The sequence below is a fragment of the Theropithecus gelada genome, chromosome 5 (assembly GCF_003255815.1).
Source record: "Theropithecus gelada isolate Dixy chromosome 5, Tgel_1.0, whole genome shotgun sequence".
Classification (NCBI taxonomy): Eukaryota; Metazoa; Chordata; class Mammalia; order Primates; family Cercopithecidae; genus Theropithecus; species Theropithecus gelada.
The window spans coordinates 155,892,241-156,379,877 of record NC_037672.1 but is presented as its reverse complement, the minus strand read 5'-3'; the positions used below and the strand labels follow the sequence as shown (position 1 = coordinate 156,379,877).

General features: G+C 38.8%; 2 protein-coding genes and 2 pseudogenes across 10 annotated transcripts in view; 1 reads left to right on the top strand and 3 right to left on the bottom strand.

Moving 5' to 3' along the window:
- Positions 1-66,548: 66,548 nt before the first annotated feature.
- Positions 66,549-326,713, bottom strand: RAPGEF2 (Rap guanine nucleotide exchange factor 2). Of its 7 annotated transcripts, XM_025385707.1 has the most exons (31): positions 326,576-326,713; positions 240,861-240,931; positions 233,959-234,015; positions 217,106-217,189; positions 185,975-186,050; positions 183,495-183,662; positions 181,100-181,117; positions 121,592-121,723; positions 111,137-111,314; positions 103,796-103,932; positions 102,665-102,823; positions 96,019-96,171; positions 95,584-95,748; positions 94,554-94,661; positions 94,259-94,462; positions 94,030-94,138; positions 93,356-93,602; positions 88,213-88,370; positions 87,327-87,567; positions 84,887-85,270; positions 83,726-83,937; positions 83,512-83,635; positions 82,857-82,880; positions 81,582-81,805; positions 79,947-80,156; positions 76,710-76,862; positions 75,860-75,934; positions 74,079-74,304; positions 72,961-73,520; positions 70,852-71,157; positions 66,549-68,597 (listed from the first exon to the last, which is right to left on the bottom strand). In XM_025385707.1, exons 1-31 carry the CDS (start codon positions 326,642-326,644, stop codon positions 68,572-68,574), a joined length of 5,058 nt encoding a protein of 1,685 aa, XP_025241492.1. In that variant the 5' UTR covers positions 326,645-326,713; the 3' UTR covers positions 66,549-68,571. The 7 variants fall into 7 exon arrangements, with proteins under 7 accessions (XP_025241492.1, XP_025241494.1, XP_025241493.1 ...); XM_025385709.1 differs by lacking the exons at positions 75,860-75,934; positions 217,106-217,189; positions 233,959-234,015; positions 240,861-240,931; positions 326,576-326,713 and adding an exon at positions 199,537-199,645; XM_025385708.1 differs by lacking the exons at positions 75,860-75,934; positions 217,106-217,189; positions 233,959-234,015; positions 240,861-240,931; positions 326,576-326,713 and adding an exon at positions 197,758-198,807.
- A 67,451-nt stretch (positions 326,714-394,164) lies between these two features.
- Positions 394,165-487,637, top strand: part of C5H4orf45 (chromosome 5 C4orf45 homolog) — a 131,899-nt gene continuing 38,426 nt past the window's right edge. Inside the window, exons 1-3 of the mRNA XM_025385079.1 lie at positions 394,165-394,313; positions 446,825-447,057; positions 459,700-459,758. Of these exons, the coding sequence (XP_025240864.1) occupies positions 394,250-394,313; positions 446,825-447,057; positions 459,700-459,758 (356 nt within the window). The 5' untranslated portion in view covers positions 394,165-394,249. The remainder of the gene's footprint in view (positions 394,314-446,824; positions 447,058-459,699; positions 459,759-487,637) is intronic.
- LOC112624485 lies at positions 399,395-399,641 on the bottom strand (annotated as a pseudogene). The gene has a single exon (XR_003119405.1). The product of XR_003119405.1 is annotated as a translation machinery-associated protein 7 pseudogene (transcript).
- On the bottom strand, positions 421,974-422,771 carry LOC112624483 (annotated as a pseudogene). Its single transcript, XR_003119404.1, has one exon. The product of XR_003119404.1 is annotated as a proteasome activator complex subunit 2 pseudogene (transcript).

Genomic DNA, 487,637 nt, shown 5'->3' with positions numbered 1-487,637 from the left:
AGGGAGGGAGGGAGGGAGGGAGGGAGGGAGGGAGGGACGGAGGGAGGGAGGGAGGTAATCCCCAGCACTTAGGGAGGCCAAAGCGGGTGGATCATCTAAGGTGGACTCCTCACCCTACCTGGAGACCTTCCAAGCTGTCTTCTGATTAAAATATGGTTTCCAAGTAAGAGTTCATCTCCAGGAGGGGAATTGGTTGGTAATTCTGACAGGGGCATTCCTCCATTCCTTTCCTGTGTCTGTTACGTTTTTTCAATGAACAGTCTGAATTTATACATAAGTCTTTGTAAGCCAAGTAAATACTATACTTTTCCTTAGAAAATGTACTTCTGGGCCGGGTGCGGTGGCTCATGCCTGTAATCCCAACACTTTGGGAGGCCAAGGCGGGCAGATCACCTGAGGTCAGGAGTTTGAGACCAGCCTGAACAACATAGAGAAACCCCGTCTCTACTAAAAGTACAAAATTAACCCAGCGAGGCGGTTCACACCTGTAATCCCAGCACTTTGGGAGGCCGAGATGGATTGGATCACCTGAGGTCGGGAGTTCGAGACCAGCCTGACCAACTTGAAGAAACCCCATCTCTACTAAAAATACAAAATTAGCCAGGCTTGGTGGTACATGCCTGTAATCCCAGCTACTCAGGAGGCTGAGCCAGGAGAATCGCTTGAACCCAGGAGGTGGAGATTGTGGTGAACCAAGATCATACCATTGCACTCCAGCCTGCACAACAAGAGCGAAACTTCATCTCAAAAAAGAAAAAAAAAAGAAAATGTACTTTTGAATACTGCATAATTCTGCTTATATGGGGTACCTAAAAGAGTCAAATATATATGCCTGTAGTCCCAGTACTTGGGAGGCTGAGGCAGGAGAATCACTCCGGGAGCGGAGGTTGCAGTGAGCCGAGATCGCGCCATTGCACTCCAGCCTGGTGACAGACTGAGACTCCATCTTAAAAAAAAAAAAAAAAAAAGTCAAATATATAGAAGCAGAAAATAGAGTGGTGGTTGCCAGGGGATAGGGAAAGGGAGAAATGGAGTTCAATGAGTATAAAGTTATTATTATACAAGATGAGTAAGTGCTGAAGATCTGCTGTACAACACGGTGCCAATAGTGCACAATATGGTATTGTATACTTAACGATTTGTCAACAGGGAAGCTCTCATGCTAAGTGTTCTTAGCACACACACAAAAGCAAAAGGACACAAGGAAACTTTCGGAGGAGATGGATATGTCTATTTCCTTGACTGTGGTGATGGTATCGCAGTTGTATTCACATGCCCCAGCTCCACAAGTTGTATACATTAAATATGTGCAGTTTTTGTATATCAACTATACCTCAATAAAGGTGTAAAAACAAAAAGTCCTTCTGTGTGCTCACAAATTAGGATTCTTAGCTCACATGGCTGAGAGGTAAACTCTAGACTGTAGTGGGTTTCCCTTGGTGAACGTGCTGTTTCCTCAAATCTAGACATCACTCAGTACGAGCTTCACAACTTCATTTAAATAATGGTTTTATTTTATGGGGTGACATGGGGTGCTGGAGGGATAAGCAGCGGAAATTATTAAACGCACCTAGCAATTGTAAGATATATCTCAACATCTGAAGTATTGAAATATGAAATAGAAATGTGCATCTTAGAGTCAGGATCATACATTCCCTCCAAGCTTCTTCTGGTTTCTTTGTCTGGTGACCTCTCATTGCTTCGGCTTCCCTTTCACCCGATGCTGCACACTGATCTGTCTAGCAAGGTCTGGAAATGTTTTTAAAACATTAAAAGAGACTACTTCCCTCAGCAGTGACATTTTTCCACTTGAAATGTTTACTCCGGTGCCCACTCCCTTAAAGTCCCTCCACTGCAGCTGAATGCAGCTGTTGGCATCCATTCTACTCGATGCTATTTAGGAACCCTGCATAGCGACTGCACTGCAGCCCTGTCACGAAAGTACAATGTGGGTCGTCTGTAGTTGGAGGGGAAAATAAATCATACAAAGACGAACTAACAAAACCGTAATGTGGATATGCCCACCTGGGAAGCAAGGGAGGCAGGCAGACTGACCTGGGTGGAGTCACAGGAAAATGGAACAGCTATTTTTAGCACAAATGTTTGGCATTTAAAGGAGCTGCAAACAAAATCCTAAGGGGGGAGAAAAGGGACTGTGACTATAACTGTCAGCTATATTAGACAGGTATGCAGTGAGAAATAACTGCTTCCCAAATGTATCTTCCCACGTACAACACAAATGCTTAATTAGCAGCAGAATCCATTATTGCCAGATTAAATCAATTCTTTTTAATCACTGCACTGAGATTGTAATTCAATTGTTTTGTGATTAGGCCGAGGCAGGCAGATCACTTGAGGTCAGCAATTCGAGACCAGCCCGGCCAGCATGGCGATTGAAAATTAGAAAAAAAAAAAAATTTGATTCCATCCTGTCCATTTTTCACCCCTTACTGCTGCTATAGCCAGGTTTAACTGCTTCAACAAAGCATGTTAAGCAAAATCTCAGGGAACTAGATGCTTAGGCTGACTTCGTGAGATTGCAAGACCCTTCTGTCCCCTTTCCCACCCTACCATAAAAATGAAAGAAAACCTATACCAACATGATCATTGGCAATTCCATTTATTCCCATGGTATGTACCATGCTCACCTTGAAGACAGTCAAAAATACTGCCTTTAACCTTTTAAAAGTATAAAACCCGTCCAGGAACAGTGGCTTACACCTGTAATCCCAACACTTTGGGAGGCCAAGGCAAGAGGATCACTGGAGCCTAGGAGTTTGAGACCAGCCTGGGTAACATGGTGAGGTCCCCGTCTCTATTTAATAAATAAATAAATAAATAAATAAATAAATAAAATACCTTTGATCCCCTGCCTAGAAAAAGAGTTCACACAAACGCAAGCAAAATGACAACCTCATTCACAGTTTTAACTTGAATTTAACTTGAATGTACTTCCCACCTACGTACCGTGTTTGTTGTTGTTGTTGCTGTTTTTGTTGTTTGTGGCAATCGGGCCCCAGATGGCTAAGTAAAAAAGAGAACAGAATCGGGTGACATCTGATGGAAATCCAAGAGAAAAAGAACAGCATATAGAAAAGTCTCAAGCCTGTAATCCCAGCACTTTGGGAGGCCGAGACGGGTGGATCACGAGGTCAGGAGATCGAGACCATCCTGGCTAACACGGTGAAACCCCGTCTCTACTAAAAAATACAAAAAACTAGCCGGGCGAGGTGGCGGGCGCCTGTAGTCCCAGCTACTCGGGAGGCTGAGGCAGGAGAATGGCATGAACCCGGGAGGCGGAGCTTGCAGTGAGCCGAGATCTGGCCACTGCACTCCAGCCTGGGTGACAGAGCAAGACTCCGTCTCAAAAAAAAAAAAAAAAGAAAAGTCTCTACAAATGACTAATCCCAAGAGAAGACAGAGACAAACTCCACACAATGTTTTGAACATCTCCCATGGGCAAAGCACTACAGAGGATCTGAAATCAAACATGGCCTCTGATCTTGAGGATTTAAGAGTCTAATGGGGCTGGGTGTGGTGGCTCTTGCCTGTAATCCCAGCACTTTGGGAGGCCGAGGCAGGCAGATCACTTGAGGTCAGCAATTCGAGACCAGCCCGGCCAGCATGGCGAAACCCCGCCTCTGAAATGGGAGAGTTCCCTGACCCCCCTCGCAGGACATGCGACAGGGCTATGGCTTGCCTGTTCAATTGCGCTGCTGCTCAAACCCCTAGCAGGAAGGGGAGCATGCAGATGGGCAGGTGCAGAGGCCAGGGCGAGCACTTTGGGCTCTGGCAGTGTCTAGGGATGCGTGCCTGCAATCCCAGTAACACAAAGCTCTTTCAGCTTTGCCATCCACAGACAGCTTGAGTATTAATCAGCTCAATGCGGCCTTTTCAAAAGGGCAGAAGTCCAGTGTGACAGCCTTCTGTATCCCGCGTTCTTGCCCAGCATCCCAGAAAAATCAGGTCACACAAGGGCTTGAAGGATGAATGTGAGGTGGAGGTCACTTTCAGCGGGATGCATGGGGACCCAGAAGGTGGGGGTAGAGCAGGAAGATGATCTTCCCCTGGGGTCGGGCTGCCCAGCAGCTGGACTCCTCTCCAACCACCCCATCCGAACTCCTCTAGGTGCTCAGATGTTTCTCTTCTTCTCTCTTTCTCTGCCGTGCTGTTCTACTGCTCGTCTGCTGGTCTGCTGGCTTGCTTGTCTGCTTCTGGCACCTGGGGTTCGGGATTTATATGGGTGGAGGATAGAGGGTGTGGTAAGCCACAAGGCAACTTTTTGGGTGTGAAAAACAGGAATGCCTGTCCTTATTTAGAGCTGGGGGTCTTCAGGTGTGATGGTGGGGCCTTTGCCACAGAACCACCCCCTTCCACCTAGTATTTCCCTGTCTCCTATCTGCATCATCTCTACTAAAAAAAAAAAAAAAAAAAAAAAACAGCAAAAATTAGCCAAGCGTGGTAGTGCATGCCTGTAGTCCCAGCTATTTAGGAGGCTGAGCCAGGAGAATTGCTTGAACCTGAGAGTCAGAAGTTGCAGTGAGCCGAGATCCCGCCACTGCACTCCAGCCTGGGAGACAAAGCAAGACTCCGACTCAAAAAAAAAAAAAGAGTCTAATGGGCCTACAGGCATCTATGCAAATGTCTATCAATCAATTAACAATTACATAATTGTGGATCACTGTGTCCAAAAGGAATGACTCAGTAGGTTTGGGGTGTGAGGCTGAAATCTGCCTTTCTTAAATGATTTGCAGGTGACGACACTGCGCTGACAAATTTAGGAACAACTGTTCTAGATATGGTACTTAGCAACTCAAACCAAATGCTTTGGGACCACCAACAAAATCAGGAAATCAGTTAAGATTTCACAGAAGTGATGGTGTTTAAGCTGGTGATTTGAAGGGCTTCTAACCAGGTTGGAGAGAGATAAGGCAATTCTAGAATGAATGGAAAATGTATGTTTATAGTTCTGTCCCTATAACAAAAAATAAAACATTAACAAAATAAAAATCTTTTTAAAAATGAGGTTAAAAGAAGAAAAGCAAATATGTCAGTCTTAAGTGCTCGATATGATTTCTGTGAAGGAGCATGTCAGTGTGACTTTATGATTTCTGCCACCATAGAGACAGTATCATCAACGACAGCCACCCGGAAGGTGAACCAAGTAGTTCAATGTAAGTTTGAAAAACAGACAGGAAGCCAGGTGCAGCGGCAATAGAGCCTCTACCATGCAATAGAGACAAGCTGCCCTCACTGTGCTTTGTCCAAATTCCTGCTTCACAAAGTCTATGAGCGCAATGAAATGATCACGCCGCTAAACTCTGAGATGGTTGGTTAGGCAGCCATAGATAACTGGAATACTTCTCTATGTTTCCCTAGTCTCTTGAATCCTCCTACTGACACTCCTACCCCTCCCCTGCCACCCCACCCCCGCCACCCCACCCCCACAGAACTTTTCTCATTCTCAGGAAATAGCTTTATTTTCTACTTTAGGTAAATATAAAAGAAGCAAATTAGAAGCCTCCCATCTACTTCTACCAAACATATCACATTACCTGCAGCTGTAGCCGTACTTCTGTTATAACAGAAATCTCCTTCCTAAGGTAATCTGAGAGGCCTGTGGGAGGGTGGAGAGGTAGGGATTCAAAGCACTCCCCCCTCAGAAAACTTGCTGTATCGTGAAGTCAACCTTTCCCTCCTGACTGGTTCCTTCCCATTCACATTTAAACATATCCAAAGAAAAAAATGAATAAACAAACCACTATGGACCTCACATCTCCTCCTAGCTTCTGGCCTACCTCTTCTTCCTTCACAGAGCTATATATTCCAACCATTCCCCTTTTATCCTCTCTCACTCACTTTTCAGGTATCTCTTATCTGGTTTCCACCTGTCATTTTATATAAATAACTCTCACTAAAGTCACATAACATGTCTACTTCACTAAATGCTTTCAGTATTTTAAACCCCTTGCTTGATATCTTCAGCGCATCCAACACTGTGGGTCATTCCCACTGTCTCCTACTCCGGGTTTTCCTCCCACTCCTCTGGCTCCTCCTTCTCAGTCATACTTTCTACTAAACAATTAAATTCCTGAGCTCCTCTCTTGGCCTCTCTCCTTCTCACTATATACTCTTTCCCTAGGAAATCTCATTCATGTCCTTGGTTTAATTACCATATAAAATTAGAAATTTACATCTCTGGCTCAGATCTGTACTGTAAGGTATAAGTCAATATGTCCAGCTGCCTGTTTAACACCTCTCTTCCCTCAAATATGGTCGTCTTCCAACAACCCCTGTCTCAGTGAATGGTACCACTATCCACGCAATCATTCAAGTCCAAAAACCCAGCAATTAACCACTGTACCTCCCTTCCTCCTCTCCCTATTAAATTTCTCACCAAATCCTGTCTACTGTACTGACAAAATATCCCTCATAGCCTATTTTCTAATCTGCCACTTATTCTCTCCAAACCCTAATTCATTCCCCAGAGCTAGAGTGATCTTTCCAATGCAAATATGATCAAGTCCGCTTAAAACATTGCTAATGAATGGCTTTCAGTAGTTTTTAGTATAAAGAGCAAAATGTTAACATGGTTTACAAGTCCTACACAGTCTATTCTGTGCCGGCTTCTTAAACATTATGTTCCTTTCCCTTCTGCTAGAGTCACCCTGATCTTTAGTTCCTTGAACTTTGTGCTCCGGGGCCTGTATGCAGGTCATCCCCTCTGCCCAGAACACTCCAGCTCCCACTGCAAACCTACACATCCAGTTAATCTCTACTTCATAGACGATAAGTTCTAATTGACAAGGACCTTATCCATTTTATTTTTCATTGCACTCCTAAGGCCTAGCACAGTGCCTAATATTTAATAGATGCCTATAATGTATACACTTATCAAATGTATAAATATGTGTATTTGATCTGCTGGCAAAACACTTACATGGCATTATATACCAGGTAATTCGAAATACAAGAGAGAGAAGTCCAAGCCAGGGAAGTTGATTCGGGAATCATCTTCATAAAATTGAAATCTGAGGAAGGGGAAATGAACATGACCCACCAGGGAGAGTGGAATAAGTGGAATAAGAATAAAAGAGAGTCAAGAAGTCACCCTGAAAGATTTCCATGGAAAGGGTGGATGGAAAGGCTAGCAAATTGACTATGGCGTTACCAAGGCAAAGTAATACCAGAGGGTAGTGAACATTTTTTGAAAGGAAAGGGTGCTCAGGAGTGTCAAACACCATGAAGAAGCATAGAATATGATTGCTGAGGTAGTGGATATGAAAATTAAGAGCTTATTGTTGATTTTGCTGGTTATAGGAGAAGAGAACTAAATAAAGAATGTCAAGGAGAAGTGCCCCACAGAAGTCCTGGGAAAGGGACATTGGCAAAAAGAAAACAAAACAAAACCCAAAAACTAACATTTTGTTAGGAGCTGTATGTTGTGCTAATTTTTTTTTTTTTCTTTTCCTTTTTTCTTTTTTTTTTTTTGAGATGGAGTCTTACTCTGTCGCCCAGGCTGGAGTGCACTGGTGCAATCTCGGCTCACTGCAACCTCCACCTCCCAGGTTCAAGCAGTTCTCCTGTCTCAGCCTCCTGAGTAGCTGGGATTACAGGCGCCCACCACCACACTCAGCTAATTTTTGTATTTTTAGTAGAGATGGGGTTTCACCATGTTGTTCAGGCTGGTCTCAAACTCCTGACCTCATGATCCACCCACCTCGGCCTCCCAAAGTGCTGGAACTACAGGCGTGAGCCACCACACCTGGCCTGCTAATCCTTTTTGATAAAGTGAAAGCTATCACTCTCCTATTTTCTTCAGCAAAAGACTAATATAATAAATGCGGTTTCCTTGTATGAGTGGCAGATGATGGAAATAAAAACATAGTAAACAGGTGTGACTAGCTCATGGCTGGCCTGTTCAACCACATCTCCAGCCTTCCCTTACAGTTAATAATGCCTGTGTAACTGTTCTAGCCATGGGAATGTGAGTCATTTTTGGTCAGGATCTCCACCAGGACCTGTTTCCCCTTCTCATTTGCGGAATCTACTCTGAAAGTTGATTAAACTTTGATTCTGCAGATAGTGAGAATGGCCTAAGGCATGACAGGGCTGCAAAACTGAAGGAAACCGAGTCCCTGAATGAGTCACCAAACAGAACTGCTCACCTGGAGGCTATTATGTGAGAACACTATAAACTTAGTTGTTCTTTAAATCAATGTATGACACTGGATTCTTTGTAACAACAGCTTAGCTCTCCCCCTGAAAATTACAGCCATTTGTTTTTATTTCCTTCATCAAGGAACCTGTGTTGTTATTGACAGACAACTGGTAATCTCTGCCAGAGCTCACATCCTGGATAGCTACATATCCGTGTGCATCTTACTTCTGTTAAAAGAAAAACTTCAGCCAAATTAAATTTAAAGGTGTTGGCCAGGTGCGGTGGCTCACGCCTATAATCCCAGCACTTCGGGAGGTCAAGGAGGGCGGATCACAAGGTCAGGAGATTGAGACTATCCTGGCTAACACAGTGAAATCCAGTCTCTACTAACAATAGAAAAAACTAGCTGGGCGTGGTGGCGGGCACCTGTAGTCCCAGCTACTCCGGGGGCCGAGGCAGGAGAATGGCATGAATCCGGGAGGCGGAGCTTGCAGTGAGCCGAGATCGCACCACTGCCTGGGCGACAGAGCAATACTGTGTCTCAAAAAAAGAAAAAAAAAAATTAAAGGAGTTTACTTGAGCGATGAATGATTTGTGAATCCGGCAGCGTTCAGAGCCAGAGTATGCTCAGAGACACCAGTGCAGCCATGTGGTGGAAGATTTAGGAATAGTAAAAGGAAAGTGACGTACAAAAAATTAAAGTGAGGTACAGAAACAGTCAGTTTGGTTACAGCTAGGTGTTGCTTTATTTGAAAATGGTTCAAACAGTTGGCTACATTTGATTGGTTAAAACACAGTGATTGGCACAAGTATAGGCTACTGTCTGTTTACACCTCCACTTGTTAGAGATCATGATGTACAGAGAAATATCCTTTAGGCTGAACTTAAAATATGTTAGGAGGCAGCTTAGGCTAAACTGATTTAACACACCTCCCTCAAGTGGAATACAATTTTTCTCCAGAAGAGAAACCCAAATTCCCATCCAGTTGCTGAAACCAGCTCAAAGTCCAGAAACTACAGATAACATATTTTGGAGGGACCGTTGTAGTTTTGGTACCTATAAACTAAAATACTTTTTTCCCTTGAGACAGGGTCTTGCTGTTGTTGCAGTCTTGCCAATGCACCACAATGTTACAGTCTTGTCTGAGACAGTACCTGGAGTTCTTTGTCTCACCACCAAGAAAATTAAGGAGCCTAGACACAAGGGTGAAGTTGAAGTGAAAGTTTAATTAACAAAAGAATGCTCTCTGCAGTGGAGAGGGGGCCCAAAAGAGGGTTGCCATTTTTACAGCTGAATCCAAAAGTTTTTATAAGAAACTCCCCTCATCTCTGTAGCTGTTTGTGTAACTTCCCTTATCTGTGAAGCTGTCTGTGTAATTCCCCCTGTCTGTACAGCTGCAAGCCCATCTTTAGGCAAGCACAAAGTGCAGTTTCTCTTGTTTGTGCAACGGTGGGTATGTTTTCAGTAAGAATCCCTGCTCCCCATGCAAGTTCCCCCAGAGCCCACTGTGTACATGCCTGAAAAGGAGAGGAAACTTTTTCCTAGGAGCCCACTGGTTACACTAAGAATAAAGGCTTCTATGTTAGGCCTTGCTTTCTTATCTGTGCAGCTGCAGCCTGAGATTTCCCCAGGTGGCTCTATGTGTGCCTATAGCTTGATTCTTCAGAGTGTCTTTCTGTTTAAAAGAATTTTACCAAAGACCAGCTTTAGCTGTCTGCCCAACTATTTTCCTTTCCTCCTCCCTCACTGTATCACTCAGGCTGGAGTGCAGTGGTGCGATCTCAGCTCACTGCAACCTCTGACTCCCAGGTTCAAGCAACTCTCCTGCCTCAGCCTCCCAAGTAGCTGGGATTACAGGAATGTGCCATCCTGCCCAGAAAATTTTTTTGTATTTTTAGTAAACATGAGGTTTTGCCATGTTGGCCAGACTAGTCTTAAACTCCTGGCCACAAATGGTCCACCCTCCCCCAGACCTCCCAAAGTGCTGGGATTATAGGCATGAGTCACGTGCCTGACCCTGTTGTATTTTCTATAGTCTGTTCCAAGTGCCAGTGTGCACACCGAACATTCTTTTTCAGCCATATTTACTCAACCTGCTTTATTTCTTGACATCTGAGCTCAACCCTGGCTTCTTTTCTTCATTTGTATGAAGGTTACCTGGAGACCATCTGACACAACAGGTTTGAGTAGGAAAGCCACACCATTACTCTGGTCTTTGCCACTGGCCTGGCAAAGACCTGGCAAAGACACCTCCCTTTGTTTTCAAAAAAAAAAAAAAAATCTCAATAGGTCTTTGAGGAAAAACTTGGGTCCAAAAGGAGTTGGCTTTTCTGACCTTATTAGCCTCCAAATTTCTCAGCTCTTTCCATTCCCTTTCATCTCTGATTACAAACTGGCTAATTTTTGCTTGAACTAGACTCTTTTTTGAATTTCTTGCTAAAATCTTCAAAGAGTACCCCAAACCCACTCATATTTTGTTATTTCCAACCCCTTTCCTTAAAACAGTCTGTGTGTCCTCCAAGTAGAATAAAAGTTTTAGCAAATATTTTGCCTTGATATACACAAATATCACCAGTTTCCAGCCTGCATTATCTGATTTCTCACTAGTTTCACTGTGTTTAATGAGGAGCAGCAGAATATGCCACCACAAAATATGCCACTTTAGCATAAGGACTATTTTGAGCTGAAAACCCAAAATTGAAAAAGAAGCAGATACAAGGATATAAGTTTTCTTCCCTGACCCTTTGTTCCTAAAGGCAAGATGTAAATTTGTAATGGTGTCTCTCTCCCCTCTACCAGGGAAGACAGAAGTTAGTCACCCAGATAATTCCAGATCCTTATCTTCACAGAGATAACACCAGAAAGGTCTATAAAACACACCTTGCAAAATATCCCTTCTCCCCCCCTCTCTCTCTTTCTTTCTTTTTTTTTTTTTTTTTTTTTGGAGACAGAGTTTCAAAGGTGCCACAGACTCAGTTAATTCTCTCCTCAGTCAGGAAAAAGACCTAGAAAGAGAAGGTATTTCCTATAGAATGCAGATTTTCCCCACAAAGTACAACTTTGCAAGGCCATTTCAAAATATGTCGAAGAAATATATTTTGGGATAAAATACTTCGATTTCTTTCAGGGCCTGCTATCTGTCATGTTGGTTTCTTATTGCTACAAAGAGTCTGTTTTGTCACTTATAAGGTCCCTGGCTTTTTGTTTGTTTGTTTTTGTCTGACTCTGCCACCCAGGCTGGAGTGCAGTGACACAATCTTGGCTCACTGCAACCTCCGCCTCCTGGGTTCAAGTGATTCTCCTATCTCAGCCTCCTGAGTAGCTGGGACCGCAGGCACATGCCACCACACCTGGCTAATTTTTGTATTTTTTGTAGAGACACGGTTTCACCATGTTGCCCAGACTGGTCTTGAACTCCTGGACTTAAGTGATACGTGTGTCTCAGCCTCCCAAAGTGCTGAGATGACAGGCGTGAGCCACCTCATCCGGCCAGGTCTCTATTTTAATGTTAATGCTGCTCAGCTGTGCCTGGATTCCAAAGAGAGGAAGGTATAATGAGGCTTGTCTCATTATGCCTCATTTGCATTTCCATCATGCCCTGAACCAGTGCTCAGGTTTACTCTAGAATGTGCTTGGCTGAGAGGAGGGGTCCATTCAGTTGGCTGGGGGGCTTAGGATTTTATTTTTGGTTTACAGCAGGACATCCTCCTCTGCACAGCTATTCATGGGCCCTGATTCCTTTAATCTTGTCGTTCTCTCTAAAGGCTTTGTCTTCTGTTTGATCAAAGCTGAGTCATGACCATAACCTGGTTCCATAATCTGATGGGAAGAGGAATGAGGTAGCCCAATGTCCTGGAGGGGAGGAAAAAATATGATTTCTTTTTTCGACCCTCATAAATTCCTACCTGGAACACCTCTCAAATAAAAGGCAGATTAACAGGAAAAAGGTATACAAATTTGTTAACATGCATATGGACCCAGGAGCAATGCTGTGTAGGGAAAACTCTAACCATGTTCTCCTCTACTCTCATACCACAATAATCTTCAGCCCAGAAGACTTCTGTGACCAAATGTAGGGTGGTTTTTTCTCTACACTCCAAGCAGCGGACACCAGCGAGGTGTCCTCTAATTCAGTCCAGACATCACCGACCTGGAGATAGTGTCAGATCCCACAATTCAAAGGCTCAGTCCCCAGAACTGCTCTCTATGCCACACCAATTGCAAATCCAGGTCTCCAGAACTTCTGACCACAAGTCTTCCAGTTGGGATTCTTTGAGTTTGATTAATTTGCTGGAGCAGCTCACAGAAGTCAGGGAAACACTTATTTGTGTGTATCAATTTATTATAAAGAATGTCACAAAGGATACAGATGAATTGATGGATAGGGTGAGGTATAGAGGAAGGGTATGGAGTTTTCATGCCCTCCCCAGTGTGCTGCCTTCCAGAAACCTCCATATGTTCAGCTCTCCGGAAGCTCACTGAACCCTGTCCTCTCGGGTTTTCATGGAAGCTTCACGTTGTCAGTATTCCTTTCCCACAGGGTATAGGGTGGACCCTCCATGGGAGGGCCTTAAGACCCACAATCGGAAAGGTGGGGAAACCTTAGAGTCCTGCCTTGAGCTAGGTAGGGAGGGCAGTAGAAGGTCGGAGGCCTGTCCCTGAGGCCTAACACACCCAACATAATAACAAAAGACTGTAAGAAGGGCTATGGGAGTTACAAGAAAGGAACTATGGACAAAAGTCAATAGACGTCATAACACCACAAATATACAAGGTATGAAACTCAAAGTAGGGGTCAGATGACTGAAATTTCTACACTGTCCAGAAAGGAATAGGGGTGTGGAGCCTGCAAGACAGGATGTGGGCGAAAGAAGGAAAAGTGTGGTGAGGAAAGGCTGTCTTCTTATGCAGATGAAGCCTCACAGGGAGCAGCCCTCAGAAAGAATAGACAGTAGCCTGTGGGAAAGCTTTCTCTGTCAGAACTGTAAAAACGCTGGACCTGGCCAGGCTGGAATCCCAGCACTTTGGGAGGCTGAGGCGGGCAGATCATGAGGTCAGGAGTTTGAGATTAGCCTGGCCAAGATGGTGAAACCCCGTCTCTACTAAAAATACAAAAATTAGCCTGGTGTGGTGGCACGTGCCTGTAGTCCCAGCTACTCAGGAGGCTGAGGCAGAAGAATTGCTTGAACCTGGGAGACGGAGGTTGCAACGAACCAAGATCGTGCCGTTGCACTCCAGCCTGGGCGACAAGAGCAAGAATCTGTCTAAAAACAAAAAAACAAACTTTTAGTCCCCTTTTTTTGTGTGTTCATCTTTCCTAGACCCAGGTGAGGGGTCTCAGAGAAAATCTGTTTGCCTCTGCTATTCACTTCATTGTTTACCTCACTAATGTGGGATTTCTCTATAGAATTAAATCCCACCCCCCACAAAAACGCAGCTTTTAAGAGCTATTTCTGCCTGTAGTTTTTTCCAATATCGTCTCAAAGTATGCCAAAGAAGGATATTTTGCAGTGAAATATTCTGTTTTCCTCTAGTCTTAAAACCCATAGCGGCCGGGCGCGGTGGCTCAAGCCTGTAATCCCAGCACTTTGGGAGGCCGAGACGGGCGAATCACGAGGTCAGGAGATCGAGACCATCCTGGCTAACACAGTGAAACCCCGTCTCTACTAAAAATACAAAAAACTAGCCGGGCGAGGTGGCGGCGCCTGTAGTCCCAGCTACTCGGGAGGCTGAGGCTGGAGAATGGCATAAACCCGGGAGGCGGAGCTTGCAGTGAGCTGAGATCCGGCCACTGCACTCCAGCCTGGGTGACAGAGCGAGACTCCGTCTCAAAAAAAAAAAAAAAAAAAAAAAAAAAAAAAAAAAAAGACCCATAGCAACAAGTGTCAAAGGCCACTTCTACTCATATTCCATTGGCAAAACTTTAGTCACATTACAAGGGTTTTCTGTCACATGTGGGTGGGGCAAGAGGTACGAACAAAGGGGAAATGCTCATTTCCTGCATATTGTTTTCCCTAAGTTGCTGACCAAACCTCTTCTACTTGTAAGGTAAGAGTTGTCCAAATTGATTACTGCAGCTGGTCTCTCAGAGCGGGAGCTGGCTTTCTGCAAATCTCCATGGAATCCAGCTATGGCCCTGTGCTGAAAGCAATCAAGTCTCATCAACAAGCTTGGACCCCAGCCCTCCAATGATGCCACCAAATGCAAATCTCCATGGAATCCAGCTATGGCCCTGTGCTGAAAGCAATCAAGTCTCATCAACAAGCTTGGACCCCAGCCCTCCAATGATGCCACCAAAGAGCAGATGTTTCCCTAGCCATAAAAAGATGATGTCGCAAATCCCACTGCTGTCTTGCCACATTATACAGCTGGACAGTCATGCATTATTTAATGACGAATACATTCTGATAAATGCATCATTAGGTGATTTCATCATTATGCAAACATCATAGAGTGTACTCACACAAACCTAGATGCTACAGCCTACCACACACCTAGGTTACAAACTCATACAGCAAGTTACTATACCAAATATTGCAGGCAATTGAGACACAATGGTAATATTTGTGTATCTAACCATGGAAAAGGTATAGTACAAATATGCTATTATAATCTTATGGGACCACTGTCATATATATGGTCTGTAGTTGACAGAAACATCATTATGTGGTGCATTACTATAATCACAAGGCTTGAACACCAGGCCCCTGACCATAGCAAAGAAAAGGTTAATGCTACCCCAGTTGTAAACACTGAACTCTCAGGATAAGGCTGGACTCAAGACTCTGCATCATTGTATTGTTATTATACAATTTCCCTGGCCACAACAGGGAAAAGACTAGTGCTTCCCCAACTATGCAGCTTAATAAGCATGAGTCCGGCAGCTGAGGTCCCTCTCCCATCCCATCTTGCTAGATTTCCTTGCAGTTTCGTAGAATACAACATTTAAGGAAGGACATGCATACCTACTATTGCTCCTGTTTCTCTGAGTCTCCACCAGCTGAAGTGCTCTTGGCTATTTATACCCTCTATAGCTCCAGTGTGGACTTTGTCTGTAAAGGAAGGCTCAAGACCCTTTCATTTAAGCACTAAAGGAAAGCTAATTCACAGAAGCTTGGAGGGCATGAGATACATGGGAGACTTGACATTTGCACTACACAAAATATCAGATACCACTAGATAATTTTTCCCCCAAAAGCCTAGTGGTGAAAGGAAGCCCTTCATAATAACAAAACACTACATGCAGCAGTTAAAGTTGAAATCTCAAGACAATGGTATGTCATTATAATTTCGCTATTTAAAAAAAAAAAAGTACTTTTTTTTTCAAACAAGCAGTATTCCCTTTCAAATAGGCTTTCTGAAGTAGGCTAACTTAAATCAGTTCCCTTTCCCCTGCTGAGTATTACAAGGTTTCTTCTACCTGTGTGCTATGAGGAGGCCCTTTCTCCCCTCCTGGGGACAAGGCAATTCTCAGAAAGGGGCTTAGATTTGACTTGTACCTAAAGGAGAGCCTGCCATTTTGATCCAAGGAGGACCTGGGGTGTGATGTTTCCAAGTTACTGGCTAGTAAGCACTTCTTTCTTTCCTCCCTGCAGTTCTTTGTAAGTGACAAAGTCTTATTTTAGATTCTGAATCTGTTTTCTTAATTTCCTCCAAACTAATGATCACTGATTATGTCCCTCTGCAAATTTTCTGGCCAATGCAGATGTCAGACACCCATAATCTCCTTCACATCAAATTCTATGAGCCACCTGAGCTACTACTTCCAGACCATCTGCACAAATTCAGTTCTGGAAACTGAGTAAATGAAAGAAGACTAACGTTAGCTTAGAAGATGGGAGATGAATATGCAAATGGCACAACAATTACAAAATTTTGTTTGAAAGAATGAGTGAGACAAATCACATTAAAAAATCTAGAAAATCAGCAGACTACAAAGTGGGATAAATGGACCAGAAGGGGCAGATATATTCTTGTTATTCTTCTATATTAAGTTGTACTGCATGTCATTTTTTAAAAGATTTTGAATCAAAAGTGAATTTCCTGCAAAGAAATTAAACATTCTAACTTTCAGTTTAAGGGTAATTAATAAATTATATTAATAGCTATATACTCCATAATAATGGTTCACTAAAATTATGCTTTTTGTTTAAATCAACAGTCATAGACTTCTATCCCATTAGTAATTGCAGGTAATTGATGAATTGGTTAGCAGTTGCTTTCTAATTAACTTTTTATATCCAAGTTCCAACAATCAACTAGATGTTATTAAGATTTAGAAATAAAACTAACTGGCAGCCCATCATTATAATACCTATATTTGTACATACTATGTTTGAAAGACCACACTAGTACAGAAGCAGGAATATCACCTCTGATGTCTTTGATTTGAAAGTAATATCTTGTGGCCGGGCGCGGTGGCTCAAGCCTGTAATCCCAGCACTTTGGGAGGCCGAGACGGGCGGATCACGAGGTCAGGAGATCGAGACCATCCTGGCTAACATGGTGAAATCCCGTCTCTACTAAAAAATACAAAAAACTAGCCGGGCGCAGTGGCGGGCGCTTGTAGTCCCAGCTACTCGGGAAGGCTGAGGCAGGAGAATGGCGTAAACCCGGGAGGCGGAGCTTGCAGTGAGCTGAGATCCGGCCACTGCACTCCAGCCTGGGCTACAGAGCGAGACTCCGTCTCAAAAAAAAAAAAAAAAAAAAAGAAAGTAATATTTTGTAAGATTTATGAAAGCAGGAAACGTGACTGTCCCCCAAGTCTACTGCCATGGCACGAGGAAGACATCCAGTGAGTATTTATGGATTCGATGAATATATAATGTCTTAAAATATCAGCCCTTGTATATTCAGAGCTTTTGCCATCATGTCAGTCAAAGTCCAGATCTTAACATTCTAATCAAGTAGCAGAAAGACCAAGTTCTTCCCTTTGAGGTTTAGAAATACAACATACTCAGTTTTCATCTGTCATGATCACAGGGACCAGATGGCTACCTCCTCTATAACACTCCCATCCCAAGGAGGACAGCGTGACAGAATGTGAAACTGGCAACATTTAATATGAGTTCTTCATAATTCTGCAATGAGGGCCCTCCATTTATTTTATATTTTTTGGAGCATGCACACTCTAAATATGGCCCATGAGATGAACATTTATATAATTGGGGAACCTTCGAGGCAGATAAAACTCACCAAGCTTTCCAGTGGTGTTTTAAGCTGTTTCCAGAGAGCTCTCAGTGCTGACCTATAGTACTCTAGGGCATCTCTATTCCCACCAAGAAAAGAAAGCTTCATAGCCTGCTTTTTTAGTTATAAACTCAAATAACAGAGCTAGATGGTACTTGTCCCCCTTGATAACAAGTATAAATATGGCCAGCTGCAAAGGGAAGTGAGCGAAATGAAGCCGAGGGTTTCCAGTGCATGCATGCCAGGCTCCTCAGTAGCAGCGTATCTTATCTGTTAAAGTGATAAAGTTGTTTTGGAAGAGCCATTTCAAACTCTATTACTGGTCAGTTCCAAATCCCCATTGTCTTGCAAAGGATTTCATTTTTCAGGTGAGTGTCAAGACTGGAAATAAAATGTGATTTCTGTATTCCACCATATCTATCTACAAATGGCTGGAAAGACCCTCATCACCAAGCATCACTTGGTGCATCACCAAGCAGGCCCTGCTTTGCCACTCAGTGTTGTTTGCGTGGAGGTTGTGCAGGACTCTCAGTTCTTCAGATAGTTTGTTTCTCTATCCGATGGCTGTCCACTTTCAGATTCTTAGGGTTTTTTTTTGTGTGTGTGTATGTGTCATGCTGAAAACTTCTCTGACCTGCAGGTAAAATTCAAAAATAGTTTCACCTCTTTGTCATAGTGAGTCACAAAGGACTATGATTTCGTGATTTGGGGTCCCTGCTACTCTGAACTAAACATATATTTAAGGTTCTTTGGAGAAGTGTGTGTGTGTGTTTAATAAAGTTCAAGGGGAAGAGATTGACATTTGACAAAATAACTTGAGTAGATTTTTTGACAAATGGTGGCTCATGCTCTCAATCAGAGTGACAGAAAACAGCAAGCTTACAAAACAACAGCAAAGCAGAAAACAGAGCCATAACATCAACGATGAAGGGGGGAGGAAAATCAGGATGAAGCATGGGACCCTCACTGACAGCAAAAGAAAATCAAATATAGACAATGATGTAATCCATTTCTTCAGCCCTCGTATTAAATTGAAATCCTGACACAAACACATGATGAACACTTGTTCTTTTTGGAATTTTGTTTTTTTGAATTATTATCTTTGTTCAACTATCTGTGGGTTTCAGATAGATTGATAGATGATAGATAGATGAGGTAGATTTAATATGTATATATATATTCTTATAAATCAATGAAATGCGAGATAATAATTGAATAATATGTGTGTGTGTGTGTGTGTGTGTGTGTGTGTGTGTGTGAGATAGCTCATTTTGCCCTTTCTTTGCTACCTAGAGAATTGACAGGTCTACTGCAAATAAATATTTCCCCTCGCCTCCAGTTTAGCTCTGGATGATTTAAAATGGCAGTGGGATTGAACAGATATGAAAGCAGACAAAGAATAACAAGACTTCAGTAAAATAGCCCCTCATCTATCCTTGGTTAATCCCATCTTAAATCAGCACCGCCATCACCCATATGTCATCAAAAGGAACATAACAAACATGACTTCGTTTATTCATCTTTGGAAAATATTTTGAGCTCCTACTATGTCCCACACACATATTAGTTAACAGCAAATATTTCTACCTTGCTCCAAACTTTCTCAAACAATTTTCCCTACAAATGATGCCAGACAGTCATCCAAACATCTTTGTGAGTAGATAGTATTGTTATTCCATTTCTAGAAACGAGGAATTGAATATCAGCGATGTTCAAAACTGGCCAAGGTCATGTGGCATTGAAATTGCAGATGTGGACTCAGGTTCACATCACTAATAGCAGAGCCCATGGGTTATTTTTTTCCAACGCAAAGTGGTTGACACAAATTTTAAAGTAAAAATAAATGAATAAGTTGTCACAAGAAAACACTGGGAAGTATCTTTGAACGCAGTTATCTTCTAGGCTTGGTATCTTTTCACACGCTTCTTTGGCAGCTGACTGGGTATTGTAACGAACTTGCTTGGGAGCAATTGATTAATTCTGTATTAGGGAAATTGTTCAAAAGTTTAACATGGTCAGTTTAATGACTTAAATGGGAGAGCAGCTGGGGGAATGAGAGCCAGGGAATTATATCATCTATAACAGTGTTTAATTGGCTTTTAGAAAATGTATTGCTAGGAGGCAATGATTGTGTTTATACACTTGAACTGGATTGGCTATAAAAGTTATCATTTGATATAAAAAAGTTGTAACCTTCATGACCAACAGATGTCAAGAAATAAGAAGGGAGTAAATATCTCAGAGCCTCCCTGAAAGGGGTCACTTTAGCCAAGGAAAACAAAAGAGATGAAGTCTTTACTCCATGGGAATGACATGCTAGTATAATAAAAAATGAACAAATAAACAAGTATTTCAACAAACATAATATCATGTAAGGAAGTGGTAAGAGCTAAGGAGAAGAAACAACATAGAGGGGATAGAATGATACAGGGTACTATTTGGGATAAGGTGGTTAGGCAATTTCTCTGAGGAAGGGACTCTTTAATTAAGACCACAAGAAGATGAAAAACAAAGCACTAAAAAGATAGGGAGGAAGTGCATTCTAGGTGGAGGAAAGAGCAGATGTCAAGGCCCCGAGATGGGGAAGTCAATGACCTGTTTAAGAAAGAAGGCCTGTGTGGCAGGACAGAGTGAACAAGGAGAAGACGTTAGACATTGGAGAAGCATGTGGAAGCCTGGTCATGACAGCCTTTTAGTCCATGGGTGGAATATTTCATTGTAAGCACATCAGGGTTCTGCAGAGACACAGAATCAACCAGATATGTATGTACACACACCACACACACACACACACACACACACACACATGCATATAGGAATTGGTTCATGTGATTAAGGGGCTGACAAGTTCCAAGACCTGCACTCTGTAAGCTGCAGACGCAGAAGACCCATGGTGTGGTTCCAGTCTGATGGCCATAGCCTCAAGATCCAAGAAGAGCTGGTGTTTCCGTTCAAAGCAGAAAAAATATCAATGTCCTAGCTTGAAGGTAGTCAGGCAGGAGGAATCGCCTCCTACTCACAGGAGGGTCAGCTGCTTTGTTTTATTCAGGACTTCAGCTGTTTGGAGGGACCCATATACATTATGGAGGGCAATCTGCTTTACTCAGTCTATCAGTTTAAATGCTAATCTTGTCCAGAAACACCCTCACAGGCACACACATTTGTTTGACCAAATGCCTACACACCCCATGGCCTAGTCAAGTTGACATTTAAAAATAATCATCACAAATCACCCCTTGTCAATTTGAACCCATATGCGTCTCCTCAAACAATACTTAATCTTCAAGTAAGGGCGATAACAAGGCCATAATTCTTCCTAACATGGTATAACTATCCTACATCCAACCAAAACACATGAACCTCTTCTCCAGAACAGGAGATAAAGTCCTTGTGCGGTGTTTACTATTTTCCTTAATATCCTGTAGCTTAAATACTAGGATTTAGAATCAGCAATACTTAAATATTATGAGATGAAGTCAATACATCCTATGTTACATGGTAAGGCAATAAAACAAGGTATTTGCTTAATACACACACACACACACACACACACACAAATATAAGGCAGAAATACTCATGACAATTACAGTCTCTATTTCTGTAACTGGTTATATGGTCATGGTTTTATAACTACCTTCTTCCACTAACCATTCTATATTCCCTTTACCTTCAGTAAGCACCTTAGCTAGTTGAGGTCCTTTACATGGTGGGGAGACCCAAACCTTCATTTCGGAAGGGTGTGGACTATGAGGCCTGCCTTGCAGGGGTTGTCATGGTTTTCCATTGACCTTAATCATAGGATATGGTAATAGTAAGGGATGCCCTAAGGGACCACCTGTATTTCAGGCATATTCTTCCTTACCTCCATTATGGAGTAGCAGTCAGATTTCCTCTTGGTAATCAGGAATCACCCTAGTCAACATTATAACTCCCTTCTTCGCCTGTCAACTCAGAGGCATGAGAAACCCAAAGTAGCCAGGCAGCTATCTTAACTCCCAGTTCAATGAAATAAATATGTCTCCTGGTGGAAGCATTTCTCCCTTTGAAACTAAGATCTCTAGGCTAGTAGACCGTAAGTTCTCAGGAATAGGAAGTAAAAATCTTGCTAGTCAGTTACTAGGGGTAATAGTGAATGGTACCACTCCCATTTCCACCTCTTGATTTCTGGATCTGCAAATTCTGCCCATGGGAGAAACAGCAACATGTACTGGATGCTGATTCAGAGCACACACAGCCTTCTGGAGGGCGCCTTGCCCAGCCCTGCAAGGTATTGCCACCTAGCAGGTGCTGACACCGTGTCAGCTGAGTCTGCATAAGACCATTTCACTGTTCTATCAAGCCGGCTGCTTCAGATGGTGGGAGACATGGTAAGACCGGTGAATTCCACGAGCATGGGCCCATTGCCACACTTCATCTGCTGTGAAGTGAGTTCCTTGATTGGAAGCAATGCTGTGTGCAATGCTGTTTTCCCAAATAGACATCGCCACCACAATAAACTAGAGATAGGTCACCATGGGATTCTGAGTAGGTCGTGACTTGATCTGATTACATGTCAGCAGATCAACCTAGCAGTTGTGTAGAGAATAGATTAGAGGGGAGTAAGAATAAAACTCAAGAGACTATTGCAGGAAAGAGATGATGACTTGGGATAGGTTCTGGTGGGGAAGGTGAAAATAAAGTTTTTTCTTTTTCTTTTATTTTAGAGATAGGGCCTTACTCTGTCACCTATGTTGGAGTGCAGTGGTGCAATCATAGCTCACTGTAACCTTGAACTCCTGGGCTCAAGCAATTCTTCCACCTCAACCTCCCAAGTAGATAGGACTACAGGCATGTGTCACCGTGCCTGGCTAATTTTTAAATATTTTGTAGAGATAGGGTCTTGCTACATGGCCCATGCTGATTTCCAGCTTGTGCTGGAATTACAGGCATGAGCCACTGTGCCCAGCTAGAAAGGACATATTCTGAAGGTAGAGTCTACAAGAGGTGATGATGGTTTGCATGCAGATCATGAGAGAAAAAAAGATAGTTCATTCCAGGTTGTTGAAATTGTAGAACTAACATGATGAATAGTGATGCCATTTACTAATACATGAGCCACTGTAGGGGGAAGAGATTTGAGCAGTATAATGAAGAGTTTGGCGTTGCATATTTAATAATCAAGAACCCTATTCGAGTTAATTAGATTGATTTAATCATATCACAATGTACATATATATCAAAATATATGTTGTACACTATATATATATGTATATAGCTTTATTTGTCAATTATTTCTTAATAAAGCTGGGGGGTTCCCATTAGAAATCAAGTAGATATATAGAAAGAACAGTTGATTTATGCATTTAGAATTTCAGAATGTCCTAGGTTGGGGAAGTAAATCTGAGAATTTTCAGCATATATATAGATCTTTTCAACCATAAAACTGTGTGAGATCATCTAGGAGAAAATAAGTGTAGAAAAGAAAACAAGAGTCTAAAGCCTGAGTCTGTGGGCATTCCAGCATTTGAAAGTGAGAACGAGGAGGAGGAGTCAGCAAAAGAGGCTGAGAAGGAGCAACCAGGGAGGGAAAAAGAAAACCAGGAAAATGGAGCCCTGGAAGCCAAGGGAACACAGTGTTCCAAAAGGGAATAAGCAGCTGGATCAAATGCTGCTAAAAGTTCAGTGAAGATGACTGAGAAATGAACATTAGAAGAAGCTATGTAGGCCAGGCGCGGTGGTCCAAGCCTGTAAACCCAGCACTTTGGGAGGCTGAGACAGGCGAATCATGAGGTCGGGAGTTCAAGACCAGCCTGACCAGCATGGAGAAACCCCATCTCTACAAAAGATACAAAATTAGCTGGCCATGGTGGTGCATGCCTGTAATCCCAGCTACTTGGGAGGCTGAGGCAGGAGAATCGCTTCAACCTGAGAGGTGGAGGTTGCAGTGAGCTGAGATTGCGCCATTGCACTCAAGCCTGGGCAACAAGGGCAAAACTCCATCTCAAAAAAAAAGAAGAAGAGGGCATGTAGACATTGTTACTGACATTGACAATGGCTCTGGACTGGTGGACTTGAATATCTGCTAGAAAGGGTCCTGGAGAGACTATGCAGTGAAGTGAAGGCAGAGAGGATAGGCAAGTCTTTCCAGGAGTTCTGCTACAGAGGGGAGCAGAAGATCCAAGCAGTAATTAGAAGGCAAAGATTGTATCATATTGCATGCTAATCAGAACAATCCAGTAGACCAAAGGAAATATAATAAATGACAGAGAAAGAATTGTAGGAATTGAGAAAGAATAAAATATGGTGCACAGTAGAGAAATTGGTTGTAGCTAAGAGTAGGGTCAATTCACCCATTATATGTGAAATGAAAATAGAGAATATATATAGTTGCATATAAAGTGGACTGACTCGGTGATGGGAAGGAGTAGATGTTTTCCTCTGATTATTTATACTTTTGCAGTTCAATAGAAAGGAAAGTATCAGTTGTAATGTAATATTGGTGGCCAGTGAAGGTGGAGAAAAATGAGAGTGTAAAGAGGATATCTTGCAAAACTAACAGGCCATGCTAGGGAGCACTCAAGATTTGATGTCACAAATTTAGACTGAGACTAGTTTAGGTGTTGTTATTGTTGTGTTGTTGTTGTTTTCTGGCCATGGTAGCTGCTTGGTTATAGATGTTAGGGGAGAGTTGAATTTAGTCAGGTTCAGAGGTTTGCCAGAAGGTCTAAGGAAAGGGGGAGAGATACAAGGGTCTTAAAGATATATGCAAGGAGTCATTGCAATGATGAACCATAGACTCTAAGATGCATAAGTGAAAACCTGATAGAATCAATTAATTGGAAGTACCAGTGGAATCAATAAATTGTTGAGTTGGGCACGGTGGCACATGCCTGTAATCCTGGCTACTCAGGTAACTGAGGTGGGAGGATTGCTTGAGCCCAGGAGTTCAAGGCTACAGTGAGCTATGATCACACTACTGCACTCCAGCCTAAGCAACATAGCAATACCTCAACAACAACAAAAAAGTGTTGAAATGGGGAGCCTAGATTCCTCTATATATATTCCTCTATATAAGCTATAAATATAAGAGAGAGAATTCAAAGAATGGGATGCTAAAATTAAGATTTTGGAGGTTGTGAAACCATAGGCGATGACAAAGATATGACCATTAAAGCAGATGGCTGAGGTGGGATAGAGGACATGTCACTAAAAGTGAGGAAAACAGTGAACAGAGAGGCCAGGGTGTTGATGGATTATCTAGGGGCATACCAATGACAAAAATGATGCCCAGACTCATGATGGTGAGAACAACAGAGAACTGGAGACTAAGATCATCAATAAGAGGGGAAGGAGTAACCAGGAGAATGGTAGAGAATTGCAATGTGAAGAGGTAAAGGCAGGTCTAGTTTGATGGCATGAGTTTCAGAAGATCAAAACTGTTTTAGGAACTACTATGACCAATGGCTTGGAAAGAGCAACGGGGAGCCAGGAACTACCTGCCCCACCTCTAGGCCTTGTCTGAACAGAGGGCATGAGGAAAGGACCAGCTACCATGTGAGAGGGCTTCTGAAGGAGCTAAGCTTTCAGGGGCAGCCAGACCTCAGTCAGAGCAGCCCTATGTTGTTGTTGTCGTTGTTGTTGAGACAGGGTCTCGCTCTGTTGTCACCCAGGCTGGAACGCAGTGGCACAGTCATAGCTCACTGCAGCCACAATCTCCTGGGCTCAAGCAATCCTCCCATCTCAGCCTCCCAAGTGGCTAGGACTACAGAATGGCATGGGCTATTTTTTTGTAGAGACAGAGTCTCACTATGTTGCTCAAGCTGGTCTCGACTCCTAGCCCCAAGCAATCCTCCTGCCTCAACCTCCCAAAGTGCTGAGATTATAGTCATGAGCCATCACACCTGTCCAAAGCAGCACTATCTATCTTATAGTAATACAATGTGAACCACATATATAATTTTAAATTTTCTACTAGCCACATTTCTTTAAAACAAACAGAAATAGGTAAACAATTTAATAACGCATTTTACTTAATACAATATAGACAACATATTGTCATGAGAAAACATGGAGGCCAAAAGGAAGTGACAGCCAGATTTTTGAAGGGCTACAAGAACTGACAGCATAGAATTATTACTATTATTATTATTTTTTGAGATGGAGTTTCACTCTTGTTGCCCAGGCTGGAGTGCAGTGGTGCAATAGGCCTAGTTAATTACTAATCTCAGCTCACTGGAACCTCCGCCTCCTAGGTTCAAGTGATTTTCCCGCCTCAGCCTACTGAGTAGCTGGGATTACAGGTGCCCGCCACCAAGCCCGGCTATTTTTTGTATTTTTAGTAGAGATGGGGTTTCGCTATGCTGGCCAGGCTGGTCTCGAACTCCTGACCTCAGGTGACCCGCCCGCCTCGGCCTCCCAAAGTGCTGGGATTACAGGCGCGAGCCACCACGCCCGGCCGGCACAGAATCTTATACCCACCTAAGTATCCTTCAAGATATTTTCATTTCCTTTTTTCCTATGAAGTCTTCAAAATCCAGTATGTGTTTTATGCTGATACCGCATCTCAGTCTGGACTAGTCACATTTCAAGTGCTCGACAGCCACATATGGGTAATAGTGGCTGCATGGGAAAGCTCAGAGTTAAACAAGAAGGTGAAGGAAACGTTCCCAGATGAGAACAGTACAGGAAATTGTACTGATGACACACACTGCGTTCCAGAGGCTCAGAGGAACGACTGAGGGTCACAGAGGTGTGGGAGCATGAGTCAGATGAGGGAATGTTCTGAAACCCCTGGGAAAAAGGGTCGGAGTAATGAAGGTTGACCTTGAAGGCTTGGACTTGGACTTCCAGTAGTAACTGAGGTCAACAGGACCATAAGTGCTGGAGGATTTGTCCCAGTGCTCTCCTGCAAGGATGGGATAGTCAACTCTCATTACAGGCTCCTCTAGGGCTCTGGTGCCAGGCAATCTGTAGCTGAGACAAAAGGAGAGTGGAGGGCTGGGGCCTGGCGGATTATCAGGGCTCTTGGGCTGTATGGTGCTCCCTGGGTCCTGTCGAGGGAGGGCCTCAGGCTGGGGGAGAACCCAGAGTGCTCTCCACATGCCTGCCCCAGTCTTGCTGCTGGCTGTGCGGGGTAAAAACACAGGAAGCATGGTGGGGAGTGGGGGGAATGGGCAGGGTTGGTTACTAAACAAAATAGCATTTTATTTGAGAAAAATAACACAGAATAGTGATACCGATGGCTATCCTTAGCTAAAGGATGCTGACAGGATTTTAAAAAGGAAATGAAAGACACAGAGCAGACTCAAGAAGGGGTGGAGAGAAGGCAAGAAAAGAGAAGCAGGTGGGAGAGAAAGAAGAGAGGGTGGAGCAGGTCAGGAAGAGGGACTCAGAGGGGAGGAGTGAGGGACAGGAAGGCTTCAGACATTTTGTCCCCTTTGTTTCCAGGGACCCTAAGAAGATTGGATATCCATGGACTGGCCGCCCCTGTCCTGCAGACGGTGACCGTCAATGCCTAAGATCCAAGCCCTGCTCCCAGGCACACCCATGTAGACCCAAGGACACTTTCTCATTGCTGACGGGCTAGGCTGGCTGTGTCCCGCTTGGGTCTCCCCTGCTTCCCCCAGAAAATCATGTGCATCAATAACTTATCTCATCTGTCCTTGGAATAAACCAAAAATCCCTTCTTGGCATCTGTTTTCCCATCAGAGTCCTTCCAAGGAGAGGGGCTGCTTCCCAGCCCCCAGCCAGCTCGTTCCCTCCAACTTGTCTTGTCAGTGCTGATTGTCCACCTCAGAAATGCACCTCTCGGGATCAGAACAGTAGCTGCAGCACCTCCAAAGGCTTAGCTGCACTCCAAGCTTGTCCTTGGAAGTTTAGAAATGAGGAAACAGCCAGCAGCTGTTCTCCACGAGAAGGTGCAGCCAGTGTCCAGCGGCCGTTCTGCAGGGTGGGAGGTGGAGCGGGGGTGCGTGTGAAACTTCTCCCAGGCAGGTCCCCACAAGGTGGGAGAGGCAGCGAAAGCCTCGGGGGAAGCTTCACTGTGATTAAAATGGGCTGCCTCATCCAGCAGCATCTTCCAGCGAAACATTATCTCAGTCTGTAAAACAGAAAGAAGCCTGTGAGAAGGTTTCACCAGTCGGTCTAATTTTAGAATAGCATTCTCCACAGTTCCAAGCGAAAGAATTGACACTTGCTAGATTAATTCAAATTGGTTTAACTGAAAACAAAATCACATTCCCCCAGGGAGTCAGACAACCCCCATCTCGGGAAGACAGGGATGTTTGAGCCTTTCCTGAGCTCGAGCCCTCAGGGTCCTGTCCCATCTTTACTATCCTCCCTCAGGATTCCCCCCAATCACACTCGAGCCCCAGCCCACTCTGACCTGACACACCCCATTCGACGCACAGAGGGGGCTGCCAGCACCAGGCTCAAAGCAGGGGTGGTCAGCTTGCCCTGCCTCCCTCCGCCCTCCATTTAAGGAAGGAGTGCCTTTAGAAGCAACACCCTCTCAGCAGGAGACTCCCCTCCCTTTGGCTTGGAGGCATCATTATCTATTTTTGAGGGGTGCCTTTGGCAGCATCAAATTTTTCTCCCATTTTTCTCCCGGTGGCTCTAGACAGAGACTGGCTGAGTCCTAGCCTGGTTCCTCTGTTTGCTAGCTGGGTGGTTTTGGACTTCCCAGGCCCCCATTTCCCATCTGTCAGATGGGAATCCTGACAATAGCACTTTCATGATGGTGTGTTGTGTGGGCTTAAGTAGGTGAAGCACATAAAAAAGACCGTCCCTCTTGCAGAGTAAGCACCTGGTAAATATTCGCGGCTTTCAGGGCACATCTTTGTTATCTGCTGTTCTGTGAGGGTCTAACTCTAGCCTCACTCCATTCCTGGTTAATTTCTTGTAGCTACTAGTTTTACATCTACGTTCATCTTTCAGTGTAAAGTGGCCCCCCTTAACCTCCCCAAACAAATGCATTCCTCATTCCTACAGCTCCAACCACCACCACCACCATCACCAACTCTTCCTTCAAAGAATCTAAATTAAAAACAAAATCCTTCAGTGACGCCAAAAAATTAAATGCCTAAAACCATTATACCTTCCCTCTCTACAGTGGGTTGTTTTTGTTTGGTGGTTTGTTTTGTTTTGTTTTGTTTTCAGAGAGGGTGTCACTCTGTGGCCCTGGCTAGAATGCAGTGTCTTCATATGGCTCACTGTAACCTCAGACTAACACCTGGGCTCAAGCGATCCTCTCAACTTCAGCCTCCCAAGCAGCTGAGACCACAGGCACACACACCAACACACCGGCTAATTTTTTTTTTTTTTTTTTTTTTTATAGATAGAGTCTCCCTCTGTCACCCAGGCTGGATTGCAGTGGTGCAGTCATGACTCACTGTAGCCTCAACTTCCTGGGCTCAACTGATGCTCCCACCTCAGCCTCCCAAGCAGCTGGGACTACAGGGGCACACCACTACACTTGGTTACCTTTTTTTTTTGAGACAGAGTCTCGCTCTGTTGCCCAGGCTGGAGTGATGGCATGCTCTCAGTTCACTGCAACCTCCACCTCCTGGTTCAAGCAATTCTCCTGCCTCAGCCTCCCAAGTAGCTGGACTACAGTTGCCAACCACCACACCCGGCTATTTTTTGTATTTTTAGTAGAGACAGGGTTTCACCATGTTGGCCAGGCTGGTCTTGAACTCCTGACCTCATGATTCGCCCACCTTCGCCTCCCAAAGTGCTGGGATTACAGGCATGAGCCACTGTGCCCTGCTATGCCCAGGTAATTTTTTACATTTTAGTATAGATTTGGTTTCACTGTGTTGCCCAGGCTGGTCGCAAACTGCTGCGCTCAGGCAATTTGCCCACCTCAGCCTCCCAAAGTGCTGGGATTATAGGCGTGAGCCACTGCACCCAGCCCACCTGGCTACATTTTTATTTTTTTAATTTTTTTTTTTGTAGAGATGGAGGTCTCACTATGTTGCCTAGGCCAGTCTCGAACTCCTCCTGGCCTCAAGCAATCGCAATCCTCCTGCCTTAGCCTCCCAAACGGCTGGGATTACAGGTGTGAGCCATTAATCACTGGTCCCCTCTAGTGTTTAACTTCTGGAAAATATTGGCTCACTTCAATGTCTCCTCTTAGGGTGAGAGTCTGCCCCCAATCGCCCACAGCTTGGACTTTGGAAGAGAAGATCTCGCCCCAAATTTGTCCAAGAATTTTGTGCTAAGGCCAGTTCTGTCAACCAGTCAGTCACCATCTCTCCAGAAGAGCTTAACGCAAAGAGAAGCCTGCATAAAGACGCTCACAATCCTACAACCTCATGGTGGGCCCCTTCTGTGTCCCCAGCTACATAGATCCAGAATACGTTACTTTAAACAAGATGGCACTCAACTAAGATAGGATATGGCTTCTAAATTAAAGCTGAGCTGAAAGCATATTTTGCCATCTCTGTGGAAAGGTTTCAAGGCAAACTCACAGGCTACGCAAGGTGCAACAGACACGCATACGGGCTGACCTTTGTTGGCATACAAGCGGCCCTTTCTCCATCAGCCTTCTGCTTCTCATTGTTCCCTCTCCGAACTTCTCTGGAGGGCAGCAACGAGCAGTGTTCCTCCCAGCAGAGTCAATTTGGGACATCTTTAATCGTCCTTAGGTCTGTTTTCCCCAGAGTCAGCCGTCTGCTCAAGTCCAAGAACATTTCAAAAAGCCAAAGTAAATAAACAAAGAAACCCTTTTCCATGGCTCACCACTTGGTTTTCCCAAGTTTTTCCCAGCTATAAAAAGATATTTCAACGGACAGGAAATAGTTTTCTTTTTTTTTTTCTTTTTTTTTTTTTTTTTTTTTTGAGACGGAGTCTCGCTCTGCCGCCCAGGCTGGAGTGCAATGGCCGGATCTCAGCTCACTGCAAGCTCCGCCTCCCGGGTTCACGCCATTCTCCTGCCTCAGCCTCCCAAGTAGCTGGGACTACAGGCACCCGCCACTACGCCCGGCTAGTTTTTTTGTATTTTTTAGTAGAGACGGGGTTTCACCGTGTTAGCCAGGATGGTCTCGATCTCCTGACCTTGTGATCCACCCGTCTCGGCCTCCCAAAGTGCTGGGATTACAGGCTTGAGCCACCGCGCCCAGCCAGGAAATAGTTTTCTGACTGACATACTGTCTCTTGGGGGGAAGTTTAGCTTTTTGTCTATCAATATCTCACGTTGGCTGGAGAATCGGCCCACCTTCCTTGAAAGCCTCCTAATACTCTCTCTCTCTGCAGTAACGAGGTGTGAAGTCATGAGCACCATGATACAATCTGAACCTGGTGATCCTTTCAAAGAATCACTGGAAAATCTCCATCTTTACCCTTAATTAGCAATGCTCTTTTAATTCACGTAGGAAATAAAGCCTGGGCATATTTGAAGATGTTTTTCCCTCTTACAGCTGCTAGAAGCTTAAGAGGCAAAATATTTTTCCAAGATTAGGTGGTCCATCTCAAAAATACCCACCTCATTTAACAGGGTGTTTTTATTAGTTTTCTTTGCTGCTGTATTAAATTACCTCAAATATAGTGACTTAAACAACACAGATGTAGTCTTTTATAGTTCTGGGGGGTCAGAAATCTAAAATTTGTTTTGTATTGCCAGGTCTGGTCTCTTCTGGAGTGTCCAGAAGAAGCTGTTTTTTCCAGCTTCTGGAGTTGTCCTGGCATTTCTTGGTTCTAAGTCACATCGCTCTATACTTTTTTTTTTTTTTTGGAGACAGAGTCTTGCTTTGTCACCCAGGATGGAGTGCAGTGGCACAATCTCAGCTCACTGCAACCTCTGCCTCCTAGGTTCAAGCATTCTTGTGCCTCAATCTCCCCAGTAGCTGGGATTACAGGTGCATGCCATCACACCTGGCTAATTTTTGTATTTTTAGTAGAGATGGGGTTTTACCATCTTAGCCAGGTTGGTCTTGAACTCCTGACCTCAAGTGATCCATTCACCTTGGCCACACTCTATACTTTTTCTATCTTCATATCACTTTCTTCCTTTGATCTTCTTGTTTCCCTCTCGTAAGTACCCTTGAAATCATCTGTAGGCTCCACAAAGATAATCCAGTATAATCTCCATATCTTGAGATCCTTAATCTCCCCTGCAAAGTTTTCCCTTTTGCCATACAAAGTCACAATCACAGGTTCTGTGTATTACAAAGTAAATCTCTTTGAGGGAGGGAGCTATTATTTTGGCTAATACATATGGCTTTTAATTCATTTTGAATAATGTGGATCAGCCTGCACTATGTTTTTAAATAATTTTTGGTTTTATACATTACAATATAGGTCATTTGACAAAACTAGGTTTTTGTCTGGCAGTCTGCACTATTTAAATTGCTAATTTAAAATGCTTTCCTTTTCATTTATTTATTTATTTGTTTGTTTATTTATTTATTTATTTATTTTAGATGGAGTCTCACTCTGTCCCCGGGCTAGAGTGCAGTGGCTCAAACTCAGCTCAATGCAACCCCCAGCTCCTGGGTTCAAGCAGTTCTCCTGTCTCAGCCTCCTGAGTAGCTGGGATTATAGGCACACACTACCATGCCTGGTGTATTAGTCAAGGTTCTCTAGAGTGACAGAACTAACAGGAGAGATATATATATATATATATAAAACTCCTATTATATATCATATATATATTCTGTTATATATCATATATGTCCTATTACATATCATATATATATATATAAATAAAGGGAAGTTTATTAAGTATTAACTCACATGATCACAAGGTCCCACAACAGGCTGTCTGCAAGCTGAGGGGCAAGGAGAGCCAGTCCGAGGCCCAAAACTGAAGAACTTGGAGTCTGATGTTCGAGGGCAGGAAGCATCCAGCTTGGGAGAAAGATGTAGGCTGGGAGGCCAGGCCAAGCTAGTCTTTTCACATTTTTGTGCCTGCTTTATATTCCAGCCACGCTGGCAGCTGGTTAGATGGTGCCCACCCAGATTAAGAGTGGGTCTGCCTTTCCCAGCCCACTGACTGAATGTTAATCTCCTTTGGCAACACCCACACAGATACACCTAGGATCAATACTTTGCATCCTTCAATCCAAACAAGTTGACACTCAGTATTAACCATCACAACCAGCTACTTTTTTGTATATTGTTTAGTAGAGATGGGGTTTCACTGTGTTGGCCAGGCTGGTCTCGAACTCCTGGCCTCATGTGATCCACCCACCTCAGCCTCCCAAAATGTTGGATTCCAGGCATGAGTCACCACACCCAGCCCCAACTGTGTCCTCTAATCTAATTTTCCTCAGTCTCTCTCATCCAGGACCACAAGACCTGCTATCAGTATTTCATTCTTTGCCCTGGCCAATTGTTCCAATTTACATAAAGCTAAGTGTATTAATCAGGACACTTTTGGTTGCCAGAGTAGCCTAGCTTAATCTGGCTTAAATCTTTTAAAAATGTGTAGGCTCACAAATTTGAAAAGTGCAGGGGTACAGATAGACTTAGGCACAGAGGGAAGAAATTACTCAATTACATCTTTAGGAATTTTTTACTTATTCCATCTTTGGACTTGCTTTTGTCTGTGTTGCTTTTTGTTTTTGTTTTTGTTTTTCAGACAAAGGCTAATGCTCCTAAGTATTTGCAAAAAATAGCTACCAGAAATAGTCATCTTCTAATCTATCCATGTGGCAACCCCAGCAGGAGACAATGCCTCTTTCACGAAAGTTCCAACAAAAATCCCAAAAACGATTCTTCCCAACCCAGCTGAGATCATAAGTACAATACTCACCCAGTCATTGTAACTAACAAGCTCTGATACTCTGACTGGCCAGGCCTGAGTCATGTGCTTTCCTTAAGACTAGGATGAGGCTGGGTGCAGTGGCTCATGCCTGTAATGCAGCACTTCAGGAGGCTGAGGTGGGAGGACCACTTGAAGCCAGGTGTTCAAGACAAGGCTGCACAACATAGGGAGACACCCACCTCTACAAAAAATACAAAAATTAGCCAGGCTTGGTGGCACTTGCCTGTAGTCCCAGCTTCTCAGTATTCTGCAGTGGGAGGATCAATTGGGCCCAGGAGTTTGAGGCTTCAATGAGCCACGATTGCGCCACTGCATTCCAGCCTAAGCGACAGAGAGAGACCCTGTAAAAAAATTTCCTTTAAGCTTAGCATGAGCATTTGACCTATGCCACATGATAAACAGGGGTGGTCACTCTCCCCAAAATAAAGGTTAAATTCATAGAAGGAGGAGAAATGGATGATGGTCAAACAAAATTAATATGTCCACTGCACCAGCATGAGACCCAAGTGGAACCTTTTTTATTCTCTTTTCACCAAGTGGAGCCTTTTCCATGCAGCATCTAATAGTATATCCAGACAAAGCTTCTGAAGGTAAAATTATCATTGGTTTCTCTTTTTTTGAGATGGAGTTTCACTCTCGTTGCCCAGGCTGGAATGCAATGGTGTGATCTCAGCTCACTGCAACCTCCGCCTCCCAGGTTCAGGTGATTCTCCTGCCTTACCCTCCTGAGTAGCTGGGATTAGAGGCATGCGCCCCCACCCCCAGCTGATTTTATATTCTTTAGTAGAGACAGCGTTTCTCCATGTTGGTCGGGCTGTTCTCGAACTCCCGACCTCAAGTGATCTGCTCGCTTCAGCCTCCCAAAGTGCTGGGATTACAGGCATGAGCCACCACGCCTGGCTCACTGATGTTTTAAAGTTAGAGTCTTACATCTATCCTTGAGCTACATCGTGTTAATCAGCTGTCTGTGGATACTCAGACAACACTGGAGTCAGGTGAAAAATGATCTCTTCTCCTGCCCAGGGCTGAGTTATTGAAAGGACCAAATACTCCAGGTTTACAAAACCACATCACAAAAATCTCAACCCATCGTCAGATCTGTTAACCCTGGGGAAATTTAAAAGAAAGCAAGTAATTCAGTTGTCCAAAAGATTAAATGACAACAATGAAAACACGACGTTTGGCGTACTCTACTCTCTCGTTTCCTGTAAGGCACAGAATGATAGGAGTAACTGATCCAAAGGTTCTTGATTTTCAAAACTTTCCTGACTAAAGCAAGTAAAAATGGACCAATAAGGCTTTCAATTTCATGGCTTTTAAAGCTTATTTTCACAAACCAGTTCTCGGATTCTTGACGTCAAAAATCTATATTTAGGTAGAGTGTTCACTCTTCATCCAAGAGTAGATGTATATTCTTAGTCTGATTTTAATTTTTCTCTTATTTGGAAAAGATGATTTAGAGAATTAAGGAAAAAAATAATCACATGATAAAGGAATCTGCAAAATCACAGAATTTACATTTTTCTCTGTAGATATTGATCATTTGTATTATAAATGTATAATCTTAGTTTCTAAAGTTACTTTAATGATTGTGACATGCAGTAAAATCAGCCAGGTGTATGCTGAATTAAGATCGAGGCTGCCTACCTGATTCTTCTGTTTTGAGTGACATAATTTTATTTCAGTTGTTAGCAGGGATCCACGTTGCCCACCTAACTGTGGAAATAACCAAAGGCGTTGTTTAAGTCAGGACATTATGTGAACAACTAAAAGGTTATCCAAAATAATTAAACTTACAGCACAAAATGAGAATTATGCACATTATTGTAATTAACTTAGTCACATAGGACGAACAATAAGAAATAGACTGAGATTTTGAGATTCCAGCTCCTCCTAGGAATTTTTGACACAATTAACAGTATTTTATTCTTTTCTGATTCTCTTCTTCTTTGTTTTTAAGTTCGCCTGGCTCTTTCTAATTTTAAAAGTCTTCACTTTTCAGCCTACAGTTGAATCAAGTTGGAATTTTAAATATAGGGTCTTTATTCTTTATCATCTAAATTATTTTTTTAAGTTTTTTTTTTTCTTTTTTCCTTTTAAACACTTTTAAATTCCTACAGCTAACTATATGCCTCTGGGAACAGTCCTTCTCTATCAAAGTATGTTGAGGGGCCTCTTGTAGCCAGGTGTCTGCTCAACGTTGCATTCAGGGATGCCCCATCTAGGAAGCAAAGTCATTTTTCAAAGGGATTCCAATTTTCTCGTCCTTCTCAAACGTCTCCCCGTCTCCCTTAATTCCCCATTTCTCTCTCTCCTTGCAACTACTCAAGATCCTCTCGTGCTAAACCTAATTTCACTTGAGACTCACTCAGCCTCTTCTCTTCCTCTCTAGCCATTTCTCTCTCCCCAGCCTCTGTATTGTGGGTAGCGATGTGGACTCCTTGTAAGAATTGTGAGCCTTTTCTCTTCTACTGCTCAGCAATCCAATTCCACTGACAGCAACACTTAAAGACTAGGAAACTCCACCAGGCAAGCTAAAACTATATTTCCAAAAAGAGCATAGAAAAGTAGATTCTCTGCAAAGAAAAAATTTTCCAAAGTCAGAGACAGGTAAATGGGGAAAAGAGATGAGGAATACATAGTACTGAACTCGTTCCTTGTGTTTTTACAACTTTCAGCACCCTCGGGCTGTTACTTCTTGTTCAAACCTTTGTGATTCATGTAAAAGAAGATAGGGTTAAGCTGGGCACAGTGACTCATGCCTATAATCCCCCCTACTTGGGAGACTGAGGCAAGAGGATTGCTTGAGTCCAGGAGTTCGAGACCAGCCTGGGCAACATAGCAAGACCCTCCGTCTCTCAAAAAGTGTTTTGAGCCGGGTGCAGTGGCTCACGCCTATAATCCCAGCACTTTGGGAGGCCGAGGTGGGCGGATCACGAGGTCAGGAGATTGAGACCATCCTGGCTAACACGGTGAAACCCCATCTCTACTAAAAATACAAAAACCTAGCCGGGCGTGGTGGCGGGCGCCTGTGGTCCCAGCTACTCGGGAGGCTGAGGCAGGAGAATGGCGTGAACCCAGGAGGCGGAGCTTGCAGTGAGCTGAGATTGCGCCACCACACTCCAGCCTGGGTGAGAGCGAGACTCCGTCTCAAAAAAAAAAAAAAGTTTTTTGAAAACATAAGACAGCCTTAAAAGAGTCTGTGCTTTTTAAAGAAAAATAACTTCCGGGCCGGTCGCAGTGGCTTACACCTGTGATCCCAGCACTTTGGGAGGCCAAGGTGGTCTGATCACCTGAGATCGGGAGTTTGAAACCAGCCTGACCAACATGGAGAAACCTCGTCTCTCCTAAAAATATAAAATTAGCCAGGCATGGTGGCGGGGGCCTGTAATCCCAGCTACTCGGGAGCCTGAGGCAGGAGAATCGCTTGAACCCGGTAGGCGGAGGTTACAGTGAGCCGAGATTGCACTCCAGCCCGGGCAACAAGAGCAAAACTCCATCTCAAAAGAAAAAGAGAAGAGAGAAAGAGAAAGAGAGAGAGAGAGAGAGAGAGAGAGAGAGAGAAAGAGAGAGAGAAAGAGAAAGAAGAGAAGAGAAAAGAAGAGGAGGAAGGAAGGAAGAAAACTTCCAAACTGAATCTGAATTAAAAAGTTTCCTCTACTGCTCAGAAATCCTGGGTGCCAGGGCAACTTCAAGGAAAACTATTTATGCAACCTTTCTGGACCTAGCAGTTCAAACTTTACTGTTTAGTCATTCACAAAACAGTCATTAGGAGCACCGACTCTGAAGCGAGCCTGGCTGGGTTCGCATTCTGCCTCTGCCACTTCCTAACTGCACCCTTGGCAAATTGCTTATCTTACCCAGTGCCTCTGTTTTCTCATGTGAAAAATGGAGAGAAAAATAGTATCCACCTTACAGGCTGTGAGAAATCAGCCTGTTGCCACATGTAACATGTTAGTGTATTCACGGTGTAGAAATAGGCTATATTTCTATAGTCTGCGATACCCATAATTCTGTGCAATTCTGGGCTCACAAAAACTGTTATTTAGTTAAACTAGAAAACCATAGTAACTCTCAAAGTCTCTCGCAGGGAAAAAACAAAAAACAAAAAACAAAACACACCTCTCAGAAGAGAAAGGCCGATGTCCCTAGATGTATGTGATACATCACACATATATCCCAGTGTGAATGTTTTGATTGAATTTACCATTTGACAGACATACTTGGCCGATGGTCTCTATTACCAAACCCAAAGCTGTTATCGCTCTGGGTTCTGGGCAAATGGGATTTTGTCGTTACGTTCCAGGCTGTCCCGGATCACTGCAGGGATATTGGATCACAAATCAAAGGTTCCGTGGTCATGCTGGCTCAGGTTGTCTCTCAAGATGACTTGACATTACCAGGCTTAGAACCTTATTCAGTTTTTGCAACAACTTTAGATCAATTTGGTTTACTCCAAATTTACTGGTTCTGAGGTAGCTGTATTATTGAACTTTAATGCTCTTATTGCTCTTAGAAGCATCCTTAGTCTCATCCCTTGTTTTCTGACCCACATCTGGATTTAGCACTTCCCCACTGCTCCAAGATTTCTATCCCAGATTGCAGCCTCAAAGTTCTTGTCTCCAACAGAAAGTAACAGATAATGTGGGGATTTAGCATTCTTTCTTTTTTTTTTTTTCCCAGATGGAGTCTCACTGTGTTGTCCAGGCTGGAGTGTGGTGGCACGATATTGGCTCACTGCAACCTCCACCTCTGGGGTTCAAGCAATCCTCCTGCCTCAGCCTCCCAAGTAGATGGGATTACAGGCTCCTGCCACCATGCCCAGCTAATTTTTGTATTTTTAGTAGAGATGGGGTTTTGCCATGTTGGCCAGGCTGGTCTCAAATTGCTGACCTCAGGTGACCCACCAGTCTCAAACTTCCCAAAGTGCTGGGATTACAGGTGTAAGCCACTGCACCTGGCCAGGATTTAGCATTCTTAATTTCAGTGGAAAAATTATAAGAAATGGTTAATGTAGGAGTCTTCCATAGGCGCCAGCTAGTTAAAGATGGGTAACTCAGTCCACAATTTTAAGTCATAATTTTCTCATCCAAGTTTTGATCCAGCTCTGAAAGCATATGTCTCCTGCCCTTTGTCAAGGTGAGGAAGTTCCTATTTCTATTTTTCTGAGAATTGTGGTGTTTTTTTTTTTAAATCATGAATGGGTGTTTAATTTTGTCAAATGTCTTTTCTGCATTACTTGATATGAGCATGTAGTTTTCCTGTGAGTATGGTAGATTGAGGCTTGCTTTATGGCCAAAGCTATGGTCTATCATGGTATATGTTCCATGGGTGCTTGAAAAGAATGCTTATTCTGCTGTTGTTGGGTAGACAGTTCTATAAATGTTGATTACGTCTTGTTGGTTGAGGACATCCCATTCTTTCATATCCTTGCTGATTTTTAGCCTAATTTTTCTATCAACTGTTAAACAGGGGTGTTGAAATCTCCAACTATAATTGTGGTTTTGTCTGTTTTTCCTTTCAGTTCCATCAGTTTTCACTTCATATATTTTGAAGGTCTGTTGTGTGGTGGATACCTGTACAGGATTCCTATATCTTCTTGGTGCATTGACCCCTTTTATCATTACATGATATTCCTCTCCTTATCTGGTAATATAGTCTTTGCTCTGAATATTACTTTATCTGGTGTTAACATAGCTACTTCTGCTTTCTTTCCGGTAATGTTTGCATGATATAACTTGTTTCATCCTTTTTCTTTCAATATGCTTATGTTGTTATATTTGAAGTAAGTTTCTTGTAGGCACCATATAGGTGGGTCATGTGTTTTAATCCACTCAAACTGCCTTTTTTTTTTTTTTTTAGATGCAGTCTTGCTCTGTCACCCAGGCTGGAGTGCAGTGGCACAGTCTCACTGCAATCTCCACCTCCTGAGTTCAAGGGATTCTCCTGCCTCAGCCTCCAAAGTAGCTGCGATTACAGGTGTGGGCTACCACATCTGGCTACTTTTTGTAATTTTTAGTAGAGATGGGGTTTCACCATGTTGCCCAGGCTGGTCTTGAACTCCTGACCTCAGGCAATCTGCCTGCCTCAGCCTTCCAAAGTCCTGGGACTACAGGCATAAGCCACTGTGCCTAGACTTCAAACTGTCTTCTAAATGTTGTATTTAGGTTATTTACATTTAGTGTAATTATTGATATGTTAGGACTTAAGTCTGCTATTTGTTTTCTGTTTGTTCTCTCTGGTTTCCATTTCTGTTTTCTTTTTATCTGCCTTCCTACAGGTTGCTTAAATATAATTTAGTATTCTATTTTATCTATAGTGTTTTTGAGTTTATCCTTTTGTATAGTTTTTATTGATTGCTAAATATTTATTACATAGACATTATATCACATTTTACCAGTTGAGTGAAGTATAGAAATCTTATATTTCTTATGTCTCTTTATCCTTCCTCATTTATAATATAATTAGCTTAAGTATTTTTTCTACATATGTTAAGAACCATATCAGACAGTGTCATACTTTTTGCTTCAACTGCCAAACTAATTTAGGAAACTCAAGAGGAGAAGGAAAATGTTTTGTATTTGTCCATATATTTAGTCTTTCCATGATTGTTTTTTCCCTTACGATGTTGCAAAATTCCTTCTAATTATCTTTTCCGTTCTGAGAACAGTTTCTAGTTATTATTTTAGAATAAGTTTACTGCTGAGAAATCTTTTTAGTTTAACTTTTTCTGATAATGCCTTCATTTCCCCTTCATTCTTAAATGATATTTACCTGGGTATAGAATTTCGTGTTGACACTTCATTTCTTTCAGTACTTCCACAATATAGTGTCACTTCCTCTGGCCTCCATAGTTTCTCCTTATAAATCTGTTGTCATTCAAATTGTTTTTCCAATATAACTAACGTTATCTTTTCTGTTTCACTGCTTTCAAGATTTTTTCTCTTTTAGTTTTCAAAAGTTTCATAAGTTTGACTGTAATGTGTCTTGATGAAAATTTATTTGGATTTATCTTGTTTGTGGGTTGCTCAGTGTCTTCAATCTGTAGGTTTGGGTAGTTTTCAGCCATTATTTCTTCTAATATTTTTTGAGCTCCATCTTCTTACTCTTCTCCTTTTAGAACTCTGATAACAAGAATGTTAAATCTTTACAGTCCCATAATTCCCTGAGGTTTGTTCTTTTTTTTTTCCTGAGACGGAGTCTCGCTCTGTCGCCCAAGCTGGAGGGCAGTGACCAGATCTCAGCTCACTGCAAGCTCTGCCTCCCGGGTTTACGCCATTCTTCTGCCTCAGCCTCCCGAGTAGCTGGGACTACAGGCGCCCACCACCACGCCCAGATAGTTTTTTGTATTTTTTAGTAGAGACGGGGTTTCACCATATTAGCCAGTATGGTCTCAATCTCCTGACTTCGTGATCCGCCTGTTTCGGCCTCCCAAAGTGCTGGGATTACAGGCTTGAGCCACTGCGCCCGGCCCTTTTTTTATTTTTATTTTTTCAATCTTTTTCTCTCTTTTGTTCAGATTCGGTAATTTCTATTATCCTATCTTCAAGTTCATTATTTCTTTCCTCTGTCCCCTCTATTCTGTGTTGAGTACATTCACTGATATAATACTATTTTTTATTTGTTTCAAGCATGTTTGTAATGCTCACTGAAACATATGATGATTTCCTTAAGACCTTTATCAGATCATTCTAACATTGCCGTCATTTCAGTGTTAGGATCTATTTGTTATCTTTTTTTCATTCAGTTTGAGTTCTTTATTCTCGGTAGGAGTGATTTTCTATTAAAACCTAGATATTTGTATGTTATATTGAAATTTGGGATCTTATTTAAATTTCTTGGAAAGTGGGAGTGGGGAGTGAGCTGCCTCATTACTGCCAGAAGCGGTCAAGTTTCAGGTTCCCACCTGGCTCCCATTGAGCCTGAGTTGGGGGAGCTACTCATTACTGTTAGGTGAGAGTGGAAGTCCTGCTTCACATTCAGCCTCTACTCCTGGCTGGGAGGCGTAGAAGAACCTTATTACTGCTTCCCTCTTGGCCTGACATTATGTTGGAGAAGTGGCTGAGATGAAAGGTTTGTCTGCAGTAGGTCTCCTTTGAGGCCACCCCAGAAGGAAGGGGCAGAGGCATCTCATACCCACTGGGTAGGTATGGAAATCCATGTGGTCTCCACTGACACTGCATGAGAGGGATGAAAGTTCCATCTCCACACTCAGTTTTCTCTGACTCTAGTTCAGTGAGAGGGTGGGAGGTGGAGGCTGGTGCTACTGCCATTATAGCCTGGGGACAGTGCAAGTCTATGCTTCCTCTTGAGCTTTCACTGGGAGTGGGGCTAACATTTTTTTCTGTGGTGTTTGGCTGGAGTGGAGCAGTTGTTGTCCAATCCTTGTCATATATATGTATATATTTATATATTTATGTTTGTGTGTATATATATATATTTTTTAATAGAGATGGTGTCTTGCTATGTTGCCCAGCAGGCTGGTCTTGAACTCCTGGGCTTGAGTTATCCACCCACCTTGGCCTCCCAAAGTTCTGGGATTACAACCATGAGCCACTGCACCCAGCCTGTCTAATCATTATCTGTCTCATTAGCTACCCATCTTTTGTTCTTTCAGCTGGAGAGAGCAGGCTTTTGGGAATTTTTGTTTTCTTTTGTTTGGTGTGCATTCATTGGTATTTCTGGGTTACGAGTTTCTTTAGCTACAAGTCTGGGATATGTGAGTGAAAAAGAAAACCCAGAGAACACACTGCCTCTGGTCCCATGGTCTCCAGTCAGTCAGCATTCTCCACCTTTCAGAGTCATCATATTGTTTAATATATAAAGTCTAGGGTTTGTAGTTGCACTTCGTGAAAGGAGTAAGAAATAGTACATTCATTCTATCTTCCAGAAGCTGATTTTTCTTTCAAGAAACTGCAGTAAGCTATTATAAACACAAGAGGTCTCTTCTAACATACACTTTTGTTTTTTACTCAAGAAAGGCTAATTTTTAGCATTCTCAAACATAGTTCTGAAGGATTAATTTATCATTTTATTTTAAATTCTTAAATATCCAAATTTTCTTCCTTCTCATCTTGAAAAAAATCAGCTTTATCTCATCATTTTCTCAGGTTTATGTTATTCAATAGGAGAGACTATGGGCCTGAGAAAACTGTGATATTATTATTATTTATCCACATTAATCAGTGTATTTTTGACACACTGCATTCATTAAAGTCTTTGAAGGAAACATATCACTGCCTTCAAAGATACTACATTCTAAAAATACAAAGTAAAATGTAAAGTAAGATTTCAGAATTTTGAAATTAGGCCGTTTTAGTTAGGAGGAATAAGTTCTAGTGATCTATTGCATATCAAGGTGACTATAGTCAACAATAATGTGTTGTATATTTCAAAACTGCTAAAAGAGTGGTTTATAAATGTTCGCCCAACACAGAAATGATAAGCATGTGAGGTGATGAATATGTTAATTAGCCTGGTCCGCTCATTCCACAATGTACACATACATTAAGACATCATTGTGCCACATAAATATTATGCAATTATTACTGTCAATTTAAAATAAAAATTAAACATTAAAAATATTTTGAAATTAGTTTGATTATTCACACATCTTTCACACACAAAGAAGCATTCACTGAAAACCTAAATTGTTCCCACATTGTGAAGACAAATGCAATTTACAATAAACAATCTTTCCCATTTTAATCAATATTGGTAGCTGGAGTGAGACAAGAGATGTTCTAATTCTTGAATCTCTAAACTTGTGTTTATCAAATGTAAACACAAAAATGAGTTAAATATTGCAACAGGAAATACCGGACATCCTTGGGGCTTTCCTAGTTGATTGTCAGCTCCCACTAGCAGTGTTGCCTGCTCATAACCCCTCACCCTCATTCCTTCATCTCCTCTGAGGATAGAATGATCAATCTTTTCAAGTGTCACCACAGAAATTTAAATTGGAACGCTTAGCGCCTTTGGAAATGTAGATTGCCATTCCAGTTCAAGTGTAGGTGAAGGTCATAAGCTGCTTCTGTAACTCCACTCTCTATAAGTCTTTGGCCATCTAATAATTTAAAACTAATTTCTTTCCATTCAGATGGAGAGGCATTCCCACGACCTCTAACCAGCAAGCAGGATTTTACTACTAAATCACTTCTGCATTTAAAAATAAAAAATTACCATAACAAAACATGGATGCCATTTCAAGCCAAGCGTTGCTAAATTTTGACCTGGGTGCATTTGGGAGTGAAGACAGTAGGGAAAAAAAATAACTTTCTTCCAATAGGAAGCATTTTAGTTGCTTATTATGCAGATTTAGTGGTCATGAGAGCTTAGAAAAAAGGAAAAAGGATCAACAATCTGCATAATGGAAGCTACTCCTGCTGTGAACTCTGAAAGGGATATATATGTAACAAGGGCAAACTTGCTGGCTACGCACTCAGGGGCATGTTCCTATAGACTACAACAGGAATGATGCCTGCTGGGGTTTTCCAGGGCCTTCTCATTCTGCCATTTACTAACCGCTGCCTCTACTCAGTTTACTTATCCATAGAAACAATACCCGCCTTATATGATTCAGGAAGGCTTTTGAGGAATGAATGAGCTAGATGGGAGCAGGACATTGAAAGTCCAAGATAATATTTAAGTCTCCTTTTACTTTATGCACCATGTTTTTTTTAAAAGCCAGAAGAGATGTAACTGAGGCTTGATGGTAAGTCACAGTTTACTGGCAGGATGTGGGGGGGAGGTTTTTGGAGAAAAACAGAACAACATATAGGAAAGCAGAGTAGACTCAAATAGCAGAGCAGGAAGGAAGCACAAGTGGTGTTTGTATAGACAGAGCAAGAGGAGAGATTGAAAAAGTAAACAGGATCTTGATCACTAGCAGCCTCCTTTATTTGTAAGGAAATTTCCTTTATCGTTAAGTGATAAGAGCCTACTAAGTGCTTCTGGAGAGTCAAATGAATAGATTAACAGTTAAGAAAGTTCTTACTAGCGGTTTCTGGAGGACCAACTGAAGGGAGGTGATCTAGAGGTCAAGAGATAAATCAGAAGCCAGAGCGTAGAAAAGAAATGATGAAATCCTAAACTAAGGCAGAGCCTGTCGTAATAGAGATCTGGAAGATATTGAACAGAGAGAACTTAATTAATGGTGGTTGTGCTGGGGAAAGAGAAAAGGTGAATTAAGAATAACTTTCAGATCTTCTGATGTTGAAAATTGGATAGAAGTTTGGTGCTTTGTTTTGTTTGTTTTAATATTGTCTTTTCATAAATCTGTAAGAACATATCTAATTTTTATTTCAGTGGTCCATTCATAGATACAATTTTCCTAAGACGTGTGAAGCCAAAGCACCACTGTGTACTTGTCATTTGTGTGAAGTTGTGAACCATCACAGCCTGATGTTTTATATATATGTCTATACAGTTGACCCTTGAACAACATGAGTTTAAAGTGTGCTAGTCCACTTATACCTGAATTTCCTTCTGCTTCTGCCACCCTCAAGCTAGCAAGACCAACCTGCCTCATCCTCCTCCTCCCCAGCCTTCTCAACATGAGGATGACAAGGATGAAAGCCTTTTTGAGAGACCACTTCCACTTAATGAATAATAAATATATTTTTTCTTTCTATTATTTTCTTTTAAAAATTTTATTTATTTATTTATTTATTTATTTATTTATTTATTTTGAGACAGGGTCTCACTCTGTTCCCTGGCTTGGAGTGCAGGGATGCAATCATAGCTCATTGCAGCTTCAAACTCCTGGGCTCAAGCAATCCTCCCACCTCAGCCTCCTGAATAGCTAGGAAGACTATAAGCACATGCTACTGCACCTGGATAATTTTTAAATTTTTTGTATAGACAGTGATACGGTTTGGCTGTGTACCCATCCAAATCTTATCTTGAATTGTAGTTCCCATAATCCCCACATGTTGTGGGAGGGATCTAGTAAGAGGTAATTAAATCATGGGGGTGGTTACCCCCATGCTTTTGTTCTTTTGGTAGTGGTGAGTTCTCATGAGATCTGATGGTTTTATAAGGGGCTTCTCCCTTTGCTTGGCACTCATTCAATCTTTCTCCTGCCACCCTGTGAAGAGGTACCTTTTGCCATGATTGTAAGTTTCCTGAGGTCTCCCCAGCCATGCAGAAATGTGAGTCAATTAAACCTCTTTCCTTTATAAATTACCTAGTCTCAGGCTGTTCTCTACAGCAGTGTAAGAATGGACTAATACAGATGGAGCATCACTATGTTGACCAGCCTGGTCTCAGATTCCTGGTCTCAAGTGATCCTCCTTCCTCAGCCTCCCAAAGCATTGGGATTATAGGCATGAGCTACCAGACTCAGCCATAGGTTTCTTTTTCTTTCTTTCTTTCTTGCTTGCTTGCTTTTTTTCTTTCTTTCTTTCCTACTTTCTTTTTTATTTAATAGAGATGAGGTTTTCCCATGTTGCACCAGCTGGTCTTGAACTCCTGGGTTCAAACAATCTGCCCAACTCAGCCTCCCAAAGTGCTAAGATTACAGGTATAAGCCATTGTGCACAGCCAGCCATGCTTTTCTTAATAACATTTTATTTTCTCTAGTTTACTTTATTGTAAGAATACAGGAAACTAGACATACTATGTACACATAGCATACAACATGTGTGTTGATTTGTGTAAATTTTGGGGGAGTCAAAAATTATACACAGATTTTTGACTTTGGGATGGGTTGGTGCCCCTAACTCCCACATTGATCAGGAGTCAGCTGTATGTGTGTGCATTTGGCATTTGAAAATAATTTAAAAATAGAAGCATTTTATGCTGGCATGACATGATGTCTTGAATTTTCTTCAGAATAATCCAATGGGTTGGAAGACAGAAACATACATAGTCCCAAAATGAAATAAGATTAGTCATATGTGAATCGTTGTTGAAAATGGGTGCATGGGGTGATAGCAATATACTGTCATCTCTATCTTTGTCTAGATTTTGAAATTTACATAGTAAAAACGTTTATAAATGAATAGAAAAGCAAATTAAATAGGTGCACAAGTTTCTAAAAACCATTTCCAAGGAAATTATGTTCAAAATAAAAAGTAAGAGAATACCATTCTGGGAAAGAGGTGGCAGTGGCAGTGTGATTTTTGACCTTCTGAATGCCCCCATAAAAAAACATCGGAGCAACCAGGAGAGCAAAACCAAAGACAGAGAACTCCTAAATTACTATCGGTTATTCATGGGAAAAAATGGTAGAGTATTCTGAGAATAACTGTAGAAACTTGAAAAGTGTTTTGCAGGTTTTATTGTCCAGATAACTGCACTGGGGTTGCTGGAAGATCTGAGGATGCCGGATCTGCCTGGGTGTTTGTGCCTATGAATTCTTGAAAGTAACAAACCAGACTGATTTTCCATGACAAAGCCCTACATGGAGGAGCAAATGCTGAGAATAGATTCCTAGTTGACTAGGGCAGGGACAATAGAGACAAAGGAAAGAGAATATCCAGATAAAATTAGAGATGAACAGAGAATGAAAACCTCAGGCAGTTCACTGCCACGTTTTCAGTCTCTTTGTGAAAACAACAAAAGGAAGAGTTCTAGAGTCATGAGGTTAGAAATGCTATTCTGACTCCTTCATCCCTCTTAAATATGCAAAAATAGTCATTTGAATTAAAAATTAGCTAAAGAAAAGGATTGTATCAAATCTCAAACAAAGCTGGTATTATTAGAAAAAGAGAAATGGGGCCAGGTGCAGTGGCTCAAGTCTAATCCCAGCACTTTAGGAGGTCGAGGTGGGTGGATCATGGGGTCAGGAGATCGAGACCATCCTGGCTAGCACAGTGAAACCCTATCTCTACTAAAAATACAAAAACTTAGCCAGGTGTGGTGGTGGACACCTGTAGTCCCAGCTACTCGGGAGGCTGAGGCAGGAGAATGACGTGAACCTGGGAGGCAGAGCTTGCAGTGAGCTGAGATGGTGCCACTCCAGCCTGGGTGACAAAGTGAGACTCCATCTCAAAAAAACAAAAACAAACAAACAAACAAACAAAAAACAGAAAAAGAGAAATAGGAGGAGATTAAATCCTTACATACTATGAAATAACACCAGAAATTCAAGCTCACACAACAGATGAAAACTTTAACCGAATATTTCAAAATATGCTAAACAAACATAAAGAAAACTATTATATGTGTTGATAAAACATAAAAATCAGAATTTACAAAAATAAAGTAAATAGAGCAAAGAAAAATTTAAATGAGATACGAAAAAACTCAGAAAAGGTTTAGGGAAAAAAAAATTTGAGAAATAAAGGGGCCAGGTGTGGTGGCTCACACCTGTAATCCTAGCACTTTGGGAAGCTGAGGCAGGCTGTTCATTTGAGGTCAGGAGTTTGAGATTAGCCTGCCCAACCTGGTGAAACCCTGTCTCTACCAAAAAATACATAAATTGACTGGGTGTGGTGGCACCTGCCTGTAGTCCCTGCTACTTGGGAGGCTGAGACAAGAGAATCTTCTGAGCCTGGGAGGCAGAGGTTGCAGTGAACCAAGATCATGCCACTGCACTCCAGCCTGGGCGACAGAGAAAGACTCTGCCTCAAAAAAAAAAAAAAAAAAAAAAAAAAAAAGAGAGAGAGAAATTAAGATAAACCAAACAAGATGTGACAATAAACACAACACAAAATGCTTAAGGGAAGTGAAAGTCGGAAAGGAGGAAACTTTTAAATATCAAAGGAAATGAAAAAAGATAAAAAGGATTTGATAAAAAGTGAAAGCTACAGAAGACAGTAAAAGAAGATCTAGCAGGTTTGATAGGGAGAGGTCTCTGAAGAGGAAAACCAAAATAATTGAAAAGAACAAATACTAAAATTTAAAATGCAATAAAACTTTCCTTAGGGAGAATTTGAAACTACTTGTTGGATGGACCCCTGCTTGTATGAAATAATAGCCCAGAACTTACAATGCCAAGGCTTAGTCTGATAAAACTGTAGCTTTTTTTTTTTTTTTTCCCCGAGATGGAGTCTTGCCCTGTTGACCAGGCTGGAGTGCAGTGGTACGATCTAAGCTCATCGGAACCTCTGCCTCCCGGGTCCAAGCAATTCTCCTGTCTCAGCCTCCCTAATAGCTGGGATTACAGACATGCGCCGCCATGCCTGAGTACTTTTTTTTGTATTTTTTAGTAGAAATGGGGTTTCACCATGTTGCCCAGGCTGGTCTCGAACTCCTGAGCTCAGGCAATCCTTCTGCCTCAGCCTCCCAAAGTGCTAGGATTACAGACGTGAGCCACCATGCCTGGCCAAAACTATAGCTTAAAAAAAAAAAAAAAAAAAAAAAAAGGCCGGGCGCGGTGGCTCAAGCCTGTAATCCCAGCACTTTGGGAGGCCGAGACGGGCGGATCACGAGGTCAGAAGATCGAGACCATCCTGGCTAACACGGTGAAACCCCGTCTCTACGAAAAAATACAAAAAAACTAGCCGGGCGAAGTGGCGGGCGCCTGTGGTCCCAGCTGCTTGGGAGGCTGAGGCAGGAGAATGGCGTGAACCCGGGAGGCGGAGCTTGCAGTGAGCTGAGATCCGGCCACCGCACTCCAGCCTGGGCGACAGAGCCAGACTCAGTCTCAAAAAAAAAAAAAAAAAAAAAAAAGAAAAGAAAAAGTCCTTTAGACTTCATAAAAATACCATACTACGGTTGAGCCTTGAACCATATGGGGTTAGGGGCAAATCTGTGATAACTTTTGTCTCCCTGGAAAATTAACTATAAATAGCTTACTGTTGACTGGAAATTTTAGCTCGCTGCTCTTCCTTTTTTTTCTTTTTTTTTTTTTTTTTAAGACAAGGTCGTACTCTGTGACCCAGGCTGGAGTACAGGGATGCAATCACGGCTCATGGCAGCCTCAACCTCCTGGGCTCAAGTGATCCTCCAACCCCAGCTTCTTGAGTTGCTGGGACAACAGGCATGTGTCATCACACCCAGTTAATGTTTTTGGTTTTGTTGTAGAGACAGAGTTTCACTATGTTGCTCAGGCTGGTCCTGGGCTCAAGTGATCTGCCTGCCTTAGCCTCCCAAAGTGCTGGAACTATAGGCGTGAACCACCATGCCTGACCTGTTTTATGTACTATATATTGTATTGTCACAATAATGTAAGCTAGAGGAAAGAAAATGCTCTTAAGAAAATCATGAGGAAGAGAAAATAGATTCACTATTCATTAAGTGGAAGTGGATCATCACAAAGGCCTTCATCCTTACTGTCTTCATGTTGAGAAGGCTGAGGAGGAGGAGGGTTTGGTCTTGCTGTCTCAGGGGTGGCAGAGGCAGGAAGTGTGGAAGAGGTGAAAGAAGATGTAGGAGAGCAAGCACACCGGATATAAAAAAAAAAAATGCCTGTAGCCTGGGTGTGGTGGCTCACACCTGGGTGGCTCCCAGCACTTTGGGAGGCCGAGGCAGGTGGATCACCTGAGTTCAGGAGTTCAAGACCAGCCTGACCAACATGGTGAAACCCCATCTCTACTAAAAATATAAAAATTAGCTGGGCATGGTTACGGGCACCTGTAATCCCAGCTACTAGGGAGGCTGATGCAGGAGAATCGCTTGAACCTGGGAGGTGGAGGTTGCAGTGAGCCAAGATCACGCCATTGCACTCCAGCCTGGGCAATGAGAGTGAAACCCCGTCTCAAAAAAAAAAAAAAAAAAGCCTGTAAATGAACCAGCGTGTAGTTCAAACCCATGTTGTTCAAGGATCAACTATGCTTCAAAGGAAAAGACATACAAATTGACAATCGATTTTGAGTTATTTTGAGTTAGCACTACTTTATGCAAGAAGACAGTGAAGTGTCATTTTTAGTACACTCAACAAAAGAAAAGGTGAGCTGAGTGTTTGTACATTAAAACTGAATTTCCAGTGCAAGAGCGTTCCCATGAATCTTTCCTCACGAATCTACTAGAGAACTAACTCCAGACAACCAAAACAACCAGAGAAACAGTGATGGAAGGATAGTGAAATATAGCTAAGGTTGTGAGCCTGGCCCCTACATTCCAGGAAATCTCTACAATTTTGCATCAGACCACACACTTCTGTCTTATTTCAAGCAAAGAATTGTCGGCTTTAGTGGATCTGATATTTCTATTTTAGATGCAGACAACTGAGCCAACCCTCAACAGATTTCTACAGAAATACATTCCTGGAAGATTCAGGACATGTTTTGAAGTATGAAAACAATATTTTAGTTACCTGTATTATCTATTGCTATCTAATAAGTTATCCCCAAAACATAGTAACTTAAAATAACAAGTAGTTTCTGTGCTCGGTAATCTGGGAGCAGCTTGTCTGGGTGGTTCTAGCTCAGAGTCTCTCATGGTGCTGAAGACACGCTGTCATCCAGGCCACAAGCTGTCTCAAGGCTTGGCTGGGGCTGAAAGCCCTCTTACGAAGTTCACCCACGTGGTTATCGGCAGCCTCAGTTCTTCCATACCAGCCTCTCCACATACAGCCTGAGTGGCCTGCAGGGCCCCCTGGTGTGGCCGCTGCTTTCCCCCAGAGCTATGATCCAAAAGAAAAGCAAGAGTTCAAGATATAAGTTTTTATTTTAAAAAATTCATATAAATGGACCAATACAGTTCAAACCTGTGTTGTTCGTGAATCAACTGTGCTTAAAACGAAAAGAAACACAGATTGACATTTGATTTTGAGTTAGCACGACTTTACGCATGAAATCTTTTTGTAACCTAATCTTAGAAGTTACATACTATCACTTCTGACATATCCTATCTGTCCAACAGACCACCACCCATCATGAGAGAGGTCAGAAGGGTGTCAAACCAGGCAACAGGCACCACTGAAGGCTAGTTTGGAGGTCAGAGATGTAAATATCTCAAAGTCCTGCAATGGAAACGGTGGACATCTGAGTTCAAACCAAGACCTATCTGACTCCAGAAACTGTTGTCTTTGTAATATATTCAAACCAAGACGGAATGTGGATTATGATCTTTTTAGATCTAGATCATTCTCTTATAATTAAGCTACAAGAAAAATAGAACTAATTTTTCTAAGAGTCGCATATCTATACTTTTAACAGGTGAGTGGGTCTTACCTTTCAAGTGATTCTGGATGTCCACAAACAACTTCAGTGTGCAACCCAGCAGCTTAGCTGCTGGTCACTTTCAAGTAGAGAAACTCACATTTTTCATGCATGTGATTTACACTTACTTGTTTTTAGTAAGAAAGAATCAAATGGTCTGGGTAACAGGAACCCACCCTAAACCTTAAGACAGAAGTTCTCAACCTTTTATGTGGATACATTTCATTATATAATATGAAAAAAACAAACAAACCACATTCCTTAAGATACTCCAGCAATCTCAATAGAAAAGTTTTAACTGTTGGGGAGCTGTCAAGTTTATAGTGGCAAATGCAAGTTTTTCAAAATTCTAATTTTCACTTGAAAGCTTGAATTTTATTATTGACAATAGTCAATCAGTTGTTTTCTCTGAAGTGGTGGACTCACTTTGGTCATTAAAAAAAATAAGTTGGTTGGACACAGTGGCTCACGTCTGTCATCCCAGCACTTTGGGAGTCCAAGGCAGGAGGATCACTGGAGCTCAGGAGTTTGAGACCAGCCTGGGCAACTTAGTGAAACCTTGTATCAACTAAAATAAATAAATAAATAATAATACTCAGAAAACTTAGCTGGGCGTGGTGGTGCACACCTGTAGTCCCAGCTACCCAGGAGGCTGAGGTGGGAGAATTGCTTGACACTAGGAGGACGAGGCCGCAGTGAGGCGAGATCACACCACTGCACTCCAACCTGGGTGACAGACAGACCTTGCCTGTATATTAAAAAAACAAAAAAAAAGGTTTACCAACTATCCAAAACTGAAAAACTAGTCATTCTTCTGGAAAGTATTATGTTTCATGAAAAAAGCAATTAGTTCGGTTTACACTAAAACAAAAAAAGTGCTTTTTCTTGAGACAATTATTCTCCTTTGCTAAGCTGCAGAAGTGCTTTATTTCTATTTTCCACTTCTTCACCTAGAATATTAATTAGACACTACTCGAGGGACAAGATCTTACAAAAATTTAAAAAGTTTTACTGCCTTATCAAGGATTGGTATGTTTCTGCGGGTTTGTTTGACCACAAGTGCATGGAGGGTGATGCACTTGATCAACACAATGACTGCTAGTTCAGTTTGGCGTCACTGCTTTGATTCATGTTATGGTTCCAGCAGTTTTACCCACCATTGCTTTTGTACCATCAATGTATATGTCAATACAAATAATAAGGCAAGTAGGTTAGTATTAGTGTGAAAATAATATTAATAATAATGCTTATGGAAAGTTTTGACCATGCAGACTTTCTTGCAAGTGTCTTGAGAAATACTCCTTTAAATTATTATAATTATTAGTATTAATTATTACTAATTATTACTTATGATGATTTTTTTTTTTTGAGACAGAGTCTTGCTCTGTTGCCCAGGCTGGAGTGTGGTGGTGCAATCTCAGCTCACTGCAACCTCTGCCTCCCAGATTCAAGCGATTCTCCTGCCTCAGCCTCCCGAGTAGCTAGGATTACAGGCACACGCCACGGTGCCTGGCTAACTTTTTGTATTTTTAGTAGAGATGGGGTTTCAGCATGTTGGTCAGGCTGGTCTCGAACTCCTGACCTCGTGAGCCACTGTGCTTGGCCCTTTTGATTATTTTTAAACTTTCACTTGACATTTTGTTTGTTTTTGAGACAGGGTCTCACCCTCTTGCCTAGCCTGGAGTACATAGCTCACTGCAGCCTCAAACTCCTGGGCTCAAGGGATCCTCCCACCTTGGCCTCCAGAATAGCTGGGACTACAGGCACACACCACCATGGCTGGCTAATTTTAAAAATATTTTTATAGAGACAGGGTCTCACTATGTTGCCTAGGCTGCTCTTGAACTGCTGGACCCACCTCAGCCTCCCAAAGTGCCAGGATTTTATTAGCCAGTGTGTCCGTTCAGGTACTTGACTTTTTAAGGACTTCTGAGACATTTTTCTTAAACCTGTGCTCTGATTTCCTGCCCTGGGCTCACATTTTCCACCCGCTTTCCTGATACTTATCCCAACCACATCCTAGGCAGGTGCTAAGCAGACCATGCCAGTTCTCTGCATGGTCAGTCCGTGGGTCAGGGAATGGCGGAAGCGCCTGCTTGAGGTGTGCCCTGCATTGTCAGCATCTCCCATGGCAGAGGAGGTGAAGTCAATCATGGCTTGAACACAGCCACCATGCCACTAGTCCTAGCCCATGAGATGATCTGCTTCCTGAGAAATTGTAACCCATCCTACTTTGCTATCTATTACAGATTTGTGCTGTTACAATATGTTTGTATACTATATGCATCTCGCCATGCATGTTTTAGAAAAATATGCAACAATTTGATTCTTAGGAAAAGTTATTCTATACTAAAAACCAACTATAAAGCAGATTAAATTTAAATTTTTTTTTTATTTCCATAGGTTTTTGGGGAACAGGTGGTATTTGGTTACACGAGTAAGTTCTTTAGTGGTGATCTGTGAGATTTTGATGCACCCACCACCCAAACAGTATACACCGAACCTGACTTGTAGTCTTTTGTCCCTCACCCGCTTCCTGCCTTCCCTCCTGAGTCCCCAAAGTCTACTGCGTCATTCTTATGCCTTTGCATCCTCATAGTTTAGCTCTCCCTTATGCGTGAAAACAAACAATGTTTGGCTTTCCATTCCTGAGTTACTTCACTTAGAATAATAGTCTCCAATCCCATCCAGGTTGCTGCGAATGCCATTAATTCATTCATTTTTATGGATGAGTAGTATTCTGTGTGTGTGTGTGTGTGTGTGTGTGTGTGTGTATACAACACAGTTTCCTTATCCATTCATTGATTGATGGGCATTTGAGCTGGTTCCACATTTTTGCAACTGTGAATTGTGCTGCTATAAACGTGTGTACAAATATCTTTTTCATATAATGACTTCTTTTCCTCTGGGTAGATACCCAGTAGTGGGATTGCTAGATCAAATGGTGGTTCTAATTTTAGTTTAGTCTTTTTGTTTGTTTTTGTTTTTTGATGGAGTCTCACCATGTCGCCCAGACTGGAGTCCAGTGGTGCGATCTCGGCTCACTGCAAGCTCTGCCTCCCGCATTCAGTGCCATTCTCCTGCCTCAGCCTCCCAAGTAGCTGGAACTACAGGTACCCGCCACCATGCCCAGCTAATTTTTTTGTATTTTTAGTAGAGACGGGGTTTCACCGTGTTAGCTAGGATGGTCTTGATCTCCTGACTTCATGATCCGCCCACCTCGGCCTCCCAGAGTGCTGGGATTACAGGTGTGAGCCACTGCACCCGGCCTACTTTTAGTTTAAGGAATCTCCACACTGTTTTCCATAGCGGTTGTACTATGGAAGTGGTTTGCATAGTGGTTTACATTCCCAACAGCAGTGTAGAAGTGTTCCCTGTTTACCGCATCCATGTCAACATCTATTATTTTTTGATTATGGCCATTCTTGTAGGAGTAAGGTGGTATTGCATTGTGGTTTTAATTTGCATTTCCCTGATCAGTGATATTGAGCATTTTTTCACATGTTTGTTGGCCATTTGTATATCTTCTCTTGAGAATTGTCTAATCATGTCCTTAGCCCACTTTTTGATGGGATTGTTTGTTTTTTCTTGCTAATTTGTTTGAGTTCCTTGTAGATTCTGGATATTAGTCCTTTGTCAGATGTATAGATTGTGAAGAATTTCTCCCACGCCTGTTTACTCTGCTGACTGTTCCTTTTGCACAACAAAAGCTTTTTAGTTTAATTAGGTCCCAGCAATTTATCTTTGTTTTTATTGCATTTGTTTTTGGGTTCTTGGTCATAAAATCCTTGCCTAAGCCAATGTGTATGAGGGTTTTTTCTGATTTTATCTTCTATAATTTTTATAGTTTCAGCTCTTAGATTTAAGTCCTTAATCCATCTTGAGTTGATTTTTGTATAAGGTGAGAGATAAGGATCCAGTTTCATTCTCCTACATACAAAGCAGATTTGATTTGAGATTGTGAACTCAGCAGAGCATTTCCTGAGGAGGAAGAAATGCTGAGAGTCTTACAAGACACCTAAAGCACCATAGGTCAGCTTCCAATGATCTCACCCACGACTTGCTAGGGAAACAGCAGGGAGGATTGTTATCTAGAAGAGTTTTTCTTTCTCTCTCATTTTTAGTAATGGAGAATATGTCAATAAATAGGCAGATGATATTAAAACATAGGTAGACATTATGAACCATAAACCATGGACATGCTGAACTTACAAGTCAATCAAGGAAAAGTCTACATTATCCTGGATATGCCGAGAATAAATGCTCAAGAGTTCAACTTTTGGGTTGTGTAGTAATTTTAATTTTATAGTGATACTTGAGTTTATATTAATATAAATATAGTACAGTACATCTATAACTTTATAGTACTGTTGAATTTTATAGGAATTTGCCAAAATGCTTTCCAAAGCAGCTGTACCATTTTACATTCCTACCAGCAATTTGAGTGATTCTATTACCCCACACCCTCTCCCGCATTTCGTATTTTTAATTTTAGCCGTTCCGATAAGTAAATGAAAAACAGTTTTTTGGCTGGACATGGTGGCTCACGCCTGTGATCCCAGCACTTTGGGAGGCTGAGGCGGGTGGATCACGAGGTCAGGAAATCGAGACCATCCTGGCTAACACGGTAAAACCCCGTCTCTACTAAAAATACAAAAAATTAGCCAGGCATGATAGCGGGTGCCTGTAGTCCCAGCTACTCGGGAGGCTGAGGCCTGAGAATGGCAGGAACCCAGGAGGCAGAGCTTGAAGTGAGCCGAGATCGCGCCACTGCACTCCAGCCTGGGCGACAGAGCAAGGCTCTGTCTCAAAAAAAAAAAAAAAAAAAAAAGAGTTTTTCAGGGTATCCCTTGGCGCTGCACCTGGGCACAACTACACTCATGAACTTGAGGTTTTGCTCTTAGCAACCTGGTGGCTCGGTAATGACCTGTTATGAACTGAATTGTAGTCTCCCAAAATCCATGTGTTGAAGCTCTAACTCCCAATGTGATTGCATTTGGAGACAGGGCCTTCAAAGAGGTAACTAAGGTTAAGCGAGGTCACAGGGCAGAGGCTTAAACCAACAGGACCGGTATCCTTATAAGAAGTGGAAGACACCATGGATGCACATTCAGAGGAAAGATGCTGTGAGGACACAGTGAGCCGGAAGCCATCTGCAAGTCAGGGAGAACAAATCTGGGAGGGAGACCTCAGGAAAGAACAAAACTGCCAGCACCTTCATCTTGGACCCCTGCCTCCAGAACTGTGGGAACAACATTTCTATTGTTTCAAACACCCAAGCTGTGGCCACTCTAGCAAACGAATACAAGGAACAGAAAAGAAAGAGAGCAATCCAAAATAAACTCGTGGAGTCTTTGCTTTCTAATCCCTAATGCTGCCTGTCCCCTCCCACTGCTGGCCTCCAGGTCACTAGCGTCCAGCGTGCACACCAGTACACAGGGGCTATGCCCCCTGGGGGTGCCCACTAGACTCCTGGCTCTCTCCCTGCTCCTTCACAGAGCTCTGTAGCCAATGATCACTAACATCCCCCTCATGGCAGATGTCCATGCAGTGTGTTCCCTGTTTTCCCGATGATGCTTTGGGTTGTCAAAATCAATAACGCTTTTACAGAACAAAATAAGGAACTGGAGTTTGCTACATTTGTATTTAAATTCTTCCCCTAGGGCAGCGGTTCCCAGCCTTTTTGGCACCAGGTACTGGTTTCCTGGAAGCCAGTTTTTCCATGTACCAGGCAGGGGGATGGTTTTGGAATAATTCAAGCACATTACATTTATTGTGCACTTTATTTCTGTTATTATTACATTGTAATACATAATGAAATAATCATACAACTCACCGTAATGTAGAATCAGTGGGAGTCCTGAGCATGTTTTCCTGCAAATAGACGGTCCCATCTGGGGGTGATCAGAGGCAGTGACAGATCATCAGACATTAGATTCTCATCAGGAGCACGCAACCTAGATCCCTCCCATGCACAGTTCACAATAGGGTTCGTGCTTCTATGAGAATCTAATGCCGCCGCTGGTCTGACAGGAGAGGGAGCTTGAGCGGTAATGCCAGCGATGGGGATCAGCTGTAAATACAGATGAGCTTCCCTTGCTTACCCGCCCTTCAGCCCCTGCCTGTGGCCCTGTACCAGTCTGTGGCTCAGGGGTTGGGAACCATGCCCTAGGGTTCACACGTTCCAAAGAGGTAATTTGGAGACTCCACTTTAGTAATAGAAGGAAGCCCTCCTGCCATGCCAGCCTGACCAGGACCAGGCTACAGGAATTGTACATCTAGGGAAATTTATTGGGTGCATGGCCACAGCAGGAGATGCCACAGGGCTAAGCTGTGGTGAAAGCGAGTTTGCCTCAGAGCACTTTTCTCACAGTTGAAAATTGACTTTGTCCTCACCAGGAAAAAAAAAAAAGTTCAAACCTCATGCAGACTTTCTGTCACATTTTTTTAAAAAGCATAGAAGCCCGGGGCCCGGCGCGGTGGCTCAAGCCTGTAATCCCAGCACTTTGGGAGGCCGAGACGGGTGGATCACGAGGTCAGGAAATCGAGACCATCCTGGCTAACACGGTGAAACTCCGTCTCTACTGAAAAATACAAAAGAAACTAGCCGGGCGAGGTGGCGGGCGCCTGTAGTCCCAGCTATTCCGGAGGCTGAGGCAGGAGAATGACGTAAACCCGGAAGGCGGAGCTTGCAGTGAGCTGAGATCCGGCCACTGCACTCCAGCCTGGGCGACAGAGCGAGACTCCATCTCAAAAAAAAAAAAAAAAAGCAGAGAAGCCCATCTCCTCTCTTGAGAACTTCTGGACGGGGATTCCTATACCGCTTCATATATACACGTCACAGGAAAAGTAAGCAGGACCAAACAACTGGAATCCTTCACATTCTTGTATCTGAAAGAGTTCTCAGAAGAGACATAATCTCTTCTCAGGAGATGGACAGTTTATTTTCAGAGATAAAAGTTTGTTGCTATGTAGAAATAACCAGGGAAAACGGTTTGCAATATCTTTAAAAGGGTTAGAATATTTTCCAAATGCCTTCTGATTTCTTGACATCAGAAATGTGTAAATTTGTTTTTTTAGTTGTAAAACTGCACTGTGTGCATTTACTGTTCCCTTTTTTTGCTTTGAATCTCTGTCTTCTTACCCTTTCCTCACTGTATTTACATACAAACTTCCTCGCCTGGGACAGAAACACGGGCATCGTCTTCACACTTCTGTGTCACATGGAACAGACGGACTGTTCTTTCTGCACGGCCAAGAACTTCTCAGTAGAAAAACCACAGTCTAATCTCAAAATCATTTAATTTTGTGAGATAGTGACCATTACCTTGAGCAATTGTTTTAAGGTGGGGAGGGGCAAAAGCTTATTTTGTTCTTGGGATGGAAATGAACATTCTCCAAGGCTTTTGTGCAGCAAGTGATAGGATGAGAACTTGAGCAAGAAAAGACACTCATGAGCTTGAGATAAGTTGTAAATGGGGGTTGAAGAAGCACCTAAAGATGTGGCAATAGAGGATTCTGAATAAGCCGGAGGATGGGAATGGATGCATTTTAAAATTTCCACTAGGAGAATCACCCTTCAATGAAGTGTGGAACCTCACAGAAGAATACCAAAAGCGGAACTGTTTTTTAGGGCAGGGTGGGTGGTGATGGTGAGTGCGGTGGGAGAGCAGGGAAAGAAGGAAGGGGGAAGGAGAGAAAAAAACTCTTTTATGGTAGAAATCAGCTTACACATACTGAAGAGAGAATAAAGCACCACAATGGTTAATGTGTTTTATTTATTTATATCCCACGTTGTTTCAAAAACACATCCAAGGTGTGGGGTGAGAATCATCTGAAGCTCACTGAAGCACAAATTCCACACTGTGCCTGTCACAACAGGGTGGAGTCTTCCTGTCTGGGTGGACAGAGCTTGATTTAGACACGGTGAAGCCACGCCAGCATTTCAAGGCTCGAGGGTGGTGTTTGCTCTTCAAAGAATATCCTGCAGGCACGTGACCTCCAGCAGGGAAGGTGTCCTTCATCAATGTGGATTGCAAAGGAGCAACCTCTGGGTGAGCCCCAAGGAAGGAAGGAGACCCTCCCTTCGAGCCATTTATGAAAGATTAGCTCAGAAAGTCAAGGCTTTGAATGCGTAAAGTGGATACATTTGGGTTTCCTTTCTGGGTCTGGAGGAGAAATGAATTTAAAGCATTTATAAGTTAGTTTGTCTCTAATAGTGATATTTATATAAATCCACAGATAAATTGCTTCTTCATGAGCTGACTGGGTAAAATGAAATTTCAAATACGGGTTCATGTTGAGCCATTGCACTGGCTAAGTAGAGATTCTCTGGTTTGGGGGAACTCTGATGATCGCACACTCTATGGGAGGAAAAAGAAACAGCTATTTAAATATCTTAGGTGCAATCATATGTGACTGACCTTAAAGGAAGCTGGAAATCAATGAGGTAAACCACTCTGAGCTCAAAGCAGGTAAACTCAGTGCAGCAATCATGGGCAAGATTATGTAGTTACATCCTCAAGTAATTAAGTAAGAGCATCTGGTACCTCCCCCAATCTGAGAATGAAAGGATACAATCTTTTGCTGTTATCAGAAGCCTCCAATCTATGAGTGACATTAACTGTTATTAATGGGAAATTCACTTCCCAAAGAGTAGAGTTTTCCTGCTTCAGGAGGGGTCTGCTCCAAACCACGGATGTGAACTATTGTTTTTTTTTTTTTTTTTTTGCTTTTGAATATTTGCTTATTATTTCACTATTTAATTGTTCTTTCTCATCCTTTCCCTTCCCTCATTTTCCTTGCTGTTCTACCACCTCCTTTAACACTATTATTTTCATGTTTCTTCCCATATCTATATTTGGTTATTTTTCATTATTTATTTATTTGTTTAGAGACAGAATCTCACTCTGTTGCCCAGGCTGGAGTGCAGAGGTGCGATCTTGGCTCACTACAACCTCCGCCTCCTGGGTTCAAGCAATTCTTGTGCCTCAGCCTCCCAAGTAGCTGGGATTACAGGTGTATGCCACCACGTCTGGCTAATTTTTGTATTTTCCGTAGAGATGGGGTTTCCCTAGGTTGGCCAGGCTGGTCTGGAATTTCTGACCTCAAGTGATCCTCCCGCCTCAGCCTCCCAGAGTGCTGGGATTAGGCATGAACAACCGGGCCCGGCCTTCTTGCTTATATTATGATGGAGCGAGAATCTGTAGTGAACAACTTCTGCTTCTGCCTCACGGGTCAGTGAGGGGCTTGCTGGGGAGGGGCGCAGTGGAACACCAGGCGAGCAGTCTCTCCTCTCCTCAGGAAAGTAAATGGAAGAAAGGACACAAGTACCACAGTTCGCCCATGAGCAGGCTGGTGGTTTTCATTCTACCGGTCCTCCAGCTTTTTGAGGTGAATTTTTGAAATTACTGATTCTACATTGTCAGTGTCCTTCTCTGGGCCTAGTTTTGCATGTGAGCAAATAATTTTAATTTTGCAGGGCTGTGGCTTAACCCCTTTCCCGCTCACATTTCCTATTTGACTCTTCCCATTCTATTTGTTGGCATTTGCTTGGCTATTTTGATTCTTCTACATTTTCCGTCTTTTGAAAAGCTCTAAAATCTAACCAGCTGATCCAACATTATACAAATTCTATTATTTAAGGATATCCTTGAAGGATACAGTGCTAGAAATAGCTTGGTTAGATGTAGTGCCTGCACTCAATGATTCGCAACCTTTACAATGACACAAAACAATGAATCAGATGGCTGGGAGCCGTGGCTCATGCCTGTAATCCCAGCACTTTGGAAGGCTGAGGTGGGCGGATCACAAAGTCAAGAGATCAAGACCATCTTGGTCAACATGGTGAAACCCCGTCTCTACTAAAAATGCAAAAATTAGCTCGGCGTGGTGACACGTGCCTGTAGTCCCAGCTGCTCGGGAGGCTGAGGCAAGAGAATCACTTGAACCCAGGAGGCGGAGGTTGCAGTGAGCCAAGATTGCACCATTGTACTCCAGCCTGGGCGACAGGGCGAGACTCCGTCTCAAAAAAAAAAAGAAAAAAAAATCAGATTTTTTGGAAAATGCAGTGAATAGATTGTGTGGACTCACCAGTACTGTAATTGTACCTGAAGAGGGTAGAATGCCCGCTTCCTCAACCACATCCAGAGCCTTACCTTATGATGTATTAACAGAAGGTACAGTGGAAACAGTGTGGAACTTTGAATCCCATGGATAAGAATTTTTTTGACTGTTTTAAAAATTAACATTTTCTGCAACTTCCTTATCTTTGTCAATGTTACCTTTTTTTTTTTTTTTCCCCTGAGACAAGTTCTTGCTCTCTTACCCAGGCTGAAGTGCAGTGGTATGATCATAGCTCACTGCAGACTGGAAACTGCTGGACTCAGGTGATCCTACTACCTCAGCCTCCCAAGTTGCTGGGACATATTGGCACATGCTACCAAGCTTGAATAATATTTTTTTCTTTTTTTTTTTTTTAAGACAGGGTCTCCCTATGTTGCCCAGGCTGGTCTGGAATTCCTGGGCTCAAGCGATCCTCTCACCTTGGCTTCCCAGTGTTGGCATTACAGGTGTGAGCCATTGTACCCAGCCTATTCTCTTTATCTTAAGCATTCAGAGTAGGATCTTGAACATTTTAAAAATTTTGGCTTAACTTTTAAGTTTCTTATATGCTATTAGACACCAAATTCTATTGATTTTTTTCCTTTGAATGGCCTTTGAAACCATACTTTCCAGGGCTTTGCTAGCTCAGGCCTGGGATGATAGCAGGTTTCCCAGCTAGCTACCTTCCCCCACCTCACCCTCCATCCTGCCTGGTCCTGACTAATCAAGTCATCCTTTCCTACCATTGTCTCATCAAAAGATTCTGCCAATTCTTTCTCCTTTCCTTCCTTCTTTTTACAAGCATTTATTAATCCCCTAACATGAACAATCTCTAAACATTTTTTGTGCTAATCTCACGCTCCCTACTTATCCCAACCAGTTTCTCAGTATATTCCGATCATAATATTCCATCTAATGAGGCACGACTACTGTGTCCCACAGCCATGCCAATAGCCCTGACTCTTGCTTTCCTTCACATCTTCAAATGATACTTGAAGCTATAGCTGAAGTCTCGTCTCTTCTTATGGACACTTCAGTCTTCATTGACCTTTCACTCCACTGAACTTCTGTAGTCACACCAAACTGAACTCTTTAAACAGTCTTTTATCCTTTGCTCCTTTTGATTAATCTGAAACCCTTGCTAGCCTTGTTACAAATCATTTATTTCACTTCTGAATATTCACCAGTCTGAGCAGTTATAGATGCCTCTTCACACATGCATTTTGTCTGATTTTTGAGTCTCCAATTTACCTGTGTAACTGTCTTTTAGGTTGTTTGATATACTCATTTATTAAACACCTTGGCATTATCCCAGGCACTGTTTCTAGATGCTGAGAACAGAGTGGTTATTTAGAGAGGATACACAAAAAATAGCTCTCCATCCTGGCCTCATGAAGAACAAGAACATTTCAGAGCCAAGCTTCAGGGAGTTGTTCTAAGACTGGACATTTTATTCAGGTGCGATGACAGATCATTGGGTTGTTCCATAAGAAGTGTCTAAGTTTTTAACAGGATTCCTGCCTTTGATGAGTTGCTTTCTTGACCTCATGGGCTCCTTCTAGTTTACGATTTCTGCATCCTCATTGCTTCTCTTAGTAGTTTCTGCATACTCACTTCTTTGGTGCATCTTTTGTTTTGTTTTTGCCCTTTCATAGGGATTCCCCAAAGAGAATGTGATAAGGTTGTTAGTTGTTGGCTGGTCACGGCGCTCATTCCAGAACCCTCTTATAGACTAGACTGCTGGTGAGCCTACATTGGCAACTCTTGGATCAGGCACCTCCTTCAATCCAGCTGTGATCAAGAACGGAGGGATCACTCTGCAGGTTTTTCCATGTAGGGCCTGAGACACTTCTCTAAAATAAGAAAGTATAACTTGAAGGTGCCTTGGTTCACTTTAATAAAATCTGTAAATATCTAGCATCTAGAAAAGTGCTTGGACCACAGTAAATTAGCTCACTAAACTGTATCTAGAAGCATTGTACATATACATATTTTCATCTTAATACCAAATGTGACAGTCACCTGATCCTAAAACCAATTTTATAGTCCCATTTGGTGAAAAAAAAGTTTCAATCTATATAAATTAAAGAAAACCTCATGTATTCTGAGATACTATTACTTCATTGGTCCCCATCTGACCACAATGCATTTGGCAAGGTCATACATTATTATTATTAAAATGTTCCTTTTCTGAGACAAGAGTCTTGCCCTGTCACCCAGGCTGGAGTGCAGTGGCATGATCATAGATCACTGCAGCTTTTAACTCCTGGGCTTAAGTCATCCTCCTACTTTAGCCTCCTGAGTAGCTAGGACTACAGGTGCACACCCTTACAACTGGCTATATTTTTGCTTTTTGTAGAGATAGGGTCTTGCTTTGTTGCCTGGGCTGGTTCTTGAATTCCTGGCATCAAGCAATCCTCTTGCCTCAGCCTCCCATAATGCTGAGATTACAGGTATGACCCGCTGTCCCTGGCCAAAAGTTTCTTAAATTCTATTAAACTAGCTTTTATTTTTGAGGTGTTGAACACTCTGAACTAAATTTATTTCACTTTCATTCTTTATAAAACTGGTCATTTGACTCAATTTATTTCAGATATTTTATTCTAGGCTTAGACATTTTTCCCATAAGAATTGTTACAATCTTGATTGCCCATGAAATAAAGCCTTTTCTGGCATTTCTTAACCTTGCATGGAATGTTGTGATTGCCTCTATAAATTTTTCTGGTATATAGCTATGGCATAATAGAAACTAGCTTGCCTTGTACTTGGCTAAAATGTGAATCTTTAAAAAAATGCAACTCAGGCCACGCACGGTGGCTTACGCTTGTAATCCCGCTCTTTGGGAGGCCAAGGCGGGTGGATCACTTGAGGTCAGGAGTTCAAGACCAGCCTGGCCAACATGGTGAAACCCTGTCTCTACCAAAAATACAAAAATTAGCTGGGTGTGGTGGCGCACACCTGTAGTCCCAGCTACTTGGTAGGATGAGGCAGGATAATCGCTTGAACCCAGGAAGTGGAGCTGAGATTGCACCACTGCACTCCAGCCTGGATAACAGAGTGAGACTCTGTCTCAAAAAAAAAAAAAAAAAAAAAGTGCAATTCGTGAATTATTTTTCAGTTCCAGTCAATATTGTTGTCTTACTCTCAAATAGGTAAATTCTCATTCACTTTAAAATCTTTCTTGAAAGTGTCATGTTGGCCTCAGCTGCAGTTTGCCTTATACATTTCCATCTTATTACCCCTTTCAACAACCTCTGCTGATATTACACCCTTAGTGAATCTTCATAAAATCACTTACCTCTGCAATCAACAACTCGACCCCTCAGTTGCTGCATTACCTTTATTCTCTAGGCAAGTTTTTTTTTTTTTTTTTCTTTTTTTTCTTTTTTTTTTTTTTGAGACGGAGTCTCGCTCTGTCGCCCAGGCTGGAGTGCAGTGGCCGGATCTCAGCTCACTGCAAGCTCCGCCTCCCGGGTTCCCGCCATTCTCCTGCCTCAGCCTCCCGAGTAGCTGGGACTACAGGCGCCCACAACCGCGCCCGGCTAATTTTTTGTATTTTTAGTAGAGACGAGGTTTCACCGTGGTCTCGATCTCCTGACCTTGTGATCCGCCCGCCTCGGCCTCCCAAAGTGCTGGGATTACAGGCGTGAGCCACCGCGCCCGGCCTTCTTTTTTTTTTTTTTAAGAATGCTGGTATCATGGGATAAAGCACTCAAGAGTTTCCTATTTTTCTTTGGTATGAAGGTAGTGTACTGGCATTGAGAGGCAAAGACCAAAAGGCGTGTTGATACATGCATCCTCAGAAGCTTGCCTTATTCAAGAATATTTTGGGATATAATCAGTGAACTAAAGGTAAAAGACATTAAATCATAGAGGAGCATAAAATCTACACCTCCCAAAGCAGAGAAATGGATTGAAGCTGAGAAAAACATTCTGAGGACTTCAACCTGTATGTACGAAAACACAGATCCAGGTCTGTGTGGTCTCTTTGATTAGGGTGGACAGCATCAGACCTTCACCAAAACCTTCCACAATATCCCTAAAACTTGGCAAAGTTCTATTATTAACATAACATAGATTAACCTCTGTCCCTGCAAACTGTTACACTTGGCAAATACTTATTTCTTGAAACCCTTAAGTGGAGACCAGTCTTGTGCTACACAGAGGTATCCTAAAACGTAAGTCTAATAAAACCTAAAAGGATAACAAACCATGGCCTATTTGTCACTGTCTCATATTTTTAGCAGAACACAAACAGTGATGATAAAGAAGTTATTTTCCAAAACATCAGATTCTTAGTATTTTTTTTTAAAGCTTAAGAAAATTAAGCTTTCTGAGTGACAGTTTAGGAAAGTCCCTGAGGAATGGGTTTAGAGTGAAAAGACAACATAGGTGAGCATGTAACAACATACACAAACATGCAGGTTCTTCATTTTTTAAAAGGTGTGGTTGAAGCTACTAGAATGGTAAATAAATAAATTGCCCGACTCTTTTGGTGTCCAGGTTTTCAAAATTTACTCAGCGACACAGCTGGCACAAATGCCTTGGAAAGACCTTGAAGCCTGGCCCTGGCCATTTTCCTGTTAAGCTTCTGGAGGGACCTTCTTCCCGCTCCGCTTCAGACTCCCTCGCATTTTCCAGTGTTTGGTGCCTTGGCTTCCGGTTGCTTCTACTCCGACTTCTGAGACTTCTCAGTGGCTGATGGATAATACTTTTAGTTATGCCTGCTTGAGGAAAAGAAATGAGTCACTCATTTAAAAATGTGCTTAAGCAGGCTGCTACTTAACTGGTTTTTACCTTTTAAAATTAAGTGCCCTTCTGATAGACTAAAGTATTATTCAGACACGAGACATCAGCACTCATATCAATATTGTGTACTAATTAGAAGTCCAGAATCACTAGCTAAATTGTACTCTTCACTTAATGATCGTGACCTTGAATGTCAGTTTAAGTTCTCTGAGGTCCTGTCTCTCAGCATGTATACTGGGAACCAAAATATTATGTACCATAAAGATTATTGTTGGAAACAGTTGAGAAGAGACAAATGTTATGCAAATATATTGTGACAGCATCTTCATTTTCAAGAAACACTGAATTCTGAACGTGGTTTGGTTGGTGCTAACATTAATGATATTAATTGCTTTGGATCAACAGAGATCTGCCTAAAATAAATAGGCTATTGGGCAGTTTCCAATAACCCAGAGGCTAAATCTCTTCAGCCGAAGGACTTGCTTCTGCAGGAGACTAAAGGCTTCTATTCCACTTTAATAATAAAAAGCATGCATGATTCATTAAGTATATAGGCAAGGCTTTACGTTATATTTATTTATTTTCCAGCTTGTACAAACTGGATGTAGAAGCATAAACATAGTACATTTCTACCATCTTCAACAAAAATATAACCAATATGTACAATTATTGTATTAAAAATACAAAAGGGATACAGACTCCACCAATGTCTTTCTAAAAGACATACAGGTACAAGTAGTATCAAAAGTATGAGGAAATCACCAGTTAATTGTACATTCTGCACTTGACATCACAGAGCGAACTGAGATTAGCAGTCCTATGTTCTACAATTACTTAATGCTTAGATAACATTTGTGCAACTTGTGGTAGAGCTAGATTTCTGTCTTTCTATATGCACATGAGGTCCATAGCCTATATAATAAAACTGGCAAATAATGCATATTACATGTAAAATTACAAATGCATAATTGACAATGTAATATATAAGTAGACAAATGCCATGATACAGAAGAGAATTATTAAATAAAGCACTGACATTTTTTGATACAGTGAAAAAACACTGCAATTCCACTTTTAAAATTTGAAGCTATTTACGTTTATCTACTGATCAATATGATCAGCTGAATTTAATGGAAAAAAAATCCAAGACCAGCAGTTCCTCACATTTGAGTACTACTCAGATTGGCAGCCTTCACTTTTCCGGAGTCTGTGCAAAAACAACACAAAAATAGAGTGGAGGGGTCATTTCAGTCATTAAAGGGTTAATAGCAGCTGTGAGCAGATGGTTGCTACACTTAGGCCTTCTCTATATGCAGCGTCCATAAAGCCACTGGGAGGTTAGTCTTTGGTGACTAACCTGCCTTGCAAAGGCTGGCATATCTAACCAGGTTTTTGATCTTTTATCACATTTAAAGGCTTGTTTATTCCCTAATGCCAATTCAATAAAGGGAGGCTGTCTTGAAAGAGCAGTATAAACAGCTGGCATTAGCTCCAACATCCCAAGCTGCTTTCACTGCAATGCTATCCAGTTATAAATGTTTCTCTTAAAAAAAAAAAAAAAAAAGAAAAACAAAACCTAAACCTCTAAATTAACAAAAATCAAAGAAATATAACTTAAAAATGGGGTTTGCCATCCATCTCAATGGAGCAGGACACATCCGCCAATGACACCGTCCTGCCTCCATAAGGCTCAGACAAGACACAAGGGTCCTAGTTCCCTCCCCTGGCCATGTGCAAACAGTTTTACAGAAGAACCCCATCCACTGGGGAAGGAGCAGATGAGGTGTCTTGGTATTAATTGGCTAACATTTCATACTTCCAGGATAGGGCACTTCGCGGGTGAGACCAGAAGGACATGGGAAGCCAGGGTCACAAGCCAGGTTTTCCCGTCTTCTTGGTGTGGCCACACCCTGTCCGGCATATTTGGTTTTTCAGAAACCAGGCTGGCAACCCTACTTAAGGTTTAAAATAATACTGTAATCATTAAATGGATATACATTTACTCTCTGAACAAAATCTCTAAACTCATTTTTTTTTTTTAAAGGAGGACATTGTAAACAAGTGGACAAGCACTGTACTCAAAGGATTTCATTGTTTTTCTTTGTCTTCCTTTGTGAGTTAAAGGCCCCAAGTAGTTCAATGGCTAGCTTTTCTCATTATCCCAATGAGATCAAGTGCTAGGACTGGATTGAAATCTAAAAGGAAGATTAAAAAAAATCCTTCCAGGCATTGAGAAGTGCAGCCAGAGTGAATCATCTTGTTGGGATGATCTTGGAATTTGGAATGATACTGTGTGATGTGGCAGGCAGCAACAGTGGGAGCTCGAAGATTGCTGCACTGTGCATTTCAAGCAACAAAGTCTGAAAAGTGCCAGGGCAATTTCTTCACAGTATTTCACATGCAAAGGGGAAAAGAAGAAGGGGAGAAGAAGCCCCATGCTGCTTTTAAGGCAGGGAAGGAGGCAAACTGGTCCACCATCCTCAGAATGTGAGTTCCAAGGCTCCAACGCTCGGGACATCTTCCTGTGCTCTCCCTTCAGGTGGCTCGCTCTGGATCCAGAAAAGCCTGTGCCTCAAACAGCAGAAACTTGTTCATCTTCTGCAAATACAGCAGAGAAGAAAAAGAAATAAATGAGCAAGCAAGTAATTTCTTGTGCTATAGAGAATATATTCACTGATGTGCTAAATAAAAATATCATATTCGGCCGGGCGCGGTGGCTCACGCCTGTAATCCCTGCACTTTGGGAGGCCGAGGCGGGCGGATCACGAGGTCAGGAGATCGAGACCATCTTGGCTAACACGGTGAAACCCTATCTCTACTAAAACACAAAAAATTAGCCGGGCGCGGTGGTGGGCGCCTGTAGTCCCAGCTACTCGGGAGGCTGAGGCAGGAGAATGGCGTAAACCCGGGAGGCAGAACTTGCAGTGAGCCGAGATGGCGCCACTGCACTCCAGCCTGGGCGACAGAGTGAAGACTCCGCCTCAAAAAAAAAAAAAAAAAATCATATTCTTTTTAGTAGAGCTCACTTAGAATCCTTGTCTTTTCTCCTAAGCAATGATGAACAACAATAAAAAGGTTAAAATGTATGCAATACATATCTTTACATATATACACACACACAATATTAAAAAGATATGCATTATATATTTTTGTTCAGAAAGTTAATAAATTCATTTTAAAAAGTTGTAAAACAGCATGTGTCATTTTAAAAAAATAATATAGGATCAGATACACACAAAAAGTCTAGGATATGTAACCACATTTTAATAATGGCTGTCTGCAAGTGGCAGGATTTTAAGTGATTTTCATTTGTAATGTTTTTCTATTTATTTAATTTTTTTGAGACAGGGTGTGGGTTTGCCATCCACAGTGCAGTGTTCTTGGCTCACTGCAACCTCCGCCTCCCGGGCTCAAGTGATTCTCCCGCCTCAGCCTCCCAATCTCCCGGTCATGTGTTGCTTTTATCTATGATTGTGTAATCAAACATGTTAAACTGAAAACTTTAAAGAGGATGGGAGGACATAATCTCCTTCCTCATTCTCAATTCAGCATGGTCAGATAGGTTTGTAGAAAGAATGCACAAAGAGTTACAGACAATGTGGGTTCCTTCGTTCCCTCCCTTTCTCCCTCCCCTTCTCTCTTTCTTTTAGAGACAGGGTCTTGCTCTGCTACCTAGGCTACGGTGCAGTGGCACAATCATGGGTCACTGCAGTCCTGAACTCTGGGGCTCAAGTGATCCTTCCACTTCAGCCTCCATAGTAGCTAGGACTATGGGCACATGCCACCACACCTGGGTCATTTGAAAAATGTTTTTATGGAGACAGGTCTCACTTGTTGCCCAGGCTTGTCTCAAACTCCTGGCCTCAAGCAATCCTCCCACCTCAGCCTCCCAAAGCGCTGGGATTATAGGCATGAGCCACCGGGCTGGCTGATAGTGTATCTTTCTTTATCAGACTTTCATTTCCAAATGAGTCCCAATTCATTAAAAGTGCAAATACAAAGTTTCCACAGAAAACTTTAACCACCCACCTTTGAGAGTCCTAGATGCTTCTAAAATTCTTGACAACAGCACAAACTTGTGAGATTTTTATTTTCTTTTTCTTTTTTTGAGACAGAGTCTCCCTCTGTCGCCCAGGCTGGAGTGCAGTGACATGTTGTTGGCTCGCTGCAACCTCTGCCTCCCGGGCTCAAGTGATTCTCCTGCCTCAGCCTCCCGAGTAGCTGGGATTACAGGTGCCTGCCACCACACCTGGCTAATTTTTGTATTTTCAGTAGAAACAGGGTTTCACTATTTTGGCCAGGCTAGTCTCAAATTCCTGAGCTCAAGTGATCTGCCTGCCTCGGCCTCCCAAAGTGCTGGGATTATAGGTGTAAGCCATCGCACCTGCCTTATTCTTTTTCTCAAAATAGGGTCACGGAAGTACTTCAATTTTAGTGAGAATTAGAAAAGAAATCAAGTCATATAAACACTAAAAATAAGTGACTCCCTCCATAATCTTTGGCATTTTTGAAGCTATTTAGGGAAACACACACACAGACACACAGAAAGCCGTCAAATTTTAGTGAGAATTAGAAAAGAAATCCAGTTATATACACACTGTATTTTAAGTGACTCCCTCCATAATCTTTGGCATTTTTAAAGCCATTTAGGGAAACACACACACACATACACACACACACATAGCAGTCAACAGCCGTAACCCTAAATTTGGAACTCTGAATATAGTGTTCTTTGTGTGGTGTATGGTTAGACATAGCTGACTGCAGTGTTAAGAAAACAGAAATGCCTTGGGAAGCAGCATAAGTGAACACATCTAACTTGGAGGTTTTAGGAATATTTATGTGTATATACCATCCTCCTCGGTGGAAAACCCTTGGGACTGATAGGGGGCGAGGCGCGGGTCGGACTCGTTCGGCTTATGCCACTGAGGTTTGTTCACAGGCCTGCTGCTGGTGGGATGCCCATGTGGCTGCTGTACAGATGAAGGCCCAGCTGTGTCGGAGGATCGCGCGACCATCCGCGATCTCTGAAGGGCCACGTTGTAGTCCGGAGGTTTCCTGGCTGGAAGGGAGTGCCCTTCTGGAAAGTCAGTAATGGGAATTCCAATGTAGCCGGGAGGGGTGGGCGGGGGCTCTCGATACCTGCCCTCCTTTCGTGCTAGAGTAGAAACAATGCACCAGCATTAAAAAGTAGTTCATGCCACAAAAGTTTAATTAAAAATATAAAAATAATTATTAAAACAGCATCCACAGTGTAGCAGCAAATGTGAATTTGTGTGGTATGGGTCAGAGGTGCGGTGTGAGGCAGGCCAGGGAATGCATGTTAATTAAACCAAATTTCACAATGGTTATCACTGTGTGGTGAAATAGTTGGTGAGAAAAGCTGCTAGTCCATCTAAGTACTTTCATCTTTAAATGGGCTGCTTGTCTGTTTAAAATAGTTTGTAACTATAAAATGGTAGCAAGATTAAAACCTAACCCCTGGACTTATTGGAAAGACTGAAGCACAGGAAGAACCTAAGTACACAGCACTATGCCTGGAACCTGTTTGTGCTTGGTACAAGTTTCCTTTTTCCTCTCTGCCTGCCGGATCTGCCCTTTTTCTGGGCATTTATCTTTACCAGGCAGAGAAGCAATTCCACATCACTCTTGGGTCTTAGGACTTCACTTACGGAAACAGTGAATTAAAATAAATTTGGAAAAGTCACACAAAGGATACCAATTTAAAAACTCTAAAACTATTACTATAAGGTGTCAATTTTTCTTAAAATCCCTTTATTCATGCTCATGACCTAGAATATGAAACGTACTGTATAGGCAAGTAAAACTAAAGTTTTATTTTCTTGAACTTTTTAAACTCAACTGTTAGGAACTAAAAATCATTCTTCCTTCCTTTGCAATACAAATTCCGAGTATTAGTTGTAAGCACTTGAAAAAGTCCAACCTAAGAATATTTACTGTTATCTCCTTATTCATTGTAAAAGGATATTAAACTTGAAATCTACCCATGACTATTTACATGGCTAAATAACTACAATTTTCCTACTAATAAAAGTAATGTCTGTAATGATTATACTCCAGAATTTCTCACTCTACAACCAATAATCTGTTTCTACACTTCATCTATATAGATGTTAATTGTGCCATAGACAATACATCTCAACAGGGCTGAGGGAGCATGACAGCCTCTTCTAACAGAAACAGCAGCACCAATAGCTTTCATGCACTTAATGAATCTACTATCTGGGCACTGTTCTAAATACTTTGCATAAATTTCCTTGAATCCTCACACTAACTCTATTAAGTAGAAATTATTAAGCTCGTTTTACAGATGAGGAAACAGGCACTGCTTTGTATTTTCCCCAATGTCACAAAACTAATAAAGTGGCAAAACAGGGATTCAATCCCCAGTCCGCCTGACTCCAAAGCACGTGCTCTTAGTCACTGTACTATTAGCACCTCTCCCTCCTTCTGCAGTGTGCACAAATAATTGCTTATCAAGAATCGATGTGTGTGCAGAATAAAAATCAATGGAAGACTTTTAAATATACAAAGTGTATAGTTCTAAACACAATCAAGGGAACAAAATAGAAGAATAAAAGATATAAAAGAGTTTCAATTAAAGAAAAATTTCTCCTCTATGAATAATAGGAATCCATCCTGATTTTTAGGTTAAGAGAAAAAAATTAGACTAGATCATATCCACAATGACAATCTACTGATCCTAATAGCTAAGATATACTGAATGTTTTGTTATGTAGGAATATATCTGTATGTACCTGACCACAAAACCTGGGCTCTTAACCACTATTGATTTCAAAGACCTTAACACACCACCACTTTGGAAGTACAATGGAGAAAATGAGGAAAAGAACCAACAAACACATAATTTTACTATTGTAGTAAGTTACATTAAAGACATGATCCAGACATGACAAAGTCCCCTAATTTTAAAACTTACCAATGAGCCCCTTTGTAGTACTTGATGCCACAGCTATGTGGGCAGGCATGGGGACTGACTTGGTTTCTTCTGTGGTCACAGATGCTATGCTACTGCTTTCGGCTTCAATGGAAACGTCCTTTCCACCCCTCCGCTTTATTGTGCCTGTGTCACCTTCTGAGTCTTCTCCCCAGTAACCTGTGGAAGACGCCCAGCTTGCTCGGGACTGGGCTTGTTCAAGGCTCTCTCTACTTTGATTTTGCCGGTTATACTTTGTGCTATGATCAGAAAACATGATTTGGTCCATATGGCTGCTTGATGCCCATAAACCTGCAGGATCCCCTGAATAATCAAAGTGAGTGTGCCCAAATGGAAGAGTCTCCCAGCTTCTCTGGTGCTGGATTGTCTGTATATTATCATGGGAGCCACTTGAGCATGACGTCCAGCTCCCACGGCCACTGTCAGCAGCATCAAGTGACGCGCGATCCCCCTGATCCTGGGAAAGTTCCTCTGTGCTTGGAGAAGAAATCACTGTAGCTGTAGCATATAAGCCTCGACCCTCGGACATTGGTGCATAGGACCTAAGTGGTTAAAAGAAATGGAAAAGAAAAAAAAAACAAACCAAGATTGATAACTAATTCAACTATGATAAAACCAAAACACCCTTTTTCCTAGAAAGGTAGCTTGCTTTCATCCCAGAAACAGGATAAAAGTAGCACTGAATTGCCTTATAGTGGCCAGTTCTGCCACGTCTAGCCTTCTGAGTTTGTCATTACTATAAAACAGGCATGGGGGAAAAGAACGCAACGTGACATAAAAAAAAAAAAAAAATTTCCGACAACAATAAGGATGGCTCAATATAATTTGATTATTTCAGGATGGATCTTACAGTCACCCTCTGCCTTTAAAACAGAATAATTGTGTTCCACTGAAGAAAAAACTTAACTGAAAAAGCAGTCTGCTTAACAAAAATAACATGATACTTAGTGTAGAAATTGTGAAAAATCAGAACTGGGATGGGAGAAAAATTCTTAGGCATTATGTAAAATAAATAAAAATAAACATCTGGGAGAAAAGACTCATTACCAAAAGAGAGATGGAAGGATAAATTCAAAAGAACACTAAGAAAAGCCACCTACCCCAAGCTATATTGATCAGGTTCCATCATGGTCCGCCTCTCCATCCTGCCCACCCCTAGGTTTGTTTCCACGATGCTGACAGAATGCCTCTGGCGCCTCTCATCGTGCAGTGAGACTGGCACTGAGTCAAAAGACGAATTGCTGACAATACTGGATCGTGAAGAAATTTCACTGTGACCAGAATCTGAAAAATTATCCACAGTACCACTGGGAGCCAAAGTATAGCCTGCATGAGAAACACGACCATATTAATTAGACTCTCTAGGTTCATAACACCAAAGGGAAGTACACCAAATAGAAGCAAAAATAAAATGCAGGCATAGATATCTCTATAGAAGTGGGGAGAAAAACTCCATTTCACTTGTAGATACCACATGACTAAGAGACAAATGTTTTATTCTAATGAAGCTTAAGTTGTTTAATTAAAGTTTAGAGAGGAAAAAAGAAAGTATCCTACAAGCTAGGAAAACATGCAGAAAAGGCACCACTCGACTATTCTTAGCTCCCTTACCTATATCATTACACTATTAGTCTATAGAAAAGAAATCACGAAGAAAACGGATCAGATTTTAAAGTATGTTTTTTTCAAAATGCAAAGCCACTGATCTTGTTTTCAACAGTTTTCAATTTTTAGAACTTGTATGGCATAGAATAATTCAACTGGAAATATCTGTATCCTACTTACAATTTTAAGTAAACATATAAACAAAAATAAGAAATAAGACCTGAAGATGTCTTTGAATTTTTGCCATTTGGTTTTTCAATATTAATATTAGTTGAATCACATAAAAGCCAATTGTTTTGAAGGAGTTAATGGGCACTTTTCACAAGATCGTTACTACAGAATAGCTAAACAGATGTCTACTTCTTGGCCTGAAAGGACCCGTAACTCTCTTTTGTTACTAAAAATAATTTTGAAAGTCACAACGGAAAGGGCCTATCTTGATTCTTTTTTTTTTTAGACGGAGTCTCCCTCTGTTACCCAGGCTGGAGTGCAGTGGCGGATCTCGGCTCACTGAAAACTCCACCTCCTGGCTTCAAGCGATTCTCCTGCCTCAGCCTCCAGTGTAGCTGGGATTACAGGCGGGTGCCACCATGCCCGGCAAATTTATTTTTTTATTTTTTTATTTTTACTAGAGACAGGGGTTTCACCATGTGGGTCAAGCTAGTCTCGAACTCCTGGCCTCAGGTGATCAGCCTGTCTCGGCCTCCCAAAGTGCTGGGATTACAGGTGTGAGCCACTGTGCCCGGCCCTATCTTGATGTTTTTAATGAAAAAAATCCAAATCTTCTTTCTCAATATTCATTTTTTTTCTTGTCTACATTACTAGGGATCTCATGTTACTTAAGTATTTATTTTATATTATATGCAATGCAAATTTCTTCAATGCCACTTACCTAAGAAAAACTAAAATCTAGAGCATCTACATGTTGCCAGTTTAAGTATGTTCTTTCAGTATATTGGTAATTCCTGATTTATTTTTTAAAGGCTGCACAGGTCTTGATAAGATTTAATGTGTTCATTTATAAAACGTCTTTTTATAAAACCACACTGCAAGATCTGACAGATAAGATTTAAAGCCTTCCCTGAACAGTCTGCTAAAAAAAAAAAATCTTCAGAAAAGTAAATCACTCAGATGGAGCACTTGACATTTGGAGGAATTCTCCCATTTTCATTAACTAATGAGATGATTCCTCTCTTTCCCACCCCGTTTTTGGTTCTATAAACCCCACCTATCCCATAGGTCCGTGGTGCATTGTTATTCTTGTTACTGTTCTCACTTCCAAGAGAAGAGGAGGAACTGGTTAAGTCCAACTGCCCGGAGCCAAAAGATCTCAGCTGATTGCCACTGCCACCTAACAACAGGATGAGAAAAGAATTGAGATGCATCCATGTAACAAGGACAGGAGAGACTGATACCCATACAAAATGCACAGATGTCTGAAATATCCACCAAGTAAAGCAATACCTGTTGTGTCAGTGAAATTTAACAATGTATTAAGCCCTTTTGGCCTTCCTTTAGGGAAAATTCAGTCCTAGCCATTTATTATTGGCTTACACTCATTCAGTTAAAAGGGTAGGAGGAGGAAGAAGCCTTAAGAGTTATGCAGCAGAAAATTACCTACTCTTTTAATATGAGAAGGTATCAACATAAGGAGGTGACTCTGAGTACCTAAAATATAATCTCTTTAAAAATAAAACAAGGTAGCAACCAAAAAGGTAATCAAGACCTGTGTTAATACAATGAAAAAATAAATCAGGAAGATATTAGTTTTTCATGTTTTCAAAGCCCTCTTCTCTGTATTAATATCATAGAACCAAATTTAGTTAGAACAAATTTTAATATAAAAAATTCTTTGTATATTTATCATGAATAAAAAGTAAATGTATTTTTAAAAGGCTTCTTATAGTTATAAATTTAATACTATTTATTGTAAGTATAACATTTTTAAAAACCGCCATTCTTCCAAATTTATGAACTGAGGGAAAAAAAATCCATTGGGCAATTACATATGAGCTCATCTTAAATGACGATAACGTTAAGAATTATGTAATACATAACTCTGGAATTTCCCATAGCCAAAATGTACAGGTTTCAATACAAGAAAACAAAAAGTAATTTAATTCTACCTTTCCTTGGAGAACTCTGTGGAGAAGTAGGAGGAGAAGAAAGCTGCGAAGACGCATTTGATATTGTGTCTTCAGCTTGCTTCTTGTGACGTTCCAAACTTCCTTCTTCAGACAAAGAAAGAATTTTCTTTAAAGCTTGTGGAGAGTTTATGCCTATAATAGAAAAAAAAAAACCCTTACATATGTATTTTCAAGTCTGAAAATAAACACCATTTATGACTGAAAAACTCTTTTGTGCTAAGATTTAATATCATTACATTGAGGTTCAACCTATTTACAATGTAAATGTTCCTTGTATTCTTCATGGTCCACAGAGTAAGTGCCTACAGAAGGCATGACATACCTGTAGTTTGGTTTCAGGCTGATATCTGCCAAGTACCAGAAATAGTTTGCTTTTGATATTTTACATCAGATTCTAAACTTTGAAGTAGTCACCATCTTTATTCAACAATATATTAGTAAACAATGAAGAAAAAATGGACAATTTGGACACACTGAATTTAGGATGGAAGTGGCACAGCTAGATATGTTTATTATTAGAAACCAAATTTGAGTTGGAAGCTGTTTTGTATCCTTGGAAAGGGGTAGCTCAAGGGAAGTGAGAATAAAGGGAGAAGAGTACAGAGGCAAGAGCTAAGAGGAGCTAACCAGGAAAGTGAATGAAGGTGCTCTAAGGAATTCCATGCAGTTAATACTTGATCAAGGAAACAGATGAAAGAGAAGGGCGGAAGACACCATGAAAGTGCTGTGTCACAAAACCTTGGAAGGTGGTTTCAGAAGAAGGAAGTGAGCCAGCACCATGTGTAGGATCCAACAGGATGAGAGTGGAGGAAAAATTATTCTATATGTCAATGTAAGATGATTTCCCTCCTCAAAATTATTTTTCACAAATGAGGAAGTTACAGTAAAATATTTTTAATAGGCACTCTCAATTTTATTTTGAACAACAAAGAGGTATTTGGGAAGGCACTACAGCCTGAAACCACCTCAGATTAGTGTTAGTAAAATTTAACAAAGATTTAATCCTTCATTTCACTTCATGTAAGCAGTCTGATGTTGTTTTAATACAATCTTTTTTTTAAAAAAAACCTTTTAAAGCAATACTTTGATTACATGTAGAAATCATATACACAGGAAATAAAGCTAATTGAATGGGTAGTTTTGATGTGGAAAAAATTTCCAAGGCCAGCATCACACACAGATTCAAAAAGTACTATCTTTCAAACCATGTGGATGGATGTGAAGATGTTATGCCTGAGAAAGCTGTGTTAGATACTTCAAAAGTGGTCCCAGTGATGGACAAAGACACCAATGTTAAAGATGTAGAAAGTATATAGAACAAAACTCTTTCATGAACTGGAGTGGGGGAAACACCTGTAGCATCTCTAAATTAGTATTTTATATACTGTGACTTTATTTATTATTTATTTATTTATTTTTTGAGACGGAGTCTGGCTCTGTTGCCCAGGCTGGAGTGCAGTGGCCGGATCTCAGCTCACTGCAAGCCCCGCCTCCCGGGTTCATGCCATTCTCCTGCCTCAGCCTCCTGAGTAGCTGGGACTACAGGCGCCCGCCACCTCGCCCGGCTAATTTTTTTTGTATTTTAGTAGAGACGGGGTTTCACCGTGTTAGCCAGGATGGTCTCGATCTCCTGAACTCGTGATCCGCCCGTCTCGGCCTCCCAAAGTGCTGGGATTACAGGCTTGAGCCACCGCGCCCGGCCTATACTGTGACTTTAAATGTGTATGTTAAACTAAATAAATATAAGACAACAAATGGTATTTCATCCACATTTCTAAAGTTCGTAAATGGAACTAAAGACATTTTGAGAGCTATGGCTTCAGAAACATGGGAGATAGAGCTTTATACTCAGACACATCTACATTATATTAAATATGGCTAATAAGCTGTTTTTAGCTAAAGTGAAGACTGATATTCTTCCATATGAGTTCTGCATAAAGAGGATACAGAAGTCAGACTGCAGGGGATTCAGGAATGCATGCATATTAAAAACAATATATAAAGAAACACATAATTCAATGTGTTTGTGATGAGGGGATCAACACAAATATTTGAAAGGAGAAACGTATCAAGGAAAGGTGTTCTTTTCTTACTCTCCCCCCCAACATCAATAAAGAGGACATTTGCTGATCAGATGGACGAGGTGAGGACAGAGAACATGTGAGAGGTCTATGAAATAAATGACTGTCACCCCAGCCATACAGATGGGCTGTAACTGTGCAGGGACCCAGCTATCAACACCCAATTTTATCTAAGTAAACTCTTTCCCTTCTATCTATCTATCTATCGATCGATCGATCGATCGACAGAGTCTTGCTCTGTCGCCCAGGTTGGAGTGCAATGATGCAATCTCGGCTCACTATAATTTCCACCCCACAGGTTCAAGTGATTCTTGTGCCTTAGCTTCCCAGGTAGTTAGGACTGCAGGCGTGCACCATCATGCCCAGCTACGTTTTGTATTTTTCGTAAAGACGGGGTTTTGCCATGTTGGGCAAGTTGGTCTCTAACTCCTGGCCTCAAGTGATCCACCTGCCTCAGCCTCCTGAAGTGCTGGGATTACAGGCGTGAGCTACCGCGCCCACCCTACTATCCCTTTATTTTTAATAATTTATTTTTTATCAATTATTTCATTGACATATACGTAGAAAAAAACAAGCTGTGCATTTTATGAAAAATTATTGTGTTGTACCACTTCCACAAAGGGGCTAAACTACTAGATGTTTTTCTTTTCGTAGGAAAGATGAAGTGTAATTTAGCTCCTCCATACTCAGGAGTTAGTTGCTTTATTTTTCCCCCTAAGCTATAGAATCAGTGAGTCAACAAATAAGAATTTACCTTCAGACAATTCATTTAACTTAAAAATATTCTGCTTAAATCCCAGCAGTTCGTTGGTTTTAAGGCAAAACCAGTTTAAATAATGTAAATGAACAAAGCATCTTCTGCACTCAGCAAAAATTAAATGGACACATAACTCTCTATTAACACCCTGTCATAGCAAATTAGCGTGATTAAATCAGATATTACTTATAAAAACAACCCCTTCCATTGGCAAAGTCAGGTTTAACTTGCTCAATGTTCAGGTTTTATTAGGAGCTAATAATTAACAGAGAAACTCAAATATATTAGACAAAGTTATCCAAGACAAATATTTTTTTCCTAATTTGCAAACCATGAGAGTGAATGGCACCAAAAAAAGAAATGAATGTAATCACTTACCAAAAGGTGGGAGATCCTTTACGGGCACTTTCTTCCGTGAAGGATAAAGGGACACGGCGGGAACCTGCAGTCCCTGGTTGATTTTATGTGCTGGTGGTGGCTGCTGCTGGGGCTGTGGCAGGGACTGAGCTTTCTGCTGTGACCCTGCCCTTGGAGCTACCGGAGAGGTCTCGGATTTGACAGGCTTTTTGTCACCAGGATTCTTAGGCACTGATAATTGTTTGGGTTTGAAAATAGAACAAAGAATTTTAGATGCTAGTAGCTATGTAGAAGATAATTTTAGAACTGTGTGAGCATTTTCTGCAGTTAGAATACTAAAAGGCGCACCTTTCGTCCTGCTGCCTTTATGAAGCACAGAAATGGATGGGGGACCCTAGTTACAGAAAATATTAGGTATGTGGCAGGACAAAGGTATCTACTTTATGAAGTCAGCAATCTCAAAAGATGATTATACTATTAAACACCCCATTAAAAATATAGAAAAATGTGGGTAGTTCAATATGTTATACCCATGTATATGAAAGACACAAATACACGATAAAAACTACAACAGACAAGTCATCAGGCACTATTTTTCTAAAATGGTGTTCCAAATTGGTTGACAAGTATATGCACTAAGTTTTTATTTAATAAATGCTGCCAACTGCAATCTATTTACTACCACATTCCTAGGAGGTAGAATTATCTATGCAAGCAAACAGTAGCCAAAAATGCTTGAGTATTATACTGAGTATATATTTTGTGGTAGATAAATGGCAAAGCAATTTAGGACAATTAAATATTGTGCATGTAGTATCTTAATATGCAAAACTCAATGACATATGTATGCTTTCTCCCTTTTACACACCTGGAAGCTAAGGATTAGGGAGGTCAAGTAACTTGCCTAAGGCTGCATTGCTAGTAAGAGGAGGCAAACAGGATTTGAACTCAGACCACTCTGACTCCAGAGGACAAGCTCTTCACCATGACACAGTGCTTCTACAGTGTCCTGGGTAAATCTAATAATCCAGATCTTCTCAAATCACCTATCTAAACTAAATCCTATAGCAGACATCTTCAAACCTGCACATAAAAGACACAGGAGTGTATTGAATGGAAAATGCCTTTGTCAAGATGCAGATTTAGAAAAAAAAAACTGCCCCATTTATAGACTAACCAGATTTTTAATGGCTATTGTAGTTCATTGTGGAGCAGAATTATTGCTCTAACTGGTAGGTAAATTTCTTGTTGGGTGTTGTCTGGGCTAGTGGTTAAAAGGCAGCCAGCACACTCAACTTTATGCCCCGACTCCCCTCAGGGTGCCCATAATTTGGGGGCACCTTTGTGAGAACACAAGACACGTAATTGGGAGTCATATCTACATATGCGCCCCTTGCATGTGTACTGGCTGTGTCCAGGTGAAACTAAAGCAACGGGTTGTCATCCTCCACACACTAACCCAGTTGACCTGAGGGCCTGGCCGCGCACAGTGCTATCCAGTATTCAATATTAGCATTCAAGGGAAGGACTAGTATATCTCATGATTGCCAGCTCCCCCTCTGCACTAAGCCTTATTTTGTCACTGCCCATATCACTGTACAGGAAACAAATCTGCATTCTAGCCAAAGTCGGCAGCCACTTTAAGGAAAAACTCACATGTGTTGGTTGCTGGCTCACACTGCAGAGATAATGTCTGAAGACTCTCCTCGTCCATTTCTAGCTCCAAATTGGAAAGGTACTGCTTCACTTTTCGAGCCATTTGGGCATCTTCATAAAGCTTTTTGGCATTGAGAAAGGAACTACGACGTACCCGCTTTTTATGACCACCTGTCTGAGCAACATCTAGCACTGTTGCGTTTGTACTACCCTGGCTGAGAGACCTGGAAGATGAAAAGGTAGATATGCAGCTCACTCTAGCATGGGAGTACTTTATCTATTTAAAACGTGCCAAGACTGATATTAATATTCTATGTTCAAAAGGTCACATGCTTCATTCCAGTGAGTAAACTGTTACACAGGAATATAGAATAATATAGATTTAAAAAATTTAGTTAAAAGAAAATTATACATAATATACATATAAAAATATATGTTTGGCACCTGTTCAGTTCGAACTAGGAAATTCTACTTTTCACCTCTATAGAGCATTTAAGGCAGTTCTCTCACAGATGCCAGAAAATAATAATTACATATAAAAGCTCATGCAAGAATACACAGCTATAATCATTAAGATTTGCAACATTAAGATTACTTCCCCTAAAGAGGGTATTATACATATATTTAAATAAAATTAACTACAATGTTCACAATTGTCTTCTTATTCCTTGAGTTGAATGTAGTGAGTTTTTAAAGTAATACGGTCAATCTGTTAATAAAACAATCATGCAAATGTAAACATGTATGTATGGAAACTATTGAGCACATGAATTGTTAAGAATTATTTTTAAAAAGGATTGGTTTATACAGAATGAAAATAGTAGTTAGTTGAGCTGTAAAAAATTTGGGTTTAACACCTGGGGGCACCTATTTTATATTAAAAATATTTATTTCTCACATATCTGTGAAATATTTTAATTGTACAATTTTTCCTTCTAATATCCTTCCTCCCCTCCCCCTACTTTGAGCTTTCTACATTTCAAGACACACCAATTATATTAAAATAAAATCTTTCTAAGAGTTCAGAAAAACTGGCCTATAGTTCCCCAGAACAGTCATCAATCATTTCACAGCTCTCATGGATCATGACTTCAAAAGCAAAAGCCCCAACAGATTAAACTTGAAGTCAGTTTGCCGTCTGAAATTCTGCTACAGCAAGAGGGTTAAGGAAAAAAATGCAAAAATGCAAAGCATCAGAAAATACAGCAGGTAAGAAAACAATACAATGAGCAGAATAAAGACTGTGTGTGGGTATGCAAGGTCTCCACCACTTACCCCAAACTCCGCCATTTCTTCTTCCTGTAAGTGAGAGCCATGGAGATTGAAGCATGGGTGTAGAAAGAGAGACAGAAAGATCACAAGCTCAGAAAGAAAGGACTAGACTTCTGGATAAGCAGTTCTAGAAGCCCACAAACATTAAACTGCATAATCACCTCACACACGCAACTTTACTAGAAATATTTTTCTAGCTTAAAAGACAAATGTATTTAAATTTTTTGTTCTAGATTTAAGACCGACTTTTCTCTCTTTCACTGAATTAATCACTTTTTACTACACTGCTAGCTAAATCTGTTGTGTGGATATTAAGACAAGACTATTTCGGGTATTTACATATTTTAGTTCATACTACTAGTTACGAGTTTTAGCTCTACAAGTCAGTGTTCTGAGAAATAAGAAATATATAATTGTGACTATTACACTGAAAATATCTGAAGGACAAACTGTTTTTACTGACAGCCAAAAGAACACTTTATAAGGAATAAGACATTTATTCCAAATTAGAACTCACAGGTGATTCTCAGCACATCCTACTATAATTTCTGCCGTAGGACAAATGTAAATACTCAAACTTTTAAAAAATCATTTATTGGGAAGCTCTAAATTTAACCTTCTCTACTCTCACATGTGGCACTGAAGATGACATACTCACCGAGTCCTGAACATGAGGGCTGGGTCCATGTTCACTGAAGCCATTCGGCCAACGTGACGAATTTCTTTTGCGATCATCCTTAACTTCTCAAAATTGACCAGCCCGTCTACTTTTGAGTCATTTCCTGAAATTGACAGAGAAGAAAAAGGAAATCACATGGCATTTATTCTGTGCTTCTCCAAGCAAAGATGGAAACCCTCTGCCTTATGTTTACCTTCATGAAGGAAGGTGAGATCCTTCTTGATAACTGGAAACAGAGGGATTATGGGTGGTTGTAGGTTTTGACTATTGAGAACATTGCGATATTTCGCCATGTTTCTGGAAGGATCAAACAGGTCTTGGAGATCTTGAAATAATTTTTCGTATTTATTGGGAAGTTTCTCCCAGGTTGTTCGCAGTCTTGCCACTGGTGCCAGGTTTAGGCCACTGAGAGGAGAAAAAGAAATGTGATATAACAACTAAAGTAAAATAGTGTACAGATTATTTATTGACACATAACACCTCCTTGTTTATGCTTTATATGCAAAACAATTTACAGAAGGCTGCATAAGAAACTGTTGATGATAATTCTGGGGAATGAGATGGCACAGGGAACTAGGGTCAGGGTCAAGCCAAGGCGTTTTACTCTTCTCTTCCCTATAGACCCTCCTCATCTGTTTACTATCAGCAAAACCACCTGAATATAAGTATTGATGCTTTGTATCCATACATAGCAGTATGTATACATACCAGTGCTTAGCCCATAGCGGCCTTTTGATAAAACCGACTGAGCAAATATCCTCTAGTAATAAAATAAGCTATGATAGTAATGAGAGTATGACTAAACTCCCAGACAGAGAAAATGACTCATTTAATAATCACCCTCAATAGCAACATAACTAATTGTTGCCATTTTTTTTCCTTCTAACCTCAATCTAAGCTCTTAAAAAAAGGGAAGAAAATTAACATTTCCTGGCCAACTGCTTTGTGCTATTTGATGGAACTCCGCATACATGATATCATTAATCTTGTTGATAACTCTTTGGGGTATTGTTATTTCCACAGAAAAATAAACTGATATTGAGAAAAGTTGAAACAAACTTAAAAAAAAAAAAAAAAGTGGGGGATATAGATTTTTGGAGCTCCAAATCAGAACTTCAGATGCTACCAAAATGTTTCCTGCCTAATGGCTTCTTCGAATCTCTTCAGGTTGGCGCAGCTGGTTTTGTTGGTACGAGAGATTTTAAATTAAGGTTAGGATTCAGAGAAAAAGAATTGTCCCTTATGAGTCAATTAAAATCTACTGCATTTATACTAATTATACTATGTTCCTGGACTGATACATATTTTAAATCTGTGAACTGAACTGAATCTTAAGAAAAATGTGTTCTCTTACCTAATGATTGCAAACATTGAGTTAAAATTCTTGCATTCCCTACAGTGCAGTGCTATCTTGATGAAATGCTTAATGATCTTCATCCTCTTCAGCTGGTTTGTTTCTCTGAGAATTTCAGACGCTACCCAAAATGTTTCCTGGTTAATGACTTCTTCAAATCTCTTCAGGTTGGCACAGCTGGTTTTTGATCTGAGTTTAAATAAATCATCTATATATTCAGTAGGTTCAATGTTGCGAAAGAGTTCAAAATTTCGCATGGAGAGCTGTGTGGCAACTTCCACAGTGCTGAGCTGAAGGAGGGAAATTTGACTCTCTCTCAACAACTCCTGAGCATCTTCATCAGAACAAAGAGTTTCTGTTTCCATGTTGTTTTTCAGATAATACCTGTGAAAAACAGAAACATACCAGAGTCAAAGCCTATGCAGCAATCTCATGATATTCCTTGAAAGAATAATGCTACTTTTTATGGAAAGTTTGAGAGAACACCGATTTGAATGATGGAAGATTTCTTTTCAACCAAGACAGAGAGCGCAGCTGCTGTCTCAGGTACCAGGTCACAGAACTGCCTATCCAGAAGTAGGTGGTAGAAACAAACAAATCACATGGAATTTCACTTTTACTAGCTGGACTTTCTTTCTCTCCTTTCTTTTCCTGCTTTTGGAAGTATTTTACCCTTTTTGCTAAAAATAACAGAAAATAGCCACATTTTTAGTTTAAAAAGGAACTAGATCCTAAGGCAGGAAGCAGGAAAGATCAGACACAAGTAGATCATCATTCTTATTTTCCCAATAATCTGTGATTATTGATGGGCCCAAATTGTAACAATCCAGGTTTACTTATTGATTCAAATACCTAAGAAACCCTAAGCTACTTCCCTCTATTTGATCCTATGAACAGAACAATCCTACAATAGGTTACCTTTAAAAAATCTGGATTTTCATAAAAACTCTGCAGGTAAGTGGATGGCAGATATTATACTTATTTGTCAGAATAGGAAACAGGCTCCTAAAGATTGACTAGTTAATGCCAGTGCAAAAATGAGAACACAGGGCTGGAGCTCCTTCTCCTTTTAGGTAATTTGTTGAAAATAGCATTAAGATGTTTGTCGTGTGTGTGTGTGTCTGTGGTATGGTGGTGGTGGTATTTTTTTGTTTTGTTTTTCTTTTTTAGACATACGCTTTCTCTGTGAAATTCCATAAACGAAAAAACAGAATGAGCAGAGTAGGGGCCCCGCTAAAATGTTTTTTTGTATATTTCACCAAGACAAACACATATGACAGAAAATATATACTTTGCACCCTTGATTTTCACAGATTTAACATTCTCCATTTTGATTACTCATGAAGCCCATGACATACCCATCTATAATTTTCTTCAACAATGAATGTGAATCATGAATTTATAGCTCAGTGGAGCTCTGTAAAACTCTATCGTGGTTCCAGATATATCAATATGCATTGAAATGATAACTGGAAAAAACAGAGCGACTAAAACAAAACTACTTGCTAGTGTTTGAAAACAAAAGTGAAGAGGTATAAGAAAGTTACAGTTGATGGCAAGAAAATCAAAGTTTTGAATGAATTATATACTTGTTTAAACCTATAACATGGAAAAGTCAAATACAGTGAAACACTCCGTAAGTTAAAAATAGAAGGAATATGATTTATGGAACTGCTTAATTTTCAGTGTAGAAACCAGCCATTATGAGAACCAAAGCAACTATTTTCTTTTTCAACTTGCACTTATTGTGACTTGAAGATAAAGCTACATACACCTAACAATGAAAATATCATTGAAGAGAACAGTAAAATCAGATACGACATTTTCTTGCAAGTAACATGTGTGATATAAGCACTTCTGCAGCAAAGGACTAAGCTCTGTAGCAAGTAAAATTTGGTTTCAGAGTTGAGAAGTGTATTTCACAGCACAATGTACAATAACAGGCAGTAGTGGCCAACCACACTGTCATAGATGTCTCTGCCTAAACTAAGGAAGCTCCTAGAAAAGTTGGGTGTGCAGGAGCAAATAACACTAGAATATGATTAGAAAATGTGCCCGTGAATGTACCTATCCGAAGGGAAGACAGCACCCGCGTTTAACTCTGTGACTTTATGTCAAGCATACTCTCGCCTTCCAAACCAGGACCCTAAGGTAAGCATGAGAAGTTACAGCACGCATTGTGGCAGTCAGTAACAATCTTCAGGTCACAGTACCCTTGAACAAGTTCCTAAGAGATCCTTGTTAGGGTCAGTAGTCGACTGTGTGCATTTGCTTTCATACAGTAATTCTTGGTGAAAGGGAAAAAAAACAAAACAACTACTTTTTAATCTGCAGGGGCACTTACTCATTTAAAAAACACTTTGAAAACTGTTCATCTCTTAGACTTTGATGTGGGTTTGAAGAGGGGATAAAGAAATCCAGTAAGGTAGACAATATATACCTTCCACTCAATTGTATTCTGTCAGCAAGTTTGGAAAGCTGATCTGGAAGCCTTCTTTGTTTGATTACTCCCTCAGGTGTGACAGAGACCTCACATAGTGAATATTGATCCGGGGTGGCAGTAACAGCAAACTCCCTGATAGCCTGAATAACCACTTCCTTTGCCGTAGTGTCCTTACTGATCATGATGTAGCGGCTTTGCTGATCAGCCTTAAAAACCCTTAGCACTTGATCTGGCAAGTCTGGGGAAAGAAAAGTCACACGTAAGTAGAAAGAATTTTAATATATGGCAATGCAATTAAGCAAAGTAATCGGAAAAAAGCTCCCTAGAAAAAGCAATGCTGAACTTTTACCTCTCCCTTACTCTAGGTCTTCCTCAAAGAATCAGTCAAACTACCTGCTGTTCTGCTGCAAGAACACACCTTTCCCTAAAGGTAACAGATTGATCTACAGACAGCAGCAAGCACATCAGTAGACAACAGCAGCACACAAGACTGTCATGCTGGCATCAAAGAAATAAAATTTAAATCCAGAGTTAATATTTATTGTATTGAAAAGTCCATTAAATAGACCTAAAATATGCCTCTTACTCTATTTATTTGATATGATTTAGTAATCATGGCATGGGATGTGTTATCTTCATTTTATGAAAGAAGAAACAAGTTCAGAGAGAGAATCTGCCTATGGCCATATAAAAATATTGTGCTTTATTATAAAGAGAACGGGTTCCAACACCTGGTTTCAAGAATCTTGAAGTTTAAGGTTCATCCTTACTCAGCATCTGATATAATCCATGACAAATGAAGAGAGATAGATATAACATGACCATTAGGTTAGAAATAAAAAGATAACTACAAGAAAACAAAAGAAGTGTTGGTGATACTCACCAGGAGTAGTACTGAAGTCTAAAATGCGATGATGTGACTGCAATAAATCAGGATTACTGGATGATAAGGTTCCACTGACAGGCAATGCAGTTGGGATGTGCTTTGTCTGCCTTAATCCTACTATGCTGTCATCTTGAGACTGACCAATCCCAATATCACTGAACAAAGAGGAAAATTAGAAATTTATCAGCAAGTTAAAAAGTTGTAAGTCATCACTATACAATAGACACAGACCAAAAACCGTATTCCATTTTTTTTGCAGCTAATGTAAAAACATCATTAATAAATGTGGTTGAAAATTGCAAAAGCAACTACTGCTTAAGTGTATCTGACTCATTTTGTGTTTTTGTTTTGCTTTGTTTTTTTTTTTTTTTTTAGACACAGCATCTTGCTTTGTTGCTCAGGCTGGTCTTGAAACTCTTGGCCTCAAGTAGTGATCCTCCCACTGCGACCTCCCAAAGTGCTAGGATTACAGGCGTGAGTAACAGCACCCAGCCTCATTTTGCTGTTTCTTGTGTATAGTATGTTTCTCTAAAACCTATGGTTTTTCTAAGTAGATAAGTCATAACGAAAATTAGTAGTTACTCACCATAGAAATACATTAAAAAAAATAAGCTCTAGCTTCTGATGGAAATGTATTAAAGAAAAACTACATTAAAAATAATACATTTCTCTCACTCAACTGATAGTTCTGCATCAGAATGATAAATTATTTTATAATCTGATCTTCAATAGTTGAAGAAATTGAGTAAAATGAAAAGAGGAGGAAAAAAATTCAAAGTGTCCTAATTTTATTTTCCAGTGCTTTAGAGAAAAAATAAGATCATTATGGAGTCCAATGTAAGGAGACTCTGACACAGACATTATTTCTTGATTATACAGAGCATAAAAAAACAGTGGTGCATGGTGACATTTCCTAGCATCAAAGAAAAGGCAACAGAAATCCAATGACTCACTTTTAATTCTCCGATCAAAATTTCTAGCTACCCATTTAAGTACCCAGAGAAATACTGGTTATTATCGACAGCAACAAACTCATTTCCATTTATGAAAAGCCTGTTACTGTGAACTCTTGAAACATGATTTAACAGTATGTAAAAACTATTTCTAGAATGAAGGGTCAACTGTTTCCAAAACAAAACATCACATAAAGCAATAAGCAAACACACACAGAAATAACTGGGGTCACAAGAAAATGGTTATAGCTCAGACTAGTTTCTATAAACACCTTGAAATAAGAGGAAAATTATATTAAGGCTGGAATATAAACTAAGGTGTCATGAATAAAATGAATAAATTTAGCATTTATTAGCCGTTCCCACATTAGGGCTTGATCATAATAACTACTATTTTTAATGGCTATGCTAAAAAACAGCAGCATTTCTCCTCTTTACTTTTTTTTTTTGAAAATGGAAATTATAGAGGTAAATAAGGGCAGAAACATTTTTTAAAGACAAAAATTAAATTAAAATTAGAGACAATTTCACATTATACGAAAAGGACACCTGCACACGTTTTGTTTAGAGCAGCATAATTCACAATTGCAAAACTGTGGAAGCAACCTAAGTGCCCATTAACTAACGAATGGATAAAGAAAACACATTTACAGCTACACCATGGAATATTACTCAGCCATAAAAAGGAACAAAATCATGTCTTTTGCAGCAACTCGGATGCAGCTGTTGGTCATTATTCTAAGTGAAATAATGGTGAAAAACCAAAATCCCTATGTTCTCACTTATAAGCTATGAGTAGGCAAAGGCATACTGAGTGATATAATGGACTCTGGAGACTCAGAAGGGGAAGGGTGAGGTGGGGGCCAGGGATTAAACAAAGCTACACATCAGGTGCAATGTATACTACTTGGGTGATGGGTGCACTAAAATCTCAGAATTCACCACCACTATATAATTCATCCATGTAACAAAAAGTCACGTGTACCCCAAATGCTATTGAAATAAAAATTTAAAAAATTAAAGACAACTTCAGTGTGAATTATTTCAAATTCATAGGTCAGTCTGGGACAAAATTAAATTTCTATTGAAGCATAAAACAGGCATAAAGACTAAAAGTAATAACATTCTGTAAAAGATGAAAACTTTCACGTTAGTGGAATTTTATTTTTCAACCATATAAAGCAGTCTCTGCCAAAAACCTGCTATGTAATACATGACACAAGATCATTATTATGGGCTCAGGACAAAGCATAGCTGACTGGGCCACTCTGGCACAAAAGGCTACAAATATTAGCATCTTGCAGGCACACCCAACATTTAAGAACCGTTTCTCCGTAACACTTTAACACCTTATGTGATGAACTCCCTTTCTACTCTCAGTTTCTTCATTACTCACCTACATCTCTGTCATCCATAGACATGCGGACGCTCTTGGATTGAAACTATTTTATATCCAAGACCTAATTCAGAAATATCCCTTTCTGGGAACATCCTCTTATGATTCTACCTCTCCAACACTTGCCTTGTTACTGAAATTGTCTTTCGATCTTTGCTGGTTTTATAGTGTACTGACTTACTCCTTCTTGTCTCTGGGTTCATTAGTCTTTTTCCACTTACTTGGCAACCATATCTGAATTCTGGGAGCTCAAGCCCCACTTTCTCCTTCCTCTCTATGCACATCGCTCGATTGTGCCTACCTTGCCAATTTGCCATTATCTAGCATCTTAGCTTCTCTAAGGCTGATAATGTTTGAGGAAAAAACTCAACAGTATACTCTATCTAGACTTCTCTAATTACTAGCTTAGTAGCTTTGTCAAAAAAAAAAAAAAAAACCTCATAAACAAATGATAATTTCTAGAAAAGTGTTAATAGCTAGTATAGTATAAATCAAGTCTATTACCAATATAATAGATCCTACAGCTTAGTGAAACTTCCTTTATTTTTTCTTTTCAATTGCATTACACATAGGATTTCAAATAATTTCCATGATAAATCTTTAAATGAGTCATATTATTTTCCTAAATACAAATTATTTAAGATGTTTCCTCAGTGTTTTAAAATCAACACATCTAATTATTCTTGTTCTTTTCCCTTGTCTAGCTTTAGAGTATTTCTAAATACACATAGAACAAAATTATACATAGTATTCTCATATTGTGTTCCTTTCCAACATCCAGTATTTTTGATGGATTACATCCCAGTTCTTACATGTCACATTTCTATTTATACTTGCCAGGGTCATACCAACTTTTTTTAAAAGGTTCTTATTTAACTCATGGTCGACTCTAAGATCTTTCTTTGTTACTGTGCTGTTAATAATTCTGCATTTAGGACTGGGTGTGGTGGCTCATGCCTGTAATCCCAGCACTTTGAGAAGCCCAGGTGGGTGGATCATTTGAGGACAGGAGCTCGAGACCAGCCTGGCCAAATAGCAAAATCTTGTCTCTACTAAAAATAAAAAAAAATTAGCTGAGCATGGTGGTGCACACCTGTAATCCCAGCTACTCAGGAGGCTAAAGAATGAGAACTGCTTGAGCTCAGGAGGTGGAGGTTACAGTGAGCGGATCCCAGCAATTGTACTCCAACTTGGTTGACAGAGCGAGACTCTGTCTCGAAATAATAAATTAATTTTAAAAATCTGCATTTAGGTAATTCATTCTTTTCATCCATTTAAAAAAAAAAGCTTTTCATCAAGGAGGGTTATTTTAAAAATTGATTCTTATTTTCTGTAAATGTCAGGTGCCCTAATCCATTGTCTCTTAGAAACTTACTCAATATAAATATCCTATTGAGTCTATAACTACTACTCACTGCTTATCCTTAGGACTCTGCTATAGAAGACTTCTTCAGCTGATACAAAACCACCAATCATTACTCTACAGTTTAATCGGGACAACTCAATCAATCAATAATATATTTTAAATCATATTTCTCTAATCTGTAGATGAAAATTTTATCTGAAATGGAGTTTTTTAAAAGATCTGAAATGGAATTTTTTTAAAAAAGAAAAAGAAGTGTTTGATATAGTCCTGTATATCTACTGCATGTCTTTAGACCCATTAATTTATCAAAGAAAGAAATTACACGTTTTAAAGTTATTATCTCTTCTAACATTGTAGTTTGGGGACTATATAACTAAATGTGGCACAGTGAGAAATGGCTGACAGTAATCGAGTTTTATAAAACATCCCTAGACTCAAGAAGGAACTAAAATGAAGAAATAAGCAAGCAAACAAGCAAAGCTTAAAAAGCATCAGAAATACCTGCAATTTTGTCTAGCCTGGCTGAGCTCCCGGCATAAATAAATAACCAAGAAGAAATTCAAGAATACACCTGACATTCTGACCACTAAGTTGACTGGGAAGAATGAAAGGAGTTCTGTGCTTGGTTGTTGATGCCCTGACAGTAATTAAATAACTGAAAATAGAAGAGAGAGGGGAATATAGAGAATAATAGGGATGAATAGTGGCAACTGGATAAAGCAATGATTTGATTGGTAACGAGCCGATGTTGTTGGTAACGAAGATACCCAGAAACAAAATACAGTAGAGAAAGCAACTCTAAATCATCACGGAGGAGACAGGAGGCAAACACACTCTTACTTTTAAAAAGTCCAAACCTGCGACCGGGCGCAGTGGCTCACACCTGTAATCCCAGCGCTTTGGGAGGCCAAGGCGGGTGGATTACGAGGTCAGGAGTTCAAGACCAGCCTGGCCAAGATGGTGAAACCCAGTCTCTACTAAAAATACAAAAATTAGCTGGGTGTGGTGGCAGGCGCCTGTAATCCCAGCTACTTGGGAGACTGAAGCAGAAGAATCACTTGAACCCGGGTGGCAGAGGTTGCAGTGAGCCGAGATCGCACCATTGCACTCCAGTCTGGGCAATAAGAGGGATACTCTGTCTCAAAATAAAAAAACAAAAAACAAAAGAAAAAAAACTCCAAACCCCCCAAAAATAGTTCAAATGAGGAAATGCTAAACTATCTTTAAAGAAGATTGGGAGTGGCCAAATAAGTGGCAAAAACGAGATTAAAACAAATTTGATTGTTTAATTACTTCTTCCAAAATAGCTCAGTAATAAAAACCTAGAACATTTTCAGACTCATGCAAACATTAATTACATCACTACCTTTGCATATCATTTTAACAAAACAAAATAATGCACAGAAAATGTAGGCAGATGCTTACTTGTATGGTTTCTGTGGCAAGATACTGATCCGAGTCTTGTCGAGTATCTTTTTCAGCTTGTTCCTTCCTCCAACAGTGTTGGCTTTACTTTTTTTGTTCACTTTTTCAAGTCCTATCACCTGTTCTACATCTACAGCAAGATCTGGAATGGAGTAGCGACTGGCCTTTTTGATGTCACCAATTTTAGGAAGGTGGGGGGCACCATTTCTTTTCTCTTCTGACAGTCTTGTTAGAAGTTCTTTAAATACTAAAATAAATGAAAACAGAAAAACCACATAATGGCAATTAGAAGATATCAGAACAATTCTAAGGCAATTGTGGAACTTGGAAATACATGAGAAGTACAGACTTCAGTTATCAAAACTGCAAACCTGCAGAAAAACAAAACCACACAGTAAATGAATGACGCCAAATCTGCTTGGTATGTTGCTCTATCAAAATAAGTTTAAAAAGAGTAGTACAGTACACTCTTTATGGGTATTTTCGTATTTATCAATAAAATATTTCAGTTATCAATAAAGACATAGATTCAAAATATATATTATGGTCAAGTCAGTAGCTTTTTATTTAGATCGAATCTATGCTTTTACCATACATGCTTTCTTATGATGTCTGAAATACTGAGGGAAAAAAAGGCCAAAAGGAGAAAAACGAAAAGTATGCCAAATACTTACCAAATAAATTGGTTTTCACAGTGATAGATAAATGTGTGTTATTTCTAAGAATTTCCATGGCTTTTGACAGCTGAATGTTTTCAAAGTTTTGGCCATTTACTTCTAATATCTAAAAATAAAATTATAAAATTAATGTATCAAAACTGACTGGGGAAAAAAAAAAAAAAACCAACAACAACAACACAGACACCAAAATTCACCCTTAAATCTGAGTTTAGAAATAGCATACCTGATCCCCCCGTTTCAAGCCTGCTTCAGTTGCTTTGCTACCTGAATCTACACTGTCAACAAAGATTCCAAATCCCTTTTCGGAGCCTCCAAGTAAGATAAAAGGCAAAGGAGCTTCTCGGGATGGTTTTGTTAACGTCATCAATCTTCTTTTTGCTTTAGCAGCACATGCGATATTCAACAGCCTTAGGTGTCCACCCATTTTCTGTAAGAGTTCAGAAACAGTAGTGTCAACTCAAAAACAGGCTGAATAAAATGAACTTTAAGCTGATCTTAAAAAAAACCACAAATATTACCTCTCTTTCCAGATTGTTTTCAAATTCTTCTAAAAATCGAGTCATTGCAGGATCTCCTTCAAAGTCATTGAAGTGATTATTTACCCACAATAATACTACCCGTGTAACCTGAAAAGTCAATTATTTTCCGTAAGTGTCCTTTTTAGTGCCAAAAATGTGATTAAAGTCATTCCAGAAAAGATATCCAACTTTCAAACACTTTACCCAATAATAATAAACAGGAAAATAAATTAACAATAAAGTCTTCAATGAGGATGACCTTCTGAAAATCAATTATTTTTACTTTGACTATAGACTTCATGTTGCTTTGCCAGGAAAGGTTCTGAGTCTGTGAGGGTATTTAACCTAAAACTTGTCTAACTTTCAAAATGCATTTGAAACAGATCAAAATAAAAGCAAAGGTGTAATAAAACAAAAATCAGCTAACACAAAAGACAGAAACTAGAAAGTAAAGGTAGAAGAACAGACTAGACAAAGAGAATCAATGCTATTAAGCCTAGAAAGCTCCGTAAGGGTGCAGAATATAAAAGGAAGGAGATAAGATAACATAGTTTATCATCCAATCTGGCCTTAGTGCTCTCAAGAGCTCTAGATGGTCTCCTTAGAATTATAATCCTGGGGCCTACAGCGAGTGATGACTGCCATAAAATGCTGCTTTGGTGCCAATTTAAAAATTGTAACTTTTATCTGGTGTACACTGACTACCAAACTAGAAAATGCAGATTCCTATGGAGTCCAGATGTTTGATTATGTTTTAACACACTCCCAACAGAACTTAAAAAATGTTTAAACATTTGGTGGCCAATTTATTGGCCCTTGTATTTAAAGAAGACTGAACTAATATTTTGTTCATATTTCTAAGTCTGAACTAATATTTTTATATCACCTTTTTGTTTTGTTTTTTTTTTGCTTAAGAAGTACATTCTCCTATCTCATTACATTAATCTGGACATAATTGCTGTGACAAATATTTACATGTTTACATTTTAACGTTTCATATTTAAGAATCAAAACAGAATATATTTCCAACCTTATCCCTGAGGCTCGGGTCATTAAACCACTCCAATAACTTTTTGCCCACTTCCATTGGGCTAGAAAGAAAAGTCCTATAGGTCAACAGAAAGTCTTCTATGAATGTTGGATCTACTACTGAATGCTCTTCTACCAAATGCATTGTTAACCTTTCTGAGGTACCCTGTAACAAAAAAAAGGTTTAATTACTATATATATATGTAACATTTATATGGTACTGGGATTTCAAACATTCAACATAAAATTAATTGGGTAGTAACACAGTTAACAATAAATGAAACTGCTATTCATCAGGAGATCATACCTAAAGATTTTCCACAACTGATAACCTTTAAGAGATAGGCTTAAAAATGAAAAAAATCCTAAACTGCCACAACCAATACTACCAAAAAAATTCCTTTCCTTGGGAAGTAGGCGTGGTCCTGTGTCCTACCTTGATGACAATGTGTCCCTTTCTTGTTCCAGTTCGATCAAGTTCTCGGTGTTCTTTCACCATAACAATCTCTCCTTCCTCTTCAACTTTTTGCATGTTCTTTTCTACTTGGTTGAGAATACGGCAGTAATCTTGCTGGGCTATGCAGACAAACTGGAATAAAACATAAGTCACATGTTAATGATAAAGTGCTTGTAAAAGAGTTAGCAGTACTAATAATTCAGTGTTTTAATTATTTAAAACTGACATTTTTCCCTGTCTTTCCCATACTTTCTAAATTAATGCTGTAATGAACCTTAATCAGACTTCTCTACTTTTAATGTATTTCTTCCTCAGTCAAGAAAAGTTTCATTTCTAGAGTATTTATATGTATTTTACATTCAAAATCCTAACAATTTTAAAAACCTAAAGATAAAATTAGAAGATAGCTTTTTCATGCTTCTTTCACAGTTAAAAAACATTGCAGTGGGGGGAGCAGAACTGTAGGAGAATAGATGTGAAAACTTAATTATCATTTAGTGAATTAAAAGAATTTGAAAAAGCAACCATTTTTGAATAAGAATGATTTTAATAAAAGATACAGACACTCAAAGATACCTATGGAGTAGACATATTTGCTAATTACATTGACGAAACACCATTTTAGAAAGCTTGTTCAAAGAAGGTCAAAACACAAACCACATATGTGTTATAGCTCAAACCATTATCCTTATAACTGGTATTAAGGGTAATCCTTGCTCTTAAAGAAAAAGTTAAAAATCTGCATATTAAGTCATTACTCTCCCTGACCCCAAATATAAAAAATTTCAGAGCTTAGGGCAAACCACTTAAGAAATTACATTTCTTACAAGTTTTAAAGAAAGTTAAGAATGAATGATAAAAATCACTTATTATAGAAATTAACTAGAGGTTAGTGAAGAGACAAGAGATCATTTGGAAATGGAAAGAAGTATAGTATTTCTTTTTCTCTTTTAATGTGAAGAAGATGAAAAAGGAGGTGGTTAAATTATATTGTAAATAAGATAAAATAAGATGCAATCACCTGAAATCATGATTTCATAGGGCACTTAGAGCTCTGATAATACATTATTCTTTTTATATTGCTCATATGAATTTTTAAAAAAGATACTATACTAAGTATTATGATAATCATAATGACAACATCTTCATCATCACTGCCATCACCATCACACTGTGGCAGCCTTATGGAACTTTTTCAATTCATCCTCCTAATCAAACCATGAGGAAGGTGCTATTATCCTCATTGTACAGATGAGTAAACAGCCCGATGTCTCATAACTACATGCTGGCCACTTTAAAATAAATTACACATGCACATCAAAATCTTGGAGAGAAATAAACTGTTAATATTATTTCTGAGCAATGCAAATTATAAGTGACTTTCATTTTAATATTTTTCTATATTTTTCATGCTTTCTGCATAACCAATAGATTTTAAGTAGAAGCAGCAGTTCATAAGAGGAACAGCATATTGCAGTATGTTTCTCCCAGAGTTGGCTAATCTCACTAGTTTTTCTATTAAGCATTTTGAAGCAAAAAGTTAAAAATCAAAAGATATAGGCTTTTTTTGTACTAGTAATTATGTATACTTTAATTATATTAAAAATACTTTTAGAGCTCTGATACTACATTTTTAAAAATATTGCTCATAGTATCACACTAATTTTATAAATAAACTGTTAACATTATTTCTGAGCAATTTCCTTAACACTGACCACAGGTGTATAATGTTTCAAAGTATATGATCCTTAGTTTCTTACCTAAAAATTATTTTATTTCTTTGTACACAGCAGCAAAATTATTCCCAAATACATAGAAGAGATTTAGAATGGTTTTATTTCCAAATAATTCTAGGTGTTCTTTCTTGTGCTCAGTTTTAGAGAACATAATTAAATACTCATTTTCTCATTTATCTTCTAAAAAAGAAATACATCCCTGAATCCAACTGAATAAGTAGATATAAGGGAAAAATGCTTTTTGAAGAGAAATGTACTAAAATTAATCTTGACTACAGACTTTTTTTTAATTAGAATAAATTTGATTTGAAATTCTTAGTGTCTAGACAGACATTTTGGCATTTATTCTGTAGCAAGCTGAAATACCATCCAGAAAGGAAAAAAAAGAAAAAAAATCCCAAACTGAATTTCTAATATGGTCATATAGAACTGGCACCTAAAAAGAAATACATTTTACATGAAAATATTTATCTTTTTTAAAGAAGCTACTTATTTTTGCTATAACAAATTTATAGATCTAACATGAAATTCACAGGTAACATTTAATTTTAACTAATACGATGAAGTCAGTTGAAAATCTTTGAAAAAAATTTTTTTTTTTTTTTTTTTTTTTTTTTTTTTGAGAGAATCTCACTCTAGTGCCCAGGCTGGAGTGCAGTGGTGTGATCTCAGCTCACTGCAACCTCCAGCTCCTGGGTTCAAGTGCCTCAGCCTCCCAAGTAGCTGGGATTACAGGCATGGACAACCATGCACAGCTAATTTTTTGTATTTTTAGTAGAGATGGGATTTCACCAGGCTGGCCTCAAACTCCTGACCTCACGATCCGGCTGCCTCGGCCTCCCAAAATGCTGGGATTACAGGCATGAGCCACCGCACCTGTTCAGAAAATCTCTGAATTGCTTTACTGAGGTTTTAGGTTTCTGTAAATCTCACGGGTTTCAGATTGCTGTAAGCCCATGAAAGTACTATATGATCTCAGTACCCTGGTATGAAATAAAAATTCAAATAAGAATTCACTTAAAGTCAATGGCAGTTTATATCATAGGATTATTTTCCTTTGGGCATGACATTATAATTTGTATTTAAGTAAAACATTACAGATGATAAATGAAATAAAATTAAACTTCAATCCACATATGGTGTAATCAATTTTCAATTTATCCACAGCAAACTGTTTTCTCATCCAAAACTGCTTCTTACACTCTAAGTGGTATTAGTGCCTATGATTCCAGGAAGAGGTGAATCTAACATAGATTTGCTTTAAGAGGTTAGATCTATTTAAACTGGCACTTTGCAGTCTGTGAGGGAAATTCATACCGAATTGTTCACACAGGTATCCAAGTGTTCATTCCCCACTTGAAGGGTGGAGGGCAGGGCTAAGCAATGCCTGGGTGTCACTGGCAGGCCTAAGACACAGGCAGTGGAGAAGAATAAAGGGACTAAGAGGGTAAAAGAGGAAATGAAGAAAGGGAAACAGAAGAAGTGAAAAAGAAAAGAAAGAGGTATATGTGGGTAATGGAAAACCATTACCAATTGCCTGGTACCATAGGGTGTGTGTATCAAGCTCTGAATTTTGTCCTTTCATACCACACAGGGAGTAAGAATAGACACTGAAGAGGGAGAACTGGAAGAGAATACAAAGAAGGGACCCAGAGCAAAACAAGAGCTTGACCATGTCATGGGATCCAAACAAATAAATCTTAAATTTAATCCATTCATCATTGTGTTCTTAGGCTTAACATGAGCTCAACTATCTTACCACAGAAACCAATATTCATTTTGGAACTCCCTGAAATATAAGATAATGACGACAAAGCCTATACAAAGTTGTTTTTTCTTGGTAAAGATAGCATCATTTTTGTTCATTTCACTCAATAACTTGCTTCCCTACAATATGATCAGTAAAATAACAAACTCACGGAGGCTATTTTATGCATGAATAAAAATATGGTTCTCACCGTTTCCTTTACCTCTCTCAACAAGGAGATGAACTAACATTTGTATTTTCTGACAGATATATGATATTTTAAAATGGTATCCCAAGCAAGCACTTAAAATGCCAAAATTCGTTCTCCATCCCTGTTTAAGGAATCCCTTAGGGATAAAATGCTAGGCCTGAGCAGATGGGTCAATGGAAGTACAGGAACAAAATCCCTGATTTAACATATTCCTTTTACAGTGGTGTGGAGTGGAGCAGAAAGGAAGACCGGGACTTTCTTTAGCAGGTACCTCAACCCTTGACCCTCTTCATAATTAACTTCATACTAGGAGCTATAGGAGTCTATAGATCTTTTTTTTTTTTGAGACGGAGTCTTGCTCTGTCGCTCAGTCTGCAGTGCAGTGGCGCGATCTCGGCTCACTTCAAGCTCTGCCTCCTGGGTTCATGCCATTCTCCCGCCTCAGCTTCCCAAGTAGTTGGGACTACAGGCGCCCGCCGCCACGCCTGGCTAATTTTTTGCATTTTTAGTAGAGACGGGGTTTCACCATGTTAGCCAGGATGATCTCGATCTCCTGACCTCGTGATCCACCCGCCTTGGCCTCCCAAAGTGCTGGGATTACAGGCGTGAGCCACCGCGCCCAGCCAGAAGTCTATATATCTTAATCAGAGTTTTATTTTGAATTGGACTCTTCCCTGCTGACTATGTGGGTTTCCCACTAATCTTTCACTTGGTAAATAAATTAGATTCTTTTCCCTAACATAACCCCTACTTCCTCTTCCTTTTCCAGAACTCCCAGATAAATAATGTTACCTGGTACATTTGACATGACTTAAGCACTCTGTAATATTCAGTCATATAACATTTCAATCAATTATCCTGAAACATTCTATGCCGCATATCATTTCAGTCTCATACTTACAAAACTTCTAACAAAAGAGTTTGGCTAAGGGGTAATAATGTAATGGCTGAATTCTCAAAAAAAACAAAAACAAAAAAAACCTTTTACTTGCCCTTTAAGGACACACACTCTAACTCAAACACTATTGTAATTCCACTATGTAGAAGGGTTCAGGGAAGAACTGAGAAGACAGGAGACAGGAAAAACCTTTAACAATTTGCTAGCTTGTTTTGACTCAGTTTAGATTTAGTCTTTTTTTTTTTTTCAAGAGTACAATTACAGAGCTGAAATAGCATATATAATTCCCTTTAAATGCACATAAAGACTTCAATATTTACCATTTGTTTTCCTCTATTATACCACATAACTGAGAATTAGCCATTTTGTTTTCCTCTCTTACACCATTTTGTTTTCCTCTACTATACAAAATAATTGGGAAGTAAATATATTTAGAATGCGTTTCTGGCATTACATATTCACAACACTGAATTCATAGCCTTATTTTTTTTTCCTCTATGGTGCTCATGGAAGGAATTAGCTGGTGGAATTATTTAGATTCTATAGATAAGATAATTTTATGTATAGTCATGGTCATTTTCATTTTTAGTAAGTAAAATGCTTAAAATGAATATTTAAATGAGTGATACCATTTTACATTGACCGGGCACTATAAAAATTCAATTATGTTATTTTAAAATAAACTATATTCAGATGTTTTTCAAACTGCAGACTAATAAATACAATGACACTTAATTAGTCTAAGTCACATCATTTGGTTGTTCACATTTAATTTTGTTTCAGAGACAAATCCTTTTAGAAGTCATAAATTATAAACACCTAATAATATCAAAAGCATCTTAAACGTACTTCTCTGTAATATGCTGGTTGCCAGTTAAATCAATCTAGTTTCACATTTGGCCTTAGTATTTTCTCTAGTCAATTATTAAATGCTTTTAAATAATAAATATTAATAAAATATCAATACTGATACTATTTGTCTTTTGCTGTCAAGTATTTTCTTTTTATTAGCTATTATTTAACTAGCAAGTCATTCTACTGATTCACACTATGATTAATTTCCATGACTCTTCTAAAATCAATTTCTTACATGTATTTAAATAAAAACACTGCATAACTATACCTAATCACTTTTATTAATGTATTTACTTCATAATGTGCATTTTACTTCCATATTTTGATGAGATTATTAATTACTGATGGCAATCACTTTTTTTTAATTGAACTCACAGTTCTGTGCAGTTCAAGTAACTTTAATGGAGATTAATTTTTACTTTTCTGCGGTGTTATAAGACTAAAAGTAATAGTTCCACATTAAAATTTTATTGGTGCAGGCATGGTGGCTTATGTTTGTAATCCCAGCACATTGGGAGGCTGAGGCGGTGGATCACTTGAGGTCAGGAGTTTGAGACCAGCCTGGCCAACATGGCAAGACCCCATCTCTACCAAAAATACAAAAAGGCCAGATGCAGTGGCTCACGCCTGTACTCCCAGCACTTTGGGAGGCCAAGGCAGGTGGATCATGAGGTCAGGAGTTCGAGACGAGCCTGGCCAATGTGGTGAAACCCCATCTCTACTACAAACACAAAAATTAGGTGGGCATGGTGGCGCGCACCTGTAGTCCCAGCTGCTCGGCAGGTTGAAGCAGGAGAATCGCTTGAACCCGGGTGGCAGAGGTTGCAGTTAGCTGAGATCGCACCACTGCACTCCAGCCTGGAAGACACAGTGAGACTCTGCCTCCAAAAAAAAAAAAAAAAAAACAAAAAAACCCCACAATTAGCTGGGTATGGTGGTGAGTGCCTGCAATCCCAGCTACTCCGGAGGCAAAGCAGGGGAATCACTAGAACCCAGGAAGCGGAGGTTGCAGTGAGCCGAACCTCTGCACTCCAGCCTGGGTAACAGAACAATACTCTGTCTCAAAAACAAAAATTTATTTGTAAGATATTTATATAGGAAGAAAAATCTCATCACAATGGCATATAAGTGCTCTTTATTAAGAATAAAATATATACTTTTAATGATATATTTTATACCTGGCAGTCATCCACCTTTGTTCTCATCACTCCTTTCATGTATTCTTTGTCCATGGTAGGAGAGACACCAAAACTATTTCCCATACATAGTATTTCTGCTTTTCCATCTGGGTAAGTCACTTCCACAGATCCATTGAGAATCACTGACCAGGAGTCCAGCTAATCCAAAAAAATAAAGACAAAGCAGAAAGTAACATCATGATCATACAGCTGAAGGTGCTAGTACGGTCCCTAAAAATGAATGAGCAGATCTTCCATTTTGGAGATAAAACAAGTAACTCTATTTTACTGTTTAACAAGTTCACAGAAAAAGGAATAAAACACAGCCACATATCGACATGTTTCCATATGCCTAGCACAGAATGCGTATCATAATGCCCTTTTAGTTTGACTTTGGATATTCTTCTCTAAAATGACACAAGGAAAAAAATTTCTCTGTCCCCCAAAGCTCATGTAGACAAAATGATCATCATTGCTTCAATATCATTTTGTCTGAAAAAAGGCATTAAATTTACGAACATTTAAGATGCAAAAACTGAAAAGTTAATATATCAAAACTTTCTATTTGCATATGAAATTCTGCAAATAATGGGAAATAGAATGGATTTGGAATATAGTGACTCATATGGTTTGGCTCTGTGTCCCCACCCAAATCTCATTTGAGTTATACTCCCATAATTTCCATGTGTTGTGGGAAGGACCCGGTGGGAGATAATTTGAATCATGAGAGTGGTTTTCCCTATACTGTTTTCGTGCTAGTGAATAAGTCTCACGAGATCTGATGGTTTTATCAAGGGTTTCTGCTTTTGCATCTTCCTCATTTTTCCTCTTGCCGCTGCCATGTCAGAAGTGCCTTTTACCTCCTGCCATGATTCTGAGGCCTCCCCAGTCATGTGGAACTGTAAGTCCAATTAAAACCTCTTTTTCTTCCCAGTCTCAGGTATGTCTTTATCAACAGTGTGAAAATGGACTAATACAGTGACATAACAGGTGTACCATAATTCTTGATTTATTCAAACTTACTGTTGTTGGGTGTTAAAAAGGAAAAAGTAAGAATTGGGGTTTTGTTCAATTGCTGTATTGAGATATCTTTAAGAAGAAACTTTTTAGGTGGTAAGAATAGCTAATCACCTCTTCACCATCATTTAACACTATGGTCCCTGCTCTTTCCACCACTGCGAACACCATCACAGCACAGAGTTCTCGCCTCACCGACATCGTCATATTGGCAAAAGCAGGCAACTGGTGCATAAATTCCAAGAGTTGTTCTGAAAAGCAAAAGACATACTTTATAAACACTACAACTTTTATTAAAAACAAGTGTTCAAAAAGAATGCTTTAGGTTCCTTTCTTTTTAAATGCCCTACAATGTTGCTTATTGAAAAACACATCTCAAGTATCTTTAACACCAGTTGAATTTCTTGCAGGTACACAAAGAATTCTGTCACTGTGGAAATGATGACACTTACTTGTTGAATTAGAGTCAACAGTTTACACTGTAACTCCAGTTCTAACGCCACTAAAGACATTACTAAACTTCAAATGGGAAATTTCAATTGTAAATGAGATACAAGGCTTATTATCACATGAGTGAAAAATGAAAGGTGGCTCTGAGAATTCTCCAAGTCAGTTGGTCCACTTCCGTGCCTTTTGGGCAGGTGGATGCCTACAATAGTCAGCAGAAATAACTATATTTAATTCAAACATTCTAAGGAATATTTTCCATGGATCAAATCTATAAAAAATGATCAATTAAAAAATTAACAACATGATATAAATGAAAATGAAAACTGATATACCATTTTTTAGCCCACAAGTTGGCAAAAAAGGAAATTTGATCGCTCTTCCTTCCTGTGGGGATACTGTGGAGAAACAGCTTACACCTTAGTATGGTTCTAGCTGTTGATGTCACAGTCTCTTCAAGTCCTGGGTTTTCTATTTTTAAAAGTCCTGTATTTTCTTATCATTCAGTAGCTTTACTAATTACACACTAAGTTCTTTCCTTACTCCTCACCATGGCTCTGTGAAGTGCGTTTTCTTTTTCATTTCATAGGGAGGAAACCAAGGCTCAGCATCAGCACCATATAATTAAGAGATGGCAAGACCAGGCGCGGTGGCTCGTGACTATAATCCCAACATTTTGGAAGGCTGAGGCAGGAGGATTGCTTGAGGCCAGGAGTTTAAGATCAGCCTGAGCAATCTGGCAAGATCCTATCTCTACAAAATATTTAATAAATTAGCCACGTGTGGTGGTGCGTGCCTATAGTCCCAGATACTCAGGAGGCTGAGGTGGGAGGGCTGCTTGAGCCAAGAGTTTGAGGTTATAATGAACTGTGATTGTGACAATGCACTCCATCCTGGATGAAAGAGACTCTGTCTCTTAAAAAACAAACAAACAGGCCGGGCGAGGTGGCTCACGCCTGTAATCCCAGCACTTTGGGAGGCCGAGGCGGGCGGATCACGAGGTCAGGAGATCGAGACCATCCTGGCTAACACGGTGAAACCCCATCTCTACTAAAAATGCAAAAAAAAAATTAGCTGGGCGAGGCGGCGGGCGCCTGTAGTCCCAGCTACTCGGGAGGCTGAGGCAGGAGAATGGCGTGAACCCGGGAGGCGGAGCTTGCAGTGAGCCGAGATCGCGCCACTGCACTCCAGCCTGGGCGACTAAGCGAGACTCTGTCTCAAAAAACAAACAAACAAACAAACAAACAAAAAAAACCGTGGCAGTGACATGATTCAAGACCATCTGCTTCCAAGGTCCTGTTGGACTTTAAAGGCAGTGGTAAAGAGCACAGGGTGTACGTCAGACATTTAAATGCTTACTAGTTGTATTACTTTGGGTAAGTTGATCAATTTCCCTAAGGCATACTTTTCTCATTTAAAAAGAAAAATACAGTATCTGCTTTACTGGATAGCTGTGAAAATAAAATGCAGTAAAGACAATAAAAGTCTGTGGCACAGAGTAAATACTCAATAAATGAGAACTGCTATTACTGTCATTATTATAATAGCCATGATATCATTCAAACTTTCGGCTAAATAAAAATTATACTAGATGTTTCTTGTACATAATCAAACATTTCCTATGTAAATTCCTTTTATCTGTTAAGCTTTAGTGACAAATTTTATGTTCTCGGATACAGTTTGTTAATTACTAAAACAAAGCACAACAGAAAAATATATTCTGTGAATATATTTTCCCAGATACAACATTTCTGGAAGGACAGACTTGAGTGGTTTTCTCTGGTCCAGTTGGGCAATGGCATGTTCTGATTGGACTCTATGTCATCCCTCCTATATAAGACTTTTCATTACACAGGGGAGCTCTGGCAACAAGCAAAATGATAATGACAGGTGTACCCAAAGATTCTGTCCAATAGGACAGTGCTGTGCAAACTGACTCAGATTTATGTGTCAGGAAATCACTTTACTTTTGCTACCAGTATTTTTTTAAAAAAGAAGTTAAACTATCAAAGCACATCAGTTATAGAAAGAATACGTTCTGTTTCATGAAACTTTTATTTCTGGAATGAGTAGGAGTGTCTGTGCTGTACCATAAAATGTATTTATTCCTGGAGAAGCAGTAAAGCAATTCTGAATACCATTGCAAGAGATGACCCATATCTATCATATATGGGAGCCAGGAATCATTGTTTTACCAATGCACTGACCTTTTGATTTGAATTATAAAGGCAAATGAACAAGTCATGGTCCTCTGAAGCACATCTCAGTTAACTCTGCAGTTTCCAGCTCTGTTTTCTTTAGCCTTCATCCCTCACCCCTCACCATAAACTATGACACTATTACCTATAGACCATGCATTTTACTTTTTCCCACCCCTTGTATTTGCTAAATTTCTTTGGACAAGCAAAGATTCGTGGGTTTAAGAAAAATGTGGGCCAGAAATTGTCAGAAATGTTTTGAATTTAGTATCTGTTTAGACAATAATAGAAGTCAAATAATTATCACATATATGATCAGAGAATAAAAAGTGGGAAAAAATACAAAGTACCTTCACAAGTATTTGTTGTAATAATTTTAAAGTGCTTTGTGTAGACATATTGTTTGCTTTTTGGCAGACTCTTAACCTATTAGTGGGTCATGAGATTAATTTGTGATATATGAGTAGTGGCTAGCATTAAAAAAAAAAAACCACAGGCTAGAAGAATCTGTGTATCATATATTATAAAAATAAAGGAGACAGAAAGATCAAATAGTAAATGTACATAATTATCCAGGCTCAGCTGAAAAACCAGAAATACATAAATGCTAAACCAGATGGCATCTAAGACTTTTTAAGATTTCAAGGATTCAATAATGGTATCCCTGGTTTTTAGATAATTTCCATGCTATATTATACTAGATGATTGGACCAATTTTTAAAAATAAAGAACTATTTTATAACCAATCATATATATATATATATATATATATATATATATGCGCCATATATATATATATATGGCAGCAGTCTCCAACCTTTTTGGCACCAGGGGCAGGTTTCGTGAAAGACAACTTTTCCACTCTCTGTGGGTGCGGGGGGGATAGTTTTGGGATGAAACTGTTCCGCCTCAGATTATCAAGCACTAAAGTCTCACAAGGAGTGCACAACCTAGAACCCTTGCATACGCAGTTCACAGTAGGGTTTGCACTCTTATGAGACTAATGCCGCCGCTGATCTGACAGGAGGTGGAGCCCAGGTGGTAATGCTCCCTCACCTTTTGCTCACCTCCTGCTGTGCGGCCTAGTTCCTAACAGGCCAGGGACCAGTACCAGTCTGTGGCCCAGAGGTGGAGACTCCTGCTACAGGGGTCTCAAAACTCTGACAATGACACAGGTATCACACAGACTTAAAAGTGCTCAGGGTAGCCAAGGATTCAGAGCCTGGGATGGATAGTAGGAAAATCCTCAGGACACATGAAAAGAAGCCACGGATGGGAGAAACAGGACAATTTTCTTTTGTATTTCTTAGAACAATCTATAGAATTATACACGTACCTATTAGAATGATACACTATTATGACCTATTTAATGTTTATGGAAAAATATAAAGCTTTAAAAACATTTTATTTACAATGTACCATTAAAAAAAAAACAACAAATAATTAACTTACAGACACCAGAAGCCGAAGCCCATTCAGAAAATTAGCTTATCCTGGTTTGCTTGATACAATTTTATATAAAACATTTTATTAATTTTTTAAAAATACCCGGGGTTTGTATAAAGAGATCGAAGTAGTCTTCTACTTTACTGTGTCAAGCTCTCAAAACAAAAAAAATTTTTTTACAACTATTCAATAATGGAGTACCTACAAAGTTATGAGTTCCAGGGCAAAAATTAACATGATACAGTCCCTTCCTTCAAAGTACTGAAACAAAACTATATCCAAGAAATCTATCAGAACCCAAAGGGAATTTTTTTCTTCCTGCAGCTCACAAAAACATGTTCACATATTAGCAACTTCATTTGATTCACCTTAAACACTCACGCATACACTCATGTGCATGCATGTGGACATAATCTCTCCCTTTTTTGCAGGGGAAGAGGAATCTAAAACATCAATCATACAGATGTTTGTATTTTATATAAAGGGTGTCTATTTTAACTAAATCCTGGAGGATGAGTTGCATTTAACAACAGCTAAGCAGTTCTCACACATTTTATTTTCAGGGAAATAGAACACAAAATCTTTCAAGGTCTTATATAGAACAAACAACACCCTTTAGGACTTGTTTAATGTTAGTGTTTTATTGCTTTAAATAAATGTATATTTCATAGCTGCAAGCATGATAATCATCACTGCTTCCAAGTAATAAATGCTGCTCCCTGTAGGAATTATATTGACAAGCACTTTTTTTTTTTTTTTTAAGATGGCTTTTTATTTATTTGTAGGAATCACCATGGCTGCTGCTTTCTAGAGATTCTGGGAGAGAGGGCTTCTCAGCTATCAACTGAAAGTCTTAAATTTCCAGGAATGACAGACATATATTTTAATAATCAGCATTTTCTTCCACAACTATTTTAAAATGAACAGATTCAAAAAAGATAGATTAGTTTATAAAATGGCAACTTCCAAATCAATCTATTCATAAGCAATGTTTCACCTATTTTTTTTTTTAAAAGTACCTATGAACAAAGATTCTGAATTGAAATGGTAAATTGAACACACTTCCAATTTACTTCTTTAAAACTACAGGGGATTAAAAAGAAAGAAATTGGCAAGGGCAAAGAGGGAGAACATGAAACGCACATTTGGACACTGGAAATCAGCTGAACATGTGGTATCGGACCCAAGAAAGTGAACAGGGAATTGGAGAGTGAAACCCCATTTTTAGAAATTGTAAATCAGATTAACATGCAGTATCAGAAACAGGAAAAGTATAAGCCTAAGTCTTCAGGGGGTGAAACAGAACCATTCCACTCAGGCCACTCCCCTGCTTCCATCAGCCCAGCCTCTACTTTACTCTTCTTCACTGCACTCACTGCCTGCAATGGGTTTTACTTGTTCACTTGCTGATCACATGTCTCCCCTAATAGATTGCAACGAACAAGGACTTTTGCCTTTGTTCAGCACTGAGTGAGTTGCCAGGACCTAGAAAACCTACAGCACATAGAAGGGGCTCACCCACCCACATTAGCTGAATGAATAAATAATAATTACCATACATTATTCATCTATAAAGAGTTAACAATTCCCGTAAATTATTTCAATTAAATTTTGAATGTCTAATCTAAGGTTTTGTGTTTTTTTTTTTTTTTTTTTGCCTTTAATTTCCTAGAATATTTCACCATTCCTGAAATGGTGAAAGTTTTTCCTCATACATGTTTGTGTCACTCAAACTCATGCAACAAGCCACTCCACACCATGGAATTATATCTAATTCCAACACATTCAGTTCATTTAACTGCTCTTCAAATATGTATTGGCCCAAGAGTTGGGGGAGCGGTGCAACAGATGAGCGAGGCTCAGGCAAGGGTGGCTATAGACCCTGGAACTCGCACGGAAGGATGACTCTCAATGGAAGTTGCTCTCATTTCCAGTGCTCTAAGAAACAAGCCAGAGTCTGGGAGGCATACTCAAACCCAAAACAATTACTACACAACCAACTCTTGCTATGATGGAAAGGTCGATATAAAGCTACTTAAATTTTTAACCTCTGGGTACACTTAAAGTCACTGCAGCACAATTCACAATAGCAAAGACATGGAATCAACCTAAATTCCCATCATTTATAGACTGGATAAAGAAAATGTGGTACATGTACACCAGGGAATACAACACAGCCACAAAAAGAACAAGACCATGTCTTTTGCAGGGACATGGATGGAATTGGAGGCCATTATCCTTAGCAAACTAACAGAGGAACAGAACCTGTAAGTGGGAGCTAAATGACGAGAACACATGAACACACAGAAGGGAATAACACATACTGGGGCCTTTCAGAAGGTTAGCGGGTGGGAGGAGGAGGAAGTTCAGGAAAAATTATCAGTGGGTACTAGGCTTAAAACCTGGGTGATGAAATAATCTGTACAACAAACCCCCATGACACAGGTTTTCCTATGTAAGAGACCTGCACTTGTACTCCTGAACATAAAATAAAAATTAAAAAAAAAAAGAACAAAAACAGCAAAAGAAAAAAAGTCTCAACCATCACACAGCTTATATGCCACTAACCTGACATTTTGCTCTCTCCTTCCACCCACTTGAGTCTTCATATGAAACCAGAGTAGAAGCAAATTCATTATGACAATTTTACCAACTGCCTTTATGTTTACATACAGAAAACATGAGCTTAATAAAAATAGGGCTCACGAGGAAATTAATAGAAGTAATATTGCTTGAAAGTCTCATTTTATTTTATTTTTATTTTATTTTATTTTTTTTTTGAGACGGAGTCTAGCTCTGTCGCCCAGGCTGGAGTGCAGTGGCCAGATCTCAGCTCACTGCAAGCTCCGCCTCCCGGGTTTACACCATTCTCCTGGCTCAGCCTCCCGAGTAGCTGGGACTACAGGCGCCTGCCACCTCGCCCGGCTAGTTTTTTGTATTTTTTTAGTAGAGACGGGGTTTCACCGTGTTAACCAGGATGGTCTCGATCTCCTGACCTTGTGATCCGCCCGTCTCGGCCTCCCAAAGTGCTGGGATTACAGGCTTGAGCCACCGCGCCCGGCCGAAAGTCTCATTTTAACTTTTTTCTTTTTTTCATCATAAACTAAGCTTAAGAAAGGGTTTATGTGGAAAGAGTTTATTAAGAAGTTTCATTCACGTTATCATTTGTAGATTCCTGAAGGTAAGACTGAGTAAACTTGATTTTTTTCAATTTTTGTCCAACAAATACTATTGTTTATAAAAAGGAAATTAATAAATTAATGATTTTTAAAAGTCTACCAGTCTTGGGCTCTTATTTCATCACGCAGTTTTACCACTGAATATTTTTAATTGCTCTTAGATTCATTTTACTGTTCAAGCTTACCAATGTCATCATCTGTCCGGTCAATTGGGTCCTTCTCCAGGCAGTCTCTCACAATGTCCCTGCTCATCAGAGGATCTGATGCTCTCTCAATGTCTTCTTCATCGTCATCATCCTCAGAATCCACTGCTGTTTCTGGCAACCCACTCAGGTCCATATCACCAGCCTCGCTTTCTGTGGCCTTAAGACACACACACACACGCACACACACAAATTAAAAACTATTTTAAGTAAATAAATCTTTGGGGCCCAAAGAAATAAGAGCAAGTCTCATTCAAAATAATGCTTTTGTTATATTTATTTTTCCATCCAACAACTACGTATGCACCAGAAACTACATATAACAATTACTTTAACAAAATATGAGTGATTCCACCTCCTATTAAATTTTTGGTTAGGAATAATGACTTTATCTCAGTAATTTTGATTTCTTATCTGAGCTGTCATATGGCATGTGAAACACAGTAGAATAAAGAAGAAAAAGGTAGCATTTGTTTTCACTCCATTTTTCAAAGAGAATGGCTTAGGCTAACAGCTTAAGGGTGACAATTCTGAGGAATTCCTTTTGCAGAACAGGTGTGAATTTATTAATGCCAAGAAGCCCGGACCATTTCACCCCTATTAAATAGTCCTTATGGAAAAATGAGCCACAAATCAAAGGTAACTTGATAAATATGCAAATGAAACATTAACAATTAGATTATCCCAATGACTAATGTTAAACAATAAATTGAGAAACACTATAGGAGACCATATGCTTAGAGGCAACATGCTCTTTCTTTCCACTCATCAACAAAGGTGATCACATCACCAAATTTCAAGTTATCAAGATACTTGCAAATTTTCTAAGTCACTGGAGTCACACATTTCAAGATGGTCTCTTTTGTTGGACTAGCTCAATCCTAGAACAATTATCCTTTCTACGTCACTATGTAGCCTTTTGTGACTATCATCTCAGCAATATGTATGTATGTATCATATAGATCTTATTTGACATTATATACCTAGACTTCACTTATCAGTTAAGCACAGTAAAAATGAATTCAATTAAATATTAACTATATCAATCTTGAACGTGTTTTTCCAAATGAAATACTAAAATCTTGAAAACATCTTATTATAGCTAACATTAAATACTTTTTTTTTTTTTTTTGAGACAGAGTCTTGCTCTGTCGCCCAGGCTGGAGTGCAGTGACCAGATCTCAGCTCACTGCAAGCTCCTCCTCTCGGGTTCACGCCATTCTCCTGCCTCAGCCTCCCGAGTAGCTGGGACTACAGGCACCCGCCACTTCACCCGGCTAGTTTTTTGTATTTTTTAGTAGAGACGGGGTTTCACCGTGTTAGCCAGGATGGTCTCGATCTCCTGACCTCGTGATCCGCCCGTCTCGGCCTCCCAAAGTGCTGGGATTACAGGCTTGAGCCACCGCGCCCAGCCACACTAAATACTTAACAATGTATCAGGTAGTGCTCTAATTGCTATGTATTTATTAAGTCATTTAATCCTTGAAACAACCCTATAAAGTAAGGGCCATTATTAACTTTTATTATTCCAACACTTAGGTGAAGAGAAATAATTTCTCCAAGGTCGTGCTGCTGATAAACTGTGGAATCAAGACTAGAACCCAGGAATTCTGGCTTCAGAGTCTTAACCGCAATCTAATCTGCCTCTTTTTAACATTCACTGAATACGAATGTGGCTTATATAAGGATCTATCCTTTTCCTATAATTTAATACTTACAGAATAAATTGTGCTATTTTCTCTTTCTCCCTTCCTCCTCTCCCTCTCCCCCTCTCCCCTCCCTCCCTCCCTCTCTCTCTCTTTCTTTTCTTCTTTGTTTCTTTGAGACAGAGTCTTGCTCTGTTGCCCAAGCTGGAATGCAATGGCATGATCTTGGCTCACTGCAACCTCTGCCTCCAGGGTTCATGAGATTCTCATGCCTCAGCTGGGACTACAGATGTGTACCACTGCACCCAGCTAATTTTTGTAATTTTTGTACTCTTAGGAGAGATGGGATTTTATCACATTGGCCCAGCCAGTCTTGAACTCCTGGCCTCAAGTGATCAGCCCACCTCAGCCTACCAAAGTGCTGGGATTACAGCCATGAGCCACCACGCCCAGCCTGTGCTATTTTCTTATCAACAAAGTTTCAGTTTTGTGAAGTCCTGGTTCATATCACAGAATATAAGATTTAATCCTACATTTTGAAATAACACCAGCATGTGTTAACAATGAGTTTTAATCACATTTTCTGTTCTTTAGGTACAATTTCCTGAACTAAAATGCATATATTACTTTTTTAAAAAACTTAAAGGGAAAATAATTGAAGACAGAAAACCTAATGTTTATGAAAGTTCAATGGCCTGGTCATTAATAAGCAGAGATACTGCAGGCAGGAGAGCAGTAAGCCACAGCAGCCCATACAGACAGAACTGTGACATACTCAGAAACACATCTCGTAATTTAAACTCAAAATTAACTGCATCATTGCTAGATTCAAGAAGGAAACTGAAGTAGAACTTGATGTGATATAGTATGCCAAGGTTCTGGTTAGAGAAAACAGGTCAACATTGTTATCAGCATCTGACCCTGAAGTCTAGAAATATAATTTGCTAATGCTTGCTATGATCACATTTTCACCTCAGTATCATCTTCACATTGAAGACTATTACTCATCACCTTATATTTTCAAAAATATTATCAGTTCTCTATATAAACATTCTTTAATATTAGCACAGAGTGAAGGACACTACCAAAGACAGAAATTTAAAAAATCTTTATTTTCAATAATAATTTATATAACTAAAAGTTTCTTTAATTTTAAAACATCTAATGTATGTGAAAAGATTGAAATATATTTTATACCACCCCAAAGAAATAACTATCATTTAAATTATTTATATTTAAGTCTTAAGCAGAACATAAAGACTTTCAACTGTCAGCTGGATTTCTCTCTCCCAAACGGAACCTTCCACTTTATTTATGTATAAGATCACAGCTGCTTGCTATCTCTATGTGCATTCCACGCTTTAAGAAACAAACTATTCATAACATTTACTAAACCAAAAATTTAGAGATTATTTAGAATAAATATCCATTTTACCTTAAAGTACTACATATTCCCTAAATCATACTTTTTAAAAGAATGTGATAAACAACTTTTCAGGGACCTACTAATTTCATAATACCACCGCCTTGTGGACAAGATGTTTAGAGACTGAGGAACACAAACTGGTCTCCAGAAGGAGTACTAAACTTAAGAAGAGTGCCTAGAATATAGTATTAACTGTGTGAACAAACTCAGTTTCGTGGCTCCGAATCTCACCTCTACTATTCATGATGTGATTTTAGCAAAGTCACTTAACCTCTACAAGCCCATCTTATCACTGATGTAAACTGTAGATACAGCTTGTTACTATTCACAGGACTGCTTTTGGATCATACATGGGAGAAGCCAGTCTCAAGGTAGATCAAAAGTCCCTTCCTCAAGGGGACGCAGTCTTCATCTTAGTACTCGTACACCTTCTACCTCTCCCCATACCATCAATGAACCTTGCACACAATTTATATTTGTGGAATTTGACCAAAAAATCCCAAAAAATTCTGTTAAATGCTGCACTCTCCTTGTAAAACAGTATCTTAGACTAACTGCACCAACACATTCTGGCCAACTGGTTCATACAACAATTATAAAAATAGTGATCCTATATTGAATGACTATCATATGTATCTAGCACTGAAGTTGATGTTTCAAAACAATAATCTTCATATCAATTCAGCAAGTTAGTATTATTAACCCTATTTTACAGAGGAGAAAATGTCAAGGAAATTAAATAAGTTGTTCAATGTAAGCAAAACAAAACCCAGTAACTGGCTAGGATTCAAAATCAGGTGTGACCAATCAAGAAATACTAAGTACGCTGCACTTTGCTCAACATTCTCAATAGTCTTATAAGAAATAGTTGAAACATAATACAGTAATAAAATGTTTTCAACTTTGCTAAGTCATAAAAGATACAAAGTTTAAATACATATTTGCATTTAAACATAACACTTATTGTTTTCTAGCTTCCTCCAAATAACACTACTAAGACTCATGTGTGTCTTTAAGCCCTTTTTTTCTAAATAAAGACACTAAAACAAACGCTTTATATTTAAAAGTTTATCTGGATATATTTGTTACAGGAACAAGGAGAAAGGTTTAGCCGAGTAACTCCTGTCTAATTTCCTATACATGTACAGACTAACATAGATTTTGCTGTCCATTAATATTTAAATAGTGATATTCTTTTAAAAATAATATTCTCAGATCAATGCTGAAAGCTCCACTATTTAAATCAAAAGGGACTAAATCTATTCTGCTATTGTGAACAGTTCTTAAAACCAATTTATTTTACATTATTTTAAAAAATCAAGAAAATTAACAAAAAATTTTTTATGCCATAAAGCTCTACTGAAGTATTCATATAACTAAAATAAAAATCAAATACTGCATGTTTTATCAGTAAGCACTTTAAAATCACTTGCCAAAAAAGTTTTGCTTATTAAATGCATATATATGCCTAAAAGAGAAGAGTGATTTTTAAAGCTCTTAATGCAAATCGTTAGGTTGCTTCCCCAAAATTACAGTCCTACAAGGAGTATATAAAAATGTCTATAAATGTTTATTTTAGGTAAGAAAATCTGTGCTAATTTGATAGGCAGAATAATTTCATATTTAAGTCCTTATATGCTCAATTACTACTATGTTTCAAATACTTAAGGTGTAGACATTTGCATTTTCTTTTCTGTAAGTTACCTACTACTGTCCTTTGAACATTTCAACATTGTGAGCTGACTATTTTTCTAATTTGCATAAATCAGTTATATTCTGACTTTAAATCTTCATATCAATTGATGTTTTGATTACAAAATGTTTTGATCCTTTACTAAAACACTGTTTGCTAACTCTTTAGTTTATCAGGAATTTATTTTAATTACGATACAAAATGAGAATACAAAATGATTCCCCAACTCCAAAGACCATTTATTGAATGATCCATCACTTTATTGATTTATGAAGTTTCCTCTATCACATATTACATCCTTACACGAGTTCAATTTTGCTGGAACTCTCTGTTCTATTGATCTATCTATTTTTGTATAACTATTTCCGGTTAGCCTAAGCCACTTGCTGTGATTCTGATGGCCACACCATTTAACCAGGAACTTATCATGGCTGGAAATGGCGCTGTCTCGTATCACTAACTTAGGCATTAAAGCTTTCAATCACCAACAACCTTCTATTCTTTCGACCTGGCCCCATCTGCTTCTAAGGTAACCTTTTTTCAACTTAAGAAGGATCTTTGCTCAAGACTCTACTACCTTCTATGTCTAGTGTTCACACCTCCTGTCTCAACTTCCTTTCATATCCAGCTTATACTCCCATGTCTATTATTTCAATTACATTAATTCAACACATCTTTACTGAATGCCTAAAATTTCCTGGCACTGTACTAGGCTCTAGCAGAAAAAATGGAGACAAGACAGACAAGTTCCCCGCCTTCTTGAAGGTGTCATTCTACTAGGCAGAGAGACAACATAAAAAGTAATAATTGTTTCACTCAGTGTTCTAGGAAGGAAACAAAAAGATTAGGCAGGAAAGGAATCAAAATGGAGGATTTCCTTTACAGAGGGTTATAAAGAAACAACTCTGAGGAGATGATAGTTGAAAACAAAGGCTGAAAAGGATCAAGCTAGGAGAAAACATTCCAGGCAGAGGCATACAAAAGCTGTGATCTGCAGTTAGAAAACTGCTTGCCTTGTTGCTCCACCTGTCTTTGTATTACAGTCACTTAACAAATTTCAGTCCTGGGTGAAGTCAAATCCTTGCTTTCTTTGTGCTTACTGTGGAGAAAATTACTTAACAGAGCAGAGAAATCACTTTATATTTGAGGGCACTAACTCAATTCAGTCTCCATTTCTCTGGTCAATTTGTTCTACTCTCTGCAACTATTATTTCAAAACTTCTCTCTCCTTAAAACTCTCTACCTGCCAACCCTCTCACTCTCAACAAATGAACTCAACTCTTCCGAGAGAAAACAGAAGTCTAAGACAGGAACTCCCTCAACTCCCAAACTCCCCAGGATGTGTCCCTGTTAAAACAGAGGAGTGTTTCTTCTCTAAAGGTTAGTCATTATGAATGACTAAGAATTCACTCACGAATTCCTCTCTTCCCACCATCTCAGCAACATTATTCTATCCATATCTCCCTGGTGTACAGCATTCAAATTCAATCTGTGTCCATCTCATGAGCGTTTATTCTCACTTCAATGTGACAGGAGACCTCTGAAATCAGAACTGTATGAAGATTAAATGGGCTGCTGTGGGAGAAAGTTGCTCACCCTTGGAATTGTTCAAGAATAAACTGGATGCTTGATTCACAGGAGAGAAGCAGAGGATTCAAATGTAAATTTGGAAGTTGAACCAGGTGCATGTCAGACTTCTCATTTTAAGTTCTGATTCAAAGATAATAGAAGTGGTCTACTGAAAATCTCTACTAAATGTTAAGTTTTGCACAGCCAATAACTAGATCCTTAGATACATCTATGGATTTTTCCTTATGATGGATACATACTTACAGGCTATATGCCTGTCATCAAATTTGAAACAAATAGCTTTGACAATCAACTATAATGATATGCACAGGGATCCTCTTCTTCATCTACACCCTAAGATAAAGCCAGATAGCAGGCTGCAAGCTCCAACTAAGTTAGAGTAATTAGGAACTCTCACCTACACTCTGGTTTCACAGACATTCAGATGATAACCAGGGGCAGAAGAAGTACCATCTGCATTTCCTCATGTACTTATCCAGCCTATTCAAGGTAAAAGCACATATGACTAGAATTCCCCTCAGAATATGCCTCAATCAATTATACAAACAAGTTACTTTTTTGTTTTTTGAGACGGAGTCTCGCTCTGCCCCGCAGGCTGGAGTGCAGTGGGGAGATCTCGGCTCACTGCTGTGACAACTTCTGAGGCTCAAGAGATTCTCGTGCCTCAGCCTCCTGAGTAGCTGAGACTACAGGCATGCATCACTACATCTGGCTAATTTTTGTATTTTCGTAGAGATGGGGTTTCACCATGTTGGCCAGGCTGGTCTTAGATTCCTGGCCTCAAGTGATCTGCCTGTCTTGGCCTCCCAAAGTGCTGGGATTACAGGCATCAGCCACTGCACCTGGCCAAACAAGTTACTTCATTCTCTTAACAGATATACCTTTTAGGAGTTTCATCCAAGTTTGTATTTATCTGATGAGAACAGTGATAACTGTTGTAACCTCAAGCTGTATTCTCACTATAGATTTTCAATATGTATAATAATAATAATTCAAAGTTTAGAGGACAAAGGCTCTGCCATAATATTTCAATTAATATAAGCTAAAGTACAGCTTTTATGTATACTGTTGATTGTTTTACACACGGGAACTCTTCGATAAATGTTTAGAAAAATCAACTTTCAGAATAAATGGTGTGTTTGTGTGTATGTGATGTGGAAGTAAACTGAGAAAAGTATATAACTAGCATACTGTCTCTTTAAAATAAAATTATTTTCCAAGATCTACTAAATTCAGGACCTAAACGAGTATGTCTTGTATTGATGGTATTCTTAATTGTTGACTAACTTTCCATAATTAAAAAAATAAAAACGTCACTGACTAAATACAACAATGATCCTTCATAACTATATTGTCTCTAAAGAAAGTTACTTTTATGGCTTTTTCATGCCACAGTTCCTAATAAGCCAAGAGTTATTCTTTGTAAAGTAAGAATAATGTTATTTTGCTTGAAACCATATACAATCCAATAGTAGTAGAATGTATTTGAAGGCCCAAATAAGGATTTTTTGTGTATATTTCAGTCTCTTTTCCTAACTTTGCATATTCAAAGCTAATAGAATATTTCTTAAGAATTAAAATTATTTTGTTTTAAAAACATTTTTGGAATCCCATAGCTCTGGCTTATTTTCTATCCATCAGTATCATAAAAATTTATTTTAAGCAGATACTAAATCTAAAGGTAATTTTTAAAAAACACAAGGAAGATAATTCAATGATCCACTCTGAATAGGCCCTTCCTTTTGTCACACTCAGTATGGACTTTAACAAGAAAAACTTGTAATATTAGACAAACCTACAGCCAACATCTCACTCAACAGGGAAAAGTTGAAAGCATTCCCTATAAGAACTGTAACAAGGATGCCCACTTTCCCACTCCTATTCAAAATAGTATTCTAAGTCCTAGCCAGAGCAATTAGGCAAGAGAAAGAAATAAAAGGCATCCAAAATGGAAAAGTGGAAGTGAAATTATCCCTGTTCACTGACGGAGTGATCTCATTATATATAGAAACCCCTCAAGACTCCATCAAAAAATTTTTAGATTTGATAAAAGAATTCAGGGAAGTTTCAGAATGTAAAATTAATGTGCACAAATCAGTAGCATTTCTATACACCAATAACAATCTAGCTGAGAACAAAATCAAGAAAGCAATCTCATTTACAAGAGCTACCAAAAAAAAAAAAACAAAACCTAGAATATATTCAACCAAGGAGGTGAAAGCTCTACAAGGAAAACTACAAAATACTGATGAAAGAAATTGTAGATGACGCAATGAGAAAACATCCCATGCTCATGGATTGAAAGAGTTAATATCACTAAAATGACCTTACTGCCTAAAGCAACATACAGATTGAATGTAATTCCTATCAAAATCCCAGCATCATTTTTCACAGAATTAGAAAAAAAAAAAATCCTAAAGTACATATGTAACCACAAAAGAGCCTGAATCGTGAAAGCAATCTTGGGCAAAAAGAACAAATTACACTACAAGGTTATAATAACCAAAACAGCATGATACTGGTATAAAAGTAGGTACATAGATCGATGGAACAAAATAAAGAATCCAGAAATAAAGTCACATATGTACAGCCAACTGATCTTTGACAAAGCCAAGAACATACACTGGGGAAAAGCTACCCTTTTTGATAAATGGTGCTGGGAAAATTGGGTTGCCATATACAGCATAATGAAACTGGACCCCTATCTTTCAGCATATTAAAAAAATCGACTCAAAACGGATTGAAGACTTAAGACCAAAAGCTATAAAAATACTAGAAGACAATCTAGGGAAAATTCTTTTGGACACTGGTCTAGGCAAATAATTCATGACTAAGACCTCAAAAGCACAGGCAACAAAAACAGACAAATGGGACTTAATTAAACTAAAAAGCTTCTGCACAGTAGAAGAAATAATCAACAGAGTGAACAGATAATCTGTAGAATGGGAGAAATATTTGCTAACTATGCATCCTACTGGGGACTTACATCCAGAACCTCAAACAACTGAATAACAACAACAACAACAACAAAATAATCCCATTAAAAAGTGGGGAAAGGACATGAATAGACATTTTTAAAAGAAGACATACAAATAGCCAACAGACATATGAAAAAATGCTTAATACCAGTAATCATCAGAGAAACGCCAATGAAAACCACAATGAGATACTATCTTTCACCAGTCAGAATGGCTGTCATGAAAAAGACAAAAATAGTAACAGATGATGAGGATGTGGAGATAAGAGAACAATAACATGCAGCTGGTGGGAATGTAAACTAGTACAACCTCTGATGAAAAACAGTATGGAGATTTCTCCAAGAACTAAAAACAGAACTACCATTCAATCTACCAATCTCATGACTGAGTATCTACCCAAAGGAAAATAAATCATTATATCAAAAAGGTACCTGTACCTGTATGTGTCTTGCAGCACTATTAACAATAGCAAAGATACAGAATCAACCAAAATGTTCATCAATGGATGACTGAATAAAGTACAGTACATATACGCAACGAAATACTATTCAGCCATAAAAAATGAATCATGACTTTTGCAGCAATATGGATGGAAGTGGAGGCCACTATCTTATTTGAAATAAGTCAGACACAGACAGACAAATACCACATTTTCAGTCACAAGTGGGAGCTAAATAATGTTTACACATGGATGCAGACTGTGGAATAAGCAGTGGAGACTCAGAGCATGAGAGAGTAGGGGGTGGATAATGAGAAATTACTTAATGGGCACCATGTAAGTTATTGGGGTGATGTATAACCTAAAAGCCCTGACTTCACCACTATGCAATCTATCCAAGCAAAAATTTTACACTTTTACCCCATATATTTTATACAAATAAAAAAATAAACACTTTGATAACTTGTAATAGCAGAGGCAGTACAATTAGACAGTTCTACACCCTAAAAATAACATATATTAAATAAACATTAATATTTTTTGTACATACATGCACATGTAATATACACACATGTATTTACTTTATAGATTCTATCAGCTGAGAACCTTAAAATGTCTTGGAATAAATGAAAATGAAGCAAATGACAAGGAAAACAGTCTCTTACCTGGTAGATATCAGAAAGACTGCTGCTTCCAGAATCACTAGTGATACTACATCCTGAATGGCTAGAAGAAACGTGGGTCACCTGTGGGTGGAGACTGTCAGTGAGATGCAGTTTTGTGAAATCTGCAGGAAGCTATGGAAGGAGCAGGAAAAACTAGGATTACAATCTGAATCAAGAACTCCAAGAAGACATTTTAAAATTAAAATATCATATTTTATCCTATCCCATTGAAGTAAAAATGGTATTCATTTTCCACATTCACAAATTACTAAATATTGTCTTATTTACCGAAAATCACATAATAATTTTTAAAGTGTACGAGCACACAGTAAGCCTTAAATAACACTAAATTCAATGCTTTAAATAGGTGGGTCTGGTGATTAAGATAAACTTGGGTATTTAATTTAGTTAGCTAAAATTTTCCAATCACACATCAATGAGCAAATTAGGCTACTACTATTTATTAGCCATCACAAATGTAACTTTGTGGCAAAAAGCAGTTTAAACAAGAAAACACATTTAAGCTTCTTTTATACCCAAATGATGTTTAAAGGTTAAGAAAAAAGAGAGCATCTTAGAATTGATGAAGTATACTGCCATACAAGCAACTGTACTAGGCTCTACAAAGAAGAGAGAAGAATGCCATCAAAGATCTTAGAATTGAAAAAGTTATGGACAACACTTACCTATCTATACTCATATACATAAATATCAACTTTCTACATGTTCATGTTTAAATAAAAACAGTCTCTATTAAAATAAACACATTCACTAAGCATCTTTTATGTGTTCTGCATCCCTTATATACCAGAGAAAATGCATTTAAAAAAACCCACTCATACAATGGCTTATTTGACAAATATTTACTGAGTCTCTTTTCTCTTCTTATGCCCTAGTCATGTGAGAATCTAAGAAAACAGATGTAATGTTCTGAAGAATCTTACACTCTTATCAGTTATTACCAATTCTTTTGAATAAAAAAGGCATTTTATCTATAATATCACATATTATACTACTGAGCTATTAAACAGCATTTCAAAATACATGTTAACTAGCATCATGAAATACTGATAACACTCCCTTTTTCCTGCATATTGATCCTATTTAGCTGGTGAATAGTTATAAATATAAGGACTAACTGTTAAAACTTAAATAAATGTTAACCTTAGTAAGACTCCCATCTACCTTTTGAGGTTCATTCCCTCCCCCCCTCCAAAATGTTAGGGCATAGTTTAGAGTAGGCCTCACAAGGGAGACAGTTCGGATTTGTGACAATGCTCAATGGATTTTGATACTTCAGAGCTCCAAGTAGGCAAAATGTATTTATATCCCATATTAATTCAGACCTACTCTCTGAATGGATTACACCCCCTCTACCTTAAGTGAATTATATTGAACAATATTTACATACAGTCTGTTTAGAAATAATAACTTTATGGGATACGAGGCATACAAAGGGAAGATTTAAACATAAACTTCATAGGGGCATATAATTAGATGCCAAATAAATGGAGAAAAATCTATTTGTTGAGGGAGCTTGGAGAAGTGAAATAATCGCAAACCTATCTTATTAACAGTGTTTATAAAGAAACTGGTAATTGAAGATGTTGTAAAATATGTAATATTTAGGAGAATAACAACTTATCTGTAAGGGATAGGCAAATACCTCTAAATTCAGAATTTGTATGTTTCATTCATAATGTAGAATAGTGAAATATTTGCAGGACTTCTTCAGGAACAATTCCAAGATACAAGTTTACAGATATGTATTAATGACTATAATTTTACATGTAGCTAAATAGATGGTGATCAGATATTAAAATAAATAATAGGCAGGATAGAGACCCTTCATTGTCTTAGCTACTCTTCCATTTAATTCAGTCACTTACTGCAGAAGGCAACTGGGGAAACATTACTCTATGGCTTAGAGATGTTAAAAGGCATCAATCAATACATGTAATTAGAGAACAATAAACTGATTTCTATTGATTATCTTTTGCAGACATGACTCAGGTTGACATGCCACATAGTGTATTTTTTTTTAAAAAATTAATGTGTCAAATGAAGATAAAACAATCTAATGAATTTTTATACTTTATTTATTCAGGTCTCACAGAATTCTCTTCTCTTTAGACTCCATCATCTGGTCATCTTCCCTGACTAAGAATTCACTGTATGGAGAGCACTAGGAGCTGTAAGAGCTCCAAACCTAACAGAAGAGACGTTTATCCAGCTTTTAGATACCACAATCTATTCATTTGTGCCTACTTACAGTCACAAATATCAGAATTACATGGAAATGTTAGGCCCAGAACCATAAGACTGTCAAAAGACAAATATTTTTGCTTTTAAAAATTCAATTACATTTAATAAATACTTATTGAATATCTGCCGTGTCATACACTCTGCTAGGCGCAGAGAATATCAAGATAAGTAAGACATTCCTAACTCTAAACCTCTACTACCTCCAAATTCACTGTGTGACAGGAGTTACAAACAACAGAAAATAAATGTTTTTTATTTTTTATTTTTATTTTAAAGACAGGGAACTTCCTCAACTGTCCAGGCTGGAATGTAGAGACACAATCATAGCTCACTGTAGCCTTAAACTCCTGGGCTGAAGTGATCCTTCCACCTCAGCCTCCTGAGTAGTTGGAACCACAGGCACATGCCACCATGCCCAGCTAATTTTAAAATTTTTTGCAGGTAATAAAAAAGGCTCTCTATGTTGCCCAGGTTGGTCTCAAACTTCTGGCCTTAAGCAATCCTCCCTCCTCAGAGGGCTGGGATTACAGGTGTGAGCCACTGCAAACACTGTTTTTATCTCTTTCTCTCCACTATCTGTGTTCTTTGCAGAATGGCATGAAATAATGATACATTAAAGTAAATGATATATACATTAGCATTAATTAAATACCTTTTAATATGAGATATGTAAGAATAGATGCCATGTTCAAAAAAACCTTAAAATCTTTTCCTACCAATTAGGATAACAATACTATTACTATTATTAATTTTTTTTTTTTTTTTTTTTTGGAGACAGATCTTGCTTTGTCGCCCCGGGTGGGGTGTGATGGCACAATCTCAGCTCACTGCAACTTCCACCTCCTGGATTTAAGCGATTCTCCTTCCTCAGCCTCCCAAAAAGCTGGGATTACAGGTGCCCACCACCTCGGCTATTTATTTATTTATTTATTTATTTTATTTGTTTAAGCAGAGACAGGCTTTCACCATGTTGGCTAAGCTGGTCTCAAACTGCTGGCCTCAAGTGATCTACCTGCCTCAACCTCCTAAAGTGCTGGGATTACAGGCATGAGTCACTACATCTGGTATTATTATTAAATTTTACTGACAATACACATCAGTCAAGTTATGCAATGGGAGATGTTACAAAAGGTGTTCCCATAAGGAAAGAAACTGAAATGCACTGATTTGGCTCTGCCATGACACTCTAATGGAATAGAGGCCTGAGCCCATGCCTAGGAAAAATGGAGTTTCTAGGAGGCAAATAAACCATGTAGGGGTTAAGAGTCAGGAGGCAGACACAGGGGCAGATGCCCATGTTTAAACCCAAGGGCATCAGGGCAACAGAGATCTGAGGAATATATACAAGAAAGGCACAACATGACAGCAAGCATCCCTTACTCTAAACTTTTTCTAAGCTTGACCCAGTGCCAATTTAAATTACTATGTATTAGTATGCTATTTAATTAAATTACAGATTAAATTGAGGTTGTGAATTATCTTGCAACTGCAGCCACCATTTATAACAGAAATTCTGTTCAAAAAATAAAAAAATTTTATAAAACTAGAAATATACAGTAATTACTTGAATAAAATCAATAATTAAGTTAATTAAATGAGAAAGTAACACATTTTATGTATTTTTAATACTAATGTATTTTCCAACAATTCATTAAGAACACAATTCCAAGGAATCTTTTCACCTATATTTTTCATTTTTATCATTATCACTTAAATATTTATTTTAATATTTGATTATATAAATATATTACTGCTTAATTTTTTTTGTTCCTGGAACAAGCAACCTATAGTCCTAAAAAACACCACCTGTGAATCACAATTTTAATAAACTACTCTTGGCAAATGGTTGAATCACAGTTTAACTACAAACACTGCTAAATACATAAGAAACAAGGGTAATATTTAAATCAGGTTCTTAAATCAGACTTAGATTATATTAATTATATATTATATTTAAATCAGATAATATTAATTTTAGGTTTATGCATATATGAAGTAATACTTATAAAGTATATTAGTATTAAAATATATAAAGTAATACTTTATATAAGTATACTTTATATAAGTATTATTTTATACTTTTAATACTTTATGTAAGTATTATAATAAAGGATACTATATTTTCATTCAGCATTCATCCGTCATTTATTGAAAGCCTGTGTTGTGAGGACTGAATAAATAAATGGGTATGAAGGACTTAGAGAAGTGCCCGGCACACAGGAAGTAATACTTTATATAAGCATAAATCTAAAATTAACCACAGTTTCATAAAACCTTGGTATCATTTGTTTAATAATTTTTTTTTGTTTTATTATGTAGGACAAACAGATGCTACCATAATTAGCTTTGAAAAAGTAAATTCTACACATTATTTAAGTCTCTATAATATATAAATAGGAATTTGATAATCACTGATTAATCTAATGGTTGGCATTTATAAAATTACTAGCTAATAAATGAACTCTATCTTGAACATAAAGACAATGAGTATGGATGCCTTGAAGTCTCTGATACCAGTAAGTAAATACTCATAAGTAAGTAAGTAATAATAAGTATTAAAAAAAAGTTAAATTGGTAAAATATCTAAAGTTGATGACAGTGCAGTACAAACAAGGGTGGCTGCCCTTCTTCTTCCTTTCCATCCTGAATTAATTACTGATAATTACTGATATAGCCCAGCATCTGTGGTACTAGATCCCCAAGTTTTGGGGATTAATTTTGTGGAATTTTATTATCAACAGAGGCTTATTCTCCTTTTTTTTTTTTTTTTTTTTTTTTAATATGTAAAAGAGAGTTTCATGCTCCAAGATACCTATCATCATCATCTTAGGACTGCTGAGAAATCCAACAGTTAAAAACAAAAAAATACTGTCTATTGACTGAAATGTATTTAATTGATAATTTTCCAAACTAATCTTGGAACCACTTTAAGTAACAGTTACAACAGAATGCACAACATTCGGGGTGATGACCACCGGAATCTAGTCAATCTTCCCGGGCATCTTACCTTGAATAAAACTACTTAAAGTAAATTAAATATCACACTTAGTGACTAAAAGTAACTTTATATTAAGATGCATCACTCAGAATTTACTCAAAAGAACACTGCTCTCCCCATATCATTGTTAGAGTTTTGAGTCTTTATGTTCATGTTTTTAATCTCTACAAAGTGGAGTCAGTATATTCCTAGACATATTTTCTATTTTTCTCTGACGTATTTGTAAAAAATAAAGCATACTATATTTTCATTCAGCATTCATCCATCATTTATTGAAAGTCTGTATTGTGAGGACTGAATAAATAAATGGGTGTGAAGGACTTAGAGAAGTGCCTGGCACACAGAAATGACTAAAGAAGTGTTAAGTATAGATCGTCACGGACCAGATTCTGCAAGGCGCAGGTCCTTTCCAAATTCACAATTCCTGTAGCTGGAATCTAAGCCTAGATGCCAATGGATTATTGAGCTATTCCCAGAAAGGGCTTTCGTGGCCAAAGTCACCCAGCTATAGACACTATCTTTCACTCCCTCTGGAGCTCAAGTTGTTTTAAAAGCCATTCATATTGTTTCTCTTTCTCTAGGCCGGCATACACATACACACCCACATTGTCTTCTTTTTTTTTTTTTTTCCCTTTCTGCTACTATCTTTTCAGGTACTACTAGTTCTGACACTCTTTGACTTGTTTCTACATGCAGCTTGATGAGGCAGGAAATTTTTTAGTAGCTCATTTTAAAGACCAGTTTATAATCTGATCAACTTTTATTTCTTTAAATCCTATCTCTTTAAGAACACCAGAAAAAGTAAACATTTGGACTTTTAAATATTATTTACCATAGTAATTTTGACTCCTCTCATAATCCCTTTATATACACCCTAGATACAACACCCATCCTTGAAGGCTTCATCTATCAGTATTCCACAAAGCAAAGAGAAAGATTTTTGTAAAATATACAATTTATTTTGCTAATAAATGTATATAATGTCAGGAACCAAAAGTTTTCTAAATCTGTCATGAGTTAATAACTTAATAAACTGATAAGGCCTAATGTTTTTCTGATTAAACTACAGGTAGAGTTTTTAAGGTGTTGATATAACTATGCTTTATAAGAATAGTTCTGCAAAAATGTATTTGCTTTTATCTACTGGAGAAAACTGCCAAAATTAACAATTTGTAAGAACTTAACATTCTTCCAGCTTCCTACCAGGCTCAGAAGACAGAAGCCTCATGTTAGCCATATATGGATTTATCTTCTGTTCAACTACCTCCTAAGTCAAGCAAACCTGGGCAAGTCAGTTAACTTCTGTGTACCTCAGTTTCTTCTATGAAATGACTGTAACATAAGAGAGTGATCAAATGAAATAATCACTGTCGTCCAAATAATCTACCTTACATACGCCTCTCTATTCCTTCTCATTTCTTCTGTCATTTTTCCATTCAACATCCTTCACCACGTTAGGCCAGATATTTTTCAAATTCCGTGGAAACAAAGAAGCCAACCAAATGACTTGTTTTGACAGGGTCATACCTAAAACTACCATTACGGTAGTTCACTTACTACGTATTTCCCCAAAAGTCTACGTATTACCTTTTAAATAAATCATGTATTTATATGGAGAGGAACTCACTGCTTGGAATACCATAATAAATTTTGCAAACTAAATAACCTCATTGTCATGATATGCTTATAGCTCAATTACTCTCTTTTATAAATATTCAAGTTTCTGTAGTTTAGAATTCTCTCAAAGTGATAACAACTTGGGTAGTTTTGTGCTTTTATGTGTATTGCCTTATTATATTTGACTGCAAAAGCCTCGAAAATAGTACGTATTTGGCACAGACACATGCTACAAACTAAGTATGGTAAAACCACAAAACTTTGCTCCTGCCATACGGAGCACACCGCCTCTCAGAGGACAGTCTGAACAGAAACACCACTGTGTTGTGTGTTTTTTTGGGGGTGGGGGAGGGGATGTATTTCAAATGTTCCTTGCTACTTTCCTATATTATGATAATGTTTTAGAGAGAGTTGTAACAGAGAGGGCTTGATAAGATGTGGCTTATACAATGAATATTTCACATGGCTTGCTGTCCAAATATATATCTTTATGTGGTGGAATCAGCTACTGAAATATGGTACTCTAGCCCTCTCCCAAGGCAGAAAGGAATTAATTCTTACATGTATGAAATGGGGACACTTTAAACACACTTGGGACCCCGATGAGGAAAATAAATAATCAGAATTAGTGAACTGGTTGAAAAGAGACTGTCACAAGGTGACTAATGTTTCAAAGCAAATACTTTTAGAAGGGTTTTTCCATTGAATGTTGAAAGAAAGCACTGAGTAGAAAGGAAACCTGTATGAACTTCACTTCAAAATGGGAGAGAGGAATACTTCAGGGTGATGAGAAACTGCATGATCTAAGTATCATGTATTTCAAAATGTGAAGCTTTGCCCCATTTTTCCAAAGATAACAAAATTAGATTACCTGTACACTAGTTACTATGTGCCAGGCCCTACTCTAAGTACTTGCATATATTAGCTCACTTAATTTTTAACAACACTCTTACAAAGTAGGTATTAGTAGGACTATTTTATGTAGGAGGAAACCTCAGATGCAGAAAAGTGACTTGCATCAAGATCACACAGCAAAAAGGTGATGGAAACAGATGGCAGCCCCAGACAAATGGCTAGGGAGCACACACTTAAGCGTTAAACTTAAATATATTTATTAATTTACTAACTGACCTGAAAATTCTCATGGATATCGATGAAACAATCAAATGGCTATTTATGTCAACTAGTGTAATACAAATTTCAAAATCACATGGAAAATAAAATATTAATTGTAAATAATTTCTCGCTCTCACAAAACTTTACATCTGCATCTCCAACATCAATGACTTTGACATTTGCAAAGCTGACTCACTTTTTGAGTCATCCAATTGAGTTTACATTCCTTCTAATTTGTTTAAGGTAGTGATGTGTCTATACATGACATAGTGCTGTACAACATTCGTGAAGCTGATTTTTCGTTTTTCTTGCAAGTTCTTTACAACGACAATCATTTACTTTTTGCTTTATAAATTGATCTTTACAATGTTTATGGTAATATCCAGCAATTGCAATTTTGAGATCATATTTTCAGGACTCATTATTAAATCTACGTAAAACTTCTTTAACTCCCTTATACCAATGCCATCATGTGACTCTTACAAACATTCCAAGCTAAGATCGCTTGAGGTCATTTCTGATTTATTTTCCTTATGGAAAAAATACATTCTTGTTTAAAAACAATAAATTGAGAGAGAACTTCATTATATAGAAGATTAAGGTGACTTATTTTCTGATAGTTGATTTTGGTGGAAACAAAACCTTGTCTTATGTATAATTTCCCCAACATTTGAAGGTCAGAAAAAATACTATGTGTGTGCGCACGCTCTCTTGCGTGCGCTCTCTCATGCTAGCTAGTCAATGAATTCGATCACTTTAAGAAAGATATCTGAGATATATGGCATCAAGAATAATAGCAGAATTATTATTAGAACCATTGAAAGTGTCATTGAAAAGATAACTGTCTTTTTTTCAAAATGGAAATGTTTATTTGAGACCTCAAACAGTACAATCCAACTGTTTATACAAGTTTCCATAGAAACACGAAGGTAGTTGATTAATGTGTATATGGCCAAATGAAATGTCCTGTTGCCTGTTAATAAACAGTTTTAGGATAGATTTCAAGTGACAGCCACACTATTCTCACTTCAAATACACATACGTACACACACACGCACACAAATGCACATACACAGGCATGCACTCTGCATATAATTCCTTTTCCTTTTCAATTCATTTTCAACCATCAACAACGACTCATTTGAAAAGCACGAATCCCTCTGGGAGATTCCAAAAAATTCTCTAGATTACCAGTCCAAGAACTTTCAATGAAAAACACAGCAACTGTTGGCACTGAGCTGGGTGATTTAAAAGTCATGTTCTGGGTAGTATTTCATCTATTTTAAATTCCAAACTCCTCTGTATATTTTCTCTTAATGTTAATAATAATTACTGTGATTGCTTTGGGGCGAGGGGGCATGTATTGTGTAACAGGCAATGCACTGAATGTTTCATACATTGTCTCTTTGTTCTAATACCTATGAAGAACCCAGATGTTGCACTTCATTGCCGAAGAAATGAAAGCTCAGGCCGGGTGCGATGGCTCACGCCTTAATCCCAGCACTTTGGGACGGCGAGGCAGCTGGATCACCTGAGGTCAGGCGTTTCAGACCAGTCTGACGAACATGGTGAAACCCCGCCTCTACTAAAAATACAAAAACTAGCCGGGCATGGTGGCATGCACCTCCCAGCTACTTGGGAGGCTGAGGCATGAGAATAGCTTGAACCCGGGAGGCAGAGTTTGTAGTGGGCCAAGACCATGCCAATGCACTCCAGCCTGGGTGACAGAGTGAGACGAAAGGATGGAAGGACGGACGGACGGAAGGAAGGAAGGAAGGAAGGAGATAAGAAACGGAAGTTCACAGAGCTTAAGTGGCTCGTCCAAAACCCTCAGTAACAGGGTCCAAAATCTACGTTTATGAACTATAAGCAAATCATGCAATCATACCATCTAGACTGTAACACTAATTAATATAGAAATACTGGTAATATTCTACAATTACTAAAACTTGAGTTCTCGGTCTCTTGTTTTCCAGAACCTAGTGGGACTGGTGCTATGGAAGCAGCAATCCCTGGAGAGGGAGGTAGCTGCTGGTACTATCAGAAGATGGTTTCTACAACCAATTAGACAACAACTTTGATGAGCTCCAAAGAGACTGCACTTAGTTATCCCAGCTGAAGAAATGCTCAATGGGGTATGGAGTTTGGGAAATGAGTGTTTAAAATCAAAGAAAAAAGATTCCTATGGGATCCATGGAGGATTCTAAGCTGCCTTATTTGTGAAAAAAAAGGTTGGGTTTGGGAAGGAGGCCTTACACGGAATTAAAAACATTAATCCATAATTAATTTTTAACTCTTCAAAACTTATAAAGCTATCTTACACCTAAATGCAGATGAACTTAGATCTACACACAGTAGCATGGCTGAGACTGGCTAGCTATTCACCAGTGCCCTCTTGCTGAGTACATTGCTAGATTACATTTCCCAACCTCCCTTCCGGTTACATAAGTGCCAATATAAATGAGTTCAAACCACTAGAGTACAAACAATTACAAGTGATTATGCCACTTCTATATCTTACTCATAACAACCTTCCACATGAGACTCTCCGTGATCTTACCCTTTCCATTAAAGAGAGTCTCCACTGGAAGAAAACGCAAGCTTTGCATTGAAGGTTAAAGACAACTGAGCCAAAAAATGGAGAGGGCCTGCACCCCTGAACTACTATCTAGAAGGAATTTGTCCATTGATCAAGAACAACATCAGATTTATGAAAAAGAGACTTTAAAACAAATCTATTGTGTTTGAACCATTATATTTTGTTTTGTTTGGTACAATAGCTATCATCACCCTAAACAAATACTAGGATCATTTTTGCGACCTATGACTGAAAAATCTTCCACAGTGAAAGTCTAAATTCCTTATGAAGAAGTAGGCAGGACTCTGATAACACGTGACTTATTTCACGGGATTGTGTGCAGTTTGGATAAAATAAACACGACAGTTCATTTACTTTTCAATTAACTAGTCAAACAACATTTATTGAAAACCAGTAGGCCAGACACTATTCCGAGTTTGCTAAATATAGCAACGAGTAAAATAAAGCCCATGCTGTCATGCATCTTACAACTAGTGGGTGGGGACAAATAATTAAATAACAAACAAGAAACTGTCAAGTTGTGATAAGTACTGCATCCAGCAAAGACGAAACGAAACCGATGTGATAAACGGTGGCTAGATAGCAAGGGATGACCTAAGATGTTATATTAAGATGAGAAAATTGTTTTCACTTTTTTAATGCTCTCACTTATTTCCCAAAGGAATAATTTTATCATCTTCATGAAATATACAGACATGCATACAAAGTATATAAGCACACAAACTTTGTATATAACATTTTCATATATTAATATATAATACATTGCTAAGTATACTTCATATTTGTCTTTGTGTAAAGTTGAGATAAATCTAGCATATCACTAAGTCAAAGGAATATAATCATTAAATATATTATGAAAAATTCTTGTGCTGTTTATGTTAAACTTAAGAACAAAATCAACAAAGTATTAGATTATCTTTGACTTATGAACCAAAGACAGTATCTTATGAACCAAAGACAGTATGAAATATATGGAATTGTTCAGTGTCCTCTAATTTGGAGAGCACTAATATCTACCCAAATTTCAATATACAAATATTGTATGATGAAACTATAAGGCTTCCGAAAAACTACTTGTTTTTAAAAGTGCTGCTTCATAGGTTATGTGAAAAATTAGGTCTAGAAGCCACCTACTTGACTGTTTGATTTTGATGACTCATAAAATTTACTGAATAGGCTGACCACTTGAGAATAAATACTTCTCTTGAAATTTATGCTGTAGTCTTTCAAAAAAATGGAAGTAAACTTGATTTCATTAGGAATAAGAGTGGATGTACTCAAAACTCTGATTCCATAGACTTTATATCCTAGCATTTCTGTGTCTGTGTTGGGGAGTGAGTAGGAAGTTGGGGGAAGGCTATCAAAAAAATAAGAACATCACATAGTAGTGATTAGAGAATTAATTAAGTAGGATCCAGGATATAGGGGGTGAAAGGTCTCCCTGCTCAGGTAACATCTGAGTACAAGATATGAATGGAATGAAGGCCTGACCCCTGCAGAAGCACATGTGAGTAGCAGGCATTTCAGGAACAAGGACACTAAGATCAAAAGCCCAAGGTAGGCGTGGCGTTAGCATGTTTTAGGAATAGCGAGGTCAGCACAAGCTCTGACAAGGAGAGGGACTGGGGCAGAGAGATATTCAAGAGTGAAATTATGTGGGGAGCTATGGTAAAGAGTTTGGATTTTACCCTGAATGAGGTGGGAAGCCACTGAAGGGTTTTGGGAGCTCACAATGTACAAGTCAATAATTCAACACATTTTAAATATCAGCAACGGTGGTAATGTTGCACAAAAGATTTTCCTCATTTTAACATGAACCAATTCTGCACACATACACAAAATAAAGACTATGGAAGGGCATAAAGAAAATGTTAACAATAGCTATAATTGCATAGTAGGATTATAGACAATTAAAATTTGTTTCTGCTTATCTACATTTTCTAAAGTTTTAAATATAAATATGAATTACTTTTGAGATAAGAAAAAGAAAACATTGGCCAGGCGCGGTGGCTCAAGCCTGTAATCCCAGCACTTTGGGAGGCCAAGACGGGCGGATCATGAGGTCAGGAGATCGAGACCACCCTGGTTAACACGGTGAAACCCTGTCTCTACTAAAAAATACAAAAAACTAGCCAGGTGAGGTGGCGGGCGCCTGTAGTCCCAGCTACTCGGGAGGCTGAGGCAGGAGAATGGCGTAAACCCAGGAGGCGGAGCTTGCAGTGAGCCGAGATCCGGCCACTGCACTCCAGCCTGGGCAACAGAGCGAGACACCGTCTCAAAAAAAAAAAAAAAAGAAAAAGAAAAAGAAAAAATTTACAGTAATTCCACATAACTTTAACATAAAAAGATATTCATTACAACTTATATCAAGAGGACATCAAAAAACAGCACTAAAGCTTGTCTTGATATGTAAACAATGGATAGTGACTCAAAACTGTGAAGTTCCATCTATTCTAAGTTATCATTTATGGATACACTGGTTATATAACTTTGTCAACTGAAAAACTTTATATACTGTGTGGCTTCTCAAATAGTGCCTAAAGTATAGTGAGTAAATGTAATAAGCAAATCAGGCATGGTGGCTCATGCCTGTAATCCCAGCACTTTGGGAGGTTGAGGCGGGAGGACAGCTTGAGTCCAGGGGTTTCAGACCAGCCTGGGCAACATGGCAAAACCCTGTCTCTACAAGAAATACAAAAACTAGCCGGGTGTAATGACACACGTCTGCAGTCCCAGCTACTAAGGAGGCTGAGGTGCGAGGATCGCTCGAGCCTAGGAAGTTGAGTGAACTGTGACTGCACCACAGCACTCAAGCCCTGGGTGGCAGAGTGAGACCTTGTCTCGAAAAATAATAAAAATAATTAATAATCTCCACCCATTCCTCATACACACAGATGTATATATTCACACACACACAGAAAACTACCTTGATTTTAGATGACAATTCAGATCCTACCTCTAAAAATTCGCTTCTAGATTTCATGCAACCACCACCACAGGTGCTAACAAACATACTAGGTATTCACGTTATGTGTCTACTGTATCAATTTTTCCTTTTTAAAGATATCCACGTTAGGATTTATTTCCAAGGACTTCAATGATAAGACATTTAATTTCACATTTATTTTCAAAGGCTTGATGTGTCAACCCTGGCATGCCAGGTAATCTCACTGCTTTGGCTGTCGGGAGGGCACTATGCAAGAACTGACTGAACATTAGTGGTGTATTACTCACTGCCTAGGGCCAGAAGGAATATATACTCATAAACTGCAAGAAGTCTAACAGATTTTTCTCTTTTCCTTCATCTTTCCTTTTTTTGTAAACCTTAGACACATGCCATTAAATGAATAGTCTGAATGACTATGACATTATCAAGCACACATTACCTCATAAAGAGATCCCCTCACTTCTGCCAATGCTCCAGCATTTTTATGACTTTCTCAGTCACCTGCCATGACTGATTTACATCACCAATTGAGTAACTCTCTTAGAAAGTACATTCTTCCCAAATTAATACAAACTTTTAATATTCTATTGCTGTATTAAGTTTTGTTTACTTTCCTCAACTTCAACTACTTTCTCTAAATTTTTCTGTTAAGTGTGTATGCGTATGCATATTGATGTATCGTCCTAGGTTGAAATCAGGGAAACAGAGTAGCATTCATTAAAATCCACTTAGAGAAGCTGATGACTGGTTAAATATAATCTATGGTGTCAGTGCACATGCATGCACATACACAAAAGCATGAATACTCTGAAAACGTCGATGCAAACAGTATAACTTCCATAACCTTGAAGTTACATAGCCTCAATTCACCTTAGGAAAACTCAGAACTTATAAAATTAACCAAGCTCCCACTATGTGTGACAGCACTCTGAGAGGGGATTTACAAATATGAACCCACTTCACTGTGGTGCTACTGTACTACCACTGTCCCATCTTGCTTCTTGTAACCCTCTTCTTTATGTTGCAGCCAGAAGTAAACTTTTAAAACACGATAGGAAAACACACACCTGATCCTGTCACTCACCTGCCTAAAATGTTTTAGTGGCTTCTCTTTCCCTTTGGAAAAAGTTATATTCCTAACCACTGCACCCTACTGTCTTCTCCTTTTGATCTTCTCACACTTACTTCTCTTCCCCTCAGTCTCTGTACTAAATATATAAATCTATTTCTGGTTACTTTAAATACAGAGAGATACTCTGTATCTCCTCCTGGGTCTTCACTGTTCCGTCTTCCAGGAAGAATACTCTCACCCCTGGCCTGGCTAATTCTCTGAACCCTCCTCCTGAAGTTAGAAATTCTTGTGAGATGTTCCTGTGATACCCAGAATGCTGCCTGTCACAGAACTTAAATCCCTTTACAGTAGCTGCTGATTTAATAATTCAGTGCCCTCTCTAGGTGTATCTGTCTTTTTCATCACGCTTTCCTAGCTTCTCACATAGTGCCTAAGGTATAGTAAGTATTAAACAAGCAAATCATTGAATTGTTAACTCCAGTTTAAAGTAGAAGATATTGAGGCTGAGAGAAATTGAACATGGATGGTCTGATCCCAATGTTCTTTTCCTTACCAGCTCTATAGTCAACCCCTTCCATCAGCAATTATAGGCAAGATCACCAGAATAAAACTAAAACACAATGACCAGCAACTGTAGTTATGCAATAAATTTAGTTTAGCTTTCCTGGAAGCCAGCACCAAAAAAATTAAGGACAAAACTTCTGAACTCAACAAATTTTTAACTTCCTATCATAGATCTCAACAAGAAGCCTGCCAGATGAAGAGTATATAAACTTACTCAGAACAATAAGATTCATTCATCTACTTAATTATCCAACAAGTATTTACTGACATCCTGTAACAAGCCAGTCACTGTTACAGGAACTAGTGATTTGGCAATGACTAGGATTAGCAAAATCCCTGCTCCCTGGAATTTACACTCTTAAATCAGAGAGGAAGGGTTTGAGGGGGGGAAGGGGAAAGGAGGAATATGTAACAATAAAAAAATTTTAAAACGATTTCAGCTATCAGTAAGTACTGTACAGACAATACCAAAAGAAGAGCGTGTAATAGATGGTGATGGTTGGGAATGGAGACTCTACTATTTAAGACTGGGTGATCTGAGAAGGCCACTCTGAGAAAATAACACCTGAAATGAGAGGTGAATAAATACAAAGGATCCAGCCAAAGATGTGGAAGGAAAGCTTTACAGATGGCAGGAGTATCCAGGGTAAAGACTTTAGGTGGGATAAACCTAGGAACGGTCGAGAACCAATTTCAAGGTGACTGGAGTAAAGAGTGAGAATGTTGAGGGAGAAAACATGCGCTCAGAATCTGACGGTTCTGAGAAGAGTTCATGCACTGGAAGGTAAGGAGTGAGAAAGGCTGAGTGGTACAAATAGGGTCAGGGCAGTAGGGACTAAGCCTACCAAAAAGTAGGCTCTCTAAGTGCAATGAGAAGTCACTGGGTTTTTTTAAACAGGAAGTTAACAAGACCCAGTTATGTTTTATAACATAATTCTGGCACGGGGTGGGGAAAATGGGTTGTAAGGGATTAGAATGGAAGTAGGAAGTCAAGTTAGAATGGAGTGAGGTATACCATCTGGACAACAAACTTAAAAATGGCCTTTCAAAACCTAACCTGAAGGTACTTTAGAGGAGCCTCTATATTCAGCTATTCAACTTTTTAAAAAAGTAAAAATTTGATATGCTTGAAGCACCATAAAAGTGATTAGGTATATCTCACAAATCGCTACAATACTTTAGTACTGGCTTCCTACAAATTATGTGGGTGGATAACCAAATTTCCAAGGTCAGATTTTGAAAATTCTCAAGTTACTGCAGTGGTAATTTATGAAATATGGATACTTACTTTGACTAAGTACTTAACATCACCAGGAATTAGCATCAGGAGGTCAAAGATTATGATATGAAATTATACAGCAAATACATGGCTAGTTCCAAGATGACTGTGTAACTCAAGAAAATAATTTTAATTCTTAGTTCAGTTTACTCACAAGTGTGGAACAGACATAACAAGGTCTGTACTGCCTACCTAACAAGATAGTTGTGAGAACAAATGGAAAACAGATGTGAAAGAATTCTGGTAATATAAAGCATTATGCAAATACAAGTTTTTGTATAAAGCACAATGATAGACCTGGAAGAGCCTGAGGATTCATTTAGTATAATCTTCTCATTTCACAGCTGTAGGAACTGATATCAAGAGAGGTGAATTAGCTACGTCACTGCTAAAAGCAGAATTTAGATTTTGCTTTTATATCATAGAAAAATATTAATTTAAATAGTTTCCAAATTTTCTACAATGTAAACTGTATCATTAATTTTAAAGACAAGTATTCCACAAACCCCCATAAATCCTAAGAGGGAAAAGTAACTTGGAATTATTTATTAACAATTTATTATGCATGTAAACAAAAATTTACATATTTTTACTTCAATTCCATGATATACATACATTAAATATGATTGTTCTTAGAGAACCATGTAACTTTCATAATGCTTTATAGTCAAGTCCTATCACTTAAGGAAACATCCAAGTAGCTTTACTTGGTTTTTGGCACTGAATTATACCGAAGGCCTTCAAAGTTTGATCTTCAAAATAATCCATATTAATATTCTTCCTAAATAGAATGTCAGTATTTCTAAAATTCCGTATCACCTAAATTCCTAAGAAGCTTATATCAAAATGTTTTTGCTGCTTAAACAATATTTATTTCCATATTTTATTAAAATGTTCAATATTAAAGAATCACATGACATAACAATAGTGATAGTTAACAGTGTTAATCCTAACTTATCATTAAGATTGCTAATGTGGATATTCAGTGATTGATGTTTACTAGCTACTTATTGCCTCCAATCTTTATACCCAAATTCAATTTTATCTAAGTTTAATCTACTCACAAGAGAAAAAAAATCCTCCCAAGATGAAACAATTATCTACTAATTCTAAGCTTACTAACATGTTGCCTATACCTACGTTTTTGTACTTATTAATTTTTCTCTTACACATTCCATAATTATTTATCAAATGGTTTTTTTATGTTAAACACATCCCAGACATTACAGACAGTGATGAACTGAACAGATGAGGTACATACTTTCATGAAGCTTGCATTCCAGTGGGGAAAGACATAATAATCAAGCAGTAATAACATGAACAACAACAAACAAAAACCCAAAATATAATAATCAATGCTTGGCAGAGAATTAGAATAATATGGTGTAACAGAAATGCCCGAGGGGCTACTTTGAACTGGCCTGCCAGGAAAACCTCCTATAGCTGAGATCTGAGAGTCATGGATCCAGCCAGGTAAGCATCACAGGTAAAATTCTGGGCAAAATAAAACATGGAGCCTCAAAAGGCTCCATGGCTTGGTCTGTTAAATGTACAAAGGGAGGATCAAGGCAACAGAAGCAAGAGTGGGTAAGATGGAGAAAAGTCCAATGACAGGAAAGAAGAACAAGTGGGGCTAGTTCATGCATTGTTCTCCAGGGATCGCAGATTCTACTTCAAGTGCAATAGAAAGCTACTGAGGAGTTTTAAAAGCACAGAAATGACATTGTTTGATTTATATTTTATAAATTCTGATTTATATTTTATAAATGTGAAGAATAGCATGCAGAAGAAGGGCAGATGAGAAATAAGGGAAACACTAGGAATAGTACAAGTACTATTAGGTATTTGGAACAGTACAACACCAGGAACCGTGTAAGTGAGACGATGGTAGCTTGGACCAGGGTGGTAATAATGGAGATGGAGGGAAGAACGTCAATTCATGGCGAGGCAGGTAGAAGAAATAAGACTTGCTGAAGGATACAGAGGTTTGAGCAACCTGAGGAACCAAAGATAGGTTTGGGGTTTCAATACGTGCATAGATGGCAACCTCAATGATTTGAGATGAGGAAAACTAGGGACCCTAATAGTTTGTTGACTGCATGGCTGGTTGGTTGGTTGGTTTGGGTTAATATTTGGTGGTGGTGGTGGCGGCTGGGGGGAACAGTTAAGAGTTGTATTTTAGCTATGTCAAATCTGTGACAACATCCACACTAAAATATCCAGTGGGCAAATAAACAGACTCTTAATTTTTAAAATTATAATCAACCAATTGATGTTTCGTTTTGGGGGCAAAACTTTGTAAAACTTCACCTGCTTATTGAGTGCTTACTAGTTAACGCATACAAGTACAATGATGATCAAGATGACAATGATAATGAGGGAGGGGATATTTTGATCCATACTGTGGTGAGACAGTGATTCTTGAAATCCATAAACAGATGGGGTAACTAGATAACAGGCCTCAAGGTTTCTCTTCCTTTTGAGGTAAGCCCTACTTAAAGTAGTTCATACATGAAGCCCACCACAGGAAAGTAAAATAGGAATTCATTTATATTTTAAAGTTTGCTTAAACGTCTACACTTTTGCTTACAAATATCTTAAGGAACTTGAGAAACACCTAGCGCTTCCTCCAAACACAGAAACCTAATAAAAGTTCAAGTGAAATATGAACTTGGCTAGATACTTGCCATTTGAATTAATGTAGCTTTGTAAATAAATTCTGCTCTTTAATGATTTCAATTTTATCAACAGGATTAGCAAACCTCCTGAGATAGAATCCTTCCTTTAGACTGTAATTCACAGAACTCAGATTAAAATCAATAAAAAAAAAATAGTAACCAAGACATCAATAACAAAACACACCAAATAAATCAGATATAAACTTTGGTATTTTTTATGTGTCCTCTTCACTTGAAGGCCAGCATCTGACATCTGTGATTCTCTGGTGCTTATAAACTAGATAGCTTTGTGTAAACTAGATATATACATACCTTCATATATGACTAAATAGGGCTTATTCAAATGTATTCTACCAACTATGGAAAACTGGAACATAAAAAAAGAAAAGTAATAGAGGTAGAAAAAAATCTCCTGTCAACACAAGAAGAGTATGTTTCTTTTCTTTTCTTTTTTTGAGACAGGGTCTCCCTCTGTCACCCAGAATGGAATGCAGTGGTATGAACATGGCTCACTGCAGTCTCAACCTCCTGGGCTCAAGTGATCCTCCTACTTCAGTTTCTCAAGTAGCTGGAACCACAGGCATGGTCCACCACCCCCGGTTAATTTTTCAATTTTTGTTTTTTGTAGAGACAAAGTCTCCCTATGTTGCTCAGGCTGGTCTCCAACTCTTGGGCTCAAGTCATCCTCCCACTGTGGTCTCCCAAAGTGTTGGGATTACAGGCGTGAGCCACTGCACCCAGCCAGAAGAGTAAGTTAAGGAAAGACATCTTTAAACAATTTTCAAGAATTTTATATATTTCATATATTCCAGTTAATGATGGTTCAAATCTATGAGATATTTTAAAGTGAACTGAACCAAAAACGAAGATTTATCACCTTAATTCAGGAAAAAAGGGATAAACTGTCTATTGGAATGAAATCCAAAGGAGTCAGGCACTGCTTATCCCCCACCAGGGCACTGTTTCGTTTACAATTCGTGTGTGTGTGTGTATGTGTGTATGTGTATATGTGTGTGTGTGTGTGTGTGTGTGTGTGTCTCCATGGGGGTGGGAGGTAGGCATTAACTACATTCTTAATATTTCCAACCTGACTTCTCCATGATCCCTTAGGAAAAATTCGTAAGGTGCTCAATTTCACAATTCCTGAAGGACTGCTTGGAGTTATGTGTACAAGAAAAGGCTTATATAATCTTCTCCCTCCAAATCAATGCTGAGGCAAGAAAATACTTGGCTTACACGAGAGTAGGGCTGATCGAGTTAGTACATTACTGTGTTACTACGTTAGGCAAAGGTAGGTGCTTTTCTTCGTTGATTTGGGGAAAACTCTAAAAAAACAACTGTTATTCTGGTGGGATGTGATGGGAAGTTAAGAGGAGCCAATGACGGCAGATTTCAGAGCTTGTATGTTACTTTTCAATAAAGAAACTTCAGCCTGACATTGGTCATTTTTCTTAAATTCAAATACAATTTCACTGTGAAACAGCCTAAAATCAAAAGTTACATTTAGCATATAAGAATTTCAGTGCTAACACCTCTTTTGGCACAGATTCTCAGTTTCTACTGCATGCAAATTTGGGGAGGGGGGTGGAGAATGAACTCATGGCTTAAGAATCTGGCAACTGCTTGAATTTCACTGTAAAGACGCATCATTAAGAAGCTAGGAATCTGACTCACTTAATATCAGGCTTCAGCTAAATACTTAAATGGTTACATAACGCCACTAATTTTTAAGAACAAGAAAGGATTTAAAAAAAAAAAGTCATGGCTTTAGGATTTCCTCTGTTTTTCATACTATAAAAAATGTCTTGTTTGATCCTTCGATATATAAAAAAACTTACTTGCTTTCTTCTTGAAGAATAAAAGATCTCCACATCTTCATACAGATGCCCATTATTAACCTGACACTCTAAGATGTGTCCTTTCTTTGGCATTAGATAATTCATTTCTCTCTGACAATGATTCATGTTTACAATGTAAGATAAAATATGAGAAATTCCATTGTAATAATTAAAATATCTCTAAAATTCCAGTGAATTCACACATTATCAAATAACTAAACTGAAAACCAAAAACCATGCTTTAAACCCTGGATGCTTCACACCATGCAGATGACACATCGGAACCAATAACAAAAGTTTTCACTCAAGCTTTGACATTTCGACATGTAGTAGATATAACTTAAAAATTTTGGAAAAGAAATAAAGAACATACTGGAAAATTATTTTTTAAAAATCTTTTAAACTTCTCTATGAATAGTTTCTCAACTTAGCTGTAGTAAAAAAATTTACTATGTTTAGAAAAAAAATTTCTATGTTTATCATTAATCAAAGGTACTAAGTATATCATTTACCAAAGGTATTATCTCTTTTGAAATAAGTGTCACAAACAACTAACATGAATTTGCTTAAGCCTTAAGAGTTTCTTTTCCCAGTATTTCGAAAGGGGTAAGGAGAATCAGATAAAAGAAGATATTATAACTTCCTATAAACACTGTATTTAGAGCAATAAGAAAGCAAATAACAACGTTCCTCTTACATACTCAGCATTAAATTATCTTTCACAAAGCAAAAGGCATTTTTTTAAACCGATAAAGCAGTATGTACAGTTATAAGAAGTATAGAACTCCCACATCTTGGCCTTTACATTCTTCTTCTTAAAAGAACGCAGCATTTATGAGCCCCATAATGACTATTTTAAATCCCTGAATCACATTGCAATAGAAAAACACTGTATAGCACAATGTATAATGGTATATTTAAATACAGCTCCAAATCCCATGCTTCTATAATCTATATTAAGTTGTGAGCAAATAAAGACATTTCTACCTTGATCATTTCTTAAGCAAAGGTTAACCAGAAAGGCAAGCCTTAGGAAGAAATAGAATACATACCATGATGTAGTCTCTTTCGTTAGAAAAGGCAAGAAAAACAGATTTAAATTAAGACTTGGTGTATAAAAGCCGAAAGCATAGAATTTGTATCCACATAATGAACTGATGTCTCCTCTAAAGACGTCAGATTGCTGTTCAGCTAAACTATCTAAAAATACCTCCTTGCAAACACACACACGAAATGACTACAAAGACAGGTCTTACTAAGCAGCTCGACTTGCACAAAATCACTTAATAAGTGGGAAAAAATTGAAGTACTTAGGGAAAAAATAATACAAATTTTTCATATCAATTATGGCCTTTTATGAGCTATTTTGCAAACCAGTACCAATGTGTAAAGAGTAGTTAATAAAGGATCTTAAAGCAAATCGTAATTAATCTAAGATGTCCAACAGAAAATCATGTTCTACGAAGTTAAAATCAAATAAATAAGTCTCCGAATCACCATCAACATTCTATTTAAAAATCAAGAAAAGGAAAACATCCTAGCTGAAAAAGCAGGAGTCGAATTCATGGATGCCACCGTGTGTCAGGCCATGTGCCAGATATGTAATTCCTGCAAAACCTATGAAGTATGCATCATTAACAGCACTTGACAGATCAGGAAAAATGGTTCTGAACATTGAAGCAATCTGCCTACTGTCACACAGATACAGAGAAGAGTTGGGTTCCAACCCACATAGGAATGACTCTAGAGCATTACAATCTAACAACAATAACTGGCATTCACATAAGCTTTACAGAGTGCAAAAAGATTCGGATGACATGAACTCTAGTTTTCTCATTTAAACCTCAAGTTTTCATCTAAAGAATAAGAAGCAGAATCCCATTTTGCTCCTAATATTGTTAGATGACTAAAGAAAATCACACACACACACACACAGAGTACTTAGTAAAATAATTGTAATTATTACTGTAACTATTAATAATTCTTTTTTCTTTTTTTGAAACAAAGTTTCACTGTTGTTGCCCAGGCTAGAGTGCAATGGCCCAATCTCAGCTCATTGCAACCTCTACCTCCTGGGTGCAAGTGATTCTCCTGCCCCAGCCTCCCGAGTAGCAGGGGTTACAGGTGCACACCACCGTGCCCAGCTAATGTTTGATATTTTAAGTAGAGAAGGGGTTTCACCACGTTGGCCAGGCTGGCCTTGAACTCCTGAATCTTCAGGTGATCCACCCGCCTCAGCCTCCCAAAAGTGCTGGGATTACAAGCGTGAGCCACCATGCCCAGCCAATAATTTTCAAAATAATATTGTGAGGTAGACCAGTATGACAATCATGACCTCCATTTTGAAGGGAGAAATCAGTAACTTTAAGAAGTTAAATGACAGCCAGATGTGGTGGCTCACGCCTGTAATCCCAGCATTTTGGGAGGCCAAGGCGGGTGGATCATGAGGTCAAAAGATTGAGACCATCCTGGCCAACATGGTGAAACTCCGTCTCTACTAAAAATACAAAAATTAGCTGCGTGTGATGGTGCATGCCTGTAGGCCCAGCTACTCAGGAGGCTGAGGAAGGAGAATCGTTTGAACCCGGGAGGCAGAGGTAGAGGTTGCGGTGAGCCGAGATGGCGCCATTGCACTCTAGCCTGGAGACAGAGCGAGACTCCATGTCAAAAAAAAAAAAAAGAAAAAAAAAAGAAGAAGTAGTTAAATTACTTGTCTAAGCATTGTGCAGCTAGCTAACATCAGAACAAGAACTCAAATCAAGGTCTCTGGTAAATAAATTACTTTATTGTTTTACTACACAAAAAAACCTAGTTGGAATAGTTCCTTCCTATTGCTGTGTAGAGGTCCACAGTTGAAAAAATTAAGATTTTTGTTTTAAATATGCTTACTAAAATGCTTGAAGATAATATGCAATGAGTACTATTAATAAGTTTTGCTACACTATGTATGACGCTTCAATATAGATCCAGTTTGTTCTCAGGCTCAGGGTTAACAATCCAAAGTCACTCATTAACTTTATTATAAACAAACTGACGACAATATCTTTTTCCACAGCAGCTCTGGATGACACTTTAAGGAGGGAACAATACAGAGAAAGGAGTAATATATATACACGTGGCTAATAGAGCCAGCACGTGACATGAACGCCTTCAAGGATGTGCTCTTGTCCTACCTACTCTAACACCACAGCCATCATCATCACACATACACTCTTTTCAGAGAGTAGGGACTGAATACAGTGCCATTAGCAGTGCCAAGGAAGAAGAATCCATAATCAGCGGATTTCAGGGCACTCTGTTGTGGCCAGGTGAAAATATATCTTAATACAGTTTTCTAAAAGGTCTAATTATATTTCACAGTCAAAACCGTAATAAAGATAAACCTAATTATTATTTATTTATATGTATTTTAAATGGCTAAGACTATGTTGCTAAGTCAGTCTGGCTGAGAAAACTCTTTCATCTGGCTATATACTAAAATTAGCTCCCTATAGATTACTTATCTAACTAGAAACAAATTAAGAGAGCAATTATATCACCCAAATAGTAAGTCAAAGCAGGATTACTTTCTAAATCCAAGTCTAAAAAAGGATAACATGAAAGACCTCTGGCAAACCATATGGATGGGAAATTTCAGATAAGCATGGTGACCTGCTCCTAAAAGGTTAAATTAACAAGAGAAAATGTGCATATAGGCCAGGTGCAGTGGCTCACACCTGTAATCCCAGCAGTTTGGGAGGCCAAGGCGGGCAGATCACTTGAGCTTAGGAGTTAAGAGAGCAGCCTGGCCAACATGATGAAACCCTGTCTCTACCAAAAATTCCACAAAAATTAGCTGGGTGTGGGTGTGGTGACATACACCTGTAATCCCAGCTACTCGGGAGGCTGAGGTGGAAGAATCACAGGAACCCAGGAGGCGGAGGTTGCAGTGAGCTGAGATCACACCACTGCACTCCAGCCTGTCCAGCCTGGCTGACAGAGTAAGACCCTGTCTTAAAAAAAAAAAAAAAAAAAAAAAAGAGTAGTTCTTCAAAACAAAATTGTATTCTTGCAATTCTGGCTAAGACTGAGGAACAATAAAATACTCTGGTTTTATTTCTATCAGGATCAAGGTAAAGTTACTCTACATTTTATGTCAGGGATGGTAGCAGTTATGACACGGCACTTATGAAATCCCTTTGAAATCTATTTGAAAGAAAATCACCTCTAAATGTTGAGGGAGGAATAAACTGTTCGTGGACTTTCTGATAAGAATTATAATCCACAGGACACACTGAAAACAAAAGGAACTGTCCATCCTTTAACCTATGTACAAAGGACAGGTACTTCACGTAGCTTCCCCAAATAGACCTGTGTGTGCACATGCATCTGCACATACAAGAAAATCCTGCCAATGGCTCCACCAGGCATTAGCCTGTGACTTCGAGAAAGTTACTTTATCTCTATGTCCCGATTTCTTTAGTATGTGGAGGCAGCACTCTCACATTATTGTGAGGATTCAATGAGATAATAAATGAGTTTCAAACATTGCCTAGAACAAAGGGAGCCTTCCATTTTAACTAATGATATCATTACTGTTGCTTTTTCACTCTAATAACAAACTAGTAAAAAGAAGGTTGCTGCTGATATGGAACGGTAGGCGATGGAAAAGGCAAACCAACTTAAGGACAGTCACCTAAAGGAAAGGGAAACATCAAGTGTACTTGTAAAAGACAAGTGTACTGTCTCTGCCTCACGTGTGTAACAGGTTTAATTTTCCTTACCTCCTGGATAGTGTGGATAAAATCTTCCTACAAAAATATAAGACTTGTATTTATGGGTTGTGTATTATTCTAAGCACTTTATAGGTTTTACCTCATTTAATCTTCACACAACCATATTACCTCCATTTTACAAATGAAGATTCCATGTTAAAGGGCCATACAGCCAGGGTCATACAGCGAATGAGTGGGGAAGCCAGATTATATATCCAAGTTACTGATTCTAGAGTTTTCTGACCACAATGCTACAGCTCTTACTAGTCCCTTCTCTTAACATAACTTTGTTCACAAAGGTCACAACTGGCCAGATTACTGTTTCCGTAATCACATGTGCAAACTATTTCCTAACGTGGGCTATTTTTATAGATGGGTTACTAGCAGCAGTTTCACTTCTAAGTCAGATTCCCCCCTTCCATCCACTGCTAAATTTCGAGAGCTCCTGTGGAACCCTGAGTAGTTATTTCAATATATTTAAGTACTCAGGTTCTTTAGGGGTAGGAATGATAACATTATATAAATTACAAGAGTAGAGTATTTAAACCAAAGTGGGAGCAGGTCATCTTCAATCCCACTCTATCCTGGATTTTTTCAAACCCTGTGTTCCAGGACTTCCAGATGACTCTGATGCACAGCTCAAATTTTCCAAAACTCCATCTGCCTGAAATGCCTTTATTCACCATGTTCATACGCATTCACCTGGTGGGCCCCAGCTACCCCCTGCACACTCCTCAGTCAGCCCCCATACATAACAGTGGGTACACAAGTCAGCAGATCCCTCATCTCCTACTATCATTCTGTGAGCAACTCTAAGATAGGGGACGTCTTATTCACAATCAAATAACCAAGACAAGTGAATGGTGACACTGAATTTTCCTTAACAAGTGAATCTGCTGTAAGGAACCTGGGAAGGTTAACAGCATATCCAGTTCTACTATCTGCACATTACTATTAATGTAATACACAGATGTTATTATTGAATATATTAAACATAAACATTAAATATGTTAATGGCTAATACCACATTTCGTGGATTCTAAAAGTTTATTTCATTTCAACATCTTTGAAATTAAGATCCAATTAATAATCAATGAAAACAAAGTACTGGGTCATTTAAAGTAAGGTGAGTCAAGCAGTGACATTTTCATGGAAACACATATACAGTCAAATTTTAAAGGAAAATAACATCAAGGAATTCTTGATCCTTTCATCTGCTGACATCATAAAGTTAGCAGTGAGTAGACTGTGCCCAGATCAACAGAGATAGCTTGATTCTACTAGTCACCCTAAAAGACCATACCCACGAACGTTAACACCACACTGGTACCCTGGCCACACCAAACAATTTCATTTCACTATATTCAATGGCTAATGGTTTTCTAATTATTATATGTATCCACAGATGAGACCAAAATTCCTTGAGTTGACATTCAACGGCTTCTGCAAACTGACCGCTCTCATCAACCCAACTTTCCTCCAACTGCCCTAGCATCTCAGCCAAGTTGATCCACTCACTGCTCCTTGATGGCACATGAACCTTTCTGATTCAAGGTTTTAGCTTGTTCCTTCCGCTTTGCAAACGTTCTTCCCATTTCCTTTTTTCTTCCCATCTTGCTTATGTCCTACCCTTTACTGGTAAAATTTGAGTCTTATTTGCTTCTTTGGGGACAACTCAATTACGGGTGACAGTCTTGCCTGTGCATTCCTATGTATTTTTTGTCCGTTCACCCAGTATTTAAATATATGTTACTCCAACTAGATGGAAAATTTTCAAACCACAGTTTCTAATCTTTTACAGAACTCTGAAGAAAACCCACAAGAAAACATTCAGGATGTTGTTTCCTTATTAATACTCTCTTCTTACAAAGCAAATAAGCATAACATACAATTTCAAAACATAATGGAACTGCTCAGATGACAAAAGAACAACAGTAATGTAAATGTAAATGTTTTGTAATTTTTTTCTCTCCGTTCATTTTCTGCAGAGTGCTTCTGCACTAGTCAGTGGCTGTTCTTATATAAAAATGTACTTATTTTAACCTATGTGTTTTTAATATCAATATAGATTTACTTCTTTTCTAATATCTAGCAAGTACTCGAAATGTTAATTTTTAACGTTTTATTTAGCTGACACTGAAGACACTTTCATTAAGAACTAAAATCTGTATTTTCCTCTTCTTTAGAAAGATAGTCCCTGACTAGTCTTGCTCTAAGAAACAGCTACGACATTTAAAGTTATCCCTATTTCTTTTTCTAGGAAAAAAAAAAATTTCGTAATATCACTTCTAATGATCTTTTGTGAGGTTGTTCAACAGACATGCTTTAATTCTTATTTATATCAGGTTGTTAATTTTTTTCAGAGGGGAAATAGGGATAATGAAGGGTTAAGAAATCTGGGAATATGCCCAACTAAAATGAACACATTAAAAGATTTTAGTGATAAAATGCTCACTATATACAGTGCAAAGGGAGAAGAAATGTCACCTGTGTTTATACTTTCTTTAGCTGCTATTTCAAATTTTATTTGTTATAACAAACAAGACACTGCCTAAATAACTGTAACAAATAAGCTGCTGCCTAAATAACTGTAACAAATAAAAACAATCTGTGAAAATTAGGTTAGCTATTCAAAGTATACCTTCTTCTACATAAAATTGTTTTAAGTTATTTTTACATTTAGGTAAATGTTATCCCTAAAATACTATGATTTTGACATTTGACTATTTCAACAAATGATACTCATTTCAACAGGAAATAGGTAGTCCTATGCATCCATATCTTTAAGTTGCCATTTAAAATGAACAAAAGTATACCTTCAAGAAAACAAGTAAGTGTAAAATTAATTAGTCATAACGAAAAAGCTAATTTCATCCTTCACATTCTTAGTCACTGGGAACCTGGGGCATAAATTTACTCATTGCTCATTTTTGCTAAACTTCCCGCAACCCCCACCAACCCAGCCACTATAGGCCCAGTGACTAAAGAATCATTCTATATCTTTACTAACAAGGAACTCAAGGCAATCTCCTTTTTTTTTTTTTTTTTTGAGACGGAGTCTTGCTCTGTAGCCCAGGCTGGAGTGCAGTGGCCGGATCTCAGCTCACTGCAAGCTCCGCCTCCGGGGTTCACGCCATTCTCCTGCCTCAGCCTCCCGAGTAGCTGGGACTACAGGCGCCCGCCACCTTGCCCGGCTAGTTTTGGTTTTTTTTTTTTTTTGTATTTTTTTAGTAGAGACGGGGTTTCACCATGTTAGCCAGGATGGTCTCCATCTCCTGACCTTGTGATCCGCCTGTCTCGGCCTCCCAAAGTGCCGGGATTACAGGCTTGAGCCACCGCGCCCGGCCGGCAATCTCCTTTTCCACTACTATTAAAGATACTATAATACGAAGTACTTAAGGTTTAAGTATTAAAATTACTGTAGTACTTTTAGTAGTCCTTCTCAGTTCCATAGTACCCATAAAAATTATATGGCAGAATTCTCCCATTTAAGTCCAAATATTTCTTAATTACTGAGAAAAATAAACAAGAGTGCTCCCACTTAATAAAAATACTTCAGAATGCAAAAGTGGGTTACCCATTTTTTTCCCCTAAGAGAGGGAATGAAAAATTACAACTCTTCACTTTTTCACATTTCATGTTTTATTGTCTTCATCATGAAAAGTGTGATGTTCTTTTTTGCCACTTTTATTAAATTTTTGCCCACTGAAAATACCCTATAATAAGATGACTCCATTGTGATCTGTATTTTCAACTCTATTAGAGAAGAGTAAGAAAATAAAACATCTATGACAAGAGATAGAACATATATTCTCAAAATTCAATTTTTACTAATAAAGTAAGCAAATCTTAATTCTAGTTTTTTTCTACACACCAAAATTAAAAATGAGAGTATGGATTAATTATATTTACACATACACATACTTACATATGAAATAAGTACACGTATATAGATATATCAATAAAGAGAAAAGGAGGGTATGTTTCATTTAATCATCAAACCAAGTCAATATTGCAAACCAATAATGTATCTCTCTCGAGTTCATTGAAGAAGAATATAACTTTGATAATTGTAAAGAAATTTTTCAGGCTGTCACTTTATTAATAAACGTAAGGCTAACTCATGCCTAAGATGTCTCCGAAAACAGCCTTCATGATGAATATCCAGTGTAAGTTGTAAAAGAGAATTTGGTCTATTGATGTGGAATGAAGAGATCTGAAGCATATGGGGCATATTTATATAGTGACTTCAGAGTACAAAAGAAATATAGATAGTGGATGATTGATATGATGTATCATAGACTGCAATTATAATAAGATTCTTATATATCATACACACACACACAAGCGAAAGAGAGAAAAACACAACAAAACGACATACAAGGCCTATGTTAGAGGTTCAATTAAGAAGAAGAAATGGCAGAGGGTGACAAGTGATTAACTCTTTATGGCATGGGTGTTTCTGTACCAATAGGAAAGACAGTGAGTGGCAGGGACCATTGGAGAGCTTAAGAGAACTTCTTGTGTGATGCAATATGTTGCATTTTTAAAGTCTGCTCTGTTACATCATGTCTTTAAAGTAGCTTTAAGGTAGCAAATTTATATCTACATTCCCTAATATATCTTTTCTATTGGTTTCTTAATCTATGTTCCAAAAACCAGACACTATTCCATTTAGCCCATTCTGTATAATACCTAAGACAATAATAATAGCATTGGCATCTTAATACTATATGGAAATAATCACAAGCATGTGTCATGTCTATAAAGACCACTTCTTAAGGATGAAGAAAAAGTAGGTCAGAGAGAACAAAGATCTCAGAACAAGGATATCAATAGAGACCTTAAGGACACATTTACAAACTTTCATTTAAACTACAAACACACTTACACACACATACGTGTATATTTTTATACATGCTCACATGGTTATATCTGTATGTAGCTATACTTAGACACTCATTTTATTTTTAAAATATTTTTCAAAAAAGCTTATAAGCAAACTATATTTGAATAAAATATATAATGATAAAAGTTATTTGATCTAAATTGAAAAGGCTTTCAAAAGTTTATAAAGAGCATTACAGACATGATAGTAATAAGTTAGTTTTTCTAAAATGAGGGATATAAAGTAAGCATTAAAAAGTAATTCATTAAGGATTGAAAGTAACTGTAAAATAATTTTACCTTTATTGTTAAACAAAAGAAAATGAAGAAAACTTCAGCATTCATCTGGAGGAATTCTTAACAGATTACCTGAATAAATTAGGAGTTTGGTCAAACCTCTGGAGGCAGATTAAAGAAATGTCAGGGCTGGGTGCAGTGGCTCAGCCTGTAATCCAGCACTTTGGGAGGCCAAGGCAGGCACATCACCTGAGGTCAGGAGTTCAAGACCAGCCTGGCCAACATGGCGAAACTCCGCCTCTACTAAAAATACAAAAATTAGCTGGGCATGGTGGCGGGCGCCTGTAATCCCAGCTACTTGGGAGACTGAGGGGGAGGAATGCTTGAACCCGGGAGACGGAGGTAGCAGTGAGCCAAGACTGCGTCACTGCACTTCAGCCCAGGCGACAGAGCGAGACTCCATCTCAAAAAATGAAGAGGAGAAGAGAAGAGAAGAGAAGAGAAGAGAAGAGAAGAGACGAGACGAGACGAGACGAGACGAGACGAGACGAGACGAGACGAGAAATGTCAGGTTATGTTTAAGGAATACTTATACCTATGAGACCAAACTTACAGAGCATTTACTTTGGTGCATTTTATATAATATTTAAAATGAGAAAGAAAGAAATAAACTGATTACTGATCTTACTAGAGTTAAATGGTTAAAGGAGAATAACTGAATTCCTAATGATACATTTTGAGCATTTACTTTTTCTTAAGTTCATCATTCTTTTTCACTAACCTAAATTGATTTTATTTTCAGATAGATTTTTTAATGAATTATTACTAAAAATATTTAAAAGCAAAGATACGAAGTATACTTATTTTGACTAAAAGTAAAGATCTTACTTTAATATGTCCTCTGTGACATAACTGGATACACAGTGATACCACTGGAAAAAGCATTGTCTTACCCATATAAGCAGAGCATGTAATGTCTTGGCAAGTTTCTAAATACATTTCTTCACTTCTAATGGGGGTAAAAAGATCTATTATTTGTTGCCAGGGTTTCTTGGCCCAAATCCAAGGCAAGACGACCTTGTCCTTGAATGAAACAACAGGATATGCTTCCTCTCAATCCCCTCTGCTAGCAAGCACAGTGGAAAATCATGCCAAGAGATAAGTTTATTTCATCTCAGGAAATATATCTGTTATAATAGACAAAATAAAGATCAGATAATGAAGAGGTGGAGTCTCACCCAGAAGAGTTGTACCCTAGCCTCTATAATTAGTCCTGGTGCTTTTTTCCTACATTGCTAAGGAAAATCCATCAATCAAAATATACTAAAGAAACATTCTACCCAATGTTTACAGACAAGGTCAAACTGTCATGGTAATATAACTCATTTTTTGTTAATTGAGTTCTCTTAAATCTGTTCCAGTTGAAAGACAGGAAGGAGAGGTGAAGAAAGAGGTTACACTCCTTTGCTGCATCTTCAAAATAGTCATTAATTTATCTGGTATTCTAACATCCTCCACTCCATCACCTGTACTGACCTACTTCTCTCTAACACAAAACTCCAACAGTGATGATTTCATTGTTTTTCCTCAGAACCCTCATATTCTTCTACATCTTCCTACCTTGGGCCCTCACATGTTATTGTTCCAGCCTGAAAAATCCTTCTCTATACTGTACTCTTAACAGCTGATAAACAGTTTTAAATTCCCGCCATACCGTTTGAACACATGGAATTCATTCCAGATGTAATCTGTCATCTAACTGTAAAGACCAAACAAATTTATAAGCATCAATTAGAAGAACTAATAAAATTAAGCACTGCATATTAAGTGATCCTGATTCCTTATTAACATAGAGATAAATATGAAGCGATAAGGACCAAGTCAAAGTCAAGCCATGAACACAGCAAGCTGAGAAATGAGAAAAAAAAAATGAACCTGGAGTGTTTCTCATCAGGCCAGCTTGTCCTAAAATAAAAGAGCCCAATCTTATACGTTTATAAGGGAACAAATGTAGATTACAGAGGGTCTTAAGTGACCAATAGGAATTTAGAAAATATGGTTAAGTTATATCCTTCTTGGTTAAGGGGCTTCTGAATGATGAAAATGATACTTATGGCTACAGATGAGTCATGGGCGGTATGGACTTAAGGGAGGTGATCATGAATTGAAGTCAGGCTCCACCGTATGCAGGGTTCACTGGGGCAGAAACAGGCGAGACACAATGGCAAGGTTCAGGACTTCTAGTAGAACACAAGTGGCCACGGTCAGGCACTCAGAGGTTACAAAGGGAATAGGCAGAGGAAGTTGAGACATTGAGCATATGTTTAAAGAGTTAAGCAGCAAAAAGGAAATGTACACGGTAGGGCCAAACACAGAAAAGCAGAAGGAAGAAAGGAACTGGGCTAAATGGCAACTATTCCTGACCATCTCAACTCAAGTCTCAACATGATTTCAAAATGGATAGATGTACGATTGACTCAGCCAAGCAATGAAAGTTTTGTAAAATGATTTTGATCATGATATTCTTTCTGCTTGGAATGTCACATATGCCAGGAAAAAGACAGCTGCAGGAAAAAAAGCACTTTTTCAAGTCGTGTATTCCACTGGTTAATACTAGCTCTCCTAATTATGCAGTCTACACACCGGAAGTAGACTAAATTTGGTCACACAGGGATAAATAGTGTAAGTCTGTGGTTAAGGCAATGGCTATAAAATCAGACAAACCTGGGTACCAAGGATGGCTCCACCACTTACTAGTAATATGCCCCTGAAAAAACTCTTTTTAATCTCAGTTTTTTCATATGTAAAAAGGTAATACTGTTTCTTAAGAATTGAGATAATATGTAATATAGTGTCTGCTATGCAGCATTACTCTATAAATTACAGCTACTGCAATTTATTCCCATATTTAAGTAGGGCACTTTCTTATGTGTACTACCATTTTTATTATTATTTAATCATGACTTGGGCTGTGATTTAAGTATAGCACACTATATAAATCAATTTCTACAAAAATGTAAAATTTAAAAACATGTTATCAGTTTGATAGCATCAAATTAATTTATTTTAAAACTTTTTTTTAATTTACAGAGTTTCTAATCCATCCTATATTGTGGAATTTTCAAAGGCATCTGAGCTGGACAAAATGGGGAGAGAAGAGCTCCACTTTAAAAAACAAAACAGTTGGTAAATTGAGTAAAGATACTTTTAATGCTAACATTTTCCCTAACTTAATGAGCCTATAAAACTTTTCTTCATCTACCATCTATTAATAGTCTATCCAACTAATGGTCCATAGTAGTCTTTAGAAAAATGCAGTCTCATAATACAGTTCTGAAATGTTAGAAATCTCCTCTTATTTTAAAAAGAAATCACAAGATTTTTACATTTTTATATTCACAAAATCATGAGATTCCTCTGAAGACTAACAGAAAAGCACCACATGACTATAAAAATACAGCCCAGTGCTGGGTGCATTTCTGGTGACATGTGGGTATTCATCTTAGTATTATCAATCAACCACATAAAATGGAATTGGGGGGAGGTGTGATAAAATATGTAAAATTTACTAGTTAAAAAGGTTGAGACTTTATTCATCCAAAAGTTTAAAGAGAAATTCAATGGTATTTATCGTACGTCTATTATGTGCCAGCAACTAAGGTATGCATCGAATGAGAGACAACAAATAAAGAATAAAAGCCCATGAGATCTGAAAGGTTCTGATAAAGTAGAATAACTGAGCTTACTACTTGTGCCTTGTCATAGCTAAAAAATGCCTCCACCCCAAATTTAATGGTTTTTGTTTTCTAGTACTGCACTACCTGCTGCAGTCAAAGAAGCCAAGCCATTTAAAAGTCCACAAACTTTTTGAAGAAGCAAAAACAGAAGTATTTGTGAATTTAATAAATTCTATTCATTTGAAATTAGCTCTGACACCATAAAACCTCATAGGATGAAAAAGGGGCCATCTCACTCATTTTTGCCCAACAACTACATTGAGTCATTTATTGAGAGCCTGAGTAATTATTTTCTTATTCAACTCCTCACACACAATTAAAATTTTAAAGGTCTGATTATTACATAGCAAGCTCAATAGAATCAAAGGACTAGTCAACCATGATACAGCAAGATCTTGATATCCTAAGCTGCATGTGGCATCTTGAGATGGCAAATTCTAGTATTTTAAGTTCTAACCAAAGTATCATGGGCAATACCACTCACATATTTTCTATAAATTGCTTGATCCAAAGTTATTTTATCGCTAGTGTTACTTTAGTCTAATATCTCTCTAAATTATAGCAAAATATAGGCACTTGTCAGCAAACAAACAGGTTTACAGAATAAGATCAGGGACTGTAGTTCAGGCACTACTAGGTAGTATCTGTCCCAACTGGCCTTTTCACGAATGTAGTAATATGTTTTCCTCCTCCTGGCAGTAAATGGTTTTAACAACTTTCTTTTCTTTTTTTAAATAGAGATGGATTTCACTATGCTGCCCACAGTAGTCTCAAACTTCTGGCCTCAAGCAATCCTCCCACCTCTGCCTCTCAAAGTGCTCGGATTATAGATGTGAGCCACCACGCCCAGCCAATAATTTTCTTTGTTCATTAAATTTATATTATTATTCATTTAAATACCCCCCCACACAAACACACACACATACTTCAAGAAAAGACATATGAAACAGTTAAGTAAAAAGCCTGGGGTTTAACTTTTATTTCTAAGGTTCCTCAAGTATAGCTTAACTAACACTCTTACTTTTACCTGGAAAATCAGGACTACAGAAGAGTTTAATTTCAAAAGCCCTGTTAAGAAAATCAAACTACAATGGAACTTCTCTACAACACCCTTTCCTACTAGTGAAATTAAGTTTAGGGCTGGTCTTTCTCTGGATCTGATCCAAAGAGAGTTAATTAGTGAAGTACCACGAGGACCTCACAGTAAGGGGCTGGGCTCTCGGCGCAGCGTCATAACATGCTTCCCACACAGCCGCTGCCTTAAGCGCAGCTTGCATGGCTCATTCCTGAGGTGAGACAGTGCGCAAAGAATCACTTCATCTAAGAACACCTCTTGGATTTAGTTGGTAATTTTGTTCATAATGATGAACAAAACCAAATTATACTCATGAACCTAAGCATCTAAATACTCTACATTCATGGCCTCCTATCTATAAACTTACAAAGCCTCAGCGACTTATTTCCACTTTTGAAATTTACCATCTTATCTTCTTTAGAATACATGAAAGACAATTCCTACACTTTAACAACCTGCTAGATGCTAGGAGGTAGAAAAAGGCATTTCAAAAATACTTAGACTACTATACAAGCTGCCTAAATTCACGCATTTTCATTTTGAGGATTGAATATATTTATGTATGTATCAATCAGGTGAATTTGTGTGATGCCAGAAAACTCCCAATATGGTGATATAAAAGTAGCACTGTGAGAACTCACATTCCTGAAACAGGAGGCTCTGACTTGCTGTTAGGCATAGAAAAGTCTTTCTCGGTAGCTGCCCATGGGATTTCAGCTTGATAAACACGTAGCTGACTCATGGGATCAATTATAAAGAAGCAGTAATTTTTTGTGGCACTAAAAAAAATCTGGGTTTTCATAAGTGATGAATACATGTTAAGAAGTCAGATAAATCCCACTGATCGCTTTATTACTAAATCAATAACCAAAGCTCTCCCTCCTACACTCAAACCTACATGTGAATTCCTCACTATAGATTCCTGTTCTCAATAACCTTTCTGATGATTTCTCATTAATTTCAACTACAAAAACATTTTTTTTTGAAAACTATTCAAGTATTAAGTTGAAGCTGAACTGTCACGCTTTAGTTTCTGAATATAAAAATCAGCTGCCCAATATTTCTCAGTATTAGTGATTTTGCTTTAAATAAATTGCTGGTCTTGCTTCAAATTTTTAAAAATTACAACATTGGAGGAACAAGGCAGTTTTAATGTACCCTCCCCTCCTCCAAGCAGACTATTATACCTTCTACAAAAACTGTTTTCCCTCAAGAGAAAGAGCAACATTCCCATTTTAAAGCAGTTCTCTATGACGTGCTATCAAAGCACAAGCGGCATTTGCGATACTTACTGAGTGTTTCTCCTGCTGGCCCATAACTCCATGGTTAGCTGGGATTGCTAGTGGTTTCATAATGAAGAAACATATGCTGAACTGAATTTACACATCATGTACCAATCTCTCACGATGGCAAGTCACCCTCTACAGCATTAAATTAAAAGAAAAAGGAAAAAAAAAAAAAAAAAAAAGAGGGAGGAGGGAAAACCAAGCTGCAGCTTAAAGTGTCACTACTGGTAAGCTTAAAAACCCTTCACACTTGTAGACCAGAAAAGGAATCCGAACAACAGTGTTCGTCTCCATTTTTATAACATTGAAACTCTAACCATCCTAGGCTATGACAAGACCGAGAAAACCTCATACAGCTCTCAGTCTTCCAAGAGAACAAGATCATTTCTGAGATTGAAGAACAAGAGGCAAAAGAAAAGGAGAGGAAAAAAAAAAAAAAGAAAAAAGCTAAAATGGCTGACTGCACACAGACTCCCCTCAAAAAGGCTTAACACAGAATTATATTAGTCAGGGTGGTATAAGAACTAGGCTCTAGCATTCAGCCAAGCATTGTTAATACCCTTGTTTCATCTGCAATCACACATACAGAACCCTCCAACCAAGAGAAAAAAAAAGAAAATGAAAGAAAGAAAAAAATCAGGGCAGAGCGTGTGAATCGGGAACTCCTCCCTAGCTGCTAATGATGCTGACAGAGTGGTGACCAGTGATCTCTGTCCCACTCCACTAACCAAGTTTGCACAATTAATCTTAGCAGCATGACACTGATGGACATTTAATTTAATGATGTCTGTCCCTCACACTCAACACAAGCATGCCTGCTAGCAAGAGAGCCACTAACAGAAACACAGCACATGCACACACACAATCTCAAAAATCATGAGTCTGAATGCAATACACCAATATAATTACATTATTGTGCTTACTTTGGAGGACCATGGCTGCAGGCAGTTGGCATAGCAACGCACAAGGAAAGCCATTTCCTGGATAGAAAGCTTCCTTTTCTAAATAAAAAATTCCTCTTAGGAAACAAACGGCATTGCTGCTTCCTGCAGAAAGCAAGACACTGTAGTCTGTCTCTTAACCTGCAAGGCTCACACTCAATGCAGTTCTAGTGATGTAAGTGGATTTCTCTCTCACCCTCCCTCTCCCTATATACACTGAAATATTCAGCTCAAATGGTACAGACATTCCTTAAGACTCGCCCCCTCCTCTACTTAACCATTTCACTCATTAAGGTAGCAATGGACAATTCAGATAAAGTAACAAGCTCTTGCCTGTATTCTATCAGCAGCTGTAGGTTAAGCAAGTCTCAGAGGGATGGAATCCATTGATTGCTGACTCCAAATAATATCACTGAAGACAGGGTGGGAAAACGGAGCAAGGACTTACTTGAACAGCTTTGAACTAAAATATGATTTTTTTTCACCAAGGTGAAGATAAAGGAATCAATGTGACCTCTATCCCACCCTCAAATATCGCTGTGCTATAGTAAACAAATATCTGTCAAAAATTTATAAAATGCACACTTGACAAGCATTGTATACATTTAGACGATGTGATTTTCACAAACACCCACACACACACACACATACACACACACAGATGCACATATTGCCTTGCAAATAATATAAAAAATTAACCTACCCAGGTTTTTTTAAAAAACCAAACCAAACTTCAGAGGCAGAGAGTTGAAATAAAATGAGGATACATTATTCTATTACAAACTCTTAATTTCACGTAGGTATGTAGGTATTTGAAAGACTGCATTATATTTGACAAAGAATAAGGACATTTTAATTCTGAAACACTGGTCAGCTTTTCACAATCAGGTTTATCTATCAATGATGGCACATGTAAAGAAAATAGATACAGAAAATGTAGCATTTTTAATAATTGACTTTGGAATTGTCAGTGCTTGCTGACTTGTGTTTCTTGACTACTACCTAAGACTCTGCCCACCCTATTCTCTTTCCTTCTTTCTCCTCATATCTAAAGGCAACCATTCCCACCACATCACTCTTTTGGATCCGTCTCCAAACATTACCCATTATTCTTCTTCTGCTATGTATGCTTAACCTCTGCCCCACAACCAGAGTCCTCCCTGCCAGCTTTTAAATGTGCAGGTCTCTCCCATCTCAAAAACAAAACAAAAACAGAAACGTTCTCCAGACCCGGTATTTTCCTCTTCCTCCACTTCCCAGACAAATCTCTCAAGAATCTGTTTTGGTTTACACCATTCCTCATCCCATGGAATACTCACATGATGAACCACAGTGATCCTGTTACGCCATTTCTACATCTAAGAGTTTCCTTAACATCTCTGTCCATGATCAATCCATCACAACATCTGTTTATTACATTCTCTAATTTTTCTCAAATTTAGATTTCTCTTTGTCTTTGCTATTATCATCCCACTCCAATCATTATTTTTTGCCTTGAGAACTGTAAAAGTCTCCTTAATTAACTGTCTAGATTCTAACTCCATCCACCCAACCTATTTACCATACCACCTCCTGAAATCTTATAAAAACTAAAGCCTAATCATTTTGCCCTCATCCACTAAGCCCCCTTTACAAATGAAAACAAAACACTTCCATGGCTTCCCACTGCTCCTGGCATAAAGACCAAAACTCTTATCATGATCTGCAAGATTTATATGTTTTCCAGATTTACACCCTGCTCACGGTCACTCTCTGCACTCCCAAGTTGCATGGGCGGCTCTTGCCTCCCTGATAGACAAAAGGGCCTTTGCACACGTTATTTCCTCTGCCTGAAACTTTCCTTCTTCCTTCCTTTCCTGACTCATGCCACCTCCACCCCCAAAAACATACTGGTGAAATACCCTCAGAAATCTCATGTTAGTGTTTATCCCTTCATGGAAGCACTTATTTACTACCCTTTTAATTTTGCATGGAGTCCCAAGAGTATTTAAGCAGTTAGTGTCTGCTTCCTCCACTACACTCTCATCTCCACAATGGCTGGTGCCACATCTGTGTGTGGGCACTCCTGTGTTCGCCGCCCCAAGCACTGCAGGCACTCTCATTCTTGTTGAGTGAATGAACCTTTCACTGACTGGGAAAGGGCACTGGAAAGACCCTATTTAATCCTCTAGACTAGCTTCTGTCAAAATCCCAAATATTTTTCTATAATATTCATAACTAACAACTTAAAAGTAAACTTCTGCCAAAAGGTAGAAGCAACCCAAGTGTTCGACAGATGAATGTATGAGTAATAGTCATACAAATGTGGTATATGCATTATTCAGCCTTCAAAAGGAATGAATTTCTATTACATGCTACACCACAGATAAAACTTGAAGACATCAAGCTAGAAATAAGCCAGTCACAAAAGGATAAATACTATACAATGCTCTACTCTAGATATCAGAGTAGTCAAATTCACGTAGGTACAAAGTAGAATGGAGGTTGCCAGGTGCTGGGGGAAGGAGGGATTGGGGAGTTATTGTTCGATGGCATAGAGTTTTAGCTTGGGAAGATCAAAACAGTTCTGGAGATGGATGGTGGTAATGGTTGCAAAAACAATGGGAACGTATTTAATCCTATTGGCCTTTTACACTTAATAACACATAAAATTGTAAATTTTATTGTTACTTATATTTTATCACAATTAAAAAAAAGTAAATGGCAACTCAGGGATTAAATAATCAAGTTCTACACCTTCCATCTGGCCCGTGTCCCACAAAACACATATCCATGAGCCAAAAAATTCTTCTCAAGGTTATGTCAAATTACCCCCATGCTGATGGTGTCTGACTTTATATATGGAGGTTTCCAATTGCTTGCCTCTCTCTGGAAAAATGTGTGACTTCTCTCAAGATGGAAACTAACCTAATCGGGGAACCTGATAGATGAAGTAAAATCACACATCCTCAGGCACTGATGCTTTTCTGTGCTGAGACTTGGCGTGATCTCTCAGTCTGGCTCCACGCCTACAACCTACACATCTTAAAACTCATAATTGTAATACAGAAATTTCATTATCCACACTATCTTGTATGTTAAAACACAATTATGACAGGTTATAATATACCAAACACTGCTAAAGAAATAAAACATAAACAAAGGATTTAGGGGAAACCCATATTATAGATTTTATACAAAAAAGAATAAATCACACTTACCTTGACGTTCACTCTAATTTGGGTTATGTTTACCTCATTCCTTAACCATTACCAAGTAGCATTAACTAGATCCGGTTAAGAAAAAGAACCATGTAAGAACTTTCTACCCTGTCAATAACATCCAGTGACTTCTAAATTATCAGTAACAACACTCCAAAAAAATGGAGATTATATAGTTCAGAAAACTACTTAATGCAAAGGCTTTCCATGCTATATTTAATACCATTATATTCTTTTTTTTCCACCTGAAGTATTCACTTTCTAATTACTATGAAATTGAGAAAAATGGTCTGTTCTCAGTAATGATTAATCATACTTAGAACATATACAGTGTTTAACCATAGATCTCAATGTGCTTTACAAACATTTAATTAAACTTCATCAAAACCCAAGGGAAACAAGAGAATAATGTACTTATCTTTCATAGAAAAATAAAGTGTATAAGATCATAGAGTTAGTAGCATAGAAGAATGCAAAATAGAATTCTAGGTTTAATACCACTTACTTCACTTAATAGTTAAATATTCCCTCTCACCGCTACCACAGAGGAAAAACTATAGAAGCTGGGGAAAACTTGTGGGTATAGCAGAAAGAAGTCATTCTTTGATACTAGAAAACAAGAAAGTTTACAAATCGGATTTATAGTCTTTTATCGTTCCCCCCAAAAATGTCATTTTAAAATGCAATTTTCTATATAAGTACATCAAACTAATTACGCACGGAGCCAACACAAAATAAAAGATGGTAGACATGGTCAGAAGTTTTACTTTCTTTTTTCCTAAAGCCAATACATCCCTCATTAATAGTGCAATTTCTTTTAGAAGAAAAGTTGATTATTTGATAAACTTTATATTTTAACTCAATCTTACATTTTCACATCATCTATTTCATCCTTGGGTTTACCTCACACAAGTCCTTGACACACCCCACCCAAAGCAGTCACAGAAGACACCTGGGCTAAAATTTCATTTTTCTACTTTCATAAAGTGAAATGGTACTTCTGGTTCATTATTAAAAATAATTTAATTATGAAATAAAATATGAAAGGAACCAATGCAATGGCTGACTCATAGGAAATGCTAGATGCTAACTAAACATCTAAGTGAATCTAAATACAGTCTTTAGAAACACAAGGAATCTGTTGAGCTCATGTTCAGTATCAGAAAAACCTAAATGAGAGTTCAAGAAAGATCACCAAGATTTACTCCACAGATATGTTCCAAGAAAATGTTTTTTAAAAAAGTTTCTGATAGCAAACTGTTTATGTAGCATCTGATTTGTAATTGAAAAATTATGTGGCAACTATCTATAAGAAGTATAAGAAAATTATGTGGCAACTATCTGTAAGAAACATTCACATGGAGCATGTTAGAAGGGCAAGATTAAAAGATGACATGAGATGGAGACATGCAGAAAAACAAAGAAGCCTGTAAGTCCATGAGAAATTCCCACGTGGGACTTTTAAAAATGCACTTACTTGCAAAATGGGCAGACCTTAACAGCAGATTTAACAAAGCTTACTTCATTTCCTAGAATCTATCTTTTAAAAAGGCCAGACTTCACTTACAAACCTCTGCTCAAGGTTTCGGAGGTGGAGTCCTTCAACAGTGGTTGTGAATTGCTTCCATGCTTTTTCTAGGGGTGAGGCCCTAGAACAAGGCTCCCCACTTTAACATTTCACACAGCAACATGGCAAATGTAAAATATTATCTTTATTACTAATTTGACTGTAATATATTCCCTTGGGATTACTATGTTGCACGAGCACAATGATCTGTTAATTATCCCTCTGTTTTTATTTAAGAAAAACAGGAAATACTGCATCACAAACTGGGATTATAAATTAGATGAGGGCAACCTCACAACACTTATCTGATATTGTCAACGACAGACTGGGCTTTATCCCTAGTACTTGACACACAGTAGTTCGCAGAATGAATCATAAGTGATTCCACTTCAACTTAGAAACTAACCTGTTAAATATTATTCCACACTTTTTAAGATGGGGAACCAGACACAGGATGGGTAAGTAATCATAAAAGATGTCTAATTTCTTTACTCACAAAATCTGGAGTTTTAAATAATTTGATAGGCAAAAAGAGTAGGCTAAAACTAGTAAATTTACATTTAACAGGAATAAATATAAAGACCTACATGAATATTATGAAAATGTCACCTGTACAAGAAAAGGATAGGGGAGGGTCAGGCTTAAGCAACAATTCACAGGTGAGTGGGAGGTAGAAGGTGTTATCTATAAAACAGAGCAAGCCAAAAGCTCTCTCTGAGCCAATGTACAATCCCCAAAACCTTAATATAATCTCAGGTTACATGATCAGACCTATGATGTCCAGAGCAAGGAAGACAGAAAATTCTACTGTTATCTGCACTGCAGGGTATTATAGGACCTATGCAAACAACAGCAAGCAGTAACTGGTTTAGGAAAGCTACAAAAAGCTGGTAATATTTAATACAGAAGAAGAGGATTAAAGGGTGGATCTTTATAAACATCTGAAACACAGTTATATAAAAATGGAATATTAATATTCACTTGTGTTGCTTTAAAAGAGACCTAGAAACATGAACTAAAATTGTGGAGAGACAGATTACAGCTAACCATAATAGTTTCTTAATAATTAGCCCTTTCCTATAATAAACAATAACTGTTAGGATTTACTAAGTTCAAGAGTTTCTTAATAATTAACCTTTTCTGGCCGGGTGCAGTGGCTCATGTCTGTAATCCCAGCACTTGGGGAGGCCGAGGTGGGCGGATCACGAGGTCAGGAGATCGAGACCATCCTGGCTAACACAGTGAAACCCCGTCTCTACTAAAAATACAAAAAAAATTAGCCAGGCATGGTGGTGGCACCTGTAGTCCCAGCTACTGGGGAAGCTGAGGCAGGAGAATAGTGTGAACCCGGGAGGGAGAGCCTGCAGTGAGCCAAGATCACGCCCCTGCACTCCAGCCTGGGCAACAGAGTGACTGGGTCTCAAAAAAAAAAAAAAAAAAAATTAACCTTTTCCTAGCTGCAGGCACAGTGGCTCATGCCTGTAATCCCAGCACAAAAAATTAGCTAGGCGTGGTGGTGCATGCTTGTAATCCCGGCTACTTGAGAGGCTGAGGCAGGAGAATCACTTGAACCTGGGAGGTGGAGGTTGTGGTGAGCTGAGATCACCCCATTACACTCCAGCCTGGGCAACAAGAGTGAAACTCTGTCTCAAAAACTAATAATCATTAACCTTTTCCTATAATAAATGATAACTGTTAGGATTTACTAAGTTCTTACTTTGTACCAGGCACTGGGATACAAGTTTGACACTCATTCTGTAAAGGAATACCTCTCAAATATCTGTGCTAACTGCAATGTAAAAATCTTAAAGATAGAGGCTGAATGTTAGTGGTTATAGAAAAGAACTAAACTGCATTAAGTGGTTCAGCCAGAAAATTCTTACAATCCTTTCACACTCTTAAGGTAGTCTCATCTAACATGGCTATCACCAAACACCAGCTGGTGGGAAAATGGGGTTAGAAGGGTGATATAATATAGAATCACAGAAAAAAACCCACCACATTAATAGACACAGATCTGTTTTGGGATAAGACTTCCTTCATTCCAAGTAGCTCCTTCATTCCAAGATTTTTGTCTTTCTGTTTTGGCAGTGGGAGGGAGAGTATTAAAATGCCCCCTACTTTAAAAAAAAAAAAATTTAGGCTGGGCGCAGGGGCTCACACATGTAATCCCAGCACTCTGGGAGGCTGAAGCGGGCGAATTGCTTGAGCTTAGGAGTTCAAGACTACCGTGGGCAACATGGCAAAACCTCATCTCTACAAAAAATTAGTCATTGTGGTACACACCTGTAGTCCCAGCTACTCGTGAGGAGAATCACTTGAGCCTGGGAGGTCAAGGCTGCAGTGACCCGTGACTGCGCCACCACACTCTAGCCTGGGCGACTGAGTGAGACCCTGTCTCAAAAAATTAAAATAAATAAATAAATAAATAAATGATAATAAAAACAAACTATAGTGATAATTGGACCATAGTTAAGCAGTTTTCTTCTTAATGTCCTTACTTAAAAATTAAAAGTTGCCAAACTTAGAAATAGATTAGAGAAAGATGATTTTAAACAATAATTTGAATTATTCAGATTATATATAACTAGATAGTAAGTTTTACAGAAGTTTTTAAAAAATTATTTGATTTACTTGTATTTTTTCAATATTCTTAAATATTGCCAAAACACTTCCAACATTTTCTGGTACACAAGAAGCAATTTTGAGTGGTATTTTTTTCACCTCTAAAAACTATGAGTAATTTTAGACAACTGTAAGTTATTTCAGTCCATTAAAGAGTCACACCTACAAAAGATCTTTCAGCAAGATTTTGGCTTTCCTTAGTATAACATTAGTGGGCCTAACTTTTAAAATATACTAGTTACATGGTCATCCCTTTGTTATGAAATGGTGCTACTTACTAGTAAAAATGTATCCTATTGGAATGAAGCTAGAAAAGCTAAAAAGAAAAAAAGATAGCTGTGCTTCATTAATGAGAGATACATGGTCAGAAAAGGAAAAACACTTAACTTGTAATAAAAAGACTGATTCATCAACCAAAGTCCGTAACTGCTGTAAATATAGCTCAGTCATCATTTCTGGATATTGGGCATTGGACATTATATGCCCCAGTCTCTTTCTTCAAAAGGCACTTAAATGGTATACTTCTAAAGTCGTTAAATTATTTGATATATATCTCCTTTGGGCCGTATTTTAAGTTTAAATAACATAAAAAGCAACATATGTTAAATTCATTTTTAAAAATGAGTAATTTCATAGATTGGGTGGGAAAGACCTATGTTTGGCTCTACGTCTAACATTTACTACCTGAGTGACCATGAATATTGAACATGTTACTTAACCTCTTTGGCCTGTGCATGCTTATCTACTGACAGGGAAATACAGAACTGTGGGCTAGTTTCATTGACAAAACATATGAGTAAACATCTAGCAGACTGGTGTATCATAAACCTTCAGTAAGTGTCAATTTTATCCTCTCTAAAATATTCTAAAAAGTCAGCTGCATTCAAGCCTCGGCCAACCCATTAATTAATGTTGTACAGTTGTCTGGGACTAAGATCCTTGTGCTGATATCCCTGTATAGACCTGTTAAAGCAGGAAGATCTATAATGCCACTCCTAGAAATACTAAATAACGCTAATTTTGCAAGTTTGATCCAAAGATATCAACATGATGTAACCACGGTATTGCTGAGACCTATATATTATCTGTTGTGTGAAGGACATACACGATCGCATAAAGTTACTATCTGCTTTCAAAGACCTATTGAGTCTTCAGAAATTTAATGTTTAAGAAATACATTTTTATTTTTAAAAAATATAGTGTCTGGAAATATCAAAATATGCAAGTTTTCAAAATGGTTCAACAGTCTTTCTAAAAGAAAGCGACAGTGATTATAAATGGACGCATTAACCAATGGACTTTACTACCAGAAATAGAATTGTGCCTGCCCTTTTGTTGTAATCAAATACATTCCAGACAGGAAAAACTTCCAAATAAACTTGCCTGGAAAATAAATAAATATAGAAGACCATCTCAATATAGAAAATATTTTAAACGACACAAAAATTTCTAAAATATTTTCTTGAAAAAAAAAAAGTCAGCCTACCAATACAGCCATGAGTTTAACATAACAACATTCAATATTCCTTTTTATAAATAAATGGATAAACAAAGCCCAAAACACACACTAATTTCTCCCTCTCCTTAGCAGCTCTAAAAAGGCATGGAGAGCATTTTACTATTCATATTTTAGTTATACTTTGAAATTATCAGTTACTACCATTTTGATACTTAAAAACCAAAGATAATACTAGAATATTTAATGGTAAATATCAGATCATCATTGTTAGAATTGCTAACAGCTGGCCAGATAGTTCATGTTCATGGAAGATTACATTACCTATGTGTGTCATAAAGTAGCATTTCACATTATTAATAAAGGAAGGCATTCACTCATTAATTCTACAACTGACCCCCAAGACTTTAAATGGGATAGGACAAGAAACAAGACATCAGGGATGAAAGAGCCCATATAGCCAAGACAATACTAAGCAAAAAGAACAAAGCTGGAGGCATCATGCTACCCGATTTCCAACTATACTACAAGTCTACAGTAAGCAAAACAGCATGGTACTGTTACAAAACCAGACACATAGACCAACGAAACAGAATAGAGAACTCAGAAATAAGACTGTACACATCTACAACCATCTGATCTTCAACAAACCTGACATAAACAAGCAATGAGGAAAACATTCCCTATTTAATAAATGGTGCTGGGAGAACTAGCTAGCCACATGTAGAAAACTGAAATTGCTCCTTTTTTACACCTTTTACAAAAATTAACTCAAGATAGATGAAAGACTTAAATGTTGATATGATATGGCTCTGCATCCCCAACCAAATCTCATTTTATAGTTCCCATAATTCCCAAGTGGTGTGAGAGGGACTTGGTGGGAGGTGATTAAATCATGGGGCGGGTCTTTCCTGTGCTGTTCTCATGATAGTGAATGGGTCTCATGAGATTTGATGGTTTTAAAAATGGGAGTTTCTCTGCACAAGCCCTCTCTTTGCCTGCTGCCATCCACATAAGATGTGACTTGCTCCTCCCTGCCTTCCACTATGATTGTGACGCTTCCCTAGCCACATGGAACTGTGAGTCCAATTAAATATCTTTCTTTTGTAAATTGCCCAGTGTCAGGTATGTCTTTATCAGCAGTGTGAAACTGACTAACACAAATGTAAAACCCAAAACTATTAACAATCCTAGAAGAAAATCTAGACAATGACATTCAGGACATAGGCACGAGCAAAGATTTCACACACACACACACACTCGTACACACAAACACCAAAAGCATTGCAACAAAAGCAAAAACTGACAAATGGGATCTAATTAAACTAAAAGGCCTCTGCACAGCAAAAGAAACTATCATCAGAGTGAACAGACAACCTACAGAATGGGAGGAAATTTTTACAATCTATCCACCTGACAAAGGTCTAATATCCAGACTCTAGAAGAAACAAAAACCATTTACAAGAAAAAACCAGACAACTCTATTAAAAAGTGGGCAAAGGACACGAACAGACACTTCTCAAAAGACACTCATGCAGCCAACAAAAATGAAAAAAACTCAAACATCACTGATCATTAGAGATATTCAAATCAAAACCACAAGATACCATCTCACACCAATCAGGATGGCTGTTATTAAAAAGTCAAGAAACAACAGATGCTGGCGAAGTTGCAAAGAAAAAGAAACACTTTTACATTGTTGGTGGGAGTATAAATTAGTTCAATAATTGTAGGAGACAGTGTGGTGATTCCTCAAAGACCTAGAGGCAGAAATACCATTTGACCCAGCAATCCCATTACCGGGTATATACCCAAAGGAATAGAAATCATCTTATTATAAAGATACACACACACATGTTCATTGCAGCACTACTCACAACAGCAAAAACATGGAATCAACCCAAATACCCATCAATGATAGACTGGATAAAGAAAATGTGATACATACACACCATGGAATACTCTGCAGCCATAAAAAGGAACAAGATCATGTCCTTTGCAGAGACATGGATGGAGCTGGAAGCCATTATCCTCAGCAAACTAACAAAGGAACAGAAAACCAAATACTGCATTTTCTCACTTTTAAGTGGCAGCACAGGGAGGGGAACAACAGACACTGTGGCCTGGGGGGCCATAGCGGGGGAGAACATCAGTATACATAAAGCTAATACATGGGCTTAATACCTAGGTGATGGGTTGATACGTGGGGCAAACCACCATGTTACACATTTACCTATGTAACAAACCTGTATATCCTGCACATGTATCCTGGAACTTTAAATAAAATTAAACTAAAAAAAGAAATCAGAGATGAACTTCAGAAATCATGTTTGGTCAGTTCAACAGTGTGCTAGACATAAACAAAATATACTGACCATCTATGAAATGCTTACTAAAAGACTGTCTTAGAGCAAATGTAAGAAAAACCTGTTTTCTGGATGGTTTATGTTTTATAGGAAGTAAATATTTTTTCCAAGACAGAAAGCAAACTTAAAATCTGTTCGACCAAAATTTAAAAGTATGTATCACTAAACTCAGTGAACTTTTAAGATTAAAAACAAAACTAACAAGATATTAATAATCCAATCAACTACTACAAAACATGGTATTTACAATAAAAGTAAAAACACAGTATAGAAGAAAATGAGACTATTGAAAAAAATTTTCTCTACCCAGAAACAATGCATGAACCTATGGTGACCCCTTATCACACAGAATATTCATCTGGCCATTTCAGTTTTCACCAAGCGAGACCCACCATTTCAGATTTGAGGAGTTGAGACAACATTTCCAGTGCCTTTCCAAAGGCAGCTCTATTCCCTCAGACAATTATTTTGCTTTATAGTAGCTGATTACTGAAAGAATTCTGAATGTCAGAGCACAGTCATGAGTTTCCAATCACACTTTGTGATAACAAGGGAAACTGGCCACTTACGTGTATATAAGAACAAGGAGATAGAAAAAGAATGAAGGCAGCACAAAGGCACCAGTAAAAACAAACAAACAAACAAACAAAAAAAAACCACTATATATTCAAAATAGAGCAAAAGAGAGAGAAGAATTCTAGAAATAAAGTAAGGGGAGTTTTGAGAAGAAGTTTTAAAAACGGTCACACATCATAACAACAGAATGACGGGGAATACATTCCGAGAAAGGCGTCACTGGGCAATTTTGTCTTTGTACAAACATCATGGGAGTGTACTTACACAAATCTAGATGATGTTGCCTACTACACACCTAGCTAGGCTCTATGGGATAGCCTATTCCTCCTAGGTGACAAACCTGTATAGCACGTCACTGTACTGAATCCTGTATGCAACTGTAATACAACGGTAAGTATTTCCATACGTAAAATACCTAAACACAGAAAAGCTACAGTAAAAATACTGTACTATAATCTTCTAGGACCACTGCTGTGTATGTGGTCCTTCATTGACAAAAACATCATTATGCAGCGTATGACTATTTAAAGAGTCATGCTGGTGGGACATGGTGGCTCATGCCTGTGATCCCAGCACTTTGGGAGGCCAAGGCGGGCAGATCACCTGGGGTCAGGAGTTCGAGACCAGCCTGGCCAACATGGGGAAACCCTGTCTCTACTAAAAATTAAACAGGCATAGTGGCACACGGCTGTAGTTCCAGCTACTTGGGACACAGAGGTGGGAAAATCACTTGAACCCAGAAGGTGGGGGTTGCAGAGAGTGGAGATTGTGCCACCGTACTCCCGCCTGGGTGACAGAGCGAGACTCCATCTCAAAGGGAAAAAAAAAAAAAAAAAAGTCATGCTGTATTAGGTACAGATTTTGGACTTGTCAGCTTCCACAATAGCATATGCCAATTCCTTAACGTCTCCTTCCCTTAACACTCCACTGGTTCTGTTTATTTGCAGAACTCTATTATACTATGCAAATAAAATCTGAAGAACCAGTGAATCAAAGCTATAAGAGACTAGTTCACAAAATATGGTCTCAGGACCCCTGAGGATCCCCAAGGCTCTTAAGGAGTTCATAAAGTCAAACTATGTTTTCATTCTGACACTAAAATGTTGCTTGCTTTTTTCACTGTGCTGATGTGCAAAAGCAAAAATGGGTAAAACCTGACTGATGTCTTAGCATATATCAAGACACTGGTATCACTACTAATGTGTAACTACTGTCATTACCAATATGGTCCTCGTATTCTTTACCACCACTCACAGTGGCAAAAAAAGAAAATGCAGTATTACTTTAAAGTGTCCTTGATAAAGTAGTAATAATTAATTGCATTAAATGTCCACCCATTAGTATACATCTTTTTAATACTCTGTATGATGAAGTGAGAAGTCTGCATAAAGCACTTTTGTTACAATGTACAATGGTTGTCTCAAGGAAAAGATGTGCAATTATTTGAGTCGTGAGTGAACTGGCCCCTTTTTTCACAGAAAAACATTTTCATTTGAAAGAACAAATAATAAAAAAAAACTATAGTTATTCGGACTTGGGTATCTGGCAGGTGTTTTCTAAAAATGAACAAAATGAGCTTGTCATTTGAAGAAAAACAGCTGATAGTACTTTGCTAATGATAAAATTTGAAATTTCAACTAAAAGAATTTTGAAAAACATATTTTTGATAGCTTCTTAATAATTAAGGCACTTTCTTTATGAGATCTGTGGTGATATTAACAAATGTGACTTTTCTTTATATTGTATAATGTGCCAAAATTCAGAAGACTGTTTAACCTAGTGACCAATGCATGATGTTACAAAAGTATGCATAAGTAAAAAGATCCTTTCATGTGCAAGTAAGACCAATGGGTTTTAATAAAAGAGAATAAGGCAAGTTACACTAACATGGTTTTAAATTCTTCATTGCTATTGATCTTTAAGAAACCACTACTGGTCAAATTTTGGTGCAGTCTTTCAAAGAACATCCACAATTATTTTTGAAAGCTGTTAAAATACTCTTCCCTCTTCCAACTACCTATGCATATGAGGTCAGATTTTCTTCATATACTTTACATACTTCAACCAGAGCAGCGTATCACAACAGATTGAATACAGATATGAGAATCCAACTGTCTATTAGACCAATATTAAACGTATTTGCTAAAGTATAAAACACTATCATTCTCCTTAAAAATTTTTGTATTATAAAATATTTACCCTTAGAAACCCTCATGTTAATGTGTAATGGGTTTATTACTATTTTTAAATTAATCAATGGATACATATTCAAAATTCTGTTTCATTTCTGATGTGGTAAATAGTAATAGAGATAAACAAAAACTCACTAGAGCCAAAAAATTTTTTTAGAAGTTTAAAGGAGTCCAGAGGTTAAACTGTTTGAAAACTGCTGCAACAAGAAAACAATCAGCCTCTCTTAGCTGATGTGAAAGAATGCAGAGTTATCAACTGTCCTTAGATTTCCTGTTTACACCCACTTCAGAGCAGAACCCTCTGACTGACAACTTAATCTGCTTGCAGAATAGCTGGCTGCTCTTTTAGTCTAACCAAAGTTAATACTAAAAGACAGGCAAAAGTTTATACTAAAGAGTAATTTTTAAACTGAGCTGTTAAGTGCTCCTCAAAAATGCCCATTGTAAAGGACATCAAGAATATCAATGATGACCAAGTATTCTCTACATCCCAGTTGGTTAGGGATATGCTTATTTCATAAATTAACAAAGGGCAAAATGATCCTTTTCTAAAAACTTTCCTAAGTGTTCCAAAAGTCCTGATGATTCAAACAATTTTTAAAGGTTCAGTTCAAATTTTTGTATAAAGAAATACAGGGCCAGGCACCTATAATCCCAATACTTTGGGAGGCCAAGGCAGGCAGATCTCTTGAGCTCAGGAGCTCAACCCAGCCTGGTCAACATGGCGAAACCCTATCTCTACAAAAAAAAAAAAAAAAAAAAGACATAAATGAGCCGAGTGTGCTGGCTCACGCCTGTAGTATTCTCAGCTATTAGGAAGGCTGAGGTGGGAGGATCTTTTAAGCTTGAAAAGCGGAGGTTGCAGTGAGCCAAGATCACGCCACTGCACTCCAGCTTGGGTGACAGAGCAAGAGACCCTGTCCCCCCCCCCAAAAAAAAAAAAGAAGTGTGCTAATAATCGGTGAAAGGGAAATGTCACGACTTGTTTTGAGGTTTTAACTTTCTTTTCTAACACCCTCAAATGCCTTCTGTACTGTATCGAAACCATAGATGACAGGTTAACATTGCTATTCTCATAGACATCTGAGTAAAAATCAAAACAGCCTGAGTATTTTCTTTTCCATCCTCAAATATTTCCCTTTGTAATTACTCCACTATTTATCTAAATCAGCAATTCATATTACAGGTTTGGTCCACTCTACTGCCATACCATTTCTCTCCTAGGTCAGCTATTCCAAATGTCATGTTACATCCAACTACCACCTGTCTTCCACTTAATTATTATTATTTTTACTTTTCCATAGGTTATTGGGGTACAGGTGGTATCTGGTTACATGAGTAAGTTCTTTAGCGGTGATTTGTGAGACCCTGGTGCACCCATCTCTAGAGCAGTATACACTGCACCATATATGTTGTCTTCTGTCTTCCACTTGAAAGGAAGATTTAAGGGGATTGGGGGAGGATATCTGATCATTTACTGAGTCCAAAAGAAATTGCTATAACACAATTATTTAGTAATGTTTTTAAAATAGATTCTACAATTACTTTTTCCAAAAATATCTTTAAAGGTATTTTTTAGCCTATGTGTAATTTTATTTTACTTTTTTGCCTTGATATTTTCCAATATATGAGTAATTTTAATTTTCACAAAGGATGCTAGGCAGTACATCTGTGAAATGGATATGCTCAGTCAGTCCAAAGTTCACTACTAATATACTTAACCCTACTGAGCTGTATCATAAAAATGTTAAGATGGTAACATTAATGGTATTTGGGTTTCTTTAACCAAAAAAGAAAAACAATTAACTTACGTATTTTAAATAGGTGAATTTTATGGCACGTGAATTATATCTCAAAGAAGCTGTTATTGGACAAAAGAAGCGGAGGTTTGTCCCTGATCAGTTAAAAAAAAAAAGTTTACTATTAAAATAGTATTGATAATACTGACTAAATGACAATTTTTCAGAGAAAATAAGGGGGAAATTTTATATAGATAAATATGTATAGCATTATTATTTTTTAATTATCTTAATACAAATAATTAAAATATTTTGTTTCACAAGTGATTTAAAGCCTAACATCTATATATTCCATAAAACGCGAGTTTTGTCCAGAGGTCAATAATATCTTCCAGCTAACAGAGTGGCATTTCAGGCTAATAATGTTTTAACACTGCATTCAAAACCAAAAGATAGTATTTCCAATCACCTGATATTTCAAACAGTGAAAACAGACAACTTACAACAGATAACTGAAAAAAGATCAATTCAGCACTGGCAGGAAATAGGTCTGAATATCAAAGTAGATTTTTCCAAAAAAAAAAAAAAAAAAAAAAAAACAGAGACTTTTTAAATCAGCATGTAGCTCTGCAAAATCTCATGACAAAAAAAAAAATCACATGGTAAGAAATGAAACAGTCGAAGATGAAAAGCATCTTCACTGTTGCAATTAAAAGCTAAATTTTAGCCAAGTATATTTAAAACATGTACAAGCACAGACAGCCACCAGTATTCACAAGGAGAGGCAAGACAAAGTGACAGTGATCTTTTTGACAAATAAATCGCTTGAAATATTGCATGACTTGCTACACAACACCCTTATTACTTTCAATTTCCAAGTGCAACCAAAAGATGGGTCCAATTATGACATCAATACAAGCTTTCTTTCAAAATGGAATGAAAGAACAGTAAATCCCAGTGGACACCGGAGTTCTGTAGCAGAGATGATGTAATATATAAAAATAGACATCCTTCAACAGAAGCTGAAACTTGGGTAAACAGCACACTGCATACCATTCTCAACTGCCTTGCATGAATTTACAATGCATGCTGTTAATAGCATGAGAAATCATTTTATTTTCTAAACTATTTCCTGATTTACATTTCAATTTCTGTACATACGCTATAGTGCACTTTCCCAATCCATATGAATTAAATCAACATAAATACCTGATTATAACTGCAAGAAAGAGAATTAGTGCCCCCAAAGCAAGGAGGTTGAGACCACTACAGCAGCTTTAACATGCTGCATTTGGCCAGAAATTGCAGCACACAGCACAGTATTGTTACATCAGAGACTTTTCCACAGGGAGCTTTCTGTAGGATGTTAAAATGCAACATAATCTAGGGTACAGAGGAACTAGTAAATCTGCCTGATAATGGGCATGAAAAGCAAAGGATACTTTTGACACCACTCTCCAAAGACTCTTCTGATGAAAACATAAAGCATCAGGCATCCAAACAATAAATTTTAGTAAAATTTGTGGGGGTTTTTATTTGTATGTATATCACTCTCTAACACTCTCTCCACATCCTCTTTTCCATTCTTTATTACCTAATTCAGTTTTCACATTTCTATTTAGCTTTCCTGGATTAAACAGTAATCTGCTTGAAACTAATCTACCTCAAACTCTCACTCATGTATTTATATTCATATACAGTATGGTCATTATTAAACACTATTGGAATAGAAAGTACTGCCCATAAAGCAAATCATCAGAAATTAATGAATTAGAGCTAAAGTTTTATTTTGAAACATAAATTATTTCTACTTTCTTCCCCCCGAATACCACCTAAATCCCTCACCTTCACTGCACTCCAGCCTGGGCGACAGAGCGAGACTCCGTCTCCAAAAAAAAAAAAAAAAAAAAATCCCTCACCTTTCATTCTTACTCCAGTTGCCATGTTCTAGCCACCACTTCCATTTCCATTACTTAACCAGGTCCTGTGGTCCCACCTGACCATCCCTATCCCCAAAATCTATTCCATCTCGGAGCCAGAGTAGTTTATTTAAATGTAAATCTCAGTATGTATGTCACACCTCTGCTTCAGTCTCTTTGTTCTTCCTTACAGTCATGAAAAAGTTCAACTTTCAACATGGCTTTCAAAAACCCTATGACCACTCAGCCTCTAAGTCTTTGAGCAAATAAGATTCTTTCTGTACAAAACATCTTTCTTTGAGCCAAGACATTAAGGTGGTTCATGAAATCATCCCTGACTCCTGTAGGGGCCCTGGGTGTGTACCATTTATTTATCTGTATTCCCCGTGAGACTATAAGGGCAAAGGGAGCGCAGATTCTCCTGTGTTGCAGACTTTCATATTCTAGAGCCTGGGACAGACCTGAAGCATGGTGGGCACTCAATGAATATGTGTTAAATGACCAAAAATATATAAATGAAAATATTGAGCTTTTCTCTCTATGAACAAGAAATAAAATACACAAATTTCCTGAAACTCCATCCCATTATAATTCACAGAGACACTGATACTAATATTGAAGACAAGTCTTCAGGTCCAATTAAGCAAACAAATGCTTGATAAATTTATGTTTTAAAAGGACAAAAAATGTTAAGAGAACTAAGAAATTTCCTCTGTATTTGCATAATTTCATATATACATATGAACATAAACATATGTTACATATATACATACATATATATATATATATACATAAACAGATTTTAAAATATCATCATATAAATTATAGCCAGGTGTGATATCATATAAACTGAAGGTAAAATCTGAAGTCCTTAAATATTCTAGGAAATTTACTAGCTATACAAGTCATTGATACATTACCCAAAACATATCCTCTTATTTTAAGTAGCAAATACTGAGTCACACCTAATAAATAATAAATGACAAGACAAATACAGGACATGAGTAAAAATATTGTCTACTTCTTATTTAAGAACATAACTCAAGTCAAAAAGCCTAAATGTCAAATAAATGTGCACGATCACGGAAACTAAATGCTGTAATGTTTTCATTTGTTTCAATAGCTAAATGATTTTTGAAACGAACCAAAACTACCAAGGAGTCTTTAACTGAAGGAGAAATCAACTTAACTCTATCTCAAAAGAAATAGTGACTTCAGAGATATTTAAGATATATTCTAGGAATGGTTACATCTTATACACCCATTGTAAGAAACAGAATTTGTCTTATATTATTATACATATTATATATTAATATGTGTAATATATATTTAAATACTATATAGTTTTAAATAATATATATTTAAAACTAACAACCTTAGTTTTAAAATGAGACTGATTTTCATAAGCCTCATATATGAATCAATCTTATTACCTTGCTGCCACACTTTAAAAATATTGTATTATCACTGACTACAACAAAAATTATTTCCATAAAGTTTAATATTATATGGCATTCAACTTACATTATATTAATTTAATCTTATGTAGTATTTTCCATTACTTTTGCACATTCTCTCTAAGAACATTAAGCCTCATCTACTGGAAAATTCAGTGTACCTTTATGAAACAGTACTCTGGAGTGTATATTCACATTGCAGAAAAGGACTACTAATAAAATGTGTGGGAGATACCCTTTTACACAACCAATGAGTTTTCATCGTTTTAAAATTTTTGCACTGACTGAAACTTTATAAATATGTTTTATTTACACTGTGTTCAAATTCTCCTGATTCAGATTTGTATAAAGTGGAGCCGTATTTTTGGGTAAGCAGGAGTGGGAGTGTGAGGTCAACCAGAACTTTAAAGCATGGAGAACATTTTAATATTGCCACCAGCCTAGGAAGGATGGAAATTATGCAATGTCAGTTGGGACACATAACCTTTACAGTTGGACAAGTTTTCTTCCATCTTTAGTCTAATATTTCTCTGTACAGTTTTCCTCTTTCCAAACTGGAAAAATGGAAGAGTTGCGTTTTTTCCTTATTAAAATCAGGGGAGGGATGGAAGATGATGGAAGAGGAATGTGCCAGCTTCCCACGTCGCTCCAATAAGGTAAAAGTTAAAATGGTCCTTCCTCTCCTCTCCATTTTTAATATGGAATTCAGATTTTCCTACCCACACAAACTTCTAGAATAAATTACTGATCAATACAGAGTAAGCTTGAAACCATGGGTAAAACAAACAGCTTTTCTTCTCCTGCCCTATTCTGAACCCGGAGACAAGGTAAACTTTACCATCCAAAGTCCCCAGATAGTCTCTTTAGTGATGGACCCCAAATCTTCCAGCCTCTGCCAGGAACCTTATTACCTGCCTCTATAACTACTCACTCTAAGACTGAAAATTCATGCTAAATCTTATTTTTTTGCAATTTTAAATACAGCCTCAATCTCTACTCATCAAAATGTAAGAAAATGCTAAGGAAAGCCATCTCCAATCTTCCTTTCTCACTGCATTTTAAAATGCTATTCTCTCTGCAAACTTCATACACTTGCCTTGAAAAATGTCCTGAAAACACACTACATGGACTATGAGTATTCATGTTTCTGAAGAAAATAATTATAATCCATTTTAAACTATTGCGACACATCTAATTTTAAAAAGTGTACATTAAAGTATACATCATAACTCAGTGCATATTTTAAATTCAATTCCAACTTCTAAGTAGGAATTAGACTGGTAATCTATGCTAAAAAAAAGAGGAAGATCAATTACACATTGATTTACCTTTTAAAATATTATGTTATATGTAAGTGTACTCTTTTCAGAGAGAAGCTCAAAACACTGATGTACATAAAACTGTGTACAATTTAAAAATTATTTTATTTAACTTAAAATTTTTAAATTATATAAAAATGTTTTAGATTTATCACATCATTTAAAAATTAGTAGTGCTTCCAAAAAACAATACAGCAATCATGACACCTGTGGCATTTTAATATGTACTCTCTTGTATAGAACATAAAGGAACTGTCTTACTTTAACTTGAAAACTTATACATAAAATTCATACTTTTAGGCAAAGTTACTCTAATAGCCAAAGATATATAGATGATAGATTTCCCCAAAGTGAATAAATTATTCATGATCTTTTCCCTGTACAATGATAAAACACAAGCATAAAATGCTACTAGTTACTTAACCAATTAGTTTTCAGGAATAAATCAGTTTTTCTTCCTTGACTCAAAATTCCCTGATAACCCCAAATGTAATCTAGATCTTCAAAGAACTCACACTGAAAAACATAGATTTTAGTACTTAGTACAGTACTTAGTCATGTACTGGCATGAAAGAAGTGACCAAGGAGATTATTACAGACCTCAATTAAAATGTAGAATGAAATAAAAGCAAGAAACCTTGTTAAAAATAAAGTGCAAATAAGAAAATACAAAGAGATTTTAAACTTTGTTTCCTTCCTAACTAAGCTTTTAAAAAAAAATCTGACTGAAATTTTACCAGTGGCCTCCCAAAATGTTCTCCCATTGGGATTCCTGAACTTTAAAGTTTTCATCTATAGTATTTAAAATGTAAATTTCTAATGAATTTCCCATAAGCTTTCACATAAAAAGGAAAAAAAATCCTTTATGTCTGCCTGCATTTCTCTCTTCATTTTTTTATTTGCAAAGCAGGTTAGTGAAGAATAGTGTTGCATTCATTTTTTTAAGTGCTCCATTCATTTTTAAAAGTAAGTAGCTTGCACTTGAATTCTTTCTTCAACATGGACAATCTATCCCCAGGTCTGTATAGATCAAGCAGCCTATTCTACCACCCAAACCACTGATAATTTCAAAGTAAATTAGGGCAAAATACAGAAGGACAAGACCAAGCACAACATACCAATATTATAAATTCATTAGTAACAGTGCAAATTCACACATAAACTTAGGTTAGTGTCAGGAGACCACACACAAATTACAATACCTGAGATTTAGTGCATTCCTTTGAGCCAAAATGAAATGAGTGCCATAAAGGAGGAAAGGAAAAGATGAACATTATCAGACATGCTATATTACATCTGCCAAAATTAAGATAATGTTAAAATTAAGTTAAGAATGATCATACAGAATCAGCTATATGTATAATGCTTCCCATGTTCTTTAGCCATGCACTTGAAATGCACTTGCAATCACTTTAAATCACCTGTGAGGTTGATCATGCAATTCTTTTAAATAAACTTTTTACCCTCAGTCCTTCCCTATTAACCAATTTCCTTCAAAGAGAACTATTTCTGTTAAAAATAAGTAAATATGATGTAGGGGTAATAAAGAATAATTTCTATTTAATTCTTTTTACTATGTGGTATCATATATACAAAACAAAACTTTGCAATCTTCCTACTTTAAAATTATGTATTTATGTAAAATAAATAAATATACGTCATTTTTACACCCCAAAAAGGATGCAATCCTTATGACCATGTTGTTGCCAATCTTAACTCATTTAGTAAAACTAATGCCACATGTCACACATTAGTAAACCAGCATAAGATCCATTAGTAATCAAGCCAAATTTTTCATCCTAGTATTGAATTTTCCCTAAAAGTATCTGCTGGCTAGGTAAGACATTCTTAAAAATCCACTAAAAAAAAAAATAAAAAAAAAAAAAAATCTTTTAAAAATAAAAGAAATATATATTTTAAAACAAATAATGAAACGGGAGCAGTGTAAGGAAACTGAATGAAGTTTTCCATAAAAGGGGAATCACAGTGGGGGTGGGGGTGACAGTTACCAAATGGCCCACCCAACTAAAGTGTGACAAATACGACTATAAGAACAAACAAACCAACTTTAGCACTACATTTTAAATAATCCATACTCCCACTGACTATTTTAGTTTGAAAACTAAACTGGAAAAACAATTCCAAAGCAGAAAAAAATTAGCAATATTAATGCTAGGCTAAAATATTATCTGTGTTGTACTATTAATATGTGTAACTATTTTTAATACATATTTCCTTCTTCCATAATGCTACATCAACCCCAAAAACATTACCTTCTTTTACGGACAATGGTAACAAAAAACCTTTCATGGTTTTTTTAATACTAAGTCTCTCCAATAGACAAAGATGTCTTTGTGATGAGCAAAAAGCAGTCCTTTCCAAATGAGCTCAATGCAATGATTCAACTATGAAATTCATGTTAAACTAAAATACTTCATGGGTAGCAAGAGGAGTAGTCAGATTGCTAGTGGTCAAAACCACATTAAATATTTAAATAAAAAGAGCTCTCTGAGAAATAGAATATATGAAGTGTGGGTATAAGATATATCACTTAAACTTATTAAAAGTTGAGTAAATAATTTTAAGTCTATATACATTTTCCCATGCATTTTGCATTTATACTTATTTGCAGAAAAGAAAACCGTAAACAACTGGGGAATGTAAAACAGTTGTTAATTATCTATTTTTATTTTTTACATTTTTATTTTAAAATTAATTATACATAAAATAACCACTCATTTAATGGTATTACATGCATAAACGATCTTTCACATTATTATGACCTATCCAGGAATCTAAGCTACTTTGCTCTTGAAAAAACAAAGGAATAAGAAAAATAAGGTTTTAAAGTGACTTTATTGAGATCTTAAACAAAGCACTCATTATCTGTGTCTTGGTTTCCTCAAACATAAAAAGCAGTTTATTTATCAATATTTACGAAATAAATGACAATCAACTGGGTTATGTCTGCCTGCCTTTAAGAGGATCTTTGAACCTATTAGAAATATTTCAGGGCATCTTCACATTGAGATTTTAAAAAGCATTATTTCAAGTTATTCTTACTTCATTGCATTAAAAAAATAAATCTCAGATATTCTCACAATGGTATAAAAAACTATGGAAAATAATGCAATCTTTACATATCTACTTTTAAATAGATAGCAGCCATTCGGGTTGGGAGTGAAGGGTGGAGTGCACAGGAGGGGGCTAAAATGTTAGATTAAGGTAAAACAACTTAAAATACTCCAATTACAATTATATGGGCTTATCACAAAGCTGATCTTCAGAGAACAACTTAAGAAATAAAGGAGCTAGCAAAGTCTGTGGACATCTTATTTCAATGTCTTTTAAAAACTAATCATATCATGTTTGCTTCCAGAAAAATCTACTATTTCTTTAATAAATATAAGTTTAAATAATATATATTTATTTTATATTTATTAATAGAATAAAAATAAATATTTAAGTATATTTAACGTGTGTGTGTATATATATCATTGAAAAGATTTGTCAAAAATTGAAAATTTAAACATCTTTTCATAAAACCCCAACAAAAAAACTAGAAATAAATAAAATGATTACACTCATATAACTTACCGTGTGATAGCCTCTAGGCAAAGGAGGTTTGCCCATGGGATAAGGATCCACAGTGTCAATAATTGTTTGTCTTTCACCCTTCTGGTTGATTTTTCTAAATCTCCTTCGAGACTGTCTATGGGAAGCTTGACGCTGAAAATATTCTTCATTTTCATCCATATAGTCCACCTGAAATAAAACCCCCCAAAATTTCATTTCTCCAAATGCAACATTTCCTATTAATATTAGATACAGAAAGAAACTTACAGATAACCCATATTCAATCATCTTGCAAAGGACATCTGTAGACAAACTATCTAGACAAACTTCAAGTGTCTCTGAACTTCTCTGGAACTAATTGGTTTTAAGTAACATTTCTTTTATGAGGAGGCATTTTCAGTTCCACTTAGGACAATATGGGTAACTCTTGAATTTCCTGTAGTTTCAAAGGGAAGGATATTTTCAGCAGTCTTTGTACTGATTTATTAGTGAAAGATCTCACAGGATACATTACCACACATTATGAAAGCAACTGCCACACTGTCTTAAGCAATGTGGAAAAAACGAAAACAAAAAAAAAAACTGATGGAAATCTGTAAAAACCTCCAAATGACTCAAACACTGCTAACAGAATGGCTTCGGTAGGTTATGCAAGGGTTTCTCCTTCTACTTTCATTCCGTGACTTCAGTTTCTTTTTTTTATAAATAGTGTTGTTTAAAAGTAATTCCTCATTTAAAAACATTTTAGGCTAGGCACAGTTGCTCATGTCTGTAATCCCAGCACTTTGGGAGGCTGAGACGGGTGGATCATGAGGTCAGGAGTTCAAGACCAGCCTGGCCAATATGGTGAAACCCCATCTCTACTAAAGATACAAAAAATTAGCTGGGTGTGGTGGCACATGCCTGTAATTCCAGCTACTCGGGAGGCTTAGGCAGGAGAATTGCTTGAACTCAGGAGGTGGAAGTTACAGTGAGCTGAGATCACGCCATTGCACTCCAAATTGGGCAACAGGGCGAGACTCTGTCTCAAAAAAAAAAAAAAAAAAAAAAAAAATTCGAAATGCTGATGAATGAACAGGGAATAAAAGTTACATTAGGTTATTCCTCATGTGACTGCTCATAATGGAGGCATGTTTAGGTTATGTAACTGTTCTCACACTAGCAAACCTAGTAGTTCATGTAGTATCACCAAGTATAAAATACTCAATTTTAAAGACTAAAAATCCTTCAGAGAAAACTAAAAGTGGCATTAACAGAGGGCAAAATCTCAAGGAAATATCTTGACTATCTACTGTTGGAAAGTGCTATATAGCTGCCCACATTCTTCTCAACCCTAAATCCTTACTCATAACTATGCTACTTTCTCACTTGAGTACATTTTGTAAAACTTTACCAAATATTTCAGTAAATTTTACAAAAAGTTTGCTAGCTTTGATGAGGAAGTTCTCATTTCTGACGGAATTCCTCTCCTACATCATAGGGAAAAACCCTACATCTTCTCTGAAAACAGACCTACAATTGTTTATCAAATACTTTACTAAACGTGAATAAAGTTTCCATCATCATCTTTATTTGGTTATCATTTACTTTACAAGATCTTCCTTCCCAGCTAGGACGCTGGATGGGGACAGTAAGAATATCTACTGAATGTCTAGACTGGGAAACTCCCCTTCCACCTCATCTCATTTCTGTGACTAATTTTTTTAAAGAGTACATATTATCCTATCTTAAAATCATTCTTATACAGTAAGAAAAAAGTATGACAGGTTTGGTTTTTAAGCTTCAAGGTTGCTAATATCTATTTTACTAATATGTTCCACGTATAATCTCTCTTTATAAATTTTTAAGTCTCAAAATTCCATTAAAAAGAGAGAAAAGATGTCAACAGAGTGTTTAACCAGCGTAATAGTCCCCAAATTTCCTTTTAATTACTTCAAAGAATTCAAGTGATTTTCTTGCGTTTTTAAAAATAGTGTTGTTTAAAAAGTAATTCCTCATTTAAAACATCTTAGAAACTCTGATGAATGAATTAACAGTGAACAAAGTTCCATTTGGTTATTCCTCACAAACACTCACAGTGGAGGCATGTTTAGATTCCAAAATTGTTCTCACACCAGCAAACCTAGTGATTCATTTAAAGTAAGTCACTCAAACCAATCAAAACTTGGAGAGCTAAAATCCTGCAATCAAGAGATTCTCCCCAAATTTCAATTAAATGGCATTATTATAGACTGAATTACAAAGTACAAAAATCAAACACTTAGCTACTTGTACTTTTAAAAAATTTTTTGCATTTAATTGAATCCTGTAAATAATGAAATATTATGATTATGAACTCAAATTCATAATACGAAGTTGTGAAACAAATATATCTAATGTTATAGAAAATATACAATATTTTCTATTCAACAAAAATCTAATATTATAAGCAGTTTGTAAAAATGCCTTTATTTCATGCAATTTTTCAGGAGAAAAATAGTCCTCACAAGTAATACTCTTACCACAATCATCTCAGAAGGCTCTAAAACAATGCATTCACAGCCACGCCTAAAACTTCCTGCAGAACGCTTGCCAAAACTAGAAAGAAAGAAAAAAAAAAAATCAATGAGGACAACCTCAGAGATTTAAGTAATATGAACTGGGAACATAAGCCAAACTTCCAGATAAATAAAAATTAAAAACAATTACAAAAAGTACACCTTGGAGAAAGTGAACTATCTTTAATAATTTCCACAGAATGACAAGAAAGCATGCAAATTCTTAAGTTTCAGTCATAGATTTTTCTGGAAAATTCTAACAATATTTTCAAATTAATGATGTAAGAAAAGGAGAATTATTAGCATGGGTGAGTTTTCTGTTAGGTTATTTTAAATCATCCTCAGGTGAACTTTGAGAATATTCCAGTAGGGATGGGAAATGTCTCAGTGGCAAACTATAGAAATGTCCCAAAGAAGTATAAAATGCATGTACATGTAATTCTCTTCACAACTTGCTTAGGTTAAACTCTTTTTTCACCTAAAAAGTGTATTTATTTTCCTAAATTTTCAAATCAACTTATTTTAAATGTTTTAAGAAAAACATACTCAACTTAAAACTTTATTTTTATGGTAAACTGATTTCAGCTGATGTACTACTGAAAGCTCATTCCTCCTGAGAACTCTGCATGAGTGAACACAGACATAGCACCTTCGCCTTATCTGTGGTGAATTCCCACGTTAACACCGGAGAAGATTTATTGTTTCTGACATAGGGATATGCAAACTAGAATCAAGAACAGAGAATTCCAGTGAAGCTCTCTTTGTTAATGTGACACCTCACTCATTCACAAAAGTATTTCTTTCCTTCCATTTAACATGAACTTTTAAAAAATTATTATTATACTTTAAGTTCTAGGGTACATGTGCACAACGTGCAGGTTTGTTACATATGTATACATGTGCCACGTTGGTGTGTTGCACCCATTAACTTGTCATTTACATTAGGTATATCTCCTAATGCTGTCCCTCCCCCCTACCCCTACCCCACGACAGTCCCTGGTGTGTGATGTTCTCCTTCCTGTGTCAAAGTGGTCTCATTGTTCAATTCCCACCTATGAGCAAGAACATGCGGTGTTTGTTTCTGTTCTTGCGATAGTTTGCTCAGAATGATGGTTTCTAGCTTCATCCATGTACCTACAAAGGACATGAACTCATCCTTTTTTATGGCTGCATAGTATTTCATGGTGTATACATGCCACATTTTCTTAATCCAGTCTATCATTGATGGAAATTTGGATTGGTTCCAAGTCTCTGTTATTGTGAATAGTGCCACAATATACATACATGTGCATGTGTCTTTATAGCAGCATGATTTATAATCCTTTGGGTATATACCCAGTAATGGGATGGCTGGGTCAAATGGCATTTCTAGTTCTAGATCCTTGAGGAATCGCCACACTGTCTTCCACATTGGTTGAACTAGTTTACAGTCCCACCAACAGTGTAAAAGTGTTCCTATTTCTCCACATCCTCTCCAGCACCTGTTGTTTCCTGACTTTTTAATGATCGCCATTCTAACTAGTGTGAGATGGTATCTCATTGTGGTTTTGATTTGCATTTCTCTGATGGCCAGTGATGATGAGTACTTTTTCTTTTTTTTTTTTTTTTGAGACAGAGTCTCGCTGTGTCACCCAGGCTGGAGTGCAGTGGCGCGATCTCGGCTCACTGCAAGCTCCGCCTCCCGGGTTTACGCCATTCTCCTGCCTCAGCCTCCCCGAGTAGCTGGGACTACAGGCATGCGCCACCTCGCCCGGCTAGTTTTTTTTTTTGTATTTTTAGTAGAGACGGGGTTTCACCATGTTAGCCAGGATGGTCTCGATCTCCTGACCTCGTGATCCACCCGCCTCGGCCTCCCAAAGTGCTGGGATTACAGGGTTGAGCCACCGCGCCCGGCCGAGCACTTTTTCATGTGTCTGCTGGCTGCATAAATGCCTTCTTTTGAGAACTGTCTGTTCATATCCTTTGCCCACTTTTTGATGGGGTTGTTTTTTTCTTGTAAATTTGTTTGAGTTCTTTGTAGATTCTGGATATTAGCCCTTTGTCAGGTGAGTAGATTGCAAAAATTTTCTCCCATTCTGTAGGTTTCCTGTTCACTCTGATGGTAGTTTCTTTTGCTGTGCAGAAGCTCTTTAGTTTAATTAGGTCCCATTTGTCAGTTCTGGCTTTTGTTGCCATTGTTTTTGGTGTTTTAGACATGAAGTTCTCGCCCATGCCTATGTCCTGAATGGTATTGCCTAGGTTTTCTTCTTGGGTTTTTATGGTTTTAGGTCTAACAGTTAAGTCTTTAATCCATCTTGAATTAATTTTTGTATGAGGTGTAAGGAAGGGATCCAGTTTCAGCTTTCTATATATGGCTAGCCAGTTTTCCCAGCACCATTTATTAAATAGGGAATCCTTTCCCCATTTCTTATTTTTGTCTACTTTGTCAAAGATCAGATGGTTGTAGATGTGTGGTATTATTTCTGAGGGTTCTGTTCTGTTCCATTGGTCTATATCTCTGTTTTGGTACCAGTACCATGCTGTTTTGGTTACTGTAGACTTGTAGTATAGTTTGAAGTCAGGTAGCGTGATGCCTCCAGCTTTGTTCTTTTGACTTAGGATTGTTTTGGCAATGTGGGCTCTTTTTTGGTTCCATATGAACTTTAAAACAGTTTTTTCCAATGCTGTGAAGAAAGTCATTGGTAGCTTGATGGGGATGGCATTGAATCTATAAATTACCTTGGGCAGTATGGCCAGTTTCACGATATTGATTCTTCCTATTCATGATCATGGAATGTTCTTCCATTTGTTTGTGTCCTCTTTTATTTCGTTGAGCAGTGGTTTGTAGTTCTCCTTGAAGAGGTCCTTCACATCCCTTGTAAGTTGGATTTCTAGGTATTTTATTCTCTTTGAAGCTATTGTGAATGGGAGTTCACTCATGATTTGGCTCTCTATTTGTCTGTTATTGGTGTATAAGAATGCTTGTGATTTTTGCACATTGATTTTGTATCCTGAGACTTTGCTGAAGTTGCTTATTAGCTTAAGGAGATTTGGGGCTGAGATGATGGGGTTTTCTAAATATACAATCATGTCATCTGCAATCAGGGACAATTTGACTTCCTCTTTTCCTAATTGAATACCCTTTCCTTCCCCTGCCTGACTGCCCTGGCCAGAATTTCCAACACTATGTTGAACAGGAGTGGTGAGAGAGGGCATCCCTGTCTTGTGCCAGTTTTCAAAGGGAAGGCTGCCAGTTTTTGCCCATTCAGGACTTAACTTTTTTTTTTTTTTAAAAGAGACAGGGTCTCACTCCATCACCCAAGCCACAGTACAGCGGCACAATCACAGCTCACTGTAGTCTTGAACTCCTGGACTCAAGCAACCCTCCTACCTTACCTCAGACTCCCAAGTACCTGGGACTACAGGTGCATACCACCATACATGCCTTTTTTTTTTTAATTTTTTTTTTTTATTTTTGTAGAGACAAAGTCTAGCTATGTTGCCCAGGTTGGTCTTGAACTTAGGGCCACAATCAATTTTCCCTCCTCGGCCTCCCAAAATTCTGGGATTACAGGTGTGAGCTACCACCACTGGCCTAATATTAAAATTTTTGTCAATCATATTTAATAAACTTATCTTTAAGAAAAAATGCTTTAAAATTCTACCAAAAAACTATTTCACTGAACAATTTTTTCCAAGTTAATTAGGCACTGTGACGGACTCCTATGGAAATTCTTGTTCCATTTATAATCCTCTTTATATCATAGTAATACACATGTTTCAAGTATTAGGAGCCAAGTCATGTAAGAGGAAGAAAACAGAAAAGCCAATATTGTCATTCTATCGTCTGCAATCTCTAGCAAAATATCTTCACCACATCATACGATAAATTTTATTTGTTTACAGGTTTATTAGGTTAGACTAGGCCATCACTTAAGTCATTTTCCTTAACAATAATTATTTGATTGTTAAAGATAATTAAGTCCTTTTCCAAAATCATTTCTGGCCAGACGCGATGGCTCATGCTTATAATCCCAGCATTTTGGAAGCCTGAGGAGGGATGATCACTTGAGCCCAGGAGTTCGAGACTAGCTTGGGCAACATGGTGAAATCCTGTCTCTACTAAAAATACAAAAATTAGCCAGGCATGGTGGTGTGAGCCTGTAGTCCCTGCTACTCAGGAAGTTGAGATGGGAGGATCACTTGAGCATGGGAGGCAGAGGTTGCAGTGAGCCAAGAATGTGCCACTGCACTCTAGCCTGGGCAACAGAGTAAAACCTGCCTTGAGAACAAGAAAACATTGCCATGAAAATCAAAACCAGCATCATGTTTAACATATTTGAAAAAAAATTTTTAATGTTCATATATACAATCACACATATATGCCCACCGAAACATACACATTGGAGTACTTTTAAGTGAAAAAATTTGCCAGAAACAACATAATAAATCTATTTTCATGTTACTTCTCATACAATTTAAAGGATCTGAATTTTTAAACATTTCTTTTAGCTTACAATTAAATACAACTGAAATTCCATAACTCTTCAATATACACAAAAATTTGAGTTTCTGAATCTACCTATTTGCAATTTAATTTTTTAAATGAAGCTTACAATTATGCACTACAAATTAATAAATAATCTCAATGTGTGAGTAAAATATCTGGCAGGTTACAGACTTAGACAAGTTTATAAATATACTGGTCTAATGTTTATCCATTTTTAAGTGTAACATAGTAAAAAATCATAAATGTTTGTAAAGTATATACTGTTCATATAATACTTGATACAAAAATACATGCTAGAATTGTTTACAAATTTTAGCAACAAAAGGTGTTAATGTTCACATAAATAAACTATATAACTGTTAATTATTTTATATATAAATATAGTACCATCTTCCCCACTCCAGGATTTAGGGTGCAAATCCTTTTACCAATTAGTCATTCATTCAACAGAACTTTATGGCTAGGAAGTCACACTTCAAGTTGCACTAGCACACTATTACTTTGGGGATGAAAAGTTTAAATTTCCTAAAACGTGCTCTACAAAAATATTTCCATGAGAGTTTTTCAGAGAGTCAGTTGCACTAGAGCCTGATGAAACATTTTCAACCACAAAAAGACTCGAGTTCTACAAAGCGTCACAAAGATGTGAACACGAGAAACTGCAGACTTTCCATCAGATATATTTATTGAAAAAGCTGAATGGAAAAAGCAATGTGCACAGAACACACATTAGCAAGGGAGAATATATTATTTCATTTATTCAACAATCTATTTTTTCAAACACAGCCAGGAATGCAGAAAGGAAGAGCAGCCTCGAAAGAGCCAAAGAGTAGGTCATGAGTGCACACGCTAGGCCTGATGAGTGACAAAGCCTCTGAGCTCTCTCACAGAGATGATGTGCTCTTAGCTCACAAACCAGAAGCTGTAAGGTTGGAAGAAACACACAAAGCAATGAAAAAAAAAAAAAAAAAGTTAGCTAGAAATTAAGGCCACAAGTTACTTTTGCTTCTGCTCTCTGATTCTTTGAAACAATAAATACATAAACAAAAGTAAATAAATATGATTATTTACAACATTTTCAAAAATATTTGGCCAAGTTCTATACAAATAAACTGAAGAAATTCAGCTCTGGAAAATAAGTACAGACTTAAAAAAGGCAACAGATGAAGATGTGTAGGAGATAAAGTACCTCATTGACAATATAATGAACAATCCTTTTAAATATTTTAGATTACTGAGTGGAAAAAAATGGTGCAAAATCTTCAGGACTGCAAATAACAAATACACTTTGAGAAAGTAAAACACAAAACCAAAACAGTAAGAATAAAGTACAAGACATTTTATAAAGTGTGAGTGCAGGAAAGCCACAGAGGATCCAGTGCGCACAATGAAATGCTCTACACTGAAAAGGTGATCAAATGCACACAGTATTTAATATTATATTAAACAACAGGTTCTCAGTTTTCAGTTAAAAGTTATTAACAAAAACGAAGTCTTTGAATGCATTAGCACAGCAAGATGCTTACACAACAAGTAAAATTATAAACAAAGACAAAACTATGAAATGATGGACACACAAGGAAAGAATCAAAAACAATAATTACAATACATGCCCTTATAGAAAAATCAAATCTATAAAAGGGTATTACCCTGGAAGAGTTTCTAAGGGGAAATACACAGAACTGAAAAATTTCTCACAAAAAATTCAGGGAATCCAAAGGGCTTTCCAAAAGACCAGATGCATAAATTAAGATAACTTTTCATAGGCTGGGCACGGTGGCTCATGCCTGTAATCCCAGCACTTTGGAAAGCCGAGATGGAAAGATCACTTGAGGTTAGGAGTTTGAGACCAGCCTAGCCAACATGGTGAAACCCCATCTCTACTAAAAATACAAAAGTTAGCTAGGCATAATGGCAGGCACCTGTAATCCTAACTACTCAGGAGGCTGAGGTAGGAGAATCACTTGAACTCAGGAGATGGAGGTTGCAGTGAGTTGAGATTGTACCACTGCACTTCAGCCTGGGTAACAGAGCAAGACTCAGTCTCAAAAATAATAATAATAGGCCGGGAATGGTGGCTCATGCCTATAATTCCAGCACTTTCGGAGGCTGAGGCAGGCAGATCACCTGAGGTCGGGAAGTCACACTTCAAGTTGCACTTCACACTTCAAGTCACACTTCAAGTCCAATAAATGGCGTGAACCCAGGAGGCAGAGCTTGCAGTAAGCCGAGATCGCACCACTCATTCCAGCCTGGGCAACAGAGCAAGACTCCGTCTCAAAAAAAAAAAAAAAAAAAAAATTAGCCAGGCATGGTGGCATGCACCTGAAGTCCCAGCTACTCGGGAGGCCGAGGCAGAAGAATCACTTGAACCCGGAAGGCAGAGGTTGCAGTGAGCAAGATCACGCCACTACACTCCAGCCTGCATGATAGAGCAAGATTCCGTCTCAAAATAATAATAATAATAATAATAATAATTCATTAAGTCCTATTACACCAGCTAAAAGCCAGTATCCCTTAAGTTTCTAAAATAATCATTTTTAAAAGACTTAGAAATAATTTAGAAAAAAATACAATTAAAGAAATTGGGTAACTTAAATGTACACCTACGATCCTTGATCAAAAATCAGGAGTTGGTAAGGATTGCTCTAAACCATGTGACTACATTCTGATCCAAATGTGATTACATCCTGTTCCTTGGTGCCACTGTCAGAAATGGACCCTTAACACTGTCAAATACAGCACTGTTTTTGTTTTTTTTTTTAGTAAGTCTTATAATAAACTACATAAGGTGATCTACAGATTCAACATACCCTCTATCAAAATTAGACTAGTCTTTTTTACAGAAATGAAAAAACTGGTCGTAAAATTCATATGGAAATTGGGTGGGCCCTAATTTGCCAAGAAAATCTTGAAAAAGAACAAAGTCAGAGGACTCACACTTCCCAATTTCAAAATTTACTACAAAGCTATAGTAATCAAAACAGTGTGGTACTTAGGCCAAAAGGATAGAAGTAGGAGTCCAGAAATCAACTCATACATCAATGGCCAATTGATTTTTTTGTGTGTGAGTGTTAAATTAACAGGACTTTTTTTTCCTTATGTTTTCTTTTTTTTTTTTTAATTTTTTATTTCCACAGGTTATTGGGGAACAGGTGGCACTTGGTTATATAAGTTCTTTAGTGGTGATTTGTGAGATTTTGGTGGACCCACCACCCAAGCAGTATACGCTGCACCCAATTTGTAGTCTTTTATCCCTCACCCCCTTCTCACACTTCCCCCATGAGTCCCCAAAATCCATTGTGTCATTCTTATGCCTCTGTATCCTCATAGATTAGTTCCCACTTATGAGTGAGAACATATGATGTTTGGTTTTCCATTTCTGAGTTACTTCACTCAAAATAATAGTCTCCAGTCTCATCTAGGTTACTGCAAATGATTGACCAGTTGGTTTTTGACAAGGATGTCGTATCTGTTCAATGGGAGGAGAACAGAGTCTTCAACAAATGGTGGTGGGATTATTGGCTTTCACATGAAAAAGAATGAAATTGGACCCCTACTGCACACCACAGACAAAAATTAACTCGAAATGAATCAACAAGCTAAATATAAGAGCCAAAAGTAAACTCTTAGTAAAAGCATAGGATTAAATCCTCATGACCTTGGAGTTGGCAATAGATTCTTAGCTCTGGAAAATAAAAGCATGAGGAGCAGGAGAATAAACACAGATCAACTGAATTTCATCCTAATTAAAAAATGTGCATCAAAGGGCCTTAACTGAAAAGGCAACCTGCAGAATAAGAAAGTATTTGCAAATCACATATCTGATAAAGATTCAATATTCAAAATACATAAAAAATTCTTAAACAACAAAAAGACAACCCAATGTAAACTTGACAAAGGACTTACATAGGCATTTCTCCAGAGAAGATACACAAAGAGCTGATACACACATGAAAAGGTCCTCAGCATCTTTAGTCATCAGAGAAAAGCAAATCAAAACCACAGTAAGATACCATTTCACACCTGAAGCCACATGCAAATGAGATACCAGGATGGCTACAATTTTTTACTATTTCCCTTTTTTAAGAAAGCAAAAAGAAAGAAAAAAAAGAACGTGGAGGACTTGGAACCCTGTGCATTGCTAGTGGGCATGTAAAATGATACAGCCACTGTGGAAAACAGTTTGGCAATTTCTCAAAAATCTAAACATAGAATTAACATATGACACAGCAATTCTAGCCCTAGATAAATGCCAAAAAGAAATGAGAGCAGGGACTCAAACAGATATTTGTACACCAATGCTCACTGCAACATTATTCGCAGTAGCCAAAATGTGGAAACAACCCCAGTGTCCAACAATGGATGAACGGATAAACAAGCTATGGCATACACACACAATGGAATACTATTCAACCATATAAAGGAATGAAGTTCAGATACCTGCTACAACATGGATGAATCTTGAAAACATACACTGAAGACAACAAGCCAGCCACAAAAGTACAAATATATGATTCCACTTACATGAAATATCTAGAATAGGCAAATTCATAGAGACAGAAAGACGATTCAAGGTTGCCAAGGGTTGGAGAAAGTGGTTTGGAAAGCATAATGGTTTCAGGGTTTCCATCTGGAGTTACAGAAAAGCTTTAGAAAGAGGTAGCGCCACTAGTGACACAACAGTGTGAATGTAATTAACGCCACTGGAACACACACTTAAATGTAACCATATATTTAAAAATGGTTAAAATGACATAGTTTACATATCTTTTTTACCACAATAAAAAAATCTTAGAAAAGAAACTATAGAGAGGATATTTGGGTTTCTTGGCAAAAATCTGGGACTTGAATAAGAAAAAGTAGAATCTCTATTTTAACAAACAGCAAATCTTAGGAACAAATGAAGAGTTATATTTGATGATGGACAAACTGGGAACCTGTCTCTTTTATATGATAATTTAACAATGAAGTGACAGACGTTGGGTGAAAGAACTAGTTAGAGATGGGCAGAAGGTAAACAAATATGACTGAAAGACAGGAGTATGCATTATCCAAAATGCTTAGAATCAGAAGTGCTTTGATTTTGGATTATTTTGGATTTGGGAATATTTGCATGTATAGGTGGAGCATCCCTACTCTGGAAATATGAAATCCAGAATGCTCCAATGAGTATTTCCTTTGAGCACCACGTCAGTGCTCAAAAAATTTCAAGTTTTGGAACATTCTGGATTTGAAATTTTTGGATTAAGAATACAACTTAATCTTTATTTTAAATCAAAGTTTAGAAGAGTCATTTATATGAACATTTTTTCACCTAATATTAATCTCATTTTTTTCTTTATCCATGGTCATATATTTGAGGTTTTTTTTCTCTCTCTACAAAACATATATTATTTCTCACATATATATGATTCATGTGAGAAACTTTTGTTTAAATTTAAGATATAAATAATGTATTTGTGAGAATATATTATATACATAACATACAACACATAAAATAATATGTGTGAGTAATAATATATATTAACATACAGTCATGCATTGCTTAAGGATGGAGATATGTTCTGGGAAATATGTTGTTTGGCGATTTTACTGTTGTGTGACCATCACAGAGTATACTTACACAAACCAAGATGGGATAGCCTACTATCAACCTAGGCTAGATGACACAGCCTATTGCTCCTCCGCTACAAACCCATACAGAATGTTACTCTACTGAATATTGTAGGCAATTGTAACACAATGGTATTTGTGTATCTAAACATCTAAACATTGAAAAGGTACAGTAAAAATACCATATTATCATCTTCTGGGATGACCACTGTATATGTGGTCCATTATTGATCAAAACATTATTACACAGTGCACGACTAGATAATATTATTTCTGACATACATATTATTGTGCTATCTATTCCTCTTCCAAATGTTCACGGGACACGTAACAGAATCGATATTACCAATATAAACTTGGTAATCAATACTGAGAGTTTACAAAAAAACTCACTAAATACAGTCCCTCTTCTTAAGTAGTTTATATGCCATGGATGACAAGTACACAAACAGCTATAACCCAATGACAAGTCGAGAAGTGAGTTTCATTGAGAGGTGAATTCTCAATGGCCAGGCTCGCTCAGTAGCTAGTTGAGTGAAAAACACAAATCAGCATTTGTAATTCAGAAGGCAATTCAAATTCAGCAAATTACAAATGACCATAAAGAGCTTTAGGGTTACCTCGGCAAAGATCTGTTGTTTACCAAGATAAACAAGATATTTTAAAATTTCAGACTCCTTAATTTTTAAAGATACATGGCTTATCTTTTCTACTTAGAATTAAATATCTTTCAAAAGTTATTTCTGGTCTTGTAGAAGTTTCAATCTTTGTGTGTATATGTATATTTGTATATAAGACACGCTATTAACACACATGTATTAACACACATATATGAATAGCTGTCTTTCAAAAACAAGAAAGATGAAGGTTAACAGTTATCAATGAGAGTTAGCCTGAATATTTTAAAAACCTGTTCTTTCTAACTAGACACCAGCATTTGACAAGAGGTGTCTAGTCAGAGGCCATAAAGTAGGAAAGTGGGTGGTGGAAGGGAGAAGTATTATGGTATATGTGTTTTAAGAATGCTGATAGTCTTCTCCTTCCACACAGAATGAAAATGTGATCACTATGGTCTATTTTAAAGCTTTCTAAATTGTTCTGTATAAATACACTGTACACCTTGCCTTTCAACAATTCAATCTCAATGTAATTTCAGCATGTCCTTAAAATCTTACATTAAACAATCACAAGATAACAACTAAAAGTGATGTTCACTTCTGGTAAATCTGTGAGTTCTCTGCCATGTCAAAAAAGAAAAAAAATTAAGCCCACCAGTAAATGATTACTGAAAAGACCACTTGCAGCATATGAAACAGATTATTCCTAAATGCTAGTACTCCCTCAGTATGGCTAAGAACGACTGCTCTAAAAACAGTATAACAATTCAGACTTTCATTCCATTACATTTTTTTGCTGAAGTTTTTATACAAAACAATTTAAAAATTAAAAAGTAAAATTGTTAGCAAAATTGAAACTAAGTTACATACTTCTACAGGTGCAAATGGTATGACTTTGTAATACCAAAAATATGAAGACAAAAAAATTACTAAGTAGTCTTCCATATAATATAAAAAATTGAGAAAACTAAACTTTCCTTCAAGACTCCCACACAGCATGAAAGTTTGAGAATGTAAAGTCTTACCTAGTTTTCGTAAATACCCATAGGCAATGAAACACCAGACAGGGTGCTGCAGGTGTTGTAAGGTCCAATTGTCCGAAGTTTCTGTGACCACATTTTCCTCTCCCAAGTTGGGTCAAGAGCACTTTCTGCCAGTGTGAGCTTTCCACGGAAGGCAGTCACAGAGCACAGAAGCCTCTTCTATCAGTGTCCCTAATCTTGCCCTTTGTATGGGCCTCCACATTCTTCTTGTACGTCAGAACTACCCAGTGGAATGCAATTCTCGGTATCGGAATGTAAACTTATTCAAGTCAGCCTACACCCAACAAGGGAATACACAGGAGTCAAGCAGATATTATACTGGTGGGCAATCCTAATTTACAAAATGATTAAAAACATAATACTCCAATATATCAATTTTTCACACCCCTGTTTCCAGAAAATGATAGGCAGTTACTAAATTTTAGTTTCTTCCTTAAAAAAGTCTAAGTAACTGACTGGACTGATGTTCCTAAATCAAAACCAATTTATTTGTTTAGGACTTACAAAAAAAACAATCACATAACACTGTCTTCAGACAGCAGAGTGGCAATTAAATTAGGGAGGAAAAGCTAACAAGTAACTGCTGATGCCATCAATTCCATTCTCAAAAATTGGTAACTTATATAAGAATAAATTTTAATATAAGTATAAAAGGAAAGTGGGTTGAAAGACTTTCCATAAAATACATGTAATATTTTCTTAATAAGTTAACTCATTAGTTTAGACCCCAAAAAAGTAACAGCTATGTTAAAAATCACACACACACACCAGCTACATATATAAATTACATGTATGTGTGTAAACTGCAAACTGCTTCTAAAGCATGGACTTTAACCGGCTTATATTTCAGAAGTATTGAGAAAACTGAACACACACTATACATCTCTAAATTTCTTTCAAGGCTCACTTAGAAACATTCTAACAATCATCACCCTACACAAATTAACAGAAGTTTGTTCCTCTGCAAAGTGGATCTCAACATTTAATCTCTGCTTATAAAAATAGAGTACACGATAAAAATTATTATACAATATGAAGGCCTTATAGCTGTGCTATTCCCCCTGTTCATTCCTCAGTAGTTTGTTGTCTATTTAACAAACACTAAACATACTTAAGCTACTAATATTTTAATTCCTTTAAAAAAAATTCTAACCTGCACTGTCTTCAGTATCTTTGAAGTACCACTAACAGCAATAGTGCTGTCATCTTCTATAGGAGCTCTTTTCTCTGCAGCACTGAGCACTCCCCATTTCCCTGTGTGTTTTCTCCCAGTGAGTCCATGCGCGCGGCGTAGCTTGTACAGAGGCCAACATTCCATCTGACGGCTAATTTCCTGCTTCGATGACCCACCCACCTCTCCTGGCTGCAGCTATGTGTTTCGCATGTTGTATGGGTACTCTTTTTGCATACCAGCCTCATGACCTCAGCGGCTGCCTGACAGACACTCTTTATCAATTTCTATTAATTCATTATCTACTCTCTTGTAAGTGAAGGGCAAGTAGTGAAATCTGCAATGTCTGCTCTCCTCTGTCTTCAAGGTCAAATGCTTCGTGCTGGCAATACAATTTTGTTATTAAAATTTACCCAAGCTGTGCTACAAACTAGTTGCTCTCCGCCAAAGAGATGCTGAACTGTATACCTGGCCTGGGGGATTATCATGGAAAAGACTAGAATAAATTTAAATCAAACAGCATGGGAAAAGTTAAAAGAGGCAGATTTGCTCTCGTTTTTCCCTTCAAGAGAAAAAAAGGTGGCTCTTACCTCAGCTGTATTGGGGTGAAGAGAGCAAGCAGTTTTTCTCTCTTGCCACAATCTAAACCAGCAAAGATCAGTGGTGTGATGACTACACTTTGGTAGTGTCTATGTCCTCGTGACCAAACTGCTAGAGAACAGCTCAGCTAAATTAATCTGCTGCTATCAGTCTACACAGTGGCACAAACAGGTCTCTGCTGATCACAGTGCTTTGTACACAGACGGCTGCTGATCAGCTTGTATAAAAGTTATGGTCCATAACAGCTTTTCCTTTCAGCATGTAGACACATGCCCGTCCAATATACTTTTGTTAAATGTTCACCATTGCAGTGTGCAAAGCTGGCCGTGTATGAGTTGTATAGACAAGGAAGCTTAGCTCTAGTATCTTATTTTCAAATGGCCTTATTTTTTATAAAATTCATTCAAGAAGTAAAATAAACAATTACATTAAGAAATAACCAAACAGATCTATGTAACATATTAATGAGAAAAATGGCAGATGAATATAATGAATGATTCAGATTGGCCCTAAGCAAGTAAGAACTTGAACTGATCTCAAGAATCACAACTAAACATCTGCTATTCTTTAAAGCTCTATGTTAATGGCATCAAAACCTAGCCACTAACCTGCCCAAAAATTGGCACATACCGTAAGAGAAGTTGAAATGGTAAGTATGTCTTTGTAAGATTGAACCTCAACAAAAATTCAGGTCACTTGAAAAATACTGTATTCATAATTCTTGGAAGTTAAAATAACACATGTCCAAGAAAGGAAAAGCATAAACTCATACACATATATAATCTTTTACAAAGATATCAAGTAATAAAATGGCAACTGATTTAATTCATCTGAATTAAATGTGGACTTTTCTCATGAGCCCATACTTGTTTTGTAAGTGAAAGACTGTTCTAATTCTACCAATAACTAACACTGGCAATATTGCTTAACCTTTGTTTCAGAGCTTCCCCCTTATAGACTGAAGTGGTAAAAACCTATTATTTATAATCAAAATATAAAATACTTAGGAATAAATACAATGAAGAATGTGTATGATCTGTATACTAAAAACTACCAAAGGGAACTTAACCTTGCGAAGGGAAATTCTAGAAAACTTAAATGGAGAGAGTTCGCGGTTTGGAAAGCTCAATATTGATAAGATAGTAATCTTTCCCAAGCTGATCTACAGACTCAGTGCAATTCCAACCAAATCCTAACGAACATTTTTTTGGCACTGATAACCTGGTTTAAAATTTATATAAAAAGGCAAGGACAGAATAAAAACAAGCAAGAACAAAGTCAGGGATTTACGCTACATGACTTCAAAAGTGACTATAAAGTTACACAAATGAAGATAGTGTGGTACTGGTGAAAGAACTGACATGTAAAGCAATGGAACAGAAGAGAGATTCCAGAGATAGATCTAAACAAATATTTCATAGTTAAATAATTTATTTTTACAATTAATTGATTTTAAACAAACATGCCAAGGCAATTCTATAGATTAAAAATATTCTTTTCAATGAAGTCTTCTAGAACAACTGAATATCTGTATGAAGAAATGTAAATCTCAACCCTTACCTCACACCACACACAAAAATTAAATCAAAATAGATCTCAGACCTAAAAGGAAGAAGTAAAACTATTACATTTCTAGAAGAAAAACTGAGGAAACCTTTATGACATGAGGTTAAGAAAAGATTTCTTAACGAGGACACTAAAAGTACAAAGTATAAAAAAACAGGTTGACAACATGGACTTCATTAAGATTAAAAGCCTTAGCTTTCAAAAACACAGAGTTTTTATTTATTTTTGTTTAAGGTGCATGTTAGATTAGGAGGAAATTTTTGCAAAATATAGCCAACAAAATAATTGTATCCAAAACACATAAAGATTGCTTACACAACTCAAAAATAAGACAAACAATCCAATTTTTTAAAACAGCAAAAGAGGTGAACTGACACTTTGCCAAGATATAGAAATGGCCAACAAACACATGAAAAAATTATCAACATTAATCTTCAGAGAAATACAAAATAAAAACCACGGTAAGAATACTGCCACATATCTACTAGAACAGCTAAGATGAAAAAAGACTGACAATACCAAGCGTTGACAAGGATGTGAGGCAAACAGAAATCTCATAAACTGCTAGTGTGCATAAAAAATGTTATAGCCACTGTGGAATACAGTGTGGGAGTTCCTTATACAGTTAAATACACATTTACCATGTTATCCATCAATTTCACCCCAGGTACCTTTCCAAGACATTAAGGAAAGCATATCACCCACACAAACAGACATTTGTGAATGTTCATAGAAGCCAAAATATGAAAGCAACTCAATCATTTTCAAATTAATGTTTTATGAAAGATTAATATTGCCTCATTTACAAAATTCAGTAACTTTATAAATCTGGCATTCACTTTTGTAAGGATTGACAACATATTGCATGGCTTGCTAAAATAGACCACGAGACATCTCTGCACTGGGTTGGGTAGTACAGCAAAATTTTAAAGTTTTCAAATTCTGTTCCTGTTTGTTACTTTCTGACATAGCTGTAAGTACTCTTCTTTTCCTTCGGTACTCTTTCTATTTACCCAACCTTCACCTACCCTACCCTGTATCTACAATCTTTCTCAGGAACCCAGGTTATCTCTTTATATCCCCTGTAGCTCCCATCTATTTGTCAGTGCATTAATTAAACATGCCTAAAATCAAGTATCTTCATTTCAACTCTGATACCCACCTACCTCATTCCCTCCAGATTTGGTTATAGCTGTCAAAGTAATTGCTCTATAGACATCCGAATTCAAAGAACTGAAGCCATTTTTTACTTCTTTTCTTCCCTTGTCTGTAACCTTCAGTCACTAAATTCCACCAATTAGCCCTTTTAAATTATTCTCCATCAACTTCTTTTTCCATGGAAATACTATTCAGGCCCTTAGCTTTGGCACACAGAGACCATTAAGATAAGGTTCCTATCTCTGGTTTCAACTTTACCAGATCTTCCAGGGATTCTCTTCTTCTATTGATCTACCTTTAAAACAATTACACATCGATTTTAAAGTCATTCACCTACAGCCTCTCTGTTTGAATCTGATTAACCACCTGCTGGTATGCTTTTAAAACAAGAGAGTCCAAGGTCCAACCCAGATGTGGCAAACCAAAATCTCCAGGGCGTGGGACTCAGCATTTTGCCCATCCTAAGCCAGGCAAATCTAATAACTGCCTGGTTTGAAAACCTCTACCTTGGGCAATTACTTTGAAAGTCTTGCCCCGTGTCATCTTCAAACCATCATTATTGCCAAACACAAGGACTCTAAAGTCTTTTCTATATAGTGTCCCACAAGCACGTTCTTAGAAAAATTAAAATTCATGTTTCTTGGGCTTGAATGGTAATCAAGCAGCTCTTCTCTACTATATTTGAAAGACTAAAATTACTTTATGTTCTAACATAGATAATCAATGAAAAAAAATGTTTCAGTCACAATGATGCTTTCAAACACAAAATTTCCTATACATAAGAGATTTTAGAAGTTCACTTAAATGGGGCCAGACATGGCAGTTCACACCTGTAATCCCAGCACTTTGGGAGGCCAAGGCAGGCGGACCACTTCAGGCCAGGACTTCAAGACCAGCCTAGCCAACATGGCAAAACCCCATCTTTACAAAAAATACAAAAATTAGCTGGGAGTGGTGGCACATGACTGTAATTCCAGCTACTCAGGAGGCTGAGGCACAAGAATCACTTGAGACCGAGAGGCAGAGGTTGCAGTGAGACAAGATCACACCACTGCACTCCAGCCTGGGTGTCAGAGCGAGACTCTATCTAAAAAAAAAAAATCACTTAAATGGGATAATGGCTATAAAACCTGGAATACCTTATTCAAAGCCAATTCCTTAGTTTGTGTTCCCAAAATTATGTAAGTTAAAATTCAAGATAAGGTGAAAAGAGGTAAACGGAAATGGTCTCATGATTCTGAGTAATAACTAAATTATTATCCTGGACTATATCCATCATGGCAAGAAAAGAGGGAAACATATATGTCTCTGATACATACATGCTAGAATATATACACGTTCATCCTAAAATATATCTGATTTAGCCTAATGAAATGGAATTTCTCAACTTGAGGTTTTTCTATGTGTAAAACTGAATTAAGTCTGCCTAATGACTATTTTCTAAATTCACCCTAATGAACCATAAAATAATAATAATAAAACACAAGAATGTGTTTGACAAATTTTAAATTGCCCTCATTTTTAAAACTATCTGAAAATGTTTAATACCAAAGTTATCTTAAGGAAATTACACTTACATTCTAAGCAATTTCTAGTTATAAAACACGAAAAGGTAAGCCATCAATTAAAGATAATCTGACTCAAAAAAAGTAGATAGAAGTATAACCAAGAAAATAATGATTTAATGTTTGTGTAGCTCTCTAAACACATGAATAGTCAATAGCAGAAATTCTATTTTCTATTTAATAGCAAAAATATGTAACCCCTATAAAGCCATAAGAAACATCTAAGACAATAATTTAAATATTTTGGACTCACAATTCAAAATACTAATTGGTAATAAAAAATAAATGCAGATCCTTTTAAAAACCACATGACATTTAAATTCTTACATTTAAAAAAGCAATAATATAAATATCTAAGCTATAGTCCTTCACTTTATTATTTCAACAAGTACTGTCAAAAAATTTATAATACATGGAAAAAATTAAGTGGGTACATAATACAGAATAAAGTCATCTTCTTTAACATTTCAAAATATGATTTTGTTGTCTTCAAAATATATATATATATACACACACACACACACACATATTCAACTCATAATAAGAAGGTCCCTGAACTATGATTAATTGGACATTTTTATCTTAATAATGACATTCCAATTTCCCAGAGTATAATTTGCATCACATATCAATCTTCTTTTAACCATACTATTACTCTTGTTATTTTCTGTTAGTGACCCCAATACAGAGTACACTTTCTTAAACAAAAACAAATTTAGCTGCTCTATTATTTTAAGATACACCCTGAATTCATACAAGTGAAACAGTAACTCACACATCCCTCTGTCCCTTCTCCAAAAACAACCGGAGCACAGACAAGAGTTAGGAGTTCCTGAGCACTTAGCACTGGGTAACCAACCGAAACATCTTCCAGAGAAAAACAATACTGTGTTTCATTGACACAAACATCAGACTCTAAAATCTTTATGAAATATAGTATTATTTATTTCTTCACGAGAAATAGAAACATCACTGCAAACAGGACTTCTGGGATGAACTCTCACACACTCATTTATAGCAAGGATCACAAACAATGCCCTAACTGAAGACTTTTAAGCATCAGGTGACCTGTGGAACTCCATCAACTATACACACAAAAAATATCACAGTCCTTCTCTTTACAGCTACTTACTGTGTTAAGACACTACCAATCCCAGTACTCCAAAGGCCACAGAAGCCTACATAAATGTACAGCACATCTGCGATGTTGTAGTTATAGCAACCAAATTCCCAACTTGATCCAGCAATTGAACCCTCTCCCTCTAGAGGACAGTTTTGCTCTGTGCATCAGGTATCACATTGGAATATGATGTACAACAGGAAAGAGGGTTCTAAATAATGCTAAAAATCATGTTAGTGTTCCAGGATGAAGATACTTCATACTGAAGCAGAAAGTATGACGAACACCCGAAGGGGGAATTTTTAATATATACCACTGTGACTATTTACATATTTCACTTTACTCCTTTAGAGACCTATCTTATTTTACATTTAAAATAGAATATACTTACATCTAGTGTAACTAAAGTTTCCCTTCAATATCATCAACTCTAGTTGAAGCAAGTTGACATTTGTTTCATCATTTTCTTTGCCTTATTTGGAATTCTCTCCCAGCACTTCCTTAAAACCTTTAATATAAGCCTTTGCCTTATATATGTCATAGGAATACCAGGACTTGAGTAAACTTTCGGTAAGACAAATAGGAACTACAGATAATGTAAAAGCTAAAGGAGCGTGGCTAAGCTGATGTAGAATGTGAGCACAGGCAATTAACGCACTCCAAGGGTGAGGGGGAAAACTGAAGAGCAGGTGTAACAGAGACCGTGGCTTCCCTGCTCCAATATCCATTTTCCTCTTTCTCCTTAGAAGGATATTTTTATATTATTTTTAGCAGGGCGCATCACATTGCAGAATAAAAGACTACGTGTCCCAGGATCCTGGGTGGCCTGAAGCAGCCACATGACTACATTCTGGACAATGAGATATAAATAGAAATGATGTTTCAAGGAATCTGTCTTGGATGGAAAAGGTAACTCTTCTGCTCTATTGCCTTTCCTCCTGCTTCTAGCTTTTAATGCAGACATGATGGCTGGAGTTTGGCAGACATGATGGCTGGGGTTCGGCAGACATCTGTGCTACCAACTGACCCTGAAAATACAAGCCACATGCTAGCACAAGTAGAGAAGAAGGGTGGAAGCCTATAACCTTTCACCTTTGGAGTCACCACCAAACCATCCTGGACCATCCACTCCCAGGGTCCTTTTCTGTGAGAGAAAAATCGGGTCCTACTATATTGTTGCAATTGTTTTTTGCAACCAAAACTAATTACAACTAACACAGTAAGAAAACCAACATCCAGCAAACACCATTTGCCTTTTTTCCTCTTCTACACCCCTGCAAAGGTCGAATAATATCCATTTATCATACGGTTTCCCCAGACTCCTCCTCCATTACCTTGCAACCTCATTCTTTTCCCTGGTTTTCTCATCTATATCAACCTGACATTAAATAAATTGTAGGCTACTGAAAAGTTATTTCTAAAAGGGAATATGTTATCATAATATTGTCAAACTTTATAAGTGATTTTTTTAAAGGGCAAGTTAAAAATATAATCCTGACCCAACAGAATTCAGCAAACATTGATTAAACGCCTGCTGTGTCCTAGGCACTGGGGAAGCAAAGATGAATAACAGAGCCCACACCTTTGAAAGTATCACAGTTTAGTATGATATGCAATGATTGATCCTGACAGGAACACAAGGGTAGACTTCCTAAAGAAATTCACAGGGTAGGGGGAAGGTGCTAACAATGTGGTGGATATCCCAGACAGACACAACAGCTTAGACAAAAGTATGTCCAGACCACAGAGATCAGTAACTGTAGAGCATGTTGGAAGCACCACAAGCTGGAAGCATTTTGAGCTGCCCTGTATGTCTCATCAAGGGAGTGTGGATTTATGTTTGGCAGCAGGAAATCACGGAATTCCCAAATCTACCAACTGACCTACATCTCTTATCCTAAGTTTATAAAAGGGCATGAAGTGCTTTCATGCTCTCAAAAGCTAACACCTCCCCGACCCCATGCCACCCCACTGTGGGAATTTCACCCACTTCTGCAAGTACCTCCCCTCTTTCCTTTATCACCTTTGTACCTCTCTCAACTGGATCATTTCCATCAACACACAAACACATGCTAGCATCTCCTAATTTTGAAGAGACAAACCCCTCTTGACTTTACAACTCCTAGTCACCACCCCATTTTCCCGCTCTACTTCACTATGAAATTTCTTGATATGATGAAATTTTCTGTTTCATCAATTCTTCTCTCCCCATTGTCTCCTCAACCAGCTCCACCACTCCACTAACACGAGTCCTGTTAGGTCACAGGACTCCCATGTTGCTAAATCCAAAGGTTATGTCTCCCATTATTGAATGTCCCTGCAGCACTAGACAAAGTGACCCTTCTCCCTTCTCAAAACACTTTTTAATCTCTTGGCTTTGATAGCACATGAGGAGGATCTCTCCTTTAGTTCAGCACCACATTCTAAGCAAGCATGTAAGAAGCCATAAATATTTGTAGGATGAATAAGATAGAAGTATACGCATATCAAACATTGCAGGTGAGTTTAGGTCAGAAGTCAAGATAAAAGAGCTCATTAGTACTGATTAAGCACAAAGGTAAGGAATCTCTTGAAAAGACATGACTAATAACCTGGAGTAACGTCTGATTTTAGAAATCAGTTCTGTTTTTTTTTTTTTTTTCATTTTTGCTCATAACTTTTGATAATCCTTTTGGTAAACAATTCTTCAAAGATAAAGTTGTTGGGACACTACCCTTGTAGTGATTAGGTTTTGCACATTAATATCTTTAAAAGAACAATACATATACCGCTCATTCTTGATAAACTACCTACTTAATAATTACCTAATAGGTTAATGCTTTGTAAAACTAATACAGGTATGTCAGTTTTTTACACCTGTTGTTGGATTAGGTGCAGGGTAAATAAGTACGGAAGACTTAAGGGAACAGAGTCAAGTCCTAGAGGATGAATTGATACACATACACACAAACAAATATATATTTATGCACATGTGTATATTTTAACTCAACTGTAGATTCAGTTATATATATATGCATAGATCGAATTGAACATTTTTAGGTTAAAATGGATGGCTCCCTGCCTAACCTAGTATTTTATTAACTGACCAACTGCAGGGCCCAATCACCTGCTTCTGCAAAAATAACATGATAATGAGTTGTACAAGACGAATCCTAAGATAAGCAGTTCTTACACACTTAGTAACCCTTACTAATTCTCCCATCATCTAACTTTAGGCCATTCCAAATATGAATGAAATAAAGTCTTATGGTTTTCCTTTTCAAGAAAACAACTTCTTCTTTTTTTTTTTTTTTAGATGGAGTCTCACTCTGTTGCCCAGGCTGGAGTGTGGTGGCGTGATCTCGGCTCACTGCAACCTCTGCCACCCACGTTCAAGCAATTCTCGTGCCTCATCCTACCGAGTATCTGGGACTACAGGCTTGTGCCACCACACCTGACTAATTTTTTTTGTATTTTTAGTAAAGATGGGGTTTTCACCATGTTGGCCAGGCTGTTCTTGAACTCCTGACCTCAGGTCATCTGCCTGCCTCAGCCTCCCAAAGTGCTGGGATTACAGGCATGAGGCACTGCACCCGGCCAACAACTTCTAATAATGTTCTCTATAAAGAAAACATCTAAAAAGCTTATGTATTGCCTCATTTAATCCTATAATAAGTTAGTGATATTTTCCCATGGTAGGAGGAAAGGGTATGTAAGACCAGTATATTACTTGTAAAACTCAGTGAGGACAGTTTTAACATGATTTGTAGTTTTTCCTTTTTCCCCTCCATTCCTTCTCCAATCACCACACTCCTATCATGCTTAATCTGCACTCCAGCTGTGATTTTTGCCAATACCTGAAAGTAAATCTTACGTGAATATATAACTTCCAGAACTCCATCCCTCACTTATCTTTATGCCTTTTGGATATGTTTAATGTCCAATAAAGTTACCCTTCTGTAACATAATTCACTAGTGAGTTATTTTTAAAATGCCATACTCCTTAAGGTATCTTCAATAAGTCATTGTATGACTTAAAACAAATGTGTACTCTTTCAAGAATATGATTTTCTAATCCTATATAGCTCTTTACATGAAATACGAAACACTTAAATTTGTCTTCACATACAGGTGGCAAAAAACATATGAAAAATGCTCAACATCAATAATTACGAGAGAAATACAAATCAAAGCCACACTGAGATACCATCTCACACCAGTCAGAATGGCTATATTAAAATGTCAAAAAACAACAGATGCTGGCCAGGCTGTGGAGAAAAGCAAACGCTTATTATACACTATTGGTGGGAACGTAAATTAGTTCAGACATTATGGAAAACAGGTTGGAGATTTCTCAAAGAAATAAAAATAGAACTGCCATTTGACCCAGCCATCCCATTACTGGGTATATAATCAAAGGAAAAGAAATCGTTCTACCAAAAAGAAACCTGCCCTTGCACATTCATCTCAGCACTATTCACAATAGCAAAGACATGGAATCAACCTAGGTGCCCATCCGTGGTGGACTGGATAAAGACAACGTGGTACACGTACACCATGGAATGCTACACAGCCATAAAAAAGAATGGAATCATGTCCTCTGTAGCAACATGGATGGAGCTGGAGGCTGCAACACAGAAACGGAAAACCAAATATCACATGTTCTCCCTTATAAGTGGGAGCTAAACATTAGCTACTCGTGGACATAAACATGGCAACAACAAACAGTGGGGAGTACAAGAGTGAGGAGGAAGGAAGGGGGCAAGAATTGAAAAGCTACCTATTGTATACTTTGCTCACTATCTGGGTGATGGGTTCAATCAAACCCAAACCTCAGCATCACACAATATACCCTTGTAAAAAACCCTGCACAAGTACTCCCTGAATCTAAAATCAAAGTCAAAATTAAAATAAATAATCCCACTTGAAAACAAATAAATAAATTTGTCTTCAGTCTCTGCCACATATAGAACTAACTCATCCATTGTTTTACCTCCTCCCATTACTAAAAAAAACCTTACAGGGTCTCAGAACAATCACTTAAGTTATCATGTAGCAGCGGCAAGCAGAAAGTAGGCCTGCGATTTTTAAACTCAAGTAGCTCATTGTTCGTCATGTGAATCATAATGAGAATAGTATTTCAGCCTCTCCAAACTGATTAGTTAAATGTTCTGTTTCTCCATTTATTCTCATTATAGCTGCCAGCTCTGATTTAAAATGTGATTATTAAGAGTACCACAGCACAGTTTTAATTTTTAAATTATGGATACAGTTGGTATCAATGAAGGACAAGCACTAATTGTAAATGGACACAGTCAATGTGGTGCAAATACATGATATGCACATTTCTTTCAACCTTCTGCCAATGTTACTTGAGACCTAATTTACCAACAGTCCCGGCTTTCCAACCAAGTTATACAGCTTTGTAAAGTAGAGCTCTCATCAATGCCACTATTACCAATACTTCTGTAATTATTTCACTCCCTAAACTACACTTGCATTCTAGATAAATTGATCTCAATCTTTTGCCCTCACTCAAGCTGTTGGTTATGTTTGAATCGTCCTCACTCAATCCTATCTCTGTGCCATCACTTATGTTCTTTACCATGTCCACATTTTCTTCCTGATCTCAGTTTCCAACAATCTAAATTATAAACCCAACTCAAAAATACCCCCTTAAGAGCCACCCTTGAGGACCTTCCACATACATTAAAATATCCCTCTCTTTGAAATGATTTTGCATTTTGTATGGTCTTTGCCACGTCAATTTACACTGTACTACGTACTTGTTCAATGATACCCAGGGAACTTTTTCTACTTCCCATGCAACCGCCTCATTGCCGCAAGCAGATACTAAGTTACATGACGGCAGGGGTAGATCATCTTGCTTCTTTTGAATACTCTAGGACTCACTGTAGAGACCACACAGTAGGAGAGTGGTCAGGTCAATGCAAGTTTCAATTAATGTTTGAAAAAACACTGAAAAACATAAAATGAGGAGAATAATCCATAGATAAGCATGGAAAGGGCCCATGAAGCAAACCTCAATTTGGATGGCACTTCACTGCACAGCAGTTCCCACTGCCAGTACATTTTCAGTTATAGATAAAATTTCTTAACGCACTTGTAGTATAGATTATTTTGCCTACTAAGTCTGCTGCCCAAATAACCTGGTAAATCAAACCCTAGAGTCCATGCATCAGAAGCCACCACTCTCTGTATAGTCTTTGTCCTAATTTCTCTGGTTTCCAGCCTTAATTACCATCCTCCTATTGGCATCTTCAAAGTTCCTAGACTAATAGCTACCCTGGGATTAATTTCCCTTCAACCTTACAGTCCCTACCTGGCCAACACATAAAAGAAAGTGAAGAGATTCCTCTCCAAATGCTCTATATAAAAGATATAAAAAGTTTTAAACTATCAGAGCAATAAAGATGCTGTTTATGATTAAATATGGGACACATGACTATTTCTATTAAAAGGCCCTTCCTTTGAGACTTCTATAAAATTGATTTTATTAAGAAAATCAGATTAAGCATTTCAACAGCAGTGATTTTTTAAGACTGTGACCAATATAAAAGAGTCTCTCTGTATAACAATAATGATTCATGTCTTAAATATCTAGCATAGACCAGGTGCAGTGGCTCACGCCTGTAATCCCAGAACTTTGGGAGGTCAAGGTGGGAGGATCGCTTGACGTCAGGGTTTGAGACCAGCCTGAGCAACACAGCAAGACCCCATCTTTCCCCTCAAATATTTTTCAAATCAGCAGGGCATACTGGTGTGTGCCTGAGTTCCAGTCACTTGGGAGGCTGAGGAGACAGGATGGGTTAAACCCAGGAGGTTGAGGCCACAGTGAGCTAAGATTGTGCCATTGCACTCAAGACTAGATGACAGGCTGAGAACCTGTCTCTTTAAAACCCAAACAAACAACAACAAAAAACTGGCAGTGGCTCACATCTGTAATCCCAGGATTTTGGGAGGCCAAGGTGGGAGGATCAGTTGAGGTCAGGAGTTCGGGAGCAGTCTGGTCAACAAGGTGAAACCTCGTCTCCACTAAAAATACAAAACTTTGCAGGATGTGGTGGTAGGCACCTGTAATACCAACTACTTGGGGGGCCGAGGCACGATAATTGCTTGAACGTGGAAGGCGGAGGCTGCAGTGAGCTGAGACTGTGCCACTACACTCCAGCCTGGACAACAGAGTAAGACTCCATAACCCCTCCCCACAAAATAAAAATTGTACACTTTTTTTTTCTTACTGCAAATAGGATTTTTAATGACTGATAAATTACTAGAAAAATGCTCTAACTCAATGAGTTAACATAAAACCTAGGTAAACTATCTCCTTCTCTAACAAATAATCTAAAGAGCTAGATATACATTCAGAAATACAGTCTGAACCTATCTTTAATAAATTCCTAGCCTTCCAGAAGTCAGCAGCCAAAAAATAATATATTGGTTCATTATTATATTGTGACTTTATTAGGAAATAGGCTTCATCATTCATAGAATGGGGTAATTTTAGATAAAAATTTAAATTCCACAATTTCTATTTTTTTTATATATATATATATATATATATATATATATATATATATTTGAGACGGAGTCTCGGTCTGTCGCCCAGGCTAGAGTGCAGTGGCCAGATCTCAGCTCACTGCAAGCTTCGCCTCCCGGGTTTATGCCATCCTCCTGCCTCAGCCTCCCGAGTAGCTGGGACTACAGGCGCCCGCCACCTCGCCCGGCTAGTTTTTTTTTTTTTGTATTTTTTAGTAGAGACGGGGTTTCACCATGTTAGCCAGGATGGTCTCGATCTCTTGACCTCATGATCCGCCCGTCTTGGCCTCCCAAAGTGCTGGGATTACAGGCTTGAGCCACCGCGCCTGGCCATAATTTTTTAAATATACTGATTTAGGGTATTTAGGGGCAATGAAAATTGTCAATGTTTTCCTATCCATTACGTACAATAGCATAAAGCAAAGGTACATTAGAAAACCATTTCTAAATCTGCAACCTCATAAGATAATCTTCATCTATTGCTTTCCAGCCCCACAGCTGTTGCAAATGATGCCTTTGAAAATATTATGTAGGAAAAACTCCTTCTTCTTACTACCCTCTGCCTGTCAATTATTTTAATCAATCAACCTGCAATGACTATGGGTGTAATCAGCACTCATAAAGTTATGCAGCACACAACCTTACAACTGAGTGGCCACAACTGCTTCACTCATAGATTTGAAAAAACACATCATAGTTTGCACTGTTTCTATATTCACCTATGGCAAATATTCTCTCTCACCCACACATTCCATTCTTAAATTACCTTTGCTAGCAATCTTCTGTTGATACAAAGACACTGAATTCATTTTAAACAACTTTTAAGAAAACAGTAACTATAAATTGTACCTTGCTTCAATACAAACTATAATTCAAATAAGAGTTTAGCTCTATCTGAAGGCAACAATATATGTAACAACATAAAATACATGGTGTTACAGGCACTTGTATAAATATCAGTGTTTCAAAACTTGACAAATTTCTAGTAGATTAAAAACAAAACTCACAAAAACAACATTCATAATCACTGAAACTGCTTGAAGTGGAGAAGAAGAGTAAGCAAGCTGTCAGTGATAGTCACATAGGAATTCATAAGCCCTACAAACCTTAACAAGGAACAACACTCACGTCTGAACAACCAAAGTAAAAGTACATACCCAAACCACCCTCATCTATCTAGGAAGGTAACTAAAACAAAAGAAAAAAAATTAGAAAAACATAAAATGCTGACTTAAATGTCGACTGAGGGATTTCAATAAGGCTAATTAAATCTGGAAGCCAAATGACAGATTTTTCTGCTATATATATCCTCCTTTTCACTGGATGAAATCATGTGTCAAAACAATTTCATAAGAATTAGTCAAAAATATAAAAATGTTGTTCCAGATCTTTTGGTACTTTCAAGGTGAATTACCCGTCAAAACGAGTTGGCACTTTCAAGAGAATGCTCAGTTGACTTACTATATACTGATAACCAATTTCCAGGCTTACACGATAAAAACATAGGTTGAAGAATCATCTGTAAACTAGTTGTTTTATGAAACTGGACTGTCAGTAATACCTAATCCATATAGAACCTCAGTATTTTCTGGGAAGAGAAATATATATTGAATCACTAATGCCAATCATCAGCATAACACCACTAAACTCTTTCTCATTAAAACAATCTCAGTCCTATTCCTAAGGCAACATCCCCAAAGGAAACAAACAACTTGGACAGTGCAAATGTCAGCAGGTGCAACATGAAGCAATAACCTATAAATAGTACTGGCTTGTCATTCCGTCAGAACCGCCATTCCCTCTTTCACCCTATTAAAGTACTAACTGGCAAGCACTTGACATCCAGCCAGAAAAAGAGTAACTTATGTCATCTTTTAAAATAATTAGATACACAGTCCAATGTGCTCAAGAAATAAGTCTGAACTGCAAGTCCTCTTTTTTCTAGAATAGCAGTCTTTTGAACATTAAGTTCCCTTTCCAGAAGTTAGAACAAGCTGTTACTTGACTAGTTGATAACGGCTGGTAGTCAAGGACGACCACTACTGGCTTCTTCACTGTTCTAGGGCTTCGGTCTTATGCATTTAGTTTGTACAACAGACCTTGTATTAAGATGATGATAAAGTCACAATCAGTGTTCTTTTTAAGACATAAATTTCAAATTGCATTTGCTACAGCATTATTTATAATAAAATGTATCCTTTACAATTATTAACTAAATTGTGGAAAGTTCAAATAACTAAATGTTAAATTGGCATTAAAAGTTATAAAGAGGGCCGGGCGCGGTGGCTCAAGCCTGTAATCCCAGCACTTTGGGAGGCCGAGACGGGTGGATCACGAGGTCAGGAGATCGAGACCATCCTGGCTAACACGGTGAAACCCCGTCTCTACTAAAAAATACAAAAAAAAAAAAAAAACTAGCCGGGCGAGGTGGCGGGCGCCTGTCGTCCCAGCTACTCGGGAGGCTGAGGCCGGAGAATGGTGTGAACCCGGGAGGCGAAGCTTGCAGTGAGCTGAGATCTGGCCACTGCACTCCAGCCTGGGCAACAGACCGAGACTCCGTCTCAAAAAAAAAAAAAAAAAAAAAAGTTATAAAGAGTAAACCTTTTTATGAAGAATTTTTAATATTATAAGGCAACATATATATTCTTTAACTGGAATAAGGAAGACATTAAATTGTATTTAAAGCATGATCTTAAACACAAGCATATAAGTGTAGAGAAAAAATACTATTAAAGAATTATCTTGGATGAAAGGATTTTAGCTGATAATGTTTCTTCTCTTTATTTTTGAAAATGTATATGGTAATTACTACTATTATATTAAATTATATATAATTTTTAAAATATGCCAATGCTTAAATATTGTTTGCTAGCACCTTCTTTTAAGTTCAGAAATAGAGTCAGACAGAACCTCCAGAAAGGGACCAAATAGTAGGTCCTGAGTCTGAAGGAGTGGAAGAGCTTTACGATTCCAGTGGAGATATTCCTGCGGGAAACAGAATTCCTAGAATTATCAAAGCTAGCTCACAGGGTCACTCCAGGCTTTCGAGGCAGATTTCCAGGAGGTACAACCACCCTCCATCCTGTATTACCATAGTTTCCTCATTCATAAAATACAGGTAATAACTGTACCCACTTCAAAGGGGAGTTATGAAAGTATTTAATATACACAAAACATTTAAAATGGTGAATGGAAAATAATGTAAAAGCTTAGCTATTTTGTCATCATTCTTTTATTACTATTATTTTTACTACTACAATTATTACTATCTCTATTACTACCGCCACCACCACATCATTTCCAAGACTATTACTCAGGAACAAGCAGGCAGTAGAGCTTCCCTCCCTCATGTGACCATTTTCCAAAGAGAATATGTTTGTCAATTTGACCTCAAAGAAGTAGAAGGGCAAAGGAATCGCAGCCGAGATTATTTTTAATTAGATGCAATGTGCCTCTGGCACTCCTTCACTAGCACTCTGGCCACCAAAGGCCCATTCTACTCACGTCAGCTACCACACCCAGGCTGATCTTTCTCCACAGTGTAAAATTACCTCTCCTTGTTTCAGACTCTGACCTTTTATAAAAATTTGTTCACATCTTTCAAATAGATTCTTCATAAGAGCCTGACCCATTCAGAATATTTATCAACAAGACATCTGAATATTTTTATAGAAGAGCTAAGTGACAGAAAGGGGCAATCCCCGTACTTTAATAAATTTAGTCAATTCAAATAAAATATTTATTTAGTAATTTAAAATAAAAATACTTAAAAGTTTAAAACCTTTAGTAAAAATTATTTACTTGCGAAAAGTACATAGAAACATAACTAGTGAAACTCAGTAGCTGACACCCTTGGGGAACCTGAACCTAGGCAATCATGTATGCAACAGATGAGCCCTAACCCTTTCTGGCCACAGCTGGTTGGAAGACAGGAATACATCCGCCCCAACCCAGGCCAGTCAGATTGTATTCTGAGGAATTTAAAGACAATACCAGCACTGCAGTCAAACAATGTAAACATTAGGGACATAAGCCCTTAAGCGAGTAACATAACGCCTTAAGTGAGTAGTCAGCACATACAAGTCAAAGACAGGCAGAAAGGAATCAACAGCCTTACAGAGCAGGTAGCCAATCTACAGACAAATGCAAAAATGAAAGGTCCTATGGTCTTGAGAAGCAAAAAATGCCAATGAAAGTCCCTGCCTCTCCATTTCTAGTCCCATGTGGTCTTAAAGAACTTTCTTTGCCTCTCTTTAAACGTTTATGAGACTGCCTGCTATACTCTTTAAGTTAGTCCTCCTTTATCTAAGCTATCTTGAACTGACTGTTATTTCCTAGGAGCAAATGTGCCCTCAACACAGCTGACATAATCATGTAACAAATGCACATGTCATCAGTATGTTTTCTGTTCTTGCCCTTTGTTAAAGAGATTGGAACAGTGCATACAAAACAAAGTTATTTCTTAAAGATTCATGCATCAACACCCCAAAGTACTGTCTTGCTTTGTGTCAGCAGAAGAGGACACCGGAATAGACAAGAATTTTAGAACTCAATTCTGCAAAATAATTTCAAGCTTCATGGATAATCTGTTACAGAATGTCTATACGATACCTGCTTCTTGGAAGAAACATGGATTCCTTGATGAACACGGAACCAGAAAGAAGGATATACCAGCAGGTCCCAATATCATCGGGGCTGAAAAGAAACGGTAACAGAATCAGATTGTTACCTATAACAACAACAACAACAAAATTAAAACATATAGCACAAAGTACAGCACCCATATTACTTTTAAAATAATAAAGAACAATAGCATAAAACACATTCATAAAAATACCATTATTCAACGATTGAAATCATTTTTACAAATTACTTTATATCCCTGAAATACACAAAAGATAGTTATTAGTATATTTAAATGTTTCAAATGTTCCTTAGACCAACAGCACCTATCATTCTAAGTTTTATTTTTTACTTTTTTTGAACACGAAATACTTTCACTTGCTTCATAAAATGAAAAAATACCCAGAGCTATCAGTGAAACTTACTATTCCTAATCATTTTCCCTGTCTAGCAAGTTCTCACATTTCTCCACTATTTCTTTGGTATTCTTTTAGAATTTATGTATATGCACACAATAATGGACATACATTCTTATCCTTCCCACCAACTTTTTTCTTTGTTACAGAAAAGATAGCACACTCTACACAGCTCTTTTCTTTTGCGATAACTCTTAGAGATCTTTTCACCAAAAGATAGCTTTCTTGAGCATTCTTTTTACTGCTGTAGAGCATTCCTTTCCATTGTATGGATGTGCCATATTTGACTCAAGCAACCCCCTACTGACAGTCATTTCCCATTGTTTTCAATATTACACAATTATATAAAAACAAATAAAAACTGCAATAGTAATTTTGTACATACAGTAGTAGCTGGAAGACAAAGTCCCAGAAGGGCAACTGTTGGGTCTAGGAGCACATACACAGTAATCTTGTTAGATACTGTCAAACTGTCCGCCACAGGTAGTTGGCGATGTATATGCCTACCTACTTCCCCACAACCTTACTAATATAGTTTGTCATAATTTAACAAATATTGACAAATTTTATGTGGAAGGCTTTTCTGGATGTTTAGAATATGTCGGGGAAAAACAACAAAAAGCTCCCACCCTCATGGAGATTACATTCAAGTCTCATTGAGAAGACATCTGAGCAAAGGAGGTGAGTTAGCCACGTGGATCCTGAAGGGAGCAGCATTCCAGGCAACAGTCAGGGAGGATGGGGAGTGTGAGTGCAAAGGGCTGCCACTGCCATGCAAGGTCAGGGTGACTGAAGCGCTTCTGGATGTTTTGCCAATCCGCTTGGTGAAAATGGTATCTCAGTTTATTTTTCATTTGTTTTTCTTATAAGACCATCTTTTTTATGTTCATGAGTCATTTCTGTTTCTTTTTTGTAAAATCACTTCCTAACTTTTAACTAAGTCTCTAATTAATTACTCTAAGTCTCTAATTAATTGTGAGGGTTTTTTTTTTTTTTTTTTTTTTTTCCCGGCTGGGTGTGGTGGCTCACGCCCATAATCCCAGCACTTTGGGAGGCTGAGGCAGGTGGATCACCTGAGGTCAGGAGTTCAAGACCAGCCTGGCCAACATGGTGAAACCCCGTCACTACTAAAAATACAAAAAAAATAGCAACGGTGGTGGCTCACACCTGTAATTCCAGCTGCTTGGGAGGCTGAAGCAGGAGAATTGCTTGAACCCAGGAGGTGGAGGTTGCAGTGAACCGAGATTGGGTTACTGCACTCCATCCTGGGTGGACATGGCGAGAGATTCTGCCTTAAAAAAAAAAAAAAAAAAAAAAAAAAAAATTGTGAGATTTTTTTCTAGGCGTACTTTACAAAAACTGGCCTTTTGAAAACATGAGCTGTGAATATCTTTTCTCCCAGTTTGCTGTTTACCCTTGGACTTGGTTTATGGTGCCTTCTGCCATGAATGAGTTATTTTATCGTATATAGTCAATTGCATCAAATTTATTAGTTAGGACACAAACTCAGCTACTATTAAAAAATCTAAACATAGCAATGGCATAACATAACCAAGGAGGAAGTTCATTATTCTCTCATACACAAAATAGTGTGAACATGAGAAGTCCAAGACTGATAAGGTGTTTCCATGATATTGGGAAGCCACACTCCTTCTGTTTTGTGGTTCAGCCGTCCTCAACCCATGGCTTCCATCTCATATTCTAGGGTGGCATCTCATCCACCACATCCACGCTCCAGCCAGGGGGAGGAGTAGAAAGGAGGCACAGAGCATACCCCTTTTCTTTCAAGAGCACAACGTGGACGCTGCATACTACGCTCCTCTCAGATCCCCGTGAACCATATGCACGTTGCAAGGGAGTCTTCAGCAATTTCTGCCAAGTCCCTGCTTTGTCTGGTTTCTATATTATGTCATGAAAAAGTTTTTAGAAGACACTAAATTCTATTTACAACTCTGAATAATTACATCACTTAATAATGTCAATCTCTATCGCCTTATCATTTTCACTGTGCTATCTGCTTCCAAAGTGAATCAGCAGTTGAACATCTTTACCCCCAAGTCCATTCTTCACCAAATTCATGACTACTTAGCTCAATAGCAATGCCTCAAGAAAACATAAAGGAAAAGCATTGTCAAAGAGTTTCATGTGAATGTAGAACCATAAAAATAAAATGATTTCTCAAGTGAAAATGCAAAGTACTTCAAAGAGTAATTCATATTTTTGTCTCCTCAGTTTTTAATCATTAGCTCTTGCAACCAGCAATCATTCGTCTGGTTTGTGAAAAAAACTTATTTGTCTTTATTAAGATGACAGCATTACTCTTAAATTCTGAATTATGCCAAGTAAAAATGTTATTCCAGACTCAAAACTAGTTTAATAATTTTTAAATAACAAATGATGAAACATTAAAACAAAAAGCGGGAAAAAAAATACTCTGTAAACTTTTTAAAATCTGTTTTTACAATGTTCCCTTTATCACAAAAAAGGTTGGCCCAAGGAAATAAAATCTAGAGAAATAGGAAATTAAGGTAGATCGTCACTTCCTAACTATGTGACCTGGGGCAAGTTACTAGAGCTGCTGCAAGGATTAAATGAGCAGTGATCATTAAATGCATATAATTATTCAGTGACAACTAATAGCGTTAACATGTTAGAAAGTACAATAAATGGCACCATGATCTAGATTATCTGTGACAGAGAGAAATAACAAACATTAGCTGGCTTTTCAATTATTTCATGTCTGTCAACTCTGAAGGCAAAAATAATAAGGACAAATTAAGTACAAGCCTTATAAACTCAGCTCTCCTGGCACTGATAATAAAACACACATGAAGTGAAAGACAACTGATGTTCAAAGTCGATCAAATACTGTGGCAGTGAATGCTCTAGCATCCTTAACACCTATCGATTAGCCTGAGTTTAGGGTTGACTCTTTATATCAGGAAATCCATGGTAAAGATCTGAGGATGTGAAGGTAAGTGGTAATCTCTAACACTCATTACAATTTTGTTTATCTGATAGACAGGCTGTTGCTCTACATTCCCCAAAGAATCCAAAGTTAACTTGCAAGAGTTATATTTGCTTTAGTAGGCATCTGCAGTGAATGACCATTCAATCAACATTTATTAAATTCAGTGAGCATTTACCACATGCCAGGCCCCATATGATAAGCAAAATTTTTTGAGTTGTGTCTTCTAAGGATTCAGGTTTTCGAAAAGTAAGTTAATTAAAAGTAAGAACACATAGTTAAGGAATGTAAGAATACAAAAAAAACAGTGAATCTTATTTTACAGATGTTCTGGAAATAGTTGTAAGCTAGAAAAACCCCTCTCCTCTCCTCCTATCCATCCCCTACAGAATTTATGTTTAGTTCCTGTTATGCAAATTCCTTGCTGTGAGGTGTCAGCATCAAAAATCTGTTTTATGTAGTCTTACTTGTCTAGGAAATTCCCCTTACTTTATTAGAAAGCACTGTACTAACCACGCTTACTCTTTTCACTTACAATTATGCCTCAGGCAGACGGTGTTTCTGTGTGGGGTACAACGTGCTTCCTTTCAAGGTCTGCAAACACTTCCTTTCCACAGTGCAGCTGTTACTGGAGGGTTTTTACACGTGTATGTAAAAATGGAAAAGTGATTTTTTTTTAAGAAAAATGAAACTAAAATTATTAAAATAATACTTAGTAGTAGCAGCAGCAAATTGTTCAGTAGTTAAAGGGTATGCAAATTGAGACCTCACTTCCAGGCAATGAAGCTGGTTAAGAGAAGACTGACAATGATAGTACAGACGGTGCCCAACTTCCAATGATCCGACAAGCTTTTCGTCTTTACGACACGCTCAACTTCGAGTACCACAACGATTCTGCTTTTCACTTTCAGTACAATATTCAATAAATTACATGAGGTACTCAACAGTTTGTTATAAAACAGGCTTTGTGTTAAAAGATCCTGCCCAACTGTAGGCTAATGTAAGCGTTCTGAGCATGTTTATGGTAGGCTAAGTGTATGTGTCGTTCTCACACTGCTACAAAGAACTACCTGGGACTGGGTAACTTGAAAAGAGGTTTAATTGGCTGACAGTTCTGCAGGCTGTACAGGAAGCATGACTGGGATACCTCAGGAAACTTACAATCATGGGGAAGGGGAAGGGGAAGCAAGTATGTCCTACCATGGCGGAGCAGGAAAGAGAGCAAAGAGGGAAGTGCTACACACGTTTAAACAACCAGATCTCATGAGCACTCATCCACTATCATGGGAACAGCAAGGGGGAAATCTGCCCCCATGATCCCATCACCTCCCACCAGGTCCCTCTCCCAACACTAGGGACAACAATTTGACATGAGATTTGGGTGTGGACACAGAGCCAAACCGTATCATTAGGCTGAGCAATGATGTTCAGTAGGCTAGGTACATTCACTGCATTTTGACTTAGGATATTTTCAACATATAGGGGGTTTATTGGGATGTAACCACATTGGAGTAGGTGTAGTGGTAGATAACAAACATCTAAGACTAACACTGAGATTCTATTCTATCCAGTAGTTCTCAAGCCTTGATGTGCCAGTGAATCAACTAAGATGTTAATTTAAAATGGATCTATCCCACCCAATTTCTGATCATTAGGTAGGAGATCCATCAAAGTGACTTTTAAGCAAATATCCCAGATGATTCTTACGTATGGGGCTGGCCAACTCTGAAAAACTTTCAGAAAAATGGTCTCGATATGAAGTCCCAAGAGGAACAAATGGCAGGAAAAAAAAGTACAACTCTATCAATATCCATGCAACTAGGTACATGCATTGTATTAATCAGTGCTATTTTAATTTTTCCTCAAATAATTTTTTAAAAAATTATAAGCAAAGCAGCTCCCTCAAGTGTTGCTGAAATGCCAAAGCTTAACCCTGAAAGAACCCTGACTGAGGATTTCCAAATAACCTGACACCACCAGTATTGGGCAAAAAAAAAAAATCTGAAGACTAAAGAGGTTTGTATAGGAAAGCAGTACTTACAAGTCTCTCTAAACAGGAGAATTCACGCTTAGAGAAGACCTAATCCTTCTTAGAATCTCAGAATTTGATCGCAGGATGATGAGCTAGGAACCACAATGGACAACTGATTTGATTTCAATACATCTCATCCTACAATGGACGAAACGGAACTCACAAAAGCCCTGGTATATAATGAGAAACTCTAAAAGGCTCCGATTTCTGTTTTTCATCAACAGGAAGGAAATTAACAAGGCCAAATAAATACAGACCATTATAAAATGATCAGTTCACCTTCCAGACAGACAGAAAGCTGTAAACACACAGAAAGCCTCTGGGGCAATCAGAACTGTATGATCCCCGCTGAGCGTTACCCCAAATCTAAACCAAGAAAAATGGGCATGAGGGAAATACTTGATCTGACTCCCTCTCCTCTCCCACCTTCCTTCCTACTACCCCTCAACATAACCCACTGCTCCTGTCTGGCTGCTTTCCTTCTGTTCCTTCCAACTGTGCCACACTGTTCAGGATGTTTACCTCTCTCCATGTACCCTCTGCATCACACTGTACCTTAAGAGATGGCTCAAAAACTACTACTTTAAGGAAATCTTCTCACTGTTTTCCAAACTCTAGAATACTTAGCCCATCTAATTTCATCGTTTTATGTTTGTCTGTAATGATTTCTTATTCCTGATCATCTTCTTCCAACTACAATGAACTTCCTTTCAGGGCAGGAACGTTCATGCCTAGGAGAAGCTGGGCAACATTTCAGTGATCATCTGCTCAGGTAAATCAGATCAGATGACATCCTTCTGATGAACCCCATGGTCCTTCGCAGGAGAAGGTCCAACCTCCCTGGCAGAGTCCATGAAGGAAGCAGGAAAAGGCTGTGCAAAGAGCGCAGGTTCCAGAGTGCAGGTTCTGGAGCACAGATTCCTTCTTCCACACCAGCCACGTGATCCTGGTAAAGTCAAATTCTGAGACTTTAGTTCCTCAACTGCAAAATGCAAGACATTGATACCTTCTTCACAGAGCTCCTTTTATATAATGAAACAATATATATGCAGTACCTTGTATGATGGGTACAAAAAATACTAGTTCTCTTCATCTCCTTTCCTCTCTTAGCATCGTCTCTGAAAGGACCAACCTACAGTTTTGCTTTCTGCTCGCAACCCCAACATTCCTTATGCTGCAAACTTCATCCTGTTCAGCCAAGCCACACATTTTTTTTTTCCACCTATGCCACAAAGGTTTCGGACAAACCTGCTGTCTAGCTTCTAAATAGTATATTTTCTCTTGTAAATGTATTACTCATCCTTCTAGTTCCAGATTAACTATCACCTCCTCTGAGAAGTGTTTTGGTATATTCCAAGGAAAGTGAGTCATTTTCTTCCAGCTTCCCAGTGCCCTGTGTACATGTTCACGTGAAGCAGGTGCCAGTGTCATAATTACTCACAGTAGGGGTTTCTCCTCGGTAGTTTTTAAACTCCTCTAACTCTTAAGTACCCCCAATATATACACTATATAATACCTGACTGGCACTCAAATATTTTCTTAATAAGTAAATTAATGAACGGAGTAGACAGGAACCCAGGTAAGGTATTAAAGTGCTTGAAAGTCAAAGATGTAAACTTCAGTTTACCAGTAAACGGAAACATGGAGCCACCATCTAAGCGCCTCCTTGGCAATATCCTAGAGATCCACAAGGTGGCACTCTCTCCATGGGAAAGAGCTGTGTGTGCCGCTCCACATTCTCATTTAAGGAAGCCACCGGTAAATGCAAGTGATCAAGTTGAAGTTGACAAGGGAATTGAAAGAACAAAAAACTACTAAGCCTGAAGAAAACTGATTAAATCAGCAAAGACAATTATTAGAGGGCAAGAAAGTAACTGTGAAAATGCTACTTCATTCAGCTGTTAATACAAGAGGAAAACTTAACTGAGGCACAGTCAGTCAAAAAGGCTGCTCACGGCTGCAGGCACAGTGGCTCACGCCTGTAATCCCAGCACTTTAGGAGGCAGAGGTGGGTGGATTACCTGAGGTCAGGAGTTTGATAACTGCCTGGCCAACATGGTGAAACCCTGTCTCTACTAAAAATACAAAAATTAGCCGGGCATGGTGGCAGGCGCCTGTAGTCCCAACTACTGGGTAGGCTGAGGCAAGAGAATCTCTTGAACCCAGAAGGTGGAGGTTGCAGTGAGCCAAGATCATGCCACTGCACTCCAGCCTGGGCAACAACAGCAAAACTCCGTCGTAAAAAAAAAAAAAGAAGAAAGAAAAGCCAAGGGAGACTGACAAGGAGAGAGAAGATTCTGAGTTGAAACAAAACAGAGTGGTAGGCATTGCGGAGGTGGCTGTGGGCAAAGGATGCCAAGCCTAGCAGACCATCGTCTCAAAACAAGACTCCCAACAGTCACAAACATGGCCATCTAAGTTTGGAGGGGGTGGTTTGGGGAGTGGAGAAGCAATAAACAGAAACAGAAAGAGTGGTGCCCATGCAAAATCTAAGCAATCTGGAACCAGAAGTTAGTGCTTTCCCAGATGATCCTGACAAAATATGGAACAAGGAGGGTGTATGGGCTACAAGAAGAGACTCCTCCCACTTTAGCAGATCAAATGCAATATGGCCAAGCCTGAAGCGGCCCAGGGGAGTGAGGAAGCTCCTCTGAATACTTCATATGGGCAGCATTAACAAGGTCATTAAAACAAAGAAGCAAAAAGATGGCAATTGTTTTGTGAATAAGAATAGGTAAGATGAGCACTGGCAAAATGTCCAGAAATAGTGGCTGAGCTTACCACATGACACAGCTATCTCAGACAGGTTCGGCACAACTGAGAACCACATATAGCATCAAATACTAATTTTGGTGCTATTTTAGAAAGGTCACTTTATACTATCCAGGATGTAATACCACACAGTATCACATTCAAAAGACAAGGCTGTTGGCATCTGGAGAAAAGGAGACAGGAATCATCATCTAGGGCTATTGATCCCATGCCTATAAAACAAGAAAAAATGGAATAAAATGAAGACTAAGAAAGGTTCCAATAACTACGTGGGGACCACAAGGAATTCCACAGGGCCAGCCACCCGTGACCAAAAAACAGAAAAAACACCTTTATTTTCCTGTATCTGCTGTCTCACCAACACCATCCAACCAAAAGATAAAGGGACATCTTCCCAAGCTTCTCCCTCTTCACGGCCTGTCATGACATTCTGCGGGTTCCCCCTCCCAAGTCTCTATCGAAGCCCTTTGCTAAAGTTCAGGGTCCCATTTGTGCTCACCTACACTGCTGTTATTACAGACTTCTGGCCAGCTTAGACTCACGCTCTCAAATATACGATTACGCCAAAAAAAAAAAAAAAAAAAAAAAACCACAGTGAAAATTACTTATTTACGACAAATTATCGTCTATCCCTTTATAGGCATCCAGCAGACAGTTGAGATCAGAGGTTTTCAATATCAACAGCCCTTGGGATTTCAAGGCGTCCAAACCTCTTTCAACTATAATAGCTACTGCTGTTGGGCTGAACAGGATTTTCTATGAACAAAGTGTTCCACGGCTTCAAAAAAATACGTTCTAACAATGGCCACCTTCCAATACACAGATGGCTTTCCAGATACACAGTAATTTTAATCTTTTTCACAAATACATTACATCATTTTTCTTACTGGATTTATTACAGTTTAAAAATTATTTGTATATTTTCACTCCTCTCATGGAGCTCTGAGCTATAAGCTGATAGAAAAATGCTTCATTATTTATTTTTGTATAGCCAAATGGCACAAAGCAAGCTCACTAGATAAATTAATGCAACACAGCACAGTAAACAACCCTAACAATGATATCAAGTCAAAAGAAATATAAAGTGCATGTACCAAAATATGAAGTATACGCCAAATTTCAGGAGTCCTAACAAGAGTTAAGGGCTTTGGTATTTCCATTTTCCACTGTTGGAATACTGATACATTATTATAAAATGAGCTATATGTAAATATATCAATTATAAATTCCCACAATAAGAAAACAAATGACATTTTTAAAGTTGAGGGTAATTTTTATTCTATTTCTTAAAAGTTCTAAATTGTGAGGAAATTACTTCATTTATAATTAAAAACTCTGAAGAAAGAAAGCACCATTTTAAGATTTTCAAAAAAAAAATCCTTATTTTCTAATCAACAGCAATTCACTCACAAGGAATTGCAACCAACAAACAGGAAAAGTCAGTAAGATCAATAAGAACTCTGAAAACTGATGAAAATATTAAAGATATTTCATCTTTATACTGAAAATACAGGGGAGACAGCAGACATCCTTTTTTTTTTCAACTAGCAATGTAAACTACCAAAGAACCAATAAAGCCAGATATTCTATAGGCTCGTTAATATCATCATTTTTTTCATTATTTATTATTTTTATTATTGTTTTTGAGACAGGGTCTCACTGTCGCCCAGGCTGGAGTGCAGTGGTACACTCTTGGCTCACTGCAACCTCCACCTCCCAGGCTCAAGCGACCTTCCCACCTCATCCTCCCGAGTAGCACTGGGACCACAGGGGTGCACTGGAGTCCCAGCACTGGCTAAGTTTTGTATTTTTTTAGAGATGGGGTCGTGCCATTTTGCCCAGGCTGGTCTTGAACTCCTGGGCTCAAGTGATCCACCCACCTCAGCATCCCAAGGTGCTGGGATTACAGGCATGAGTCACTGTGCCTGGCACAATCTTAAATTTATGAAATTCATTTTTAAAATGAAAGGAAGGAATGAAACACTGGGAGTTATAAAGCTATTCAATAAACGATAAATGATAGGAAAAACACCAAACAAACTATATATAGATATATACAGAGAAAGATTACAATACATCAAATCGATGAGTCAGCTATACTGAGGGTAAAAAAATAGATCCAAGGGCTCAAGGAACAATTTATCACATTTAAAAGAATCTGAAAATTTGACTCCTTTGGAAACGACTACTGGGTTACGAAATTAATTTGCAAATGTGTCTTTTAGATTCATATGCTGCAATTTCATCTTCACAAGAAAACTGTTCCTCACCTAGCGTCACCTGGGTCTAGAAAAATTAAAGGTAACTTATACACACCCAGAGACAGAGTCAAATTCAAGGCTAAATCTGCCTAACTTCACTATAGGAGTCCCTACAGCAAGAAACCGCAACAACACTGCAAAACACTTGACAGCACCACTAACCCTCACATCAGAAAGGATATAAAAAGCAAGCTGTATTTTTCTCCTATACCTTACCCTAAACAGCTTTTATTCACTGAGCAGTTTCATAGAACATTGACACAAAGAATCCAACACCTGATGATGTGTAACCAGCCATTTTATTAGAAAGTTAGACCATAATGAAGGTCTTTATCTACAGATCAAAGGAGTTCCTTCTTTTGAATAGAGAATTGAAAATAAATAAATAAATAAATAAATAACCATCAGGAACAGACTAAATGCAAATTTCCATTGCAGGCATGAGAAGGCAAACCTGAAACATAAACATAGTCCCTACCCTCGTGAAGATTACAGATTAATTGTATTTTTAACAATGTTTTTATTTAAATACTCTTCTGTTCAACATAAAAATAAAACATTTTCATGTTAAAATAGTAATATAAAAATATCATTGTCAAGAAGCCTTAAAGGATCTCCATATGTATATGATGAAACAGTCTTTCTTAAGTATCTGTGTGGGCACGGGTGTGCGTGTGCCTGAATTCTCATACTTACATACAGGCGAGGTGGTTGAGCACCTGTGTCCTACAATTCCATGCAAAGGCTAAGTCTTTAAAGACGCCATTTTTTTCAAATACATTAAAAGCTTTGGTTTCACTTTTTTTGGGGGACGGCGGGGGGGACAGGGTCTCAGTTGCCCAGGCGTGATTTCAGCTCACTGCAAACTCTGCTGCTGGGGCTCAAGCAATTCTCGTGGCTCAGCCTCCCAAGTAGCTGGGATTACAGGCTCATGCCACCAAGCCAGGCTAATTTTTGTATTTTTAGTAGAGACGAGGTTTCACCATGTTGCCCAGGCTTGTCTCGAACTCCTGGCCTCAAGTGATCCGCCCGCCTCAGCCTCCCAAAGTGCTGGGATTACAGGTGCGAGCCACCACATCCAGCCACCATTTTCTTTATGTACACATATAAGCATAATAAAATTAGGACAGAAAAATACTCAAAATGGTGGTTACATCTTGCTGGGTAAAAACAGAAGAGGCCAGGCGCTGTGGCTCACACCTGTAATCCCAGCACTTTCGGAGGCCAAGGTGGGTGGATCACTTGAGGTCAGGAGTTTGAGATCAGTCTGGCCAATACGGCGAAACCCCAGCTCTACTAAAACTACAAAAATTAGCCAGGCGTGGTGGCACATGCCTGTAATTCCAGCTACTCGGGAGGCAGAGGCATGAGAATGGCTTAAACCAGTGAGGTGGAGGTTGCAGTGAGCCGAGATAGTGCCACTGCACTCCAGCCTGGGGAACAGAGCTAGACTGTCTGAAGAAAAAAATAATAATAATAAAGAAAGAAGATCTGCAGTATTTTGCTACCTGGGGTAGGGGTAGGGGGCTATAAAAATGATCTAAGTAGTAGATTAGTGCTTTTGTAATAATTTTAAAACAATTTACTGTGATGTAAAATAAAATAAAATCTTGGTCACATCAGGAAGGAAAAAAAATAGTGTAATAATTGGATATGAGTAAGAGAGGCAAAGGAGAAGCTTCAGGATGGAAGGCATCATAGCACACTTAGGGTCAGGCTTACGGTCTCAGAAATGGGGCAGGAAGAAGAGGCCGAAGATACAAACGAGAACAGAAATAACTCCATCATACAGGCAAAAAGACATCCCTTCCTCCTGGAGACAGGAGTGGGACAAGAGGTAAATGCAGATACAGATACATTAGGGTACTTGAGACCAGAAAGCAAACTTGAGGCAGAGTTAGCTGGAGGAGGTGTGGGAGAGCAGAAAGGCTACAGAGACAGATGAGCACCCTCCCAGAGCAGTGGGAACAGCTGTTGTGAAAACAGAAAGCCAAGTCAACAACTGCAAAGACTGCTAAAAGCAACAAGAGCTCAGCAGAGGCCTGCAGTTCTAAATTGCACATTTACAGATTTAAATGAAAATGCTTTAAAAGACCCAATAGGTCTCAATGCAGCTCTTTTATGGAGAACAATTTTCTCTCCTGGAATAGAGCGAGATAACCCCCTTACAAAGTGCTATGAAAACTCCTTTGGAAACCAAAGCATTCAGTCAGATGTATGTGGCAAACAGGCAATGAGGTGCACAGTTACACTTATCATGTGGGCGTGTGTGTGTGGACACTTAAACTTTTGCAGTGGTTGAATTTCTGATCCAAAGGTTTTGAGCACGTTAAATGTAATTATATATTAAACGGTATTTCCGTTTCACTTCACTATCTGTGAAGATGGCTGGCCTTAAGTAAAAACTAAAACAGATCAGTTTCCATACTGTACTATAAGACAGCCCTAGATTCGAATAATTTTTCCAGAGAACAAATTCCCAACTTCTTATTGGCGATATGCTGCAACTTTTACTCTCCGGTGTTTTTACACATATGTTTCTCATTTAAGATTAAATTCTTAAATAAAAACAAATACAAGTTAAGGTCCCTCCGGTGAGGAATTATCCACCTCAGTATTATCCACCTCAGTATTCCCGTAAAACAGCACAATACCTAATAGGGTAGATAATAAAGGAAAGGAAGGTAGAAATTACCTGATAGGCTTTTCCATTCTGTAAAGTTGAGCTAATTTTCTCTAACTTTCTAATGCAAACAAATAAAATTTGACTCTAAACGGGCAACTCTAAATTTTAAAAATGTAATCTTACCAGAATCACAATGTTCCCCCCCCCAACTCAATACAATTTAAAATGGTGTTTTTGTCATCTTGGTGGTTCATCTTAAAACAGTAACACCATCAGAGCTAAAGTATCACTACTATAATTCCTTCCTGACAAACATTTAAAGCGATAAAAAACTGGAAGACCAAAATGTAAATTATCAAACACTGATGAGAATGACAATGATGCTGGCACTAACGTGTTTGTGCACTTATTCTGAACACGCTGCTCTAAACAGTCTGTACAGATTACTGCATCTCACCCTCATGCCAATCCTGATGGGTAGGAACTTTTATTATCGGTTCCACATTATAGGTGAGAAAAACGAGGTAAAGGGGTGGATCAAGAGTATTATATTTACCTGGCGAAATTATGCAAACCATAAACTTAGCAGGCACCAGCACATAAACATAATAAGGAAAATGACTACTCTACTCATGTCTTGGTCATAAAACCAAAGCCTGAAAGCCTTTGATATTTCTGACTACACTGTGTTCTTCAAGCTCAAGGAAGAACAAGAACAAACAAGTCATTTCCCCACAACGTAATAACAACAGGTCCAAAAAAGAGGAGTACTATTATTAAGTTTATCGCAGATTTATATATAACACAAATACAATAATTTTTTAATTTTCAAAACCGAACTCACACAAATTGGTAAGAGCTGAAGCATCTCTGTTTAAGGATCATGGAAGAAAACAATTCAATTACATTTCATCACAAGATTGGTCAAACGCTAGAAATCTGATTATGTGAATCTACAATTAGTCTCTGAATTTTGGGTCTTATGAAATCATGATTTGTTGAATATCCAAAGACTTTTCACCACTTACTAACACTGTCACCTACTTCTAACTAGTCAAATGTGGGCAGGTTCCACAATCAACTCTACAAAGTGGAATGCATTCAAATTTAAGGCTACCTAAAATATGGCTTTGCATTATCAGCATAGCTCACATGCACTGTCTAAACCTCTAAACCTACTCAAAAAAAAAAAAAAAAGAAAAAAAAGGTAGGTTTGAAGACACTGTAATCTACCTTTGATTTAAACAAGTAAGCAATAATAATTGTTAGGCAGTCATAATGTAGCTGCTGGTGGGTTTCAGTTACCACTTTAGGAGAACAGGTTGGGGCAGGGAGAGTGTGTGTTTACCCCACCATGTACATAAGCATTATTTTATGGTGACAAGACATGAAACGAGCCAGAAAAGGAGCTATGGCTGCAGAATCACAATGTCTGGGCTCAAATCTTTGTCCCACGTTAGGCAGTGGGAGCTTGCGTAAGTTCTTTATCGTCTCAAAGCCTCAGTTTGTCCATGTGTAAAGCTGGGATAATGATAACAAGTACCTCACAAGATACCCATGAAGAGTAAGTAAATGAATGCATATAAATCACATATCAGGGACACGGGACATAGGAAGTGCTTGTGAAATGTCAGCTATCACCTCATCATCATTGATACTATCCAAACTGTGTTTCAGAGGAAGACAAAATATTAGAAAGCTGATGCTTACTGCCACTAGACTGCTTTGATAAATGCCAATAATAGAATTCAAATATCTCTATCCCTGTTATTTTATACCCATTCCACTGATAACTTTTTATTGCTCCCAAAATAATACTTTATTCACATCTTCATTTCTTCTGGAAGAATTATGTTAAGAGCACTTGCCTCTTGTTAATTTTCTCATTATCAAATATGTCTTGGTTATTTATGACTCTATATTTGGTGTAGGTTCCAGATGAATATTTATTATTATCTGCTGAACAGCTAACAGGTCCTAGGTGTCATAGTTTCATATGTTGCAACCTCAGAATCATCCTAGATTCTATCTACCTGTATCATCTTCTAAAATCCATCATCCCTGACTGCTCCATTCCCTCAGTCTTTGCCTCAGTTCAAATACTTAACCACCTCAGATGGCTATAACTGTCTCCTTACTGACCTCTTTGTCCAGACACTCAATCTATCTAACTCACCCTTCGTATTTTCATACAACCACAGGTATTATCTTTGAGGGAACAGGTAGACAGGTAGGGTTGGGAGACATGTGATCACATCATTTTGCTGCCTGAAAATCAGCCTCCAAGCTACTATTAAAAGAGGCTTAAAGAAAATCAACAATCACAATGAATAAACTTTAGATTTAGATTCAAACAAGCTGTAAAAAAAAATTTGAGACAAAAACTTTGAATATTTTCATGATATTAAAGTGTTATTTTTAAAGACTTGATAATCTTGTGTTTAAGGTTTTTTAAAGTCACTATCTTTTAGAGATACATATCATAATAATTATGGAATTTACTTCAAAATCATCCAGTTGGAGCTGGGAGGGGAGAGTCAGAAATGAAACACAATTGGCCATGGGTTCGCCATGTTGGACAATGAGTATTTGTGGGTCTGTGATACCCCTGTGTCAAATATTGTATCTGTAATTTTCCATAACATGTTATTCAGGAGGGAAAAAAGTATCCTGAAGAATCCAGATTGTTTTCTGAACAACACGTTCTTCACCAAGTATGACTGCAGACTGCGTCTTCTCTTGACTTACCACCCCGACCCACGCCACAGGCCAGTCACACTAAACTTGCCATGATGTTCAAAACATCAGGCCGGGCCCCTTCACCTCTCTGCATCCTGGCACATACTGTTCCTTCTGCCTAAGAAGTCTCTGCAGCCTCCTGGACACACCTTTGAGATCTGGTTCCACAACCGCTTCGCTGAGGCTCTCCTCATTTCCTTCATGCGCTCCCCCTTGCACTTCTTCCACCCTTGGAACATAGCTACATTCTCACAATTACTTTGCTTTGTTGGTTTCTGTTGTTGTTGTTTTCCTTGTATTCTATTTCTACCTCTCTCAACAGATAATGAACTCCTTAAGGGCAGAAGTGTGACTTATTTATTTCAATAAATATTCCCTATAAGTCTAGAAGGTACTAATTTTTAAATAAATGCTTGGAAAAACAGTCATGAGAACAACAGTCATGGCAAACATAATTTAAACAAAATAACGTCTACTAAATCATAATTTATGTTAATATGCGAATATTTATCTACTACATATTCTTTAAGAATAGGCTGTCTTTTCTGAAGGAATATGCTGCACATCTTGAAAGGAATATTAATATTATCTAAAGATGAAATTATACCCAAAGACAGGGGGGCAGCTTATTTCCCTGTTTCTGAAAGAAGGATAAACTAAAATACGGCCTTTATGCTATCTTCACATTTCATCTGGTGTGCCTGTGGGAATATATGTTTTGTTCCGTTAGAAAAACTGTATACTATTTCTTATTTCATAATAAAAATGTCAAAATACTCTACACTATGAAATAGTATCTTTGACCCACATGTGAGAGATACAAATATAGACATAAATGTGAACTTATCAGGAAAGAACTGTAAACTTTTATTTTATGACAGGAAACAGATAAAATGTTTCCCATTTCTCAACTAAGAAAAATAAGTTAGTGCTGACTTAGCCAGCTGTTACTAATACTCCTTTGATTCTTTAAGAAAATTTAGTCACTGGATTAGACACATCGTACAAACAAAAAGGAAACACCTACTAGTATAAAACTTCATTTGCTTCGTGTCTCTCATATCTCACAGTTTCACACATTAACCTGTAAAAGAGATAAAAACACGAGTTCAACATCTGTCACTAAAAAACAGACTGGTATTTTAAATCCTTAAATGAGACATATAGTCTAGAAAGTTGATTATTTTATATGGTTAGTCACAATCATTTATTAGCCTCAAGATGAATATTTTTAATACCTAGGTTAACAAAATTACATTACATTACATCTGGTAAAAATATGCTAGAAAAGAAAATATCTAATACGATGTCAACTTCACTGTGTTTATTTTACGGGGGAGAACACTGTGTGTATTTTATATTTTGTAAATGGCATGTGGACAAATTAATGTTCCCCAAGATAAATAAAAAATGAGAAGGAACCTAAAAGTTAAAAGGAAAACTTATTGATTTTAAAAGTGATAACAACATTCACGGCTCAACAAGAATGTTACTCAACAGTATAGAATTTAAGATAAAAGTAGGCTCTAATTAACTTGATATTTTTATGACCACTAACTGGAGGCTTTAGAACTTTAAAGATTTCTTACTTCAGCTGATTCATCCCAGAGTTTTTGAAAAAATTACTAAACTATAAAAATTATGAAAAACATGAATAATTTTTAAATATTCAAAATTACCCTGAGAATAGCATCTTCAAGAAGCATCCTATTATTTTAAGTGAATTACATTTTTCCCAAAATACAAAAATGCAAATCAGAGAATTACTATTCCATCTTATGAAGGAACTAGAAATAGAAAACGCTGGCTATTAAAAGTGTTTATTTTGGCCGGGCGCGGTGGCTCAAGCCTGTAATCCCAGCACTTTGGGAGGCCGAGACGGGCGGATCACGAGGTCAGGAGATCGAGACCATTCTGGCTAACACAGTCAAACCCCGTCTCTACTAAAAATACAAAAACTTAGCCGGGCGAGGTGGCGGCGCCTGTAGTCCCCGCTACTCGGGAGGCTGAGGCAGGAGAATGGCGTGAACCTGGGAGGCGGAGCTTGCAGTGAGCTGAGATCCGGCCACTGCACTCCAGCCTGGGTGACAGAGCACGACTCCGTCTCAAAAAAAAAAAAAAAAGTGTTTATTTCAATAGCACCTCCATTTTGGTCAGTCGGGCTACTATTCTCCAACCTGTGAAACCCTAGAATCAACCCACATCCATCTTTCTTTCCTCGGTTTGCTAAATCAAAGAAACAGCTCTCTTGGGTACTTTTTCCCCTTGTTCTTCGCATTCCCACCACCGTACTTTAGAGGATTGAATTTTAACTTCAATCCCCTCCTGGAAACAATGCAGCTGATTCTCACTTAACTCCAGGAGGCAGCAGTGAGTCTTGAATACATCTTACTAAGCATACATTCCTCTTCAGTGGGTTGAATAACAATTTTTCATAGGAAAAGATGATAGCCAAAAGCGTTAAGTCTAAAAATATCTGGTCTTAAATTAGACAATAGGCTCTGCCTTGTTTCCTGTTGGAAGAGAAGGATTCTTGCCTGGGCCTCTTTACTTCCGCCCGAAATCTAGTTCCTGCTTCCATGGAAGACCCTGCGCTCCTGTGTAAGACCCTGTGCTCCTGCAAGCTTACCTCCTTCTCCATGTTCCTCTCTACTGAATCACATCCACTAATATGTAAGCATAACTCAATATATCACCTATCTTGTGGGCGGAACTCCTCTCTTGACCTCACATCTCTTTCCAGCTACTATCTATATTTTGCTTTTTTCCCCATCACAGAAAACCTTTTAGAGTTGTCTATATATATATATATATATTTTTTTTTTTTTTGAGATGGAGTCTCACTCCGTCACCAGGCTGGAGTGCTGTGGGGCAATCTTGGCTCACTGCAACCTCTGCCTCCTGGGTTCAAGGGATTCTCCTGCCTCAGCCTCCCAAGTAGCTGGGACTAACGCTGCGTGCCACCAGGCCCAGCTAATTTTTGTATTTTTAGTAGAGACGGGGTTTCCCCATGTTGGTCAGTATGGTCTGGATCTTTTGACCTCGTGATCCGCCCACCTCGGCCTCCCAAGTGCTGGGATTACAGGCGTGAGCCACTGCGCCCGGCCTGAGTTGTCTATATATTCTATCTCCATTTTCTCACCATTTTCCTCACTCCTCCATCATCTGGTCCCCAAAACTCCAAAGAAAAAGCTCTAAAAATTATCAGCAAACACCTTGTTATCGGAATCCTACCTGTCCTGAGCAATTCCACTACTCTGCAATATTTGATTACTCCTTTTTCCTTACAGCATCATCTCCTTTCAGCTCCCTGTCCTTGGTCTTCTGCTTTTCCAGCTTCACTTACTAGTCATTTTCTTTCTGTCTCTTTTGGATGCTACCCAACTTCATCCTCTACCTGACTTCTAAATGTTGTCATCTCCAGGGTCCTGTCCTTAGTCCTCTTCTCTACACCCACGTAATCTCATCCAGTTCATGATTTTAATCTATACACTGATGACTTCCAAAGCAATGCCCCAGACCTAATCCCTCATCACGGCAGCCACTCATCTAAATGCCTACTCAGTGTTGCCACTTGAATATGTAACAGCCACCTCATGCTTACAACGTCCAAGACAGAATATGAATTTCTCCCCCAAAATCTGCTTTCCCAGAGTTAGTACCCTGACATGGTTTGGCCATGGTATCTCCACCCAAATCTCATCTTGAATTGCAGTTCCCATAATCCCCCCATCATGGGAGGGATCAGTGGTGATAACTGAATCACGGGGGCGGTCCCCCCCAATCCTGTTCTGGTGTTAGTGAGTTCTCAAAGATCTGATGGTTTTATAAGGGGCTTCCCCCTTCGCTGGGCACTCATTCTTCTCTCTCCTGCCACCTTGTGAAAAAAGATGTGTTTGCTTCCCCTTCTGCCACGATTGTAAATTTTCTGAGGCCTCCCCAGCCATGCGGAACTGTGAGTCAGTTAAACTTCTTTCCTTTATAAATTACCCAGTCTCGGATATGGCCTTATAGCAGAGAACAGACTAATATAGTAACAACCTTAGAGTCATCATTCCTGACTCCTCTCTTTTCTTCACATACATCTTTCTGCCATCACCTGTTTCCAAAATGCATCCTCCACAACTGACCAAATTCACCATCTCCCCTGTTAAATCCAGCATGAGCTATCATTATCCCACCATTATCCCTTACCAAGACCTTGACAAGTACAGACTTCTACCTCTACCTTTACATACCTATTGTCCATTCCCCACAAACTTTCCAGAGAGATATTTCCAAACACTAAATCAGATGATCTCACAGCTCTACTCTTAATCTCCACAACCTCTCAAAGAAAATCCAAACTCCTATGCTATTTGCTGTACTTCTATACTATGCTATATTTTACTTACTTACTGTACCTTACTATATCGTGGCCCCTGCCTTCCCTTGCACCAAGCCTGTGCCCACGACAGAGCATCTGAGGCACCTCTACAATGAAGAAATCTTCACAGGCTGTCCTGACTCTAATATCACCTCCTTTTGACTCCAAAGCCAGCAGCCCAGCACCCATCCTTATCATGTCCAACATACTAAATAAAGTAACACTGATCCATATCTCCATCTTTTCTGCTCCACTGGGAACCTCAGTTCCGTGATGTCAGGGGTTTGATTTACTTCATTGCAGTATCTCCAGAGCCTACATCAATATCGAGTACATAGTAAGTATACAATCAATCAATAATTGTTTATAAAATAAATAAATTTAAACAGTGCTATCAGAAAGTCATGATAAAATATCTTATATGAACATGTCATAAATGAAGGAATCAAGTACCAAAATGCTTTTTGTCTTTAAACATTGTTAGGCAATGTTTTAGTAAAAGCAAACTGACCTTCCCTGAATTCCTAATGAGTATAATAACCATACTTCAGTTACTACTCAATGATCTAACGGTGCCTATATAGTAACAATTACACTCATCCATGATGCTGCAGAAAATATATATTCTATTTTAGCAGGCTCTTGTTTCCAAAACTAAGTAGCCCCAATTACTCTATTTTTTTAAAACAGATTTTTGGTCTCTGCTCCCAATTACAGCATTCTTTTCCCCACTGGCAAATATGCTGCTTCTTGTCTATATAAACTAAAGGGATAAAACACTAGAAAAACAGTTAAAATGATGTTGAAGAAACACAGTTTTTAGCAAAGCTCTGAAAAACTTTTACATTGCACAAAGTGTGTGATCTTACAGCAACGCAGTCACGTCTATTTTAACTGCTCTGTAACAATGCAGGGAGCCGAAGCTTTCAAATAAATAAAAGCCACTTCCACTCCCCCACGAGAGAACACAAATGTTGCTGCTCTACTGCTCGATACTTAACAGACTGAAAATCTTGATTATGAGCACTTTTTTTCTAAAACTGGAAAACTGTATCATGTGGAAGTCTTAACTGACTGCTCTCTATTAATCCCACAGTATAAAATTAAAGGAAAATAATTTACCTAATGGAGACATGTTCTTCCCAGAAATTGTAGTATTATAAAGCAGTTTATCTAAGTTGTTGGGTTTATCTGTACCTCTATTTTTGTTATTATGTATGTGGTATCCTGACCTCGTTCTAAAAAAGAGCTTAAATTAGTTTAAGCTGATGTTTTCCATTAATGTGACTTCAACACAAGCCTAAGATAAACATCTTACAGGCCCACCCTGTAGGTTCATGCCAACAAACACATCTGTGTAGGCTCCAAAATAGACATTGTAAGGTGTAAATAGACTCAACTATACCCTTGAACTTATTATTTATAACCAAAAATTACTTCTGCAGCTGCAGAAAGTTGACAGGTCTGAAACTGGCTGGAAACTGGGTGTATGGAACTTCATTAGTATTTTTATACTTTTTCTTTTTTCTTTTTTTCTTTTTTTTTTTGAGATGGAGTCTCACTCTGCTGCCCAGGCTGGAGTGCGGTAGTGCGATCTCTGCTCACTGCAAGCTCCACCTCCCAGGTTCAAGCGACTCTCCTGCCTCAGCTTCCAGAGTAGCTGGAATTGTAAGCATTTGCCAACACACCGCGCTAATTTTTGTATTTTTAGTAGAGATGGGGTTTCACCATGTTGGCCAGGCTAGTCTTGAACTCCTGACCTCAAGTGATCCACCCACCTTGGCCACCCAAAGAGCTGGGACTACAGGCATGAGCCACCACGCCCAGCCTATTTATACATTTGTCATCCAGAAAATTTCTCTTAAGTATAAAAAATCCTTTTTCTAATTGCACAGAATTCCTATTATCTAAATCATTTTATAACCACACATACTATAAAATACATTATATAATCAATATATCTAAATATTAGGTGTGTGTGGTTTTATGTGCACAGTGGGAATGTGACATTTGTATTTACATATTAATTAGCTGCATTTGCATTTATGAATTAACGACATGCAATTAAATAAACAATTGTTACTGCAATTTTTTCTTAGCAAAGTTGTCATCACAAAACAGAAACTGTAAGTTGCACACGTTAAAAATTATTCTTGTTCTAATTTGAGCCATCTTCTAAAATCCCAGTGGTTTTGCCCTTCCTAATAAAACTTGACTTAATTTTTAAACACTTAATCTACAATCTACTTTAATTTAAATGATTTTCATTAAAAATTTAATTTTAGAAGTACTCAATCCTCTTGATATTCTTTTCAATTAACAACTAAATATGGGTTGACACGCTCACAAATTAATTAGTGTTGAAAGAGTAAAGGGGAAATACATGGAAAAAGCATTCCTTTCATAATTAAAACCTGCTGGCATCAGAAATAGCTAGACCTGGAAGAAACAAGACTTTCCCATTATGTCCTAGTTGGTGTTTATATATTATCCATCTTCCTAAGGTCCTTTATTTTATATCCCACTTAAGGTAAAATCATTTTTGTTCTTTAATAGGAAGCCCAGATAAACATAAATACAACTGCTGTATTACTGTACAACAGAAGTAATGAGATTTCTATATGGGCAGATCTCATAAAAACAAATATGGTATAAACTGTGCTTCTCTGAAAGGCAGTCTACTTAATGCAATAAAATATTCAAAGATCCAGAACATACTAAAATAATGGACCTAATCATTCTTTAAATGATTAATTTAAAAGGTTCTGGTTTCTAATAAATCTGAATGCTAAGTAGTAGGTTTTTAATTTGCCAAGATGGCAAATGTTGCCCCTATTGATATTTTCACCAAGTGGCATTTACTACATTTGGTGAGAGGTGAAAGAGGAAGGGAGGGAAATGGAGGGGGATGGGGAGAGAGAAAGACAGAAGAGAGGGGGAGGAGGAAGAAGAGAGAAAGAGAGAGACAGAGACAAACACTGGGGTGGAAATGGAAAAATATTACTATGACAGAAATGTCAAAATATTATTCTTTTATTGGATACAATTGAATTCAACTTTGTAAAAGTAAAATTTAAGCTGTATAAGTTTGACTGTACATACTGTTTAAGTATATATTATTAGTGTAAGTTTAAGCTCCTTAGTATAGAAGCTAGATGAAGCAGAGTTTTCACGAATAAGATTTCTTTAAGCCTACTTGTTGACTACAGTAAGTAATCTATAAAATTCTAGCATTCTAGGTAGGAGAAATAAGTCCCAGTGTTTTATAACACTATAGGGTAACTATCATTAACAACAATTTGTGGTGTATTTTCAAATAGCTCAAAGAGTGGATTTCAAATGCTCTAACACAAAGAAATGATAAATGTTTGAAGTGATGGACATGCTAATAATCCTCATTTGATCACAACACATTGTATACATATATGAAAATATCAATGTACCCCATAAATATATACAATTATTGTGTCAAGAATAATAAAAGTAAAAAATTAAAATGTTCAATTGTTACATGCTTCAAATTTTTAGCATTCTATGATTAACTTAATATTAAAATGACATACCTAAGTTGATGCTCCCTCAAGTTTGACAAGGCTTCCATACCATGTAAATAGGAATATACTATTTCCAGATCCTGTGTCAAAGAAAAGGATAGAAATTATTAGACTTGTCAGGAAAGGGGGTTTCTAAAATAAGTCACTATATCTACAAACTGAATTAAACTATGGATAGCTTTTTAAAAAATACATGTTTTCTTAAGACATTAAAAATAAACATTATTAAAAGCTCAATTGTACAAATGTCCATTACAACTGCTTCCGGGATATGCATAAAACCTACTAAAATATAAAATAATATGACAAACTTATAAAAATAAATTCCTCATAAATCGTTCTTTATCACCTGTTTCTGTCTTTTACATCAAAATAGCAAGTACAAAGTTTTAATTTCAAAGTACATTTGTCAATACCATAGTTAAATCAAATTATTTTCTTAGTTAATATAAAATGAATGCTTGTTATTGCCTGGTTACACTTAAAAATTGATATAAATTCAATTTTTTTCAATTCTTACCAAAATTACATCTTATAGAGATATTTAAGTTTAAATATTTTCTTTTAAAAAAGAAAACATGCCTTGTTTTTCCAGATCACACTGCAGTAAACAGGAAAAAAAAATGACTCAAATTTATTTATGAAAGTTCAGAAGAGGTAAAAACTCAAAGTCCTGTTTATATTCATATGTGACAAGCCAGAAAGGATTTAGTATTTTAAGACTCTAATAATATCTAGGAGTCTAGGATTACACACAGTTTCTGCCATCAAGAATATGAGGGATATTTACTCCTTTCCGAAATCTTAGACAAAATCTACAACAAATCTAAGAAATTTGTAAAATAATCCTCTCCTTTTCAAAGTGTTAACAGCTTTATTTACTAATAATAATTCACATACTATAAAACGTATCCTTTTAAAGTGAACAATTCAGTGGTTTCGTTGTACAATCCATCATCACTAATTTTAGAACATTTTCACCATCCCAAAAAAACAACCCCATACTCATTAGCAGTCATTCTCCATCCCCCTTACTCCAAGCTCCTGACAACCACTAAACTACTTTCTGTTTCTATGGGTTTGCCTATTCCAGACATTTCATGTAAATGAAATCCCACAGTGGAATATATGATCTTTGGGGACAGCTTCTTTGACTTAGCACAATGTTTTCAAGGTTCATCCATGTTTTAGCATGTATCAGTACTTTTCTTTTTATTGCCAAATATTCTTTCATTGTACATACATACTACACTTTGTTTGCCCATTTATCAATTGATGGACATTTACGATCTTCCCTCTTTTTGGCTCATAGTTTCACCTATGAGTGAAACTGCTGATTCACATTATAACTCTGTGTTTGACTCTTTAAGGACCCGCCAAGCTGCTTTCCTATGTCACTGTAACCATTTTATAATCCCAGAGGCAATGTATGAGGATTCCAAGCTCTCTACATCCTTACCAACACTTGTTATTGTCTCTCTTTTTATTTTAATCATCTTACTGAGTGTGTAATAGTATTGACTTGCATTTCCCCAATGATTAAGGATGTTGAGCATCTTTTCATGTGCTTTTTTGTCCATTTATATAAATTCTTGGATAAGTGTCTATTCAAATTCTTTGTTCATATTTTAATTGGTTTATCTGCCTTTTTATCATTAAATTGTAAGAGTCCTTTATACACTCTGGATAGAAGGTCCTTATTCAAATGTGTAATTTGTAAATATGTTCTCCCATTCCATGGACCATCTTTTTTACTTTCTTGATGGTGTCCTTTGAAGCACACAATTTTAATTTTGAAGTTCAATTTATTTTCTTTTGTTGCATGAGCTTTTAGAGTAATATTTAAGAAACCATTACCTAATCCAAGATCCCAATGATTTACTCCTGTATTTTCTTCTAAAAGTTGTATGGTTTTAGCTCTTACATTTAGGCCTATGATCCATTTTAATTTTTGTATACACTGTGAAGTAGGGGTCCAACATTATTTTCACATGTGCGTATCAGTTATCCTGGAACCCTCTGTTGAAAAGACTATTCTTTACCACATTGAACTGTAATGGTATGCTTATTGAAAAATCAATAGACCATAAACAAAAGGGTTTAATTTCTGGACTCTCAATTCTACTCCACTGGTTTGTCTATCCTTATGCCTCTACCACGCTGTCTGGAGTAGGCAGCTTTGGTAGTTAAGTTTTGAAATTGCGAATTTTCAGTGTTCCAGCCTTGTTCTACCCTTTCAACAACAGGTTTTACTGGCTCTTTTAGGTGCCTTGCATTTTCAATCCTAATTTTTTTGATTAGCTTGTCAGTATATGCAAATGAGCCAGCTGGGATTTTAGTCGGGTTGCATTGAATCTGCAGACCAATTTGAGTAGTATTGCCATCTTAAAAATTCAAGTCTCCTGATCTATAACATGTGATGTCTATACATTTATTTAGGTTTTCTGTGATTTCTTTTAACATTGTTTTTGTACTTTTCAGTGTACAGACCATACTCTCTTGGTTCAATTTTAATCCTTTTAATTAAGAAAAAAAACTTTTTGTAGGCTGAGAACACTTAGGAACAATTAGAACCGTGTGAGAAACTGAATCTTATAAAAGGACGTAGATGACAATAATTCACAGAACAACTAGATAAGGAATTAGAAACCTTTTAAAGAAAGTACTAAGGCCGGGCATGGTGGCTCACGCCTGTAATCCCAGTATTTTGGGAAGCCGAGGTACACAGACCATTTAACGTTAGGAGTTCGAGACCAGCCTGGCTAACATGGTGAAACCCCATCTCTACTGAAAATACAAAAATTTGCTGGGTGTGGTGGCATATGCCTGTAATCCCAGCTACTTGGGAGGCTAAAGCAGAAGAATCACTTGAACTCAGGAGAAGGAGGTTGCAGTGAGTGAGAATGCACCACTGCACTCCTGCCTTGGCAACAGAGTGAGACCCTGTCTCAAAAAAAAAAAAAAAAAAAAAAAAAAAAAACAAGAAGAAAAGAAAATACTAGGAAGCTTTTTAGTCTAAAATGTTTTAGACTATTTTAGTCCTTAAAACAATGTTATGGTATGTTAAGACATGATTTATAATTTTAAGTCATTCCAATTTAAAATTTATCAATATTAGAAACTTAAAATGTCACCCTCATATAGACAACTTTCAAATAAACTGATGGCCTCTCATTTTATCCATCTATACTCTGATAAATAATTTCCAAGAAGCCTTTTAAAAGTTATTTAAAGACTGAAATGTAAAAATAGGTCCCATAAGTTCAATAACAATAAGAAAACTAAAACAAAATTGTTTCCTCTATCCAGTTCACGAAGTGTACATTCCTAAATCTAATAAACCCCTTCTTTAGAAAAGCAATCAGGCTCCAATCATAATGTTCTATTTGCATTCAAGGAAAGCCAGTAAAAATGTCCTAATGAAACATTTGTAATAAAAGATCCTTCTGGATAATCCTAAAGTTCACCATTCTAGTTTAAATATTATGAATTTGTATGTTACTTTTCTGGATAATCCTAAAGTTCACCATTCTAGTTTAAATATTATGAATTTGTATGTTACTTGAAGTCGTCAAATAGTACAGAATGACTGTCTTCCTGGCCGGGCATGGTGGCTCACACCTGTAATCCCACCACTTTGGGAAGCCAAGGCGGGTGGATGACCTGAGGTCAGGAGTTCAAGACCATTCTGGCCAACACGGTGAAATCCCGTCTCTACTAAAAATACAAAAAATTAGCCAGGCGTGGTGATGCACGCCTGTAGTTCCCAGCTACTCAGGAGGCCAAGGCAGGGGAATCGCTTGAACCCGGGAGGCGGAGACTGCAGTAGGCTGAGATTGTGCCACTGCACTCCAGCCTGGCAACAGAGCGAGACTCCATCTCAAGAAAAAAAAGACTGTCTTCCCATTTCTGAGGAGCTTATATTCTGACTCTTATATTAAAGTCTTACATTGTTTTCACTAAATTACCTGTCAACCTGTTACAATCTGCCAAAGGCCTAAAACTGATTTTATCTAAGCAAAAAGACTATTTGCATTCATTTAACTATCAAGAATAAACAAATTCACACTGACTAAAAACGTGTATTTGGAAAAGTATTAGAAAGAAATAAAATTTTTAAAAGCTATTTCTGGAAAGGACGGCGAAGTCTAAGAAACACAGTAGAAGCAAGAATTTGGAAGCCTCAAGACAGAATCAAAGAACAGCCTTAAGGCCTTAAAATAGAACAAAAGACCTTGAAATAATCAAGTTTCTACTTCAACTAACCCAAGAAAAATCAAAGATAAAAAGCTAGCTCACTGATCAAGTAGCACTTTATTAATCTGTTGCTTTTCAACATTATGGAGTTTCATAGTTGTATAAGGGCCATGCTCTTATGTCATACATATTATGTTAGTGTGATATACATGGATTTAACAATTTTGAGTATGAATGTATACTTTGAATAACCATTATTTCTTTATCTTAATTATAGCATACAAATTAAATAAGATTGTTGATTAGTTAATAAAAATGTAAAGAATGGAATATTATCACCTATAATTCACTGACATAAATGAACAAATCAGGAAGTCGTTCCTGAGCCTGTATCATAAACCTGGGAGACCGACATTACACCTTACTGCATGAACAGTCTTAAAAAACAGTTTCTCTGCCTATATGTACCTGCATAAATAAAACATTCATATCTCATATAATCATGATTTTTTAGGGGGTACTTTCGAATGTGTCACTATTCAAGCAATATACAACCAGAAAACCCTGTGTAGTAACTGCTTCGTTTTGTATTTTATATATCAAACCAGACTATAAACTTCTTAAATGAATTCAATTACATTCAGAGTTCCTTCTATTGCTCTTACAGTACATCATCCCACAAGAAACTTGTTTTAAACTTGTTTTAAATGGTCTGTGCCACAAGGAGCCTATAAACTGGGGGAAAAGACTACATGATTCCACTATTATAGACGCAATAGAGGGCTTTACACATAGACTCTATGTAAACTTGAGACTTCTTAGTTATATTAACAGGAGTGGCAGGCAACCCATAAGTAATGTTTCACTACGTAATATGAATTTGACCAACATGGATTTTGGCATGTAGGAAAAAACAGAGAAATTATGGCAAAGATATCAAGAAATCTCTGCTCTCAGACCCGGAAAAATGAAAGAAAGTTGACTAGAGATAAGCAAAAGACATGCAAACCGAAGGAAGGAGGAATCTGTGTTTAAGCTTTTCTTAAATCAGGAGGTCAGCAGCCAAATATTAGTTACCACAGATCGCATAAACAACAAAAAACAAAAAGGAAAACAAGTTTTCTTGTCCTTTCCTAAAAGCAAGCGGGACTAAGCAATGTCTTGAAATAGGCACACATTGCCTTTCATTTCTAATCTTCCTATCAACTTTTTCTACCTTCTCACCAGGTGTCAAGAGACCTCACATTACCCAAGCCCCATATCGGCTCACTATGCCCTGGTCTAAGAATTAAAGGCAGGCAATCTGAACACAATCAGTAGGAACCCTTAAAACTTGTACAAGAACTGTCTGTCGGCATTTGTACTTCCATAGTCCACCAAACAAATCTCCAAGTGGTATGAGATTTCAGGCAGCACAACCAAGAGAAATGAAATCTACCAGGAGTGTAAGGGAGGAGATTTGGCGCATGAAAGGCCACTGCAAAACAATCCAGCTCTGCCCTGCCCAGGAGCTACCCCCACTCCTTTCCTGCCCGAGTGGTCACTCCTATTTCTCCTCCTTCACTTCTCCCACAGAAGTTTCAACCTTTATTTCCCCTAAGTTGTGGGCTTTTAGTAAAATAATTAGTTGGCATGGAATTACTTCTACCAGCAAAAAACCAAAAAGGCAAGTGAGTAAGAATGGGGTGCTGAGAAGTCCCGCTCCTCAAACCAACCTGAAATGTGCAACCATCAGTGAAAACCAATGGCTGTACATCACAGAGCAAGACTTTTCTCTTATTAAGATGCACAAAGAAATGTATGGCCTTCAGGGAGTTACACTTTTAGAATCTTCTTTTCTCTATGCAAACAAGAAACATTCATAGAAGGACATTTCAACCAACAACTACAGAAAAAAAAAAAATGCTGAAGAGTTAAATTACCTAGAGTGTCTCAATGTCCATTTTGGTCAAAAAACTATGACACATAAACCGAACAATTTCTAACCTTCCCAACTGCACTTCCTAAGACAAATGAAATTCACATGACTACTACTATTTTAAAGGACTCTTAAAAAAAAAAAATGTAAGCTATTTTTTCCCCCAAATTCTCTAGTCATTGAGCACAAACAGGAACATGTTGCTCTAACCAGGAAGCAGCATTTTTTAGAACAATAAGCCTTTCGTTTTACCCTAGGAAGGACATCCTTTTTTCAAAAATAGATGCTACTTGAAAGTAGACTGAAGTTATAAAACCATGGTAGCACAGTGGACAAAGATATTGATAGACCAATTGGAATAAAGCTTTCCCATGAAAAACAGACTCCCTTTTTTTGTCCCAAATGTAAACCAGATTCAAAACCCAAAAGCATCCTTTAAGTACGTTAGGAGAGTGATTGTTCACAACCTATCCAAAGTCAATCCTCTTGCTCAAAGTCTGTTAACATAACACATGCTAGGTCAGGCGTGGTGGCTCACACATGTAATCCCTGCACTTTGAGAAGCAGAGGCGGGTGAATTGCCAGAGGTCAGGAGCCCAAGACCAGCCTGGCTAACATGGAGAAATCCCTGTCTCTACTAAAAATACAAAAACTAGCCAGGCGTGGTAGTGTGCACCTGTAAGCCCAGCTACTTGGGGGGCTGAGGCAGGAGAACTGCTTGAACCTGGGAGGTGGAGGTTGCAGTGAGCCAAAATCACACCGCTGCACCCAAGCCTGGGTGACAGAGCAAGGCTCCGTCTCAAAAAGAAAAAAAAAAGACGTAATACACTAATGGGAAAAAAGTCAGAGGGAGAGTACCCCACATCCTGGGCTCTCTAATTTCTCCTAAGAGACTCATTCAGAATACATAACTGGCTTCATAGCAAACTTACAATTCACTTACAACTAGCTTTTAATTTCATTTGTTTGCAGCATTAAGATCTCACTAACAATCTACAGTATGTCTTAATATGATCTTTGGAGAACTGAGAGCAGATTACTATTTCTCCACCTCCTCTTCCAACTGACTGCCCATACCATATGCTGATGCGATCCCTCGTATCCTGTATAGACTCTTTGCTGCCTGGACACAACAAAAAATAATGGGGTGGGGGGACTATGTTACACCGCACCATGAGAAAAAAGGCGTATCTTTTTCCTTTAAAAGGGGTTTTGTTTCATATATGAAGCTACATATTTAACTGTATTTGGAACTGGATTGATCCCTTTAAAAAGCCTATCTTAATGGTCAAGGAAACCGAGGCCAAGACTGTGTCATAATTAGCAGGCCTGTGGAGGTTGAGGCCTAAGTGGCAAATGTCCATGGACTTAAACGTAAGGAGGAAGAGAAAGGAGCATCTTGCTTAAAGCAACACTAGTCACTGGATAAGCACTGTCCTGACGCCAACATATTCTTCCTTGTGGATCTATCAGAGAGAGGAACTTGGAAAGATAAAATGAAATTTATCCTTTTGGGCAAAAGATCACTAGCAATGAATTAGACAGCTACATCCTGAACATGATTAATAAGGGGGTTAAAAGCTAGATTATCCAATGCTCAAATTCACGTCTCTATCCAAATGGGGGAGGGGCAGAAAAGGGGAAGTTCTGCAAGTTTCATTATGTTTATTGATACTGTATGGTTAAGTGGGTATGGTATGGTTAAGTTGCAGTGTTTTATTTAGGAGATCTCAAATACTTCTACACTAAAACATACAAAAGAGCTATCCTAAGAAGGAGAGAGATGTAATAGAAGGAATACAAGCTTTGGAGTCAGATGGGGCAGAGTTCAAATCCTGATCCCCACCATTCCCTAGGTGTGTGACCCTGGGTTTGTTAGTGAGACCATATTTGCAAAACAAGGTGAATAATATCAATGCAACTAGGCTGTGTGGCTGAAATTACACATAGTTTCAGTACTGATAGTTTCATGGCACAATCAGATCCTGGAAAAAAAGGTGATTGAGTTTACTGCCAATGAGATCTGAATGCAAGCACAAGTAATCCTAAGAATATAAAATTTAAAATATTCCTGAGACACTTACTATGTATATCAGAATTTTTACAAATTAACGTATCCTTTTATGATGTGTCTGTATGCCAAAAAAAAAAAGTCAAATGAATTCTTATAATACTTATAAAGGGCCCCTAAATTGTGTCTTTTATAAATCTAGATTTTTTAGATTAGGTTTAAAGAGAAGTGTACCTGACATATATTTTATCACATCTGTTATAAATATACTTTCCAAATGACATTGGTATGAAATCTCATATCCTTAAGACCGAGAAAGAGGAGAATGGGGAAATTTTCCAATTTGAAAACAGTCACTTAATTTTTCCTCCAAGAAAGATTGGCTAGGAACATATTCAAGACTGGCAGAGCTGGACAACAAAGTATTTTCCTCTCTAACATAGGTTTACCTCCCATAGCTCAAGACTGTTTTACAACACTTAAAATGAAGTTGTTAAAAAAAAATTCTGCATGCATTCCATTAACATTTGGACCTACAGACTTAAAAACATTCCTTACAATATTTACACTTCAATATTTACACTTTACACAAATTATAAGAGGTTTCCCACAAGTTTCAGGTCACACTGGAGTTACTGAAACTGTCTTTGAAGATCTAATTTAATTTAGCACAATGCTTGGATATTTTTTCATCTGTGGATGGTATTAGAAAACAAATTAAAATGTTGTATATATTTTCTTCTAAAATATATCCACACAACTGAAGTATCATTTGAATAAAACCTGTTATATTGAAGTAATTCAACATAATACATCAGTAGCATATTGTCAGGTTAATCCTTTTTAACATTTTTTGGCAGTATTTCCCAAAATGTACCCCAGAGTACCTTGTCCTGTACAACACTGTATAGCATGTATTTCTGCCAGGTTCACAAACTACATTAAAGTTCATGCAGGAGAGGGACTAATAACTTTACCCACAAATTTCCCAAACAAGGTTAATGCTGTCTTCGTTTGAGGTGGGGGCAGAGGGTGCCTGTTACCTCCGGAGCACATATCTGTTAACACTGTTTCAAGCACACCATGTTCAAACCACCTCGTTCCAAGGCTCCCCACACTGGAATGAAACCCAAACACCAACAACCTCTTGCACCCTTTCCACATGACGACCAGCAGTCTTCGGGTCCAGCCTAACACAAAGTCCCTGCAAACACTCTCCTGTCCTCCCTCTGCTCCAAGACCCCATTTAAAACTGGCAGTGAACACTTCCTTTCTGAGCTTCTAAAGTTCTTACTACCTTGACCATTCACATTAGGCCCTTCACACGTGCTCTATGTGGTCACTTTAATAGGTTTGTATTTTATGTCCTCGATGAGAGAAGCACCTTGAACAAAGACTTTACTCATCTTCTCTTACATCTCTTTCTCAGCTCTGCATCTAGCAATGGACGGTGGATGTTGCTAGATGCAAAGAAAGAAAAGGGCAACATTCCTGCAGCGGTGGTGGTATGCATGACCTTAAGCACTCCCTGAGAACAGGGAGAGAAAGAAATGGAGGAAATGTGTTTTCAATCTGGGTGTTACAGCTTCAGAAAACTCATACCTATACAGGCTGAAACAATTCTGTAAATAACCACAAGGTGGCAGACCGGACCAACCGTCCTTCCTGGAACCCAAAAGCAGTCGCTGGTCTCACAAGCGATTCTACACAGAGATAGGGGTTTAAAGCATTCCTGAAGATGATCTCAAAAAATATGATGATTCCTTTCTCTTTGTGTCCCTAAAGACAAGGGGCAGGAAGTGGGGAACAAGTCCATCAGCACTCCTATTAAAACTGTTTAACTTCTATCATCCTTAGCAGGGAAATGTTTATTTTCAAATAGCCTCCCCACATCTTTGTAAAGCACCAGGGCAAATAAAACAAAAATGTCAGATCACCAGCCTGCTGAGGTGCTTTGTGCATCCGAGTCACTCATACCCCAGAGTTACATCATCACATGCTTTTGAACAAAGAAAAAAAAATCCATAGCAGAGTGTATGGTTTTCAAAAAAAAAAAAAAAAATATATATATATATATATATATTTTATTTTAGAGTTACAATAATTACTTTAACCCTAAATCATATGAAGGCAAAATACTGTTTCTGACCCTACTAATTTACACTCGAAAGAAAAACAATCTCCAAGGATTGTGATTTCAATTCAAATTCACGTCAGGCCGGGCGCGGTGGCTCAAGCCTGTAATCCCAGCACTTTGGGAGGCCGAGACGGGCGGATCACGAGGTCAGGAGATCGAGACCATCCTGGCTAACACAGTGAAACCCCGTCTCTACTAAAAATACAAAAAAAACTTAGCCGGGCGAGGTGGCAGGCGCCTGTAGTCCCAGCTACTCGGGAGGCTGAGGCAGGAGAATGGCGTGAACCCGGGAGGCGGAGCTTGCAGTGAGCTGAGATCCGGCCACTGCACTCCAGCCTGGGTGACAGAGCGAGACTCCGTCTCAAAAAAAAAAAAAAACAAAAAAAAAACACAAAAAAAAAACCAAATTCACGTCAAAGCCCAGGAAAACCTGATAATGACATTACTGGTCATTGCTGATAAGGCCCTTGTATATTTCTCCAGCCTCAGATTCTTAAACATTGTAAGACACACATATGGCTTAAACTTTATAAGACACATATATGGCTGAGTGCAGCCATACACGTAATCCCACAAATGGCTTGCTTGAGTCCAAGTTTGAAACCAGCCTGGGAAACACAGTGAGACCCCATCTCTATAGAGAAAAAAGAAAACAAAATTAGCCAGGCGCGGTGATGCGCACCTGTGGTCCCAGCTACTGGAGAAGCTGAGGTAGATGAATCACTTAAGCCCGGGAAGTTAAGGCTACAGTGTGCCATCATTGTGCCAATGCACTCCAGTCTGGGCAACAGAGCAAGACCCCATCTCCAAAAAAAAAAAAAAAAGACACATGTATGAAGAATTCTAGAAGTAAATTATAAAGACTCAAGTTGTTCCGTTTGTCTAAAACTTCCTCAGGTTTCTTTTCTAGAGGAAAAGATAAATCAATCAAACATAAAATTTCCTCAAGTGTTTTCCACTGAAAAAGGCATTTTTTTAAACTGAGTTTTTGAACAATTCCTAAACTTGAGACAAAGGTGATTAGTAATTATCTCATTGATTAGCCATAAAAATTACAAAACAGACTTGCAAATTACAACAAAACACTCTCTTATCCCATTCGTCTTCTAATTCAAGTTGGTGTCAGGGAACCCAAGAGCAGTCAAGTGTCAAGGGACAAGAGTTGAAGAAGGTACAAAGTACTTCATAAATTTGAAGGGACAGATGAAGTATCATCTATAGTCTGCATTCTCAAAGAGTTGATCTCTCATTGAAGAAAACACAAGGGTTAAATGATACAGTCACAACAGAAGTCACAAGGCAGTTTTTATGATTACTAAATGGGTGTTTTGTTTAGCAAACTAAAATGCATACTAAGCACCATGTTCATTGTCATGTCCCAGGAGAAAATGATCCTGTAAGCAAGTTTCATTTGTGAAGTTACAATTTTTCATCAGAAGAAGCAACAATTTAGTTTTCACCAAAAACTCAATTTTGTTAACAAATAAGAAAATAGAAAGTGCCCAAGATCAATCCGCAATTCCTGTTTTCAAGAGTCAGTATAAATATTTCCCCTTCAGAACAATGTATTACACCACCAAGCCTACAGCTTCCCAGAATTCCCATCTCTCAGGCAGCAAAAATACATTTAACAAAAGACATCTTCGTTTTGAAAGTATCTTATTTTAATAGACTCTCAGATGGCAATATTTGTAGTCAAATTTTAATTTACATGTGTAGATTAACATACTATACTTGCACTGGTTTTCTCCATCAAAAGTTAGCAGGCTGCGAATGATTACATTTAACATTTAAGTAAAACAACCAAAAACGTAAAGCAGCTGCATATACACATAGAGAACAGAGGCACGGACATACACTCTCTAGTAAAATGATTCCTGAACTATCTTCGATTTCAATTAAAAAATAACATCAACCAAACACCTTCCCCCCAAATTCTCCTCTAACAATAGAGTTAAAACTGTCAGCTTGGTGTTCAATTCATTTCCCAAATACAGTCTGGCTCCTAGAAATCTTGCTGAGCTGGGGGTGGACAGACAGGGGCTGCTATACATCACTCCACTGAACTCCTATCTCTGCAACAAGGGGCTGTAGAGTCTGCACAAATCACCCTCAGGAAACCTCAAGTTTCTAATACCAACCTAATTCCAGAGGCACTATCAACAGCACTCATTTTGAACATTCACTGTACAAATCTCAACAGTCCTACAGTGGTAGAATTTAGACAGTCTTAATAAAAGCAAAGCAGAATAGGTCACTGAGGACACCAGTTCTTTATTGCCTCTTAGCAAAAAGGAAGTACTCTGTGAATGGAAGCAGGTTTTAAATATAGAAAATTTCATTGCAGCCATTTTTCTAGGACAAAAGACAAAAATAATTTGACATCTGTTTTTCCCATTTTGAATGTTTTACCAAGGAGTCAACCACCAATAGTACTACTTATTCTCAAATTTTTTATTTCTCAAGAGGACAGGAGAAGCAAATGAGAATATTCCACATATGTAATTAAAGCCTTCCACGTTTATTGGTCAGAAATGAGTTAAAATGCGAAAGAAATCTTAGGTCTGTTCAAAATTGATCTCTTTTAGACCTATCCATAAAAGGTGAAGGAGCAGAGAAGAGGAATAGTTTATCCAATCAGACAAACATTTAGCGAAAGGGTGCAGAGGAGGGCAGTTACAGAAAATGTGCATTACTGAATTTCAAAGAAGAACCAGAGACTTAAAAATATGTAAAAATATGTATTTTCTAATCAAGTGCTCCACTAGAAGGGACAGCAAGTTAATTATAGTTTCTGAAGTATCTCACCTTTCAATACATGTTTTGAATTCTCCCTTGAAGCTAAGAATCTCACTTTACTTATCCTACTAATAACTGCTTTACCTCCCCCACTTAAAGAGGAAGTAGCATGCATTCATTACTGTTTAAATTGTACATGTGTACATTTGATTTATACGATAGACTCCATCACATTCATAAACAGACCTTTACCTTCATAACATCAATACTCTGACATCCCATCCCCAACATCTAAAGCCCTCCCATCATCATTACCAAGATTCTCCAGAAATCAGAAGGAAGCAAAGAGGCCTTGGGGTGGTGAGAATGAACATCCTATGAAGTCAATTACTGCAGAGCAGCCATCACAATCAGAACGGAAGATGAATAGGGAAGGTAGGAAAACGGTTCCCAACTTCACATTTCCCAAAATACTTGTGCATAACTTAAAATGTGTGTTGCTTCAGAGCCAGTGTTATGAAAGGTGGTTGGGTTTGTCTATCAGCTACTGCATCTGAGAACTACAGGACCCATACAGGAAAAAGGAAAAGGAAGCTATAAAATATTTTCTTGGTAAAATATTTCAAAGAAGTCTAGTGAAAAGGTTCCAAATGTAGGTCCACCGGAGAATTCTCACTAGTGTGTGGCAAAATAAGAGAGTAAGGACAAGTTGAGATCCTTGATAAGCTTAATGTATTCCATTTAAAGAATTCCCCTTTATTATGGGATTGTAACCTTCCCTTTTTTTTCTCTTATAATGTCATTACTTGAAATTATATTGCTACTAGTTAGTAGTTCACTGTTTTATCTAATATCCTCAATAGAAGAAATGTTTTAAGTTGCCTACTTTATTTTGGTGCTCTAACTCTTGAACGGTAGTAGAAGGGCAATGGTCTTGGCTTGATGAAAATCCAAAAACTTGGGACACTTGTCTCTAACACGTACCTAAGCAATCTTAACTGAGTGAGGTGACTGCAAAGTTGCAGAATTATTTACCTTTTACTTCCAGCTCTTATTCTCCAGGAAAACTTTCCAGAAAAAAAAGTATTCTAGGTGTTTTGACCCTCTCCCATGAAAGATTTAAAAAAAAAAAAAAAAAATTTAAGAGACACTCCTTTTACATTATCTCTCTAAAACTACTAGTGGAACTCTGGGCCTTGCTATAGAATGAAAAATTTGCAAAGTGATGTAGGAAGATGTTGTGGACAGAACAGGCAATCAGAGTGCACCTTTCCAGGCAATTCCCCTGCAAGCTTGCCAGGCCACTAGGCTTAGATGAGTCACTTGAGCAACACTGAGTTCAATATCTGACTGCCATTTATCAGCTTAACATCCCTGAACAAGTCACTCAACCTCTCTGTGGCTCAGTCTCTCCACCTGTAAAATAGGAATAATAACAGTATCTAAGACTTGCGAAGTGAATCATCAGGGCCTTGACACTTTCTTTTGTGAGCACTGGCATGTGGAACATTACTGCTGTTCAATTGAAAGGTAATTATGAAAATCTAAGGGAGAGGGGTGCCTCAGGGTGAAGGAGGTTATCAGTCACTCTCTGGCTTCTGCCAAAGTATGTCAGGCTGCAGAGATTTCCTACAATATACTCAAAATAGCATTTTAGTTTTTCTTTTCTGTTTCTTACTTAGATAATTTCTGGTCTTAAAGTCAAATACAATGATGCAACACTCTACTAGTAGACAGCTTAAGAAGTAGACAAGGGAACAGAACAGAGAGATCAGAAATAAATCCACCATTTATAGTCAACTGATTCTCAACAAAGGCAGCAAGAGCACAATGCGGGAAAGAACAGTCTCTTCAATAAATGGTGTTGAGAAAACTGGGTATCTACATGCAGAAGAATAAAATTAGACCCTTGTTCACACCATACACAAAATAAACTCAAAATAAAGACTTAAACGTAAGACCTGGAACTGTAAAACTAATAGAAAACATCTGAAAAGTTCCATGACATTGGTCTGGGCAATAATGTTCTGGAAATGACACCAAAAGTACAGGCAACAAAATCAAAAATAGGTGAATGGGATCACATCAAACTAAAAAGTTTCTGCATAGCCAAGAAAACAGCTGGACTAAAGAGACAACCTACAGAATGGGAGAAAATAAAGTTGACCCTCAGTATCCATGAGGGGTTGCTTCCAGAACCCGTCCCCGAGGATTTTCTGTATATAAAATGGCATAGGGTTTGCATGTAGCCTATGCACATCCTTCCATATACTTTAAATCATCTCTAGATTACTTATCATATCTAATGCCATGTAAATACTATGTGAATAGTTGTTGTTATACTGTATTGTCTTTTTATTGTATTAGTTTTTATTGTTGTATTGTTTATTGGTTTTTTAAAAAATATCTTCAATCCATGGTTCGTTGAATCTGCAGGTACAACCTAAGTATATGGAGGGCTGACTGTATGTGCAAACCATACATCTGATAGGGGGTTAATATTCAAAATATGTAAGAAAAACAACTCAACAGCAAAAAAAAAAAAAAAAAAACACAAGTAACCCAATTAAAAAATAGGAAAATGACCTGAATAGACATTTCTTGAAAGACTGCAAATGGCCAACAGGTGTATGTAAACATGTTCAAGATCACTAATCATCTGAGAAATGCAAATTAAAACCACAATGATAAAACCTCACACCTGTAAGAACGGCTGTTTAAAAAAAAAAAAAAAAAAGGATAAGCATTGAAGAGGATGTGAAGAAAAGAGAAATTCTCACTGTTGATGAGAATGTAAATTAGTGTACATTAGTATATCCATTATGGAAAACAGTATGGAGGTTCCTGCAAAAAAATTAAAAATAGGACTACCATATGATCACGAGGTCCCACTACTGCCTATATATTCAAGGAAATGAAATCACTACGTTGAAGAGATGCCTGCACTCCCATGTTCACTGCAGCATTATTCACGACAGCTGAGATATGGAATCAACCTAAATGTCCCTCAATGGATGGATGAAGAAAGTGTGGTATCTATGTATTACAGAATATTAGCCTTAAAAAAGAAAGAAATTCTACCCTTTATGACAATATAAATGAACCTGGAAGACATGTTAAGTGAGATAAGCCAGGCATACAAAGACAAATACCCTGTGATTTCATCTATATGTAGAATCTAGAGAAGCTGAATTCACAGGAGTAGAGAGTTCCCATAGTGGTGACCAGGGGCTGGGGAGCAGGGGACTGCTGGGGAGACGTTGATCAAATGATACAAAATTAGCTAGGAGGAATAAGTTCGAGAGATCTAAGGCACAACATGGTAACTGTAGTTTACAACAATATATTGTATTCTTAAATCACTAAGTAAATTTTTAGTGTTCTAATCACAAGAAACAAGTTGAGGTAATATGTATGTTAATTAGCTCAATTTTACTATTCCACAATGTATGCATATTTCAAATCACGTTGTACACCATAAATACCTATAATTTTTATGTATCAATTTTTAAAATAAACTTTTAAAAAGAAGAGAACAGCAGAATTTGACATGTAATCAAGAGTATTTAATTAAACACATATTTTTCCTAATACAAATGACAACTTCTATTTAGTCTCAAATTTCTATATAGATTCGGAGTTGAGGGGGATCCAAAATCTGTTCAGATGTTATCCTTTCCCTTCATTTGCAGTTCACTGGTAAATTCAAGATATTGAATACTTGCTCTGTGCAAAGCACTGTGCTGGGATGTTGCCTCAGAGATACAAAGGTTGGTACAATATACTCTGGCCCTCAAAGAAACTTAGTTTGCTAGAATAGATAAAAGGTTCTCACAAATTGCCACAATGCAAGATAGAAATTCAATTATGAATCACAGCTGTCAGAAGACAAGTTTTCTTACTCCCAAATTCACAAATGCTTTCTTCCACTCTACCACTGCTGCCTGATAACAAAACTTCTATATCCTATCACATACAGTCTTCTCTTCTAGCCTTTGATCCTCAAGCTACCTACAAAGCAATTATATAAAAAATAATAAATACCTATCACTTCTCATTCTTCCATGGGCAAACTGTTACTGAGTACCTCCTATGCATAATGAAAAGTGACCGTATCCTACATGTAGCATCAGGTCCTTTTATCATTAGAAAAGAGGTGTCGTTTCCAAGTATATCTTTTACTGAGTTATTTAAATTTATGACAGTTCAGTAATAATTTAATATAAAGTGATGTCTTCTGCCAAAAAGCACTAATAAATCTGCATGCTCCTGGGGATGAAACCCAACTTGGCAGAACCACCAGCTGTGCTGAACCACATGTGGGGCCTGGCCACCCGGCATCCAGTCTGCCTCCTTTGCAAAGAACTAGGGAGGGAAAATAAAAATAAAAAGAGGAGGCTAAGGATGGATTTGTCTCCTGTATGTTGACTGGTCATTCACTGTAAAGTTCTGGCTATTAAATGCATGCAGGTACATTCCTTTTGTCCATTTTCTCAACTATCCAGTTACTGTATAACTTTTGGGAATCTGATCTTTGCCCCTAAATTTACTGAAATTTGTTTCTACAAGATCACCAGTGATCTCTTTAAAGCAAATCCTTTTTCTTCTTGGTCCAAGAATAGTGCCAAGCTCTATTCTAGATACCAAGAACACACTAGCATATAAAATAGCCAAAACCACTGTCTTTTCTAGTAAGACAGACAATATTAAATAAAACATTTTTTAAAATTTGACAGTGACACACAAGAAGAAAAAAAAATCACAAAAGGAAAGGGTATGAAACTTCAGGAAGGCAGCCAGTGCTGTGTGGCCTTGGGTCTTCCCTGGCCGGACATGGGCTCTGCAGGCTGCACCAGGCTCTGCGGTCTCTCCATGTTAGGTACTCCCAGGGCTGGTCTTTGAACGGTCATTGTTCTTCATAAGGATCCTTATGAAGGATCGCATCTATTCTCACCCTATCTTTACAACTGACTCCTGGACTCTGACTTTTCTTACAAACCACCACAATTCCCAGCTGATTAGTTACCATTTGAAGCTGTCGAAGCGTCATTTCAAATGGTAACTAAACTTCACACTAAATTTCCCCCCAAAAACCAGCCACACATTTAAATTTCTCTACTTCTGGTGCCCACACCAGTGTCCCAGCTATTCCAGTGAAAACCACGTAGGAGTTTTCAACTTAGTTGCTACTTGTAGCAACTATTTTCTGTTTTTTTCACACATTTAATTAGTCGTGTTTTTTGTTTTTTGTTTTTTTTTTTAAATCCTGTTAAGTCTCCTGTCATACTTCTTTTTTCATTTCTATTTCTATCCCACGGTCATTTCGGGGCCTTCTCTTCTTTCACCATGTACAACATAAACCAAGTAAAGGACCCCAAGTCATTTTTTAGGCGGTTGCCCTACCCTGCCGGAATACATTCATTGATCACCAAATTTCAACTGTGTTACACGGGCATATCATCATGCAGCATCTGAGGTCTATTTCAGTGTTTGCCCACATCAGCATCCACTGCCCAATCCATCCTGATAGGCAACTCAACTCATATCCTCTGAGAAACCTTTTTGGACCACTCTATGATGTTCTCCCCTTCTCTAATCTCATCAACATTTACTCATGTATCACAAATAAGGAAGTTATCATATGTTCATTTTTATTGTCAGCTTTTTAAATGTATATATGAAATACCTGTGGAAACAAGACAATACAGACACTACTCAATAAAGACTGTATTGCTCCCCTACAGGGACCATACCCTACACCTCTTTTTATTCCCCACAATCCCTAGGAAACTGGATTCTGGAATTCTGGAACTCAAGGGGCAGAAAGTTCTGTAGCAATGGCTGTGTTAACTTCTCTAGGTTAACTACAAAGTAGATCAACAAAGCAATGAGACTAAAATCCCACAGCAGAGGTAAAAATGCATGTCTGATCAATATTTATTATCTGCAAAACAGTACATTTCCTCTAGAAGCACTCACCCCTCACCCCACAGGCCTCCACCACACCCTGTCTCATTGCCAGAGCCCTGAGGGTTTGCTCAGTTTTGATTTATGCCTCTGCCCTTTTCCTTTTTTTTTTTTTTTTTGGGAGATGGAGTTTTGCTCTGTCGCCAGGCTAGAGTGCAGCGGCGCAATCTCGGCTCACTGCAACCTCCGCCTCCTGGATTCAAGCAATTCTCCTGCCTCAGCATCCCAAGTAGCTGGGACTACAGGTGCCCGCCACCACGCCCAGCTAATTTTTCTATTTTTAGTAGAGATGGGGTTTCACCACGTTGGCCAGGCTGGTTTCAAATTCCTAACCTCGTGATCCACCCACCTCGGCCTCCCAAAGTGCTGGGATTACAGGTGTCAGCCACCACTCCTGGCCCCTTTTCCTGACATCTTTGGAGCACTAATCCACATTTGACTAATCCCACTTCCTAATTTCTTATTTCATTGTTCAATGACTTTTTTTATATATATACACCTTTCTTTTATCCTCTGTGATTTCTTTTCACATTTTCCAAAATATCCATTGTTAGCTAGGCACAGTGGTTCATGCCTGTGATCGCAGCACTTTGGGAGGCAGAGGCTGGAGGACTGCCTGAGTCCATAAATTCGAGACCAGCCTGGGCAACACAGAGAGACCTCAACCCTACAAAAACTAAACAAATTAGCTGGGCATTGGGGTAGACTCCTATAGTCTTCCCTACTCCGGAGGCTGAGGTGTGAGAATTGCTTGAGCCCAGGAACTCAAGACTACAGTGAACTGTGATCCTGCTGCTGTACTCCAGCCTGGTCAACAGATTGAGACCCTCTGTCTCCAAAAAAAAAAAAAAAAAAATCCACTGTTTACACAATTTGACTGATGTTCAACATCCAACATGCTAAAATGAAAATACCTGCTTCTATATTCAACCTGATATGAATTATTCACTAATGATAACCTGACTTCAAAAACCTTTAAGCAAAGAGAAGACACATTTAATTCTATTTACGTGTACAGAGATACATAGATATAGACATAATGATAGAAAATCATTACCAAAACATATCTGATCTGAATGATTTCCTCCAAGTTACAAATGTATTGACTTTAGGCCAGGCACGGTGGCTCACACCTGTAATCCCAGCACTTTGGGACGCCGAGGCGGGCGGATCACAAGGTCAGGAGATTGAGACCACCCTGGCTAACACAGTGAAACCCCGTCTCTACTAAAAATACAAAAAATTAGCCGGGCATGGTGGCGAGCACCTGTAGTTCCAGTTACTCGGGAGGCTGAGGCAGGAGAATAGCGTGAGCCGAGATGGCGCTACTGCACTCCAGCCTGGGTGACAGAAGGAGACTCCGTCTCAAAACAAACAAACAAACAAACAAACAAAAAAAGCCAAAAAATGTATTGACTTTAAAATAAACATGAATATGAACCAGGTAGGAAAAAATAGTTACTCCAGAAAGGATTAAAACTTTGTACCAGTTGTTATATTTTAATGTTCTATTTGATACAGTAGTATTTAAAACAAGACTCCTTTGTAATGAGTCATCATTTAATTAATATCCAAATACCTTGAGAGCCCATAACAGTTCAACAAAACAGCTGGAAATCAAATATCAGAGATAATTACCCACAGCTGGCTTTATTCAACTGATGTCATATTAAATAAACTTATCCTACAGACCTTTTCCCCTTCCCCAAAAAAGAAAAAAAAAATTCTTTAAGAAACATAGAAGGCTCTTTGTGTGAGATTTTTTTTAAATGTGCAGAGAATATTCCACTACTAAAGATTTTCCAGAGTACGTTAAAGATTTTCAGCAGGAATACACTGCTATATTTTATACCATCCTGTGTGCTTGCAATATTTTGAACTTTGTTTTTCTTAAATTTTTCTTAAAACTTAAACAAAAATAGCAAACTGAACGAAGTCACAAAATACGCTGGACATCTAAATTTTTATGATTCTGGTAGTCAGTTTACTATTTTGATATTGGGCTAAATTTATTATTTTTGTAGAGATGTCACATTTCAACAGCTTAGTAATATAAACTATCAAACCAAAGTATTAGTTTCAAGCTTACTGTTTCAAACCATTATTTAAACCATTGTATTATATTGTGCTACCCAAGTTATATGAATGTATTCATATAAATGATTTATCAACAATAACTACCTATTATATGCCAGACACTGTGCTGAATGTTCTATATCTATTATCTCTAATTTCCATAAAATTTCACATGTAGATAATTTATATCTAATAATCACCAAAAGATATCAAAGACAGTTTTCAAACTGCTACACACATACACTAACTCCATAAGCCAGGTTGTTATTATCTGCTGCAGTAGAATTTTCAAATCTAAAATACAGATATTTTCGTTTTCACTCCTCTCATTCATCCAAATTCATTCTTATATTCTCTCCCCTTCTCCTTCCTGTCTCTCCCGTTTAATAAAGAAGAAAACAAACAAACAAACAAACAAAACTACCAGTACCATTGATACATGTTATGATTATCTACCCAACAAACTTTGAAGTCATATTTTATGAAACCTCACAAATAGTCCTGATATGTGAGATACAACCTAAGTTTGCTCATTTTATCCATGTACTACTATTTCTTCACACTCATCTAGACAGACCCTTGATGTGATTTTTACTGATGTAATAATCCCTTTGTTTTTCAAATCCTCTTTCATCTTTCAGTAACTCCTTCTTGGCATTTTTTAAAACTATACAGTCTCTAGCACATTGTAAGAACTCAGTTCAACTGTGTTGAGTCAGTAAATAAAACTTTTCTCCCAATACACTAGAAAAAGTGATTTTTACGCTTATCAAAAAATTTAAATAGATTACCACCAAATTTTCTTGGCATGTCTTAGTTCCACTATTCATTTATACATTTTAAGTAAACATTTTTATCCGATCTTTTGTTTTTGCACATAAGCCTAATTTTGTGCAACACACAATATGAAAAATGTAAGCTTATATTTAGAATGCTCTTGAATTTTCACTGAGCTTTTATAAACCCTCTTATTTGCTTTATTCTAATAGTACAAACAACCATTTTTACCACCCCACAAAAGCAAAGTAGGCATCCACAAATAACCACACCTAATTCTCTATCAAGACAAAGTGCTTATTCAACACTCAACATTTATACCTTGCAATAAAATGTCTATATGATCATCTCTCATTATGTGAGGGACTAACAGGATGTTACTGGGGGTTCTGGAGGGAAAAAATTCTGTCGCAATTGCTACATTTTACAAATCTGTAAAATAGGTAAAATAATAGTATATAAAATTATTAGAATAAGAAAAACCACCCCACTCTTATAATTGAACCATTTACCTCAAGCATGTCCATCTTTTGGTAGGGATAAATACCTACTAGCTACCTTTTCTGGAATACTATGATACAAAAAAAATTAAGCCCTTTACAAAGCTCAGCAAGTGGTACATGTCATCATCAAAAATGATTCCTTTCTGGAACAGGTTTTTCGGAGTGAGGAGGTGCCAGGTAACAAAGAGAAGATTCTAGATTATAGCCCACTGCCTAAACTCTCTGACATTTCACCTATTTCTTCCTCCCTGGGTAATCTTACGGAAAAAAAAAAAAAAAAAATTACAACGAACCACAAAAGAGACAACTGAAATGTATACTTTAATATACCCTGCATGCTGGCACTGTGGGTAAGAGACTGATCTCTAGAGCCAGGCTGAGATAAAATCTACACCTCTGCCACTTGCATGGTTTTTAACTGTGGACAAGTTACTTATAACCTGAGAAGCAATTCCATTTGAAAATTCAATGCACAGGGTTGCTGAGGGCTATAATCTAGAATCTTCTTTTTGTTACCTGGTACCTCATTAAACGAGAGAACACCAGCAAAACCTTTAGGTTCCATTTTGATAGTTTTATCAAACTATCAAATGTACTGCAAATACTGTGCAGATGTAAGCAGGATTTAAATAGGTTCTATAATCCAGGTTTATTAATGTATACAACAAACCTGAATTTTAAGTGTAAAGATTTACGAATATGCTTCCCAGGTGGTTGAAAACTATTTCCTAAGAACAATTATAATAATTAATTTTTTCAATATAAAGATTCCCAGACTTTTTTTTTTTTTGAGACGGAGTCTCGCTCTGTTGCCCAGGCTGGAGGTGCAGTGGTGTGATCTCGGCTCACTGCAAGCTCCGCCTCCCGGGTTCATGCCATTCTCCTGTCTCTTCCAGTAGCTGGGACTACAGAAGCCTGCCACCATGCCCAGCTAATTTTTTGTGTGTGTATTTTTTAGTAGATACTGGGTTTCACCATCATGTTAGCCAGGATGGTCTCGATCTCCCGACCTCACGATCTGCCCGCCTCAGCCTCCCAAAGTGCTGGGATTACAGGCATGAGCCACCATGCCCGGCTGACTTTTTTTTTTTTTTTTTTTTTTTTAAAGAGACAGGATCTCGCTCTGTCATCCAGGCCGGAGTGCAGTGTTGTGATCAGAGCTCACTGTAACCCCCAAACCCCTGGACTCAAGCAATCCTCTTGCCTCAGTCTCCCAAGTAGCTGAGACTACAAGTACATGCCACCACATCCAGCTATTTTTTTTTTTTTTTTTTTAAGAAACACAGTCTCACTATATTGCTCGGGCGAGTATTAAACTCTTGGCTTTAAGCAATCATCCCACCTCAACCTCCCAAAGTGCTGGGATTACAAGCATGACCTACTATAGCCAGCAAAGATTCCAGATTTTTAACAAACACTTAAAAATATGTTGGAGACAGCATATAAATGAACAAAATTTATGGTTTACTTTACTGTTGTTTGCATGCTGCATTCTGCAGATTTTTCTCTCCAGAATATTATAATGTATGCTTTAAAAGACTGCCTCAGCCTCCTGAGTAGCTGGGACTACAGGCAAGTGTCACCACACCTGGCTAATTTTTGTATTTTTCTGTAGAAACAGGGTTTCACCATGTTGCTCAGGCTAGTTTCCAACTCCTGGGCTCGGCAATCCACCTGCCTCGGCCTCCCAAAGTGCTGGCATTAAAGGCATGAGTCTAAATTATTTCTTCAATTAAATAACACTTTTGCAAAAAGAAAACCTACAGGGAACCTACATATTGTTTATGATACAAACTTTTGAAAATATAATTTAACTATTCATAAAGAAAGTACCTCCAAACACAGTTAACATCTCTTCTAATCACTGGCTTTCTGAAACTAATACCAGAGAAAATGTTATTATGAAGTTCAATTTTACTAACAATTTTAATCCCTTTAGAATAATTTCTGAAAAAAAATTAATACATGAATCTCAAGATCTTCAGGATGACACACAGAAATCCTTTTTTAATGTTTACATCCAGAATGTTTTTTTAATCATACATGGGAATGTCCTCATTTAAGGTGCTTTTTTTCTTTTATCCCATGTAAATTCCCATCTTATCTTCAATCAGAAGCATTTTTAAAGCTATGAATTCAACACCTATAATTTAAAAAAAGCAAACTTTAATTTCTAATTAGGTTCGGATACTTCAGCACTAATATTTCTAATTAGTTTCAAACGGAAGGCTAAAAATGTAATACAGGCAAAGCTATAGAAAAAATTTTACCTTTCAAACCCTGATGTGGGTAGGTACACTCCATTTTGATTTCTTACACTGTACTCAAAAAATTTCATTGTGGAAGAGAAAACAAAAGATGTACAAGAATACCTGAACAGAGTACGCACTACAAATTCACTTAAATCAAGCCCACTTCCTTCTGGAGTCATTAAGGCACAAAGTAGCAGACCTTCATCCATATAGTTTGCTACATATAGAAAAAGATATACTGAATATCATGTTAAAGATACATAACCTAACACTGATCTAAGCTCTGTGTGCAAGTAATGCGGTTAGTTTGAAGTTGACTTTCTTCAAATTGCTACTGAAGTTTGCTACTGAAATAAGTGAAACAAACATTTTCTAGCCATAGTGCCAACACTGCCAACAATATCCATGTGTTATAGGTGAGGATTTAAAATCACAAACAGATGGGTTTGAAGCTTCGGTTCTAGCATTTACTAGCTGTATGACCTCAGGCAGAGTATATCAACTGTCCTCATCTGTATAATGTGAGAAAACAACATATTCTTCACTGGGTTGGGAGAGAATTAAATAAGATAAAACAGCCAAAATATAAAGCACAGTGCCTGGCTTTCTCTAAGTATCAGATATTATTAACATTTTAAATAAAAGCACAACTATTAGTTATTGATAGGAAAGAATGGGAGAGAATCAATCAATCAGTAAAAGGTACAATTCATAAAATACAATTTTAAATGTGAATAGATATGTGTCTATAGTATACATAACAGACTATTTAAAGCCTTTGCACAACTAGAAATGTTGGACAAAGATACCTTCTTGATGAAATAATCTCATTAGACTAAAACAACTATGTAAGTGTCCAATTAATATGAATTTAGCACCACATTTCATACTTAGCTATCAGAGTTTAAATGCATTCTTTTTTCATATAGATGAATAAAAGCTTGATTGGAGGGAGATAATACCTGTGTCATAATCGGCTCAATCACATTTTCCCCACAGGATCATTCACCTGATGATCTGAGAACAATAGTATTCCTCCTAAATAAAGAAAAAGGATGCAGCTGCCTCCATCTATAAATAGGATGCTGCTATACGAGTTGAGAACACTATTGTTCATACTGTCAAGTTTAAATCACTTCCACATTTCTAATGAAGAGGTCAAGTTGCAGAATTGTTATTATAATTTTGAATACTGGGAAAAAGTCACTAAAATTTAATTTGCTGTAATAGGTATACGAATAACTTTTCAGTGGTCAGACTTGATTCTGAAATACTCTTTTTAAGGGATCTCTTGGACAACAAGAGGTCCCTTAAAAACAACACTACACTCAGTTTTCTTGAAAACGTCTATAGGTTGATCCCACTATAGGTACTTAAAATAAAAGAATTTTCTCCATACAGATTCAAGCAACACATTTTTCCTAAGAGAATAGTGATGTCCAGCTGTATGTGCCTAACAGTGGAATATGAGGTTACAATTTGTTTGTAAAATGGAAGGAGGGTGATGCAAAATAAACAGCTGTGTGATCCAGGAAAGGGGCTGACGGAGACACTGCAGATGGGCCCTGCAAATGACAGAGGTGGCAGAGGAAAACAACTGAGAGAAGTATTTTGGCATCAGACCCAGTCAAAATCTGAACTTCGCTACTTATTGCTGTAAGGTTCTGGGAGCATTACTTAAATATCTCTAAGCTTAAATTTCACCATATAAAAATTAAGGATCATACCTACACTTTATAGTGTCGCCATGAAGACCAAATAAAATGAGGTATATAAAACACTTAAACACTGGCCATTATACAGCTACTGCTATTGTTTCAATTTTAAAGAAAAAGGGGATTAGCCAGTCTCCGAAAAAGTCAAAGAAGAGTGAAACTTGAGTAAGGGCTTCTACAAGGTGGCCAACGACAATTTCTGGTTCCTTCAGGTTCCAAGGTCCAACCTGGCAAATAATGCTAGAAAAATTTCATCCTTCTCAGTTGATTCAATTAATATTGAGCAAATTGGGTAAATTAAAAATACTTGGTTTTGTGTGCCATTCAAGATACTCTGGATGCTCTCCTGAATGAGTGACTATAGTCATCTCTGAGCTTTTTTTTGTTTTGTTTGCCATCACCAAGGGCTGCCACGGTAATTACCTATTTCTCCCTGCCTACAAAGAGAATATTTACACAAAATGTTCAATACGGAACTCTGTAAAGGAAAGGTGTTAGCTATTTAAAAGCAGAGAGATTTGGGTAGGAAATTGTTTAATGACCTCTGATAACCTTATAAGTGCTCTCAACAAAGATGGTTTAGGTACTACCTCTTGAGACTGGAGATTAACTAGATAATCTTAAAGTCCTTCTAGACTCAAGACACAAAAAAGAGAGCCAAAGGAAAGTGATACGTCTTCCTTTGCTTTTTGTTCAACTACAATCTACATTTACAACTAAGTAACAATGCTTTCCCACGTAAGGAGAACAATGAAAGATAAAGGATCACTGATCTGCATGCAGTTCCTGGAATTTATTGCTGGTTAGGGAGTGAAGTTGGAGGAGAATAAGACGACTATTGCCTCTTTTTACTGTTGGCAAAAATGCAATGCAGGCCCTCTTAAGAACAAAAATCATTAAAACCTTCTAGTTAATGTTTATCTCCTTTAAGAAGAAAATATTATGAACTACTATAACTCTGAAATGTCAAATAAAACAAGTATTTTAAACAACTAAAATTAGAAGTACACCCTCAGGCACCATCTGCTAGCCCCACCATAGACATTTACCACACTTGGCTGCTGCCTGTCTCAGTCATTACCCCAATTCCTCAAAACCCAGCTTCCCTACCTCAACCTTCATGCCACTGCCACTGCCATAGGAAGAAAGGAAAATGAGTGGAGTAACTTCAAATACTCAAATAACTGTCCTAAAAGAAGGACCATTCCTTTCTTAAACAATGACATTCTAGCAGCAGAGGTATGTTGGGAGTGTTTTTCAAGGCCCAAATGAGAAAACAGACATTATGATGAACAAGGAAAACCATGGCAATAAAAGTTGTCTCATAAGGTTTCCCCTTCCCCCTGAAGAATGGACTTGGTGAAGAATTCCTTTAGATAGACACCAAGATTACAGATACCAAGTGCAACAAAACTTCTGTAGTCTTGTAAAACATGTTCTTTTAAAAAGCCATTCATTATCCATTTTGGCTGACAGACATAGTCAATTAAGTCAAAGGTCTGACTCCAAAACCCTGGTAACCACTTCAAAAGAGTATGGGTTTATGATTCCCAAACTGTAAAGAACACAATAAGCACATAATTTGGGAGGATTAACAATAATAGATAAAAACAGTAATGCCCCTCCTCTCCCACTTGCTTAGTAGTAGCCCTGTTAGTTGGCTTTTTGTTTTTCTTCTTTCAATCACCACTGAACAGCACACCCTATAGGCCAGCATTTTTACTGCTGTCACATAGCAGTTTCATTCAGACCAGCTATAACCACCTAAGATCCTTTCAAGAGGCAAAGCTGCAGTCCTAACTTCATGGTTAATGGAGTCTGGCATATGTTTATTGACATTTATAGATCATTAAGTGTTACATGAAGAAGGCACAATTGGGCAGTATCTTTTCTTCAGCTTGAATGGACAGACAATGCAAGAATCCTGACCAGTCAAATAAAGTGAAAGGCCAATGAACCAGCTAAGTCGGAGAAAATGGTTCCTAAAATGAGCACTGGAGTCACTGAGCTTCTTAAATAATACATACTCCTGAGCACTTCTTTAGATGTAAATTGGGTATATACTGTAGTGGGTAAATCTCTACGTTATTTTAACCCAATGCAATATAAACACTCTGTAAATGGTTGTTATACTATATTTCTTATTTGTATTGTTTATTGTTGCACTGTTATTTTTGGGTTTGGGGTTTTTTTTCTTAGTATTTCCCATCCATCGCTAGTTGGATGCTGCACCTGCAGATATCGAGACCAACTATAATAACTATCACAAGGACAAAAAACCAAACACATGCTCTCACTCATAGGTGGGAATTGAACAATGAGATCACTTGGACACAAGGCAGGAAATATCACACACGGGGGCCTGTGGGCAGGGGGGATGGGGGTTGGGGGAGGGATAGCACTAGGAGAAATACCTAATGTAAATGATGAGTTGATGGGTGCAGCAAACCAACATGGCACATGTATACCTATGTAACAAACCTTCACGTTGTGCACATGTACCCTAGAACTTAAAGTATAATTTTTAAAAAAGGCCAAAAAAAAAAGTTCCTCAGGCTGAAAAAAACAGTATTACATAAAAATCATAATTTATAGAAAAGAATTCAGAAAGTAGATATAATACATAGGGATTAAAGAGATTCTTTTTTTAGTTGTTATAAAAATTGTTCAAAGAAAATTAGTAACAATATATTCAGAAGTTAACAACATGCAGCAGTAAAATATATAAAACAATTTCAAGTGCTGTGGGATGTTAAGTGGAACGACACTTTCAAAAGATCTTTCATTTCTATTGAGAAACTGAGTCCTGCCAACAGTCAGCTTGGAAGCGGATCCTTCCTCAGTCAAGCCTTCATATAAAACTGTAGCCCCAGCCAGCCAATGATTACAGATTTGTAAAAGACCCTGAAGCACTGGAATCTGCTAAGCCATCCTTAGATCCCTGACTACAGAAATTGAGACATAACAAGTACATGGTGTTTTGAGTCTAAGTTGTAGGGTAACTTTCATATGGGAATAAGTAGCTCATATATCTAGAAAAATCTTCAAATATTTGGAAACTTGGCAATATATTTTTGATAACCTATGAATCAAAGTAAAAGTTATAACAGAAATAAGCAAATATTTAGAACTCAACACTAACTAAAACATATCAAAATTTGTGAGATGCAATTAAAATAGTACTGAGAGGAAATTTTATAGCTGTAAGTGTTAAATTAAAAATAAATTTTTTTTTTAAAAAAAGAATGAGTGCATTGTGAGGCATAAGGGATGCATTTACTAATTAAATGGCAGAGGTCTGCCAACAGACAAAAGTGCTGTTTTATTCCTCAAGAAAGACCAAAGTTACACTTAAGAATTACCATGTCTTCTGTAATACTGCTCAAACTAAATTTCAGGAATTTCTACTGTCCTAAAATGTAGAGTCAACTCAGGTGTGGAACAATAAAATAATGCTCAGTAATGGTCCTACTAGAGAAACAGATAACATCTTAAATGTTCCCCCTACCTGGAAACTCCTTACAAAGAAACTCATTATCTCCTTTCCATTAACTGTATTTCTTCTCAGGACAGAATTCTATTACTGAACATTCCCACCTTTGTTTAAGGCCAAAGGGAAGGAGAAATAAGAATCAATTTTCTAATCCTCTTACATCTTGTCAAAACAAGGAAGAGGAAATGTGCAAAGGTGGCTGTCAATCAAAATGGAAAATTAAAACTACTCAGCGGGAATTTCATATTGGCTTTAAATGCTGTGTTTGTCAACTTTTTGTCATCTATGTATCCTTTCAAAATTAAAAAAATCTCATGGTCTCCTCACTATAGTTTAAGGTTGTCCCCGTCCCCAATTTGAGAATCACAGGAACCATACTAGCTGAAAGTTTCACTGTGTTAATCTCTGGGGAGATTTATGTTATATTTTGGAATATATTATGGAAGTTATAGCATGTTCTGAATTCGAAATATCAAGAAATTTTTATAATACTGCTTCACATCTGAAAATCATCACTTTAATAAATATGTAAGCTACTTAAAAAGTGGTTCATACTATATACTTACAATAGTTTATACAACTGACTGGCTCTCTAGGCAAACAATCATATCTATGGTACGTGGATTATCCTCACAGCCATTTCTATCAAAACAGAACGTTTGTCTTTGCCCACTTGGCCTAATATAGAATTCATAAGAAGCAGTATAGTGACATGGGAAGGGATCTGAATCAAATCCTATCTGAGAACCTGAGCAAGTCACCAGTTCCCTCTGAGTCTCTGATTCAAGAGATCTCTTGATTCTAAAATCTCCTTAGTCAATCACAAATTGAGCCTGGTACCTATCCCTAGAAGCAGACTGTTTTACAAATTATCAGCACAATAACATAGCTAAACATCAATCACTAACCATTTGATCTTAAATGCTAAATATAGTCACTGGTTTCTGGATGTAAACTCATTTTTTTTGTTTTTTTGTTTTTTTTTTTAAGGTGATGTGAGTGGAAGGAGAGATAACATAACAATGTGTGTGTAATCTGAGTTCAATAATACCAAGAGTACGCATTCTCCAAAATATAGTACACAAAGACAACTTTATGAGTGAAGGGATTTCAACAGATGTAAATACAGTCAGTAAGAGAGAGGCAATAAATAATATGTGCTGAGAAAGAAGGAACCACTTTTACTGTCCCTTCTACATCCAATCTACCTCGTAAGTTTACTTGCCATTTCACCAACATACTGAATTCTACTTGCTTCTCTAGCTGAACAACCTTCTAGTTAGCTAAGAAAATTCTTTCCTCTGGACTGCTAGGTGATAATGTATCATTTACTTAATATTATACTGCCAAATATTAATGGTTATAGAATCATAAAATGCTAGAGCTAGAAAAGTCCTTAGAAAGCATCGATTCGACCCTAATTTTACAAGGAAACCAAAGCCTAAAGAAGTTAATCAACTTGTAAAAGGTCAGATTCCTTATCTAACCACTCAGTTTATCATTGCAAAGATGGACTGAGAGATGGAAGTGTTTAAAAATTAAAACACGGGTCCTTCTTTTGTTTACTTAAGTACTAATTGAGCATCGACTGTATACCAAGCCAAGCACTGAGGCTTGTATATGTCCTTTTAATGCAAGGTTAGCTAATTCTGGTTTATTTAAAACATCCTTTACTAGCAAATTTGCATAGTACCCTTCCCTGAACAGCCTACAAGAATTCTACAAATAACTTTCAAGGACGGGATATTTTCTCAAACAAACAGCAAAGATTCAATTTCAGGAAAATGTTGGAGGGCAACAGGAGGAGGCAAGAAGGAAGCACTACATATACCTGGGAAAATCTAATCACTCCTATACTAGACCTTAAAAAGTTAGTGATAGTTTAGTTACAAGGATTAGGATAAGAGAGTCTAGCAGTGTTTAGTTTTATTTCTAACTTATTAAAACTACCAAGATGGACTTCTAAGAGTCATTCTAAATTCACCAATTTTAATAATGATTTTGGATCCCCAAAGTAGACATTATTTGATTAATAAGTCTGAGTCTCATTTTTCTTTTCCACAGAGTGGGGAACTGTGGTTCTCACACTTCACTGTTCATTACAATCTCCTGTGGAAGCTTTTTAAAAGTCTGGTGCCCAGGCCACACTCCAAATCAATTAAATCAAAATCCCTCTCAGGTGGGGGGTGGGCGGCGAACCCCAGTAAGATTTCTTTTTAAAGTTCCCCAGATGTTTCAATGTACAGTCAAGGGAACCACTAAATCAGGCAATCTCTTGCATCTAATCCAGTTCCAAAATTCTATATCAAAGTCAACTCAAGTCCACGGCACCAAGGAATTTTCATGCTAATGAAGGCTAGTAGTGTAATGAAGTTGTTTGATAAAGGCAAATAAAAGGTTATTGAAATAACATAGTAACTGACCAATATAAAAAAGTGTAAACAATCCAAGTGAAAGGCATATAGCAACTATTTAAACACTTACTAATTAGATATAAGACAGCAACACCTAAAACCATTAGCTAAAATAGAAGACAATTTGAGCTAAGAAGACTTTTAAAATGTGTAACACTTAGGCCGGGCACAGTGGCTCACGCCTGTAATCCCAGCACTTTGGGAGGCCGAGGCGGGCTGATCACGAGGTCAGGAGATTGAGACAATCCTGGCTAACATGGTGAAACCCCATCTCTACTAAAAATACAAAAAAATTAGCTGGGCATGGTGGCAGGCGCCTGTAGTCCCAGCTACTCAGCAGGCTGAGGCAGGAGAATGGCATGAACCGGGGAGGCAAAGCTTGCAGTGAGCCGAGATTGCGCCACTGCACTCCAGCCTGGGTGACACAGTGAGACTTCATCTAAAAAAAAAAGGGGGGGGGAGGTTTATATATATATATACACAACACTTAGAATTAATTATAAATCCATGAGTTCACAAGGTAATTTCTCAGTTTCCCCACCTTTCTCTTCTCAATACTCTCACAGAGCACTGTGCCTTAAAATAATACGCCAAAGAATCTTTCTCTAAAACAATCTCTCCTACCAGGATTGACAACGAAAATAACACCTTCAAAATAAAATTCTGTACCTTTTTACAAATATGGAAGCTATATGAAAACACTCTAGTGTTAGGGTCAACATCTTTATGGATTTTCATTCTTAATTCATTTTACTCTGTAGTTTTCCCCTTCACCTCAAAATAATCGTAGAAACAGCAACAACAAAATCAAAACCATGATGTGGTTATATGTATTATTCTGGCTGATTATTAAGCATTACGTCAGAAAAAAAATAAAATGTATTATATACTAATCATAAGCTTTAATACTTTTTTTAAAAAAACAAATCAGACACACTAAGTTCAGCAACTAAATTATCTACAAATGACACAGCACTGTAAATTTTCAGCCATTAGGCACATACAAGCCAGTTTCTTCTAATAGCTCTCAGAAAACGTAAGTGTATTTTAGTATTAAGTAATTCTAACAAAATTAGTAAGAAACATACTGTAAAATGCATATATATGGACAGTTTTATGCACATTACAGCAAATACAAATTTTGCACAACACTGTATGAATTCTAGATCACTCAATAAACAGAAATGATACGGTAACTCACACTGAAATTATCTAGGACCATCATTACACTCCATTTCATAGATAATTGAAGTTTGACAGTCCAGATGAATTAGGACTCCCCAACAAAGATAAAATGTTTTTAACCGCTGCTTCTTAACCTCATTCTTTACAATATTCAGGTAAGTCTTCAGGGGTAAAGTCTACGTAAGACTTTGTAGCACATTGTCAAGTACACATCAAATAGTCCCTAAAAATTTGCTCAAGGTTAAACTTTTAATTCAACAATAAAAGAGAGAAGGTAGCTATCAGGTGCAAATCAAGTATTTAGTAAAATTTAATATAAATCAGATGACTGCCCTAAAAAGGACTGGAGTAACAGGATATCTGGATTCGACTCTGGATTCTACTATTAGTCATTTAGGGGACAACCCATTTTACTTATATTGAGCTAATTTTTTTAACCTGAAAAATGAAAGGAGATAGAATAACTTCTTAATTTCCTTTTAACACAAAATTTAAGCAAAGTATACAGTGTATTAAAAAGTCAATGCAACTTTACTCAGTCATCATGAGTAGAAAAAGTTAAAAAGGTCGGGCGCGGTGGCTCTCGCCTGTAATCCTAGCACTTTGGGAGGCTGAGGTAGGAAGATCATTTAGCTCAGGAGTTAAGAGACCAGCCTGGGAAACGTGGAGAAATCCCATCTCTACACAATATACAAAAAAACTCAGTCAGACGTGGTGGTGTGCGGCCACAGTCCCAGCTACCCAAGAGGCTGAGGTAGGAAGATGGCTTGAACCCAGGAGGCAGAGGTTGCAGTGAACTGAGATTAAGCCACTGCACTCCAGCCTGGGTGATAGAGCCAGACCTTGCCTCACAAAAAAAAAAAAAAAAAAAAAAAAAAGCAAAAGGCAGGCAACATCAATCAGCACCTACTACGCTGTAAAACTTCCAAAAACATTCTGCCTTTACTATTTCATATCACAATTCTGGAAATATTTCTATTAATTCCACAAGTACCAGAAATAGTGTTTCATTGCTTGTTTTTAGGATTAACTGGTCATTAAGACCAGAAACAGATAGCAATAATCTTGATTTATAGGACTATTTGCATATTGCTGTTATAAAAACAACATATATTATAGAATGTAGTATAACTACTTAAAATGGAGAGGCCGGATGCAGTGGCTCACACCTGTAATCTCAGCACTTTGGGAGGTTGAGGCGGGTGGATCACCTGAGGTGACCAACATGGAGAAACCCCATCGCTACTAAAAATACAAAATTAGCTGGGTGTGGTGGCGCATGCCTGTAATCCCAGCTACTCAGGAGGCTGAGGCAGGAGAATTGCTTGAACCCAGGAGGCAGAGGTTGTGGTGAGCCAAGATCGCATCAATGCACTCCAGCCTGGGCAACAAGAGCGAAACGCCACCTCAAATAAATAAATAAAATGGAGAAAACCCTACAAATTACTTTATAGTAGTTTACACTGAACTGTTTGCGATTTCCCTTTGTCACAAAATGATAAAATTAATTTTAACAACACAAGCAATAAATGACTTTCAAGACTAGTGTTTCTGAAAACTTAGATCTAATACTATTATGCTGTTAGGAAACTGCTTTACTCTGAAAATTAAAATTCTGTTTTTATTTAGGAAAACATTAACAAGATATCTTATGGTCTAGAAGTGATGATTAAACTGCTCAGGTTAAATATCTGTGCATCTGAAAAATTAAGATTGTGAGTACAAAGGCCAATATGGAAAATGATACATGTGAATTCTCTTTTCATAAATAACTAAAGTTTAAAAAAAATTATCCCAGCTTGTAACTCATCAAACCAAAAAGGCCAGTATGGAAATTAATACATGTGAATTATCTTTTCATAATAAAGTTAAAAAAAAATTATCCTAGCTTGTAACTCATCAAACAAAAAAATGGCAGAAATTTAAATCTCTTCACTATGAAAAAAATAAAATAATTATCTACAGGCAACAAAAAAGTTCAGCCCAGATTTTCATACCAAAGAATCAACAGTAATAAAAATATAATAATTTACAACTAAAAATGAAAACAAAGACTTTGGGGAATATACCTACTTAATAGTATTGTCTAATCTACTTATAAAATTTATAGACATTCGTATCTATGCCTAAAGATATATTAATTTGCCTAAGGAGTTTAATTTTAGTTTCTGAATTTTAAGTGTCAAAAAGCATTTAAATCCCTTGATATAAAACTACACTAATGTGCCTCCGCATATGCACATTGATTTCCTAGCGCTGTCCAGCGAGAGGGCCTAGAAGAAGTAATACCCTAGAGCAGCAAAAAGCACATCCCGACACCCAGACCTTGGTTTCTAATGTCATTCTCCAATGAAAGGAACCAGGGGTCCTTAGAGAATGGTTGACTCTAGGCTGGGGTGGGGAAAACACAAATGAGCCTGGAACACTTAGTAGCACCAAAATGTAAGAACGTGCTCAAAAAATAAGAACAACAACAACAAAAACAGGGGCATATCAAATGGAAACAGGAACAAAGCTGAAAGAGCTTCAATGCCAAACACTGGAAAAATCTGAGCAATAAAATACATAGTGTAATATTAAATTACACTGCAAAGTATCAAACAAATAGACCTGAACCCACACTGATACAACTGTGATTAACTGACTAGATAATAAATGGGGGAGAACAGGTCACTCTTCCTTACAGAAGAATTCCAAATACTTTATGTAGATGTTCCCTCCCTCCAGGAGGTGGAGCTTAATTAAGTCTCCCACTTCTTGAGTGTGGGTTGGATTTAATGACTTGCTTCCAAAGAAGAGAGTTTCGGGAGGAAGGAGCAGTAACTTTACAGTGCAAAAACCTGACAACCACTAACTCAGGACAAGGTCAAGGTCAACATCAACAGTGACAAGTCATATTAATAGTATGTATCCTTGATATGATGTGATGAAAACAGTACTTCACCTCTGTGGTCTTCTTTCCAAAACCCACAGTCACAGTCTAATCATGAGCAAACATTCCAATTGAGGGACATTCTACAAAATACCTGACCATTAGTCCTCATAACTGTCTAGGTCATAAAAAACAAGGAAAGAGTGAGAAACACAAGTCAGAAAAGATTACAAAGGAGACATGATGACTGAATGGTGAGATCCTATCTCACTTGCAGCCTCTGCCTACCACGCACAGGTGACTATCCCACCCCAGCCTCCAAATAGCAGGACTACAGGTGTGCAACACTATGCCTGGCCAAATTTAGTATTCTGGATGGGATCCTGGAACAGAAAGATGCATTAGTGGAAAAACTAGTGGAGTTCAAATAAAGTCGGTAGTGATTTCTTAGTTCTTACAAAAAATGCATCATGGTGATGTAAGATACTAACAGGGGGGCCAGGCACGGTGGTTTATGCCTGTAATCCCAGCACTTCTGGAGGCTGAGACGGGCTGATCACAAGGTCAGGAGATTAAGACCATCCTGGCTAACATGGTGAAACTCCGTCTCTACTAGAAATACAAAAAATTAGCTGGGTGTGGTGGCGGGCGCCTGTAGTCCCAGCTACTCGGGAGGCTGAGGCAGGAGAATGGCATGAATCCGGGAGGCAGAGCTTGCAGTGAGCTGAGATCGTGCTACTGTACTCCAGCCTAGGTGACAGAGCGAGACTACGTCCCAATAAAAAAAAAAAAAAAAAAAAAAAGATACTAACAGAGGAAACTCAGCAGGAGATATTACAAGAGCTTTCTAGACCATCTCTGCAATTTTTCTGTAATCTAAAATTATTCCACAATAAAGTATTCTTGAAAAAACCATACCCACATGGACATACCAATTTTAAAAATATTTTCTCACAGCTAAAAATAAAACAATGCAAAAGAATTTCATAGATTCAGGCATGGGCATTCTGCCTCTGAGTCCAGATTTGACTTTGAGAATGATTTACAGACTAGAGAAGAAACATTCATTCTTTTCTTTCTTACTTTGTTTTAGACGGAGTCTCGCTCTCTTGCCCATCCCAGAGTGCAGTGGTGTGATCCTGGCTCACCTGCAGCCTCTGCCTCCCACACACAGGTGACTCTCTCACCCCAGCCTCCAAAGAGCAGGATTACAGGCATACAACACTATGCCTAGCTAAATTTTGTGTTTTTTGTAGAGACGAGGTTTTGCCATGTTGCCCAGGCTGGTCTCAAGCTCCTGAGCTCAAGCAGTATGCCGGCCTCAGCCTTGCAAAGGGCCAGAATTACAGGTATGAACCACCACATCTGGCCCATTTATTATGTAAATAGCGTAAAACCTTACTTTCTACTTTCTCCTTGTCCGTATTCAGTGATCAAGACACACTGATTGTTGCTCCTCAACAGCTCCTTCCCACTGCCAATCAAGCGTCTGGTGAAAGGCCCTTGTCCCTCTAGATGAAGAAGTACCTGTCTCCTACCAACGCGACAAGATGGTGCTCTCTTTTCTCATTCCCATCAATTTTGCACAGCTGCTATATTCCTAAGATGCAGAGCTTTAAAGTTGACACCCTACTTTAAACACAGACACCCCCCAACACAAACACACACTTACACAAAAAGCCACAACATAATCACTGATACTGGCCCTTACCTCCCTCTCACCACACCTTCCCCAAGCACCCTACTCTCTAATAAATTTATTTCCTGAAGCCCACCACAACTTTGCTTTTTGTTTTTTAATATTTTGCATCCTGTATCAGACTGCGAGCTTCTAACAGCCGAGGAATAGCAATTTTATTTATACCAATTCATTGTCCACAGTCCAGCACAGGACTTCATGCAGAACAGGCCCTTAATAAGGTATTTTTAAAAATTTTCTCAAGAACCAAGTTTCCACATAAAATCAATTTGACAATCTCAAGAAAAAAAAGGCCGGGCGCACTGGTTCATGCCTGTAATCCCAGCACTTTGGGAGGCCGAGGCGGTGGATCACCTGAGGTCAGGAGTTTGAGACCAGCCTAACCAACATGGAGAAACCCCATCTCTACTAAAAATACAAAATTAGCCAGGCGTGGTGGCGCATGCCTGTAATCCCAGCTACTTGGGAGGTTGAGGCAGGGGAATCCCTTGAACCTGGGAGGCGGAGGTTGTGGTGAGTCTAGACAGCGCCATTGCACTCCAGTCTGGGCGACAAGAGCGAAACTCTGTCTCAAAAAACTAAATAAAAAAAAAACCTCCTTAATAACCAGCTAACAAGCGATGCTCAAAATTGGTCATTTGACTGCATTCAACTCATGTTTTCAGTTTCATACCAACTCAACTGACCTGCACCAAACTGACCTGGACTCCCGAGATAAGCATTTATCACTGACTGCAGCTGTGAGCAACCATGAGCCCACATGGGAACAAAAAAGCCAAACAGCTGTATGGTATAACTTAAAGTCCTTTAAACAAGTTGAACGAATGTGCATCTATACTGACTTGTTCCACAGGGTATAACCTAACTTTGAAACCAACATTTATACTCTCCATCATAAATTACACTAATACTTAAAAGTATAGGAAATAGGAAAGTAAAATGTAAGTCTCCGATTGATCCAACAATTGTGGGCACAATCAGCAAAATGTCTACAGCCAAGCCCTAGCTCTGTTCACGCCTCCAATCCCATTACCTGGTCACCCTCTATTCTCTTGCCTGCTGGATCAGGAGCAACCTACACATACTTCACACTGAAGCTGGAGAGAACAACAGTAGCAAAGCAGAAAAGGAGGGCAGTCAGGGGAACACGAGCTGAGTTACCTGAAACCTTAGCTTCTGGGTCATCACCTGATTCCAAAACAATCCAAATACTGCTGGATCCTCATTATTCAAGGATTCCGTCCTCGTGAATTTGCCTACTTGCTAAAATTTATTTGTAACTCGAACAGTCAGTACTCCTGGACTTCCATGGTCATTTAAGGGACATGCAGAGAGCACCAAAAAATTTTTGTCCAACAAACACATTTCCAGCTGAGGCTGAACAAGTGGCCCTCTGCCTTCCTGTTTCAATTCTTATACAGTAAACAAGTTTCTCTTCACGGTACATTAGGTCTCAGGTTTTTCCCCTTCTTGTGTGTTCTCTGGTGATTCCACTGTTTAAAACGGCCTCCAAACAAAATGCTTAAGTGCTGGTCTCGTGTTCTGTAAGCAGAAGAAGCCTGTGATGTGCCTTACAGAGAAAATATGTGTGTTCGATACACTTCATTCAAGCATGCGTTATAGTGCTCCTGGCCAGGAGTTTAATGTTGATGAATCAACCATATATATTAAATAAGCTGTTTTTAAACAAAAGCACACATAATATGAGGTTATGTATTAATCAGCTGATGAAAATGTCACCAGAAGTTTGCAGGAACTTAACCCTGTATTTCCCCTAGAAGCAATGGTTCATTATTTGCTAATTCAGTGGTCAGGGTGACTTTATAGTATATAACTACCACAAATAACAAGATTAAGTGATAACAAGATTAAGTGATACTGCTAATAACAATATAAATTAATACTACTTAGTGAACCTTCTACTAGGATTTGCAAAGTCAAGAGCAAGGAAAACACAACATTCTAAGTAAAACAACTAAGATTATAGGGCTAATTTTCTAGATCCAACCTCCACCTGTGCCTGTTTTTAGACCACCCCCCCCCATTAGTGCCACAACATATTATAAAGTTTTGAAATTACATTTTCACCATCACATCTGTTTATGATAGCAATTCTGTCTCCTAAGAACTTCTGATTATAGCGGCACTAAAACAAACAATGGGTAAACTACGCAATACCAAGCAGTTTCACTCTATAAAGCGCTTACCTGATTGGATAGTCTCAATTACTTAATGCAGTGTCTGAGCACTCACAGTACTATACATACAGAAATAATCTATTTAGGTAAATACATACTCAGAATAAGTCTCTGGTTCTTTTTCATTGTTTACAAAAAACAGTCTCTTATTTTAAAAAAGGGAGTGAGGAGGATGAGGGAGAGGAGATGAAGAGGAAGAAGAAAAACTAAAACTTTAGGCCAGGCTCGGTGGTTCACAACTGTAATCCCAGCACTTTGGGAGGCTGAGTTGGGTGGATCACAAGGTCAGGAGTTTAAGACCAGTCTGGGCAAGATGGTGAAACCCTGTCTCTACTAAAAATACAAAAATTAGCCAGGTATGGTGGCAGCCACCTGTGATCCCAGCTACTTGGGTGGCTGAAGCAGAAAACTGCTTGAAGCCAGAGGCAGAGGTTGCAATGAGCCAAGATCATGACACTGCACTCCAGCCTGGGCAACAGAGCGAGACTCTGTCTCAACAAAGCAAACAAACAAAAAACTAAACCTTTAAATCTGTGTCCACAAAAAGCAATGGTTTTAAGTGCCAGTTTCATTTTTTATTCAATGAATAAATATTTCAGCTTTATCTTCTGCCCTCTTTCTGTATTTTTATTTAGAACAGTTATTTCCCAGAATGTGTTTCATGACAGTTATGCAAAAGAGTGGCTTAGTCAAGTCAATCGATTTTGGGAAACATACATTCTAGCCTCTCTGGCCTTAGAGAGGCAAGATGCAGATTAGAAGAAGGGCTCAAAAAATGCTTGCAGTAAATAATAAACTTGTTTAATCCAAGTTTAATTTGGACCCAAAAAATAATTTGTCCACAACATCCTTTTACCAATAAACAAAGTAACAAACATTTATAAAATATTAAAATTTAATAAAATAGACTACAAAAAGAGATTACATAAAACAAATGTGTTCATAAGAACTAGTTTTAGTTTTGTTTCTTCTAGACCTGTTCTTGACAGTTGCACCAGAATGCAACCAATAAGCAGATAAATGTACACTGTACTATTCAGAAAATGTAATATGAAATCTGGATTCACTTGTAAACTCAATGCTTAAGTACACACAATCCCAAGAGTGGTTTCCAAGAAAGCCATGAAAAAAAAAAAAAACAGTGAAAATCCATTTTAAATAGAAGAGTTGGCATTTAACAGGCAGTAGTTAAACATGGACCACCGTATGTGTAAGATGTTTCAAAGGATTTAAAGGCAAAACGGAAATAAAATCAGGAAACATTATTGGAAACATTATATTCAACTCCCCAAATTAGTAAATAATCTGATAGTTTGACTTTCTCTTTATTAAGGAATCATAACACTTCCTGATTCGAAGTATAAGAAATAATTTTTAAAACTTTCCTAAAAACAAATATAAGAAACTTGCATTTACAATTTTCAACATCTATTCCTAGTTACTGAACCTTGCCTAACTATCTACTTTAAAGACTGGGACTAAGATTCAAAAAAACCTACTATTTCTTTATGAATACTATTAACTGTAAATGTGGTTGAAGGGCTGTTTTTCAACATCAGATGAGTGATTCTCTAGACTTTGCAATTCAGTAAGCAATAATAATAATTTCTGATATAGATCTAATATACTAGATGTCAATGTGACATCAAATCTATCTTTGCTCTCTTTAACCTAAAAACAAAACAGTTCCTAGCTTTTAAATAAAAGATATCTATTGTTGAAAATGTTAAACATGAATAGGACAAAATAAGAAATTTTAGATTATCTGCAATCTCTTCAGCCAGAAATAAGATTTTTTAAAACAGCTGTGAGGGCCATTTATTAGGCACGTGAGCCAGGCATTGCCAAAAACTCTTTGCTTTTCCTCCGATTTAATCGTTTCAACTACCTGTAAATCTGTAAAGGAATCTCTTCAAAGAAAACTTAAGGCACTGAGAGATTAGGTATCTTGACTAAAGTCACACACCTAGTAAGGAGAAAGCAACAATTGGAATCTTTCTGTGGAGATGATTTCTACTCACATGTATATGAATACATGAGTGTAATTTTAAATGAATATTCAACTATAGTATGCATTCTGTTTTGTAATCAGCTTTCATCACTGACATCTAGCCAAAAATATCTTCAGGAGCAACTAAAAAATAATCTTTTATTCCAAATTCTTTATTTGCTCTATCAAGCTATTCATTATAAATATTTAATATCTTGCTATTTTTTCTACAACTTTAAGCAATGCTACAATATATCCCTGCCACTTGATATTGTATGACCTTGGGTAGCTGGCTAACCTGTCTGTCTCCTCAAAGCCCTAGGAAAACTGAGTATTATCCTCTTTTTTCTATAAACTTTTTCCAGTTTCATAAACCAAAAAAAAAAAAAAAAAAAAAAGGCATTTTGTGCAAACTGCATGTTTAGTTTCTAGTGAAAATCATTTTTCATATACTTTAAACCATTTCTTTTTTTCCTTTATTCATTATATTAATATGTTTGCTTTTTTGAGTTGTAAAAATTCTTTGTGTTTTTTAAGGATAGTACCATTTATGCTGCAAATAATTTTATCCAATAATGTTCAGTCATTAATGTTTAGTTTCATATAAAAAGAAAAGACTGGTTAATAGAACAATAAAGTCAAAAATAAAAAAGAGGCCTGGCGCTGTGGCCCATGCCTGTAATCCCAGAACTTTGGGAGGCCAGTGGGGAGGAAGTGCTCGATGCCAGGAGTTCAAAACTAGCCAGGGCAACAAAGTGAGACCAATCCATCTCTACAAAAAACAACAGAAAAGAAGAGAATTACAGGTTGTCAATAGTGACTCTTTTTTTAAAACTTTATTTTGGAAGTACAGAAAGGCTGCAAAGATAGTACAGACAGTATGAGGTCCTTCCTTCCTTCAGTCAGGTTGTACCAATGTTTTCACATTAAAAATTATGAGAGCCGGGGAGAAATGACTAGATACCAAAGAAAAGCTGGGAGGGAAGAAACCTAAGTCAGTCCCCACAATAGGCAGTGAAGCATCAGAGTTAATAGCATTAGTTCTGGTGCCAGGTAGCCTGAATTCAAATCCCAGTTCTTCCTCCTTGAACAAGTTAAGTCACCTCTCCATACGATTATTATTACATATACAGACAGTATCATAAGACAGACAGTTTCTTCATCTGTAACATGATAATAGTAATAACAGTAGTAGCATCTACCTCATTAGGTTCTTCTGAGCATTAAATTAATACACATAATTATAAATACTGACACATAACAAGCAGTCATCAAATGACTTTTATCTCCAGTTAACTGAGTTCTTCAAAGATTGAAACCTTTAGGCTTTATAACTTACCAGGAACTATCCTAATAATCCCTATACTGCACCAAAAGGAAAAAAAAAAAAGAAAAGAAAAGAAAAGAAAAGAAAAAAAAAAGCTTACATGCTTTTTAAAGTTTTAAAGTTGAAACTTCTGATTTTTTTATGGCATAATCTATTAGACCCAAAGTATTAAACATGCACATCCAACTAACATTCCACTTTTTGTTGCTTTTGTAAACTCATTCTCATTCCTCTTAAGTCATTCTCCTTACAGTGGTAAACATCCAACTTATATATAATTTCACAGAATTATATAACAATGACCTCATAGTTTATCAGAATCATAATTCACTCTGCAAGGACAACCATGAAATATGGAAGGAATAGTTTCATAAACCTGACAAGCCGCCTTCTATGAAGAAAAAAAAAAAGATACTGTTACATACAGACAGCGTAAAACTCCGACACCCACAACTCCTTATCAAGTGGTGACAGTTTACCTATCAACGCTTCCTTCCCACTTTTCTGAAATCTAGCCCTCTATGACAAGTCAGCTACTTGTTTCTGGAATAAGCCAGAGTTGCTCCCACCACACATCATCTTTGCTTAAGCCATGCACCTGGGTTTTCTTCCAACCAGTCCACATGGCACCTGATGGCTTAGATCTGCTCAGCTCTTGGTACCTCCATCTCCTCCCTGAAACCTCCCCTCAGCCCCAGTCACTCTGATCCTTACTAATACCTCTTAAACATATATTTTCTATACCTGCACTATCTAACATGGTAGCCACTAAACACACTGGCTATGGAATGCTTGACATGCCGCTGGTCCTGGGGAACATATGTTAGGATTTTGAAGAGCTGGTAAGAAAAGAGGAATATAAATTATCTCAATAGGCTGTTATATAGATCACATGTTGAAATGGCAATGTTTTGGGGTGTACTGGGTAAATAACATTGATTTTACCCATTTCACTTTACCTTTTATAGTGTGGCTCCCAGAAAATTAAAAATTACACAGGTGGCTTGCATTATGTTCTATCTGACAGCAAGCGCTGATATAACTTGTATTTTGACAACTGTATTGGGCACACTGAGTCCTCAGCACTACTTTCTGAATAGTATTACTATAATAAAGGGGGGGAAAAAACAGGCCAGGTGCAGTGGCTCATGGCTATAATCCCACCATTTTGGGCAGCTGAGGCAGGCAGATCACTTGAGCCTAGGAGTTTGAGACCAGCCTGGGCAACATGGTGAAATACTGTCTATACAAAAAATTAGCCAGGTGTGCTGGTGCATGCCTGCAGTTCCAGGTTTTTGGGAGGCTGAGGTGGGAGAATCACCTGAGCCTAGGAAGGCAGAGGCTGCAGTGAGCTGTGATCATACCTCTGCACTTCAGCCTGGGCAATGGGATGACACCGTCTCCAAAAAAAGAAAGAAAGAAAAAAATTAAAAAGCAAGTTGTTTAATAAGCAAAAACATCAATGGAGTATGATCAAAAGTACTTAAAAGGTTAGAGCTATGCTTTCTCTATAATTCCTAGAGCCATCAAAGATGTTACAAGGCAGCTTCTTGCAACAGCAATGCTGTTACTTATAATTTCTGGAAAAAAATCCATATCTCGAAAAGACAATTACATCCCAAAACCTAGCCAGGCTACAAGTACATGGGTAATACATATCACAGTTCAACAGAGTAAACATGTGATGAGAACGAATGACTGGAAAGTACCTAAAACGATTAAAAATAAACTGAACTGAGACAATCTGAAAGAACTGAAACAGATGAAGGATAGCTTCATAGCTCATGACCTAGCTTTAGTCAAATCAAAACAAAGTCAAGTAAGTATGTACTGAGTTCCTATACGCAACACCACAGAAAGGACAGGAACAAATGGAACTGAAGAGTTACACAGAAATACAAAAAGAAAACATCTAAAAGTCTGTTACTAAGGGACTAGATCAAATGCAGTACAATGGAATACTATGACCAACTAAAATAAATGAACCTGATTAATGTCAACATGAAGAGACCTCAAAAAATACAGTAAGACTAAGGTAGGTTGCAGAATGATATATGAAGGATGATGGTATTCGGATGAACTTTAAAAAACACAAAACTGTGGTTACGCAGCTATACAGAAAGTAAAGGAATTAAAAACATGGATTGGAAGGACACCCACCAAATTTTCAACAGTGATTTGCTCTAAAGGGAAGACTATGAGACTAAAGAAGGGAAAGAGTTACTTACACGGTTTCACTGATCCTATGTCAGACATATACATATAGACAGGAAAAAAGATTATGAGAAAAAGAGATTATAGAAAGACCAGTGGGCACCTGGCTACTGTAAAATAACATCTCTGAACAAACTGACTATATACATCTGGACTCACTCTGTTCTCACAGCCCCACATGACAACCCAATGCCATATTCTTGCCTGTTACTGCAAGTTACAATTTATAGACTATATACTTCTCCATGGCAACATGATCTGTCAAAAAGGCAGGCATTTGCTCAGAGTCAGAGGAGACATTTTTCCTCTAAAGCACCCTGCTCATTCAAAAAACGCCAGAAACACCTATTCCGTTCAACTCCCCATTAAGTATCAACTTTAAAGCAACCATGTAACATTTGATCCAGCTCTTACCCAGAGCCTTAAGTGTATATCCCTGCAGCTGTTAAAAAGAAGAAAAAATTACATTTGATCCAAGTTCTCAGTCAAAATAAACTACATTATATCACATGGTATTACAAATCCTCCTTTTATTAATTGGCAGGTATGGGCCCAGTGGAATATTTGCTGTGAGAAAATATATTCTCCTTGAATATACCATAAGATTGATAAAATAAACATTCCAAATAAATATTTTTATGTGCTTCTCACTTTTACAAGTTTCCATCTATCGTGTGAGTTTCCACAGATCTTTGGAACCCAAACTAGGGAAGATTAAGACCTAAACCAAAAACAAAATTAGAGGAAATTTATTGTAGAAAAGAAAAAAATAAAGGGTTTTGTTTTTTTTGGTGGTGATGGTTGCTGTTAAAGAGACATGGTCTCACTGTATTGCCCAGTGTGGAGTGCAGTAGCTATAAACGGGAGCGATCATCATACAATACAGCCTGGAACTCCTGAGCTCAAGTGATTTTCAGCGTCACAAGAAACTGAGACTACACGTGCATGCCACCAAGCCCAGCAACTAATTTCTTCTTAATGCTTAAAATTACTCAAGGAAGTTTATTAATGTTTTAAAAACGCAGGTTTTTAGTGAGATAAGCTCAATTCACAAATTATATTTGTTCTTCTTGATTACTTGGAGTCATTCTAACACAATGCTTAAGAGCACAAGTTTTAGAACCAGAGTCCCTGGATCATACCACTAGTTCTTCCACATACCATCTGTGTCAGCCCTGACAAATCAACTGCACTTTCAAAGCCTCTTCTGAAAAATGGAAATAATGTGTCCAATACATAATACAGGTGAAATGTTTAACACAGGGCCTGGCACACAGAAACTATCCAACAAATATTTGCTACTCATACTATTTATAAGCAAGAAGATTTTAAAATTAACCATTGCTTTCTCTAATTTAAACTGAAAAGAAAAATTTTAAAGGCTTTTTTTAGAATGATATGTTAAAAAATTTTTTTATATTTATCTTTATTTTATTTATATATTTTTATATATTAGCAATAAACTTTCTTGGTTTACCCATTCATATCCAAATGAATTTCATTTTTTAAAAAAATAAACCATGAAGTATTCTGGTAAGTCAACCCTTCCCCCACAGCAGCTGTTGTGTGAAACTGACTCATGAAATGTAGACATAGAAATGAAATATTTGATCATCTGGTCCCATCCACTTGCCAACGCACTAGTAGGATTCTTTCATCCTATAATTTATTTTCAAATACTCCAAATAAATTGCTTATTGGTTTTGTCAGAAATCAATGGAGGTTTAATATACACAAGAAAAATGTTCCTCATTTTGTCAAAGCTATAAATCCATTAACTTCTGACTACAACAAAAACAGAAGAAAGAATAAAGACATTTTCAACATTTTTAATGTTCTGAGTGACATTAGGGTACTTCTTACTTTCCAAGTCCAAAAAAAAATACCCAAATTAAATAATTTTTTCAATTGTTCTAGATAACATTATTTAAATAAAGATAAAATTGCTATTCCTAGAATCTTAGATGTACACAACATAGAAAAGACATTTGGTCACACATACTCAGAAGGTACAGGGGAATTTGCTTTGTCTTTCATTCTGCACATATGCCTCCAACAACAGTGATACACTGAGATACTTCTCTTATGTTACAGATGGGTGAGGTTTTCTGGTCCCATTTATTTGTTGAGCCTGTCTCGCCACTTAATATTAATTATTTATAACTGAAGTAAATGTAAAACTGGTTAAAATTATCTTTAATACTGGCCACTAACCACATAAAAATATGTTCAGCCTCACTCAGAATCAAAGAAATGTTATCTAAAGACTGATACAATTTTTCACTTCTCAGATTGGCAAAAGTGGTAAAGTTTAATGAAAATCCATCGCTGGCATGGACTTTTTATACACTGTTGGTGGAAATATAAACTGGTACAGCCTTTTCAATGAGCCATTTGGCAATAACTACCAAAATGTTAAAAAAATAAATATATAAAAATGTTTATATATATATATATAAATATGTATATACACACATACACACTTAGTCTCCGTAATTCCACTACCGGGGACCTAATTTATGCATCTACTCACAAAAAGCATCTACAAACACACACACACACACACACACATAATGATATTCACCACAGCACTATGTGTAAGGGGACACGGAATCGGGAAACACACTAAATGTTCATCCTTTGGGACTGCTAAGATAAATAATGAGGTATCCAGGGGAATACTGTGCTGCTGGACAGAATGAGGCTGACCTCTGAATCATCTCGTGGAAATATTTAAAAGAAAAGGCAAGAACTATGTGTATGAAATGATTTCATTTGTTTAACTTACAAAATATACCTAAATATCCTGATAGGATTATAAAAATTTTCATTCAAGTATATAAAAAGAAATTAGGAAATTTGGAACAGTAGTATACAGGAGGGAAACTTTCTCTTACGCTGTTTTAGACTGGGTTGCAAAGTGTTTGTATTTTTTATTTTTACAAAATATTTTTAGGGCAGGCACAGTGTCTCACACCTCTAATCTCAGCACTTTGGGAGGCTGAGGCAGGGGGATCACTTGAGCTCAACCCCATCTCTACTAAAAATACAAATATTAGCCAGGCGAGGTGGCAGGCACCTGCAGTCCCGGCTATTCCGGAGGCCGAGGCAGGAGAATCACTTAAACCAAGGAGACAGAGGTTACAGTGAGCTGAGATCGCGCCACTACACTCCAGCCTGGGCAACAGAGTGAGACTCTGTCTCTAAAAAAATTTCTCTTCTTTTTAGTGAGGCTCTGTCTCAACAATAAATAAAAAAATAAAAAATAAAAAATAAATTTTTTAAATTCAGAAAAAAGTGTTTGGCTTACAAAGATTCAACATTATTGCTTACACAATCTTTCATGAAACATTAAATTGGCGTTATCAATGTTAAATTCTGTCCTCCCAGGCCTCATCTGCTAAATAACAAGCTGGTCTTGTTGATTTCATTTCCTACTTCTTTGTCTACTAGAGAGTTGTCACTGAGAACCTTTCCTCATCTTGATCCCCCATAATTAGAACAGTCTTCTACATTACCTTGGTTATTTACTTCTATATTTTCACAGCCCATAGCAAATCCTGAATTCTCTGATACTTGTAACATTTAAAGCTGTCACATGCAACCTCACACCTGGCAACTACAAAGAGACATCCCAAAAAATATCTTTTAAGAAATGGTAATATCATTGGAATTAATATATAGTTTCCAACAACAATTGCTTTTAAAAGAGAAAGGTAAGTTCAGGTTCATTTGCTGTTTATTTGCTTGATTTCCAGGAGGGGAAGAGTAATTTTTTAATATTATACCTCTCATTTTCAAACTTTCTTGAATACATATATGCAAATGTAAAAACAAATGGCTATACTAAATTACTGAATCTATACTAACCATATTTAACTACACTAAAACTATTTCTACCCAAAATGGAAAATTACCTCCAAACAGTATAAAACATTGAGAACATCAAGCTAAACATGACAATGAATGAATCTGAGAAAACACCACTGTCAACTTTCAAAACTTTATTCTGCAACATACAGTCCTAGTCAAGATAATTTATCATTCATAGCAGTAATGAAATAGACCATTTAGCACTCCATTAAATCTAACATTCTTAAAAAGGTACTCATAATGGTGAAATGGTATAACTCAAATTCTGAGCGCATAAGCCTCCATTTCCCTTGCAAAATCTACCTCTCAGCACACAATTCCTGTTTACTGGATGCCTTTCTTCTTGTTCAATGACTCCACCCCTAATAGGACAAAACTAAAAATCTGAAGGAATCTATTTTTAGCACAGACATTCACTGAGGTATTTTCTATTTAATAAACAGGATGCAAAAGTTGTTTATGCTTGACAAAAATCTGTCCTCTTTGTTCACTGTCCACTTACTAATACTGAACAATGGGAAATCTTTTAACAAACCACATTTAACGAAAGATAACTTTAGAATAATTTTGAGCTTAATATCCCTGCAATAATTATATTTCAGGATTTAAAATTACCATAATAACCTTTAAGGAAAAAAATTTAAAGTGCTCTGTGTTTTGTTTTGTTTTGTTTTTAGATTTCTCCAATAGCACACACCATGTATTTTGGAGCAGGCTGTATACATGACAGGTAAAGGAAATACTGCTCAAAATGCCTAAGGTTTTTATTTTTCATTCTGTGCTTCAGATGTGTGTCTCACATTAAATAGGATGCCCTTCTCCAAGCCATAAGTATTACAGAAATATGACCTAAAATGAGACTGAAGAAACTGTATAGAAGGGGCTGCTGGGGAAGCAACAATCCTGTTAATGGAAACAGTTATGGAGTCTGTCATCTGACCCATGCATATCCAAGTTTCTTTCACCCTTTTCCACACAGCTTCATCATTGCACTTCCAAGCTGTGGTATGAATTCTTCACCTATGGGTACCACCCTCACTGGACTGTGAGTTCCCTGCACTATGCCTTACCAATCTGTGTATCCCAACGTACTTGGCAACACAGTGCCATACACACACAGTAGGTGTGCTCAAAAGTATCTGACATGCGACCAAGGGCCTCAAGTGTGCAAATGTGCCTTTCCTAGAGCTTTACACAATTATGACTTATGCCATATTCACCCATTCACTGAAAATATTACCTAGTCAGATGCACCAAGTTGCCTGAGACTCTATTTCATGGAAAATTTACATTATTCTTCTGCTTTACCTATTTCAATTCATTACTGTCCCCAGAAGTTTCCCTCACATGGTAGTAAAGGTGGGTATCCTTCCAGTGCATATAAACTAACTATAATTTAGGAGTACATGACTGGTATCCTTGTTCTGTAATTTTTGGTTCAAATGGTGTCAGAGAAGAGTTTTATGCTTCAGTGAGGTAAACAAGTAGACAAAAAATATGCTTTAAGATTATTACACATTTCCTAATTCTTTCAATCACCCAAACTCAATATATAATTTCAAAATTATCTTGTCTACATCATTAAAAAAAAAATTCCCCAATGTAGAAATCATAGTCTTTCACATGGATCTCTGTACTTCCCAAATGAATCAATTAACCCACCACAAGGGATCATTTCACTTATTTAGTACCATCTATTTACTCAAGCCAAAGAGATATGAACAGAGTAAAATTCTCTTAAAATTTAGCCTAAGGTATGAAATTATTCTTACCTCTCCCTACACCTGTTTAAATGTCAAAAGCTGAAAGAGATAAAGTTTTATTCAATGTGGCAGAGAAAACTATTACCAAACCAAATGTATTAGTATTAGTAACTTTAGCTGGATAACTTGGACACACTAAAACATAAACTTTATACTTTTCTACTTTCTATCAAAAAGGAAAAATAGTCTACATCAGTGCTTTTTAGATGTTTTGGGTATAGATACCCATCTTATACGCATATGTGTGTGTGTTTGTGTATCTCCATCCATTTCAAATCAGAGCTCCTTTCAGCAATGTAGGGGTGGTATAAAACTGGTACCAATGTAAAATCTCTAAGGAGATACTTCTCATCCCAATACTTTCTTAGAGAAAGCTTGTGTATCAGGCCACATGATGTAAAATTAAACCATATCCATTAACATTATACTAATTAGTAATTCAGTCTGTGTGAAAGTCAATTATACCATGAAAATTAATAATGCAATAAAATCTTATGTGGACACATTTATCCCACTCAAGAAACGAATTTAAGAACCCTAGAACATTAGTTGAAAGCTAATTACAAGTCACCAATTTTTTAACTCATTAAATCAATTCAAACAGGATAAAGAAACGTTTTCAAAGAATTACAGTTACTCTTTGTGCTTACAGGTAATGAGTTGCATGTATTTCTAATTTTTAAAATATTCTACCATGTAAGCATTTCAGAAATTTAAACCTCCCTTCCCAGTAAGTTTAAATCTTTGCAGGATTTTTTTTTTTTTTTTTTTTTTTGCTTTTATTTTTCACAAACTCATTCTCATTTCCTAGAATGATACCTCAGGTATAAATACCTTAAAAGGTATGTTCTTTATTCTCTCTCATACACAAAAGTGCAAAATAACCCCAGTATTAAAGATGCTACTATGGTTACATGTTATAGATTAAACTGTATTCCCCTAAAATTCATATATTGAAGCCCTAATCCCAACGTGATAGTACTCGGAGATGGAGGCCTCTGGGAGGTAATCAAGGTTGGATGAGATCATAAGGGAGGGGCCCTGGTCCAGTTGGACTGGTGTTCTTATATGAGAGGAGAGACAGAGCACCTGCTCTCTCCCTCTGCTCCTCCTCCATTTCTCCTCCTACGAGCAGAGGAAAGGCTGTGTGAGGACATAGCAGGAAAGCAGTCTGCAGGCCAGGAGCAGGCCTTCACCAGAAAATGAACTGACCAGAACCTTATTCTTGGACCTCTAGCCTCCAAGACTGTGAGAAAATAAATTTATGTTGTTTACGCCACCCCGTCTATGGTATTTTGTTATGGCAGCCCAAATAGACTAATACAGTAAACTCCTTAAACTAAGGTAAGTTTCAAAAGAGCGTTAAATGTAGTCAAATAAATTTCTAGGCCCACTGAACAGAGCCAAAATACAGTTACTACCAACCCCCCCACCTTTTCTGTTTACAAATAACCTATGATGATTACAAATTTACCTTCTTACACAGTTTTAGCATTAGCAACCAATGGCCATTAAGGACAGGAAGCCTAGGATCAAGGATGGCACTTTTCACAGTGGTCAGGAATACAGGCTTCAGGGAACAGTAGCCAGTTCAGGGGCAGGCTCTATTTTTTTAATGTCTACACATTTCCAAAAATTATTCCTTAAGAAAGGTTATCAAACTTTCTCATGACTTGATAAAAGTATATTATATTCAAGTTCAGTTGAAAGAAAATAATGTACACTTCAAACACCAGAAACTATTATTACAGTAAAATATCTCATTATAGAAAACAGAACTGAAATTTACATTTCAATTCAACATATTCAACATTAAACACTTCTAGCATGTCAAGTAGTGTGCTAGGCATTCACACTGTTTAGAGAAAATAAAGACATCTACCTATACATAGATGTCAAATAGTAGTTAAAAAGCATAGTAACCTTAAATCCCTAACCAGTGAAGTCCAAACTACGGTATTTACTGGACAACTCCTCTCTGGATTACAAATAAGCATCTCAAACTCTCCTTGTTCTAAACTAAGCTCTTAATCACTACCACCACCAGCACCACCCACTGTTCACTGTCTTAATCAAACCTGGTCTTCCTGAAGTCCTTTTCTCCAATAATTAACATCCCCAGCCATCCAGAAACTTTCAAGTCATCCTTAAGTCTTCTTTCTTTCACACCCAAATCTAACATGAATAATGATTCTACTACTAATAAAATTACTTTGGAGAACTGTGCCAAGTGAAAAAGTGGCATTTAATAAAGTGCTTGTATCCAGAACATATAAAGAACTCTTACAACTCAAGGAAAAACAACCACATTTTTAAAAATGCTAAATGCAATATAGTACACCTGGACTGGATCCTGAAGAAAAAGAAAACATGAGTGGAAAATCTAGCAAAATCCAAATAAAAGTCTGCAGTTAATGGTATTGATTCAATATTAATTTCTTACTTTTGACAAATGTACTTAAATTATTAACAGCAGGAGAACCTGAGTGTCAGGTATACATATGGAAACTCTCTGTACTATTTTGGCAACTTTTCTGTAAATCTAAATTTATTTCAAAACAAGGAATTAAGGCCAGGCACAGTGACTCACACCTGTAATCCCAGCGCTTTGGGAGGCCAAGGCAGACAGATTACCTGAGGTCGAGAGTTTGAGACCAGCGTAGTCAACATGGTGAAACCCCATCTCTCTAAAAATACAGAAATTGGCCAGATATAGTGGTGGGGCACCTGTAATCCCAGCTACTCAGGAGGCTGAGGCTGGAGAATTGCTTGAACCCGGGAGATGGAGGTTGCAGTGAGCCGAGATCATGCCATTGTACTCCAGCCTGGGTGAAAAGAGTGAAACTCCATCTCAAAAAAAGAAAAGAAAGAAATTAAAATGGGGGCAAAATATTTGAAAAGAACTTCACCAAAGAGATATGGATGGAAAGTAAATATATGAAAGGTTTTCACTGTTAATGATTAAAGGAACTGCAATCCTGTACATGAATGTTTATAACAGCATCATTCATAAGAGCCAAAAGGTAGAAACAACCCAATGTTCGTCAACTGATGAATGGATACACAAAACGCAGTATTATCTATATAATGGAATATTACTTGTCCACAAAAAGAAATGAACTGGGCCAGGCACAGTGACTCACGCCTGTAATCCCAGCACTTTGGGAGGCCGAGGTGGGAGGATTGCTTGAGTACAAAAGTTCAACACCAGCTTGGGCAACATGGTGAAACATCATCTCTACAAAAAAATACAAAAATTAGCTGGGCATGGTGGCACACACCTATAGTACCAGCTACTCAGGAGGCTGAAACAGGAGAATCACTTGAGCCTGGACGGTCAAAGCTGCAGTGAGCCATAATCACACCACTGCACTCCAGCCTGGGCAACAGAGTGAGACTCTGTCTCAAAAAACAAAGGAAAAAAAAAAAAAACGAAAGAAATGAACTGCTGATATATACTACAACATGGATGAATCTTGAAAACATGCTAAATCAAAGAAGCCAGTTCCAAAGACCACATATAAACTATTTACATGAAATGTCCAGAATAGGAAAATATATAGACAGATAGTAAACTGGTAGGTGCTTAGGACAGAAGGGATAGAGGATGAGGGTATAGGAATTATCTTTTTGAGACTGATAAAATGTCCTAAAGTTGATTGTGATGATGGTTGCGTATATCCAGGAATATACTAAAAACCATTGATTATATACTTTAAATGGGTGAATTGTATGGTATGTGAATGATATCTCAATAAAGTTGTTTCTAAATTACAGAATTAAATACCATCACACACCTATCCATCACACACCTATAAGATGGCTTACAAAATAAAACTGACACGTGTAAGTGCTGATGAGGATGCAGAATTGAAACTTTTGTACATTGCAGGTAGAAATAAAATAGGATATAGTTGCTTTGGGAAGGAGTTTGTTAGTTGCTCATAAAGTTAAACATACACTTATCATATATCCTAAGAATCTCACATTTAGGTATTTATCAAGAAAAAGGAAAACATATGTCCATATTAATACTATATATGAACACTTATAGCAGCTTCATTCATAACTGCCAAAAACTAGAGGCAATCTAAACATTCATCACTTGGAGAAAGAATAAACAAATTTTGGTACATCCATATAATGAAATACTATTCAGCAATAAAAAGAAGCAAACCATTGATACATACAACAGTATGGCTGAATCTCAAAAGCTTATGCTTAGTGAAAAAAGTCATGCAAAAAAGACTGTACACTATATGACTCTATATACAGTACAAGGCTGGTAAAACTATAGGGATAGAAATCAGATCACTGGTTGCCAGAGGCAGGCTAGATGGAGAGGACTGACTACAAAAAAGCACAAGGGACCTTTTCAGGGCAATGAAAATGTCTTAGTCTTGATTGTGGTTACAGTGGTAACATGACTATACACACATTAAAAATCACAGAATTGCCAGGTGTGGTGGCTCACACCTGTAATCCTGGCACTTTGAGAGGTTGAGGCGGGTGGATCACTTGAGGTCAGGAGTTCAAGACCAGCCTGGCCAACATGGTGAACCCCATCTCTATTAAAAATACAAAAAATTGGCCGGGCGCGGTGGCTCACACCTGTAATCCCAGCACTTTGAGAGGCCGAGGCGGTCGGATCACAAGGTCAGGGGATCGAGACCATCCTGGCTAACACTGTGAAACCCCGTCTCTATAAAAATACAAAAAACTTAGCCGGGCATGGTGGCCGGCACCTGTATGTAGTCCCAGCTACTCGTTAGGCTGAGGCAGGAGAAAGACTTGAACCCGGGAGGTGGAGCTTGCAGTGAGCCCAGATCGCACCACTGCACTCCAGCATGGGCGACAGAGCAAGACTCCAGAAAAAAAAAAAAAAAAAAAATTAGCCGGGCATGGTGGTGGGCACCTGTGATTCCAGCTACTCGGGAGACTGAGGCAGGAGAATTGCTTGAACCCAGGAGGCGGAGGTTGCAGTGAGCTGAGATTGTGCCACTGTACTCCAGCCTGGGAATAAGAGCAAAACTCTGGAAAAAAAGAAAAAAAAAATCATACAACTTTACACTTAAAAAGGTTAATCTTACCATATATATTACAAGTTTATATTTTTAAAATAAAGGAAAAGAAATGTACTAATACAATGCTGGTAGTCCCATAAGTCACTTCTACAACAACTAGCAAAATTAGAAATGCAAGCACCCTGTGGCCCAGCAGAAATTTTCCAGGTCAGGTATGTGAGGGGTATTCATTGCAGCCCTGTGATACTCTGTAATGGTTAATCACACACACAGGAGCTCTTCATGTACTGATGTGGAAAGATCCTCAAACTGTATTTTATATTAAATAAATACAAGGGCAGATATGTATGTAGATATAACTTAAGAAGAAGAAAAATATATTTTTATGGATCTGTGTATGAATTTTTCCTTAATTTTTGGAAGAATAAACAAGTAACTAAAATCACTCACTACCAGAAGGTAATTGGAAATTAGGCAGGTGTGGAAGAGGAAAGTAAGACTACAGTGTATAACTTTTTATAATTTGTGACATGTGAACTATGCAAAAAAAAAACAAAAAAAAAACTAAGTATATAATACTTAAAATATTAATTTAGGTACAAGTTATAAACATTTCTAGAACACTGCAAACATTCCAGAAAGAGAAAACATCATATACACTTACAACGCACTTAACTTTCAACTACCAGAAGAAAACGAGCAATCAACATAAAAGACTATATTTATAGCTTTCTTTCTGACCCACCACCCACAAAAATAGAAGAAAATAAGGAGTGTGAGAAATAGAGAACAAAGCATGGTTTGGAAGAAAAAGCCATAATTTAGAAAAAGGAGACATAAATAAGAAAACTCAGATTTTAAAAAGGCAACAATTTGCCACGCCTTTGAAAACCCTCTACCTTTCTGTCCTGGAGTACAGCGCTCATCTATCCCTAAAGGAGAGAGAGCCCTTTCTATGTCTTGTAAGGACCAAAGAGAAACAAACAAGACTCCTTGCCACAGACACAAGGAGACACTGTCCTCTACAACCGAAGGAGTCAGAAACATCATTTAAACACAGATACACCCATCACAACCAAAGGACCTGGATGGATTATTTTAGAATTTCGGAAGAACTTAAGTCTCCTTGAGAGCCCACTTCCAAAATCTAGCAAAGTAACTTTTTCATTCCGCAGTTGAGACTGTGAAGTCCAATCATAAAATGGTGTTAGAGTTAGATAACCTCAAGATAACGTATTTCTGTGCAAGATACAGGCTCATGAATATATCTGAATAAACGTTTCTCAATTCTTGATAAATTCTAGACCAACTAGCCCCTCTCTGAATAGTGTGGTCCAATAACAAAGTTCACTTTCAAGCTAAGACATTATCCTAATGGCAACAGTTAGATAAGCAAAAACACCAGGAATATTTTACTCTCCAACTTGATAGTTTCAAACAATACACCCATTACAATCTGGACTTTTGTTGCAAGTATCCAGATTTGAATCTGGATCCTCTTGGTAAGGAGACTAACTTCCCACACATTTCCTCCGACTTTTTCAGTTAGCACAGAGAACCAAGGTTCCCACTTATGGCCCTACAAAGAAAGGCTAAGTATTAACAAAGTAATTCTATGTTAAAACTTCTTAAGGAATGGAAATATCGAGTATGTCAAGTCTGTGTTTCTGACAAACAAGGAGATGTCTGGGCTGTAGGACTGTTGAGAAAACCCAATAACTTTCCCAAGTACAGAACAACTCGAAAGACATCAATCTAGCCCAAAGTTCTCTAGCCCAAGGTTCCCAAAGCCCAAGGAACTTTAACTGCGCTTAGCACTTATATTTCACTTCAACTAGTAAAAACTCCAAATAGTATAGCTGACTGAACAAAAACAACAGCAGCATAAGCTGAAAACCAAAATACCAATAGTAATTAATCAGACAAAGATATCAAGATAATACATTTAAGTCTTTAACATAGTATCTGCTGAAAAAATCAGCAATCAATAAATCTTAGATGTTATTAAAACCATGCAAGGCCGGGCACGGTGGCTCACACCTGTAATCCCAGAACTTTGGGAGGCCGAGACAGGCGAATCACCTGAGGTTGGGAGTTCGAGATCAGCCTGACCAACATGGAGAAACCCCGTCTCTACTAAAAATACAAAATTAGTTGGGTGTGGTGGCATAGCCTGTAATCCCAGCTATTCAGGAGGCTGAGGCAGGAGACTTCGCTTGAACCTAGGAGGCAGAGGTTGCGGTGAGCGGAGATCACGCCATTGCACTCCAGCACAGGCAATAAGGGCGAAATTCTGTCTCTCTCACACACACATACACACACACACACACACAAACAACATTCGAAACTCTGTATTATTTTCAAATAAACCTGGAGAGTAAAACATGCTACTTAAAAAGGTGTAGTTAAAATAATAATAGCTGGCTGGGTGTGGCTGTGCCTGTAATCCCAGAACTTCGGACAGATTGCTTGAGCCCAAAAGCTTGAGACCAGCCTGAGCAACATGGTGAAACCCCATCTCTACAAAAAATACAAAAATTAGCCAGATGTGGTGGTGCCCGCCTATGGTCCCAGCTACTTGGGAGGCTGTGGTGGGCCTGAGAGGTGGAGGGTGCATGCAGTGAGCCAAGATTGTGCCACTGCACTACAGCCTAGGCAACACAGCAACATCCTGTCCCAAAAAATGAAATAAAACAATAATAGATAATCTTCATTGAGAGTAATCTATTTGCTAAACCTGGGTCTAATTTAAAAGAAGCCCTTCCAGTCCTACTCTACTAATTCTAATTGTTCAAAAATTTTTAATTTTAATAAAATTAGACTTTAGACCTGAAATTCATCTCTAAAGTAAAAGTGACCTGGCAGAAAAATTTGAATAAAGAAAAATGTGCATGCCTTTGGTCCTAGCTACTTGGGGGGCTAAGGTGGGAGGATCACTTGAGCTCAAGAATTCAACACCGCAGTGAGCTATAATCACACCACTGTAATTCCACCTAGGTGACAGGACAAGACCCTGTTGTCGAAGGCATTTGAACCAGAGCCAACTCCATCTTAAATAGGGGCTGGGTAAAATAAGGCTGAGACCTACTGGGTTGCATTCCCAGGAGGTCAGACATTCTTAGTCACAGGATGAGATAAGAGGTCACCACCAGATACAGGTCAAAAAGACCCTGCTGATAAAACAGGACAAGGTAAAGAAGCAGACCAAAACCCACCAAAACCAAGATGACAATAAAAGTGACCTCTGGTAGTACTCACTGTTCATTATTCATTAATTATAATGCATTAGATTGCTAAAAGACACTCCCACCAGCACCAGGACAGTTTACAAATGCCATGGCAATGTCTGGAAGTTTCCCTATATGGTCTAAAATGGGGAGGAACACCTCAGTTCTAGGGTAAATCCCCACTCCTTTATAGGAAAACTCATGAATAATTCACCCCTTGTTTAGCATATAATCAAGAAATAACCATAAAAACAGCCAGCCAGCAGTCCTCAGGGCTGCTCTACGGAATAGCCATTCTTTTATTCCCGTACTTTCTTAATAAACTTGCTTTCACTTTACGGACTCACCCCGAATTCTTTCTTGCCCAAGATCCAAGAACCCTCTTTTCAGGGTCCATATCAGGACCCCTTTCCAGTAACACTGTCTCAAAAAAAAGAAAAACATCCTAACCAAATTAGAACTTCATTTTGTAAAAGTCTTTATTAACAACAACATAGATAGACATTTATACCTGCTCTTATTATAGAGAGAGTAGAGTGGATAGAAAAGGGACTTTGAAATCAGACAGTCATGTGTTCTTAAGCAAATTACATAATCCCTGCATCTCAGTTTCTTCATTGGTAAATTGATAATAGTATACCTCCTGCTTTATAAGGTTGATTGATGTCAGAACTAAGTAAACCATGAGAAAACATCTAGATGACCTTCTGGCACATAACAGACACTTTATAAATGACAACTGCTTTTCTATGTCTTTCCTGAACTGTTCTGAGATATGTGCTCTGTAAACATAAAATAAAGAACTGACACCACAACTGAAAGTACTATATATTATTACAGTGACAGGCAATCTGAAACCATCAGTGTGGCACTTTCAAAAGGGCTATATTATCAAAGTAACTCTTAAAGAGACAACTAGAGGCATAATATAAAGATTCATTAATATTGTACCTTTCAATGGTGAGCATTTATAAAATGAAAGCAATTCTAATTCCTTTTCTAATTCTTCAAAGAAATCGCGGTAAGATTTCTATTTAAGATTCTTATTCTTATTACATTTTTATGCAAGTTTCTGGCTCCGTGTCTAAGATCACATATCGGCATTCAAATTTAAATACAGAATGATGTCAGATTTCAATAACCAAAAGACTGTATCCATTCACATCATACAATTACAAATCTTTTCTTCTACAAACACGTATTCCAAAAAACATGCTTAAAATAGAATATTTATATATAATACATATACATACACACACACCCCTATATATATATATACACACACTCTTCACTTTCAAAAGTGACAAAGTCTTTCCATATGTATGTACGTGTGTCTATTACACATATGGAAAGACTTTGCTACTCTTTAAAGTGAAGAACTTTTTGTTCAGCTTCTTTATTTAAATAAAATAATCAAAACTATTTAAGATACATTGGTGTAAAAGAGTTTTTACACAATGGTTCTTTGAAGTCTGAAAATGTTTTGGCAAAGAGAAAGCTCTTTACAAAACTCAATATGAAGCCCATACTTCTGAAATAATCCATGTAAGTATAAACCTGCATAACCAAATAATAATTTGAAAACATGGTTCTACCGCTTTGTATTCACCAAAAAGAGGGATATTCCTATAAACGCTACTAGCCAAATGTTAAGAATATTAAGAAGATCTTAGCCTATTAACTTTATAAATGACTCACAATTTCTACTGACACTAATATTTTTATTATGTCAGCAATAGTAATACTTTACATCCATGTAGACTTTTCGATTGTGAAGTTCTTTCTCATATATTAAACTTATTTAACCCTGAAAATAGGTATGGAAAGCATTGTGTTCCATTTTGCAGATGAGAAAACTAAGATCCAGTGAAAATTTCCAAGGTCACATGGAGAGTAACTGGATAGAACACCAGTCGCTCTCTTGCAGCTAGTCTTCCCCATTAGAATTAGGCCCCAAAATGTACTATTAGATTGACAGTAACATAAAAGTTAAGATATTATTAGTCTCAGTATTTTTTCTTCCTGGATTTTACCAGATGAAATAGAATGTACAATTTAAAGTATCTCCTAACAAAAGAAAGGTTATAAGGTACACGTATAAAACAGAGAGTTCAAAATTCAAGGAAAGCAAACATATATACACATACCTAAATATAATCCAAGGCAATAAACTGAAGTCCAGGGCATAGAGATTCATAACACCATGCCTAGAATTCACGGCTTTGCTTCTGAATTGCTTCTGTAACTTACACAAATCATGGTGACTAAGTAAAATTTGAACTGCTATCACCTAACCAGGCAATTTTCTAAGAATCAATTTTGACTCTCTTAAAATAATTTACAAGCCTGAACAATGTTGTATTCAAATTCAAACTGCCTATAAATTAAATTTTAAAAACTGTACCAAACTGAGTTATATACCCCGTTAGTATTGCTTATTCTATTACTACGAGAATGTCAAACACTTCATATTATACATTTGAATATTTAAGGAATGCTAAGGTATTATAAAATGCCATGGAGACATAAAGGTCATTAAGGTAGTTTAACCTTTGAGGAATTCTGCAGTTTAAAAGATATGAGATATGTACACTTAATAATTATGAAATTATGCATTACCAAGGAATGCCTAGAAGAAATGCACAAGCTAAAAACAGTGACAGCATAAAGAAAAATTCAACCTCTAGACTAAGTGACTAGAAGATGCTTCATGAAGGGGGGAACATGGGATTAAATGAGTTACTACCACAGGTAAAAAGGGAGGAAATCAAAAGGTGTGATTTTTTTGTGGGGTATTGATAAAGCCCTGAGAACGGTGGCAGTGAGAATGTAAATAATACCATAAAACACAAATAAATAGGCCAGGCGCGGTGGTTCACGCCTGTAATCCCAGCACTTTGGGAGGCAAAGGCAGGCGGATCACCTGAGGTCAGGAGTTCAAGCCCAGACTAGCCAACATGGTGAAACCCCATCTCTACTAAAAATACAAAAATCACCCGGGCATGGTGGCGCATGCCTGTAATCCCAGCTACTCAGAAAGCTGAGGCAGGAGAACTGCTTGAACCCAGGAGGCGAAGGCTATAGTGAGCCAAGATAGCACCATTGTACTCCAGCCTGGGCAACAAGAGCAAAACTCCATCTCAAGAAAACAAACAAACAAACAACAAAAACATGCAAATAAACAAATGTTTTCATCCACAAACCACAGTTACCTCTTTACAAAATCAATTCAAACATAGGAGCAGTTTACCCAGAAGATAGTGTGAGATTATTGTTCTTTGTGGTTACAAATATGATTCTTGACAATTACCATGCACATGAATGGGGTTCTACTTGACAATGAGAAATGAGGGCTTGGATTTTTTCCTCTAAAAGACCATCCTAAATAAACAGGTCTACAACAGCATTTTTCCTCTTGTAGTTTTGATCTTATAATAAACTGAGAAAAGTAAAAATGAAAGGAAACTAAAATTATGACCTAAGATCTAGCCTAAAAGCAAAGCGGGAAAAGGATAAGTGTGGGTTCCTGTAAACACTTTTAAGACTGTCATTTTCACTATCAGAGGAGAGGAGTGTTTATCCAGTAAGTTAAAAAGAAAATTCTGAGAAAGTCTTAAAAGTTTTCTTCTGAGTGAGATGATAGGGAGGCATCCGGCATCATTATTTATTTATTTATTTTTTTAACCTGGATGGGAGATAGAACAAATGACATTTTACAATCAAAATTACTTCACTTATTTCATATAGAAAGAAAAGTGTAAAACTATGCAAAAAGCCAGATTTTAAGTTGTGTTGGTGAGACTTTCTTATTTTTAAAAATTTCACCCAGTTTGGTAAGAATGATGGATTGCTTTACACTGGGCTTTCAAAGGTTTCTAAAATTGCTCTCTCCTATGCTATTCTGTATTTTGTTTGAACTAATTTGGAGATAGGTATTTTCCTGAAATTTGTGTTTAACTCTCATCCTTTAAAAAACAAAAAACATCACAACTAGAAATGTATAAAATGCTACACAGTAAGTTTGAAGGCAGGCTTAAATAGTATTCAATCCTTTCCAATAAAACGTTGTTTTCATAAAAAACATAAAAATTGAGGACAATCAATTTTTATACTTTCAAATATCACCCAGTTATTTTTGACCAAGTAGTTAAAGGAGAGTAAACACTAGCAACATTTCTATTGGGAAGTGCTGAGTTCTGATACCAGACACATTGTAGTAAGTTTTTCATTAGCATTTTTCTACAAAGTTATACTTAACATCACTGGCAAGATACTGTTGCCAAATTCTGAGTGGTCAGTGTCTCTCCTGAACCATGATGACAGCAAATGCTCTCAACTAAGTAATTTCACATCTAACAACCAAAATCCAATTGGAACAACCTCTTTTTCTTAACATATATTGATAAAATTGTCATAGATGCACAGATTATAAAAGCTAATGATTATTATTATTATAAGATGGAGTGTTGCTCTGTTGCCCAGGCTGGAGTGCAGTGGTGCAATCTCGGCTCACTGTAAACTCTGCCACCTGGGTTCACGCCATTCTCCTGCCTCAGTCTCCAGAGTAGCTGGGACTACATGCGCTCGCCACCACGCCCGGCTAAATTTTTGTATTTTGAGTAGAGATGAGGTTTCACCGTGTTAGCCAGGATGGTCTCCATCTCCTGACCTTGTTTTCCACCTGCCTCAGCCTCCCAAAATGCTAGGATTACAGATGTGAGCCACCACACCCGGCCCATAATAGCCCATTATTTATCTTTGCGGTTTCCAAGAAGTAGAAGCTACTGAACAAAATTCCACAGCATATTACAAATAAGAAAACGGAAAATAAACTCAGGTAAATTTCTGTTTTGACACGAGATAAGGAAATGCACCTCATTTAATAAAGAGTAAACAGTCTTATCTCTGACTCCAATTTCAAGGTTGATATAATATACCTACAATCATTTTAAATAAGGTAAAATAGTAGTAAAATATTTCTCGATCGTAAACTAAATCAACTGATTGTGCAGATTTATTGAGCAAAGCACCTAATATATGCCAGATTGGGGTGTGGTACATCTGATGGGCTCTAAAATCTCATAGCTGTTTGTGTGTGGTTTAATAACCAAAGCCTAATGCAGGAAGAAAACTTTATTAAAACCTCTCATCTAACTTTTGATTTCTTAAAACAAAAAAAAAAAAAAAAAAAAAAAAAAACCACCTAGGCAAACACCACAGATAGTTTCAAGAAAGTTAGGCTAGAAAACTGAAAGCAATCTAGACAAAAATATGTCCTTCCGTAAGCAAAAGTGTGTGATGTGGAAAAACCATTCTGGATGAACATTAACAGATGAACAATAATAAATAGTATCTATTATACCTAGTATCTTTAAGAAGTTTTACAAAGTTATGTTAATAACAATATTTGTAGAATAAAATTTCTTTTTTGCCCTCAGAGTGTATTTGTAAAGATCATCAACAGATACCTTCTGAGAATTACTGCAAGTCCTAGTCCTTGCTTGGCTATATTTAGGAAGAAAAAATAACCAAGATAGACAAAAGAGCTTTGTCTTGGCTGTTTTTAAATAACAGGGAAACTAGGCTGGGATGAGTCTCTTCCTTTTCATTCTTCTTTGCGTAAAGATACATCTTCAGCAAAAAGATTACAGGCTTGTAATTACAGAAGACTGATTAGACCTTTTTTTTAAAAAAAAGACGGTGTCTTCACTCTGTTGCCCAGGCTGGAGTGCAGTGGTGTGCTCTTGGCTCACTGCAACCTCTCCCTCCCAGGTTCAAGCGATTCTCCTGCCTCAGCTTCCCGAGTAGCTGGGACTACAGGCACGTGCCACCACGCCCAGCTAATTTTTGTATTTTGTATTTTACAAAAGACAGGGTTTTGCATGTTGGCCAGGCTGGTCCTGAACTCCTTACCTCAGGTGATCCGCCCGCCTCGGCCTCCCAAAGTGCTGGTATTACAGGCATGAACCACCGCACCCGGCCAACTTACTAGATCATGTGCCCTGAAATCAGTGGAAAGTTCTCATTGAGAGTCCAAGAGATAATTGAGGAAAGAAAAACTTGGTACATCTAACAACAACAACAACAAAGGCCGGGCGCGGTGGCTCACGCCTGTAATCCCAACACTTTGGGAGGCTGAGCCAGGCAGATCACCTGAGGTCAGGAGTTGAGACCAGCCTGGCCAACATTGCAAAACCCCATCTCTACTAAAAATACAAAAATTAGCCGGGCATGGTGGCACGCGCCTGTAATCCCAGCTACTTGGGAGGCTGGGACATAAGAATGGCTTGAACCCGGGAGGCAGAGTTTGCAGTGAGCCGAGTCCGCGTCACTGCACTCCAGCCTGGGCAAGAAAAGTTAAACTACATCTCAAGAAAACAAAACAAAACAACAACAACAAAAGTAAAATGATAAAAATCCGGCCGGGCGCAGTGGCTCAGGCCTGTAATTCCAGCACTTTGGGAGGCCGAAGCAGGCGGATCACAAGGTCAGGAGATCGAGACCATCCTGACTAACACGGTGAAACCCCGTCTGTACTAAAAACACAAAAAATTAGCCGGGTGTGACAGCGGGCGCCTGCAGTCCCAGCTACTCTGGAGGCTGAGGCAGGAGAATGGCAGGAACCCGGGTGGCGGAGCTTGCAGTGAGCCGAGATTGCACCACTGGACTCCAACCTGGGCAACAGAGCAAGACACCATCTCAAAAAAAAAAAAAAAACAAAAAAGATAAAAATCCATATCCCACCCACAGGTACACACAGTTTAAACTCAAATAAAATACTTAACCTGGTATTAATAACTTTTTCAAGCTGGTAAACCAACTTTGTAACCACCAAGGCAGGGAACAAGATCCTTTTTATAGAATATATGCAAACTATAAGAGAATTAACACTTTCAGCATCACGAAAGAGAAATATCAAATTAAGTGTTCCATCGCAAAAGCCAAAGACAATCTTGCTAACACTCAGTGAGTAAATTTAATCCATGAAGTGGGTAACTTCTGACCCATGAACAGCTCAGATATTAGAGGTGCCAAACCCTAACAAAGTTGAAAATCTGAATGTAACTTTGGACTCCCCACAACTTCACTACTAATACTGTTGACCAGAAGCCTTATTGATAAGCACTCGATTAACACATATTTTGTATTGTATACTGTTTTCTTACAACAAAGTAAGCTAAAGAAAGGAAAATGTCATTAAAATCATAGGAAGAGAAAATACATTTACAGTACTGTATTTATCAATATCTTAAATTTGTTTAATAAAAAATAAAAATAATCTTTGCAAGATGAACTGCCTATCTGAAATTCTGGGTAACTGCAGTTGCAGACCTTAATCTATGGTCCATAGCAAGCAATCCAACTTTTTCTTATAATGTTATGAATTTTCTCTGCTTCTTGGGAAGACTTCCAGCATCACCAGTGGCACTCTGTATGGGTCCCATGATGTTATTCAAGGTTTACAGTATTGCACCAAAATCCATGAAAAATATAGGAGATTCACAAAAGATCACTTTTTACTGCAATATGCAGTTTACTGATGGACAAACTCCTCATTGAGAGATGAGTAACCATACTCATGACACAAAAGCGACAGGAGATGGCTACAAAATTATTACAGTAGTATCGTATGCACAATAATCTTATGCAGTTATGATTTAATGCTTCATCTTTATATTTGTTTACATTTCTCTAGACTTCAAATGGAGCTATGTACAATCTGTAAGTGTCCGCAAGTTTTGATAAATTTTAAATTTTGTAATAGAGTTGTTTACATCTTATGGTCATATATAAAATAGACTAGTACCCAGAAATATTTTATACATTCATGACATACCTACTTTTTCATAATTATTCATAATTTTTCCAGTTCATTTGCAAGTTTTTTCAAATTGTGGCAATCCTCCGAAAATCTTTTCAACATATTTATTAAAGTTTCAACACTTGTAATCCCAACATTTTGGGAGGCCAAGGCAGGAGGACAGCTTGAGCCCAGCAGTTTGAGACCAGAATGAACAACACAGCGAGACCCTATCTCTACAAAAAAAAATTAAAAATTAGCTACAGGCATGGTAGCACACACCTGTAGTACCGGCTATTCAGAGGCTGAGGTGGGAGGAGAGCTTCAGTCCAAGAGGTTGAAGTTGCAGTGAGCTGTTAATCACACCACTGTACTCCAGCCTGGGCAACAGACAGAGCAAGACCCTATCTCAAAAAGGAAAGGAAAAAAGAAAGAGAGAAGAGGAAGGGGAGGGGAGGGGAGAGGTCCATGTATGAGGAGATCCACAGAATTCAAACCCATGTTGTTCAAGCTTCAACTGTACATTTTTCCCTGTACCACCAAGTCTGAAATCTCAGGAAATCAAGATCAAGTCATTAAACATTTATCAGCTCCAATTCTGTGCTAAGAGGTTGAGCAAGTACTGAGCTTTAAAGATGGGCCGGGTGTGGGAGCTCATGCCTGTAATTTCAGCACTTTGGGAGGCCGAGGTGGGCAGATAGTTTGAGATGGAGTTCAAGATCAACCTGGCCAACAAGGTGAAACCCTGTCTCTACTAAAAATACAAAAATTAGCTGGGCATGGTGGTGGGTGCCTATAGTCCCAACTACTAGGGAGACAGAGGATGGAGAATCGCTCGAACCCAGGAGGCAGAGGTTGCAGTGAGCCGAAATTGCACCACTGCACTACAGTCGGGCAACAGAGCAAGACTCCTCTCAAAAATAAAATAAAATAATTTAAAAATTAAAAAAAAAAAGATGGCCAGTAAGTCTCAGCCTAATAAACTCTCAGCTTAGTGGGAATGATAGACATAGTTCAAGTTAATCAATTTTAAAGAAAAACCGAGTCCTAAGTTAAAACTCCAAATTCAGGCATATATTATAGTCCTACCAAAAGAAATAATTTATGGAAACATAAAGATGATAAATGGTAGACTCTTACCAGTAACATTTCTAGCCATTAGCTTCTGATAGGAAATTGTTTAACTGATCCCACTATAAAAGATTAAGGGCAGTTTATGTATATAAATCTTGAATGCTATCAGAAAAAGCCCATAACACATCATATGTCCTACCTTAAGATAGAACACAATGCATTCTTAAAGTTTTAGTATCAAAGCTAGTCCTGTATAACAACCAATATGAAACTTTTTCTTAAAGACATAAAGTTGTGATGTAAGCAAAGTGCAAAAATCTATTTAACTGGCTTTTATGTATATTCTATATAAAAATACATATTTATAAGAAGTGACGATTTGGCTGGGCACAATGGCTCACACCTGTAATCCCAGAACTTTGGAAGGCCGAGGCATGTAGATCACTTGAGGCCAGGAGTTCAAGACCAGCCTGGTCAACATGGCAAAACCCTGTCTCTACTAAAAATACAAAAATCAGCCAGGTGTGGTGGCACACACCTGTAATTCCAGCTACTCAGGAGGCTGAGATCCGAGAATCACCTGAACCCAGGAGGCAGAGGCTGAAGTGAGCCGAGATTGCACCACTGCACTCCAGCCTGGACAACAGGGACTCTGACTCAAAAAATAAACAAAAAAGAAGTGATGATTCAGCTTTTCGGAATGATGACAAATGAAACACTGAAGTCCTAGAAAAATGACAAAATATTACAACAAGTAGACATATCAGTACATACTTTTGTACTTTTTGGGAGCACCCAAAAAAATGAAATACATTTCTGGAATTTTTTAAATAGAGTAAATCTGAAACAAAAGGAACCGATTTAGAAAATATCATATGCCAATATCTTCAAATCAATAGATGGGATGTTTAGAACTCATCTACCATAGAAATGATAATATTTAACATTACATACAGTTTTATAATATTTACACATAACGCTCGCCCACTAGTATTTTTATCCCTATTTGTAAATGAGACTGAGATTCGAAAAATTAATAACCATATGCCTAATAAGTGAACCAAGAAGTTGAATATATCTGCATTCCATAACTGTAGCTACAGTAATATAACTCTATAATTCAATAAGACTTTCAAAGAAGTCTCCTGAGAATCACTGCATAAGCTTATTACAATCATCTATTTTCTATGCAAAGTAAATTGGAGAAATACATCAGCTCACAGCACCCATTAATCTTCATGTCTTTCTTTCCTGCCTTTCTGTACTATCAAGGCTTAAAAGTAAAACACTCAAATTTCCAGCCTCTTTGGCAGCCAAGAGTAGCCATGTGATACAGTCTTAGCCAATAAGTCTCTAGAGAGGGCTTTCCTTCAAAATAGAAAGACAAAACACCAAGGAAAGGATTTAACACCTACCCCTCTCCTTTCCTGTTTGTTGAGGCAACTACCATTTTGTGACTTTGAAGACTAAAATTGCTTGCTAAAGAGAAGACTCAGCCAGTTTCTTTAAATGACATCCTTGAGCATCTACACCAATCCAACCCTGCACTGTCTACCTTTAGATTTTTTCTTGCATAAAAAAAAATAAGCCTGGAGTTAACCCCTGTTATGTGCAGTTCTTGGCAACCTGCAAACCTAACACAATCTGTGCTATAAATCAAGTCTATCAAATCAACATATTAAAATCACTTTGATGAATTAGTCATTAAACTAATGATGAAAAGTTATCTATGGGAAAAAGTAAAAGAGTAACAAATATCAACTACTGAAAAATAATAATAAGAAGAGTAAATATTCAATGCCAGAGACAGTGTTAAGAACTTTACTAGGGCTAGGCGTAGTGGCTCACGCCTGTAATCCCAGCACTTTGGGAGGCCGAGGAGGGTGGATCACCTGAGGTCAGAACTCTAAGACCAGTCTGGTCAACACGGTAAAACCCCGTCTCTACAAAATATACAAAAATTAGCCAGGCGTGGAGGCGGGCACTTGTAATCCCAGCGACTTGGGAGACTGAGGCAAGAAAATCACTTGAACCTGGGAGGCAGGGGTTGCGGTGAGCTGAGACTGCACCACTGCGCTCCAGTCTGGGCAACAAGAGCGTAACTTCGTCTCAAAAAAAAAAAAAAAAAAAAAAAAAAAAAAAAGAACTTTAATATACACTAATGCAGAGGTCCCCAACCCTTCTGGCACCAGGGACCAGTTTCATGGAAGACAATTTTTCCACAGAGTTGGGTGGAGGGGGGGTTCAGGATGATTCAAGCACATTATATTTATTGTGCACTTTATTTCTGTATTACATTGTAATATATAATGAAATAATTATACAACTTACCATAATGTAGAATCAGCATGAGCCCTGAGCTTGTTTTCCTGCAACTAGGGGGTGATGGGAAACAGTGACAAATCATCAGGCATTAGATTCTCATGAGGAGTGCACAACCTAGATCCGTTGCATATGCCGCTCACAATAGGGTTTGTGCTCCTATGGGAATCTAATGCTGCTGCTAATCTGACAGGAGGCGGAGCTCAGGCAATAACGCCAGAGATGGAGAATGGCTGTAAACACAGATGAAGCTTCACTCTCTCACCTACCACTCACTTCCTGCTGTGTGGCCTGGTTCCTAACAGGCCATGGACTGCTATCAGTCTGTGGTCCAGGGGTTGGGTACCCCTGTATTAATGTATTAATATTCACAATTATAGGAGATTGGTAATATTACAATACCCACCCATGGTGAAAATTTCATCAATCCTTGAAAAAAACCCAGAATATAGCAAAACAAAGCTATATTTGTTTATTCTGAAACTATGACCTTCCTATTTTTATGACAGTAAAATATCCTTTCTTAAATGAGGCTAGTGGATAGCAAGTTTATGTGTATTTTAACCATGCTTACTTGGTATAATAAATAGGTGACGAACAAATGTCAATGCCCAGTGCTGTGAAATTTTAAGGCTGTGAAATCCAAAAAGCCTCAGACTAAGGTGAAGTAACCTGCCCAAGGCCACAAAGCAGTTTGTTTGACACCAGAGCCCAAGATTATAACCACTAGGTTATATGAAGGAAATACAGTAAACTCTAAACAAGTATTCTATGAATACAATTAAAATTAAAGATATGAACTTATAACTACAAAAAAAAAAAAAAAAACCCACCCATTGCAGAATATGTAAAGTAGGAACAAGGACATTTAAAATGAAATGATTTTAGCATGTTGCCTCCCACAGAGTTTTCTCTAACTATGGGATGTAGATTTAAACCACACGAGAGAAAACAGAATCAAGATAGGAATTCTCACCCATTCCAACTTAAGTATCAGGTGACGATTAGGTTGGGAGGTTCACATATGGGAATAAAGAACTTTTGGGTCTCTCAGCACACTCATTGCAAATGAAGCTTGTGGTATCCCAAACCCAAGCAACAGACACATAGAAAATGCTTGCCCTAAAGCTTGCTCTTCAATCTCTCACAGCTACACAAAAACAGGATGGGGATCAGATATGAATGAAGATTAGAAACACAGAAATGCTATCAAATTCTTCCTTATTTCAATTATTGGCATTCTATGATACTATATTTCAATTTTTTTAACTCACTTTTTTTTTTTTTTTTGAGACGGAGTCTCACTCTGATTGTGCAGTGGCACGATCTCAGCTCACTGCAAGCTCCGCCTCCCAGGTTCACGCCATTCTCCTGCCTCAGCCTCCCAAGTAGCTGGGACTACAGGCGCCCGCCACCACGCCTGGCTAATTTTTTGTATTTTTAGTAGAGATGGTGTATTTTTAGTAGAGACGGTGTTTCACCATGTTAGCCAGGATGGTCTCGATCTCCTGACTAAACTCACGAGTTTTTAAAACTCATTTCTAGTCATTCAGAAATGCATAAATTTGATGAAGCCATTTTTCAATACAGTAACTAAAAAATACAACTTAAATACTTTTGTTATTTTAAGCTCCAGGATATATGTGCAGAATGTGCAGGCTTGTTATAGGTAAAAGTGTGCCATGGTGGTTTGCTGCACCTATTAATCCATCACCTAGTTATTAAGCCCAGCATGCATTAGCTGTTTTTCCTGATGCTCTCCCTCCCCTAACACTGACAGACCCCAGTGTGTGTTATCCCCTCCCTGTGTCCATGTGTTCTCATTGTTCAGCTTCCCACTTATAAATGAGAACATGCAGTGTTTGGTTTTCTGTTCCTGTGTTAGTTTACTGAGGATAATGGCTTCCAGCTCCATCCATGTCCCTGCAAAGGACATGATCTCACAGCCTGCCGAGTATTCCATGGTGTACATGTACCACATTTTCTTTTCCAGTCTATCAGTGATGGACATTTGGGTTGATTCCATGTCTTTGCTATTGTGAATAGTGCTGCAATGAACATATGCTTCCATGTATCTTTATAACAGAATGATTTACATTCCTTTGGGTATATACCCAGTAATGGTATTGCTGGGTCAAATGATATTTCTGGTTCTAGGTCTTTGAGGAATCACCCACACCATCTTCCACAAAAGCATTCCTATTTCTCCAGAGCCTCACCAGCATCTGTTGTTTCCTGACTTTTCAATAACTGCCATCTGACTGGCGTGAGATGGTATCTCACTGTGGTTTTGATTTGCATTTATCTACTGATCAGTGATATTGAGCTTTTTTTCCATGCTTGTTGGCTGCAATGAATGTCTTCTTTTGAGAAGTGTCTGTTCATGTCCTCTGCCCACTTTTTGATGGGATTGTTTTTTTCTTCTAAATTTGTTTAAGTTCCTTGTAGACTGTGAATATTAGGCCTTTGTCAGATGGGTAGATTGCAAAAATTTTCTCCCATTCTGTAGGTTGTCTGCTCACTTCGATGATAGTTTCTTTTGCTGTACAGATGCTCTTTAGTTTAATTAGATCCCATTTGTCAACTGCTGCTTTTGCTGCAATTACTTTTGATGTTTTCATCATAAAATCTTTGCCCGTGCCTATGTCCTGAATGGTACTGCCTAGATTTTCTTCTGGGTTTTTATAGTTGTGGGTTTTACATTTAAGTCTTTATCTATCTTGAGTTAATTTCTGTATAAGGTGTAAGGAAGGGGTCCAGTTTCCATTTTCTGCATATAGCTAGCCAGTTTTCCCAGCACCATTTATTAATAGGGAATCCTCTCCCCACTGCTTGTTTTTGTGTCAGGTTTGTCAAAGATCAGATGTTGTAGACGTGTGGTCTTATTTCTGAGATCACTATTCTGTTCCACTGGTCTATGTGTCTGTTTTTGTACCAGTGCCATGCTGTTTTGGTTACTGTATCTTTGCAGAATACTTTGAAGTCAGGTAGCAAAGAAATACTTTTAACAATTTGACCAAATATTCCCTAATACATTTGACTGCGTTTTTTGGGTTTTTTTTTTTTTTTTTTTTTTTTTTGTGAGACGGAGTCTCGCTCTGTCGCCCAGGCTGGAATGCAGTGGACAGATCTCAGCTCATTGCAAGCTCCGCCTCCCGGGTTTAGGCCATTCTCCTGCCTCAGCCTCCCAAGTAGGCGGGACTACAGGCGCCAGCCACCTCGCCCAGCTAGTTTCTTTGTATTTTTTAGTAGAGACAGGGTTTCACCGCATTAGCCAGGATGGTCTCCATCTCCTGACCTCATGATCCGCCCGTCTCAGCCTCCCAAAGTGCTGGGATTACAGGCTTGAGCCACTGCGCCCGGCCTTGACTGCGTTTAAAAGGAAATGGACTTTGTAAGAATGCATGAAGTAGCTCAGAGGAAAAAAAAATCAGAAACTTTTTGCCTTGCAGAATTCAAATAGTTTCTCTATGAAGAAATGGATAAATGTCAAATAGGTTTAGTCCACACCTGTATGTTTACACATTTTTCATTTTATTTTATACAACTAGTTACTTCAAAACCTGGCCTGCTCTTTTCTTTTTCATTTGTGCCCTCAAATGCAACTTATTATTTAAAACATCAAATACCAGCAAAAGTTTCTTAAAATACAGAAAACAAGGGATTTATGTCTTTATTATTAAAAATAGTAAATACCTTCCTGTTTACATTATATTTACAATTATCTAAAATGTTAGGTCTCATATTTTTTAATTCAATCTTTTAACACCAATTTCAGTTATGAAAAAAATCTGTAACATTAAAAACAGCATTCATTCTCTGGTATTTACCACCAAAAAATAAAAAAAGGAAAGACAGTTGGCTAATTCATGCGATTGGGGAGGGGGGCTGACTTCATAACCTAAATGTAAAGGCATACATATGAGGGGGAAAATGTGTAGAGACCGTTTGCCTTAATTTGATTTTTAAAATTCCTTTTCTTTTTATATCCTACTAAAGTCCTTTTAAGACATCTAGATGAAAGTATTCAATATACTCAGGTTAGATAACACTATTATCCATAGCTGTAACAGTGCCTCTGACCAGACTTTTTAAACACACCCCTTCCATTCATTCCCTTCCCTCCCCTTCGACCCCCTCACTCCTACCAAAAGTAACAATTTAAAGAATTTTTAAGGTCACAGGAAAGAAAAAAATGGGGAAGAGGGAATTCACAATTTAAATGTCACTGGGATTGACTTCTTTACTACCACAATTTTTCTATTTTGCTTAACATACATGGAATATTCTATTTCCTACAATTTTTCTTATACCAAATATTCTAATTTACTTAAATTCAGAATCACAAAACATTAAACACTGATAAAATACACTCCGTCTTGGGAATATCAACAAAATTCAGGTAGGAATAAAGGTGAATAAATTGTTAAAATTCTGGCCAAGCAAGGTGGCTCACACCTATAATGCCAGCACTTTGGGAGGCCAAGAGGGGAAGATCACTTGAGCCCAGAAGTTCAAGACCAGCCTGGGCTACATAGCAACACCCAGATCTTAAAAAATTCAAAAATTAGGGCCGGGCACAGTGGCTCACGCCTGTAATCCCAGCACTTTGAGAGGATGACGTGGGCAGATCACGAGGTCAGGAGTTCGAGATCAGCCTGACCAACATGGTGAAACCCTGTCTCTACTAAAAATAACAAAAATTAGCTGGGCATGGTGGTGTGCACCTGTGATCCCAGCTACTCAGGAGGCTGAGGCAGGAGAATCACTTGAACCCAGCAGGCGGAGGTTGTTGGGAGTGAGCTGAGATTGCGCCACTGCACTCAAGCCTGGGCAACAGAGCGAGACTCCATCTCAAAAAAAAAAAAAAAAAAAATTAGCTAGGTATGATGGTGCATGCCTGCAGTCCCAGCTACTCAGGAGCCTAAGGTGGGAGGATCCTTGAGCCCAGGACAAGGCTGCAGTGAGCCATGATCATGTCACTGCACTCCAGCCTGGGTGACACAGTGAGATCCTGTTGCAAAAATAAATAAAATAAAATAAATAAACCTATTTTATCTCTTTTCATCCATTTATTTATTAGCTATTATGTGTGTGTGTGCTTTCAAGTTTCTCCAACTAATATATATACTGCCTCAACCATTTTACTAGTGGTCCAATACATACAAAATACTCACTTAAAAGGTACTAGGCTCTTCATTAAGAGTAAATTATCAAACAGGAAAAAAAGATTCTTTTTGCTTTTTTTTTTTTTTTTTGAGACAGAGTCTCACTCTGTCACCCAGGCTGGAGGGCAATGGTGCAATCTCGGCCCACTGCAACCTCCACCTCCTGGGTTCAAGTCATTCTCTGGCCTCAGCCTCCCAAGTAGCTGGAATTACAAGCATGCACCACCAGGCCCGGCTAATTTTTTGTATTTTTAGTAGAGAAGGGGTTTCGCCATTTTGGCCAGGCTCATCTCGAACTCCCAACTTCAGGTGATCCACCCGCCTCAGTCTCCCGAAGCACGGGGATTACAGGAGTGAGCCAACATGCTCAGCCTAAAAGATTTTTTAAAAAGTAATAATTTGGCATCCCCTTTTCAGGATCACAAAAAAATACTTCAAAAGCTATGCTTCCCTTTTTTAACTTTGAATTTTAAAATAATTTTAGAGTAAAAAAGGTTATTTAAAAAACAGGTCAAAGATCCCCTGTTTACCCAGCTTCCTATAATTTAGCATCTACAATAATTGTGGTAAAATTATCGAAATATTTCAATTTCATCAGTCATCCTAATAATGTTTTTTTGTTGTTGTTCTTGTCCAGGATCAATTCCAGAATCCTACACTGCATTTGGTTATCACATTTCCTTAGTTTCTTCCAATGTATGGTAGTTCTTGGGCATTTCTTCATCTTCCACACCCTCAATACTTTCGGGGAGTACTGGCCAGTTATTCTGTAGAATGTCCTTAAATTTGAGTCTGTCTCATATTTGCTCCACTTAGGTTGATTTTTAGTTAAGAATACCAGAGATGTCTCTTTCTCAGTACATTATATCAGGAGACACATGATGTTGACATGTCTTATTACTATTATTATTACTTATTACTTTGATGATCTGGTTAATTTGATGTCAGCAGTTTTCTTCACTATTAAGTATTGATTTTTTCCTTTACAGTTAATTAATTGTGTGGGGGAGATATTTTGAGACTATGCAAATATCCCAATGATATGATCTATGATGATATTTTTCATCATACCTTCACCCACTAATTTTGGCATCCATTGATGATTCTTGCCTGTAGCAACTGCTACTGTGGTGTTTGCCTGCTGGTGATTTTCGATTTCCATCATTCCTTCATTTTCTAATTAGAATTCTACCGTAACAAAGAGCTGTCTCTTCTCCTGCTTTTTATTCAATTACTTACTTATATCAGTATGGGCTCATGGATATTTTCTTCCCTAGGGGTAATACGCCGTTACTGCCATTATTTGCTTCTCAAATTGTCCCAATTTTGGCCATTGGGACTCCCTTTTGTATATACAGTCATTAGACTTTCTTCTGATTTATTTTTTAAATTTCAATTGGAGAATATGAAGGCTAAGGCTAACCTTACTACTTCCATTATGACCAAAAAAAATACGAAAATGAAATACATATATCAAAATCTCCCAAATGTAGTATGCTATCACAACTCTTGCTCACCCAAGACCTTATGCTCTTTGCTCTATATTTATACACATTATCACAAAACTTTCTCTTCATTGTCACTATTAAACCCATTTACCTTTTACCACCAACCCCCCAATCCTCAGACATTACTGGTATTTTAGAAGCACAAGGCCAAACTATTCACTAACAACAACAGAAATTCATTTTAACCAAAAGGTAATGAGCCTTAATGATGCTGCGCAGGGGGAGGGAAGCCAATCTCCAAAGACCATACTACACGATTCCAATTAATAACATTTTTGAAATGACAAAGTTATAGAAATGGAACAGATCAGTGATCCCCAGAGGTGGGGTGGGGAAGTGACTGTGGCTATAAAGTCCAACAAGACCCATTTGCAGTGCTGGAATTGCTTTGTTTCTTGATTGCACTGATGTCAATATCCTGATTGTGATATTACACTACAGTTTTATAAGCTATTACTAATGGTAGAAACCGGGTAAAGGGTACACAGGATCTCTCCCCATTATTTCCTTCAATTGTATATGAATCTATATTTACCTCAATTATTTGAGATAATTCAATAACTGACAATCACTTGAACACAGTTTTAACTATATAAATCAGAAGGAAGTCTAATGACTGTATATATAAAAGGGAATCCCAATGGCCAAATTTGGGACAATTTGAGAAGCAAATAATGACGGTAATGTAGTATTAAAAAGTTTAAGAAAGAAAATGATTCCACTTAAGACTGGTCATTAAAAAATAAAATAAATTTTAAAAAATAATGAGTCTTAAATCTAGAATGAATTTTTAGGAGAAATCAGATAATCACCATAGTACCATAAACCTCTCAGATCCATTGATTGCTAGCTTCTAAGAAAGTTACTATCAGGCCTTCCCAGAATGACCTAATGATTAGTTCTTGTTCAGTGTTCTCTATCTTTCTTCTTAGTTTTTATGTCGGGTGGAAACAAATACCATGAGCTACAGAACAGAAAGGTGCCAAGGGGCAGATGCTACACTGTGTCGGTTTGTCAACTAAACTGCAAATGGCAGCAAAATGTAAATTTTTATTCACTTATTTTAATTCTAAAGCTCCACAGTCCATTATTTTCAACCTGTGGAAGGAAAGCAATGAGAAACAATAGCCAGAGGAAGAGGAGTTTAGTTCCAATGACAAAACAAAGTTCCACTTCAAGTCATTGACACTAACTCTCCCAAAACACTTCTTATAAATAATGGATATTAAAGTACAGAAGAGGTGGAGCCAGGACAACTTAAAATTCAAGAACCAAGCTGTTCCCTCCACAAAAAAAACAATAACCCCACCACCACCGCACCCAGGGTAAATTCTTTCACAGACCGGAAGGAAAAAGGAAACAGCTGAATATAGCAAGAAACACACCCCTCTTAAAATTCAGTAGGTGGTGGCGATTTTGCATGTGAAAACAGGGGTGGTTTTTTTTTTTCCTGAAAAAATAAAAATCTTAACAGTCAAAATAATGTGGCAATAAACTTATTTTTCTTCCCACAATGACTGATATAATCACTTGAACATAGTTTTAACTACATAAATACATATAAATATATATATATATTCTAGCTCCGATAAAGCTACAAAAGATCAAGTATATGTACTACAAATTCCTTCTCCTCCTAATTTACCAATATCAGTTAATTTATCTAAACAAAAAATGGTATAGAGGAGTAAGAAACTGTTCTCAAAGACTCAATGCCATCATTACATTGTGCCATCACGAGTCAATTTTGAGTTTTTATATAAATAAGTTCATTTTTGCCTGCTTAAATTTAGAAGTTCTCCAACTCTTCCAAATGATGAAATGTTTGGAAATCACATTATCATTACAGAGTAAGAAATATATTTAGTGTAACTATACGGTGGTGTTTTGGGTTTTGTTTGTTTTTTTTGAGACGTAGTTTCATTCTTGTTACCCAGGCTGGAGTGCAACGGTGCAATCTCAGCTCACTGCAACCTCTGCCTCCCAGGTTCAAGTGATTCTCCCGTCTCAGTCTCCCCGAGTAGCTGGGATTACAGGCACCCACCACCACGCCCGGTTAACTTTTTTGTATTTTTAGTAGAGACGGGGTTTCATCATGTTGGCCAGGCTGGTGTCGAACTCCTGACCTCAAGTGATCCACCTGCCTCGGCCTCCTAAAGTGCTGCAATAGAGGCATGAGCCACAGCACCCAGACTAGTTTAACTATATGATGAACCAGATATTTCAAACTAGATTCCCAGAATGTACATGTAGAAGATACTAATGTTTAAGTGAAAAAAATAGTGTGAGAAATCTTACAAATCAAGAATACTATATTCGACAACTTGGATTTTTTCCCATGAACTATGAAATATCCATGATCATCCTGTGCCATAATTAGGATGCACTGGTATAATTCAAGCATAGTTTTAATATAATGAGATATAAAATGTGCACACATTCAGCCAGCCTGTCCAGTAGATTCTACTCCTGCAATATTTCTAATCCATCACCACTGTGTAATTCAGCCTCCCAACCATCTCAAGCCAGGAAAATGAACACCAGTCTTTAACAGAACTCTTGATCTCCTCCCTACTCTCACAAACCATAAGCTTCTAAACGCCAGTAATCATTCCTCATCCCTTCCTCAGTCCTCTTGTTCCCCGCACACTCAACAAACATCTACACATGTCGTCTTACCATGTGTGCTACTCATACGACAGTAGGTCAATCTGGAATACACTTCATGTCTGCTAGTTCACTGGTAAGTGAATTCTTACTCCCCTACAACTCAATACATATTCATCTAGGAAGTCCATATCCTCTTCAGTGCTGTCATAGGATAGGTGTTATAGCACTAATGAATTACAACCTACTTATAAGATAACAATAGATTAGTGAGTTACTTGAGGGACACACATTTCATCTTTGAATTCCCAAGGCCTGTTAAATACTAGATATTTTATAAAATATGCTATAAAGAGGACTAACATTAGGCATTACACTAAATAATGTACTTTCACTTAATCCACAAAACCTCAGAAAGCTATTATCATTTTACCGACAAAGAAACTGTTACCAAAAATAGAGTGAAGAGAAGGAATATCCCATAAAATACAGATTATTAAGGACAAATAATTTTCAGTGGTTTCCATATCTCCTAAGTCTAAATCAAATTTACCTTTTTTTAAAATAGAAACGGGGCCTTGCTATGATGCCCAGGCTGGTCTTGAACACCTGGGCTTCAAGAGATCCTCCCACCTCAGCCTCCCAAAGTGCTGGGATTACAGGTATGTGTGTCACCACTCCTGGCCAAAGTTACTTCCATATAAAATTTACAAAAAAGGAGTAATTTTTTTTCCTCATTAAGTTTTCATATGAGTCAAGCAAAATCAGAGTTTTTATTTCTAGAAGGTTATCATATCATTATTTTGGATAGTCCATTTATATCTGAGGCATATCCCATTACAATTTTATGTTACTTGAATTTCAAATTATCACCAATGGACTAGGTGCAGTGGTTCACACCTGTAATCCCAGCACTTTGGGAGGCTGAAGCAGGAGGATCACTTCTGCCCAGGACTTCATGACCAGTCTAGGCAACAAAGCGAGACCCTCATCTCTACAAAAAAATTTTTAAATTAGCCAGGCACAGAGGCATAAACCTGTAGACCCAGCTAGACAAGAGGCCGAGGTGGGAGGATTATTTGAGCCTGGGAGATAGAGGCTGCAGTGAGCCCGGGCAACAAAGCAAGACCCTATTCCAAATATCTCTCTCTCTCTCTCTCTTACCAAACTTGGTCTGTGGCCACACCATCCTGAAAGCACCCCATCTCATCAAATATCACCAAAGAAAGACCTTATTGTGATTCTTTGAATCATCCAAAATCTACCCAAATAAGTTTTTTTCAGGTCCAAAGTAAAATTTAAATGAAAAACTGCAGTGAATTTTCTTGTGACGCAAACAATATTTTCTTTCAAAACTGAGATTTAGAATAACAGTGCATCCTTCCTTTCTTAAAAACAGTGAGATTAAATGATAGCAATAAGAAGTCATAACTAGTTTTGATTTTATGTTCCTTCTTGAGAGAAAAACCAAGGTGGTCATCTTCTCCTTTAAAAAAAAAAAAAAAAAAATCTGTGAAATTCCAGCATTTGGGAATGACTGCAACTGCATTAACCAGTATCCGCATACAGCATTGCAGTTGGAGAGATTTTCATTTTGAATCTCAGCCAAGATATGCAAAGCTAATAATGGAACTGTTAATTACTGAATGTTTAAAGGGTTATTTGAAGGCAACTAAGGTTCTATCAATATTGCAAGGAACGTTAATATTTTTTTTATCATAAATTTAAGTTCTCATTTGTTCAAAGTCACATGCCAACAGAGTTTGAAGTTCATGTTTCCGTTATAAATGTATTTCTGTACCAAGAAATTCAAATGTCATTGTGATGAAATCTAACTGCTTGTGGCCAATCATTTCTTTATGAGATATGCTTTTTAAATGGCATACAGATAATTTAGTTGTATTCTATGAACAAAAACTACTTGAGAAACAAATATTACTAAAGCCCCAAAATGGGCTAAAATGCAATGAAAGTATAAGCTGACAAATACAAGTCTGCTTATAAACAATGGTAAAAAGAAACTCAAATGGAAAATTTAACCGTAACAGACACAATTCTTCCAGTAGGTTTGAAAGTTAAATATTTGTCAGATACTCTTTCATGCCGTTTTTCATAATTTACAGTTCTCTGGGCTAAAGTTATTTTTTTCAGCCCTCTCATTATGACTCAAGATGAATTCTACTGAGTGACTTCGCAATGAATTAAGTCCTGTATTCTTTATAACACATTAATGGGTTAGTAACTACATCAAAAGTTATAATAGCCAAAAAAAAAAAAAAAAGTAAGATTATTAACTAGGAGGAGATGGGGTGGGGGTTATTTTACACATAACATTTTTAAAAGTAACTTTTACAACTAGCTAAAAATGCATTACATTAGGTCTTTAAAGAGAGGAAACAATTTTGCAATAGATGTTTCACCTGAAAAACCAAAAACAGTATGCATTTAAACACTCTACAGAAGCAATTTCAAAGGGCCTGAACTCAACAAGTTAATAAAATGGTTTAGAAAAATCATTTTATTGTATAAGCCTTGGGGGATAAAAGCTGTTTGTAATTTATTTACAATCTTTTGCTTCACCAAATTGCCTTGGTGACCAAGCTTCTCATTTAAGTGATTAAAGACATAAACCCAAATAATTAAATAAAGCAATTACTTAAGAGTCCTGTTTTTCAACAGAGGTGCACTGAGAAATATCAGTAGAATGTTTTCAGGGCTCATTATTTTCAAGGAAGTTTGTTATTTAGAATACAATGCCCCATTGACTAGAACTCAGCCAGGTTTCCAGACACACAATATGGGATACACATTGGATTAAAGAGTTTTTTCCTCCTCTCAGAATATCAGGTGAAACAGTGATAGTCTCTTGAAACTGAACTATGTATAACCTGGCTAAAACTTCGATGATAATTTTTGGTATTTTTCCTTACTCTTCCCCCTCTCTAAAGATATAACCGAAATGTGTTTCCATTTTCCAGGTGGACATGAAAAGCTCCCAGTTTACGAAAGTTCCTAGTACTCTTCCCACCCCCAGATTCTCTTCAAGCCAACTTCTTAGGTTACACTAATGACATCAGGATTACTTCTAGGCAACTGATTGACCTAAATACAAAACTATGTTTTCACGGAGCTTGGGAAATGAATGAGGCCAGCAAGACTTTAAAAAACAAATAGAATTGAATAGCAGGGGAAAAAAAATTACATATGTTCCCCAATTCTTTTCCTTTTGCCTATAACGAGAATCACACAAACTCCTTTATCGAGTCTATCCTCAGAAACAGAAAGAAGCACAACAGCAAAACTTTCCTAATTCCTGTCCTTCTGTTCATGGTATCAAGTTTATTTAACAAGGTTGCTTTTCTAATATTAAAAATTCTAACTCACAAACATTTATAAGACAAGGCTGTATGGAAAATCTTCCAGCGTTCCATTAACAAAGCATTCTTAACATAAAAAGTACCTTCTACAAAAGCTTTTTATATATATATACATATAACTTTTGAGTAAATTTCAAATTTTTAGAAGATTACTCCTGGCCAGTCAGGTAAAGATGGAAAACGTTCACATTCTGAACAACTTTCTCTTGAAAACAAATAAACATGGGGTTTTGTAGTAATAACCAAACGAACATCAAAGTTAATAGGGCTGACACTTAGGAATGTTTGAAATGTTTGGTAGGTTTCCTTATGTTTACTTTTTCTATGAAGGTCTGGTGGGGCAAATGTGCTGCTTTCCGACTGTCAATAAAGCTTTCATGTTGTGGGGTTAGTAGTAGCTGGCGCAGGCCAAGTTTTGTGTTGGGTCAGTTTTTACTCTATTCTACACAACTGGCAGGGGAACAAGAAAGTTTAACAGTTCATTTATTTGACACAGTCGGCCCACAGTCACAGTGGAGGTTTTGTCTCTTCTAGTCTTATTTGGTGACCCGCCTCCCAACCTGATAGTAGGTTTTAGTCATTGTTATTCTTCTAACTAATCAACCAAATGCACCGCTTCCCCCCTCTCTAATTTCCACCAAAGGCCTCTGACATCATTTTCTGACCAGCCTTGGTAGGTTCCAATACTCTCAGCATGCGTAATTTCACTTGGCACTTAAAACAATATTCTTGAAAGGAAATGAGATATCTCACTGAAATCTGCTTTTCCTTCACACTGAGACAGGGAATGTGCATTTTCAGATGCAGAAGACTGATCCAACTGACAATTTTAAAACAAATAGATGAGAAAGGCACAGGAGAGGCAGCGCGTGCAACACGAAGAGAAGAACAAGATCAAAGCAGGACATTCCTTGTTGGGATAAAAATAGTCTTTTAAAATGGGAACTTTCTGGAGACACTGAGATAAATTTTCTTGTAAAATTACAGCCATCTTCCACACGTTTGATAAGTATGTGCAATCTATCCATGATCTCCCAGATGTGACAGCTCCATCAAGGAAAATGAAAAATCAAAAACGGTACCAGGTGCCATTCTTGGGGCTTGTCCAAAAGCAGCCAGGGGAAGATTATATTTTATTATGTTCTCCCCACAGTAAATAATAATCAACATGAGAGAAGGAGAGCATTTGGATTTGAACAGATGGCATCCAACACCTAACAAGCGAAGCAACACTTTCAAGCATTAGATCCTAAACGTCTGATGGTCCCAAGGATCAGGAGGGCTTATTTGTCTTAAGAGGGTTGGCAGGCAGGACCTCCTGTAGTCACCATCCCAACGCTCAGGAATATGCGTCATTATCCAGTCAGCAACTAAAAGGGGAGAAAATTAAGCTACCACATTTTCATAAAATATCCCCCTCTCCAGTAAAACTTGAGACAACCAAATCCAATCCTATCAGCCGCTACAAGTAAGAGAATAAGCCTGCAGGTAAACAAATGTATAAAGGTTAACAAACTTATCTAATTTTGACAAGGTTGTGCAACACCAAAAGAATCCGCAGGGTGCCCTTCCCGAGGGTGTATTTGAACATGCCTGCTCTGCAGCTATGTCTGCAATTTAAACTAAAAGCACTAACCTAGCTATTCAACTTTTTTTTCTCTTCAATTGAAAGCAGTATCCTTCGAAAAACAAAAGCAAAACAGTAAACACATAAACACCTCAATGTTTTACTAGAAGGTCAGCACGGATCTGTCTTTAGCACAACCGTACAGGTTTCCTCCTATACCTTTCAAACACCACTGAACTCCAAGGGTCACTTGCAAGGGGAGGAACGGATCTGAAGTCAGAGGGAGCAAGAGTCGCTGGCCGAGGGGAGATGAGACCCCAACCCCTGATATTCAGAGGCCACCGAGGGCGGCCGGGGAGAAGGAAAGCTAGAGAATACACACACACACACACACACACACACACACACACACACTCTCTCTCTCTCTCTCTCTCTCTCTCTGTCTCTGTCTCTGTCTCTGTCTGTCTCTCGGCGGGGCCACATGGGGGGGAAAGGTCAGTCATGGGTAGGGGAGCGTTAAGGAGCAGAATGTCAAGGAGAGGGAAAAATAAAATCAGGATAGGCGGAGTAAAAGACTCGGAGGTGAGATGCCTTTGGCAGTTGGGGGTCCTAATGCAAGAAGTGGGGTGCTCCGGGCGAACTGTGTCAGGAAGGAGGTGGGAGGACAGGGGAAGACGCAGCCTGCGAGGCAGAAATCCGGCCAAGTGCAGGCGGCCGCCGCGTTCTCACCTGGGGGGTCCTTTCAGGGGGGTTCTTCATCACCGCCTGGCGGAAGCTGTTATCTACGTAGGACGCCATCTCCCCACTGGGGGCCGGGCTGGGGCCGCTCCGCACCCTGGCCGGCCTCCTCCCGGCCCAGCGCCGCTGCTGCCTCCGCCCTGCGCGCTGCGCCCGCCCGCCCGCGGCTAATCAGCCAAACCGCGGCGGCGGCGACGGCGGCGGCGGCGGCGGCGGCGCGGGGCCGGGAGGAGGCCGGCCAGGGTGCGGAGCGGCCCCAGCCCGGCCNTATGATAACTTCAGACCACTTGCAACGTCTGGAAATAGGTCTCTTATCCCCAAGGCAGATAAAGTACATCCTTTACAGTAAAGACAGGACTGATTGAATAGTTTAGGCAGGGCTCCTCTTACAGTTACCTGTTGGAAAGACAGAACTATAAATAGTTTCCTTATAAAATTACAGCCTATACATAATGTCCCATATATCATGAAAATAATTTGTAAAATTATTCAAATGTGAATAATATGTCACACTATTAAATGGATTTTACAGATGATTCATTTAGCATCTTTAAACATTTTGAGAAATAATACTTTTTTAAAAATATAGAAAGCATATAAGCATTATATCTAGAGAAAATCATACTATGTAGATATTCTCAAAGTAGATATTCGCAAATATGCTACAGAGCCTGACCCAATATATTCTCTTAAAATAGTGTCTGCTTTATTTCATCGGCGGCGCGGGGCCCGCGCGGGGGGGCGCCTTGGCTGGGCCCGGCGGCCGGGAGCGCGGCACAGGCGCGAGGGGCGCTGGACGCAGCCGGGAGGGTCGCGGCGCCCCTAGGCTGCCGTGCGGTGCGCCCCGCAGGCGGAACTCCTCTTCCTCCTCCTCCTCCTGTTCCTCGCCGCTCCGCCGGCTCCCTCCGGCCCAGGCTCGACACGCCTCCCCAGCTCCACTCGGGGGACAGTGGCGGCTCCTCCTGGCCCCAGCGAGCCCGAGTTATTTTTAGGGAGGTACGAGTGGCAGTGGGGAGGGCTGCGGGCAGGCGGAGCCTCCTCCCCCACGGCGCTGAGGGTCGCCCCCTCCTCTCAGGGGTTTGTGCCGCCGCCCAGGGGTCTCCGAGAATCACTTGGATCTTCCGCGTCCCCAGTCCTCGGGCGCTCGGGTGCCTCGGCCGCCGGTTGGGAGGACGGACCGGGTGGGTCTGGCTCAGGTCCGGGCGCTGCGAAGCCCGATCGCCTCGGCCGCCGCTCCTGGTCTCTGTCTACTGGGCTCGGCCGTCCCTCCCGACTGCTGCTGCATCCCCTCGGGCCGCCCAGCCGCCGCCGCCGCCGCCTCTGCTGCTCGGGCCGCCGCTGTGGGCTCCGCCGCCGCCGCCTCCCCCCATCAGCGCGCCCGGAGCGGAGCTGCCCCGGCGCCGGCGCCGCCGCGGCCAGAGCACCCGGCCCGGGCTGCAGCCCTCCGGCCCAGTCGCTCTCGGCAACTTTGTTCCTCGTCTGCGCGGGGCGGAGGAGGGGGAAGGGGGGCCACGGACAGCCCGGGTTTGGACTCCCGGCAGCGGGCGTCCGAGGGCCAAGAGCCGAGCGCCGCGAACCGCGCACAGCCCCCTCAGAGAGTGTTTGGGAAGCGGCGATTCCCCTCCTCTTCCTCCGCCTCTTCCTCCTCCTGCGCCTTCTCCGGCCGCCGGAGCCGCTCCTCAGGGAGGAAGCGGCCTCCGGGGCTTGTTGCTTTGTGCTGCAACCATGGTGAGGAATGAGTGACAGCGCGGGGGCGAGTCGGCGGCCGCCGCATCATCGCGGGGCGGGGCAGCCCCGTCGCGCCGGGTCCCGCCTCCCCGCTCCCCGCCCGCCAGCCGGCCGCGCCCTCGCGTCTGACCGGCACCTTCGGTGGCGCCCAGGTGAGCAGCGCTCGGGCCGCTAGGGGATCGCGGAGCCCTCGGCCGGGCTGGCGGGTCCCTCGCGCGGCCTGGACCCGAGGAGGGTGCGCAAGTCCTGGTGCCCTGGCGAGAAGCGCAGGGCTTTCCTCACGCAGTGCCCCCCACTGTCTCACGTGCGCCCCCTCCCCACACCCGACGCGCCCTACTAGGAGACCCAGCCGCGTCGGGTCGCCGCTCCCCGCCCGCTCCTGACGCCACGCGGCCGCCCGGGGACTGAAAGCTAACCCCAGGCAGAAGACCGGCCCACCAACGCGGGCTGTACTGGGCATTCTTTTGGAGCCCAAGAGTTGGGTGCGAGTTGCTTATGTGGCGATAAATCCTCTTAGGATTTATTTTGCTTATTTGTAATTTGCTGCACCCTCCCCTGTTTTCCAAGCCCACTCTGGCACCTCAGACAGTAAAATGACCCCGAAATTAGGCAGAGAGGTTTCAACACCAGACCCACTACCACCCCTAGACCAACAAACACTCCAGATTTAAAGGTGATCACTCCTTAGCGACGGACCAGGATGTCAAGTTCTGTGACATAATCAGAAACATTTATTGGTAGATCTGGCTCTGCCTTGGACAGAACAAACCACCTCCTCTAGGTGCTCAAATTTCCAAACCAGACTCACTTGGTGCAGAAACAATACCTGGTCCTTCAAGATGTCACCGCTCCTGCTGCTTCTCTCAGCTCCCCTCCCCTCCTTGCCCTGGCCACGCAGAGGTGTGTAAGATCAGCCCAAGCATTGGGGACCACTCTGCTGTTTTCGTCCCAGGGATTTATTTTTGTTTGCTCCCACCCCCCATAAGTTCATATTTTGATATCTATAGAGACAATGAGTTTTATGTATGAGCTACTACATTGAACTTTCATCAAATTTTCAAACATGTTTGTCAACATCTAGTTTAAACCCTTGGAATAGATTGTCAGCTAACATTTTGGGGTTCCTTAAGTCACCTGTGTGCACTAAACAGCTTGTGTGACTTCCTAGCGAAGGCACTGTCCCTGCCCAACCTTGTGAAATGGAATCTGAGTTACAAATTGTGTCTATAGACCTTTTTGTATTACTCTTGCTGTAACTGCTTCTCTATGTTTCTCTTTCACCTCTTAGTTGAGCCCCAACATCAAATTCTCTATGACATATGCCACTACCTTGAAAGCAAAGGAACATGAATAAGTGCCAGTACAGCTCTGAAAAAAGAGAGGCAGATAAAAGAATTCAAACCCAATGAAGTGAAAAAATATAACTGACATCTCCACCTGGTGTCTAATAGACATCTCAGAATTCACATGTGCAAACCAGGCTCCAGATCTCCTGTCTCAGACACCCACAACCTTCCCCATCCTCTGTTAATCACATCTACACTATTCTCATTGCCCGGATGAAAACCTTGACTTCCTTGACTCCTTTCTTTCTGTTATACCTCAAAAGTGACCGTAAAAATCGTCAGCTCAACCTCCAAAATACCATATCTGAACTCTAACCTCTATCTGCCACCTCTACTGCCATGACCCTGGTCCAATCCAGCATCATGTTTGGCCAGCACTTTGTCATAACCACCCACCTGGTCCCCCTCTTTCTAACCTTGCTTGCCATACAGTTCATTTCCAACGCAGCGCCAAAGTGTGAATTCTTTTCACTTCTTCTCAAATCATTCCTCTGCTTAGCTCCCCGTACCACTCGAGCTAAAAGCCAGAGTCTTTACCATGGCCTGAATGACCTATGGACCTTTATCTCTCTGACATCTTCTCCTACTATTCTGTTCCCAAGCACATTAGCCTCCATGCTGTCTCTGAAACAGTAAGCAAATTCCAGTCTCATGACCTTTCCATCTGCTGTTCCCTCTACTGCCTGGATTATCTCTCCCCCTCTCCCCACCCCACTTGCACCCACAAACACAAAAAGAAAAATGCACACACACAACAACCAAAATATAGAATGTTGTTCCTCCATTGTCATATCTTTGTTTGAATTTCACCTTCCCTGTAACTCCATACACTCTGGTTATCTTCCTTGCTTTACTTACCACCTAACATACTATATATTGTACAGGTGCTCACCCACTTAGGATGGGGTTACATCCTGGTAAACCACTGTAAGTCACAAATATCGTAAGTCAGAAATGCACTTAATACCCTGATAAACCCATTATAAAGTGGAAAAATCAAAAGTCAACTTCTTGACCATCATAAATTGAGAACCGTCTATACTTACTTATTTTATGTATTGTTTTATCCCTCCACTGTAATGTAAGCTTCTAAGTCAGGGATGTTTGTCCCTTTTATTTACTGCCATATCCTCAACACAAGACAGGCAGCCAACAAATATGTATTAAATGGATACATGAAGTAGTTCATGTTACCTTGTATTTGTATGAGATTGTTACATACATTATCTTCCTTGTGTCCCTGGTTGGCCGGAGAAGACTGGGAGAGGAAACTTAACCTCTCTGAGCCTGTTTTCTGTTTTATAAAAAGAGAGTAAAAATTGAATAGTCAGGCCAGGCAAAGTGGCTTACTTCTATAATCTCAGCACTTTGGGAGGCTTAACCAGGAGGATAGCTTGAGGCCAGGAGTTCAAGACCAGCCTGGTCAACATAGCAAGACCCCCCACCTCTACAAAAACAAAAACAAAAAGTAGCTGGGCATGGTGGGGTGCACTTGCAGTCCTAGATACTCAGGAGGCTGAGGTGGGAGGCTATCTTAAGCCGGGGAATTCGAGGTTGCGGTAAGCTATGATCACACCATGGCACTCCAGCCTGAGTGACAGAGCAAGACCCTATCACAAAAAAAGAAAAAGTTGCATACCATGAAGATTTGTGAAGATCCAAGATAATACATGCAAAGTGCCTTTGCATAGTGGTTTAACAACAGTATATACTCAATAAATGGTAGTTGTATTTAAGATTATTCTCATCATTGCAATCTTCTGAGGCTAGTGGGACAGTGTTTTCTTATTTACAGGTGAAGAACTGATGCTAAAACAAGCTACATGACTTTTCCTAGTTCCGGGCCTGCCTTTCACTTTAGAAAGTTCTGGAGCCAGCTAACAAATGGGGACCCATATACTCTATCGTAAATACTAAAAGCTACAAATTAACTGGGGAAGTACTGCTGCAGGGAGTACTGGTGTCTGGTCTGCAACTGGAATCTCTTTTTCTTTCCATCTCAACTTCATCCTATCCCATGGAAAGGTTCACACATAAGAGGACAACCCAGCCGGGTGCAGTGGCTCATGCCTGTAATCCCAATACTTTGGGAGGCTGAGGTGGGCGGATCACGAGGTCAGGAATTCAAGACCAGCCTGGCCAATATGGGGAAACCCTGTCTCTACTAAAATACAAAAATTAGCCAGGCGTGGTGGCGTGCGCCTGTAGTCCCAGTTACTTGGGAGGCTGAGGCAGAAAAATTGCTTTTACCCGGGAGGCAGAGGTTGTTTGCAGTGAGCCGAGATCAAGCCACTGCACTCCAGCCTGGGTGACAGAGTGAGACTCCATCTCAAGAAAAAGAAAAGGACAACCCAGCCTACACATCTAAGTGATATCACACCTCTCAAAAAAGCCAGTCCTTGGTGTTTCCTCTGGCCAAGGGTCAGCCTTGGAAGATGATGGCAGGGCAGTCAGGACCAGGCTTCTAGGTGCTCAGAGAGTATGGAACTCCTTGCCCCATGGGGAGGGGGGATGCTAGAGGGAACCTTCTACACCAAACAGGAGTGCCTCTCTGCCAGATCTCACAGCGAGAGTTATGAATTCCGGTTGCAAACCCAAGTCTTTTTTCTCTGTGTGCTCTACTCTGACATTGAATTACATCAATCACCTCAGGTAAGACATAATAGTATGTCTTATCCACCAACAAAATGACTAACTCGCTGTCACCTTCTAAGCTATCATTTAACTTCAATTAAAGCTAATTTTCACACTATGTATAACCTACTTATCTACCTATGTCAATAATGCATATCACCACTCAGCATCTAGGACATCAGATACTTGGCATGCGTTGCTGTTTTATTAACATTTGAGCACCAGTAATGTGCTAGGCACAACCTGGAAGACAGAATTAGACAAAGATCTGCCACTCTGCCAATTAGGCTAAACCAAACTGTGTCAACAAACCATAATCAAAGTAAGCCATCTATTATGCTGCCTCATAAAGGCAAGTGTAAAAATGAGAGTTTCTTTGTTCTGTTTCTACTACCATCATATTATCTAGAAAATCATTAGGGGATAGGAAGAGAGACAGAGCACTGGGTTTTAAGTTCAGAAATACTTTTCAAGTTCTGGCCTTAATACCATTCTACTTGTAACTTAAAAAGCTTTGATCTTTCCAACTGTAAAATCTAATACATCCCTAAATATATCATGTGGGTTAGACATTTAGGGTCATCTTTAAAAGTGAATTAAAATATTTGTTTTAAATTCCCATGAGTCCAGCTATGCCCAAGATTAGGGAGATTTTACATACATAGTCATTTTGTTTTAAAAACACGTCGAGCCCTTACTGCTCCATCAATAAATATTTATTGTGTGCTTTCCTGTGTGCCAGGTACTGATCTCCATGCCTGGAATACCAATAATGAATAAGACAAATATGGTTCCTTCCCTGGCCTCCTGGGAGCTTGTTCCATGTGCCAAGCATTGGTTTAATTTACTCACCTCTCCTACAAGGAGGGTGAGGATAATAGAAAGGATTCAGGAAACTGCCCTCCTCTGCTAAGACAAGAGATTCCTCTCGTTACTGCTTTCTCCAGTTGTTACAACCCTCTCAAGGCAAGATTTCCAGCTGAGAGAAGTTGGATTCTGTTAAAGACATTCCTCACACCACTCCCCCTTCCCTAGAAACTTTTTTTTAAAAAAGCGTTTGTTTTGCAATTACTTTTACCCTTGCAGTCAAGTCAGTAAGAATCTCAGGAGAGTGGAAGGGTGTCGTTTACACATTGTATCATTCTCAGTGAGCACACTCCACTAGGAAATACTGTATTCACCTACAAGTAGCATTCCAGAGAGTCTCTAATGGGGAGTACAATTACAGACATTCAGGGAGAGATAAAGTGAGTTCATAAGATAGATCTCAAGATGAAGTGTATCAGAAGCACAGGTAGAGTATCAGACTATTCATTTTGATTGTACAGGAATCATGACATTCAGAGTTGAGGATGCTGCCACAGGACTATTCTAACATAGAGGTCAGGTAGATGTTTAGATATTTTGGAACTGATTCAGAAAAAGGAAACCATCTCCCCCGATTTATCAATATTATTACTAGGTTCTGCCCTGGACATAATATAAAATAAAAATAAATCAAAAATATACACTCTAACAAAACTGTTCTATTCAGTTACACTATTGTATCCCTCACACTGACATAACTACTTTCTTTAATTGATTTGTTTGCACTTGAAATTTAGGGCTAGTGGTAGAGAGCAACCTTTGTATTTCCCTTATTGTGAGAAAGCTGATGCTGACATTTCTAAAAGGAAATGCATTGTTAAACTTGTAATCCACTATCAATTCCTTCTATTGTTATGTAGTATTTGGCATTTATTTTTATAAATTGGCCCATGGGATGATGGTCCAAAATCATTTGGCGGCTTTAAGGGGAGTAAAGGAGTTTAGGTAAGAGATACAGATTAAGGGCTTTTTTTTAAAAGCCTAAAAGCAGGTAAAATTAAGAACTTTATTTTAAAATCTAACAATATAAATGCACTACATAATCCAAGAGTATTTAATGCACAGATCTTTTAGAGCTTACACTAGATATCATGAAAGCTCAAGTTAATAATTGAAAAAGAAAAAACCTCCCATTTCCAACATGCAGAGTTAACCCATTGAGACAATTCTGTCATCACAGAGCATTGTACAAAATGGTATCTGGGTTTTTCCAGTTCTGTTAAGGTGATTATACACAACTGAAATTACATCCATAAGCAAACTGGTGTGCAGTGCAGAATCTGTAAAAGTGTTCCAAAAAAGTAAAACAGCTACACTTAGTGCCAACTCTGTTCTCCAGGTGGTATTCAAGGGTAAATGTAAGTGTGCTATAGTACAGCTGTCGACCATAGCAGTGTCAAAATCAGACAAGGTCATTTGAGAAAACAAAACAAAACCAGTATTCTTGGCCAGCTGTGATTTTTTAAATGCCAATACTAATAATCATTCTGAAGTCATGATTATTTAATATTTGTTAAATCCAAGACTAGTGCTAGGCACCATATGTACATAAACAAAGACAAAGTGCTTATGTGTTGAGCTTACAAATCTAAATTAGGCAAAGGAAGTGAAGGGCAAACAAGGGCATGGGAAACACACACTGAGGACCTCTTTAGAAAATGAGGTGTTTTTTTTAATTGTTGTTATTATTATTATTATTATTATTTTGAGATGGAGTCTCTCTCTGTCGCCAGCCTGGAGTGCAGTGGCGCGATCTCGGCTCACTGCAACCTCTGGCTCCCAGGTTCAAGTGATTCTCCTGCCTCACCTTCCCGAGTAGCTGGGACTACAGGTGCACGCCAACACACCCAGCTAATTTTTGTATTTTTTAGTACAGACGGGGCTTCACCATGTTGACCAGGATGGTCTCGATCTCTTGACCTCTTGATCCGCGCCCCCTCGGCCTCCCAAAGTACTAGGATTACAGGCATGAGCTACCGCACCTAGCCAGATTGTTGTTTTTGTTTTAGCTATCAGAAAGTCCATTATCTTGGCCAGGCGCGGTAGCTCACGCCTGTAATCCCAGCACTTTGGGAGGCTGAGGCGGGTGGATCCCGAGGTCAGGAGATCGAGATCATCGTGGCTAACACGGTGAAACCCTGTCTGTACTGAAAATGCAAAAAATTAGCCGGGCGTGGTGGCAGGCGCCTGTAGTCCCAGCTACTCGGGAGGCTGAGGCAAGAGAATGATGTGAACCTGGGAGGCAGAGCTTGTAGTGAGCCAAGATCGTGCCGCTGCACTCCAGCCTGGGTAACAGAGCAAGACTCCATCTCAAAAAAAAAGAAAGCCCATTATCTTGCAAAACAAAAATTAAGGAGGAGGAAAATCAAAGGAGAAAAGCGTATTGCCTTTTTGGGAGTTTAAAGAGGAAGGCTTAAATATGAAATGGCACCATGTATCAAGTTAGAGACCTGAAGGAAGAAAGCACAGGTAAATGGCAAAAAGAGAAACTGTCAGCATTGAATGGAATACAATACAGGGACTAAGTGAAGATAATGTATGAGACATGGCTCAGAAGAAAATAGAACTGTCCAAGCCCTTGAGAGGCATATCACAATTGGTCCTGGCCATCTTCTGTGTTTTTCTTTTAGTAACGTTTTACTTATCACCTAAAATAAATAGTACCAGTGATAAGTTCCGGTATGGCATTTAAAACAGAGTTCAGTTTCACCTTGTGCTTATCTCACTTAAAAGGAATGAGTCTATTTCATCATAGTCTTTCTGTAAGAATCCAGTGATAATTAAGCCAAGTCACAAACCAATAAAAACTCATAATACTCCACCCCTACCTGGCCAGGTGCCTCATAGATGGGTCTATTGACACGAAAGAAATAGCATAGAAGTGATTGAAGTAACAGAATTTTATCATATTGCTACAGGGAGGGAAATGCGATCTGTATTATCAATGAAGTCAATAAATGCAGCTTTATAAGGTTATAATAGAATATATGATATAAGTGATATAAAGGAAAAACCTTAGGTCTGATATAAGATAGCCCTGAATTTGAAAAGTTATTGTGATTTACATTAGCTCTGTGCCCTTGAGTAAAGAATTTAACTTCTCTGAGCCTAAATTTCCACCTTTGTAAAATGTGGTTAGAAGAAATATCTTCCTTGTGGTCAGGTGGGTGGTTCACGCCTGTAATCCCAGCACTTTGGGAGGTCAAGGCAACCAGATCACTTGAACTCAGGGGTTTGAGACCAGCCTGGCCAACATGGTGAAACCTCGCCTTCAGGAAAAAAAATGCAGAAATCAGCTGGGCGTGGTGGCACACTCAGGTACTCCCAGCTAAGGTGGGAGAATCACGTGAACCTGGAGGCAGACGTTGCAGTAAGCCCATATCATGCCACTGCCCTTCAGCCTGGGTGACAGAGAGAGACTGTCTCAACAGAAAAAGAAATATTTTCCTTGCTAGATTGATATGACAATGATTCAAAGCAGGATTAATTAAAAAAAAAAAAATCATGGCTGGGCATGGTGGCTCACGCCTGTAATCCCAGCACTTTGGGAGGTCGAGGCGGGTGGATCACCTGAGGTCAAGAGTTCAAGACCAGCATGGCCAACATGATGAAACTCCATCTCTACTAAAAGTAGAATAATTAGCTGAGCGTGGTGGCGGGCGCCTGTAATCCCAGCTACTCAGGAGGCTGAGGCAGGAGAATTGCTTGAACCCGGGAGGCAGAGGTTGCAGTGAGCCACGATTGCGCCATTGCACTCCAGCCTGGGCGGCAAAATCAAAACTCAGTCTCAAAAAAATAAAATAAAATAATTAAAAAATAAAAAATATTTTTCCTCTGACCCATCTCCCAAAAATATATTGCATTAGTTCTGGACTATTTATATGGCCCTTCCAGTTTCTATGAAGGAACTTAGGCTAAAAATATATCAACTTGTCTGATTCACTTTACAGAATTTTGAACTTAGAAAACTAAAATAAGCTTTAATTGATTTGTTGTAAACAACCCAGAGCCTCAAATATAAGTAATTTCCATCTGGATCAGTGATTCCTAGATGCAGGTGGTCAGCATCTTCGCAATGCTAAGAAGGCTGGCACGGGTGGACAGAGCTGGCAGTCCCCAGAAATCCTGTAGCACCCCACAAGACAGAACAGGAGCTGTGTTGCAGATATGTCAAACTGGGGCTCTGGAGGCATCTCTGCCTTTATTGAATAAATGAAAATTAGAATTTACTCTTACAAATATTTAATCTGTCACCAGGTTTGTGTCCATTTTATAAAGCATGAGATAGTTGTCCTCTATTAATTTGTGTGATTGTCCCCATTTTTAAAATTATTTATTTCAAATATTAATATGTACAAATGTAAATATAGCACTCAAAAGGCTAAATCTAAGAAGTGTATAATAAAGTTGAATTAGATCCAATTTAATTATATTCAAAGGTAATAGTCACAGTGCTGCTTGTAACATTTGCAGTTCCCAGGTTTTCAAAAGATTTTAAAATCAAATCAATCTCTGCCATACCCTGGCCCACCACAGGACAAAGAATGATGCTTCAGAAGCTTCTCATTATTCTGTCCAACATTAGCTATAGCAATACAGTCTGATAAACCAAGAGGAATATGTGCAAAAAGACCTGAGACATTTCTTCTACCAATTTATCTTTTTATTGCATTTTATTTAAAGTTGTGGGATACATGTAAAGGACATACAGGATTGTTACATAGGTAAACGTGTGTCATGGTAGTTTGCTGCACCTATCAACCTATCACCTAGGTATTAAGCCCCGCATACGTTAGCTATTTATCCTGATGCTCTCCCTTCCTTCCTATTCTCTACCAGGCCCTGGTATGTGTTGTTCCCCTCCCTGTGTCCATGTGTTCTGATTGTTCAACTCCCACTTATAAGTGAGAACATGTGGCATTTGGTTTTCTGTTCCTGTGTTAGTTTGCTGAGGATAATGGCTTCCAGTTCCATCCATGTCCCTGTAAAGGACGTGAGGACAAGATCTCATTCCTTTTTATGGCTCCATAGTATTCCATGGTATACATTTACCACATTTTCTTTATCCAGTCTATCACTGATGGGCATTTAAGTTGATTCCATGTCTTTGCTATTGTGAATAGTGCTGCAGTGAACATATACATGCATGTGTCTTTATAATAGAATTCTTTGTATTTCTTTAGGTATATACCCAGTACTGGGATTGCTGGGTCAAATGCTGTTTCTGGTTCTAGATCTTTGAGGAATCACCACACTGTCTTCGACAATGATTGAACTCATTAACATTCCCACCAATAGAGTAAAAGCATTCCTATTTATCCACAACCTTTCCTGCATCTGTTGTTTCTTGACTTTTTAATCATCACCATTCTAACTGGTGTAGCTAGTATCTCATTTTGGTTTTGATTTGCATTTCTCTAATGATCAGTGATGTTGAGCTTTTTTAAAATATGTTTGTTGGTCGCATAAATGTCTTCTTTTGAGAAGTGTCTCTTCACCTGTCTTTTGCCCACTTCTTTATAGTTTTTTTTTTTTTTTTTGTACATTTGTTTAAGTTTCTTGTAGATTCTGGATATTAGACCTTTGTCAGATGGATAGATTGCAAAAATTTTCTCCCATTCTGTAGGTTGTCTGCTCACTCTGATGATAGTTTCTTTTGTTGTGCAGAGGTTCTTTACTTTAATTAGATTCCATTTGTGAATTGTTGCTTTTGTTGCAATTGCTTTTGGCATTTTAGTCGTGAAGTCTTTGCCTATGCCTATGTCCTGAATAATATTGCCTAGGTTTTCTTCTAGGATTTTTGTGGTTTTAGGTTTTACATTTAAGTCTTTAATCCATCTTGAATTAATTTTTGTATAAGGTGTAAGGAAAGGGTCCAGTTTCAATTTTCTGCATATGGCTAGCCAGTTTTCCCAGCACCATTTATTTAATAGGGAATCCTCTCTCCGTTGCTTGTTTTTGTCAGGTTTGTCGAAGATCAGATGGTTGTAGATATGTGGTCTTATTTCTGAGATCTCTATCCTGTTCCATTGGTCTGTGTGTCTGTTTTTGTACCAGTATCATGCTGTTTTGGTTACTGTAGCCTTGTAGTATAGTTTGAAGTCGGGTAGCCTGATGCCTCCAGCTAAGTTCTTTTTGCTTAGGATTGTTTTGGCTGTATGGGCACTTTTTTGGTTCCATATGAATTTTAAAGTTTTTTCTAATTCTGTGAGGAATATCAGTGTCTACTGATTTATCTTGATGGTCATTTAACAATACTTGCAAGACACACTTTATGTAGTGTAACACAACTTCCATCAAGAACTATGGAAACTTGTGAAGACAAAGTCATCCAAGAATTTCTGGGAGAAATGGTAGCAGAAGCCTTGGCACTGAGTCTCAGACCGATTGGCTTTTTCCTGGCAATATACTGCAAGAGATCTCGGAGGAGTACAGACACTTTTGCCTGATTAGAGAATCTATACTTTCTGTTACTATCTCAGAAGCACAGTTAACTGTGGGCCTCTATCCTGGTACCTGCCAATATTAGAGAGTGGTCCCCTTTCTGAGCAAGACATTTCTTTGGCTTTTATAAACACAGTGAGAATGAAATTGGAGAAACAACAACTTTTTTAGTAAAGAGTTTCAGTTCTCCCCTTTTCCCTATCAAAGTGCCAAACAGTGTCCAGACCATCGAGTTGTCATTGTCCAATTTCTGTCCTTTCCCTAAAGTGAGATTATTTTGAAGGACTCTGGTCTCATCTAGAGCTGGAGACAGACTAAACCATGGGGATAAGATCTGTGAGCAAAGCTAGGCAATAATTGGGGAAACAGGAGGGATAGGGAGGAAAAATATGAATTCCGAGTCCATGGTAATACCTAATCACGTTTCTCATACTTCATCTGGGAGATATTTGAAACACATATCAAAAATAGCAAGCAGGGGGTATAGGAGATAAAGAGAGAGGTTGATTAATGGGTATAAACATACAGTTAGGGACAGGCGCAGTGGCTCATGCTTGTAATCCCAACACTTTGGGAGACTGAGGCAGGTGGATGGCTTGAACCCAGGAGTCTGAGACCAGTCTGGCCAACATGGTGAAACCCCGTCTCTATCAAAAAATACAAAAATTAGCCAAATTTTTGTATTTAATTAACACAACCTAATTAATTTATGTATTTAATTAAATTATTATGTAATTCAAATATGTATTTAATTAGCATGATTTAATTAATTTAATTAACACAATTTTTTAAAAGGTGTGGTGGTGTGCACCTATAGTCCCAGCTACTCGATAGGCTGGCGTGGGAGGATCCTGAGCCCAGAAGGTGGAGGTTGCAGTGGGCTGAGATGGCACCACTGCACTCCACTGCTCTCCAGCCTGGGTGACAGAGACCCTGTTTCAAAACAAATAAATAACATACAGTCAGAAGAAATAAGTTCTAGTGTTTGTTGGTATGGTAAGTTGACTACAGTTAACAACAATTTATTATATATTTCAAAATATCTAAAAGATTTGAAATATTCCTGACACAAAGAAATAATGAATGAATGAGGTGATGAATATCCTAAATACTCTGATTTATTGTTACTCATTAAATGGATGTATCAAAATATCACATATATTCCATCTATATATATACAATAATTATGTATTAATTTTTTAAAAAATGCAAGCCAGCATGGTTTCTAAAGGAAGAGCTTTTAGCAGAGAATTCCAGATGTTACAATTGATTTATTTAGTTTGCAGCAGGGTCTCACTCTGTGTCCCAGGCTGGAATGCAGTGGTGTGACCATGGCTCACCGCGGCCTCGATCTCCTGGGCTTAGGCAGTCCTCCTGCCTCAGCCTCCCAAGTAGCTGGGACTACAGGCATGCGGCACTATGTGTGGCTAATTTTTTGTTTTTATTTTATTTTTGTAGACGTAGGTCTCACTATGTTGCCCAGGCTTGTGTCAAATTCCTGGGCTCCAGTGAGCCTCCTGCCTTGGCCTCCCAAAGTGCTTGAATTAAAGGCATGAGACACTGCACCAAACAACAAATTTTGTTTTATATGCAGTTTATCTTTGTACCCAGGCCTGGGCAGATCTCATGTGAGAAAAATTATTTTAGTAGTGAATCCCAAGTTTTCTTGTGAAAATCAACAGTCATTACCAGAAAATACCAGGAATCTTAAAAATCATGACGTCTTTTCCAAGGCCTTCCCACAGTAAGCTCCCAGAAAGTAATTTATACAACTGGTAAGAATGACTGACAGATGTTGAGTGCTCACTATATGCCAAGCATTGTTCCAAGTCCTCCATGTGATTGTCTGTCTGAATCTTCCAACAACCCTCTGAGATGGGCACTATTACTACACCTGTTTTACAAATATGAGAACAGAGACTTAGCATGTTCCCAGAGTCAGGATCTAGACACATACTCTTTGGTGCCATCTCATTATGGGGGTTCTTGGGTCTTCCTTGACTCATTTCTTAAACTTAGAACATCAAGTGCCATAATTAACCGTTTGTTGGTGATTTGGTGATTAAGGTGACTTAGTCCTCAGGACTATTTTCTTCTCTGTTTTTTGTCCTTGAAAAATCTGACATGTTCTGAGAAATGTGACTACACTAAACCTGAATTTTATCCTAAATGACACCCCAGACCTCTAGACTTCTGTATTTATTTTCCCACATCTGCACATAGACGTACACAGGCATCTCAAAATCAAAAAGTCCAGCAAAAACAAATGAAGTACTTAGGGATACATATAACAAAATAAATACATGATCCGTATTCAGAAGACTATAAAACCCTTATAAAGAAATTTAAAATGTCTGAGTAAATGGAAAAATATACCACATTCATGGGTTAGAAGACTCAATATTATTAAGATGTCAGTTTTCTGCAATTTGATTTATCAAATCAACGCTTCTAGTAAGTTTCTTTATATATATTAGCAAGCCAATTGTCAAATTCATATGGAAGGGCAAAACATTTTTCTCTCTTTTTCAACTTTTCTTTTAGATTCAGGGGGTACATGTGCCAGTCTGTTACCTGCATGATGCTGAGGTTTGGGGTATCAATGATCCCATCACCCAGGTGCTGAGCTTAGTGCCCAACAGTTAGTTTTCAACCCTTCCCCGCTCCTTTCCTTCCCCCAGCAAAACACTTTTGATAGAAAAATAATGAAGTTGAAGGATCCACATCACCCCACTTGAAGATTTACTATAAAGCTACACTTATCAAGATAGTGCATTATTAGCAAAATGATAGACTCATAGACCAATGAAACTACACTAAATCTGAATTTTATCCTAAATGACACCCCAGACCTCCAGACTTCTGTATTTATAGAAGAATAGAAAGGCCAGAAATAGACCCACAGAAATATGATCAACTGATTTCCTAGAAAGATGCAGTAGAGGAGGGACAATCTTTTAATTTGTGGTGCTGAAACAATTTTGGCATCCAAATGCAAAATTAACATGTTCAAATTTAAACTCAGCATCTGTCTTCCAAAATCTTCTCTCCAAATATTCCCATATCTTACACCACCGTCTACCCAGTTGCTCAGGCAAAACCAGGAGTCATCTTCGATATGCTTTCTCACTTTTGGTCCCGTAGTCAATCAGTTATCAAGTAATGTTGAATCACATAGCCAATCCTCCCCACCACCATTCCTACTGTCATTGACCTAGTTCAGGTACTCTTTCTCCTAAACCTTATTTTCTGTCTTTAATCCCTCCAAAATGCCATTTAAGGAGAAGCATTGCTGAAAGTAGTAGAGGAAACCATTGTTTCCCTGGGCACCATTTGCAAAAATGGTACCTTTTAAATATATTATGTTGTTATTTATTTTATTTATGTTATTTTATTATTTTATTTTATTTTATTTTTTTGGAGACAGGGTCTAGCTCTTTTGCCCAGGCTGAGTGCAGTGATGTGATCACAGTTCACTGCAGTCTCAACCTCCTGGACTCAAGCAATCCTCCCACTTCAGCCTCCTGAGTAGCTGGGACTACAGGCATGGGCCACCACAGTTTTAAAATAACATGTTGGCATGATGGTTTTTATGATTATTTTGGAAAAATGATACCTTTTGCCATGTTGAAAGAAGGACTGTAAATTATGTAGAGAATACAGGCAAAGGGTAAGACGTTTTTATCCTGCCAGGTGCCTCCAGTCACAGAGCAGGCTCAACCCCTGCTTGGCCCTTGCCCTTGGCTGACTCCCTTCTTGTTAGAGTCTGCCTGGCCTTTGCACAGTCATCTTTCTAAAAACCAAATCTGATCATGGAATTCCAAAGCTTAAGGTCTTTCAGTGGCTTTCCAGTGCTTACTCCATAAAGTACAATTCCCTTTGCATAATATTCAAGAGTCCTGTGTTCCGGCCCAGGTAGGACTCTCTAGTTTTTTCTTCTAATACCTTCTACCCCAATTATGCCTAATAATTAATTGAGCCTAGGAATATTTGCCAAACTCTCTAATTCCTTAATGCCTTGCATATGCACCTCCTGACTACAATTCTCTTTTCTCCTTGGTTCACCTGTGGAATTCCTACTCCCAATTCCACCTTTTTTTTTTTTTTTTTTTTTAAGACAATCTTGCTATGCTACCCAGGTTGGCCTCAAACTTCTGAGCTCAAAAGACCCTCCTGCCTCAGTCTCCCAAGTAGCTGCGATTACAGGTACAAGCCCTGATGCTGAACTTCCCACTCCTTTTTTATTAAAGACTCTCCTGAGCAAAGGTCTGTGGGCAGGTGGCGTTACATACTAAATGGAGCAAATGTCTGAGACACCTGAGTTCTAACCTAAATTTTGTATTGCCACACACCAGCTTTTTATCCAGAGGCAAACGGCATACCTACCTCCTGTGAGCCTCAAGGCCTCTTTCGGGTGGAGGCAATATTAGCTAGATGACATATGAGAAATACATGTGAATGGAGTTTGTGGCAATGGCAAAAATGTTCTAGCCAGGTAGACTTGCTAGCATTTTTTTACCCAAGATTTGTATTGCCATATCCTGGTCCTCTTCCCTATCTGGTAATTTGTATTGGCTTATGCCAACTGTCAACCCTTACCTACCCCTCTATAACTATTGTATTTAGGACTTGCCTGGTGTATGACCACTGTTATTATTGTTGTTGTTGCCATTATTACTTATTATTGTATCATTATAACCTGATTTATCACCTCTTCCCTTTCTCATCAGATAAATTAAGGCTTCTTAAACCATGATCCCATAGCAACTTACACATACATTTATTATAATACTTTTTACATCATACTCTAATTATGTGTCAAAAATCTGCCTCACCAATTGACTGTGAACTTGAGGACAGGGCCCTTGTCTTTTTATTTTTGCATATTTAGAGCCCATCACTAGCCCTGGCATAAACAGACAGTCAATAAATTGTACTAATTGGATGAAAAAAAGAAGAAAATATCTATTTTTGATTAAGGCAGCATAAGAAATATTGCTTTATTGATTCTTAGGTTCTGAGTTGGTAGAAGGCTAAAGTTGTAGAAGAAAAAATTCATCAAAAGGAACTAGATAGTTTGTTTTTAAAGGTTGGACTTCTTTAGAAAGTAATTGGCATTTGTCCAGTGACTTTTGAGGTTGATTGAATTTATGTCTGTGTGTGTTTGTAAATCCATTTATCTAAAATGAGTGACTTGGCCAGGCGCAGTGGCTCAGGTCTGTAATCCGAACACTTTCGGAAGCCAAGGCAGGAGGATTGCTTGAGCCCAGGAGTTTGAGACCAGCCTGGGCAATATAATGAGACCCCCCAACTCTATTAAAAAAAAAAGCCAGGCATAGTGGTGCATGTCTGTAGTCCCAGATACTTGGGGGACTTAGGTGGGAGGATTGCCTGAGCCTGGGAGGTTGAGGCTGCGGTGAGCAGCATGCAGTGGTCACATCACTGCCCTCCAGTCTGGGCGACAGAGGAGGACCCTGCCTCAAAAAAATAAATACATAAATTTACACAAAATACTTATCAACTATGCTTCTTTTGATACTTGGCATTCTAATTTTAGTGATTATGTGGTTTTTCCCCCCTACAGAAAATTTGAAAAAAAAAAATCGTACATATTTTGGTCCATCTCTCTGTCTCTGTCTGTGCCCATTTCTGTCTCTCTTTGTCTTTGTGTCTGTTGTTTTGTCTCTCTCTCTCTCTCTCTGTCTTTCTGTGTGTGTGTGTGTGTGTGTATGTATGTGTGTGTGTGTGTGTATACACATAGGGTTTTTTTGCTAAAAAATTTGCAAGTTCCAAACATCATGACACTAAACCTCAAAATATTTCAGCATGTACTTCCTATTGATGAAAACATTTTTTATCTAATCACAGTAACAGTACAGTTCCTAAGAAATTCAATGAAATAATTAAATATCATTAAAAGAAAAATCAGAAGTTGTTGGACTCTACCATACGAATTAGCATTATTTGACTGGACACAGTGGCTCACACTTGTAATCCCAGCACTTTGGAAGGCCAAGGTGAGTGGGCCACCTGAGGTCAGGAGTTTGAGACCAGCCTGGGCAACATGGTGAAACCCCACCTCTACTAAAAATACAAAAATTAGCCAGGTGTGGTGGTGCATGCCTATAATCCCAGTTACTTGGGAGGCTGAGGCAGGAAAATCACTTGATTGGTTGCAGATGGGAGGCAGAGGTTGCAGTGAACTGAGGTTGCACTACTGCACGACAGAGCGAGACTCCATCTCAAAAAAAAAAAAAATTTAGCATTGTTTTATTGAATATAGGGGTACTGCACCATAATTTTGTCAGCATTTAAGATTTCTAAGAGTCTATATCCAAGCCTGATCAGCTGTGAGGGGACCATGGAAAGACAATCCAGCATGATTTGGGGGCACCTGCCCCAACCAGGAACAATGTGTGCAACCAGGAACAATGGCTGTGTGCTGTGACTGTGATAAGTCACCTTTTCTTATTCAAGGACCACTTTGCAAGAGTGCATCAGCCAAAAAACTGTCTAAATTTAAATGTATCCTTTAAAAAAAAAACTATGATTCCTTATATAACAGGATGGGTGGTGGATTGTCTGCTAGATTACTCAGGGTGATTGCAAACCTGTTTAACACTCAGGTATCAGGCCTTATTCTGGTTTCCATGATTGCAGAAGTTTTTCGTGGGTTTTTTTTTTTTTTCCTAACACAAATACATGTGATAGCTTCGCCCTACATATAACCAAATTAAATGATTGCTCTATGCTCTACAGAGGTAGTACAGTAACTTTTGTAACTGTACCTGTCCTCTAAATACACTTCCTTATCTCATACAAAAGGATAACCCAGCCGCATTCGTATTATTAAATTTGTAGATTGCTAACAAATTCATAAAACACAACATGTAACAGGACCTAATCCTTAGGTTTTGTTTTTGTTTTCAGATGGAGTCTTGCTCTCTTGCCAGACTGGAGTGCAGTGGCACGATCTCGGCTCACTGCAACCTCTGACTTTCTGGTTCAAGCGATTCTCCTGCCTCAGCCTCCCCAGTAGCTGGGATTACAGGCATGCGCCACGATGCCCAGCTAATTTTTTTGTGTGTGTGGATTTTTAGTGGAGACAGGGTTTTACCATGTTGATGCAGCTGGTCTTGAAGTCCTGAGCTCAAGTGATCCACCCGCCTTGGCTTCCCAAAGTGCTGGGATTACAGGCATGAGCCACCTTGCCTGGCCAACAATTTTCTTTAATCACAATACCATACTAATATTTACTATACCTACTTGTAACTCTTTAGTTAAGCTGGGGAATGTTGTCTCCTGGGGTTCCAGAAGCATTTTTGAAGTAATGGAAATTACAATTCACTCTAGAGAGAATTATGAGAATATTAATTAAAATCAACTTGTCCTAGTTTTCATAGTTTCTCCAGAAATGAAAAGGATGATGGATATGGCAAAACTGACATATTTTCAAAATATGACTGCTCCTCAAGGCTATGGTTTTAAACAAAGTTAAATGAATCTTCAGAAGAGATGATTTCTGGAAGAACAGAGCATTTTTACCCTAAAAATTACATAATAATGTATGACTAGGATACACAAGGGACTCAACTGAATTAGTGAAATGTGAAAGAAATAAGGCAATTTCTGACAGTGAGAAATCGGCAGCATTTAATCTCCCAAGGCATGGCCTATTCATAGTTTTACTTTGATTTGCACACCTAACATGTATTAACTTTGACAAGAGTTAAGCATACTTTTTTTTTTTTTTTTTTGAGATGGAGTTTCTCTCTTGTTCCCCAGGCTGGAGTGCAATGGCGTGATCTTGGCTTACTGCAACCTCTGCTTCCCGTGTTCAAGCGATTCTCCTGCCTCAGCCTCCCAAGTACAGGCATGCGCCACTACACCCAGCTAATTTTGTATTTTTAGTAGAGATGGGGGCTTTCTCCATGTTGGTCAGCCTGGTCTTGAATTCCTGACCTCAGGTGATCCACCTGCCTTGGCCTCCCAAAGTGCTGAGAGTCTAGGCGTGAGCCAGCGCACCCGGCCAAGCATACATTTTAAACGAGAAAATTGCACCATTGGGAATCTATCTCCCAAATGATTAATAAACACCAAAACCTACATTTAAATAGAAATCTAATAAAATACTAGGAGCCAGTAAACTCAGCTCTGATTATGCTGTCAGGTGTTAAAACAAACCAAGGAGACTGGAGAAATCCAAAACTTAAATTTCTTTTTGTATGTGTGTGTTTTTTGTAGAGATGGCATCTCATTGTGGAATTTGAGACCAGTTTGGGCTCAAGCCATCTTCCTGCCTCAGCTTCCCAAAGTGCTGGGATTACAGACATGAGCCACCACACCTAGCCCCAATAGTTTAATTTCAAACATAGGAAATAGGTAAGCAGTTGAATTGAATTGATTATTTACCTGCCAATATAACCAGGATGGGTTTTGCAATGTAGTTTCTAATTATGATCAGATTAATTACATTAGTAAAAATGTAATTGAACATCTTTTTTTCTAAAATCTCTTAATATTTATTTGAAGATAATATTTCAGCACTCCCAGCTTGTCACCAAATGCCTTTCTTAACCTCTTATTCCCAGTCTTGAGTCCATTCATTTTTTCCAGGCTCATATTTGATAAACCCTTCTGTCATTCAGGTTCAACACACACACACACACATACACACACACACACACAGAGAAAAAAGGGGAATTGTTAGATTTATTCATTTTTCTGCTTGATTTTTTTCTTTATGGTTTTATCTCCTCATAGTAGAAGCACAACATTTATTTTTTTATTTGAGATGGAATCTCACTCTGTCACTCAGGCTGGAGTGCAGTGGCACAATCTCAGCTCACTGCAACCTCTGCCTCCCAGGTTCAAATGATTCTCCTGCCTCAGCCTCCAGAGTAGCTGGGATTACAAGTGACTGCCACCACGCCCACCTGATTTTTTTTTTTTTTTTGTATTCTTAGTAGCGATAAGGTTTTGCCATGTTGGCCAGACTGGTCTCGAACTCCTGACCTCAAGTGATCTGCCCGCCTTCTCTTCCCAAAGTGTTGGGATTACAGGCATGAGCCACCGCATCCAGCCTAGAAGCACAACTTTTAAAGAACTCTCACGTAAACTTATTCATTAAATGAATAAGTGTTGAGTTTCAACAGAGTCTGGATGGGAAAAGATGAGAAAATCAAAAACCCAATAATTTGTACACAGAATTCCAGGCCCTCCTTGACTCATTATATCACTTCTAAAAATTAGTTATAAGTAAATAAGAGTTAACTGTACCACTGTTTACAATAATGCAAAGGTGGTTATAATCTTAATATTCAACAAGAAAGGACTTATTAAATAAATTATGTTAAAGCAATAGAATAAAATACTCTACAGCTTTAAAATCACATTTTCTTTTTGTTTTTCTCTCTCTCTCTTTTTGGAGACAGGGTCTCACTCTGTCACCCAGGTTGGAGTGCAGTGGAGTACAGAGCAAACACGGCTCACTGCAGCCTCCGCCTCCCAGGCTCATGTGATCTCATCTCAGCCTCCCAAGTAGTTGGGTGTGCGTCACCACACCCAGCTAATTTTTGTATTTGTTGTAGAGACAAGAGTCTCCCGGTGCTGCCTAAGCTGGTCTTGAACTCTTGAGCTCAACCAATCCTCCTGCCTGGGGTCCCAAAGTGCTGGGACTCCAGGCATGAGCCACCATGACCAGCCTAAAATTACATTCTCAAAATTATTTAATAACGTGAGTATTGCTCACAATATACTTAGTAAGAAAAGAATCGGCTGGGCGTGATGACTCATGCCTATAATCCGAGGACTTTGGGAGGCTGAGGTGGGTGAATTACCTGAGGTCAGGAGTTCAAGACCAGTCTGGCCAACATGGCAAAACCTCATCTTCACTAAAAATACAAAAAATTAGCCAGGTGCGGTGGTGCATTCCTGTAATTCCAGCTACTTGGGAGACTGAGACAGGAGAATCACTTGAACCTGGGAGGCGGAGGTTGCAATGAGCCAAGATCGTGCCACTGCACTCCAGCCTGGGTGACAGAGTGAGACTCCGTCTCAAAAAAAAAAAAAAAAAAAAAGAAAAAAAAGAAAAAAAATCATATTACCCTGATAGCCCAATTTTGTTGTATTTTTTAAAAGAGGTATAGATAGATATACGTACAGAAATAGAAATAGATGGTAGGGGGCACTCATCATAAGGAGATACCAAAAGTGTTAATAATGGGAAGTGCTGCTTCAATCTATATGTCACAATAAGTTACTGCCCATTTATGAATCAGCTCAAGAATCAATTAAGGGGCTCAATGAGGTGGCTCATACCTGTAATCTCAGCACTTTGAGACCCGAGGCAGGAGAACTGCTTGAGCTCAGGAGTTCAAGAGCAGCCTGGGCAGCATAGGGGAGACCCCTGTCTCTGCAAAAAACAATCTAAAATTAGCCTGGTGTGGTAACTTGTGCCTATAGTCCTGGGTACTAGGGAGGCGGAGGTGGGAGGATCATGTGAGCCCAGGAGTTGGAGGCAGCAGTGAGCCATGATTGTGCCTTGCTTTCTAGCATAAGCAATGGAGTGAGACCATCTCAAAAAAAATTTAAAAAAATTAAGTCTTTGTTGTCTGTGTATCAGAACACATATATCTTTTCTAGACTGTAAGCTTCTAGAGGCAAGAGAAAAAGTCTATACAGTCACTTTGTACATCAAGACGTGCCAAAAGACAACTGGGATTCTCATTATTATTCCCATTTCCCATTTTTATTATTTGATAATAATGGGAGATGAGATGGAATAAAGCAAAAGATCATTTTGAGACTGTAGGTGGGATTTAAATGCTAGAGAAGTGCTTCATAAGCAACATAAATAATACAATTAAAATTAAAATGCATTAATATTTTTTCTTTTTTTTTTTCAGCCTGAGAATGCATTAGTGTTTTTTAAAAACACTCTCCTCAAACCCATTTTTCCTACTACTAAAAATCTAATTAAAAACAGGAAAGAACAATCAAAACCAAAAAGTGATTAAAAGTAAAAATTAATATCCTGTGACAATTTTCATGTGTCAAATATAGAACCCACATAGAACACCAAATTAAAACAGAAACCAAAATGAAATTCAGGATTCCAAATTTTTGTGCTTTACATATATGGTTGATCTCTGGCTTGGTAAAACCAAACAATTTGCAATGCAAACAGCAACTACAAAAATCCCAAGTCTTCGTGACTAGAACACTTCTTGAACAGAAATCAGTATATTTGTCTTAGCCTGCTCAGGCTGCTATAACAAAATACCTGAAACTGGGTAGCTTATAAACAACAGAAATTTATTTCTCGCAGTTCTGGAAGCTGGAAAGCCTAAGAACAGGGTGTGCACCAGCAGATTCAGTGTCTGGTGAGGATCAGTTTCCTGATTTCTTAGATGGCAGCTTCTTGCTGTGTCCTTACATGGTGGAAGGGGCAAGGAAGCTCTCTGGAGTCTCTTTTTTAGGCCACTAATTCCTTTCATGTGGGTGGAGCCCTCATGACCTAATTGCCTCCCAAAAGTCCCCACCTCTAAAAAACATCACCTTGGAGGTTAGGATGTCAACACATGAATGTTGGGAGGGACACAAACACTTACACCATTACAGTGTTTTAAAGTTTCCAGGTTTTATTATTATTATTATTTATTATTTATTAGATTTTTTGAGATGGAGTCTCACTCTGTTGCCCAGGCTGGAGTGCAGTGGCACGATCTCAGCTCACTGCAACCTCCGCCTCCCAGGTTCAAGAGATTCTCCTGCCTCAGCCTCTTGAGTAGCTGGGATTACAGGCTTGCACCACCATGCCTAGCTAATTTTTGTATTTTTAGTAGAGACAGGGTTTCATCATGTTGGCCAGGCTGGTCTCGAACTTCTGACCTCAAGTGATTCATCCGCCTCAGCCTCCCAAAGTGCTGGAATTACAGGCATGAGCCACCATCCCTTGCCTCCAGTTGGTTTTTAGATGACAAATTAGTTTATCCATTGGACATATTGATCTAGGAAACTAGGTAAAGTTCGAGTTGTGTAGGACCACCTCTATGCCCAATGTCAAGTGAGAAGTTTGTCTTTTTACTTCCTGCCTTTCTTTACAATCCACCCACACAATCCCATGGCTTTCCTTACAATCCACCCATGCAATCCTCAAGCTTTCTTCATCTTCTAACCCTCAACCATTCTTCTCCATTAAATACCCAGGCTTTGGAAGGTTCTCTCAAATTTATTTAGCCTAAGATAAAAAGTGCTGACCAACTTAGTGAAGTGCTTCTATGAAAAATATTTGCATTTGAGTAGGGAAAGTCTTGAAGCACCCAGTGTTTCTTCACTGGGGCACTATTTGCCTTTAGGATGGGGCCATTTCCATGCCAGTAGGAACTCCCCACCCTCATCTTTTTGAAATTCACAAAATTTGTGTAGAACTAGTGCTATCAAGTTCTAGTCTGGATTCCTGCCAATTGCTTGGGAATTTATTTATTTAAGGGATATTTACTGGAGATCTACTACAAAGCCAGGCACTGTTCTGGATCTCAGAGCAAGCTTTGGTGCTCATGACTGCACAGGAATCATGACATAAAATACATAATACACTGACAACTTTCTTTAACAAACATTATTTGTATGCTGTTCTTTCCAATTTCTCCCCCTTTACTTTCCATATAATTTTTGAAGCAAAATCAAAAACAAAATCAGTTTAGATTTAATTTTCGAATATCTGTCTCCCCAGTCCTCTGCTTTTTTTTCACATTTAAAATATGACTTTTAGAGGTAGCTTGCCTTTTTTTCTATGTTAATTATGTGTCAACTTGAGACTCTTGATTACATCCCCTCTTTGGTAATTGGACAAGAAAATGAAAGTGCCACCTGTTTGCTACCATAATAGCATTGGTTTACATATCTCAGTTTCAGTACTTTGACAGCATATTACTTTGTTCCATTACACTGAAGGCCTCTGTTTTTATTTTGTTTTCAGTATATTAGTCATCATCACTCTGTTACTTAAGAGTTTCTTTCTAGGTAATTAAAGATCTCTTTATATCATGCTTGAACACTAAGAAATGAATTAAGCAATGGGACTTTGTCTTCTGAGTATAGTAGCATCTGTTTTAATGAAAGAAATTTTTCGATAAATTTTAAAAGTATAAAAGAAAAATTTGATTGTACATTTCTAATACAGCTGGGTTTATAAAGCATGTCATCTTATTAAATAATGAGAATAATTTATAAGAAAGTATTACTAACCTCAAACTTTGGGTTAGAAACTAAAGAAGCTAACCTTCCCTCCCAAGAAAAAACCCTCCTAAGAAAAACACATTAAAAGAAAATCTGGGCCAGGTGCAATGGCTCACGCCCGTAATCCCAGCACTTTGGGAGGCCTAGGCGGCAGATCACCTGAGGTCAGGAGTTCAAGACCAGCCTGACCAACACGGAGAAACCCTGTCTCTACTAATAATGCAAAAATTAGCTGGGCATAGTGGCGCATCCCTGTAATCCCAGCTACTAGGGAGGCTGAGGCACGAGAATCGCTTGAACCTGGGAGGCGGAGGTTGGGGTGAGCTGAGATCACGCCATTGTACTCCAGCCTGCGCAACAAGAGTGAAACTCCGTCTCAAAAAAAAAAAAAAGAAAGAAAGAAAAAGAAAAAAAGAAAATCTGTTTAGGCCAGGTGCAGTGGCTCACACCTATAATCCTAGCACTTTGGAGGTGGGCAGATCACCTGAGGTCAGGAGTTCAAAACCATCCTGGCCAACATGGCGAAACCCTGTCTCTGCTAAAAATACAAAAATTACCCAGGTGTGGTGGCAGGTGCCTGTAATCCCAGGTACTTGGGAGGCTGAGGCAGGAGAATTGGTCGAACCTGGGAGGCGGAGGCTGCAGTGAGCCTAGATTGTGCCATTGCACTCCAGCCTGGGTGAAAGCGAGACTCTGTCTCAAAAAAAAAAAAAAAATTCTGTTTAGTGCCAGGAAAGGTGATGCATGTCTGTAATCCCTGCTACCCTGGAGGCTGAGATGGGAGGATCCTTTGAGCCCAGGAGTTTGAGGCTGCAGTGAGCTATGATTGCACTGCTGCACTCCAACCTGGGCAACAGAGCAAGACTATCTCTAAAGAAAAAAAGAAAGAAAAGGAAGGAAAAAATTGTTTAAGTTGGTTTTAAAGTATTTATTACTGTTTATTACCATTTTAAAAAAATGGACATCAGGACTTTACCCCTACTTTTCCTACATTTTAAATTATGAGCATGTATTCAAACTGTAGATGAAAATAACATGCTTTTGTTAAGCATTTAAAATAAAATGCTTTTCATAATATGCTGGGTTTTTTTCATAATATGCTGGTTGTCCCATTACTATTCTAGTAACGAGACATTACATAGATAGATATTTCAACTAATAGAAATCAAAACAGCAGTTACAAAAATAGTCAGAAGTAACTGTGAAATTAATTATAGCTTGCTGTATGCTGTATAATAACAGAGTAAACGTATCACCCGGAATTAAAACTATAAGTCAGAAGAGCAATCTTTTGGGAGTCTGTATTCTTTAGCCATCAGGGAAAGTGTTAGAATGACACAGACCAGGATTTGAGAATAAGTTTTAATGCTTATTAGAAGTGTGATCTTGTTTTAACAACCCTCTGAGCTGCAAGTTCTTCACCTGTAAAACTGGGACAATAATGTCTGACTCAACAGTTGTTGGAAGAATTAACATGTGTGAAGCACATAGTACACAGTACCCTATAAATGTCAGCATCATCCTCATCATCACCACCATCCCCATCATTAGGGAAACTAAAAGCCAACTATTGGTCTAAAGGCCTAGTTAGTGGCAAAATCTTGATTACATGAAAAAAAAATTAGTGCCACCAGCCAAGGTTTTTTTTTCTGCTGTCACTAGTGAAGCAAAAGTTTTAGCATTATCCAATGCTCATGGATGTTCATAACTGTAAACTGTGAGCCCTCATTACAAAATACTGAAGAGCTTTCAGAATTAAAAAAAAAAAAAAAAAAAGATGAGTCAAATTATGCTCCGCTTGATGCTTGATAGTCATGGCATCACTATTTTAATTGGATCTAAAAATGTGAATGTTGGTGATTTATGCATAGTGGAAGTCCCTGAGTATTGGTCTATGACACATCCTGTCACCAGATATGATTGCTTTGTCCTACACGCTGTTGGTGCAGATGAAATTAAAGTGACCAAGATTATCACACAGGATTCAAATCCAAGTTGGCCTGCCTCTAAAAGCTTTCATTATGCCACGCTGTCTCTTTGAATTTTTTCCAGGCCACTCATCTACTAGAAATCTCTCATCATTATAGAAACACAATTACAAAATGATCCAATGCAATGTAGTGGTATTTTAAAGTGTGGTTAGAAAAAGATGTTAAAGGGAAATAATAACCTTTAGATTTTGTTTATGCAATACTTGATGACAAGTTAATCTTTGAGTATCACGGATAATATCTCATTGACATGTTTATGTATATGACTAAATTGACTATTCAGTTACATGGTTGTTTCTATCACATGAAATGTACATGTATATGCATGTGTATCGGTCTGTAGGTAAACAAGGCCATGCTGCAAATTTTCCGTTTGGCCCTCCAGATCACCACCCATTTCCACTCTGGTCCCTGTACTGGTAGGCTGACTCTAAGGACTACATCAATGGACTCTGTTGTTCGCTTGCTTCTAGGCAGGTTCAACTAATAAAGTACATCAGCAGGAGATGGGCGAGAAGGACAGCAAAAGTTTGAAGTATTTATTCTCCATGTCCCTCCCTAAGGTGGTCACTGTAAGAGGGAAAGGGCTACATCCTTGACCAGATTTAGGATTGGTAAATCTAATCCCTTGCTCTTACCAGCCCCAAGAAATTGCATCACTGTGGTTTCCCTACATCCCGCTTGCATCCTTGTAAATAGTCTCTTTATTGAACTCTCTTGAAAATTCCCAATATGAGTGTCTCATCTTACCTCATGTTATGAAGTTCTCTAGTTGATACAAATTCTTAACAGAAATGATACAATGGACTATATAGTTAATATTTTCATCTGCCTCCCAGATTCAATATCCTTCTTCTTCTGGTCAACCTCCTGCTTCTGTTGAGATTGTAAAACATGTGCTCCGTGGCACATTGCCCCACCCACTGCAAAAACCACCCCCGCTCATGGTAGGTCACTTGTATTCCTACTGTCCCCTAGAATAAGGAAAACTTCACAAGGTGAAGCTGCACTCTAAGCCAGACTAATAAGAATTCTTCACCGAGAACTTCCCAAATTGGAGGGAAGGGGCTTGTCCTCTTCTTAAAAGAATAACTGATAAATGTAACCTTGAGGCTTTCTGTGGCCATACCTCATCTTCTCAAGTAGATCTTTCTATAGAATAGAGCTCAGCAGACAACTAAGAATAAGAGAAAGATGGTGCCAAGGAGAGGGTCCTGAAGTCATTGTGCCCATTTCATTCCCTGCACTCCTTGTTCCTGCAGCTCTCTTCCATGCCTGCCTTCACCACTGTATGTGCATACAGCGTCTACAGTATATGCCCTTTATGCTCGAACTAGTTGAAGTTTCTGTCACATGCAACTAAAAAGAATAGTGCTATTGAAATAATGTTAAAAAGTGCAAACTGATATGTTTGTAATATTTGAATCCCAATTGTTTTGAAGAATTCAGTGGTGCTGGCAAGAAATGCACTAGAAAAGTCTTGACCCACATTTTCACCAGAATCAATAGGACCCCTTATCACCAAGAGTCTTCAGAAAACCTCCACTGGAATTACATTTTTTGTTTTTGTTTTTTGAGACTGAGTCTCACTCTGTCACCCAGGCTGGAGTGCAGTTGCGTGATCTCGGCTCACTGCAACCTCTACCTTCCAGGTTCAAGCGATTCTCCTGCCTTAGCCTCCCAAGTAGCTGGGATTACAGACGCCTGCCACCATGCCCAGCTAATTTTTTTTTTTTATTTTTAGTAGAGATGGTGTTTCACCATGTTGGCCAGGCTGGTCTTGAACTCCTGACCTCAGGTGATCCGCCCGCCTCAGTCTCCCAAAGTGCTAGGATTACAGGCATGAGCCACCATGTCTGGCCAGAATTCAGTTTTTCTTAGGACATATTTTGGACATATTTCTAGTCCAGATTATTTCCTGAAGGGAAAAATGACTGGATTGGGAGAGGGTGGATGGCAGCAGGGTGGACAACAGAGAGGAGAGCTTCCATTTCTTCTTGTTTTTAAAGTACAAGCATAGTTAGGTATTTTGGTTTTATTATTTGTTGTGAAATTTTACTTATTTATTTATTTTTTGGTCAAAGAGAGCCTGAATGAAGAATAGGTAGAATAATAGAAGAAAATGTATTCTTCCAGCCAGGCGTGGTAGCTCACACCTGTAGTCGCTGCACTTTGGGAAGCTGAGGTGGGCAGATCTCTTGAGCCCAGGAATTTGAGACTAGCCTGGGCAACATGGTGAAACCCCGTTTCTACAAAAAAAATACAAGTTTTAGCCGGGCATGGTGGCATGCACCTGTGGCCCCAGCTACTTGGGGAGCTGAGGTGGAAGCATCACTTGAGCCTGGGAGGTCAAGGCTGCAGTGAGCCATGTTTGCACCACTGCACTCCAGCCTGGGTGACAAAGTGAGACCCTGTCTCCAAAACAAAAAAAAAAAAAAGAAGAAAAAGAAAATGTATTCTTCCTAAACAGAATAGCTTCCCTCCATAGGTGTGACATTGTGTGGATTCAAAAAAGCACAAACACAGCACAAAAGACAAATGGGATTACACTCCATTAGAATAATTTGCATATGTATTAACAATACATCTCACCTACTTCTCTGGCTGCAGCATTGTGAGACTAACAAAACCTTTGAAAAAATAGGAAATAGTCCATAAATATTAATAATAGTTTACCTTCCTACAATTAAAAAATAGGAAGCCAGCACAATTCACCATGTTTTGTTATACTTATCAAAGCACATCTTTTCATTAACATTCTAAATTTAGTTTTAGAGCAATTATTTTATTACTGGTGAAGATTTTGGGACACTGAAAAAAGAATTCGTAAGATTAACATAATCCCAGCACTTTGGGAGGCTAAGCCAGGTAGATCATGTGAGCCCAGGAGTTTGAGACCAGCCTGGGCAACATGGCAAAACCCCTTCTCTACAAAAAACACAAAAATTAGAAAGGCATGGTGGTGCGCGTCTGTAGTCTGAGCTGCTCGGGAAGCCGAGGCGGGAGAATTGCTTAGTCCAGGAGGTTGAGGCTGCAGTGAGTTGTGTTAGCACCGCTACAGTCCACACTCCAGCCTGGGTGACAAAGTGAGACCTTATCTCCAAAAGAAAAAGAATTCATAAAATTAACAATGGGCATCATTAAAACACTATAACGAAAAGATCAAGAAATAAACACAAAGAAGACATTCAAATCTAAGCTGTCTTCAGTCTACAAACTTCTATTAATATTTTTCTTTTATTCTTCTTTTGAGACAGGGCCTCACTTTATCACTCAGGCTGGAGTGAGTGGTGCAATCACGGCTCACTGCAGCCTCTACTTCCCAGCCTTAGGTGATCCTCCCACCTCAGATTCCTGAGTGGCTGTGACTACAGGCACACGCCACAACACCCAGCTAATTTTTGTATTTTTTGTATAGCGGGGGCTTTCCCATGTTTCCCAGGCTGGTCTCGAACTCCTTGGGCCCAAGTGATCCACCCACCTTGGCCCACCAAAGTACTGGGACTACAAGGGTGAGCCATGGATGCCTGGCTCAAAACTGCTATTTTTACTATAAAAACAGGTATTTGTGAATTCTTTTGGAACTTAGAATAAAATATTCCTAGGGAAACAATGCTAAAAATGGTAGTTTCCTAGCAGGACCTTGCAAGTCTGCTAACCCCCAGGCAGCCGAACCAAAGAACCCTAGCTCCCTGTTATTCCTGTGGGAAAGCAGTGAAATTCCAACCTGCAACCCAGGATTTTGGAATATCTCTCTGTTTTCTGACATCATCATCCACCACAACGCCACAGCTTGAGAAACGGGAGTGGAATCCTCCAGTCTCTTCTACTGAGCCAACAGGAAAAAAGAATTCCTTCCCTCATGGTGACAAAAGAAAAAAAGAATTCTCAGGTACAAACATTAGCAGGAAGGAGGCAGTGACTCATCTATCAGGATGTTCAGACTTTAGTTTTCAGGGCTTGGGAAGGGCCCAAGTCCAGACACTTGCTTCATTTTCTTTCATAATGAATTTCTCATTGCTGCCCTGTGTTTGCTTTTGTCTAAAAGAAATTGCTGTGTTGCTTTCCTATCCTGAGAGATGGCAGGTGTTTTGAATTTTTATTCTTCTTCTGAGTAAATGGTAGAATCTGTAAATCCAAGGCTCCTCCTGTTCTTCCTCTTGCCCTTTGTCCTCAAGAGGAAGCTCGCTCTGGACAACTTTACCTGAGATACCAGAAACCACACACAGGTTCTACCAGCCACCCTTTAGGATTCTCTGAAAGCATCACCTAAATACAATCTCCTGTATATTATTCTAACAACAACTACAGCCAAAAGTAACTCAGATCCATTTTTTAAATGTCAAGCCTCAAAAGATTTTCCCCTCCCTCCAAAAACATTAGCATGCAAACGAGTTAGCAGCCACTAATAACTTTCTTTGCTGCAAAATTATTGGCTAATTATAACAATTACTGCATTCTTAGCCTATCAGACCACGCTTTGATCATCCAGAGACAAAGATGTTTCTTGGGACCAATCCACAGGGCAACAAACGGAATCTGTTTTGATTGTTCTTTCTGAAAATCATGTTTTCAATAGTGCTCATCATCACTGCTGACCACTGAGGCCTGGCGCAGGTCCAGAATGAATGGTTCCAGCATGCTATCAAGAGTCCTTAGAGGATGAGTCCTTGTCTGGCAACTTTCCCTCTAAAACATTCATAAAACCAAATAAGTGCCACATAAACGTATATTCTCTGACACAAGTTTTCACTCATATCTTTCAGAATCCTGAAAATTCTGAGTATATAGGTCTGCACACATTTAAGTGATAAAAAGCATGTCTCCATTTCACAGCACTCTTCCCTAATAAGTATTACATTATAGATTGCCATATTGAGGACAATCTCATAAGACTTATGTGTGAAGGAGGTAAGAAATACCTCCAAAGTTACAAAATATTCTCCTTATCTACCACTTGATTGATATTAATAATTGAAAGTTCTTCCAAACCATATGTGTATCTTTACATTTGAAAATGTCTAGGCATCATCTGGCATTAAAACTTAATCACCACTCAGAAAAGTTTAGTTTATGTAGGTCAAAGCTTAGTGAACTATTAAAGCAACAAAAGCTTACAGTGGAGTTATAAATATTATACTAGACAGTATGATGGAACCTGAAAAATTCCCTTTAAAACATATTTACATTCAATCACTTGCCAGTGTATATATTACCTTGGAATCAATTAAATACTTGATGACTGTTGATGTTTATTATGGCAAAAGATTTTCTGACTTCACTGTATTCACTAGATGTGCTTGTCATTACGCTGTGGTTTTAAACAATTTGATGGCACAAAATATTGCAGATTTTTATCTCAGGATTTTTTCTCTTACAGTTTTGGCACATTCTGTTTATGGTAGGGAATGGTAATTCAAGTTAGGGGCAGGGTGTAATAAGAACCATCTGTACTTTTCCCCATCTGAGTCCTTCTGTCATGATTAATTGTTGTTACAAAAAAAAAAAGTGTACCACCTCCTTCTTGTACTTTGCGAGAGGTTACTAGTCATTCCCTTCTTTTGCAATAACGTACTTAAAATATTACATGCTTAGTTATCTATGGCACTAAATATGCAATCTCTGCTATTAGGATTCCAAAGCCTTCCAGTAGACTTCGAGAGACAGGTGGAAGCCATTCTTGTTAATGTCAGAGTCTATCAAAATAGAGACAATATTTAAATGGTTAGTCAAGAATGCTCCAGTTTATATTAAACATCCCAGATGTTTGCTTTGTGAGGAATAAAAAAGAACTGAAGAAAAAATATGTATCATGTAATAAGGAGTTTCTAAAGGGTATGAGAAAAATGCTAATATTGCATCAAAGTATATTCATGTTTAACAGAAAATAAGTACCAGGCTGGGCAAAATAGGGAGACCTCATATCTACAAAAGATTTATTTATTTTTTTAAATTAGCCGGTTGTGGTGGCACGTGCCTGTGGTCCCAACTATTCAGGAGGCTGAGGTAGGAGGATTGCTTGAACCCGGGGAGGTTGAGACTGCAGTGAGCCATGATCATGCCGCTACACTCCAGCATGGGTGTCAGAGTGAGACCTTGTCTCTAAAAAAAAAGAAAACAAGTTAAAAACCTAAATTCGCACTTCCTAAAGACTTCTAGCATTACTTAATTTCAGAAACATTTTTAAGAGAAAGTGAAAAGGATCTCAAGTAGGGTTTAATTGTTTCTTGTTTGTTTGTTTGTTTTTGAGACGGAGTCTCACTCTGTCCCCCAGGCTAGAATGCAGTGGCATGATCTTGGCCCACTGCAACCTTTGCCTCCCGGGTTCAAGAGATTCTACTGCCTCAGCCTCCCGAGTAGCTGGGACTACAGGCACCCACCATCACGCCCAGCTAATTTTTGTATTTTTAGTAGAGATGAGGTTTCACAACGTTGGCCAGGCTGGTCTCGAACTCCTAACCTCAGGTGATCCACCCACCTCGGCCTCCCAAAGTGCTGGATTATAGGCATGAGTCATGGCACCCAGCCTAATTGTTTCTTAGAAGAATTATCATTCCTTTGTAAATAATATGTCTTTTGGGTTTCTTCTCCATTCCAATTTACCTTTTCTGTTTTCCATTTCTTCCTTTCTCCAAGTTATGGGTAGTTTTGTCAGTTTTAGCTCATTAAGTCTCACTTCTGCTCTTTAAATTTTCTATTGATATTTAATTTCAGTTACTTTTGTTTTTCATTTATAGAAGTTCTATTTGATTGGCCGGGCATAGTGGGTCACGCCTGTAATCCCAGCACTTTGGGAGGCCGAGGTGGTTGGATCACTTGAGGTCGGGAGTTCGAGACCAGCTTGGGCAACATGTCAAAATCCCACCTCTACTAAAAATACAAAAATTATCCAGGTGTGGTGGCATCCTAGCTACTCGGGAGGCCGAGGCAGAATCTCTTGAACCCAGGAGGCGGACATTGCACTCCAACTTGGGTGACAGAGTGAGACTCCATCTCAAAAAAAAAAAAAAAAAAAAGGTTGTATTTAATTATTCCTTTCAAACCTGTATGTTTTTTTAAAAAAAATAGATTCTCATTCTGTTCTCACACTTTAGAGTCTTCCTATGTCCTTAATCACATTTATGTTTATTTTGTAGTTCCTATCCATTCGTTCTATTATCTGAATGTCCTGGGGAACCCATTCCTCCTATGTCTGCTGGCTCTCAGGCATATGCTGTACTGCTTTTTTGTATGCTTTATATTCAGCAATATGTGAAAGAACAATTTTTATTGGGATCAATTTTTCAACTTACCGGTTCCTGGCCCATGCAGATAGTGTAAATCAACAAACCACCACCTGCTTTTATAAAAGTTCTGTTGATACACAAACATGCCCTTTTGTTTACACATTGCCTACAGCACCTTCACTCTACAAAGGCAGAGTTCAATAGCTATAACAGAGCCTACATGTACAACACTGATAATAATATTCTCTGGCCGTTTGCAGAAAATATTTGCCAACCCCTGGTATAAATTCAAATCCTAAGTCAGGATAAGAGCAGATATAAGGTTACAAATTCCCGAGGGAGACTGTTTTCTTCCACAAAGGGTCCAAACTGACACGTTTCTTTGTTGACGTCAAGTGTTAATGAGAAGGGTTGAGATATATATAACTCAACCCTTCAAGATTTTATACACACACACACGTATGTAATCCCATACATATATAGTATATGTGTGATACATATATACATACATACATATATATACACACACACACATATATTCCACACATTCACTAAGGACACAGCTTTTTGAAGGTTCTGAATTCACGCAGAGGTGTTGGTTTTAGCTCTCTGTCTTGCATGAGCCCAGGACTCACAGTCGCATATCCTGAGGGCATTGAAATCGACACCCTAGATCTAACAAAGCATATCTCCCTGCGGCACCAGCACATCTTCCATAGGATTGCAACACCCACAACTCCTATACTCACCACTCTTCATTTTTGTCCGCTGCAGATATCACTTACAAGTCAGGTATGCATTAGTTAGTTTTCCAGCATTCATAGTGTTTAATGGCAAAACGTTTCTCAAGTTATGTAATATGTCATGCTTCTGGGAATTGAAAGTTGTTTAAAAGGTAAATGGAATCTTAGAGGACTGCAACATTTTGCCAAAAGAATTTTAGAATTTTGAATTCGACAATATCTGTGGAATTGTAAAGGTGGAAGTTATTTAGGAAGCTTGAGAAATAAGTGAACAATGAGGGGAGTAAAGACACGTACATAGCCATGAATGATTGGCAGCCACATAGCAGAAAGGACTCTGATATCAGACATGTCTCAATCTGAATCCTAGCTATGTGATCCTTGGAAAAGTTATTTAACTTCTCATAACCTTAACTTTCTTATCTATAAAATGGGGATAATAGGTCTGACATGTAGCAAAATCTCAATGACTCTTGGAATTAATGTGAGTGTATTACAATGTCGTAAGATTGTTACCCACTCTCCAGATTACTTCTGTCTACTTTGAAGGAAGGAAAGAACTGTATGTATGTCGCATATATAACAGGCAATATTTCTAGTTGAATTTAGTCATTGTCATTGTTTCCATGGCAACTACCTTATTCAGAGAAGAGGGACTTAGGAGATCCTCCCACTTCAGCCTCCCAAGTAGATGGGAGCACAGATGCATGCCACCCGCCTGGCTAATTTTTGTATTTTTTGTAGAGGGGGTTTCACCATGCTGCCCAGGTTGGTCTCAAACTCCTGAGCTCAAGTGGTCTCAAACTCCTAGGCCTTGGCCTCCCAAAGTGCTGGGATTACAGGTGTGAGCCACCACGCCCAGCCAGGAAAAATAGTTTTTAAAGAGTTGCCTAAATGAATAAATACTTCAGAAGTCTCAATTTTATTTAATATGAAAGGCTGATGAAAAGGTACTCTTCCTTATGGTATGAAACTTAGTTTATGATGAACTTGTCTAGCTATTTAGAACATTTACTTAGAAGATGGAGAATACATTCTACCCCATCTCTTCCTTCAAAATAGGTGCTGCCATTTGGTCTCTATTCATTGTCAAATACTCAAAAGCAGCTATGAGTTCTAAAAGAAAATCTGCATAGAGAGGAACTAGCAAGACATCTTTGCTCAGGGGTCTTCCAAAATAAAAGTGCAAATGTATGTGATTAAGTTTATGTGAACAGGTATAATGTGAAATTCTCTAAAAGGTCCTCTAACCAAATGCATCTTCCCAATCACCATTCTGCCTGGGAAATGTGGAATTCTGTTTGCAAATAACTGCATGCATTACTAATGCAGAGCTATGGAACCAAATAAAAAACTCAATGTTGGGTTACATTAATATGATTTGAGAGATAATCAATGCTTCCTTTTATTCCCTCAATACACATGTGTATTCTTTCCATATGTGGAACTTGATTTAAAAAATCTGTACAACTTCACAGATGAAAGACAGACAGTAGTCTCAATGGAATTAGACTAAGACCTTTTAATGAAAACGATTTAAAAACATGAATATATGCCTATATATAAAGTTTATATATATAAAACTTTTAATAATTAATGTAGTTTTCACAAAATTTGGGGTATTTAATATTTTTCAGACATTAAAATAGAATTTGGGAGAGGAAACCATAGACATTGTAAGTGTTAGGAGAAAAGTTACTATAAAAGCAGGTGATGCTTTCTCAAGCAATCTTGTTGTTGACCATTTTTGAGTAAGAGGAAAAGTACGAATCATCTGCATTTCTTTCAAACAAGAAACAGTGAAGAATTCCAAGAATATTACTGACATCGGAAATGTGATTTTACTTAGTAATTCTTTTCTAACCTACTTGGCTTGTTATTTTTCACATTAAAATGGAAGATGTTGGCTAGGTCAATTGATTCTTCATAGTCAAACTCCTTGTTCTACTCTTTCTCCTCACTACTGCACTTGACTAGTCTTAAAAATAATAATAATGATGATAAATAAAAATAAAATGGAAGATGTGGAAGAAATGGAGACATTTATTTTATTTTGCTTTGTTTTGAGATGGAGTCTCACTCTGTCACCCAGGCTGGAGTGCAGTGGCGCCATCTCAGCTCATGCAAACTCCGCCTCCTGGGTTCAAGTGATTCTCCTGCCTCAACCTCCTGAGGAGCTGCAATTACAGGCATGAGCCACCATGCCCAGCCAAGACATTTCTTTTGAACATTAAAATGAGCATTGAGAGAGAACACCAATGAAGCTACTAATAAATTGTTTTTGTTTCTCTGCACATGTCTTTTTTAGAAAGATTTTAGAAGCAATTCCTTTGACGTATCTTAAAATTTCCTCATACGTTTTTCTGACTCTACATGATCCTTTTACCCTGGTAAATATGAAGAAAGCAAACCCATAAGCCACTGAACATCAATCACTCCATTCTAACCATTGCTCAAACCAATTCTGTTGATTCAAAAACTATTCTCTGTTCATCTTGCTATTCATTATTTATTCATCAACTCATTAATAATATATAGTGATAAATTACAAATAGCAAAGTTAACATGCTTTTGGCCATCTTTTGATATTATCCTTGTAAGTACTTAAATAAACAAATAACAGTGCAGCACACCAACATGGCACAAGTATACATATGTAACAAACCTGCATGCTATGCACATGTACCCTAGAACTTAAAATATAATTTAAAAAATAAATAAATAAAAAATTTTAAAAAAAACAAAAAAACAAATAACAACTAAAGCTTTAGGAATGAACTTTCAGTGAGAAGAGCCAAGGAAAATGCCAGTCTCTTAAAGATTATTTTATTTATTTTTATTTATTATTATTATTTTTTTTTTGAAAGAATTTTCCTCTGTTGCCTAGTCTGGAGTGCAGTGGCACGATTTCAGCCCACTGCAACCTCTGCTTCCCAGGTTCAAGTGATCCTCCTGCCTCAGCCTCCTGGGTAGCTGGGAGCACAGGCATGTGCCACCACGCCTGGCTAATTTTTGTAGAGAAGGGTTTTCACCATGTTGGCCAAGCTGGTCTTGAACTCCTGAGCTCAAGTGATCCTCCTGCCTCGGTCTCCCAAAGTGCTGGGATTACAGGTGTGAGCCACCATGCCTGGCCCAAGATAAGTTTATTTTTAGAACACAGTGAGCTAAATAACCTACTGAGTCAGTGGAGCTTTTATTAATTTTGTAAGCCACTCCTATTTTTGCTTCTCTTTTGTTGGTCTTTAAAATGAAAGCATTGAAACTTTGTGTTGTGAAGCCACCCTAACATCTTATTCTGTAATTATCTTTGTGAGGTAGAATCATAAATAGAACGAAACTTACACCAAATGATAGTGTCTTGATGCAGCCTGTCTTGTCAACTTTTCTGAGATAGAGACCATTTAAAAATGCAATCAGACTCCTGCTGGACTCATGCCTGTAATCCCAACTCTTTGGAAGGCCGAGGTGGGTGTATCCATTGAACCCAGGAGTTTGAGACCAACCTGAGCAATGTGGCAAAACCCTGTCTCTACAAAAAAAAAAAAAAAAAAAAAAAATTAGCCAGGCGTGGTGGTGAACGCCTGTAGTCTTAGCTACTTGGGAGGCTGAGATGGGAGGATTGCGTAAGCCTGGAAGGCGGAGGTGGAGGTTGTAGTGAGCCTGGGTGACAGAGAGAGAGAGAGAGAGAGAGAGAGAGAGAGAGAGAGAACCCTGTCTCAAAAAATAAAAATAAAAATAAAAGAATGCAATCAGCCTGAATGAACTTGGGGCAAACAGATCAACAATGTAGACATGTAGACAGGAAACCACAAGCAGTTTTCAAGACTAGTCAAGAGTCAGGTGAGGTGATAAAGAGTTTTGAAACCTCACTTTACACAGTAAAGAGTTAAAAGAAAGAGTGAATGGAATGTGGGGAAGCTTTGGGTTTTGGAACTAGGCACCAAAACCTGAGTTCAAGTCTCAGTTAATCTTCCTGACAGTCAATTATCTTACCTGAAAAAGGGGCATAGTTAAATCTTTTACAAATATGTAAATACCCATTCCATCATAATGACTAGCATATGATAGGTGTTTTAAAATCGTGGCCCATAGTAGTAATAAAGGAAAAATATTAAAGCAATTAACATAAAAACTAAAGCCAATTATCTTAGTTTCAAATTTTTGTAACCCTTGCTTTCTAGGCAGACTGGCAGGGAACAATCAAGAGGTAACTACTACAAAAATAATGAAAATAGTCTCTGCTTTTTAGCTGATCCCAGTGGAATCAGGGATAAGACATCCCCTCCTTCTGACCTCTGGCAGGGTCCCATGGTAGTCCTGTCTCTTTTTGGCAGCCAGTTAAGTTCTGCTGAGGTCCAGCTTCCGACACATACTTGGCATTTGTGCAATCACTCATCGCTCCTGCAAACAAGGGCTGTGCTGTCCCCACTGCTTCTGGTTTCTGTGGTCACTGCCAACCTTTATACCACCAGCATGGATGGCTGCTGGTTCTCACTCTATCACTCAGTACTGCCACGCTCTTCCCAGCAGGGATAAGACATTTGCAATTTTCCCAGAGGGAAGTCTCCAGTTTCCAGGGTGTTCCTGCTGTTTCAGCTCTATCTTTTTTTTTTTCTTTTTTTTTTTTTTTGAGACAGAGTCTCTCACTCTGCCCACGCTGGAGTGCAGTGGTGCGATCTTGGCTCACTGCAGTCTCCGCCTCCCGGGTTCATGCCATCCTCCTGCCTCAGCCTCCCAGGTAGCTGGGACTACAGGCACCTGCCACCATGCCTGGTTAATTTTTTGTATTTTAATAGAGATGGGGTTTCACCGTGTTAGCCAGGATGGTCTTGATCTCCTGACCCTGTGATCCACCTGCCTTGGCCTCCCTAAGTGCTGAGATTACAGGTGTGAGCCACTGCACCCAGCCTTTTTTTTTTTTTTTTTAATAAATTGAGACTGAGTCCCGCTCTGTTGCCCAGGCTGGAGTGCAGCGGTGCAATCTCAGCTCACTGCAACCTCTGCCACCTGGGTTCAAGCAATTCTCATGCCTCAGCCTCTCAAGCAGCTGGGACTACAGTCATGTGCCACCACGCCCAGCTAATTTTTATGTATTTTTAGTAGAGATGGGATTTCACCATGTTGGCCAGGTTGTTCTCGAACTCCTGACCTCAGGTGATACGCCTGCCTCGGCCTCCCAAAGTGCTGGGATTACAGGTGTGAGCCACCACGCCCAGCCCAGCTCTATCTTTTAAGTGTTCACTTATTTACAAACCATCATTTTGGCTCAAAGGATAAATGGAGGCACCCATACCATGTGTCTCCCACCCACCATGAACCAGTTTCCCAGGATACAATGAAGGGCCAACAGTGTTCCTGGTCTCAGGGTAAGGCAAGTGCATGTGTTTTCTGAAAGGTGGGCTGAGGACCCGAAGGTTATGAGGGGACGGGGGACAAAAATACAGGACTGGGGCCAGCTCTCACAGCTGAGGGTGTGTGAGGTGAGGGTGGTGAGATTCTTCCAATAGAGGACAAACTTCCGGGTGCCAGGGTTTTTTCCTGCTGTTTTCTGGCTATATTCCTTTCCCTCCAATTTGTTTACCATAGTGTCAGTATTCAGCTATGTTACACACACACACACACACACACATATGTATATAAATTTTTTTTTTTTTGAGGTAGGGTCTCACTCTGTTGCCCAGGCTAGAGTGCAGTGGTGCAATCTTAGCTCACTATAGCCTTGACCTCCTGAACTCGGGTGATCCTCCCACCTCAGCCTCCCAAGTAGCTGGAACTGTAGGTGCATGCAACCACACCCAGCTAAGTTTTATATTTTTTCTTAATATAGGATTTTGCCATGTTGCCTAGACTGGTCTTGAACTCCTGGGCTCAAGTGATCTGCCTGCCTCGGCCTCCCAAAGTGTTGGCACTATAGACGGGAGCCACGGCACCCAGCCTATGCTATATATACTTAATACTACTCTATGAATGGTAATTTACAATTAGAATTTACATAAGGGTAAGCTATTTCACAAATAGGGTTTATGGCATTTAGTTTTCTTTGTACAGGATTAAACACCAGGATTATGCTGTGGTCTCCATCTCTCTGGCCACCTCAAAGCCCCTCAGATGTTTAAGTGTTAACCATAGCTCCTTCCACCTACGACTATCAGAAAGTGCTTTATCTTCCTGGCATACACCATCCTTACCTACTATTCCATGTTCAGGCCACCATCGTTACTAACACTCTTCCAGTGTCTGGGAGAATAATCATTTTTCCTGTGTAGTCACCAGCTCTAAACATTAGACTTCTGTTTCTGACTCCACTGACAGTAGATTTCATCTGCCTTAGCAGCCAGGTCCAGGGGCTGCCACTCTAGGCTGGGCGCCACTTTAGTTCCTGATGTTGGCAACAAGTACAATGATCCCATTTGGAACTTAGTATTAACTCTCCTTATTGGACTGTCTGGGAGGCAGTGCTGCTTCCTTCCCTAGGCCTCTGAATCGGTGTCCCTCTTTGTCCAATCCTGGTAATTGAACTCCTCACTAAAGTTCCAATTCTTGAGTTAATTTTCTTATCTGACCCAGCTGGTAAAACTGGAAATCTGTCTTGGTTCCTATTCTGGAAACCTCAGAATATGTTAGAATCCTACTGGAAATTCACTCGGCCCACCCAGTGGCTGGTGCACTGCACGCAACAGTCAGGCCTGCCAGGAGTCCTGGAAACCCCAGCTAGGGTAGGACTCACCGTTCCATGCCTGAGTGCCTAGTGGGACTTCAGCTGTTTTGCCTTAGAGCTGTATATGCCTCCACATGACTAGAAAGCACTCTTGTGCTTGGCCCCTGTGCTTTCTCTCACCCCAAAGAATCGCGAGGTCAGCCCCTATAGCCAAGCACAGTCCCCTAAGCGTCCACATCCCTCTCATGGGAAAGGATAGGATGCTCCAGGCCCTTGCCTGATCTTTTTAGAAGTCAGCCTGCCATATCTCATCAATTAATCCTTTGATACTCTTCCCTCCCTGTTCAGACATTATCTCCCTTCCAATACCCCAGGGATCACTTCACAAAACTCATCTGCATTTTAAAATTAACTCAGCCTGAGTGTGGTGGCTCACACCTGTAATCCTAGCACTTTGGGAGGCTGAGGCTGGCGGATCCCTTGAGCTCAGGAGTTTGAGACCAACCTGGGCAATATAGCAAGACCCTGTCTCTACAAAAAATTTAAAAAATTATCTGAGTTTGGTGGCGCACACCTGTAATCCCAGCTACTTGGGAGGCTGAGGCCATATCATAGCACGGCTTGAGCCCAGGAGATGGAGGCTGCAGTGAGGCACATTTGTGCCATTGCACTCCAGCCTGGGTGACAGAGTGAGACTGTCTCAAAAAATAAATGAATAAACTAAATAAAATAAACTCTATCGGCTCTACAGTACATTAAAAATATTTGACCCCATATTTTATCACTGTTAGATTCACATTCATATTTTAGGATACAGAACCTTAGAAAAACTTGCTTTCTGGGGTCTGTGACAAAAAATAGACTTCAACCGCCAGCCTTGTATAGAGTCCCATGGCACAGGAAAATGTTACCTCATACTTTGCAGCACGTATGGGTCTAACCATCAGCATGCTTCAACTTGTGCTATTGTCTTTTCTGGTTTTGTTTAATTTACTAAGCCGTCCTATTATATATGTCTACGTTCCTGCTGCACATTTTAGAATTTAAGCTCTCACAGATTGTGTCTATGTTCAAGGTGAATTATTTTGTAAAATGCCTATCACAATGACATTTGTACTCAGATTTTTTTAACTACTGTATTTTCATTATAAAAATTACCCTAAAATTAAAGTAGGAAGCCAAATTAAAGGTATTATATGCCATTTGTGGATCAGTATTTTACTTTATGTAAAACTAAAGATAACGGGTATGAAAGTGCTTTGTAAAATATTATTTATTATTATTACAGTTATTCTTACATTATTACATCTTCATAAATGTGCCAGTTAAAATGAAAAAGATATCTTATTCTCAATATTATAATTATGCTTTTAAATAGAAATAAGCCACTTTTACCCATGCTTCCATTATTTCTTTTGTAGCTATTTATATTCTTTCTTTTCCTGTAATAGCTGTGAATTTCTAGATTGATAGTCATAGAACCATTTTAAAAGAGACTTCAGAGCTCTTTTCTATTTCTTTGCCTTTAGGCAGAGTTGCCCTTAAACCTATTCAGACAGATGAAGATGTACACAATTGAAAAAATATAATGTGAATGTTTTCCCTATTATAAAAATGACATACATTTTTGAAAAGAAGTCCCATATCTTCCTTTCATTCAATGTCAAATACTTCTGGCTTAACAATATAAACGCTCAGTGATCAAGGGCAAAAACAAAACAATATATAACCAAAAACTATTTCTTTTGCTAGTACTTGGCATAAAAATTACACATTGCGATTTGATGTTGCTGTTCTTGTGATGGATTTTCTGTCCCCTTTCACCCTAGTTGCTTCTGCCTGCAGACATGACATTTAGAAAATAATACTATTAAAAATGTTCAAAACAACATTAACAAGAATTTTAAAGAAAATTTTAAAAAACCCAGCAAATACAATTGCCATTTTCCGGCCTAGTGCAGCGGCTCACGCCTGATAATCCCAGCATTTTAGGAGACCTACACGGTGGATCACTTCAATCCAAGAGTTCAAGACCAACCTGGGCAACATGGTGAAAGCTCTACAAAAATTAGCCAGGCATGGTGGCATGCAGCTCAGATCCCAGCTACTTGGGAGGCTGAGGTGGGAGGATTGATTGAGCCTGGGAGGTCAAGGCTGCAGTGAGCCGAGATCCCACTACTGCACTCCAGCCTGGGCTACCAAGTGAGACCCTGTCTCAAACAAACAAACAAAAAATTTACAATTGCCATTTTCTACTTTACTTTCCTGTAGTTACTAATACAGGTGATGATTTAAAAAATTACAATCATGTACTCAAAATATTTTTGTATAACATTACTTTATAAATTTTTCTATATTCTGACATGTTGCTGATGTTTTCCATTTTAATAAATGTATAATATTTTATTTGGTAAACATGCCATTATGGTTTATTTTCTATTATTATATAATGAGGCAATAAACATATTTGGTCACACAGTTTCTCCAATTGAAATCTCTCTTTATAAAAATTTTCAGAAATGAGCATTTTTGAGACTTGAGCTACAGTTTCAAATTACTTTTCCAAGTGATTCTTCTGATTTCTCTACCATCAGCCGTGCATGAGTGCTCTAGCACTGTATGTTTCTGTGATTTTAATTTGTACTAAATTTGGAATAGGTGTCTTTGATGTAATTAATCTTTTGGGAACCAAATAAAGGGGGAAAAACGGTACTGTAGCTGCTGCACACCTTAGATTATAAAATATTCAGATTAATTTCAGACTATTAGACAATGATCTAAAGTCTTATATCAGGTGATCAGTTACCAGATATGTTAAAAGGGCAGTGACGAATTGAGAGCTCCTGTTCCTTGCCTGCTGACTGTCCCATCTGGGCCCCTTGCTTTAGAGGCCCTTTGATAAAAACTGAACATTTTAATGATAGTTCTCTCTTTTCTCATTTAATTGTTTATTTCCCTTGCTGAAAAGAGTTTCAGTGGCTCCCATTGTCCGCAGATAAATTCCAAATCCTAAATCCTGGGTCTAAGGCAATAGAAAAAATACACAGCACAGCAGTATCCTGACAGGGGGACAAGGCGGGCAGTCAGAGGACCTGGATTCAAGTCCCATCCCTGTGATAATATTTGACCTTTCAGTTTGCTTATCTGTGCAAGGAGAAGAATGGTATCTATTTTACAAAGCTGTAAAGAAGATTACGTGAGAATTCATTTGAAGAAGTTCAGCACAGAATGAACGGCCTCCTTCATGTGAATTCCTTTCTTTCTTTCCTCCTTAATCTGGGTTCAGCCTTTGTTACTCCAGCCCATGGATCCCCACCCCACTTGTTGCTTTTCTGTTTCTGTACTTCTGCTCATTCTATTTTCCCTATCAAATTCTTGTTCTTCACATCTTCAAAATCCTATAGAAGATCTACATAGGAAGCCTTTCCAGCTTGAGCTCTCCAACTAAAACAAACTTCTCATGCACTGCCACCTCCTTCTAGCATTTATCATAGTTTGCTACATGCAAGAGCCACGTCCTTTGGAAATGAAGTCCATGCCTCGATGTTCTTTGTATCCCTATGTCACTCTGATGCAATACCTGGCACAAAAGAAGCAACTGTTTGTTGTTAGTTTTATTTAATTCTATCTTATACTTTATGCTTTTTCTCTATTGCTCTCCTTCCTCTGCCTTAATTTTTTTATATTTTATATGTACTGACATTCCACACTGAGCACATCCACTGTGAACAATAGAGGTGGAAGACTGTGAACTTCCCCTACCCTCCAAACAGGCATACAAAAATTGGAATAAGCAAATGAAATGATAGTTTTAAGGAAAGCGGGGAAGAGAACAAATCTGTCAAAGAAACAGTGTTTGCAGGTCTAAATCTGTCTGTTTTGGATGTAAGCCAAAGTCAGGGGTCCAAGACTATTTCCATTCTATTGCATTCCATCCATTATTTATATAGTGCATATTGCTATAGTCTCTAAGCACTTTCAAATGAAATACAACATACCTTTGGGAGTGAAAAAGGAAATGAGGAACAGGGAGGAGGGGGAGGTGTTGGAACATTGGTTATCATTTTGAGCATGGTAAGGTCTGAAGCCGAGACAAATGACTCCTCTTCTCTTGACACAGGTGTGAATAACGTATTGTTCAATATCTGTGGCATACACTTACATTTGTGAGTTGGAGGCCAAGCTTTGCAGTAAAACCTTTATCCTTTGCTTTAAAAACACACACTCCTCAGGGGAGAAGGACCCCCTACTTCCCTAGTATCCACCCTGAAATTCAAAACCTGATCAGAACATAATTGCTATCAGTGTTCACCACATCCACCTCACTCTTCATGTTTTTGTTTTTTGTTTTTTATATTTATTTATTTACTTACTTATTTTTGAGACAGGGTCTTACTCTGTCACCCAGGCTGGAATGCAGTGGCATAATCTTATCTCACCGCAGCCTCAACTTCCTGGGCTCAAGTGCTCCTCCTGCCTCAGCTCCTCAAGTACCTGGGACTACAGGCACATACCACCATGACCAGCTAATTTTCGTGTTTTTTTTTTTGGAGAGACGGGGTTTTGCCCGGTTGCCCAGGCTGGTCTCGAACTCTTGAACTCAAGCAATCTGCCTGCTTTGCCTTGGCCTCCCAAAGTGTTGGGAATGCAGGGGTAAGCCACTGCACCCAGCCTGTTTTTCATTTTTTAAAAATTCTTGTGGCAACAGAGACTACAAATGCTAAAGTTTCTGCATGCTGCGTTTTGCTCATATGGTTCAGTTTCCCATGACATTTGTAAATTCTCAAAACACAGAAGAAAAGAAAAGAGTCAGGTGGTGTCCTCACAACACTTATAGAGCATCCTATGTCTCTCCAGGCAGTGCCACAGATACACAGACAGTAGAGGTTCAATACATGCTTTTCCTCTCACTGAATTCTTCAGGTAGTTCCTTATAACCTGCTCTTATTAAGGAGGTCTAAGGAAGCTTTGAGATCTCTCCAGAAATAGAAGGGCATCCAAAAGCTTTGACACCAGGCTCTAATATTTCTGATGGCTTTAAAGGACATTTTTAGGACAGGCAGGGGTCCTTGATAAGGTTTTCTAGTTGTAAGTCACGCAGACTTCCTTGCAGAAGCCTCAGACAGGGGAAATAAGTTAAATACAGCTGCTTCAGCCTGGGGTGCTCAATATTGTCTTTAATGATTAAAAATGCTGACTCCAGTGGGAGCAGAGCACATGCTGCAGAGATTATTATGGTTTGAAGCATTTTCTATGTGAGTGGCAAGGGGCAGGGTAGGAGGGGTTGGGGAGGAAGACCATGAAAGATGTAAGTGGATTGAGCAGCTGAGCTGGTGAAGGACAGAGGCAGGCAGGAGAGGGTCTGGGAAGGGGATGTCCAATGTCCTCAGGAGCAAAGTTTTAAAAACTGAAGTCTGAAGTTGTTTTCCCTTCTGTATGTAGCGCCCACCATCCAGTGAAGAATGTTAGAGACAACAGCTTTCTGTTAGCAGTGCGCTGAGGGATAGGAGGGAAGCCCGTGTCTGTGCTCTGGAGGGAAGTGGACTGGGGAGAGGTGTGAGCATGAGAGGTGACTGAGGAAAAGGCTTCCAGTGTGGTGGGGAGCAAGAGGGGACAGTGGCAGCCAAAATGGGCTTGTGGAACTTGTCAACATGATCTCTGGCTTCTCAGAAATCCTAGGAGTTAGGGCTACATTTCCTACATCCATGCAAGATGGAGGAGGGGAGGTCATTGTGATATGATTTTTAAGGAAAGACTTGAGCTGGAATAATGATAAACTAATTGGGAAAAAAATGCTGAAATAGTCTGGGCACGGTGGTTCACAGCTGTAATCCCAACACTTTGCGAAGTCAAGGCAGTAGGTTCACCTGAGGACTGGAGTTCAAGAACAGTCTGGGCAACATAGTGAGACCCTGTCTCTACAAAAAAAAAAAAAAAATTAACCAGGTGTGGTGGCATGCACCTGTAGTCCCAGCTATTCAGAGGCTGAGGAGGTGAGGCAGGAAGACTCTTGAGTCCAGGCATTAGGAGACTGCAGTGAGCCACGATTGCACCACTGTACTCCAGTCTGGGCAACAAAACAAGATTCCATCTCTTTAAAAAATGAATTGCTGAAATATGAATTTGTTTCTTTTCTTTTCTTTCTTTTTTTTTTTTTTTTTTTTTGAGACAAGTTTCACTATGTTGCCCAGGCTGGTTTATTCTTGGGTTCAAGCAATCCTCCCACCTCAGCCTCCCAAAGTGCTGAGATTACAGGTATGAACCACTGTGCTCAGCCTTGGATTTGTTTCTAATTGAAGGAAAGAAAGAAAAAGAAAAGGAAAGAAAGGAGAGAAAGGAAGGAGAGAGGGAGGAAGAAAAGAAGGAAGGGAGATCTCTGCCAACCTTATTCCTATGCCATCCATGAATTCAATCTGTTTAGAATGGCTCCTACAGAATGGGCTAGTAAGGTACATATCTCCCGGGAATGCCTTTAAATGATGGGGCAGTGGAAGGGAACTCAGAAACAAAACACATATTGAGTTTTCAGGAGCCACCAAAAGATCCTGGAAGAGACCTAAAATAGGAAGGTGTGGGCTAGGGGAACCAAAGAATGTGAGGTGTGGGGTTCATGGCTAGGGGCCCCTACCGGCCCACAGCCATCCTTGTATTCTCCTAGGTGTTATTATGCATTCGTAACTCAATATATTACCCATCCATGTATGCTTGTATTTTAAAAGGGGGAGCATCGAGTAGATAATATTTAACCCAAAAGAATGAACCAAGAAAAACTAGCGGCCATGCAATTTAGTATGTACTCGATATTGTCACTCAAATCATATTTTAAAAAATAATAGTCGGCCAGGCGCAGTGGCTCACACCTGTAATCCCAGCACTTTGGGAGGCTGAGGCGGGCGGATCACCTGAGGTCAGGAGTTCAAGACCAGCCTGCCAACATGGAGAAACCCCGTCTCTATTAAAAATACAAAGAATTAGCCGGTGTGGTGGTGGACACCTGTAATTCCAGCTACTTGGGAGGCTGAGGCAGGAGAATTGCTTGAACCTGGGAGGCAGAGGTTGCAGTGAGCTGAGATGGCGCCACTGCACTCCAGCCTAGGCAACAAGAGCAAAACTCCGCCTCAAAAAATAATAATAATAATAATAGTCTTGAGATAATCCCATGAGGACAGATAGCAGCATCACTACTCCATCTACGGAAGAGAAGATGGAGCCTCAGGGGAGCCAAGTTCCAACCACAAAACTTCTCACTGTTTCAGTCAGCTTTACCCTGCACAACTAGCTAGTTGCAGAGTTTGTGGCATCTGAGCAGATAAATGTTTTACCGTGTGCAGGGATTGTGTTGGTTGTTTTTTTTATTTTTTCAGGGTCTACTTAACTCATGGAGCATGGGACACTCTGCTGTAGCTGACTATTACCATGCAGGAATGTAGGTCCAGGTCTTCCAATTTTTTAAGAGAATTCAGACATTTCTATTTGCACACAAGGTCTGATATTTCGATGTTGGTTCATCTGGAAAAAAAAGAAATCAAAACATTGTGTGAACTAGGTACACTGGCCGTCAGTGTGAGACGTCTGCTTTAGCTCTGTGTACTTGGCCTAGAGTCCTCATCTCTTTTGTCTACTTCCCTCCATCTGAATCATTTGCACTTTCAGGGGGGAGTCTTGCAAATGAAAGATGGCAAGGGAAACTTGGTTTTTGTTTTTGTTTTTTTTTAGCATCCAGAATTGTGGTGAGCTTGATAGTAGGTAGCTGGAGGGTGTGGGGGCAGGGCAAGGAAGAGCAAGGAAGGAGGGGGAGACGCCTGCCACGGAGAGGAAATGAAAGCACAGAGCTGACAGCACTCTTAGTAAATATTAAATTGTAATGAAACAAAGAGTAATAGGCCACAGAAACTGCGATAAGAATGCCAGTCATTTAGTATATTTCAGCATGCAGCTGGGTACCAGAGCTTAACACATCTCTTCTGACATTGCAGACAGTTTCACTATGCTAGGAACAAAAACCTGAGTAATAAATAAAAAGCAAATGTTTTTGCTATTAAAGAAATAAATGAATGGTAGAATGAGAATGACAAAAGAATGAAAGAAAGAAATTCTCTTTCCATCGTTCTAAGTAGATGTTACATCTCATGACCAGATAAGAGTTCATTAATTAGCAGCAAGAGATTTTGTAAATAACCATAGTATAAATGGTCTCTGCTTTGCATTTGGTAATGAAAGTGCTTTGAATGTGACACTTTAGTAATTCCGACATAATATTTCTTAGTTTCTATTGTGTACGAAGTACCAGGCACTGTGGGGAGAGGCAAGGGAAATGGGGGGTGTAATCATTTCTTCTGAGCAGTTTACAGGCTAGTGGTATTAGATTTTCAGGAAGGACGAAGCTCCCCCCAAAAGCCCATGTCAAATCTTAAACAGTTTCAAGCAATAAAAAAGCTATGTGCTAGATACCTTTTCCAGAAAACGTATCACTTTGCATTCATCCGACCATAATTCAAACCACATTTACCAAAACTCCGGTTACTCTGTTATACAGTCACTTTGCTTTTATGTTTCTGTAAGAAAATGCAAAGAATAGCACTTTTTTGGAAACATCTTTAAGATTTTTTTTTTTTTTTTTTTTGAGACAGAGTCTTTCGCTGTCGCCCAGGCTGGAGTGCAGTGGCGAGATCTTGGCTCACTGTAACCTCTGCCTCCTGGTTCAAGCGATTCTCCTGCCTCAGCCTCCCGAGTAGCTGAGACTACAGGCACCTGCCACCATGCCCAGCCAATTTTTGTATTTTTAGTAGAGACGGGGTTTCCCCATGTTGGCCAGGATGGTCTCGATCTCCTGACCTGGTCATCCACCCGCCTCGGCCTCCCAAAATGCTGGGATTACAGGTGTGAGCCATGGCGCCTGGCCAAGATGTTTTTTATAATTAATTTTCTTTTTTTTAGAGAGATGAGTTCTTGCTCTGTCACCCAGGCTAGCATGTAGTGGTATAATCATAACTCACCGCAGCCTCGAACTCCTGGGCTCAAGCGATCCACTCACCTCAGCCTCCTGGGTAGCTTATGACTACAGGCACACACCATGGCTAATTTTTTATGTTTTATAGAGATGGGGTTTAGCCATGTTGCCCAGGCTGGTCTCAAACTCCTGGGTTCAAGCAATCCTCCTGCTTCAGCCTTATAAAGTGCTGGGATTACAGGTGTGAGCCATCATGCCTGGCTATCTTTAACATTTTAAACAATAAAATGCTGTTTACATTTATCCAATCTTAAGGCTCTCTGAGTCTGGGCTGTTACTGGATACGGTGATCCTTACTCCTAACCCATCCTCCTTTCTTCCCCCTCCCTTCTTTTTATGTTATACTCACACTATCATGAATGTCAGACATATTTATTAAAAATGCTATCACACCTCTCTTTCCATTCTTTTTCCCTTTCAATACAGCAGGCCTGTCCTCAAGTTAGGGAGACACACCTGTTCACTTCCCAAGCCTGACAGTAATCATTAGGAAGCACATTTAAAAAAAAAAAAAAAAAATACAGTGGTGGCAGTACCACCCAGTGAGAAGAATGAATTCCAAATGCTGTCAAAATAAAGACTGGTTTGATTAATGCCAGCATTCACTTTATTTTCATGGCTTCCCCTGCAGGGTCAAAAAGAGCAGCCCAGGGCCAGAGAATATGTGTTGACACTAAGGGGCACCTTTTAGCAATGCACATTTTTAAAAGTAACATCTAAGTTACTCGACATGTTATCAAGAGATTGCCTTATATCTATCAAGAAGTTTTAAGACTCATTTCCTACCAAGACATCCCCAGTACCAAATTTCTTACTCTCTCTTCTGTGACAGCTACAGTATCAGTGATGTAATTAATGCAGCATATATTTGAGCTGTCTATGACATCTGTGGAAGTCGAACCCTATTTTCCAGACAGACACAAAAATCATATGGCTTTTAATTCATTTTTAAGTGGATTTTAACCTTGTATAAAAAATTGAGAACAGGTGATCAATATTCTTGAACAATCATAAAAACTCAGAACATTCTAAAGAATAAGTACCGTTAAGAAAAGTTGATGGGAAATACTAAGCTGAAATCCAACAAGTGACTGTATTTAAAATCACTTGGTTTGCCAAAATAGTTAGAAGAGAAGCTTTGAAATGTTTCCAAGAAATGAAAAGTGTTTGAGGTGATGGATATCCTAAATGCCCTGATTTGATCATTACACATTGTCTGCGTATATCAAAAGAAGTACCCCATAAATATATACTATTATTATGTATTGATAAAAATTTTTTTAAAAATCACTTGGTTTGCATTCTATCCCTTAATCAATCTTTGTGAATCTTGATATCATCTATATGTTTCAGACTACTTCCTTACATCTTCTCAACCATTTTCAAAGCTATTGTGGCGCTTTTAGGAAGCCAATAAAACAATTCTTAGACTTGCGTGCAGCGAAAGAACAGAAAAATACAAGAGCTTACTTGGTCCAGCTGGACCTCTTGTTTACTTAAATAAAAATAATAAGCTAATCTGTGTTGAAGGTAGAATCCATTGAAATGTCACAAACTGACCTTGCTTTATCTTTCTCGACAGTGTTTTCTCAGAAATCCCTACCATCTTTTTGTCAATTTACAATAGTCAGAGAATTCTTTTATTTTCTTTCTGTGAAAATCAGTAATTGGTAATATTTAATAAATATAATAGGTGTACCTGACATAACCTTAACATTTGACATCTACATTTTAAGTCATTCAAGTTACATTACGTCAACTAAAAGCCCATGTTTTATACTGATTTAAAAAAAAATTTAACTTTATATCATTTAGTAAATTATCTCAGGTTTAAAAAAATAATAATTATTAAGCCCAGGGTGGTGTCGCATATCTGTAATGCCAGCTAAGTCTGGAGACTGAGGCAGGAGGATCACTTGAGCCTAGGAGTTAGAGTCCAACCTGGGCAACATAAGGACACCCTCTCAAAAAAAAAAAAAAAAAAAAGTGGAAGGGGAGAGAAAAAAATTAGTTACCGTTGTAAACAAATTTCTTTGACAATATCATCATAAGCAAATTGATAGGCATTTTCAATTCGGGATCCTTGTGTATACTGAATGTGGGAGGAAAAACCCTGTGAAGCGTTCCCTCCCCCTGCTTCTGGTCCAAGCTTTTCTTGTGGCTCAGTGGCTCTAGGTTACGTCCATGTGGCTCTGAGCCAACAGAAATGCCTGTGGAAAGGCTGTCCTCAACAGAGGGCTGTCTGCCTTTGTGAAAGACGAGAAGACAAAGCCTAATACAGTGCAACTTCTTTAGAACGTTTTCCAGGGAACTGAACATTTTGAATGTTGTACGTGGGAAAACATGCGCGGTGAGAGCAGCACAATGACGGCATTTCACTGTACTTGCACTTGCCAGGCATTCCAGCGCGCCCTGCCTACGAGGCTAACAAATGGGCTTCAACAGGAGATAGCACAGGCTCGGGAAAGCTCTCCTACCCCACCCCCTTTTGTGCTTACACAAAACGGTCAATTATGGCCTTCTGAAACAGAGGCCAGGTCTGTTCTCAAATACCATGCTTTGGAGGAGGTATGATTACTTAAGCGAGTTCAGGTGGCCTAGAGAAAGGCAAAACAGTACCTTTACAGACTGCAAAACAACGCTGAAAGCATGAACAATCGTCTCTGAAGGAAGGTAAGCACACAGCTTGGGGTGAGTATCCTCATCTCTAAAGACTGGGAGCAGAAGCTCTTTTACCTTCCCTCTTTGTGCTTTCTCTATTATATGCTATTCTGTTACATGCTATCATATCATGGTTCACATATTTGAAACCCTGACTTCGTATTCATTTAGATTTATTTCAGATTATACAGAATCTCAGGCCACTGAGGACCAGGTAGGGGGGCAGGCCATTCTCTTTGCCTTTCTTCCATTGTGCTGTGTAGACCCCAGGGGCAGCGCTCTCCATGGAACTGGGATTGGGCAACCTCACTGTCAACTACTGGCTCCAGCCTCGTTACTTTTCTGCAGAGTAACTTGTTTGGTATAGCGCAGGAAATTCTACTTGGCCAGGGTTTTCAGTTATCTAAGAGCATCTCGGTATTTTTCAGATTACCAAGAATCTGTGGCAATGTGACTGTGACTCAACAGATAAAGCAACCAAGATAGATGGCTGATGGAGACTCTGTGTTTTCTAAGCGTGTATGATAAGCACTAGGAGATAAAAAAAAAAAAAAAAAATCAATCAATGGAACAAGGCAGGAATGAGAAGAATGTTTCTACTTTAAAATCTAGCATAAATTTTGCCCTTAAAATCAGAGAAAATATAAAGAATCCGGAAACTTTTAAAATACAAAATCAAGAAAAGTCTTGCTTAAATAGATGAGTATATGGTTTAGACACAAATAAATGTATGTATGTGTGGGGTTTTCCTTTTCTGTTAGGATTAAGTAACTTTTTGGAGCAAATTTATTTAGAAGTTGATTATTCAGTTTGTGTATAAAAATCTACTTTTTATAATTCTTTTAAAAACTATAAAATGCACAATATTAGATTAAAAAAAACACAAATAATATTTTTAACTTCTCTCAATGCTAGGTTCTAGAGCATAAGTGGTCTAACAAAACTGATCAAGTCCTGGTCACTGAAGTGGAGTGCCCTAAAAGGCCTCAGAAAATACAGGAATGAAAGAATGAGGCAACCAAAGGTCAAAGTCTGGATAACTTCCAGCTCTATGTCCACCAACCCCGCCTTACCACACCTCTTATGGATCAGCCATTCTTCCACCATGCGATGGGTTGTACTGAGTCAGTTTTGATGCTTAACAGGCTGAAGCAGCACTATAAACGGCTGAAAAGGCTGGGCGCGGTGGCTCACGCCTGTAATCCCAGCACTTTGGGAGGCCAAGGTGGGTGGATCACTTAAGGTCACAAGTTCGAGGCCAGCCTGGCCAACATGGTGAAAGCCCGTCTCTTCTAAAAATAGAATAATTAGCAGGGTGTGGTGACATGCACATGTAGTCCCAGCTTCTTGGGAGGCTGAGGCAGGAGAATCGTTGGAACCAGGGAGGTGGAGGTCGCGGTGAGCCGAGATCATGCTACTGCACTCAGGCTTGGGCAACAGAGTAAGACTCTGTCTCAATAAAAACAAACAAACACGAACAAACAAAAAAACACCAAAACTGAAAGTTCAATATTTAACATTCTTGCTCTTAAAATACTCCCAGTGCTGCTGAGGACTTCTCATTGGCTCCCTGTAACCTGTATCCCTACCTCCTGGTGTTCATGCCCTTTGTAATGCCCTCCCCTTCAGTGTGAGCTGGGTTTTGTGAACTTGTGTCTAGCAAACACGATGGGGCAGAGGTGATGAAATGTCACCTTTAAGATTAGGTTACAAAATAACCATGGCTTCTGTCTCAGGTGCCCTCTCATTTTCTCCATCTGAAGGAAGCCAGCTGCCCTTTTGTTTTTGAGACAGGGTCTCACTCTGTCACCCAGGCTGGAGTGCAGTGGCGCGATCACTCTCATTGCAGCCTCGACTTCCTGAGTTCAAGTGATCATCCTGCCTCAGCCTCCCAAGTAGCTGGCACATACCATGACACCTGGCTAATTTTTGTAGATAAAGTTTTGCCATGTTGCCAAGGCTGGTCTCAAACTTCTGAGCTCAAGTGATCTGCCCTTCTTTGCTTTCCAAAGTGCTGGGATTACAGGCAGGAGCCACCGTGCCCAGCCTCGGCTGCCATGTTTTGAGCTGCTCTATGGAGAGGCACATAGTGCACTCCAATACCGCTCCAAGGAACCAAATCCTGCCAACCATCATGTGAGTGAGCCTGGAATCAGATCTAGCGTCTTGAGTCTTCATGTAAAACCTTAGCCCAGGCCGGGCGCGGTGGCTCACGCCTGTAATCCCAACACTTTGGGAGGCCGAGGTGGGCGGATCACGAGGTCAGGAGATCGAAACCATCCTGGCCAACACAGTGAAACCCCGTCTCCACTAAAAATACAAAAATTAGCCGGGCCTGGTGGCGAAGGCCTGTAGTCCCAGCTACTCGGGAGGCTGAGGCAGGAGAATGGCGTGAACCCGGGAGGCGGAGCTTGCAGTGAGCCGAGATCTCACTCCAGCCTGGGTGACTAAGCAAGACTCCGTCTCAAAAAAACAAAAAAAAAAAACCTCAGCCCCAACTGACTGCTTGCCTGCAATCTTACGAGATCTTGGGCCAGAGGCACCTCGCTGAGCAGTGCCCAGATTCCTGACCCACAAAAACTGTGAAATGATAAATATTTGTTGTTTTAAGCCACTAAATTTTAGAGTGATTTGTTATTCTGCAACAGATAATGAACATCCCAGTTTTGTTCAGTTTCAGCCTTCCATCTCCTGCAGGCTGCCTTCCCTCGCGCTTTCTCTCTCATAGCTATTCCCACCCCCACATTCTTTTTACTTCTTTTGTGCAAAAGTTTAAAACTATCTCCTTTAGGCTGGCCCTTTTAGGCTATGCCCTACGGGCTTCTCCTCCTTCACTTTCAATGGCCTAAAAACAATAAAGAAAGGTTTCAACCTAAGTGAAACTTTAGCGCTAGCTGTTTTGAGAACAATTTTTTCAACTTATATTAAGAAAGTGAGTTATCCAAAATAAATAATGTATCAATGACTTCATCATCTCAAAAATACCTTCGCTTTTGTACATTTTATAAAGTTGAGATTAAAAATCTTGATTAAATAATCAACTGCTTGAGTAATTAAACTTTTTATAGTAATTATACAAATTATTTTCAAATATTTTATCTGGAATATTTTTATCTTTGGCCTACCATTTTATGTGGATTGTTGCAACATACTCTTGTGTGAGATGTGTCTACGTCTGAAATCCTCAACTTTGCAGCCTTCTGGGCTCAGCTATAACTTTTTTTTTCTTTTTTGAGACAGAGTCTCACTTTGTTGTCCAGGCTGGTGTGCAGAGGTGCAATTTCCGCTCACTGCAACCGCTGCCTTCCGGGTTCAAGTGATTCTTCTGCCTCAGCCTCCCGAGTAGCTGGGACTACAGGCAGTCGCCATCACAATGACCCATTTTTGTATTTCTAGTAGAGATGGGGTTTCACCATGTGGGCCAGGTTGGTCTCAAACTCCTGACCTCAGGTGATCCGTCCACCTTGGTCTCCCAAAGTGCTGGGATCACAGGCACAAGCCATCGTGCCCAGCCAGCTCAGCTATGACTTTAACACCCTAAAGAAAATGCCTTGTGCCACCCTTGTCCCATTCATCACCTTGAAAAATGTTATACTGGAGGTAACAAATAACTTAAAATTAAAATTAGGCTTTTCCTCCTGGATGTCTGGAGCACAGAAAAACCCTCATGAACTCCCCTTCCAGGGCTGTGTGTCCCTCCCCACCTGCCCCCATTTTCCCCACACTCTTCTTGTCCATCTTGCTGTTTTTTTCCCCCAGTTCCAAAGTTCCCAAATTCATTCCCCACCACAACATTATTTCTCCTTAATACAGGGCCTTTTGAGTTGATTTTGTTTAACTTCTCCCATGTAGGCTGTGTGATAGCGGGGAGGGGAGGGGCCTCCGCTTCCAACACAAAGGAAGTCCCAGACCCATTTGTGTTTTCTTTTTCTTTCTTTCTTTTTTTTTTTTGAGATGGAGTCTCGCTGTGTCACCCAGGCTGGAGTGCAATGGCTTGGTCTCGACTCACTGCAACCTCCGCCTCCTGGGTTCAGGCGATTCTCCTGCCTCAGCCCAAGTAGGTGGGACTACAGGCACCGCGCCCAGCTGTGTTTTCTTTCCCAGATGTTGTCCTCCCCTTCAGCTCAAACTTCCTTGCCACTGAAAATAACATTTTAAAAATCTTATACTAGAGTTTAAATAAAATGATTAAGTTTAAAAATCTTGATAAAATATACAAGAAAAGTAATTTTCTCATTGAAATCCTGCTGAATTTGCTAAAAAATGAAAATTTTCAAAGTGAAGTATTTTCTTAATCCTGGCCCAAATGCTCATAAGCCAGTTTATAACCCATTTCAGGTAAAAGGTAACAGCTGTTTTTATGTTATAACTATAAGACTCTCTTTGGGGATCAATAGTCATATATTTGTTCGTTTTATGGCATGGCAAATGAATGGCAAATATTAGGAGGTTATGTCTTCTCTTTCAACATCAAAAGTATGACCCTGGCCGGGCGCAGTGGCTCAAGCCTGTAATCCCAGCACTTTGGGAGGCCGAGGCGGGTGGATCACGAGGTCAGGAGATCGAGACATCCTGGCTAACATGGTGAAACCCCGTCTCTACTAAAAATGCAAAAAACTAGCCGGGCGAGGTGGCGGGCGCCTGTAGTCCCAGCTACTGGGAGGCTGAGGCAGGAGAATGGCGTGAACCTGGGAGGCGGAGCTTGCAGTGAGCCGAGATCGCGCCACTGCACTCCAGCCTGGGTGACACAGCGTGAGACTCCGTCTCAAAAAAAAAAAAAAAAAAAAAAGTATGACCCTGAAACTAATCCTGGATTGTAGCCTGCTGTAAATTGGGCTTAGTCGCAGGAAGCTGGATGAAGAGGAGACACTCAATTCCAGGCATTGGGTCTAAGGAGGAACTGTAGAAGAGCTTATGGAAGAATACATAGTAATTCTAGATGACACTTAATTGTATTTTTAAAAAATGTAAATATTTCTATTCCATTATGAAAATGCATTTCCCCAGGAAGGTAAGAAGGGTTGGTTTCTAGCTGTGCACTGGGGAAACATTCCCTCTCTGCTTCCCTCTTGGCAGCTAATTGTATCCAGTGTTTTCAAAGGGAGTCGGAAGTTTCTAGGGAAAATAACTTGAAACACATTTGGTGAACCGGATGGGGGATAGAAAATAGGGAGTTAGTGAGGGAGAAGGGTGCTGATGAAAGAAAATTTCCACAGGTGCATTTTGCTGAGCGGTAGAAAGAATTCATGAGGAGCAAATAATAAGAATGGCATGGTGCACTGGATTCAACAGAAGACCCGAGGGTCAGAGTAGAGGAGTTTTTAAATCAAAAGTATCTAGGCTAGGTGCAGTGGATCACAGCCTGTAATCCCCGCACCTGGGGCGGCCAAGGCAGGTGGGTCACTTGAGCCCAGGAGTTGGAGACCAGCCTGAGCAACACGGCAAAACTCTGTCTCTACTAAAAATGCAAAAATTAGCCAGGCATGGTGGCACATGCCTGTAGTCCCAGCTACTCAAGAGGCTGAGGCACAAGAATCATTGAACCCGGGAGGCAGAGGTTGCAGTGAGCAGAGATTGCACCACTGCACTCCAGCCTGGGCAACAGAGTGCGACTCTGTCTCAATAAAGCAAAAACAAAACAAAAAAAGTACCGAGTGAGGCCCTAGCCAGTCAGCAGTGTGCTTGCTAAATAATTAAAAGAGTCATCACCCAAAATTTTGTGTTGTTTTGCGTGGGCCAAGAAAACCTTCTGGAGACCCTCTAAGTAAGCATCTCATAGTGGAAGGAACTTTCTTCCCTTCTCGTTGAGCCAAGGAGTCCAAGTCAGAATGGCAATACAGAGAATGGAACCGTAGCCAGAAGCCCAGTGGCAGTTGAGTGATCTGGGGATCAGAGATTAACAGAATTTCACTTTGGCCAATGGCCAGTGTAGAGAAGTGCTCCACTGGCTTAGATAAAACATGTTTGAGCAGCAACCAAGTTAAAACTTACAGAGCAGCAGCCTCGAAGAGAGCAAAGAGGGAAGCGTGGGCATCTGGAGCCTCCAGATACTTGAGCTAGTGGACGGAGGAGAGGAGACATTTGAAAGGAGGTTGATTTTTTATAGTTACAGGGGTGGGAAAGATATTAAACTAGGAAACTATTAGGATTGAATGATATGGTCAGCTCATTTGCACTCACAGGCCGGGAAGTCGCAGTAGCCTACAGAGGGAATAGTTTCTAACTATGGTCAGTTTTTCATATGGGAGAATTTCAATCATGTAAAAATAACATTTTGAAAAACATGTTTGTTGAAGATCAAATTTAGATTTAGGTTATTAAGACCCCGAAATAATTAGCCAGATTTGGGAATCAACATTCTCTGTCGTTAATGTACAATAGGGCAAAACTTTGACACTAAACTGTAGAACTCACCTCTTCAGTGAATCAGGGTAATAATTCTGTGTCATTTTAACACTATTGTGCAGATAACAAGAAAACTTTGGGGAAAGTGTTTAGCACAGTGTCTGGCACATAGTAAGTGTCCAATTATATTTGTTCATCGATCAGTGAAAAAGCCTTCACCAGAAAATTAAACTGGTGGGAGGAGAAAGACCACATAAAACACTAGAGCAATCTCCACGGGCTTTTGATATCCACAACACCATGAATGAGATGACAGTTTCTTTTACAAGGCAGAATAGAGAGAAAAACATTCCAAACTGAGAATCAGGAGTGTCAGGGTTTTTTGGTTGTGGTGTTGGTTCTATTTCCCCTAGTACCTTTGGTTAACTCCTCAACTAACCTCTCCCAACGTCAGACAGCTCATGGGAAAAATAAGGGGTTCAGTCTCAGTAATAGGTAAGGTTGCTTTTAATGATAACAACTCACACATTTGTAAGATATGACCATTATTGCTTCTGTAACACTGGCTTTAAATTATCTGTTGTTTTTTAAATGTGTAGTATAGCAATTATAGGATAGCAATTATAATGTTTGTGTATTTAATTTAAAAAACTGTGTGTCCATAGAAAAAGCCTAAGTGTTGCATCATCCCCAATTAAATTAACTACAACTGGGGGAAGTTGGGTTGATTGGCCCGACAGGGAATAGCACCACGGTACTCCCAGCGTCACCCTACCCAAATTAGAGTTAAATGAGCCAGAGGAAGACTACAGACTCTTGTGAACTGGTGTTGCAAATTAAAACACAAAAAGAAAAGTTATGATGGTTGCTGTTTAAATTTGTATTAATCATCTATGTTTTTTCAGGGAAGAATGGGGTGGGTGGCAAGGATGCAGGGGAAGCATGATGAGTCCAATATTACAGCTGATATTTATTGAGTACGTACCATGTAGCAGGCACTGTGGCAAGCATTTTACATCCATTATCCCAATTGACTTATAGGTAGGCACAATGATTCTCATTTCGTAGAAAAGCAACCTGCCAATGTTACTCAGAAGAGTTGTTGGGATTTGAAGCCAAGTCTGTGGCTCTATTCAGTGTGTTTTCCAGATTATTTCCTGAACATAGAATACATGGAAAAGACATATAAATATGTGGTACTAGGCTGGGTGTGGTGGCTCACAACTTTGGGAGGCTGAGGTAGGAGGATAGCTTGAGGTCAGGAGTTCAAGACCAGCCTGGGAAACACAGTGAGACCTTTTCTCTACAAAATGTACAAAATTTAGCCAAGTGTGGTGGTACACACCTCTAATCCCAGCTACTTGGGAGGCTGATGCGGGAGGATCTCCTAAGCCCAGGAGTTTGAGGCTATAGTGAGCTATGGTCCCACCACTGCATTCCAGCCTGGACAACAGTGAGACTCTGTCTCAAAAGAAAATATACAGGCTGGGTGCAGTGGCTCACGCCTGTAATCCCAGCACTTTGGGAGGCCGAGGTGGGCGGATCATGAGGTCAGGAGATCAAGACCATCCTGGCTAACACGGTGAAACCCCATCTCTACTAAAAATATAAAAAATTAGCCAGGTATGGTGGCACGTGCCTGTAATCCCAGCTACTCAGGAGGCTGAGGCAGGAGAAATACTTGAACCCGGGAGGCAGAGGTTGCAGTGAGCCGAGATCGCGCCACTGCACTCCAGTCTGGGCAACAGAGTGAGACTCCATCTCAAAAAAGAAAAAAAGAAAAAATACATACATATATATACACACACACACATATTTAAGTACCATATATATATAAGTACTATACATATAGTGCTCAAAAATATAAGGTTCACTGATACACGGTGGCAAAGCTTCCCCGTTTGCCAAGTGTGCTTTGTAATAGGATATTTGAATGTTATTATGTAATTGTAGTACATTCTGACCTGTGTTCATCTAGAGATATATCACTGTCATATAATAAAAGCTTCTAGTTTGTATCACTTTTATATCATTAAAATATATAACTTGATTCTTTCCCAAATGTTAAAACAAGAGACTTTTACAGGGTCACTGCATTGGCCTCCACAGTTGTAACTGGTAAAGTGGTTATCAACTCTGAAGTAGCTATTAAATTATCGAAGCAAGACAATAGCCACAATTTCATCTGTGCTGAGCAGCAAACCCTGAGTTTCATTAGAAGAGGCAACTATTGATTCATGAACAATAGCAATTTTCTCTAATAAAAAGGCATCTGGTGGCCCACGGGGACCACTTTTAGTCCCAATAATGAGTTCAGTCGCTGTCACAATACTTTATGACAATTTGGACTTAATTTTAACTGCTTTGTTAGCCTATTGTGCAGCATGTACAAATCCACATCTAGTTAATGCCATCAATTTGTTTATTGGTCTCGGTTTTCTTTCTTCTGTTTTCCCTGTGTTATTTTGGGGTACCACTACTCACTAGTCAGCCAAACTAGAAAACAGGGGGTCATTCTTACTCTTCAATACACACTCCAAATGTGTCTCCTCTGTGCCTGGCTTAGTTCAGGCCCCATCTCTACTGCCCTGGATCACTTCAACAGTTGCCTGCTGGGCCCCAGACTCCTCGCTTTTCTTAAGCCTATTCTCCACACAGTCAGGTGTCTTCCATTTAAACCCAACACCAACCAGTGTTTGCCCATTTAAAACCTTTCAGAGGGCCAGGCATGGTGGCTCACGCATGTAATTCCAGTATTTTGGGAGCCTGAGTTAGGATTGCCTGAGCCCAGGAGTTCCAGACCAGCCTGGGCAACATGGTGAGACCCCATCTCCTGTAGTCCCAGCTACTCTGGAGGCTCAAGTGAGAGCATCACCTGAGTCCAAGGAGGTCAAGGTTGTAGTGAGCCACGATTGAGCCCCTGCACTCCAGCCTGGGTGACACAGTGAGACTCTGCCTCAACAAAATAAAATAAATACATAAATAAATAAGACTATAAAACCCTCAAGGGTCCTCATTGCCTACAGAGTAAAGTTCCAGCCTCACGTCCCAGCTCACCCTCTTAGTCATGACTCCCCAGCAATGCGGAACTTGTATTTTTGCTATGCACTGTGCTATTGGCTGTTTCTCCCCTCCCAGCCTTTTGCTCAAGCTATGCCCTTTGCCCAAAATGCCCTCACCACCCACCCCAACCTCCAGCTCCCTGTCCCTTGTCTAGATCCTAGTCATTCTCTACAACGCAGTTCAAACATCGCTTCCTCAAGGAAACCCTGCTTCACCACATCATCAGCCCTCAGCTTCCATCCCAGCCAATTAACCTTCCTCTCTGTTCCCATGACTCTGGGAAATCAGGTATTTACTAAATGTATTACTACAATTATCATTACTCTTACTGCATTGTATTGTCATTCTCTGTTTATGTGTTTCTTTAGAATGTTAGCTCATTTTAAAAAAAATGTAGGAGGGAAAAAAGTCAACTTGATAGAAAAAGAGATAAGACTAGACAGTTCATAGTATATAATGCACATGGCTCTGACACACTTGAAAACACATTCAATCACACTAACAAGAACAGAAGTGTAACTTACTATGTTACTATTTCTTGCCTGTCATACTGAAAAAAATTGGAAAGTTTGACAACACAGTCTGTGGGTGAGGCCGTACAAAAATCAGCATTCTCAGGTATTGTGGATGAGAATACAAAATGGCATAACCACGATGGTGGCAGGGTTAGCAACACTGAACGAAATTACATATGTCTTTTTCCTTTGACCCAGCAACATCACTTCTAGGAATCTATCCCAAAGATGTCTGCAAAAAATATGAGAAGATGTATACAGAAAACTATACTTTGTAGCAATTTTTGTAATAGCAAAAAAATTGGAAACAGCCCAAATGACCACTAATAGCGGACTGGTTGAATAAACTGGTAAATGCATTTTGCAGCTGTACTGAGAGAGAGAGAGAGAGAGAGAGAGAGAGAAATATCTTTATGTAATGCTATGGAGTGATCTCTCCAGATGTATTGTTAAGAGAAAAAAGCAAGGTAAAAGACAGTATGTTCAGTATGCTACCATTTCTTTAGGAAAGGGGAGGATATAGTCATATATATATATATGTTTGTTTTTGAGACAAGGTCTCACTCTGTCACCCAGGCTGGAGTGCAGTGGTATGATCACAGCTCACTGTAGTCTCAAACTCCTGAGCTCTCAAGTAATCCTCCCACCTCAGCCTCCCGAGTAGCTGGGACCATAGGCACAGACCACTGTGCCCAGCTAATTTTTGTAGAGACGGGGGTCTTGCCATGTTGCCCAGACTAGTTTCAAACTCCTGGGTTCAAGCAATTCGCCCATCTCGACCTCCCAAAGTGCTGAGATTACAGGCGTAAGCCACTGTGCCAGGCCTTGTAGTTATATTTTTTAAAATGTTTCCTGAAAGAGAAAAGGAGGGAACAGCAGGAAGTAACAAGGATAAAAGCTAGACTTCTCTGAATATCCCTTAAGGATTTTACTTTGAAACTATATAAATATGTTACTTGTGAAATAAATTTTTAAATTTCTGAAAACTGAAACAACACAAAACAAATGAACCTAAATATGTCTTGAATTAGTGGAATAATTTTATGGAGAAGAGCTAACCTGGTTCTTCTCCCGTATTTTCCCTTCCCTGCAGCCTTTGCCATCAGAATGTCTGACCATAAGCCTACAACAGAGTAGAGTTTGTAACAGTCTCAAAGGCAAAGCAGAAGCCCGCATTTCCCCTGAAGGGTTAATGGGAAGTCCTCCAACAAAAGCCAAGATCTCATTTATTTTCTGCCTTGTTTACCAAAGAATTACTTTCTTCATTTAGGTTCCTTCTTCCTTTCTCTTCTCAGCACCCTTAAAACCACAAGTGACGTGAGCAGGCTTCTCTCTTCTAGGAATGTTCAAAGTTGGGTGCCTTGGAAAATGGTAGTTTCAAAGACATAACTAGGAACTTTTCAAAGAAAGATACTTTCAGCTAGAGATAGAGAGCCCTTGACTATAGGAACTAGAATTAGTTAACAGCAGAAAGAGTAGGAAAGCTTCTGAAACTGTAGCGGGCCATAGGAAGGTAAAGAAGAATGTAATTCAGGTCAGGACCAAAGAAAAGGACACCAAAGATCAGTAACACAACAGCGACTGATTCTAGTTGCCCACAGTGGGGAAATATATTCAGTTTCTGGTTAGGAGGGTTGAGTGGTTAAAATGAGAAGCACTCTTGTATAATACATTTGTGCATATGTGCATACGCTGTCTAGTTATCTCAGGTCAGTTTCTCTGGAAGTGGGGGGCAAGGTGGTTATTTGGGTTCAATACCTGTGAAAGGAAAGGAGAGGAAGCAGGATTGATCAGAGGAAGAAGAACTGTAAGGGCTCAACACAGCCTTGACCAACCTGGTGAGAAATGACTGGTCCTTATACCCCTACCTCATTCAGTCACCTGACATAGGCTCCCCTGGAAAAGGCTTGACCTCAGACAGAGGAGGCTGCTCTCTGCAGGCAAAGCAGACCCTGAAGGTGCTGACAGCTGGACACTGTCTGCTGACAGTCCTTCCTCCAGCTGGGTTATAAGCCCTTCCTTGAAGGGGAACCTACCTGAGTAGCGCATCTCTTTACCTACCATAAGCCTACTGTAAGCCTTTCCAGAGTTAATATAGTATTTTTCTTATAATTCTCAAAATATAAAAGGTATTATATTTACAGTAGAGAACTCCATATATTAGTGTTGAATACAAAATTACTGTTAGAATTTATCTCAATGGATTATCAGGTAGTCGATATATTTCTGTGCAAGCTAGAATTACTGATCATACACTTATTCATCCCACAAACATCTATTAACTATTTATTGCATACCAGTCTCTAGAAATTGAAATATAAATAAGTATACTTTTACCATAAACTCCTAGAAGTCAGATTCTAGTGGGGAGGTCGATAAAATAGACAAATAATTAAAGTGGTAAGTTAAAAAGATAGGTCTAAACACAGTGCTAAAGAGGTTAAAGGGACATGAAGAAGAAAGCACTTAGCTATGTCTACAGACATCCTCCTGGAAGAGCAGATGTGGGCCTTGGCTGTCAGAGGACAAGAAATATTTGCATTACAGGAAGAGCAAATTGTATGTATAAAGACTCAGAACAATGAAAAAGCATTGCACAGATTGAGAACCACAGATAAATTGACATGACCAAAGCACAGGCTGGGAGGGACTGAAATATGAGACTGGAAATATATCTATATATACATCTGTGTGTAATTATCTCATTAATTTATTAATGTTATTTTTTACTGTATTTTATCTTGCCAGTGTTTGTCAAATATATTTAAACACAGTTTGTGGGGGCTTTTTGTTTTTTGCTATAACATATTTCTGCAAGACATTCTTTGTGAAATGTTGAAAGACAGTAGTGACCGAGCCTGCCGGATTATCTGGGACATAAGCTCGAACTGGATCTAGTACCTGTGAACAAGTGTATTCTGACTTGATATTGACAAATAAGGAAAAGTTATTACTGGATGCAAATTCTGGGAAGGCTACAGCAGTATCTCTCTGCTCTTGGAGATTGGAATGCGGAACTCTGCTGGGAGGAACATTCTATCTCCCTGTCATAAAGAGTCTTTAGCAACCACCTGGTTCAGGTCACAGGCAGGGAGAGGAAGGACTGCAGAGTCTTTCATTCTTTCTGGTGCAGCTTAACTGATTTGAAGAAGCCGAAGAATAAAATCCAGTAGCACAGTTAAGACTTTAGCCATGGCATCTGTAACATACCAAAAGCCAACATCTACTACTGTGGGAAAACAAATGATTTTTACAGGTAAATCGTTTTTGTGTATGCGTTCACAAGGAGATCTAAATTTGCTTTTTCTCTCACATATATGATTTTATGTAATGGATATAACAATGAAATGATCACATACGTTCTTGTTTGTTTGTTTCTTTTTTGGGTTTTTTTTTTTTTTTTTTTTGAGCTAGAGTCTCGCTCTGTCTCCCAGGCTGGAGTGCAGTGGTGTGATCTCGGCTCACTGCAATCTCCGCCTCCTGGGTTCAAGAGATTCTCCAGCGTCAGCTTCCTGAGTAGCTGGGATGACAGGCAGCTGCCATCATGCCCAGCTAATTTTTGTATTTTTGTAAAGACGAGGGTTTCACCATGTTGGCCAGGCTGACCTTGAACTCCTGACCTCAGGTGATCTACCCGCCTTGGCCTCCCAAAATGCTGAGATTACAGGCGTGAGCCACCGTGCCTGGCCCGCCGATGTTTAATTGACGTGATACTGCTGTCTCATTATGCCCACTCAGTCTGATCATCAACATCTTGTCACCAGAAACACGTCTTTAACACAGCACTTGTCACTACATCTGAGGTAACTTTCACAAAGGAATCTTTGAATTAGCATAGCTTTTATGGTTTGTGCCAGACAAACTTCTTTGATGTAATAAAAAACATACTTTTCTTCAAATTTTTATTAACACTGATTTAAGCTTCTCATAATATTATAAAGTTATAAATATTATAAACTTGACATATTTGCTTGATAAAAATTTGAGCAAGATACGCATTAAGCCTAGTAAAGTTATTGGTTTTCGTTTTGTTTGTTCAACTACTTTAAATGATTTGGGTAGTATGTGTGAAATTACAATAAAATCTAAAAAGTAGAATATGACTAGTTGTGGTAAGTCTGTAAGACATAAACTAAACTTCATCTTATTTCCTTTTTTTCCAAATTATTTATGTTTTGAGACAGAGTCTCTCCCTGTTACCCAGGCTGGGGTGCAATGGCACGATCTTGGCTCTCTGCACCCTCCACCTCCCAGGTTCAAGTGATTCTCCTGCTTCAGCCTCCCGAGTAGCTAGGACTGCAGGCACATGCTGTCATGCCTGGTTGTTTATTTATTTATTTATTTATTTATTTTGTACTTTTAGTAGAAATGGAGTTTCACCATGTTGACTAGGCTGGTCTTGAACTCCTGACATCAAGTGATCCACCCGCCTGTGTTGGGATTACAGGCGAGAACCACCGTGCCTGGCCTTATTTATTTATTTATTTTTCCAAATTGTGAGCATATTTTACAATGTTACAGAAAAATAATCAAATGCGTGTTTTTGGTGGGCATTTACGATTTGTGTTGCTCATCATCCATCTCATCCACTCCCCTTCTTGTGACTCACTGGCTCTGGGGAAACCATCTCTTTCCTCACTCTTACCCCTTTTTTACTCCTGTGAGAAGGACTTTGTCAACTAGAGTACCCTGCTTATCTGCAATTCCTTTTGCCTTTATTCTTACAAACTATTCATCTCCAAAGTTATTTAGGTCAGCACATTTTCTTTCTAGCCTCTTCAGTAAGGTTGTTTTATGCCCTTGTAATACAGTAAGATTTTCTTGTCACAGTCTGAATTCCTTCCTGAAATCCCACAATTTCCTAAATAATGTTTGTTTAATTTGCATCCATTAAGGTTTGCTTTTTATGCTATTAAGTATATGGGAGTCTTGACAAATTAATAGAACCATGTATTCACCATTATAGTACCATACATTATAGTTTCATCACTTAAAAAATCTCCTATGCTTCACCTATTCATTCCCTCCTCCCCCTTTTCCCCTAGCTCCTGGCAACCACTGATCTTTTCACTGTCTCCACAGTTTTGCCTTTTCTTGAATGTCATAGAGCTGGAGTTATACGGTATGTAGTCTTTTCAGATTGGCTTCTTTTCCTTATCAATATCATTTTAAGGCTTCTCCACATCCTTTCATGGTTTGATAGCTTATTTCTTTTTACCACTGAATAATATTTCACTGTGCTGATGTGTCACACTTTGTTCATCCCTTCACCTATCGAAAGACATCTTGGTGGCTTCCAGTTTTTGACAATTGTGAGAAATGCTTCTGTATACATTTATGTGCAGCTTTTTGCATGGATATGTTTTCAAATCAACTGGATAAATACCTAGGAGAGTAATTGCTGGATCCTGTGTTAAGCCAAACTGTCTTCTAAACTAGCTATACTATTTTACATTTCCATTAGCAATGAATGAGAGTCCTTGTTGCTTTGCATCCTTGTCAGCCTTTGGTATTGTCTGTTTTTTACTTTTTTACCAAAAAAAAAAGGTCATTTAGATTTTTATCCTGTGTTTTCTTTTAGACATTTTACAATGTTACATTTTCATTTAGGTCTATGATCTATCTTGATGAGATTTTTGTGCCTTTTTAAGTTTTAATTTTCATCAGCCAATAAATTTCCTCTTTTCCTTGGCCAGTTTGGGTTGGGTTTTCTGTCATTTGGAACTGTGCAAGAGTCTTCATTAATACTTAAAATTTCTTCTAACTTACGCCAGAGTATATACTTAGTTTTACGTATTTACGTAGTTCAAATTCTTGTCACCTTTGATAGATTTCTGTTTTTCATTATACTGACATATAATACTTAGCTTCATAGCCTCCTGTATTTTATAATTTCCTAATTTTTACTGTTAAAAATTTGTATGAATACTTTGCATACATTATTTTTCTTGTTCTCTTATATTCTTGTGGTATATATAGAGAGAGCAGAATTAGCAGGTGAAAGATACAAACAGATATATAACTTATTAATGCCACAAGCTTTAGAGGATTGTGTATACTATGAACAATGTATATGTATTAAAGCCCAACAATTTTTTTGTTTGTTTGTTTGTTTTTGAGACAGTCTCCTTCTGTTGCCCAGGCTGGAGGGCAGTGGTATGATCTCAGCTCACTGCAATCTCTCCCTCCAGGGTCAAGTGATTCTCGTGCCTCAGCCTCCTAAGTAGCCGGAATTACAGATGTGAGCCACCATGCCCACTAATTTTTTGTATTTTTAGTAGAGATGGGATGTCACCATGTTGGCCAGGCTGGTCTCGAACTCCTGACCTCCAGTGATCCGCCTGCCTCGGCCTCCCAAAGTGCTGGGATTACAGGCATGAGCCACCGCAACTGGCCCCCACCAATACTTTTTGAAATCGTTTTTATTTACTTTGAAGATGTAGATATGAATCCTTTTTTGCCTTTGCCTTTTACAAATTTTATTGCGACTATTTTAAAACACCCCAATGAACTCCCACTTACCTGTCACCCATATTCAACATTTATCAAAATTTTGCCACATTTGACTCACATCTCTCCTTTTTCTTGTGCAATATATTTTAAGCTCAGATATCTCATTATTTCACTTACATATTTTATTGTGCATCTCAAAAAATATGAACTTATTCTTACATAGCCACATTGCCGTGACTGCACCTAACAAAATTAATAACTATCCTTTGGCATCATGTAATTAACAACTCCATAATAAAATTTTCCTGATTGTTTCTAAAATGTGTTTTTACAGTTGATTTTGAGAATTAAGGATCCAACACACATTGCATTCAGTTGTGTTTTCTGTTTTTGTCTCTTTTAAACTGATGCAGTCTTCCCTTTTTTCCCTGACATTTACTTGTTGCAGAAACTGGATCAGTTATGGTGCAGAGATGTCCACATTCTGAATTTGTCAATTACTTCCTTCTCATATCATTTAACTTGTTCCTTTATTCTCTGTAAACTGAATTTGGCTCTACAGGCTTGATTATAGCCAAGTTCAACTCTTTAGGGATGCTTATGTCTTAAATGGTACTGCAATCAATTCACAGAAATCAAATTTTAAGCTGTTCAAGAATAATAATTTTAACTCCTATAAGGCCCATCACTTACTACCTTTCTAACCTATTGGGGCTTGGAGCTCTTTCCTCCATGTTTGGAACTGTTCTTAATATAAAGCCCATGTTTTCACGAAAACATTAGTTTGAGCGAAGTACCCAGGCTAGGCAAACAAAAGATTGATTTAATCCATGCAAATATTGTGTAATTGTGATAAAAACTTGAAAAATATCTTGTCACTATTAATAATTAACATAAGACAATAAAATATCATGAGAAATCATTAAAAAATTATTTTGGATGTCGATAATGTAAAAAAAAATATAGAGAGGATGAGAAAATACTGAGGAATTTCGCAGCCATTCTGAGAGCTACTTTAAAGCACTTTTAAGAGTTTCATAGGATTTTTATTGATTTCTAATTTAATTTTAAAGTGAAATTTTGACTGGACGTGGTGGCTCACGCCCTGTATTCCCAGCACCTGGGAGGCTGAGGCAGGTGGATCACTTGAGGTCAGGGGTTTAAGACCAGCCTGACCAACATGATGAAGCCCCCATCTCTACTAAAAATACAAAAATTAGCTGGGAGTGGTGGCGCACCCCTGTAATCCCAGCTACTCAAGAGGCTGAGGCGTAAGAATTGCTTCAACTCAGAAGACGGAGTTGCAGTGAGCCAAGATTGCACCATGGCACTCCAGCCTGGGCAACAGAGTGATACTCTGTCTCAAATAAATAAATAAATAAATAAATAAATAAATGAAATGTTGCTTTCTCTTGGCATAGGCATAACACTACTCTTTCTTTTTTTTTTCTTTTGAGGGAGGGTTTCGCTCTGTCGCCCAGGCTAGAGTGCAGTGGCACGATTATGGCTTACTGCAGCCTTGGCCTCCCTGGGCTCAGGTGATCCTCCCACCTCAGCCTCCCGAGTGGCTGGGACTATAGGCGTGTGCCATCACTCCTGGTTAATTTTTGTATTTTTGTGGAGATGGGGTTTCACCATATTTCACCATATTGCCCAGGCTGCTCTCGAACTCCTGGGCTCGAGGGATCTGCCCACTTCGGCCTCCCGAAGTGCTGGGATTGCAGTCATGAGCCCCCGCACCCAGCCAACACTATTCTTTTTTTTGTTTGTTTTTTATGAAAGTTTATTCTTAAATGTACAACAGCGCCAAAACAACACTTAATTCCAGCTATAGGTGGCAAAAGATGTGATGGCAGGGAATACAGATGCTTAAATATGGATGAAATAAAGGGTCACCATCTCCTCAGGCACAAGGAACAGCTTACTTTTTACCAGATTTCTTAATTCCACCTGTGGCCAAGGGCCCCTTCCCCACAGCCTTTGCTTTTAGCTCCTCGAGTTTCTTCTGCTTCTCTTTTTGTTTCTGCTTGAAAGCCTTATCTTCCTCGTCCATCTCCTTGGCCTGCTTCTTGGGCTGTTTCAGTGGCTTCTTCTTGCCACCTTCACAGCCAGACATGGCGCCTGCCGCCCCTTCCCCTGCCAACACTATTCTTTTTTTTGTCATTTATAACTACAATTATTTTAAATTTCATTTTAAAAAATTTCTACTGAGACTTCATTATTCTATGTGATGATTCACAGTATGTATTTATCTAGTATACCTTGACTACTTAACTAATTTGATCACTCATCAAGTCTTCTTTTTCTATCAAATTTTGATATATTTCTTTTTAAAATACATTTTTGATGCTAATTTTTTATCCTACATATTTGAAATCCAATTTAACAAATTGAATGCCAATTAAATACTAAAAACTTGTCCATGAGCATGGGAGGATACAAAAATATACATGAAAAAAGTTCTCTTTTTTCTGGAAGCTTATAATCTATTGGATAACCAGAACATAATAGGGTTGATTTGCTCAATCTAAATATCCATCACAGCATAGTGTGGCATCCAAACGAAACACAAATCCAATTCCAAAAACCCTGAGAACTAATGGGAAATTATCTCACATAACACTACACAAAACTCAGCCATATGTTTTGTTTTGTTTCCCACTCATTTCTCTTCTTTTTGAGTATCATAGAGCATAAGTTACTTCCTACATTGCAGATGGATCTTGGAATTTATTTAGTTTTCAATTAATAAAAGAATCGAAATTTTCTGAAAAAACTATCAGTGGATCCAACTTTTAAAACCTTTTTAAAAAGTTGATATATAACATACTCCATTAAGTACGTTAATTTGTCTTAGCTTGATAACATTTTACAAAGTGAGCACCTTTACGTATGCACTTTTAGATTAAGACAGTGAATATTTTTATCACTCTAAAAAAGTTCATGTATGTCCTTTCCCAGTCAATCCTCCCACAGTCAGATGCTGTTCTGATTTCTATAATCCATGTTTTTGATAACTGTGAGTTTTAATCTAATAGGGCAAGCTAATCATCAGTACTTTTAAAACGTGTATTTGCTGGCTATTCTTCTACAGATGTTTTACTGCCAATTTGCTAAGTTCTATAATGACATAGTGAGATTTTATAATAATGTTAGTTTGTTTTTTTGAGATGGAGTCTTGCTCTGTTGCCCAGGCTGGAGTGCAGTGGCACGATCTCAACTCACTGCAATCTCTGCCTCCTGGGTTCAGCCTGGATTCTCCTGCCTTAGCCTCCCCAGTAGCTGGGATTTCAGGTATGCTCCACCACGCCCAGCTAATTTTTGTATTTTTAGTAGAGATGGGGTTTCACTGTGTTGGCCAGGCTGGTCCCAAACTCCTGAACTCAAGTGATCCACCCGCCTTCACCTCCCAAAGTGCTGGGTTACAGGTGTGAGCCACTGCACCCTGCCTAGATAATGTTATTTTTGTATTACAAAGATTTTACTATAAATACCTTAAAAAAAATTAGGAAGAAAATTTAAAAACTACTTTAAAGAATGGTTGTATATTTTTAAAACATCTGTTTACATACAAATGACATTAATTTGTTTACCCAGTTCCAGGTCCTATGCAATTTTTAAGTTTAAAACTTGGGCTGAATGTGGTGGCTCACACCTATAATCCTCACATTTTGGAAGGAAGAGGTGGGAGGATCACTTGAGCCCAGGAGTTTGAGACCAGCCTGGACAACACAGAGAGAGTTCATCTCTACAAAAAAATTTTAAAAATCAGCCGAGTGTGGTGGTGCACACCTACTACACTACTCGGAAGGCTGCGCCAGAGGGTAGCTTGGGCCTGGGAGGATGAGGCTGCAGTGAGCTGTGATCACACTACTGTACTCCAGCCTGGGCAACAGAGCAAGGCCCTATCTCAAAGGAAAAAAAAATGTTGAAAAATTACATTTATTTAAAAATACATTCTTTAATTCAGATTTTTCTTCATTAATTCCTACTTGGCTCAAATTAAATATAATTAATGAGTAGTCAATATAAGACATAAAATTTAAATGGCACTATAACAGATAATCTCATTTAACCTATTTTTTCAGATGGGAATCCTCAGGGTTCAGGTAAGTTAAGTGACTTGCTGAAGGCCACACAGCCTTGATCAGAAGGATGGAAGCCTCTGCCTGCTCCCTGTTTGTATGGGGTATTTATGTGCCTTACATCCAGATTACTGACTAAATAAAAGTATTAATATATTTAGTCAGTCATCATATACCTACCAGAAAATCTGCTCATGTAAACCAGAAATATTACGGAACTCTATCTTACAAAGGAGTGATCACAGCATGAAATTTCTGTTAGAAATACATTAGAATTGGAAATACTCTCTAGGAAATGGCCAGAAAATGATATGATGAATGAAACTATAAGTGGTAGGAGAAGTACATAAATGTATATGTAATTTCAAAATGTATTGCTCCATTAGCCAGCATTTCAGACCCACTTATTCATCTTATTTTTTGCTCTGTGAAACTGTCATACTAATAGTTATGTCTCAGATTCAATTATTTTAAAAATAGAAAATGACTTCACACTGAATTGCCAGTGGTTTCCTGTTTGAAGAAATAATAAAATAGTCCTACTGCAATTCAGCTTAAGTCCCAGCACTGTAATCCACAAGGCAACTCTTTTCGATTTTTAAAAACTACCTCATGACAAAGGCTTACACATTTTAATGGTACTGAAACATTTGGTTGACTAAACTGCATTTTATTTCTCTATTTTTATTTTTACCTGCATTTTATTCTGTTGTCATAGCATGCAGTTTGCCCTGAATCAAAATTTGTTCTATTATTTTAAGATATATTATAGACAATATACATATATCCTTACCATGATTCTTCAGCCTATTCAAAAATAATAAATTAAAAGCTAAGATAGTTGGAAATGATCTTCTGATAGAATATAATAGGCTATTTATTTAAAACAAAATTGCCAAACATCTAGTTAGCTTAATCATATCCAGTTGCAGTGATTTATTTGCTAAGGACATATTAGATAATTAGGCATTGCTATCATAATAGCAAAAGTGGGAGACCTTATTCATTGTCCTTCATCAAATGCTGTTCTTTTCATAAGGTGTATTATTACTTTTACAAAACTGTAAGTGTTACATGAAAGCCTTATCTATAGGTGACAGCAGCTCCAAATCAATCCTATCTTAAATTGTTGGTCATCTAAGTCAACACGATGTGATTTGCAGGAAAAAAATCAGTTGCTGCCATACATTTGAAAAGCACCTGAACCAACCTTTGTCTTGGTTTTGTTTTATATATGCATAAATATAAATATATATAATATATAAATATATGTATATAAATAATTACTGCATAAGCTAAGATGGAAGGGAGGAGGATTTATTTGCCTTTCCATGGCTTTATTTAATTTTCCAAAGTTGATACTTTGTAGGTTATGTTAATGTCACTTCTTCATTGTTTTGTTTTTTATTTTTTAGCACAAACACATTTATTTATTAACCAAAGGGACGATCCTAATTAATCCAATACTGAAACAGCTGCATGTAAAATGTTTGTGATAAAGATAATTGAACACAGTAATGAAAAAAAAAAAAAAAGAAGCAGTATGGAGGCCGGGCGCGGTGGCTCACGCCTGTAATCCCAGCACTTTGGGGGGCCGAGGCGGGCGGATCACGAGGTCAGGAGATCAAGACCATCCTGGCTAACACGGTGAAACCCCGTCTCTACTAAAAATGCAAAAAATTAGCCGGGCGAGGCGGCGGGCGCCTGTAGTCCCAGCTACTCGGGAGGCTGAGGCAGGAGAATGGCGTGAACCCGGGAGGCGGAGCTTGCAGTGAGCCGAGATCGCGCCACTGCACTCCAGCCTGGGTGACAGAGCGAGACTCTGTCTCAAAAAAAAAAAAAAAAAAAAAAAAAAAAAAAAAAAAAGAAGCAGTATGGAGATTTGTCCATTGAACTGAGCTTGTTCATTCTCGTAGCTAATTCCTGCCCAAAGTGATGATGGAATTTTTATTCTACTTTTTTATAGATCCGAGAACAGGTGACATTGTGCATGACACAGTCTACCACAAATTTCCCATCTTTCAATTTTCTTATTATTGTGCTTTTCTTCCCATCCCACTCCGATGCTGAACCAATGCTCCATCTGTAAAGTTGCAGAGAATCTGAGATTTTCTGCTACGAGCTGTAGTTTCTTCAGACTTCTCTCCCAGGGTACAAGAAAACTGTGCTGTTTTCTAAGTGCTCTGAGTTTTTATGGTGAGGTTTTTGCCATCACAAATGATGATACACTCTGGTTTGGCCACCGTGCCCATTTTTCGCAAAGCTATTCCCACTCCTAGTTCCTTCATGTATTCATCAAAGCCTTTGCTGTCCACTAGGCATCATCTTCCAGCTGCTGAACAGTGGCCGTGGTGGGCGCAGGAGGGTGTGCAGAGCAAGCTTAGCAGGGTCGGCCTGGGCAGCATGCTGCGAGTATCACTTCTTTAAATCAGGGTGAAATGCTTTTGATTAAGCAAAAAGAAGTTTCTGTTGTTGAAAGAGGATGTGAAAAAATTATTAAATTAAAGATAAGTTGATTGTTCACTGTGTGCCAGGCCCTGTGCTACCTACTAGGAAATGGGTGTAAGCATGAAGATCCTGCTTCAGGAAGCAAAAACTGTAAACTTAGACACCAATGTGGGCTTTCCCCTTAACTCTTTTGGACTCAGTTATTTAAAAATCTGTAATTTGGGGGATATAGTACATATTTTGTAAGGTTTTCTATCATGGTTTAATGAAATGAAAGCACCTGCAAATAATATGAATTTAATAATTTTTAAAGCTTTTTTGTTTCTCTTGAGAAGTTAATTATCTGGGGGGAGATTGGTGCTGGGGAAAGGACACAAAACCATCTTAAAATTCTATTTTTTTCTTAATAAGCCAACCAAGTACACCTTATTTCCCAAAGTCTGAAGCCATAAGCAGGTTTTTAAAGTACAGGAAGAAATAATCTAAGATTATTTAAGCAAATGGTTTTAAAACTTTAATATGGAAACGATTCTCCCGAGAGGCTTGTTAAAAAATGATTCCCCCGAGAGGCTTGTTAAAATGCAGATTCTGGGGTGGGTGTGCTGGCTCACGCCTGTAATCCCAGCACTTTGGGAGGCCGAGGTTGCGGGGAATCACTTGAGGTCAGGAGCTCGAGACTAGCCTGGCCAACATGGTGAAACCTTGTCTCTGCTAAAAATATAAAAATTAGCCAGGTGTGGTGGTTTATACCTGTAATCCCAGTACTTGGGAGGCTACGGCAGGAGAATCACTTGAACCTTGGGGATAGAGGTTGCAGTGAGCCAAGATCATGCCACTGCACTCCAGCCTGTGCAACAGAGTGAGACTGGGGTGAGCTTGAGAGTCTGCGTTTCCGTCAAGCTCCCAGGTGATGCCCACCCTGCTTGTTCCCAGACCACACTTTTGAGTAGCAAGGATCTAAACTATTCTGGCTCCACCATTTACTTATTGTTGTGACCTTGAACAAGATACTTACCCCTCTGTGTCTCAGTTATACCATCTGTAAAATGACCTTAATAATATCTACTTCATATGGTATTTAGTGGGGTAATATGTACAGAGTACTTAGTGTCTGGCATGTGGTAGGCTTCATATGTGTTTTATACGTATATGTATATTGATCACAAGCAATATAAGTAAACTGATGGCTACTGGGCCTAGAAGATGAAGTTATTTGTGATGCTAATCATTATCCTGATAAACATTGGCTTTTTGGATTTTCTTGTAAACCTGATCTAAATAACGTTAAAGAAAAACAAGTTCCATTAAAAATATTTTATAGTAGAATAGCCGAGTTTGGAATTCTGCCTATAAACTTCATTAGTTTACATAATCTTGGTTGATGAAAACTCTATGTCATTCAGAAAGAACAGAAAGATCTCATTAAGGGCCTCTGGTGGAAAGCTTTTAACTACAGGCATCATTTTGTCTGTTTACCTTGAGTCGGTTTCTCTTTCCTTTCTTCCCTTTCTTGCAAGATGAGAGGTAGCACAAGCTGAACTCCAGCAAGGAAGCACTTTACCCTTGACCCCTGCTGTGTATGATCCTAGTCAATTTCATTCACAGCAAGTGATAAGGATAAAATGCCTCACTGTCTTGCTAACCCCAGTTGCCAGCAATTATCTCAGAAAAGGTAGAACCTTTCACTGTGCCTATTAAAAGCCCCCTTTGACCAAAGATATCACCTTTTAGAAAAATATACTTCAGGGAAAAGTCTGCAGTGGATAGATTACCCATGCCTTCAAGAATAATGGTACTGACAGACATCAAATCATTTAGTTGGTCAAATCATTTATTAGAGGCAGCACTTTCTAAAATAAAGGAGATAATTTCTGGAAAGGACAGGATTGCAGGAGAGGTGGTCATTTGAGAGGAAGAAATGAACAGCAGATGGATCGCCCCTGCTCTGTAGTAAGGGTTGAACTGGACAAACATCACAAGGCGTCCAGCTACTTTGTTTCCGAGCTGAGTCTGAGCAGAATTGAGTTCCTAGCTAGGATGATGCCTAACTCTAGCTCTGAAAAGGACCTACAACAGCCTTGGGAAACCTGGTGGAGGAGAGGAGAGATCTACTTTATTTCTAAGCTTTATTCTTGGCAGTCAGGTGACCTTCTCGGGCTGGAGGAGTGGAGACCTGAGGGCAGAGCCAGGAACTCAAAGTGGCTAGAACAAGTACAGCAGCTTCTAAGTTTATTAAACAATGATCAAAACTCACAAATGCACAATTGGGGGCAAGGGTGGTTACTGAGGAAAAAAGAGATACAGTGTGCCATAAAATGTGAGCCTAATCCTGTTTTGGGGTTCTTTGTGAACATTCTGCCCATGATACAGCCATTCTGTTGGTGGCTTTAGAGGATGACTCTAGAAGATTGTGAGATTTATTCATAACATCTAGCTTTTATTTAAGTCAGATTATGTCCAAATTTGGATGGGAGTTTGTCTGGTCATTTTTGTGTGATGAAGTGACATAACCACAGGGTCCTCTAGAGAAGCAGAACCAATAGGATACAGCAAATGAGGGACTGGCTTGTGTGATTATGGGGGAGAAATCCTATTGTCTGCTGTGTGTAAGCAGAACCAGGAATGCCGGTGGTACAGTTCCACTCCAAACCCGAGGCCTGAGAACCAGGAACACTGACTTCTGAGGGTCCAAGCGGAGCACAAATTTGCCATTTTTCTACTTTTTGGCTCTATTCATGCCCTCCAGGAATTGGATGATGCCTACATGGGTGAGAGGGTATTCTGTCCTCAGTTTACCAATTCAAATGTTAATCTTTTCTGGAAACACCCTCACAGACACACCCAGAAAAAACATTTAACAAGCTCTCTAAGCATCCTTTAGCCCAGTCAAGTTGACACACTATATATATATATATATATATATATATTTTTTTTTTTTTTTTTTTTGAGACGGAGTCACTTGTCACCAGGCTGGAGTGCTGTGGTGCGATCTCGGCTCACTGCAACCTCCAACTTTCTGGTTCAAGGGATTATCCTGCCTTAGCCTCCCTGAGTAGCTGGGATTACAGGCAGGTGCCACCATGCCCAGCTAATTTTTGTATTTTTAGTAGAGATGGGGTTTCACCATGTTGGCCAGGATGGTCTTGATCTCCTGACTTCGTGATCTGCCCACTTCTGCCTCCTAAAGTGCTGGGATTACAGGCGTGAGCCACCATGCCCGGTTGACAAACGGTATTAACCATCACAGTCCTCCTGAAGGGGACTCTGAGCTAACCACAATCCATGTCTAGGACATTGCAGAGCAAGATGTAATATGCATAAGAACCACTTATGGAGACACTTAAGAATGCAGAGCCTCAGGTCCTATACCCCAAATTGTTTTTTGGGGGCCTTGGAACCTGCATGTTAAAGAAGCACACCAGGAGACTGTGATGCAGGCAGTCCAGTGACACATGTGGGAGACACGGTAGACGCAGAACGGTAGGAGCTGTGTATGTTCTGCACCTTGAAGCTCACATGTGCTCCAATTCCACTGCTCTTTACGATCTAATTTTAGTAGGAAGATCAGAAGATGGGAACATCCTTTTAATTTTAATTATTATTTAACTTAATTTAATTATTGAAATTAGCATGTATAATGCCATTTTGTAAATGATTATATAAAAATGGAATATGTTTTCTGCCCAGTGAATGACGGCACTGGTGACAGGATAATTAGGAATCTAAGTAGTCAAAAGTTGTGCAAACAAATCTGACGTTAAGGGAAGGTTAGTTAATAAATGCTGGTAGCATTCGGGTTACATAAATTCTGTGTTCATTGCAAGGAAATAATACTTCCCACATCTCTTTCTTTTAGGGATTTCCAGACTCTTTCAAAGTTCCATTTACAAGCTAAGTAGCTATCACCACCCTCTTTTCATAAAACGGAAACAGAGCAAAGTAGGCATGCTCATCATGTGGGCTGAATAAAGGAGTTTAAAAAATAAAATGATCTATGATTCCAGATCATACCAAGGAAGTGACATGGTAGATTTCATTTATTTCCTTTTCTGAGGATTCTATAGTCACTTAGAATGCAAGATCCACTGAACCAAACTCACCCTCCTCATCGCCACCCCTCACCAGGGTATGTACACCCTTGGAGGTACGGAAATGTCCTGAGGAATGCCAGCTCCTTTTGTCTGCATGGATACAAAACAATCCGTTCCAGATCTTGGGGATTTCTTTCTTTTCTCAAACTGAGTCTCTTAGACTCCCTTGTAAGTGAGCTAAAAATAAATAATATCATTGACCCAGGCATAAAACTACTCAGAAGATAGAGATGGAAATCAGGATTTGCAGTAAATCCCGTAACACTGTGCTGATTCTACTTCTGCTTCTGAAGGAAGGAAGGTGCTGTGAAATCATTGTCTACATGTATGGATTGTTTGTGTGAAGACCATCAAGTATAAAGTTATTTATGTTATTCTATATATTGGTCAAGAATCCCATTAATCATGGTTAAATAAGCAGTTTCCCTGCTGCTGCTCACCCAGGAGCACTCGGAGGCATGAGCACCAGCATGGAGAGGCTGCTTATTCACAAAACAATGCGGGACACTGAAAGCCTCTGCCTCTGTGATTTTGTGATGAGGGCTCACAGTTGTCCTGGTCCACAGCATCTGAATGTGAATGGCTTTCTTCAATTGACCGTTACAGCTGCCTCTTATTGAACCTGTGTTTGAATGGCTTTGGAGGATGACTCTAGAAAATTGTGAGATTTATTCATAACATCTAGTTTTTAGTTAAGTCAGATTATCTCCAAATTTGGATGGGAGTTTATCCAGTCATTTCTGTGTGATGAAGTGACAGAACCACAGACAGAAGCTAGACGTGTAAACTATTGCTGCACCACTGTGGACCCCCTAAGAGAACGGCAGAGGCCAGAGGCGGTGGCTCACGCCCGTAATCCTGGCACTTGGGAGGCCGAGGCAGGTGGATCACGAAGTCAGGAGATCGAGGCCATCCTGGCTAACGTGGTGAAACTCTGTCTCTACTAAAAATACAAAAAATTAGCCGGGCGTGGTGGTGGGTGCCTGTAGTCCCAGCTACTTGGGAGGCTGAGGCAGGAGAATGGCGTGAACCCTGGAGGCAGAGCTTGCAGTGAGCTGAGATCGCACCACCACACTCTTGCCTGGGCGACAGAGCGAGACTCCGTCTCAACAACAACAACAAAAAGCGGCACAGTGCCTTAGCTTAAATGTTTGGAAGTTGAGGCACACATTTGGGGCTGCGACTGTAGCCTTAAGAAAATTATGTATTGTATGAAAAGTAAGGACCACCTGTTAAAGCAGAGTTCAGACTTCCTAGAAGGTGGCATAGGGTAGCCTCGCAGATAACTGGAAAGGAAAAGACTCCCTCACCTCTAACCAGCCCAGGGGCAGCAGGTCCAAGGGCAGGGATACTTCAGTGTGGGGCGCTCACTTTGTCACATCTCCGCTGGACACAACTGAGTATATAAAATTTTGAGCAAGTGACTCTAACATAAGGCAGCTTCAAGACAGCTTCTACCATAACCATCATCCCTATAGTCTGTTCATTAAAAGGGATGACAAATATTTTGATCCTCTGCTATCTCCTACCCTCACCAAATGCCTGATATACCCTTAACCTCTGTTCTACTCCCCACCCCACTCCCTGCCCATCTCTCCATAGCTTCTTTCTCTTCTACAATTGCACCGAGATGGAAGAAGAATGAAAAGGGAAAAGCTGCACATAGAAAATCACAAACCTTAGTCTCTAGTTACATTATTAAAAATTGCTACCAAAGGACATTTAGGGAAATTTTTTTTTTTTTTTTTAAAGATGGAGTCTGGCTCTGTTGCCCAGGCTGGTGTGCGGTGGCACAATCTTGGCTCACTGCAACCTCCGACTCCCAGATTCAAGCTATTCTCCTGCCTCAGTCTCCTGAGTAGCTGGGGTTACAGGCATGCACCACCATGCCAGCTAATTTTTGTAGTTTTAGTAGAGGCAGGGTTTCACCATATTGGCCAGGCTGGTCTCGAACTCCTGACCTCAAGTGATCCACCTGCCTCACCCTCCCAAAGTACTGGAATTACAAGTGTGAGCCACCATGGCTGGCCCATTTAGGGAATCTTGATGAAAGCTTCTCTGATTTTTTAGAGGAAAATCAACTCTAATATTTTGTCCCCCAGAACTGATTTACTGTCCCCCCTCTCTCCAATCAGCAAACCCAGCAGGCCAGATGGCTGGCATCCCTCTCGTACATTTCCTTTGCCTTTTCTTCTGGTTTTAGTTTCTCCTGTTGTCCAGGTCAGCAAAACCTTGTTCCTGCCACAGCCACACTCTGGCGTAGGTTGACCAATTGTCCCAGTGTATTCAGGGTGAAGGGATTCCCAGGACGTTGAACTTTCAGTGCTAAAACTGGGTTGAGCTGGTCTCCTGAATTCTAACCCTTACTTGCTGCCCTGGCCAGGCAGCCTCTTCAGTGCCATGACATCCACTTCCAAGTGCAGAGAGAATTCAGATAAGCACCAAACAGAAGGGGAGGCACTCGTGATGTCAGGGTACCAGGCAAAGTTCCCGCATCTATAGGCCGTTACTGACTTCCTCCCTTGCAATCAGAGAAAGACGAAAAGATGCAGAGGCCATTCCACAGATATCACCAAGTAGATACCCACCTCTACTCTGAGGAAATCTTGTGCAGTTATGGCAGGTGACATTCACTGGTGTATTTATCCAGCTATGGTTTGCTATTCTTTTTTTTCTTTTCTTTTTTGAGACAGAGTCTTGCTCTGTTGCCCAGGCTGTAGTGCAGTGGCGCGATCTCGGCTCTCCGCCTTCCGGGTTCATGTCATTCTCCCATCTCGGTCTCCTGAGTAGCTGGGACTACAGGTGCCCGCCACCATGCCCGGCTAATTTTTTGTATTTTTAGTAGAGACAGGGTTTCACTGTATTAGCCAGGATTAGTCTCGATCTCCTGACCTCATGATCCACTTGCCTCAGCCTCCCAAAGTGCTGGGATTACAGGTGTGAGCCACCGTGCCCGGCCTGGTTTGCTATTCTTCTTGACTAAAGATGACTTTTATCAAGACCACCTGTTGACTTCATTATAAACCCAAGGAGAAGACTGTGAATTTATCACAAATTGATTCCAGTAACTCAGGGATGGCTTCACATTTTGCCAGGGGGACAAGACCAGCATTCTGAACCATCATACTTGCCTAGGGACAAAAAATTCAATACAATCTCCTTTCACTTTTTATAGTTTAGACACTTTTTTGCCATGTTCAATGATAAGCTGTCCAGGTATTTGTCCAGTTTCTATCATTAATCAGTACATATTGCCTGACACTAAAGTCAAAGAAATTATGTAAAGTGCAAACTAGAAAACAACATAGTGCCTTAGCTGGACCGAGCTTGCCGCAGCCTGTGGCAGGTTCGTACTGTGTCAGCTGAGCCCATTGGACTGCATGTCCTAGATTCCCTTCCCTACATAGTTTTGGGTTTGTCTGGGCCACAAGAGACGTTTTGTGGGAAATTTGGAAAGCAGAAGTGAAGCAGCAGACGTATCATTTCAATACAACAGCTCAAATGGTAGGTGCAGGTCCCCAGGGGCTGCTACAGCCACGTGGGCTGTTACTGATATGCTGCCTCTGCTGTGGTGGGGCAGCTGCCACATCCACAGCGACCTCCAGCTCTTTCCCTGCCTCCTCCTTCGGTGTCACTGGCTTCTGGGCCAGGTGGTGTTCAGCCCCATGTTGAAAGGCACCAGTTTCAGTGCAAACCACCCACTTCATCAGTGTTAGAGGCTTGGGAGCAATAAGAGACCTCCTTGGGTTCCACTAATCCTCATGGGTTCCAGCTTGGTGGACAACTTTAAAGCCCAGTGACTGTGTCTGGAGCATCCCAATGCACTCCTGAAGCAGACACAGTAGTCCTAGATTTGTGTGATGCATTCTTATTCTATCCACACCTTGCTTTGTCTTGCCTCGCTGTATATCTTGTAAGCTGCCCCGAGACTTCCTCTTCACCATTCTCAAACCCACATTGGCTTGACTCCTTGGCTCCGAGCTCTTGCTTGCTCCCCAGCATCTGAATCACTTTCCTGCACTGGTGTTGCAGGACTATCCACTTGGGTATATCACAGGCAGAAACTTTCTTGTGAAGCGGTCTATTTGGGCAACTCCAGCTGGGGAACCAGGACTTCTGGAACTCTCTTTTTGGCTCCAGGTTTAAAGGATAGGGAGATAGGACATTCAGGACACAACAAAACAGTCCAACACAGAGTACACTAAAAAGATTGTTAGGTGGGGTGGGAGGAATCACTTGAGCCCAGGAGTTCAAGGCTGTAGTGAGCTATGATTGCACCACTGCACTCCAGCTTGGGCAATGAAGTGAGACTCCGTTTCTTAAAAAAAAATAATTGTTGGAGGAAGGAGTAAATGAATGGACTGATTTGCAGGGGCTTGAGAAGTTTGCAGTCTAAGGCCTTTGTGTGTGTGTGTGTGTGTGTGTGTGTGTTTTGTCTTACTGTTCATAGGCACTAACTAATATGTTTGATTGGCTGTTCTATCCAGGGAGTCATTTGGGATAACTGTTTATCCTTAACCTGGGCCAATAATAATCTCAGCACATAAAGGCAGTTGCAGAAGGAACCTATCACTGTATACTATTTTTGCTCACTTTTTCTTTGCCTGGAATAGGGTATGTCGATGGAAAGTAGAGGAGTCCTTTTTCCTTTCCCATCTAACATTTCTCTACTACTGCTTTCTCAATGATTTATACTATTTGTTCACTACTAAAGGACTGCTGAGGGCAACATGTAGAAGCAGATTTCAGAGAAACAGCTCCCACCTGCTGCCTCCAATCCATACTCCAATCACCTGGGCCCTTCCCGTCTCATCGCTCCCCACAGAGCTTTCCAGGGTGGTAGTTACTTATGTTCACTGTCCTTTGGAAGAGACAGAGGTTTGCTTTCTAGCAGAAATGGAAAAGTAAAGGTGTTACAGATGCATTGTGGGAAGCAATGGGAGGGAATCACGCAACTGAAACGGAATGCATTTATCCCCCTTCTCCAGTGGCCCAGCTGTGGCTCACCTAGTGTCTCCGTCGGGGGCAGGCTGCTGTCAAAAAAGCGAAATTGAAAGCCCAATTAGACTCCCACTTTAGCCTTTTTTAGCTGGCAAGCATGCTTGAAGTAGCTAGGCTGCAACCACAAGGGGTTACCAAAGAAAAGGTTGAAACATAAAATAGAAAAGATGGCCATCTAGAAAGCCTCCCTAAGAGAGAAGGGAAAGTAAATAAATAACCAACTTAATCCCCTTTTCTTTTTGTTAACTAGAAAACTGGGAGCTAGAAAACGATCTGTAATTTTTAGATTGCTGGATTTTCTCCAATAATAGTTAACATGAAAAAGTTACACCTGATGGAGCAAAAGTAGTGTTAGGTTTTCATCTGTGAGCAGTAGAATAATAAGTGGGCCAAAGGGAGTTCAGCTAATTCGCCCATGGTTATAGCTTTAAGTTCTTCATCTGTTGTAAGGAGAAATCAGCTTTTGAAGTGGGTGGAAAACTATGAAGTTTTTAATATGGATCAATAAGATGTCATAATGGTCTGATTAACAGAGATTGGCAGTGATTTTGGAAATCTGCTTCACATTGTGTGTCTCTTACACAGAGAACAGGAAAATTTAACAGATTCCCATCCCCACATTTCACAAGTATTTGATTATATACTTGTATTTTTTAAAATTATGAATTCTAATTTTTAAAACTTGTGTATTGACGTCATCAGTCTAATTCCTGCTCAGGACCACATTTTCCATGACTACTACAGACTGACCACACCCTTCTCTGAATTTCTTTTTCAGTGAAAGGCAGCGTCACCCAGCTTTGCTCTAGTTATTCAGTGCATAAGACTCTTTTCTTTGCTACATTATAAGCTTTCTGAGGACTGGGCCAAGCTTTCTCTCCTTCTGCCACCTCCTCATCCATCAACACAATATCACACATGTACTAAGCACTTACTATAAATTTTAAACAGCTATAATCATTAATCATTCTAAGTCCACAAGATTCTAGGTTTTTAATCTTTTGTCAGCATTTGAATGTGTATTATTCATATTTATACTTTATCTTAGCCAAAAGGCCGAGAAGCGATATATTCATATTTATATACAAATTACAAAGCGAACCATTGTAAAAAGCCAAATTTCTTTGTTCCAATTCTCTTTTTTGTAATAAAATAGGCTATTTCTCTTTTCTTGATCTAGCAAATCTTGAAACTTTTAAATGACATGTGCAAAGACATTAGGACAGACGCTCAGAAAGTTGCACCAACTTTTCTTGTTTTTGCTTTTCAAAAGGGATAAAGTGATATTGAATTAAATTTTATTTCTAAATGCGTTGCTGCACCTGAAAATAATTCTTTCCAAATGAAAACTTATTATCTGTATTTTAAAAACTGAACTATTCCTACAGTAATGTAATGCTATCCTAAAATGTGGTGCTTAGAGATCTGCACATGACTGGTTTGCATGAGGCACTGGATTTTTCCTTTCCTTCAGTAAAGGAATTGTTTTCATAACATGCAAATACAGACATATATTCACTTTTTCACAAATATTTACTGTGTGTTAGGATGCAGGCATTGCTTGCATTTGTATATTAGCCAAGGAAGGGAAAGAGACAGAGGCAAAATAAATCTGGGAGTTTCCAATTCCGCTAGTTTATCCTCAGTTAACATCTGATGATATTGTTAAATTATTTACAGTCTTGCAGGACTTAGGAAACCCCAAAACTGATTTTCCTGTAATTCAGTAAAAATATAATTTTATTACCATCACTGTAATTATAACACGTGGAAAAAATTAAGTTGCAATGCATAATGAAAATGTACGAGTTATGGAAATGTAGATGTAAATTGAGCTTGTCCAACCAGTGGCCCACAGGCTGCGTGCAGCCCAGAACAGGTTTGAATGAGACCCAACACAAATTTGTAAGCTTTCTTAAAACATGAATTATTACTATTATTATTATTATTATTTTTTTTTTTTAGCTCATCAGCTATGGTTAGTGTTAGTGTATTTTCTGTGTGGCCTGAAACAATTCTTCTTCCAATGAACCCAGGGAAGCCAAAAGATTGGAACCCCTGACATAAATGATGAAATACCCATCTGACACATTGGAAAAGCTAATATAGAGAAAAAGCATGAAATGCAGACTTTTAGGCTAGTGACTGAGAGACTGACAGCACATCATGGCAGCACGGTAAGTGTGTGTGTTTAAATTTGTTTCAGGAGGAATACATCCACCTACAGTGAGTGCCATTTGGGGCTGCAGTTTTTTCTGAGACAGTCTCGCCCTGTCGCCCAGCCTGGAGTGCAGTGGTGCGATCTCAGCTCACTACAACCTCTGCCTCCTGGGTTCAAGCGATTCTCCTGCCTCAGCCTCCCGAGTAGCTGGGACTACAGGCGCCAGCCACCACGCCCAGCTAATTTTTGTATTTTTAGTAGAGATGGAGCTCGCCATGTTGGTCAGGCTGGTCTCTATTTCCTGACCTTGTGATCCGCCCACTTTGGCCTCCCTAAGTGCTGTGATTACAGGCGTGAGACACCACACCTGGCCCTGGGCTGCATATTAAAACACGAGTGGTTTAATGTCAGAGTGCTTTTCTCATTCTTTTCTATTATAAACGTAACAGAATTTGCCTTTTAACTATTCTAAAGTGGACAATCCTGTGACATTAAGTATATTCACATTGCTTGCAACTATCACCTCTTCCATCTCCAGAATGTTTTCATCCTGTGAAACTGAACCTCTGTACCTATAAACACTCACTCTCCATTCTCCCCTTCCCCTAGCCTCTGGCAACTACTACTCTACCCTCTGTCCTGATAAACTTACTCAGAACCTCATTAAGTGAAATCATGCAGTATTTGTGTTTTTGGGACTGGCTTATTGGACTTAGTAATATGTCCTCAAGCTTCATTTATATCACAGCATGTGTCTCAATTTCGTTCCTTTTTAAGACTAAATAATATTGCATTGTATGTTGTTATGATCTGAATTTTTATCCCCACCCCCCCAATTCATATGTTGAAGCCCAACCCTTCAGTGTGACTATAGTTGGAGGCCAGCCCTTTCGAAGGTAACCGAGGTTAAATGAGGTACTAAAATAATCTGATAAAACTGGTATCCTTATAAGAAGAGGAAGGGGCATCAGGGCTTCCTCTCTGCCTTCACCTGCACAGAGGAAAAGCCATTTGAGGACATGACAGGAAGGTGGGCTCCTACCAGCCAGGAAGAGGGGCTCACCAGTCACCAATCCTCACAGCACCTTGATTTTAGATTTCAGGCTCCAGAACTGTGAGAAGATAAATTTCTGTTGTTTAAGCCACCCAGTCTGCGGTATTTTCTTATGGCAGCCCTAGGGAACTCATACATATACACCACACTTGAGTGGCCTCTGAACCTCTTGGCTATTGTGAGTAATGCTGCTATGAACATGCATGAACAAATACCTGAGTCCCTGCTTTCACTTCTTTTGGGTACATACCCAGAACTGGGATGGCTAGATCTCATGGTATTTCTCTAAGTTTTTGAGGAATCATCACACCTTTTCCTGCAGCAGCTGCACCATTTTACATTTTCACCAGCAACACACAGCATTCCTGTTTCGCTATATTTCTCATTTTTAAAACATTTCAATATACTCTGGTTACTGTGAAGAACCTGTGGCCACTGGGGAATGATTGTAGACGTGGGACTGTTGACAACATATTCGAGCCTGTAAAGTTAATTTGCTTTCCTGTAAGCAGTGATGCAACAAATACACAACACTACTTTTGAAGTGGAAATCTAAATAAGCAGGATCCTCAGTGCCATTCTGTATTAGCATAACTTGATCAAAAATTGGCCAGGCGCAGTGGCTCATGCCTGTAATCCCTGCAATTCGGGAGGCCAAAGTGGGAGGATCACTTGAACCCGGGAGTTCGAGACCAGCCTGAGTAACATGGTGAAACTTCGTCTTCACAAAAATCAAAAAAATTTAGCTGGGCATGGTGTTGAGCACCCGTAGTCCCAGCTACTCGGGAGGCTGAGGTGGGAGGATCATTTGAGCCCACGAGATCAAGGCTGCAGTGAGCCGTGATGGCACCACTGCACTCCAGCATGGATGACAGAATGAGATCCTCTCAAAAAAAAAAAAAAAAAAAATTTCAACATCCTGTGGTGCTAGGTTAGCTAAGGTTATTCATGTTAAAAATACTGCCACTATTTCCCTAGCAGTGTTCTCACCATGTCTATTGAAAACACATTTTCTGATCTTTCCTCTCTGGGTGCTGTGAAGATATCAGATCAGATATCATCTCAGCCCACACCCCCTGAATTGAATTGTGGTTTTTTCGATCATGATGTTATTTGTTTTCAACTCCACATTTCATGTAATCATGTAGCTCATAAATTAAGTTTAGGAATATATTTCTTCACATAGCCCATGATCTCTAAGTGCCAACACTCTGCTAAGTAACATTATCTTAAAATTTTGTTTTAATAGAGGTAGGGTCTCACCATGTTGCCCTGGTTGATCTTGAACTCCTGGGCTCAAGTGATCCTCCTACCTCAGCCTTCCAAGTCCTGGAACTACTGTTCTTGGCTTTAAAGTTGTTCTTTATAATTATTTTCAATTTTTATAGCTTTAAGAAGCCATTTGAGGAACAATTTTTTTTTTTTTTTTTGAGATGGAGTCTTGCTCTGTCACCCAGGCTGGAGTGCAATGGTGCAATCTTGGCTCACTGCAATCTCTGCCTTCTGGGTTCAAGTGATTCTCCTGCCTCAGCCTCCTGAGTAGCTGGGATTACAGGTGCACACCACCACGCCTGGCAAATTTTTGTATTTTTTTAAATAGAGACGGGGTTTCACCATGTTGGCGAGGCTGGTCTCGAACTCCTTACCTCAGGTAAGCCACCCACCTCAGCCTCCCAGAGTGCTGGAATTACAGGCGTAAGCCACCGCGCCCAGCTGGAATAATTTTTTTTTTTTTTTTTTTTGAGACAGAGTTTCACTCTTGTTGCCCCGGCTGGAGTGCAATGGCGCAATCTCGGCTCAACACAACCTCCGCCTTCCAGATTCAAAGGATTCTCCTGCCTCATCCTCCCGAGTAGCTGGGATTACAGGCATGTGCGCGCCACCATGCCCGGCTAATTTTTGTATTTTTAGTAGAGACAGGGTTTCTCCATGTTAGTCAGGCTGTTCTTGAACTCTCAAACTGAAGTGATCCACCCTGCCTCGGCCTCCCAAAGTGCTGGGATTACAGGCGTGAGCCACCATGCCTGGCCAGAATAATTTTTATAAGCATTAATTAACCCAAAGAAAATTACAAACCCCTAAATTTTGTAATAGTGGTTTTCAGTATGGCATCACCACTCTCCAAATACTTCAATTAATCCAAGATCATGATAAAAGCTTTTAATTACTCTATACTATTCTTTAACTACCTCCTTCGACACACATCAAAGAATGGGGATTTATATTTCAAATATTTAATACCCGTTAGGCATTCTAAATGATCCCTAAGAATTATTTACAATGATTACATTTTCATTTTTCAGGCTACTTCAGACAAAAGACAGATTGAAGTAAAATTGGCAAGTGAAAGTCAATATTTAACTGGTACTTCACTTGGACATTTTATTCTAGTTTTAAGCTTTGAGGTGAATAATTGAGTGAGGGAGAAGAACAGGAGTTGGCTCTGTTTTGTTCAACAGTTTCCTCAGGATTTTATACAAAGAGAGAAGTCATGTCGTTACATTTGCTGAACATATAAACCTAGGAAAAAGAGACAGTAAAATTCAATGACAATTTGGACTGTAAAAGATGCTACTATTTTAGAATTGGGGCTGAAACTCACAAAGTTATAATTTAATAGGACTAAATATGAAGCTTGCACTTAGAGTTTAAAAATCAACAGTCCAAGTAGAGGATAGGTAAGACATTATGCAACAGGTTGGTGTGGAGCATGGAGCTGACTGCAGACTGGAGATGTGCCCAGAGGTTAGCTCAGTTGCCAACAAAGCTGATACAATAACAGGCTGCATTAACAGAGAGCTGTGTTCCAGAAACAAACACTGCCCCAATTGGGCCACATGGTAGCATTATTTTTGGTTATACATGCCACATTTTAAGCCAGATGTTAATAAATTGAAAAGCATCAAGAGGCAGGGTGGTGCAGAGCCTGGGAATGTTGTTACATGAATGCCTGAAAGAAGTGGGGAGGCCTAATTTGTAAAAGAGCCTAGAGTGAGCCTTTTCTGGGATCTGATGGGCTATTTAAATGAGACGGGGATTCTTTACCAGAATTCAGAATTCAGACTACTGTGTGACTGTTACAGGAAGGCAGAATTTAGTTTAATGTATGGAAGAATAATTAGATCTGTCCAAAAATAGAATATGCTTTTGTTACTGGAAATATTTTGTCAGTTGGAGGAACATGTGCTGTGAAGGGGAGCCCCACAGAGTGCAAGGTCATACCTGCTGACCTCTGAAGGCTGCACCAATCCAAAGCTCCCTTAGAACATACTGGAAACCATGTATCTCTGCCAATACTGTGTATAGTATGACTGAATTTAGGGCTGTATTTATGTGATTTTCAACCAACCAACCAACCAACCAACCATACAAAGTAGTTAACAACATGCCTGCTAATATATCAGGGCACATATTTATTTCAGCATAGGGATTTTGCCCATGGTCTCTGCTGCAGAAGCAACCAGAAATCACAAGCAGTAGTTTTTGTTTTTTGTTTTTATTTATTTATTTATTTATTTATTTTTGTGACAAAGTCTCCTCTGTCATCCAGGCTGGAGCACAATGGTGCAATCACAACTCACTGCAGCTTTGACCTCCCAGACTCCTGGACTCAAGTGATCCGCCCACCTCAGCCTCCCAAGTGGGTGGGACTACAGGTGTGCACCACTGTGTCTGGTTAACTTTTGTAATTTTGCATTTTTTTTTTTTTTTTTAACAGAGATGAGGTTTTGCCATGTTGTCCAGGCTAGTCTCAAACCCCTGGGCTCAAGGGATCTGCCTGCCATAGCCTCCCAAAGTGCTAGGATTGCAGGCATGAATCACTGAGCCATGCCAGTAGAACTCTTAACTAACCCTTATTAGAGCCTCTCAATAGCAACTGAAACATGGGGACATTTGAAGATAAAATTACCTTTCTATGCAAAAGAGCAGCAGCTTTGTGTCCTTTGTTGATTCTAGGAATATATAAATTGCACTTTCAGAGTCCATAATTAGATGCTTTAAAGAATGAGAACACCAACATGGCTAGTCTTGGTATACTAATTAATAAATGTTAGAAGTTACTTGGCACTTCTTCCCCTTCAGAAACAACAGCAAGAGCATAGGGCAGGAGTCCTCAAACATTATGCATCAAAATCACTTGGAGGGTTTGTTAAGACAGATTGCTAAGCCTCATTTTCATGGTTTCTTTCTTAGGAGATATGAGATGGGCTCTGAGATTTTGCATTTTTAAAAAGTTCCCCAATGATGCTTGTGCTGTTGGTCAGGGGATCACATTTGCAGAACCATTGGTATAATGAATGAATGAACACTGTATGAGAAGCCATGCTATAATCATGCAAAGTATTTATGTGAGTGGTGTGTGGGAGGCTGTTTGTACCTTCTTGAGAGAACCAATTATTATCATCTCTTTCTACATTATTGTGTGACATCACGCAATAGTTTGGCATTGACCATGTTGGAAATGTTTACACCACAGAAACTGGTAAATGCTAAAACCATAGCTTTTTCTCTTGAGACCCCAGTAAACCACTGCTATAGACTCAAAGCAGAATGAAAATATTGAATGATCGAATGTCTAATGCAATGTTTCTCAAATTCACTTCATTCATGGTTTTACTGAATGCTTCTTGAGTCCTGGCTACATAACCACAGCAATATTTTTTCAATTATAATGTGTTAAAAAGGCTTAACAGGAATGGAATTCATGAAATAAATTGTATTCCTGGATTAAAGAAGACAATGCAATATTGTTTTATTTACTAATTATTTAAGAATAGTCAACATCTGATCCACTTTATAAATGTGTATTAAAATTATAACACGAAAATGAACATAGTGATCATTAAATATATGTACAATACTAGTTCGTCATCATCTAACATTTACCAACTGCTTCAAATGGGCACTGTCATAATTCTTTACATGAATTATCTCAATTTCTTTTTCTTTTGAGATGGAGTCTTGTTCTGTCACCCAGGCAGGAGTGCAGTGGCACGATCTTGGCTCACTGCAACCTCTGCCTCCCGGGTTCAAGCAATTCTCCTGCCTCAACCTCCTGAGTGGCTGGGATTATAGGCGTGCGCCACCACATCTGGCTAATTTTTGCATTTTTAGTAGAGATGGGGTTTCACCATGTGCTTGTCTCGAACCCCTGACCTCAGGTGATCCACCCGCCCCGGCCTCCCAAAGTGCTGGGATTATAGGCATGAGCCACCGCACCCGACCGAATTGTCTCAATTCTTACAAAAGTCTGTGATGTAGATATGTTATCCCCCACCTTACAGATAAAAAACTGAGTCCCAGTAACAGGTGTATGATACTGAGGTATCAATGTGTATATGAAAGAGGCTGGCATGTATCAGATGATCTCATAGGTAATGTCCTGGAAACCTCACATGTAGCATTTCTTTTTAAAAATTTCGTACTGTATCTACTTATTTTAGAGAGAGTTCTCAGTATGTTGCCCAGGCAGGACTTGAGCTCCTAGGCTCAAGAAATCCTCCCAGCCCAGCCTCCCAAGTAGCTGGGACTACAGGTGCACGCCACTGTGCCAGGTGAAATATACCATTTCTTAAAGACACTTTACTGATAACTACATTGTTATTATGTAATTACCATATTCTTTTTTTTCCCCACACAACATATAGGTCATTTATTTTCCTTCTAGTCCTGGGTTCAGGGCATAGATGGCTTCTCTTCACCCTTTGTGTTGACAATTTTCTGCAGGTTGCTGCTGCTGATATGATAAACCTCAGCATAGAAGGTCCTGAGGTCTAGCACCATGGCCCTGAGCTCCCCATAGGCTGCCTCATCTCACTGGTGCACCGAGGCCCGGGAGTCCATTACATGAGTCTCCTTGGAGACCTTGGCCACAGCATCCCGACGTTCTAAGAAGTACTTGGAAATGGTTGTCTGGAAAGCTTCCACTTTGGTCTTGATGGCATTCACCCTCTCCAGCACCTTCTCCTGGATTGCTACCCCAAAATCATTTCCATCTTCAATCTTGCAGATCAGGTGCTGGATCCATGTGATCACCAGAATGCATTTCTCTTTGAGACTCCAGACTTCTGGCTTAACCAGGACAAGCAGGAACAGGACCTTCTCATTCCTAGGGAGAAATCCACACTTAGGAACTTCTTTCATCTCCTGCTTATCTGTTTCCATCTCATCATCCTCGGGTGGAGGGCCTGGGATGGGATGTCCAGTGGGGCCCGGAGGGAAGTCAGGTCAGCCACATTGAGGGAGTACTCTTGCAAGAGCTGATTCAGGTATATGATTTTCTGTGGCAAGAATCTATAGAGGAATTCCTCAGCCTCCTGGAAAAGATTCTGCCTGAAGATCTCCACCTGTTTACAGGCCTCCCCTGTCAGACACACCCCACACGGCTTGGCCATATGCTGCTTCAATTGCTAGATCTCTGGCCTCCTAATTACCATATTCTTAAATATATTTTAAATACATTTTAGAAGAAAATACTGCCGGCATCAAAACTTTCACAGAACAATATTAGAACAACACCGGCATTCTAGGGAAAACAATGTTAGCCATCGGCTTAATGGCATTAAACTGTAATAACTTTACCAATCCTAACCCTTCTCTTTTGAGCTTTGCCTCTCAAAGGGAGGAACTTCAGCCCTCATTTGTGGTGGGTGGACATTATCAATGCTTGCCACTTTGACTCCCCGATTTCTATGCTTCCCTGAGGTTGTCCTACCTGTGTTTGACATGTTTTAAATTTATGTATTATTAGTAAGTTATTGGCAATCTGTGATTGCTCTGACTTTAAAACCTCTGTTTTTAAGTTTCTTTTGTATCTCTTTGATACAACCAGGATGCATCCTTGGGATTTCTATCTGTCACCACTTAGTATCATCTTCAATTCAGCTTTTTCATGTTCACTATTTTGTTCAAAGCTGTAATATGACCAAAAATGAGTATTAGGTTGAATGAAAACCTTGGAAACTTGGATGTCAGCATGTACAACATATCCTGTAGGGAGTGTAATCTCACTTTAAAAGGGATCCAACTGTGAGCAATTAGCTATAGAAAGCTGGGGGGCAGGTTTCAGGGATGAGTAACAAGTCGAACTTTACATTGCATTGGCAGGGTGTGGTACCTTTTCCCACAGGTTAAAGCCACTAGCTTTTCATCTTGCATAAACATGGTTGCTCAAATTGGTTTCACTTTGGACTTCTGAATGACCCTTCTATACTGCTTCTGTCTGACTCTTCAGCCAGTTATGTACACTAAAAACCTCTCCCTCTTTAACAAATACTGCAACAAGTTTTCCAAATCTTAATGAGCCACAGTTATAATTATCCACCAGCTTTAATTACTGTAGAATTTCACAAGTTTCTAAACTTCAGACCAACACTATTCAACAGAAACATAATTCGAACCACATACATAATTGAACATTTTCTAATAGCCACATTAAAAAATTAAAAGAGGGTCAGGCGCGGTGGCTCATGCCTGTAATCCCAGCCTTTGGGAGGCCAAGGCAGGTGGATCACTTGAAGTCAGAAGTTCAAGACCAGCCTGGCCAACATGGCGAAACCCTGTCTCTACTAAAAATACAAAAATTAGCTGGGCGTGGTGGTGCACGCCTGTAGTCCCAGCTACTCGGGAGGCTAAGGCAGGAGAACCACTCGAACCTGGGAAATGGAGGTTGCAGTGAGCCAAGATTGCACCACTGCCCTCCAGCCTGGGCAACAGAGTGAAACTCCCTCTTAAAAAATTAAAACAGGTAAAAATAACTTTAATAATGTATTTTGTTTAATCCAATAAATCCAAATAATTATCACTTTAATATGAAATCAATATTGAAAGTTATTAACAAAATGTTTTACATTCTTTCTTTTGTACTAAGTATGTCAAATCTGGTGTGTACTTTCGACTTATAGCACATTTCAGTTTGGACTAGCCACAATAACACATGTGGCTAGTGGCTGCTCCATCGGAAAGTATAGTTGTAGACTTGTTAAAACACAGATTAATATTATCTTGGAACATCCATATATCCAAACACGCTAGTTGATGGTTTTTTTGTTGTTGTTGTTATTGTTTTGTTTTGTTTTGAGATGGAGTTTCACTCTCGTTCCCCAGGCTGGAGTGCAATGGTGTGATCTTGGCTCACTGCAACCTCCGCCTCCCAGGTTTAAGCAATTATCCTGCCCCATCCTCCCGAGTAGCTGGGATTATAGACGCCCACCACCACGCCCGGCTAATTTTTGTATTTTTTAGTAGAGATGGGGTTTCACCATGTTGGCCAGGCTGGTTGACTTTTTTTTTTTTTTTGAGACAGAGTCACACTGTGTCACCCAGGATGGAGTGCAATGGCGCAATCTCAGCTCTCTGTAACCTCTGCCTCCTGGGTTCAAGGGATTCTCCTGCCTCAGCTTCTTGAGTAGCTGGGATTACAGGCTTGTACAACCATGCCTGGCTGATTTTTGTATTTTTAGTAGAGACGGGGTTTCACCATGTTGGTCAGGTTGATCTCGAACTCCTGACCTCATGATCCACTTGCCTCAGCCTCCCAAAGTGCTGGGATTACAGGCATGAGCCACTGTGCCCAGCTGATGGTCTTTTTTAAGCTAAGTTTCTGGAAGAGAATATTAATTAAACAGCCTGGGCAACAAGAGCAAAACTCCATCTCAAAAAAATGAAACAAAACAAAACGAACAAAAAAACAAACCACTCTTGACCTGGTAGCTTTAATATCAGATCATATAGTTAATAGGATGAATAATAATGAATTAATTATGGTAGAAAACAGCTTGCAACTTACTGTGTATAAATAAAAGTGAGTAAATTTATTGAAATTGTGACCCAGTGCAAAAATAGAACAACCATGTTAGGTGCCAGAATTCCCATTATTATTTATAATCAGGTAGAGTCTACCCAGGCTAGGAATCTAGGAACTCATAGAGTGGCTCTTGATTATTTTCACATTTAACAAAAAACTAATGAATACATCATGCCTGTAATCCCAGCACTTTGGGAGGCCAAGGCAGGCGGATTACCTGAGGTCAGGAGTTCGAGATAAGCCTGGCCACCATGGCAAAATCCCGTCTCTACCAGAAATACAAAAATTAGTAGGGCGTGGTGCTGTGGGCCTGTAATCACAGCTACTCAGGCTGAAGCGGGAGAATCGGTTGAACCTGGGAGGCGGAGGTTGCAGTGAGCCGAGATCGTGCCACTGCACTCCAGCCTGTGCAACAGAGCAAGGCTCCATCTCAAAAATAAAAATAAAAAAAAGAACACAGAATAGCTTCAGATAATCTCTAGTTCCTCTTCAAAATGGACTCAGCTCGGCCTGGGCAACATGGCAAAACCCTATCTCTACCAAAAAAGGAACAAAAAATTAGCCAGGTGTGTTGGCACACACCTGTGGTCCCAGCTACTTGGGAGGCAGAGGTGGAAGGATCACCTGAGCCCGGGAGGCAGAGGTTGCAGTGAGCCAAGACTGCACCACTGTGCTCCAGCCTGGGTAACAGTAAGACCCCATCTCAAAAGATAAAACAAAACAACAACAAAAGAACCCAAAATGGACTCTGCTGGTGATGACTCGTCAAAAGTCTGTGGATAAGTCTAAGTTCCTTTTCTGTGTCCAGCATTTTCTTATCTGGTCTAGGTTAGAATGTTCTTGTCCCCATCAGTATTCACAGAGCCTTTATTTATTTATTTTTTCACTAAATTTTCATTAAACTTTTTCACTAATTTTTTTTTTCACTAAAATCTTTTTTTAAAATTTTTTTTATTATTATACTTTAGTTCTAGGGTACATGTGCTCAACGTGCAGCTTTGTTACATGTGTATATATGTGCCATGTTGGTGTGCTATACCCATTAACTCGTCATTTACATTAGGTATATCTCCTAATGCTATCCCTCCCCGCTCTCCCCACCCCACGACAGGCCCCGGTGTGTGATGTTCCCCTTCCTGTGTCCAGGTGATCTCATTGTTCAGTTCCCACCTATGAGTGAGAACATGTGGTGTTTGGTTTTCTGTTCTTGCGATAGTTTGCTGAGAATGATGGTTTCCAGCTGCATCCATGTCCCTACAAAGGACACAAACTCATCCTTTTTATGGCTGCATAGTATTCCATGGTGCATATGTGCCACATTTTCTTAATCTAGTCTGTCACTGATGAACATTTGGGTTGGTTCCAAGTCTTTGCTATTGTGAATAGTGCTGCAGTAAACATACATGTGCATGTGTCTTTATAGCAGCATGATTTATAATCCTTTGGGTATATACCCAGTAATGGGATGGCTGGGTCAAATGGTATTTCTAGTTCTAGATCCTTGAGGAATCGCCACACTGTTTTCCACAATGGTTGAACTAGTTTACAGTCCCACCAACAGTGTAAAAGTGTTCCTATTTCTCCACATCCTCTCCAGCACCTGTTGTTTTCTGATTTTTTAATGATTGCCATTCTAACTGGTGTGAGATGGTATCTCATTGTGGTTTTGATTTGCATTTCTCTGATGGCGAGTGATGATGGGCGTTTTTTCATGTGTCTGTTGGCTGTATGAATGTCTTCTTTTGAGAAGCGTCTGTTCATATCCTTTGCCCACTTTTTGATGGGGTTGTTTGCTTTTTCCTTGTAAATTTTTTGAATTCTTTGTAGGTTCTGGATATTAGCCCTTTGTCAGATGAGTAGATTGCAAGAATTTTCTCCCATCCTGTAGGTTGCCTGTTCACTCTGGTGGTAGTTTCTTTTGCTGTGCAGAAGCTCTTTAATTTAATTAGATCCCGTTTGTCAATTTTGACTTTTGTTGCCATTGCTTTTGGTGTTTTAGACATGAAGTCCTTGCCCATGCCTATGTCCTGAATGGTATTACCTAGATTTTCTTCTAGGGTTTTTATGGCTTTAGGTCTAACATTTACATCTCTAATCCATCTTGAATTAATTTTTGTATAAGGAGTAAGGAAAGCATCCAGTTTCAGCTTTCTACTTATAGCTAGCCAATTTTCCCAGCACCATTTATTAAATAGGGAATCCTTTCCCCATTTCTTGTTTTTGTCAGGTTTGTCAAAGATCAGATGGCTGTAGATGTGTGGTATTATTTCTGAGGGCTCTGTTCTGTTCCATTGGTCTATATCTCTGTTTTTGGTACCAGTACTATGCTGTTTTGGTTACTGTAGCCTTGTAGTATAGTTTGAAGTCAGGTAGCGTGATGCCTCCAGCTTTGTCCTTTTGGCTTAGGATTGTCTTGGCAATGCGGGCTCTTTTTTGGTTCCATATGAACTTTAAAGTTTTTTCCAATTATGTGAAAATAGTCATTGGTAGCTTAATGGGGATGGCATTGAATCTATAAATTACCTTGGGCAGTATGGCCATTTTCACAATATTGATTCTTTCTTTCCATGAGCATGGTATGTTCTTCCATTTGTTTGTGTCCTCTTTTATTTCACTGAGCAGTGGTTTGTAGTTCTCCTTGAAGAGGTCCTTTACATCCCTTGTAAGTTGGATTCCTAGGTATTTGATTCTCTTTGAAGCTATTGTGAATGGGAGTTCGTTCATGATTTGGCTTTCTGTCTGTTACTGGTGTATAAGAATGCTTGTGATTTTTGCGCATTGATTTTGTATCCTGAGACTTTGCTGAAGTTGCTTATCAGCTTAAGGAGATTTTGGGCTGAGACAATGGGGTTTTCTAAATATACAATCATGTCATCTGCAAACAGGGACAATTTGACTTCTTTTCCTAACTGAATACCCTTGATTTCTTTCTCTTGCCTGATTGCCCTAGCCAGAACTTCCAACACTATGTTGAATAGGAGTGGTGAGAGAGGGCATCCCTGTCTTGTGCCAGTTTTCAAAGGGAATGCTTCCAGTTTTTGCCCATTCAGTATGATATTGGCTGTGGGTTTGTCATAAATAGCTCTTATTATTTTGAGATACATTCCATCAATACCGAATTTATTGAGAGTTTTTAGCATGAAGGGCTGTTGAATTTTGTCAAAGGCCTTTTCTGCATCTATTGAGAAAATCGTGTGGTTTTTGTCTTTGGTTCTGTTTATATGCTGGATTACGTTTATTGATTTGCATATGTTGAACCAGCCTTGCATCCCAGGGATGAAGCCCACTGGATCATGATGGATAAACTTTTTGATGTGCTGCTGGATCCGGTTTGCCAGTATTTTATTGAGGATTTTTGCATCGATGTTCATCAGGGATATTGGTCTAAAATTCTCTTTTTTTGTTGTGTCTCTGCCAGGCTTTGGTATCAGGATGATGTTGGCCTCATAAAATGAGTTAGGGAGGATTCCCTCTTTTTCTATTGATTGGAATAGTTTCAGAAGGAATGGTACCAGCTCCTCCTTGTACCCTTGGTAGAATTCTGCTGTGAATCCATCTGGTCCTGGATTTTTTTTAGTTGGTAGGCTATTAATTATTGCCTCAATTTCAGAGCCTGTTGTGGGTCTATTCAGGGATTCAACTTCTTCCTGGTTTAGTCTTGGGAGAGTGTAAGTGTCTAGGAAATTATCCATTTCTTTTAGGTTTTCTAGTTTATTTGCGTAGAGGTGTTTATAGTATTCTCTGATGGTAGTTTGTATTTCTGTGGGGTTGGTGGTGATATCCCCTTTATCATTTTTTATTGCATCTATTTGATTCTTCTCTCTTTTCTTCTTTATTAGTCTTGCTAGCAGTCTATCAATTTTGTTGATCTTTTCAAAAAAACCAGCTCCTGGATTCATTGATTTTTTTTGGAGGGTTTTTTATGTCTCTATCTCCTTCAATTCTGCTCTGATCTTAGTTATTTCTTACCTTCTGCTAGCTTTCTAATGTGTTTGCTCTTGCTTCTCTAGTTCTTTTAATTGTGATGTTAGGGTGTCAATTTTAGATCTTTCCTGCTTTCTCTTATGGGCATTTAGTGCTATAAATTTCCCTCTACACACTGCTTTAAATGTGTCCCAGAGATTCTGGTATGTTGTATCTTTGTTCTCATTGGTTTCAAAGGACATATTTATTTCTGCCTTCATTTCGTTATGTACCCAGTAGTCATTCAGGAGCAGGTTGTTCAGTTTCCATGTAGTTGAGTGGTTTTGATTGAGTTTCTTAGTCCTGAGTTCTAGTTTGATTGCACTGTGGTCGGAGAGACAGTTTGTTATAATTTCTGTTCTTTTACATTTGCTGAGGAGTGCTTTACTTCCAACTATGTGGTCAATTTTGGAATAAGTACGACGTGGTGCTGAGAAGAATGTATATTCTGTTGATTTGGGGTGGAGAGTTCTGTAGATGTCTATTAGGTCCGCTTGGTGCAGAGTTGAGTTCAATTCCTGGATATCCTTGTTGACTTTCTGTCTCGTTGATCTGTATAATGATGACAGTGGGGTGTTAAAGTCTCCCATTATTATTGTATGGGAGTCTAAGTCTCTTTGTAAGTCACTAAAGACTTGCTTTATGAATCTGGGTGCTCCTGTATTGGGCGCATATATATTTAGGATAGTTAGCTCTTCCTGATGAATTGATCTCTCTACCATTATGTAATGGCCTTCTTTGTCTCTTTTGATCTTTGATGGTTTAAAGTTTGTTTTATCAGAGACTAGTATTGCAACTCCTGGTTTTTTTTTGTTTTCCATTTGCGTGGTAGATCTTCCTCCATCCCTTTATTTTGAGCCTATGTGTGTCTCTGCATGAGAGATGGGTCTCTGTGCAAACTGATGGGTCTTGACTCTTTATCCAAGTTGCCAGTCTGTGTCTTTTAATTGGAGCATTTAGTCCATTTACATTTAAAGTTAATATTGTTATGTGTGAACTTGATCCTGTCATTATGATATTAGCTGGTTATTTTGCTCATTAGTTGATGCAGTTTCTTCCTAGCATCAATGGACTTTACATTTTGGCATGTTTTTGCAATGGCTGGTACCGGTTATTCCTTTCCATGTTTAGTGCTTCCTTCAGGATCTCTTATAGGGCAGGCCTGGTGGTGACAAAATCTCTAAGCATTTTCTTGTCTGTAAAGGATTTTATTTCTCCTTCACTCTTGAAACTTAGTTTGGCTGGATATGAAATTCTGGGTTTAAAATTCTTTTCTTTAAGAATGTTGAATATCGGCCCCCACTCTCTTCTGGCTTGTAGAGTTTCTGCCGAGAGATCTGCTGTTAGTCTGATGGGCTTCCCTTTGTGGGTAACCCGACCTTTCTCTCTAGCTGCCCTTAACATTTTTTCCTTCATTTCAACTTTGGTGAATCTGACAAGTATGTGTCTTGGAGTTGCTCTTCTTGAGGAGTATCTTTGTGGCGTTCTTTGTATTTCCTGAATTTGAATGTTGGCCTGCCTTACTAGGTTGGGGAAGTCCTCCTGGATGATATCCTGAAGAGTGTTTTCCACCTTGGTTCCATTTTCCCCCTCAGTTTCAGGCACACCAATCAGACGTAGATTTGGTCTTTTCACATAATCCCATATTTCTTGGAGGGTTTGTTCATTTCTTTTTCCTTTTTTTTCTGTAGACTTCTCGTCTCGATTCATTTCATTCTTTTGATCTTCAATCATTGATACTCTTTCTTTCAGCTGATCAAGTCGATTACTGAAGCTTGTGCATTTGTCACGTAGTTCTCGTGTCATGGTTTTTATCTCTGTCAGTTCGTTTATGGCCTTCTCTGCATTGATTATTCTAGTTATCCATTCTTCCATTCTTTTTTCAAGATTTTTAGTTTCTTTGCACTGGGTATGTAGCTCCTCAGTTGAAAATGCGGAAATCACCCGTCTTCTGTGTCGCTCACGCTGGGAGCTGGAGGCTGGAGCTGTTCCTATTCGGCCATCTTGGGCACCACTATCTTTTCACTAAAATCTTATTTTTGCCTTTTACATCCTGGGGAATGGTAGTTTGAGCTGCCATTCTGACCGTGTTAGCTGAATGGTTAGCATTTCTAGTAGCTGTGTTCTCTTTAAAGAGGAGTATTTTTCTGTCTACCTTGATAATGGGAAGGAGATTTAAAGCCCTCTTTTGTGGAAGAAAAAATGTCTTTCTTTTATAGAGTGAAATGAAATCTGATCTCTTTCATCTCTTTGGCACCATGACACTTCCTGTGTACAATCATTAAACATTTCACACAAGGGTAGTTCAGGTCACTGATTTTAATTATCGGAGGCGCCATACTGTATAGCCTACAATAGCATTAGCATAGTAGAAGATAACGGACATGAGGGAAAGTGACAGAAATAACAGAAGTGGCTAGAAGGTACATAATATAGTGATAATAGCTATCATCGGGCATCTATTATGTGCCCGGTATAGGATTTAGACATGCCTCACATATGCTACATACAATACCTTACTTAATTCTTACAAAAAATAAATGAGGTTGTTAGATGTGGTTTTATTTTTCAGATAAAGAAACTGAGCCTGAGAGATGGTGTTTTGAAGAAGGTTATGAGCCTATTATGAAATAGGGTTTAGCTGGAGTATGGCCCATTCTCTTTTCTCCACATCATGCTGTCTCCCAATAAAGCAAAACAAATGAAAAAGGAAATGATTTGCTGTAAACCAATTGCAAACCACAAGAAACAGTGAATGAAAGGTCACAGGGTGAATTACACAGAGTGTTATAAACTTGGCAGGGAGAAATAAAATGTTTTATCATTTCTCTGTATGGCAGAGGGGGAGGAAAAAAATGGAAGGAACAGCAAAAACAATGGTTTCCTGAGGTGATCATAAATGTGCTTCCACAGAAAATGACGTTTCAGAGGAACAGTGGAAATTGAAGAAGCAGGAAGGACTGAATATATGGAAGTGATAGACAAGAATGATTAGGAGACCAGAGAGAGAGAAAAAAGTAATTCAGGTAACCATCATAGCACTACCTTTCAAAGTTTTCTGACTGCAGTCACAGTAAGAAATGCATTTTACGTAGGTACCCAGTTAACAACACTGCGTGTGTGTATGCATATGTGTGTGTGTGTGTGTGTGTGTGTAGTGTTCTATATCATTAAAACAAAGGTGCAAAAGCAATTTAGTGAAAAGCGATAGTCTTTTACAAATGGTGCTAAAATAACTGGATATAGATATACAAAAATAATTGAACTTCATATCTCTTCTTATATACAAAAATGGACTTGAAACAGGTCACGGACCTATATGTATAAACCTAAAACTATAAAACTTCTAAAAGAAAACATAGGAGAAAATCTTTGTGATCTTAGATTAGACAAAGATTATTTAGACTGGGCACAGTAGCTCATGCTTGAGGCCAGGAGTTGAGACCAACCTGGGCCACATAATGAGATCCCATCTCTACAAAAAATACTTTTTTTGACAAAATAATTTTTAGGTATAACACCTATGGCATGATCCATTAAATAATTTAATAAAGTAAATTTTATCAAAATTAAAAACTTCTGCTCTTCACAAGACAATTTCAAAAATGAAACTATAAGCACAGATTAGAAGAAAATATTTGCAAGGTACATATCTGATAAAGGACTTGTATTCAGAGCATATAAAATACTCTTGGTCTAATATCCAGCATCTATAAGGAACAGAAACAAATTTACAAGAAAAAAACAAACAACCCCATTAAAAAGTGGGCAAGTGACAAGAATACTTTTCTAAAGAAGACATACATGTGTTCAAGAAGCATATGAAAAAAAGCTCAATATCACTGATCATTAGAGAAATGCAAATCAAAACCACAATAAGATACTATGTAACACCAGTCAGAATCGCTATCATTAAAAAGTCAAAAAATAACAGATGCTGGCAAGGTTGCAGAGAAAAGGGAACACTTGTTGGTTGGAGTGTAAATTAGTTCAACCATTGTGGAAAGCAGGGTGGCACTTCCTCAAAGAGCTAAAAACAGAACTGCAATTTGATGCAGCAATCCCATTACTGGGTATAAAACCAGTGGAATATAAATTAGTATATCATAAAGACACGTGCACACAAATGTTCATTGCAGCACCACTCACAATAGCAAAGACATGGAATCAACCTAAATGCCCATTAATGATAGATTGAATAAAGAAAACATGGTGCATATACAACATGGAATACTACACAGCCATAAGGAAGACTGAGATCATGTCTTTTGTGGGAACGTGGATGGAACTGGAGGCCATTAGCCTTAGCAAACTAATGCAGGAATAGAAAACCAAATACTGCATGTCCTCACTTATAAGTGGGAGCTAAATGATGAGAACTCACAGACACAAGGAAGAGAACAACAGCCTACTTGAGGGTAGAGGATGGGAGGAGGGAGAGGAGCAGAAAAAGTAACTATTGGGTACTAGGCTTAGTACCTGGGTGACAAAATAATCTGTACAACGAACCCTCATGACATGAGTTTACCTGTATAACAAACTTGCACATGTACCCCCAAACCTAAAATAAAAGTTTTTTAAAAAGCTTAACTCTCAATAAGAAGACGAGACAATTAAGAAATGGGCAAAATATTTGAACACTTCACTAAAGAAAATATATGGATAGCAAATAAGCAAAAGATCCTCTACATGATTAGTCATTAGAGATTGCAAATTAAAACTGCAATGAGGTATCACTACATACCTATTAGAATGCACCAATTAAGAAGACCAAGTGTTGGTAAAGATGTGGAGAAAATAGAACTCTCATACACTGCTAGTGGGAATGTAAAAATGACACAACTACTATTGAATCAATTTGGAAGTTCCTTTACAAATTTATACATCTACCATATGATCCAGCCATTGCACTTGAGTTATTTACCCAAGATAAATGAAAACAAATGTCCATAAAAAGGTTTATACACAAATGTTCATAGCAGTTTTATACAGCCCCAAATTGAAAAGAAACTCAAAGTCCATCAACAGGTAAATGTTACATATCTGTACAATAGAATATTACTCAGCAATTAAAAGGAATAAACTATTGTTACACGTTATAATTCGGATGATCTCAAAATAATTATGCTTAGTGTAAGAAGCCAGACAAGCCGGGCCCGGTGGCTCACTCCTGTAATCCCAGCACTTTGGGAGGCCAAGTTGGGAGGCCAAGTTGGGTGATAGGAGTTTGAGACCAGCCTGGCCAACATGGTGAAACCAAATCTCTACTAAAAATACAAAAACTAGCCAAGTGTGGTGGTCGGCACCTGTAATCTCAGCTACTAGGGAGACTGAGGCAGGAGAATGTTTGAATCCAGGAGGCAGAGGTTGCAGTGAGCGGAGATTGCGCCACTGCACTCCAGCCTGGGCAACCGAGCAAGACTCCCTCTCAAAAAAAATAAATAAATAAAAGCCAGACAAAAGAGGGTGCTTACTGTACGATTTGATGCCATTTCGATCAAATTCTAGAAACCGTAAACTAATCTACAGTAACAGAAAGCAGAAAAGTGATTGCCTGGGTATGGGAAAAATGACAGATATGTTCTTCACCTTAAATGTAGTGAGAATCCATGGATAGAGCTGCTCGATTTCACAAATAAAAACATAGAGTGGCCAGTAAAATTTGAATTTCAGATGAATAAATTTTTTAGTATAAGTATGTACCATGCAAATGTTTGGGACATACTTATACTAAAAATGATTCATTGTTTATCTGAAATCCAAATTTAACTGGGAATTCTGTACTTTAAATCTGATGACCCTGTTCATGTGTGTACATATATGTAAAAATGTACAGATGTATGCTTCAAATATGTGCAATTTATTGTATGTCAATTACATCTCAATACAGCTGGCTTAAAAAAAAAAAAAAAAAGAAAGAAATTGAAGTTAACCAAGGAAGATGAAATGACTTTCCCAAGTTCTCTATGCCAATGGCAGCAAGGTCAAAACCAAAATCTTAATTGCCATTTTTCCCTGTTCAAGTGCTCTATTATACCAAGTAGTTTCTAAAAAAATAAAAAAATTTAAAAAAAAAGTGTTTATTTACAGGGATGGGAAAATAAATCCTCAAAGTAAGAATATTCAGATAAAGAAATTTAATTTGTAAATCTTTACTCTCATGTGGCTTTACCCACCTACTATTTCACCTGTTTATAAATCCATTTTACAAGCTAAGTGCTGCAGCATAGTGAAATCCATTTTTGGAATGAATAAGGAGTCACTTTATTTCTGTCTTCTCAATGATCAGGAAGCACAGCCAATTCCCTGGGTGTCTTAAAGTAGAGAAGGGCAAAGGTTTTACGAAAGAGATAGCAAAAAAATGTAAAGATTATCTATCTGTTGATTATGGCTTACTTGCTTTCCACAATTAAATATTTCTCAATAATCCAGATAGCAGGTTCACATGTTTTTCTTACAGCATACTTTTAGCTATTTTCCTTTTATTATGTATTTACAAGGTTGAGAAATACCACTTACTGGTCTAAATTACCCTGGCCTAAATTGAAGTCACTTACTGCCATCGAGAAATAGACAAGCCCTTCCTAATGTACTGTTTATCTAGGGAATTGCCACATTTCATCCAGGCTAAAAGTGTCATTTTCATAAATTACATTTAACTTGTCTATAATTGTGATGCTCTTTGCTATCAATGCCTACATTTAAAGTGGTAAATTTATTTTCTCTTTTTGAAGCAAAGCTAGTATTAAGTCAATGGTACTTTTTTTTTTTTTTTTTTTTTTTAGACAGGGTCTCACTCTGTCTCCCAGACTAGAGTGCAGTGGCACGATCTTGGCTCACTGCAGGCTCAAATTCCTGACCTCCTGGGCTCAAGCAATCCTCCAGCCTCAGCCTCTCAAGTAGCTGGGACCACAGGTGGATGCCACCACGCCCAGTTAATTTTTACATTTTTTGTAGAGACAGGGTCTCACTATGTTTCCCAGGCTGGTCTTGAACTCCAGGACTCAAGTGATCCTCCTGTCTTGGCCTTCCAAAGTAGTCATGAGCCACCACGCCTGGCCTTAATGGTACATATGTTTTACAACCCATATTATTATAGAGTGGAGGACTGAGAGCACTATTTCTACCCAGTCCAGTGTTGGTTGTGCTCTGTGGATTACATCATAATTACCATCATTACTCAGAGCAATAAAACAGCAATGCATACCTCTCAGCTCTTTCCAGTGTGGGTAAAACCAGGGCAATTCTTACCTAATGTTATTTCCAATCTATCTGTATAATTTACCGTCTTCCCCACTTTTCTATTTTTTTATTGTGCTGGCAAATCTATTTTATATTCCCATCTTCTCACTGGTCATTTATACAACTCTAATAATGAGAAAACCAATTAACACAAAGGCAGAAATGATATGACACTGGCAATGTAGAGTCAAGCAAGACTCTCCATTGGGACCTCTTATTGTACAAATAAAAATACACTCTTTTATGAATCTACAGAATAGTCTGTTTAAATGAAATACTTATTTTTGCAGTTATGTAATCAATTAAGTCTAATAAATAGAGAAGCTTCATTCATATCTAAAATATGCAAGAAGGAGGTGTAAGATAAAAGACAAATATGAAAACTGCTGTAGATCAGGATTTAGTAAACCATGCCTTGCGTGCCAAATCTGGCTTGCCACCTTTTTTTATACAGCTAAAAGTGAGCTTTCACTTTGTAAGTGGTTGAAAAAAATTAAAAGAAAAATCCCAACCCATAAAAACTATATAAAATTCTAATTTCAGTGTCCATAAATTATGTTTTATTAGAACACAGCCACACTTACTGGTTTACATATTGTCTACTGCAGTGACAGGGTTGAGGAGTTGTGATAGAGATTGTATGTATGACCTGTAGGCCTAAAACATTTAGTATCTGGCCTTTAAAAAAAAATGTGCTGACTTCTGCTCTAGATCAAGGAGTTTGATTATGGAGGCCAGGCACAGTGGCTCATGTCAGTAATCCCAGCACTTTGGGAGGCCGATGTGGGAGGATCACTTGAGGCCAGGAGTTTGACACCAGCCTGGGTAATATAGTAAGTCCTCCATATCTACCAAAAAAATTAAAAAATTAGCCAAGTGTGGAGGCCCATGCCTGTAATCACAACTACTTGGGAGGCTGAGGTGGGAGAATTATTTGAGCCCGGGAGTTCAAGGCTGCAGTGAGTCAGGATTGTGCCACTGCACTCCAGCCAGGGCAACAGAGTGAGACCCTGTCTCTAAACAATAACAACAATTAAAGAGCTTGAATATGGAGGAATACCAATAATTGCCCTCTCCCTTGCATTTTGTGAGGATAGCTTCTGACTGAGCCCCTGGCTTGCCTCCATTTTCTTGGTATTGCTTTAGTATAAACCCATATCCTTGGCTGGGTGTGGTGGCTCACACCTGTAATCCCAGCACTTTCGAGGAGGGCAGATCACCTGAGGTCAGGAGCTTGAGACCAGCCTGACCAACATAGTGAAACCCTGTCTCTATTAAAATTACAAAATTAGCTGGGCGTGGTGGTGCATACCTGTAATCCCAGCTACTTCGGAGGCTGAAGCAGGAGAATTGCTGGAGCCCAGGAAGCAGAGGTTGCCATGAGCTGAGATTGTGCCATTGCACTCCAGCCTGGGCAACAAGAGCGAAGCTTCATCTCAAAACAAAACAAAACAAAACAAAAGCCATATCCACAAGTACGATAGTACAAACACCAAACTAATTATGATTTAGCTAGAAATGAAGACCAAAGAGGAGAAAAGAAGTAACTTCAAATAATTTTGTGTGGTCTTAAAAGTAAACTGCACAGCAGCAGTAAAAAGTTGCCTTGTGTCTGTATGTGTGTTTGTGTGTGTTTACTCTGAGAAATGTTTTCCTTTTTGCTTTGTAACTGATTACCCAGAGGCCAGCACACTCTTCTCCCTTTCCAGAGAGCCTCCATTTTTTGTTTGGGTGTCTACCCTGACCTCACATGACTCAGGATGAAATTCTGAATCATCCAAGCCAGTCATCGAAATTCCAGTTCGCTTGCCAGTGCTTGGTTTTAGGAAGAGACGAATGACTCAATCCTGGTGAATAAAATGAGAGAGGAATTTATCTGGGGTTTTCTAGGAAGGGCTTCCCCACTGATTGAACATACACACACCCTCTTGAACATCATTGTATCTGCCTGTGATACCTGAAACCGTGACAGCCTCCTAGGGACCTCCAGGGGAATTTGCCCGAGGTAAGGGGAGGGTGCAGTGCACACAGATGGAAAAGCCTGTGATTCTGAAGACATCATTGAGCTACTGAAGAAAGCAACCCCAGATTCCTCCTCCTGCCTCAGAAAATCTTATTATGGGACATAATTTTCCTTTATTGTTTAATCAATTTTGCAATGGATTTCCTATTACTTACAGCACTCAAATGGATTTTTATTAGTTCTATATATACAAATCTTACTAATTTTTTTCATGAAATATCTAGAGCCTATCTATGTGAATAGTGAGAGTTTCTTATAATAAAATTGACTGTATCATGCACATTTGTGCTAGGAAAATTGCAAGCCAAAATAAAGAAAATGTAATTTATTTGTTATATACTTAGGTTTACCTTTCAGGAGAGATGAATATGTGGAGAGTCACTTGGTTGCAAAATTTTGTCAAGAGGGTCAGTTTTACTTTTCAACTAAAAGTCCAAGGATGTTTACAAATTTTTTTATTTTGTCTTCTTTCTCTACTAAACAGGAAAACTATGGAATTTTACATTTTTGATTACATCAGCAAATTTAATGAGCGAGCAGTCATTCTTTCAGCAAATATTACTAAGCATTGGCTTGGTGCATTGCACTGTCCAGAATGCAAAAGAGGTTCCAAAGCAAATGAGACATAGTGTGAGTCTCTAATAGGGACTAATAAGGGGTTAACTGTCAAGCAAAGAGACAAGACACTACTCACAAAACGGCTAGGAAACCTCAGCACACAAATGAAACAGATCAAATTGTTTCAGTGAATAATAATGTTTGCCATGAAGGATAGAAAACGTTTTCCTTTTTTTTTTTTTGAGATGGAGTCTCACTCTGTTGCCAGGGTGGAGCGCAGTGGTGTGATCTCGGCTCACTACAAGCTCTGCCTCCCGGGTTCAAACGATTGTTCTGCCTCAGCCTCCCAAATAGCTGGGACTATAGGCACATGCCACCACACCCAGCTAATTTTTGTATTTTTAGTAAAGACAGGGTTTCACCATGTAGACCAAGATGGTCTCGATCTGTTGACCTCATGATCCACCTGCCTTGGCATCCCAAAATGCTGGGATTACAGGCATGAGCCACCACGCCCTGCTCAGCAAATGTTTTCTAAAGGAGGTGAGCATGGTCTTTAGATTGTATGGGAGACCAGAAAAACGGATGCCATGTCATAATGACCTTTGTTCCCACTGAGCCAGTATTGGGCACGTGGTAAGATGCCAAATATATTATTTAAGCCATCAGTTAAACTGTGCATAAGTATCAGGTGAATTCTCTAATTCTTTGTGACTGAATTCCAATTTATAATTTGAGGCATAATTATATCAGTTACCTAATTGACACAATAATCCCAAGAGTTTATTATTGGAAGCAGTTTGATTAGTAACCACTGCCCCTAATGCTTTCAGGTTGTCCACAGGAAAGTTTGACTACAAAAAATAAAAAGAATAATAATGAAGTCCAGGCACAGGGGCTCATGCCTGTAATCCCCACACTTTGGGTGTTCAGAGTAGGAGGATCACTTGAGGCCAGGAATTCAAGATCACCCTGGGCAACACAGCAAGACCCTGTCTCTATTAAAAAGAAAAATGAAAAAAATGAGAAAGTTCATCATTTGAGAATAGAACTAAGGTATGTAGCAAGGATGCTTTTGCCTGCTGTTTATTCAGCTCATTCAGAAATTTGACAAACCGAGCCTTTCAGTTCTTTCAATGGTTAGACCCATTGCATAACTGTACCAACTGAATCGAAATGCAGCATTTAAACATTTTCCAGGCCATGAGTCCGTTCTGTGGTAAATGTCAGAATTGGAGAGCCTATTCACATTAGCAGTTGTAGTAATTAATCTCTAGCAGTATCTCCTTTTTTCTTCCCCCTATGTGCACATGTCAGACGTGCCCATTAGAGTTCATTTCATAGGTTCGAATCCCACCACCGCCCTCTGGCCTTTACCTTGGCTTGATTCCCCTGACAAGCCCAGCTGTTCTGCACTGCACATCTTCAAGGGGCAAATTATGCCTATGGTGTCAACAGATTATCAAATATACTTATTGAAACACTCATTTCCACGGTCCACTTGATTCCTTTTGATTTATTTCTTTGATGGGTTTCCATCTGGTCACTGAAATTGAGGACTGACCTCATGAGGCAATATTATAAAATGAAATAATATTCCTGTGAGCTCTCATCCTTCTATCTCTAAGTCTTAAAAATAAATGTAGTGAAAAGCAATTCTTCCTTTGACCTTACACTTAAGTATCTTAACATAAATCCCAGAATAGGAGGGTTTTAAGGCAGTTCTAGAAATTAAGTGGCTTGTTGGAAATTTAAAGAAGTGATTGCCTCTCACCCAATGTGACTTTATATATCTTCAGTCTTATAATGGAACTCTTTAATTCATGTGTTCAATCAACAATTCACTTATTTATTCAACATGCATTTCTTTTGTGGATCTCCTATGTTCAAAGCACAGTGCTGCCCATTAAGAATTAACAGAGATAAATAAGATACAACTCTTATCCTCCAAGAGCTTACAAATGAGGAAGATCCAGTAAATTTGATATAGAAAAGAAGAAGTGAAATTCAATGAAGTTACCATACTACATTGTGCTGAGTGTTTAATTTTGACTTGAGGGGATTAGATATGTTCTCCATAGATGGAAGCATTTGCAATAAGCCTTGTAGGGTTTGGTTTAACAATGAGAAAAGGTTATGGAAGGTATTATGGTCTGATTAAGAAGACACTATTCTGCAATCCTGAGAAATCTGAATGGAAATAAATTCCCAAGCGATGGAGAAAATTATTTCATGTTTTTAAGGAAAGGAAGTGTTTAATGTTATCTGAGTTTTAAATCACTCTTGACAGCTGTATAGAAGATGGATTAGAAAGGAGAGAAACTAGAGCCAAGACTAGTTAAGGAGGCTGTGGTGATAATCCAGATGATGAAGAATTGTTTATTTCTAGCACCTGCCTCTCAAAGAATGCCAGTTTCATAAAGGCAACGGCCTTTGTTTTTTTCACTGCTATATTCCAAGCACTCAGAACAGTGCCTGACATGTAGTAGCTGTTCATAAGTACGTGTTGAATAAATGAATAAATCAGTGAAAGATAAATGAATGAACTAAATGAGACAATGACACTGCAGAGAATCCCAGTAATAGCAAAAAACAAAACAAAACCAAAAAAACCTGGAGAGAAGAGGTGAGAAAGAGACATTTGCTTCAGGGATGGAATTTTCCCCTACTCTATTAACACACATTGTAGTTCGGTACTTTTCTTTCTTTCTTTTTTTTCTTTTTTTAGAGACAGGATCTCACCCTGTTGCCCAGGCTGGAGTGGCATGATCATAGCTCACTGCTACCTCAAACTTCTGGGCTCAAATGAGCCTCCTGAGGAGCTGGGACTACCCGGGCATGCCACAGGCGACTGGCTAATTTAAAATTAGGAGTCCTACACTCCAGTGATCCTCCCTTCTTAGCCTTCCATGGTGCCTGACACACCATGCCCAGCCCTTTCTTCAAGTGTTGGCAAAAGATGAAGTTTGTTGGACTGACGGGACACGCACACACACACAAAAACACACATACTTGGATTGCGAAGCATGTACGCTTTTCACCACACCTAAAACGAAGTGCTTTTGACTCAACTCGTGCTATGGTTTCAGTGTGCGCACCTCCCCAAATTCAGGTGTTGAAATTTAACGGCCGATGTGATAGGAGTAAGAGGTGGGGCCTTTAAGAGATGATTAGGTCATGAGGGCTCCTCCCTCATGAATGAGATTAAAGCCTTTATAAAGAAGGCTTCAGGAAGCCCCCAGCTGGCTTGTCCTTCCACCCGCTGCCCTGTCGGGACCTGGTGTTCCTCCCTTCCAGAGGATGCAGCAACAACGCACCGTCTTAGAAGCAGACAGCAGCCTTCGTCACATGACCTGCCAGCACCTTGATCTTGGACTCCCAGCCTTCATAACTGTATGAAAACAAATTTCTGTTCTTTACAAGTTACTTAGTCTCGGGTATTTTGTTATAGCAGCACAAACCAAGACAGCTGGCAAGTAATAGCTTTTTTCAAAAACTTACTACAGTCCACAGAGCAACTAAGGAACTAACGACAGATAAATATCTACCCTCACATTTACAGTAGGATGCATATAAGTGACCCAGTAGGGAAAAACCATCTATGTTGAAATCAGTTTGGGAAACACTGGGCTATGTAACTGTAAATAGTTTATTTACCATATAAGTCTTATCAGAACTCTGAATATACTTTCATATGCTGTGAATATCTACAAGGCAAATGTAGCAAGCAGTGTTCCCAAGTGCATTTGACTGTAGAGATCCCTCCCACACACACCACCACCTTCATGGTGCACTCATGCGAGCAGCATTGGATGACGTATTTGGGAAAACACTGGTCTGAGTCTGGGCACAGTGGCTCATGTCTGTAATCTCAGCACTTTGGAAGGCCAAGGCAGGAGGTTCACTTGAGGCCAGGAGTTTGAGACCAGCCTGGGCAATAAGACTCCATGTCTACAAATAAAAATAATAATAATTAGCCAAATGTGATGGCCTGCACCTGTAGTCCTAGCTACTCGAGAGGCTGAGTCAGGAGGATCCTGGGAGCCCAGGTGGTCAAGGCTGCAGTGAGCTAGTATTGCATCACTTTACTTCAGCCTGGGTGAAGCAAGGTCCTGTTTCTGAAAAGGGAAAAAAGTATCTTCTGAAGGGTACACCTCAGAGTAAAATAAAATTTAAAAACTGGCTTAAACATACACTGCAATTCCAAAAAGACTAACACAGTTCTTCCATATTTCACTGTTTAGAAGAGATTGCAAAAAGTTCCTTATGACAGAGTTTTGCAAATGAGACCTCAACACCTGTCATATGGAGAGAGAAAACAGGTTTTCATGCTCTGACGATTCTGTGCTTTATCAAGGTAGGTCTATCTAAGTGAAAACCTGAAGCAAATAAAACTGAAGCCACAATGTATTCATCAGGGGAAATTAGCCACTCAGTGAATACTCAATTTTCTTGGGGAGTGAGGGTGATTAGGAAGCTGTGAAAACACCTGCTAAAATTGTTTCTGGAAAAACCCTCACATTTTCGGCTTCCTTGGAAAGCTGAGATTCGTTTTCTGAGCACAGTCTTGTTACACGTTTACGATCCTATCAAGAGTACCTGGTCCACGCGTCAGGGGCAGTGGATCAAAGCCTTTGCCCGCCTTGCACTTTCTGCAAATACTGAGCTCCCTGATTTAAGAGCAAGATGAAAGGAGCCACAGGAGCCAGAAAGGACTGAGGCAGTGTCACCACAACACAGATTCTCTCTCCAAGGTCTTTGGTTAACTTTTGGAAAAGAAATGAAGTTCCTTCTTTCTGTCCCCAGTCTGCCCATACACGTCTACACTCATTTTGGCTATGGGGTTTTTGAACTTCTTCCTGGGCCAGTAGCTTCATTGTCTTATCTTTCATCAGTAAGCACCATTTCTTACAGAAAGTCTTAGGTCTTTCACATTCACATGATTAACTTTACCAATTTTAGCAGGGCTTGGTGGCATGTGCCATAGTCCCAGCTACTTGGGAGGTTGAGGCAGGAGAATCATTTGAGCCCAGGAGTTCAAGTCTTTAGAGCATTATTATTGTACCTGTGAATAGCCACTGCACTTCAGCCTGGGCAACATAGCAAGACTCTATCTCTTTTTAAAAAACGCATTTATTTGAGCTAGCTGCAAAAGGTTTTTATTATCTTTTAAGTTCTGGGGTACATGTGCAGAACATGCAGGTTTGTTTACATGTGCCATGGTGGTTTGCTGCACCCATCAGCCCATCATCTACATTATGTATTTCTCCTAATGCTATCCCTCTCCTAGCCCCTCACCCCACAACAGGACCCAATGTATGATGTTCCCCTGCCTATGTCCATGTGTTCTCATTGTTCAACTCCCACTTATGAGTGAGAACATGCAGTGTTTGGTTTTCTATTCTTGTGTTAGTTTGCTGAGGATGATGATTTTCAGCTTCATCCATGTCCCTGCAAAGAACATGACCTCATCTTTTTTATGGCTGGGTAGTATTCCATGGTGTATATGTGGCACGTTTATCCAGTCTTTCACTGATGGGCATTTGGGTTGGTTCCAAGTCAGCATTCACTATTCACTGTTCACTATTGTGAACAGTGCCACAATAAACATATGTGTGCATGTGTCTTTATAGTAGAATGATTTATAATCCTTTGGGTATATACCCAGTGATGGGATTGCTGAGTCAAATGGTATTTCTGGTTCTAGATCCTTGAGGAATCACCACGCTGTCTTCCACAATAGTTGAACTAATTTACACTCCCGTCAACAGTATAAAAGCATTCCTATTTCTCCACATCCTCTCCAGCATCTGTTGTTTCCTGACTTTTTAATGATTGCCATTCTAACTGGGGTGAGATGGTATCTCACTGTGGTTTTGATTTGCATTTCTCTAATGACCAGTGATAACGAACTTTTTTTCGTATGTTTGTTGGCTGCATAAATGTCTGGGAGAAGAGCCTGTTCATATCCTTCACCCGCTTTTTGATAAGGTGTGTTTTTCTTGTAAATTTAAGTTCTTTGTAGATTCTGGATATTAGCCCTTTGTCAGATGGATAGAAAACATAATTTTCTCCCATTCTGTAGGTTGCCTCTTCACTCTGATGATAGTTTCTTTTGCTGTGCAGAAGCTCTTTAGTTTAATTAGATCCCATTTATCAATTTTGGCTTTCGTTGCCATTGCTTTTGGTGTTTTAGTCATGAAATCTTTGCCCATGCCTATGTCCTGAATGGTATTGCCTAGGTTTTCTTCTAGGGGTTTTATGGTTTTGGGTCTTACATTTAAGTCGTTAGTCCATCTTGAGTTAATTTTTGTATAAGGGGTAAGGAAGAGGTTCAATTTCAGTTTTCTGCATATGGCTAGCCAGTTTTCCCAACACAATTTATTAAGTAGGGAATCCTTTCCCCATTAGTTTTGTAAGGTTTGTCAAAGACAAACATATGTGTCAAGCACACATATGTTTACTGCAGCACTATTCACAGTAGCGAAGACTTGGAACCAACCCAAATGTCCATCAATGTTAGACTGGATAAAGAAATTGTGGCACATATATACCATGGAATAACTATGCAGCCATGAAAAAGAATGAGTTCATGTCCTCTGGAGGGACATGAATGAAGCTGGAAACCGTCATTCTCAGCAAAGTGACTGAGGAACAGAAAACCAAACACCTCATGTCCTCCCTCATAAGTGGGAGTTGAACAGTGAGAACATATGGGCACAGGGAGGGGAACATCACACACGGGGGCCTGTCAGGGGGTGGAGGGCTAGGGGAGGGATAGCATTAGGATAAATACTTAATGTAGATGATGGGCTGATGGGTGCAGCAAACCACCATGGCACGTGTATACCTATGTAACAAATCTGCACGTTCTGCACATGTACCCCAGAACTTAAAATATCATAGTAAAAAAATTTAATCTTTTCCCAGACCTTCTCTTATTTCTGCTTTTTTCACCTATTTCTATAATTCATTGATTAATTTTTTGTTCATTGTTTTACTTTTAAAATGCAAATACTTCTGCCTTTGGTAATGTTATACGCTTACCCTCATCTAACAATTTTCTCCATTTTTCAATTTTTTGCTAATACATTTGGGGAGTATTCTAATACTCATTTCAGATTTTTATCTACCTAGATAAAACACCTCAATATTTGAAGGCCTACATCCTGCAAATATGGCATGTGAGAAATTTTAGAATATATCATGTCTTTTTTTTTTTTTTTTTTTTGAGGTGGTCTTGCTCTATTGCCCAAGCTGAAGTGCAGTGGCACAGTCATAGCTCACTGCAGCCTCCACCTCCTGGGCTTAAGCAATCCTCTCACCTCCATCTCTCAAATAGCTGGGACCATAGGTGTGTGCCACCATGCATGGCTAATTTTTATTTTTTGTAGAGACAGGGTCTCACTAGTTATCCAGGCTGGTCTCAGATTCCTGAGTTCAAGCGATCCACCCACCTTGGCCTCCCAAAGTGCTGGGATTACAGGCATAAACCACCACATCCAGCCCATGTCTATGTTAAGTTGATTATATACAAAGCAGTTTAATGGGTCAATTAAGAGCCCAACCTTTGCATCAGCCTGTCTGGGTACAAAGACCTTGTTAGCTATAATTCTGGACAAGTAACCAATCTTTCATTTTCCCCATACATAAACTGGAGAAAAAAAATTCTACCAGTCTCATTTGGTTACTAATAAACATTAATAAGAATTATTAATTATAAATAAGTATTAATAAGAATTAACATGTCTAAAAGGCTTTTAATAGAACCTAGAACATAGTGCCATATAATTATTGGCTATTAGTATTTCAATGGTTACATTAACAAAAGTATCTTAGAATAAAGTGTGGAGAAATTTTAAGTACTTTTTGTCTTTTAAAGGTCCAGACTACATAAAGGATTATTTACCCAAAATTCATCAGCACACCTGCTATGTAGGAGAACAGCATCCGGCGTTAGAAAAAACTGGAGATCTCAGATATTTATGGAGGCCTGCCTCAAATAGAAGCTTGCCAGCAAAATATAAACATGAGTACGTTGGTGAAATTGGTTGGGGAATACCACAGTATAATTTTATCAACAAATCAAGACTGGAGAGTGGCTTCCATATCAAGGTATTGCTCTTAAATTTATGCTTTTCATAGTGTGCTGTTTTCTAACTTGAATTCTTTATGAATTTGCTTCTAAAGGAAATGTCGGGTGCTTGATTTCTCATTGAGACATAAAGAGGTTTGAGTTTTGCAGAAAGACATGTGTGAATAAATGCATGTGCTCCACTCCTGGAGCCCATTTAATACACCAGGGGAAGGGTATGAGGAAAACGAAGCCATGGATAATGCACAAGCGTTTGTGTTTGGCTTTGGCATGCATTCTGATTCACATTCAGGCTGAGGCACTGGCACACACTCTTCCCCCATCCTAGCGCTGCTTCATGCGTGGGTGGTGCAAAGAAACAAGCCTGTGCTGGGCATAATCCACAAACCTAACACATGCGTCTCAGATCTTTAAGATTCACTGTACTGATAATGCCTTCGTATCCAGTATTAATAATTCAGGGTATGTTGTCAGAGGGTTTTAGAAACCTTGTCTTATTTCCTTTTGGTTATGTAGACATAGGCATGCGATCATGATGTCTCCTCTGAAACAGAAGAGTGCACAAGTGGTTTTAGAAGTAAAATCTGAGAATCTGGATATTTTTTTCCAGGCAGGCCTGTGCATTGTCTGAAAATTGAATGTATCAATCATGCAATAACTATATTTCCTCAAATTCTTAAGTTTCATCTGGTAAAAGTTAACAAAAGGAAAAACCATTTATTATTTTTTAATTTTTTTTTTGAGACAGGGTCTCACTCTGTCGCCCAGGCTGGAGTGCAGTGGCACGATCTTGACTCACTGTAACCCCCGCCTCCCGGGTTCAAACGATTCTCCTGCCTCAGCCTCCCAAGTAGCTGGGACTAAAGGCACATGCCATTACACTCGGCTAATTTTTGTATTTTTAGTAGAGATGGGTTTTTGCCATGTTGGCCAGGCTGGTTTCGAACTCCTGATCTCAGGTGATCCATCTGCGTCGGCCTCCCAAAGTGCTGGGGTTATAGGCGTGAGCCCAAACTGTGGCAGTTCAGGAGGGTGGATGGGAGCACAGTCTTTGAGGTTACACTCTGATTTAGATCTAGCTCTGTGACCTTGGGCAAATCAGTTCACCTCTCTGCATCTTTGTTTGTGCCTCTTCTACATGGCAGTATTCAGAGGCCCACTTCACAGGATCATCTAAATTTCTATCCTAGTTCTGCCACCTACTAGCTGTGTGTGGCCTTGGTTAAGTTCATTTGCCTCTGTACGTCAGTGTCTTCATTATGAAATCTTAGTTCTAGAATATTTTTTTCTAGGCAGGCCTTTGCATTGTCTTTGCTCAGATAATGGGCTGTTGTAAACAGTGTATAAATTAATATTAGGAAAGCACTAGAAGCAGTAAGTAGCATGTATCAAGCCCTATATGTGCTTCATATTGTTATGTTGTGAGGACTAAATATGAGAACCCAACGAATGCACTGGGCGCGATCCTGGCACCAGGCTGACATCCAGATTTTAGCTATTAGTACTGTTGTGATTGTATTTCATGTAATTCATTAAATTTAGTATAATATTCAATGTAATATGTTTAAATGCCAGGGCCAAGAAAATGCACTGATGATAAGCAATGTCCCTTATAGTATATTCCAAAGGAGACCAGATTCTGAGTGTGTGACAAGCCGAGTGTAATGAATGCTTAGGTTCTTAAACTGTGTCCTATTCCACTAGGCAATAAAAATGAAAATCCAAAATTTGATTAAATATCAAACTAGCCACGAGCAAGAAGAGTCCAGCCCCAAAGCAAGGCAGCTGGTTTGAATAAAGTCCAGAAATTTTGTTGTCTTGGTGTTTCTCCTTGGGTGATGATGCCCTGCTCTCAGACACAGCCCTCAATCTGTCAGACCATCTTGAGTGTGTATAGCCTCTCTTCCTTCTTTATCTTTAACTTAAGAACCCATTTTTCTGCTCAAATGAACTGCAATCAAGCATTCCTTGGTCTTCAAAGCAAGCTGGGAATCCAAAAGAGATAATAGCCACGAGTTAGCCTTCCAGGAATGTATTTATTCTGTATCTTTAGTTAGTATTTCATGGATTGCTTTTAATCACTGCCCTGCTGGGTAATGGGGTCCTCTTTGTCTCTGAGATTGTGAGCCACACAGTGATTTTCTTCCCCAGCTGTGGCATGCTCCGAAACTGCTTGGAATATACTATAAGGGATGTTGCTTGTCATCTGTGTACTTTCTTAGCCCCGGTATTTTAATAGTAATTGTTTTCAAGAGTCTAGCTGTCTCAGATAACAATCTTGAACAATACCTTAAAGCTCCTTGGACTTAGAGCTTTATAATGGGGGGGAAAAAAGACTCACTGAGAATGACCACACATACCAGCATTGAAATTGAAGCATCTATAATTTCCTTAACAGTTAAGATCTAGGTTTTGTCACTGGGTCTACTCATCTCCCCCTCTGCATCTAAGGCATACCTCTCTCTTTCCATCCAAGGCAGATCAAAATCTTTTTTTTTTTTTTTTTTTTTTTTTTTTTTTGAGACAAGGTCTCACTGTGTCACCCAAGCTGGAGTACAGTGGCATGCTCCCCCTCACTGCAGCCTCCATCTCCTGGGCTCACACAGTCCTCCTACCTCAGCCTTCTGAGTAGCTGAGACTACAGGCACATGCCACCACACCCAGATAATTAAATTTTTTCTTTTTAGTAGAGACAAGGTTTATGTTGCCTGGGCTGGTCTCAAACTCCTGAGCTCAAGTGATCCTCTTGCCTCGGCCTCCCAATGTGCTGGGATTACAGGTGTGAGCCACCGTGCCCAGCTCACAGTATCATTTTTGGAGTGTAGACTCAGACTTTGATTCCTTATTGACCCTGGGCTTCAGGCAGCTACTTCTAAAAAATCAGACGTGGTGCATGAATTGACACTTGAGCCGATACATACACATACACTCCATGCATTCAAACATACTCCTAATTACAAAGACTATACAAGAGTGGTGGCATTAACCCAGGGCCCTCCTCACAAGGGAACTAGTAAAGCTCTCAGTGTAGTGTCACTTTGAGAAATGCCCCAATCCACTTCCTGTTCATTCTCCACTTTATCTGTCTATAGACCCTTTCCATATCTCTTGCTTTTCCTTGTCCCATAATAATCCAAATCAAAATGGTCACTTCCTGTTTTAGTCTAACTGCAGAGACTCCTCAGTGTCTCTCATGGCAATTGCTCAGAGCTTGGATTTTAAGCAAAACTTTCATCTCCTGGATTTTTATAGCTCTAACAGCTGCTCTGCCTAATTTACTGCTCCAGGTTTATATAAGACTGGTGGTTAAGGACGCTCAGGCACCTCCAATAGAGTCTTGGTAAAATGCCTGGAGCCGCTGCCTCCTACCGGGGAATGGTCTCTCCTATTTGGGGCACTGGGAGGGGTTCTGCAGATCATCTGGCTTTTTGCAGGAAGATAATAACTTCCATGCTGAGTGACACCTGAAAAGCTTCCCCCACATTGTGGAGGTCACAGTAAAAATCGCAAGATTGAGTTTCTCTTCTGGATTTTTTAATGTTTAGTTATTTCCTACTGACTTTTACATGGGTTACTATGCAATAATCATAAATGTATGTATAAACAAGGACAGACCATTACTTTTATCATCTCGGATTTAAGAGCAGCACATTCTTTAAAAAAATGGATTTGTTCTCTATCAAACTATATATGTTCTTTCTGCAAGAATATATGGAGACAATTGAAACAGTTTATTTGGTTTCAATCCCATGCTAAACTGAGGAACTTTTCTAACTGCTGCTTAGTTGGTTTGTCTCCTCTCCACTGGCCTTTCTTTAACCCCAACCTCAATGGAGTCTGCTGGCTTCCTAATGTCCATTTTCTGCACCTGTGCTCTGACCTTGTGACAAATGATTTAAGTCATTTGGTTTTCTCACAGAAACAATGTTACACTGGACGTGATGACTAACTTTTCACGGGTGTGATCCCAAAGAAAATATTAAATCAATTAATCATATAACCAATATATTACGTATTTTTAAAAAACTATATGAGGTAATAAGGAGAATCATGGGAACTCACCAACATATTTATATGTAATATGAGGTAACAAAAAACAAAATTTTGAGGCTTTGAAATCTCTGCCTCATTTTTAACTGTCACAAGTTCTGCTGTCATGAAATAGAGCTTCTTTGTGACAGTTTATGGACATTTGAACAGCCTTCTGATGAAATGTTGAATTTCTTGATGGCTATGGAATAAACTGATATGAGGTTGGTTTATTAGACATTTTGCTCACTGTGAATTTATTTATAGAAGGTAAACATAAAAAGAGCTACAATTGATTGTTTAATAAGAATGGTACTGTAATGATTTTACAGCTGAGGAAACTGAGGTATCAACAGGCGAGGTTCCTTGCCTGAGGCCACACAGCTAGTAAATGATAGAGCCAGGATTTCTACTCAGGCCATGTGAAATCAAGGACTCGGAGGAATACAGGATGTAGGAAATGCAGTGATAGACAATGAGATCAGAACATTAGATTGGAGCCACTTTATAACGTACACAGTTGTGTGATTTTCCTCTAAAGCAGGGTCAGGCTGGGGTCAAACCTACTTGCTTTCTCTTATAAGGTATGCCTTCGTTTCTTCATGGTTCCATTGTCTCCTAGCGTCCCACTTTGCGTCATTTGCACACAATATACTTCATTTACAGTATCAAAATAAATAGTAGAGGCTGGGCATGGTGGCTTATGCCTATAATCCCAGCATTTTGGGAGGCTGAGGCAAATGGATTATTTGAGGACAAGAGTTCAAGACCAGCCTGGCCAACATGGTGAAACCCTGTCTCAACTAAAATACAAAACTTAGCTGAGCGTGGTGGCGGGCGCCTGTAATCCCAGCTACTTGGGAGGGTGAGGCAGGAGAATCGCTTGAACCTGGGAAGTGGAGGTTGCAGTGAGCCAAGATTGCACCACTGCATTCCAGCCTGTTGCCCAGGCTGGAATTTTGAGACCTTCTCAAAAATAAGTAAATAAGTAAATAAAATAATAAAAAGTAGAGATGATACCACCCACATATTTGACATAAGACTACATTGATAGTAGTTGTTTTGAATTTGTATTTTGTAAGCACTTTATTGCCTTTCAAAACATATCAAATACAATCATTGGCATTACGGGGAAAAAAAAAAAGAGAGTGAGTTCTCACCAGGCCAAACCCTCTTTCCTTGCACTAACTCCATGCAGTCTTCCAAGCTCCTACACAACAGTGTCCTCCAGTGTTTTCAGATTCATGTGGGGAAAATGTATTGCCAGCATGGAGTTGATAAGTCTGTAGACCACCAAAATACATATTTCAGAATTTCTGCATTTTTATCGCCAAATTCTCATTTACCTTGGGGTTCATCTAGAGCAATCATAAAAAGAGCCACCAGTTTTGAGTCTCATTAAAATTCCTAATCTCCAGATGTTGTTAGTAGAGACAATTTTAGAAACATAATAAAGCTTCCATTTTCAACTAAGTTATAAACGCAAAATAGAAAATAGCTTTTCTAAAATTAGGCATGTCTTTGGAGGTTCTTTTTTTTTTTTTTTGCTGTTCTTTCCAGATGAGTGTGTGTTTAGTTCTCACTTTTTACTTTATAGTTATTTGCATCCTAACAGTTTGTGGTTTAACATAAAAATAATTACATTAGCACCTTTCATCCTTAAGGGCTGTATAAAGTAAGATGTCTTATGATACCACCAGAAGGCTTTAGTGAGAGAGTACCACATGCTGACCATCTGTGAGGCGGAAGAAACATTTTTCTTTCACCCTCCTTTTTCTTGAAAATAATATATTAACCTCCTTATATGCAGATGTTACATTTTCTCCATTTTACAAAGCTTTGCTTTATAGGATTCTCAAATACATTGAAGGAAACAATTTCCTTATAAAATTTTACTTATATCTAAATTTCCAGAGAAAAATTTTATGTTTGATGCTTCCTTTTCATAACAGACCATGGAAACATCAAGGGAGGCGTGTATCACTGATGTGTACTCTCTGTACTGTGTTCAAAGCAGTTCCACAAAGAGTAATGAGTTTACAATGGGAAGCCTCTCTGTTGGTAGCCAGCGATGCTGCCACATTCCCGTGGGCATCCCAGCCCCAATTACCTGGCCTCTCAACTAATCACAGGGCTTCCTCTCTCTTTTAGAGGTGACTTTCTAGAAAATTCTTGGCAAATTGGAAAACAAAAGTCCTAATTGTCACATCATTTGTTAGGATGTGAACATTTAGGGGAAAAAAGGAAATAAAAAGAACTCAAAGTAATGTAAAGCTTTGTAGATAATTTTATCCCTTAATTTAGGCAGGCTAAAAATACATTGTGGTAGTTACGAATTCTTGTTAAGGCTTGACACAATATCTGGAGTATGTGTCTAAATGTAAATATCACCTTTAAAAAAATTAAGCTTCTTAAAGTTAGTAATTAAGCATATGTCATAGATTTTTCAACAAATGTTATTTGATGATAGTGACATACAAAGCTAAGAAAAGATGCTATAACTTAGAATAGGTGCTAGTAAAAGTGTGGTATGACTCCATAGCTAGGCTGTTAAGTATATTGTCAAAGAATTCTGAAACTTGTGTGTGAGCCAATATCCCAAGCACAGGTGGATCAAATACCAAGACATCTGTTTTCTAAATCTGGCATTAATCCTGTCTTTTTAAGATCACTGGAGGAAATTCTTAAATCATTGTAAATTTATGACTGTAGTTTTCCCTATTATTCATATACAACACTCCCAGGGTATCGCAGCTATGTTGACAAAAATGCATAGCATGCATAGCAAATGATACCAAAAATGTGGAGATTTCTTTTCCCAGGATTAAATCTGGGAAACCAAGGAACTTTAATTGGGGAAATTTAGGAATAGTTCATTAAATATAGGGGGCCCCCCACTACATGGTCTCAACTCTGTGTTTGGGCATGAAGAAATGGCACTGAAAATATATGCTATAGGAATCCACTATGACCACCCACTTGGGAAGAATTCATAGGAAAGTTTCTTCGTGGAAGTTTAGTGCGATTATTGTCAGTAATTGTACTACACAGTCCTAGCCACATTCCAATGGCTTTAAGCAATTTGAGGTCTGAGATCTGTTGTATGTGTCTTTGTATTGACAACATCAATCCCAGCCCCCACCCACCATCTTCTAGTGCTTATCATGGGGTAAATGATTATCAGTAAATGATGAGAAATGGAGACTGGAATCTATTCTATTCTCATGCAGTGTCTTTGTTGAGAGACCAAGTTGTAGATAAAGAGTAATGAATTTTTAAGTGTGTATTAGGTTGGCAATTAGTCTACTCCCAGCTTATTCAATAAAATCGTTCAAAACTATGTACCTTTTTTTTAAAATGGAAACTTAAGGAAACTGGGCACAGTCTCCTTCATATCAAATCTCATGTTCACAATGCTTGTTTTACAATCCATAGTTGTAGAGCTAATTGGACAATTAACTTGGGAGCATACTTTCTGACCTTAGAATTAACAACAGTGGCAAGCACATTAGAAAACTCCAAGGGTGAGTACAGTTGCAAAATAGGCCCTTGATGGTATTTCAGAAACTCTGCACTGAGCACACACAGTGACTTGGAAGCACTTGTATAGCTTTCTGTTGCTTGTATAGTCCACTCAGATTTCAGACCCTGCCATGAATCATCAACCAGCTCTGGGTAAAGGGCTGATATCAGAATGGCTGGTAATTCATTACAAATCATAACAATTCCTGAGAAGATTAATTCCAGTCTTTAAAAAAAAATCCTGGTGTATTTTGAATTATAGAATGACATAAGGAAAATATTTATCTCCTTGGAGGAGGGATACTGGGAGAAAATAACAAAATTTACCTTTGTTGTTGTTTTATTTTGTTTTTTGTTTCCACCAACAGCATTGAAAAATATGCCTTTTCTCTGAGAATTAGTGAGGCAATTAGCATTCATATTGCTTCTCAGGGCAAATCTATGTTTGTGGCCTGATAGGGTTTGGCTTTGTGTCCCCATCCAAATCTCATCTAGAATTGTAATTCCCTATAATCCCCATCAGTTGAGGAAAGGACCTGGTGGGAGAAAATTGGATTGTGGGGGTGGTTTCTCCCATGATGTTCTCCTGATGTTCACGAGATCTGATGGTTTGATGAGGGGCTTCCCTCTTCCCTCTCTCTTGCCTGCCACCATGTAAGACATGCCTGCTTCCTTTTCCACCATGATTGTAAGTTTCCTGAGGCCTCCCCAGCCAGGTGGAACTGGGGATCAATTAAACTTCTTTCCTTTACAAATTACTCAGTCTCAGGGAGTATTTTCATAGCAGTGTGAAAATGGACTAATATGACTGTAATGAAAATCAAATGTGGCTTTCAAGCTAAAATAGCCAGTTGAAGAATTTTTTATATTCTCCCTTTTCTACCCTTCCATGCTAGTCCAATTGCCAGTTATTATAATGCCTCAGTTTTCCCACCTATGAAATGGGAATATATTGGTTTTCTGTTGCATAACAAATTACCACAAATTTAGCAGCTTAAATCAATACTCATTTATTGGCTCACAGTTCTGTAGGTCAGAAATCCAGGGATGGCATAACTGGGCTCTCCACTCAGATCTCCCAAAGATGAAGGTGTTAACTCTGGCTGTGAAGTCATCTGAGGCTGGAGCTCTCTTCCAAGTTCATATGGTTATGGAAGATTTCAGTTCCTCGTGGTTGTAGAGCTGAAGTTGTACTTCTGTTTCTTTGCTGATTGTCAGCCAGGGGCCATTCTCAACATTCAGAGGCCACCCAGGCACCTCACTCCATGACCCCTCCACATCTTTTTTTTTTTTTTTTTTTTTTTGAGATGGAGTCTTGCTCTGTTGCCCAGGCTGGAGTGCAGTGGCGCAATCTCGGCTCACCGCAAGCTCCACCTCCTGGGTTCAGCCATTCTCCTGCCCCAGCCTCCCAAGTAGCTGGGACTACAGGTGCCTGCCACCATGCCTGGCTAATTTTTTATATTTTCAGTAGAGCTGGGGTTTCACCATGTCAGCCAGGATGGTCTCAATCTCATGACCTCGTGATCTGCCCGCCTTGGCCTCCCAAAGTACTGGGATTACAGGCGTGAGCCACTGCAACCAGCTGACCCCTCCACATCTTTAAAGCCAGCTGTGGAGAGTCTCCCTCCTGTCAAATCCCTCTCATGCTTCAAATCCCCTTTGCCAAGAAGAGCCTAGGTCTTTTTAAGAGCTCTCCTGATTAGCTTAGGCCCACTGAGAATAATCTCCCTTTTTTCAAGTCAGCTGATTTGGGACTTTAATTACATCTGCAAAATCCTTCACAGTAGCACCTAGATTTGTATTCTGAGAGAATACCTGAATTCTGAGTTGAATACCTGAGAGAACGTGTGTATACCAGGGGGTGAGAATCTTGGGTGCTTTTTTAGAATTCTGCCTACTGGCTGGGAACAGTAACTCACACCTGTAGTCTCAGCACTTTGGGAGGCTAAGGCAGGTGGATAGCTTGAGCTCAGGAATTTGAGACCAGCCTGGGCAACATGGCAAGACCCTCTCACTACTAGCTGGGCATGGTGGTGGGCACCTGTGGTCGCAGTTACTGAGGAGGCTGAGGTGGGAGGATTGCTTGAACTTAGGAGGCAGAGGCTGCAGTGAGCCGAGGTTGTGCCACTGCACTCTAGCCTGGGTGACAGAGTGAGACCCTGTCTCCAAAAATAAATAAATAAAAAATCTACCTATCCACAGGATAACACTAATACCTTAGAGTACTATTAAATGGATTGAGACATGTGTAAAGCACTTAGCATGCTCAACAAATGGGATCTAATATTAATGTCTCTATATAGTATATTTTCCTGCCTGCATGGATTTTTAAATTATAGTGTTATAAGCACACTAGGAACATGAGAGACTATGTTGCTTATTATTTGGATACTCCCCAGAAAGCAGAGATAACTGGGGTCACAGTGAACAAACTCACAGAACCCAATGTTTAGTCTGTTGCTGAAAGTTGATGAATTAATTTAGATTATTTAAAAACTGCAGTTAAGAGAGACCAGGATATCATTAATGTTGGTGCTCTAGGCCATCTATATTGTGGCATAAAATGAAGTATGTATGGGTCTCTGCACTGAACATTTTTTTTTCCTTTAACAAGAGAAATGCATCACAGAATCCATGCCTTAAACACCAACATTTTTCAGAAAGAATTGTTTTGTTTCTACTCATGCTCTGAATGTAAAATGAATATTTCAAATGCTCCATTCATGCAAAGGTCTTTATGTCCCCTTCCTCCCTGTAATAGTTCCAGTCTAGAATAGGCAACATTATGCAATTTGGTGACCCTGCTGCCAACCATGGAAATGTTTCTCACAGACTGTGGGAAGAAAGACACCTAAGAGGTTAACAGTAATATTTTGCAAATTGAGGCAAATGAAGGAAAAAATACATTAGCATAAGAAAAGATAGCTGTAGGGAATTTTCCACTCAAATGTTTGGTACTAAGAGCTCTATGTTACCAAGGAAGAGGCTACAGAAGAAAACCCTTAGTGTCTATGCATTCTCGAACTACATTGCCATTGTATTTGTCTTACGGGTGATAAAGACCTCATAGTTATAGAGATGGAAAATTGTTCTTCTAGTAAAAAAAGTAAAAATTGGATATACTAAGAAAAGCATCTTGGATGATGGCAGCAAAGCAAGAGGATTCCCAAAAGACTTCCTAAATGTATCAGGACTAGACTAGAGTTTAGAGATTAAAAGTGAAAGTCTTAAGCAATGATTTAAATTTTTAACTAGAATGTGCCCCAGATGTCTACAATTAATTTAACTCAAATTTAACAGTTTTTACTCATTTTAGAAATTGCGTAACTCACGGTATGTGAATGTAGTTAGCGGGTATTTCCCTTTTGTTAATACATAGACTTATTTGAAGATTGTTCTGTAGGAAATATCCAAATTGGAGTTGTAATTATTTTTGTTAAAAACATTTAAAATAAGTGTAAAAGGTTCTCACTGATTTAAGATAGGAAATATACTAATTGTTACCCATTTCTATGAAGATATTGAATTGGTTTTGAAACTAATCTTTACTCTTAGGAATGATTTGCCAGTAAAAAAAAAATGATTTATCTGAGTCTGAATTTTATTAGGTTTAACACTACAGCAAGCATAGATGTCCAAATAAATCATGATGCATTTCATTAATAAATTAAGATAGAGAAGAACCAGCTTATTTTAGATGACAAATTGTTTATAGGGACTGATATCTATAGGAGGAATGGAAAGAAAGATGTGTTATTTTGTTTCTGAGAAAGGTCTTCCCCAATTAAGAAGATGCAATTTTGAGTTATTAAAGATAAGAATAGCATAAAACTAAAGATCATCCAAGTCCTGCAAAATTTGTCCAGAAGCTGATAATAAAATTACTTATAAGTCAACGGATAAGGTCAATTTTCAGGGAATCCTGTCAGGAATCAATTGAGAAAAAAAGCTGTCCCATGATCTTTCCATTATGTGCAGATTATTTTCAAAGTTTCTGTGGAATAGTGACCTTGTTTATCTTGTGCCTTCCTTTATTTATTCAACTGATGTGTGAACATTGAAGAGATTAAGGTTTCAGGTCTTTATCCTTGAGAAGATGACACAAATAAATGAATTTGCCTTCTCAAGCACAAAAAACTCTGTGGTAGTCAATAAGGAAAGTTATTCTAAACTGAAGCTTGAGGGAAAAGGAAGAGGAGAGAAGAGAATTTAAAAAGTACCAAGTAATGTCATTCCTTTAATGCTGACATTTTTATAATAGGATTTTGCCACTTTTTGAGATGTTATGAATATTGCATCCCATACTAATGTAAGTAAAAAATGCATCCACAACTGAAGTGAAATACTTTTTGATAATTCATGTCATGGTTTCTCAATCCTAGTATAGAAACCTGAGAAATGATTATAGACCAAGATGCTTTTCAATATAAATTTGACACTTTTACTCCCCATACTTATTTACAAGATGTGCCATCCATCTGACAGTTCCTGGAGAAGAGGAGTCAGTATATAGCGGTCTTTCATTCAGTAATAACAGATCATTTCCATGCACATGGGGGGGGTGGGAATTACTTTTTAATCTAAGAACCCCTCTAAGCCACCAAATACATTATCAATACTCTGAATTATCCCTTCTGAAAGGAGTTTTCAAATCTACACTTTACCACAGTCTGTCTATAATCCAGCTCTTTCGTACATTATTGCAACCACATTTTTTTGATTCTGTAAGGAGAAAGCAAAGTGAAAAGAGGTAACCTGTTTGAGTCTAATGACAACAGTAGTTTAGAATGTTCGCTTATTTAGATATAGAATCATAAAGATGGAAAGCAGCTTAGTGATTACGCATCACACTCTTCTTGCTACCTAACACCCTTCCTTTCAAAAAGGGAAAGTAAAGCACACAGGGTCTTGTTTATTTTACTTCTTGTACTTTTTTCCTCTCTGTTCAGGAATCAAAAGACTGTCTTCTTCTCTGATCTTCTTTTAACTGAATTTAATATTTCCTATTTCATTTCCCAACCTGACTTCCTTTTTGACTAGAAATATGGATAATTAGACCTGCCACCTATTTACTTTGGAATTATGGTACATTAATTGTCTTCCTTTTACAGTATGAAGAACTAAGTCAAGCTTCTCTTGATTCAATAACCCACAGATATCAAAACCCATGGTAAGCAAATAGGAATATATTTTTGATTAATTAGTGTGTTTCTTTCCTAAACTGGTAACAGGATTCATTTTTTAAAAACTTGTAAGTATATTACCACTTTCTTTTTATTTCATATATATTTTTTGTAAATTTGTGAATTTTTATTTCTAATAAAAACAGTAAATCTTAACTATCTGCTAAATTTTAATTAAGGGGAGGAAAGGAAAAAAGTAAGCAGAGTTAGAATGAAAAACTGTTAGAATATAGTAAGGAAAAAGAGAAGCAAGTCAGAAGCTATTAAGAATGGCAACTGGATTAGTAGATTAGCTTTAACTTTATAAATATCTCTGTGGAAGAAACAACAATATTAATTTTTTTTCAGATAAAAAACTCATTTCATGCTGTTGGCCTGGAAACCATCATAATGGGTAATCTTGGTTAATAACCATAATCTTACTAAAGTCACATAATGGCTTCAATTCACATTATCTTATGGCAGCTTCTGACCCAAATGAAACATGGGTAGCTCACGGCATGTTAAATTACAGGAAACAAGCAAAAGCTGACTTGTCATGTAGGTATAACATACGATTCAGATTCCTAAGAGGGAAAAGATCAATCAGCATTGCTCTCACAAGACTGCAGATTGAATATTGTCTTTGTTATAGCTTTTTGGAGGTGAGGATTTCTGGGGCTTATTTTACTTCACTTTTAATTGTTGAAGGATTTAGCAATTAGCATATGCAAAATCACTGGATTTTATTAGCCCTGAGGTGGCTATACAATACCAAGATAAACTGCATCAAATAGAGAAAAGATTTCAAACCCCATGTCAAAAGCCTATTAGTTATTTCAGAACAAAAAAGTACCTTAGTGGGCAATTCCTATAACTTATTAAGCAGGTACCATATTTAAAGCCACAAAGACACAGGTATACTTTAAAGCATGAATAACACATATTCTCATTAAAATGTTCTACTTCATTTGTTTAGATAGCATTGCAGACATCCACTGCAATTACCTTATCAAATATTTCCAAGCAAAGAAAAACATTAAAGACCAATGAAACTTCAAGCATTGGTGATAAAAGCATGAAAATGTGCTGCATTTATTTAAGCATTAAAAACTTGTTGGAGGGTATCTGAGAAACATCAAAGCCCTGAGCATGTTCTTTGAATGAAAGAATGTTGGCTATATTCATTTTTAGGGAATATGCTGTGGGTTGAACTGAGTCATGAGGATGTAGAATAGTTATGAAAGAGACCTTGTATTTAGGAGATTGCAGATTCAACTAGGAAATTGGGTGTATACATGAAGAAAAATAACAAAATTACTTTGCAAATACTGAAAGCCAAATTAATAATGAAGATAATAACTAGAAAATTATAGCCAGAATTTTTTTTTAATTAACTGTATTGAAAACCCCCTGGACACATCTATAACTCCTGACTTGGGTCCTATTTAACTAGTCAGACACCAATAACCTGAATACTGCTTCCTTTGTGAGACTATAAGCACCTACCCTGTTTCAAAGCCCTTGCTAGCTGGATACTTTTGAATAGGGCCCTGACTCAGACAGGCTCGAGTGTGCCCTGCCCCTTTGCATTCTCTAAGGTGGCCTGAGAGCCATCTTTTTCCTGGGTAAAGGTTAGTGCTGAGTCTCCCAACCAGTTTTCATGTTTTGTTCTTTTCAGTCAACAGCATTCACTCAATATGTTCAGCATCTTCTGGGTTCAAAGCACTGTTAGATTCTGTGGCCATCATGGTGAACAAGCCAGCCTCAATATATGCCCTTCTTGGAACTTGTATTCTAGAGAAGGAGGCAGACATTGAAGCAACAACATGGCTTTTTAAAAATAATGTATTGGCTGGACAGAGTGGCTCATGCCTGTAATCCTAGCACTTAGGGAGGCCCAGTGAGGCAGGAGGATCGATTGAGGACAGGAGTTTGAGTCTAGCCTTTGCAACATGATGAAATCCCATCTCTACAAATAATAATAAAAAAAAACTAACTGGACATGGTGGCTGTGCCTGTCTCAGCTATTCAGGAGCCTGAAGTGCGAGGATGGCTTGAGCCCAGGAGTTTAAGACCAGCCTGGGCAACACAGAATCCCCATCTCTACAAGAAAAATTTTAAAAATTAGGAGTGGTGGTGCGCACATGTAGTCCCAGCTACTGAGGAGGCTGAGGTGGGAGGTACACTTGAGCCCAGGAGGTCGAGGCTGCAGTGAGCCTTGATCATGCCAGTACACTCCAGCCTTGGCAACAGAGCCCCTTCTCCAAAAATATAAAATAAATAACAAACCATACTGTTTCTCAAACTTAAAAGCAAATGTTTTAAATTACCAATATAATCCATGCTTATGGCAACAAATCAAACAATATAGAGGTATATTGAGAAAAAGTTAATATCTGACCCGAATCCATCCAGTTTCTGATAAAATAGTTCATTATAAAAGAATATTTATAGGATGTAAAGAGAAGGTTTTCCCAGGGCACCTACCTGCACTGAGGGTCAGATAAGTGTTTACTGAGGGAAGTGATTATTAAGCTGATGTTGAAAAGATAGGTGAGGCTGGGCGCGGTGGCTCACGCCTGTAATCCCAGAACTTTGGGAGGCCAAGGCGGGTGATTGCTTGAGGTCAGGAGTTCAAGACCAGCCTGGCAACATAGTGAAGCCCTGTCTGTACTAATAGTACAAAAATTAGCCAGGCGTAGTGGTGGGCGCCTGTAATCCCAGCTACTCGGGAGGCTGAGGCAAGAGAATCACTTGAACCCGGGAGGCGGAGGTTGCAGTGAGCTGAGATGGTGTCACTGTACCCCAGCCTGGGCAAGAGAGAAACTGTGTCTCAAGAAGAAAAGGTAGGTGAGTACAAGATCATTCCCGGCAGAGAGAACAGCGTGAGCCAGGCCCTGAGGTGGGAAAGAGTAATCAAATTACAACCTGTGCTGCCAGACTGTATTGAAAGCAATAGGGAGAGTGGTGAGATGAGGATCAGATTTTGTAGAACCTTGCGATCTGGGTTAGAGAATTTGGATTTTAATAAATACAAGAACAAAGAAAATTCATTAGAAGATTTAAAATAGAAAGCAAACTGATCCTAATTGTTAAGATCATTCTGGAATGTTGGAATGTTATATGGAGAATGGAGAAGGGATTGGAAGGTGATAAGAACAGCTATAGAAAGATCAGCCAGGGCCAGGCTTGGTGGCTTGTACTTGTAATCCCACCTACTGGGGAAGCTGAGGCAGGAGAATCACTTGAACCCGGGAGGTGGAGGTTGCGGTGAACCGAGATCACACCACTGTACTCCAGCCTGGGCAACAGAGCGAGACTCCATCTCAAGAATAAATAAATAAATAAAAAAGAAAGATCAACCAGGAGACGATTTCATTTTTACAGGCCCATCTTGAGTTTTCAGTGGGCTTTGCAAACAAGCCAAAACAAATGTGATTATGGAGATCTGGGGCCAGGAGGGGAAAGTTCAGTTGAGCTTTTAAAGAAAGGTGGGCTTTAAGTAAATGGAGAAAACAGGAGACCATGTTTGTTATAATGATGGGAAGTAAAGCATATGTGTACAGCAATCTGATGAAGCAGATTTAACATTATCTTAATTTTACAGGTGAAGAAATTGTCAGAGATGATGTCACATGACCAGGGTCACAGAGCTCATATCCTATTGATCTGGGTTGGGATCTGGACTTGGACATTTTATTTATTTATCTTTTTGAGACAGTTTTGCTCTGTTGCCCAGGCTGGAGTGCAATGGCGCAATCTCCTCTCACTGCAGCCTCTGCCTCCCAGGTTCAAGCCATTCTCCTGCCTCAACCTCCCAAGTAACTGGGACTACAGGCGTACACCATCATGCCCACCTAATTATTGTATTTTCAGTAGAGATAGGGTTTCGCCATATTGGCCAGGTTGGTTCCTCAAACTCCTGACCTCAGGTGATCCACCTGCTTGGCCTCCCAAAGTGCTGGGATTACAGGTGTGAGCCACCACGCCCAGCTTGAGCTTGGACATTTTAAAAGAGCTCTACAAACGATTGTGATGTGTTGCCAGGGCTGAGAACCACTAGTGACAACTGAGAAATGAAGGGAACTGAGCCTTGTGGGATGCCCACACTGAGGGCTAGATAAATGGGAGCCACTGAAGAAGAAAAGGAGCCTTAGAGGTCAATTCCTATAGAAGGTTATAGCAGCCGGTGAAGAATTTTGAGAGGAAGAGTTTAATGCAAAGAAACAGAGAAATCAAGGAAAACACGGCAGACAAATGTTTAGAGGTGATCAGTGGCCTCAGAAAAAGCAGTGTAGGAAAAGTAGGATGCTTTGAGTCAGTGTAACTCGTGCTGAGGAATGTTTGTCTATTGACATAATGCAGGCGATAGTCCACTCTGTTTATGACATGAGAAATTCAGTTAGAGCACAATTACAGGATTTCCTCTGTTCAAAGGCATATTTTTTACATTTTAATATTCTTAAAGTCAGGATGAGTTTTATAATAGTTGTTTGTAAATGCAGTGGTCAAATGTAGTGCCTTTTTTTGGCCTCCTTGTGTAAAACTGTATTAAATTAATGGCCGCACGCAGTGGCTCAGGCCGGGCATGGTGGCTCACACCTGTAATCCCAGCATTTTGGGAGGCCAAGACAGGCAGATCACCTGAGGTCAGGAGTTTGAGACTAGCCTGGCCAAAGTAGTGAAATCCCATCTCTACTAAAAACACACAAAAATTAGCCAGGCATGTTTGTGCGTGACTGCGATCCCAGGTACTTGGGAGACTGAGGCAGGAGAATCACTTGAACCCAAGAGGTGGAGGTTGCAGTGAGCTGACATCATGGAACTGCACTCCAGCCTGGGTGACAGAGTAAGACTCTGTCTCAAAAAAAAAAAAAAAAAAAAAAAGGTGTGTTATACAATTAATTGTATCTTAAAGACTGATAAAGATGTAGGTTAGCAAATATGAAATGATGACTTGCTATGTGCTAAGTGCTCAGAATTTAAAAATTTGTTCGCAGAGCCCTTACGCTTAGGTTGCTCACAGAATTTTCAAGGCAGATAGATGTGACAAATGATTTCAGCACAAGGTTCACTGATGGAGAGACAGTGCAGTTATTGGGTGTAGGTTAACTCGTTTTTGTTGTGTGCGTGTGTCTGTGTGTGTGTGTGTTTTAAATCTTTATTTTGATTTTTTTTAAATTAAAGGAAATGTACTCTTGTTTTAAATATCCCAAGTTTCTCTAGATATGTGACCTGATGATTTATTTGTTTTCATACGATCCCTTCTGTTTGCAATTGGGGATTTCCCTATATATACCTACAGTATTTCTAATTTCAACAAGCAGGATAAAAAGCATAGGGAGGAAATAGAGGAATGTTTATAGTCCAATTAAGAGAGGTCATAAGAGAATGTATTGGTAAATGACAAATTTGCAGGACTTTTGTTTTTTCTCTAAGAGGTGAGTGGATTCTGCAGGAGTTACTCACCATTACTGAAGAGCCCACCCTATCTTCTAGGCCTTTAATAAATAATATGAAGGCTAACTTCAGAAATGCCTCTGTTTTTCTTTTCTAATGAGAGCAAACTTTCTTGTGTGATAATCTTTTTTTCTAGATGTTTCTAAGTCATTCAACTTGAGAAAAACTATTTTCAGAGATAGGACTTCTTTAGCTCTTTGGAATACAACTTCTTATTTTGGTAGTTGTAATTATTGTGTTATTAAACTGCTGGCCATGAGATTGGTCTCAAAGTCAGTGGGTTTCTCTAAGGCTACATTGATTTAAAGGCAAACAAGTTTGGAAAGGGACAGTGTTCTTGTAGTTCCTTTGTATTAGTCTGTTTTCACACTGCTGATAAAGACATACTTGAGCCTGGGAAGAAGAAGAGGTTTAATTGGACTTACAGTTCCACATGACTGGGGAGGCCTGAGAATCATGGTGGGAGGAGATGGTACTTCTTACATGGTACCAGCAAGAGAAAATGAGGAAGATGAAAAAGTGGAAACCCCCGATAAAACCATCAGATCTTGTGAGACTTATTCACTACCACGAGAACAGTATGGGGGAAACTGCCCCCTGTGATTCAAATGATCTCCCACCAGGCCCCACCCACAACACATGGGAATTATGGGAGTACACTTCAAGATGAAATTTGGGTGGGGACATGGAGCCAAACCATATCATTCTGCCCCTGGCCCCTCCAAATGTCATATCCTCACATTTCAAAACCAATCATGCCTTCCTAACAGTCCCCAAAGTCTTAACTCATTTCAGCATTAACCCAAAAGTCCATAGTCCAAAGTTTCATCTGAGACAAGGCAAGTCCCTTCTGACTGTGAGCCTGTAAAATCTAAAGCAAGCTAGTTACTTCCTCGACACAGTGTGAGTACAGGTATTGTAAATACAGCTGTTCAAATGGGAGAAATTGGTCAAAACAAAGAGGTTACAGGGCCCACACAAGTCCAAAATCCAGTGGAGCAGTCAAATTATAAAGCTCCAAAATGATCTCCTTCAACTCCAGGTCTTACATCCAGGTCACACTGATGTAAGAGGTGGGTTCCCATGGTCTTGGGTAGCTCCATCCCTGTGGCTTTGCAGGGTACAGTCTTCCTCTCAGCTGCTTTCACAGGCTGGCATTGAGTATGGCTTTTCCAGGCAAGTGGTGCAAGCTGTCAGTGGATTTACCATTCTGGGGTCTGGAGGACAATGGCCCTCTCCTCACAGCTCCACTAGGCAGTGCCCCAGTAGGGACTCTGGCCCCACATTTCCATTTCACACTTTCCTAGTAGTTTTTCCAGGAGGCACCCCAGCCCTGCAGAAAACTGCCTGAGCATCCAGGAGTTTCCATGCATCTTCTGAAACCTAGGCGGAAGTACACATTCTTGACTTATGTGTACTCACAGGCTCAACACCACATGGAAGCTGCCAAGGCTTGGGGCTTGCACCTTCTGAAGCCACGGCCCAAATTCTGTGTTGGCCCCTTTCAGCCATGGCTAGAGCAGCTGGGACACAAGGCATCAAGTCCCTAGGCTGCACACAGCACAGGGACCCTTGACCCAGCCCATGAAACCACTTTCTCCTAAGTCTCTGGGCCTGTGATGGGAGGGGCTGTCATGAAGACCTCTGATATGCCCTGGAGACATTTTCCCCATTGTTTTGGGGATTAACATTCTGTTCCTTGTTACTTATGCAAATTTCTACTGCCAGCTTGAATTTCTTGTCAGAAAATGGGTTCTTTTCTATCACGTTGTCAGGCGGCAAATTTTCTGAACTTTTATGCTCAGTTTCCCTTATAAAACTGAATACTTTTAGCAGCACCCAAGTCACATCTTGAATGCTTTGCTGCTTAGAAATTTCTTCCACCAGATACCCTAAATCATCTCAAGTTCAAAGATCCACAAATCTCTAGGGCAGGGGCAAAATGTCACTGGTCTCTTTGCTGAAACCTAACAAGAGTCATCTTTGTTCCAGTTCCCAACAAGTTCCTTATCTCCATCTGAGACCATCTCAGCCTGGACCTTATTGTCCATACTGCTATCAGGCTTCTGGTGAAAGCCATTCAAGTCTCTAGGAAGTTCCAAACTTTCTCACATTTTCCTGTTGTCTTCTAAGGCCTCCAAACTGTTCCAACCTCTGCCTGTTACCCAGTTCCAAAGTTGCTTCCACATTTTTGGGTATTTTTTCAGCAACACCCCACTCCTGGTACCAATTTACTGTATTAGTCCATTTTCATGCTGCTATAAAGACATACTTGAGACTGGGAAGAAAAGGAAGCTTAATTGGACTTACAGTTCCACATGGCTGGGGAGGTGGTCTTACATGGTGGTGGCAACAGAGAATGAGAAAGATGCAGAAGTGGAAACCCCTGATAAAACCATATCTTGTGAGACTTATTGACTACCACAAGAACAGTATGGGGGAAACCACCTCCATGATTCAAATAATCTCCCACTGGGTCCCTCCCACAACATGTGGGAATTATGGGAGTACAATTCAAGATGAGATTTGGGTGGGGACACAGCCAAACCATATCATCTTTCCACTCATGATTTCATAAACTTTTTTTCAAGTCATGTTCTTTTCAAATAAAAAGCAAGGAATACTGATTTATTGGTAAGTTTTACTCCCTTTCACAGTGTGTTAATTTTCCTTACCTCAGAGACAGTGGATCAGCAAACATGAAATACCTAAATACAAATCCTTAAAGTTAAAATATCAAACCAGCAATCCCAAATTACCCAAAAAGTAGAAATAATGTGTTTGTCTGCTGTACAAAGTAAATAGATTCTGGATTTCCCTGCCATTTTACAGGTCAGAAAGAGGAATTTAGACAAAGTGCTTTTGGAAAGACTAGTCTAAGATTTTCCCCCTTTTTCTTCACCCCACATCTGTAGTGAGAATCTATCGAAAACTACTCAAGATTCTGAAATCACTGAGCAATCTGAACTTTCATCCATCCCTGACATATTTCAGCTAGTCACCTAGTTAGGGAAAGCATTTCACTGCAATAGGCACTCACACATGGGAACTTGGCTCCTCAGACACCGTTTCCCACTAATCTGACATTCTCTGCAGGTTTAGCTCCTCAAATATTTCCTATTCTTTTCTGTATGCATTTTTTTTTTGTGCGTGTCCTCTTTGTTCTACTTGAAATAACTTTTAAACTTTCTCATAAAGCACTCTCCCGCATCTATTTCTTTGACTTATTCATGAAATAGGGGAATTTAACATTCATTCTTCATTCGATAATTAAATCTGTGTACTGCTTAATGAGGAGCTACATATACAAAGGTGCTCCCTTAAGGTTATAATACTATATTGTTTACCTTTTCTATGTTTGGATATGTTTAGATATACAAATACTTACCACTGTGTTACAATTGTCTACAGTGTTCAGCACAGTAACCTGCTGTACAGGTGTGTAGCTTAGGAGCAATAGGTTATACCAAATAGCCTAGGTGTGTCGTGGGCTATGCCATCCAGGTTTGTGTAAGTACACTCTATGATGTGCACACAGTGACGAAATCGCCTACCGGCACATTTCTCAGGACATGCCCCGTTAAGCGATGCGTGACTGCATTTAGTACTCACATACTAGGTGGTAGGCGCTACAGCAAAGCATTTATGAAACAAAGATAAATAAAAGTCTGGCACCTACCATCAAGAAGCTTATAACAGGAGAAATAAAAACAGGATCTAAAACTGGCAGTTTAACGTGACAGGATACGGTGGAATGGGAAGCAGTGTGCTGTGGCTGCTCACAGTAGGAAACATCTCCAGCTCGCTGGAAGCCCCAGAACATAAGCTTGAACACTTTTTCTCCTTTGTGAGCCCTTTAACATTCCCACAGACCCTCCGTTCAGTCTCCATTTTGCTCGTTTTTGAGATGGAGTCTCTCTCTGTCTCTCAGGCTGGAGTGCAATGGAGGCTCACTGAAACCTCCGCCTCCTGGATTCAAGCAATTCTCCTGCCTCAGCCTCCCCAGTAGCTGGGATTACAGGCGCCCACCATCACGCCCGGCTAATTTTTGTGTTTTTAGTAGAGATGGGATTTCACCATGTTGGCCAGGCTGGTCTCGAACTCCTGACCTCAGGTGATCCACCTGCCTCGGTCTTCCAAAGTGCTGGGATTACAGGTGTGAACCACCGCGCCCGGCCTCAGTCTCCATTTTGAAGACAGACAGACTCAACTCCATTGCCGATGGGTCTCCCCCCGAGATTGTGCAGCAGGCAGTGTTTTGCTTTCCCTTTCCCTTGCATTTAACATGGTGCTTGGCATAAATGGGCACTTGATATAATTTGCTGAATTGTGTATAAAAGACAAGTCCTGGTCTATATTGTATGCCTAACAGCTCAAATGACTGTGGTTTAGGCTTGAAAAGCTGAATGAGTTCAAGTGGTGAAGACTTCCTTAGAGGAAATTTAAGCCAGGCATAGAAGGAACATTTTCGGAAACCTCTAGCTGCCTCCATGAGTGAATTTTTCAATATGTGCAAATCAAAGACTTGAGATGATTAAATCAATGGAATCACAGTCAAAGACCATTTTAGAAAGAAATGATGACATGCCTCTGATCTAATGTCACAAAGATGCCTCTTCACCAACTGGGGGTGCATGATAAATTTGCCACTTACTTGCTGATTTATTTATTTGTCTTAAGGAACACTGCAAGTTCCTGTGGACTGTCATTATTGGTGGATGGGGTTGGGGATCAAGAGGCTGCAAATCCCAAGGTAAGGACAGCCAAAGCGGTTGTCAGTCATGAAGACCAGAGAGACATGGATTTTAAAGGACCAGAATTAACTACAACCTCCCCCAGCTTTTCATTTGCTTGAAAGTCACAGAAACACAGCTCTTTTCAATATTGCCTCTCCCAGTTTTTTTTTTGTGTGTGTGTTTGTTTTTTTGCTTTGTAATAGAAGCAAGATCATATATAACTGATCCGCGTTCTTGTGGTCTGTCTGCTCATCATCTTAGACTTCATTAGTTAGCACCCACATTCAACAGGCATGCAGCATGACTGAGTTGAAACAGCACTGAATTGAGAATCAAGAAAATTGGGTTCACTAGGAATTTATCCTTCCCAAGTAAGTAATAAAGGAGATGTACAAAGGTTTTGCTGGAAGGAAGCCTAACAATATGCGAGCAGGAATAAAAAGTCAGAAATCACTTAATATCCTGCAAATAGGGAATTCTAATCAGTCATGAAGCAGTATCTGTATGCTAATTAAGTACAATGACTTTGAAGACAGACTTCCTGAATTCAAGTCCGAGCTTCACCACCTCTTAGTTATGACACCTTGGACAAGTTATTTAAACTATGCCTCAGTTTTCCAATCTGTAAAATGCAGAATCTACTCCACTGGACTGTTGTATAGACAGTGTTGTTAAACATACAGACTTAGAACAGTATTTGGTACATACAAAGGGCTTAATAAATAGTATGACCATATAATTTATCACCCAAGACAGGACACTTTTGAAAGTGAAAGAGGAAGCTAATCAATGAGTCACCAGGACAACAGGATAAACTGAAACTATCCTGAACAAAGCAGGCCACTCTATTAATAAATACTATGTATTAAACAAATATAGTACACTGAAATAATGAAGCAAATATATCTATTAAAATTCATATTAGCTAAAAATGATCAGGATAAAGATTCAGTATGGTCTAGAAATTGTATACTATATAGGTGAGTTAATCCTTCAAAAGTAGAACAAAAAGTCTAAGAGATGGAAAATAAGAGAAATAAGAGATCAGTTAAAATGTATAATATCTAATAAAGGATTCAGAAAAAGAAAACAGAAGGAAATAATACAAGAAAATTTATCAGAAGAGAATAATAAATTTCCAGATTGAAAGTTTCCATTAATGGTGGGGCACGGTGGCTCTTGCCTGTAATTCTAGAACTTTGGGAAACCATGCAGTTGAATTACTTGAGCCCAGGAGTTCAACACCAGCCTGGGAAACATGGTGAGATCCATCTCTACAAAAAGTACAAAAATTAGCTGGGCATGGTGGCACATAACTGTAGTCCCAGCTACTTGAGAGGCTGAGGTGGGAGGATCACTTGAGTTTGGGAGATCGAAGCTGCCATGAGCCAAACATCCCACTGCCCTCCAGCCTGGGTGACAGAGCAAGACTCTGTCTTTAAAAAAAAAAAAAAAAAAAAAAAAAAAAGTCTCATCAAATGTGAATTGAAACAAAACAAAAGTACATACAGGCATGTCATTGTGAAACCTCATAATACCAGAATGAAAAGACAACTCTAAAGCCTTCAAGAGGAAAATTAGGATATTCACAGAGGATCAGGGATCAATATGGTATCACACTTCTTAACACAATGCTGGACTTTAGAAGACACTGTGGCAATGACTTCCATAGTTGATAGAAGATGACTTTTAACCTAGAATTTTATACCCAGCCAATGAGCAAGTAGGAAGGTAGAAAAAAAGAAATTTTCAGGCATTTATGTACTCAAAAAATGTACCTCCAAGCTTTTTTTTCCCCCCAAGAGGCAGCTGAAGAATGTTATCTAGTAGGACAAGCAGGTAAAACAAAAAGGAGTCCAATCCAGGAACCAAGGTACCCAACAAACGTGACGGGCAAAGGGAATTCTGAGACAGTGTTAAAGGACTAGGAATGTGGCTGTGCAGGACCCTAGGGAACTTTCAATTCAGATAGGAAAAAGCAAAGTGGGGGATACAGAAGGAGACTTATCGAGTGTAAGTATTGGGTTAAATACAGTATTAGAACCAAATGGGCTAAAAGTGGTTGCTTTGGGGGAAGAAAACATTGGAGCAGGGAGCAGGGAGCAGGGCGAGAAGGGGAGTAACTTTTTAATCATTTTAGTGTTATTTACATGTATTATCTATATGTATCTAAATTATTTCATTAAAATGGAGAAAAAGCAGTCTATTATGTACATGTAAAAGTGTTCTATTTGGTAAAAATGAAAATTATTTTTATTTAAATAATGATTAAAAAATTGATTTCCTTGTTTTCTCTGACCTCTTTCTGGATATTTTATTAGATATTACACATTTTAATCTCTTATTTTCTTATTTCTTTCGTCTTTTTGTCTTGGACTTTTTGTTCTACTTTTGAAGGGTTAACTCATCAATATAGTATAAAATTTCTTTACTGAATCTTTATACTGATCATTTTTAGCTAACTATGAATTTTAATAGATATATTTGCTTCATTATTTCAGTGGCACTATCAACTTACTATGGGAGAAATAGCAATAGTCAACAGGAATGTTAGTAGTTAGGGCTCCTAAGTTAAAATAAAATTGCAATCTAAAGCTAGGACTTTCAGTGCTAAAGAAATATTCACTGACCTGAATAAACAGGGCTTTTTGTTTATTCAGAAAGGTGTAAGGTTTGCCTGTATTTTGCATTAGTTGGGTGGTGTGTAGAAAATTGCCTGTTTTATTTCGTAAGAAATACTGCCAAAACCAGTTGTTAAACTAGCACAGACTTAATGTCAGCCACTATTTTAAACCATGTTGGTACATAAATGCATGCTTTTTTTTTTTTTCTTGGAGTTGTTTTCCTCAAAACATCCATAAAGGACAGTTTTCTGTTTTTAAGACTGTCAGTGCCTGGCACATTGGAGGGATTTCCATAAGCATTAAGTAGCAAATTTCTGCGATTTTTTTTTTTGAGATAATTAGTGCCCATTCTTACTTTGGTTCTTTAGGTCTATTCTGTAAAAACTGTCTTCCCACTTCCTTTCCGAAGCCTATTCCTTCCTCCCTCCCTCACCTCCCCTTCAGCTGGGCAGCGGGGGAGCAGGGTTCTCAGGAAGCTGCTGCCATAGTCAGGTCAGTATAGAGCTCCTGTAGTTGTTACCCCTGTAGCCACAAAGATATTGGTGCTGATATATTCATTCAATAAATAGCCAAGTGCCAACTATGTACCAGGCATTGGTAGGCCTGGGATTCAGAAGTGAACAAGACAGACATAGTTCCTGCTTTCTTTACCTTCTATCGGGGAGACAGGACAGAAACAGCCTAATACATGATTGATCACTTAATTGCAATCATAGTAGGTGCCACAAGGGAGAAATGCAGGATGCACATCAGTCAGTCTTTGGTAAATGAATGATGTATTTGTTCATGTTCACATGGCTATAAAGAATGACCTGAGATGGGGTAATTTATAAAGGAAAGAGGTTTAATTGATGCACAGTTCTGTATGGCTGGGGGAGACCTCAGGAAACTTACAATCATGGCAGAAGCAGAAGCAAGGCATACCTTACATGGTGGCAGAAAGGGTGGGGGGAAGTGCGAAACTTTTAAACCATCAGATCTCATGAAAACTCACTATCACAAGAACAGCATGGGGGAAACCGCCCCCATGATCCAATCACCTCCCACCAGGTCCCTCAGCTGAAATGTGGGGATTACAATTTGAGATGAGATTTGGGTGGGGACACAGAGCCAAACTTTATCAAATGAATATTCTTCATCTCAGAATGGAGCACTGAGAGCAAACAGACGAGATGTCACTGATCTTTGAAAAACTACTGTTTGTGAAAAGCTAGCTCAAGATACTGTACTGTGATTTTTAAGAAGAGAACTTACTAATCTATTACTTGATGCCAAGTAGTCTATTACTTGATGCCACACACATCTAAAGTGTGTGAGAAAGAGGCACTATCAACTCACTGTTCTGTCATCTACAATTTCTCAGCATTTTGGAGAGAGCTGTAGCTCTTTCAGGAGACCAGGTTTACCGAGGGAGCAGCTTCTGGCCCTAACAAAATGGTTTATGGTGATGAAATCAAAGCACGGACTGCAAATTACAAGTAAACAGATGAGCTAAGATTTAGATCCAGGCAAAGTTCATGTACTGAACAGAAGACTACAGAAAAAAAATAACAGACAAGTTATGTTACAAGTCTTATGTCCATCTTCCTGGTAGGAGTCGAACTAGTTCGAAGATTTTGAATTTGGTAAAATTTCAGCTTTCAGTCGTGGGGAATGTCTTACCTGCAGCATGTAACTTCTCACTGGTGTCATTATGTTTGTGGCTGGTGTGGTTTCCCAACTGTTCATCCACCTGGCGGAGAGGAAGCGCCACACGGCTCTATGTGATATTTGATGACTCTAACCATCAAGAGTCCCTGCAGCAAGGGTGTTTTAAAATTATTAATAGTCAGAAGGAGAGTAGTTGTTCAGTATTTGTCTCTTTTTTGGAACTCACTTTATTCCAAATGGTCTCTTCCATGTTCAATGAAGAGGAAATGCCCTTTTCTGACTACTTTGGGTTAAAGTTTTCAATCAGACCATTCATTTATTCAGTCAGTAAATCAGTAATTTTACAGCATGGTCCTTTCCATCAAACTGCTCCTCGTGTAGGGGGAGAGTGGACACATAGGTAATTCTGAAACACATGGCCAGAGCAGTGATGCAGCCACGCCAGCGTATTACGCATATTACCCAGAACACGGGTGAGGAGGGAAGGCACAGAGGCTCTCTGTGGAGGAATCTGAAAAGTGAAGTTAGGTGGGAAAGGAAGGGCAGTGAAGCAGGGGAGTGGTTCAAGAAGAGCAGACCTCAGTAACAAAAGTCCAGAAGTGAGAAATATTGTGGACTGATGCAAATGAGTGTCATAGTGTGCTGCCAGATCCCAGAGGGCAATCATGAACAGTGCAGAGACTGATGAAGACAGTGACATAGTCAGGGGCAAGTTAGTTCTTGAGTTCTGACCTTCAGAGGAGGAGGAAAGCCAGGAAGGAATTTAAATTTTGTCTACCCATCCCTTTACATAGTAACCAAAGCGACAAGAGCAGGTTTACGTTTTGGATAGAAGATGGATGTGAGCGGGGCATGACCAGGCAGGAATGTGTCAGGTAGCCCAGGAGCATGATGGTGGCCTAGGGGAGTGGAGTCAAAGCGGAGAGGAGGGACAGATTCCAGAATTATTAAGGAGAAAAATTATCAGGGCTTACCAGAAGGGATGAAAGTGGTGATGGAGGCAGTGACGACTCCAAATTTTCTAGTTTGAGTGAAGAAGTAGAAGTGGATCAACTCAGATGCAGCACAGAAGGAGCATCCCCCTTAATGGGGAAGATGATGAGTTCAGGTGGATTCCAGGTTTCTGTGGGATCACCTGTGACAAGCAGAGGTAGATGTATGAAGCTAGATGGAAACACTGCTGAAGAGCTTTTTCTGCCATCATTTTTCGGTTGCATTTGAAAATGTGTGAGTGAAGGAGAAGGGAAAAGACCACAGGAATAAGAGCAGAATTGCAGGAAATTCAAACTCTGATTGTAAAAAGAAGAGCCATGAAAGAAGATACAGCAGAAGCAGAGGAGACCCTGAGGGGCTGAGGTTCACCATGAAATAAGATGTCAGATAAGAAATAAGATGTCTACTTTCTTCAGCAGACAGCCAGTCATTGAGACTTGGTGAGAAGAGTACAACTAGAACAATTTAGGAGAAGAGGTAGGGGAAGGCAAAGAGGGATGGGTGGGAGGTATGAATGGGAAGTGAAGTGGAATAAACCAAAACATGCCACGGTTTTTGAAAAAATTGGATAGGAAGAAAATGTGGCCAGGTGCGTTGGCTCACGCCTGTAATACCAGCACTTTGGGAGGTCGAGGCGGGTGCATCACGAGGTCAGGAGATCGAGACCATCCTGGCCAACATGGTGAAACCCTGTCTCTACTAAAAATACAAAAATTAGCCGGGCGTGGTGGTGGGTGCCTGTAGTCCCAGCTACTCAGGAGGCTGAGGCCGAAGAATCGCTTGAACCCAGGAGGCGGAGGTTGCAGTGAACCAAGACCGCACCGCTGTGCTCCAGCCTGGTGACAGAGCGAGGCTCCGTCTCCAAAAAAAAAAAAAAAAAGAAAAATGTGAATAGTAACTAGAGGCAGATGAAGGGCCAAGTGTAGGGTTTTTTTTTTAAGGATGCAAGAAACTTGATCTAAAGAAGGGCTTACTGCTGTGGAGCCATGTTCTGGGGTCAGCAGTGATGCAGTTGTGGGTTTAAGGGCACAGGTGGTTATGGAGGCCTTGGATGAGAGAAATGATCCCTCATTTCAGAGACTAAAAAGGAGAGAGGGCTGGCTTGCATATGTAGGTAGGGATGCACTTGTAGGGGGTTATGGTGGTATTGATGAAGTTTAAACCTGAAGGCCTTGTTCTCCATGGAGTCTTCTTTTTTTTGGCTATTAAAAAAATGTTGAGCCGGGCGCGGTGGCTAAAGCCTGTAATCCCAGCACTTTGGGAGGCCGAGACGGGAGGATCACGAGGTCAGGAGATCGAGACCATCCTGGCTAACACGGTGAAACCCCATCTCTACTAAAAAAAAAAAAATACAGAAAACTAGCTGGGCAAGGTGGCGGGCACCTGTAGTCCCAGCTACACGGGAGGCTGAGGCAGGAGAATGGCGTAAACCTGGGAGGCGGAGCTTGCAGTGAGCTGAGATCCGGCCACTGCACTCCAGCCCAGGAGACAGATCAAGACTCCATCTCAAAAAAAAAAAAAAAAAAAAAAAAAAAAAAAAAAAAAAAAAAAAGAAAAAAAAAATGTTGGTAAAAGATACAATAAATTTTACTGTTTTAATCATTTTAAGTGTATAATTCAGTGGTCTATGAAGTCCTGAAAAATTTCTGTCCTATAGAGAACTGATGAGAACGATGGGAATGAGAAGTGAGCAGGGGTCTTGAGGAAACAAGGAAGGCCCACTTGAAGTTAGAGGCCATGTGTTTGTATCAGCAAGGTTATCCAATTGTTCCGTAGAAGAGTTAAGCCACCTTGATAGAGGATCCAAGAAAAATTAGAATTGGGGCAACTGGCTAACCTTTTGGAAAAAGTAAAATTATAGCTATACCTCATAGCATGCAATAAAATTAATTCCAGATGTACTAAGCAATTAACTGCTTTAAAGGCCTGATGCTAAAACACAGAATAAAATATACAGGAACATTTATATTATGTTTATAGAGTCTGAGGGTACAAAAGGCAGACTGTAGCAGTAAGCATTAAGTTGATGATTTGCATGTTATCACTTTATCTTTAAATATTGACTCAAACTTATGTTTCTTAAGAGCAGCTCATGTTTATTCTTTGTAATTCTAATTAAATTTTCAAACAGCATCACTAAAGTTTTTTATTCCATCAAAGTATGGACAAGTATAGTACCAAGAAAATAAGACATACTTCCTGCCCTAAAAGAGCTTATCATCTGGTTGGTGGGGAGAATACATAAATAGGTAATTTTACCTGAGTATATTAGGATGCAGTGATAGAAATTTTGAGTTAACCAGTATTTAGGGATTACCTATTTGTTTTTTGTTTTGTTTTGTTTTGTTCGTTTTTTGAGATAGAGTCTTGCTCTGTGGTCCAGGCTGGAGTGCAGTAGTGCAATCTTGGCTCACTGCAACCTCCGCCTCCCAGGTTCAAGTGACTCTTGTGCCTCAGCTTCTCAAGTAGCTGGGATTACAGGCACCTCCCCACCACCACCACGCCTGGCTAATTTTTGAATTTTTAGTAGAGGTGGGGTTTCACCATGTTAGCCAGGCTGGTTTTGAACTCCTGACCTCAAGTGACCCTCTCCCTTGGCCTCCCAAAGTGCTGGGATTACAAGTGTGAGCCTCCGTGTCTGGCCAGGATGACCTATTTGTGCTGATACAATGCTCAATGCTGGGTTTAGATACTTAACAAAGTTTAACAACTGAGTGTAAAACCTGTTACCATCGGGGGGATTTTAGAGGGTGCAGTGGAAACACATATCTGGAAGTCTAAACTTTGAACAGGGATCAGGAAGGCTCAATAAGTTCACCTGATCTTAAAGGATGGATAGGAGTTAGCTTCTAGAAGTGCTGCATTTAGATTCTAAGATGCTGCTATTTTAGAGATGGAACTTCACACATTCAGACGAATTATCTCAGAGCACAATTACCAGACATTTTACAATAAAAACTTTTCATTTCTAGCTTCTACAGCAATATGTAAAGATGGCAGGGTTTATGCGGTATGCTGTGGCTTGTTTCTGTCTAGCAGCCTAAAGGCTAACTCATTAATATTCAAGGATGAATTACATGGTGGGTGGCAGAACAAATGTTTTCTTCACTGAGCAGTGCTAGGACCTTCGAGACAGTTTCTCCCAGAACCAAAGTCACTCTTTGCAGCTGTTCAGTAAGACACGATTCAAGTATCACCTCCTCCTCCAAATCTACCAGGACACCACCGTCTCTCAATCTGCATTAGACACATATGGTAATGACAGCAATATAAAAAAAAAAATAGAGCAATGCTGGTTCCACCCTTGATTTTTCTTTGGAACCAGGTACATATTTTACCTAGTTATAAAATAAAATAAATATTATTTTTTTAAAAGCCACATATGTTTCTAGTTGATAGTTTAATTCAAAGAGAAGAGTTATTCCAAGAGATTTTAAGCATAAGAATTTTAGTAGAAATCTCCTTTTTGTTTTTTGAGACAGGATCTTGTTCTGTCACCCAGCCTAGTGTGCAGTGATGTGATCATAGCTTGCTGCAGCCTTGAACTCCTGGGCTCAAACAATCCTCCTGCCACAGCCTCCCAAGTAGCTGAGATTACAGGGAGGTACCACCACAGCCAGCTAATTTTTAAAATTTTTTTGTAGATACAGAGTCTCATTATGTTTCCCAGGCTTGTCTGGAACTCCTGGCCTCAAGCAATCCTCACACCTCAGCCACCCAATGAGTATAAATCTCTAATGTGGTGTACCCAAAGAACAAAAAGAACAGCAGAAAGCTTGGTTGAGGCATTCATAGTGTTACTCAGATTCTGTTGTGGGTATATTGTGGGATAAAATAAATGATCAATCATGTAATGTTCTTATTCAATCCCTGGTTTAGTTGAGTACTAGCATTCTTGGAATGGGAGAGAGAAAATACAGATGTTAACATAAAATAACTGAAAAACCCTGAATTTGATTGGAAGATTATATATGTCTATTTGTCTATCTGTATGTGCGCATTTGCATTTTTTCTGGCGCTATTCTCTGTAAAGGCCTAGACATAGGGATCAACTCAGTAGCTGTGATATCTCCTAGTACTCAGATTCTTCAAATACCTTTTCTCCTAAAAGAAATTGGCACTTCTTGAAGAAATGGCTGATTCTGGATCTGGAAAAGGAAATGAAAAAGATGTACTTGGAACATCTTGCCATATCAGACAGCAAGAAAGCCATCAGAGACTACTGTAGTCCTGTCTAAGGGACTTAGGAGCCAAACTTGGAGAGATTTTTGCTGGCCAAAAAAATTGGACAACTTGAACAATAAGGGCATTTGCTGTAATGGATCAATATACATCATACATACGTATCCACATATGTATCCATGAACATTCATGAGTTCATACTGTCACTTCAGGAAAAAGACAACCAACTGGTCACATTATTTTAAAACCAACTCATTATTTTGAAAATGGTAAATAAGAGGAAAGAAACATTAATTCCACCTTTGCAATACATTACTGCATAACCAAATAGAAAATAAAACGACTTCAAAAAGAATCAAAGTAACTCAGCTAAATAAGGAGCAACAGAAGTAGGACATCACCACTTTGGAAACCCTGATAAATCAATGAACCTAGGGACTGAAAATCCAGGGCTGCCAAAACCACAAAAAGAGTGATGATGAGATATTCAGTGCCTCTCGGTGGAAAAACACACCACCACCCAAGAGTAGGTGTTACGGGACGAATTGTTTCCTTACCCAAGTTCGTATGGTGAATTTCAAACTCCCACTACCTCAGAATGTGACTGTATATGGAGACAGGGCCTTTAAAGGGGTAATTAAGTTAAAATGAGGTCGCCCTAATCCCTCCTAATTGCGGGATCATAAGAAGAGGAAATTTGCACAGGTACAGAGGGAGAACCATGTAAAGACACAGAAAGAAGATGGCCATGTACGAGCCAAGGAGAGAGCCCTCAGGAGAAATCAACACTGTGGACTCCTTGATCTTGGACTTCTAGCCTCAAGAATTGTAAGAAAATTCATTTCTGTTGTTTAAGCCACCCTGCCTGTGATACTTGGTTATGGCCATCCTAACTAATACAGTAGTCTCACCCCCGAAAACCCAGCCTGATGCAGATCAATCCTCTAAATACAACTGACAATGTATAGGAAATAAGATGACCTCGGAACATGATAAACAACATCATGGAGATGTTATCAGAAAAGTGTACTGTGAGAAATTTTACAGAATAAAGGACCTTTTTTTTTTTTTTTTTGAGACAGTGTCTTGCTCTGTCATCCAGGCTGGAGTACAGTTGCACGACCTTGGCTCACTGCAACCTCCACCTCCTGAGTTCAAGCAATTCTCCTGCCTCAGCCTCCTGAGTAGCTGGGATTACAGGTGCTCGCCACTACGCTGGGCTAACTTTTTGTATTTTTAGTAGAGATGGGGTTTCACCATGTTAGCCAGGATGGTCTCGATGTCCTGACCTCAGGTTGTCCACTCATCTCGGCCTCCCAAAGTTCTGGGATTACAGGTGTGAGCCACCGCGCCTGGCCCCGGTTTTTTTCAAGAAATGAGAGGGAGAAGATAAGAGATGAGAGGGAATCTATGAATTAAAAGAAACTTAACCAATTGCAAGGTGTGGGACTTACTTGGATTGTCCTAACAGACGAACTGTTAAAAATTCCTAACATGACACAAATTAGACTTTTGAATACTGAATATTTGGTCAAAATTTTTAAATTTTTAGGAGAAATAATTGTATGTTAAATTTCGTATTTTCAAGAGTCATATCAAAAGATATGGGGTGGGGTGGGGATTAGTAAGTAGGATAGAGATGACATAAGACTGTCTATAAATTGATAATTTTTGAAGTTGAGTGATTAGTTCTGTGGATCCTTACACTATTTTGTCTTTTTTGTGTATATTTACAATTTGTGAAGTAACTAAAATAAGTTGTATCAACTTTATTCTTAGTTAATAAATGTCAAGATTTACCATCTGAATGGATAAACTTATCCAAAACTAAACCGAGTCAATAGTGCTATACTCTCCCAAAGAATCTTCACTCCATTTGCTATCAATCAGCTCACAGAAACACTGTCCTCCTTCCTTCCCTGTGTCGCCCTTTGATGTATACATTAGCAAGTGATGCGAGGAAGCACCAGTATGAAGAGAAGCGAGACTTGGTTTAGTTTCAGAAACCCCGAGCTGCTGGAATTGGAAGACCTTCCTGAATGTCTTAAATAAAATCTCCTACCTCTCTGGGAACATCAGGAATTATATTCAACACTTCTAATAGTGACCCTAGACGATCTAATAGGCCACGTTTCTGGTAAGATTTTGGACAGCTGCCTCTGAGGCTGTGTGCACGAGAAAACCTGATATGATCATTACTCCATATAAATCATTTAAAAATAATGAAAATCAATAAACACTCTGTGTATTTTTATATCATGGACAAACTCTTGGCAACAGTAACCTTTTGCTGTATGTTATTCTGCCCAGGAAGACAACATGCTTGATTTAGAGTGCATGGCTGGTGTAACTAGAAGCCCAGCTGGAGCCCGTAAGGGCAACCAGCAACATTCTGGTGACATCACTGTGGCAAGGATGGCATTTTTCACATTCTGGAGCTTGGGGAAGGCAATCTGGCAAATTAGTGAAGAAGCATTCACTTAGGGTAAAGTGAGAGCTTTCTTATTTCAATTAGTTCTTTACAATAGTGGTAGGATATTTAACAAAGCCTTCAAGTAAAGTGATTGTGTTCCTATGAAATCAAAGCAATAAATCAAACCAAAATAGTCACAACCTGAGGTTCAAAGCATATGGTGCATATAATTTTGCTGAACTGAATAATCTTTTTGATGCTTCCCTTATAGAGGAGAACCCTAGAGAGTGGGCTTTTCCTTCTTAAAGGAAAAATAAATATGTTTACACTTTATCTCTTGCTGTCTTTTAAAAATGGCATTCAAGCAATATTCATCTGTCTGAAATAGGTGCACTGGCAATTTGGGATGACATCTCTTGTGCTTTCTCAAATACTTCTTTGGGGAGCGATTTCATTTTGATCCCCAGACAGCATAGGTATCATACTAATGTGGGATCATCCAATTTTATTTAGAAATTTAAATAATTCTCACCCATTTTTGCAAAATAGTTTTGTCCATAGATACACAGACCTATTTCATAAATTCATCTTTGAATTGTTAATGATGTAAAACAGATCATAAACATTTTTGCTGTCTTGGGAGGGAGGAAACTCCTAAGCAAGAATAAAAGATTTAAGCTGGTATGAAAAATTAACTTTCACATTTCATCATGAACGACTGATTATCCTTGGAATTTATTGCCATCAAATAATCTCTTAGTACCCATTTCACTCACGTACAGGTACAGCAGTAAATCAGTGATTGTTTTTGCATATACTAATGTTTGTGCCTTTTGCCATGAGTCTGTATTACATAGACTGTTCACTTTCTTTGTGGGTTCCCAGAGGACCGGGTACGTGGCTGAACACATAGTCGGTGTGTGCTCAGTAAACTCTGGCCAAGACAATGTCTAAAGACAGAAGAAACAGATGGAAAGATTCTGGATCCTTAAGGCTACTAAGTGCCTCAAATTGTCCTGATTAATCAGTTGAATGTTACTTTGGACCTTTATTTTAAACAGGATGCCACCACTCAGAAGCAGAACCTCGATTTTCCCAGCATCCTGAAGACTGCACATAAAAGAAGTAAGCATGACTTCTAGATAAATCTCGATAAGCTCCCATGGATTTTGATTGCTAAAATTTTGCTTCTTTTTATAAGCCCCTTTCTGTTGCACTTACCAATAACTTCCCAGGCAACAACTATCCTTGGGTAAACTCCATTAACATTTACATTTTTCTCTATTAATAATTGCTAAATATGGTTGTCTATTCATTTGTTCATCCAAATACAAAATATAAAGATAACTTCCTGTTTTGAATCATCTCCATCACAACTGTTGATCCTGTATCAAATAAGTATCTCCCAGAGGATTAAGATTAAGTGTTTTGCAAACAAGATACAGCATTATCACAAATGATTCTGTGGAGGCAGGGAGAAAAGGAAGATCAATGTCTAAGAAATAAGGTTGGATCAGCTCAGTGATGATACGTCTAAAACGGACCTGTAGCATTGGTTTCCCCTGTTTCTCCTTTGTAGTATTAGCCCCTCAAAATATGCTCTCTCAAGAAGGGGTGGGTGATCATACCTTATAGTACCTCTCCCAGCTGTGTGCATTGGAAGCCTAATGTCCAGTTTTGGAATAAAAAGGAGCAGAGAAGGGCAAAAGGGAGGATTTTTCTCAGGCAGCCAGTGTCGCTGAAATACCACATATGTGGCTGTCTGTGTCAGCAGTAACACCCACCCCACCTATGTGGAAAGCCAATGTAGACGAGGAAAATATGATTAAATACATCTTTAAAGCCCTGATTGTGATTCCTTGGAAGATTCTGTAGGTGTGGACTACACCACACACAAAAAACATCTTTAAAGAGCAGAGGTCTTGTTTTCCTGCGAATGTTCCGAAGAGAAAAGAACAGGGAAAGAAGGCTTGTTCTCCCAGAAAGCACAGATCCTGCCAAATGGTTTCTAAATGTGTTTCTCCAAAATTTCCATGTGCCATCAATGGCTTTTTCGTGCTTTTGGAAATGGGAAGAGCAGAAATCGGTACCACTGTGAGAAAGCAAACATTGAAGGGAACCAGCTTGCTGAGGAAACAGGTTGTGCTTTTAAGTCACAGCACAGATATGGCACCGGTCCTCTTCACAAGCTTGAAATACATGAATACACAGAGTGACATCACCTTCTGATGCTGCAAGGAGAATGTTGAAGTCCCAAAGGGAAGTTTCTACATAATTGCTCTATTTGAAACTCAAGTGAATGACTGTCTCTGGGATTTATATTAGGTAACTAGACTGACTCCCTGGAACTCAAAACAGTAATTTTCTTTCTTTAATTTTGTAATCCAAAAAGACATTAATTTTGCCACTTATTAGAACTATTTTTAGTCAACCAGAGACTCTCCAGACAGAGGATGTGGGCTAGAATGCCAAAGAGAAGAATATAAGGTTTGTTTCTGGGCAAGACTGAAGCTGGGTGGTCAGTTATCCAGAATAACCGTCTGTTTTGATCCATTTAAGTCAACATGTTTATTCAAGCTCCTTATTTCGCCAAAATACCGAGAGTTCATTGAATTGTTTGGTCATGAATCAAAGTGGCTGACATGGGTGCTACTATGGGCCCAGCTCAAGTCACAAAAAGGCGGAATACCAAAGACCCAGCTCAGCAGCAGCCCCGGCGCGTCCCTTCTTCAGCCCTCTGGAGGGTTTTCTCTGGCAAAAGTGTCAAAATGAAAGTGGAGTTTGTCCCATTGGTTTTAGACATTATATAAGTAAGGCACAGCCAGTCCTTTCCTCACTGAAGGCTGAAGCCCTATTCTATCTTCTCACCCCGTTTCCCTGCCATTCAGGCCACTAGGAAAATCTTGGTCATCTCTCAAATAACCAACAATGTTTAAGGAAAATTTAAATATGCTTTGTTATTTAAAATCAGTTCTACCACACTTTATCATGTGCAGTCACATGATAAAATCATGTGCAGTCACATGATAAAATCAGTTCTACCACCTGATAAAATCAGTTCTACCACCCTTTATCATGTGCAGTCACAATTTCTGTCGCCAGAGATAGAAAAAGACACTTTTTTGTATCATGATAGAAGCAAGCAAAATTGACTGAAAATGTGATCTATGTCAGGAATTCTGCTAGATGCCGAAGATACAAAAACGTAAGGAATGATTCCTGCCTTTTATCACAGATTTACTGAGGGAGGGAGTCAACGTGACTACCCCAAGTGTCATGGGTATGAACAATGGTCTGTGGGGAAGACAGGAGGGACTCATTGTGTCTCAGTGTTGCAGGTGGGTAGACACTGAAGGATGCTTTGTAGGAGAGGTAACACTTGAGCTGCATTTTCAAGGCTGTGTGGGAAATTAAAAGAAGAGTGTGGAGGTGGAGGCCGGAAAGGAATTCCAGCCATATGGGATTGCATAAGCCAAAGCATGGAAGGGTGAACCATCATGATGTCTTAAGGGAATGACTGGTTGTCTGGTATAGTGAAAACACAGGGTATTGTTTTGAAAGCGTGGTGGGAAGCAAGGAGGGAATTGCAGTACAGGGAAAATACTGTGTAGTGTTTTAAACTCCACACTGAAGATTTTGTGCTGAATTCTAATAGGCAATGAGCTGTTCTTTTAAATTCTTTAAGAAAGTGAGAAAATCAAATCCATGTGTTAGAAAGAATACCTGATATATAATAGGTATAGAGAACTGTTTGCTGAATGAATGGAGCTGAGGAAGGAGAGACCGAGGGAGACAAGTCACGTGATATTGCAATAATCCTGATGATGGGAGCCTGAATTAGAGAGCTGGGGGTGGTGTGATAGCTTAAAGAAGACTCAATGAGACTTGGCAACCAACTAAATGTGGAGGGACGGAGGAGAAGTAAAAGTGAAAGCTAATTCTGATATGTCTGTCTTGGGTGACAGAGTATATGGTTATATCATTGACCAAAATAGGGAACACAGGAAGGAGAGAGTATTTTGAGGGGTGACAGGTGGGTAGAGAAAGCAGAGAGATGGGGAGATAAGTTGAGAGGCAGCATTCTATGATAATAATTTATATGGCTAACATATAAATTTTTACTATGGGTCAGATACCATTTTAAATGCTTTATAAGTATTACCTCATTTAATCCTCATAAGTAGTAGTATTACATTATTGTTCCTATTTTATTTTATTTTATTTTATTTTTGAGACTGAGTCTGGCTCTGTCACCCAGGCTGGAGTGCAGTGGCACGATCTTGGCTCACTGCAACCTCCACCTCCACCTCCCGGGTTCAAGCAATTCTCATGCCTCAGCCTCCCGAATAGCTGGGGTTATAGGCACCAACCACCACGCCCAGCTAATTTTTTGTATTTTTAGTAGAGATGGGGTTTCACCTGTTTGGCCAGGCTGGTCTCAAACTTCTGCCTAGGCCTCCCAAAGTGCTGAGATTACAGGTGTGAGCCACCACACCCAACTTGTTCCTATTTTATAGGTGAGATAATTGCATAGGTTTGGAAGGCAACAACTCTGAGTTCAAGTCCTAGCTTTTCTGCTTTTTAGCAGTCTGATCTTAAGTATGTAAAAAATGGGTAATAATACCTATTATATGAAATTATTAAAAAGATTAGAGATAATACATGTAAACCAACTGACATAGTGTCTGTAATCTCATATGTCTCAATACATACTAGAAAGTATTATTATTATCAGCTATGAGATGTCCAGTAAAAAGTCAGGCATTTGTGTCTAGATTGTAAGAACTGAAAGTAAAAAATTTAAACATCAATATGTTGATGTTGGTTTGTTCCTTAGGTATAAATACTATTCCCTGGCCTGGAGGTGAGTGGCAGTGTAGAAAGAGAAAATAATTGAGGGTAGAATTCTAGAAAATACCAATGGAAAAGGAACAGAAAGAATAAAAGATTCTTCCAAAAGAAATATAGATGAAATAATGCTAGAGGTAGAAGGAGAGACATAGAAAAGTTTTGCAAGCCCAAAAGGAAAGAGTTTCTAAGAAGGCAATGTCAGCAATCACAGATGCTTCTGGGAAGCCATATATGAAAGTCTGAAAAGAGATGATTTTATTTGACAGATAGAAAAGAGCTTGCTCTTGGTTGGGGTAAGAACCATTACAGTGAAGTAATGGCAACCCAAGGCACAACTTCAGCATATGGAGGAGGGGCAAATGAAGAAGTGGAAAGAAAAGGAATAGGTAAATTTTCCTTTAAATAGTGAGTCTCCATTTTATTTCACAATGATACAGTTTGGCAAGTACTTCAGGAACGGTGAACTAAGGACCTCCAAAAATATGCTCCTCTGAAAAAGAAACAAGAACACTGGCAAAAATCATCAAAATCACCTTTTTGAAAACACTGGAGACGTGTTTTCACACCTGTAATCCCAGCAATTTGGGAGGCTGAGGCAGGCAGATCACTTGAGGTCAGGAGTTTAAGATCAACATGGTGAAACCCTGTCTCTACTAAAAATACAAAAATTAGCAGGGCATGGTAGTGCGTGCCTGTAATCCCAGCTACTCAGGAGGCTGAGGCAGGCAGGAGAATCGCTTGAACCCAGGAGGTGGAGGTTGCAGTGAGCCGAGATCATGCCATTGCACTCCAGCCTGGGTGACAGAGCAAGACTCTGTTATAATTAATAAAGAAAGAACGAACAAGAAACCACTGGGAATGAACCAAATGCTCGCAGCAATTCTTGGAGCATTTATTTGAGAAATATGGCTGAATCTTGGTAATAACAGTGATTTCTGTGCCATTTGTTTTTTTTTTTTTTTTTTTTTTTTTTTT

What these genes read in the sequence shown, in the direction of transcription:
- RAPGEF2 (XM_025385707.1), bottom strand. Translation starts at nt 326,644, where the DNA reads ATGGCGTCCTACGTAGATAACAGCTTCCGCCAGGCGGTGATGAAGAAC. An exon ending in CAAAGGTGGATGACTGCCAG is followed by an intron (nt 96,172 to 102,664) that starts GTATAAAATATA and finishes GTTTTATTCCAG; the next exon opens with TTTGTCTGCATAGCCCAGCA. An exon ending in AGAATACAATTGAGTGGAAG is followed by an intron (nt 85,271 to 87,326) that starts GTATATATTGTC and finishes TGTTTTTCACAG; the next exon opens with GTATTATCTGAAAAACAACA.